The sequence below is a fragment of the Canis lupus genome, chromosome 6, assembly GCF_011100685.1.
Source record: "Canis lupus familiaris isolate Mischka breed German Shepherd chromosome 6, alternate assembly UU_Cfam_GSD_1.0, whole genome shotgun sequence".
In the NCBI taxonomy this organism is placed as follows: Eukaryota; Metazoa; Chordata; class Mammalia; order Carnivora; family Canidae; genus Canis; species Canis lupus.
The window spans coordinates 39,452,642-39,966,760 of NC_049227.1; the positions used below are offsets into that span (position 1 = coordinate 39,452,642).

Genomic DNA, 514,119 nt, shown 5'->3' on the forward strand with positions numbered 1-514,119 from the left:
GGGTCCTGAGATCGGGCTCCATGCTCTGTGTGGAGCCTACTTCTCCCTCCCCGTCTCTTTCTTCTCCCTTCCCCTCCCCTTCTTCTCCTTCCTGCTCTCTCTCAAATAAATAAATGAAATCTTAAAAAAAAAGAAAAAAAGGAAATAATGAGTCCTCTCACTTGACCCCCAGCACGGGTGCGGCCTGGGCTGCCAGGGACTTTGGACAAGAGGTGGGGGCTCTGCTCCCACTCAGAGCCAAGCTCCTGGCTTTGAGGCTGAGAGAGTTTTTTATACTGCTTAATCTGAGCCACATTGCATGTGCTTTTTGCTGGAAGAGCCGTATGAAAACAGTCAGTCAACCAAGACGGTTAATGCAAAACTGTTGCCAGGACTGTTTCATACTCAATATCTGATTCAGAGGGGAGCGGGCCTCAGCCGGGCTGTAGAGGACAATTGGAGGTCTTGTTCCCGCTGCCTGTCTGCTCCCAGCCCTGAGCGCTGGGGACCCACAGCCCCCCACGGGTCAGGCCCCGCTGCCTCCCTTCCGGCCTCCAAGAGGGAGGACGGCGTATCTGATGGAAAGTGCATCTGGAGACGTTCACTTCCACCAAGCACCCAAGGGGAAGCCCATGTCCCTCAAGGGGACGGGAGACGCAGTGGTGGTGACAGCAGGCCACTCCTCGGCCAGCCCCGCTGGTTAGTTCAGGAGAAGCATCTGGGCACTGTCTAACTTCCTGTCTCACTGTCTGGACTTGGGTTGGGGGGGAGCCCCTGTACAGGGGATGCACGGGTGGCTAGTGCTTCTGCTGCTGGCTGGACCTGCTGGTGCAAAGTGGGGGACACAGAGCCGGGAGGGAGCATGGCCGGGGTGCAGAGTCACAGGCAGGCCCGGAAAGGCAAGAAGAAACCAACTGGGGATGCCCTTGTGCCTAGGGAAGCCCACCGCCTCCTCGGTGGGCTGACTTTGGGCCACGTGCACATGCATTTCACCTCGGTCAGAAACAAACCCGGGGAGGGGGTGGGTAGTGTCCCAGGTGAGCACAGCACATGCCGCACACGTTCATTTCTCCCGTGCGGGGCTGCAGGATGCAGGATCGGCGCTCCACAGGCCTGCTGTGTGATGGGCCGCTTCCCGCTTCCCGCTTCCCAGCGGCCAGACGCCTGTTCCGCACCCCCCCTCCCCCCCAGCAGAGACAGGAGGCAGCTCTGCGTCTCTTCTTAGGAGGTTCCCGGGCCTCTACTCTCACTATCTTACAGCCCCAGGGGCCCTGTCCCTAATGCGGTCACCTGGGGGCTCAGCATGTCAACATAGGAATTTGGGAGGACACCTATAGGTCATAATGGGGGGTCAGGAAGGCAGGAAAGCAGAGCCACTCGTTTGCTGGTGGGGCACAAAGCAGATAGTGTGCTATGGGCGGCTGCGGTGCCCCGGCGGAGGGAGCATGGGCTGCCTCCCAGAGCTGACAGGGGTCCCGGCCTAGCCACCCCAAAACCAGGGGCTTCAGCCTCACCAATGCAAGGAGACGAATCCCGTCAACAAGCAGGGGAGCTTGGGAGGGACCCTGGTACCGCGGTGGGAGAGACTCCCCACTCCCGACTCATGGACACAGAGGGGTGGTAAGTGGGCGCTGTCTCAAGCCTCTGACTTTGTACTCATTTATTTTGCAGCATCAGAAACTAATGCAACAGGGTGGGCCAGCCAGAAGAACGTTCTGGAAGTGAGGAGCCGGCCTCAGACAAGGTTCACGCACCACCCTCACTTTCTGGATGGCGAGGTGTGGAGAAGGATTCGGAACCTACAGGCTGGTGGTTCTGTTCTCACCAGGGCCCCCACCCCAGGGCCCACGTGGGTTGGCAGCTCGCCCAGGTCGCCCACCCCGCCACCCCTCCCAGAAGGGTTGGGAAGGCTGGTGCCACTCCGGGTGAGACCCAGTGGGGTGAAGTCTGGCTTTTGTTAAGTATCGTAAGCTCAGTGCTAATCCCCGCCAGGAACAAACATCTAGTCCCTGATGCGCTGTAAACGCCGAAGACGCAGGTCCGCAGAAGCCGCTGTGCGCACGGCAGAGGCTCGGCCGGAGGAGCCCAGGGGACAGGGAGGGCGAGGGAGGCCGGTCCACACACCCGGCGAGGCCCGGGCTGCCCTGCAGAGGGCCGCGGCGGAGTTGGCGACAACGGCAGGAGCGGCCTGTGTCCCCGTCCAGGCAGCTGTGACTGCTGGTGTGAGGGTGTGCCTGGCCCCGGAAGCTTTTCTGGGGACAGAACTAGTCCTGTGACGCGGGGCCTCAGGTCTCCCCTCTGTGAGGGACCCCTCACAGCCCTGTCCTTGACTCCACGTTGGAGTCTCGGGCCTTCCGCGACAGGCTCCCGCCCCAGCTGACCGGGAGCAGGGCCATGGGCGCCCACCTGCCACGGCGTCTGTGCTGGCTCTCACGGCGTCCCACACGAAGGCGTGTCTGCCCAGAGCCTGTGATCCTCACCGTGTCTGGGTACAGGGCCTTTGCGGTTGCAACTAGTCAAGGATTTGGAGATGAGAGCGTCCTGCTGGGCCCGGAGTCGGGTGACAGGTGTCCTTGTAGGGAGAGGTGCCCATAGGCAGACGCAGAGAAGCGGCCGTGTGGGGACAGAGGCAGGAAGCCGGCCTCTGGCTTTTAGGGGAGCCCAGCCCTGCAACGCCTTGCTTTCCTACTCTGGCCTCCAGAGCTGTGAGAGCTCACATCTGTTTCTGAACGCCCCCCCCAGGGCATGGTTCTGTGCTGAGGGCTCCCCAGACGCTCAGTGGGGTTGGAGCCAAGGAGTCAGAGCGCCCCCCTCCTGTGGGTCCTGGAGGCCGGCAGGCGTCATGTGGAGGCGGCCTGCGTGGAGAGGACGGGGCAGGGCCTCAGCAAGCCCGTGGGTCAGTGTGTCCAGAATTCTCCCGTCGAGGGCGCCTGCCACCCCGAAGCTCTCCTGCGTGGCGGGAAGGAGCCTTGCGTCCACTTTCCATCACTGCCCTGGCACATGACCACAAGCTCAGGGTCCTGCGGTAGCCCAGGCGCCTGACCGCGCAGATCTGGAGGCCAGCAGAGGCTAAGATCTTAGCGAGGGGGGACGGGTTGCTTCATAAAAAGCAGCAAATTTCCCGGCTCCCTCCTGCTGGCCCTCCTCCCTCTGCTTTTTGGCTTTAATGGTCTCCTTCAGCTCCAAATTCAGGTGGCTCTGAATAAAGAAGAGTGAGCACAAACTTGTCAGCCTTCCTCTCGGCAGGATGATGGAGCTCCGTGGGCTGGAGGAGCGCAGGGGTGAGTGTGGGACAGGGTCGTGTCTCCCGTCTGCTGGGCCAGCGCACCTCCTGCTCCCAGAGGAAGTGCCCAGTGCTCATCTCCACCTCGAGGGTGCGGGCAGAGGGGGTCCAGCTGTGCCCAGAGGGCGAATGTAGGCCAGGCAGAGCCAGAAGGTTGGAAGGACGAAGACAGGCACAGAGCTGGCCTAGGATACTTGCGGGGTGATCGGGGACACCACAGGAACCCAGGGACCGGGTGACGCATGCAGGCACGTACACACCCCAGCCAGCCACGGCCCCTCCTGCCAGCCCAAGACCAATGATCTCGGCCTGGCCGGGGTACTCTGAGGCCAACAACGCCCTGTACCGTGGACCCAGATGCAAAGCCACAGTGAAAGGACCATCCCAGAGATCTTTAAACCTCCACCCCATGGACACCTGGGTGGCTTAGTGGTTGAGCGTCTTGCCTTTGGTGCAGGGCATGATCCCGGGGTCCTGGGATCGAGTCCCGCATCGGGCTCCCCACAGGGAACCTGCATCTCCCTCTGCCTGTGTCTCTGCCTCTTTCATGAATTAAAAAATAAATAAATCGTTAAAAAAGATCACGCCTGCCACCCCTGATCACGCAGGCTCCTGGCTGGATGGGAGTAGGCAGGAGGCTCACACTGGCCAGGAATAGGGTGTTGCTGGAGGTAGAGAGGATGAGGAATACTGGTCTCCCTCCTTTGCCACTTGACTCAGTCTCTGGGTGGCTGTGGTTGCCGGGTGGGGAGAATTTTTTATTTAGTAAGTGAAATTGCAGGGTTCTCAGTTAAATTTGAATTTTGGATAAATAAATAATTCTTTAGCATAAGTATGTCCCACGTCATATTTGGGATATACTTATATTCGAGCCATTTTTCTTTCTGATTTTTTAGTTTAACTGGGCATCCTGTATTCATCTGGTGACTGTGGGCAGGTCCAAGGGACCAGAGGGCTGAGGCGTAGGTGTCTGAGTTAAGCAGTCAGGTGGCATCTGGTGCAGGTTTTCTTGTCTATTTGGACGTCACTTATGATACATGTGCTCGGGACACCTGACTGGCTCAGTCGGTTAAGCGTCCAATTCAGAATTCCAGCTCAGGTCACACATGATCTCAGGGTCCTGAGGGGGAGCCCCACGTTGGGCCCCGTGCTGAGTGGAGAGTCTGGTTGTGATTCTCTTTCTGCCTCCCCAGTGCCCCTCCCTTGCTTGTGGGCATGCTCTCTCCCCCCCTCCTCTTGAATAAATAAGTAAATCTTCGAAAAATAAATAAACAGAAATTTTAAAAAGAATTTTTAAAAAATATTTTATTTATTTATTCATGAGAGACACACACAGAGAGAGGCAGAGACACAGGCAGAGGATCCCAGGGTCCTGGGAACAAACCCCACATTGCATCAGGCTCCCTGATCAGCGGGCAGCCTGGTTCTCCCTGTCCTTCTGCCCCTCCCCTGCTTATGTTCTCTCTCTCTCTCAAATAAATAAATAAAATCTTTAAAAAATTAAAGTTGAGGAAAACTTAAAATATTTATTCATGCACTTAACAATAATGAAATTCAAAAAAATAAAAAATAAAAAATACATTAGTGGTTAACTACAAGTAACATGTTTTTATGAAAGATAACTTTCTTTAAAAAAAAAAAGCAACCCGGGATCCCTGGGTGGCGCAGCGGTTTGGCGCCTGCCTTTGGCCCAGGGCGCGATCCTGGAGACCAGGGATCTAATCCCACATCAGGCTCCCGGTGCATGGAGCCTGATTCTCCCTCTGCCTGTGTCTCTGCCTGTGTCTCTGCCTCTCTCTCTCTCTCTGTGACTATCATGAATAAATAAATAAAATCTTTAAAAAAAAAAAAAAGCAACCCACCAGAATTAGCAAGAGGAATGATTTGGTTTTACATTTTTGCAAGTCTTTTTACTATTTGGCTTCATGAAAGACTCCGGAAGACAGATGGATTCTTATATCTGCTTTGTCTTCACCCATTTAAAGAGTATGATTCATTGTTTGTGGTGTATTCACAGAGATTCGCATCCATCACCACAATCAATTTAATTTTATTTTTTAAAAAATATTTTATTTTTTATTTTTTAAAAGATTTTATTTATTTATTTATTTCATGAGACACACACACACACACACACACACACACACAGAGGCAGAGACACAGGCAGAGGGAGAAGCAGGCTCCACACAGGGAGCCCGATGGGGACTCGATCTCAGGACCCCAGGATCACACCCTGAGCCCAAGGCAGACGCTCAACCACTGAGTCACCCAGGTGTCCCACCACAATCAATTTTAGAACGTTTTCATCACCCCCCCAAGAAGTCTCATACCCATTAGCAATCACTCCCCATTCCTCGAGTCCCGGCCCCTGGCCACCACGGACCTATTCTGTCCCCATGGATTTGCCTGGTCTGCCCGTTTATGTAAGTGGAATCGTGTGATATGTGGCCTTTGGTGTCTGGCTTCCTTCACTGAGCACCGTGTTTTCGAGGATTAGTCGTGTCATAGGGTGTGTCAGGGCTGTGCTCCTTTAATGGCTGAGAATGGATTCACCATGTGGATTTGCCACATTTTGCCCAGCCACTGATGGGCATCTGGATTGCTTCTACTTTTTGGTTGTCATGTGTCATGCTGCTGGGCACATTCACGCACAAGTGTCTAAGTACATAATTGTTCTCACCTCGCTGGTGTGTATTCCTAGGACCACGCATGGGGACTGCTGAGTCATTCCACCATGGTGCTGAATCATCAGGGGGGTGTCAGACCGTTTTCCAAAGTGGTCACACCATGTTATGTGTGCACTGGTGATGTGTAAGGGCCCCGCTTTCTCCACATCGTCACCAACACTTGCTTCATCTGCTGTTTCGATTACAGCCGCCCTAGTGGGTGTGAGGGCACATCTCACGGTGATTGCACTTCCACCATGACTGTGCCGGCGAGCATCCTTTCACGTGCTTTCTGGCCATGTGTACGTCTTCTTTGGATAAATGTCTATGGAGGTCATTTGCTTATCTTTAAAATAGGTTGTCCATTAAATAAAATTGTAATAGCTTTTTATAAAGTTTTGAGAGGAGTCTCTTACCAGATATATGGTTTGTAAACACGTTCTCCCGGTGTGTGGAGGGCCTCTTGACAAGTTGGATACACAAACCTCAAGAAGGTGAAGAATTTCCAAGACATGTTAATCTGGGAGCGCTGGCGTTTAGAGGGAAGTCTAAACCCTGAGAGTCTTTTCACTAACCCAGGGAGTGATGGTTAAGTATGGGATGGAGAAGAAAAGAGGATTGAGCCTGGGGTCCCCCAGTGTTTAGAGTCAGGGGCATGATGGGGAGCCGGCCGTGGCACGAGTTGCTGCAGCCGCCGACAGAGGAGGACAACCTGTTCTGGAACCCAAGTGAAGAAGGTCTTCCGGGGAGACAGTAATCAGCTGTGACAATGAAAAATGTCTCCAGATACTGCAGAGCATCCCGCAGGGGGCAAAAGCACCCCAGCTGAGAACCCCAGGTGGATTGAGGGGCTGTGTCAGTTACCTCCTATTCACCCCGTCTTGTGGGGATGGTGACGCTCAATACCCGGAACTGGACAGATGAGACCAAGAGTGGTTTACTGTCCCGTGTCCTAAGGGCCCAGGCCACGCAGGGCCATAGCTGTCGTGCTTGGGAACAGCGTGAGCCAGCAGGGACCGTGAGGTGACAGGAGGGCAAGGGCCCCCTGGTTCCCCGTGTGAATCATCTCTTGGGCCCACCGCTCAGGGACAGGTGGGGGCTGTGCTCCGTCTGGTAAGGAAGAGTCCGTGGAAGCCGGGCGCGGAGAGGGGGAGTCTGCCGTTGGGTTTCAGATGTCAAGGCAGCAGGCAACATCGGTTCTTAATCTGAGGCCTTACATGGAAGGCGCCTGGGGTCCCGTGTGGTGACGGCCAAAGCCCTTCCTGGGGGGTGACCCAGCATTGCCAACAGCATCACAGTGTGAACGCGCAGGGCGTGGGGCTCCCCGGGACCATTGCTCTCCTGTCCTCTCACCTGAGTGCGGCAGGTGACTGCCTTTTCCAAACTGCATTCACCTGTGCACGTCTTTGCGGCTGGTCCCGCCCGGGGCCCAGACTCCTCCGGCTCCTCGCGTGGCTGCTGGTCGGAGCGGAGTCTCGGTGGAGAACGTGTCTCACAAACGCTGCTTTAAAATTTTTTTAACTATTTTTTTTTATTAGAGTTCAATTTGCCAACGTATAGCATGATACCCAGTGCTCATCCCATCAAGTGTCCCCTCAGTGCCCATCACCCAGTCACCCCCACCCCCCGCCCACCCCCTTCCACCACCCTTGTTCGCTTCCCAGAGTTAGGGGTCTCACATCCTGTCTCCCTCTCTGATATTTTCCATTCATTTTCTCTCGTTTCCCCTATAATCCCTTTCACTATTTTTTATATTCCCCAAATGAATGAGACCATATAATGTTTGTCCTCCTCCGATTGACTTACTTCGCTCAGCATAATACCCTCCAGTTCCATCCACGTCGAAGCAAATGGTGGGTATTTGTCATTTCTAGTGGCTGAGGAATGTTCTTCCCCCTCCCGGGGACCCACACCCTTAACCTCCCCCCGCACAGCGCGCACACAGCTTTAAAGGCGGTTAAGGCTCCACCAGCGAGGCGATCGTGAAAACCTCACAACTAGACGCTGCAATTCCCGGCGAGTCACGACAGCGCTTGCGTGTGCCCGCTGCGTTCTCCCGGCGGTGACGCTCCTGCTCCTGGGGCGCGGGCCCAGCAAAAGGGCCGAGCACATTCCCTGAGTTCCTCTCAGGGAACAAGGTGTCACCCTTTCTGCCCTGGAGGTTGACCTGCCGTGAAGCGTGATTCACCGGAAAGAAAACATTTTGTGTGCTGGGTGGGCGCCAGCTGTGGAAGGAGCGCGGGCCGCCCCGGGCTGCAGGCCGCTCCTCCACTTGGCCCGGGCCGGATGGCGGAAAATCAGCGCTTGTGCTCGGCTGACCAAACGCTCCTGACAATTGCCCCGCAGAAGACCATTCCATGTGCCGACACATGACTCACTGTGGACGCGGCTCCGCTGGTGCAGGGCAGTGGCAGCTGGGGGTGCCCCCCACCCCGGGCGCCTGTTGGCTTAGGTGGCACAGAGCCGAGCTTCCGTGTGTCTGTGTGTATGTTTAACACTTGAAAAAGCTCTTTATTATGAACACGGGGGAGCTCTGGGTTGACACGGCTCCTCCGTCTGTGGTCTGCGACAGGTTGTCAGGCTCTCCTCTTCTGCCACGACCTTGACCCTTTCTGGGAACATCGCTCACGGGTTTTGCAGAATGTCCGTCACGGGTTTGTCTGATGAGTCCTTACGATTAGATCAAGGTCATGGATTCGGGAATCCCTCCGTGCATCATCCCCCGGGGGGTTCATGCTGTTGATGCGCTGACCTTCCCCTGCTTCACGGGGTGGCTGCCCCCCAAAGTCCCTGCTTTTGTCCTAGTCATTAGCAAATATCTGGGGAGACACTTTGGTATGTGCACCTGTTCCGTCCCGCCGTAGACATGCTGGAGCGCCGAGCCTTTGGCTTCAATTCCAGAAGTCCTTCCGGGAGCCTCCCCCCCTCCTCTGCAGAATCCAACTCAGGCGGCCAACGACGTCCAGGCAAAGTGTTTCTAGAGCATGCTGTGGGTTAGCAGACCCAGGATAAGTGTTACAACGTGGACATGGCAAGGTGACACAATTATGTGAGCGGTTCCAAGAAGCCGCTCTGTCCAGACGTTCCCGCGGGAGACACGGCCCACGGAGGCTGCTCCCGTCTTAGGTTCTGGTCACAAATGTGACTTTTAGGATGAAGATCAAAAGGTGCCTGCATCAAAGCCGCATCACAGCCACCAGCATGTCACTTTGTCAAGAGGAATGTGTGCAATTAATAAAGAGGCAGGGCAGGCTGGGAACCCAATTATAACGACCACACCGACATCACACAGTGTGTATCACCAGCGCAGCATACACGTGGCTCCCAGGGGCGCCGCCAATCATCTCTGACATGCGTGCCCTCCGCCCCGGCTTTACACCTTCGGGGACCACCATAAATGTCAGTTCCGGGCCCTTCCGAGCTTGGCGGTACCCCTGGGTCAGGGGTGTGGAGAACCGCGAGGGTGTTCCTCGTGCTGGCACCTGCTTTGTTCTCACTGCGCTGGTGGTACACACTGTTCAGCTTTCAGGAAACGTAGGAAGGAGATGGAGGGTCGCGTTTACGGGTGGCCTGTGCTCCGTGGGGCGGGCTGGGTGCAGCCGTGGGCCTGGAGGCTGGTGGGCGCCACGGAGAGCAGCCACCGGCCCTCTGCTCTGGGCGGGGTGCCCTTCCTGCCTCCCTGGCCCGGTGGCAGGGCCCCTTAGCTGCTAGCACGCTCAGAGAGGGGTCTCTCAGTCCAGAAGTTTCCAAGTGGCCCGTCCCATGCTGGCAGTGCAGACTGGTGGCCTCAGTCCTCGCAGGACACAGGCTCCCTGGCAGCAGCAGAGGGCAGGGATCGTGAGCTCGGCTTCCACCCCCAGGGCCCAGCCCCAGACCTGCCCCCCATCTTCTCAGTGAAGCTCTTTGTGCAGGTGAATCGTGGGAGGCGCTCAGGAGACCTTTTGGCAGAGAAGCACGCTCAAGCTCCAAAAGTCTCGCGGGCTTCCGGTACATTCGAACAGAATGTCCTGTTTACTCAGTGCTTGATGTTGACCGTGGGGCATTCAGCGTCGGAGGGTTGGGTTCCGTGTTAATGAAGCGTTTGGCTCAGGCTGGGAGGGACGGGCTGGGGGGGTGCTGGACCTACATGGTCTGCGCGCCCCAAGTGCAAGCCCTGGGGATGGAAACCATAGGTAGCAAGATGTGCTGAACACGTGTGTGCGGCTTCTTCCCTGCAAACTTCAAAGGGAAGTCTAAAAGTTAGTTTGGCGATGAGAACACTTGCATGTCATCACAGCTGATTGCAAGCCCTCTTTGAGAGGCTTTCAGGTGAGGGGCTGGAATAGTTTCTGAATTAGTTGTCATTGCTGCGATGAGGAGCAGCTGTGTCCCTTCCCCTGGGCTGGGAAGAGTCTGCAGAAGCGGGCCTCATGAGCCCCCCAGGCCAGTGGGGCAAGCAGGGAAGGGGGGGCGCCAAGGGGCTTTAGGTCAGTGTGCTTACCGGGTCCAGAGCCCTGCTTGTCCTGGGCTGGGGCCCACCCCAAAATACGGCACTGCCTGGAGCTTGTGGGCCAAGCCTGGAGTCAGACCAGCAGGGGCTGCTTTACATGTCACATCTACCTTCTCGCATCCATACTTTTCCATGTACTGGGGCCCCTGGGATGACCCTGGGGCCACCTGGATAATTCAGGTCAGGTGACTAGAACCCTTAATTCCCTCTTGCCAGGTAACCTGACACCTGTCACATCTTGGAGGGGAGGATATGGACATCTTTGGCGGTCCATTATTCTGCCCACCACAAGACCCATCCCTATGAGGTTTTGAGCCCTGGGGCGGAAGACGTGGCATTTTGCTGCAAAGAGGAGGCTCTCGGCATATCTGCAGCTGGCTGGCTGGGCGGATGGCTGGCCAGCATAAGGGGCCAGCATCTCACGCGCTACCTGCAGACATGAGCAAGACATGAGCAAGACATTGAGGTGAACACAAGCCTTGTTCATATCTCTGGAGCAGCCTTGCCTGTTCGAAATGGAACGAGAGTGTCCCCTAGCCACATGGGCGGATGAAGAAACAGGTGAGAGGAAGTTTTATAATAGATTTAACCCACCCTTTCCAAAATCTCATCACTCTAATGTGATCTGATTTCTAAAAACTAGGAGATGGTATAAGGCCAGTGCTAAACCCTCAGTGCTCTGTGACCCAAAGGAGATGAGATCCCTGTACAGGGCCCTCTGGGACTCTGTGCCAAAGAGCAGCAAAATCCCTGCTTCAACGTGTCCCCCCACTGGGGCATGTGGCCCGCCGCTCTCCCCAGCCGTCCCACTGAAGTAAACTCCTCGAATTCTGTGGTGGTTGAGTCACTGTGTATCCCAGGGCCTGGCTTCCTCTCCACAGGCAGTTGGGGTTCGTGAAAAGACCTCTTAAGGGGGCCAGCCGGTTGCAGGGAAAAATAGAGGCATCCTGGCAGGTGGCCGTAAGGTCCCTGCCCCTTTTTTGGACAATTTGACATCTCCCAGTAGAACAGTGACAGGTGAAGCCTGCTGGACCAGGCAGATGGCACAAGAAAGCCACGCTGCAGTGCTCTTGTGCCAGCAAAGAGGCCTCGCAATGCAGGCTGATTAACCGGGCCTGGAAGGGCTGCGTGGCTTTTCTCAAATTAACAGGAGATAGCAGAGTCCTCATCCTTTGTAATCTTCACTCACTGTCCTCGGTCACCTCTGTGCTCGTGAAAGGATGAGAAGGCACACATTTTGGAGAATAAAATTCTGAGATAGCATAATGATGCTCTGCAGGTCTCCATGGGATAAATGACCAGAAATCAGAAGTTGTTCTGGGTTCGAGTCTAGTTCTGTAAGGCTGTGTGGATACATGGGAAAACAAGTCTGGGGCTTGGGGCGACCCAGGGAAATTCTGGAGGGGTCTGTCGTCTGGGGAGGCAGGAGAGCCTGTATGGCCAGGACTCCGAGACTTCTGGGGCTCTCCACGAACGGTGGGGCTCCAGCAGGAGTGCACAAAGCCCCAAAGCTCTGGGCAAACAAGAGATGCCGAAAGAGGCCGCAAATAGGTGCCACCAGGTCTGTCCACCGGGCAGTAAGCGACTGCGGGCGGAAGAAGGGAATTTGCAGTAGAATTTGTGTCTACACTTCACAGAGTTCAGAGCAGATCAATGAGACGCCAGAGAGCAGAGCCCCCCATGGGTGTCTGTCAGGACTCTCAGGAGCCTCTGTGTGCTCCCTTGAAGTCCTCCCTGCTGCCTGGGATGTGGATAATCCTCAGGAAAGACTATCCCTGGGCACGGTAGGACAGCCTCCTGAGACGTGGTGTGGCTATGTGCACAGGTGTGGCCAGAGCGTCCCTCGCCATGCAGGCCCTCTTGACTTCGCGTTGCTGGAATTCTCTGCAGGGACTCTCAGATTGGCCTTCAGATGCCTCCATTTCCGGAGGCATCAAAATCAAGCTCAAGAAGCCCTCTGCCCAGATCTCATCGACAGCACCTACATTTGGGGAAATTGCTTGCTCCTCGAGGTCTGCCAAATTTCCTGGTTCCCTGGAGCCTCCCGGAGGGCCTTTCCTCGCCCCTCGAAGGCCCAGTACCAGCGCTATTTCCCTGGGAGGGCTTGGTGGCTGTGGATTTACAACCAAAAGCAACTTTTCTTCCTTAAAGTGGCCAATCCCACCCAGTTCAGGGAGGCCTGTCTTCTGTGTGACCCTCCCGTGAGGCCCTGGACGCACAGCCACTTGCATCCTGGTGAAAAAAGATTCTTATTGAACCCACACAATTAAATATTTTGCCATGAAAAGTAAGAGCTTCTGAATCCCTGGGGCTCAGTGACGATCACAGCATTTTTAAATGTTTAATTTCAGCTTCGGAAAGTAGTTTTACTCAATTGCTGTGGACTGTAGATGGCTGGACAAGAGGTGGGGCTTCCTGGTGTATCCAGAAAATGGAACTCGAGCACGATGTCAACCAAACCCCAAACAATACGGACAACCACGTTTCCCGCCAAATCCTCTTAGTCCCAAGTGAAAAGTTCTGTTTTGCTTGACCTCAGCCCTTGTGAAGGCTTCTGCTTCTGGCTTAAGAGATTCTGGAAATCCTGACTCAGACAGCCACTGCCATCTGAAAGCCATCTGAGCTCAGAAATCTGTTCTCAGCTGTTCATTCTGTGCAGCGTTAAGGATCCAGAGAGCCTTCTCGGCCTTTCCCGGGGCCGAGGCTGCGGGAGGCAGGTGGCCTGGGTGCGGAGCAGGGCCCGGCGGGAGGAACAGAGGTCAGCCCCCGCCACCACCTAGCAGCTCTGGTTACCTTCTTACTGAGAGTTTTCGGATCTGAACGGTCTGATGAGGGTTCATAATGAGAATAAGGTAACTTCCTGGGGAATCTGGTTGTTTTAAGGCCACACAAAACGAAGTCATAAAACCATTCCAAAAAATTTGTTTACACAGAATGTCTCTAAGGCTAACAATTAAAGCCTATCTTAAGGCACTGAACTGAATATGACATCTGATTTTGTAACAGTGGATGGATGTAATTTTTATAAAGGGAAAACAATCTCAAAATAGAACATATAATTATTCTGAGATAAATCTTTTTTTATTTATTTTAATTTTTAAACAAGGTTTTATTTATTCATGAGAGACACAGAGAGAGACAGAGACATAGGCAGAGGAGGAAGCAGGCTCCATGCAGGGAGCCCCATGTGGGACTTCATCCTGGGACCCCAGGATCATGCCCTAAGCCAAAGGCAGATGTTCAGCCACTGAGCCACCCAGTGGCTTTTTTTTTTTTTTAAACCAATAACATCGAGTAGAGAGATTCGAGAAGTCTAGGGTAGACATCTGTATTCTTTTTTTTTTAAAAGAAGTTCAGAGATTTTTTTAAAAAGATTTTATTTATTTATTTATTCATGAGAAACACAGAGAGAAGCAGAGACACAGGCAGAGGGAGGAGAAGCAGGCTCCATGCAGGACTCAATCCTGGAACTCTGGGATCACATCCTGACCCAGAGGAAGACATTCAACTGCTGAGCCACCCAGGCGTCCATAGACACCTCTATTATACAATTTCATGGGTAGCTCTGATGTGCATCTCCCATTAAGAATCTCTGGTCTAGAAAATGTTTGAATTAGAAAAGAAAGGTAGAGACCCACTAAACATTCTGAGTTGTGGCTGAGATTATGGCTGCTTACTCCATTTCCTTGTGGGCAGAGGCACAGCACCCCCAGGGTACTGAGAAGTACAGGACACAGGACAGAATTATTTCATAAAGGGGTTTGATCATTATGTTCTCCTATGCTCACAACTATTACGGAAAGCCAGGGCATTAAAGAGGATTCTGGAGACGTGTGCCCGGGTGACTCAGTTCAGCATGTGAGTCTTGATTTGGGCTCAGGTCATGATCTCGGGGGCATGAGATGGAGCTCTGTGTTAGGCTCTGTGCTCAACAGGGAGGCTAGTTGAGATTCTCTCTCTTCCTCTCCCCCTCCCCTACTCGTATTCTCTAAGTAAATAAGTAAATAAAATCTCAAAAAAAAAAAAAAAAAAAGATTCCAGAGAGGGAAAAACAAAGTGACTCTACAGCTGAGAAAACTCGCAGATGCATCTTGGCCTCGTGGTCAAGGCGACTGAGTTGCATGGATGTCAGCACCCCTGCTAGGAGGTGCTGAGAGAGAGCCTCACCTCCATAACATTACTCCCCCAAACCCATAACCCCAGTGTAATCACTGGGAAACATAAGACAAACCCAGACTGGAGGACATTCGGCATGACCTCCAACCAATACTTTCTGAGGCTGTCGGGTCATGAAACACAGGGAGGCAGTTGAGGCCAGAGGACACCAGGGCCCCAGCCCACTAGGTGGTCTCCAGGGACAAAAACATGACATTGATGGGAAAACTAGTGAAATCCAAGTCAAGCCTGGAATCTGGTCAGTAGTAACACGCCACTCCCGGCCTCTCAGTAGTGACAAATACACTACAGTTATGTAAGACGTTATCGGGGGAGCCCAGGTGAGGGGTATTCGGGGCTCGCTGTACTATCTTTGCAACTTCTCTGTAAAACTAAAATGATTCCGAAATAGAAAGTTAATTTTGGAAAACTACTAAAGATCAGAAAGCTGGCACACTGGCGCTCGGCACATTGAAAATGCACACGTCACTTAAATAACGGTGAATAGCTGGGACATTTGGATCAGAAACGTTTAACGTAGGAAATATTATCCCAGAAGGTCATTCTCCCTGCGCGTTTAGACAACGGTCAAGTCCTCTAGGTTCCCATCACGGTTTTCTGACAAAAGCATCTGCATCTTTCAGTGAGGAAGTCAAATGGCACAGCGGTGTCCACCACCGACAAACCCTCCGCTGTGCCGATGTCAGCCAAGACGTCCTCATCCTTCAGCTCCTGACCTTCTGGCGAGATGGACACGTGACCTCTTTGCCCATGGTCATCATCCAGGTGTGTCACCTTAACGATGACTTCCTTTGGACACAAGCTTACAGGGGTCTTCTTAGGTGACATCAACTCTGAGTTATCCAAGGGGCATTTGAGAAGTAACATTATTTCCAGGCCGGTGTTAGGTTTTCTCCAGTACGGAGCCGTTTGGTAGATAATTACTGGGTCACTTAAGGATTGGGGTGGTGGGACGGGGTAGGTGCCGGCATGAGAGGGCTGTTCATGATGGGAAGAACTGAAATGTCTCGTGGATGCCTGGCCTTTCCCTGATGTTCCCGCGACTGCCACGTGGGGGCAGAGACTGATGCCCCTGGTCTTTGCCTGTGTGTGTGTGTGTGTGTGTGTGTGCTCGCATGCACGCCTCCGGCAGTGTAGCTCTGCACCCCACCTGCCTTGCTCCTTCCCCTCCCCACCTTTCCCCACCTCCCCGCATCCCCCAGCCCCCTGGCTACTCTAGGCCTTCGGGGTGGTCCTACTCCTGGCTTCCTTCTCGGGTGCCCGGGAGAGGGATCTGAGTGAGTGAGTCGTGAGTGAGTTGCAGGATCCAGCAGTATTGGCAACGGTTCACCGTTCAATAAACATTGGATGAGTTTAATAGGAAAAAAAAAAAAAAAACACCTCACCTCAAAAGAAAGAAACAGTCCTCTCTCCCACAGAGTTACAAAATCTGGATTACAATTCAATGTCAGAAAGCCAATTCAGAAGCACTATTATACAGCTACTGGTGGCTCTAGATAAAAGCATAAAGGACTCAAGAGACTTCATGACTACAGAATTTAGATCCAATCAGGCAGAAATTAAAAATCAATTGAATGAGATGCAATCCAAACTAGAAGTCCTAATGACGAGGGTTAACGAGGTGGAAGAACGAGTGAGTGACATAGAAGACAAGTTGATGGCAAAGAGGGAAACTGAAGAAAAAAGAGACAAACAGTTAAAAGAACAGGAAGATAGATTAAGGGAAATAAACGACAGCCTGAGGAAGAAAAACCTACGTTTAATTGGTGTTCCCGAGGGCGCCGAAAGGGACAGAGGGCCAGAATATGTATTTGAACAAATCATAGCTGAAAACTTTCCTAATCTGGGAAGGGAAACAGGCATTCAGATCCAGGAAATAGAGAGATCCCCCCTAAAATCAATAAAAACCGTTCAAAAAAAGAAAAAGGGTTTTTTTTTTTGTTTTTTTTTTTTTTCCCAAGAATAGCCAGAGGCAGCTGCCCTTTAATGGGGGTAGTTAGTGCAGGAAACAAGTCAGGAGCCTTTAAGGCCTGACAGCACAATATGGCAGATTTTTGCAGTAACTGCAGGTTCAGGAGATGGGCACAGGTGAAGAGCTGGGCATCCAGCCACTCAGTCACAGTGAGCTCTCTGCCAACTCCCTGCCAGCATCCAAAACAGATTGGGTGGGGCACAGAGAGATTCCAAGTCCAGCGCCAGGAGCCCACAGAACAGCATGGAAGGTGACTCAGGTGAGGCTGTCAATGAGCGAATCCCGCATGCTGGTAGCGATGGTGCTTGGCTGGGCTTCGTTCAGCTTGAAGACACTCTCCACCACTGACAGCTCTGTGCTGGTTGTGTCCAGGCCACAGAAGGCAAACCAGTCATTCACCACCATCCCAGCGGCAATCACCTCGCTGCCTCGGTTCACAGTGCCTGCCACAGGGGAACCTGAAGAAGAGAGGACAGCTCGTCTTGGTCTTCAATTGAAGTCTTGGGATGTACCAGCCCTCCCTGATTGCTGAACACAGAGTAGCTGCCTACTAGCACCTGGTCAGCCACGGTCTGTCTAAAGACTTCCACCTTGAGCACGTCAGCCAGGATTTCTTCTGTTTCTCTGTTTCTGTTTTTTTTTTTTTTTTCCCTGCATGGGGCAGGGCGGGGGCGGGGGAAGGCTGCTCAATGGGAAGACTGCTTCTCCCTCTCTCTCTTCCCCTCTCCTCCATTTCTGTTTCCCCTCTCTCTCCTCTCCTCTTCCTTCTCAAATAAATAAAATCTTCTAAAAAAAAATTCCAGTCACCAACATACACACTGTAGCAAACACTGCTGGTACCTAGCTAATATGCATTCTTCTTTACCTTTCTTCTTCCTAATAAAAACTTAAAAGGTTAGCCGCAGCATTCACCTTCCTAGGCTTAGTATGACCCTACGGAGCTATCATGGCAGTCCCATTCTTTTGTGTGACTGGCTAATGTGTGGGTAGTTGCTGCTATTCTGGCCAATAAATTATGAAGGATGATTTGCTGGAGAAATTTTGGGTACAACTTCCTAAAGAAAACATCCAAGGAAGCAAAATATCTTTCCTATGTCTCCAGACTTTGTCATGCATAAATAGACACGTCAACTCGTGCCTTCTGGAGGAAACAGACCTATGATGACACCAACTCTAAGGCCAACAGAAGGGAGCAGTTTTTTTATGGGAGGAGGAGGTGGGTGACGTGGGACATGGAGCGAGTGTTGACTGTACCAAATTAAGATCTGCTCACCCCCACCGTAGCCAGATTTTAAAAGCTCTTCAGCCAAAGGTCAATTCTATCCAAGCACGTTTGTTTTGCTAATAATTTCATTCTAGTGTTTATTTATTTTTATTTTGATTGATTTATTTATTTATTTATTTATTTATTTATTTATTTATTTATTTATGATAGTCACAGAGAGAGAGAGAGAGAGAGGCAGAGACACAGGCAGAGGGAGAAGCAGGCTCCATGCACCGGGAGCCCGACGTGGGACTCGATCCCGGGTCTCCAGGATCGCGCCCTGGGCCAAAGGCAGGCGCCAAACCGCTGCGCCACCCAGGGATCCCTTTTTATTTTGTTTTTAAAAGATGTATTTATTTATTTGAGAGAGAGAGAGTGAGTGAGTGAGTGCATGCAAGCAAGTGAGGGGAGCGGTGGAAAGAGAACCCTCATGCAGAGGCCCAGCTGAGCAGGGAGTGTGTCCCCGGGGCTCGATCCCAGGACCCTGAGATCATGACCTGCGCTGAAATCACGAGTCAGAGGCCTAGCCGACCAAGGCAGCCAGGCACCCCTCATGGTGGTTTTTAAATGTCGTTGGCCTAGTCAATGAGCAATAAACACCATCAAACTTTCACAGTGTGCACCCCTCATAGCTGGAGCATCGGGGACGCAGGTCCTACAGGAGATGGGACTCCCACCAACCCCAGTGCTGCCCCGTTGGCAGCAGTCTGGGCAGTCTGCTGTGGCACCCAACTCACCAGCAGTGTACCCCAGTTCCCCCTGGAGGCCCTCCCTTACCCTTCAGTCGTGAGCACTAAGCCTGGGCTTCAGGAGGGGCGTGTGCTGTGACCCGCGTGTGGCTAAGGACAATATTGTGTTCCTCTGGGTTCAGGCATGTGGAAACCATGTTGTACCAGGTGTAGGATCCTGGTTCCTTTTTAAAGCTGAATAACATCTGGCGTAGTGAACTTTCACATTGAACTTCACCCACAGGTTCAGAAAGCCAATCAGATGCTATTGAAACTTTATAAATATTGGACACAGCACACGCCTGTGACCTGGTTCTTAAGTAAGGGATGTTGGATCCCACCCATAGAAATTCCGGTTCGATGGGTCTGGGGTGTGGCCTGGGCACGAGGTGGTTTCAAAGCTCCCGTTTCAAAGCTCCCGGGTGATCCTAGTCTGCAGCCAAGGTTGAGAACCACTGCCCTGGGGCCTGCTCCTCAGTCTGCTCCTGAGATTCCAGGGGAGGGCAGGAAGCAGGCAGGGTGGGAAGGCTTCCTGGAGGAGAGGCCATGAGCCTCAGGAGGAGAGAGGAGGGCTTGAGCAAAGGCACAGGACAAGAGGCACCATTGAGGGTCCCTCTCAGAGAACCAGCTGATGTCCCTGGACGTTGTGCTTGGGATCTTTTGGGTGCAAGTGAGAAAAAACGGATACACGTGCATTTCAGGGCAAAGGGGTTTGCTGGTGTAGGCACTGGCCTGGATGGGGAGCGAGGGGGGACTGGGGGACCTCAGCCTCCCCGAGGGGTATCCTGAATCAGAATCTTCCTGCTAACCAACCAGACCCCTGGGGGGGAACTCGTCTGCACATTAAGGTTGAAGAAGCATGGCTTTAGGAGATGGAAAATGAGGACGGAAAAGTAACAGGAGGGGCTATCCTGGCTAGCCGGGGGTTTCCTGCACGCCGGTACAGTAATTGTTACCCACAGATCTCGTCTCCTCGATTTTCAAGTCTGTGCGAGTCCCAGGAGCGTCAGTTTATTGGTGCAAGCAAGGGGCATGTGTATGGCACAGTGTCCCACATGGGCCCCTGCCTGGCGCCCCGGGTTCCCCCAGCTTGTCCCTCAATTGAACAGTGCCTTCCTCCTCTTTCTGTCTCAACATACTGAGCGGCGTGAGCGTTTGACTCATGGGAGGAGCTGGGCTAATCAATAGAAAAAGGAAATCTGGTTTTATTTTTTTTATTTTTTATTTTTTTTAATTTTTTTAAATTCTTATTTATTTATGATAGTCACACAGAGAGAGAGAATGGCAGAGACACAGGCAGAGGGAGAAGCAGGCTCCATGCACCGGGAACCCGACGTGGGACTCGATCCCAGGTCTCCAGGACCCAGCCCTGGGCCAAAGGCAGGCGCTAAACTGCTGCGCCACCCAGGGATCCCAGGAAATCTGTTTTTAATCGATCATGAGGAATTGCTTGTTTCCATACTTGGCTCTGATCGTGCTCTGTGCTCATTCCCCACACGGTAAGGAGTGTGATGGACTGTCCATCCCGGGTACGTCAGGGACGTGGCCCATCCTTGCTACTCCTGTTCCTACGTCCAGGAAGTCACCTGGAGCCCTGACTTAGCCAACACCGAGGCATCTCTTGGGGGTGGGAGTGGAATACAGGCAGGAATCAACGTTGTCATCAGCTGATCAATAGGTGACCTGTTTACCTTAAAGACGCGTTATTTAATCCAGACAGTGGACGTGTGGACACTCCGTGTTCCACTCCACGGAACTCCCAGCCCAAGCAGGTGAACTCGTACCTGCACGAAGCTTATGTAACTAGGCACCTTCTCCAGAGCCCGCAGCGGCCTCCCTAACCTCCTGCTCCTGAACGCCATTTCAAACAATCGTCCACAAAAACACGCAAATGAGAGAAAAGGTGGCACTGATCTGACCTCTTTGCCCTGGGAGGGTGGAGCCTCGATGTGTTGGCTGTTCTGCATATATCTGGGAATGCCCATTGAAGTGTCTGCTTTTTTGGGGTCGCAGATCAATTTTATCAAGCAGGCAATTTCACAGATACAAAATCTGGGAATAATGACAACCAACAGACCACACCTGGGAAAAGAAGCATTTTTTAAAAATGGGAATGAGTCTGGAATTTGAATGCTGAATAGTTTGAGATTGATTCTTTAAAAAAAAAACTGGATGAGAGGCACCTGCGTGGCTCAGTGGTTTGAGCGTCTGCCTTCAGCCCAGGTCGTGGTCCCGGGATCCAGGGATAGAGTCCCGCATCGGGCTCCGTGCAGGGAGCCTGCTTCTCCCTCTGCCTGTGTCTCTGCCTCTCTCTGTGTGTCTCTCATGAATAAATAAATAAAATCTTAAAAAAAAAAAAAACAGACCGTCAAGACCATCACTCCCATAGTACCCATCCACCAGGTGTTACTAAGTGCGTGAACACCCCATTCTGAAGGTGGAAGTTCTGGGCTGTGTGAAGTGTGCCCTTGCAGGTGTTTATGCATATGCATGTAGAGGTATTTATGTGTGTGCATGTGTTTATGTGAGTGCATGTGTGTGCATGTGCAGGTGTTTATGCATGTATATGCGTGTGCTTCTAGGTGTTTCTGTGTGCTCATGCGCGTGCATGCGGGTGTGGGGCATTTTCTCTGGAGTCAGCACCACTCTCTCTTCTCACGCTGGCCTCTTTGCACCTTTTCTGTAGATCCTGGAACGGGGCAGGGATGTTGGATCCATGAGAGAGAGGGTACATGAGGGAAAAAACCAAAGCTATTTAAAGGAAATAATAAGCAGTATTTATAAAAGTCTGAGACCAAATTCAGTCTGTGCAGTTTATGCAAATTATATATAAATTTTGTGCTACTACACGTTGGCATCTCCAGCTTTTTTACATCTATAGATTGTCCTTTGGAATTTTGGATTGGAAGCCGGCCTAGGCCACTCTGATGCCAACAGATCGCTGGCCGCTGGTCCTCATTGTGGCCCGGCAGCCTGGCCCATGGTGTGCGCACACAGTGCTGTGACCTTCGCACAATAAAGGTGAGCTCTCTCACAGGGATGCTGTCTCAGACAGAATCTGTGTTATTCTACAGGGAGTTCAATGTGGGTGAGGGAAGAAAGGTTTTTTGTTTGTTTGTTTGTTTGTGGGGTTTTTTTTTTTGAAGCTAAGAATGCAGGTGACATTCAGCCTTTAGCAAACAGGAGGCTCCCAGGAACAGTGTCCTTAGGTGTCTCTCCTACGGTGGATTCATGTTGGAAGGTCCTAGGTGGCTTGGAAAATATGATTAGAAAATAATTTAATTTAAAGAATATGTTAGAGGGGCGTCCGAGTGGCTCAGAGGGTTGTCTGCCTTCGGCTCAGGTTGTGATCTCAGGGTCCTAGGATGGAGTTCTGCATCGGGCTCCCTGCTCAGTGGGGAGCCTGCTTCTCCTTCTCCCTCTGCTCCTCCTCCTTGCTCGTGTGCATGCACTCTCTCTCTCTCAAATAAATAAATAAAATCTTAAAAAAAAAAAAGAATGCAATAGAACCTAATACATCTCACAGATGGTTAACACAATCCAGGGGCCTGTAGACAAGATGTGAACCCCTTTTAATGGGACCAGAATCAGGAGGAGTAAGTCCTGTACCTTGGTGTCAGGGGCACTTTCAGAGATCGGAACTCTGGGGAAGGCCCCACATAGGGCGTGCCAGGGTCCTGGGGCCCTTTCCTTGACCTGGGGCAGCAGCTCTGCCAGGGTCCTGGCAGCCCAGCCACGAGCTCAGGGCAGCCCGCTTGAGGGTGGACAGGTGTGCGACCCCCATGGCACACCTTGGGGGCAGGGGCCTGGCTGCCGGAGACCCAGGGAGGTGGCTGGAGAGACCAAAGTTTTGGCCTGAACCTGTGTCTTCCTTCGTCGTTTACTAGAGGCCTGGAGACCAATGACAGCCTCCTGAGCCTCTGTAGCCTCGCTCTAAATGAAGAGCTAACACTTGAGGTGGCGGGTCCTGGGGTCGCTCTGCGGCTCCGATCAGGACTGTTGGTACAAGGCTTCGTTTAGGCCACCCGGGGAGGACGCTTCTGGCAGCGAATTAGGTTTAAAGCTTTAACAAAAATACCAGCGCACCGGGTCGAGTGGCATCCTACCACGAAATCCACGTCCAGCGAGCCCCTCAGAGTGGGACTGCGTGGATGTGACTCCCACGAGGTCATGGTGGATTCGGGTGGGCTCTCCACCCGATGGCAGGTGTCCTCCAGGGAGGCTGCGTGCAGATGCAGACACGCAGAGTGGGGAGCACTGCGCGGCTGCGGGAACACAGTGGGAGGATGCGGCCGCCTCCCCAGGAAGGCCAAGCTCGGCCCGCAGCACCCTAAGCTAGAACAAGCAGGGAGGACTCTGCCCTAGAGCCTCTCGTGGGGGGAGGTCTGCTGACACCCTGATTTAAGGCATCTGGCTTCTGTGGCTCCGGAGGATAAATTTCTGCTGTTGGAGCCTTCCCAGGCTGTGCGGCCTTGTGACCGCGGCCCTGGGGACACAGGCGTAGGTGCCCAGAGGGGCTGGGGCACATCCCGGAGGAGGGATGCCCACGCCCCTGGGGACTCGCCTTTGCCCCTCCCGCCTCCCGCATGAGCAACCGCCTCGAGTGACGAGTGACGGCGGCTGGAAGCAGGGCCTTGCACAAACCTTCAGGTCCGCTTCCACGATAGGCAGGGACTCTGCTCTCTCAACACACCTGCAGCGGTGCCTGGCACACAGGGCAACTGTGCATTTCTTGGGTGAGTGCGTGCAAGACGGAGCGTGGAGAACCAGGAGAATCAGTGCGGCTGCTGTCCACGTGGGGGGCAGTGAGTGATACATAGATAAAAAATAAAGAGTCAATGGACAAAATGATTACGAATGGGATGTGTGCTCTGAAGGAATTATGAATAGGGGGCTGAGATACAAAATAACAGGGAGACCAAGGACAGAATCAAATTGGCCAGGAGACGCCTCTTTAGCGCAGGACATTTAAGGTGACCCTCATTGGTGCGGATGAGGAGCCACACATGGGGAGGAGGAGGGTTCCAGGAATATAGGAGGCTCAGTGCAAAGGCCCTGGGGCAGGAAAGAGCTTAACTGTTCTCAGCACTAGAAATCTGCCCCCCCCCCCCCCAGCCCCAGGACGAGGGCCTGCAGAGTTGGAGACAATGTGGGAAGAGGCTAGGCTAGGAAGGGATGCAGGGCCGTGTCCTCCCAAGCCTTGTCGAGGTGAAGCCCTGCGCCAGGGTAGGTAGTCAGATAAAATACAGGGCACAGAAGTTTGTAGTATAAGTATGTCCCAGGCGATATTTGGGACACATACAAAAATAATTCATTGTTTATCTGAAATTTAACAGATGTCCTGTATTTTTATTTGCTAAATCTGGCAACTCTAGCTCTGGGAACTGAAAGACCTATGGTGTCTTTCTGCCAAATTACTCCAAGTTTAAAAAAATGTCCGCATCCGCCCCCTTGCCATGATGTCCACTCAGAAGACTTTTAATCTCCAATTCTTTCATGCCCGGGTCCCTTGGGCTTCTCTGGGGCTCCCTCCCTGGGCACAGGGTGCACACGCAGGTGGCCCATTTGTGGGTGGGAGGTGCAGGGGGTCTGGGTTGGCTTCAGGAAGCCTCTGGAGGATTCAAGGTGGAGAAGATACATGTTCCAAGTTTTTTTTTTTTTTTCCCCAGCCAAGATTTCTCTTCATTGATGTGGAATTCATGTCAAGTACAAGCAACCATGTCAACGTGAACAATGGGGTGACATTTAGTGTTAGGGAGGAACAGGCCGCGAGGAAACCAGTCAGCAGAGGTCAGTCAGGCCCCTCCCCTGCCACCCAGGCCCTACCACACGCCGTCCCCACTCCTCTCCCGGGGCTGGTGTGTTCGCTTTCACACCCACATTTTCACACTAATAAAAGTATTCACGAGCAGCTAATGAGAACTGATCGCAGCAGCGTTTGATGCCGGGAACCTGCCCACGGCCTCTTCAAAAGAACTCTGTGACTAGGTTCTGTGCACCCCTTTCCTAGTGGACAGGCTAAGGCACAGAGAAGCCAAGCAACCTGCCCAAGGACACACAGCTGTCGTAGGCTCCAACTCCACCAAGAATTACCAGTTCCCCTGAGAACTTGATCATTACGGCCTTAAGACTTTTACTGTCTCCCCCCTCCCCCCGAACCCTCCATGCAAAGAAAATCAAGGCCAAATTCTTAAAATAAAAATGACGTCGATTTGAGAGATTATTGACTGAGGTTCAAACGAGGGCAGATGACTTTCAATTGCTGGGGTTCTGGATTAGTAAAATATCTGTCATTTTCTTTGTTAAATGTGTGCTTGGATTTTTTTTATTTTTATTTTTTATTTTTTATTTTTTATTTTTATTTTTTTAGTGCTTGGTTTTTTAAAAAAGGTGTTCCAGCATCTCAGGCTCACAGCTACGAATCCTAAACCAGAAGCCCGTGGAGTCACTCATCACCGGCACTCACTCAGCATTTCCCTCCCAGCCCCATGGCTGCTGGTGGCCGCAAGACCAACCAACACCTTTACAGCTTCTTGCTTTTCTTGCCACTCGTCTGACTGGGCGAAGATGAGCTCGCTCACGGGTGTTGGCGTTTCACCTCACGCTCTCCTTCCGTCTGAAATAGAAATATTATATGATTTTACCACTAGTAACAGCACATGGTGTAAATACAACTTAATATTTTGTGCTTCGCGGTGTTGTTCTGATCCACCTGTCAGGTTAATATTTTCCTGGGTAAACTTTCTTAAATGCTTGGAATAGATTTTTTTCAAGAAACAGAATAAAAAGTGGATAAAGTTCTTATCTACACTGCATACATTATGGGTAAAAGCCATATGAGCTCTCAAAGGAAACGGTGTTAATCTTGAACAAATTACTTTGTGAATTATTAGATGCTATGGGGACCCCCCCCCCCCCCCGCTGTTTGTGTGATCAGCAAATTTTGAATTGATTCTCTCTAGGAACATTAACCACAGTGAAATGTGCCCGACAGGGGTATTAGTAAAATCTCTGTATTAATTTAAAAAGGAAAAAGGTAATTATATTCTCTGTCAGGTCCCTTAAATCATTTTCTATTTGGGAATTCTTGGAGCTGCTTGAGGTTTTGCTCAGGTCTGTGGGTGAGCTGGGCCGGAGGCTGCGGAGGTGGCTGCGGGGCTGGGACCCAGCTGGGCTGGAGGTTTGTGGGGAGGATCTGCTGAGCCTGCGGCCCCCGGGCCGCCTCCCTCAGCCCCGCACCTGGTGATCGGACCTGCCCTTGGCCGCAGACCGGCTGGAGGCTGGCAGTGAGCAGCAGGAGAAGTTTGTGGGGGTGACCCCCCTTCATCAGTGCCTCCTGGCACTGTCGGCGCTTGGGGTGCAGCTCTTTATTGTGGGGGCTGTGGGATGTGCACCCCAGGCCTCTGCACACCAGGCACCGGTGCTTCCCGTCCCCCCTCCCAGCGGTGATACCCCACAGCCTACCAACATCGCCCCATGTCCCCTGAGGGACAGAATGGCCATCCTCGGGTCAAGACTCACTGTACCGCGATGGCCGGAGGACGGCTATCATTGAGGGTGGGTGCGGATTTAGCAGATAGAACTACAGGACGCCTGGTTAAAGCTGAACCTCGCAGAAGCAACAAAAAATTTTTTTAGTATGAGTATGACTCAAACATTACATGGGCCATACTGGGCATCCTGTGTTTTCTCTGGCAGTGTGTAGAGGGCACAGTGGGGGAAAGGTTGCGGCTGGGGAGAAATCGGACCCTGAACCAAGCCCCCTGGTGAAGCCAAAGCGGCCACTGACTTGGGGACAATGGGAGGGTCAGGGGCAATGTCTGGGAAGGACCTGAGTCCTGCTAGATCTGAGCTCCCAATGGAAGGCCAAATGCAGTGACGTGTTTGCGAGGAAGCTAACGTGCTGGGAGGTGTGTTTTCCCTTTTCAGTATCTGGGAAAGATGATCAAATTTTATGATTTTATAAAAATGCTACTCCTAAAATATTTACTTCTTTTTTTAATAAAAGATTTTTATTTATTTATTCATGAGAGACAGAGAGAGAGAGAGAGAGAGAGAGAGAGAGGCAGACATACAGGCAGAGGGAGAAGCAGGCTCCCTACAGGGAGCCTGAGGCGGGACTTGGTCCTGGGTCTCCAGGATCACGCCCTGGGCCGAAGGCAGGCACCAACTGCAGAGTCACCCAGGTGTCCCCTCTTTGTTTTTTTTTTTTTTAATTTTTTTTTTAATTTATGATAGTCACACACACACACAGAGAGAGAGAGAGAGAGAGAGGCAGAGACACAGGCAGAGAGAGAAGCAGTCTCCATGCACCGGGAGCCCGACGTGGGATTCGATCCCGGGTCTCCAGGATCGCGCCCTGGGCCAAAGGCAGGCGCCAAACCACTGCGCCACCCAGGGATCCCCCCTCTTTGGTTTTAATGAATATTTTGTATGATTCCATTTTATCTTTTCCCTTAGTGCATCAATATGTGTCTTTTAACAAAAAGTTTAGTGGTTTGCAAAACTCCTGATTCTTTATTTTTTTTAAAGATTATTTATTTATTTATTCATAGAGACACAGAGAGAGAGAGAGAGGCAGAGACACAGGCAGAGGGGGAAGCAGGCTCCATGCAGTGAGCCTGATGTGGGACTCGATCCTGGGACTCCAGAATCACGCCCTGGACCGAAGGTGGAGCTAAACCACACTGAGCCATCCGGACTGCCCCTCCTGGTTCTTTAAAAAGAGTATAGAATAAAACCTGAAAGACCATGTTCATACTCTCCAGTCCCTGAGTCCTACTTCTGGAGGTGATTGCACCCCACAATTGCTAACAAGTTATTATGTGTTCTATTAGAAATCTGTATCTATATAAATGTAGATTTTTCTATCTATATAAATATAGATTTTTCTATCTATAGAAAATAGATTTTGGGATCCCTGGATGGCTCAGTGGTTTAGCGCCTGCCTTCCACCCAGGCAGTGATCCTGGAGTCCCAGGATCGAGGCCCACATCGGACTCCCTGCATGGAGCCTGCTTCTCCCTCTGCCTGTGTCTCTGGCTCTCTGTGTGTCTCTCATGAATAAATGAAAAAATCTTAAAAAAAAGAAAATAGATTTTTATCTATATTTCTATCTATAGAAATATAGTCAAGCAAATAAATACACACATCCTCACGTGGCATGCAGCTTCTGAGATGGGCCTGTGGCTCCTGGTTCCTGGGGTCCATGCCCTGTCTCTTCTTGAGTATGGGGGAAACTAGTGTGAAGGGCGTGGCTTCCATGATTAGATTGCGAACTGGGCCTGCATCTTGCTAGCAGACCCCTGTTCCTTCTCCACTTTCCAGCTTTGATGAAGCAAGCTGCCAGCATGGGGAGTCCTATGGTCCACAGCCAACAGACCCCAAATGATCAAGTTCTGCCCATAGCCATGCGATCCTAGATGCAGATTCTTTTCAGCCGAGCCTTCAGATGAGACCCCAGCCCGAGACATCCTGTAGGAGGCCCCATGTAGAGGACCCAGTGAAGCCGTGCCTGCATTCCCGACCCCCAGAAATGGTGATGATTAAGGGGCATCCTCCAGGCTGTCATGTGGTGGTTTGTTACATAGCAACAGGTAACTCAGATGCCTTCTCTTGACGCAAATGGGATCGCTCTCTTATGCTGTTGTGAGTGCTCTAGGAAATTACATACCAGAGTTGGTCAAAAAGAAGAAACGTGACCAGAAAAAGGACTAAGGAGTAAAACTGGACAGTTTCCGATCTTGAGACAGGACAGTCCTGCCGTGGATGTGCAGATGGGGCACCAGCTGTGCACCCGCTTCCTTGCGAGTTTCACCAAATGGTAACTTGCTGCCCTAAAGGTGCTGAGAAATGAAGTTGGTGTCAAGTTACACCCAGTGTTTAAGAAAAAGTACAAAAAAAAAGTGCAAATTAAAATCAGAAGTGCCCAGCTCGAGACCTTTTAGCATGGAATTGGAAACCTGGGAGTGATGGTGTTGTGAGCCTCATGCTTTGTGGGTCACTTCTCTGCACCGTGACTGCCGTGGCTGACATTTGAGGTCAGGTACCCGGGTAAAACGGAACACCACCCAGACCTACGTGCTATTAACTTTAGATAGGGAACAATTTTCCCCTCTTATTGACACCTTTACTCTTGGTTATTTGATATAATGCTCTCAAGACTTTAGAAAAGCACTTTTACACTGTTTCTCAAATGCCACGCTTTCCCTGGCAAAACACCAGGACTAGCAAGCGTGGAGCCTTTCCACCTAAGCTTGGACCCGCCTGATCCCTCCACTTTGGCCAGTATCATGGAGCTTCAACTTGCAGAGAGGAAACATCCCAGCCCTCAGAAGTTAACAGCTAATTCTGTTCCTTTCTCAAATATTCATCTGTCCCACCAACCAGCAACGTGTCTCTAAAACACACCGGCTGCTGACTGATTCCCCTCAAGGGCAGCTAACCTGTGCTTTCATATAATGGATGCATTGCAGTCACGTTCATCACAAAACAGTCCTACACAGACACCAGTGATTTCTAGGGTCCAATCATAAAGGTAATCTCGGGAAAAGATTCTCTAGCAGGGAAAATTGTGCTTTTGATGGCTGATTTTTACTTCCTGAGATACACCTGTGTTTTTAACACCCACATGTAAGATTTCCACCAACACAAGTCACCTTGCTCAATCCCTACCCCCACCCCCACAGGAATACCTTTATGCCAAGAGAGTATCTAGAAGGGAGGTCAATAATTCTTTCTATAAAAAGCCAAATAGTAATTATTTTAGATTTAGTGGGGCACATGGTCTCAGTGAAACGATTTAAGCCTGCTGTTGTAGCATAAAAGCAGCTCTAGACTCTATGAACACCAGAGGGTGTGGTTGTATCCCATTAAAACTTTCTGGAAGCTTAAATTAAAATTTCATATCATTTCCACATGTCATGAAATATTCTTTTGATTTCTTCAACCGTTAGAAAAATGTAAAAACCATCATATGGCCCACCAGCTGTACAAGAACAGGTGGTGGCCAGATTTCATCCACAAGCCATAGTTTGCTAACCCCTGATCGAGAGAGTATATGTCATTTTCATGCTTCAAAAACTCTTCCTTCTGGGTCTGGATATTTTCAATGCCTGTCAGGGCTGGATTGCACAATTACATTTTTGCAGAAGGTGTCAATATCTAACAATCCCATTCATCCATGCATTTATATTGGCTTAAAAATGCCATTTGTCAATTTTTGCATGTTTTCTTTTAAAGATAAATTTGGTCCATTTACAATAACTGTCATTACTGACATGTTTGGACCTGTTTCTAATATCATTTCAGTTTATACCATTTTTTGTCTTTCTTTTTAATCCTTTTCTTATTAAAAAATTGATATGTATATTTCATATCACATAATAACATAAGAGTTTAGCATCTTTTCATCCCTTGGTTCTTCTCCCATTCCATTATATTGATAACTTTTAGAACTGTTTTATTATGGATGTATTTTCTCCAATCTGGCATTAGAGATTTCTTGAGGACAATAATGATATTTTTCAAGGAATTTTAGCACTTTCACTTCATATGTATCTTGTAGCTTTTCTTATTTAATACTTCATCCCAAACAGCTTTGTATGGATCTTGTGTCTCAAAGTTTCTCTCTTAAAAATATTTTTTGTCGGGATCCCTGGGTGGTGCAGCGGTTTAGCACCTGCCTTTGGCCCAGGGTGCGATCCTGGAGACCCGGGATCGAATCCCATGTCGGGCTCCCGGTGCATGGAGCCTGCTTCTCCCTCTGCCTATGTCTCTCTCTCTCTCTCTCTCCCTCTCTCTCTCTCTCCCTGTGACTATCATAAATAAATAAAAATTAAAAAAAAATTTTTTTGTCATGCCCTCATATTTGAAGGCAGTTCAGCTGGATATAAAATTCTGAATTTGAAGTTATTTTCCTTTAATATTTTGAAAATACTATTCCACTTTTTTTTAGCATGCAGTTTCACTAATTTTTTAAAAATATTTTATTTATTTATTTGACAGAGAAAGAGAGAGAGCACAAGCAGAGGGAGCAGTAGGCTTCCCCCTGAGGAGGGAGCCTGATATGGGGCTTGATCCCAGGACCCTGGAATCATGACCCAAGCCAAAGACAGACACTTCATCCACTGAGCTACCCAGGTACCCTGCAGTTTCACTATTGACACATTTGTTAACGTGCTCGTGGGGTTGATCTTTTAAAATTATTATTATTGAGGTATAATCCATGTACTATAAAATTCACTCTTTTAAAGTGTATGTACAGTTTACTGGTTTCTACTATATTCACAAAATTGTGCAACCATCCCCACACCCTAACCAGAAAGCATTTATGTTGTGAAAAAAAGAATCCCTGTACTCATTAGCAGCCACTCCCTGTTACCTCCCACCCCTAGCTTCTGGCACTCTCTGATCTAATTTCTGCCTTTATGGATTTGCCCATTCTGGCCGTTCCATGTCAAAGGAGAAAACCCTGTTCAACTCTTCACCCCATCCCACAACCCTTCACATCAGGTCTTTACCATCTCTTCCTCTTACAGGTTGTATTGCATCTCTGAAATATATGTCTCAGCCCTAACCCCCAGGACCTTAACAAGATTAAGGTGAGGTCATTGGGATGGCCCCTAATCCAGTATAACTGGTGCTCTTATACAAAGAGGAAATTTAGACATAGGTGTAAAGTGTTGTTGATGTGAAGCTACAAAAGTATCAGAGGTTGTCAGCAAACACAAAAAGCTGGAAAGAGTAAGACAGATCCCCTCTAGAACTTTCAGGGGGCTCCATGCCCCACCTCACTCCCTGCATGCCAGCACCCTGGCCTGTCCTCAGTTCCTTGGAGACATACAGGACAGGTCCAGACAGACAGGACCATGAGGATAGGGCCACACTTGAGAGGTTGGCAGAGCAGTGAGCTGGAAAAAGCCTGGGTCCCTGATAGCTTCGCCCAGGAATCCTAGAGTGCGTGCCTTTGGACTTATGTATGAGGAAGAAACAAACTTCTCTCTTGTTTATGTCTCTGTTATTTGTTTACTGTTATTTGCAGTCAGGGTCAGCTTCATGGGTATGCCTCTTATGTGGTGGCCCGGAGGTCCCCAGTTAGAGGAGCTCCACGTTGGGTTTACCATCTGCTGTTGTAGTCTTGAAATTTTTATTAATATTTGAACAAGGAGCTCTGTGTTTTCATTGTGAACTGCCCCCCCCCCCCATAGCTGGTTCTGTTTGCAGCTGGATCTCATCTCAAATGATACAATGTGACTCTGAAGCCTGCACTCTTCCTACTTCCTGGACAGCCATTCTCTCAGCGATCTAGTTCCAAGATCAATCCTTTGTGCCTGAAGTGTAAGGGATGTGGATTACTTTTACCTCTTGGAGTCCATTGGCCTTTCTGTTCAAAAGACAGCAAATTTCCTTAAAATTCAGGACTTTGGTGGGGTGACTCCATCCCAGCTCCAGGGTTGGGCATTTGAAAGTAGGCCTAAGACAATCAATGCTTTCCATCCCCTGGTCATAGGGATTGATTTGGGATGGGGACAGTGACCCACTTCCAGCCAATGACACTCAAACCCAGAATTTGTACTTTGTAGGGAAAATGAGCTTCACAGGGATGCAGAGAAGCTGAGACTCAAAGACACGGTTTCAGCCTCTGGATTGAGTTTTGTCTCAACCACCCTGACTTTCCAGGTGCTGGAGCCAATAAAATGTACCACCAGCACCACCATCTTTTTCTTTAAAGCCAGTTGAATTGTATTTCCTGTCACTTGCTATGGCAAAAACCCTAATTAATCCATACAATTTTCTCAAAAGGATACCTTCATAGTGATATCTTAATGAAACTATTCAGGACTATAGTCTTTGCAAGGTTTTGATGTCTTGCTATTGTTGTTGTTTGGGGGCCACTTTAACACAGCAAATCATATTTGGTGAAGTGACCAAGATGCCTTATAAGAAGCCTGTGCAGCTTCTCTATCACAGGGTCAGAAGGACTCTGTTTAGCTATAGTACAGTTTTAGGTCTGGAAGAAGTACACTCACAGCTACACAGGGTGAGAGATAAAGGCAATGAACAGCATAAAATATCTTTATTAAGACCTTAGTAAGCAACGATTTCTGCCATCCCTGAGAATATAGGAAACTGGAAAACACTATGATTTTGGCTTCTCTACAATGTGTATCCTCAGTGTGGTATATAATTCATAGGGTCGGTATGATTCAATATTTTTTGGGGGTGGGAGAGGGTGTGGTTAAAGACACACAATATTTACCATTTTAAACACTTTTAAGTGTACAATTTAATGACGTTAGCATATTCACCAAGGTTCTCTTTCCAGAACCTTTTCATCATCCCAAACAAGATTCAATCTTTTATACTCTATATTTAAAAATTACAAGGGGCATCTGGGTGGCTGTAGGTTGAGCGTCTGACTCTTGATTTTGGCTCAGGTCATGAGAACGAGCCCGTCATCAAGGTCCATGCTGAGTGCAGTGTCTGCTTACGGTTCTCTCTCCCTCTGCCCCTCCCTCCCCTGTTTGCATGCAAACACTCTCTCTCAATGAGTAAATAAATAATTTTTTTGAGATAAAAAATTATAACAAAGAACACTGACACAAAGATAAATTTGATCCAGTTGGGAAACTTTTCATCTTCAGAGGCTGATTCCGTCTCCAGCCGTGTAATGGCAAACATACACTCATGCCAGAACTCTGGAAGCATTTATAGGGGTAGGTAAAGGATTTTCAGATGTTGATCACCTAGGATGAGTCTGGGAACTAGAATTCGAATCTATCATTCCTAATTTCTAACTCCCTGTAACATTTTACTATTTTGTCAAGTGGGTTATAAATTAAAAATTGGATCAAAATTCTCCCTCTACCTGTGTCCCTGCCTCTGTGTGTGTGTGTGTGTGTCTCATGAATAAATAAATAAAATCTTAAAAAAAAAAAAAAAAACAACCTTGGGATCCCTGGGTGGCGCAGCGGTTTGGCACCTGCCTTTGGCCCAGGGCGTGATCCTGGAGACCTGGGATCGAATCCCACGTCGGGCTCCCAGTGCATGGAGCCTGCTTCTCCCTCTGCCTATGTCTCTGCCTCTCTCTCTCTCTCTCTCTCTGTGTGTGACTATCATAAATAAATAAAAATTAAAAACAAAAACAAAAACAAAAAAAACCCTTGTAATTGCAACATGTACCCTGAGTTGACCTCTCCTCCCATAAGTTAATTATTTAAAAGTAGATCTATACAGAAAGTATGTTGTAAATTTGAACATATTTTGTCTACAGTTATGGTTTGAAGAACATCATTTTTTTCAAAATATTTCCAAGGTTTTCCGGTTACAAATATGGAGACTGATGTAATAAATGCATCTTAATTGAGAGCCTAGCAAAATATAAATGAAAAGATGTGATACGCAGTCTTTTTTTCCCCTATTAATCCGTGGTTTAAAGCCTTTGAAATAATTTGGTCAGTAGTCGGTATTGTGTGAAATGGTGACCCCCCAAACAGTCTGACAGTTCCCTGGCATGCCGTTTTTCAACAGCATGTTGTAATTATAATGGATTTTATTGACATCATAAATATGGGAGCACAGGTGGTACCCATTTCCAGTTGTTTAATTGAAGAAATGAAAGATCTTGTAATATACAGTTGACACAGAGAATTTATCAAGCCACAATAAAATTTTGAAATAGCTGTGACCCTGGGGTCATAAAATGACTGATCAAGAGAAAAAAAATTTATGAAATAGAAGTGATTATATTGACTTATTTTATGCTTAGCTGTAATACCAGCAGTGAATGTACTGCCTCCCGCTGCTTCTATTCTATTGGAGAAATAGATACAAATATCATCTGAAATCATAAGCTACCATTAAACGATAAAACACAGTCAACTCTTATTTTTAAGAATACTGACATAGGGGCCCTGGGTAGCTGAGTCGGTGAAGCATTGGACTCTTGGTTTCCGCTTAGGTCATGATCCCAGGGTCATGGGACGGAGCCCCACGTCCGGCTGGCGCTCAGTGCAGAGTCCAGAGTCCGCTGGAGATTCTCTCCCCACGCCCCCATCCTCCCCTCACCCTTGACCCCGCTCTCTCTGCCTCTCAAAATAAATAAAATATTTTAAAAAGTGGCGGGGAAGGGCAGCAGGGTGGCTCAGTGGTTGAGCATTTGCCTTCAGCTCCAGTGATCCTGGAGACCCGAGATCGAGTCCGGCATCGGGATCCCTGTGTGGAGCCTGCTTCTCCCTCTGCCTGTGTCTCTGTCTCTCTCTGTGTGTCTCTCATGAATAAATAAATAGATAAATTTTAAAAAAGAATACTGAGCGCTCCCCAAAAAGTGAAGGGTCCTGGACTTCAACCGTATGGCCTTTTGAAGCTAACGTCATGCGTACAGATTAAGAGGTGAAGAAAAGCTGTTGGTGACTCTCTTCAGAACAGTAACTGGGGCTATGTGACAGATGACCTTTTCTTGTACAACTCGAATAATATCTCATTTAGGGGTGGCACACGAGGAGAATCCCAGTTAGTGTACCATGCCACCTGTTTTCCTTCCACATCTTCCCCTCCATGACCTCCCAGGGAGGGTGACACCTGCTATGACCCTCAGGGGCCTAAAAGCCAAGCAGGGGAGGCTCATCGTGTTCATTTACATTTCACACGAAGATGAGTAATGCTTCTAAGGCCGAAGAGTGAATCCGGAATCCGTTTTGGGCTAGAGCTGGGAGCAGCCGGCGGCCCGTTCTGCACCTTGCCACCTGCTGGAGGCCTGTCCCTGTCACGGCAGGGGCTGGGCTCCGAGAGGACCCAGCTCTCATGACACCGCTGTGGGGCGGGGGGGTGGGGGGGCGAGAGGCACAAACAGATCCCCTGCATACCTCCCCGCACCCAGGGTTTACCTTTGTGCTCATCTCTCGCACCCGACCTGTCCAAACCTTTCATCTGACAGATAAGGAAACAAAGCTCAGAAAGTCTTGACCGACACAGCTGATTAGTGCAAAGCTGAAATTTGGCCGGACAGCTGGACTTGTGGGGGTGATGACTCGCCCTAGCACCCCTGAACTCCCCACGCCTCTGCTGTGAGAGGAGAGCGCTGACGAGTGCCTGCTGAAAGGAAGCACCTAGAGAAACAGGTACTGAGCTTGTCTCAGGGCAATCATTTAAAATTTTTCAGTGTCTTCCGTGTCGTCGGGGTTTCCTGTTGCTACCTTAAGCACGTGCTGGTGACCCATGCAGACAGGCTATCGTGCTTTGAGCACATTACCGAACGTGTAGACAAACCCAACAAGGAGCACAGCCCAGGATCTGGACCCAGAGGGGAGGCAGTGGGCGCCGCGCGTGGAAATCTCCCCGCTCAGCGAGTGTGCCCGTCCTCGGAGCCATTGTGAGCACTAGGATCGGCAAGTGAGTAGCAGCTGTCATTCACAGTGGCACAGTGGCTTCAGCCAAGGGGGCTCTTGAAAATGTTTTCCAGCAGTAATAACGAAGTGATGCGCGTCATGGACAATGAAGTGGAGGAAATGGAAATAAAGACCTTGCTGTCACGGGGCCGCCAGCTGTTACATATCTTTAAAAACATTTGTACACTCGCACACATGACACACATGAAATTAATTTCTAAATACGAATTCATTACTTACATAAACATCTTGGGGAAATGGGCTTTTTTTAGAGACATGGTGGGAAAGTGGCTAGAGTTTTAAATTGAGTCCAAATTCGAGAAAGCAATGAATGCCAAACCAAAGAACTGTGACTTTATTTTATTTATTTTAAAGGTGTGTGTGTGTGTTTTTTTAATTCATGAGAGACACAGAGACAGACAGAGGCAGAGACACAGGCAGAGGGAGAAGCAGGCTCCCTGCAGGGAGCCTGACGTGGGACTCAGTCTGGGGTCTCCAGGATCACGCCCTGGGCCAAAGGCGACGCTAAACCACTGAGCCACCAGGGCTGCCCAGAATTGTGACTTTAATGCAGGGTACTGCAAGCGATAGGTCACAGGGCAAATCTGACCCACTGCTTGTCTTGTCTGTGAGAGATGAGCATGCCCATTTGTTCAGGTATTATCTGTGGGCAATTTTTTTCACTCTAGGGGTAGAGTTGAGTCATTTCAACAGAGACCAGATGGCCCGCAGAGCCCTTTATGTATATGCTCCTTTACAGAAACATGCGGGTGCATGCTAGGATAGACAGTATTGAAGGTTCTGGACCAGAGGAATGCTGTGATGGAAGCCATGAGATCCTGACCCGGCAGGAGGGTGCACGATGGGCTGGAGCAGGGTGCTAACAGCGGTCAGATACAAGGCCACCAGAGCCCAAATGAAGGTGGTCACAATAAATATGGGGAGAAAAGGACAGGTTTGAGAGATATTTCAAAGAAAACCAGAACGTGACACCTGGTTAGATAAAAGTAGAGCAGAAGTGCAGGTTCAAGGCTACTTTGAGTCTGGGTGCTCAGGTTCCCAGCTCCGTGTTCATCACAACTGAACGAGCAGCTGGCCTAGGGTGAGCAGCTCACTGTAGTTTTAAACATACCTGGTCCCACAAACTGCGTGAAAAGCCTGCAGATGGCTGGCGACGTACAGCTGGGACTTGAGCGGTCCGTGGTGCGCCTGCGGTAATGCAAGTGGTAAAGGTCTGTGGCAACAGCCGAGGAAGGTTTGGACAAATGATATGTGTCTGATATAAACTGTGATGACAAGTTTCCCATGACAGCCCTCCAAAGAGGCGGGCCCTTCCTAATGTCACATGAGTAACTTCCTGCGGGGGGTGGGGGGGGTTGGTTGGGGGGAGGGCAGCCAGAGTCTGCTCCAAGGACCCTGCTGGTGACCTCCCCCACCCCACCCCACCGTCCCCTCCCTCAGCACGATCCCTTCAGCACAGTGGGCATCAGGCATGTGGGGCACACACAGGACATGCTGTACACGGACTACAGACGCTCTGGGGTCCCAGGCCCACTCAGGGCTCACTTTAGCTTACCCCAGAGCGTCGCCTACCTCGGGCCCTAGTAGGCTCTCCAGTTCCACTTGGAAGTTCTGCCTCGGATTCGCATCACTTTGGGGCAGGTGCCAATGTCTCTGCTTTTCCTCTCTCTGAGGGTGGAACATGTCAAGTTCTTTCTGGCTTGGGCCACCCAGACTTGAGAAGGGATCTGTTCTTCCCACAGCCCCCTGGATTCTGACTCAGCAGTTGGCATGGATTATCCCTAGAATTTACCAGAATGTTCCTGGGCTCTCAGTGCTCAGGCCACTCCGTGGTTGCTACTGCCTTTTTTTTTTTTCCCATAAACTCTCTCCTTTATGAGGCTTCTTCACACTTTCCCGAATCCAGCTCCCCCCATCTTGTTCACCCCAGTAGTCCCTAATCGCTTCTGATTGCCCCACTCATGGGTTACCTCACTCCTCTTCTTCAGGAGAACTTGTGCAAAAATGTGCACAAATATCTGTAACTATTAGCACATCTACAATCTATTTAAATGTTGGCTGGTCCTGGACAGACAGAGGAGTAGGGAGTGAGACAATCAGTACTTGGTCAATCAGTATTTCCACTCCTGGGAGGGAGACTGTAATCACAGGATCGACTTCAGAAAAGTTATTTTGTTGTTACATTAATAAAAGGTGGTCTTGTAATTCATTAAAATAGTTGTCAATCTTTTCCTCCGGATTAGTAAGTGTAAAGTTGATTACTATATATTTTTCCGGTCACTTCCTTGTGACAGGCTCCTAGATGGTTTGACAGGTGCCATGCACTGGGGAGGTGACAAGCATAGCCGTATACCATTTCTTTAGCCAGACACGCAAGCTATTTTACCTCTGACCTTTGTTCGCTCATCCTTGACTTCTTCATCAAGGGGCAAGCCTAGGCTTTCCTGTCCTCGTTTCTGTTCACATTCAACCAAAATGTATTAACAAGTCAATTCTATTGTTAAGAACAAACCAAGTTCACAGAATTGATATAAAAAATGGAAGGAATGAATTCTTTTCTCATCCAGAGGTTCCCAAGCTCATTATTAACATCAAACAATCCCACTTTTTTAGGCTTGTGTTTCCAAGCCCACGTGTCTTATAAAAAGCCTTTTGTGTCTTACTGAGGGTGACTGCTTAATCTTAGATAGCTTTCAGAGAGAATTAATCTACTAAAATATGAAAAAATTGAACAAAAAATTTAAATATTACTCCCCTACTGAGGCACAAATGAAAAATGCATGCAAACTATTTTTTAAAGATTTTCTTTACTTATACATGAGAGACAGAGACACAGGCAGAGGGAGAAGCAGGCTTTCTGCAGGGAGCCCCATGTAAGACTCGATCCCAGGACCCTGGGATGATGACCTGAGCCAAAGGCAGATGCCAAACTACCGAGCCACCCTGGCGTCCTTTCCCTTTAAAATTGACTTAATGGGACAACTGGGTGGCTCAGCGGTTGAGCACCTCCCTTCAGCCCAAGGGCAGGATCCTGGAGTCCTGGGATTGAGTCCCCTATCAGGCTCCCTGCATGGAGCTTGCTTCTATCTGCTTGTGCTTCTGCCTCTCTCTCTGTGTGTCATAAATAAATAAATAAATAAATAAATAAATAAATAAATAAAAAAAATCTTTAAAATAAATAAATAAAATTGACTTAAAATGTCAGCTCAGGGCAGCCCCGGTGGCTCAGCGGTTTAGCCCTGCCTGCAGCCCAGGGTGTGATCCTGGAGACCTAGGATCGAGTCCCGTGTCCCCGTGTCGGGCTCCTGCATGGAGCCTGCTTCTCCCTCCTCCTGTGTCTCTGCCTCTCTCTCTCTCTATGCCTATAATAAATAAATAAATAAATCTTTGAAAAAAAATGTCAGCTCACTCTTTTGGAAAGATCAAGACCCACTCTTTTAAAGACGAAGACTGGAAAGGAATATTGAAAATTTAAAAATCCTTTATTAAATTTGAAGTGGTTGGAATGCAGGTTATTCTTTATTTGGCTTTCGATTATTATCTGGGCAATTAAAAAAAAAACCTAACAGAAGAGGAAAAGTAGGAGCTATGTTGGGATGAGAAAAAAAATTTTAAAAATATATATGTTGGGATGAGATCACAAAACGTGCCCCTGATGTTGTATTTTTCTTTTTAATATATGATCGGTATACTAAGTATCAAAGTTGTTTTTCCTAAAAGGAGAAGCTCACTAGCTTAAATGATGCTGCCTGCGGACAGCAGTCTGGGACAAAGCTAACGGATCCAGCTGTTGGATCTTGGGTCACCTGCCCCCATCAGTGCTCTAGCAACTCAAATCAGTGTGCAAGTCCTTAGGACACAAGGGTTTCCCAACGGCACTAAGAGCGGGGCTCCCCTCCCGGAGTTGCGGGCAGACCCGGCCCGGGAGCTCCGCCGCGCACCTCACCGATCCCAGCCCAGCTCGCCGCAGGTCTGGGGCGATGCGCTCTGCGCGGAGGACCCCTCGTTCTCTGGTCTCCCCGAGGCTTGCCAGTCAGCTGCGGGACCGCAGGGAGACCGCAGGGGCGGAGCCAGAGCCAGGAGTGGGCGGGCCGGGGGCGGAGCCAGAGCCAGGGATAGGCGGGGCCGGCGTGTGGGCGTGGCAAGAGCGCGGCGAAGGGCGGGGTCAAGCATGGGCGGGGCGAAGGTCGGAGTGGAGAGCCGAGCGCAGGGCAGTGCGGGGGCGGAGTCAGAGGGAGAGGCAGGGCGTGGCTAGGGGCGTGGCCTGCGCTAACGGTCGCGCGGTGGGCTGCGGGCGGAGCGCGCTGTGGAGAGGCGGCGGAGCGCGGGCCGGGGCAGGCGCGAGGAGCCGCGGCTGAGGTGAAGGCCTGCCCGGGGCGGCGGGATCTGCGAGGCGCGGCCGCGCGCGGGGGCCTCGGCGCTGCGCTGCGCGGGCCGCGTTGAAGCTCCAGTCACGCGGCTGCCCCTTCCGTTGCTTCCGTTTTGGGGCGCCGCCTCCCGCAGGGGGCTCGTCCCCGGGGCGGCGGGGGGCACGCGCCTCAGAGCGCGCTGTGCGGTGGGGAGGGCCCGGCGGGGCGGGTGCGCGCGGTGTCCCCCGGTCCCCGCGCTCCGGGCTCCCCCGCGGGCCTCCGTCCGCCCCGTCCGGTGGGCTCGGGGCGGGGTGCCCGGCGGAGCTGCCCGGCCGCCCTAGGGGAGCCTAAAGCCGGCCGGGGGGCAGGCTCTGGGCCGCTCTCGAGTCCGCCCTCTGTTCTTTTTTTGTTTTCAAGATTTTATTTATTTATTCATGAGGGACACGGAGAGAGGGCGCAGGCTCCTCACAGGGAGCCCGCCGCGGGACTCGATCCCGGGACCCGGGGTCACGCCCGCGGCTGAAGGCGGCGCTCAACCCCTGAGGCACCGGGCTGCCCTCCTCTGTTCTTCTTAAATGATTTTATTTTTAGAAATCATCATTCTTTCATTGAGAGACTTTGCTTCTTTAAAAGAAAAAAAAAAAAGAAAAAAGAAAGTAGTGTCTTCTGTCAGCGAGAGCCCCAGGGCGGCCCGCGGGGTGGGAGGGTCCGCGTCCCCCCCTCCCCCCTTTCCCCGGAGCCTCCGTGTGCTGAAGGAATGGTGGAAACTGAGCAGCCGCACTGACGAGTGTCGCGGCGCTGAAACCGCTGACAGGGACGGTACTCAGGACCGGCCGCCGTTCCACGTTTTACTAGCGTTCATTCCATGTTGAGGGCTTTTTATGCACAAGCTCGCATTGAACACGGTCAAGAAGTCTCTCAGGCCCCACCTCTGCTCTCGCCTAGAGACGGGGTTGAAATCCCTGCCTCTCCCCACACGCAGTGTAACCAGATTGAAGGTATTTGCGGGAGAGTTTTGTTGTATTTCTTTCTTCTTTTAAAAGATTTTATTTATTCATGAGACACAGAGAGAGAGAGGCAGAGACACAGGCAGAGGGAGAAGCAGGCTCCATGCAGGACGCCCGACACGGGACTCGATCCCAGGACCTCGGGGTCATGACCTGAGCCGAAGGCAGATGCACAACCGCTGAGCCATCCAGACGTCCCTTGCTGGCTTGCTTGCTTTTCTTTCTTTTCCTTTCCTTCTTTCCCTCTTTTCATCCATTTGGGAGAGAGGAGACAGAGACAGTAGGCATGCCCTCCAGCAGGAGGAGGAGGAGCAGAGGGAGTGGGACAGAGAGAACCCCCAAGCCGACTCCCCACTGAGCACAGAGCCCCTCTCTAAGTTCTTATCTTGTGACCCCCTAGACCATGACCGGAGCTGAAACCAAGAGTGGACACTCAACCAATCCAACCCGGCACCCTGAATTTTGCTGTATTTCTAAAAGTAGGCTTTATGGTAACAAATATTTAAATCTGCAAATGTCCCATTCAATCATCTCTCATCTGAAACTCTAAATTTGGGACACCTCGGTGGCTCAGCGGTTTGTTTAGTGCCTGCCTTTGGCACTGGGGCGTGATCCTAGAGTCCCAGGATCGAGTCCCACATCGGGCTCCCTGCATGGAGCCTGCTTCTCTCTCTGCCTATGTCTCTGCCTCTCTCTCTCTCTCTCTCTCTCTGTGTGTGTGTGTGTGTCTCATGAATAAATAAATAAAATCTTTTAAAAAACTCAAAAAAACCCCTCACATTCTGTGTTTCACTGAAACTAACATTCATTACCTAGGATGTCTCTTGCATTCAGAAATATTAAAATGTAAAAAAATTTGCTCAGTTACACATTTTTTGAAAGTGGAAGTTAAAAATTGAAACCGAACTGTATCATTCAAAACTGTAAAATGACATTTTGAAACATGTTTTTTACAGATTTGATCTGTACTAACTTACATTTCACTGTTATAATAAAAACGTTCCCTAAAGAATGAGTAACATATCCAATGCTTTCCTAGATAACTTTTTAAAAGATTTTATTTTATTTTTATTTATTTGTTTGAGAGAGAGTACATTCATGCACAGAGGAGAGGGGCAGTGGGAGAGGGAGAAAGAGTCCCAAACAGGCTCTGCATCCACGGAAGAGCCCCACATGGGGCTTGACTCCACAGCCCTGAGATCATGACTGAACCAAAACCAAAAGTCTGACTCAACCAACTGCACCATCCAGGCACCCTCCCAGATGACTTGTTTTAATCTTGGAATTTTTCATGGGTTATTTCAGTTATTTAATTTATGCATCCAACTTATATTTTCTAAAATGTAGATAAAAGAATGGCAAACTCCTTTGCATCAAAGACCTTCACTGCACTTTCAGATCTGCATCCAAATATGGCTAATCTGGTAGGTTTGTTTTTTTTTTTAATTTTTTTTCTGGTAGGTTTTAATGATATAGTTTGATTACCAAATTTATGTGGTAATATTAAATACATTAACATTATTGGTTCATTTGACACATACCTATATAATTGATGAGTATATAGATACTCATTCCATCAATACAATTGTTGATATTAGATAACCCGTACTTCTTCAATTTTATGCCAGGTAATGAAAATTAGTCTCTCTTTTGTCTATAGTTGGATATTGTAGATATGACCAGCAATTGTTCAAAATGATCAAAAGCTTAATTGTATTATTTTAATTAAATATTTAATAACAGATTAAATTTATCATTGTAAAGTTTTGCTCGGCACTTTGTATTCTCTAATCAAATTATACTTAAGTTAGAGACTTAAATACTTGTCACTGTGCTCCTTTTATGACATAAAGGTATACAAAAGATGTATTTGTGAAATATGCAAAAATTCATTTTTTACTGAAGGTTTGTAGGGGAATTCAATCATTTCAAATATGCCAAGACTGTTATTTAGTCAAACAAAATCTAGGTGGAATCATCTTATGAGATGAAGCATTTAACCTAAAGCAATCACATCCCCTTCTTTCCTTGCCCTAAGCGGTCTGTTGTTTGGCATTTCCAAATCAGATTTCTTAAAATGGGATACGTTTACATGTAACCTTATAGTGCAATTAGAGTTTATTAATGTTAAAAATAGGGAGCCCAAGTTCTTCTGATGTAGGCTCAGAAAAAAAAGAAAGATAATCTATTTGTTAATTTCCTCTTCAGTTAGAACGCTTTGCTCAATATTTAGTTGTGTTTTTCCAACAAAATTTGTGAGATCTGCATGCATATGGAATTTAAGAAATAACAGCAGTGTATCTAAATGTAGTAAGATTAGTTAAAGCTGAGCTAGAATGTGGTGGTCTTAAAAACTTGAACATATTTTAAATGTAACACATTATTGCAAGGTTAAAATCACTTGCTAGCATTAATAATATGTTTAGGTTTATCCTTTCAGGAAAACATAGTTATATTTGTTTCTTAAAGTACTTTTAAATATTCAGGTTTTGTCTAGGAGTGCTAAAGAGAACATTAAAATGTTAAGATGTTACTATATTTAGGATTTAAGATCTAGGACTTTAGAGCTTAGATTTATTAGCAGCAATGTACAAGTTTTGTTACAATCAAATTTATTTTACTGTTTAGCATGTTCATATTAAGGAGCTAAGCAATTTTATGTGGATTGTTAGAAAGTCCTATATTAAAGAAAGCTTTGAAGACTGGCAAATTAAATTGCATGTACATATGCTTTGAATGAATTCAGTAAGAACTGATAGCATAGGGCAGTTACTGTGCTCCACCTAGTGATTAAAAATAAAATAGAAACATGCTAAGTATTAAATGATTATATTTGTAATAGCAGTTAACTGTCTTATTACTTTGTACTATTCTTTGTGGAATTGAACATTTATGAAGTTTTTAGATGTTTGGAGTAAATATATTTAAATGGCTCCTAGTCAAAAATGTTTATTAGAGTCAGTAAAATATAACAAGTCCATGAAATTAAATTTACCATCTACATCTGTGTTTAATATTGGTCTTCTATAACCCTTTTGTTTTTCAGAAAATAATTGGTATAGTTATTGGGAAAACAGATGTCAAAGGCTTTCCAGACAGAAAAAGCTGAGTTCTATTTAATTCTTTGTTTCGTTTTTCATCAAGTGTGGCTTATGACTACAACAAAGTGTATTTAAGTGATTAAATTTCTCATGCCTGTTTAACTCCTTAAGAGCAGTGCCCATTGCTATATTGTATGGTACTCAGTTTAAGGCCATATGTGTGAGGACATTAAAATCATTTTTAATAATATGTAAGGCTGTGTGGCCATAGTAATGGCCATGTTAATGATCATATTAATGATCACTTTCAGCCTAAGAGACATAAATACATGGATAAATCTAAGAAAGAAAATGTTAAGGAACAGGAGTTTTGAGCAGGGTTGTGTCCTGATAGAGTAGCAAAGAGGGAGAGAGGTATGGCAGCAGTATCTATGCATTTACTCAACCAGGCAATCCAGCAAAAAAAATTGATCTTTCATATGTGGAAAATACAGTTAACTCTGGTTTTAGTGGCTCTTATTGAGTTGTTTGAACTCTATAAAAGTTTAAGGACTATGGAGACATAATCCAAGACTAAAATTAGATTTTAAAAATCAACCTTATTTTTTTAAAGATTTTTTTTATTTATTCATGAAAGACACAGAGAGAGGAAGAGACACAGGTAGAGGGAGGAGAAGCAGGCTCCATGGTGGAGCCTGATGTGGGATTCGATCCTGGAACTCCAGCTGGAACTCCAGGATCATGTCCTGAGCTGAAGGCAAATGCCCAACTGCTGAGCCACCCAGGCGTCCCTAAAAATCAACTTTAAAACCAAGTTTTCTAACATCTGAGTCAATACACAATGATATGATGTAAAATGCCAAAACTGGCACAGTACTACTATTAGTTTTTAAACCATTAGCATTGCTTATGAGAAGTTACAGAATAAGCACTTCTGTGGAGCTTGAAGGAGTCAGTGCTCTAGTCAGCCAGACAATAATTTCAGCAGAAGACATTAATTTTATTTGAATCACCTGAGTACTTGCGGCTCTGGTTTTCCCTCTTGGTGTAGTGATGGTACCTTTATTTTAACTTCATGTAATATTCTATTATCATGTTTGATGTAAATACTTGCTTATGGCTTAACTTTACTTCATTATGATTAATTAGATCAGAATTATCATTTGAATGGTTTGAGAAAGGCTGTGTTTCTGTTTTCTAAGCTCTACTTAGGAAAATGTCAGTATTTATATATTTGCTAAATCACAACAATGAAATACAATTTTTATCTCACAGACCATGGAGGTAAAGGATGATTCCCATGGTGTTGGAGTACTTTTTATGAATATATATACAGAACTCTTTTTTTGGAGAAGATACGCTGACTTTAAAAAAATATTACACACATATTACTATATTTTCATAAAACATTCAAGCAGTACAGAAGGTCATAGAAAAATGAAATTTTTTTTTCAAAATTTAATTTCAAGTAGCCAACATAAAGTACATACTTAGTTTCAGGTATAGTGTTCAATGACCTATCAGTTGTATATAACACCCATTGCTCAATTCAACTCCCAGCTCTTCCCAGCCTAGTCCCCTTCCCAGAGGTAAATGCTAATAAGAGTTTGGTAGATATCTGTAATTTATATATGTATATTAAGTTGTTACTTTTTTAATTAGCAAAAAACAGTAAGGAAATTTTATTTTGGGAAAAATATACCTGTTGACCCCTAGTGGAGCCATTTACTAGCACACATTTATTTGTTTTGAAATAATTTAGATCTGAATCATGACTTCGCTTGAAACAATAACAGTAAGAGAAAAATTAAGAATCTAAGCTAAAATCTGTATGGTTCAAGCCAACATGTCATTTCCCTCCAAATACACAGATAACTGGGGAAAGGGAACAGAGGGATTAATAGTGAGGTATCTACTTTTGTAGCTTTGAGATTCATTAAAGCATAGCTTATTTTAGAATTTGTATTGGAAATATTATTTTTACCATGTGTTTGAGTATGTTTGTCATAATAATCATATTTGTTCAAACCTAAGATAAGTTTTTCATTTGAAACACGAAAGCATTGGTTTCCCTTAGATATTGGATCAGAGAGGTACACTTTCAGTTTTACGATTCGGGACTCACCAACCCATTTTGTAAATGCAACATCCTGGGGCAGCGAAGGTTACATCAGGTCACTTTCTGACAGCTTTAGAGTTGGAGAGTGTGGTAAGTTGGCATTGGTTCTTGAACCATTTCTATTATAGTGTTATTCCTGTGATATATTTGTGGAAACCACATTGAGGGAGTCAAAATAAGACACAATTCATAATTCTTATGAAACTTGTCAGAAAAAAGTCAGGCATTAGGAGCATAACACAGGCAGTCAGCATTTTATTACTTGAAACATATAAATGTGATAGTCACATATTTTTACTAGGTGGATTTCTAATCTTTGGTTTATTTCATATTTTAGTTTGCATCAATTCCTGTTGTTGCTATAACCATTTATCTTTCAGTAAGCATAATAAGACTATTAAATAGCTTTTGATAAAAGAAAATATTTGAATTTTTAATAGGATTTTTGAAAGCTTTACTTTCAAAATACCAGATCTTTGGCATCCTTTACCCATCCCAGGATCCTTCTGATAGAACAGCGTCATATAATAAAAAAACAAGGACTTTGAAAACGGATAGATTTGGATTCAGATCCTACTTCCAATATTTGTTTACATCCTGGCTTTGAGAAAATTGCTTAACCTTGTTGTGCCTCAATTGTGAATGAGTACCCTACAGATTCTGTGAGTGTTAAAGGAGGTAGTATACCTGGTATAAAGTATAGAATGCTGTTGTTCAGTAGATGGCAGTGCTAGCTTCATATTGGAAACAAGAAAGCACGATACCAGCTCTCTTTCGTGGTAGAAAAAAGAAGGGAAAGAGTAATGCACATAATTAAACTACTCTCCAGTGCTGCACAATTGGGCAGGCTATGACCTGTCCCTGTCACTTGTACCTGGTCATATACTTATTGCCTCATGTTATGAACTTGCAGGGTTGTTTGTAGTGTCTAACTGAACAATAAAGTACTTGAACATATGGATTGTAAAGGCAGAAAACTTTATCAACTCCACAGGGCCCAGTACAGTCAGAAACATTCCTTGGATGAATGCCAGCCGGTAGTTCTATGGAGCTAAAGATACATTTTGTTTTGTTTTGTTTTTACATTTTGGTATTAAACTATAGGTTAATGGTTGTGAGGATGAATGAGGTAAAAGTTCTTAAAAGCTTAAGGTCAAAAATAATTATAAATCTAAATAGGATCATAGTGTGGTGGAGTGAAAAGATTATAGATTTTTGAATCAGAATGACTGTAAGTCTAGAGGTACTGGTTTCTAGATATAAAACCTCCAGAAAGTTATTTAACCTCTGTAAGCTTCAATTTCTTCATTTGTAGAAAGGGATCATGGAGTGGTTGTGTGGGGAATCAGCAAAACAGACACAAAAAGGTCTAACAAGACCATAAGGAAACAAAATCCCTAAAATGTTGAGTCATAAGCTGATAAGTTGTGGAACTGAAATCAGGAGCTGGACTGTACATGGCCTTTCTGCCCAGTAGCTCTTATTTCCTAGGGCAACTGTGAATTGGATGAAGTTCAGTTAAAATATATGTTTTATGGAAGGGCAAGTTGTAACCAGATCAGTGGTTCAGTGTAATTAATCAATAAAGCAATATTAATGCAAGTCATACATTGGGATTTAAACACAAAGCATAAGAAATGTCATCTGGGATCAAATCGATGATCATACCCCAGGATTCCATGCCTCAGTCATATAAGGAGAGGACTCTGAAGGGTATGCTACACTGATTCAGGAATTAGAAATAACATTGTAATGTTCATTGTGATGCACACTTGTTTTTATGTATCTAGTTACTTTTTTTGTAATAGCATCATATTTCTCCTTCTGTTGCAGTGACAATTGAAAATCCTCTGATCCAAAGAAAGGAATTAGAAAGAGAGGAAAAATTCAGCCCTGCAACTCCTGGGTAAACGATCCAGCACAGAGTCAATAGCCTTTGTGCTAGAGTAACCACCACTGTTGTGTCTGTGTGTCACATTAGCAGAGAGCATACTGAGGGCATATGCTTCCATTTGAAAATTAGGAATTTAATTCTTCCTTACAGTATTTACCTTTGATTATGAAATAATTTACCTTGATACAGGATTACATGAAAACATGGCTGTTTTAGTACTTTTATTCTCATTCTTAGATTTAGAAAAATTTAACTCTGGTTATATTAAGGCTGAACAACGATAAAGAAATAAATCTTCACCTGTGGGGTTGTCCAAGAAAAAAAAATCCTGGAAGTCCTATAGATGTATCATATCAAGGTATAACTTTGCCTACACGCCTTCCTATTTTAGTTCAGGTTCACTGGAGGGAGAGCCTGGAGGAGGATTTTTGTGCAAGTGGTTTGTTGAGGGAGAGCTCTCGGGAGCAGCCTGTAAAGGAAGGATTGGGGACAGCAGAGACGCAGGTTCGGCAGGAGCCCCCAACTCTGCTTCCTGGCCCCAGAGGGAGCTCTGGAGCATGAGTGGCACTGCCCCCCCGAAGGTAGGGGACTGGGCTTTTGTGGCCTGGATTCACAAGTTCTTGGCTGCATCCATTCCCCACCACTGGCGTATCTGCTTGAGAGCAGCTCTCCAGAGCAAGGTGACATTGCTAAAGGGCAGAGTGGGGCACAGCAATCTCCACTACATATACACCTGCAACCATTTTGAACCCTTCCCACCTACTGTTCCGACCTCATACCAGACCCCAAGTCTCACTTCTGTGCAGCCACACAGATTCCTTTCCACTCTGAACACCCTGAGCTCATTCTGTAGTATGGGCTTTTGCACACTCACTTCCCTCTGCACAGAACAGTCTCTTCCCATCTGCTTTGAATGTTTGCTCCTTCTCTTCATTGATGTGTCAGCTTTAATGTCACCTCCTTAGGTCTTCTCCATTTACTCTGTGTATAGTGGCCCTTCCAGTCCATCACTAGGACTTCACTCTGTGCTGTTATCCTCATAACCCATTCTCTGAGATTATTTGATTAACTGTTGTGTGTGTCCCTCTCACACATGTGAACTCCATGAGATCAGAGGTCTTGTCTGTCTTCTTCACCCCCGTATTCCCTGTACCTAGACTAGGGCCTGGCACATTCTAGCTCTCAGTACATATTGATGGAATGAAAGAAGTGGGGGGAGATTAAGGGGCGAAGAGTGTTCTTGGCAGAGGGAACAAACATGAAACCTCCTGGCCTTTTCCAGAACAGTTGACAGTAGGTTGAACCATATGAAACTGTTGATGTTTGACTATTTTTTGCTAAAACTGCCACTTACCTATTCTAGTAGTCTAATATGGTTGGGCTGGCTATAGGGCAGGGGCAGGGGAGCAGTGGAAAGAAAAGCTTGAGAGAGAAGCAGAGACACTTCTCAGACAGCTTTGCCTGGTATACCAACTTCATTCTTGGCTGACAGCTAGCCCAGAAGATCTTTGAGCTGGGAAATAGTATATTCATATTTGTGGTTTAGGAAGATCATTTCGGCAACCTGAGGGGGAAGGAAGCTTAGGAGACAAGGCTGTAATTTGGATGAGAAGTGATGAAGGAAACACCTAAGGAAGCAGCAGGGGGAGGCGCAGGAGGATGGCTGGAGTTAAAGGGCTGGAAAGAGGCTTCATGAGGGGACTTGGGAGTTGACTGGCTGGAGGGCAGAGAGCACCTTGATTAGAGTTCAGTATGTAGATATTGGGCATCTACTCCACAGAGAGCATCACAGAAGGGAGTCAAGCACCATCTGATGCAGGCAGTTCAGCCAGTATTGCGGAGACAGAAATGACGGGACACCTGCCACCCTGACATTTTAGAATGCTTTTATACCCCAATTTTGTAGAGAAGAAAACTGAAGCTCAGAGTTTGGGGCATGGTCAGTAACTAGTATGCTTAAATTCGGGCACAAATTAGTCCTCAAATACATGTTATTCCCATGTTAGTCCCCTAATACATGTTAGACAAAAAAATATTTCACAACATTTTCAATGTTTCTCAGAGTAAAAATATAAATTTTCTTAAGAAAGTCTAAATCAGGGATGCCTGGCTGGCTCAGTGGTTGAGCATCTGCCTGTGGCTCAGGGCATGATCCTGGGGTCCTGGGATCAAGAAACAGGCTCCTCACAGGTAGCCTGTTCTCCCTCTGACTATATCTCTGCCTCTCTCTCTTTCTGTGTCTTGAATGAATGAATGAATGAATGAATGAATAAATAAATAAATAAAAGATTTAGTTCACCCACTAAATCACAACCAAAAAGATAATTTAATGTGAACCTGGAAGTATTTTTCCATTAGAAAGTCACTCGATATTAACTGTTTGTGTTTTTGCAATTTAGTAACTGTAAACTATTGCTCAGTGAGAATCACTCCATGGTAAAAGTTTGTTCCAGTTACGAAGTGGACACCAAGCTCCTTGCTTTGATATACTTACCTGTTAAAGAATCCCGTGATTTTTATTCATTGGGTGACATTATTGCAAATGGATACAGTCTGGATGGGAGGATTATTAATGTGCTTGCAGCTGTGAGATCGGTAAGTTAAAGTGTCAACAAAGCCAACCTCTGGCAGGCAGTAGTCTGTCACTTCACTTGTGTTTGGAAAAGTGATAACCAGCTGGAGTAAATTTTCTTAGTCCATAGTAACTTGAATTGAGAAAATCGTGGCACTTCTCATCAATGTCAGAGGAGCAGTTTATCTGTAAATGAGTAGCAAAATAAAGTAGAATTTGAATGTTAAATGAGGCACATCCCTAAATGATCTACTATGAGAGTTTTGCATACTTTGGTGAAACAAAGACACGAATGGAAAGGGTAAATTCATGGACTTGAAGATTTGCATGAAGTTTCTTGAGGGGGCATAAGTTGGAGGACTCACGGAATCCACTCATGTGTGTGCTCATAGGTGTTCTGGGATGTGGGGGGGGTGTACATACCCACCATGTGACCGGCGTGACCTCGTACAGGCATAGTGGGGTGCTGGGGAGCCTCTCAGGGACCTGCACACCAGTACCTCCCTCTTACGCAGTTGCAGCAGCAAAATTCAAATTCTGTTGGACAAGACTGGTCGGTCACTTGGCAGACATTCGGAGGTAGATCTCAAAAGTGCAGTTTCACACACAAAGAAGTACATGGAGAAAATTAAAGGTGTAAGATTAAAGTTCACAACATGGGGAGTAATGATAGTCAGAGACCACATATACATACATGGAATGTTTAAGTAATCACTCATGGCTTTTCCACATTAAACAATGGTGTTGACTTTCCCCTTTGACAGGCCTATGATGGTGGAGGCCGTGACTGCTTTATTGTCCACCCCAGTGCCCACCACACAGTGAGCACGCAAGATAATTCAGGACAGAGGAATAAACTCCCTAGGTGACAGTCTTGAAAAACTGGAGAAATCACTTTCTGGACAATTTAGGCTCAATCTTACAAAAAGGCAGGATATTATCTTGATTTCCCTGTAATTCAACACAATGCCATTATATTATAACATCGTAAGAATTTTTTTTCATTGTAAGAATTTTTTAAAACTCACTATGAGTATAAGCAAAAGCCTGTGACCGCTTTTTCCACTAAGCCCTCCATGAGTCGGCACTCTCTTTTGTAGGAGGACATTACTTCTTTTGTGTGTGTCTTTCTTCTACTATTTTACTTCTCTCTCTCTTACGTTTCCTTTTCTTTACATTTTTGTCTAGTCCTTTCTTCCTTATCACCTCCTCTCTCTCTTCACTTTAGACTCCTTCTCGTAGATTCCTCTTGTGTGCTGTGATGTGGTGGACCTCTGTCATACTCTGGCTGTCCTCTCCTCCGACTTTCCTTCTAGGTCATGTTCTTCAGCTGGCAGCTGCAAGTCTTTCTTCAGCTCTTTCCTCTGGAGCTCAGCTCTGTTGGAGATGCAGGGGTGACAGTAGCGAAGGGCAGCCAGCTGATAGTCCATGCCCGGGCCACTGCTATGTGCTGTCAGAGGGGCCTGCTCTTCCCTTGGAGGACTCACTGGGGAGACACAAGGGTCCCCGAGTTTACCTCCGCTCCCATGATCCCTTACCCCAGTGTGAGTCAAGCCAGACAGTGTATGAAAGCACCCTCCCAAGCCTCCCTCATCTATTCTTCACTACTTTGTCCCCAAGGAGGCAGCACAGAAGCCTGTGCCAGCAAGGTGGTGCTGGGGCCTAGGAAGACAGTTCATTGGTCACATACACTCCATGCCAGGCTCTGCACTAAGCTGTAGGCATCACAGATGATGAAAATAGACTTTCCATCTTCAGTGAGTCCACCTAGATGCCACTCAGAGGCTTATGGTGGAGCTTTGTGACATGTTGAATGACGCCACAGTCTTAACATAAAGCACATATTTCTGTATCTCTCTTCAATCAAACTTGTTTAACTTACAGCTTTAGCTAAATACACCTAGTTTAGAAATAGAAGAAGGTTTTACAATAATCAAATATGTATTAGTGATTCTTGCTATTTTGATATTTTTAATTTGCCGTTTAAGAGGTGAACATTTAAGTCCATCAACAAACATTTAAGTACCTCTGCAACTATAGGTGAAGAATAATGATTTCCTTCAATTTCAAAGGTTGGAGAACCAAAATACTTTACAACTGCAGACCGGAGGAAAGGTCAGATGTGTGAGGTGAAGCTCTATGATGAGACGGAGTCTTCTTTTGCAATGATATGGTAACCTCCCACATCTGGTCCAAACTGTGATATCTCTTCTATTGGCACAAAGACAGAATGTTTTCATTTTATGAAAAAGATGGTGGATTTCATAATAGGGGAGGAATAATGATTGAGGAGAAATAATTATTAAAAAGGAAACTTTGCTCTTATACATTGAATGTTAGAGTCTGTGCTATAAGATTACCTTAAAATGAAGTCTTTAGACAGCACGGGATTATTTGGATGGACTGCACTGTGATTGGTTCATTCTTGTCCTCTGCTTTAGAACAGTCAGTGATCTATTAGGTCCCACTGGTAATGAAGCAGCCAGATTTTCTGTGATTGCTTGGATGGTGCCCTAGAATCAGGCCATGGGAAGATGGTAGAAAAGCAAGTGTTGTCCCTGGCTGCAGGCTGAAGCACCCAGGGTATAACATGGCATTGTTCAGACTCTGGATGCCTGGGCACCAAAGAAAACACTTGATTTGAAGCAGACTTTCAACCCATCAAGTCCCCTGAACAGTTTATCCAGTGTGAGGCCCTCTCTTAATGCTCTGACAAAGTGGCTGTAAAGGCTTCAGATTGGTAGTCACTCAGCTCTGCTAGCCTTGAACAACCTACGTAGTGGGGAAAGAAGGACCTGATGAGGCAGACGTTGTTAAAGATGAACAGTGTCTAAGGAATGACTTATCACACCAACATGAAATGCCCTGTGAAAATAGACAGTGGATCCTGCAAAATGCAGAAGCTGACATCCTTAACTCGTACTTGTGATAACTTGGGGAATTAACTCCGGCCATTAAGACATTTTGTTTTTGGTAAATAATGTGGTCATTGTCAGTTTTTTTTAAGGTATTCAAATTTTTACTTCTTTTTAAAAATTTGCAGTTGGGATAATGAATCTATCCTGGTTGCACAGAGCTGGGTGCCACGAGACACAGGTATACTGAAATGATACTGAAATGATTGTGTTCATTCTTTGTAGTTGTTTGTACATTAATTGTAAAATAATTGTAAAATGACTTTTTCCCCCTAAACAGTAATATTTGCCTCAGATGTAAGAATAAGTTTTGACAAATTTCGGAACTGCATGACAGCAACTGTAATCTCAAAAACCATTATTACGACTAATCCAGGTAAAAGGCCATCTGAAATGTTGTCTCCCTTTATTTTTAAAAAATTTTTTTAAAGATTTTATTTATTCATGAGAGACACAGAGTGAGAGAGAGAGGCAGAGACACAGGCAGAGGGAGAAGCAGGCTCCATGCTGGGAGCCCGACGTGGGACTCGATCCCGGGTCTCCAGGATCACAACCTGGGCCGAAGGTGGTGCTAAACCACTGAGCCACCCGGGTTGCCCCATGTTGTCTCCCTTTAGAAACTACCATGTTACACATTTCAGTGTTTGTACAGTGTATTTAAGAATGAAAACAAAGGGCACCTAGGTGGCTCAGTTGGTTGGGTATCTGACTCTTGTTTTCAGCTTGGGTCATGATCTCTGGGTTGTGGGATTAGCCCCAGTGAGGCTCAGGCTCAGTGAGTCTGCTTAGGATTCTCTTCTTCACCCTCTGCCCCTCCCCCATCACTCATGGGTGCATGTGTGCACACTCTAAAAAAAAAAAAAGAATGAAAACAAAGCTTGGACTTCATTTGAATTAAAAGTGAAAGTTGTTTTACATTTTGTAAAACATTTACATGCTTTACATTTACATTTCTTGAACTTACAGTGAGCTACATCTTTGATGTCCGTACTAAAGAAATGTGAAAAACCAGACTCATTTTTAAAGTATCATCCCTTGTGATGATTTTGGAGAGATCAATGTAATTGATTGGATTACCTTAATTATTGACTATTTTAAAAATGAATTCAGTTTTACTATATTCAAATAACTTAGTACCAGAACACTGAGAACATACACATAGTATCATTAGTTCATAACATAATAAAATGCCCAGAAGGCCCACTGGGTGGTTGTTGAAAGGAGTTATAGCTTATTCCAGCATGCAGTCTTGGAAACAGGGTCTGGGAAGACCTGAGGGATTGGTGTCCTTAAGTATCCTTACGGTGTTTTGTAGTGCAGATAGAGAGATGAGCCCTGCACGTGCAAGAGTCCAGAGTTCCAGAGATGGAATGGTCCTTCCCAACCTCAGGAAGTTGGAACTATAATAGTGGGTCATTCCAGACGATAGCTCCCTCTGCTGGTCTCTGACAAAGCATCAACAGTGACAGAATTACAAAGCAAATTAAGGTCTTTGACCAAACCATTATCGGAATTTTTAAAAGTAGCATTTCTATGAGATATGACCTAAAATGACAAGACTCTGTGTTCTACATACGTGCACCAGAGCTTGCGCATCCATCCAGCAACACTATGTCCCTGAAAGTGGGATCATGGAAGGTGACATGACGTTGCACATGCTCTGTACAGGGCATTGTCCCTGGGTCCAGTGACAAAACACAAATATCTCTGCCCACATGAGCTTCACATTCTAGCAGGAGAGACATGTATGATAAACAATAAAACTAACACATCAGTAGATTATTAAATATTTAAGAAGAAGATAGAGAGTCCAGATGGCATGGTGTATGGAGCAGGTTGCACTCTACAGAGGGTGGTCAGGTAGGCCTCCTTGGGGAGGTGACATTTGAGCAAAGACGGGATGGGGCAGTGAGGGAGTCAACCGTAGGAAAGAGCAGCAGGATCTTAGTACTGGAATGGCTAGTGCAAAGGCGCAGAGGTTGGCATGTGCCTGCATGAGGGTAGAACAGCCAGGAGGCCAGTGTGGCTGGAGCCGACGGAGCATAGGCAGGAGGAGTCGAGGCCCAAGAAGAAGGCTGGGTATCAAGAAGACTATTCTAAGCTAATGAAAGAATGTTGGCTTTTACTCTGTAGCAAAGTAGGGCAGAGTTGTGCCATATTCTAAGTACTGAAAGGATCGGTCTAGTTGCTTTGCTGTAAATTGATGGTGACACAACCATGATCTAGTCTCAACATTTAGGATGAAAGTACCACTCTTCCTTTTTTTTTTTTTTTTTGAGGGCCATACTATGGTTTATCATTTTATTTTATTTTATTTTTTTCAAGATTTTATTCATTTATTCGGGAGAGACACAGACTGAGAGAGAGAGGCAGGGACACAGGCAGAGGGAGAAGCAGGCTCCCTGTGGGGAGCCTGATGTGGGGCTCCATCCCAGGACCCCAGGAACTGGGGCAGCTGGTCTGAGCCAAAGGCAAGCACCCAACCACTGAGCCACCCAGGCGTCCCTATGGCTTATCATTTTAAATAACTTAATAACTGTATTAGTATTATATAGAGTAATGTGAATAATTTAAAATTTTCCATCCTCTGAGGTAGATAAGGCCTGGGAAAATTTCTAAAAGACAGTTGGATTTGTCTGTTGGAAAAAGTTATCAAGCTTGATAGGACAATTATATCAATAACTCAAGGCTAAATTAATGAGACACATATTCAGTGGATGTTGTATGCTTGGTTCTAAACACAGACTGAAAGGTGAAATATCAAAGTGTTTGAGCAATGCCAACAGCGTTACAATAAATGCCTCTTCTCAGACAAGGGAGAGTACTTACAAGGGCCGTGAATTTTATTTTTTTAAGTTTTTAAAAAGACTTTATTTATTTATTCGTGAGAGACAGAGAGAGAGAGAGAGAGAGGCAGAGACACAGGCAGAGAGAGAAGCAGGCTCCATGCAGGGAACCGGATGTAGGACTTGATTCCCGGTCCCCGGTCCCCAGGATCACACCCTGGGCTGCAGGTGGCGCTAAACCGCTGCGCCACCGGGGCTGCCCAGGGCTGTGAATTCTAATGTACTTCTTTAAATCAGCCTGTTTGTAACTTCCTGGGCTACACACCCAGCACATACAAACTAAAAATGTCTAATGGCTTAAGCTTTCATCCTAGCTTTCCTTAGGGCTTTCTCAACCCTGAGAGTATCTATCAGACAATCCCCAACAACCTTGCTGTCAGGAAGGATCTTTATAGCGGAGCCTGTGGAAAGCCCAGGGCTTTGATTTCTGCAGCCTCATTCCAGCACCTGCTTCTGTCTGGGGTGCAACAATTCTGTTAGTGTTCAAAAACATCCATCCATTCATTCATTCACTCATCAATTTACAAATATCTGTTGAATACCTTTTTTTGCTGAGTAGTGAGATAACATAAGTTCTTTCTGAGGGCACCTGGGTGGCTCAGTGGTTGAACCTCTTCAGCTCAGACCAGCTGCCCCAGCTCTTGGGGTCCTGGGATCGAGCCCCATATCAGGCTCCCCACAGGGAGCCTGCTTCTCCCTCTGCCTGTGTCTCTGCCTCTCATGAACAAATAAATCTTAAAAAAAATAAGCCCTTTCTGGAACAAGGCAGGACACAATGGGTATATAGATGGTCAGGTGAGTGGAAGGACAGTTGCTTATATTGGATACTAAAATGGCAGAGCTGAAGAGGCAGACCTCTGCTTGCAGGGGGTTCAGTCTAGTTATGCGAAAGAATAGTGGTTAGACTCAGGGTTGAATGGGAGTGAGGAAGAAGCACCTGCCTCTGCCCCAGGGGTCCAAGCAATCAGCACATCAGGGTGGGCAAGGGAAGGCTAGAGGCCATCCAGTGTTGGAGGCTGGGGCCTTGAGGTTGAACGGTTTCAGAGTCCCATGGGAGCCCTTTTTCAAAATCTCATCCTTGCCTTTGGGCATACCATCTGACAGTTCCTGAGAACGCTCGCATCCCAAGCAGCAAGGCTTTCGAACACATTAAACAAATTTTTTTTTCTGCTAGAAAAGAAATAAATATAAAATTCAGAAAATACATAAAAGCAAAAAAGGAAAATGAGCACCTATAATCTCATCATCTTATAAGAGAATCATTTCTTGGATGTAGACTCTTCCAGATAACTTTGCATACCCATGTGTATATATGTGTATTTTTTTAATTGAAAGGAAATTGTACCACATAGTTTTATGAGCTGCTTTTTAACAATATCTGGTGTACATCTCTACATTTAGTAGACTGCTACATCACACTGCTTGATGGGTGCATAACATTCTATTTGTTTTTATATGACTTCATTTTTACTGTTAAAAATAATATTGGATCATTCATGATTATTTAAAAAGTAATCAGTGACACCTGGGTGGCTTAGTCAGTTAAGTGTTGGCACAGGTCTTGATCTCAGAGTCATGAGATCAAGCCCTGCTTCAGGCTCCATGCTTAGTATGCAGTCTGCTTGAGATTCTCTCTCTAAATAAATAAAAAAAAATCTTGGGGCACCTGGGTGGCTCAGTCAGTTGAGCAGCTGACTCAAGATTTCAGCTCAGGTCATGATCTCATATTCCTGGGATGGAGCCCCATGTCAGGCTCTGCACTCAGCAGGAGTCTGCTTGGGGTTCTCTCTCTCCCTCTCCCTCTGCCCCTCCCCCTATGTATGTGTGTTGCCTCTCTCAAATAAACCTTAAAAAAATAAGAAGTAATCAGTTGTTTTTCACATTTTATGCATTTTTTATTTAAGATACCCCAGAAGCTAATATTCTATTGAATTTTATAAGAGAAAATAAAGAAACAAGTCCCCTGGATGATGAAATCGACAGTTATTTGAAAGAATCCATAGATTGTAAGTCACATTCAAATAGTATTTGACATTTTGAAAGGCCAAAAGATAATAGTTTTATTTTACATAGTAAAAGATAAAATATTCTTATTCTGTGACTGCTATATTTCTACTTTTTAAAATGTTATTTAAAACTTTTGGAAATTTGGGGGCACCTGGGTGGCTTAGTTGGTTGGGTGTCAACTCTTGGATTTGGGTTGGGTTGGGATCTCAGGGTCATGGGATTGGGCCCCATGTCGGGGGCTCCATACTTAGTGCAGAGTTGGCCTAGATTCTCTGCTTCTCCCTCTGGATGCTCTCTCTCTTTATCTGGAAAAATAAATAAATAAATAAATAATATTTAAACTTTTAGAGATTTCTATAACCTTTTGACAATTTGATGGGATTTTTAAAAAGTGAACTGACTACCCTTTTCTTATTGATTTTAAAGAATTATTTATATATTCTGGATATGAGTTCTTTGTCTCCTTTAAAGATTACTAGCATCTTCCATGCTGAGGCTTGCCTTCCCACTCTTTTAATGGCATCTTCTGATGACCAGAAAGTTTACATTGACATCAATGAATTAAATTTCTCATTCTTTCCCCTTTTTTTACTTATTATTTTTGCTTTTCTGTCCATTTCTAGAATCAGTTTTAATATAGCAAATGTAATAATTTTTCCATTACTTAACTGAAGCTATTATGTGTTCTCATTTGAACTTTGTAGTTTTTCTATTTGGATATAATCCTTTGGAATTCTTAGAATATATAGAGAGCTGTAATAACTTCTTTTTATTTTTAGTAAATACAATAGTTGATGTCTATACAGTTAAGCAATTAAAGGCAAAAGCTTCAAAGAATGAAGGAAAAACTGACACTTTCTACGGCATTCTTTATGCTTACATTTCTATGCTGAACATTGATGATGACACCACAACAGTAGTTCGACATCGATGGTAAGCAGCTGGTTTTGTCAGCAAATTTATTTTTTTAAAGATTTTATTTATATATTCATGAGACACACACACACACACACACACACACACACACACAGAGAATGGCAGAGACACAGGCAGAGAGAGAAGCAGCCTCCATGCAGGGAGTCCAATGTGGGACTTGATCCCAGGACTCCAGGATCATGCCCTGGGCCAAAGACAGAAGCTAAACCACTGAGCCACCCAGGGATCCCAGCAAACTTATTCTTGTAAGAAATAAAGAACATAGAAAAATAAAGTTACATACCATGCTGTAGAAAAAAAAAAGAAATAAAGAACAACTATTGTTAATACATTTTAAGCTCTACAAAAATTAAAGCTATTCTTTGACATAATAATGGTTATATATTTGAAAGAAATGTATAAATAAGCCATGCTGAAGTTTCCAAGGCAACCTATGTAGATTCAAAGGTTATAATTGCCTTTTAAAGTAAAATTTGATTTGCTATGTTTCTTCAATCTTAAAATATAAAGATAAAATGGTGCCAGAAACTTTTTAAAAAATTATTTTATTTATTTGAGAGAGAGAGAGAGCATGAGCGGGGGGAGGGGGAGGCAGAGGGAGAAGCAAAATCCCCTCTGAGCAGGGAGCCCAGTGTGGGGCTGAGTTCCAGGACCCTGAGATCACGACCCAAGCTGAATGCAGACATTTAACTGACAGAGCCATCTGGGTTCCCCTGCTGCCAGCACTTTTAACTGAGTTGACAAACTGTTGTTTTATGATATGTTAGAATATTATTTTGGTTGCCATGTCCTATAGCAATACAAGGGACACCATTTTTAAAAAATTATTTTCAGCTGCATGGTAAATATGATTTACAACATCTCCTAGGTCAAAGTTAGTATCTACTTGTAAAAAAAAGTAAACTGCAGTGATTTAATATTAATGGAAAGATGCTTGGGGAAAAGCATCTAAATGTTACTATGAAAGTCTACGGAAAAAAAAAAAAGTCTACGAATTTTTGTAATTGAAAATTTTATTGAGGGTGCTGGGTAGCTCAGTCAGTCATCCAACTCTGGATTTCAGGTCTTAATCCAGGGTTGTGATTTCAAGCCCCATGTTAGGCTCTATACTGAGCATAGAGCCTACTTAAAAAAAAGAAAAAACATTATTGAAATAGTTCTAGATTCACATGGAGTTACAAAAAATAATATGGAGAGAACCCACATACACTTTATATGCTTTTCCCAATGGTAACTTTTTATGAAACTATAGTGTTACATCTTAGCCAGCCTGGATACTGACATTAATTCAATCAGGCGATTGTATTCAAATTTTACCACATTGACATGCAGTCCTGTGTGTGTGTGTTTGTGTGCGCGCGTGTGCATGAAGTTCTGGATATGATTTTATCACATGTGCAGGTTTGTGTATCTATCACCATAGTCAAGATACTAACTTACGGATTTGGAAACATTTTGTGATTTGGTATTAAATTGAAAAAACCAATGTGGAGGCTGCTGTATAAGTCAAGTGTTTACTTTTTGAAAAACATTTTTTAAAAACTTTTGAAATTTTTATTATCTGATTTTTTTCCTACATCTTTAATATTGATATCTGAGGAAAAGTATCTGAAATTTACCTCAAAAGTGATCTGTGCCTAGACAAGAAAGCACACACACTATGGTGTGAAAGCACCATATCACACCCTCTATTTGAGAAATTTGAGTTAGTGTTTCTGTCCACATTGGCTAAAGTAAGACCTGCCTCAAAACATGGAATAGCGGGATGCCTGGATGGCTCAGCGGTTGGGTGTCTGCCTTGGGCTTGGGGTGTGACCCCGGAGTCCTGGGATCGAGTCCCACATCGGGCTCCCCTCAGGGAGCCTGCTTCCCCCTCTGCCTGTGTCTCTGCCTCTCTCTGTCTGTGTCTCTCATGAATAAATCAATAAATAATCTTAAAAAAATATGGAATAGCATGTGATCACCACTTAAAGAGAGGAGTGTGTCACTAACAGCACTAATAGCATTTTGGGTGTGAACTTGACTAACCCTAGGATTTTTCTGTCCTGCAGAGGCCTAGTACAGAGCATCAAGTGAGCATTTCTGGAACTCAGGCTTTCTAGACACAAAACAGGATTCCTCCCTCAGAACGCTGATCCTAGGATACTAGGTAGACATACCCTCAATAGAAAGGAATAGGACAGGGGCAGCCCCAGTGGCGCAGCAGTTTAGCGCACTGCCTGCAGCCCAGGATGTGATCCTGGAGACCGGGTATCGAGTCCCACATCAGGCTCCTTGCATGGAGCCTGCTTCTCCCTCTGCCTGTGTCTCTGCCTCTCTCTCTGTGTGTGTTTCTCATGAATAAATAAATAAATTAATCTTAAAAAAGAAAGGAATAGGACAGGATAGGATGGAGGCAGGGCTGAGGTGGCAGTTCTGTGGCTGTCTGGAGGTGAAGGAAAGGGGCCCTAGCAGGGGAAAGGTGGGAGGCAAGGCAGTGGAGATGGGCTTGATTGCACATTGTGCTGTTCCTTGTTTTGTATGTCTGTCCAGTGTACCACGCGGAGCATTTTGAAATTACTCTGATTTAGATTTTTAAGGGAGCAGGATTCTTCTGTTAGAGATCAGGTTGGTCATTTAGGACCTTTACATTTTATCCTTGTCTTTTTTTTCAGCTCAGGCTGTGGTTACATTGTAAATGAAAGATCCAGCACTTGTACTGCTTGCAACAAAGATTCTTTGGAATTTAAATCTGTTTTTCTCAGCTTCCACTTGTTAATTGACCTCACTGACCACACCGGTACCCTCCATGCCTGCAGTCTCACAGGAGGGGTTGCTGAAGAAACTTTAGGCTGCACGGTAAGTAGCAGAAAGGAAATAATTCCAAGTTGAATTCTCTTTTCTCCAGGTATAGGTTATTTCAGTGAACAGTTGATAGAAATTAAGTCATTAATAAAGAGGTCTGGGGGTGGGAATAAAGCTTGATTTAAACACACATTGCTTTAATGGACGAATAATTGCATGATCACGTGTGTTCAAATCACAGCTGATATTGCTGTTGGGTACAGAGGCAGAGGCTGTTGGCAGTGGGGGAGAAAGAAGGCACTTTTTTTTAAAAGATTTATTTATTTATTCACGAGAGACACATACTGAGAGAGAGGCAGAGACACAGGCACAGGGAGAAGCAGGCTCCTCACAGGGAGCCTGATGTGGGACTCGATCCCTGATCCTGGGATCACAACCTGAGCCGAAGGCAGGCATCCAACTGCTGAGTCACCCAGGCATCCCAAGAAGACACTTTTTAAAAAAATTTTTATTTATTTATGATAGTCACAGAGAGAGAGAGAGGTGCAGAGACACAGGCAGAGGGAGAAGCAGGCTCCATGCAGCGGGAGCCCGATGTGGGATTCGATCCCGGGTCTCCAGGATCGCGCCCTGGGCCAAAGGCAGGCGCCAAACCGCTGCGCCACCCAGGGATCCCGAAGACACTTTTTATAGTCCAGTAACTGTGGGTACAACAGCACACTGGAGGGACACCTGGGTGGCTCAGTGGTTGAGTGTCTGCCTTTGACTCAGGGCGTGATCCTGGGGTCCTGGGATCGAGTCCCCCATTGGGCTTCCTGCATGGAGCCTGCTTCTCCCTCTGCCTGTGTCTGCCTCTCTCTCTCTCTCTCTCTGTGTCTTTCATGAATAAATAAATAAAATCTTAAAAAACAACAGCAGCAGCACTGGAGATAGTGATCAGTTGAGGTAGAGGGAGGGTTTGGTGGTATTCCACCAACTAGCTGAAGGAAGTCACCAGAGTCAGAACACACGTGTTGCCCTCCTCCACCAGGACAGCAGCACTTAGTCATGTGTGCATGATAGGCACCTGGTGTTTCCCCTTAGCGCCAGCACCTGTAGTTTACCATGAGCCCTCAGCCCCGCTTGGTTTCTATTTTGTGAAGGGGAGTTTTCTGGGCTGAGGCACCTGACTGCCCTCAGACATTCAGTTTACGGAGGCTTTCTGACCTTATCTCCTCCTTTAAGAGAATTGAGCTGTAATTACTATAAATAAAATTCCCTTCGAGTGCACAAAGTCAAGTTTCACATTATTGTTGAGTTATTTATATGGACTTTGGAAATATCTGCTTGATTGTTTTAACCAGGTAAATGAGTTTCTTGCAATGACGGATGAACAGAAAACAGCATTGAAGTGGCAATTTCTTCTGGAAAGAAGCAAAATTTATTTAAAAGTTAGTGCATTTTATAGTACTATGTCATTCTATATATTCAAGTAATAAAAAAATCCTAGAGTCTGACCTAATAAATTAGGGCATTTGTTATTTTTAACAATAACAAATAACAATTTACAATAATTTTAACAATTCCCAGATATGCAGAAGGATTTGGTTAATGTGGAAACAATGCAAGTAATCGGGTGGGTTTTTTGTTTTTGTTTTTGTTTGGTGTAGAATAAAAGGATTCCACCTGACACCAGAGGACTAGACCAACAGCAGTGCCTGGCTGACTCAGTCGGTAGAGCATGTGACTCTTGATCTTGAGGTCATGAGTTTGAGTCCCACGTCCAATGTAGAGATTACTTAAAATCTTGGGGAAAAAACAAAGAAGTAGATCAACAAAGATTATATCTGTTTTATTAAGTCCAAGGCAGGGCCCTGGGCTGTAGGGTCAAAGCTGATATCCCTGTCCCCTTGCCGGGTGACAGTAGTATCAGATGGCACAGTCACATGCCACGTGCTTGGATGCAGGGGAGAGACGGGAGAGTCAGAATCCCAGCTCCACTACTCCTCAGCCTCTGTGACCCGCTAGAACTCTGTGATCCTACAACTCTAGTTGGAGCAGCGCTAGCAACCCTTCAGTGTGGGAGGATCATAGAATCTTAATACTTAAGGGGAAAAAGGGGGAGACAAACTCCTTTTGTTTTGCAAGTTCAGAAAATGGGACCAAGAAATGTTGCTGCTTGTGTCAGGTCACAGATGAGATAGGGCTATAGACTGCATCATCTCTCTCCTTCTATCAGTCTCAAATGTTTTCTCCTTTACACACTTAAAAGTTTTCCAGCTCTTGTTGAAGAGAGTTATGTCTGTCAGTATTTCTGCATTAGAACATGACGTTGAGAATAATTTAAAACCTGTCCATGAGCCCACATGCCATTAACAGTCAGCAATGATATCACGTCACATCCCACAGCCTCTAGAAAACCACAGTGTGTTCTATGCATGAGAGTGAGAAAGGCAAACAGCATCTTAGTATAAAATCATGAAAATAGTTGTGATCTCATAGGTACTCTGAAATAGTCTTGGGTAACACTGCACCTGCTTTAGTTCAGCCTCAGAAGCAGGTGTGCCCATTGCCCATGGCTTCTTTACTTGGGGCCTTATGTGCATCCCAGTAGGTTGCAGACATGGAGTTACCTATGGCCTCGCAGATATTTCTAGCACATTGGTTCGAGGCCTCTTTGTTAGTAGGCTGAAGGGGGGAAATTGCAGTAATATACTGGATCTTTTCCACCATTAGCATGGATCCATCTACTTACTGTCTGCCCCTAAATCAGAGTATACTCAGATCTTTGACCAACTTTGTTTTCCCTCCAAACCAGAGGTTCCAGTTGTTAATGAGTTCGACCAATTTGAATTCATGGCAAGTTATTTATAGTTTTCCTAACTAGATCTAAACATAAAAAAATTGGGACGCCTGGGGCTCAGTTGGTTGAGCATCTGCCTTTGGCTCAGGGCGTGATCCTGGAGTTCTGGGATTGAGTCCCACATCCAGTTCCCAGCAGGGAGCCTTCTTCTCCCTCTGTCTGTGTCTCTGGCTCTCTCTGTATGTCTCTCATAAATAAATAAATAAATAAACAAACAAACAAACAAATAAATAACATAAACATAACAAAAATTGCTGTCAAAAAAGAGACATTGTAGCTTTCCAAAGGACATGTTTAAAAGGTATTTAAATCAGATTTAACAGATTTTAAGCAGATACAAAACAATTCTATCACAAAATGTAGTAAAGATCATGAGAATCTAACAATTTGAATTATTTTAAATCAGTTAAAATATAACATGTAATTTAAAAAGTAAGAACTTGGGACGCCTGGATGGCTCAGCGGTTGAGCACCTGCCTTTAATCTGGGGCATGATCCTGGAGTCGCAGGATTGAGTCCCACATCGGGCTCCCTGCATGGAGCCTGCTTCTTCCTCTGCTTATGTCTCTGCCTCTCTCTCTGTGTCTCTCATGAGTAAATAAATAGAATCTTTTTTTTAAAATAAATAAAATCTTTAAAAAAAGAACTTACATTGTTCTGCTAATATGACAAAAACAAAGTATCGCTATAGAGACAGGTCATTTTATATATTTAGCATATTACAATTAAAAACAATGGCTACTTAAAAGGGTTCAGTTGGAGGGATTTCAAAGCAAGGTGTTTTAATGTCTTTTTTTAAAGATTGGTTTATTAAAGAGAGTGAGAGAGCATGAGTTGGGGGAGAGACTGAGGGAAGAATCTGAGGCAGACTCCCTGCTGAGTAGAGCCCAATGGAGCTTGATTCCAGGATTCTGAGATCATGACCTGAGCCGAAACCAAGAGTCTAAAAAAAAAAAAAAAAAGAAACCAAGAGTCTGAAACACTCAACTGACTGAGCCACCCAGGTGCCCTGGTATTTTCATGTTTTAGAATACATGGTGATAGCAACACAAGTCCTTGTAAGTCTGATATAGTATCAAAGAATGATTTCCAAAAAGGATTAAACCATGACTCTCATACAAAAATAAAATGGATACGCCAAAGATTTAATTCATTAATCAATGAAGAAACTAGGAAATGGTTCTTAAAAAATGATTTCAAAGAGGAATTCAAAGACTGGGCGCAGAGGCTGAAGTCACCAGTGCAAAATTGGGGTGATCCATAGAGGGCAAAACCCAACGTTTCCTCAGGGTGGAGCTGACCACATCCTCATAGGGACAGAATTCCTTTGGATTTCCTGGAGCATGACTGCCATTTGCAACACTACTGTTTTCTACAGCAGACTGTTGAAAATAGCTCAGCCAGGCCAGGAAAGGTGCTGAGCCCTACAGAATGAAGCCACCAGACTGTGGGAGAGCGTGCCACTGAAAGACACCCACCTACCCTCATTGCCCACCTCACCCTTCCCAGTGTTTCCTGATACTAGGCTGTTTTCCTGCTAGTCTTTGGAATTAGCATGGCCAGCAGACCTACCCTTCCAGTCTATGTTAAATAAAATGTTGGTAAGAGTGCTTTGTTAAATATAAAAAATAAGACATTGTTATTAATAAACTGCATCATCACATCCCCATAGCCTAACAGACAGGTTACTACCACAGGTTAGCTGTGTCACAGCTGCTAAGTGAACACACTTTATTTTATATATTTATTTAAGTCATCTCTACACCCAACATGGGGCTCAAACTCACAACCAAGAGATTGAGAGTGGTATGCTTTTCCAATGGAGCCAGCCAGGCGCCCCTTGAACACATTTTAAACCCTTCTTTTGTAGGTGTTGGATTTGAAAATCCAACTTCCCTACCAAAGAGAAATATGAGAAAAATAACATAGATTTTCACAAAATCGCTGTCAGGAGCCAGATCTGTGATTTCTCTCCCAAACTCCTACCAAGGTGAACTCTCTTCAGTCTTACAGCTGTCACTGTGGTTTATGCTTACACTGCAGAACAGCTCATTGTACTTGTTTACTGCTTTCTCTGTTGTGGTCGATGGTTTTCAACTTTATAAACATGGTGATTTTTAAAGTTAACTCTCTCTCTCTCTCTCTCTCTCTCCTCCCTACAGTTTTTTTTATCACACAGAGCAAGGGGCGGATTGAGAATTAGTGTGCTCTCATGTAAACTCGCAGACCCTATTGAGGCAAGTAGGAACTTGTCTGGAGGAGGAAATATTTAAAACAAAATACTTTAAACTCTGGACAAGAATATGAGTTTCAACTCTCTTGAAAGTGGAAAATGAGTTTGAAAATTATGGATAAAATTGTATTTTGTTCAAACATGGTAAAAATGTTTCTATAAGTTGCTATTATGTTTCCTTCTGGAGTTGATTAGGGGATAAGTCTTAAAATCTCTCATCTGACCCAGCTCCTTTCTTGGAAGGCCTTTTCTACTGACTTGGCCCATTCCCCCCCCAACTTGGAAAATGTTTGCATGAATTAATAAACAAGTTTAATCTTCCCCAGAGATATCAGTGATTTAAGTCCCTTTCCCCACTGTCTTGTTTCCCAGGAGAAAGATCAGATCCTCCAAAAATGACCTCCCTGGAGCTTGGCAGTGGTTGAGACTGCTCTCCAGGAGCTGGTGGGGCACTGGGTGGGAACAGCGGAAGCCCACGGGCAGTGCTGGGCAGCAGCTTTGAACACCAAAGACTTTCTCTGATCTTTGCCTTCTCTGATGACACATGGGGCCACCCAACGCTTGTGAAAGTTGGTTGACCAGGGGCGATATGTGTGAGTCTGAATCAACTGAGAGGAGACCAGCCTCAAAAGTTCTAGGAGTGGCACCAGTCTGGGACCTGAAAGGGTGGGGCTGCTCTGACAGGACGCCGGACCCCCACTCCACCCACCACACCCTCCTCGTCAAAGCCCTGGAGCGCCCTGCTCAGCCCCACGCCATTCCGAGTCACTTGCTGCGGGGCACTGGCCTACAAGCCCCGTCATTGCTGGCCTACGGTCTGGGAGGTTTGGCACTTCCATCACCCACCACAGGAGAGAAAAACAAAAAGTAAGTATCTGAAACTTTGAAGGCAGTGTTGGGAGATGAACTCATTAGTAGTGTTGTCTCTGGCTTTTACCATAGGCAGCTGTGGCAGAGGGGCATGATGGACCCTCGTGTGTCCAGATTGTGGTAATAAATGAGGAAATGGAGGACCTGACCTAAGTGTGCAGTCAGGGAGTGCGCCCGATGAAGAGCTTCCTTCCTTGCTCCCTTGGGGCAGGGTATAGGAGTATTGGGCAGGTGACTCCAGAGGGCAGACAGGGAAAGAAGGCGGGAGAGTGCTGGAGTGGGAGGGCTCAGGCCAGGGAGGAGAGAGAAGCAAGGGTGCCCACCTGGTGGCCACATTCACACTCCTGGTTGATTAAGCAAGAGTGGGTGTCCAAGAGCACAGGAGACCAGGGAGGACAACTGGCCCAGACGGTGTGTCAGGAACGGCTGTGCCAGGCCTCCTGGTGCCCTGACCTCTGGCAGCAGGTCCCAAAGCACCAATGCCTGGACCACAGGGGCTGGTAGCAGCCATGTGGCCTCCTACCGTCTAGGGGCCTCAGCCGCCCGCTGGCCTCAACAGCATACTGCAGGTGCTCACTTAGGCATTCCAAGTCAGCTTCTGCGGCATACCGCAGCCACGGCCTGTGGGCCCGAGCAGGGCGGCCGAGGGCTCCGAACGGCCTCTTCACTGCTACCAGCACTTAACCAAGGATGCCCCTGCCCATCACTGGAGGGACCCCGATTGCTTATTTCATTTGATGCCACAGGGCTAGGGGTCAGGCCACGTTGGATCAAAGGGGCTTCCCAAAGTGAAACTTACACATTTATGGAATAAAGATGACAACTTGGTTGATATCTAAAACTTGTGAATTAGCCAGAATTCATGCAGTCAGAGATGTAAGAGAGAAGCATCCCATCCCATCGCTACAAAGCACACAAATCCCTGTTGGGGACCCATACTTCTCACTGCTCCCTAGGAGCTGCTTTTCCTGGTCCTGGCATCTTCCCACCTGCAGGTTTGCTTTGCTTTACGTAATAATGTGGTGGCTGTAGGATTTTTCGTAATTTATCAGTGGTTGCTCTCAGATCTTCCTTTCCTAATTCTGCTATGCTTGTGGCAGAAACACAATGTATATCCGTCCATCTGTCACTCGTCTAGAAGACCCCTGGGGTTGTTTTGCTTTTTAAATATATTGTATTATAAAGTTTTATATGTTTATTGTAGAAAAATTACAACAGAACAGGTAATAAAAAAGGAAAAGCCCATACTCTCCCAAACCCCGAAGTCTTTAACTGGCAGGTGATGCATTCTGTACTTGTGTAGATGTTTTCACTGATGTTGTTTCTTGTGGCAAAATATGCATCACATAAAATTGACCATTTTAACCATTTTTAGGTGTACAATTAAGTGGCCTTAAATACATTCACACAATGCTGTGCAACCATCAGCACCTCCATTTCCAGAAATTTTCATCTTACCAAACTGACACTGTGTCCCCATTAGACAATCACTCTCCATTTCTGCTTCTCCACTCCTGGTAACCTCTGATCTGCTTTGTGCCTGTGAGCTTGACGACTTGTGTGTGGCTTCTTTCTCTGAGCATGATGTGTTTGAGGTTCCCCATGTCACAGCAGGTGTCAGCACTTCCTTCCTTCTTAGGGTTGAGTAGTTTCCCGCTGTATGGTTGGACATTTTGTCTACCCGTTCATCTGTGTGTGGACATCTGGGCTGCTTTTGCCTTTTGGCTTTTGTGATCGGCCAATCACAGCTGCTGTGAGTAGGTGCTTTCGAGCACCCTCATGTTTCTGTGTCTTTCCTGTCATATGTATTCATCTTTCTTTGTTAAAGCATATGGTTTGCAAGTACAGGTTATTCCATAATCTGCGTTTACATTTAATAATTTGTAATAAACCTTTGTACATAATTCAACATTTGACCTAACTTCAGTGGCTATATATTATTTCATTATATGAACATAGGGTACTGAAGGAAATCAATCCAATACTGTTAGACAGTCAAGATGTTCCCCACTTGTTGCTATTGTAAACAACAGCTCTAGCTACCTTTCTGTCCACATTCTTAATTATTTCCTTGGGATAAGTTTCTAGACATTAAATTGCTACAATAATATTAAAAGCTAATAATGTTAACATTGTTGACAGACACTGTAATAAACACTCATAGTGCCCAACTTATACAAGGACTGTTAGTTTGCCCATTTTACAGATGGGACATGAAGGCCTGGCTGTAGGAGGTAGAAATGGAGGTGTCTGTGTGGGCAGGCCCTGTTACTGCAGGCTCACACTCCATGTGCTGCTTCCAGGATGGTCTCTGGCTCTGAGCTTCTCCATCTGTGGTTCCTTTTGTAAATGGAGATTACCATACCAACTTCTCTTGGTGACTGTCAACACTGAGTACATCCATATATGTCAAATGCTTAGACTCACACACCCAGTACATGATCAGGGAGTATGTTATTGTAAACGTTGAGGTGTAGCAGTTTCACTGACACTCATATTTGGCAATATTTTTGTCATGTGAATTCTATTCTGCTTTTATAGTTTGATTTTTTTCTTCTATAGTTGATTTTCTTTTTTCTTTTTTTTTTAAGTAGGCTCTATGCCTACGGTGGGCCTTGAACTCATGACCCTGAGATTAAGAGTTGTGTGCTTCAGGTGCCAGGATGGCTCAGTCAGTTGAGTGTCCAACTCTTAGTTTCAGCTCAGGTCCTGATCTTAGGGTCATGATTTCAGGGCTGTGAGATTGAGCCCTGACTAGCTCCGGGCTCAGCGAGGAGTCTGCTTGAGGTTCTTTCTCCCTTTGCTGCTCCCCACCCCAATGCTCTCTTTCTCTGTAAAAAATAAATAAATCTTAAAAAAAAAAAAAAAAAGGATCATAGCCATGATACCCAGCATTGGCTAGGGTGTGCATAAAAAGGTATTCTTAAACACTCATGACAAGTACAAATTCATGTGTCATATTCCCATGGCAAGTTGGCAAATACTTTATTTTAAAGATTATTTATTTATTCATTCATGAGAGACACAGAGAGAGGCAGAGACATAGTCAGAGGGAGGAGCAGGCTCCCTGCAGGGAGCCCAATGTGGGACTCGATCCCTGGACCCTGGGATCATGCCTTAAGCCAAAAGCAGATGTTCAACCCTGAGCCACCCAGGCATCCCGACAAGCACATAATTTAAAGTGCAAACGATTTAACCTATTTCATGTCTATGCCTTTCCGTAGGGAAATAAATGCCATATGACATATGTGGAGGATGTTCCTTAAGTCACTGTTTCTAATAGCAAAACATTTGAAGCCTATGCAGCCTGTAGGGACTATTGGCTCCATCCAGATCCCCAACTCTCGGGCACACACCTAATCCTTCAGCTTCTCTGAGACATGGGGAATGACCTGGGGGCAGTTATGGGAGGAGTGGGGCCAGATTCAGGCAGGGACTTCTCCTTGGAATGGTCAGTGGACTGAAGCTCTCTGCTAGGTCTGAGATCACCATGTTCTTTCTTAGTTTCCTTTCTGCTCTTTCTGCTTCCTCTCCACTTTTCTGAGTGCCCCTTGAGTAAACCATCTGAACAAGACCCTACCTTAGCTCTGCCTCTGGGGTTTTCAGTCTAAGACATCATTAAAAGAGATTATGAAAACCTATATTCACTGTCCTGGAAAGATGTTCACAGTATGTTTAGTGGATGTAGAATACTCATTTTCCATAAAAGCTCAATAAACATTAAAAAAAAAAGGTGTAGATGGGACGCCTGGGTGGCTAGTAGTTGAGCGCCTGCCTTCAGCTCAGGTCGTGATCCAGGGGTCCTGGGAACGAGTACCCCATCGGGCTCCCTGTGGGGAGCCTGCTTCTTCTGTCTATATCTCTGCCTCTGTCTCTGTGTCTCTCATGAGTAAATAAAATCTTTTTAAAAAAGTGTAGAAGAGCACATATGAACCCATATATGCTACATGAACTAATATTATGGAATTTTCTTGAGTGTGGTAGTGGTATTGCATCTATATAGGAGAAGGTCCTTATTCTTAGGAGATACATACTGGAAGGGTAGAGTGTTTCTGCAACTCATTTCCAGTTTTCCAGACAAGTGTGTTCAGGGATAGTATGCGTGGAGAGGCAGAGAAAACAACATAACCAATGTTAACAATTACTGAATCTAATGAAGGGCATGTAGAAGTCATTGTATGTCTTTCAACTTTTTAGTAGGTTTAAATTTATTCAAAATTAAAAGTTGGGAGAAAATGTGTCTCCTGGGTGCTAGGATTACTATGGTTTTAGCAAGATCAGGAATTGTAGGAATTGGTATTTCTGTTTTTTTATTATCTCAGCCAAGGACTTTGTGTGCTACACCTGCAATGCTGTTGTCAGCTGTTTGTGACAAAGCTCATGCCACCACTGTGGTGAACATTGACCTCTCTGGGTGCTGGCTTGTGCCGCCCAAGGGGGCTGCATGTGAACCTGCTCCTGCCTCACACTTTTTGGCTTGCTTTGAAGGCTGTCAGCTTGGTGGGCTTGTGTCGGCTGAACCTCGTGTCTGCTAGTTAGACTAGTACAGGTTCAATATGAGCATACCCTTGAGTCAGCTCTTCTGCTGACGGGAACCTAGCCCAAGGAAATAACTACAAATGTACTGATTCTACTAGCAAATGATTAGAAATGGTTTCCATTACCAAGAATGGAGGACTGATTTCAGATTCTTATGCAGCCACCAAAGACTGCTGCAGGAATGTGCCAGCCGACATAGAAAGATAGGCACCACACACAGTGAGGAGAGCAGGTTAGGAAATTGAGTTATGAGCATGTCGTATTTTAAGAATTGCAATTACACCCACAGATCTGGAAGGTACACTAAATGATTCACCTTGTCTGTCCCTGGGTGAATGGAATTTTGGATGTTTTTCCTTATTCATATTTTTGAACTCATCTGTGATGAACACATTACTTAAGCAATTAAAATAAGAAACTTGATTAGAAGATAAAACAAGATAGTGTGACATTTAATACACGAGTCCAGTCCTGGCATTCTTCACAGTAAATTATAAACTAAATGTGGGGTTGCCTAATACCTACACATTTGAATCTTCTTATAGATCTACCTGCAAGATGCAGCTTGTGCTGTGGTCAAGACTTCACTTTCTGATCATAGGAAAGCTAGATTACAACTTGGTTCTGTCCCTCAGCTGAGTGACCATAAAGCCAGGCTGGCTTGCCTCTAAATCTACATCTTCACGTTTAACAGGGACGGTGGTAGTATCAATCTCAAGCTTTGTTAAGGGTTAAATAATACATGGAAAGCTCTTGGCCCAGTACCTAGCAGTACTAAGGGCTCAGTAAATGTGAGCTATTATTATTATTATTTAAAGACTTATTTACTTATTCATGAGAGACAGAGAGAGAGAGAGAGAGAGAGAGGCAGAGACACAGGCAGAGGGAAAAGCAGGCTCCTTGAAGGGAGCCTGATGTGGGACTCGATCCTGGATCCTGGGATCATGACCCTAGCTGAAGGTAGGTGCCTAACCACTGAGCCACCCAGGCATCCCAATGTGAACTATTATTAAATTAGACGTCCTTGCCTTTCTGTGAGGGGCCAGCAGATATCTTGTTTACATATCCAGCAGGAGCCCCTGCCTAAACCTCAAGGACACCACGGGGCACTGTGCATCTTACGTAGACTTTTTTTGTTTTTTAAGATTTTTATTTATTTGAGAGAGAGAGAGAGAGAACACAAGCAGGGACAGCAGCAGAGGGAGAGGGAGAAGCAGGGCCTCAATCCCAGGACCCTGGGATCACGACTGGGCCAACTGACTGAGCCACCCAGGGGCCACTTGCCTGGACTTTTTGTCCTCACAGCAGGTCGGAAAAAAAGTAGCTCTCCCAGGCCAATGAACTTCCTTGTCTCTGGTTGGGGAAGAGGTGCTGATTAACTCTATTAATAGAACACAGTGCTCCAGAGGCCAAAGGTCAATGACCAAGGTCTGAAGCCCCCTAATAAGGAACTGTCCTTCCTAGCCACTGCAGGAGGGATAAAAGTACACTTTTAGGCCAAACAAAACATAGCATATTTATTTGGAAAACAATCATTTCAAAATTATCTTCCAAACTCAGAATGTACAGGCCATGGTACAAATGAGTGAGGTTGCCATTAATTGTTCACTTATTTTTTTTTAATCGTTCACTTATTAAGTACAATTTTAAATTAACTGATTATGTGAAGGAGTGTTTATCCATATTTCCATGATGAGAAGCACTTGGGAATACTGAAGATTAATTCTGCTAATCAATACAATAGGCTTGGTATGGGCCAGTAACGTGGAAATTTTTATTTTTACAAATACCTTCAGATGATTATCATGATTGAGGAAATTTAGGAAACATGATTTTCAAAATTCCTTTGTGTATTTTAAGTTTTGAATTACTGATCTCAGAACATCCCAATGAAAAGTCTTATCCGGTCCAGTTCTAGGAAAGGAAAGTTAGTCTTCTGAACATTTGGTTTGATAAACTCTCCTCTTTGGAAGCATAACAAAAACTTTAATGTGGTTGTTTCCTAAAAGACACTCAATCTTCTTACCATTTCTGGCCCAGCTTTTCTACATCACATTTTCCTTGAAGGGTCCATCTTGCTGAAGTCCTAACGATCCAATTAAATCACAGTTTAAAAATTCAGTTTCTTATTGCAAAAGAAAAGAAGAATTAGATTCTTATTAAAGGATTGTCACATTTAACTAGCTTTGCCGGTTTCTGTCCAGCTCCCTCCTCTCCTGAGAACTCAGTAAGTTACGGTGCTTTGCGCAGACTCAACACCGGGGCCCCTGCACCTGGAATCTCATACTGACCACCCCGTGTATGCCAGCCTGGATCTCATCGTTTTCTTTAACGGGCCCAACTCCCTTCGGCGTCCCGGTCAAGATAATATCTCCTTCTTCCAGGGTCATGATCTTGGACACGTAGCTGATAATGTAGGGGATGGAAAAGATCATGGAGGAGGTGTCACCCTCCTGCCTGAGTTCGCCGTTGACCTTGAGCCAGAGCTTCAGGTTGTGAGGGTCCGGGACCTTCTCTTTGGGCACGAACGCGCTGACCGGGCAGGAGGTCGTGAAGCTCTTGGCCAGCGTCCAGGGCAGCCCCTTCTTCTTGCACTCGTCCTGCACGTCCCTGGCGGTCATGTCCAGGCACAGGGCATAGCCGGCCACGTAGTCCATGGCGGCGGCCTCGGGGACGGCGCGGCCGCGCCTGCCCATCACCACGCCGAGCTCCAGCTCGTGGTGCAGGTTGCGGGTGTAGGCCGGCATGAGGATGGCCGAGCCCTCGGGGGCGTAGGCGGTGGACGGCTTCAGGAAGAGCACCGGTTCGGCCGGCACCTCGCTGCGCATCTCCCTGGCGTGGTCTGCGTAGTTCCTGCCCACGCACACGATGTTCTTCCCCCACTCCCAGAAACGCGACAGCGGCCTGTGGACGGCCATGTCCCGGACGGGCGCCCCCGCGTCACGTGACTCCGCCGGGACCCAGTCACCTGATGCCTACGGCGCCCCGGAGAGAACCAACTACCTCGGGGCGCCGTCCCGTCTGCGACGTCCGTTCCGCTCTGCGCTCCCCCGGGTGCTGGGCGGTCGCGGCGTTTACGCTCCTGGCAGCCGTGCGCAGCGGCTGCGGCGGGACAGCGGCCTGGCCGCTGGGGAGAGGCGCTGAGGCCCTGACGCGGCGCCCCGGCCCCCCGCCCCGGCTCCAGCCCCAGCCCCAGCCCCGGCCCGCACTCAGGTCAGCGGCAGCCCGGCCGGCAGCGGGCACAGGTTTGGACGCGGACGCTCATTGGCCGGCTTCTGGGGCGGGGGCGCGAGGCGGGCTCCGATTGGCTGGGGGGCGGGGCGGCGCCCGCCGCCCCGCCCCCGCCGCCCGCCGCCCGCCGCCCGCCGCCAGCCGCCCTGGGTCATGGTGCTGGGCCGCGGGCTTCTGGGCCGCCGGAGCCTCGCCGCGCTGGGAGCCGCCTGCGCCCTCCGCGGCCCGGGTAGGTGGGCCGGCGCCGGCGGGGCGGCGGGGTTCCGGCTGACAGGGCCGGGGGCGCGGGCGCTGGGCAGGGGCCGCCGGCGTCGGGGCCCGGGAGCGGCGGTTGGGGCGGCAGCGGGCGCGGGGCGCGGCCAGGGGCTCTGCGGGCCGCCGCGGGCTGACGCGGTTTTCTGCCGCCACAGGCTCGTAACCCTCGGCGGCGTCCGGGCGCGCCGGGTGGGGTCGAGCAAAGGCCCTGCGGCCCTGGAGTCCGACTTTGCGGGGCCTGAAGGCACGGTGTGGTCGCTGGCCAGCTGGGGGATGCTGGCCGCCCGATGCCGGTGCGGAGCCGCGCGCCCCGGGACTGCGCCCCTTCTCCACCTGCCGCCCCGGGCGCTCGCAGGCCGGGTCCCCACGGCTGGGCCTCCCTGGCCCCGCGCTGAAGCCGCGGTGGGCTCGCCGGCGGGGCTGCGCTTCCAGCCCTCAGCTTCCTGCCGGGTCACCTCTTGCTTTGCTGGAATATTTTGACCCTGATTTTGAAATCTCCTTTTCTCTATTTCCTGATCCCTTATCTGGCTGATGTTGCAGTAGGGGCAGTAGGTTGACCTGTGTCTTAGGGAGGTGGTGAGCCGGCAGGCTGGTGACCCACATAGCAGTGGTCAGGGAGACGGCGCTGCCCTTGGCCATCTCACTGAAAGCCCTCAAGGTTCGGGAGTGGGTCAGGCATTGCCGTTAAGTCAGGGACACCCCTCCGAGTGCCAGGGGTACGACGTTTGCCTCCCGAGTCAGGTGGAGAGTGTAAGTGGGACCGGAGCGAATTGGCAAGACTGTGGCCGCCTCATTCAGAAGGGAGCCGGGTCCCAGCCGTCGGTGCCCTGCAGAGGGATGGGCCTAGTTCAGAAGGCAAACAAAATGTGCGCCAGGACCGCATGTGCCCAGGACGCGCCGGGCTATAGGCTACTGTTCAGTGCACTCTGCTTACACAAAAGGTTGCAGTTGCAAAACAGTGACCTGGAAGCATTTCTCGGGCATATCATTTTTGGAAATGGAACAAGGGTTCTGGGGCAGCTGCAGAAATAACTAAGTTCCCCAGATTCCCCAGGAGAGCCTTCATAGCAGGATATCATCCTGTTCCTGTTGCCAGGGCTGTGCCCCTGTCCCAGACTCGCAGCACAGGCCTGTGTAGCCCTGCTTCCCCTCCCCAACCCCCAGGATGCATGCCACGCACTGGTCTGCAGTCCTTCCTGGGCTCCGGGGAGGCGGAGTATCGCAGACCCTGGTCATACAGAAGTGTTTGCTTTGCTGTGCACGAGGAGAGGGCCTGGAAGATGCCCAGCTGGCCGTGCAGGGGAGGGGCATTGGAGATCTGTGTGGACGCTTGGAACCTGCAGTTCAGACAGCTTCTCTGGCTGTCACAGATAAGGCTGAAGTCAGCAGTAGGCGGCCCCGGGCGATGTGGCCTGTCAGGCAGTTAGCCCTGCCTGCGTTCTGGATGCCTTGGGCCAGAGGCCCCCATCCTGGCACCTCCCCCAGAATTCCATGGCTGTCTTCTGTCACCTTTTGTGGTGCTAACCCCTTTCACATTAAGACTTAAAGTATTGTTGGGGCCTCTGTGAGTTTTTAGATGGGATAGGAGTTTCATTGTTGAAAATATTTTGGCACCCGACTTCGTGGTGGAGGATGCTTTGGCTCTTGCTCACTCTTGACATACCCTGGCAGGGTCCTTGGTTCAACTGGGTGGTGAGTCTGAGTCCTACACCACTGAATCTGGAACAGGTGGCCATCTCTCCCATGTCTCAGGCCCTGGTGGGGTTTGTGCATTCTCCAAATTTTGAGTTCTCGCCTCTGAAAGTGAATATTGTTTCCTTCTCTGGCTGGAGGCCTAGGAAGGGGCAGAGGTCAGAGTGCACATGACTCAGGCTCTGTTAGCCCAGAGTCCTGCTCGGCACTCGTCCCCAGGCTCCCTCTCTTTGCGGTCTTTCTGGCACTGGTCAGCCCTGACAGTGGTTTGAATCACAGCCCTCTTAGAACTCTCCAGAAAGAAAGAAGCCATATCCGTGAATATGCATCTGAAGGATTTTCTGTGTTTTCCTTAACAGATGTGGTAAAATGAGGATATTGTCCTCTTACCAAAGGAGCTTAGGAAACCCGACCCGGCGAGCCTCCCAGGTTGCTGCTCTCGCGGGTCACTTGTCCTGGGTGCAGGGCTTGTCTGTCAGCCTCGCCTGGGACGGCCTCCCAGGGACACTGATGGAGCTGCGCTTTGCCCTCAGGCCCAGCCCTGCCGGGAGCCCTCCTGTATCACGCCGACTCGCAGAAGAGCGTGACCGTGGAACAGGGCACCATGAAGGTTGAGTTACTGCCTGCACTGACCGACAACTACATGTACCTGATCATCGATGACGAGACCAAGGAGGCTGGTGTGGTGGACCCGGTGCAGCCCCAGAAGGTGGGAGTCGGGTCACCGCCCCAGGCCAGCCCTGGCTAGGGTGACAGCCGCAGTGTCCTCGTAGCTTGGCCGAAGCTCAGCACAAACTGGTCCACTTGGTTTTTGGACACCGCTAGTGCCCAGACTCTCTGCCGTGGGGCAGGAGGCCCGCGAGGGGTGGAGGCCACCAGAGGCTTGGGCGAGGGGAGAAATGGGCTTCTGTCTGTCCAGGTGCTGGGAAACAGGAGCGCCCCTCAGCCCTGCCCCGGGGAGGGGGCACCTCGGCTGCAGGGTTCGTGGCCGGCACTGAGCTGCCAGCAGGGTCAAGAGGGAAGAGGGCCTCCTTCCCCCTGCTCTCCTGGAGCAGAGGCAAGTGGGCAGCGGCAGAACAGGGCCCAGCCCCTCCTGGTGAAGCCCGGGCTCTGTTGGGCTCCCCTGTGGCCTGTCCGGCCGGCGCTGGGAGTGTAACCACGGCCGGTGTCTTGCCTCACCTTTGGTTGCAGGTTGTAGAAGCGGTGAAAAAGCACGGCGTGAGGCTGACCACAGTGCTCACCACCCACCACCACTGGTAAGCGCTTACCAGCCGGGGTGCTTGGGCCCGACGGCTGGGGCCGTGTGCACCTGCCGCATGCGCCTGGGGCCGGCGTCCCTGGGGGGGTCAGGCACTTGCAGGCTCCGTGGGCCCTCCCTCCAGGTGGAGGCCCTAGGAATAGGGGTCCTGGAAGCCCTTGCCCCTCTAGCTGTGTTCTCAGTGTTGGCCCCCAGCGGGATTCTGAGCCAACTTAGGGGTGCCAGCCCCTGTGCTGCTGCCCCGCATCCTCGGCCCGGGCTGTGGGCTCCATGGGGAGGGCCTCCAGCAGCATGTTGGAAGGCTCCTGGGCTTGTGTGATGGGAGACTGGCCTTGATGTCAGGGAAGAAACTCATCTAGATATTAGTGTTTTTAAAAAGCCAGCATCTGTATTTGGAGAGGTTGTAGTTTTTGAAATTTGAAGGTAAGGGATGAAAGAAACACCACTGTTTGGGTTTTAGGGCTAGAGCTGCTTGTCCAAGACCCCCATGTGGGGTTTTTGAGACTTTTGAGGCTCTTTATAGCTAGAAGAAAAAATATTTATTTGGCTCTGAATTTTCTTTTCCAAATAAGAAAGGGTCAGCCAGGGTCTCCTGTGGGGAAGCCCTGGGGGTGTCCTGGGGGCTTGGACTGGCCAGAGTTTGTTCAATGGTGGCCACTTCTCGGTTGATGTCACTGAGGTTTAGCCCCGGGGCATCAGGTGTTAATTCCTGAGTTGCGGGTGGGGGCAGGTGGCAGTCTTGCCCTTGGCTGCTGTGCTTGCTTTCTGGAGGCCCTCTCTGTGCCTCCCACCGAGCCTCAGGGTTGGCTTCTCTCTACCTTGATAAGCAACCCTCAGGTCACTTTTCTCAAGGTGTGATGCTCTGGAGTTTTTCATAGATTAATGTTAGAACAGAAAACCCCAAATTTGACCCCAGTCTGAGCCCCAGGGTGTTGGAGTGTCTCTCCCTGTGGAGACGGTGGTATGCCCAGAGGGCAGCGGGAACAGGTGGAGGCGTTGGTACTGGCCTGTGTGGAGCAGGCCTGCGAGGGCAGGGCCGGGCCAACCCTGTTATCTCTGAGCCCTGCTGTGTGTGTTTGTGTGTCTGGGCCCCTGAAAGGGCTCTGTGGGTGAGTGTAGTGAGGAGCAGGAGCCCTGGCCCCGTCCTGGGAAGGCTGATCTGCTGAGCGCGCGTCCAGCCCCACAAGGCCGGGGTTGGAATTCTTTTCCTGACTTTCTGAAGGGCAGGTCTGGCTGCCCCCAGTGAGTAAATCCTTTCTGGGGTGAGGGCTGTGCGCTATGGGCTGGACTGGCCCCCGATCATAGTCAAGCATTGCCGATTTATGTATGCATAAATATATGTATGTGCTTATTTATTTAAAGATACATGGGTTTTTATTTTTAAAAAGGTTTTTTTTTTTAAACATTGGAAGCTTTTTAAATTTTTATTTTTTTTAAGATTTTATTTATTCATGAGGGGGGGGAGGGGCAGACACACAGGCAGAGGGAGAAGCAGGCTCCATGCAGGGACCCTGATGCAGGATCGAGTCCCAGGTCTCCAGGATCACACCCTGGGCTGAAGGCAGGCGCTAAACTGCTGAACCACCCAGGGATCCCCAGGAAGCTTTCTTTTTTTTTTTTTAAGGTTTACTTATTTATTCATGAGACACAGAGAGAGAGAGGCGGAGAAGCAGGCTTCCCGCAGGGAACCCGAAGTGGGACTCTATCTCAGGACCCCAGGATTGCGCCCTGAGCCGAAGGCAGACGCTCAACTGCTTAGCCACCCAAGTGTCCCTGTAAAAAGTTTTAAAATCCAATTAACGGTGTTCTATTAGTTTCAGGGGTACAGTATAGCGATTCAGCAATTCTATCCATCACTCCGAGCTCATCACAAGTGCGCTCCTTAATCCCCATCACCTACTTAACCCTTCCTCCCATCCTCCTCCCTCCTGGTGACCATCTGCTTCTGCTCAAGTTTGTTTCTTGGTTTCTCTCTCTTATTTTTTACCCTTTGGTTTGTTTTATTTCTTAAATTCCACATAGTAGTAAAGTCATATGTGGAATAATAGCTCTTTCTGTGTTATTGCAAATGGCAAGATTTCATTCTTTCTTATAGCTGAGTAACATTCCTATGTGCGTGTGTACACACCTAAATAGGCCACATCTTTGTTCATCCTTAGTCGATGGACACTTGGGCTGCTCCCGTACTTGGCTGTTGTGGATAACACTGCTATAAACATCCCTTTGAATTAGGGTTCTTGTATTCTTTGGGTAAATACTCAGCCGTGCAATTTGCTGGGTCATAAGGCAATTTCTTTTTTGACTTTTTAAGGAGCCTCCATACCGTTCCCCAGAGTGGCCTCACCAGTTTGCATCCCCACCAACAGTGCACAAGGGTTCCTTTTCCTCCTCCTCCTTGTCAACACCTGTTGTTTCTCGTGTTGCTGATTTATGCGTTCTGACAGGTGCGAGAGGATATCACACTGTAGTGTTGATTTGCATTTCCCTGATGATGAGGGATGATGAGCATCTTTTCATGAGTCTGTTGGCCGTCTGGAGGCCTTCTTTGGAGAAATGTCTGTTCGTGCCTTCTGCCCACTTTTTAATTGGATTATTCATTTTCTGGGTGTTGAGCTATGTAAGTTTTTAATATATTTTGGATACCAACTCTAGTTACATCAGAATGTAATTTGCATGTATCTTTTCCCATTCTGTAGGCTGCCTTTTATTGTTTCCTTCGGTGTGCAGAAGTTCTTATTTTGATGAAGTCCCAGTAGTTTACTTTTGCTTTTGTTCCCCTTACTCTGGAGATGTGTCCAGTTGCTACTACAGCTGATGTTAGAAACGTTACTGCCTGTGCTCTCCTCTAGGATTTTTATGGTTTCAGGTCTCACACTTAGGTCTTTCGTCCATTTTGAATTTATTTTTGTGTAGGTGTAAGAAAGTGGTTCAGCTTCGTTCTTTTATGTGTTGCTGTCCAGTTTTCCCAGCACCGTTTGTTGAAGATCTAGTCTTTTTCTCATTGGATATTTTTGGATGGTTCACTTCTGGGTTCTCTGTTCTGTCCCACTGATCTGTGTGTCTCTTTTTGTAGCATACTGTCTTGGTGACTACAGCTTTGTACTAGAGCTTGAAGTCTGGAATTGTGATGCTTCCAGCTCTGCTTTTCTTTTTTTTTTTTTTAATTGAATTTTGCTTTGAGGTTTTTTATTATATATTTTTTATTTTTTATTTATTTATTTTTTATTTATTTATTTAATTTATTTATGATAGTCACACAGAGAGAGAGAGAGAGGCAGAGACACAGGCAGAAGGAGAAGCAGGCTCCATGCACTGGAAGCCCAACGCGGGACTCGATCCCGGGTCTCCAGGATCGCGCCCTGGGCCAAAGGCAGGCACCAAACTGCTGTGCCACCCAGGGATCCCAATTTTTTAAAGATTTTATTTATTTATTTATCTATTTATTTATTTATTTTATTTATTTATTCATTCATTCATAGAGACAGAGAGAGAGAGGCAGAGACACAGGCAGAGGGAGAAGCAGGCATCGTACAGAGAGCCCGACGTGGGACTCGACCCAGGGTCTCCAGCCCCGGGCTGAAGGTGGTGCTAAACCGCTGCGCCACCGGGGCTGCCCTCTTAATTTCTTTTTTGCTGCTTCATTATTAGCACATAAAAATGCAACAGATTCCTGCACATTGATTTTATATTCTGCAACCTTACTGAATTCGTGTGTCAGTTCCAACAGTTTTTTGATAGTCTTTTGGTTGGGGCATTGCCATTTTACTTTATTTTATTATTACTAATTTATATTTAGGAAGGGAGGGAGAGAATCTGAAGCAGGCTCCACATCCAGCGGGGGAACGTGATGTGGGGCTTAGTGTCATGACTCTGAAATCATGACCTGAGTTGAAATCAGAAGTCAGACGCTTAACCGACTGAACCACCCAGGTGCCCCAGGCATTGCCATTTTAGAAGACAGCTTCTACCAGCTTGGCAGTGGGTCCGAAGGTGGCCCACCTGTGAGAGTCATGGGTGGTGGTGGGGCTTTAAAACTGCTCTGCAGGCCGCCCTCCGGCCAGCTGTGTCAGGATGCGGGGCAAGGACCAGACTTGGGGCTTATTACAGATCCTCAGGTGACCCTTATATGTCCAAAGCTTGGGAGCTGGGGCCTTAGGGATTATTTTGGTGTTTGTGATTTGGTTCTTTTGCTTCAGAAGTGTCTGCAGCCACAGGGCAGGGGCACAGAAATGCTTCACTTGGGAATGGCATGTCTGAGAATGTTCTTTTTCGGTGGAGCCAAATGACAAGCCAGTTTCCTGTGTTTGGAGATGCATTTCTACTAAGAAGGTGACCAGGAAAGGAGAGTCGTGGTCAGGGTTTAAGAGTAGGCGGGCCCACTGACACCAGCAGGGGCCCAGGTCACCTTTCTCACTTCCAGGGACCATGCTGGTGGGAACGAGAAGCTGGTCAAGCTGGAGCCTGGGTTGAAGGTGTGCGGGGGTGATGACCGGATCGGGGCCCTGACTCAGAAGGTCACGCACCTGTCCACACTGCAGGTGAGCAGCGAACCCATGGGAGGTATGCCAGCATGGCTGGCCTCCGGGACCTGGAGGGGAGGGGCACGGTGGGGACAGTCACGCCCCTCCTGGCATTCCCCCCTTGCCCAGGGCCCCGGAGGGTGGAGGGCCGCCTGGTTGGTGCCCTCTGTCATCACAGGCACATCAGCCTGCGGAGGGCACTTGGCTGAGGGGAGAAGCCGTCAGGCATGGTCGGAGACAACTGGGGAAACGGGAGTGTGGACAGGGCAGGGGATGGACGCACATCACTGTTCCATGTCTCAGATATGGTGATGGTGTGAGGCCGAGTGAAAGGATGTCCCGGGAGTCAGCAGGCGCCTCGGGGGTGGCGTGTCCGCGCGCTGCAGCCCGCTGTGCTGTGCTGAGTCCACGTGGTGGACGTGGCGACTGTTAGCGTTCGGTGACCCACGTGAGGGTCACACTGATGTCCACTTTATTTCGATCTTTCTGTGGCTTGAACATTCTTGGGCGGGCAGGGGAGGCAGGAAGGAAAACCAAGCAGAAGCCCAAGCACCGAGGGAGGAGAGTGTCCTAAGAAGCCAGGCACCTGCTGACGACCTGCCTGATGCTGAGGAAGAAAGTAGAATAGGCCCCTTGGTTCTGCGCCGCCGGCGAACGGCAGGCTCAGGTGGGCCTTGCCCCTGGGGCACTCGGCCTGCGGTTCCAGCACGATGCATGTCGTGCCACTGGAGCAGCAGTGACAGGCTGCTCGGCTGTGTCAGGGGCTCCCGCCGCGGGGCAGTTGCGGATCGGGCGGGCCACGGGAGCGGCCGTCCCCCGCGGGGAGCCCTCGGGCGGCCCCTGGCGCGGAGAGGGCAAACGCCAGTGTGTGCTTCGTTTAAGGTGGGGTCTCTCAATGTCAAGTGCCTGTCCACCCCGTGCCACACTTCTGGACACATCTGCTACTTTGTGAGCAAGCCCAACAGCTCCGAGCCTCCTGCCGTGTTCACAGGTGAGTGTTCAGGTGCGTGTGCGGGGGTGGGGTGTTCGTGCGAAGACAGCCCCGACTTGGGGATTGTGTGCCTGGGGCATTTGCAGCCAGGCCTAGGGTGCGGGGCTGCGTGAGGAGGACGCCCGCCCCTAGGGGAGAGCCCGGGAACAGCCTGAGCACCCAAGCACCACCCAGCTTGGCCTGCGTGAGGAGCAATGTCGGGCAGAGGGGCCTTGCCAGCAATCCAGGGCCTTCTCCCTTGAGAGAAAGGGAGACCGTGCTGCAGCCTGGGGAGCCCGCGGGCTGGGCCGGCTGAGCAGCTGCTGCGGCCCAGAGCAGGCCTATTGGCCGTGCGGACCCTCCCGAGCGCTCTCAGCGGGTGTGAGCGGCCCTAAGCTCTGCGTCTTGCAGAAATTAAAGTTCCTGTGATGATGCAACTGCAGTGGGGGATGGTTGGGAAATGCAGGGGCCGAGCATGAGGGCACCAGTGTGAGGGGTCCAGCGTGAGCAGCTGAGAGTGAGGGAACCAGCCGTGAGGGGCCAAGAGTGAGGGAACCAGCATGAGGCGTCCAGCATGAGGTGCCCAGTGTGGGGGGCCCAGCATGAGGGCCCCAGCGTGAGGAGCCAAGAGTGAGGGAACCAGCGTGAGGGGCTGAGCATGACAGAACCAGCATGAGGCGCCCAGCCCAGCATGAGGGAACCAGTGTGAGGGCACCAGCGTGAGGGGACGAACGTGAGGGCACCAGCGTGAGAACACCAGCGTGAGGGGCTAAGCATGAGGTGCCAAGCGTGAGGCGACCAGCGTGAGGGCACCAGTGTGGGGGGCTGAGAGTGAGGGCACCAGCGTGAGGGGCTGAGCGTGAGGTGCCCAACGTGAGGGGCTGAGGGTGAGGGCACCAGCGTGAGGGGCCGAGTGTGAGGGAACCAGCATGAGGGGCTGAGCATGAGGTGCCCAGTGTGAGGGAACCAGCGTGAGGGCACCAGCGTGGGGGGCCGAGCGTGAGGGCACCAGCGTGAGGGGCCGAGTGTGAGGGAACCAGTGTGAGGGGCTGAGCGTGAGGGAACCAGCGTGAGGGCACCAGCGTGGGGGGCCGAGCATGAGGGCACCAGCGTGAGGGGCCGAGTGTGAGGGAACCAGTGTGAGGGGCTGAGCGTGAGGTGCCCAGCGTGAGGGAATCAGCGTGAGGGCACCAGCGTGGGGGGCCGAGAGTGAGGGCACCAGCGTGAGGGGCCGAGCATGAGGGCACCAGCGTGGGGGGCCGAGCATGAGGGCACCAGCGTGAGGGGCCGAGTGTGAGGGAACCAGCGTGAGGGGCCGAGCGTGAGGGCACCAGCGTGAGGGCACCAGCATGAGGGGCCGAATGTGAGGGAACCAGTGTGAGGGGCCAAGTGTGAGGGAACCAGCATGAGGGGCTGAGCATGAGGTGCCCTGGTGTAAGGCGCCCGGTGTGAGGTGCCCAGCGTGAGGGAACCAGCGTGAGGGCACCAGCGTGGGGGGCCGAGAGTGAGGGCACCAGCGTGAGGGGCCGAGCATGAGGGCGCCAGTGTGAGGGGCCGAGCATGAGGGTGCCAGCGTGAGGGGCCGAGCGTGAGGGCACCAGCATGAGGGCACCAGCATGAGGGGCCGAGTGTGAAGGAACCAGAGTGAGGGGCCGAGAGTGAGGGAACCAGCGTGAGGGCACCAGCATGAGGGGCCGAATGTGAGGGCACCAGCGTGAGGGGCCAAGTGTGAGGGAACCAGCATGAGGGGCTGAGCATGAGGTGCCCGGTGTAAGGCGCCCGGTGTGAGGCACCCAGCATGAGGGAACCAGTGTGAGGGGCCGAGTATGAGGGAACCAGCGTGAGGGCACCAGCATGAGGGGCTGAGTGTGAGGGAACCAGCGTGAGGGGACCAGCGTGAGGGGCCCTGGAGCAGCTCCACAGTGAGGGTGTGCATGGGGCCCCGGAGGTCTCCACAGCCGCTCGATGTCCCACGGCACCCTGCTCCCAAGCTCGTCGTGGATACCATGGATTTTGGTGTCCCTGGTGTAGGAGCAGCAGGTGGCCGCTCTGAGCCGACTCTGAGTTCGGGACGGGGGACCCCGGGGACCCCAGGCTCGCGCTGAGAGAACCGGCCTCCAGCACCCCGCCCCCGCACGGCGAGCGCTGAGATCCCCCGAGTGGCCGTGGGCACCTGTGTCATCACGGGGTGGCAAACACCCCCGTCAGTCTGCCCATCTCCTGGGGGGAAGGCGGCCGGGCCTGGAGTGAGGCGGGTCCTTTGGGGGCTGCGTAGACGTGGGAGCTGATTTGGGCTCTGGAAGCCCGCCCCGGGGTCCTCCGTGGGGTCCTCCGTGGACCGGCCGGCGGGCGCGGCGTCTGTAGGAGTCGCGTGGTGTCGGGAGGCTCCGGGGCTGCTGCCCGCTCGCTGAGGGCTGAGCGCGGGGGAGCCAGGGTGTCCGAGGGCTGCTCCCCGGACCCCGACCACCTCACCTGCATGCTTCGCAGCCTCTGATGTCTCCGGATCCTCCACACTTGCCTCCCTGGAGGGCTCGTTTGGGGCGTGGCCCAGTGGCATCCCCTCAAGGTGCCTGTTGTCCCGGGGGGCAGTGGGCACTGCGCCTGAGGGGGCCCGGCTCCAGCCAGGATGGCCCGGTGGTGGCCCTGTGGCCTGGGCTGTGGTCCGGGCTCCGGGCCGCCACTAGGGCCTGGAGGGCAAATGTGCCTGAGCCCCCGGTGGCCACGGAGCTCGTCAGGGGGAGGGAGCGCCCCCCTGTGGGGCTGAGGCAGGAGGGGGTCTGTGGGGGGTGCCTGCTGGGGTCCGGGGGTGCTCCAGGCTGGCCGTGGCCACTGAGGGAAGAGGACACATGGCAGGTGGGCCAGGAGGGACAGGGCTGGTTTCGGGGCCACCACGGCCGACAAGGTGGGGCCGTGAGGAGGAGTGGGGGGACCGTAAGGTGTGGGTTTAGGGGGCTGCTGGCAAGGCTGGAGGGGGACGGGTTGGGGCTGGGCGCTGGGAGCTGGGGGCCTCTGCCCTGCTGGGTTGCGGGGGCCTGTCCTGCTGGCGGTGCCCCCACTGCCCCAGGCTGTCCTGCTTCTCAGGCGACACCTTGTTCGTGGCCGGCTGCGGGAAGTTCTACGAAGGGACTGCGGATGAGATGTACAGAGCCCTGCTGGAGGTCCTGGGCCGGCTCCCTCCAGACACAGTAGGCAGCACCCCCGGCTGGGGGGGGGGGGTGTGCGCGCTGCCTCGTGAGCGTGGGTCTTGTGACGTACCTGCTACCGCCGTGGAACATGCACACAAGGAGTGTCGGTGTCCTGAGCGGCCCCCTGTGTCCTCGCCAAGGGGTCCCAGCCCAGAGCTCTGCGTGCCTGGCTCCGAGGGGGCCGGGGCGTCTGAGGGCAGCTTCCTGCGGCCCCTAGCTCACGGCGTGCTGTTTTCCGCAGAGAGTGTACTGTGGCCACGAGTACACCATCAACAACCTCAAGTTTGCACGGCACGTGGAGCCCAGCAATGCCGCCGTTCAGGAGAAGCTGGCCTGGGCCAAGGTGAGCGGGCCGCGCCGCGGGCTGCATCTGTGGGTCAGTGACCACGACGCGGCTCCCCGGGGGCTGGGCCGCCGCCCGTGGGGGCCTCTTCTCTCCATGCGGGCGCACGGTGCTCCTCCCAGGCCGCCTCCAGCTGGTGAGGAAGCCCCCCCCACCCCCGGCTGTGTCGTCGTGATCCTCGCTGACCCCGTGGCTCTGGGCCGGGCCTGGGACGCCGCCCTCATGGCAGGGGCCCCGGTGAGGCCAGAGCTGCCGGTCCCCACGCCCTGGGCCCGGGGGCTCCATCTCAGCACTGTGGCCGGGGCAGCCGCACCCACCGGTGAGGCCGCTGGTCTGAAAGGCATTGACTTCTGGGACGACCGAGGACTCTGGTCTGGTTGTCCCAGCGGCGTCCTCGGTGGGGGCTGGAGTGCTGCGGCAGGAAGCCGGGGCGCGGGCTCTGCCTTCGACCCTGCAGTCCCCGCGAGGTGTCGGGAGGACGCTCTCCCGGAGGCCTCGGGGCTTCGGTCAGTGACGAGCGGCCTTGGAGTTTCGTTGTTCGATGCGTCACCTGTTGTTGTCGAGCGTCTTTCTCAGTTTTGGGGTGCGCTTGCAAAATAATACTTGTTAGAATTCAGGCCACCTGATGAGTTGATGGGCATTCTCCTCCCGCGGTGCGCGTGGGACGAGTATTTTCCGTGGCTCAGAGGGCCTATCCTGTATATTTGCAGCTTGCGTTTTGTGGCTTCTTTTTCACTTCCTGGCCCTAGTGCCCTGTCCACAGCAGTCTATACACATTGGACTAATGCTTCCCATAGTTCCCTACTTTAAAAAATCCAGTCTTTATGGAGGATAATTTTCATTCAATACAACATAACCTGTTTTGAGCAAACGGTACACAGATTGATGAATTTTGACAGCGTGTGCCGCCATGTGGCCCCAGGATGTTCCCTGCCACTCCCGTGGGTCACCCTGTTCTGGAGCATGTCCTGTAAACAGCCCTCAGACACATGGCGCACCTGGCTCTGTTGCTCAGATTCCTTAACGCTCTATTTCTGAGCAATGTTGACTCTCCTGTGTTTTGTCCTGAAAGTTTATTGTTTTCCCTTTTATGTTTGTTCAAATTTATTTGTAGGTCAGTGAGCCTCAGATCATGTGTGGTCTAAGGGAAGGGTAGAGCACAATCTTTTTTTTTTTTTTTTTTTGCAAATTCACTTCCAGCTGCTCAGCCCCATTCGTTGGAAAGACTGTCCTTTTCTCGTTGGATTACCTTGGCGTCCTCACTAGATAAACAGGGCAGCGTAGGCCTGAGTCACTTCTGGACTCTCCTCTCTGCCCCACTGATCTGTTGGACTTCTCCTCCGCCCGCAGCGGACAGTCTTGATTATTGTGGCTCTTGGTAAGTCTGGGAATCAGGCTGTATATATCCCATATATAGACTTTCTTAAAGCTCGTTTTGGCTCCTCTAAGTGCTTTGCATTTCCATATAAATTTTAGGATTGTCTTGTTAATTTTTACCAGAAGAGTAAGCTTGGGGCAGCCTGGGTGGCTCAGCAGTTTAGCGCCTTCCTTTGGCCCAGGATGTGATCCTGGAGTCCCGGGATCGAGTCCCACATCGGGCTCCCAGTGCATGGAGCCTGCTTCTCCTTCTGCCTGTGTCTCTGCCTCTCTCTCTCTCTCTCTCTCTCTCTGCGTTTCTCATGAGTAGATAAATAAAATCTTAAAAAAAGAAAAAAAAGTAAGCTTGGCTTTGGATTGGGACTGTATTGTAACAAAAGATTTGGAGAGAATTGAGGTCTTAACAATATTGAATCTTTCCGTGAATATACTGTAGCTTTCCACTTATTGAGGTCATTAGTTTTTCTCAGCAATATTCTATAATTTTTGTTGTTCCAGAAATTGCACATAGTATTAAATGTAGCCCTAAGTAGTTCATGTTTTTGGATTTTATTGGAAATGACTATTTGCTGAAGTCTTTAGAAATACAAGTGATTAAAAAAAAAAGATTTTATTTATTTACTCATGAGAAACGCAGAGAGAGAGGGAGGCAGAGACACAGGCAGAGGGAGAAGCAGGACCCACACAAGGAGCCCGATGTGGGACTCGATCCCGGGACCCCAGGATCATGCCCTGGGCCGCAGCCGGCACTAAACCACTGAGGCCCCCAGGCTGCCCACAAGTGATTTCTGTATTTTGGTCTCGTATCATTGTGACCTTGTTCAGCGCCCTTATTCTAGCATCTTTTTCATAGATTCCTTAGCACACAATCACATCATCAACTAATAGAGACATTTTTTTTCTTCTTTTATAAACACGTGTGCCTTTTATTTACTTGTTGTGCCCAGTTGCACTGGCTAAGATCTCTAGGACAAAGTTAAATAGAAGTAGTGGGACTGCACATCTGTGCCTCGTTCCCAATCTTAGGGGGAAAGCATTCAGTTTTTAACCATTAAGTATCATAGTAGCTGTGGGTTTTTTTGTAAATCTTCTTAAATTGACAGAGTTCACTTATATTCCTGGTTTTCTGAGAGTTTAATCATGAGTGGGTATTGAATTTTATGAACTGATTGTTTTCTTCATCTTGTACGTAATTATTTTTTTTTTTCTCTTTTACTGTTAACATGGTGGAATACCTCAGTTGGATTCAGATAAACCAACCTTGCTTTCTGCCCAAGCCTTAGTCATGCCGTGTTATGTTGCTGTGGTCTCTCCTTCTGTCGGGGTTCATAAGAGATACTGGTCTGTCGTTTTATCTTCTTGTAATGTTTTTGGTCTTAGTATCAGGGTAATGCTGGCCTCATAAAATGAACGGAAAGTGTTTACTCCTATGTTCCTAGACAAAACAGTTTGTCTAGGATATTATTTCTTCCTTTAATGTTAGAATTCACCACTGAAGCCACCTGGACATTGAGTGCTTTTTGTGGAAAGGTCTTTTTTTGTTGTTGTTACAAAGGTAATATCTTTATTTTATGTAGGGCTATTAGATTTTTTTAAAATTTTATTTATTCATTCATGAGAGACAGAGAGAGAGAGAGAGGCAGAGACACAGGCAGAGGGAGAAGCAGGCCCCACGCAGGGAGCCCGACGTGGGACTCTATCCCCGGTCTCCAGGATTACACCCTGGGCTGCAGGCGGCACTAAACCTCTGCGCCACCGGGGCTGCCCGGCTATTAGATTTTTATGTCTTCTTGAGTCAATTTTGTTAGCAACTATTGTCTTTCAAAGAATTTGTCCATTTTGCTAAAGTTTTCAAATTCATTTTTATTTATTTTTTATTTTTTTAAATTTTTATTTATTTATGATAGGTACACAGTGAGAGAGAGAGAGAGGCAGAGACACAGGCAGAGGGAGAAGCAGGCTCCATATACCGGGAGCCCGACATGGGATTCGATCCCGGGTCTCCAGGATCGCGCCCTGGGCCAAAGGCAGGCGCTAAACCGCTGCGCCAGCCAGGGATCCCTCATTTTTATTTTTTAAAAAATTTATTTCTTTGAGAGAGAGAGTTCAAGCATGAGCGGGGGAGGAGCAGAGGGAGAGGGAGAACCAAGCTCCCTATTTCCCCACTGAGCCGGGAGCCCGATGGAGGACTCGATCCCAGGACCTTGGGTTCAGGACCAGGATAGAAGGCAGATGCTTTGCTGACTGAGCCACCTGGGTGCCCCATACTGTTTAAGATTAGCTTTTTTTTTTTTTTTTTTTTTTTTTTTTAGGTTTTATTTATTTATTCACGAGAGACACAGAGAGAGGCAGAGAGAGGCAGAGACCCAGGCAGAGGGAGAAGCAGGCTCTGTGCAGGGAGCCCAGTGAGGGGCTCGATCCCGGGACTCCAGGATCTCGCCCTGAGCTAAAGGCAGGTGCTCAACCACTGAGCCACCCATGGATTCCCTCTTTAGGATCAGCTTTGCTGTGGTTTAGTTCACATGTAATAAACCACATTAGTTTAAAGTGAATGAGTGAACTTTGACAGCACGCGCGCGCACACACACACACCCCTCCGATAAAATGACTATTACAATTGAGATACAAAACATCCCCATCACCCCCAGAGGTTTCTGCATGCCTCATTAAGGTTTTATTTTATTATTCATGAGAGAGACACAGAGAGACAGGCAGAGACACAGGCAGAGGGAGAAGCAGGCTCCACGCGGGGAGCCCGACGTGGGACTTGATCTCACACCCTGGGCTGAAGGTGGCACTAAACTGCTGAGCCACCCGGGCTGCCCCTTAGTTTGCATTTTTTAGAATTCGATATAGGGCACCTGGGTGGCTCAGTCAGTGAAGTGTCTGCCTTCAGCTCGGGTCATGATCTCAGGGTCCTGGGATCGAGCCCCACGTCGGGCTCCCGGCTCAGTGTGGAGCCTGCTTCTTCCTCTCCCTCTGCGTGCTGCTCCCTTGCTTGTGCTCACTCTCTCATGCTCTCTCAGATAAAATCTTAAGAAAAAATTCATGTTAATGGAGCATACGTTTTCTTATTTTCACTCAGAAGGATTTTTGAGAATCATTCATGCTGAATCTGGCCCACGTTTTGTTTATCCAATCACTCGTAGTTAGACATTTATGTTTCCAGTCATTGGCTACTGTGAATAAAGCTGCTACAACATTTGTACACGTCTTTGTGTGACCTACCTTTTAATTTCTCTTGAGTAAATATCTAGGAATGAAATGGCTGGGCAGTATCAGGTGTATGTTTGACTTGTAAAGAAACCGCCAAGTTGTTTCCTAAGTATTTGTGTTATTTTACATTCAGATCAGCAGATTTTAAATTCAGATCAGGCTTCTAGTTGTTCTCTATCTGCACCAACACTTGGCATTGCCATTCTTTTTGATTTTAGTCACTTTAATGGGTATGTAGTGGAGTTACATTGTGGCTTTAATTTGCATTTTTCTAGTGTCTAATCATGTTGAACATCTTTTTATGTGCTGATTGGCCATTTTGTGTTTGTTCAAATCTTTTGGCCATTTAAAGAGTTTGTCTTATTTTTGATAAGAGGATTTTTTTTTTTTTTTGGTAAATATATTCTGGTTATAGGTGTTTTATCAGATGGTTTCTCCCATTCCGTGGCTTGCCTTTTATTTTCTCAACAGTGTTTTTTGAAAAGTAAGCATTTTTAATTTTGATAAAGTCCAGCATGTTAATCTTTTTATGGTTCAGACTTCTTGCCTCTTATCTAAGAAATATTTGCTTTTCCCAAGGTTGAGATTTTTCTTTGTTTCCTTTTGGAAGTTTCATAATTTAGCTTTTATATTTAATGCAATATGGTCGCACCCGCCCACCCCCATCTGTTGAATTTGTAGTGATGTCACCTCTTTAATTTTTTTTTTAATTTTTTAAAATTTTTATTTATTTATGATAGTCACACACACAGAGAGAGAGAGAGAGGCAGAGACATAGGCAGAGGGAGAAGCAGGCTCCATGCACCGGGAACCCGACGTGGGATTCGATCCCAGGTCTCCAGGATCGCGCCCTGGGCCAAAGGCAGGTGCCAAACCGCTGCGCCACCCAGGGATCCCACCTCTTTAATTTCTGATGTTGGCGATTTGTGTTCCTATTCTTCATCGTTCTGATCAATTTTGCTGATCTTTTCAAAGAACAGTTTTTGCCTTAATGTTTCTGGTTTTTCCATTGTCCTGGTTCCAGCGCTTTTTAAATTCCTTCCTTCTACTTACTTTGTTCTTCCTTTTATAGATTTTTAAAAAAAGATTTTATTTATTTGACAGAGCGAGTGAGCACAAGCAGGGAGAGCGGCAGGCAGAGGGAGAGGGAGAAGCAGGGCTCCCCATTGAACAGGGAGCCCAATGTAGGACTCGATCCCAGGACCCAAGGATCATGATCTGAGCTGCAGGCAGATACTTCACCAACTGAGCTGCACCCCCCGCCCCCCGCCCCCTGGTTCTTAATACAGAACCTGAAGTCATTGATTTTAGACCTTTCTTTTTTTCTAATATAAGCAATTAATGCTAAGAACTAAACCTCAAGGCCTGCTTTAGGAACATTCTGCAAATTTCTAAATGCTATATGTTTATTATTTTCAGTTTGAAGTAATTTGAAATATATTCCTTGGGATTCCTTAGACATGTGGGCTTACATTCAATTATGTGGAAACATTTTTTTAGTTTTTTCAACATTTTTTAAATAATTTTTACATATATAGAAAAGTTGAAGGAATCACATAGTGAACATTCATGTGCCCAACACCAGCTTTTTTTTTTTTTAATTTATTTATTCATAGAGACACACATAGAGGCAGAGACACAGGCAGAGGGAGAAGCAGGCACCATGCAGAGAGCCTGACGTGGGACTTGATCCAGGGTCTCCAGGATCATGCCCTGGGCTGCAGGCGACGCTAAACCACTGCGCCACCGGGGCTACCCCCAGCACTAGCTTTTGAATATGAACGTTTTAATCTATTATCACCATCCATCCATCTGTCATTCTTTTTATATTTTTATTTTTTTTATTTTTTATTTTTATTTTTTTTTATTTATTTATGATAGTCACACAGAGAGAGAGAGAGAGAAGCAGAGACATAGGCAGAGGGAGAAGCAGGCTCCATGCACCGGGAGCCCGACGTGGGATTCGATCCCGGGTCTCCAGGATCACGCCCCGGGCCAAAGGCAGGCGCTAAACCGCTGCGCCACCCAGGGATCCCTGTCATTCTTTTTAATAAGTAATCTATGGCACTGTGTGCATGTCACCCAGAAGCCATTTTATCTACCCCATTAGGGAGGATGCTTGGAGTTTCCAGCTTGTTTGCTCTTAGGAGCTATGCTATGGCAAGCATCCTTATACACAAGTCTTAAGTGTCTACATGCTTCCTGCTTCTGTAGGAAAAACTGTTACAGGTTAACACTCATTACTTTTTATGATTGTATTTATTTATTCATGAGAGACACACAGAGAGGCAGAGACACAGGCAGAGGGAGAAGCAGGCTCCATGCAGGGACTCAATCCCAGAACCCCGGGGTCATGACCTGAGCCGAAGGCAGACGCTCAACCACTGAGCCCCCCAGGTGTCCCAATCAGCACGGGTTTTAGAATTATCCTTAGAAGAGTTATCTTGTTTGCTTCCCTCATAGGAGATGGTGAAGGAATTCTTAGGAGTGAATACTGGAGGAAGCCTGGGGAATATTCTAAAACACTCTAAGCTTGTTTTCAGCGGAAGGGGAAGATCAGAAATTAACAATAAATTTCCATCTTGACCTCCTGCCAGACCCTTACTTGGCACACTGCCAGCAATTGAGAGCTTGCTTCTTGATGCCACTGTTCACGGTTGGGGGTGACTTCGGGACCCTCGGGTCTGAGGACCCTGCATGGTCGGGAAGCCTGGGAGTGGGTGTTGACAGTGGCTGTCCGGCCTCTGATGCTGTGACCCTCGGGGTTCACCCAACCGTAGAAGGGCAGGGGCTGTGGGGAGAGTGAAGACCCCGGCTGTTAACCCTGGCCTTCCCATAGGATTTTCTGTAGGAGTGAACAGTTGGCCGACGGCACAGTTTGCCTCTTCTTTCCATTTGCCCTGGTCAGTGTAGATCGGAGGCCATCCTGCCTGGGGTACAGGCTGCCTGCCTGGGCTCTTCCTGTGGCTTTGTCCTCAGGAGCCTGTGAAGGGGAAGCCCTGGCCAAATGCCCGGTGGTGAGAGCTCACCACCTTGTAGAGGGGTGGTCATCCCAGTGTAGGGAACCTGGGCACTTGCTACCTTGCTCTGCCAAGCAGTGAGCTCTGCATCTTGGGGGTAGGGCTGTGGGTGTTTCCTTCTTTCCTGTGTTTTCTGCATTTTTGCTGGTATTCTAGAACATAAAATACAAACTTCAAATTAGTGAAGTTTTTGTGTCCCCCTCTATATCCAAGACAGCGAGGGGAAGGGGGACAGTTTGTTGGCGGTGGCCAGGACACTTGGGTCTCCACAGCAGGAAGGAGCCTGTCCTCATGCTGACCTGATGCTGTTCACTTTGCCTTCCGAGGTGACGTTCGGAGATTAGAAGGTGGTGGGAAATGCTACCTTTAGCAATATGCATGTTAAAGTGACCTCTGTCCTGTGCAGGAGAAGTACAGTATCGGGGAGCCCACTGTGCCATCCACCATCGCAGAGGAGTTCACCTACAACCCATTCATGAGAGTGAGGTGAGCGTGCACTCAGGGATGTTTGCACCTCTGTGGCCCCCTCACTCAGCCAGCGTCCGCGCCCCTGCAGACCCCAGGTGCTGGAGGAGGCTACCCTGAAGTCTTTATCAAGTAGTCTGTAGCCTGGGAAGCAGGCACCTCCTCTCAGGGGCAGGGGGGTGGGTGCTTGTGTGGGGTCCTTTCTGACCTTGGAGTCCGGATCTGTAGGTGGGCGAGGTGTGGCCCACAGGAGTCTTGAGGGGGCTGCCAGCAGGACCACTTGGCCAGCAGGCCCTCCACAGTCAGGAGCGCGCAGGCTGGCCCTTGGCGGGAGCATTTCATCTTTTCAGAATGTCCCAACCTCTGCTGGCTCTTTTCTCCCCCAGTGCCCTGGGGCGGGGGGCGGGGGGGAGGCGGGTGTGCGTGGCACGCAGCCTGCAGCCTGGTGGTCGGCTTCCACAGGGAGAAGACCGTGCAGCAGCATGCGGGCGAGACGGACCCTGTGACCACCATGAGGGCCATCCGCAAAGAGAAGGACCACTTCAAGGTGCCCCGGGACTGAGGCGCTGTGGGGCCTCCGCTGCCCTCAAGCACATATGGGTATTCAGGGGTTTTAGGTACATTTCCTGCTGGCAGTGCAGGAAATCCAGTCTTGGTTTAACCTTAAATTAATTTCAGAGCCCTTTGCTTGTGTTATCGATGTTCTAATGCATATTTATAAGAGAAGTTGAGAAAGCGGATCCTGGATGCTCTGCTTGCAACTTTGTGTTCTCTCCTGCCTTCAGTGGGACGTGTCCCCATGCCCCCCACGCCATCTGGTCTGGAAGACCATGCTTACCAAAGCAGGGCCACAGGGCAGTCCCCTTGTCCCCTCGGCACTGCACGGAGACTGCCGGTGTCGTCCCCTCTCCTCCTCCCCTGGGCCCTGTGTCATCCTCTTTACAAGATTTCTGTGTTGACATGGGGCCAAGCCCCACCCGGGCTGGCACAGTGCAGGGCTCATTGACACCGCGCCCCTGCGCTGGTGGCCAGGGCGATGCTGACGATGGGGCTGGGTGTCCGGGGACCCCGAGCTCAAGGCCCACCGAGGCCTCTTCGTCCCTGAGAAGCCTGGCCTGTCCTGGGCTGTTCACCCACCCACCGCCCCACCGCGGGCATCTTGCTGCCGCTGCTTGAGGTCTAGCCCCCCCACCCTTGCTCCTGAGATCCTGGCCTCGGTCCCTGCACCGCTCCGCTCCCCCTGCTTGTGTTTGAAGAAATCTGCACTGTACCGGCCGGGAAGCAGCCATCTCCTTAGGAACCGCAGGCCTGGCCTGGGCTGGGGGAAGCCAGGGAACAGACGAGCCTCGGGGTGCAGTCAGACCCAGGGCACGACGGGGCAGGAAGTGGGGGGAAGGGGTGTTCCCAACGGCTCATCTCTGAGTCTGGAGGTCTTCCTCTGTTCTGGACATTGTCCAATGGGCTCTGACCTGAGGAGGCTCTGCAGACTCAGATGGCTCCCAGTTAGCACTTCTCTAGCAGAGGTGCCCGCCACCGCCCTCCTGCCTAGATGTCCTCAGGTGGCCGAGGTCGCGTGTCCAGGTCCTGGGTGGGCCTCGGTGCTGTGTGGCTGGGAAGCACAGTCATTCTTGTCCAAGGCTGTTGACCCCCTCCATGGAGCTGGAGCTCCCTCAGGAGTGTCATAGAACCTTCTAGATGCTTCAGTGTACAGCTCTGTGCCACCGCATGTGTGGAAGTGCAGTCATTTCCTAGTCGGTTGCCAGCTTGGTGCTCCAGGGTCTTGTTGAAGAATCCTTCATGTGCTCAACTGCGTGCTTCGTGTCCACCTGCCCTCCTACAAGTCCATGCGGTAGTGACCCACTTGCTCCTGTTGGGAGCCCCGCTAGGTGTCCCTCCTGCTCGCGAGCACCGCCAGCCGTGGGGAGCAAGTGCCCAGAGGTGCAGGCCTGTCCTGTGGCCCGTGGTGCCCGTTACCACAGCTTTAGGATAATTCTTCATTTCCAGAAAGGGACACAGCCCAGCTTCGTCCTTCGGGCGAGTCTCGGCCGTGTCCTCACATGCACATAGTATCTGTGGCTGGGGTTGGGCCTGGCATAACATGACACCGCATTTCTGGGCTTCTTGTGACAAGTTTCAAGTTCTGAGCATACCACCTGTCCTGCATCAGGGTCGCCAGTGCGTTCTGTGCTGCTAAAACCCTACTGCCGCCGGCGCTGGTGTCTGCACGGCCCTATAGTTGCAGGACATGGTCCCCGAGGCAGCCCTGGCCTCAGACGCGGCCGCCACTCGCTGGACGGTCCAGAGGGCGAGGTCGGGGCCTGGAGTGCCAAGCTGCGCCCTCCCCGGAACACGGCATGTCACCCTCCTGACATGGACATGGGCAAGCCTGCATCAGCCCTGGGATCCCTGGCCACGCAAGTGACCGTCCCCCTTGGGTCACAGCCTCCACATTGACCCCAGTGCGGGGGGCTTCCGTGAGCGACAGCATCCTCCACGCCGTGGGAGCACCCAGGGATGGACCACCCCCCGCACGGCACCAGGGGTCGGGACTGTGTCCCTGGAGGCTGTGCTCTGGATTGGCTGCCCCCATCCTCTGTACGTTGACGCTGTTGCAAACAGGGTCACTGCAGGCAGCTTTGTTCCCTGGAATCTGCTCAGCCTGGGCAAGCACCCTGGGCGAGCTCCGTGTCCTTCATGAACCTTCTGTGGTCCTGATGCTGGGACTTCTGCCCCTGGGGCTCCTGTGGTGCAGGGAGGCAGGCGGGGCAGCGGCCCGTGTCCCCAGCCTCCTCGATTGCACCTTGCAAGTGCTGTGGCCAAGGCTGAGCTGCTCTGCCGTCCTGCCCTCATGGGGCTTCTGTCCTGGCGGAGGGCACGGCTGGGCAGCAGCAGGGCCGTGGCGGGGCAGGCCCCGCCGTGGAGGGCACGTGAGCAGCAGCTGACGGCTCAAAGGAGCGAATCTTGTCCGCAGCAGCGGACAGGTTGCAGGAGGACCTTAGCACCCACCTGAAGACAGGTGTGGGGGGTGGGGGGCAGCCGTTACCAGCAGGTCTCTGCGTGCCCGCGGGACGGCCAGAGATGAAACGGTTCCCAGCCTTGTTGGGAGTGCGGGGTTCCCCGGAGACACACAAGGCCCGTGGGCGGGGTCTGGGCAGGTGGAGGCCAAGCTGCCTGTGAAGCCCCCCAGGGTGGAGGTGGCAGGCAGAGGAAGGTCAGGGTCGGTCCCGGCTGGAAATGCACCCGGGGGTCACCGGGCGCTGGGGGAGCTCGTGGGGCAGCAAGGTCAGGATGTCGGGGCTCTGGGGAGGTGCCAGGAGGAGGGGACAGGAATGCGGGACACAGGTGAGGCCAGAGGTCACCGCAGATGGGCCTGGGTGTCCTCATGTGGCCTCCGGTCTGGTGGATCCCGCGCAGGTGCACCCTGGGGTGAGCGACGACCAGCAACTGTGTGTTTCTTCGGAAGGTCGAAGAAGGAAACCCCTACGCGGCTGCTGTTTGTTCTTCAGCCACTTGGGCAGGCGGTTTTCTTTCTAGCCTTTTCTTCTTCCTTTTTTCCCTTTAGGGATTTGAGAGAGAACATGAGTGGGGTGGGGGGGTGGTGCAGTGGGGTGGGGGGTGGTGCTCAGCAGGGAGCCTGACATGGGGCCCGATCCCAGGACCCCGGGATCACGCCATGAGCTGAGGGCAGACGCTGTACCCACTGAGCCACCCGGGCACCCCTTCCTCTTTTCAAAGACCTTCAGGCATCTCCACCCCTCCACGGGGCTCGAGCCCACAATCCCAGGATGTGTCACACGCTCCACTGAGCCAGCCGGTGCCCCTTTCTTCAGAAGGGTCCGTGGTGCCCCCCGCACGCTGACCTCTTGCTGTGGCGCCTGCTTCTCAGCTCCTGGTGGGGAGGGTATCGTCTTTCTGAGCAAGAAGGTGGAGCGGAGGCACACGCAGGCGGCCAGCGAGGAGCCCTGCAGGGGGGCGAGGGGACTTCTGTGCTCGGCCTCCGTTGTGTCTTCCTGCCACGGACACCCCCTGCCCCCTAGGGCTGAGCACACGGCCTGGGTGCTGGCGGCTCGTCTCCTGACCGCTGCCCCAGGCCCTGCTGCCCCTGGAGCTGGACCTGCACCAAGTCCCTAGGGCCCTGGGACCTGTGCTCCTGGGTGGGGTCCGCTCTTGGACGTGCCCTGCGTCACTCGCCAGTCCCGGTGTGGCACGTTCCTCGCCAGCTGTGAAATCGCTCAGATTTCAGTGGCGACTGCGCTTTACCAATCAGAACCTTCAAAATTGTTTACTATGAGGTGAGGTTCACGACTGTGCACCGTTCAGGGCATTGAGCACATTGTGAGGTTGTGCCACACGCATCTCCCCCCAGGAACCCCAAACTTTTCATCACTAATCTGTCAGGAAAACCATAAAAGGTCTCTCCTGGCCCACCTACTTCTACGGATGCGGGTTCCGAGTGGGGGCAGGGCCCCCGGACGCTCCCAGGGCTCTGAAGCATGAGCCCATAGCAGAGCAGAGGTGGGGGACCGGCGCATCTGAGGTCCCACTGTGACCAGTGTGTGGTGGGGGGGGAGGACCCCGTCTCTTTCCTCTCCTTCCCCAGCTCCTGGAGAGGCCTTTAGCTGGAACCTGACTTGTCAAGAGGCTTCTGTTGAAGCAATGAGTGACCCCGCCTGCGGGAACGGGCAGGGGCGGCCGGCAGGCACTGGGGCAGAGCAGCACTGCTCTATGCTCTCCCCTAAGTAACAGCGTAATCCATAAGCTGAAAAGAAAATACGTGATATATAGCAAGGAGAGTTTTTTTTAATTAAAAAGATTTGAGAAGGGCAGCCCGGGTGGCTCAGCGGTTTAGCGCCGCCTTCAGCCCGGGGCCTGATCCTGGAGACCTGGGATTGGGCTCCCTGCGTGGAGCCTGCTTCTCCCTCTGCCTGTCTCTGCCTCTGTCTCTCTCCCCCTCTATCTCTCAGGGATAAATAAATAAAATATTTAAAAAAAAAGATTTGGGAAAAATGGGGGGTGGGGGGTGTGTGACAGAGGGAGAGAGCCTTAAGCACTGTCCCTGGAGTGTGAAGCCAGATGCGGGGCTTGATCCCACAACCCTGAGATCATGACCTGAGCCAAAACCAAGTCAGAGGCTTAACCGACTGAGCCACCCAGACGCCCTAGTAATCGGAGGTTTTAATTCTCCCTAAGAGCTAGATGGCCTAGACGGTGCATCACCAAGGACACAGGGCACACTCCCCACAACCCAACCGCGTGGCCTTTTCCAGTACAGCCTAGTGGAGGCCAGGCAACAAGTCATTATGAATTTTAAAGACCAAAACCCGAAGTACGTTCACAGACTCCAGCACTTGGGAGGAACAAATCTCTAAACAGACCACGAGCCAAAGGGTTTCACTGGAAACCACAGCAACGCCGCTGGGACCCGCCAAAGCCAGGGCCTCACGCACCTGCACGGCAGAGGAGAGGCTTCTCCCTTAAGAAACGAGAGCCAGGGAAAATTAACAAGGCAGGAAACCACAAATGCTGGAGAGGATGTGGAGAAAGGGGAACCCTCTTACACTGTTGGTGGGAATGTGAACTGGTGCAGCCACTCTGGAAAACTGTGTGGAGGTTCCTCAAAGAGTTAAAAATAGATCTGCCCTACGACCCAGCAATTGCACTACTGGGGATTTACCCCAAAGATGCAGATGCAATGAAACACCAAGACACCCGCACCCCGATGTTTCTAGCAGCAATGTCCACAATAGTCAAACTGTGGAAGGAGCCTTGGTGCCCATCGATAGATGAATGGATAAAGAAGATGTGGTTTATGTATACAATGGAATATTCCTCAGCCATTAGAAACGACAAATACCCACCATTTGCTTCAACGTGGATGGAACTGGAGAGTATTATGCTGAGTGAAGTAAGTCAATTGGAGAAGGACAAACATTATATGTTCTCATTCGTTTGGGGAATATAAATAATAGTGAAAGGGAATAGAAGGGAAGGGAGAAGAAATGTGTGGGAAATATCAGAAAGGGAGACGGAACATAAAGACTCCTAACTCTGGGAAATGAACTAGGGGTGGTGGAAGGGGAGGAGGGCGGGGGGTGCGGGTGAATGGGTGACGGGCACTGAGGGGGGCACTTGATGGGATGAGCACTGGGTGTTACTCTGTATGTTGGCAAACTGAACACCAATAACAAATAAATTTATTATAAAAAAAAAAACAAAAAACGAGAGCCAAGGGCAAACGAAATGCAAAGGAGGTAGAAGAAAACAGATCATCAAGATAGAAAACAGAAAACCCAAAAGTTAGTTCCGTGAAAAAGCTCACGAGGGTGACAAACCCTCAGTTACAGCCGCCAACAGAGAAGCACAGTGGCCGAAGGCCTGCAGGGAAGCGGGTGCAGGATGCCACCGCTGCCCGCGGAAACGACCTTTGGGGCCCCTCCGGGACTGCAAGGAAAACCACGCGGCCGCTGCCCAGAAGGGCGCGGAGACTCACCCAGACCCAGAGGGACAACCTGAATATTCGACCTGTAACAAGAAATTGAATCGATGCGAAGTCTGAAGTCTTTGTGCGGACCAAGGGCTGCCAGAGACACCACTCACGCGCTTCCAGAAAACTCCGGGCATGTCCCCGCTCCTCCTGCCAGGCAAGCGTCGTCCCGACCCTAAAGCCTCAGACGCCTCGGGAGAAGACGAGGCATCAGTCTCGGGAGCCTGGATGTAAAACTCGTAACAAAAGGCCGCAACGCTACGCACCAGGAGCAGGTGTTTGTCACAGGAGTGCCGGTCGGCTGCACGTCCAGAAACGAACACGCGGCCCGTCCTCGAGGAGGGAAGGACGATACCTCAGGGTCGGCTCAAGGTGCCGTGTGAAGGTGCAAGTGCCCCAGCGGCAGGTGTGCTCGGGGTCAGCGCCCGCGGCCATGCTTCCTCCCGCGGGCCCGGGGCGGCCCACAGCGTCCTCCCTTCGCCTCGCGCCTGCCCTGAGGCCCTTCCGCTGCTAAGGACCCTCTTGATGACAGTGGGTCTACAGTCTCGGCCAGCGGGTGAGCAGGCACGGGGCGGGGTGAGGATGGCTGTCCCTTCGACAGCATTACTGTCACATGTCAGAGTCCACGGGGATGGGCCTGATCTCAGCTCTAAGACCCCTGTCAGCGCTGGGCCCTGTGCGCAGGGAGGCGCGGAGCAGCAGAGGGCAGGATGCAGGCCGAGGAGGGGGCAGAGGCGTCCTCAGGGCAGAGCCCGGGGCGCTGGTCCCGGGATTCAGGGTCAGCGAGGAAAACCCACTGCATTTCCAGGGCTGTTAACAAGCTGGAAGCGAAATCAAGATCCCAATCACGGTAGCACTAAGCTAATAAAACTCAAATTATTTTGTCGAAAATAGTGCAAGAATTTTTTTTCTAGATTTTTTTTTTTAATTTGGGAGAAAGCGAGAGTGTGCAGCACATGAGCAAGGGGGAGGGCCAGAGGGCGAGGGAGCAGCAGGATCCCCGGGGAGCAGGGGGCCCGACGTGGGGCTCGATCCCCAGACCCTGGGATGATGACCTGAGCAGATGCTTCACCAACGGAGCCCCCTGGGCGCCCCTGGTGCAAGATTTACACAGATGACGGAAGTAAATGGGAAGGTGCTCCCCATCCCTGGGAGGAGACCGGTGGGGGGGGGGGTCTGGCGTGAGGCTCACCCAAGCCACGAGCCTGAGGGAAAAACACCAACGAGCTGCACTTCATCCAAATACACAGCTGCACTGTAAGAGACAACGTACCTTTTCTTTTTGTTGAAGGAAGCTTTACCCCGAGCACGGGGCCGGGCAGGGCCTGGACTCGGGACCCCGAGGTCGAGACCAGAGCTGAGGTCAGGCGTCGGTCCCTTACCCAGGGCCCCCCAAAAGGCGGTATTTTGAAAACCTGGGTAAGCCACAGCCCGGGAGAAATTGCTGCAAATATCCTATCTGATAACCCGTCACCCCTAAAGCCTTGGAAAACAACTTAGAAGCAAGACTTAGGCCCCCTCCCCCAGAAGGCGGGGCAAAGGAGCCGAACAGTCGCGGCCAGAGCGACATGGCACGGGGACAGCCGGCGCGTGACCGACCATGGCGTAAGCAGGCGAGGACGTGAAACCGCCGCACTGCTCGTACTTTCCAAAACGTTATCTAAGTAGTTTTGTAAGAAGCTGCACGTAGCAGCAGCCGGCTCGGGAGCGCGAGGCTCTGTCGGGCGCAGATGTGACTTACACGTAAAACCTACGAACCGTGAGCCCGCAGTTCCGCTCACACGAAGCTACCCAAGGCACGACACACGTGCACCCGAGAGTGGAAGGTCAATGCTCGTGGCCACGTCTGTGGGGCCCCCGAGTGGCAGCAACCTGGACGCATGTCACCTGGGCTGCCTCCCCACCCACCCCGCTGGAGCACAGCCTGGACCGTGTACCTCATGCCTGTGGCCGTCTCAGGGGACACCTGCGGGTGAGGGCACCCACGCGGCTGCGCCACATGCGGAGCAGAGCAAAGGACCCAGCGGCAAGGAGGGCCCCTAACTGCCATCTAGCAACGAGACCCTAACAACAGTGCAGGAGGCAGGCGACGGCAGGAGAGCCAGGCAAGATGACGTCGGCTGGGGACACGGGCTTGGGCGTGTTTTCCACGCAAACCGCAGCACAACCCCGACCCCCACCCCACCCTGGCTTTGGTTCAGACGCTGGTGGGCTGCTCGGCCCGGAAGGGAGGGACCCCCTCCCCACCCTGGGGCTTGGGGACAGGCCACCGGCCGCAGTGAGGGGACCCCGGGGTGCTTGGACAGCGTGTGCTCGGTCCCTGTGCCAGAGCGGCGGGCGGCCATGGACACCAGCCGGAGCCGGGCCCTGCCACCTTCACGGCCTGAGGCCTCCGCTCAGCGCCATGTGGGGCGTTGGGGACCGTGAAAATGGGCGGAGCCCGAGGTGACGGGACAGTGGACAGGCTCCGGCCGGTGCAGGGCCCCTGCCCGCATCCTCCCGACACTTGCTCCAGGCCGTGACCCTTCAGAACCATGACTCACGGTGACCCAGGTGACCCAGGACGACAAGTCGGCGACAGCCCGAGGGGCCGCACTCTCGCTGGTGTTTGACAAACACTGAATGAGTGCCACGGCCACGGGCCGCTCCCCCTTGGGGGTCGGGAACACTGGGCAGGGGTGCGGCCCCAAGGGGGTGTGACCCGCTGAGCACGCAGGAAGGCTCGGCCTCACCTGCTGGGGCGCACCTCAGGTCCCAGCACATCCACCGACACCCACAGGCTCCGGGCATGGTGTCCCCGGCCGCAGGCGGGTGAGCGCATCCTGAGACTCAAGCAGGGCCAGCTGCGGGGACGGGCCAGCTGAATCCCGCGTCACACATGCAGCCGGACCCAGGGTTCGCATGTGACCCCACGTCTGTGACAATCTGGAGCAAATGAAACCAGGTGCCTTGGGGAGCCCCGCAGGTGGCCAACTCCCTGAGTGGTCAGGCTCCGAGGGGCCCGGGAGGCTCCAGGGTCCCTCTGGGGGGCTGGGGGCAGCCCCAGCCGTGGGGAGGGCTGCAGCGCGGGGGCCCTGCAGGGGTTTCCAGAATGAGCCCCGTCCCCTCCCTCCCCACCTGGCTGAAGGCCCCGCAGGGAACGTGCTGAGTCCGCACTTTGCGCTGTGTAAACGCGTGTTTACCGTGTAAATTTCTGGGCGTGGACTTTCTCCCGGCGGATCTATAATTTCTCAGAACAGAGGCTGAGACCCGACCTGGGGATCAATCAAAGCTCGATAAAGGGAGAGATAAAGCCGCCCTCGCCCCACCCCCGCCACGGGAGCTGTGGGCCGGCGGGCTGAGGCTGGGGAGGGTGCCGCAGTCCCGGGGGGCCCCCGCCCCTCTCCCTGGGGCCCGGCCACATCCAGCCCAGCCCCCATGGGACCCACAGAGTCGGGGCCCATCGAGGTGCGGGTGCGCCGGGGTGGGGCGTGGCTGGGGGCCCTGCTGCCTGGGAACCTTCTTCCCGGCCTGACCTGGGGCCGACCTCAGGCGGGGCACCGGGCCTATGGCGGGGTGGCCATGGCCCCACGGGAGCTCCAGAGGCCGGGCCGCGTCCCCAGGCAGGTGGAGGCTGGTCCCAGGGCCACAGGACGGCTCCCCCAAAGCCAGGCCTCTCCGCTCCTCCCGGGAGGGCTGTGCGGGGGAAAGCAAACACAAGGTGGCCGCCCCGGTGTTCCTAGAAGAGGTCGGGGGGAGGAGGTGCGGCCAGACACCAGCTGACCCCGAGGTCCCAGGAGCCAGGCTAGGCCAAGGCTGGGCCGGGCCTGGGGAGTCCTCACAAGGACCCCACCCAGGCTGTTAGGAAACGGGCAGGGGAAGGAGGAGGGGGTCAGCGTGCCAGGCTCTTCTCCTGCTTAACTCCCACGTGGCCATCTGCTGAGGGGAGGTCCCCCGCCGCTGCCCCAGGGGCCCCTATGAGGGGCAGGAGACCAGCCAGACGAGGGGACCTCCTCTCCTGGCTTCCCCCAACCTGTCTTGAGCCTCCCAGCCCAGCAGACTGCTCCGGGGGACACCCCTGTCCCCCACGGGCCTGCCGCCCGGCTCTGCCCCGCCCAGTCCTGCAGAAGGATGGCTGGGGGTGACCACCGGGGCCTCGGAACCGTACCCGGCCCACCTTGAGCCCTCAAGGTAGCTTCGGGGTGAATGCAGCCCCCCAGGTCCCCCCTGCGCCGTCTGCATCCTAGACACTTGGGGCCGATGCTGGCCGCTGGGCACGGGAGGGTTAATGGAATCGGGGCCAGTCGGGCTGGGCTGGGCTGGCCGGCCACGGGGTGCTGGCTGCCCCGGCAGTGGGGAAATCAGAGGGCAGGCGCAGCCGGCCCCAGCAGAAGCATCCAGCTCAAGGCCTGCCTGCGCTCCGCCCCGCAGCCGGATGGCCCTGATCAGAGGTGAGGTGCCTCAAGGGCCCTGGCCCCTCACTCGGGGGTCCCAACCCTGTGCCCCCCGAGCCCCATGGCCAGGGGCAGCCCCAGGGAAGGCTCAGCTCAGGGCAGACCAACATGGCAGGCGTCGCGGCTGAGGCGCTGCCTAGGGATGCACCCTTGGGCACCTCTCTGGCCCCAGGGCCCATCTCTTCACACCTCCGCCCTGGGGAACCCTTCCCTAGGCTGGGGACTGCTGCCCTCGCAGCCCCTCAAGGCCAGGCCATGTCACCCCATTCCCCTCGGGGCCCAGCCCCATGCAGGTGGGTGTGGGGCATCCTCTGGCCTCATCCTGAGCCCTCCAAGGGCAGGGACAGGCCCAATGCGGTGGGCAGCCCAGTGATCCACGCAGGTTTTGGGGTGCTGTTGGTGTGGGGCCCAGTGTCCTTTGTCCCGGAAGGCCCCTGCCTCCTGATGAGTTGATGGCGGGGAGTCCCGTCCGCCCCACTCTACCCCTCCGCCAGCGCCAAGCTCCGTACCCGGGTGTGAGGTGCGCAGGCCAGGGAGCACATGGGTGAGGGCCCCCCAACCGGGGAGCCGAACCGGGGCAGCCTGACCTCAAGAGCACGGAGCACACGCCTGCTCAGGCCTGTTCCAGAATGTCCACTCCCCCCCAAGCCCACCTGGTGACACGGCCCCATCGAGCGTCCCCAGAGGGACGCAGACCGCCCCACAGCCAGGTACCCCTACCCTCAGGTCTCTCCCGACCTGGCGTCCTTCCCCTGGTGCACCTGCAGGCCTGGAAAGGGCAGGCGGTTCTGAGCTGCGAGAGGTGCCCATTGTCCTGCGTGGCTCCGCTTCCCTCTCAGGCGGGCAGAACACAACTCCGAGCTCCCACCTTTCTCTGGGCTGTCAGCAGGCCACCATCTCCGGTCAGGCACCACGGTCGGGAGTGGAGTTCCACGCTGGAGCACATGTGTAGGCTGTGGCCTGGAACGTTCCCAGTCTCCCTCAGCCCGGGGCTCACACCCTCTGGCCCCTGTCCCCGCAGGAGGCCCGGTCCTGGCCATGCTGCTGGTCTCCTGGGCAGCGCTGGGCCCTCGCGGCCTGCAGGCAGCAGAGCCCGGGGTTCCAGGGGCCCCCGAGAGCCTGCAGTGCCCGGCCGCCTGCACCTGCGGCCACGACGACTACATGGACGAGCTCAGCGTCTTCTGCAGCTCCCGGAACCTCACGAGTGTGCCCGATGGCATCCCGGCCGGTGCCAGGGCCCTGTGGCTGGATGGCAACAACCTGTCCTCCATCCCCGAGGCGGCCTTCCAGAACCTCTCCAGCCTGGGCTTCCTGAACCTACAGGGCAGCGGGCTGGCCAGCCTGGAGCCGCGGGCACTGCTCGGCCTGCAGCAGCTCCGCCACCTACACCTGGAGCGGAACCAGCTGCGCGGCCTGGGGGCCCACACCTTCCTGCACACGCCGGGCCTGGCCTCGCTCGGCCTCAGCAACAACATGCTGGGCCGGGTGGACGAGGGCCTCTTCCGGGGCCTGGCCGACCTCTGGGACCTGCACCTGGGCTGGAACGGCCTGGCCGTGCTCCCCGACGCCGCCTTCCAGGGCCTGGCCAGCCTGCGCGAGCTGGTGCTGGCGGGCAACAAGCTGGCCTACCTGCAGCCCCCACTCTTCTGCGGCCTGGGGGAGCTCCGGGAGCTGGACCTGAGCAGGAACGCCCTGCGCAGCGTCAAGGCCAACGTGTTCGTCAAGCTGCCCAAGCTGCAGAAGCTCTACCTGGACCACAACGTCATCGCTGCCGTGGCGCCCGGTGCCTTCCTGGGCATGAAGGCGCTGCGCTGGCTGGACCTGTCGCACAACCGCGTGGCCGGCCTCCTGGAGGACACCTTCCCTGGCCTGCTGGGCCTGCACGTCCTGCGCCTGTCACACAACGCCATTGCCGGCCTGCGGCCGCGCACCTTCCGAGATCTGCACTTCCTGGAGGAGCTGCGGCTCGGCCACAACCGCATCCGGCAGCTGCCTGACAAGGCCTTCGAGGGCCTGGGCCAGCTGGAGGTGCTGACACTCAACGACAACCAGATCCGTGAGATCGAGGCAGGCGCCTTCGTCGGCCTGCTCAGCGTGGCTGTCATGAACCTGTCTGGGAACTGCCTGCGGAGCCTCCCCGAGCGCACCTTCCAGGGCCTGGGCCGGCTGCACAGCCTCCACCTGGAGCGCGGCTGCCTGGGCCGTGTCCGCCCGCACGCCTTCGCTGGCCTGTCGGGGCTGCGGCGGCTCTTCCTCAAGCACAACGGCATCACAGCCGTGGACGAGCAGGGCCTGTGGGGGCTGGCGGAGCTGCTGGAGCTGGACCTCACAGCCAACCGGCTCACGCACCTGCCGGCGCGGGCCTTCCAGGGCCTGGGCAAGCTGGAGTACCTGCTGCTCTCGGGCAACCAGCTGGCGGCGCTGGCAGCCGACTCCCTGCGGCCCCTGCAGCGTCTCTTCTGGCTGGACGTGTCGCACAACCGCCTGGAGGGGCTGCCGGATGGCGAGCTGGCCGAGCTGGGGCAGCTGCGCTACCTGAGCCTCACCAACAACTCCCTGCGGATCTTCACGCCGCCGGCCACCGGCCTGGAGCGCCTCTGGCTTGGGGACAACCCCTGGGACTGCGGCTGCGCACTCGGTGCCCTCAGGGCCTTGGCTCTGCGGGAGCCGGGCGTCGTGCCGCGCCTCGTCCAGGCCGCGCCCGAGGGGGACGATGGCCAGCCACCCATCTATGTTTCCAACAACATCACCTGCGCCGGCCCCCCGGGCGTCTCAGGCCTCGACCTGCGTGACGTCACCGACGCCCACTTTGCTCAGTGCTGAGCGAGGCTGGGACCGGCTGGTGGCCCCTGGGGGCAAAGTGGGCCCTCGGTGTCCCCCTCGGCAGACACGACACAGCCCCAGGGGCCTGGTCCCTGACCGATGGATGGGAGGGGGGAGGGAAGGGGCCACATACATCCTCAGGGTCCCAGCCGTAGTTTATTAAAAGCCATCTGACACAAGCGTGTGACCCCGGGGCATAGCTGGGGGTGGGTGGTGGGTGGAGGAAAGCTCTGCCCTGTGGCTGCCACCCTACAACCCTCCAAGGATGCCTGCCCATGCCTGAGGGGCGGCAGCGCCCCCTTCCCGTTGTTCGGAGCCCCTGGTCCTGCGAAGGTGGCACAGCTGGGCCCCCCCCATGCCCCTGCCCTCTCCCTCCAACCAGGAAGCATCAGTCTGTGCCCCCCTGCCCCAGTCCCTCCCGCCCTCCTGCACCTTGCCCCCTTTCCCACCCAGCTCTGCCGGCCGCCACGGGGAGGGTGTGGGGGAGGGCGTGGGAGCCGTGGGGCTGAGCCCCCTAGGGGCACGCGAGTCCTCAGCACCATGCCCTCCGCAGTCTACCTCTCGCTCAACCCAGGGGCTGCGGGGCCTAAGGGCGGCGTCACAGGCACAGCTGGCAGCTGCGGGGGCACCGAGACCCGGACAGGATGGCGCGCGGCTCTCTGAAGCATCAGGCCCGAACCACGCCGGTGGAATACGTTTAATTGTGGGCTCCTCTGAGGCCAACCGGCCCAACACCTCACAGGCTGCGCCCCAGCTCAGTCACCAGCATCGTGGGCAACAGACGCCCAGGGTCTCCTGGACCCTGTGACCCACGGGGCCCCGGAGGCAGCCGGCCATGCCCTGGGGCATGCTGTTCTCTGAGGGCTCAGGCCACCCCCCCAGGTAGAACCACCCACCGCCCCCAGATGCGGGGAGACACAGCGGTGTGGCTGCCTTGGTTAGGAGAGCCGAGCGGGTGCCTGGCTCAGAACCTTCTGGGCTATGGAGAAGAGCGCGGGGAAGGCAGAACTCTTAGGGAAGTCCCTGATGAAGTCTCGCCCTTCCTCGAGACTCCCGCAGAGCTCAGGGTCCAGAGGCACGGAGCCTGCGGAGGAAGAGGGCGGGGACGGGCCGTGAGGGTGGCGGAGGGCGAGCCCGTCCTCCCGGGCCCCCGGAACAAAGCTCAGCTGCGGCCCTGACACACTCACCCAGGAACGGGACTCCGGCGAGCGTGGCCAGCTCCTCCCCGCCTCCTCGGGAGAAGACGTTGGTGCACTCCTAGGAGAGAGGTGCACGGGGCCTGAAGGACACCCCGCCCCCCCGCGCTCGGGGGTGGGTCCCTGGCTGCCCTCCCGGCCCATGGCATGCCTGACCCCACCCCGCCAAATCCTCATGACTCACTGCGCAGTGTGGGCAGACGAAGCCACTCATGTTCTCCACGACCCCGAGCACCTGCAGCCCTGTCTTCCGACAGAAGGTCAGCTCCCGCCTCACGTCCCCCACGGACACCGCCTAAGGCCCGGGAACCAGTCACCGCCGGCCGCTGGGTAACCTCAGAGCACAGCGCCAAGAGTACGGAGGGCAGACGGAGGTGCTCGGCTTTGGGAGCGGCCGCCATACCTGGGGCGTAGTGACCACGAGGGCCCCCAGGGGACTGTAGGGGCGCAGGGCGTCCACGGTGGCCATGTGCTCATCAGAGGTTCCCGGCGGCGTGTCCACGACCAGGTAGTCCAGCTGCCCCCAGGCCACATCAGACACGAACTGCTTTATGAGTGCTGTGAAGGCCCAGGGTCTCACTGGGGGCGCAGCATGCCCCTCGCCTCCAGCTGGCCTGCTGCTCGGGGGGCCTCTGCAGGCCCAGGGCCCGCCCAGCACAGCAGGGCACGCCTCTCACGGTGGAGCGGGGCACACAGCAGGCCCCCCCCCCCCGCGAGCACCTCTCCCTTCCCAGCTGTGGGCTGCTCCCGCCCCATCAGACTTCCACTCAGGTCTGACCCAGGAGCTGTAATCCTCGGGGGGCCGTCAGCACCTGCACTCGGGGACACCTCAAGCTTTTGCAGGAGGAGGGGAGCTGTGGCGGCAGGGGAGCCTGCTGCCTGCCCCCCCCCCCAATTACAGGGGCTCAGTGGGGCCCAGGCTGGGCGGCCTCAGGTCTGAGCTTGGGGATGGGGGTGTGGTGACGCCAGCCTCGGAGGTGCCTCCTGTTCCCAACTCCGTGTGGGCCCGACTGTTCAGGTGAGCAGCACGACCCCTTGGGAACAATCAGCTGTCAGGGTCTCCCACATTACCCGAAAACCCTGGGGCGGACGGCGCGCAGCTCCCACAGGACTCCCGCATTGACTTGTGGGTGCCACGGGGGCAGCTGGGAGAAGCGGGAAGGCGGACTGCGGCGTTACCGTTCTTCTTGGGGCCCCTCCACACCACGGCCTCGTCGGGGTTCTCCAGCAGGAAGCCCACGGACATGAGGGAGATGCTCTGCTCCTGGTCCACAAAGACCGGTACCCAGCCGCCGTCACACTGGTGCACAGCCCTGCCCTGTGCCCGCAGCATGCGGGGGATGCTGGGGCCGCACAGGTCCACGTCGAGGATCCCCACCTGCGAGGAGGCAGGATGTCCGCGGCGTGCAGGGGCCGCGAGGCGGGCAGAGGCTGAGGACCGCGGTGGCTGGGCGGGGGGCTCACCTTCTTGCCGGCATGGCGCAGGGCCAAGGCCAGCTCCGCGGAGATGGTGCTCTTCCCCACGCCCCCCTTCCCCGAGAGCACGAGGAGGATGTGCCGGACGCCTGCCAGGTTTCCGGGCCCTGAGCAGGAGAGGGGGGCACGACGCAGGTTGCCCTCGCACCGGGCGCCCTAGGAGGCCCCCAAGCACCTCGCGTGGCCCTAAGCTGAGACCCGCCCTTGGCCCCGACGGACGCCAGCGCCCTCAGGGGGAAGGCCTTCCGCGGCGGTCCCGGCCCACCTGGGGAGCCCTGACTCCGCCCCGCCCGTCGTCAGCACCTGCGAGGCCGCGCACCTGGAGCTGCGGGAGTACTGCGGGGGAACCGGCGCCGGGAGCCTGTGTCGGGGCGGCCCCCCCAGCACCCAGGCCCGGTCCCCGGGAGCCCAGCGCTGCCCCCCCCCCCTCCGCTCCCCTCTTCTCCGGCCGCGGTCCCGCCCGCGCGCTCACCAGCCGCCGTACCCATCCCGGACGCCGCGCCGCGCGGCTTCCGCTTGCGGCCACGCCCCCGCGCAGTGCCCGCCCCCCGGCCGTCCTCATAGGCTCCCTCGCGCTCCGCTCAGCCAATCACATCCTACGTAAGGGGCATGTAGGTTCCGGGTCCGACGACGACCGGAAACGGGCTCCACTCCGTATCAGGCGCCGCCTAGCCCCGCGCCCAATGGGCAGCCGGGCCCTCGGTCCACGGCGGAGCGCCGACCAATGGGCACGCGCGGCCTGGATTGACGGGCCCAGCCGCCTCTCCGCGGGCCCCAGCAGCGCGGCCCGCCCCCCGCCCGCCGCCGCGCCCGCCCGCGCCCACGAGCGCCGCGGGGCCAATGCAGCGCGGGGGGCGGGCTGCGGGGCGGGGATTGTTTACGTCCCGCTCCGGAGCCGAAAGTAGGTCACGGCAGCCCTGCGGAGCGCGGAGCTAGGCGGCAGGTGAGCGGCTGCCGCCCCGACCTCCCGGCGCCGCCCCCGGCCTGGCGGAACCGCTGGCGGCGGGGGCCTGGCGCGCCTTTGTTCCCGCGGGCGGCGGCGCCGGGGCCGGGGTCCCGACCTCGGGGCGGCCCTGGGTCGCGGGGAGGCGAAGGCGCTCGGGGCAGAGGGCAGGACAGGGCTCGCCCCGCCCCGGGCCGTGGCTTGGCGAAGCGCGGGGGCGCGGGGTGGGCTCAGCAGGACGGGGTGTGTACCTCAGGAACGACGCAAGGCCGGGGGGCTTCGGGACTGGTTAAGGCTTGTTTAAATTCTTACGGTTTGTGTTTCCAAGAAGTCGGCGAGGGAAGTGGGAGGAGCCGGGCGGAGGAGCGTTGTGGCGGCCCTCGGGCCTCGGGCTGGGGGCTCCGACCTGGTCTGGGGGTGGGGCCGGGAGGCCACCGCCCGGGGAGGACAGGCTGGCTGCATGACTAATGTGGGTCTGGCATGAGGAACTCGAATGGTGGAGATGCCTTTTGTCAAAGTGGACGAGAGAGCGAGATGCCCGAGGGACAGGCCGAGCCCAGAGAGGGGCCAAGATACGTGTTCAAGGGTCATGGGCATCTGGACGGTGCTCCACGCGCTCTGCACAGCTTTCGTCAAGGTGCCTGCCCGCGGGGGCAGGGGGCGGTCAGGGAGAGCTTCGGGGCCCTCGCCGAGTGTCCGCCGGGCTTGGGAGAGCCTCCACCTTGGCAGCGGGCTGAGGACGCAGCGCAGGTGCTGCCGTGGGCTTCTCTGCTCACAAGCTGGGTTTCCTTCCAGATCCTGTTCACCATGGCCAGGCGCCCTCGGAGCAGCAGAGCTTGGCATTTTGTCCTGAGTGCTGCCCGCCGAGACGCGGATGCCCGGGCTGTGGCTCTGGCAGGGACCGCGAACTGGGGCTACGACTCTGACGGGCAGGTAGGTCCTAGTGGTGGTGCCTGGCTGCAGGGGAGTAGAGGCGCCAGCGGCGGGAACGAAAGATGCTCCTCAGAGCAGAGGAGGGGCCAGGTGAACCCACGTGGCCTGCAGTGACAGGACCCCAGGACAGACACCACAGTCTTTTCTCGACTCATCTGTTTGTCACATAGCTTGGTCAGTTCAACAGAAGTTTTGTGTTCTGCTTATCCAACCCGTTTCCAAAGGTGGCAGTGGTTCCCTTGCCATGCACGCTCCCAGATGTCGTCCCCGCCTGTACACACGGATACTCCGTGTTCGTGTACATGTGCGTAGAAAGAGAACGTAACGATGTTTAGAGGCCGTGATGCCTGTGCCTTCCACGCACAGCAGCTCGAGTTCTGGGAGGCCCGGAAGCCTTCAGAGGAGCTGCTGGGCGGGCTGTCTGACGCCTCTGAGTGGCTCACTGGACCGACCTCAGCCATGCCGATTGGAGCAGCAGGGCCGGGTGACCACTGGGCCTGTCACTGGGGAGGGCTCTGGATGGCCGCTCGGATCTCTGGGACCAGGACAGGGCTTGGGTTCTGCCCTGAGTCACCTTGGCTGCTTCCTGCAGGGTTGATTCTTGGGTGACCAGGCACAGCCACCCTGTATGTTGTTGCCCTGACGCACCCAGGTGGCCTAGGAGGAAGTGGTTGTCTCTTTTCTTTAGAGTGGGGTGGCTGAGCTTGGGGGAACCGCCAGGGCTTGGAGGAGAGAACTGGAGGCAGTGGCTGACTTAGGGATGTCCTGGGTCCCTTCCTAGAGCCTCCCCAAACTCCTTGCCCCACCGGCAGGAGGCCTAGGCTTGCATTCCTTCCCGCCTCTGGCTCCCACTGACCCCATGACCCAGGTGATCTGTTCTCCTGGCTGTCCCTGCCTTGCCAACTCATTGCTAGAAGATGTGGGCGGTGTTGGGGGGCCCGGGCGTAGCTCTTGACACGTTTGTAGCTTGCCTGTCACCTAAGGGACCTGGAATCCTTGGCTGTGTGGGTAGGCGTGTCACCCCGAGCACGTCTGAAGGCCGAACACCCCCCTCTTCCCTTCTGCTCTGATGCTGCCCTATGGCTGGTGGGCGGCAGCTGCCCCCCGTGGCTTGGGAGCAGGGGCCAACCATATGGGCCTCCAGCGCTCCAGTCTGAGACCCTGGGTCTTGGCCAAGTGGGAAGGGGCTGCTTCTGGGTAGCGGTGAGTGTGCCCTGGCTTTTGAGGAACCTGCATTCCACCCAAGCGCAGTGCTCTGGGCCTTCTTCCCGTCCCGTGTCCATCCTCGGCCAAGGCTTCCTGCTCCCTCAGGGCAGCCTGTGCTCCATGGCCCTGGGTGCAACAGGAGAGAAATGGGAGCATGCTCGTCAGCTCTTGTCCTGGTGGGAGCACGTAGAGCAGCAGGACAGAGGACGGAGCATGGGAGTGAAGGGGGAAGAGCCTCTCCCCCGTGGTCTAGGGACAGAGAGGCTCCACCCCACGGGAGACAGGTGCACACATCAGCTGGGGGGAGGGGGTGGGCCTTGCACCCGAGCGCCAGAGTGTGGAGGTGTGGCCAGCCCTGGCCTGTGGTGCAGATGGCTTTGCGGGGGAGAGGAGCGCCCAGGGGCGGGGAGCGGGGGTGGGCCCTAATCAGGACCCGAGGCTGCCTGCCTGCTGGACAGGGGACCAGATGTGGTCAGGATAGGAACATCTGTGCGCACAGGCAGGCCTCCTGGCTGCTTTCAGGAAGGATCTGGCTCTGGGCCACCATCAGGCCCCCGTGTGTGGCACATGCCGTGAGGATTGGGCCCCCTCCGGCAGAGGACCTCTTATAGCCGAAGCTCCAAGTGTCCACACAGGACCAAGGGGCTCCAGGGCCCCGTGGGGGGGGGGGGGGGTCAGAGCCACCCATGGCATGGATGACGGGAGGGCCACGGTCCAGGACAGGTGCTCGCGCCCTGCCGTGCTGAGGGGCCCCCGCTGGAGCCCGGCCGCTGCCAGGCTGCCCTCCTGGGGTCAACAGCAGACTTGGTCCCGGGCTCCGTGCTTCCGGCTGTCCAGAGAAAGAACTGGCAGGTGGCCCCTCCTGGCTGGCCGTCAGCGGGGCTCCCGTGACCGCATGGCTATGTGGGGATGGGGCGGAGCCCCTGACCCCACTCCCAGGAGGTGTCCAGGGTCCCAGGGTGGCACCGAGGAGGGTGGGGGCTGGCCGTGCGCAGGAGACCCAGGGAAGCTCCGGTCCCGTCCTCAGGGCATCAGTGCGGTTGACCCACAGGTGGCTGACCTCGGGGTGGAGGGCAGAGGGTGGAGGGCACGCCAGGTCGGGACAGCCAGTCCTTCTGTCCTAGCACAGTGACTCTGACTCCGACCCCGAGTCCTCGGCCCTGCCGCCGCCCATCCCCAGCGCCGTGCCTGTGACTGGGGAGTCCTTCTGTGACTGTGACAGCCAGAGCGAGGCCTCCTTGTGCGGCAGCCTGCACGTGGTGCACCGGGGCAAGGACAAGGACTGCCGCTGCGGCGAGGAGGACGAGCGTGAGCACCTGGGGGCCGGGGCTGGGGACCGGGGAGGGGCCTGGCCGAGCTGCCACAGCCTGGCCTTCACTCCTACAGATTTTGACTGGGTATGGGATGACTTGAATAAGTCTTCGGCCACTCTGCTGAGCTGTGACAACCGGAAGGTCAACTTCCACATGGAGTACAGCTGTGGCACCGCGGCCATCAGGGGCACCAAGGAGCTGGGGGAGGGCCAGCACTTCTGGGAGATCAAGATGACCTCGCCGGTCTACGGCACTGACATGGTATGCGGTCGCTGGTGGGGGGGTGGTGGGCAGCACCCCAGGCGCCCAAGACAGCCCCTGCCCACCCTGCTCTTTTTTCCTAGATGGTGGGCATCGGCACATCAGATGTGGACCTGGACAAGTACCACCACACGTTCTGCAGTCTGCTTGGCAGGGATGAGGACAGCTGGGGCCTCTCCTACACAGGTGCGTGGTGCCCCGAGGGCAGGCAGGGCTGGGGGGACCCCCGAGGCAGCCAGGCTCACCCCATCCCACTGCCCCTCCCCCCTCCCCCCAGGGCTTCTCCACCACAAGGGTGACAAGACGAGCTTCTCCTCGAGGTTTGGCCAGGGCTCCATCATTGGCGTGCACCTGGACACCTGGCATGGGACGCTCACCTTCTTTAAGAACAGGAAGTGCATAGGTGAGGGCGGCCATGACCTTGACTGGGGCCTGGAGTGTAGAGCTGGAGCCCCGGGGAGCGTCCCCAGGCTTCCCCAAAAGGCTCACCTCACAGAAACCGGAGGGCGAGGTGGCACGGGCGGGTGGGAGTCACGCGCCTCTGGAGGACATGCCACCTCGCGGGCGGCCCAGGGTCCAGCTGCGCTCCCCACCCCCCAGGCGTGGCGGCCACCAAGCTGCAGAACAAGAAGTTCTACCCGATGGTGTGCTCCACGGCCGCCAAGAGCAGCATGAAGGTGATCCGCTCGTGCGCTAGCATCACGTCCCTACAGTACCTGTGCTGCTACCGCCTGCGCCAGCTGCGGCCCGACTCCGGGGACACGCTGGAGGGGCTGCCCCTGCCGCCTGGCCTCAAGCAGGTGCTGCACCACAAGCTGGGCTGGGTCCTGAGCATGAGCTGTGGCCGCCGCAAGCCCCCCGCGCCCTCCCCCAAGGCCACGGCCACCCCTGGCAGCCCTGAGCCCCGGCACTGCCAGAGGAAGCGCTGCCGACGGACCTAAGTTCTCTTCCAGCGAAAACTGCCTTCCTGGGGCTGAGGGGGTGTGTCCTCCATCCCTCCTTTCGGGCCATGCTCCAGAGGGAGGCCTTGGGCTGAGGTCTGTCTTGGTGCCTGTCCCTCTGCTCCCCAAGGCGAGGACAGGCCCGGGAGCCTGAGTGCATCTGGCTCCCGCCTGCACCGTGTGGAAGCGGCCGCCCCGCTCTCCTGGACCGACTGTGGGCCTGGAAGGCGGCACCCAGGGGGCTGCGGCCCCGCCCATGAGGACACCCCGTTAGAGGCGGCCCTGGAGGTTGCCGCCAGCCTTGAGTTCTTTAACTTGCTTGTGCATGTCATCAGCTGCTGTCCCTCCCGCCCCAGACTGAGATGACTGTAATAAACTTAGATTTTGTGTAACATCTCTGTGGTGGCAGGACCAGAGCAGCCTGGGCCGAGCTCCCAGGTGCCTGTGGCTCTTCTCCTGCCACGTCTGGTTGCATCACAGCACCACCTGGGGCAGAGGTATTTGCTCCCCTTCCTGACCGCCCCAGCTCGGCACCAGCCCTGGGGCCAGTGGTACAGGACCCGGGGCATGGGACACCCTCCTGGTTTGTCCCAGTTATCCAAGAACATTGTGGCCACCCCATGCCCTCCCCAGGTATGGTGCCCTGGTCCCTGGTCCCTGCCCCCAGTGGTTTGCAGCTGTTCCCCCTGATTGGGCAGACCCTGTTCTGTCCTGCTGGGAGGTGAGACGAGGCCCCTTCCTGTCCCTCAGGCACGGTTAGGAGCCCAGATCCAGTAGGAACTCAGGGTCGGTGGAGATCAGGAAGAGGTAGATGCGACGGGAGAGGTCAGGCCCCACCCTCTGCGGGGCCACACACCTCGCCCACCTTCACGGGGAGGTCCGCCAGGAGGGCCAGGCGCTCCTGCTCCGTGCTGCAGGCCATGTATGCCTAGGGCAGGCACAGGGATGAGCAGGGGAGGATCTTGGACACCTGGCTCCACACCTGGAGGGTGCAGGGGACCCACCTGCTGCAGAAGGCAGGGGGAGGGGAAGGCAGCGACGACAGCATTGGCCACGGCTGGGCTGACCCGGTTAAACTGCTTGATCTGCCGCCACCAGACCCCACGCAGGCCTGTGCCATCTCTTGCCACTTGCTCGCCTGCTGCCCAGCGCCCATCCATGCAGAAGGAAAAGGCGCAGGACTCCCGGTACTGCCTGAAGGCAGGAAGAGACTCGGGGAAGTTTCTAGAGGTCTCGTGTCCTTCGAGCATCCCATCCAGCTCAACGAAGCCCCCGGCCCTCTCCGCTCTCAGGGGGACCAGAGAGCTACCGCCCCTGCAGGTGTCCCTGTCCCCCTCCCAGCCACAGCCACCAGTCGGGGCGGGGGTCACGCACTTGAAGGGGTGCTGAGCAAAGGCCTTGGTGAAGGTGCATACGTGCTGACTCAGCTCCTGCCAGGAGGGCACCAGCAGCACGTCCAGGTGTGCCCAGAGCTGCAGGAGTACCAGGGCCTGAGGAGGTGAGCCCACACTGTGGGTCAGATGTCACCCCTGGGGTGAGACCGACCCAGCTGGGACCAACCCCACATGCTGCTCTGGGACAGAAACCGGGGCTGCGGGGCCTTGGAGAGCAGCCCAAGCACCAGGATCAAGGGCAAACACCTCACCTCCTCCACCTTGGGCCAGCTGAGTGCCACTGGGGCACAGGCCACTGCTGGACCCTCTGGCTGCCGCACCTCCCGACTGCTGGGCTGGTGAGACCTGAGCAGAGGTGACCATCCCTGCGGCTCCCACACCTCATTGTTCCCTGAGCCCTCCCAAGGGAGTTAATCGTCACAGCCACCCTCGAGCCCAGAGCTGCCACCACCTTTCCCCCGCCCAGCCTAGTTGGGGCACCAGAGTGACTCATACTGCAGGTAAGCGTCTAGCCCGATGACAGCCAGGTGGAGGCCGGTGGAGCTCTCAGGACAGGCCCAGGGCATGGAGTAGGCCGGGCGGCAAGTCTGCAAACCAGGGTTTAACCCGTCAGCCTGTCTGTGGGGCTGCAGCAGGCAGGGCCACTGGCTACTGGGCCACTGCCAGTTTGCAGACAGAAGCGAGCCCGGGAGTGACAGGGAGCCCAGACAGGCACGGGCTTCCTCCACGACCCAGCTATGTGCCTCCCACAAGGCCGAGGACCTGGGAAAGCCCAGCACCTCCCAATTTCTGCCCACCTGTGCACCCCTGCCCAGTTGGCGTAGCTTAGCCTACAGCAGGTGCGTGGCAGCTGCCGACCCTGGCGCGCTGGGACCTACAGAGGCTGTAACCCAACGCCTGGACTTGGTCTCAGTTCCGGGAGAACCTTCCTAGACCTCTTGCCCTCCAGACACGCCTCAGGCCTCCAGCTGCTCCCAGGCCAAGAACCCTGCCGCTTCCCGGCCCGCCTCTCCCCTTGAGGAGGGAGCCCTGATGGCAAAGCAACCCACCCCCCACCCCCGCCCCCGGTGTGGAGAAGGGGTGCTGCCCCTGCCCCCAGCACCTGGGTCAGCGGCTTGATGCCCTGCAGAAACTCCTTGATGCCCCGTAGAAACTCCTCTGGCTCCAGGAGCAGCAGCACCTCCACCTGGTCTGTGGCCTGCACCTCAAAGACACCCGAGGGGACAGCGGGGGCGCTGCTGCCCACGCTCCACCGCACATGCCCCTGGGCCGCTGGGGCCCCACGAGGCCTGCTGTGCAGCCCAGCGTCCCACCCGCGGTCCGGGGATGGCAGCCCGGGGACTGGCCCTCCTCCCCTTGGCTGGCCGCTCTGCGGGGTGCGCATCTGGCGGGGAGGGCGGGGGGGCACGGGGGCGCGGAGGGCACAGGGAGGCGTGGAGGGCAGGGGGGCACGGGGGGGCACGGAGGGGCGCCAGGGGCGCGGAGGGCACGGGGGACGCGGAGGGCACGGGGGCGCGGGGGGGCGCGGGGCGCACGGGCTAGGACGCTCACCGCGCGCGGACGCGGGTCCGGCTGCGCTCTGCTCCACCTGAGGCTGCGCGCCGGCCGCTGGGCCTCGACGTGGCGCTCGCAGCCCAGGGCGCGCAGGGCCTCCAGCAGGACGCCGGCGTCTCCCAGGAGCGCTGCTCGGGCCGCAGGGACACGGCTGAGCCCCCTGCGCTGCTGCGGCGTCCCCGCCCCCGCCCCCGCCGCCCCCCGCACCTGGGTCCACGCGCACCGCCACGCGCCGCAGGGACTGCTCCGGCCGCGCCGCCGCCCTGCGCTCCTCCCGCGGCCCCGCGGGGCCCTCGGCGTCCGAGTCCGAGATCTCCCAGGTCGGCCGCCGCCCGCCGCCCCCGGCCCGGCGCGAGCGCCCCGCCCCCCCGGCGCCCGCCCGCGCCATAGCCTCCGCCGCCGCCTCCCGCCCGCTTCCGGCCGCGCCCGGACGCCTTAGCGCGGGACACCGGGCGCTTCCGGCGGGCGGCTTCCGGCCGGCGCGGACCCGGCGTCCCCCATGGCTCGCAAGAGAGTGCGGCCGCGGCTCCTCGCCGAGCTGGCCCGGCGCGTGCGGGCCCTGCGGGAGCAGCGGGAGCGGCCGCGGGACTCGCAGCGCTTCGCCCTGGACTACGACACGCTGACGCGGCCGCACTCGGGGCGCCGGCTACCCGCGCGCGCCTGGCCCGACGTGCGCCGCGAGAGCACCCTGCCGCAGCTGCTCCGCCGCCTGCCGCTCTTCGGCCTGGGCCGCCTGGTGACGCGCAAGTCCTGGCTGTGGCGGCACGACGAGCCGTGCTACTGGCGCCTGACGCGCGTGCGGCCCGACTACACGGCGCAGGTGCGTGCGCGCGGGCCCCGGCGCCCCGGCCGCGGGGAGGGAGGGAGGGCGGGAGGGCGCGCCCGCCGACGCCGCTGCGCTTGCCTTGCAGGACCTGGAGCACGGGCGGGCCTGGGGCGTGCTGACCTTCCGAGGTGAGGCCCGGGGCGGGGCCCGGGGGAGGGGGGACCCGCAGCGCCCGTGCGCTCAGCCCCGGCCGTCGTTCCAGGGCGCACTGAGGGCGAGCCCCGGGAGGTCGCGCAGGCCATGTACCACGACTGGCGGCTGGTGCCCAAGCACGAAGAGGCGGCCTTCACCGCGCCCGCGTCCCCGCCGCCCCGGGACGCCCCGCGCCGCGTGCCCTACCCGCCGCTCCTGCGGGCCATGATTCTGGCCGAGCGGCGGAAACGCGGGGACGCGAGCATCGCGGAGCCTATGCTGAGCCTGGAGCGGGCCGAGCAGCCCTGGGACTACCCCGCCAGGCCGCAGGCGAAGAGCAAGGGCACGGCCGTGTAGCGGCCCGCGCGCCGGCCGACGCCCTGGGGTGACCGGAGGGCGCCTCTGCCGGCCGCTGGCTCAGCCCTGGGGGCGCGGCCCGGCGCCCACCCGGACACTGACTCCGGCGGCCGCCGCCGCCTGTGCCCCGAGCTGTGCGTGCAAATAAAGGCGGCGCCTGCGTCCTGGGCTGTGCTTGTTTCGAGTGCGGGACGCGGGAGGCGGGGACGGGGAGCGCCGGGACGGGGAGAGCGGGGACCGGGAGCCGGGGCGGGGAGAGCGGGGACGGGGAGCGCGGGGACCGGCAGCCAGGGACCGGGAGGGGGCGGGGCGGGCCGCCCCCGCCCCGCCCCTTTAAGCGCAGGCCCCGCCCGCTGCCGCAGCCATAGCCATTCTGTGCCAGATGCCGACGGTGCTCGCTCATCTCTTCCCCGCGGGTGAGCGGCGCGGGGCGGGGGACGGGGGGCTGTGGGCGACCGGCCCGACGTGCCCCGACCCCCCCGGTCCCCGCGGCTCCCCGCAGCCGGCGAGCACGAGCGCACCTTCCTGGCCGTGAAGCCCGACGGCGGGCAGCGGCGGCTCGTGGGCGAGATCTTGCGGCGCTATGAGCGCAAGGGCTTCAAGCTGGTGGCGCTGAAGCTGGTGCAGGTGAGGGCGCTGGCGGGGCGGGCAGGAGGGCGGGGACCCCGGCGCGCAAGGCCTGGCCCCACCAGGTCCCCACCCGTCCCTACCCCGGCCCCGCAGGCCTCGGACGAGCTGCTGCGCGAGCACTACGCCGGGCTGCGCGAGCGCCCCTTCTACGGCGGCCTGGTGGACTACATGCGCTCGGGGCCCGTGGTGGCCATGGTGAGTGCCGGCGGGGCGGGGCGGGCCTGGGAGCGGTCCTGGGCGCTGACCCCGCCGGCCCGCGCGGTGTGGCAGGGGCTGGACGTGGTGCGCGCGTCGCGGGCGCTCATCGGCGCCACCGACCCGGCAGACGCGGCGCCCGGCACCATCCGAGGGGACTTCTGCGTGGAGGTTGGCAACTAAGGCCAACCCCATCCCGCCCTGCCGGTCCCAGCGGCCACAGGCCTCACGAGGCTCCCCCGCAGGAACGTGATCCACGGCAGCGACTTGGTGGAGAGCGCCCGGCGCGAGATCGCGCTCTGGTTCCGCGGCGACAAGCTGCTGTGCTGGGAGGACAGCGCGGAGCCCGCGGGCCCCTCCTGTGCGGACGCCCGCGACCTGGGCAGCCTTTCCTTGGACAATAAAGCAGTGAATCCTCCGAGCTCCCGCTGGTCTGGGGCAGGGACGCAGCTACGATATTAAGACGTTTATTACATACAGAGCAGATACGTGGGTTCACTTGCAGGGCCAAAGCCTGAGGAGAATCCCAACCCAGCCCCTTCCCCCAGCTGCACCCACCCAGCTAGCCCCCGAGTCACTTCACGGCCCCGTGGGAACAGACAAGGGACTGGACGGACATCACAGTGGACAGTGGCAGGGTGGTGGGGAGAAGCCTGCAGCTGCACATGGCTGTGGCGGTGGCCGGCTGGGCTCGTGGGGCGGCTGCCCAAGATCTGTGCTTCTCTGGTGGGAGGTGGGTGGGCAGCAGGGCCTGGGCCTGCCCCCATCAGTGCCTCTTGAGCAGGAGCAAGGCCTGCCCTGGGGCAGGTCAAGGAGGTGTGGGTCCAGGCACCCCTCCAAACGGCATCTCAGCCTAGAGCAGAGGCAGCTCCCCCCAGGCCTGCAGGCTGTCTTCAGTTGCCCTCGAGGGAGCAGGCCACACTGTCAGCCCGAGGCACTTCATAGTGTGTCTGGGGAGCCAGGCTCCTTGGCTACTGTGGGAGGCAGGCCCCAGACCACGTGTCCCCCGTTCCCAAGGCTGAGCCTGTGTACTAGGACCGACCCCAGGAGAGGCCAGGGGCCTCCCCTTCTTCCTGAGGCCTGGGCCTGCCCTGGCAGCCTGAGAAATTCCACCCCGGGGATTCTGGGTGGGGGGGTGGGGGGTGGTGTAGGTCTCCGGAGCCTGCTCCTACAGGTGGCTCTTCCACCCAGGGAGAGGTGGGGCCTGCCACGTGGGGTGAGCATCTGTCTCCGTCTTCTCAAGCAGCTGCCAGAGGCAGCCTGGGTACGTGCTTTCATGCCAAGTCCCGGGGTGGCAGGCATCGGGGTGGGGGGAGTCCAGGGAAGGCCAGGGGGTAGGCCGGCTCCTTGGGTCAGGCCCACCCCTTCAGGCAACAGACAAAGGCAAGTGGGCTATGGCGGGGAAGACCTGGGGGGCTGAGCTCCCTGCTCCCTGCCCTGGGGGATCCTCGGAGCAAGAGAGAGAGGGCCCAGGTGGAGCTGGGAGCCCCCAGCAGAGGCTTCTAGGCCCGACCTGCCCGGGATCCTGCCTGGCTCTGGCCCTGAAGTGCCCCTGGGTCAGGAGAATGTGGGGCCAACCAGAAACCACTGGGGAAGGTGTCCCGAGAGGTTCTTCCCCTTGGGGCGAGAGCAGCACCCCGCTCTACCTCCCAGTGCCGCCCGCTCTCGGAGAGGCCCGGCCCTAAGGTGAAAGCTGCAGGTTGAGAGGTTCTACGAGGGGCGGGCGCGGGCTGCCTGTGGGGCGGGGCTGTATGTACACGGGCGGCGGGTAGGCGGGGCAGGAGCCAGGAGCCTCACTCAGGGCTGTAGGACACCTGCCACACGATGATGTGGCTGCGCTCCGCCTTGGACAGCAGGTGCTTCACCTGGTTCACGTCCCCGGTGCTCTCCTCTGTGTCGTCATCCTCTCCGTCCCCTGGACAAACAGCAGCCGCTGTGATGGGACGGCCCTGCCTGGGACCCCGCGACCCTGGGCAGCGCCCACTCACCGATGCGGAAGTCAATGTAGCCCTCCCCGCCGCTCAGCACCAGCACGTTCTTCAGCTGGCCCTCGGCATCGGAGGCAGGGGCGGCGGGCCCCGGGCTCTCGGATGGGCTGTCAAGCACACTGCCATTGAGAGTGGCCAACACGTTCCCTGTCGGCAGAGCACAGGGACCTCAGCGGGCAGCCAGGGCCTGTACGCAGGCTTCTGAAGCGGGGCCATGCCACAGCCCTGCAGATAGTGGGGCCCAGCCCCTCACCTGGCACCGACACGAAGAATTTGACGGCGTCGCGGTGCCCATGGAAGCAGAGCTGGGCCTGGGCCATGGAGCAGTAGGGGATGAAGCTGCTGGCCGATTTGTCACTGCTGTCGTCACCATACACATGGATGACGCCCCCGGGGCGGGCCCCCTCCCCAGAGGTGGGGGATGTCTTGTTGGCTGGAGACAGAGAAGGGCCCCAGGGCCTGAGCACAGGAGACCAGATTTCCAGCAGGCAAGGGCAGAGCGTGGGGGAGCGTCCACCGCCAAGGGGTGAGGCCAGTGGGGGCATCTCGGGCGGCTCCCTCTCAGGGCAGGAGGCAGGGGCTCTGGACTTACCTCGGAGCCCCAGGAGCTGGCCTCGGTGCAGGACCACGGCTGGGGAGGAGAGGAGAGAGTTACAGGACGGCAGCACCCCATCCCCAACGCAGGGCCTGGCAGAGGGTGCCCCCCACCCTGACTCTGCCCTTCAGCCGCGGGCCCCACCACATGTGCAGATGCCGGGGGGGAGGGGGGGCACTCACTCTCGGTCAGCGGGATGGAGATGACCACTCCGTTGCCAGTGCCCACCCAGAGGCGGTTGCCCGCGATGAGCAGGGCCGTGATCCGCACGAAGGAGAAGCCCAGCTTGCCTGTGCCTGGGGTGAGGAGGGGGAGGTGGTCCACAGGGCTGGTGCCACGGGCCCTCCCCACCCTGCCCACCCTGCCCGCCGAGCCCAGCGCAGCCCCTCACCCAGCATCTTGCTGACGTAGGGCTCGATGTCCACATCCTGCAGGTGCTGGTGGGTGTGGGCGTGGTAGAGACGCAGCGTGGAATCCAGGCGGATGGACACCCACACCCCATCCCCGATCCATGCCAGCTGCCGCACCTGGCTCTCCCGCCGCGGGTGGGCATCAAATGACTTCTGGGGGGTCATGGCAGCCCGTGTCAGTGGGGTGGGGGAGGCCCGGGGGGCTCCGAAGCCTCCACAGCAGCTCACTGCAGCCGGCATTCTAGCGCCTGCTTTGCTCCTTAGGGTCCAGGCTCCTGGGAGGAGCTGTAGCCCCCCACACCACCTGCTCAGCCCACAGCCTGGGGGCCACGTGGCTGTTGGCTGAGTTGCTGCACAGTAAAGCAGCAGGTGGAAGCCAGACAGACGCACTCATGGCCCAGCTGCCCTCCACTGGCCTGTGACGCAGTTGCCTCCCGGAGCACGCTTCCTTTGACCCCACAAACCCCCAGTGCCTGTTAGGAGGCATGTTGGGAGAGACCTCTGCCAGCAGGAGCCGCTTCCCCTCCCGTGGCCCTCCAGCAGCCAGCACTTGCCTCAATCTGCATGGTCTTGGGCTGGATAACGTGCACTTTGTTCTTGTAGCCACACCAGACACGGTCACACACGACAGCCATGCAGCGGATGGAGTGGTGTGGGTGGCCCAGGTCCATCAGGTGGTAGTTGCTCAGGTCCCACTGGCTGTCTGCAGAGTCCGCGACACCTCCTCAGGCCTGGCCACCCCACCTCTGCCCACGGAGGGAGTGGCCGCTCACCCACCCGGAGCCCTGGGGCCTCACCTTCGCCTCGGTGGAAGATGGCCAGAGTCCCATCTGCCAGAGCCACCAGCACTCGCCCTTTCACGTGCCTGGAATGGGAGGGCAGTGAGCCAGTGGGCTGAGGCGGGGCTGCCGCAGGCCCCTCCCACTGTCCTGCCCTCAGCTGGGGTCCCTACACCAGGCTCAGCACGGAGTCCTTCAGCTTGATGGAGTGCAGACACTTCTTCCAGTTGGCCACGGCTGAGTGCACATAGAGCCTGTGGGAGGAGGCCGTGGTGGGCGGGGGGCTTGTTCAGGAGACGCTCCCCAGCCCCTGGCCCAGGGCCCACCTACCAGCCGTTCTGGGCTCCCAGCCACATCGTGGGGGCAGCACTGGTGCTGGCCCCCGCAGGGTCTGCGCTGGGCTCTGGCTCGGGTTGCACACCACTGGTGTCGGCCTCTGACCCGTTCTCACTGCAGGAAGGACGGCGGCTCCAGAGTGGCCCAGGGGGACTCGTCCCCACCCACCTCTGCCAGTCCCCCTCCCATCCGTCCCCCCATCCCGAGAGCCCACCTGCCAGGCTGCGCACTGGGGGCTGGGGCGGGGGCCAGGTCGGTGAAGACGTGCTCTGTGAGGGGCCCAGGCCGCACCGCAGCTGCCTCCACCTCACTGGGCCCAGAGTCTGGCACCTCTGTGGCCTCTGTGGCCTCCTCCGTGGACTGAGATGGGTTGACCTTCCCGTTGGCGACAGTAGCCACCTCCCCTGCAGAAGGGAAGGGTGAGCTTGGCTGGGTAGTGGGGAGGAACGAGAGGTTTAGGGAAGGCGGCTGGCTGCCCAGGCGCAGGCCCAGGACTCACCCTGGCCCTTGTCCAGCACTGGGGTGTCCCCTCGGGAGGAGCAGTTGCTGCGTGGCACATTGCAGCGAGTGGCACAGCCCACCAGGGTGATGCCCGCCAGCACGCCGTCGGCACTGGAGTCCTCAGGGTTCACATCGCTGTCCAGGAAGATCTCCCCCGGAGGGTAGTCACTGTCACTGGCCGCTGGGGGGACAGGCACAGCCCTGTCACCCCACACTGCGCAGCCCCTACTGGGGCTCACTGCCCGATGCAGGTGCCGTGGGAGGCCAGGGGACCGCCTGCCAATGCAGAGGCTTCTGCTCTCGCAGTGGGCCCCAGGCTCTCAGGCCAGAGTGGCCCCAGCACACGTGGGTACCTGCTCACAACCACCGCCCGCAGGCCTGGAAAGCCACCAGCAAGAGGCATGGAGTAGTGAGACTCTGGGCTCTGGGAGCAGACAACTGTGATCATGTGACAAAACCTTAAGAACTCTGAGGAGCTTGGGGCCATTGTCCTGCCCACCGCCTGGCCACCCCTAGACGCTAGCACAGGGCTTGCTGCTGAGAGGCAAAGCCAAGCCTCCACTGGCCCAGCTCCCCCTGCTGCAGTGGGGCAGTGGGAACTGGGCCCACCAGCAGGTCCATGGTCAGTGCCGCATTTCAGTCTGTCCCGAGGCCCAACCCATCTCCTTCTGGTTAGGCGAGCATCACCTTGGGGTCTTCTCCTGGTTGTTCATAAGACTAAGGGGCGAGACCACCTGTGTGCTCTCCCTGGACGCCCCCAGGGGCTCCTGTGTCTAGAGAGGGACCCAAGCAAGGCTGGTGCGGCTCAGTGGGCCTCCTGACGCACCCACCGTCTGCAGTGGTGCAGAGCCCCATGCTGTTGGTGCGGGTTCCCCGTAGGTGGGGCTGGCCCTCACCTGGGATGCTGGAGATGCACAGGACATGGGCGTTGCAGACGGTGAACTGGTCCACCACGGTGCCTGGCTGGTTGGCGTCAATGATGACCACTTTGCTGGTGGTCAGGGTGCTGGTGAGGATCCACACGCGGCTGGAGGTGGCGTCTGGCTCAGGGAGCTCTTTGGCCTGTGTCAGGGCACAGGAGGGCAGGACTGGCACCGAGCACGGACCACTGGCACAGCCACACGGGTTGTGGGGCCCACCCCTGCAGGGCTCTCTGAGGGGGCCGCCTGCCCTCGGCCTCAAGGGATGCGGCGCTGCTCCCGCGGAGCAGGGCAGCTTGCACCGGGACTGGACTTCCTGGCCGCACCACCGCCTCACCCCCACTGAGAACGGAGCTCTGGTACCTGGCTGCCTGCCTCCCAAGTCAGTGGGGGGCACAGCCCCTCCCACTGCTCCTGCCCACAGCTTGCAGGGAGGGAGACGCCTCAGGGGCCTGACCTCTCCAGCTCTACCGCCTGGCCGGGGGAAGGGACCTCAGATGAGCCCACGCCTGTGGCCCTGTCCTCAGCTGTCCTGTTTCTGTCACACCAGTGCTGGGCACAGTCATCCAGACCCTGGCCTGCCTTCCGCTCTGACCTTCTTCTCGGGGGACGTGTGATTGCTCTTGCTCTCTCCTTCCACTTCCCGGTCGCAGGTCAGAGGGTCACGGCCCGGCACCGGCTTGACTCCGTTCCCAGAGTCCTCCTCACTGGGTTTCCAGCCACTCAGGTTGACGCCGGCAGCACACCACAGCTGGGAGACCGGCCACGGGGTCAGTGAGCGTGCTCCCCTGCGTGGCCCACCCTCTCGGCAGGCCAACGGCGCTCACCTTCATGGTTGGGTCTTTCTCCACAAGAGGGCGGCAGTACACGGGGACGGGCACGTTCTTCATCCGCGTGTCCTCCTGGCCTCCGTTCGGACTCAGCTGCAATCACAAGGCAGAGGCCGCGTGGGCGCGAGGCCCGGGGCTGGGGGCTCCCCTTAGCTGTCCCACCGGCCCCAGCACCCGCCCCACTCCGCCTGTACCCTGTGCCCCCTGCAGCACCTGCTTGTACTTGGCCGGCAGGCTCCAGCCGCAGGCCTGCAGCCGCCCGTCGTCATTGCGCACGTGCTCGCGCACCTGGCGGTACTGCTCACGCTTCTGCTCCCGGCGGGCGGAGGACGTGCAGTCACTGGGCAGGAGGCAGGCAGGTCACTTACCGCTGGGTCCCGCGGGCCGCCCTGCCCGGAGCTTGCCCGCCCCATCCAGCTCCCGCCCTGCCGCACAGCCACTGAGGCTGGCTGTCAGGACCGTACAGTGCAGCTGCCCTCCCTCTGGACCCGTCCTGGAGAACGTCCCGTCTTCTGACATGGGACACACAATCCCCCACTTCTGCCCTGGAGCCAAAATCTTGGTACCAAAACTTAAGGAAAACACAAAATTCCAAACGGTATTCTCAGGAAGAAGCCCAGCCCTGCTGGTAACCTCCTGTCGGCTCCAAGCATCCCCGGGGAGCGCGGGTGTGCTGGGCAGCCTGGGCGCGGCCCGACCCGAAGGTGGCTGCGGTGACGTCCCCAAGGGCAGGGGCTGGGGGCTGCCGCCAGCATACCCAGTCACGTTCAGGGGCGCAGGGCGAGGGCGCAGAGGTCGGCCTCCATGCCTGAGCCTGGAGGGGGGACCCTGGCACACACAGCCTCCCCCCAGACCCCCCATGTGCAGGCCAGCAGGAGAAGCGGGGGAGACGACGGGACACTCACTCATCGGGGAAGAACTCCAGAGGTCGGCTGCCAGCCGAGATCTGGCACATCGCGTGGCTGCGGCGCTGGCTGAAGCCGGCTGTGGTGGGCGACTTGTAATGGATGTTCACTGACGGGTAGGACCGCTTGGCCGGAGGGGGGCTGGAGGAGGAGCTGAAGAGGCGGCTGAAGCTGCCAGTGGAGGCATGGGGAGTGAGGGGCGGCCAAGGGGCAGCCTTCCCTGCCCCCCACCCTGGCACCCCCGACTCACAACTGCCAGATGGTGGACTTCTTCTTCTCCTGGACAGACGGATGTTCTCGGGATGCTCTAGGGGAGGGGCAGGGGAGGAGCCAAGCTCAGCCCCCCCCTCCCGCCCAGGCTGACCTGCTCCTAGACCACACCCACCCACGCTGTGACCCTGTGCCACCCTTGCAGGGGCCCCTCCTGCCTCCCCTGCCTGGGACCTTCTCAGGGTGCTGGGTGGGTCCACCACCACTTCCGGAGGGGCCCCAGCACAGGGCCCCGACAGGCTCCCACCAGGTCCCCCTTCCAGTCCTCCTGCGGGAGAGGGAGGTGGGGTGGGGATCCGCCTTCATCCCATTGTCAGGGCATCCTACAGTGAGCACAGGTCCAAGAGGAGACCCGGGGGCCCACCTAATCATCTCAGTCCACCGCACGGCCTCCTGGAGCTCCATCAACCTCTCCTTGTACTGGTTGCGCTCCATGAGCACACGGGCCATCTCCACCCGTGTGAAGCGGCGGCGCTGTGCCATGGGGATCTTGTCCTGCAGGGGAGGGCACTGCTGTTCAGCCAGCGGGGGGGCCACCAGCAGGTCAGTCCGGAGTGGGCCAGTCCCCGCATGGATACGCCTCCCCGTCCAGGCAAACGCGGTGGGAAGGTGAGGGCAGGGGACCAGACATAGTGGGGGTCTACCCACCCCAAGAAGGGTCACCTTCCAGAGGGTCACATGATATGCTCAAGGGGTACAACACAGCAACTTTTCTTACAAGCCCCTGGACACCAGGGCAACCCCAAATGCCATCAGTGAGCATTAACAGGTGAGCCTGGACCGGGTGGAGCCTCAGAAAGAGAGGCTCCAGGGAAGGTCCAGTGAGTGGACCTGGGGTCAGTACGTCCACATGGGACGCTGCAGGAGTTAGCAGATCTGCCTGGGGCCTGCCAGCTCTGAGTGCTGAGGCAGGGCCAGGTCTGCTCCCAGGAGCCAGGCCCTGGGCTGCCGTGGGCTGGCACAGGGCAGGGGGAGCAGAGACCCGCCCTGATCGACACCTCCTGCAGCCCCACAATTCACCCACACCTCCGTGTTGTTCTAGGGTGCTCGGGGTGGGGGGTGTGCAGGACGAGCCAGAGTAAATGGCAAGCACTCTGATCCGTGCATCACGTGCCCCCCAAAATAACAGCTACTGAGCGGTGTGGTCAGTGTCCACTATCTACCTGGGGCTGAAGAGTCAGGCCTTGCCTTCTGTGGAGGACTACTCATCTCCAGCCAGAAGGGGTCCCCGCGGGAGAGGGCCAAGGCCCCCCCCCCACAGTCCCCCTCTGCCCTCCTGCGACAGTCACGGACCAGCCCCCAAGGAGTGGAGGGCTTTCCTCAGCACCGTACTTGCACCCAAAGGGGGCGTGGGCACCTGTGGCTGCACAGGGTTCCCACCAAGATGGGCGGAGGAGACGACACAGGGTGGGTAAGGAGGGCCCCGAGACCCGGAGAGATGGGCGCCCCTGGGAGCCCGCCCCGCGCAGCCCGCCCCCCATGCCCTCATGTTAATAGTGGAATATACCAATTCTGTACAGAGATAGCTGCTTACATCCTCCACCTCTTCTTTGGGCTCACGGCGGGCGATGATGGCCTCCGACTTCACTCTGCAGGATGAGGAGGGAACGGTGGTGGGGTGGTGGCCCCGCTGGACACGGCGCCCTGAGCACTCCTAACGCCCTGGGGACCAGCAGCCCACTGCCCTGCTCACACGCGCTGTGAAGTCCCGACCCCGTCCTGGCTGCCCCAGCGGGGGAGCAGGGCTTCCGGGAACGGGGATGCAGGCCAGCTGCTTGGACAGCGCGAGGCGGTTCGGTCACCCCCACAGGCGTGCGCGGTGCCACCCCCCTCCCGCCCTCCTGTCACACCTCCCCTGTCCAGTCTGCAGCCATAGGCACCCCTCGGGGCGAGCATCAGGCTAGAAGAGAAAGGCCACAGGGAAGTGCCAAGTGCTGGGGAGGACACCCCAGAGCTCTGGGGTCCCCTCCCCTCCCCTCCCTCCTTTGTAAGAGGCTGCCAGAGACACCCAGGCCTGGTGAGGGATTCTGGCAGGATGGGGGAGGTGGCGGGGGGTAGGTGGGCCTGGGAGTGCTCCCATGTGAGGGCAGGAGGGGGAGGCTGCACAGTCAGCACCCCAGTGGAGCCCCCGTGGGGCAATGCCCTCCAGGGGACGCCAAGGAGGAGAGGCCTGGGGTCCACCCTGCCCCTCCCAGGAGCCCCACCCCCTCCTGGGGCATTCCCCGCCCTCCCATAGGCCCACCCCTCACCTCCTCAGCTCCTCCTCCAGGTCCTTGATGCGGCCCTCCAGCCGGAGTTTGGCCTGTCTGGCGGCTTCCAAGTCCCCCTTGAGCACTTCCTGCTCCCCAGACAGCTGGTCCACCTTGGCAATGAGGTCATTCTTCACCACATTCAGAGCATTTCTTGGAGAAGGCAGAAAGTGTGGACGTCCGTGTGAACCACTGTGCATGTGGAGCGATGAGGGCTGAAGGGGGCCTGCCGGGACGAGGGGTCGGGAAGGGCACCCGGGTGCAGAACGCAGGGAAGGGCGGTGACCCTGGAGGGTGTGCCAAGCCCTCTGATCCGGGTCCTCCCTGGGGTTGTGGCGGCCATGGCCCTGGGGGAGGGCTATCTCAGCAACCTCCCTGCTGGAGGGCAGCATTCCTTTTGCAGGGGAGGGGGGCAGATCCCAAGCAGAAGCCACACCCAGCGCAGAGGGGGACACAGGCAGGGCTGGATCCCATGACCCTGAGATTACGACCTGAGCTGACAGCAAGCCTGGGAGGCTCATTGGGCTGAGCCACCCCAGTGACCCTGGAGAAGGGCATCCTTACTTGGTTTCCAGAAGCTGTGAGTTCTCCAGAAGCAGATTCCCCACTTCCTTGCCCATTCCTGAAACAAAAGGCAGAGAGATGTTACCTGTGCTGGTAAAGTTAGACCCTGAGGTTACGCCGCCTGCCTCAGAGCAACAGACCTCGGCCCCGGGAGGGCACACAGGAGGATGAGGCCCACAGGTCTGGGCCCTGGGGAGAGGCCTCTGCTGGTCTTTGGGTGGGCGCCCGGCCAGCAGTGCTGCCAGCGAGCAGCCTGCAGATGGTGTTGCGCGGGTCCCCCCCTAGCTGACCCCCCACAGCTCACCAGTGACGTGAGCTGACCCCTCAATTGCTGGCCCCTCTTAGCACCCCCTGTATCCCCGAGCCCTGGGGTTCCTGAGCCCTTTTCAGAGCTGGCCCAGGAGAATAGCGGTTGGAGCCGTGGTGACAGCACAGGACGGCAGAGAGCCCCTGGCCAAGGAGATGGCTCGGCCCGCCACCAGGGCAGGGAGCAGGGCTGGTGGGACCCGACCCCAAGCGGTGGGGTCAGCAGCAGGCAGAGGAGGGAGCAGAAGGGAGGGCGGCGCTCCCTGGGGTTGGTGCCCAGAGGGGCCGACCCTGGTTTACAGGAGCTGGGTTGGGGGATCCACTTGGGGGCCCCACCGACTACGCTCTCTGCAGGCACGTCGCAAACTCGCATGTACTGACGCTCGGCCTGAGGACACACAGCCCCAGCAGCCCGGGGTCTGTTCCTAATACCCACTTGCCCTGGTCTGAGGCGCACTGGTGTACTCAGCACGGGGTCTGACCACTGTCTGTGCTCCCGCCCCCTCAGCCTGTCCAGGGTCTGCTCTGAGAGAGGACGCTGGGGGGTCGGGATCGAGCCCCCCACCCCCACCCCAAAAGCCAGGGGCCAGGAGATCCCGTGGCCTCTGCGGACCCCACCGCCGCCCCCAGCATGCAGAGCAAAGCAAACAGCTCAGAGCACCGAAGGAGGTGTGAGGCACACAGGGGGAGCCAGGAACGGGAGAAACACAAACTGAATCGGGGCCTTGGCCTTACCAAAGAAATCATGGCGCACTAGGAGAGCCGTCCCAGTCCCACGGGAGCCGGGCGACCAGGGCGGCAGGGGGAGGGAAGGAAGGGAGAAAAGACAAGCGCATTAAGCCTGTGTGAGCAGCAGGGCGGAGGGACACTAGGGCTTCGGTGGGGGGGGGGGGGTGTGTGCGTCCTGGAGAGGGCCAGGAGGCGGGACGCTCCCTCTGCAAGGACACCGCCAGGCCAGGGGCACCTGGTGGTGCAGGGAGGGGGGGGAGGGCGGGGCAGTGCACCGACGTCACACACAGAAGTCCTGGGCTGGGAGGGGTGGGCGTTAGGGTGTTAGGGCGTGAGGCCCCCCGACTTCCGGGGTGCACCTGACAGAGGGGAGACCCACAGAACTAGGCCCTGCGGCCCCATCCCAACTGTGCTATGCTTCTCATGGCTCCGTAGAACCTTAAGGAATGGCACAGGGGGATGGTGGGCCTCTGAAGGGACAGGGAAGGCCATGGTCAGTGGGCTAGTAGAGCAAACCAAAATAAGCTTCCGAGCGGCAGTAGGCTGGTGAGCAAAAGCACGTGTGCCTTAGTGGCCTGGAAAGGAACCAGGAGGGGAGAGGCTGCAGCAGGGAGTGCCCCAGGGAGGCCACCCCACTGCAGCTGGACGCCGCCGTGGGGGGTGCAGACAGACAGACGGGACAGATACGCACCTGAGAACTCCCCTGGGGTGTGTCCAGCGAAGCACAGAGAGACGGGGGAAAGGAAGTGACAAAGGTCAGTGGGTGACTGGAACCAACAAAATAAAGAGATTTTCATTAAAAAGAAAGCAACACCGAGCAGCCATCTCCATGTTGAAAAGCAAGAAGGAACCCGAGCTGATGTCACCAGGTCTGTGGGTGACAAATCCCACTGGGGACGGCCACCCTACAGGAAGATGGGAGACCCAGTGCCAGGCCCCACACCTGCTCAGCCCTCGGGAGGGGGAGGCCTAGGAAGGCGAGAGCGTGTGTGCGTGTGCACGTGCAGTGGCATATGTGTGCACTGGTGTGCGTGTGTGTGTGCACGTGCGTGCGTGGGTGGGTCAGGTGCCCAGGGTGGCCAGGCTCGAGGGCCCGCTGCTGGGAGGGAGGGCAGGTGGTGGGGGCGGCGGGCCTGTGGGCTGGCAGGGCCCCCCTCACTGGGGTCCAAGCCTCTCTGCTGCCCCGCTGGAGATGGGTGCAACACTACCACTCTGCGTGGTCATTTCCCGCACAAGGAACACTACAGTCTCTTGACTTCTCCAGAGTCTAATGTAGGAATTTAAGTGACAAACAGGTGCACCCTCTCTCCTTGCTCCCTCCTGGGGCAACGTCTGTCCGCAGCTGGGATGCTTCTCAGAACTCCGGGAGAAACACCAGCAGTGAAAGGACAGCCTCAGGGCCATGCTATCCACGCTCCTGGGCCAGGTGCTCTATGCCAGGAGACACTGCACAGGAGATCCGTGTCACCTCGGGCGCAGCGCCCCGTGCCATGGCGTGCCTGGTGCAGGACACGAGGGGGCCCGCTGGAGGCCCTGTCCCCGCCCGGCCACCACCCCACACTGCCAGCTACTCCGCGGGCCACACCTCCTGGCAGCAGGCGCAGCAGCACTTGCTTGGGCTTTGTGGATCTCTTGAGGAAAGAGTTCTCTCCGCGTTCCCTGGATTGTTCTCGAGGTTGAGCATCCATTGGTGTTCGCTGCCATCTTGTGTGTATGCACCACTGGGTTCCACTCGGGTGGGAAACGACGCACCTTTTCTTAAGCTGCGTGCATCAGACATGTCAGTATTTTCCCCTACGGCTGTGGCCACGGAGGGGGGCTCCGATCGCCAACACACTCTCCAGGATGCTTTGGCTTCCTTCCTCATGTTTTTTTTTTTTTTAAGATTTTATTTATTAATGAGAGATACAGAGAGAGGCAGAGACCCAGGCAGAGGGAGAAGCAGGCTCCGTGCCGGAAGCCTGACGTGGGACCCGATCCCGGGTCCCCAGGATCAGGCCCTGGGTGGAAGGCGGCGCTAAACCGCTGAGCCTCCGGGCTGCCCTCTCCTCATGTTTTTACACCTGCATCTTCCATCTACTAGAAACCTTTGGTGTGCTGCACGAGGTGGGGGCCACACTTCATTCTTCACCAAGGGGATGCCTGGCGAGTCCACCCCTCACATGGCTCTGGTCTCGCACCAGGGACCCCGGGGCCGCTGGCGTGTGGCCGCAGCGCTATAAATGCTTTCACGCCTGGAACATCGGGCAACCCTCGACCTTGTTCTTTCTCAATCATCCCGGGCTGCTCCCACACGCTTACTCCTCTGGGTGAACCTCAGAATCCCTTCGTCAAGGGCACTTCCGTCCGGACCAGGGGCCGCTGGGTGAGGTTGCGGGGCGGCTCCGGAGCTGCGCAGGCAGACCCAGCACGAACCACACGTCTGAGACTCCGAGGCTGGTCTCCTGCTCTTCAGTCGTGTTTCCTGACTTGTTCACACGCGTTGGTCTTTCTCAAGGTGATTTGCACACGCTCTGGGTCTGGCCGGCCAGTGCAGCCCTGCACAGTCTAACTGCCTGGCTTCTCTTCCGTTCCCTCATTTGTGAAGGGGGCACACAGTCTCCCTCGCGGGGACTCCCGTGGCTCACGGGACACCGCCTGCTAGGCCCCAGTGCGCGTGAAGTGGTCACCAAGCACGACTCCCTCACCTCGAGGGATGCACGGTGGCAGTGTGGCGCCCCTGGGACCAGGTGTGGTCTCACTCGATGGCACCCCCTCCGGGGACCGGCAGCAAGGGCTCGATTTCTTAAGTCACGGTGTGTGTGGCAAGCGGTGGCAGGAGTTTAGTGAGACCTGAGACCTGCCTCTCCAGGTTCTTTCCTTCCTTCTTGCTACAGGAATTCACAGCCCAAGTGCCAAGAGGCAGGGAGCAGGCGGTGCAGGCCCGTGAAGCACGGAGGACTCCGCTCACCCCAGCCCGTGGCACTGGTGTTTCTGAGGCCACAGGGCCTTTCCTCAGCGAAAACGGCCACAGAATGGAGACTACCAGAGCCGCTCCCTGGCCCCAGGCTCCTCCGTGGAGCAGCCACACTGGCGAGGCACAGCTCATTGACGGGTGTTTCCCAAGAATGGGGGGGGGGCATCCCAGCCCGAACTAGGCGGTGCCCACCGACCCATGGAGTATCGCGGTGGAAGTTCTGAGTACACAGCACAGTGACTCGCGCCCTGTCGCCCTATGACAAGAGGATTCTGGTTTGCATTTTCCCAGAACAAAGACCCAGTAGATGCACCTCATGAGGTCTTCTCATGAAAAGGTCACAACAGGTGCTCTTCTAGGGAAGTGACCCCAGGACATTCACCAGACGTCACTTCCCTCCCAGGTGCTCTTCTAGGGAAGTGACCCCAGGACATTCACCAGACGTCACTTCCCTCCCAGGAGCCATCCTACGTCTGCCATGGAGGTCAAGCTCACTGACGTGTGCTGCTGGTTCTCCACTCTTTCCTCTCATCACTGCTGATGCGGTTTCTCTACCAAAGTGGCATCTGGCGTGATGCTAAAAGCGCCCTGCAGCCCTGAAGATGGGAGGGAGGGGACAGCCCCGTGGCCTGGAGCTGCTGGGCGAGGCAGGAGACTCAGGCCAGTGGGATCGACCCACGGGCAGGCTGCAGAGTGCCTGGGCGGTGAGGAGGCTGGTCAGTTCTGGCAGCCCTGGACCTCGTGAGGGACCAAAGGTCTCGCAGAAGCATCAGCCACAATGGCCAAGGGTGGAAGTGACCCCTCAGTGGATGAAAGGATATACGAGGTGTGGCCTATCCGCGCAACACAATGGCACTCAGCCATAAGGAGGACCTACTACAAAGTGCAGGAACCTCAAAGGTAAGAGGCCGCTTGGACAAGGACCGCTGGTATGAAACGGCCAGAGGAGGCCAACGTGCAGACACGGGAACACAGGAGTGGCTGCCAGGGGCTGGGCGTGGGATGGTGTGGAGGGACAGGGCTGCCCACAGGCACAGGTCTCCTTTGGGGGTGAAATGTTCTAACATGATGGTGATCCCTCGACTCTGAATATGCTCCAAGTGCTCAGAGACATGCGACTGTACACTTCTAGCAGGTGAACTGTACGGTGTGACACTGCATCTCAACAAAGCCATGATGAGCAGCAGAGTGGGAGGTCAGCAGGAGCTGCTGCTCTAGCAGACCTGGGTTCAGGTCCTGACTCTGTGTCTTCACCTCACCCTCCCTGACCTCGTTTCTTCATCCATGAAATGGGGGCAGCAGCATTCCCCGGGATGAACGGCGGCCATGCATGTCCAACGCTGGCAAGACACTTCCCGTGACCATGTTGCCGTGAGACGTGAGGGGCCATAGTACAAGGTCCGGTGGGCTCCTACTCTGCCCCGGCCCTACATTCCATTTCCTGCCCCTGCCAGCGATGCTGGCACAGAAATGCAAGCTGCGGCGTGCCTGTGTGTTTTCCTAAGGAGACGGCTGTTGTCTCTTATCAAATCCTCAAACACCCGAGATGCACGGTGGCCTGCTGGGTGGTGTCCTCTGCACGTGCAGCCTCCGAGGTGGGCCCAGGCAGAAAAGTGCGCCTTCATGGACACACACAACGTGCACGGCTACCCCTACAGCCTCGTCCCAGCCAGTGAACCCTACTGATGGGCGTTCCTTCCCATGCCCCTCCCAGCCCAGCGGGCCCAACGCCTGAAGGGCAGCCGGGCCAGGCCCCTGTGGCTGTGGGTGCTAGCCCCAGCGCAGCCTCATCTGGGAGAACAGCATGCAGATGCTCTCAGGAGCCCACTTTTACCTTGAGGCTCCCACTCTAGGAATCGGTCCTAAAGTTGTCACAGGTGTGGGTGCAGACGTCTGCCCACAGCATGTGTGACGGCAATGTCCAAACAGCAAAATGCAGAACCAAGAGAGTTGAATAATTTGCAGTCCTGTGAAGTAATCTGATGTGTGGAGGAGTATCAGTGGGCCAGGGAAACGTTCACATTCCCGCTGGGGAGGGAGACATGACCTGACACGCACATGTGTGTGCTACAGTGCCAGAGAAGGTGTGGCAACGTATTAAAACACTCATGACGGCGGTAGGGGGAGGTGGGCATTTGGTGTTTACCCTGTTCTTGGCAGTTTCTCATATTATTTGAATAGTATTTAAGCATGTATTACTCTTCCGAAAATGAAAATCAGAACGTATACAGGATCATCTGAACTACATAGAGTAGAAGGATGTCAGAATGTTAAAAGTAATTTCCTCTAAGTAAATTGTTTCTGAATATTAATAGTTTTTCTTTTTAAATATATGTTTCTACAACACTTATGAGAAAAATCCCATTAGAAACACCCACTGCTGGGCCTCCTGTTCTTGCTCCTGGTCTCACCACCGAGTACGAACATCCTTTGTAACACTGAACTATACGCTCAAACATCAGCGAGAAGGTAAATTTTACCTTCTGAAAAGACTGGCTGAAAAGACTTCCATTTTAGGCACAAGGTGATGCTGGTGCGGATGCCACAAGGAATCGGTTCCCGGGAGGTACCCGCACCCCAGTTAAAGCAATCTAATCCAACAACAGCCCCAAAGCAAAGAGAGAGTACACGTGGTGGAACACGCCAGTGGCGCCCTTCCCTCATGGCCTCAAGCCCGGCCACATCTGCCGCTGGAAGCCTGGCCGAGCCACCCAAGACGGTGCCATCCACACAGAGTAGCCAAGCAAGTGCCCTCAAGTCCCTGAGGGCAAAAGGTCACCAGTGTTAATCAGTGGAGAGGGACAACAGCAGGAGGGTTGGCAGTAAAAACTCTTTGATGCGATGTAGCTCCTCCTCCTCAGGCAGCAGGCGACTGCATATGGATCACAGCAGCTGAAGCAGCCTGATTCCCATATGGGACCAGCACCTCCCCTGAGGAGGCAGCAGCCCCGGCTCCAGCTGCTGCTCCCCCCTAAGCCGTGAGAAGTGGGGAGCACCCTTCCCTAGGAGTCACCTCCATGGAAGCTGGTGTCCAGAGAGGACTAAGTGGAACCACTGCTCCCTCAGATCCCAACTCCTGCCCCCGACCCCGCCTCCCCTGCCCTGGAGGCTACCTCCCGCCCCAGAGCCCACCTTGTCCCCTGGAGCCACCTTGTCCCCTGGAGCCACCTTGTCCCCAGGAGCCCACCTCCTGCCCTGGAGCCCACCTCCTGCCCTGGAGCCTACCTAGCTAGCAGGAAAGGATTAAGTGCAGCTCTAAGGTCCTGGAGCTCCTGTCCTACAGGCGGGCTTCTCAAAGTTCAGGCTCCAGACACAAGGGCACAGGGCATGTGGTGGGGGGAAGGTGAACACCACCGAGCACATCCAATTTCCTGCCTGCAGTGCTGAGGGCCACAGCTTGCCTTGGAGCCCTGCCTGATGGGCACGCCTGACACCCATCCCAGGACGGGAAGGAGGACCCGAAGTAAGTCTACTAGGGACTGTCTCTGTACCCATTTCCTTTTTTACGATTTATTTATATATTCATGAGAGACACAGAGAGAGGCAGAGACACAGGCAGAGGGAGAAGCAGGCTCCTGCGGGGACCCTGATGTGGGACTCCATCCCAGGACCGGGATCTCGACCTGAGCTGAAGGCAGATGCTCAACCACTGAGCCACCCAGGCGTCCCTCTGCACTCTTTCCAATCCAGGTGCAGGGAGTTCTGGGGGCAACCGTGGGCTCGAAAATAGGCAGTGACCTCATATAAGCATATTCTTTGAGGAAATTGCTAGAAAGTGCACTGCCTAGACTGAGTGCTCAAAGGCACAGTTTTATTTTCAGAGTGATAGAATGTTCTAAAATTAGAAAGTGACACAGCTCTGTGAGCACCCTGAAACCCGCTGAACTTTAAGTAGTTTAAGTTTTATGATATGTGAACTACATTTCGATAAAACTATAAAAAGAAGTTCCTGGCTCACAGCTGACAGAGACTTTGCTTTCATTACCAACAAAACCAACAACAGCAACCTGAGGCCCTAGGGTCACGGGGGTGGCTTGAGTTTACCTAGCAGGTCAGCTCCTTCATCCACGTCCCCAATGACTTCTGACCCTGCGGTTGACAGCTCGTGGTACAGGGAGTCAGTGTTGATGCCAAAAGCCTTGTTCACGATCCCCTGGGTCGGGCTGTGAGGAAACACCCGGGAAGCACAGGGTGAGTGGGCAACATTCGTGGGCTGTGGGCAGGGGCCCTCCAACACTGCCCACTGGGCCACTCAGTGCCAATGCTGCTGTGCAAGAGGCTGCAAGGGACACCTCCACCAAAGGCGCCGATGCCCACAGTGAACACAGAGCCCTCCAGGACCCCAGGTTCAGGGAGTACCTGTTGCCCGTGCGATCAAGGCGGGGTTCCCGACTCATGTCCAGCTCTGGGGTGGAATCGATAATGTCTTGAACATCAGACCACTCATCACTGCTGCCCATGCCTGGGGGGGACACACAGGAACCCCAGGGTTGGGGGGGCATCAACCCTCTGGCCCCACGTCTGGAAACCCCACACTAGATCACCACCAGCCAGGAACTGTCAGGAAAGGGCTCTTCCCTGGGTGGTGCCTGGCTAGGACCCATGCCCCAGAACCATGTCTCTTTTTCAAGACCTCCGATGAGCACACCCAATGTCCCGCTTCTCCTCCTCCCCTTCCTCTACTGAGCATGTCAGGAGTGCACTGCCAGAGGCCAGTGTGTCCCCCAAATCCACATGCTGAAGCCGCAGCCCCTGGGACCCCAGCATGTGACCATGTTTGGAGATGAGGCTTTTACAGAGGTGTGGATAAAATACAGCCACATGGGTGGGCCCTGACCCCATCTGACTGTGTCCTTGTTAGAGGAACGGATGAGGACACACATGCAGAGGGACGAGCCGGTGAGGACACAGGGAGAGGCGGCAGTCTGGAGTGAGGCCTCTGGGGGCCCTAGCCCTGACGCCCTACTGCTCCCTTCTGGCCTGCAGGGCTGTGAGAAAGCATATCTCAGGTCTGAAGTGCCGGGCCTGTGATATGTGTTATGTCACGGCAGCCTGAGCTCACTGATACATCTAGCAGAACTAACACTGGTAGCTGGAAGGGAAACCTCCCTCGACAGCTTGATGGGGGGGGTCAGGGGATGGCAAGGGGTGGGACAGTGAGGGGGGGACAGCGGGGAGGGGCATGGACAGCAAGGAGTGGGCCAGAGGGGGGGGGCGGGCCAGCGGGAAGGAGAGGGCGGGGATGGGGGACAGCAGGGGTGTGGGAGAGGGGACAGCAGGGGGCCTGGACGGGGGAGGGGGTGCTGGGAGTGTCCAGCCCTGGGAGGCACGGCCGCCAGCCGCCGCAGCACCTATGCTGACGTTCCGCATCTCCTGCGTGACCTGGACCTCCATGTTGCGGCTGTTGCGCTTCTCCCGGGCCCGCTTGCTGCCCTTCGTGCCGGCACCATAGTCCCCCAGGGGCTGCAGGCTCTCGTTGAGCGGTGTGACGGCAGCCGAGGGCACGGAGGACGTGGGTGTGTTGGACTTGGTGCCGGTGGTGCTGGGTGTGGCAGCCGCCGAGGACTGGCCGGACTCGGACATCTCGTCCTGTGGACACTAGGGCCAAACAGGGAAGGGAGAAGCTCGCCATGTGGGTCAGCATGTCCCCAGGCTCCCGGTGAGGCGGGCACAGCCTGCAGGGTCAGCGGGGTCCCAGGCCACCTTCTAGAGGCCCCCTGGCTTGGCCTCTCTGGCCGGGGTCAAAGGCTGAGGGCACAGGAGGCCCCCTGCCCTCCTGTCCGCCAAGTCCTCTGGCCTAGTCCCTTGGTTCACCCAGCCGCTGCCACCTTATCTAAATGGCTTGGATGGGGCCTTTTAGCTGGCACTCCCCAGGACAGCCCACTGATGCCGCGTGTGATGGACATGAAGCTACATGAACATGGCAAGCAACCCTTTGCAGCCAGGGGGTGGTCAAAAACAAGTTGCAGCCCAGGGCAGGGCAGGGAACTCTAGATGGGGACCAGGGAGGAGGCCGAGCACGCTCTCTGATCAAGCTGTCGGGGCGGCAGCCCAGCCACTCCTGTCTCGGGTTCCCTGCACTAGGATGAGAAGGGGCTGGAAAGGGGCACCCACCTCCCAGAGACACCAGGTCCCCTCGGCTCAACTGGAACTCAAGGTCTACGTATCTATGTAAATGCAATCAACCTATAACCCCACTTCCAGACAATGGGTCACCCTTAAAACATTCCAAGAGAGACCAGCTCATTGAAAACTGCAATCAACTGTTGACCTTAAGAATCTCCCTGGAGGGGCGCCTGGTTGGCTCCATCGGTGGAGCATGTGACTCTTGATCTCGGGGTAGTAAGTTCGAGCCCCACGCTGGGTGTGCAAATTACTTAAAATAAAATAAATAAAAATTTTTTACAAACAAAAAAAACAAAAACCAGAATCTCCCTGGAGAGAACACACTGTACGTGAGTACCGCACGGGAAACGAAGCCACCCTCATCCACAGTCCCTCCTCATGAAACCATCCGACAGTATCTGGGAATTGGCCCACTTGTCTACTAACACTGATGACCCTGACTCACCCCAATGCCGTCCTCAGTGGGCAGCACCCCCCTCAGACCTTGCTACCCTCTAGGGGGTGGAGAAGGGGCGCGGCTTCCCAAGCGGCTACGGCTCGCATGCCCCAGTGGCCGTGGCCATGGCTGTGGCCGACAGCACTGGGCCACGTGTTTCTGCAGAAGGGGAGCTTCTGGGAGTGCTTTCTCGCAGGGGAGGAGCTGATGGCAGGGGGCCTGTCCGTAAAGCTGGATGCACACTGGGACCGACCTACACCCCTTTCACCTAGGGAGGGTGACCAGGCTCCCATGGCTGCCGCCAGGTGCCCAGGAGGCAGAGCTGGTTGGGCATCCCTGAGACCTGCCTTTTCCTGATCGTGTGGTGTCAGGCCAGGGCCTGGGACAGAGATGTCTGGTTTCATCTAACAGGCTCCTGACACCTCTCTGCCAGGACTCTCACTATTCCACATCCTCCTCTAGGCAGGGGCTCTCACCCAGGCCCACCATGTCCTCAGGGGATGCTTGGTGATGTCTGGGAACATCTGTGGCTATCATGCCTAGGGACAGGTGGGTGCTCCTGGTGTCCAGTGGGTGGAGGCGGACCACTACCCTGCAGGCCCCAGGATGGCCCAGACCATTGATGTGCCAAGGCGCTATGCCCCGTGCAACAGCCTGTGCCTCTCTCTCCCTAGAAGCACCCCGGTACAAGCATTTTCTATTTGGGTTCTACAGCTTAAGGCCAATTAGAGAAGGAAAAATCCTTTCCTGAGAGCCTCTGTGATGGAGCTGCCCCAGCAGTCTGTCTGCCCCACACGGCAGAGGCTTCTGGGCGTCCCACAGGTAAGGGCCCTCTGCTGCCACCCAGCCCGGGCCAGCACTCAAGGAGACATGGCCCCAGGAGTCCAGAGGCACGGGGAAGTCTGGTGGGGGCTGGGGGAGGCCAGGTACAGGAGTGCATGCCTTTCAGAGCCACATGTTTCCCGGAACACCTTCCTCAGGGCCACGGTCCCCGGCTGGTCCGTGCCCGGCAAGCTCAGGTCTGTGGGTTTGCAGTGGGCCTCCTTGACCCTGGAAGTCACCGAAAGGAACCGTGCAGCGTGGCCAGGCCTCCCCCAGTACCTGGCTCTCCCTGACCCTACAGGCCGCCACCTACCCATGGGACACTCCCCTGGCCACCACTTACCTAGCAGCAAACCTCTCAACCTCCTAAACACCAACGTGTGGCAGTGACCTCCAAATGCAAAGAACCCAAACTCTTAGCGGTCATTCCTCACCATGAGTAGCCACAACTGTTTGGTTAAAACACTGAAAATACAGCACATAAAAACAAAAAACAAAACAAAAAACAACAAAAAAATTAAGAAATTAGAAAAACCTTAAAACCTAGAGCACGAAATAAAAAGAACTTAAACGTAATTTTAAAAAAATCAAATCAAATACACCTACAAACTGAAACATACAACAGTGGGATGAAAACCCAGGCTACTTCAGATGACGCGGCAGGAGAAAGAAGAGACAGGCGGGAAGAAAGCTGGCTCGGCCGCAGGCAGGCCTCTTTGGCCGCTGCAGATGACCCCACAGGCCCCTGCCCTTCTGCCCGGCTCCCCACACAGACAGGGCAGTCCATAATGGGGACGAAGGGTAAGCGCCTAGGTCAGAGGTTGCAGACACATGCTCCCTGTCTGGGACAAAAGCTGAAGCGAGCAGGGTCACTTTCTGGCAGAGTGGGCAGCTTGCAGCGCCTCCTGCAGGCAAGCTGGACGCCCAGGGACAGAGGGACAGTCAGCCACAAGCTGCAGCAGGAAGAAGCTTTGGGAGAAGTCCAGGCCTCGGATCCACCAGCCTGGCCTGGAGGCCCAGCAGCGTTGCCTTCTGCAACCCCGAGGGTGGCATCCTTACCTGGCGACGCGGCCACAGCCTGTCTGACGGAGGCAGGGCTGAGCTCATGGACCAGCACTGGCCACCAGTGACCAGGGGCCCTGAGCGAGCCGGGTCAGGGGGAGTCCCTGCCCTGGCTTTCTCGGGGGGCCCGCTGAGAGGCACATTCCCCTGTGCGTGGCGCACATCCAGGACGGCCACCTCTCCAAACTTAGAGACCCAGCAGTCGTTAGCACAGACAGGCACCATCTAGAGGAGAGATGCTGGCTCCTCACCCTGACTTTCTCCCGGTGGAAGTGCAAACCTTAGACACCAGGATACGAGATGTCCTGGGCTGATGTCCAGTGTGGCCTCAGGGCTCGTACTCTGGGACGGGTCTGGGGGGACAGGCATGCTTGTGCCCCCCAGAGCAAAGGCTCAGCTCGGCCGAACAGATGGGCATGCCCTGGCTGCAGAGGCCCTGGCTGCTGCCCGCACCCCCTGAGCTGGTGCTTTCCTTGGGCGCACACCTCGGAGAACAGCCCCACCACCCCAGGGCCAGGGGCCAGGAGGGGGAGCTGCAAAGGGTTGTACACACAGACGCTTCCTGAATGAGCATGGGCGACAGAGAGGGACCCTCACTCCATGGTACGGCTACAAAACCTGGTAGCTGGAGCTGAGGTCACTCGGGTGCCAGTGGTCCCCCGCAGGCGCGAGCTTGCCCCCCATCTGTGCACGTACCATGCCCTCGGCCAGGGGGAAGACATTCAGAGAGGTGGGGCGCTCCTTCCTGCTGAAACATGAGGGAGAGAGCAGGGAAGTGCATGTTAGATGAGGCGCACAGCTCCAGAACTGCAGGCTCTGGGGGCCCTGGGGCCTGCCCTGCAGACCCAGCTGCTATGGCCGAGGGCCAGATGTGGGCGGGGCCGGAGGCTGCCTGCTCCCTGAGCTATGGTTCCCTGGAACCAGACCTGTTCCCACGTTCAGGGGCACCTCAGCTGCACTGCAGGCCGAAGGGGCTCTCCCCTTCCCTCCATGGTGATTTGTCACGTTTATAGTTATTTTGATTTTACAGACACCTGCTCTGTTCGCTAAGAAATCCCACAGCGGTGCCAGCAGCAGGCCCCTTGGCATCGTGGCCAGCACAGGTGTTCCAGGGTGACCACGGCTCCCCCGACGCTTTACTAGGGGGAGCCCAGACGTGCCTCCGGGCTGCCAAGGGCCCCACGTCTGCCTCCTGCGGCCAGGCGGCAGGAATCAACCCTTCTGCCCTCTCTTTGCTCCCTGTCCACTGCCCTCCGCCTTCACTGTTCCTTCGAGAGATCTTCTCAGTGTCAGACGTTGGCGGGATGCATACAGAGTAACAGGGGGCCCATCCTTCATTGGGTGTTGCACCCTGTATGGCCCACGGGGGTCCCTTTCTCCTGCTCCATGTGGCTCTTCCCGGTTGTCACGAAGCGCTGACCCCAGAGGGGGTTCCCTTAAAGGAGGCCAGGAGACTGCTAACGGCAGGCGCCAGGAGTCAGGGGGGACGAAGCCAGAAGCTGCCCGCTGGGTTTAGTCCGAGGAGACGCTCCAGGTGGGCGGCGGCCAGAAGCCCGGCCCGGGAAGCGGGGTTCTCTGGCTGGTGCCCCCGGGCAGTTCTAGGACTGGCCAGGGCTGGGATGAAGCAGGAGGAAAGCACAGTCTGAGCAGGAGTCCTGGCTTGTCTGCCCTGAGGCCGGCTGGTGGGTCCTGTTCAGCCAGATGCCGCCTCCCGCAGAGCGGCCCCGGGAGCGGAGCGAGGCTGTGGCAGGAACACACACACACAGAGGAGTGGGTGCTCCTGAAGGGTGGGAGCCACCAGCACCTCCACATTTCAAGGCCTAGGCCGCTCAGGAAGCTGGTCTCCCGTGGACAACCGCAGGTGCCTCACGCAGCCCTCACCCCCTGCGACAGGGACACGGTCTCAGCTGGTCACCTGAGAGTTAAAGACGCTTAGACGCTAAGAAAGGCACCAAGTCATGCCGCTCCGAGTCCGTCCACAGGTACCTGGACACTGCAGCAGGTCCCCCCGAGGCTCTGGCTGCGCCCGGCCCTCTGCACAAGTAGCCCCGCCTGCTCCCGGGGGTCGGGGAAGGCGCCGGCCGCTGCGTGGAGCACATCCCTAGGAGGGTCCAGGCACATCCTTCGCCCACTCTGCCTCCGTGGGCTCCCAGTGCCACTGCTGGAACCCCTGTCCGGGGCCCCGCTCCACCTCGGGAGAAATGCACAGTGGATCCCTCGGCACCAGGCCAGGGGCAGACTGAGCATCTTGCCTCCAAGGACAGGGGCATGTGCCCACCACCTGGTTCTGCTGCTGTGCACGGACATGCCGCGCCCGGAGACAGCCAGGCTGCCCTCCTGCAATGGGCATCGTCCCCAGGAATCGAGCCCCATCTTCTCTCTCTGCTCCTCACGGAGCCACAGGTGGCCTGCTCCACGAGCCCGGGGGCACGGCGGGGCACTGCCGCCAACAGCCCAGACCCAGTCCCCTTGTCACATCCCCGCTGCTCCTTCGAGAGATGTCAATGCTTGTCCACTTCAGAAGCCGCAGTCTGGGGGAGTCACATGGCCCGCGGAGGTCAAGCTGCCTGCACGGGTCACGGTCATACCAGCGGCTCTGGGCCCAGAGCTCGAAGTGCTGGAGCCGCCTATAAGTCCAGGTCCATCTGACGCCAGAGGGCGGGGTCTCCAGCCCTGCCAACCACCTCCCTGCAGTGCCGGCCCCACGCTCAGGCCCGAGGCTGACCTATGACCAAGGTTGTGTGTGCTGGGCGGGGGCCCCTAGCTAGCTAGTGGCCACTAGCTAGTCTGAGGCTGTCTTGGGGACCTGGGTCTCGCCCGCTGCCTCTTCTGCATGGCCTCTAAGTGCCACACCCACGGTCTGTGATCTGTAATACTGCTGCAGAAAATCTGTCGGGCCGGCCAAGGACCAGCCCCATGCCAGTGATTAGGAACCACCAGCAGGATGGACTCTCCCGAACCCCAGGGCACCCCGGGCGCCCCACATGGCAGCAGGAACGCTGCCCCAGGCTTTACCTTTTCCTCCACGACTGGCGAGGACTGCAGGGCGGCGACAGACACAAGGCAGCACACACCGGCGACAGCACAGGGACGAGACGAGAAGACAGTATTAGAGGGCACAGGTCAGGGGTCAGGTCACATGGAGGGTGAGCATGTGGGGCGGAGGGCTTCCCTCCGCAGAGACAGACACATGTGGAGACATGTGGACATCTGCACGTCACACACACACGACAGACACGTGACCGTCTCTGCCTCACCACACTCTCCGCCCGGGCAGTGGGGGGTGGGCCCTCCCAGGGAGGGCAGGGCTGGAGCATGGGCACACACATGCTCACGGCCCACTCAAGCTCTCTGGTGTTTCTCCAGACATGCACACCGAGAAAACCAGGCCAGGGGTGAAGGGAAATGGTGTGGCCACCATGGGGGGCTCCCAGCATTGAGGACGAGGCCCTGCAGGATGGAGCCAGGCCGTGTGAACCAGGAAGCTGAGGCGGACATGCTTATTTGTCCCCAGAGAACTGTGGCAGGAGAGGGCACACCCCAGAGAGGCGGGCCTTCCAGGACCCCACAGACGCAGCACAGCACCGCTGGAGGCAGACGCCGTGCCCAGCACAGTGGGGAAGGCTCCTGCTTCCTCCCTCCACCTGCCTCCCCTGTGGAGCCGCAGGGAGAGGCTGCTGCCCTGGGGCTGTCAGACAGGCACGGGGTGCCCTCGAACGCCTGGTCCCCGGTGAAGCGGCTGCAGGGGAGGCAGGTCCAGCTGGGGGCTGGTTCCGGGGGCTGGTGAGCGAGGTGACCATGGGGGACGGGCCAGCAGGGTGATGGGGGCAGCCCAGACCCACAGCACCACCTGTCTGCCTCCCAAGCAAGGCCCCACAGAAGCACGCTCCTCTCCGTGGCCATGGGGACGTGGCAGATGCAGGCCACGCGGGTCTCGGCTGGCAGCCAAGAGGCCTCTTCCTGCAGGCAGGAATCTCTCGCCCACGGGTCTGGCTCAGGAAGGTCTAGTAATGGAGCGCCGGGGGCCCGCCGCCATGGAGATCATACACACCTCAGCCTTGGGGTTCCCTTCAGGCAGGATCAAACCGGGGAGAGGGGGCTCAGCGGAAATGTGGACCAGAGCCCCTTGCTCTCCTGGATAGCTGCGGGGTCCCCTTGCCCAATGACGGGGTCCTGCGGGCCTCGACCGGGTGTGGGACAGCCCCGGGCAGGACAGCCGCCCCCGGAGAGCAGTGCTCCCTACGCCAGGCACCGAAGGTCCCCCGACCCAGGAGTGACACGCGGGCCCTGCGGGCAGCAGGACAGATCAGCACGAGCACAGCCTCCTGCGGGGCCTCCCTGAGGGAGGAGGGCCTACGTGGCCTCCAAGGGCTGCCGTGGAGCCTCAGAGGGCAGCCCAGGCAGGACCCCGCAGCCAGCCCCTCTGCAGTGAGTCCTGATCAGCAGAAGGGTGGCGCCGGCGACAGGCCGGAGCCCAGCTCTGAGCACCAGAGTGCCGCAGGGCCTGGGGCCAGGCTCAGTCCACGCGGGCTCAGGACCAAGGGAGCCGCAAGACACGTGGGGACAGCAGGCTCCAGACCAGGTCCTGCCTGCAGCGCAGGGAGATCCGTGGAGAGCAGCCCCGTCCCGTAGCCATGGACCCTCCACGTCCAGGAAGAAACCAAAGCCTGATCTGCGTCCGCTGACAGCCACCAGTAATGGCCCGGACCCTGAGGGCCTGGCTCTGGCGCCTGGGCCGCTCCTGCTTTTGGCCAGGCCCACATCATCCTGAGGTTCCGAGGACACATGTTCTGTGGCATCCCCAGGGCCCGGGGTGCTGGCCATGCTGACTTAGGGCCCTGGACATTCATGGCCTCCCAGTCCTGAGTTCAGAGATCACACCTCCTGGGCTTCCGGGAAAACTGGGCCCTTTTCCCTGGGCGTTCTCCTTCGTGACCTTCGCGGTGCTCCTGCCTTAAAGGAGCTGGCAGGGAACCAGCTGAAGCTTCCGGAATACTGCAGCTCTCAGGAATTGGCCGAGAGCCCAGCGCTCATCAGAGATGCCCAAGCCGCCCAGCCGCTGTGGCCGCAGTGCAGAGGGCCCTGCCCGATGCCCCATAGGAACCCCCCAAAGCCACCTCCGCCCCAGGTCAGCATCCAAGTGCAGTTACTCAGAAATCCTCCTGGTGACTTCGCGGTGCGCTCAAGAGAAGCTCCCCTGGCCGTGAGCTGGGAGCTTGGAAACAGTCACTTCCCACCATCAGACATTCACGACAGTCCTTCAAACTGTGGTCCGTGTTCTCGCTTGGCGCGGAGCCGCTAACCAGCAACCTGTGAGACTCTCCAGGGCTGGAGCGCACCTGGCTGCCTAGAAACACACAGGCATCAAGGCGCCGCCTGGCCTAGGTCCTGCTTGGCCTTTGTGCACGTGCTCAGTGTTTCTGAGTTGTACGCCTTGAGCGCAGGGATGCCATGGCTTTGCCGCTGGGACCAGACCATGGCCGGTGACACCAGAGTGGAAGGGCCCAAAGCCCTCCTGCTTGTGGTGCAATCGCTGGAGAGGCAGGCCCAGACAGAGCTTCGTGGCCAGCGAGCGACGGGGCGTGGCCAGGGCTTCAGGCGTTGGCCTGAAGGAACGAGGACCAACAGCTGGGCGCCGTCTGCGTGACCTGGGATTCCAACCTCCGGCCCCTCCTCCCAGCTATGAGGGCCTGGAGACGTGGGTACCCCTCACCTCACCCCCAGGCCCGGGTGGACGGCCTTGGTCTCCCACAGGCCAACCCCCACACACGCTGGCTACACCCCAGAGATGATGGCTGACGGTCTGCGCCCTCGGAGACCTCAGTCCGGCCTTATCCCGACCAGAGGGCACAGAAGGTGATCACCTCCCCCACTGCAGACGAAACCGGCACCGCTCCCAACCCCAGACAGGCAAGGGCCCCAGGACCTACTGGTGCCGCCCTGACCAGCCTGGGGGTCGCCAGAGTGTCCGGGTCGCTCCCCTGCCCACGCACTTGGCTCTCATGATCCGAGCTATTCACGGCCCACAGAGGCCCCCGGAGCCCTGGGTCTGTGACGGGGGAGCCGTTGTGCCTACGTGTACAGATCCACATCCCACAGGGATCAGAACCTTCATTTCCGATTCATCCAGGTAGATACTACCTGCTTCATTTTGTGGAGGAGAAAACGAGGCATGGGGCTGCTCCCCGACAGGGGTCAGAGCTGGGCTTTGAACCTTACCAACGGCCCCAAGTGCCAGCATCCTGCACCCAGGCACCACCCCTCCTGCCACCATACGCGGTGTCTCTGCACCGGCCTGCACGTGACCCCAGAAGCCCGAGTGTTGATGTCGAGGCCACAGACAAATATTAGGTGGTAGGTGCACCCACAAGCACAGCATCTTATCAGGACCCGCCACCCCATTTTCCCTGGGCCTTTGTGACTGCATGTGGCAAGCAGAAGGCCTGCCATGTGCCCCAGGCCCTGAGCCTGAGCCACGTGCACATACACTCCTGCTCCGGCCACACACTCTGACCAGACCCTCTCCTGAGTCAGGGGTGGACACAGCTCATCCGGAGCACCTGGGGATGAGGGATACCCACTTCCCGCCTTACCTCCTCCCCGGCAGGCTACCCTCAGTTTGGCTGTTTCCCCCGACTTGCTGCATCTTGGACCTCTCGATATGTTCCACGTAGGTCTGGATCATCTGCAGAGGACAGAAGTGCGGTAAGTCGTTCCTGTTGACCCAGGCCTCTCTTCCCTCCTCTAGCCCACGCAGTATTTCAGGCTCACGGTGCTGACAGCAGTACGAACATGTTTGTGGAGTGCAGCCCGACCAGCACACGGCTGACGGCTTTCCGGCTGGGGCAGCGGAAACCAGAAAGAAGAGGCCAGAAAGGCAAGCCCGGGCCCGTGGCACACGTCTCAGTGTGGCCCTGCCAGTCAAGGCCAGGCACCTACCTCTGTGTGCCGCTGATGCAGAGCGTTATACTCCTTCTTCATCTCCGACTCTCGCTCCTCCAACCGGGAAACTGGAAAACACAGCCATGGCCTGTCAACAACGCAGCCCACTCCTCCCCCTCCTCACTCCCTCGGGCCCTGCATGTGGGCAGAAGGTTCCAGGACAAACTGACGCCTGTTGCAGAGTGCAGTGGCACCACCAGTCCAGATGGGTACTGTCAGCAGAGAGCCCCGGCAGACGAGAAGGCAGAGACAAGAAGGCAGACGCTGGCTGGCCTGGGAGGCACATACTGTGCGTGCTGTGTGACTTGAGGGTGATCAGTTCTGCCGCGGAGAGAAACAAGATGAACGAAGCTCACCCCCGGGGCTACCATCCGTGCTTGAGATGCGGGGAGCTCACCAGGGTCAGGTGGAGGCAAGATGGGGAGCAAAGTGGCTTGTAGAAAGCGGTGAGGTCGTATCTGCATAACCTCCAGGGTGTGTGGAAGAGCAATAGCACATCTGCCGTGTGCACAGAACATGCACGCATCTGGGACTCACACCAAGGGCTGGAAAGACCAAGGTGCGCCGACGCCACCTCTAGGCTGCCCTGCTGGCCCTGCATGTGCTCTGCACATGACACCCAGCTAAGTCATCTGACCAGTTGACGGGCCTGCTGGGCATCCTGCCCACTGCGTACCTCCACCGGGGCAAGCGTGCTGGCCCTGGATGCTTTCTGCCTGTGGTCCTTTGTTCAAACTTCAGCTGTGTCCCTGTAGCCCAGCAAGTGGAGGAGCGGATGCATGGAGCGAGATAGGACGTGCGATGGTCGTGGGACCTGGTGCTCATGGTGTGAGCTGCCCTGCTTCAAACTGATCTAACAGGGGCACCAGTCCACGTGTCGCTTCGGTCCACATGCTGTCCTGCTCTGTGGTGTCGTTCTCCCAGCAGTGTCCTTAGAGGCCACGTGTGTCCAGGCTGCTCTGCACCTGACAGCAGGGGCATGTGCTCCTCTAAGCAGTGCTCTGGGGACCACACTCTGAGGAGCTGCAGGGGCGCCAGAAGGAAGCAGAGGTCAGAGTGCACATGATGCTCGTGCAGCTGGCTGCCAGAGGAAGGCCCTGTCCTGGGTACAGAGTCTCTGTTCCAGCCTTGGGAGGGGCTGCCTGTGTGTGGAGCAGGCCCTAGGGAGGACCCCTCCTGGCCTCCCTGCTGGGCAGGTGTGCAGGCCACCGCCTGGCTGGAGGAGCCCAATGCTTGCTCTCCCCTCCTCTGGCTCATGGTCCTGCTGCCACCAAATGAACAACTTTAGCCAGTAACTTGGAGTTTATATTGTTTTCCAAGAAGAGCCAGAAAGTTTTTGTATATGAAAAGACTCTAAGCAAAGGGAATGAAGAGGACTCTGTAATCACAGAAAGGGCTGACCCATGCATGCCTACAACAGGCCTTTTGGTTCGCTTTCATTGTGTCTGTACGCATGCATGAGCTGCTGGGCCAGGGGTTGCCTGCGCATCTCTGACTCAGCCGCAGAGTGCTGGTCTTTGCAATAGGCCTCAAGTCTTCAGATCATTTCCCCCCAAAGCAAGAGATGAAGGGACCTGCCACCCAGGTCACCAGGGAAACCAGCACACCAGGCCTCCATCACAGGAACGTCTGCTGATGGTTCACGGTAGCTCTGGCCGCAAAATGTGAACAAGGACCGGTGAAAACTGAAATAATACTTCTTATAATCATCGTCCTCCAAAACCCAGTTTCTTTGCCTCTCCTTGGAAGGGACGGGGGGTTCCAGCAGGCTCCATCAGCAAGCTCTCCAACTGCCCAAGAGCAGCGTCTCCTTGGTGGGGCGACCGACAGGAACCCACATCGCAGGGGAGATTCCATGGAAAGGACCAGGCAGGGATCACGGGCTGGCAAGGTCTGGCCCACACGGCAATATTCAGCGAAAATGCTTTGTCATCAACGCAGCCTTGTGTATTTATTACCACAAAGGATGTGAGGCCGATTACAGAAATACTTACAGAAATTCAGAGCAGAGCAAAGGCAGAAAACAAGTGGTTGAGAGAATGACAGTGAAATCAACCAGAGGCTGTCGCTGGTTCCTGTCCCTCTCCCTCTCCCGAAGGCTCTCCACGCCCTTCCCAGCTGGGACCAGCCTTAGAACAACACAGACATTCAAATGCACGTCCCCGTCCCCCTCCCCCCCACTCACTCTGATCTGCATAGTTCTTGGCCTTCAGTTCCAGCTGGCGGGTCTGAAACTCATACTGTTCCACTTGGACTTGCAGCTCTTTCTTCTCTTGTTCCAAGGCATCTTCAAACTCAATGAATTTCTGTACACAGAATGAGAAAATGACAGGAGTCGTGAACGTGGGAGGCGAGATGACAGCAGAGCCCCTCACAGGTCGCGGGCCACCCTCCACAGGCAAACCCTGACACACACCACCCACAAGCAGGGGCCAGACTAGTGTCCCAGGAGTTAATGGCTCTGGAACCTTCTCACCAGCTACCCAGAGAGTCACGCAGGGCCCGGATTCAGAAAGGCTCACGCTTCCTTTAATGATCTGTTATCACCATCTTGAAATTCTTAATAATGTTTGAACAAGGGACCCTACACTTCATTTCCATTTGCAGGCCCTGCAAATCACGTAGCTGGTCCTTTTGCAACAGAGCAACATTACTCCTCCCGACACGACACTAAACATCTAAATGACGTCAGGTCTAGTTTGCTCCTAATCTGTACTCAATCACTGCTCAGTTCCAGAAGCCATCACTACTGGGATAACTGGCAATGGGGACTGGTCTTTGGAATCTATCCCTTACATGGTAGGTTTCTTTTCTTTTCTTTTCTTTTAAAGATTTATTTATTTATTCATGAGAGACACAGAGAGAGGCAGAGACACAGGCAGAGGGAGAAGCAGGCTCCCTGCAGGGAGCCCGATGCCAGACTCGATTCCAGGACCCCAGGATCACGCCCTGAGCTGAAGGCAGATGCTCAACCACTGAGCCACCCAGGTGCCCCAACATGGTAGGTTTCTGAGCAAAATTATTATCAAAGTGAAAAGAAAGCAGAAAAAAGAAAGACATCTTGAAAGACGTCGGGAGGACTCCTGCTTTAGGTATGATTGCAGGCCTCCAGCAGAGGGAGGAATGGGCACTGGGGGCTGCTCCTCCCCTCCCCCAGCCGTCTGCAGGGGTGGGGCTGGGGTCCCCCCAGACGCCACCAGCTGTAATTCCTACAATAGCCCTGAGGAGGAGCTGTTAACACCTCAATTCTACAGAGTAGATGGGCCACGGGTGGTGGGGCCGGGCGAGCTGGGAGCAGGTCCAGAAAGGGGAAGCACCACCGCCCACGGGCAGGAAGACGTACCCTGGTGGTGCCGCTGTGCACCAGGTATCAACACGCAGGTCTGACTGACCTGCACACAACTAGTGTCTGAAGAACAGACAAAGGTTATTAATTTTCTGATAATAGTACGTTTTCATTTGGGTAATTTTAATTACTATTACTTAAAAAAAAAACCACCAGGGACACCCAGGTAGCTCAGTGGTTGAGCGTCTGCCTTTGGCCCAGGGCGTGATCCTAGGGTCCCAGGATCGAGTCCCACGTCGGGCTCCCCTGCAGGGAGCCTACTTCTGCCTGTGTCTCTGCCTCTCTCTCTGTGTCTCTCATGAATAAATAAATAAAATCTTAAAAAAAAAACAAAACCAACCAAATGATGCACAACAAGGTATGCTTCTGTAGAGAAATCAGGTGAGAGTGTTAAGTAAAATGGTTATTTTCACAAAGCCATAACCGTACCACCCAGAGTCGCTCAGAATCAGGCGGTGCCACACATGAGCGCGGGCGTGCGGGGCACACACGCTCTCATACACGGAATCTTGGGGCCCGGGGTGGTCAGCCACTTCAACTGGAGCGTCTTTTCTACCCCGAGAAACACACTCTCCCGCTTCCACTGTGGGCAGGCGCGAGTGGGCTGAGCCGAGTTCGTCAGTCACCTCCTGTGGGTGTCCATTGTCGGGGTCACTGCCGCCGGGCGAGTGGACGGCTTGCTGCTCCAGGAGGCAGTGTCCAGCCCGCGGCCTGCTGAGGACCCTCGACCCCGGGAGGGCCCCCCAGGCTGGGGCAGCACCGCCTCGGTGCGCCGAGTTGGATGGCAGTGGTGTCATCCCGACGGGGGGGGGGGGGGGGGGGGGGGGGCACCGCACCTGTCCCGGTGTCACCTCCTTGGTGACTGCGCTGTCACCTAGCGGCCACCTCTTCTGCCGACAGCTCGCAACCTCACGTCCGGTGCCCCCTTGCCATGGGGCTCCTGCCGCGGGATGTGCAAGGGCTGCACCTACCACCCCCACCCCGGCCGCAGCAGGGGCCCTGCAGGAAGCAGGCGCTGCGCCCCTGGCGCGGCCTCACGTGGGCTCTCCTCATGACCTCTGCTCGTGACCTCTGCTCGCCTCGCTGCCCCACGCTGCCCTTCCGCCTCCTCCCGACCCAGATCCTGGGTGCTTGGGCGCCAGGGCCGAGGCTTCTGCGAACGGCGGCCCCCACATCATCCTTCAACATCTGACACCCGTTCATTCTCCCGAGTCCCCCTTTCAACTTTGTCCTGGTTAGTCCCCCTTGCTTGTCCCAGATGCTCGAGGACCGAGGACCGTCTGAAATGCCTCACACAACTATTTCTGTGTAAGGAGAAGAGAGCGGAGGGGCTCCCGGGGCCCCAGGACGTGGCCCTGAGGTGCTCGGGCTATGGTGCCGCTCCCGCCGGCCAAGAGCGCCTGTCCTCCTGCCCGCCTCCGCCCACCCGTCCGCCGCAGCCCTGCGGCTTCACAGGAGGAAAGGCATCATTTCAGGACAACTGTCCCCTCCCTGTTTCCTCACGCGTCACCTGCATCGGAGGCTTCCAAACTACAGGCTGTGTCAGAAGCGCAGTCTCAGATTTTTAAGATGGTCAACACAGCCTTTCATAAATCCACCCTGATGGGTGATCATTAAATCCACCCTCAGGGGATCCCTGGGGGGCTCAGCGGTTGACTGTCTGCCTTTGGCCCAGGAGGTGACCCCGGGGTCCTGGGATCGAGTCCCACGTCGGAGCTCCCCGCATGGAGCCTGCTTCTCCCTCTGCCTGTGTCTCTGCCTCTCTCTCTCTCTCGGTCATGAATAAAAAAGAAAACAAAACAAAACAAAAAAACAATCCACCCTAAGGGAAGTACTGAAAAGCTCTGTGGTGCCACAAAACCACGGACAGGCCTGCAGATTCCCGAGGAAGCTACCCCCAACCAGGTCACAGGCAGAAATCCTCTGACCTTGTCATTTCAAGGCCTTCAGCACCAGGAAACATGACACATTAACCCAGAGAAAAAGCACCTAAGCCAAGCTGCATACACGGGTGTCCCCAAGGCCAATGACAAAGGGCACACCCAGCAGCAGGGAGACCGACCCCTGGTGGGTGAACATGAGGAACCCTGCTGCCAAGGGTGGGCCCACGGGGCGGGGACTGCTCAGCCCTTCTACCCTCTTGGCTCTCCTGCTAAAGGGAGCGTGGGTGCTCCCGTGGGAGCGGATCTCTGGCCAACAAGAGCCCCGGGAAACCCACAAGTGACCAGTAGCAGGCCCGAGGACCCTGGCCGCAGACCCTCACCTCCTCCCTGCACAGCCCCCAGAGGCACCCCCCGGACCACAGGGAGCTCGGCAAGGAGCCTCTGTTCCCGGTCTGTCAGACAGGGGCATCCTGCCAGACAGGACCGACGGGGGGAGCCCCCCAAGGCCTCCGAGTCTGGGAAAAAGTCACAAACACAACGTGGCGTTCTACAGCCTCGAAGAGATCCTCCTTTTTCTTCCCCTCGTGAAGACCCCTTTATTTCGGTGCCATTCTGGTAACGTCACTTAAGAAAAACACAAGCCAGCCATTTAACGGAAAGGGCACATGCAAGGAAATCATCAAATATCACAGGGAGTAAACAGGGCGGAGTAACAGCGTGTGGCCAAGACTGAGCAAACACCGAATCTGTTTTTGTAGGAGGCAATGCTGTGGGCTGGACGTGGGAAGAAGTACACCTCACGTGGACGGTGAGGGACTTGGCGGGGCTCCCTGGAGGGCGGGCAGCCCGGGGCGGAGCGAGCAGGCCACGACGGGGGGCGGGCTGGTCACCGGGTGAGCACAGGTCAGAGATCCACGGATGGCTTCAAAGTGGCAGAAAATATTTTCATTGGCGCATCATTTACTTTAGATCCAAGAGCGTCAAGGCTTTTCAGGTGCGGGGACAGGGTAGGGTGGAGACTCAGTCCAGTCCGTACAGACTTCCAAGCATTCTTCAGATAGAATCCGCTGACGACCAAACCTGATGGGGATCGAGACTGAACATCTGCCTCTGAGCGTGTGGGTCGAGTGGGTCTGCGTGGTGCAGGAGTTCCCCAAATAGAAATCTCCTGTCTGCAAGCTCCCGTCCCAACCCTGCACACAGCGGTATCTCAATTCCAGACATCTCCAGAAGGCGCGACTAGAGCAGTGATGACTTCATATACAAGCTAATCGTACGCACTACGGGTTTGAATCTGCAATTATTGTCCGTTTCACCACGTCCCACCCAAATGTCACGAGGGACGCGACAACCCACAGATGCTCACACTCACCCCTATGGCCAGTCTTTGGAGAGGCCCAAAGAGCAATGACTACCCGTTGTATGACAGGCAACGTGTCTTATCCTCAGTATCTAGATACCCAATACCAAACTCACTTCCTAGTGTCGGTACATCAGGCGATTCCCTTTTCTGTTTTTTTTTTTTTTTAAGCATTCTTCCCCTTCCCTCCCACTAACAAAGTGCTTGGTCTGAAAATGGAACTTGAGCCAAACTGTGGAAGGAGCCCCGATGTCCTTCGACAGATGATGGATAGAGAAGATGTGGTCTATATATACAGTGGGGTATGACTCAGCTGTCAGAAAGCACGGATGCGGGATCCCTGGGTGGTGCAGCGGTTTAGCGCCTGCCTTTGGCCCAGGATCCTGGGGACCCGGGATCGAATCCCACGTCAGGCTCCTGGTGCATGGAGCCTGCTTCTCCCTCTGCCTATGTCTCTGCCTCTCTCTCTCTCTCTCTGTGTGACTATCATAAATAAATAAATAATTAATTAATTAAAAAAAAAAAAGAAAAGAAAGCACGGATGCCCAGCATTTGCTTTGACGTGGATGGAACTGGAGGGGATTATGCTGAGTGAAGTCAGTCAGTCGGAGAAGGACCATCATCACATGGTCTCACTCATACGGAGAATACAAGAAATAGTGAAAGGGATTATAAGGGAAGGAGGGGAACTGAGTGGGAAAAATTAGAGAGGGAGACAAACCACAGGAGACTCTGAACTCTAGGAAGTGAACAAGGGGTAGTGGAAGGGGAGGTGGGCGGGGGGTGGGGTGGCTGGGTGATGGGCGCTGAGTGGGGCACCTGATAGGATGAGCACCAGGTGTTATATGTTGGCAAATTTAATCTAAATTTTTAAAATGTAAAAAAAAAAAAGAAAAGAAAACAAAATGGAACTCAACCTTGGTTTTCACAATTTGCTTCCAGGTGAAATCCCAAGATACATATTAAAACCACCTGAGCGTGGGCTCTCCCAGTCTAGGAGCCAGAGGAGGCCTTTCTCGGTGTTCCATGGAACAAGGGTGATGTTCCTGCCTTGTACATAGAAGCAAAGGTAAGAAGTAAAATGACTTTTCATGTTAAATCTAAAAACAAAACTACAGCATAAGCCAGTGTCCCCAATTCCCAGAAGGCAAGAGAGATTATCAGGTAAACGCTCTTTCATAACATAACCATGAATTCTGGCAATTTCTATAACCCAAGGTTATTTTAATGGCAAAGTAAATCAACATATTGAATCTAATTCCTCCCTCTTATATGTCCTTTAGGTCACATTCATATACAGGAAATAATTCAGCTGTGGCTGGTCTGTTAGACAAGGACCCAACGGTGATCAGAGATCTCCGTTTTCTTGCATTACTGATCATGTAACTCCCTCTGGGGCCAGTGAGGGGATACAGTGGATTTCCAAAAGACAAGTGCTGTTTCTTTTTTTTTTTTTTCTTTTTCTTTTTCTTTTTTTAGATTGTATTTATTTATTCTTGAGAGCCACAGAGAGAGAGAGAAGAAGAGTCACAGAGGGGGAAGCAGGCTCCCTGCGGGGGGCTGGATGCAGGACTCCAGGATTACAACCTGAGCCGAAGGCAGATGCTCAACCACTGAGCCACCCAGATGCCCCTCTTTCTTGGATTTTTATTTTCAGTGGGCGGACCGATAAACACTTGGGGTGTGGGGCTTCTGTGCCTGGGGGAGTGGCTCCCTTCTCTCCGCTGCAGACTCCCCTGGACAGTGTTGACAGTGATCAAATGCTTACCGGGCGCTCCCGGGGTGGGGGCAATGAACCCCCAAGATCTCAAATCACAGATGTTCTTTTACAGCTTTCTTTCCATTTTCCACAATGTTTCACCACATAGACGTGAAATGCAATACAGGCAGGGGAGCAGGGCGGAACAGCAGCGAGGTGGCTCTAGAAGTGCGGAGCTGCCGCTGAGGCCTGCTGGGTGGTGCACAGCGTAAGGGAGGGGACACTCCTGTATTCTAGTATGACACACACGTCTATGTGAGAGATCAGGCCACCCTGCAGGAATCCAAGGATCAGGCTGGACTCATTAAAAAAAAAAAAAAGGCAATAGTGCCTCATGCTCATGTTAAAGGGACCACGGGTTCAGCATCCGCCTGAGGGATGCCAACCAACGGCACTGGTTTAATTCACACCGATCTCCAAGGGTTGGCAAGAAAGACAGAAAAAAAAATCTATACGTGCGTGTTAAAAATTTTTTTTATGTTTACATATTAAATAATAATATACATTTTACATATTAAAACACAGGCTATGGCAGCTAGATACTCACACACGTAAAATACATGATACGGTTGAGGACGCGGGGCAGGAGAAGGAAATCCCAACAGCCTGACTGCCCCTCCCTGGAAGAAATTACCCTCACGCACGCGGAGTCCTCTGCAGCCTTCTCGGCAGGGTGCACTGGCTTCTTCCACTTGCTCACCTGCTCAGCCTCTACCTGGCCTTGCTCCGAGGGACAGGGCACCGGCTGCGGCTGTCAGGCAGACACGGGGTCTTGCTGCCCAGGAGTGAACGCTGTAGACGCGACAGGGGCCCCGGGCCAGGCGCACGAGCCAAGCACCTCCACAGGCTGAGAAGCAGGTGTGTCGGGAGGCCCGGGGAGAAGAGCCCATGAAGGAGTACAGCGCCCAGGGCGTGTGCAAGGCTCCCAGGGAGGGGCACACCTGGACGCCCACGACAGGCCCCACTTTGAATTTGTTGCTGCTGATGAGCAGAGCCTGAGCTTGCCAACCCTCGCCGCACAAACCCCACCGAATGAGAGGCAGTTCTCTGGGACAAGGACCTGCCCCCACTAAGCTGTCTTCCCCAGATCTCCCGCGTGTAAGAGGTGACGGGTGGTGGACACCTGAGGGAGATGTTCCTGCCCTGGACTGGCTGGTCCTGTCGCCAGCCCCCCACCGCCCCTCCTGACCTCTCTGGGTTTTCTCTTCCTGGGAGCTCCCAGGCACAGCTGCACCCGAGCCCGCCGGGCCCCAGACAAGCAGGAGGGCCTCGGGTGGGACCGAGCCTGGACCAGAAGCGCACCTCCACCCACCAGTGGGAGACGACAACGACACTCACAACGACCCGGAGGAACTGCAAAGTCTTTACGCCAAAAAAAAGGAGCCAGACAGAAAAAGACAAAAACCTGCATGATTCTATTTATATGAAGTTCTAGAAAATACGGAGTAGTCTACGTGAAGAGAAGCAGGCAGGTGTTTTTTTAAACAAAGCCTGCAGATGGGGGAGCTGGGAGAGATCCCCCGGGGGCAGGAGGAGACCTCAGGGACGCTGGCCGCGGAGGGCAGGTTCCCGGGTGCAGGTGTGTGGAGACTCTGCAAACGGCACCAATCCGTCCAGCTCAGTGCCTTCTCCCCAATAAGGCTGTTAGAAGGAAGCTCAGAGGAGGCTGCAGCCTGGGGGCAAAGGTCACACCATGGGCCTTCACACCAGCCTGTTCCCAGCGCTGAGGACTCCTTGTCAGAGTCCTCGCAGCCCTTCAAGAATCTCACCACCCCCCGTGGGTGGGAAGCTCTCCTCTTCGGGGACCGAGCTCACGGAACGCTCGAAGGCTGTGTGACGGGGTGTCACCTGCCCCCCACCCCCAGGGGGGGCGCTGAGGGCACCGTGCTCTGTGCCAGCCCCAGTCACGTGTGGAGTTTCAGCTAACTCAAGTGACAAAATAGAGACGCACTTCCTCTGTTGCGTGAGCCACACGCAGAGTGTCAGTGGCCCCATCTGGTTATCAGCTATTGAACCCGCCAGAACAAAGCAGAAATTTCCATCCTACCGGAAGGTTGTGTTGCGCAGACAGCTGCTCCAGACCCACCCGCACAGCCCTCACCCCCGGGAGCTGCCCTCCAGAACCCGCTGCCGCCGGGGGTGGTGTGCACGGGGGGCCAGGGGCCGCCTCCCTCCCTGTCTGCACGCACACAGGGGGCCCCGCCTCTCTTGGAGGTGTGAGGTCAGGGGAAAAGAACCAGCTCTGGGGCGGAAAGAACTAGAAGGGGGCACCTGGGTGGCTCAGCTGCTTGAGTGTCTGCCTTCAGCTCAGGCCATGATCCCAGGATCCTAGGATTGAGTCCCACATCGCGCTCCCTGCTCAGTGGGGAGCCTGCTTCTCCCTCTCCCTCTGCCACTTTCCTGCTTGCGCGATCTCTCCCTCTTTCTCTGGGTCAAATAAATAAAAATTAAAAAAAAAAAAAAGGAAAAAGCTAGAAGGGTACTGCTCCCTTGATTGGGCAGAAGGCAGCCAGGGGAGCTGGGGTGAGCGTGGGGACGTGTCCCTCCAGCCCTCACTCATCCAAGCACCTGGCGTCTGGATGTGCTGCGTGAAGCCCTGTGCCAGCCGCCCAGAAGGCAGGGGCGCAGAGGAACTGGCACAGCATTCAGAGCAGTGGTGCAGAGAGCAGGCCCCAGAGGGAGGTGGGCCTGGGACCTCATCAGAGCGAGACCAGGCCTGGCAGGGTTCAAGCAGGAGGGGATCCTCGCCCTGTCTACCCAGTGTAGCCACCCCCCATCAGCAGGCGGGTGTCCAGTGGCGTCTCCCCCAGCACCACCCCACCTGGGTGCCTACCCCACACCTAACCCCCAAAGCCTGCAGCTGAGCCTGGCACTCGGACTACCCTGGCGAATGAGCACAGGGGGGAGTGGCAGATGGGGCAGGTGGAGCAGCAGTGTGACATGCCGGCTGGAACCAGGACGGTGGCAGAAGAGAAACCAAACTCGGGCCAGAAGAATGGCTGGGACTTGGTAAGCGATGGGCCAGCAGATATGCCTGGAAAGGCATGCTGGACCAGTTGCTGACACCTCCCCAGGGGTCTGCTGCAGTAATGGGCCACTTGCCCGCCTTGAGCTGGGATCCTCCTCTCCGGCACCCGTCCGGCACAGGGCAAGGCTTTCAGAGGCTCGGGGAGACGCGTGACATCACCCAGGGGACCTCCTGCTGGGGATGTCTGCCCTAGTCTGTCTGGGGCCACATGGAAGCCAAACTGAGGGCTGTCCTGGAAACAAGGGGCCTGTGATGTCACCATCGTGGCGGCTGCATAAAGCAGAAAGCGGGGATCCTTGGGTGGCTCAGTGGTTTAGCGCCTGCCTTTGGCTCAGGGCGTGGTCCTGGAGTCCTGGGGTCGAGTCCCGCATCAGGCTCCTTGCATGGAACCTGCTTCTCCCATCTGCCTATTTCTCTGCATCTCTATGTCTCTCATGAATAAATAAAATCTTTAAAAAATAAAAATAAAAATAAAAAATACAGCAGAAAGTGAGGACCTGATCCAGAAGAGAGGAGACTAGGGGGATGAGTGGACCTGGGAGATCGTGGCAGAGTAAGGGGGGGGAATGGAGATAAGAGGAAGAGTAGGGATCCCTGGGTGGCTCAGCGGTTTGGCGCCTGCCTTTGGCCCAGAGCGTGATCCTGGAATCCCGGGATCGAGTCCCACATCAGGCTCCCGGCATGGAGCCTGCTTCTCCCTCCTCCTGTGTCTCTGCCTCTCTCTCTCTCTCTCTCTCTCTCTCATAAATAAATAAATAAATCTTTAAAAAAAAAAAAAAAAAAAAGAGGAAGAGTAACATGGAAAAATGTTCCCAACTGGGAATCTGGGTGCAGGGTTATTTCTGCAATTTCTAGAATTGATTCCAAAACAGAAAGTTTTAGAAAACAAAAATAACCCAGTGGGGTGTCTGGCTGTCTCAATTGCAGTGTGTGATTCTTGATGTCAGGGTCATGAGTTTAAGCCTCACACTGGGGATAGTTTATTAAAAAAAAGTTTGTTTGTTTGTTTGTTTGTTTGTTTGTTTGTTTTAAACAAAAAGCACAAAGGGGCACCTGGGTGGCTCAGTCAGTTAAGCAACCAAATCTCGATTTTGGCTCAGGTCGCAATCTCGGGGTCATGAGATCGAGCCCCGACTTGAGCTCCACACTCAGCACAGAGTCTACTGAGATTCTCTCTCCCTCTCTCTCTATTCCTCCCATTGCTTCTTCTCTCTCTTCCTCTAAAAGAAATAAACAAAAGCTTTAAAAACAATAATTAAAAAGGGGCACCTGGATAGCTCGGTGGTTGAGCATCTGCCTTTGGCTCAGGGTGTGATCCTAGGTCCTGGGATTGAGTCCCACATTGGGTTCCCCACAGGGAGCCGGCTTCTCCCTCTGCTTGTGTGTCTGCCTCTCTGTGTCTCTTATGAATAAATAAATAAAAATCCTTAAATATAATAATATAAAATAACCCATGAAATTCAGGTATTCACTCTAATTTAGAAGTCCTCATTTGGGAAGAACTAACTCATGCCAGTCCTTGACCCCACTGCAGTCTAGCTGGGACAGGTCTTGCCACAGGAGGATGGGCAGGTGCCAGGGCTGGGGGCCCAGAGGCCTGCAGACCAAAGTGGGCCCTTCCCCACATGCTCGCTCTGGCTGGGAAGCGCCTCTCTTTGCTCTTCTATGGCAATTTGTCTCTATTTCTAAGTCAGATCTGGTTGTTCTCCTGGAGATTCGGTACAGCTATAATGGGCCAACCTTTTTTATTTTTATTTTTTAAAAGACTTTATTTATTTATTCATGAGCGACAGAGAGAGAGAGGCACAGACACAGGCAGAGGGAGAAGGAGAAGCAGGCTCCATGCAGGGAGCCTGACATGGGACTCGATCCCGGGTCTCCAGGATCACGCCCTGGGCTGAAGGCGGCGCTAAACCGCTGAGCCACCCAGGCTGATGGGCTGACCTTTAAAGTCAATTGGGAAAGGCTATGCTGGCCACTAACCGTAACAGTCTTGTCTAGAAAAAAAAATCTAAAAAAATTTTAAGACTGCTTTTAATATTACAACATGGCAAAAAAAGGGATCACATGCCTTGTCCAAGCAGAGGTGAATTTGCTATTTGTCATGCGGGGAAAGTAGAAGAAAACCCCTGCTTTGGTGGATCAATTCATGCATGAGAAAAGGCAGGGTGACCATCTCTACAGAAGAGGATTAGGGCTTTCCCTCCCTCCAGCTTAATCCTATCCAAATGTTCTTCACGAAGTAAAATACTTTTACTAACCAGAAACAAACGGTTTGGGGTAAAACTTTCCTCCTGCTGCACACCTTCCTTATGCCGCAGGAGATGCCCATGCACACCTGATTGTCTGGTATGACCTGGGGTACCACTAGTAGTTTTTTTAGGGCTGAGATGATTTTGACGCCGACAATGGCTACTGAACTCACACGCAGTCTCTCAAACACGATTTTTCCTCCTATGCACTACGTGCCTGACCTCCGCAAGGAAGAGGGCTCTCTGCTGCCTGGGGAGGCCTCTGCGTGTTCCTCCTGCAGGATCACACTGGGTGGGCATCCACTCGCTCTCCAGTCCTCCCACCCACTCAACCGCACACTTTCCTAATGTTTGGAAATCAGATAAAGACATTTTTAAGGTCTCTGTAGAAATTTTAGAACCCAGCAACAGGTCCACTTGGCTCTGCATGCCTGATCAGGACTCGGGGATGTCCCTTACAAGGGTAAAGCCCACACAACCAGAGACCGAGATGCCCCGTGCCTCCATCTGCAAATCCATCGAGGTGTTCTCCCCTGACTCAACTAAACCCACCTCTCCGCAGTTCTTCAGGCCAACAACAGCCAATGATGGGACCTGGCACTTGATACGCAAGTAACTTCACAGCTGGCAACTCACTCGCTTTACGGAGGTGGCCACTGCGGCCAGAGAGCAGCAGACTGGTGGATGGAAGTGCAGCTCCCAAGGGCTGCGCTGGTGCTCAAGCCTGCGTCCGAGGACTCCAGGACTTGGCCCTGCTCCCTGGACCCCACTATCTTTAGCCACCATGGCTCCTGTGAAATGAGCCATCCCAGAAACGGAACATACTGGAAATCTCTCGCTGCAGTAATTATGGGCAGTAAGTGGGGGACAGGGGCATTTGCTCTGCTCGAGGCTTTTTAAACAAAGCCTGCAGATTCTGTTTGGAAGGCTGCAGGCGGCTCGGGTTACCAGCTCTGACTAAGCCTTCTGAAGCAGAGTGGCCAGGCACCGGGAGCTCCTCTGCAATATGGACAGTCCTCCGCCTGTGACGGTCCAGCTCCTGTACTATCAGACACACATCTGTGATCTCAAGTCCCTGCCTAGAAAAAGAAGCGGTCTTTTCCACAAAACCAGAAATGACCGTCAGTTGGATTTAATGAACACGATAAATGCCAGAAAGGTTACGGGGTCTGGTCCTTGTCCTTAGTTGTAACATCACCTGAGGTCTTTGCAAGGGCGTCCTATCAGCATCTAATCACAGCCCTGCGCTGGCTAGCCAAGCATTTGTTTGCTTCATGGCTCTCTGCTCAGGGAGCTCTGGGCAGCGTTCGGTCCTGGCCTCAAAGACAGCGTCCTGCAAACCCCACGTACACCCTCCAGCTCTCAGTCCAGGCAAGTGGGAGGCCAGAAGCACAGTCACTCACGGCTGCGCTTGAGCTGCACAGGGCAGAGGCCTGATGTGTACTGAGCTCATTTTTAAGCTAGAAGGTTATAATTCTTCTCCCTTCAGTGGCTTCTGGTTCACAGTGCTGACCACACAGGTACACAAAAAAAAGAAAACAAACGTACTTGAAACATCATCAGTTGGACCTTACAAGGCTACAGAGAGGACTCAGAAAAGTGGAGGGCACTGCCCAGTCCTAGGAAGGCAGCCACAACCGCATGGCTGGCCAAGGGGAACCCCAGCACTCCAGTCATCTGGGGGTGCAGCTCTCTGACCTCCCACAACAGCACGATACAGAAAGAAGAGCCCAGGCCAGGAGTCAGGGTGGACTGGGTTTGGCCTGGACTCTTCCAGGCCATGTGACCTTGGTCCAGCCCCATTCTGAACCCTGAAAACCGATGACCTCATGCATCCCCTTGAGTTGAGAGCTTTAAAGTGGTTGGACAGCTTAACACCCCAGTCAATAAACAGCCGCCTCTTGACAAGACGTCTGAAACCCGAAAGCAAAATTACTACCAAAACGCAGGAATGCTATAAGGCACACTTTAAGTCTTTATAAACATGCTTTAAACCAAACTGGGACATACACCACCCTGATTTAAGAGAAAACCCCAATACTGAAACCATCTTCTATTCCAATACTAACGTCGAAAATGCGTTAGGCCAAACTAACAGAAAAGAAATGTGGCTCGTTTAATAAGAAACTCTGTGTTCACGAACCAGAGAGTATCACTTCATGCCCGGGAATAACAAAACGTGAGGGGCTTAGAACACACCTAGGGCAACCGAGTCATTTGACGGAAAATTAAAACCTAGGGTGGGCAGGCGATGTGGACAAGGTCACAGAGGCAGAGCAGGGATGGGCGCCCGCACCCACACCCCCCGCATCCTTGGGTCTGACACACACTGGGCGCTAAATACGTGATGGTGGCCGGCGGCAGGCAGGCGGTGTCCCCCACAAGGTTCGGGAAGGAGTGATTTCCAGGTTGCGGAGATGTCGGAGCTCGCCAGCAGACATCTCAGAATTCCGCTGGGAATTCTTGGCCTCTCCCACGTAAGCTAACACCGCTCCCCCCCCAACCCCCAGTGCGGGGACCGCGGGGCGGCGACCTCACCCCCAGAAGCCCGCTGCCAGGGGCGCGACCCTAGGGCGGCTCCGGCCGGGTGTTTGCCTCCAGCAGCACATTCACCCGTGTCAGACCTCGGGCTCCCGGGCCGGGACGGGCACGGTCTTGTGACATCGTGATACCAGACCTGCCTTTCCCGCGGACCTAAGCCGCGGCAGCCCGGGCCGGCGCAGGGGCGGGGGCGGGGGCAGGGGCAGGGGCAGGGGCCGGGGCCCGGCCGCGCACTCCGAGACCCCGGGCGCGGCCGCGGGCGGGCAGGGCGGGCAGGGGCCCCCGGCGGCCCACGCACCTCCTCGGCCTGCTTGCGCAGCGCCTTCTCCCGCTCGTACTGGGTGAGCAGCTGCTCGTTGTCCTCGCGCAGCAGCTCCAGCTCCACCTCGTGCTCCTGGTTCTCGCTGAGCACCGAGTCCAGGTTCTCCAGCACGTTGACGACAAGCGGCATGAGCTCCTTGACCACCTCCTCGTCGTAGCAGTGGATGAGGCGCTCGAACTCGCGGTAGATGGAGCCGGCCAGGCCCGACACGCGCTCCGACATCACCGAGCCGGAGCAGTAGTCGTCCTGGTACACCACCACGCCGCCGCCCTCGTCCATCTGGATCTCCATCATCGCGGCCACCGCCGCCGCCAGCGCGGCCCTCTGTCCCGCCCCGGCCGCCCGCCGTCTGCAGGCCGCGGCCCGTCGCCTCCCCGCCGCCGCCGCCGCCGCCGCTGGGGCCTCGGGGCTCAGGCGCCGCCGCCGCGGATGCTGCTGGGGATGCGGATGCTGCCGCTGCCGCTGCCGCCGCTGCCGCTGCCGCCGGCGAGACTGCGCCCGTCAGTCAGCGGCCGGAAGTCCTGCCGCCGGAAGTCCCGCCCGAGCCCCGCGCCGCCGCGCCGCTAGGGGTCGCGGGGCCCGTGACGTAAGGCAGGCGGCCCCCGGGACGTAAGCCGGGCTGAGCCCCGCCGGGGGCACTTCCGGTCCGGCGGGACCGCGCTCGGCTCGCGGGCGGCCCACACCGTGTGCGGGTTCCCGCAGCCCCCACGGCACCGGCCCCGCGCAGTGACCTGCGTGTGCGCCGGGATCCCGGGGGCGCGGTCCGCACGCCGTAGGGCTGCAGCGGGCCTCCCGACGTCAGCGCCGCGGCCACACACTCATACCGCCCACTGCCGGCCCCCCCACCCGGGTCGCCCCTCTTGTCCCCAGGTCCAGGTGCTGCAGTCCTGCGCGTCGCGGTGCTTCTCCAGGTCCCGGTTCACTGCTGTGCCACCGCCCCCCCCCCCCCGGGGGCGTCCTTCTCAGCGGTTGCACTTTAGATTTGTGTGTCCTTGATCCTAGTCTTCGCCTTGATGGGCTCCTCTTTCCTCCACTTGCAGCCACTTCTATGAAATCGCATTAGTAAGCTTCGTTTTGAAGTCCCCTAATCCCGTCCTGCAGCCTCTGCGGCCCGATTGTGCCACCTGTTGTGTCGGTTGACTCTTGCCCGATTGCCGCGCCTTCCCTTCTGAACTAGGATCCTCTGGAACTCGGTGCGGGCACTCCGAAGCCCGGATTTAGACTTGCCCCTAGGGACGTGCATTTTCTTTCACTGGCATCTGGGGGAACACACAACCCACAACCTACACTTCAGCTGGCGGAGGAGGGGGGGGCACATAGGTAATGCTAATTCTAATTTAAATAAAAACGCAAACCTGCCATAGCTTAAAGCCAACAGAAACGTCCTAACCCTGGCTTTTACCTGAAGAAATGCTTCCCCGTCGGTGCATCCCAATCTGATTGCACCAGATCAACAAACTCTCCTGCAGATGGTGCCCTATATATATGATGATACACATGGACTCCTTGTAACCTAATTTGCTCTATGGGTGGATGCTCACCCACTCCACTAAGATAAACTAAGGTTTTCATGTCATCAGATTCAGATGATTGGATTTTGAAATGACTCCGCCATCCCAAGTTTCATGTCCAAAGAGCCTTAAAAACTACCAACCTCCTAGGAACGTTAGGAACATTGATAAACTGATCCATGAAAAGGACTTAGCACACCTCTAGCAAATAATAGGCATGCAACATAGAACTGTTACATTTATTCTCAAAACGATGAGCCAGGACAAACAAATATATTAAAATTTTCCTATTGAGCAGGAAAGCTTATGAGTGTTGCGGGCGGGGAATGCTGAAGACTTAGGCCTTAGGCCTTTCTTCAAAAACACGACCTCTTTGAAAAGTCCCTTAAGTGCTATCTGTAGTTGGGCAGTCCCCACTGTGAGAGGCCAGCTTTACCACCAACCTTATTGGGTTTTATTACTAACATAATTGGGCAAATTTACTGGAAATCGGCTAAAACAAAATGAAGTTTTAACAAGATGATATGCTGGATAATTCCTGGTGCTTACTGAAGGAGGCCGCTAGTGCATTTGTGCACCCAGGGAACCTAAGCTACAACTTGCTTTAAAGTAAAATTTACTTTCAGATTTGTTAGATAATGTGAGATATTTTTTTTCCTCACTAAAAACCCCTAAAACGTGAGAACACAGGTTTTATTTTTTTAATTTTTTTTTTTATGATAGTCACAGAGAGAGAGAGAGAGAGGCAGAGACACAGGCAGAGGGAGAAGCAGGCTCCATTCACCGGGAGCCCGAAGTGGGATTCGATCCCGGGTCTCCAGGATCGCGCCCTGAGCCAAAGGCAGGCGCCAAACCGCTGCGCCACCCAGGGATCCCTGAGAACACAGGTTTTAAAAGTTCCACTTGAGCCTGGCTCCGTGGCGCAATGGATGACTGGGCTTCCGGCACTTGCTGTGAGCAGCACTGGGTGATGGATGGAAATGCTGAATCACTGTACTATACACCTGGAACTAATCATACACTGTATGTTACCTAGAGTTTAAATAAAAACTTCAAAGTTCTACTGTAATTTGCTAGAGTCACCTAGTTCCCTGTAATGTCCCCCTCGATTCTTCCTACGCTTAATTTTGATGGCATCTCATAGCTCACACATAAAACAGGAATATTTCATTCATGACCTCCAAGAATACTGATGAAGGAAGTGAGAAGAAATGAACTGGATAACGCAGGAGGAATATACAGCCTCACAAAGTTTGGAAAATAATAGAACAAGTTACACTGTGGAAAGAGCCAGTACATTTCTGGAGAAAGCACAGGACACGAAAGGGCAACCCTTCACGTTTGCTGTTTACTCCGTCACCGTGACATAGGTGGAGCTACCGTGTTCTTGGTCCTTCCAGACGTGGCCACTGCCTGGCGCTTGGAGACCGACGAGTTAATTCCCCAGGCCTGAGCTGGCCTGTGGCTGGACCAGCTGCTACAAACGCGCAGTGATGCCAGCGCCTAGCCCAGATCTTGGGACATGCTCTGCACTCAGACATGTTTGCAGATGAACAAATGAACACGGTGTCAGGTAGTGTATGTCAGGTTTTTATTTTTTTAGATAATATTTTTCATTCATTCATTCACTCACTCATTAAAGAGAGAGAGCAAGCAAGCGAGTGCCTGCTTGCAGGCCTCTACATGCCTGTGAGCAGAGGGAGAGAGAAAGTCCAGCAGACTCCCTGCTGACTGCAGAGCCCAACTCAGGGCCCCATGTTGTGACCCCGAGATTGTGACCTGAGCCAAAATAAATCAGAAGCTTAACTGAATGAGCCACCCAGGTGCCCCTGTCAGGGTTATTACTGATGTGCTATGGTGTTGGCCTGGGTCCAGGGGGTGTTTGTGCGCATCTCCAAGCACGTGGCCCAAGCTGGATCTCATCCACCCTAGATCCACGTAATATATACAGATGTTGTTTGCTTTTAGGCCACACGAAAATACCTAATGTGTAAGATGGAAAGATATTCAAGGCGTGCCTTCTTTATAGGACTTTAACCTACTGGCAGACCAAAAGCTCAGCACTCATCTGCTCTTACCAGGCTGGTTATGGAGTTTCAAAGTCCACTTGGAGGCAAGTTCAACACTTTCAGTTCTTTAGGAAAACAAATGGTGTAGGAGAACAAGGAATCCTTACCTTTAACTTACAGAAACCCAAAAGACGCTGGCATATCCCTGCTCATTCTACTCAAAGCTGTCTTTGGTTTCCAAATTTAAAAATTTTAAATCCATAATCTTTCAGAAGATTATTTTGGGCATCCTCTGGCTAAGTGGGGGGAAAAAAGGCAAAGCCCTTCACCACAGAAAAGCTGTAAGGCGAGGATAGGGCTCAGGCACCGGACAACAGGTGTTAAGGAAAGCACGCCTGGACATGCACACAAAGAACTGACCAGCAAAGACATCGAGGACATGATTGCTACGTTTAATTCAATGGTTATACCCAATCCTGTCTTGTAAAAACAAAACACCCCTATCAAAACTACATTGTGATGTGAGTACAGGTTTCTCGTTTTTGATACAGCTCTAGAAAAAAGTTGGCACCAAATGCACATTAAAAAACGTTTTAAGGCTTAATGAAAATACGGACCAAGGATTCCAAAATGCAGCTTAGAGGTTGAGAACAGGATGCTGAGTTAATGAACCTTCCAAATACAGGCAGTCCCCGGTGTATCGAGCATTTCCCAAATATAAATGGCCACGTCCATCGGGCTCACAGGAGTAGAAGTCCTCTCCTGCTTCTCTGTGACCAGGCTACCAGACACCTAAACCCACTTCTACAGCCCCAGGGAGGGAAGGGCAGGGAGAGCAGGAAGGGAGGGCACCCATCTGTACTGCACAGAGGCTCCTGCTCAGTTCCCCTGTGCCTCCATCCCTACTTCTGCTCCCCACTTCCACCCAAGATCCCTGCTATGGACAGAACGAGGGAGCTCTTCCTCTCACTGGGTGGAGAGCGAGTGCAGGGGTGAAGCCACGGGAACCAGCACTACGACCGCAGCGTTCTTGGCAATTCAGCCTGGTGTTCACATATCAGTCTCTTGAATGTTAAAAACCACAAGACAGTCATAAGCGGTAGTTCATTTTTACCATTAGGACATCGTGTTAAGCAAAAGTTAGTGTGTTTGGGCTTAAACCCTAACTACCATTAATGACTTTTTCTAATGGGGAAAAAAATGTTCTGAATTCCAAACTTTCCTATAAATGACCATTTGCAGGGTGCAGACAGGACTTGAGAGTCACATGGAATGAGTTTCTTGCCTCCCAAGTGAACCGGGCAGTGGAAAGGAGGAAAAGTCTTTGGTTGACAAAGCCACGTGCAGATCCCCCCAGCGTGCCAGGTGTGAAAGGTGGAGTTCGGCAGGCAGCTCCAGCAGGCACTTAAGTGACTAAGCCACTGTGGGTGTGATGAAACGCAGCGCTGTTGCTTTTCTAAATTTCTGTAATGATGCAGGTATTCTTAGTACCTGGCACTGGCTTTGTAGGCACTCATACCAAGAGGCACCCCCACCCAAAGCCTGTGCCCTTGGTCCAATGTGAGGTGTGAGGACAGAGACGGTAGCCCTGTAGGTGCTAACTGGGAGAACCTTCGCCTGAGGGAACCTGAGGCAACAGGACCCTGGCCAGCCTGTTATCTCTGCCGGCAAGTATCAGGGAATAGGCCAGTTGGGACTTGGATGTCAAACTACTTTCTGGCCCCAGGTCTCCAGGTCTCTTCTGGAAACTGAGAGGTTCTGCAAAGCTTTAGAAAGAGCAGCTAAGCAAACTTTTTTCCTCCTGGTTGTACCTGAGCAACTGACTATTTCCTAGAAAGGTGCGAGAAACAAGGCAGAGTCAAGAGTCACTTAAGTAAAGCTGGTATTTTAGGAAAGCTCTTTAGATAATATTAAGGATTCAACCCTAAGAAGCATCGCTCCTTCCCACTGTCAACAGGAGTAAAGATGTATGGAGGACTTAGGTAACCCCACTGCCTGGATGCATGTGGGAGGTTCTGTAGCTGCAGGAGTCAGGGGGCTCGCCAAAAGGAAGAGCCATGGCTGGAGAAGGGAGCTGCCCGCATCCCTGGAGCCAGGCACGGGCCTAGACTGGAGGCCGCCAAGGAAAAGAGGGAAGAATTCACGGCCAAATCAGCCTGGGGATGAATGGCCTGAATCCTATGTAAGGTCTGGCCAAGCCGGCAGATGGCAGAAACGGAGCACCTCAGAGGATCAGGGCACAAAATCTTTCCGTAAAGCATGAGACTGAGAATGACTTTTTGGTTTTTGTGGACAGCTGCCGAGGACCAGCAACCGAGGTGGCTCAGGAAGCGTGCAGAGCGACACATGGGGGCTGACCGCAAAGGAGGCAGCAGGGGCCCACGGCAGCCGGCCCGGGGACAGGGACGGTCCCGCGGTGAACGGGGTGAGGACCCGAGGGGCCAGCCAGAGACCCCTGGTCCCCACCAGCAGTATTTTGGCCTGTGCCTCACTCCTCCACCGCCAGCAACACACAGGCTGTTTTTATTTTCTTGCCAAGACTTCAAGTTTAAACTCTGCTACCGTGTCGGTGATTCCTGGACCCCAGGCAACCAGTGGTGTGTTGGTGTGGCGAGACTGTGGGCAGCCCCACGTCCCTGGGCCTCAGCGCCGTTGGGTGCCACCTGCCCCCACGCCCCTCACACAGTCCCGTCACATCTGCAGTTACCAGTGAGTCCCATTTCATCCCCACCGAGAGGTCTCTTGGCAGTCTGCACGGTGAGGTCCTCCGCGGCTGTGATGGCAGCAGAGCCCGAGCGGCACCCCCAGATACACAGCAGACCCTCTCCCCACCGGGCTCCTGTGGACTAAAAGAAACTATAGTATCTGAAATCCTATCTCTTCGGTTTCTCGACTGGCTACAGGGGAAGCAGCAGCCTCTCCTAGTAGAAGGAGATACTGGATTTGCCTCCAGGTGGGTTGAGGACTTTGTTGTGAGAACGAGGCCTTGGGCCCAGCCTGGGCTCGTGGCTGTCACCTGTGGGCATGGGCTGCTGGGCGCGGCCTCCTTCTCCAGGGCCTCCCTTCTCACCAGGCTCTTCTCTGGGTGACGTGCTCGTTGCGGCTGTGGGACAAAGTCACATGCCATGCCGTTACAGGCCACCCATGGACCAAACAGGCTGGCTGGCCGGTCACGATGGGAAAAGAGAGCACCCAGAAAGGCTACCATCTTGTTCCAAGAAGCCTTTGATTAGCAGAGATCGTTCCTGAAGTAGGCACAAACCTGGGCCTTCATACTATAATGTCCCGAATAAATTCCTGAGTAAGTTATTTCTTTACACTGCTTGGACCCCATTCCCCTTTCTTCGACATCAAGGATAAATAAACTTTCTCAAATTGAACACACAAAGAAGAGGGAGCTCACCTTATCTGGGGATCCAGCAAGGTGATTGATGCAAGGCTTGCTGACCCTCGCACTCGGACTTTCTAGATAAAGGAATGCCCCCTGCCCAGTGCGAGGTGGGGCTCCGAGGCAGCACCCCTGCCCTGGGTGGGCCTCATGGTCTCCCTTCTCACTTTGCGGCTCTCTTGCTCTGCCCCCCCCCCCCCCCCCGCCCCCCGCCGGCCCTGCTCTTCTGCATCAGTACAGCCTGGGCTGCACTTGCTCGGATTCATTAAAGGCTCCAGAGCCCTGCCCTTCACTACATGAGATCAGCTTCCAGAAGGGGAGCCCTGGCCGTCGACCTAGGCTGACCTCCAATGCTTAGCGAGCGGCTGGAGGAGACCAGCTGGCAAATTTTCTACCTGAAATAACAGCCCATTTCCCTGGCCTTCTTCAAATACTAGGTATCCTCTTGGCAACACACATGACCTTGCTTCTTTTTGTCCGCAGGCCTGGAAGGGTCACGGAATATTCCCTCTCACCCTTGGGGCTGCACCAGCAACTCTCCCAGCGCAGGAGCACCCTGAAGAAGGGACACAAAATAGCAGCTCACCTGTAGGGGCCGATTTGGGGTCTTCTCCTTCACACAAGAGCACGTGGTCCTGCAATAAGGCAAAGCCTAGGTCAGCACATGATTCAGACATTTTACCCTCATTCAAATGGATAAGGACAATCAGGGCACAAAGGGGTTTATTTTTAAATTTTAAACATGTTTTTTTTTTTACTGTGGAGAATTTTCACCATGAGCAAAGTGGAGGAAGCAGTGCCATGAACACCCTGCAGCCTGCAGCAGCAGCAGCTGACTCACCGCCATCAGACCTCAGCCACACACGTCCAACCAGGGTCCCTCCACCCTTTGGGAGATTATTTTTTAAAGCAAATCCCAGATATTTCAATCACCCACAAATATTCCAAGTAAATGGCTTTTAAAACTGTCCTTTAGGGGCACCTGGGTGGATCAGACGGCTAAGTGCCTGACTCTCGATTTCAGCTCAGGTCATGATCTCCAGGTCGTGTGTGGGATTGAGCCCCACATCCCACTCCCTGCTGAGTGGGGAGCCTGCTTCTTCCTCTCCCTCTGCACCTCCCTGTGCGCATGCATGTACTGTTTCTCTCAAATAAATAAGTAAATAAAATCTTTAGGAAAAAAAAAATTCTTTAAAAAAAAACCCATAACCGTAATAGCACCTTCACAACTGTGAAACTAAATGACACCTTAAGAGCCTAACACCTGGTCAAATTATCAAACAGAACTGTGTTTTCACGGTTCATCCATGAACCAGGTGCATCTTTATTCCTCCTCATGGCCGGTAACATCCCATTATATGTGTGTAGCATATTGTTTATTCATTCACCTATTGGTGGACACTGGTTGCTTCTGCCTTTTGGCTACTGTGAATAATGCTATTAAAACAGGTGTAGGGGATCCCCGGGTGGCTCAGCGGTTTAGCACCTGCCTTCAGCCCAGGGCGTGATCCTGGAGTCCCGGGATCAAGTCCCACATCGGGCTCCCTGCATGGAGCCTGCTTCTCCCTCTGCCTGTGTCTCTGCCTCTCTGTGTCTCTCGTGAATAAATAAATAAAATCTTTAAAACAAAACAAAACAGGTATAAAAGTCACCTGTTTGAATGACTGTCTTCAACATTTTGGGCCGTACACTTAAGAGTGAAGTGACAGGATCATATGGTAAGTTCTGGGTCACCTACTTCGGACACTGTCCACTGTCTCCCTCTGGGGGTGCATCACTTTGCACTCCCAACAGCAATGTCAGCTCAACTTTACTGGTTGTTTTGTGCAAAGAGGAATCTCATTGTGGTTTTGACTTGCATTTCCCCCAAACATCTAAGAATGCTGAGCATCTTCTCCTATGTTTATTGACCGTTTGTATGTCTTTGGGGAAATGTCCATTCGAGTCCTTTCTTCATTTTTGAATCTGGCTGTCATTTTGTTGCTAAGCTTTGTGAATTCCTTACATGTTTTGGAGAATAAGCCTTTATCAGTAATAGCATTAGTTTTTTTTTTGTTTTGTTTTGTTTTTTTATTCATGAGAACATACAGAGAGGCAGAGACACAGGCAGAGGGAGAAGCAGGCTCTCTGTGGGGAGCCCAATGCAGGACTCAATCCCAGGACCCCGGGATCACATCCTTAGCCAAAGGCAGACACTCAACCAGTGAGCCACCCAGGCACCCCAGATGATAGGATTTTTAAGTATTCTCTTCCATTCTGTGGGCTATCTTTTCACTTTTTTTTTTTTTTGTCTTTTCACTCTTGATACTATCTTTTGATGCACTTAAGTTTTGAAAATGTTTTTGTTAGAGATTTTTTTAGTCATCTGTATACCCACCGTGGGGCTCAAACTCACAACCCTAAGATCAAGAGTCTCATGTTCCACCACCTGAGCTAGCCAGGCAACCCCAAAGTTTTAAATTTCAACGAAGTACACTTTATTTATTTAAATTTTGTTGCCTATGTCCTGGTGTCAACCACTGCCAAAACCACTTCAAGACTGTGAAGAATCAGGGTGCCTGGCTGGTTCTGTCGGTGGAGCGTGTCAACTCTTGATCTCAAGGGTCGTGAGTTTGAGCCCCACATTGGGCATAGAGATTACTTAAAATCTTAAAAAAAACAAAAAAACAAAAAAACAAAACAAAACAAAAATCAGAAAAAGATTGTAAAGATTTGTCCATTTCTTCTAAGAATCTTAGGAGGCCTTAAATTACATCTTTGATCTATTTGTATTGACTTCTATATACTGTGTTAACTGAGGGTCCACCTTTACTCTCCAGCATGTGCAGATGCAGTTGTCCCGGAGCCACTGGTATAAGAGACGAGGAGGTCCTTCCCCCATAAAGTGATCCAGGCCCCCTTGTGGAAGTACTAACTGCACAAAGGTGTGCAGGTTTATTTGCTGGCTCTTCATTCTACTCCGGGGGACTGGAGGTCTGCCCTTAGGCCAGCACTACACTGTCTGGACTGAAACTCTGTAGTGATTCTGAGACTGGGAAGTGAGAAGCCTCCAAATCTGTTCTTCATTGTCATGCTGTCTGGCTAATATTCAGGGTCCCCTAAGATTCCCTATAAATTTTAGGATAGGTCTTTCCATTTTTTTTTTTTTTTTTTTCAAGAAAAATACAATCAAACCAAACTAAACCAAATGGTTGGGACTTTGGTAGGGACTGTATTCTTTTTTCCCTTGGGGGTGGGGTGTAGAGAATCTCAAGCAGACTCCCTGCTGAGCGTAGACCCTGATGCAGGGCTCCATCTCACAACCCTGAGATCATGAACTGAGCCAAACTGAAGACTTGGACACTTAACTGAGCCACCCAGGCGCTGATAGGAAATCTATTCAAAAATCCCTTTTTAATCATCAGGATTACTGAATGCCCTCTAGTGATTGCTATGACAAGTCCTCTATTTTGCATTACTCTGAGTCCCAGTGACATCAATTAATATGAGGTATGGTCTGATTTGGGCTTGATTTTTCAACGACAAAAAAATTTTTTTTAAGATTTTATTTATTTATTAACGAGAGACACAGAGAGAGGGAGGCAGAGACACAGGCAGAGGGAGAAGCAGGCTCCACGCAGGGAGCCCGATGTGGGACACAATCCTGGGACTTGAGGATCACGCCCTGGACCGAAGGCAGGCGCTCAACCACTGAGCCACCCCAGCGTCCCTTTCAACAAGAATTTAAAGGTGGTCTACAATGTTTCATAAGGAGGTTATTTTTGGTTGTCCCTTGTTTTGTGATGTTAACCGATACTGAGATACAAGATTTCATTAAAGTCAGCAAAATGATTATACGTGAACTGTTACTCCTTCATTTCTGGCTGAAAGGAAAGTTGCTTCAGCAGTAGCCCCCCTGGGGCGTAGCTCATGTAGAGACACTGGCTGGTGCCACACTCTGTCTCCTGCCATTCTCCAACCAAATTAGACTTTTTTTTTTTTTAGGATTTTATTCATTCATTCATGAGAGACACGGAGAGAGAGGCAGAGACACAGGCAGAGGGAGAAGCAGGCTCCGTGCAGGAAGCCCGACGCAGGACGTGATCCCGTGATCATGCCCTGGGCCAAAGGCAGGCGCTAAACCGCTGAGCCACTTAGGTACCCCAAATTAGACTTTAAAAAATATTATTATAAACCCAAGAAATCTAAATACCAGCTGAATTTTAATCCAATGCAGTTATTGTACTCAGTGATGACCATTAAAAGCAGTGAAATTTTCGAATAGCCTCAGTGCCCTGGGGCAGAGTGGAGCAGCAGCCCACGGGCAGGGGGCGCATTTCTCCGTGGACTCAGGGGGGCTGTGGAACCACCACAAAGACCGCACTCAGCAAAATCTGCGCTGGCCACTCAGCCTCTTCCTGGTAACACCCACACCTACCTGTGAGCCTTTTCAAAGAGTCATTAGCTCAATTTTTGTTTCTCTTACTTTCACAATTGCTACCTGAATGTAGCCAATACCTTGGGTTTGTTTGGGTGTGCCAACGGTGAGGTGGCAGCCACGGGGGACCCAAAAATGTCACTGGTCTTCCCACCAGGTGGGTTCAGACGCTGTCGAGTCTGCACAGGTGTGGATTCGTCAAAGATACCACTTCCTTTCCCCCCTGCAGAAACAATTACACACAGTGAGCAACCCACAACAGCCACCTGGCACCACCCTCCACCTTCACTACTTCAGGGACCTGCCGTCATGGGACACCCAGTGCCAGTCCCCAGCTGAGGCCAACAAGGAGGGGGTGATGACGTTGGTGAGGGTTCCTAAAGACCTATGTCTTTATCAGGGGCCTGCTGGGACCTTCATTCCTGGGCTGGGCCCTAGAGGCAAGACGGTAAGATGGCATAGAACAGCATTTCCCATTTAGACTTCCTTAACCTTGAACTTGTGCTGTCCTGTTAAAGACTCGTCTTCATTAAACCCATGAAAAATTCTTTATGTTCAAAGCAAACAATTCCATTTTTAGGTCAGATAGATAGAACTGAATTTAACAACACGCCATACTCAAGGCAGACCTGTAATCTGGAAAATAACACCATTAGTCATTCTTCTGACCTCATTCTGGCCGGAACTCCCAGTGACAAATAGATATGTCAGCAAATTATGGACACTTAACATCCTACATGCAGCTCTAGGTGATGCGATGAGTCGTAACGAAAACATGCTTCTGACAAGTAACTTCTCATGAGCTGATGATTCTGGCCAGACATCAAGGTCCACGCCCGGACTCCTCTGTTAGGCAGAAAGACGGCTGCCGCACACCACGAGCTGGCCGCGTCTCTGCTTGGCAAATGCCAGTGCCTTTCCCCAGAGAGCTGTGTTACTGGAGGTGGGCCGCCACTCGTGGCCCTGGGACACCGAGGACTCACAATCTCAGAAGCGGAAAGAAAGGTGTGTTGCGCTAAGGGGCGGGCCGACCACACAACTTCCTTGGCCTCTCTGTGCCCCCAGATGCTCAACTGTCAAACGGGCAAAACAGAAGGACGAGCTTCAATGGTCCCTTCAATGGCTCACAGCAGCTCAGGCATCAGGTGCCTAGAACACTGCCAGGGACATAAATGCTCAATAGACGTTCACTCTACTTTCCTCGTAGTGATAAGGGAACTCTCCAAGACAGATACACCGCTCGGTGAAAAGAGGCACGAAACCATCTACACAGGGTGCGAAGTTTTGATGTACATTGAGGGGTCACCATCCACCCCCACCTCGGTCCCAGAATGCGGCTCCCTATATGGGCCGTGAGCACAGGACAAGGGACTGATGGGCTGTGGGACTCAACACTGCTTAGCATGTCCTTTCTCAGAGCTTTCATCTTTACTTACTCTTTTCAAGAACCCACATGGAAAGCAGTCACTTCCTGGCTACAATCACCCAGGCCACTAACAAACACAACGTGCATGACTAGACCCTGTGGGCTCCCCGGGGAAGGACTCGAGCTCTTGCTGGCTGTCACACCCATCGTAAGGGTGCCTGCAGCTGGAGTGGCCCCGGGGATGCAGTTTCCTGGGGACGTGGAGGAGTGCAAGCCCAGTGAAGACCGGAACAGAGCGCAGGAAGCAGCACTTTTGGGGGTGGAGAACAGGCCAAGAATGTGTGAGGCTGCCTGTGCCCGAGATGCACGCACGCCCTGTCATGTTGATGCCCACAAGCCGCCCGCCGCCCCGGGGGCTGCAGACGCCCACACTGCACGGTGCTGGGCTGCCAGGTGAAGCCCCTGTGCAGTCCCTTGCTGACTCTGAGCCTAGACACGTGGCCCAAACCTCCTGGCTTCATCTATCAACCCTAAGGAGGCCACAAGGAGCAAGAGTACTGACCCAGGGCCACTGGTGAGATAAGCAAGTTAATCCATGTCAAGCAGGCAGAGGGTGCTGGGCACAATGAGCCCTCAATGATGCTGCAGGGCTGCCATCAGCAAAAATGTCTCCACCACAAACTGGGGAAAGCATTCCATCCATACTGTGCTGTTTCCGGTTGTACAACAAAGGCTTAATTCTTTTAAAAATGCTCATTCAGGGCAGCCAGGGTTGCTCAGTGGTTGAGCATCTGCCTTCAGCCCAGGGCGTGATCCTGGAGACCAGGGATCGAGTCCCGCATCAGGCTCCCTGCATGGAGCCTGTGTCTCTCTGCCTCTTTCTTTTTGTGTCTCTCATGAATAAATAAAGAAAATCTTAAAAAAAAAAAAAAAAAAACTCATTCAGTGTTTTGAAAAATGAAACATAAAAGTAACTCAATTTAAAGTTTTTGGCTAAAAAAATTTAAAAAAATAAAGTTTTTGGCTAAAGACACTGCTCATCAAAAAACGGTCTTTAAATTCTGAAACATAACAAATGTTTCTAAGATATAATAATCACAAATAACAACATCCAGGTAACTACCACCTGGAAGGTACAGAGCAAGACTGGCTTCCAGAACCTTGGGTGTCCTTCCTCACACCCCAGGTCACCAAACACCTGCATTTCCTGGAGACCGTAAACTTTTTTACTGGGTGTATATCGAACTCTGAACAACGGAGCTCTATTTCTGCACTTTATAAAACGGAATCACCCTGCATGTCTATTAGTCAGCATTTTACCAGAAAGATGAACTCAGCTTTGAAGAAGGAAAAGGTGCTTGATTTCAGCCATAAAGATAAATTCAAGATTTGCTTTTTAAAGAGATTTATTGGGGATCCCTGAGCCCTGGGTGGCTCAGTGGTTTAGCACCTGCCTTTGGCCCAGGGCGTGATCCTGGTGTCCTGGGATCAAGTCCCGCATCGGGCTCCCTGCATGGAACCTGCTTCTCCCTCTGCTTGTGTCTTTGCCTCTCTCTGTGTCTCTCATGAATGAATAAATAAAATCTTAAAAAAAAAAAAAAAAACAGATTTATTTACATCAGAGCGTGAGCGCATGCATGTAACTGGGAGAGGCACAGGGAGAGAATCTCAAGCAGACTCCATGCTGAATGCAGAACCCAATGTGGGGCTCGATCCATGACCCCGAGATCATGATCTGAGCTGAAATCAAGGTCAGACACCTAACTGACAGATCCACTCAGGTGCCCGTAAGATAGGCTTTTTTCAGAACAAAAATGCAAGATAGACACCCTGCTGGCAAAGCAGTGAGCACTGGGCCCTCTTACGACCAGTCAGAGTGTCCACCAACATTTTAAGCTAATCCAGCAATTCCATTTTGAAACACTTTTCCCAACTCATTCTTCAGGTCTAAGTTAAGAGCGTGAGCTCTGGAGTCAGGCAAGCTGGGATCCAAGGGCTGACTGTGCCACACCTGGGTGTGAGCTCTGGGGATGGCAGTGAATCTCCCTGGGGCCCCACCCACCTCCTCTGAGTGCAGACGGGACCCAACGAATATATGGAAAGCAGTGAGCACAGCCCCTGGCAAATACCAAACTGTCCCCACATCTCAACCACCAGTTAGAATAGGGAGTACACTGTGGGGTAGACGTGAGCCAGGAACCAGCAGGGCCCACCCGTGAAGGGTAAAGAACCACTGCGCATGACAATCCTTGGCTAATGCCCATCACACCCTCTGTCCTGGACACATTTCTCAACCAGGCCCTCTCAGCGGAGGGTAGGAGTCAGGTCAGCTGCAGGGGGAGCACACTGGAAGTTGCCCCTTTCAGCCGTCCCTTGAGAATCCGTCCCAGCTGCAGGGGGAGCACACTGGAAGTTGCCCCTTTCAGCTGTCCCTTGAGAATCTGTCCCAGATGGTCTTCTTTTCTTTTTTCTTTTCTTTTTTTTTCTTTTCTTTTCTTTCCTTTCCTTTCTTTCCTTCCTTCCTTCTCTCCTTCCTTCCTTCCTTCCTTCCAGATTTTATTTATTTATTCATGAGACACACAGAGAGAGGCAGAGACATAGGCAGAGGGAGAAGTAGGACACCCACAAGGAGCCAAAAGCGGGACTCAATGCTGGACCCAGGGTCACACCCTGAGCCAACTGCTGAGCTACCCAGATGTCCCATCACAGATCGTTTTCAAAGAGCACTTGGCAGGACAGAAAACAGACCCCAAACAATAGCGCCAGGAGAAGCAGGAACCGAGTTCTGGCGGTTGTCACCACATCTTGTGACCACGCGCTACATAGAAGCACGCTCTCTCTCTCTGGTCATGAGAGGCCCAGGCTGTCCGCTGGGGAACCACAGGAGGCTGGGGGTCTGCAAAGTGGCACCACCCCCAAACTGCCATACATTCCAGGGACCTGGACACCCCAGGGGCAGCTCCAGACACCCTGTTGAGCCAGCAGCCCGTTACAGGTACGCGGGCTAACGGACTGTGCCTCTTCTGCTATCGGTGATACGAAAGATGTGCAGGGCTGACCACTCCAGCCCCACACCTGTACGCTAGAAACCACGAGAGTATTACTTTTAAGAACCACCTGTTGCAGGGCAGCCCTGGTGGCGCAGCGGTTTAGCACCGCCTGCAGCCCAGGGCATGATCCTGGAGGCCTGGGATCGAGTCCCACGTCGGGCTCCCTGCATGGAGCCCGCTTCTCCCTCTGCCTGTGTCTCTCTCTCTCTCTGAATGAATGAATAAATAAATAAATAAATCTAAAAAAAAAAAAAAAAAAAAAAAAAAGAACCACCTGTTGCTTCTACTATATCCACAACTTTAATCCTCCACCCCCACCCTCTCTGTCAAAAAACAACCAAACGCAAAACTAGCTTTTGAATCTAATGCTTTTGTCCTGAGTTGGTCAAAGAATATTTGCACCCAGAACTACAGCAAGGTAGGTAAGGAGCAGTCCTAGCTTTGGTGATGATGGGTTTATTATCTGCCTGGAATACTGACTCCTGCGTCTGGCCTCTCAAAATCTTTAAGGATGGACAAACCTAGGTTTCCCTCTGGGATAGATAAAGGAGAGAGCTCCTTAGGTAACTATCACCATTTGGTCACTCAACTGGATAGTCTATCAGCCAAAAAAAGATTTTTTTAAGACTGTTTCCCATTGTGACTACTGGAAGTGGGATCAGCATTAAAGAACTATACGGACTGAGTTATCCTTTTTAGAGTTTCAATCCCATGGACTATTTGATTCAAAATACTCTAAGAAAAAAAAAATTTAATTTATTTTATTTATTTATTCATGAAAGACACAGAGAGAGAGGCAGAGACACAGGCAGAGGGAGAAGCAGGCTCCATGCAGGGAGCCTGATGCGGGACTTGATCCTGCGTCTCCAGGATCACACCCTGGGCTGAAGGCAGGAGCCAAACCGCTGAGCCACCCAGGTGTCTCATGAAAAATGTTTATATGCACAACTTACACAAAGTTTGTGGAATCGCAAAGTGCCTGTGGGAAACTTGGGAGAGCCTCCCTGGTGGATACCAGAATCCCATCATCTGTCTCTGTTTCCTTAGTGCCTGGACTCAGCCAGGATCTGCCGACATAGGAAGTCATTCAAGAATGACTGAGCTGGGGGCGCCTTGGTGGCTCTTGATTTCTGCTCAAGTCATGATCTCAGGGTTGCGAGATCAAGCCCCACGTTGGCTTCTATGCTCAGCATGGAGTCTGCTTGAGATTCTCTAAGACAAATAAAACTTAGGAAAAAAACAAAAAACAAAAAACAAAAAACAAGAATGACCAAGCCACCTTCAAGACAGCAAGTAAAAGTCAGAACAAGACCATCCTTACATTCTAGAACTCTGACAGCAAGGGATAACCTATGCCAGAAAATATGTGAAAGGGGTCAACGCAAAGAAATAAAAAATGTCATCAAAAGAGCAGCATAAAACAGAACAAGCAGAGGTGAAAGGATGGAGGATTCAGGGAGGCCCATACCTGGGGGATTGGTCCTCTTAGGGATGTTCTGAGGTTCTTCAGTTGGTCCAAAAATATTAGATGCCATCCTATTGGGCCTGCTTGAAGGAGCAGCTTCTTCTGGACTTCCAAAAAGATTGCTGGCCTCTCCTCCTGGGGGCTTCATGGCCCTGGGAGCACAGAGCAAGTGTGAGACACAGAGGGCTGATGAGGCTATCACCCGCCAGGCGGTCCGGCGCAACTACGCAGGGAACGTGTGCCTTCTCGTGTCCACACCACGATTATTTAGCACTGGCAGGACTGTCTACAGCCAGCCACACAGCAAGCAAACTTCTCCACTGTCCTGAAAGTTCTCTTTGTCAACTGGGGTTAAGCCAAAACCCCTCTAGAAACATATATGCTTGGAAATTATTCCTGTGACCTCCTGCTATGTAAAATTAGTTTCCCTAAAACAATGTGGCAAACTGACCCACATTTACTAACTTTAATGCTGATTTTAATTAGTACACGAGTGTTTAATACTACAAACACACTCAGGCGCCTGGCCGGCTCAGTCGGTGGAGCGTGTGACTCTCCATCTCAGGATCGTGGGTTTGAGCCCCATGGTGGTTGTAGATAGAAGTTAAAAAATAGATTTAAAAAATTAAGACAATACCATAAACACATTCAGAACATCTGCTAAAAGCTTACTATCTGCGTCCACCCTTCCATGGGCCTTACACAGCAACCCTCTAGGGGAGCCAGTATTTCCATGGATGATGAACCTGAGACAAAGAAGCATCACTAGAAACGTGATGTAGGAAGTAGCAGAACCAGAACACAAACCCAGGCAGTCTGGCTCCAGAGCTCAGACTACACCCTCCGGCTTCTCCTAAAGGCCTCTTGAGAAAACAAGGGTCAGGACTGATGTGCAGAATCCACACAGGGAGAGCCATCTCCCGTCCTCGAGTCCCCTGACAACAGCAATCACAAAGGTCAGAGGGCACACCTGCTGGCACCTTTTTTTTTTTTTTTTTTTTTTTTAGGATTTTATTTATTCATAGAGACAGAGAGAGAGAGAGGCAGAGACACAGGCAGAGGGAGAAGCAGGCATCATACAGAGAGCCTGACGGACTCGATCCAGGGTCTTCAGGATCACGCCCTGGGCTGCAGGCGGCGCTAAACCGCTGCGCCACCGGGGCTGCCCTAGCACCACTCTTCACACCGACACATGTGCAGCAGGTGCCATGTGCACCCCAAGACCTCTCAGGCAGCCACAGCAGCACCTACCCCAAATCTTGACTGGGGGAGATTGCCATGCACCCCTTGGAGGTCCACAGGAAACACTCTGCAAGTGGAAGACCAGGACCCTAAGTCACTTTTTTTTTTTTCTGAGTCACTTTTTATTGCCATAACCGAAGAATTTGTTTGTCACAGAGCTTGCCCCGACACCCCAGGGCTTCAGACTACACCAGCACAGCAATCACAGGCCGGGGCCCCGTGCATCTTTTCAGAATACCCACAGAGATCTTTAAAATTTTTCAACTGGTCCTTCCTGGGGCCTCAGCAACAGGGCTGGCTGGGACTGCAGACACGGAGACGGACTTCCAGATGCAGAGCTCCACATCACGTGAAAGCCACGACACCGCACAAACGCTGCCCACGACTGTTCACAAGAAGAACAGGGCATCTGAAATGTTTCCAGTTTCCTCAAAACAACCAGAAAGGGAGTCATCATTCGTTGTAATTTAAGGCAAAGGGGGTTGTCAGGCTCTCTGGCTGCAAACCAGGCCTGCAGAAGCACCTCTCCGCACTAGAGAGGGCAGACAGTGTGCCAGCCTAGCCCGGGCTCACCAACCACGAAGTCAGCTCAGGCTGGCAGGCTTCCCACACGGTGCCGGGTCCCTGGCTGCCGACTCAGCACTTAGTAGTTCCTCGATAATTTGACGAAGGAAAAAAGTCACCTCAGTTTGAGAAAAAGAATTAAAAAAAAAAAAAGAAAAAAAAACCCACTAACCACACTTAAATTCAGAAAGTATTAACAAGGGATCCCTGCGTGGCTCAGCGGTTGAGCATCTGCCTTCAGCCCACGGCGTGACCCCAGGGGTACCAGGATCGAGTACCACGTCGGGCTCCCTGCATGGAGCCTGCTTCTCCCTCTGCCTGTGTCTCTGCCTCTCTCTGTGTGGTCTCATGAATAAATAAATAAAATCTTAAAAACAAAAAAGTTATTAACAAGACCTCAGGTCACACATTTTGTTAGTGGCCACGGTAAGGCCAGCTGTCTTCTGCAACCATTTATAAATCACTGGTCACAGTGACAGTCTCCAGATTTGTGGCTGGCTACAGCAGGTCCGACACGCTTGGGACTCCACAGCCATCTCTTTGGAAAGGGGGGTGGGGATGTGTAATCTTCAGAACTGAACTGAATTTAACATCAAACCTCCTGCTGATTTAAAAATCCCTATTTTACACTTATTTGAAACATGGCTCTTTTAACCTTCCAGGTCCTGTTCCAATATGACGCTGACTTGTCCTGACTCAGAGCTCTTTAGGACTCATTCTGCATCCCTGCCATCTCCCGGTCCCCTCTGCCCTGCACCCTGGCTTCACTCTCAGCACAGGCCCTACGCACCCATTGCTGTAAGCCTGCATCTGACCCTGTGCACAGAAATATGGGTGAGAGCAAGTCCTGTGCCTGGAGCAGGGGTGGGGGGGGGGTGGGCTGGGCCCTCTAGTGCTCCTATCAGTGATGCCACGGAGCGCTGAGTCTTACTGGAATTCCAGAGAACTCTGTGGAGGAGACACGGCCCAGTTTGTGGTCTCTGTGTGGGAAGGGTATCCTGAGGCAAAGGATGCAAACCAGGGTTATTGGAAATGACCAAATGTTAATTTGGAGTGGTGGAAATACAATGTTTATTACATTATTCTGTGTACTTTTCTGAATTTTACTTTATTTTTAAAGATTTGAGAGAGCGTGCACGTGCACATATACACACAGGGGTTGAGAGAGAAGCAGACTCCCCCACGGAGCAGGGAGCCTAATGCAGGGCTGGATCCCAGGACCCCGGGATCATGATCTGCGCTGAAGGCAGACGCTCAACCACTGAGCCACCTGGAATCCCTGAACTTTACTATATTTTACTTTGAAAACAAGGGAAGAAAAGTGGCAGCGAAGAAAGCTGTAGCAGATGGACCGCTGTGCATAATGGCCAAGCTACCTGGAAACGGACAGCAACACTTTCATCACAAATACAACGGGGTGGGTGCTAGGGTCTCCTGGCCTGTAGCAGTCATGCAAATCGCAGCGACTGCCCCAACAGGGTCTCAAATACGGGGACTAAGAGTCAGAGTTTTTTTTTTTTTTTTTTTTTTTTTTTTTTTTTTTAGATTTTATTTATTCACGAGAGACACACACACACAGAGAAGCAGAGACCCAGGCAGAGGGAGAAGCAGGCTCCATGCAGGGAACCCGATGCAGGACTCGATCCCGGGACCCCAGGATCACGCCCTGGACTGAAGGTGGTGCTAAACCGCTGGGCCACCCCGGCCCCCCAAAGAGGTTATTTTGATAGAAACAGAACCCACAATGGCTCAGTGTGGGCTTCACCAGGCTCCCGCTCAAGGGCGGTTACCACCAGGACACTGATTACAGGGAGGAGACGGGGGTACTAGTGAGCTCAGAACTTACAATGCTCTGAGCATTGGGGGGTTGCAGTTACATCCCCTTCTTCTCTACCCCTCAACATATGCTAATAAAGTCACAGAGTACACAAGAGGAGCCAGAAGCCTCATGACAAAGAAAAGCCACAGATACAGCTCAAGAGGACGATGGCACCAGCAGAGGCAGGGAAACAAAAGCCACTCTCACCTCTAGTTCCTGATCTTCCCTCCGAGAGCTGCTGCCTGTGTTTCAGAAAAGCTTTTGGGGACTGCTCAGACTTGGATAAATCCTTTACAGCTGAGGGATGACCTCAGACCAGGGATGGCTGAAGCATGATGCCTTTTGACAGTTCAAAGTCCCTTTAACACAAGATAACCCCTCAGCAAGAAAACAGAAGCTGCAGGGCCTTAAAAGTGGAAATCCTGGCCAGGCGATACTACAGCCACCCACCTGACTCCCTCCCTCAACAGTCAAATGTGATGTGAGGCCTTACAAGGCCTGTCCCGCGAACCAATTCCTTTAAGATGGCTGCTCAAACACAAACCGTCTGACGGATCCTAAGCAGAAGCTTCTAATTATGTTTACTCATCCAGCCCAGCAGAATGCTTTACTTCTTCAACCTCCTTTCTGTAATCCCCTCTCCAAAACCAGTCCCACAAAGCAGCGTGGGCTGTTACTTTAGAGCAAGGGCTCTGAAGCTCAGAGAGTCAACGTAACACCATCGTTAGGGCATTTATTCGTGAACTTCAGCGTTCTCTGGGCATCCGGTGCCAGGCCGTGTGGACAAACCGGATGAACCCAGAGGACAGGAGGGGGAGAGCGGGGCAGCGCCCCGCCCAGCTGGCGTGGGTGGTGCTCATCAGCGCTCACAGCACCAGCACCTGGATGCTTTCGGAGCGCTTGGCTTTGCATCTCCGGCCCTCATCAGTACACATCTGGACTCGTGTGACTGCTACTCATTGTTCCACGCTCTGATGACTAATTACTTAGGTGTGTTACTGAACGCTGACCTAGCCCCTCCAGACTTACAGGATTTGACTTACAACTGCAAGTCAAAGCAGTTCTTTCACTAATTAGCCACCCTACATGGTATTCACTCAACAGCTGTCACATACACAGTCTCTACTTTCAGGGCACGGCTAGGGGACAGAAGAGGATCACAGTAAAGAAAACTCACGGGCACCTAAGCCCCTCCCGATCTACAGAGTAAGGTGGCTCCTCCAGGGCCAAGGCAGACCTTCTCTCGAGCTCTGGCAATTCTAATTTCCCCGGGCAACCCACGGGCCGGTAGAAGTTAAGCTTGTCCGGGGTGTTGGAACCCAGTCCCAGCCTACAACCGGATTTCTGCTTCTATTACTTGCAGTTGGCTTGATTCTCCATTGGCAGTGGAGGGAGAACACCGCCTGGTCCCCAAACTATAGGACCAGGGTAGGGCACCACCTGGCCTAAGGGGGCCCCTGGCTACAGGGGGACCGGGATTAGGGGCGGGGGCTTCGGCCCCAGGGGGACTGGGGTTAGGGGCGGGGGCTGTGGCCACAGGGGGACTGGGGTTAGGGGCGGGGGCTCCGGCCCCAGGAGGACAGGACTTAGGGGCGGGGGCTGTGGCCACAGGGGTACCGGCGTCAGGGGAGGGGGCTCTGGGGTCAGGGGTGGGGGCTGCGGCCCAGGGGACCGGGACCCCGAGAGAGCGCCCAGGACGGCGACCCCCACGCGCGCCAGCACAGGGTCCCGGAGGGCGCGGCCCGGCACACACCCGCATGGTCCCCGGCTCCGGGCAGAGGAGGGGCGCGCTGGACGCGGAAGGAGAGCGGGCCCGGGGAGCCGCGCGGAGTGCGCGCCTCGGCCCCCGGCCCCCGGCCCCCCCCGCCCTCCACGGCTCTTCCCGGCGCCCCCGCCGCCCCCGCCCCGACCCCGCCGAGCGCCCGCCCCTCGCACCGGGACCCGGAGGCCGCGGCTGTGAGGTCACCGCCCCCGCAACCCCCGCCACGTACCTGGAGCCGGCCCGGCCGCCCTCGGTCTCCGGGCCCCGGAACATGTCTCCCGCAGCCCGGCGCCTCCTCGCCCGCCGCGCGGCCTTTCCCGCCCGGCCCCACGCCGCCCGAGGCCCGCCCGCCCGCGCCCACTGGACGCCGGCGACGCCAGTCACGCGGCCGCAGCCTATCGCGGCGCCGGCCCCGCCCAGGCCCCCCCCCGGAACAGAGGCCCGGCGAGGCTCGCGCCGCGCTCGCAGCCGATTGGTGAGGAGAGATGCCGCTCAGGGCTCGGGCGCCGACATTGGGCAGCGGGGCGGCGCGGGGACGGGCCCTGCTCGGGCGCACGCCTGGACCACCCGGAGCCCCGGCGCATGCGCAGACCGCGCACTGGGGAGGTGCCTCTGGCGGCCGCGGGGCGGAACGGAGCGGGGCGGGGCCCGGGGTTGGGGGACCGGCCCGCCCAGCCCGCGGAGAAGGAAACAAGCACACACTAGAAGTATTAGATCAAGTATTAGTATGTATTTATGCACAATAATAAAAACGGATTTACAAGTTGAACTGGAAATTTTAACAGAAGTTTAACAGCTTTTGTTTATTATATTAAATAACCAAAACACCTTTTATTCCCAAAATTGGTAAAGAATAAATAATATAATTTACAATATGGTACAAAAAATAATCAGGAAGGACAGGCATTCTGCTTTATACATACACTGTATATGTATATTTATAATCTATAAAACAAATTCACATCTCCAACAAGCCGAAAACCTTAGATGATATGGCTTAACGATTATTAAAAGAAACAGCGGTTAGTTCTGCTGCCCATACCGTGAGCTCCAAGCCCCTGCCCGTTAGGAAACACAGGGTCCAGGTCGCTGTAGTGCTTCCAACACGGAGCTTCACACAGTTCTGACAGGAAAGGTCTGCTGTGGGTTTCTTCCTTTTTTTCTTAAGACAAAGTGCCCTATTTTCTCACAAATGCATCTAACAGATCTCAATGTCTTTAAACACAAAACAAACCCAGCAGACTGCTGCTGCTTCCTTCCTCTGCTTGGTTCCAGTGTCTTCTATTCCATGGCTTTTCTTTGCACAAGTTTGGATCCCATGCTGGGATCTAGGTAAAAGATGCTACTCAACTGAAAAGGACCCCCTTTCAGGATCCCAATGCTAAGAAGCTGGAGATGTGGGCAAGCAAGTCGATCAATGGATGAATTGTTTCCAAATGGCCCCACTGCCTGAGCAAGCGCCCTACACCTAGGGGATAGAGAGGTGAGGGCCACATCCCCGCCGATCTGGTGTCGCGGCGGGAGCTTTGACTCACTGCTGCATCTCATAGGCTTATCATTGGATGTTGACAATAAAAGCCAAGGCTGAGCCACAAGCTCTCCGGACACTAGAGATACTCAGGCTCAATCTTTGGAAAAGCTGAATCAGCAAAAAGATCCCAGACAGCATCAGAGTGACTAGGGAGGGAGATTTCTGAGGAACTGATCTGATCTTAGTCACAACATGCTCAGATGCACGAAGAAAGCCACGGGTGCACAGCGAGACTACGACTTCCGCTCATGAGGCAGAGGAAGATACGGCAGGGAGGGAGTATCTCTGCTTGGGTCTTTTGAAAATTATAGCTTATAACAGCTCCTTATTTTTATACATATATATTGATTTACGCTGGGAGAAAACGCACTCATCCTTTTAATGCTACTAATGACGCCACTTTTCCCTAACACAACAAGCAAATGCTTCCGCCTGTCAGGTTGCCACAGAACTCTCTGGAAAAAAGTGTCAGCTTTATTACAGGTGTGAAGAATCAGTCCACCATCCTCCCTAACTCCCTCCCCACCTGATGGCACTCCAGCCCCCCTGTGGAAGGTGCCACTAAAGAGCCTACAAAGGCCGATCCCAAATCCCTAGCTTTTCTCCTCTTAGAGGTCACTGAGTAATCAGCACCAGCCTACCCAGTAGCCTGGCTCGGGGCATCCCAGTGAAAGCAGCTCAGAACCCCTGCCGTCTGTTACTGGCGGGGTGGGGGGGTGTCTCTGGTCCCTGACACTGGGAGTATGATCGAGTCAGTAGTGGCCTGAATTTGGCCTGGTGTCCAAACCTCCTACAGATATGACAAAGTCAGATCCCCAGAGAGATCCACTAATCACATCACCTCCAAAAGATGCTAATTTCAGGACGATAATAGATGGATTGTAAAACCACCCAAGCAAATTTAGACACTTTGGTTCAAACGATGCTCTCTCTTACTAAAGGGGCACCATGCCCCTCTTTTACACATCTCCAGAGCTTTGGGACCATTTGTAAGAGCCCAGAAGAGCTGCCCACAGGGGCTTTAACTAGTGAGGTTGGCACCTAGAACCAGACTCTAAAGAAGGAAACCACTATAAAGGCAAGAGCTCTGAGAAACCCTTGAGATGAGGGAAGGAAGCCACTGCCTGAAAGCCCACTGCCCTCGTCCGTGACTCGGGGTGACTGATGCTGCCCACAGCCTGGAGTGGCTGCCTCCATCTGCTGAGAAGGTGGGATCGGGAGCACGCCCTCTGCCTGTACCCCAGGAGACCTTTTGTGCCCTCTTCATCTGCCTCACCTCTTCATTATAGACGGGGACAGAAGCCCGAGTACAGGCCTGGGACTGGCCTGGGAGGCTGCTACTCCACTGCTAGTTGGAACAGGAAAGAGAAGCTGTCGTCAATCCAGGTGGGTTTCGGGAGCGAGCCTGCTCTGGGACGTGGGCGGAGGGCGGAGCAGCAGTGGGCTGGGGGGGGCACAGGTGTTACCTGGCCACCACCACAGCACCAGCTCCCAGACACCATGGCCAGAGGGCCGGATGAGGTTTCGTCTGCCAAGTCTCCTGAGGCTGAGAAGCTCTGTTCTGGGGAAAGACTGGGCACTGAACCATCTGTGGTGATGACAAAGGTCACCTGTGGAACCCCCAGGAGCACACAAGATGGACGTGGTTTTAGTCTGACTGCACCCAGGTGGGTGGGAGGGAACATGAAGGATGAAATGTATGCACAGGGTGGACTCTGCACAAAAGTCTGTGGAAGGAAGGCCATGCGTGCCAGCAGCACCCTGGTGGCCCAGGAACTCATGGACAAGGGCTCAGCTATGGTCCCAACAGACAAGGAACATCTTAGTTGACCAAGAAGCTTGAACACAGGAAGGAAACCATTAACTCTCTTCTTCAATGTCTCCTAATGCTCAAAACACAAAGAAAACCTTTTTCCAACCAGTTTAGGATTTTTTCTAAAAGTCCACACAACCTGCACAGGATTCTCTCCTCCCTCCCAATTAAGTCCGTCAGAACAAACCTCCAAGTGGGAGAACGCACGAAGCAAGGGTCAGCGTTTCCAGAGTGATGGCACCAGGTACGCTGCCCTGTGATCCGAGCGTCCTCTTGAGTATCCACCAAGGGTGTAGACACCGCCAGGCACAGCCCAGGACACGCCCAGCTGTGCTTCCCCATCATCCGCAGAGAAAACCACCCAAGGGTGCAGAGGTTTGGCAGAAAAAAAGCAGCGGTGGCTGGAAGCGTCCCTGCAGAGAACAGGGAGACTGTGAGTCCCTGCAACTGCTGCTGCAACCGCCAAGGCACACCCAGTCCTTTCACTCGGAGAGCAAACCCAGTGGAACGTCCAACAGAACAAGTGAGGTGGACGCTTGAGCAGAAATGTGGCCACTGTGCGATGGCTGGCAGGGAGCCGCTCCATCGCCACGGCAACGTCTGACATGGGCTCTCCCAGAGAACTCGTCCTCGCCTCCCGGGCCACCACTGCCCTCTGCCCATTGGGACGCGGCTTCCTGCGTGTTGCACATTCTGTGGGGCAGAGCCTCCTCTGTTCAGACTGTCTTCTGGGAGGTCCTGGGCTTGACTTATGTTTTCTCTAGCCTGAAGAGGGCTACACCTACCACAGCTGAGGCCCACCAGCCATGGAAGCCCTCCTCTGCAGCGTCCAGATGCCCTACCAGGGACAAGGTGTGCTCACTGGGACAGGTCACCAACGGGGGGGCCGCCCCCACTGCCATCAAACAGAACCTCTCGGCGGCCAGGCTCGGCGATGGACAGTTCTTGGGCCAAATCGTTAAATCGAGAGATGTAATCAATGCTGTTCTCATTCATCATGCACACCAGCTGGGAATCCACAACCTGCGGGACAGAGCGCACAAGGAAGAGCACGTCAGCGGGCGGCTGGCCTGCCGCTGGACTGGGAGCGACTGGCCACCGTGGCGGGGACTTCAGTGGGAGGTGAATGAATCAGATGTCTCTCTACGGTGACAACTAGAATCCCCCACCAACTAGCCATGCGACACCGGCCCAACGCTGTCGGGAGAATTTCAGAATCACTTCTGTCCTTTTGATCACCCCCTCTTTTGACCAGTGTGCATGAGAGCTGACTGTGAGCCTGGCGCATGGGCTGCCGGGATCCGAGTGGTGGTTCCCAGCACATGAGACTTATGGGAAGACCGCCAATAAGCAACAAGGCAAATGGCACCCAGTGGAGCACGAAGACTCTCAGGTGGTCAGGAGGACACGGGAGCGGAGAAAGCAGGTGGGATTTGGGGAACACATACCCATTTAGAACAATAGCAAGTGCAAAAACCCTGAGGTGAGAATGGGCCTCGGCTCTTCAAGAAAAAAGCAAACTGGCAGATGGGACAATGAGTAAGACCAAGAAAAGACAACAAGGAGAAGGACGAGAACCTCAGGCGCTAGGTTATCCTGAGGACAAATACGTGGAACTCTGTCTTCAAGGCGTTGTGTCTGCGTCCTTTGCTCAAGTAGAAGGTTCGGGAGGATGGGGCCGTGGTCTTGTCCTCCCAGTGCCTAGAGCACTGCCTGGCACGGAATATGCCCTGCTAAGTATTCCTTAGTGAATTGCAGGACACAACAAACAAATGAGAAGCCTTTGGAAAATTCTAAGTGGAGCTATGGCCTGAACTGAATTTTAAACTTTTAATGACAGGGGCGCCTGGCTGGCTCAGCTGGAAGAGCGCTCAACTTGTGATCTTGGGGTCATGAGTTGGCCCCACACATTGGGTATAGACATTACTTCAATAAACGAATAAACTTTAAATTATCAGAAATTTCAAACTAAAATTTGTTTTTAAAAAGCAGGAAATAAAAAAAAAATCTTCCCACTTGCAATGACGTGGATGGAACTAGAAGATATTATGCTAAGTGAAATAAGCAATCAGACAAAAATAATTATCATATAATCTCACCATCATATGTGAATTTAAGAAACAAAAGAAGGATCACAGGAGAAGAAAAGAAAAAAAACAAGATGAAACCATGCAGGAAGACTATAAGAAACTCTTGATCATAGGAAACCAACAGGGTCGCTGGAGGGGAGGGGGTGAAGGGACAGGGTGACTGGGTGCAGCCACTGAGGAGGACACACGATGTGGCGAGCACTGGGTGTTATAAAAGACTGCTGAATCACTGACCTCTACCTCTGAAACCAGTAGTTTATTACATGTTAATTAAATTTAAGTTAAAAAATAAAAAACCTAGGGATCCCTGGGTAGCCCAGCAGTTTAGTGCCTTTTTTCAGCCCAGGGAGTGATCTTGGGGTCACAGGATCGAGTCCCACATCAGGCTCCCTGCGTGGAGCCTGCTTCTCCCCCTGCCTGTGTCCCTGCCTCTCTCTGTGTCTCTCGTGACTAAGTAAATAAAATGTTTAAAAAATAATAAATACAAAATAAAAAAGCAAGATAAATAATGTCTATCTTCCCCATACATGTCCACATCAGCTTCCATCACTGTCAACCTGAGCCAATTTGGCCCCACCTTTTCCACCTACCCTTCATGCCTATGACTTCTGCTCAAACCCCATGAGATGGGCCTGGGGTGACCCTAAGGTGGGTCTGATGTGAACCTGGGGTGAACCTGAGGTGGGCCTGAGGTGAACCTGGGGTGGACCTGAGGTGGACCTGAGGTGGGCCTGGGGTGGGCCTGAGGTGGACCTGAGGTGGGACTGAGGTGGGCCTGAGGTGGGCCTGAGGTGAACCTGGGGTGGACCGGAGGTGGACCTGAGGTGAACCTAGGGTGGGCCTGAGGTAGGCCTGACGTGAACCTGAGATGGGCCTGAGGTGAACCTGGGGTGGGCCAGAGGTGAACCTGGGGTGGGTCCGAGGTGGGCCTGAGGTGGGTCCGAGGTGGACCTGAGGTGGGCCCGAGGTGGGCCTGAGGTGGACCTGAGGTGGGCCTGAGGTGAACCTGAGGTGGGCCTGAGGTGAGCCTGAGATGAACCTGGAGTGGACCTGAGGTGGGCCTGAGATGAACCTGGAGTGGACCTGAGGTGGGCCTGAGGTGAACCTGAGGTGGGCCTGAGGTGGACCTGAGGTGGACCTGAGGTGGACCTGGGGTGAGCCTGAGGTGAACCTGGGGTGGACCTGAGGTGGGCCTGAGGTGGGCCTGAGGTGGGCCTGAGGTGAACTTCGGGTGGGCCTACGGTGGGCTTGAGATAACCTGGGGAGGGCCTGAGGTTGGCATGAGGTGAGTCTGGGGTGAACCTGAGGTGCATCTGAGGTGGACCTGGGATGCACCTGAGGTGGTAACAGCCCCTCAGCACTGGAGACTGCCCTGGAGACTGCCCCGAACCACAGGGTCTTGACGAGCTATCTCCACATACGTGTGCCAGGCTCCTCTGCAGAGAAACCGAGGGCTTGTGAGCGTCACACGCACACAGAAAGGGGAAGACTTCTTACGTGACATGAGCCACAAGGAGTTTAAGGAACGCTCAGCGTGCAGGCAGGGGATGCGGTGCGTTCTTTGTGTCTCTGTAGACCTTCTAATCACGTCACGGCTCAGCTCAGGCTTCTCCAAAGTGTCCCCACGGGGTCCTCAGATCCCCCCATACCCTTAGATAATGAGGAACCACCCAGGGCTTCCCTCAGGGATCGGACTGTGACACCGCGGAGAGACACCGCCAGCACCGGGACATCCTGGGGAAGCAAAGTACTTGGGAGAGGCTGCTCCAGGCCTTTAACCCAGGGGGCTGTGGTTCTACGAGGACGATTTCTCCCTCTTAGGCACGTCTTCTGCCTCAGTTTCTCTCAGAGCGCTACGCTCTGTGCACTTGTCCTAGCGAGCCTGACTTGCTCCCTGAGCAGACAGAGAGAGGGGGGCGTCACAGGCCGCATCTTGCCCCGTCAAGGGTCGGCCACCACCCTGAGCCACTTTTCACCTTAGCTGGGCGGTGGCCTCGATGACTGCCCACCACAGCTGCCACCTACGGACGAGGAACCCGAGGCAGGCAGAGCGGCGCCACCTGCCCCAGGTCACACAGCCCGAACAGGACCCAGGCCCCGAGCCGGCTGCCGGCAGAGGCCCCACGGTCAACTGGATGCCTCCGGGGCAGAGCGGTCGCCTAGCGTCCGCTGTCCGCTGCCCCCATCAGGAGAACTCAGACTTCAGAGAACGTCAAGGGCCTGCCTTGCCGGAGGGATCCGGCAACCTCCCGAAGGTGGGCCGCTGGTCCAGCGTGAGCTCACGCCATGTGCCTACCTCAGCAACGTCAGCGAGGGACCGGGACACAAATGAGTCTCTTGAGTTGCCATCCAGCAGGCTGGGGCCCAGCAGGGACGTGCTGCTCTGCGTGCCCGCGGGGGTCGGCAGCATCTTCCGGCTCTTCTCTGGCGAGATGAAGCTCGCTGCCAAGGGAAGGAGGAGACCCCCTGAGGCCGGCTCGCCGGGCTCCATCCAAGGGGAGGACCCTGCAGGTTGCAGGCGGCCCCTCCTGGCATCTGCCGTACGTGCGTGTGGCCACACAGCTTTGCACAGAGCCTCATGCAGCCCCGGGGCTCCCTCACATGCTGAGCCCCGGCAGTGAGCCCTGCAGCACACGTGGGCGGCCTTGTCTCCCAGAGGCCCCGCGCCTTCTGTGGTCCAGACCACCCTCGCCTCCGCGCTCCTGCCCGGTTCGACGTGTTGCTCATCACAGAAGACCGGGCCCCCAAGTGTGGCACCCACACGGATGCCCACCAGGTGCACGTGTACAACAGCCCCTTTCTAGGGCTGCCGGCACCCCCACACTCGTGCCCCGGCCACCCTGTGAAACCCAGGGTGCTGGTCCCCAAGGGCCGAGGAGCGTCTCCCACATGGGCCGCTGAGGCCGCTGAGACTGCCCCTGGTGGCCCCTGCCACTACACCAACCCCTGTGGCCCGGGGAGGGGGAACCCGTCCTGTCGGCACCCAGGTCCACAGTCAACACGCCAAGAGCCCGCGGGAACACGCGCTCCGGAACCCTCGCCCGAGCCAGAAAGGGATGCCTCCCACCCCCGTGCTGCAGCAGGGGCAGAAAGCCCAGCAGGCAGGAGCTAGGCAGCGGGCAGCCCAGCGAAGGGCACGGCCGGGCTGACTGTCACACGGGTGTCAGTCACCAGAGCTCAGTGACGAGCTCGCTAGAGACCTCGGCGCATCCCCCTGTATAAGTGACGCGGGAGAAACCCCGAAATGAGCAGTCCCAGTGGCATTTCTGCCAGTGGCAGTCCCGGTGGCAGAGTGCAGACTCTAGTCCCCATCACCGCGCCACAGGGAGCCCGCGGTGCCTGCTGCCCTGGGACAGAGACCAGGCGCCCTGCAGACACTCACCAAACAAGCTGCTAAGCGACGAGTCCGTGGGGTCGCTGGGGCACCACTGGGGGTCATGGGTGGGGGAGGCGATCCAGTCTGGCTGGGGGCTGCTAGACGGGGATGGAAGACTTTTGGAGCTGTCACTGCCATTCAGCTTTGCCGGAGAAAGAGGGACTCCCTCACCTGTCAACCAAAACGCTGGGTCAGAGATGCCAGGGTGGGGGAATGGCATCCTGCGTCACCTATGCACCAAGAAAGCAGCAGGGTGGCACAGCCGTGCACCACGGCACGTCTCGACCCAGGAGCCCACAGGGCCCCACGGAGGACAAACGATCCTGGCCTGTGGAGGGGCCCATGGCAGCAGGGGCCATGTCCCGTCTCAGGGAAGGACGGTGGCTGTCACTGTGCAGAGCCAGACCCCGCACAGACAGCAGCCCCAAACCCTCTCGCTCACTGGCGCCAGCACCAGCCCTTCGGGGTGCATGTTTCTCAACTTTACCAACAAAAGAAAGGCGCAAAAGTGGGAGCCCAGTTCTGTGCGAATCCGCAGCCCGAAGCAGACCAGCAAGTGCTGTTGCAGAGTCGCAGAGAGCCAGTGAGTCCAACCCCCTCCCGGGACACGCACAACGTCAAGCGTCCACCCAGATTCAGAGCCACCACACACAGGCCTCATCTGAGCTCTGGACCCATTCCCTGTCCTCGAGGCTGCAGTGCCTGCCCCCGCCGAGCTGCCCAGTACCCCCCATACAGCAGGTGCTCCACGGGACAGGGGCGTGCCCCGCAAGTGTGCAGACACCTGGCGGGAGGTTGGGACCCCGTGGGCCTGGTGTGGGGGCACCCTCACCGTACTGCCCGGAACTGATGGCAATCTCGATGATGGAGTCGCTGATGTGCGTGGCGGGCTCGCCCTGCGAGAGCACGTCCTCAGGGGGCCCGGGCAGGGAGATATCCAGCAGCGCCGAGACGTTGGGTGGGGACAGGCGGCTGCTGGAGCCCTCCGGCGCAGGCAGGGGCGCAGGGGGCCCGTTGTGCAGAGGAGCCTTGGACAGCTCGGATAAGGACAGCACCGGCGAGCCCTGGCAGAGGACACAACGGGTCATCAGGGGCTCGGAACGGCAAATTGGCCTTGGCCCTACACGGCCATGACTGAGGGACAGAGAACTTGAGAGGAAAACGACACCAACAACCACCTTCTCTGCAAGACACACACAGTGGGTTTACTTCTCCTGAAACCTCTCCAGCCATGGCAGCCGTGCAGGGCCAGCCCGAGGCAGCCGCAGCCGAGGTGGCCTGGCCCTTGTCCCCTGCAGGCAGGATGGCTGGAGGCCGGGCAGAAGGGAAGAGCGGGGACACTACTGCCTGAGGACCTCCGCCCCTCCGGCCCTAAATCCCTTCGTCCTCCCGGGAGCGCAGCTGAAACAGGCCGCCCTGCAGAGGGGAAGGGAAGCCGGAGACGGGGGCCACCTGCTCATCTGTCGAGATGAAGGGGCAAAGGACGAGACCGTCGGGCGTCAGGGCCCGCCTACGTGTTCCCCACTACAACCCCAGGGGAGCGAGGCTAGGGCACGGGAAGACCACAGGCTGGGGGCCGGGCCTGGCAGCCACACTGCTCTGCAGCTACCAGCGTGTCCTACCTGGAAACCGTCTGCCACTGGCTCCTGCTCAGGCCTCGAGGACACGCTGATGAATGGGTCGCTCGTGCCCTATGACACCAGGAGAGCCGGTGAGCATCCCCACCCGCGAGTCCCTAGAAGCCAGAGGGTCAGGAGACCCCTGTCGACTAGCTTGGGTGACCAGGTCCCCACAACTGAGGCTGTCAGTTCAAAGAGATACCCTGGTCCCAGCACAGCCTGAGCATGGGGCGCAGGGTCAGAGGCATGCCGGCCAGGGGGGCGTGGGGTGTACTGCTGGCTGGTGAGGCCGAAGACCCAGTGATGTGTACAGGCAGAAAGAGGTCCGGCCTGTCACAGCTCTGGATTCTCTGGCATCGCAACGAGCCTGTCCCCACTGCCCCCATCCATGGCTCTCCCCTTGGGGCGCCAGGGCTCACCTATGCCGCTCCACGGGAGCGGGGCCTATTAGGGCCCATCGCTCCTGACAGGCGGAACTGGGGTCCAGCATAACCCTGGCCTCATGGTCTTGGCGCCCACACCTCTGACAGGGGACTGCCTTATCCGAGGAGCTGGTGGCGTGGAGGAGCCTTCGTAGGCATACTCACCCCCACGGTGGGGATGGAGTCTCCGTTGCGATGGGTGCCAGTGGACTCCGGACCCGGGACGGTGGCGGTCACCTCGTCTGAAGAGAGTGGGGCAATGCCGGACAAGCCCTCAGCGTCCAAGACAGGGAGGGGGCTTCCCGGGATGATTCCAGCACTTTTAGCTGCTAAGTCGATAGCACCTGGTAGCAGAAAGGACATTTGGAACCTCAACTGCAAGGACACCCTGCCAAGTGCCCAGGGGGCTCAGGGACACCGAATGCGGCCATTCTCCACAAACAGTAAGAGACGCGTGGCTGGGAGAAGGGAACAGACACCTCACAAGGAACCCTCACGTGGTGTCTGTCCTGCTGGTGACAGAAACTTACTGGCCAGGTGACCTGTGGCCTGGGGCGGAAGGGCCTTGGGCACAATCGGCCGAGACAGGGCTGCTTTGGTTAGAGAAGACTGGATGGGCCGGAAGGAGCCTCTCCCTGGGGGAAAAGAACAGAAGCGGACGCATCAGCCCGCGTCATCTGAACGCACAACAAGGGCCTCGAAGTGTTTCCCTGAGAGAAACAGTCACCCAGCTGAGCCTCGGAAGGAAGCACCAAAGTTCCCAAATGCTTGTGGACTTGGGAAGTCACAGGGAAGACAGGGTCCCGACACCTGTCCAGGAGGGAACCCCAGCAGCACACGCATCCAGGGGCTGCCCGACGGCCGCAGTGAGTATGCCACCCTGCGGGGGGCCGTCATGGGGGATGGGTGCCCCACCCCAGCCGACGGTCCTGCACCAGGACTCTGCCCCTGCGCCTCAGCCCCCTCATTGGACTTTCTGCAGCTGAGGGGGCACAAGGAAAACCGGTGGTGCACAGTGTCAGTGTGTGCTGCACTTAAAGGGCGGGTCACAGCACGCGCTTCACTAAGCCACACCCCCTGCGTGAGACAGCGGTGTTCAGAGCCAGGCTCCACGGGGCTCCTGCCCCCACACCGCCCGGGCTAAGCACGGGGCACACGCAGGCTTCGTGGACAGAACAGACAAGGGGGTGCTCGGGCTATCCCGCCAAGAGCCGCGGGCACACCTGCCGTTCCCAAAGACGGGGGCCATGCCGGAAAGGGGTGAAAAGTGCCCCAAAGAGCCTGAGTGCTCACCAGTCACAGAGGAATTGGACAGGATGGAAAAGGAACAGACGTTGTGGGACTGGTGCTCAGACGGTCGAGGAAGCAGCGTTCTCTGTGGAGACAAGAGTGCTGATAGTGAGACGATGGAAAGACGCCGGCGCCAGGAGTCACTCAGGAAACCAGGGGCAGGCTGTAAGGGGCATTCCAGGCAAGGCGGGCAGGGTGTGTCCCGAGGGGGCCCTGGCTCTGGGGTTGACGACAGAAGGGCACCCGGACACATCGAGGGCAGCAGAGCCCCCAGCACCAGGCCTGAGAAGAACCCAGAGGAGCCTACCTCGCCTGGGCAGTGCTGCAGGGATGGCTGGACGGCCCACCGCTCACCCGGGATGCCCTGCAGCGCGTGCATCTGCTTTGGGCACCGGGCGGACACTCTCCTGACACCCACCCCCACATCTGGGGCCCCTCACACTCGTGGCAAAGGAAATATAGCGGCTCCCGACCCCATTGATGGACTAAGGGCATGGGCATGCTGCCTCAGTTGCCGGTCCAACACCCACCCTCCCGGATTACCCGCCAGGCCTCCCGGTTCGCAGCAATGCGGTGCCGGTGCAGCAGCCTGCCACCTCACAGGAAATTACGTGAGTTGCTGGAACCGTCATAGACGTCCTGAGACACCTTGGAGTGCTGGGTGCATTCCCGCTAAGGTGAAAAGGACATCCCCCTACCCCTCGGGGTCGCAAGAGTGGAGAGTAGGGGGCGCTACTGGAGTCGCCAATGGCATGGGGGGGGGGGGGAAGGGGGTCCCCCATGGCAAGGAGCCGCAGAGGCCATGTGCTGGTTCTGCTGCAGATGCACGCTGCCAGGAAGGGCGGCAGGAAGCACGAGGCTGTCGAGGCCCCGCCGCACTGCGCCAGCAGCGGGAAAGCAGAGTGTGAAGCAGGAAGCCTTTCACCGTGTGCCGACGACACTTTCTATAAAAACAGTAAATGCAAAAGCCCTCATACTGTGTGTGATTCCATTTGCGTGAAATGCTCAGAAGAGGCAAATCTGCAGACAGAAAATGCGAGTAGAGATAGTACCTGTCTGGGGCTGGAGTGGAGGGGCACTTGAGGCAATGGAGAGATGGAATGTTCTGGGATCAGACCGCGGTGATGGCTGCACAACCCAAGTGCATGAGGGCCCACTAACCCCTCAGACCTCCTGGCTATGCGACGCACGTATCAACAAAGCTGTTACAAAGCTCAACAAAAACCACCTCCACAGGCCATGCAGGCTCACAACCCTGCACCAAAGAGCCACAGATGTGCCATCCATCCGGGGAGTTTCTACTCACTTCCAGGGGGATGATTCGCATACTTCAAGTGTGGCGGTACTGACTCTGCCCACATGCACGCACACACGACACCTGGGATCTAGACACACGGTCCCCCTACATGCAGGGACCATGTCCCCACGCCCCCAGGGATGCCTCAGACTGTAGATGGTAGCAAACCCTACACACACCATTTTTTCCTAGGGATGGAACTATGACAGTTTCATTTGTGAGTTAGGCACAGCAACGAGCTAACAGCACCAATCGCGAAAACAGAACTGTAACTACACACTGACACAGAAGTGACGTCAGCGAGGCCTCGCTCGCCAAACAGCGTATCGTGCCACACGCGCTGGTCCCGCTCATCTCTGCCCACGGAGTGAGCGAGGTCAGGACACAGGCACAGGACGCGGTGCGAGGGTACTGCAGACCTGATGACACGTCAGGAGAATCACCTGCTTCCTGCTGACTTCGGGTACAAACCACAGAAAGCAAAGCTCAGGATGGGGGCCCTGGCGCGCACCGGGCTGAGATCTGTCACTAAGCTCTCGTTTCTAAATGATTTAATCTCAAGAGGAAGAGATTTCGAAGAGACTAACAAAACAAACAGAAAGCTGTGCATTTATCGCAAAACAATACACACCCACACATTTTAGCTGCTGGTCATCACAGAATTCCTGCCTCACCCGTGCTCACGGGCCGCTCCCTGCCTGGCTGTCCCCTCGGGGGCAGATGGCTTCCATGGGGACCCAGCATTCACTGTGGGGAGCTCAGGAGAGTCTGGCCTCTGGCCACCCCAGCTACTTGCCAACTGCCTCTGCCGGCTGTGTATTTATAGAGGCTCTGAGAGTCCTCGAATAGATCCTAACCCAGGACGCTTGGGACTCGAATCCCCAGAACTTCCTGCCTCTTGTGCAAGTGGTTTTCATGCTGTGCAGATTACTTCAGGGAATGGTCAGCCCTGTGATTACTCTGCGTGTCCTACGCATAAGAAAGAAGGAGGAGGCGCCTGGGTGGCTCCGTGGGTGAAGCATCTGCCTTCGGCTCAGGTCATGATCCCGGGGTCCTGGGATCGAGCCCCGTGTCGGGCTCCCTGCTCAGCGGGGAGTCCCCTCTCCCAGCAGGGGACCCGGAGGGGGGTGTGCCCAGACCCACGCGGGTGCCCTGACCTGCACCACCAGTGGCTTCCGCAGGTGCCGGTTCCGCAGCTTCCTGGGCTTCGGCAGGAAGAAATCTGACTGCATCTGCAAGGAGAGGGCGGGGGCCTGAGAGCATGCTCCCCGGATGCGGAGCCCCCACCCCCAATGGCAGTGCGGCTCCCCTACTTACGCTGATGGAGTTCAGGTGCTGACGGAAAGTCAGTTCTGTTTCTTTGCTGGGAGAGTAGAGCTTCCCGTGTCGGCTATTGGGCGGCAGAGTGGTGGGAACGGCAAAAAGGCCACCGTCGGAGTCACTGCTGCCTGTGCTGGAGGGGCCCGCCACCAAGAGGGGTCTGGGCGGGTTCCTCAGACCTGGAAGCCAAGGGAGAGCAAACACGACCACTCACCCAGCAGCATCGCCAGCACGAACAGAGCTCTCCCCAAAAGAAAACCGGAAAGAAATACGGGACAGCCAGTTCCGTTTCCTTGGAAGCATCTCCTAGATCTCAGTCCCCAACACCTGCCTTCCCAGCTTTCTCTCTGGAACTCTAGCTCTCAGTGTGAGCGAATCATGGCTCTGATACCATGACGGCACTCTGCCACTTTGGTCCCCGGTGGGAAGGGCAGATGGCCTGTAAAGACATTTGAGAACTGGAAGAACCTTCCGGACCATCTAGCACAGACCAGAGGTCAGCAAGCCAGAGAGTAACTGCTGGCTCTGGAAGGCAGAAGAGACTACAGCCTGTGGCAGCCAGCCCCCACTGCTACCTGTGCCTTGGGCTGCACGGACACCTGATCCAGCCTCAGCTACCCCAGAGGCCACAAAGGACTCTGTCGAGAGGCAGGTATCCGCAATACAGAGGAAACAGAAACGTAGTGATGTGCTCGGAACAGAAAATAACCCGGGCACCTGGGTGAGTCAGTTAGGCCGCTGACTCTTGGGACTGTGGGATCAAGACCCACACCGGGCTCCATGCTGGAGTCTGCTTGAGATTCTCTCTCCCTCTCCCTCTTGTCCCTCCTGCTCATGCATGCTGCTTCTCAAATAAATAAATCTTGAAGGAAAAAAGAGAGAAAGAGAAAGAGAAAGAGAAAGAGAAAGAGAAAGAGAAAGGGAAAGGGAAAGGGAAAGGGAAAGGGAAAGGGAAAGGGAAAGGGAAAGGGAAAGGGAAAGGAAAGGAAAAGGAAAAGGAAAAGGAAAAGGAAAAGGAAAGGGAAAAAAAAAAGATCCAAGAAACCGTTGACACACAGGACACTAGGTCAGACGTGGTACTGCCTCTCGTGTGTGGCCCGTGCTCATGAGGCCCGTGCTCATGATACAGAGACACCTGCTGGTGCAGGATGTTCAAGGTGCATCCAGGATGGCCAAGGTCCTGCAGCGAGGGCACGGGCCCATGGGGATGGTAACGAAGCCCCTCACACCTGGCGTGGAGGCCCCTGAACACAGGACACAAAGGCCAGGCCAGTCCTCAATCCCTGTTGCCTCAGGTACCGGAAAATCCAAGGAATGGCCCTGAATTGAAACTACTCCTCAGGTACGGCCTGGACAAAGGACACTGCAGACTAGCAGGTTAGCACACCGTTCCTTCCAAGACCGTGTGAAAGTGCCGGGGCCTCCCTGACCCGAGGGTTTCTACGACACGTCAAAAGTACCAGGGAATGGTCCCTTCTTGGGCTTTCAGGCACCAAATCAGCATGCTCTAGAGGCTTCCACTGACCTTAGAAAGATCCCCCAGAGTGACCAAACTGGCAAGGGCCACCCCATGTTTCCCACTGGCTTCAGCACCCCAGGATCCCAAGCCTTAGGTGACAGGCCTGGCACTCACCCTCCCTGCGAAAGGTGGGATTTGTTGCCATACACCATGGGCAGGACAGCAATCAGCCGAGCGGGGCCAGACATCGGGCACGCCGTACCCTGGGCTCAGGCACAGCCCACACACCCAGAAAGGCACCGGTGGCTGAGCCTCACCTGAGGAGCAAGGCGCAGAGCTGGGAGAGAAGGTCTTGCTGTTGCGGAGGGCAGACTGGCTCCGCGGGCAGCGGGGGCTCCGGGAGCTGACAGTCACCACCTTCCCTGGTGGGGTAGCCAACTGCTCTTCCTGGGCGGGCCTCACGGAAGCCGCGGAGCTGGCGTTCCCTTCTGGAGCCTGGGACAGAAACGGGCCACAACCAAAGTTAACTCAGCCTGGGTGAAGGCAGTGGGTCTCCCTCCAGCCTGAGGTGCTCACGCTGCCGGAGGGACCACGGCAGGGCGGCAACACGAACTCCTCTTTTTAAAAGCCTGCGCAAGGGACGTCCAGGTGGCTCAGCGGTTAAGCCTCTGTCTTGGGCCCAGGGTGTGATCCCAGGGTGCCAGGATCGAGTCCCGCATCAGGGTCCCTGCATGGAGTCTGCTTCTCCCTCTGCCTGTATCTCTCTGCCTCCCCCTGTGTCTCTCATGCATAAATAAATAAAATCTTTAAAAAAAATAAAAACAAAAAAAATTAAAAGCCTGCTCAAGAGGACCGCAGTGGACTCTCCTGATTGTGAGTCAGAGGAAGGAAATACAGACTTAATTTCTAGAATTAAACAAAGCTGTAGTCAAAAAAGTCCTCTGCTGAGTCAAAGTGCTAACCTCAGGGATCCTGCAGGCCCCTGGCTCAGCTGTAGCTGAGTGTGAGGAACCCTGCCACAGGGACAACCCATTCCACCCCACCTCTGTCCTCATCCCGGTGACCCCTCCCCAGTCTCCACAGCGCCCGCCATCAGGGCTCCCCCAGGGCCAACCTTCCCCTGCTTTCGGCACCACCTCGCCCGCTCTGCTTGCTCAGTGCCCAGTCCTGACCCACCTCTTCCTTTCCGAGGGACCTCTGCCCCTGCCCCGCCTGCTATCATGTCCTACTTAGCTTATTCAGTGTCACCATCCAACGGGGCCCCCTGCACACCTAGCAGCCTCTTGCAAGGTCCTGCTTGTCCAGAGGCCTGGGCGTGGGCTGCACTTGCTCACAGTGCTCCGCCCCTACAAAGGGGCCTCCGCCTCCGGCCAGCCGGCCCATCTTTCACCTTTCACACAAGGGCTCAGGCCTCTGCCCAGTGGTTCTCAGGGCTGAGATGCATCACAATCAGCCGGGGGGGAGAGAGAGAGAGAGAGAGAGAGAGAGAGAGAGAGAGAGAGAGAGAGAGGGCGCGCGCGCGCGCGTGTGTGTGTGTGTGTGTGTGTGTCCCCACAGCCTCTAGGTCCCAAGAACTTGCATCTCTCCTGAGTCCCTGGGTGGCGCAGAAGCTGCTGCTGGGGCCCCACTCTAGGGCATGGCTCTGAGCAGCCTGCTTTGAATTCTCAGCAGTATTTCCAAGCTGCTAGCCCTCCTCTCTCAGTCGAGGCCAAGGCCAGTGTCTGCGTCCCCTGCTTCCACCTCCTGTAGGGCTCTGGACCTGCTCCTGTCCATCCAGTTTCCTCTCCTCCAGAAGCCTCACTCTAAAAAGTTTTTTTTTAAGATTTTATTTATTCATGAGACACAGAAAGAGAGAAAGGCAAAGAAACAGACAGAGGGAGAAGCAGGCTCCCTATGGGGAGCCCAACGTGGGACTCGATCCCAGGACCCCAGGGTCACACCCTGGGCTGAAGGTGGCGCTAAACCGCTGAGCCACTTGGCCTGCCCTCTAAAACGTTTTCTTTTTTCTTTTCCTTTTTTTTTTTTAAAGATTTACTTATTTATGATAGACATAGAGAGAGAGAGAGAAAGGCAGAGACACAGGAGGAGGGAGAAGCAGGCTCCACACTGGGAGCCTGACACGGGACTCAATCCTGGGACTCCAGGATCGCGTCCTGGGCCAAAGGCAGGCGCTAAACCGCTGAGCCACCCAGGGACCCCCTCTAAAACGTTTTCTCTACCCACTTGCCCCAACGCTGCCCATGCCTGCCTGCAGGTCGCCAGCTTCCACAGCACTCAATCTAAAGGCCACTGCTCACCCCTCGGCTGCCTCTGCAGCTTCCAGCCAGGTCCCATCATGCCATGACAGCCATCTCCCTCGTGTCCCCATGTGCTCTGCTGAGCACCTGTCTATGGCAAAGGCAGCACAGGGATGCAGCCAGGAAGGGTATAGAAAAGCCCTGCAGGAGGCACGGTGAGGGCCACCTGTCCAGAAGTGGCAGGTGTGCTGCGCAGATGTGACCCGGCAGCCCCATCCCATCCCCCAGGGTCCGCACAGCCCCATCCTGTCCCCCAAGCTCCACTCTCTCCTGGCAACTATGTGCCGCTCCCTCGGCCGCTCCTCTGGGAACCTGTGAAGCCCTGCACTCCCCAGCGCCAAGCACACATGGCAACTTAGGAGCTCCTGCTTCAGATGCCATCTTCTCGTCCCAGGAAAGCTCACTGGGGTTTCTCTTGTAGGGGGCAACCTCTGCCCTGTTTCTGACCAGACACCCCAGGAGAAGTCATAGCCACTCCCCAGGCTTAGGGACCAGCCACCACGGAGGTCCCTAAGGAGCTCCAGAGCCCTTCATCTGTGCCCTCACCACTCCACTCCCTGCCCTGAAGCTGTGCCATCATCCTCCCACAATGGCCACCCTAAAGCACAAAGGACATTGTCATTCCCTCTGTTGAAACCTGCAATGTTCCTGCCTGGCTCCCGGCCATGGCTACTGCATTGCCTCTGCACACGCTGTCCCTCTGGCCAGCAAGAGAGAGCTTAGCATAACTGAAGCCTGGCAAGGAATGGGTTCTTGGTCACAGTTGTCCTTGGAGCCTCATGTGAGCCACGTGGGACAGAGCCCATGCCTGCGGCGAACCAGAACCCTCGCTACCAAGCCCAGCTTGAGATAAGGAAGCGTGGCCTGCCTGGTCACCCGGTCCCTCCCTCCCTCCCCCTGGACCCAGTTGCTCTGCTGAGAGACTTCAGACTGGGCCAGACTTCCCTTGGGGCGCCAGCAGGGCTATGCTCGAGCTTCACTCACCAGCCTGGGGTTGACCTCGGTGGAGATGAGCCTCAGGAGGCAGCTGAGGAGGCGCTGCTTGTGGAAGGTGGAGGGTGGGGCGGCAGGGCAGGGGCCCTGGGCCTGCCCGCCGGGGCTCTGGCCCTCAGGACCCAGCACAGCCAGCCAGTCATACTCCAGCTGGAGCTTGTTTGGTTTGCCCATCATGAGGTAGACTTCGGCCAGCGTCAGGCTTTCGGAGGTCTGCAGGTTCCAGCCTTCCTCGCGGAGCTGCTGGGCTAGCCGGCTGGCAGGGACATCTTTAGGAGGCTTGGCGGCAGGCTGTCCCTGAGGCGGGGGATCCGAGGGGTTCACCTTCTCCTGGGGCTCCTCTGCAGGTGCCTCTGATGAGTCTTTAGTGCAAACATCTGGCTGGAGCCCGGGGCCAGGCTGAGGCTCAGGACCTGGTGGGGCACGGACGGGGGATGTCGCCCCAGCCCGAGCGAGGTCGACCACCTCTGCACTGCCGGGGACGCGAGTCTCTGGGGAGGCGCAGCCTGAGGGCCGCAAGTCTGCACAGCGGCACTGCTCAGGGACGATGAGGTCCTGACAGGACTTCATGTAGCGCGGGAAGGGATCAAGGAGGGAGAGCTCATCCTCCAGCTCTGGGAGCTGGCCGCAGGCGCACGTCACATCCGCAGGCTCTCGGGTGAGGCCGTCCCTGCCCTCTGCAGGAGCAGCTGTGGGGGTCTTCTCAAGCCGCCCCCCAGCATCTTGGAGCCCAGTGGGCAGCCTGTCTGGAGTGTCTAGACTGCCAAGGCTCGGGGCGGCCCCCTCCCCAGGGGCACTTTCGGGGGAACTCTCTCCAGAGCTCTGTGAGGCATCGGTGGAAGGAGGGGGTCGTCCCGGGCCCTTGCCCTCGGTGCCACCCCGAGGACACTTCACCTGGCCCCTGGCCGTGCCCTGCCCGCTCTGGATGCCCAAGATCTGGGCCGGAGGCAATGTGTGGGCATCCTTGGAGCCCTGCTTGCACCGGCCACCCTCCTGCCAGTGCACCGTGCAGAAGGCCTTGGAGTGCACGACTCGGGCCACTCCCGGCAGTGGCGTCAGCGTGCAACTCTCTCCAGGGAACAGGTGCAAGGCCACCTTCTCCTGCGACGGCTCTGGAAGTGAGTGCTGCAGCTGCCGATCCTCGAGTGTCTTCCGCTGGGACCTCAGTCAAGGAGCAGCCACAGGAGTGGGCCCTGCTGTGTGCCACTGGGCCACAGATAGAGCGTGAGCCAGGCACTTCCTCTACCAACCAGCACCCTGCCGGCTGGGATGGCAGGCTGAGAGGCAGCCAAGGACACGAGAAGTTTGGGGCCATCTGTGCTTGTTTTACTAAACCTGCTGATAGGGACGCCTCGCGTGCTCCCTAACCTACCACATAGGCCAGACAGTGGCCACTTGCAGCTTAGGGAGCCGGAAGGGACTCCCACCCGAACCCCAGAAGACAGAGGACTGCAAGTTTGGTTCTGGTTCCATGCCACTTCATGGGACTGACTGCACTCAGGACAGAGAAACAAGACCTATCCTTAAGCAGCAGGTGCTCTGGGGTAGGGGCAAGGCCACGTGAGTAGGAAAAGGATACAATCCGCACCTCATGGAGCGCCCACTTCTGTTTCAGGAACTCGATGAGGCTGGAGACCTTTCGGTGGAGCTCCACAATCATCCTGCAGAGAAACCACAGGCAGGACGGGCGGCTGTTACACAGGGAGGGAACGTCCTGAGGAGCAGCATGAGGCTGAAGCAGCAAGAGGACCGAAGGCCATGGATGGTGGAGGGAGCGTTCAAGGAGGGGCCGGAGGCACAGGGCCCCAGCAGGACCACTGATTCCTTGTCTCAAAAATTAGTCCTTTAAATGGAGTGAACTAGAGATTCGCGTGAAGCTGTAAGAAAAGAAGAGAGCCCCCCCCCGCCCCCATGCCCCTTCTGCATAGTAAAAGATCTCCACCAGGATGTGGACAGCGGTACAACCAACTGCCCTACCCTCAGTACCCTGTGGACCAGGACTGGCCTTAATTAACACTGAGAAAATTTAAATCCACGTGGAAACCAGGCGTCCTGATGGAGACAAACCTTAAGAACACGAGGCTCGGGGAGAGCAGCTGACAGAAGAGCAGAAGAGCCACACTCTACGCGAACTGCCTACAACAGGCAGGCCTAGAGATGGACAGCAGACGCAGAGGAGGCTGGGAGCGGGGAGCGAGGGCTTAGTGGATGCGAGGTTTCCTTTCGGGGTGACGGGAAGCTCTGGAGCCAGAGGGGGAAATTCTACAACACCCTGTGAAGGTGCCCAGGGCCCTGAGTTCGACACCTTAAAATGACACATGGTTAATTCTAAGTTACAAGAATTTTACCTCAATCAAAAAAGATGTCTAAATGAAAAACGGTCCACACCCTCTGTGGTGTCCTGTGTATAAGTCAGACATAAATATTCAGGGAGGTGGGGAGAGAGGAGTGGAAGGGCTTTTGAAGGTAAAGACGAGAGAAAGAATCTGTAGCCATAACCTGCCAACCATGACATCCTTTTGCTTCCTGTGCTCGGCCTGAGAGCCCTGCCGGAGTGGGACCCCTTGGGCTGAGGGCCACCACGACAGTTACCTGAGCCTCGGGTTCTGGGCCAGGCTCTGCACGCGGGCCCAGGCGTGGTTGTTCCTTGGCTGCAGCTCTACTGGGACCTTCAGGGGCAGGCGCACTGGCTTCTGGTCCTCTTCATCACTCAAGCCTACGACAAGAAGGGGCCATGAGAGCCTGGCACCCGTGAACCTTAACGTAGGACGCAAGCGCCTTGCCACACAAATAACAGAATCTACGAGAAGCTCTGGGCAAATAGCCCCATGAGCGACAGCAAGGCTGGCAGAGAAGCCCACAGGGATCCATGCTCTCAAGAAGGAATGCCAACATGGCTGCTTGGGATCTACAAGCCAGAGCCACCGGCCAGGCCACGGGAGCCCACAGAGACCTGCTCATCACAATGACACTCTGTCTGAACATGCCGTAGCTTCTGAGCTAAACTTGACTGCCTCAGGGGACACATGGTGTGACAAGGAGTTTCGAGTCCAGGTGCTGCCAACGAGCAGGACCAGATGAAGCGGACTCAGAGCCACTGTGAGGGCAGCCGCAGGAGGCAACGCCCCCGCCATCCCCACGTCCGTGATCACATACCATCCGGGTCACAGAGCTTCTTCAGAGCACGGCACATGGGCGCTTTGATCCGTAGGTTTCTTCCTTTGTAGCGCACGGTGGTGGCCCTGGGAAAGGAGTTTTGTGGAAACAGTGAGGCCTCTAGGTGAACGGCCACTCCCTGCCCCGCACATATGAGCAACCAGTGTGCCTGATACATGGAGAACCTGACAGATGAAGGCCCTGGCACAGGGTCCCCACGAAGCTCCTGGGCTCACAGGCAGCTGTGCAGAGGGAGGCCACACCGTAATTCTGAAGTCCCACTACTTTCCTGCCCATGCCTCACGCTGCAAAGAGGATGCCAGTCCTTCACGGACGCATGCCCGCCCCCTGGCAAGTCGCGTGGCACCTCCTGCTGTCCATCCCCTGGAAAGTCCACTGTGCGGGAGCCCGCATCGAATGTCGAATGCATGCCTTCTCTCCTCCGCCTCCTCGAGGTCCCTCGAGAGCAAACTGTCTGAGCCCTCCTGGAGGTGGCCACTAACCCCCATCACCAATGTCCCGTGGCTCCTCTGTAAGCCACACCAGTGGCACCCGACGGAGTACCGGCCACTTGCAGCTAGCAGACACAATGTGCCACTTGCTCACACTCCCCAAAACGGAGCTCAGGCAGGCCCAGGATCTGTTGCCATCGGGAGAACACTGGTACAGCCAGAACTTCACTAACGTTAGCATGACACAAACTAAAGAATTTCCATGTAACTCATGAAAATTAACACCACAAATAAAGCTCCTTTCAAAAAACACACTTCGGATGCTTTGGATCTACTCAAGAAAGGTTGGCTATTTTGAAAAACTGACAAGTTAAGTCTGGAGGAGCCCGCCAGCCTCCAGCAGTCCTAGACCCAGCTTCCACCTCCGAGGAAGCAAAGCCACACACCCTCTCCTCCTTGGAAGGGAAACAGCTCTGATTTCCCACGGCACCAGGGTCTCAGCCCCCTCAACAGTGGATTTCACTGTGGCCCCCGGAGCGTGTTTAGAAGGCCAAGCAGGGGGTGTGACGTGCGGCAGACCAAGCTGAGGCAGTCAGGCAGCGCAGCAGGCTCACAGGAGTCCCGCATCATTGTCAACGCCTCCGTGGCAGCTGTCTCTCCGCATACCCATGAGTCCAGTCCTGGCTGAGCCTCTCCTGTGCCCGGAATTAGACACAGGACACCAGAAATGGTGCTGAGATATGGGCAGGCTGCCAAAGAGGCCAAGGGACCCCAGGAGGCCCACTCCCTGCCACTGTGTCTGGCGACATGATCACCTCAACCTCAGGGACACAGAGGCAGCGAAGTGCGGCCGTGGACGTGGGGCAGGTGGACTCGGCCCCAGCCAGTCTCCAGCAGCAGCTCCAGGGCTGGTTGGGCCTCTCTGCCCACCACTTCTTGTTGCATCTGCACCACACCAACAACACAGACCTGGGGGGGGCAGGGGGTGTGTGGCCACCATGGGGCACCTGTGTTTGCGATAATCACATTTTCCGTTAAACTGCTCTTTGGTGACTTCCTTTTTTATCATTTTTTTTTCTAAGGGAAAGTGAGCAGCTCCTTTTGTATGACCAGAAAACATCCTGAGATCACGATCCCATTCCTTTACTTTCAAATGGAAGTTCTAGGAGTGCCCTGAAGCTACAGCTGCCGGGCCCAGCTCATGCTTGCTGAGAGCAGGCCTCGGGGGCCTGGCCACGGACCTGGATGTGGTCTGTGCGCCCCCATCCTCGAGCCCACCCCGGAGCTGAGCCACGGCAGGAGCACCACCAGGCTAGGCGCCCCCAGCGCATGGAGTTTAAGCAGCACCACCAGCAGAAGGCTCCCACCCTAACCCCTGATCAAGGGTCACACAGAGGACCCCATGCAACAACAACCCTCCCCCCCCCGCCGCCCACTGTTGTTGCTTTGACAGACAGGCAACAGGCTCGTTCCTCTACGTGCACGGGACTCAGGCTTTCTCTTCTGCAAAGTCATGTGCCGAGCCCAGTCAGCATGTGAGGCTGGCCTGTGAGCATCATAGTGAGGGGTGACCTCAGAGTTCTCCTCCGTCCTTTTGCTCCTGAGTCCCACGCTCTCCAACCAATGGACGTTCACAGTTAACTGAGAAAGGTCTGCATGAGAAGGATGGATGGGAAGTTAGTTAAATAAATACTCCACGGCCTTCAACAAAGGAATCTTCCACACACACCATCCTGCTTCCCCCACCTGTTTCACCTTTATGGGCCACTGGCTTTACCCTTGGAAACCAAAGTCAGCTGGTGGAAGACTGGACACATCCATCAGTGTAACGGGAGGGAAACCTGGATACAGAGCCACACAGTACCGCCTGCTGGCTTCACACAAGGGTGCAAAAGCAGCATCAGAAGGACAGTGCTTTCAATAGCTGAGACTGCAGTAAGTGGACACCTGCAGGCCACAGAGGCAAAACTCAGTGGGACCTGCCTGTCATACAACACGGATGGAAATAGCAAACCATCAAACTTTCACAAGGAAACTTGGAGCAATGCTGGACTGTGGGCGAGACCAAGGGCTCCTGGACGTCACAATGAAGTTGCGGCCCATAAAGGGAGATGGCAATGGGCCTCAGTAGGACTGAGCACTCCCGCCCGGCGACAGGCACTAGGAAGGCAGGAAAAGCCACAGACTGGGAGAAAACACTGTTGACCGCCTACCCAAGACAAAAGGCTTGTGTCTATAACACCTCTAGAACTATCCAACCTCAGTAATAAAGAAACGGGTGCAAGATCTGAGCAGGCCAGTCACCAGACAGAGGCAGATGCATGACAAGCACAAGAAAGATGCTCAATGTGGTCAGTCACCAGGGCAACACAAACCGATCCCACTTCCCACCCACGAGGATGCTCAAAACACACTCAATGCCCAGAACGGACTCTCCCTAGAAAGCTGTGTGGTAGCACCCAAAGAAGCCAGCGCAGGACCCCCTGCGCGTGTGCCCAGGTGATAGGCAACCAACACCTGGCGGCGAAGGTTTAGAGTGGCCCTGTTAACAGCCATGTTCCTTGCTGAGGAATGGATAAGCAGGCATGGGACAGCCGCAGTGGGGCCACTACCTGCAGGAAGAGGCATGAACTACGGACCCACAAGGGCCAGATCTCAAGTGAACAGCACCAGGTGGAAGACGCCAACCTCCAAAGGCCATGCACGCGTGACCCCATTTGGACGGTGCTCTGAGAAAGGCAGGAAGACAGGGCAGAGAGACCAGCCAAGGGGCTGCTGGGGCTGGGCGTGGGCGGTAACTATGAAGGGGCAGCACAAGGGAGTCTGGGGGCGACGGAGCCATCTGGATGTGGATCGGGGTGGTACACTGCTCCGTGGGCCTTCAAACTCACAACCGGAGGTGAAAAGCCATCTGGAAAGGCTGCGTGCTGTGCAATCCCCACTTGGAGACATTCTAGAAAAGGCATCTATGCAGGCAGTGAAGGGGAGAGGTCACCAGGGGCTGGGGAAGCAAGTTGGTATAACACGGGAGGCTCCTGAGGCAGGGGCCCTCTCCGGCAGGAGCCCGAACGGCAGACGCAGGACCCTGTTGTTTCTGTCCTGTCGTGGAGCACACACGAAGGTACTGAAGGCACCTGCTCAAAACCCACTTACGGATAGCGGTCTGTTCCACGGACCACAGCCCAGCAGGGCAGAAAGGGAAATGAAACCACAAGAGGACAAGTAACACTGAACATGTGTGCACACACCTGCCTGCACACAGAGCCGCCCTCCCCCAACCACCCAGAGCTGGTACAAGTGGGCACAGGCTTCGGGCAGCTCCTCCGTCGATAAATTCAAGTGAAGGGGAGAAAGGGCTGGATCTACTGCTGTTTCAACCTGATGTTTGAACTTTTTCACGATAAACTTCTCTTTTTTTAAAACATTTTATTTATTTATTCCTGAGAGACACAGAGAGAGAGAGAAAGAAAGAAGCAGAGACACAGGCAGAGAGAGAAGCAGGCTCCATGCAGGGAACCTGACGTGGGACTCGATCCCGGGACCCCAGGATCACGCCCTGGGCTGAAGGCAGGCGCTAAACCACTGAGCCACCTGGGCAGCCCATGATAAACATTTCTGAGAGATTCATAGCGACCGCCTTGCTCCTTAGACACAGAAGGGTGCTGCGAAGGACATTCCTCCATCAAAGCAGAGGGAGGAGCTGCCAGCACTCGGCGCCCCGGCACCCCGACGACCAAGCCCCAGGACCCAGCCCCCGACCCTCTGGGAGCTACAGGCTGGTCAGGGGCCTGACAGGGAGGTGCCCAGAGCACTGGGGGGGGGGGGGGTGACATGCTGTCTGGCCATACATGGAGGACACGTGAGACACACACTCAGCAGAGGCTCGGGGCTGGGGCAGACTCCGACTCACAGCCGGGAGACAGGGAAGAGCCGGTCCCCTGTGGCAGAGAGGGAGCCCGGGTAAGCAGCCAGCAACCCTCCAAGGGAGGCGTGCAGTCTGGTGCCCACAGCAGCATCTGGGTGATGCTCTGAACCACCAGACGTGATGCGTCCGGAGGGAAAGGTGCAGGGAAGCAGGAGGCGAGGGCCGCTGGCCTCCAGGGGACACCACTCCTCCAGCCCGGGGCCTCACGAGCTCTGCTGGAGCTGGCTCCTATCTGTCCCTGATGCGGGAGGTCTCAGGGCCACACTGGGGGGTCTCCACAACCCTCCAAGTGCTCGGACACCATTTCATCAGGCAGCGACAGCATCCACTCCTGATGAAGCCCCGAGGGTGAAGCCACAGGTGCTACAGTTCTGGTGCCAGAAACACAGATAAACGCATTTTCGTAAGTAGACCACCACACAGCAAATGTGGTCAGCAGCCTAAAGCTAACCAGAAAGAACACCCTTCCCTCCTCTAACCAGACAGAAGCTTGCTTGTCAAATACTCGAACAGGACACAGCTGTGAAGAGCAGGGGTGCCCCAGGCACCGACCACCCCGGGGTGCTGGTGTGAGCGGGAGCCACAAACTGAGTCCCCCTGCTGTGGCCACATGTGCACCCCACTCACTTCCAAAAATAAGAACAGAGCCCCCCAAGCCCGCCCAGGAGCCAGGCTCCTCTCTGCAGCACCCTTCCGCCAGCGTGAGCGACGCTGTGACGTGCGCCCTACGGCGCGGCTCACCACGGACCTGAGGGCTTTCCAGAAGTAGGGCTGTGGGGTCAGAGGGCACGCACACTAACAGAGGGTGAGGTACGGACTCCCCTGCGCTCCTGCTGTGAGTGAACACCTTCTCGGACAGTGCTGACGCCTCTCCACCCGCAGCTGTGGGAAACGGACTGCTTCCGTCTGCCCTCCTCCTCACCCCAAGCCATGGGGGGTGGCACAGGCAGGGGTTCTGGGGAGGCTGGTGCTGGAACACTTACCCCCTTCTTGATCTGGGGGGCTAGAGGGGGCTGTGCAGGGAGGACCGGCGAATTGTCCCGCGTGGTTGTTACACTGAGCACAGCCAGGGAAGGAGGCGCACTGTGACCCTGGCTGCAACCCCATCCTCTGCGGGCTCATGTTGGGAGAACAGACACGTCCCCACACCTTCAACCTGACCTGCCCCTGTCGCCTGACCTGCCCGTCACCTGGACGTTGATGCTGCGGGGCTGAGGTCATGTCTGTCTGGCTCCTTCCTGCCTCCTTACACGGCCCTCATCAGAAGCGCCCGTGCACAGCCCACACCCCCAGAGACAGAGAACTTCTGCTGCCCTCCTTGGCTGGGTGGCTACAGAGGTCGTGGGGAATGCTGCACAGGGAGTCTCTCTCTTGTCCCCCTGGTTTTCACCCAATCACCGATCCTATCAGTCCAGACGCCTGCGCGTTGACTGCTCACAGGTGACATCCCAATACCATGTTACTAAATATTCAAAGCAAACAGGAGATGTAGACGCTCCTCCTGGATCCTCACTTGTTCAGAACCATGTTAACAGTCATGTTGCCTCCGGGCTTTACTGTGATGGCTCCTCGCGGAGACCGTGGGGACCCAGCACTGTGTGTTTCCTCGACCCTGCGGGCCCCCAGCTCAGGAGCCCTCCAACCTCCAGCAGCCCCTAATGCCAACCACCCAGCCACATTCACATGTATCAACACGCCTTCCTCACATGAGGTGAACTCTGAGGCAGGCCCGCGTGTCCTTCCAGAAACCCAGGAGGCCACCCCCCACTCTGTGTGCGGCCTCTCACAACAGGACCAACACGGGCCAAGAAAACTCACAGGTTTTCCAGCAAACCAGTCCCTGATGACCCTGAGCACAAAGAACCAGAACACTGACTCAGCCAACAAGTTAGGACTCAAGTAAAATAAAAGGTGAAAAAGGCTCCCCCCAGATCGCATCCAGGGTGGGTGCTCCGCCTCACAAGGGAGACACTAATGCCAGAAACCACCTCTGCCACGTACTCTCTGGGCTCTCGATGCAGGTCCTCAGAGGCACACAGGCAGCCCAAACAGCTCACAAGCCCAGCTTGTCCCCAAACGCTGCAGGGCCTGTGTGAGGGTAGGAAGGCGGGCACTGCCACTGCCACAGGTGAATGGGGCGTGGGGTGCACGACCAATGAGCCACCTGCTCCTAAGCATACCCACATGCCTCCAGGAGGCTCCCGTCTGCCCCCAAGACACCAGTTGTGAAGGCTGCCCACACCGCCTGGCATAGCGCTGATACGTGCATCCCAGTTACCACCACGTCTGGTTCCAAACGGGGGCAGTTCACAGAAATAAACTCGTGGGAACCCAAGAGGAGCATATGTAAGGGAAGACGCTGGGGCGGAGCCAGAGCAGAAACCACACAGCCGGTGCCACCTGTCAGGAGCTCACGCCTGAGGGATGGGGACGTGCAGGCCATCCAACACCAGGCTGAGGGAGAAATGCCACCGGAGGTGCCAGAAGGCCATGTCCTGCAAATGCAGCAGAGACCAGTGAAGACTGTTCCAGGGGACAGCTAGCCTTGGACCAGCAGGGGCCTGGGGATGGCCTGAGGGTCCATCTAGGGCAAGGGGCAGAGATCTGGAGAGAGTACACCCGCTCTGGCAGGGTGAGTGGGAGGCCACGGCAGCCATCAACGTGGCAGCCACGCCGGGTGGGAAATCCATGCACACGGAATCCGCAGACTGTGGAGCAGAGGAAGGTCTGGGCCGCCCCGAGTCAGACACGTGGCTGGAGACCAGGGACCAACTACTGAGGCTGACAATGAAGGATGCCTTGAAGGCCACTCTGAAATGTGGGCCAGAGAGCAAACTAAAGTTCCACCGAGACAGTGGGAGAATGGAACACAAGGCACGTGCCATACGCCATCTCTGCCACGGGAATGGTCACTGAGCTCGGGGCAGAGCAAGCGGGAGAACCTTGAGCTCTGGACACCACGAGTGTGAGGGCAGACGGCGTCAGACCTGGCTTCACTCTAGGGGCGTGGAGCCTCGGCGGGCAGGCACAGGGAAGGGGTCAGGAGGGCAACAGGAAGGCGGAGTGTGGGCCTGCTGTGGCCAGAGAAGCCACCCACAGCCCACACGCAGGTGGGGACGGGGGCGGGAACAGGAGGTGGTGAGGGCCCTGTGGGTGCTGCCACCCTGCCAGGGAGCCCGCGGGAAGAACGAGATGGGGAGCAGCCCAGGCGATGACACCCTGCTCTCCTGGGGCTGCATGGCGCAGTCACCTTTCACTGTGGAGGTTGGGCACATTATGGACCTCGGTGAGAAAAACCACACATCTCCAGTTCTGGGCTTCGGGAAGCACGCACGCGTTCCAAAGCAACAGCGGCGCTCCACAACACAAGCCCTACTTACCCCACCTGAATGAGCTCATTCAACTTGGTCGCGTTCTTGTCGTCCATACCTTTAAATGGAAAAACAAATAAATGTGACCATGAACTCCTCAGGAGCAAGATCAGTGAAGATTTCCTGATTAACTCTCATCAATGTAGGAAGCAAATATCCTTCTCAGAAGACCCAACAAAGTCTCCCAGAACACAACCCCCCACGTTAGCTGCAGCTCCTCCCACAAAGCCTGGGCAGAGCATGCCATCCCCACCTGCATGTCCTCTCCACCCACCAAGACTTTCTCGGGGAACCACAACCTGCCTCCACGCAGCTGCTCCTGACTCCCGACCCCCACCACACCGAGCCTCTGCTCCTTCCTAGCCGCCCAGCTCAGATTCCCTTCTCAGGGTCACCACCACATGCTTCTCCTGCTGGGCTCGTGTCATCTGCTGGCCCATCGTGGTCTGCTTTGGGTCCCCAGGTTCCCAGGGTAAGTGAACAAGGACCCAAGACCATACGTGTTCACCAGAGCTGACACCATGTTCCTCTGTACCCTCCCACAGTTGCTGCTGTCCCGAAAATGTCCAAGGAAAAACGAAATTACATGTGCAAGAACGTGAGTAACCTGGTAGATGGTGAATGTTTGGGGATCATCGAAAATTTCTTAAACTCTTATGTACTCAGGGATAAAAACAATAAGCCACAAACACAGAGCCAGGCCAAAAACCAAGACAAGGACAAAATCCTTAAAGCAGCAGAGAAAAGTAATGCATCCCTTCCAGAGCAGCAGAGACACAGCGGCCGGTGGCCTCTCCCCAGGAATGGCGAAGGCCAGAGATAAACAAATCTTTACAGTGAAGGAAGGAAAAACTGCCCAATCTGAGCTCTCCATCCAGCAAAAACACCTTTCAAGATTGAAGACAACATAAAGCTTTACAAATAATCACTGGAAGAATTCACAGCCACACGTGACAAGCATGTGACGAGAAACAGCAAGGCATGTCCTGCAGGCCGCAGGGCAACGGGCCAGATGGAGACGGGCCTCCGGGACAGAAGGCCTAGCAAGGAAGAGGCAGGCGCACAGCCCCGCTCACTGACCAGGGACCCAGCATGGCCCGGCCCCACACGGTTACGCGACAAAGCAGCACCATCAGCGGAAAGCACAGCAGGGATTCCCATGTGAAGGCAGGGTCTGCAGGGCCAAGCGCATGGCCAGAGGGCAGCCTGTCCTGGAGGTTCGTGGGCATGTGAGCAGAAATCAAAGGGAAAGCCAAAGGGGATGGAAGGGCCCGTTGGTCCTGCATCTGGCTGGCCGGACAGACAGAAGGTCCAGGAGCTGAGCCACTGAGACTTCAGGGTTTGAGTCACTCGATGGGCACCATGCGGGGAACCACCTTTCAGAGAAAAGCTACCTGAACACGCAGGTGAGGATAGGAGATGGGCCGCTGCGGCAGGAGAAATGAGCTCTGGGTCTAAGACTCAGTCCTGGGGGCAAAGCGTCACCTGTCACTTAGCAGCCAAGGAGATTTTCATCACAGTGGAGCCTCCTCAGCCCCTGGGACACCAGCCAGCGCAGTAGCTGCCCTGAGGCTGCATACATGTAGCGTGTGTCTGAGTCCTAGGAACACAGCAGACTCAACGCCCACCGTTTCAGGGTTCATGTTCATCCAGAGGCCCAGTGTTAAACAAAAGCAGGCTCCAACCACAATTTCTGCACAGTCCAGAAAAGGCTACCAGCATGCAGTCATGAGACGCTGCAGTGTGCAGGGCACCCGGTGTGCCAGCGAGTGACCTGCGAGTGGGGGGTAGGCGGGGCTCAAGTGGGGCCTTGGTGGGGGGGCTGCATGCGTGGAGGCCAAGAGGGGCTGGTGGGATGTCACAAATAGGACTGGCTTCTCTGAGCTGCAGGGTGGCAGGAAGAGGAACAGAAGTCCAAGTACAGAGGCCCCTGGGCCGGGGTCCCAGTGCTGCCCAGTGGGGTGACAGTAAGCCGCCCAAGTCAGGGAGCAGGCCAGCCTCATGAGGACTCAGGCAGGCTGGGAGAGCGAGGAGAGGCCACCACAGCAGTGGCCGGGGGCAGTCAGTGCCTGTACACCACTCACACTGGGAGCACTCCACGACAGGCCAGCAGGTGACAAATAAGTGCTCAGACCACAGGAAGGACTGTGTTGGGAGCCAGGCCACCTGTAGGGTTTTTGCCTGCTTCTAGGCTAGCGTGTGCAGAGCAGCCCTCAAACGCCCTCCCTCCTGGTCCCTCTGCTGATTCCACACCCCCCGCCCTGCTGCCCACTCTGAGCAGTGGCATTCTGCTGGGTGACCAGGGAGGAGACGGCTTATGACTCTGTCATATGGTCTCACTGGGCCTCTGGAGTGACCCTGTAGGTAAGCACCCTTCCACCATGTGACGGTGCCCAGTGGCACCTGCATAGACAAGGGCACCCCTTGCCTGGGGTCACACGGGGAGGCGAGGTAGGCCACTAAGTGGTTGGTGCCCCCGGAAAGCCAGAGCATGCCTACGTTGGTTACAGGAGACAAGCAGAGGGACATATGGGGAGTAGCCCAGATCATTCCAAGCACCAGTGTCACACAAGACCAAAGGTGAGGCTCATCTATCTCATCAACAGCCCCAAGGGGGCACCACAGGTATACCTAGGACCACATCCCCAGCTGGCACCCTGAACACAGGCAGCTGCTAGGTAAGACCATAGTGCCTGCGACATAAATGCTAAACATCAGGTGGTAACAGGACTGAGGGCATGCAGAACAATATCCCTGGTCTCAAGTGACATGGGATGAAGGGTCAGGGCCTTGCCAGGATGCCTGCAGTCAGATGCTGAGTAAGAGAAAGTGCACTCGTGGGGTAGGGCACAGGTGGGGCCGCTATCTGTGACAGGTAAGTGTCATGAAGGTGCAGGCACGCAGAGGCTCAGGTGCTCTTCAACTTCCTGCTCCCTAAAATGTTTTCAAGATTCAAGCTGGGGGCAGCCCCGGTGGCGCAGCGGTTTGGCGCCGCCTGCAGCCCAGGGCGTGATCCTGAGACCCTGGATCGAGTCCCACGTCGGGCTCTCTGCATGGAGCCTGCTTCTCCCTCTGCCTGTGTCTCTGCCTCTCTCTCTCTGTCTCTATGAATAAATAAATAAAAATCTTAAAAAAAAAAAAAAAAAAAGATTCAAGCTGGAGGGAGAAGAGCTGTGGCATCAAAGACCCAACAGTGACAGGAGAGCAGGCCCTGCCAGGGGGAGCCGTGAGCATTCCGGAAACCACGTCACATCCCCAGCCACGAGCACTGCAGGAGCCCTGGTGCCCCATACTCACAGCCCCCGACCTTCTTCCGCAGCTCGCCGTAGCAGATCAGACCGTACAGCTCCTGGGACGACTTCTTCAGCCCGCGGGAGAACACTGAAACACCAAGAAGGGACAGAGCTTTAGAAGGGGAAGACGTCCCCGCCGGACCGACCAGCTCGGGCACAGGAGGGCAGGGGCACGTGAGCGCTGTTCGTCCCGTGGTTCTGACCACCGCACGTGCCTCCCAGGACGGCAACCCCAGGCGAAACGAAGTGAGGCGCACACGGGAACACAGGGCTGCTTTTTAAATTTTCAAAATGAGAAATTAGATTAGAAAACTGGGCTGGCGCCAGGAAATGCTAACGGGCAGAGGGCTGCCCCGGGAGGAGCCTGGGAGGCCAGCGGGGCCACAGGAGGTGGACTGAGACCATTTCCCTCCGCACACAGAACCACCCAACCTCTGTGTGAGGCCAGAGGCCTGTGACCACGGAAGCGGACGTGTCACACCATCTCTGATCACTGATGACCCCCCTGAGGCCAGATGGAGGAGGAACGGCAGCCCCAGCCCTCATGGTACCAGTATCCACTCTCCCCTGCTCCTCAGCAACAGATGCACCTCACTCAGGAAGCAACGAATCCAGGTCAGACGGTGCACATCCCAGCCTGCCCTGTGGCTAGATGGGGCTGCACCACTGTCCTGGCCTCTAAACTTTATTTTTTTTATTTATTTATTATTTATGATAGTCACAGAGAGAGAGAGAGAGAGAGAGGCAGAGACATAGGCAGAGGAAGAAGCAGGCTCCATGCACCGGGAGCCCGACGTGGGATTCGATCCTGGATCTCCAGGATCGCGCCCTGGGCCAAAGGCAGGCGCTAAACCCGCTGCGCCATTGTCCTGGCCTCTAGAGTGATCAGGAGACTTCCAGAAGCTCCCAAAATGACTGAAGACTGAATGAGGATGAATGTGTCCTTTGGCATCCCGGTCTTGCCCACGGAGCCATCCTGGACCAAGCACTGTGCTAGGCACGGCAGAGTGGCAAGAGGGCAGGCCCTGAGTCCCCAGTGACCGCACTGGACCTCCTATCTTGACGTCTCTGCCACAGGAGAACCAATCTCTCTGTGCAGAAGACCACGATGCTTTGAGGTCCGTGTTACCTGAAGCCAAACCTGAGTGCCGTCTGCCGGCGCAGGCCCAGCTCAGTCCGGCGCCTTCTCCACCACTTCACAGAGCAGTGACCTGTGCTGCCGTCCCTCCCCTGTCCTCACAACTGCTCTCTCTGGCTTCTCCCCAGAGAGCTCTTTTCAAACTCCTAACACTCAGGTGTGATGAAATCACCAGAAAAGGAAAACAAAAGTTCATTAGCAAACGAAAAATAAAATTTTGTCTCTCTATCATAAACAAATAAATCTTAAAAAAAAAAAGGGGGGGGGTGGGAATCGCTGGGTGGCTCAGCGGTTTAGCACCTGCCTCTGGCTCAAGGGGTGACTCCGGAGTCCCGGGATAGAGTCCTACGTCGGGCTCCCGGCATGGGGCCTGCTTCTCCCTCCTCCTGTGTCTCTGCCAATCTCTCTCTGTCTCTCATGAATAAATAAAGTCTTTAAATAAATAAATAAACAAACTCCTCTCCATTGTGCGATTTACCCAAAGAAAGTGTTTCCAAAGAAAAGTGCTATGTGAACAGGTACATCCACAAATGCACACTGTAAGGCCACCAAAGGGACCTGCTGGTCCAAAAGGAAAGGTAAAATTTATTCACCTGTAGCAACATCAAACTGAACAAATTAACGCTCCACAGGAAGCAAAGAGAAATTCCACAGCAGCATGAAAAGGCGGCACACCCAGGCACACCCAGGACGGGTGGGGGGGGGGCTGTGCTGAGATGGTGGAGGGTGTCTGGGAAGAAGGAGAGGTCTCAGCTCCCACTGACTGTCGGGGGTCCCAGGCAGGGATGTGCACAAATGAGCGTGGGTTTTCTTGTCTGCCCTGAGGGTGACATGCTCAGTGACAGGCCCCCGCCAGGCAGAAGAAGGGGCAGGGAAAAATTCAGGGAGGGATTTCTGGGAGGAGAACACAGCTCCGCCTGGGGAGGGAGCAGGGTGAGGGAGGTTGATCAGCGGGGGGTACAGTGCAAGTACACATGAGGGTGGAGACCCTATTCCTGCCAGCCCACAGGTCAGGAGGAGAACACCTGGTGGAGTCGCAGGAGGGGCTCAGGCAAGGAAGCAGCCCGGCAGATGCACAGCTGGTGCCCATCTCATGGCATGAGGGGCAGGGTGGGACCAGACAGCAGGGGACAGCGATGATCTAGAACAAGAGCAAGGGGGACCAGGTGGTGAGGAGAGACCAGAACAGCTCTGAGGTACAACCAGCAAGACTCTGATGATAGATGTCCACAAAGGTTCAAAGGGACATACATTCAGGTGACAGTGTCAGGTAACAACTGTGAGCATTCGGAGCTTGAGCAGCCCTGTCCCCAATGGCTCCCACACAGGCTGGTGGCAGTGAGAAAGACTTCTTTAGGGCAGGAGTCGGCACACTATGGCTCACAGGCCAACGCAGCCCAGGACCTGTTTCTGAAGGAAGGGTTTGTGGAACACACCAATGCACACCTGCTTACCCTTCGTCTACAAATGAGCTAAGATAGCAGAGCGCAACAAGTTCTACAGACTGCAAACCCCAAAGCCAAGATATTTGCCATCTGATCCTTCAAAGAAAGAGACAGCTCGAATCATGCTCTCTGGGCCTTTCTCAGGCCAGAGGAGGAAGCCCAGGTCCTGGCGTGCTGACCCGCTGGGGAGCCAGGGAGGAGGCAGACAGGTCAGCCTAGGTGGTGCTGGCATACACGTGCCTGAGGGTCACCAAAGAGGCCAAGAGTGCGCCCACAGGTGGGGCTGAGGCAGAAACACAGGAGATCATCAAGGGCAGGCACGAACAGCACATGACAAAGGTTCAAAGCGAGTGACAGGCTTCAGCCATCAGAGTTGTTCTCTATCACAACTTACATTATTTTACCAGGAGTGTCAGAAACAAGAGAAGTTAGTAGAAGCAAATGTCTGGAATGACCAAGCTATGAGTGAAGTTGTAGAAAAGAAGAGTTAACATAAAGAAAGATGATCAATGACTGAGTGGCAGGTGTGACATGTGGCAATACCTCCTCTGAGGACAGAGGCTGGTTGGGTAGGCTGCTCCGGGCGGGAGGGTGCTGACCCAGACATGTGAACTGAACACGGATCACTCAAGCCTGACTTCAAACCCAGACAAGAGCTCTGAAAAGCTAGAAAGCTAGCCCTCTACCCCAGCCCACCACACACAGGCCATGCTCAACTCTCACCCCAAGGAGCCCCAGCTTGGGAGAGAAAGGTGGGCACCAGAGGGGCCCTATTCTGGCTGGCCAGGACCTATGGTCTGCTTCTCCTCGTCGACTGTGGGGCCCTCCCCTCCCAGGGTGGGACACGGGCCCAGAGTGAGCCAGGGACCTAGAAGCACAGGCACCCAAGGCCATTAGAAATAAGTGCGGCTTTCTCACAATTCAGTTTAAGCGATGGATCCTAGGCATTCCACCAGCCAAAGGACCATGAGGCAGGGAAATCCCTGGCCATGTGGCTGGGAGAGCACAATGCCAGAGGGTGTGTCTTGTGGGTTTGCTGGAAACCAGCTCCTGACCAGCAGCCAACCACACCTGCCACCTTCCCAGAAGCCAAGTCTGAGCACACTCACCATTATCAAAGTCAATGTACTTGGTGATCTTGTGCCACGTGCGGTAATAGAAGTGCCGGACCTGCTCCTTGTTCTTCACCATGCTCGCGGGCTTGCCTTTCTTCTTGTACTTGAGTGCAATGTTGTTCTGAATGGCTTCAAAGTCTTTCCCATGCTGCAAAATTAAGTCCACATTTAAAGCACAAAGGTTACAACAAGGCAGTCTTCTGTATAACACAGATGCTTCCCGAGAAAGGAGAAGGGAAAGGGAGCCCACTGTGGTCAAGCCAATGTCCTTGACGGCTCTTGTGCATGAACTTCAGCCTCACCTCCCTAGAACCTTGGTTTCAACTCAAGTAACGGATAAAGCAACAGCAGAATCTGAGGAATAAATCTATTGTAGCATGGAAGACCAACGAGGCAAGGACTCAGGAGCAGGAGGACACAGTGCTCATCACGCAGATGAAAGGGGCTTAATGCCCACAGTTGCCTAGAGACCACAAATCAAGACAGCTCCATGAAGACAATCATGGCAACACACAACACAAACCACAAAGAGCTAAGAGTATGCTATACCTGGCCTCCTAAAGCAATACATCAACTGTTCAGAGATGCCCTCACTGCTTCCATCAGAGAAAATGTATCCTATATTCAAATAGGGAGAGCAAATATAAACAGTAAGAGAACCACACAGACTATGCTCTGAATACATTCATGGGCCACCTATTCCTTCAACACATCCACGTAGGAGCTGAGTTTTTGTGAGATTTTCAGAATGGAATCGGTGTTCCAAAGAACAAAGTCACCACCAGGATTGTTCAGGAGCTGCTGACATTCCATCAAAGCCAAGACAGATGTCCAGGGAAGGGCCCAGAGGTGACAGCACCCCGACACCACGAGCACCCCCAGCACCCATATCTTGGTTTTTAAATCCCATTCCCAAAAGGAAGCGGGGTCCCTGGAAGAGATGAGAGCAAGGAAAGTACCAGTGAGTCTGGAATATCTTGCTATGCCAGAAAGTAGGCAAGTGAAATGCTTGCAGCATGAGAAGAGCATGTGGGAAGGATACAGGAGCCAACCAGAGGAGGCTCCCAGTGGCCAAATCTGCAGCCATCTGGGCAAGAAAATGGACAATGATATGAATAGATTGTGACACAGAACAACCTATATACCCGAGTCCATACAGATAAAAACAAACCACTGAATTCCTACCTAAATAAGGGAGAAGGGAGAGCTGTTTCTTGCACAAGATCTCTAATTAATAAGTACAGAAACCCCCCCCCCCCCAAAAAAAAAATAAGTACAGAAAGAATGATGGAGTCAGAAAATCGCCAATGGGCAAATGGTATAGTAATATTATTTCAGGTAAGAAGTTGCATGATTACTAAAGTCAGTGTAAGAAAAAATGAGAAACAGAGTATTTACATAGTCTAAAAGTAAAAGAAAAAAAAGCAGATTATTAAGTACAAGACCTGGCAGGTGTCACCTGCAAGCAGTGATAGAGGTTCAGACCACCAGACAGAATGGAGCACAGCATGCGCTCTGTACAGGACATGCCCAGGACAGCCTGGCACTCCTGTGGTACTCTTGACAAAAATGCAAAATGTATATTTAATCATTAGTTAACCTCAGAGAAGCTCAAACTGAGGGGTATTTCACAACCTAACAGACCAGAAGTCTTCAAAAGTATCAAGGTCGGGGCCCCTGGGTGGCTCAGTCAGTTAAGGGTCTGCCTTCAGCTCACATCACGATCCCCTAGCATGGAGCTCCAGGGAGCCTGCTTCTCCCTTGACCCTCTAGTAATGCATGCTCTCTCAGTCTTTCTGCCTTGCTCACAGTTTCTCTTTCAGATAAATAAAATCTTGGGGGGAAAAAAACGTGTCAAGATCTCATATGAAAAAATGCTCAACATCTCTCGGCATCAGGGAAATACAAATCAAAACCACAATGGGATACCTCCTCACAGCAGTCAGAATGGCTAAAATGAACACAAAAAATAAAAAAATAAAAAATAAATAAAAAAAATAAAATGAACAAGTCATGAAATAACAGATGCTGGTGAGGGAGGTGGAGAAAGGAGAGCCCTCTTTTTTTTTTTTTTTTAAAGATTTTATTTACTTATTCGTGAGAGACACAGAGAGAGAGGCAGAGACACAGGCAGAGGGAGAAGCAGGCTCCCTGCAGGGAACTCGATGTGGGACTCGATCCCAGGACCCCAGGATCAAGACTGGAGCCAAAAGCAGACGCTTAACCACTGAGCCACTGAGGTGCCCCAAAGGGAAGCCCTCTTATACTGCTAGTGGGAATGCAAGCTTGTGCAGCTACTCAAAAAACAGTATGGAAGTTCCTCAAACAGTAAAAAACAGAGCTACCCTACAACCCAGCAATGGTACTACTAGGTATTTACCCACATGATAGAAACGGAATGATCCAAAGGGGCACCTGTACCCCAATGTTTATAGCAACAATGTCCACAAGAGCCAAACTATGGAAAGAAGCCAGATGTCCATCAACTGATGAATGGATAAAAAAGATGCAATATATATATTCCATACTAAGAAATGTTACTCAGCCATCAAAAAATGAAATCTTGCTATTTTCCACAACATGGATGGAGCTGGAGAGTATTATGTTAAGCAAAATGAGTCAGTCAGAAAAAGACAACTATCATATGGTTTCACTCCTATATGGAGTTTAAGAAACAAAATAGATGAACATAGGAGATGGGAAAAAAATAAGATAAAAACAGAGAGAGAGGCAAACCATAAGAAACTCTTAACTCCAGGAAAGAAACAGGGTTGCTGGATGGGAGGTGAGTGAGGTGATGGGCATTAAAGACAGCACATGGTGTAATGATCACTAGGTGTTTATGCAACTGATGAATCACTAACTTCTACTTCTGAAACTAATAGTATATTTTACTTAAACTGAATTTAAGTAAAATATTTTTAAGTTGTCAAGTTCTTAGGAGACAGAAGAAAGGAGGTGGAGATTGAGGGCCTGTCCCCAGGTAGAGGGCTCAGGAGTCATGTCCACTGAATCCAGAATGGACATCAGCGGGAACACCACCTAAACCTGAGTAAGGCCCACAGGTCAATAAATGCTACGGTATCCACACCCAATCTCCTCATTGAGCTGGTCACACAGGTTATGTAAACATCGGTAGAGGGCATAGGGAATTCTCTATACTCTTTCTGCAACTTTTTCCAAGTTTGAAACTTTTAAAAAAATTATTTATCTATTTATTCATGAAGAACACCGAGAGAGAAGCAGAGACAGGCAGAGAGAGAAGCAGGCTCCTCCTTGCAGGGAGACAGACCAGGGACTCAATCCCAGGACTTGGGATCATGACCTGAGCCAAAGGCAGACACTCAACCACTGAGTCACCCAGGTGTCCCTGAAACAGTTTTAAAATGAAAACTTAAAGTATATAAAAAAAAGGAAGGAATTAAAATTTTCAGTATTAGAAAAATAAAAAATAAATAAAAAGATGTCTTAAATGCCTTCCTCTGGGTGTCCCCTCCCCCACAGACCCTCCCTCAGGCCTAGATCAGAGTCCTGGCGGAGCAAGCTTAGACAGCCTCTCCATCCCTCAGGTCCTCTCTGCAGCAGGGCACGAAACCCACACAGGTGCACACACTCGCTAGGCTGGGACCAGAATCTGGGTTTTGTGATTCTCAAACTATGCTGCCTTCTGAATTCTTGTGGTGTTAGTTGGCGTAGGCTTCCTGACAGCCCAACCTTTTCTGTTCCTACTACATTTCCCTAATCAGATTGTCAGCCCTTAAGGGGGACTTCTCTGCCTCCTAGCACTCCTGTAGTGCTCTGATGCAGACAAGCCATTAGCAATTATCCACCTGGTGAGAAGCACGCATGTAGGGCTGTGAGGCAGGAACCACAGACATAAGAAGAAAAACGGAATCAGCAATGGGCTTAGTGAGGAACCGCCATTGAAACAGAGTAGGGAGATGTTGAGGATGGTGTCAGTGTAGGTGCTTGGCCCGCTGGCCTCCCCACCAGCTCCCTGTCATGGGGGCCACGACCCACACCCCAGCCACAGTAGTCTGGAATAGGCCTGGCCCACCTGAGGCCTTCCTAGAGCTGTCCCACCTGGAGTGGGGAGTGTGGTGGCACTCTTTTTTTTTTTTTTTTTTTTTTTTTAAGATTTTTTATTTGTTTATTCATAGACACAGAGAGAGAGAGGCAGAGACACAGATGGAGGGAGAAGCAGGCTCCATGCAAGGAGCCCGACATGGGACTCAATCCCGGGTCTCCAGGATCACACCACAGGCCGCAGGCAGCGCCAAACCGCTGCGCCACCGGGGCTGCCCTGGGGTGGCACTCTTGTCGCAGAGAAGGGTCTGCAGCAGGAGGCAGTAAGCACTGCAGTGTCACCCTCCACAAACGGGGTGACAGAGGCTCCATGACATCGTTGCAGGCCCTGCATCCCATTGGGCTTGACATAGTCCCTCCGCCTTGTCTGTAGGTCAGGACAGCTGTTCCATCCCTTGTGCCTCTCTGCACTCTGAGCTGGGTGTCTGTTACCTGAAGCACAGTCGAGTCAGATGTGGGTACCAAAAAGGAAGGGATGGGCAGCATATATGCGGCGGCAGAGCAGAGCTTACCAGCCCTGCATCCAGACGCCACCAGCAGCCTGTGGCAGCTCAGAGACACACAAGAGTGTCAGCTGTAGGGCCCGAGCCCGTGTCCTCGCAGGGGCACATGTCCACACATGACACGTGGGCGACAGCACTAACTGTGGAACGCAGTAAGTGACCACAAGGGTCCGTTATTGTTAATTAAGGATCAGGAAACCTCAAACACCTACCTGGCTAAAAATGTCAAACAAGAAGCTGGCTCAGTGGGCAGGAAATGAACTAATTTACCTGAAGAAAGGTAGGGCAGGTCACTGATGTGGAATCCTTCCCCCACTTTTAATCAACAAGCACACCTCCGGCCTGCATTCTGCACCCAGAGCCCCACAGAGCCCCACTCTCTCCAGGAAGGAAGGGCTGCACCAAGCAGCAGAGCTGTCAGGGGAGCATCAGCCGCACAGTGTGAACACAGTCGTGGGGCCCCCAGTGCTCTATGCCTGATGGCAACTTCGAGAGGCAGTGTGGGGCCGTAACTATACAAAACAGCCGCCCTGCTCTACTTTCAAACTGTCTGAAGGAAGAAAGGGAACACATCTGAACTTGTTTGCAGGACTCTGCACCTACTGGGAAAGCTTTGGATACACGCTTCACTGCCTCCCTGCACGCCTGAGTCCAGGGGCACTGCCAGACGGGCCTCCTGCAATCGGGACGGCAGAACCAAAGCATGGGGCCCCCAAAGGAACAAGGAAGCCTCAGGAATATTCTGACAGCAGCACTGAATTCTAACCCCTCACCTTTTCTCACCTCTCCCTGGATATTTCAGAGCATCAATTCCAAACCCCATTTCAGCTCTGAGCCCTGATAGCCAGGCTTGGCTAGAATCTTCCATAACTCCAATTCCTTCGCAATACGGCCCACTGGTGAGTAACCTACTCCTCACACTATGCCCCCATCAAGTGGTCTAAAACACAGAATCCTCACAAAGATGCCTGCTGAACCTGGAAGGAACCACGACAGACAACAATACGACAGACAACAATACGAGGATGGTGAAAGAGAGCAAGGCCTGCCTCGAGGGTAAACGCATAGATGTTGCAGGCCACTTGCTAGCTGTTGCAAGGGCTTGATTCTATCTTTGTTGTGAGAAGCAGCCAGGAAGTGAATGGGTGTGGCTACATCCCAATAAAGCTTTATTTATAAAAACAGGCGAGCATGCAAGCCACAGTTTTCACTTGAAGTAGAATATTTACAGGCACTAAAAAAGTAATAAGCGAAAGAACCATAACGTACCATGAAAATGCATTTGATATTAATAAAAAAAAAAAAAAAAACATGATCACTATAGGTAGGAATATTTGAAAAACCAAAACAGGGAAGTGAAAACAGCTGGCAGGGAGCACAGCTGTTTCTTTGGGCAGTGGGATCAGGGAGCAGCTTCTCTCTATTTTTAGGACTTCCCATTCTGTCCCACGTCCACTGCAACTGCTCTCAGGGTTAAGCTGCTGGTTCTGACTGATGTGGCAAGTGTCCCCTTGTCCCTCATCAGGGACCTCTCAGCTGCAAGGGGAAGGCCCACAGACAGGGCTCCACTCCTCAGTGAAGAACGTATTTGAGGGGTGCCTGGGTGGCTCAATCAGTTGAGCATCTGACATGTGGTTTTGGCCCAGGTCAGGATCTCAGGGTCATGGGCGTGAGCCCTGCACTGGGCTCCAAGCTAAATGGGGAGTTTGCTTGAGATTCTCTCTCCCCCTCTCTCTGCCCCTTCCCCCCAACTTGCAGAAGTTCTCTCTTCTCAAATAAGTAAATAAAATTTTTGTAAAAAACAAAGACTGTATCTGAGACAACCAGTAGACTCTTGCAGAAAAACAAAGACACCTCCTAATAACCACTTAGTTATCAAGTATCAGCTTTTAAAGTCACAATGAGGGGATAAAAGGCCAAGGTCAGAGCGCAAGTGCCAGCCTTGGGGACCCATGCCTGCCACCTAGGAGGAGTTGCCCAAGGCAGTGCCGACCTAATAGGTCTTGCAGCCATGAGGTCGGCCAGGCAGAGGCCAACTGAAAGAGAAGCACGGACAATGTGGAGAGAGGCTGGGAGTCTCAGCCACATGTCCCAGACCCAGGGCTCACCTCATACAGCCCCTCGAAGAAAGTATTCTTATCCTCTGTGCTCCACGACTCCCACTGCCGCCGGGCCTTCTTGCCTTCTTCCTTCTCGCCGTTGGAAGACCCCAAGTTCCGGGAAGATGAGCGAGAGCCCCCTGCAGGGGCAGCAGGGGCAGCTCCAGACCCATTTCCGGACGATGATCCGCCACCGTCGGCTCCTTGGAGAGAAAGAACCATACAGTGACCTGTTTTAGAAGGCTGCGGAGCTAGGGACAGCTCCATTGCACAAGCCCTTCTCCCCACCCCACCCCAACCCCTCCCGCCAAGGGTGCCACTGTAGGATGGCTCCTGGGACATGCTGCCGCAGGCCTGCTGGGGCTATTCAGCAATGACCTCACCGTGATTTGACTTCATAATTCTTTCCAATCTTTTTATAGTGAGAAAAAGAAGAATGAGCATTTCTGCAGACCCACTGAGAGAGCATGATGACCATCAGAGGCAGACAGCCTTTTGCCCCCATGACCTAAAAACCCACATTTATCACAACTTCTTTCTCAAATGTGTTTGGGGTGAAATAACTTGTCTTTTCAAATCAACAAATTGAAATTCAAACTCAAGAAAACATTTGAGTGTGTGTGAAGCGCCACCTCCTCGTAGATATAACCCAAACTTCCGAATATGAATCATTTGGTGTCTTTCAAGAACCTTTAAAAGGTCTTAGAAGTAGTCCTTTTTGCTTGATCAATTTCCACCAACAAAATCTGATGTTGTGAGAGTGAACTGATGACCTTGTAGGTGCTCTGGAAGCATCAGTTTCTACTCTCACGATGGGTCCTTGGAGACCAGACTGAAAGGGGAGGGCAGGAGGAAGTATGATGAGGCTCCACTGCCCTCCAAATCTGACAGCCTCATCAACGGGAGGCAAAGGTCACAGATAAAACCTTTTATGACCTAACCCAATTGTCCCACCCATCTGGTTCCTTCCTCAGAGGAAAGGGAAGCCCCAGCACAACGCGGGCAAAGACAGGAATTCCAGCCTGTGTAACTTCAGGACCATCAATGCTGAGCAATCATCAAACTCTGAACAGTTGGGGGGAGGGTTGGGTTGGTAAAAATAAGATCATAAATGTAAAAACACTTTGAAAAGCAAAGAAACAAATGCATATTATCATTAAAAAGCTTTCCTAGTAAGATAATCATGAGTTTGAGGTTTCGAGGGAAGCCCTCTTCCTGGGCAATCAGGGAGGGCCTCTCTGTGTGGATACGCTTCCCTCACCCCCTCACCCCCGTGACAAGGGTCGGCCTCAGAGCAGGGGCAGAAGGCAGGGAGTTCACAGAAAACCAGAGGGAGTGAAACATTGTTAAGTCCATTAATCCATGTATTTACTCACAGACACCATCCCTGGAAAGAAAGGCATGGGGCAGGGGTGGCTTGAGGGACAGGAGGCGGCAGGGTCACGGTGCACTGACACACCTATTGTCCCTCCACAGAGTGTGCCATGGATCTGTGTTATTACGCCAAAATAAAGAGCATTTTGTAATCAGTCGGCTATCGGAGAACAAAGTGTGTTGTCATACATGCAGAAAAATCACGCAGCTACATAAAATGGGGGAGATTCTCTCTTGTGGATAAGCGCACCAATTCAGTGACTTCAGAAGGCAACGTGACAGGGTCCCGAAAATCGCTGTTTATGACCGCCGTGCTGTCCAATTCCGCTGCTGCTACCCACGTGAGGAGATGTAAATGCAGATAGATGTCAATAAAACAAAAAACCCAGTTCCTCGTTCACACAAGCCATATTTCTAGTGGCAATGTCCACATGTGGCTAGTGGCTCTTAAGCTGGCCAGCACACTTTCCACCACTGCACACGGTGCCAGCCTCTGACAGCTTGCTACTCTGGGTCCTCAGTGTGACCCCGTCAAGCTCAGGGTTTCAAAGCCCAGCCTGCCCCTATTCCGGCTGCGCCCTCCCCAGCCCGCAGCCACAGGAGAACTGTCCTCCAGGCAGCAAACTGCTGCCAGTGGGTTAAGGGTGTACTCGATACAGATCTGACTTGATCCATTCCTCACCAAACCAAACCCAGCCCAAGACATGACCTACTTAGTGAACCCAACACTTCAAGATGTCTCCAGCGGGGAGCGACTTTCAAGCACATTTGCAGGGATCATGGCTTCATTAACTCTCCTTTTTGGTCAGGCAACTTGCTAACCAGCCCGACAATCCCAGCTCAGGTTTACGTCTCTGCCAGCCCACACTGGTACTGGACATAATTGAAAGCAACAGAGTATGCTCGTGAAGAACCTGGAACACAGAGGTCTGGCCAGCTCTCGTGAGATTTCACTGGCCCACAGCACTGCTGAGACCCAAGACAAGGAGGATAATCGAGGAAGGAAAACACAATGGAAGCATTTCTGAGCTGGATGGAACCTCAGGGATAGAGCGCAGGATAAAGTCAACACTCGAACATTCAAAACGTCCAAAAGAGAAGGCCAATCACCCCCAAATAACCATTTCTAACATTTGGTGACCATCATTCTAGACACCGAATGCTTTCAAAAAGTAAAGTAAAATCACAAAACTTCAGAGTAGAAAGAGAACAGGCAATCTCTGGTCCATCCCCCAAATTTCAGATGACGATGGCTCAGGCCTTTGCCTCGGGCTCACCCAAGCACTCCGGCTCCAGCAGAAACAAACAAGAAGCAGGACCAGAGGTCCTGTGGGGGGATCGGCCCCTGGCGGAGCCTCCCACCTGCACAGCAGCGCTGCGATGAAAACTGTGATGCGTGCAGGACAAGAGAGAAGCAGTCGAGGGCAGAAGCAGAATGGCCGGAGGTGGAAAGACAAGACCGCTGTGAACAAGAAAGGGTGGGTACAGGGGCCTTCTCCGGGGGGAGCAGGGGCGGTTGCAAGAAGCCCAGGAAAAAAAAAAGTAAAGGTCCACCATCAAGCCTCCATCTGCTACAACATTTCTGAGGCCACATAGGTGAACAACGGTCTGCATGATGAGAAGCTGGTATCTGAGGAACCTGGAGGGAAACGACGTACAGAAAGAGGGTGCCCACAGCGAGGCCTCTGAAAGCAGGGACGGCATCTGGCTGTCCTGCGCCCAAGCCTGCCACTAGGCCTCACACTGCAGATGCTCCACGAGAGTTTGGAAACGGACAGAGAGCAGGTCACGGGCCCCTCTCCTACCCTTGAGACCCAGCGCCTCCAGCAGAGCTGACTTCTCTGTCACAGGTCCCCAGCTGCCAGGGGCCACCCCGCTTCTCCTGTCCCCATTTCTGTGTCCAGGCCAGCTCCACGCCACCCCAGTAAGACAACTTTACCAGCCTCCTCCTTGGTCTCCAAACTACCAACCCCGGCCACGGCCTGCTCTCCAGGGCTTGCATTTGGGGGGTGCACATGTGTGGCCGGGGTCTGCCTTCCAAGGCTGCGCGGCTGCTCACTCCACCGTTGGACAAGCCAGGCTGCCTGCCTCCTCTACACCCCCTCCCGTCATACATCTCTGCATGAGCCTGGAACAGCACCACCCATGCTCCCCATAGCACCCAAAGAGGAGGAGATAATCCTCATCTTCCACCAGGGGACACCGAGGCCCAGAGGGAGCACCCTGCCTGGCACGCCACATTGCTGCTTAGACGAGGAAGGGAGCGGGGACTTCTACAGCACCTTGAAGCCACGTGCAAACGCTTCACTCCCTTTTGTACTCACGGTGCGTAGCTACCGTCCACATTTCAGAGGTGGGCCAAGGTCACCAGACAGCCAGAACCAAGTCTGGGCATCTGCCTCCCGAGCCACACAGCACCGTGGTGACTGCTGTTGGCATCACGGCTGCTTCTGTATCTTCATTATGCTCTGAGCTACAGAATCCAGGGATGCGAGGTGGGAGGGAACTGGACCTCGACACCCCCTGCTCAGTCTGATAAGGGGACCGACCGGTTCAGTGACGTTCCCAAAGCCGCACAGCTAATGAATGGCAGGAGTTAAGACACGGGAGGACGTCCACCTCTAAAAACGAACCCGTGCGACTTAACTCAGGTCAGAGACAGAAAATGTGCCGACCTGTCCCACCGAGCAACAACTCACTGGCCCAGAGCTTTCTTTCAGAGTCTGAGAAAGTGCCTTGGCAGGGTCGGAACGTTAGCGGAGAGGGCACAGACCAGCACTACGAGCTGCTCAGTGACGTCCCCGGAGGGGAGAACACGGGAGGCTCCCCTTGCTTCATTCACTCTGCCCCTTGTCGGCTGCAAAGACGCCCCCGCATGAGCCAAGGGCAGGCGGTCGGTGGCGCAGGCCACCTCCCGGGGCCAGGTCTGCGGTACGAGGCCGAGGGTGGCACACCAGCTCCACTCCCTGGCCACCTCAGGGCACAACGTGCCGCGACCGAGGAGGAGGCGCTAAGCCAAGGTCTCCGGGGGCCACTCCTATGCCCCTCGTAGTGCACGTCACCCGTGTCAGGCCCCCAGACTTGCATCAGAGCCCAGACATGACTGAGGGAGCACCCTCTCCACGAAGGCCGCAGATGGGAAGATGAGGACTGAGGCCGCTCCCCCTCACGGCGGCGTCGCCTTGGCAGGCTGCCCTGGTGCCTCCGCCCCACACCGTGGCCTGCACCCATTTCGGCCTGACCTGGTGTCTGCAGAGGAGCGCGGCCCCGCGGCCCCAGTAGCCCCTGCAGCCCCGGGCAGGGCGCCCGCCTCTGACACCTGTTCCGTGAGCGAAAGGGGATGCAGGACCTCAAGGTCGGGCGACCCCAGGCACTGCCGCGGCGCCTCATGTCCTCCATGCTCTCAGGGCTGGGCTCCCCCATGTTTAAGACGCTCTCAAACGTCTGAGAGCATCACAAAAACCTCGTTGTTTCTCTGAAAACATCTGCATTCTTCATCAAAGAAGGTGAAGACTTGGTCGGTCATTCTCAATGCCCCTTGCCAATGCGACTTCCTCCTCTGGCATTTCTCACGCTGGCCGCCAGGCCGCTTCCAGGCTCCACCGCCTACCGCGAAGCTCGTGCTCGCATTTATGTCACTGTCCGAAATCCTGCCTCTACCAGCCTCATACCTTCGTATGATCCAAAACAAGACACCGCACACAACGTGAAATGAAAATCCTACAGTATCCTTGGTGGGCAAAGGACGATTCCACAGGTAACCACAACAGAAACGTTAGTTTTGACGTTAAAAGCCAACAAGGTCTTTGGAAAGTACCTCAGCCTTAAAACCAACATTCAAACGTTACCTCATCTACTCATCTGCGCTGTCTGTCCTTGTCTCCGACGTGAAGCAGAGGGATCCATGCGACTCTGAACTTAGTAATTTACCAAAAGCCCCTGGGTTTCAGGTGTTTCCCTCTCTAGCCTGCACACTTCCAGCAGGGATCGTCTTTGAAGTGGCCAGGGACACAGGTCTCCTGACCTACCGTGCACAGGGTGTCCCTGTCACGCGATAGGATGTGTGTTACTGTGTGTTCCACCTTCTGCGGCACCACACAGGGTGACGGGTGCACGCCTTGCCTTCCTCCTCTTCTCCCAACAAGGTCAGAGGGCTTTCAGCAAAGCCCGATGCCCCTGCCCAGGTGGCCACAGTGGGCTCCACACCGTTGTCGCTGCACCTGATTTTATTAAACATTACTTACTGAGTCACATCGGGCTAAGAATCAGAGCACTATGGCACCCGTGGTCTGTGACAATCTGATTGTCCCTCTCCGTCCTCAGAATATGAGGGACAGGGAGTTTGTGTCATGCACGGCCATACTTCAACCAGTCCTGGGGCCTGGACCAAATGCCCAAGAAGTGACAACACAAGTGACTGCAGAGCAGACAAGCAAACTGTGCCTGCATGACATGCGGGCACGCCCCTGGGTGGAGGGGGCACTCTGACCACTCCCTGCCCAGGGTTCCCCCAGAGGCAGGGCCACGCAGAGCCCACAGACACACAGCTACCCTGTTTTCAGGCAACCGACCTTAAAGAATGCTCTCTCAAAACACAGGATCCAAGCCCCGTCTGCACAGTTGACCTGTTCACCCCTAAATGTTAAGGTCAGGGCAGCTTTAAGCACTATCTCACTGAACCCATTTTGGACGTAAGGAACATAAGTTTGGGCACCTCAAGGCCTTTCCGTGTGGCTGAACCAGCCCCAAAGCAGCTCTACAGGGAGAAACCGGGCCTCCTGACGGCTGGTTCACCCCTCTCTCCAGTATGGTACTCGTCTCCCAAAGGTTGACCACACTGGGGTGACTCATATGCTGTCTTTTAAAAGCACCTAGAAACTACAAGCAGCCCGTACTTAAGGTAAAATACAGGTAAGTTCTCTTTGGTGATCTGCTGATTTCTAAGCACAAGCACAGTGAAACCTGGTGACATTGCACAACTGTGGAGATGGCCAGCTTGTCGGCAGTCGGGTGGAATGAAGGTTCTTGGGAGGAGGCAATGGGGTCGGGTGGGGAGCTGAAGGGCAGCAGAGAAACCAAGAGTCTACCCTGAGCTTACCTGTGCCAATAGGACAGGCAGCAGTTCAGGGGCATTCCTGAGACCTCTCTCTCTCTACCTCCCGACAGGTGACACCCGACCGACCCAGTCTACCTGTCCAGACTCTGTAGCTCCCTAACCTCAAAGCTATCTACATTTTCAATAACAGGAGCACTTGGGAGCCTTTTAACCAAATATGGCAGGGCTAGGCTGTGTTATTTATTGTGGTGAGCCAGGCACTGGCATTACCCCTCATTTAGAGAGAGAGAAATTGAGGCTCCAAGAAAGAGATCAGTTTGCCCAGCATCACCCAGATCGCATACTGGCCAGAGGGGTAAGGGCCTCGGGGACTGTGTCCTGGACCAGGTTCTTACAGATCCATGAATTCTGAGTCTCACTCTCAAAGGCACCCTCGAGTCACTCTGGGCATCACAGTGGGGCAGGAAGAATCTGTGCGATGGCATCAAGCACATCTACTGGTTTCTGGCCTGCAGCTTACCTTCTGTTTAAGTCGAACACATTATTAGAGGAACAAACCTCAGCTTCTGCGACCATTTAAAATAAGAGTAACAGAGATGTAAGACGTGTGACACACAGATGCTAGGTCTCAGCTCCCTGACCCTTAAAATTCAAAAAGAACCTAATTTGGAATTGTATTACAAAAGAATTGTTAATCATTGAAGCTGACAAAAGAATGTCTTCTTAGAAAGAAAACTTAGTGGTGTGGACAGAATCACAGGGCAGACTTCCTTTTCCCACAAGTTTTCCTCCAGACTCACTGCAAGTTTCTGATGCCTGTCTGTTCAGACTCAAACTGGCAAGAGCAGTTAAGTGATCAAAGATCCACCAATGACTGGGCCGGGAGGATTCCTCAAGCATAATGGAAATTATCCTGTTTTCAACTGAAAAACTAACAAATGCCAAGACTGTTTCCTCACTGATCTGCACTCAGGACCTCAGGTGGAGATTTTCAGAGTCTGTAAGACAAACGGTCCTCTAAGAAATGTCCGCAGAGATTACCAGGCGTGCTGTCAGAATCAGATCGTTGCTGGCTGCTAACGGAGATAATAAGCAAGCAGAGGTTATGGAGGCATGAGGACGGGGTGTCCTGGGTACAGTGACAGGTACAGACAAGATCAGGTCCCACCAGGCAACTCCAGGTGCAATGATTTCTGTGAAGCAAAGCAGACATGCTTCTTATTCCTAAAAGCCACCATTATGGTTCAGCTTTATTATTAACTTAAAGAAATATTTGCTTCCTAAAACAAAAATATATAAAAGTCACAAGAAGCACCAATTCTAACCAATTTCCATCTTCCTGGCGGAAAGTCAGTTGCTGCTCCAAGCCACACACTGGGACAAGAACCAAGGACAGGGGTGCCAACGACTGATGTGAGGCTAATCCAGGAGCCTTCTCCGTCTGAGCCTCGCTCAACTATGCCAACAAATGCAGACTTCCCTCATCACCTGGCCACCAAGAGTCCTGCACACTGAAGCGTGAGCACCACTTCGCCTGACCCACAGGTGGCCATTTACAGGCGACAGAGAGCCTTCACTCCACCACCCTGTTGCATCTGGGCATCAGTGCTGTTCATCTCACAGGTGCGTGTCCTTCTGGTGGATTCGACATGGCAAACAAGCAGATGCAGGTCAGAGGGCCCCGTTGGCAAGGCCATGGATGCTGCTGGGGCATCTGAGGCCAAAAACAAACACTCTTGAAGGCACTCCAGGAGCTTATCGGTGATAACACACCTGTAACTAGGAATGAAAAGCTACTTTTTACAAAGTAAAGCTGTTAAACCATCAACGCTTTCTTAATTGGTCAGCAGCTTTCACACCAACATAAATGCATAGGACAAGGTTTGATTTCCGGAACACACTAAATCACCCCAAACTCACAGCTTTAAGTATCATCAAGGCTTACATCAAGGATCTTTACCAAAAACTTGGTAAGGCCAGGATGATTTCAGAGGCCAGCCCTCCTCAGGTAAGGCGAAGGCAGGAGCATGTGTAATTGTACACATTGGGCACAGGTCTCCAAAATGGTTCTCCCTCAGTTTCTGAAATCTTTCTTTTTTCAAATCTTCAAGGGTTTCTAACAAATTTAAATTACCATTTCCTCCAAGGAACTAAGTTTTTTTTTTTTTTTTCCTTTAAAACTCACTGGAACGGTTACATCTGCTACCTAGAAAAGTGCTGCAAACTTGGCCTGAAATGAAAAGGATGGTGAGAGGAGCTCAGTGCACGATCAAGAACGCAGAAGCATAAACAAGCAAAAGCAGCAGTGCCGCTGGCACGTGGCTTTCCTATCATCAGGGTGGGGACCCCAGGAGGCTGTACCACCCCAGACCCGACCCTACCTGGAGCACCAGGGAAAAGGCGGAGACGGCTCCCTGCTGTGTCGGGCCTCAAGTGTTTCCTGCCGCGGGGGGGGGGGGGGGGGGGGGGGGGGGGGGGGGGGGGGGGGGGGGGCAGTTTCTGCGGCACCCAAGGCACCCTTCATGGCTCCAAGGGCTGCACCCTGAGGCCCCCAGAGGGCCCGCGGCAGAGGGCGATGGCCCAAGCGGGACGGCGCCGGCCGTCACCTCTGGCTTCCGGACAGGGGTCCTTTATTGCAGGTCTGGCCAAGCAGAACAGAGCCAGCAGGTATTGTGGTCCCGCCGCACCATTGTGTGCGCCGTAGCGGCCCGAGCGGGTCGCGGTCCTCGCGGGGAGCCCGAGCCCACCCCAGGAATCCATTGTGCGGCCCGGGAGGGCGTCCTGCGCGCGTGCGGCAGCGGCGGCGGCGGCTCCCGCCACGGGCTCCCCGGGTCCCCCCAGGCCCCCCGGTCCCCCACGCCCCTCCCCCACGCCCCTCACCTTTTCCGCGCGGCCCCGAGCCGCCCGCTCCGCCGCTGCCGCCAGCGCACGACGAGTCCTTCCTGAGCCTCTTGCTCTGCGGCCTGACGCTGGAGCGGAGGAAGTGGTGCTGGTCCTGCGGGCCGGCGGGCGGCGGGGACGGGGACGGGGCCGGTGCCGGGGGGCCGCCCGCGGGGCCCGGGGGGCCGTCGCCGCCGTCCCGGGGGGGCCTGGCGTCCCTCTTTGTGGCGCCGCTGTCGTCGGCCGCGTCCCCGCCGCCGGGCCCCTCGCCCTCCAGCGAGTCGTCGTCGGCCGAGCGCTTCCCCAGCCGCTTGAGCCCGTCCTCCCCGCCGCCGCCGCCGTCTCCCAACTTCACTGTCATCCTGGCCGGGCAGGGGAGGGGGGCCCGGTGAGGCGCGCGCCCGGCAGCCGGCCCCACAACTTTAGCGCACCGATGCCCTCTCAACATGGCCGCCGTTGTTTGTTCCCGATCCCCTCCCGGCCGCCCGCCCGCCGCCGCCGCCCCGCCGCCGCCCGGCCCCGCCGCGCCGCCCCGGCCGCCCCCAGGACCAGGACCCCGCGGCCCGCGGCGCGGAGGCGGCGGGCGGGCGGCCCCGGGGCCCGAGTGCGGACGGCCCTGCCCGCGCGGCGCCTCGGCCCGTGGGGTCGCGGGGTGGGGGTGGGGGCGGGGGGCCGCGGCGGGGGGGCAGGGGGGCGGCGGGGACCCGGGGTCGGGCCGGGCGGGACGCACCTACCCCGCGGGCCGCGGCTCAGGGCCTGCGCGCCGGGCCTCTCCCCGCGCCGCCCGCGCCCGCGCCCCCGACCCCACCCCACCCCTCCCCGCCCCCAAAACGCGCGGGGCTCCGGGCCGCGCACCTGCCTGCACGCCGGCCCCGCAGGTGGGCCCGGGTGCACCCCGCCTGCGTGCACGGGGGACCCCACGGTGGCCCGCGGCGGCCGGGCCGCCTGCTCGTCTTAAAACACACATAAAGAGTCATAATAAGCTCGGGCTTTCTGGGAATCTTGCCTCCCAGGGTGGGAGCTGTGTGCTGCCGAGGAGATTCACAAATTTAAAATGCTTTTGCAACAAAGGAGCCGGTGGCGTGAAACAGTGGGAGCCACCCGTGCAGGCGACCCCATGGGCATGTCCCGATCCAAATGCAAGCAGCAGCAGAAGAGGGCTGCGCAGAAACTGGACAACTGCTAATAAAATTGTGGCATTCGGTTTGTGACCCGCGGCCGTGTGAAATGTCAACGACAACAGAACTCTAAGGATGCCTGCGTCCCAGAACGCAGACCCACTCAAAAAATTAACTCAATCAGGTTAGTATCAACACTATGAGCCCTACAAGGGCCAGGAATGTGTATCTGTGATAAAACAAGAAGGATAAATATTAGATTCCTCAACAGGTGTTGATACTGTGCCCAAGCTGTGTGTCAACACAACCGCCCAGGAGGGAAACGTTTCCATTTCAAAAAAGGAAAAGTGAACAAAGGCATCAAGGGCCAACCGTGAAATACAGAACCAGGGACAAGGACTTTCTCGCTGGAAGGTGCACAAATGAGTAAAAATCAGAGTAACACCTACTAGGGCTCTGATGCACTTTGTCATAAAATGATCTGTAACAGCTTTATCCATTGGAATTGGACTTACAAACCATTTGACTGGCTTAGCTGAGGCTAGTTAAAACAAGAAAAGCAAAAACCTCGACAAAAATTAAAACTATACGGGACAAATACCCAAACTTTTTTTTTTTAAGGGACTTGCTGGCACCGGACTTCTCCCCGGTCCGTTTCTCCACCTTCCCATCCCTGCTTAAGGGACCTGCAAATACCTGGAAGGGCCTCTGTCCGGGGCACAATGTGGAGACCCTCCTCCCAGGGACCTGTTGCCCCCGACTGCCCAGAGTGAAGCCAGGACCCAGCAGGGCACGCAGCAGCCACAACACAATACACCTGCCCGCCTGCCTGGCGGAGTCCTGGCTGACACGAGGCTGGGCAACGGAAGACTCGGCCTTTCGGAACCGGGAGGATATTGACACACATCGGAGCTCCCCCCTACAGGAAAAGGAAGCCACGGGCATGGAATCCCTTTACCGAAGACCTCCAGCGCTCCTTCCTGACCGCGCGCGCGGGCGGAGTCGGCCCCGACACCGTTCGTCGGGTTTCGGGAAGGAAAGAGCCAGACCCTCCGCGTCGGGCCGCAGGCGGGCTGCGCACAAAGGGGGCTGTCACCGCGGCCGGGCCCGGTCGCGACCCCCCGCCCGGGCCACCCAGACAAAGCACCGCGCGCGAACCACAGGCCCTTCCCCGCTCCCGCGGGCCGGGCCTCGCCCTGACGGCCGGGCGCGGGGCCCACCCCTCCCGAGCCCCTGCCACCAGTCACCTTCTTCATCAACGCCTCGCAGCAGCCTGGTTTCGCAGGCTCCCCGGGGGCCGCCCGGGCGCCCGCAGGACCGGCCGGGCCGCGCAGACCCGGCCCCCGAGCGCCCGCTGCACAGAAGCCGCGACCCTGGTGTGGTCGTCCCGCCTCGGAAGCAGCGGCCGCGCGGCGCGCGCCCCGGCACGAGCCCTCCGCGGCCGGCGAGCGGCAGACGAGGCTGCGGGCGCCGATGCCGCGGCCGCCGCTCGGGTCCGGGAGGCCCAGGTCGCCGCGCTCAGCAGCAGTTCCGGCTACGGCGGCCGGGCGGAGACGGCGGGGACGCCGCGCGGGGCGGGGCGGGGCGGGGCGGGGCGGGGCGGGGCGGGGCGGGGCGGGGCGGGGCGGCACGACGCACGCGGGGACGCGCCCGCCCGGGGTTTCCAGCGGGCGCGCCCCCCTGGAGGCGCTGCCATTGGCCAGCGGCGGGCGCGCGCGCTCGCACGTACGGACGCGGGGCGGGGCCGCGGCGCGGGCTGTGTTGTGTCGCCGACCTCGCGTCCGTGCGGACCAGTGCGTGTCTCCGGATTGGGGTACCGGCAGCCAATGGGGTCAGAGGCCTGGCCCTGATTGGCCGGGGCCGTGTTGACGGATGCGTGAGAAGAAAACGCCGCCTCACCTCGGAGGCTTGAATCCGGCGCGAACCGGGTTTTAAACTACAGAGTGTAAAAGTGCAATTGGATCCCGTAGACGCGCCCTTCACTAGATTGAGCGTGTGCTTCTGAAATTCCGTAGCGTAGTGAATGGCGCTGGACACTCGGGCCATGGTTCTGGTTCTCCGTCATGGCGTTAGAGGAGTGTGTGCTCGCTTCTAGTGTGTCTTATGGGGGCGGGGGGGGAGGTTAGGAGACTTGGTGTCCAGGGTCAAGGGTCCAGCGTCCACGATCAAGGCCTGTAAGGAGCTGTGATGAGCCGTAGGGACCTAATGTATGGAGGGCAGGAGACATGGTGTCTAGGATCCAGGGTCCAGAGTCGAGGCCTGTAAGGGGCTGTCATGAGCTACGGGAACCTAATGCACAGTGAGACGATCATAGACAATGATCCTATACTGTAATTACGTGATAGGACTCCCATCACATCAGCATGTTACAACATGAGCATATCAAAGCACTTCACAGTACATGTTAAACGTACACAATGCTACATATGTTTTCAATAAAAAAAGATCTAGTGTCCATGAAAACGAGGTTTTTGTTTTTTAAAAGATTTTATTTATCCATGGGACACACAAAAAGAGGCAGAGACACAAGCAGAGGGAGAAGCAGGTTCCGCGCAGCGAGGCAAAGGCAGACGCTCACCAACTGAGCCACTCAGCCGTCCAGAAAATGAGGTTTTAAAAAATGGGATCTTCCCTGTACCTATATGATCCGGCACCCAAACTGTCGGATCCAGTAATATCTGCACTTTCCTCTTTTATCGTTTCATCTATTTAACAATGGTACCTTTTCGCCGTAGCAACTTTTTTTTTTTCCTTTAATGACAAGACGCTCCTTTGTTATTCAAAGTCAATTTCGAAGTTGAAACCACTTGACGGAAAAGGTCAGGGCACACCTTGCAGCGCCTCTGGGAACGCAACCCGTCCCCGGAGTCAGGCTGGTTTCCGACGGGGATGCGATGAAGCAGAGCGTACCCTCCTGCCACCTTCTCGCCGAAGGAGTCCCTACACGTCAAGTTACCTGGAATCCGCTGGCTTTGCTCAGAAATACTCTCCAAGCACACCCTCCTCCTGGAGATGAGACAAAATGCAGCCCAGCCAACGGTGTGCGGCGCAGAGGCCCAGCACGAAGGTGCACCTTGAGCTTCTGGCTGTCCGCGCCTCCCACTCGCTCGGACAGGTGTAGCTGCGGGAGCCGGTCCTCATCACACCTGCAAGGACGCCACCCGTTCCCACTGTGCGCAGACAGGCGACTCCTGACCTCCTGGCTCCCGGTTCCGACCTGGCATCGTTGATTCCAGACAGCGGCTGCGACCCGGGGAGACGCGGGCGGCGGAGCTCGCAGCCGCCGGGGACCAGCCGGGACGCCCGGGCCCTCGGCTCCGCACGAACACTCCCGATCGTCTTCGGCTCTTTCCGGCCTCTCGAGCGCTTCGGGCGGCCTCGGCGTCCGCCGCGCTCACCTTCGGCTGTTTCCGCGTCCGCCGAGCAGCCGTTGTCCCGGCAACGCGCGGCGGCACCTCCGCGCGGCCCGGGTGAGTGCGGCGGGAGGGCGCGGGCCGCGAGCGGCGGGGAGGGCCCCGGGCGGCCCCGGCGGGGGAGCGCGGCCACGGCGCAGCGGGCGGACGCCAGGCCCGCGGCCTCCCGGCTCCTTTTCCCTCGGCCACTCGGCCTCGGCCGGGCGCTGGGCGCGGCGTCGGAGGTCAGCGCGGGAGGACGGCCACCGCGGGCGCCGTCGGGGGCGGGCGGGAGGGCAAGAGACAGCCGCGGGCCCTGCAGCCACCCCGGGGACAGCGACCGCGTCCGGCCGAGGCCGCCACCCTGCGCTTCCGTGCCCGGGGGCTGGGGGCCCGGGGCGGCGAGCCCTCGTGCCCGCGCCCTCCCCTCAGGCCCCCCTCAGACCCCCGCCCCGCACCCTCCTCTCAGACACCCCCCCGTCCCGCGCCCTCGCCTCAGGCCTCCCCACCCTGCGCCTTCCTCTCAGGCTCCCCCCACCCCCTCCGCTCAGGCCCCCTGCCCCCTCCTCTCAGACCCCCTCCCCGCCGCCTCCTCTCAGACCTCCCGCCCCCTCCTCTCAGGCTCCCCCCAGCCCCTCCTCTCAGGCCCCCTGCCCCCTCCTCTCAGACCCCCGCCGCCTCCTCTCAGGCCCCCCCACCCCTTCCTCACAGGCCCCGCGCCCCTCCTCTCAGGGGCCCCCACCCCCTCCTCTCAGACCCTCCACCCCTTCCTCACAGGCCCCCGCGCCCCTCCTCTCAGCGCCCCCCTCCCCGCCGCCTCCTCACAGCGCCCCTGCCCCCGCAGCCCTGCGTCCCTCACACCTTCATCCGAGTTCCTCAGGGGAGTCCAGTGGCGCTAAAGCCCTGGGGGGGGGGCGCCCTGGGGGGGCCCGCCCTGCTGGTGGGGACTTGAGCAAGTTGCTTAGAACAAAGGGAATTTTTGTCTTTTCCCCAAAGTTTATTCGTTTGCCGAATGTTTATGTTTTCTTCTGGAGACCCTGAGTTTAAGGAGAGGAGGAGCGCGGAACTCTGCTCCGCTGCCGCTAATCCGTGTGGTCAGGTGAAGTCTGTGTTGCCAGTCCTCTCTTCTCCGCGTTTGCTTTCCTAGCTTTTGTTCTTTGATTACGCAGGTGGTACTTCTTTGTGGTAGAAAAATGTTAAAACACAAGTAAAAGGAACGACCAACAGTCGACCGCTGTGGACTCATCAGGCCTGGCAACTCCTTACAAAAACCTGGAGAGCATCTTTCCTTGCTAGTAAACGTCTTTATCATATTCGCATATGGGGCATCTGCCCTCCCTCCGGGGATGCGGCCAGGGCCTCCCCCTGCAGGACAGGTAGTAGCTGCAGGTGCAGGACAGTCAACCACACTTTTGTGTCCCAGCGAAGTGCAGGGGTCTATGGGGACGCTGGGGAGAAGCCTAGAACAACCTAGAAGTGAAGTCACAGGGAGGCTTCCCGAGTATCTAAAGGTGGAATGCAGCCTCTGAGAAAACCCCAGGCAGGAAAAAAAGTCACTTAAGGTCTGTTAGCGTACATGCTTATTATAAAATGATGTTGGAGATTAAACCAAGTTTAACTTCTTTAAGCGCTATTGCAATTCTTTTTCTATCAGTCTAACAAAATTTACTTGTTTTTCAGGTGGATATCTGCATAAGGTAAACTTGTTAAATGTGAATACAAATTTCCCATAGCTCAAAATGTCGACCCTTGGTTGCCTGCAACACGTGAAATCTCAATTTGAAAGCTTTCTTTTGCTATATATAAGTGTCCAGGTTTTTATGTGGTTTTTTTTTTTCATTTTAATGACTTTATTTGAAAGTTTGCATAAGTACTCTACTCCAAAGTGGGAGCTCAGGCCAGTGTAGCTGTCCCCTCCCACTCCAGCCAGCGCCTGGCTGCTCCACCAGGAACTCCCAATATGTGCCGTTCACTCTGTGGCCGTGAGAACACCACCTCAAAATGTGTGCCTTTGTTTTAGTATTCAGCATATATATTCATAAGAAAAACGTCAGTGTCTGAAAGGTACTTGTTCATCCTTATCTACGTGCCTGTAGCTTTTCACTGAGTGAGCCTTCAAGGCCTCCTCTGGTACAAGTATTGCATGGCTAAAAGCACAAGTTTTTGTTGTGGTTAAATATACGTAATATAAAACTTACCATTTTAGTTTTTTGTACCTAAACGAGTCAGTGACATTAAGCACACTGACATGCTGTGTAAGCATCCCCCACAATCCTTCAGCAAGACTAACATGTTCTGAACAGAAACCCTGTCTCCATCAATCAGGAAAGTCCTGTCCCCCAGCACTACAGGCCCTGGTACTCACCCCTTCACTTTGTGTCTCTGCGCATTTGACTATTCTAGGTCCCTCCTATAGGTGAAAACACACCGTATTTGTCCCTCTGTGATCAGCTTATTTCACTGAACATAATGTCCTCTCCGTTCATCCATGTTGTAACATGTCAGAATTTCAAGGTGGATGGTACTCCATTCTGTGTATGCGCCATATTGTGTTGATTCAGTCATCTGTCAATAGACATTTGGGTTGTTTCCACCTTTTGGTACTGTGGATAGTGCTGCCATGAGCATGGGTGTACAAGGATCTGTTCAAGTCCCTGCCTTCAATCTTTTGGGGATATACCCAGATCTGGAATTGCTGAATCATATGGTAATTCTGTGTTGCAGTTTTAAGGAACCGCCATACTGTTGTGCATGGCGTCTGTACCCCGTTTACACTCCCAATGGCAGTGTGCAAGAGTTCCAATTTCTCCACATCTTTGCCAACAGTTATTTTCTCTTTCTCTAATACCAGGTATCCTAATGGGCATGACGCTGAAAAATTTTAAATGAGAGCAAAGCAACCTACAAATATTCTCCTCTGCCAGTTAGGATCCCCAAAGTGCCTCCAGGGTATGAAAGGTGGGCAGTAGTGACCATTCTGTCACTCACCATCCTACCCCTTCTGCAAAGGGGCAATAAGCACATCTTTTCTAGGGAAGAAAGATGTTAATTTGGGGAAACTAATCAAGTTCAGCTTTCCTACAAGTGCCACGGCTTTGTTTTCTTGATTTTCTAACAAAGGAACCCTGTTGCCTTCTACCATCTGAGAGCCAGAGGTAGTAGATAGGCTTTGGTTTTCACGAATTGAATCCTAGCTTTTCCTATGTATTTCTGTGAATCAGTTTTGCTTCTGCTTGGTGTGAAATTTTTGCTTGAAGGTCAGCTATAGAAATGCAAATTGTCTTTATTATGACTGGAATGAATAATCAAGGTTTATGCACTAGGTAAACCTAGTGGACTAGGTGACTAGACTTTTTCTTACTATTTTGATGGCAGTGTTTTATTCTTTTCCATCACACCCTGCATCATTCAGGTCAAATTTCTTGATTCTAATTATACATTTTTAACCCTGTTAGAGATCTCTTCCACATGGTCTTAAGGGGCATTTGTAAGTTGCAGTGTGTTATGATGGTAGGTTTGTGATGCTTCTCTTTCCTAATTCTATGTACAGTCATTTCTTATTGTTCAAAAGCAACAGGACTTAGCTGTTTTCTTCCCTGCAGGTTTCAGCCCTGACTAGATCCGAGTTTCATCATGGCCCTCTACTTTGACCACCCAATAGAAGCCCCAGACTCTGTCGAGTCTCCTTCCCACATCCATTGGCACCCTGTTCATCCATTCCTGGCGGTTGCCTCCGTCAGCAGGATTGCAGGAGGCAGCGTGGATATATATCTGGAACAAGTGAGTCCTAGGAAGCCATGTTTCTGACTTCTGGGGCTTCTGGCTCTTATGTTCATTTTGTTCTCCCGTGTGTGCATGTGCATTGTGTGGTGTGTGTCATGTGGGGAGTATGTACATGAGTATAGAGTATTGCAGTATGGGTTGTGTGCGTGTTGTGTGTGCCTTGTGTGTGGGGTACATCCATGCATGTGTGTGATGTATATGTCATGTGTGCCATGGAGAGGATATATTGTATGTGTGTGCCTGTGTGTGGTGTGTAGTATGTGGTATATGTGTGGTGTGTGTCATGTGTGGTAGGGTACGTGTGTGGTATGTGGAGCTTGTGGTATGTAATGTGTATAGAGTGAGGGGTATGTGATGTATGTAGTGCTGTGTATGTGTCCTGTGTGTTGTATGTGGTATTTGTGGTGTATGTGTTATGTATCATACGTGTGTTATGTGGTGTGTATGTGTGTGATATATGTGCATATGGTCTGTGTTATGTGGTGTCTGTGGTAGGTAGTATGTGCCATGTATGTGGGATGTGGTATGTGTCGGGTAGTATATGTGGTAATATGATGTGTGTGTCAGGTATGATATGTGGTATGTGTGTGGTATATGGTGTGGTGGTGTGTATATGTGTGGTGTGTATATGTGTGGTGTGGGGGACGTGTGTGATATGTGATGTGTGTGGTATGTAGTATGCATATGTGGGGGTATGTGGTGTGCGTGGTATGTGTGTCATATGGTAAGTATGTATATAATGGGTATGTGGTGAGTACGTATGTGGTGGGTATGTGGTATGTACATGTGTGGTGTGGACAGTGGTATGTGTCACATGTGGTATAGTATGTACGTATGTGGTGTTCGTGTGTTGTGTGATGTATATGTGTGTGGTGTGTATGTAGCATGTGGTACATGTGGTTTGTTTGTATGTGATGTGTCTGTCACATGATTTTGGTGTGTATATGTTGTGTCATGTGTCTGGTATGTGACTGTGTGGTATACATGTGGTATGTGGTTGTGTGGCATATGGTATGTCTTTCATGTGTATTTGTTGTGTGTGTGTGCCATGTGTGGCATCTGGTGTATGACATACATGTGTTGTGTGTGGTATATGATAGGTGTAGTGTGTATAGTATGTGGTATGTGGTGCTTGTATGTGTGAGTAGATGGGGTGTGTGTTTCATGTGTGGTATGTGGTGTAATGTGGTATGTGCATGTTGTGTGGTGTCTATGGTACTTGATGTATGTGTGGTGTGAGTGGTATATGTTCTGTATGTCATGTGAGGGAAATGTGTGGTATGTGTGTGGTATGTAGTGTGTATGCATGTGGTATGTGTGTCGTGTGATGGGTATGTGATGTGTGTGGTGTTTATGTATGCTACAATTTGTAGTATGTGATGGGTGCATCCTGTTGTATATGGTGTCTATGCGGGGGCTGTGATGTGTGTGACATGTCATATGTATGGTATGTGGTGTATGTGCTGTGTGTTATATGTGTGTACACTAAGGGGTATGTGATGTGTGTGGTATATATCATGTGTGTCCGCATGTGGTGTATGTGTATATTGCATACGTGTGTGTGGTCTGTATGTATGGTGTATGTAGTACGTGGTATGTGGTGCATGTGTGGTATGAGGTGTGTATGTTATGTGGTACATGTGTAGGTATGTGGTGTGTGTGGTGCATGTGTGGTATATAGTGTGTGTTGCATATGTGGCGTGTGGTGTGTATATATGTGGACTGAGTGTGGTGTGTCTGCATGTGTGGTATGTGGTATATATATATGTGGTGTGTATGGTATGTAATACGTGGTATACGTGTATACGTGTGGTGTGAATGTGGTACGTGTGGTGCATGTGTGGTACTTGGTGCATGTGTGTGTTATGTGTATCACTGCTTCCTGAGGTAGAGTCTCAGTATTATGAGTCCTATAAAAAAAAAAAAAAAAAAGAGTGCTGTGATGTAGATAATTGTTTCAGCCCTGCTCCTTAGCCTTGGGGCCATATTTAGGGACGTAAAATAGATTCCACGATCAGTCCCCGCCCCTAACCAGAAACAGCCCCTCTGTGCTGTCTGTGCACCCTGGTCCAGTCCTGTTGGCCACACTGGCCATTGGAAACTCCTGGCATCCTGTGGCTGCCGTAACAAATTACCACAAGGCGGGTAGCTTAAGACACAAGTATGGCCTTGCCATTCTGGAAGCCAGAAGTCTGAAGTAAGTCAGGGCCACGCGGTCTCTGAAGGCCCTTGGGGAGGACGGGTGCCAGGCCTTGTCCTGGATTCTTGTGGCAGCCGGCTCTCCTCAGAAGTCCTCAGCTGGTACCTGCATCACCCCATGGCCTCTGTGGTCCCATGTGTCTCCCCTGTGTGTCCCTCTCCCTTTCCTCTCCTGATAAGGACGCGAGCCATCGGGTTTGGGCCCATCCTAATGATCTCTTCTTAACCTGATCCCCTACAGAGACTCTTTCCGAGTAGGGTCAGGTCACTGGCACCAGGTTAGGACTTCAACACATCTTTTTCCTTTTTTCTTTTTTTTTTTTTCTTTAAGATTTATTTATGTACTGGGGAGGGGAGAATGAGCAGGAGGGGATGAGGGAGAGGGAGAGGGAATCCCCACCAGCCTCTCCACTGAGCGTGGAGCCCAATGCAAGGCTTGATCTCACTACCCTGAGATCCTGACCTGAGCCAAAACCAAGAATTGGACCCCTTTTTAAAAAAAAAAAGATTTTATTTATTTATTCATGAGAGACACAGAGATGCAGGGACACAGGCAGAGGGAGAAGTAGGCTCCCTGTGGGGAGCCCGACACAGGACTCGATTCTCAACCCTCTGCAGGCTCACTGTCACCCCTGCAACTTCAGCGAAGCAGCTAGGGTCATAGTAACACCCGCCTGCCCTTGGATCTTTATCTGACGTCCTCCTCCCTGCACATAGTTCCTCACTCTTATAAACTCTCTCTGGAACAGTCTGTAAGTGAGAGGGGGCTGAAAATAACTTCGGCCTTGCAGACCCTGAAAAAGCGCTGGGGATCACCCAAGAGATTGCACTTAGAACCTTGGATCAGGGCAGCCCAGGTGGCTCAGCGGTTTAGTGCCGCCATCAGCCCAGGGCCTGACCCTGGGGGCCTGGGATCGAGTCCCGCGTCCGGCTCCCTGTGTGGAGCCTACTTCTCCCTCTGCCTGCATCTCTGCCGCGCGTGCGCTCTCTCTCTAGCTCTCATTAATAAATAAATAAAATCTTAAAAAAAAAAAAAAAGAACCTTGGATCAACAGACTTGACTTTTTGGCCCACTGCTTGTTTTTGGAAATAAAGTTGCGTTGGAAGCCATTAAAATGGTAGCTAATGGGCAGCCCCGGGGGGCTCAGTGGTTTAGCACCACCTTCAGCCCAGAGTGTGATCCTGGAGACCCGGGATCCAGTCCCACACTTGGGGCTCCCTGCATGGAGCCTGCTTCTCCCTCTGCCTGTGTCTCTGCTTCTCTCTCTCTTTCTCTCTGTGTCTCTCATGAATAAATAATTAAAAAAAAAAAATGCTAGCTAGCAACCAAGCCCTTGTATGAGGTCATACTCCTTCCTAAGCTTGTCAGCGTGGTAGGTTGAGTGTTAACTGTGTGCCTTCAGAGCGTAGCTAAGGGCCAGCTTGGCATTTCTGTGAAAATTAAGTTCAACATTACTTAGTAAACAACTCTTTATAGGGGCGCCTGGGTGGCTCAGTCAGTGAAGCATCTGCCTTAGGCTCAGGTCGTGATCCTGGGGTCCCCTGCTCAGCAGGGAGCCTGCTTCTCCTTCTGCCTCTGCCACTCCCACTGTGTGCTCACTTGCTCCCTTTCTCCATCAAATAAAACAGTAAGATTTTAAGAACAAAACAAAAACAGCTTTTTATATCTTCTAGCTGATTTCAATATTGATTAGCCAGAAATTCCCAAAATAGCTGTCTCTTTATAATACGGAATTTACCTCTTGCCTGTTGTAGGGTGAGCATGTGTCCGATACACATATTGAGAGGTCATTCCGGGTCACTTCCTTGTGCTGGCACCCAACACGACCGATCCTTGCTGTTGGCTGGGAGACTGGGGAAGTGACGGTGTTTAATAAGCAGGACAAGGAGCAGCACGCGGTCCCCCCGACACATACCACCGACATCACCGTTCTCAAGTGGAGCCCCAACGGCAACTGCCTTGTGTCAGGGGACAGGGTAAGTAGACGTGGTTGACGCTGATGCCAGATCTCTACTCTTCCCTTTCAGTGCTCTTTGGGACACATGTTGGGAAGGCTGTTAAAGACCAAAATTTTAGGAATATGTGGTTGCTGAGTTCAGTTGATCTTGCTGTATGTCATGGCAGATTCTGTTTCATATGGAAGCAAGGTTTGCAAATTGCAGTCCACCATCCCACACTGTAGCAGAGGTGGGTCTGTAATTATTTAAGTTAACTTTTCTAGGAAACTATATTCATAAAGGCAGAGTGACTGTTTCAGGTATTATCACTTTCATGGCTCCCCTGAATCACTAGCTTCCCTAAGCTTGCTTCTTCATTCCTGGGAGTCCCTGGCTCTTGCTGTATAGCTCAGGGCTTCTTCCCCATGCCACTTTGGCCCAGGGAACATTTGAGCCAAAACCAAGAAGATATTTTTTGTTGTCAGAGTGGTGGCAGGCCGGGGCATATCCTGGCATCTAGTGGGTGAAGACCAGGGATACTGCTCAACATCCTGTAATGCATAGGACAGACCCCACATCAGAGAATTTTCCAACCTAAAGTGTTAACCATTGCCAGGTTGAGAAACCGTGGTCTCTACCTAAATTGATTCACAGACCTAGGGCAAAAATTTTACGACATGCTGATTCATGTCACACGTGCCAGGTAGCACGTTTATGTGTCTCAAAGTCCAAAAAGTATGAAAAGGAATATATATCGCGACGAGACTCTCCAACCCCGCCCCATCCACTCCTTTCCCCTCCCACCCACTCTCCAGTGCCCACAGCTTCAAGAAGCTTCTCCTGTTTCTTCAGATGCTCACCAGCACATACAAATGCATTCTTTCCCCAATTTCCAGTTTTGAAAAATTACAAACTTTTACAGGTATTGAAAGAATAGCATAGGGAACACCGTATATCCTTTATGTAAATTCACTAGTTATTAACCATTTTGTTACATCTGTTTTCTATTTTTTTACCCTCTATTTTTTCTATTTCTCTCTATTTTTTCTATTTGAGTTTGTAACAGATATCATACCGCTCCCCACCCCAGTCCTTTGGCGTTGCCCTCTTAAGGACAAGCATCTCCACGTAGCTGTGCCATGGCTTTCACTTTCTGGAAGACTGGCACTAAAGTCGGCACCTGGCGTGCAGGCCACTTCCTAATTTCTCCAGTTGTCCTGTCACATCTGTGGTGGATTTTGTCCTAATCTGGAGTCTGGTCAAGGACCATGCCTTGTGTTTCACTGTCCATTCTCTTTAGTTTTCCTTAATTATGAACTGTTCCCTGGTCTTGTCCTCTCCTCCTCTCTTGTGTTTGGTCTTTGGTGACCCCAACATTTGGAGGAGTCCAGACTGGTTATTTTGTAGAATGTCCTTCAGTTGAGACTTGCTGGATCGTTTCCTCGCAGTCCTCTTTAGACGAGGCAGTTTGGGCTGGAAATACCACACGGAGGGTACAGTCTCCTTCGTCTTCACAGAAGTGACAGTGCATGATGTGTACTGCCCTGTTTTCTCGCTTTTTCATTTTACGCCTACCTTGCATACATCTCCACATTTGTTCACTGTGAGCTTCCTTCCATCTGAGCCTGTATGTCAGTATGTGAGCCTGTTACCATGTCCTTTGCCAGCTCTTGCTAATAAGCACTTCGATGGTTTTCAGTCTTTTGCTAAACAGAGGTGCGGTGGGTAACCTTCTACTTACGTTGTTTCACGCATGGGGAAGTTCAGAGAAGCTCCTCAAAGTGAGGTGGCCGGGTCCCAGGGCATGAGCATTAGTGGTGGGTGCCCAAGCCTCCTTTTGTGGGGCTACTTCCAGCTCCCACCTACACACTAGTGTGTCCCCCACAGACAGCTGGACCCAAATTCAGAATCTTACTGACAAAAGGCCATGTTAGAACGTCCTAGTTTGCATTTCTCTCACTATAAAGAGCGACTATTACTTGGAAGAGCCAGTTATGTATCCTTTCTGATCAAATTACTTACCCATTTTGGTATCAATTTGTTCCCCTTTTTTCTAGATTTTTCTTGTTTTTCAGTTCAGTTCCCACCTAATGACATTGCCTGCCCTCAGACTTCTAGTTTCTTGGTGATCTTTCCCCTCTCCCTGCTGTGGGACACTCAGCAGATCCTCTGTAGGAATGAAAGAACTCGATATCATCAAATTTTATCTTAATCTTGACTATATTAAGAAATTGCTTATAAAGCAGTTTCCTCAGGCATGCAAGTAAACCCAGGTTTGTGCTCTTGAAGCCCTTTGAGTCAAAATATTTAAGAACAGAAATCCTGGTCCTTCCAAGAAAATCTAAGGTGGCACTAGTCCTGATTTAATAACAGGTTCAAGCAGGAAGAGAAGTAACAAATTAATGAGCACTTAGAGTGCTGCACCGCCGAGAGCCCTCCTTACCAGGCTTGACCGAGGGTCTTCATCTCCCGCCAGAGAGTGTTTTGGTTAGGGTGTGTTTGGTTACCAGTGAAACCAACCCAAACTACCTGAAGTAAGGGGGGGACACTTAATCTGAGGCCAGTGGAATGTCCCACAGTCTCCAGGACAGGAGGACAGCTGGCTTCAGGACGTCTAGACCAAGAGTGGGGTACCAGTGGGCATACATGTTCCTGCAGTGTGCCCCTTGTGCCACAGCCATCTCTCTCCCCTGTCTCACCCCGTTCACAAGGCAGCACCCTTAGCTGCTGGAAACTAAGGCATTCACCCTACCATCCACCCAGAGACACCTTCCCCTCCTCTGTCCCAAGCCCAGCTTGGGGCCAGTGACCACATGGGCACAGTCAGCCTGGAAAGGGGGCACTGGGCGGATGCTGCCCAAAGTGTCCATTAGAAGAAGCTCCATAGTAAAGGTGAAAACAGCACCTGGAACAAGTCTTGTTTCCCTGCACACTCACAGAGCTGGGTGTGAGCATCAGGACACCTCGTACATGGCGATACAGCTCTGGACAGCTTCAGTGTAAACTATTAAAGAACTTCTTTTAGGTTCCCAGAGCCAGTTCCAGCATGGTGGCAGTTGGAATTCCTCAGATACCACGGGGTGCCAACAGTTCAGCTCAGTCCTGACACCGTGCACCCAGAGACAGCATCAGCCCCACAGATGAGGGGCTCGGCCCCACCTAACCGCCCCCACCGCCACCCCAGATGCCAGTCCCCAGTCCTGTGCTTCTGACTACAGGCTACAGTGGAAGACCCCCTCCTCAGACTCTTCCAGTTGGGCTAGAGCGGCTCAGGCTCATGTTATCAGTTTATCAGAGGGTGGGATAGAGGAGACGAATCTACAGCTGGATGAAGAGATACACAGGGCGAGGCCTGGGGTGGGCACAGAGCTCCCAAGGGTCTCCAGGTGCCACTCCCCCCACACCGCCAGGTAGTCAACTACCTGGAAGCTCTCTGAACCCAGTCCTTTTGGGTCTTTATGGAGGCTTCACTGTGTAGTCCTGATGGACTAAGTCATTGGTCATTTGCGATGGATTCAATGGAATGGGGTGGGGGGGCTGTCCCCTCCCTGGAGGTCGGGGTGGGCCTGAAACTTGAGCCCTCTGATGAGCAGTTGGTCATCCTGGCAGCCCACCCTGCCCTTGGGTAGAGCCCCGAAGTCCTCTTCAGTTGCTCTTGCATAGGGCTGATTTCTTGCCTTCAGGAGTAACTTTCTTGCCTTCTGGGGGGACTTGTCTAAGTCTGATTGCATAAAATTGTGTTGAGTAAAGTTGCCGTCAGGAGGATGAGACTACTCAGGGTTTGTCTCCAGCCTAACCCTGGTTATCTAGAAACCTGAGGTAGAGCACATTCGACTCATTGTAACTTTTCTGAGAGCTTTACTGTGCAAATTGCTTTTTAAGGCCAACGTTACAGTTGATCCTCTTAGTTGATTCTCAAACAACTTGGAGGTTCAGGGTATCACTCCCTCCCAGTCAGAAATCAGTAGAACTCTGGACCCCCTGAAACTTACCTACTAATGGCCTACTGTTGACTCGAAGCTCTGCCAATAACATAAATAGTCAATTAACACATATTTTGTGGGGACACCTGGGTGGCTCAGTGGTTGAGTGTCTGCCTTTCGGCTCAGGTCATGATCCTGGGGTCCTGGGATCGAGTTCCGAATCTGGCTCCCTGTGAGGAGCCTGCTTCTCCCTCTGCCTGTGTCTCTGCCTCTCTCTCTCTGTCTCTCATGAATAAATCTTTAAAAAAAACAAACACATAATTTGTGTGTCACATGTATTACGTACTGTTCTGACGATGAAGTAGGCTAGAATAAAGAAAATGGTAAGAACCTCATAAGGAAGAGCAAATACATTTAGAGCATTATACTGTGTTTGCCGCGAAAATTCCACATACAAGTGGACCCACGAAGTTCAGACCCGAATTGTTCAAGGATCATCTGCATTCGGAAACCACAATTCCTATCTGCGATACAGTCATACAGTCGTCCTCCCTGGCCTGCCTGTGGGGATGTTGGGAGTACCTGCGGATTGAAAGAAGGGTAGGAGGGAGAGTATAGGCACTCCTTTGTCCACTGACCTTGAGTGGGAGGAGCACCTTGAGGATCTCTTGGGCCTCAGAGCAAAGGGCCCCTTGCAAATGGATTCAGATGGAAGTAGTGCTCTTTGGGAAAGTGTAGCTTGCATCCCAGCCGGGCCAGTGCTGATGGCACTGTCTCTCCACCGTTACCTCTAGCGCTGGTTGGCATCCTCAGTTTGAGAACTTGATGACTTAAAAACTGAACGTGTGGTATACCTGGCACCCAGATGCTGGTTTCTTTGGGTTTCCTCCAATAACAGGAGCCAGGGCTCCTTGGAGAAATGGCTGATTGTAGGACTGGGGCCAGTGAGCCTAAAGAATCTGTAGCACCAGAAAGATAGGAAGTGCTCGCAAAACCCTCAGTACGGGGTGTGTCAGAGGCCCACAGGAGCTAACGGAAGACCTCCAGTGGCCAAAGCTGGAACTTCAACATAAACAAAGCAATGCTAGATTGTAACCTGAAGTCAAGTCAACGTCTGTGACATCAGTCATGGTATAACTGTGTGGTTTAATAATTAAGTCAGTGGTGGAGAAGAGACAGATCTCCATGCTGAGGAACCCCAAATGATTTATGTAGATGGTTCATGCCCGAGGAGGTGACTTCCTTCCAAACAGTACAGGACTGAAAGGAGGAGAAAGAAGAAGGACTTCACTGGGGCCAAGGTCACAGATGAGACCTCAGCCGGGAGGGGAGGGGCAGCAGCTGCACAGACACATCATGGCAACGACACCGATCCTGACATGCCGTGACAAGAAGGGCACGTGATCTCTGGCCTTCTCCCCAAACCCACAGCCCAGTCCAGTCGTGAGAAGAGCATGAGCCGAGTCCCAGTAGAGGGACGTCCGCAGCAGCCCTGCGCAGTCCTCAACACCGGAGGGTCAGAGACGCTATCCCTGCCCAGAGAGGCCTAAGGAGATGTGACACCCCAATGTTCTGTGGCTCCCGAAGAGGATCCTGAGACAAAGAGCGGGCGTTAGGGAGGAACTGAGGAAATGTAACTAAAGCACAGTTCTAGTTAATACAGTAGGTCAGTATCGGCTGATTGATCCTGAGAGCTGTACCACATAAGTACGATCTGCTAATAGGAGAAGCTCGAGGTAGACAATGGGACTTCTCTGAATGATCTCGCCACTTTTTTTTAAAAGATTTTATTTATTTATTTGAGAGACAGAGTGAGCGAGAGAGAGAGAGCAGATGAGCAGGGACAGAGGGAGAGGGAGAAGCAGACTCCTCGCTGAGCAGGGAGCCCGATGTAGGACTTGATCCCAGGACCCCAGGATCATGACCTGAGCTGAAGGCAGATGCTTAACATACTTAGCCACCCAGGTGCCCCAACCTTGCCACTTTTTACAAATCTGAATCTATTCTAAAACTGAGTTTTAAAAGCTGGACATGTGACTGTTGTTCTCTCCAGGGAATAAGGATAGCAGAGGGCACACAGAAATGCTTCTGGTTTCTTCTTGGAATATTTTTTAATGATTTGTAGTCAGCAGTGCATGTGTAGCAGTTTTGTAGTTTTGTTGAAGAGGAACGAGCCTGTCTTCAGTGGCACAGCATAACTCTTGCTTTACACTGGTCACTCTGTGAGAATGTGTCTCCTCCCCACGGCGTTGGGTTTTCCAGCTTGGTGTCCTGCTCTTGTGGAGGTTGGACCAAAGAGGTCGAGTACAAGGGACGCCCCTGCTGAAACACGACCACGGAAAACCCCTAACTCACTGTATCTTCCGGCTCCCCCCTCCTGGCGAGTAAGTAGAGCTCATGTGGTGGCCTTATCTCTACTTCCCTTGGGGCTGGTGCGGGGCAGGCCATGGCTCCTCCTTACCGAGTCATAGCCTCCTGCTGCTCTGAGCACATCTGTAGTGACAACACCTTCCTAGAAGGAATCCTGACTTCCCTCATGTCTGCCTTTCAAAGGGACCTTGTTCAGTTGGCGAAGGCAGCTGTGAGCGGTGACGAGAGAGCCCTGGACATGTTTAACTGGAGGAAAACTGGCTTTGGAAGTTTCCTGAAAATGGGATCTCAAGAGGGACTATCATTCTTTGTCAGCTTGATGGATGGTGAGAGACTTAGGTGGGGATTCTAGGACGAGGAAGCATTGTAGGGTCTGGTAAGGATTTTAAACAAAGAGATGATGTTTCTGCATCAAACAGAAGGCTGTGTGTGTGCCCGTTGTGGAGCGATGCGTTAGCAGCCCTCGGCGGCTACTTATCCAGTGTTCAAAGAGGGGCCTCACTTTGTCCTGATAGAGACGAATGGGCTTTGCTTGCATTCAAAGGGCTCTCATGACGGGGCTGCCCGTCAGCAGACTCCCTGACTGCTCCCGGCAGGACGGACAGTGCCGCGGTCCTGCTGCTCACTCTTCGTGATGGGGAAGCACCCTTACCTGTCATTGTTTGGCTGACCTTGGGAGGGAGAGCGGCGGGCGGGACGGGCGCGGGCTTCGTCTGCAGCCACCAGCCAGCCTTGGCGGATGGTCAGTGTCAAGTCCACCTTCTGGACTCGGAATCCTCAGCGTCAGCAGGGAGACAGGCCAGTGACAGCCGATAAGTGCAGTATGGGGTAAGGGGACAGAAGAGTGGTTTACGCTCGTGGAGGACACTCACACGTATGTGTGCTGCAGAAGCGAGATTAAGGAAGTGAGCTTCCCGAAGATGCTGAGCTTCTGGAGGACGTGCTTCCACGCAGCTCAGCCCTGATGGGAAAAGAGAGCAGAGGATAGCTGCCAGGGGCTGGGGCTTTTGTCACTTTTCAAATAGAGATACCATTTGTTTCTGGAGATAAGGGGACAGCTGGTGGAGAGAACTTTGAGGAAGTCCTGAGGGATAGGAGTGGGCATGGAACCTCGGGCAGTGTGGGGAAGATGCTAGCACAAGGCCCCCCTGGCAAGGAGTCAAGAAGATGGTGTGCGAAGAGGGCCCAGCAGACAGGTGTGCAGTGGGGACAGGCCTGGCTCTGGCGGGGTTGGTCCTGTCCCTTAGGCAGCAGCTGTGGGCTTCGGGGGCAGATCTCCCCTTGTCAGACCGCTGCCTGCAAGCTCACCGCAAATGTCAGCTGCGTGAACACATTGAGAGTGTGTCGCCAAGCCTGCCACCGATGCTCACTGAGGCAGAGGCAGTGCCGGCATGGTCGTGTCATGCCGACCATGGGCCCCTGCACAACCTCGAGCCTGCCAGTTGAATGGGAAGCCAAGTATTCCCTGGAAACAGATAAGAGGAGGCCGGGAGAATGAGGAGGTTTGTGCGGCCGAGATGAGTTGCTTCAGGCACTCCCAGGAGACTCCCCACAGATTCAGAAGCCCAAAGGGAACCTGGAGGACAAGGAGGACCTGGCAGGCCAGGCAGGGCAAGGGAAGAGAGGCCTCTGGGGTGGGACACATGCCTATGGATACAAAGAGTGCCAGCAGGAAAGCCAGCCATGTGGGAGGGCCATCGCTTGGGCCTCAGCAGGTGGCACCCCGGAGAATGGACAGCGGGGTGAAATGGTGGAAGTGACTTCAGAGACGGCCTGGGAGGTCATGTGCGGATGTTTTTAAAATGTTTTATTTGTGAATATTTATGATGAGGATGTTTATTTTGCAAAGGTCTGTAAGTAGATATGAGTGCCGCAGGCAAGTGCCACGCCCCCTGGACTGACCCCTTTGCCCTTAGGGACAGTGCTCTACGTGGATGAGAAAGGGAAGAGCACCCAGGTGGCATCCACAGACAGCTCCATCCAAACGCTCTTCTACATCGAGAAGAGGGAGGCCCTGGTGGTGGTCACGCAGAACCTGCTGCTGTCTCTGTACGTGGTGAGGCCCGAGGGCAAAGCAGAGGAAGTGATGAAGGTAGGCGGGACAGTGGGCAGCAGGCCTCGGCCAGGGCCAGGCCAAACCTGCCACACCACGCCGACAGAGCTGTCCAGTGGCATCACCTACACGGCGCGGTTGCCAGGAGCTTTGCAGGTGTCACTGGACAGGGGTGGGAGGCTCTGGGCTCGCTCAGGCCTGCGCCCCCTTGAGTGGCTGGCTCACAGCCTGTATATTCTCCTGTGACACAGAAGAACCGCTTACCTTGCCATGGCTCATTTGACCTAGGGGTGGAGATAGGTGGGACGGGAACATGATCTGGCTTCCCATCTGTGCGTAGATGAGCATACTCGCTTCTATCACAGCTGTCCCTGGCCCAAGCACACACATAGGTGGTTTTGCCCGAGGGTCAGTCTCCCTCCTGGGTAGCAGATGTTTGGCTGTGGCTCCTGGGAAACAGTGAGACCCCCGTGCAGGTGCCTTTCAGCTCCGCCCTGGGCTCTTGCTGATGGGAGGATGCTGTGGGGTGTGCCCCGGCACTGGATGCTGCTCGAGGTGTGCAGCTCACCAAGGACTGGTCCTCCCTGCCCTCCTGGTTCCCTGGTTTGTACCAGAGGAATCTGTGTTCCTCCAAGAATTCGGGACTTTCCCTAAAGATACTCTTGTAGATTACAGAGTTGATTGATTTTTGTAAGTCGGTGTTCACACTGGCATTTCTGTGTTCCTGGCACAATAGTTGGAAATAGAGTCCCTGAGTCCCGTGGACCTGGGTTCAGATCCCCTTGAGCCGCTCACTGGCTGGGGGGCCCTGGACAGGTTTGTCCTCTGCAGAACGGGGTCGAGACAGCTGCTCGAGAGATGTGGTCAGGCCCGAACTCGGCTCAGCTTGGTGGTCACTTACCAGGTGCCATGCCCACAGCAACTGTAATTATTAACCACTTAATACCGAACAAAGAGTAGTACTGCAGAGTCAAGGCCACCTTCCCCATGTCCACACCCATGCTGCACCTGCCCAGCTGTCAAGTCTCCACCAGGGCACCACACACACCAGAGACACCGGGCTGATGAGAGCAACATGCTTCTTTTGGGTTATTTCTCATTATCAGGTGAAGTTGAGCGGGAAGACGGGTTGCCGGGCAGACATCGCATTGATTGAAGGCAGCGTGCTTGTGACCGCCATAGGGGAACCTGTTCTCAGGTAAGAGCCTGGCTCCTCAGTGAGCACTGCCATTAACATCCAGTCTCTTTGGAGTAATATTCTTATTGGAGTGTAGCATACATACAGAAAAATATGGATTATAATGACCTTTCACAAATTGGACACGTCCATATAACCAGGTCTGAGATTGAAAAGCAAAGATACCACAGACCCCAGGCATCCCCACTCTGCCCTCACAGTGTAGGCTCCTCACTGTCCTGATGTCTGTGTGTGGATCTTTGGCCTGTTCTTTTTAGCTTGGTGTAAATGGAATCATGTGTTGTGTTTACTTATCCAGCTGCTTCAGTTCTGTGTGATGTGGGAGGGGGTGGTTCCTTATGTTACTGCATGTGGTTGGAGTCCCTTCATTCTCGTGAGCTGGTGTCACACACCAGCCCCCTGCTCCCTTTGATTACAAACATGGCATTGGATAGATGTAAACATATTGCTGGCAGTCTGTTCATATCAGAGTCCCAAGGGCGTGCTTGCTTCCAGATGGCTCTGCAAGTTGAGCAGGACCCTCAGGGCTGAGGGCAGCCCCTGACGCGGCTCCTGAAGGGAGCTCTCTTCCTTTCATTGTAGATTCTGGGATCTAGAAGGTGGAGAGAATTACATGCTGAGTCCAGCAGAGAAGTTTGGTTTTGAAAAAGCTGAGAACATAAACTGTGTTTCTTACTGTAAAACCAAAGGTGAGACTTCTCGGGCAGGTGCAAGAGTGGGAGGGAGGTGGCCTCAGCCTCGCTCTGGGGGCTGCAGAACGATGACAGGACTGCAGCTCTTCAAAGAATGGTGAATCGGTAGTGACTGTGAGTCACTTGAACAGAGTCACTCGGAAATGAGAAAGTGACAGTACAGCTTTGCTTGCATACATGAAGGCCAAGGGGCTGGCTCGAAAGGGTGACCAACCTAGTTACATGCAGTTGACCTCTCTTCTCTCTGGAAACCACAAGAAAAAGTGTGAGAAACATTAAAAATACTTGTGTATGTCCTTGTATGCATGGGTGTGTGCGCACGCGCGCGTGTATGTACAGAGGAGGCTAGAGAAACAGAAGATGTGCCTGCTGAGCGCTAAGTGCCATGCTAGCCCTGGGGAAGCAGCCCCGAACAAGCGGACTGCCCTGGACAGGCAGACAGGCCCCTGGTCTCCTGGAGACTGACAGAAAATAGCACCAACAGTCCCCAGCACCATCCTCCCAGGTGGGAACAGGTACAGAACTGGAGGTCACTGGGCAGGGGGCTGATGCCCGGATATTTCAGAGCCATGGTCAGGGAAGAGAGATTCCTATTGCTTTTAACCTTCCACTCAATTCCCGTGAACTTTGTTTTTACCGATAGGTCTTCTGGCAGCGGGCACCGATAAAGGGCGAGTAGCCATTTGGAGAAAACTGCCAGGCCCCCAGAGCAGCCGAGTGGCAGAGGGCAAGGACAGGTGGATTTTTCAGACCCCTAGTGAGCTCGAAGGCAACATCACACAGATTAAGGTACAAGCCACCAGGGTGCAGGGTGCTCTCATCCTGCAAAAGTGGAGGAAGTGATTGGTTTTTAACTATTTTTGTCAGTTATGCACCTTAAGACTATGTAAAAATAACAACAATAGAATAAAGGGCTTTGGGCTTTCAGATTGTGGGTCTGGGATTGTGGCCGTGTAGTCATCTGTATCTTACCTGTGTACCCATCCCTTTATCACCTATCTACCTACCCTGAAAGCAGCTTTATCGAGCTCTGTAGCATACCTATTTTGCTCAACCACTGAGCCACCCAGGTATCCCCCAATTTTCTTTTAGCATATTCAGAGTTTCGCAGCCATCACAATGCCTCTTAGACCACCATCAGCGCCCCAGAAGGAGAGCCTGTGTGTGTCGGCAGTTCCCCCACCCCCACTCTTCCTCTGTGCAGACACTCCTCTGCTTTCTGTCCCTGTGGGCTCACCTGTCTGGGCATGTTGTAGACATGGATGCGTGCTCTCTGTCACTGAGCATCATGTTTTCCAGGTTTGCCCACTCGGCAGCACATGGCAGCTACGCGTTGCTTTTATGGCTGAGTAGCACCCATGGCAGGGACAGGGATGGGGACAGACTACCTTCTGTTATCCTTCCAGCTGTCTGCAGACACTTGGGTTGTTTCCACATTTGGACTTTGTGAACTCTGCTACTGTGAACATTTGTGTACAACTTTCATTGTGGACTTAATGATTTTATTTCTCTTGAGCATATGCTTTTTCTCCTTGTAAATACTGTCTTTCTGGTGATGGTCCGTATTTGGGGGCCTTGGGCATGTGGATGGTCTCCTTTGGGGCATGTTGCCGCTGTTTGCTTGTTTATTTGTTTAGTGACTTGGTGGGACCACTGTGGTGGTGTTTCTTTCCCCTGCAGTGTGAGCCTCTGACATCACTTCTCACAGGGCTGGCCTTGGGCATGTGGATGGTCTCCCCAATGGCTCTGGGGGCTGACTGTCCTGTCCCCTGAGCTGCTGAGCTTTCTGCCTCCCCAGGTGCTGGCCGATGGCTCTATGGTTTCCTGCAGCACCCCCGGGCATCACTTACACCACAGTCCAGTCCCATGAGATTTGGGCAGGTGTGCTCTTTGAGTTCAGGGTTTATGGTTTGTTCTGACTGAGGAAGATTCCTCCTAAGTGTGTCCTTCTCCAGATCCCTCTGATCAGTGGTCTGGCCTGCTGTGGAGTTTGTAGCGCTCAGGAAGCTTCCAGCCTCCTCTTCAAGCTTACCACCATTAAAACCTCCAGTCTCTTGAAGAGCATCCTTAGGTTTGGACTTATCCACATTGTGTTTCAAATGAGGTCACTTTCTTTAAGGAACCTGTCAGAGCTCTCTATTCCTATGGACTACATCTCCCCTTGGGGGAAAAAAAATCTGAGTCACTGCTCCAGAGCTTGGGTGTGGGGACAGTGGCCACTTGCCTCTCTGTGAGCAGGGAGCTGGACGCAGCAGCCTCTGGTCTTCTCAGGTAGCCTCTCCCAGCACGGAGCATCTGCAGTGTAAGCGAGCTGGGGCAAGGGCATGGGGGCCCAGTGTTCTCAGGCACCCTGTGAGCCCAAGGGACCCCACCTCCCACAGCATGGAGTTGGGGGAATGAGAAACGCTGCCCAGGAAGATGCTGTAGCCCCACCTGGGTGCTGAATAGGGAGCCGACCTCTTGGCCATGCCTGCCCAGGGGAGCTCCTGCATACCAAGTGGGAGAGGCAGGACAGCGGGGGTCATAGACACTGTTCTTACCAGATTTAGCAGATTTTCCTGAACTGTGTTGCCTCACACGTGATTTCTGGAGAACGAGGTGACTGTTTCCTCCTACTTTCCCCCAGTTCTGCCTGTTGCCACCTCAGGGTCCTCACCTGTCTCTCACCCCTGCTGAGTATAATCCTCTGAGACAGAATCTATTTAATCCTGCCTAGCCATGAAAGGAAGATGTACCTAGCAAATCACTGAGGGCACCGCAGAGCACTTTGGGGGTTACCTTTAGAGCCTCCTCTCAGGCCACAGGTAAAAATAGCTTCTGGATGAATTAGTTAAATATCTTAACTAAGTCAAAATAAATAGCTCAAAATAGCATAGAATATTAACAGATCTGTAGAGAAAGTACAACTTTCTCAGATGTGAAGTAATAGGAAGAGCCACACTAATTTTCCTAAAGGACGTAAATGAGAAACCAAGTACAGGGTGACACATGCATACCGTGTTCCTTAAAGAGAAGCTTCAGTTTTATAAGAGTGTTATTTCTTCCCAAGTAAATGTACAGGTTACTATACACCCAGTAAAAATAATAACCCTTTTCTTTTCTGGGAGAATTCAACAAAATAAACTCATCTAGGAGAGCACAGGGCCAAAGAAAAAAATGTATAGAGAATCAGAACATTTCCGAATTACAAACCAGAATATATCTCAAAACTGTAGCAATTAATTAAAACAGTATGTGCTTACTCGGGAATGGATAAACATATCACTGGAATGGAGTAGGAAATCCCAGAACAGACTGAGAAAGATTTGGAAGTTTAATATGAAATTATGAAAGCAGCATTTCACATCACTGGGGAGAGCCAGATAATTTAATATGTCATGTCCACTAGCTCTCCATTTGTAAAAAATAAACATCCCTAAATTAACAACCAGTAAGAACAGACACAAGACAGGGGTGCCTGGGTAGCTCAGTCAGTTGGGCATCTGCCTTTGCCTCGGGTTATGATCCCAAGATTCTGGGATCAAGCCCCATATCATTGGGTTTTCTGCTCAGCGGGAGCCTGCTTCTCCCTCTCCCTCTGCCTGCTACTTCCCCTGCAGCGGGTGTGCTCTCGCGTTCTCTCTCTCTCTCTCTCTCTCTCTCTCAAATAAAATATTTTTTAAAAAAAGACAGACATGAGACAGAAGAGCCATGTAAGTGTTTGCCCGTTGCGTTACAACTTGGGTGTCAGTATTATAAGATTTTCTAAAGTATATATTTTATGCTAGTAAATTTTTAAATCAGTTTACACTGATGAGAGGAAATAGTGCCAGGAAAATTGTTGATGAATCCTATGTTTATAACACTTTCCTGCCTGCATCTCCCTTCTCTTTGTTCATACTTTTGTCTCTGTCCCTGTGGCATGGAATGAAGTGGGGCTCCCGGAAGAGCCTCCTGGCAGTGAACAACATGAGCTCCGTGGTGATCCTCAGCGAGCAGGCCATGTCTTCACACTTCCATCAGCAAGTGGCCGTGGTGCAGACTTCCCCAAGCTTACTGAGCGTGTCCTTCCTGTCCACGGGGGTGACACACAGCCTGCGTATAGACATGCACGTCAGTGGAGTGTTCACCACCAAGGTGACTACAAGGGTGGCCATGGGGTTGACAAAGGACCTGGCCGGTTTTCTGAGTTGTTCAGGGTGGTAAGGGGTCTGGGTGGCAGGTCTCTTCTTAATTTCCATGATTTTTTTTAGGATGCCATTGCTGTCTGGAACGGAAAACAGGTGATGGTCTTTGAGCCTTCTGGAGGCACATTACGGAATGCAGGTAGGAGTCTTGTTCCCTAGAGGGGGCTCATAGCAGCCTGTTTTATTTTCTGACCATCTAATGGGGGTATTGGTGCCAGTGCTGTGGGCAGGGGGTTGACAGAGGACCACCAGGAGCCCCTTGTGTCAGTCCTTCGACCTGTGCTCTGGCTCCATACTGCTGGGCATCACCTTACTGAAGCCAGTCAAGGTGGCCAAGAAGCCCTCCCAGGCACCGGGACAATGAAAGAGTCGGGAATTAAGGCTATATGAGCATAAACATCAACAGTGCTTGCCAAGGAAGGGGGTTGCTACACACCCAGCTTCTGAACTGCTTCCAGACCACGCAGAACAGCGAGCCCCATGGCATCTTGACTGAGGCCAGCCTCTGTCTGGAAATCTGAGGATAGATTAGTCAGACATGCTCTATCAGCTTGCACCTCCTGTCTCCGTGGGCTGCCCTGACCCTCCCTCTTCAGCACATGCCTACAAGAGTGGCAGGGGCTGCCATACCGGGGGCGCAAACCAGACAGACATTTACTTTCTCACAGCTGTAGAGCTCAGAAGTCCAAACTCATGGTTCCCCAAATCATGGCATCAACAACCGCTCCACCTCCTGAGCTCTAGGGAAGTCTGTTCCTCACTTCTCCCTGCATTTGGTGGCTGTTGGCCATCCCTGGCTGGATCACATTCTTCCAGAGTCTACCTTCATTGTCACCTTGTTCCTGTCTGAAATCTACCTCCCTCTTATAGGGGCACTTGGGGTTGCATTTAGGGTCCACCTAAATAATCCAAGATAATCTCCCCATCTCAGGACCTTCCCATCTTTGGCCAACATAATTTTTTTTTTTTAGATTTTATTTATTTATTCATAAGACACAGAGACGGAGGCAGAGACACAGGCAGAGGGAGAAGCAAGCTGGCAAGCTGGGAGATGTGCCCCATCTTTGGCCAATATACTCACATTCACAGGTTCCAGGGACCAGGACCTGATAGCTCCAGGGGCCATGTGCAGTCTGCCATAATGACCCTCCAGGTGGGCCCCTCACCCAGCGCTCCTGCACAGTTGTACCGTTCACCCACGTTGACTCCACAGGAATGGTCATCCGTATGCTCCAGGGGGTTCCCCCCATGTGTTTACAGAACAGCTCTCACCCCAGGGGTGCTTCTCCACTGGGGGTCACCCTCTTACCATCCCTCCCTCCTTTTCACCTCTAACACTTCATTACCTACACTTGTCATACTTTTCCTGCTCTGCCTTGTGTTATGTCCATAATTAGTGTCTTCTCCTGCAGCATGGACCCCCTTGGAGTAAGGGTGAACTTCTAATACCCTCAGGAGGATAGCACAGCGGGTGCTCAAGTGCTCCCTGTCTTGTGTGTGTGATCATCTCCCGGGCTAGATAAGAATCCATCTAGGGACGCCTGGGTGGCTCAGTGGTTGAGTGTCTGCCTTTGGCTCAGGGTGTGACCCTGGGGTCCCGGGATCAAGTCCTACATCAGGCTCCCTGCATGGAGCCTGCTTCTCCCTCTGCCTGTGTCTCTGCCCCTCTCTCTCTGTGTCTCTCATGAATAAACAAAATCTTAAAAAAAAAAAAAAAAAGAACCCATCTAGAGAAAGACAACGGTTCGAGGTCTCTAGAGCTCTACTGAAGGGGAACAGACGGCCACCTAAACACTTGTACTGCGGTGCTGTAGTGCTGCAGCCCCACCAGACCAGAGAGGCGGCCTCATCTGTACTCCAGCCCCTGGCCCACATGCTATTCCCGTCCCTTAGGGCCTCACTGTCCTCACCTACGCAGAAAACGCAGCCCTCACAACACTCTGAGCATGTAAGAAGAGATGGGCCGCTGCCTCATTATGTCCCTCTCTCGTCCTAGGAACTTTCCTGTGTGAGACTCCAGTGTTAGCCATGCATGAGGACAATGTGTACACCGTGGAGCCAAACCGAGTTCAAGTTCGAACCTGGCAGGTAAATCACTGCTCTGGAGCGAGTGGGCTTGATGATGAAAGTCACTAGAACAGTTTAAAAGGCCGTCTCTAAACCAAGCCAAAGCTGCTTACTGACCTCACGCAGCCAGATCACAGCCCCCCCTGGCCCGGTACTTGCCTGTGAAACTGGACTCTGGGCTAGTCTGTGCGCTATGACTGCTGAGACCTGTGGATTCGGGAAGTGGGGCAGGGCCTCGCAAGTGATGAGCATTGGATTGCTGGCCCCTGAACGCACGGACTGGGAAGGGGGAGGGCATGTTTGCTGGAGTTCATGTGATCTTCAAGGCTGAAGGGCCATCAGTTCAGGAAAGGCCTTTCCCACTGGCTCTCCTGCAGCCTCTGTTCCCCCCGGTGCGTGGAGTAGGAGGCCCCTGCCTACCGCCATCCCAGACGCTGGCGGGAACCTGGCGCAGACAGGGTGTAACAAAGGACCACACACTGGGTGGCTTAAAGCAATAGAAATTTATTCTCTTGCAGTTGGGGAGGTCAGATGTCCAAACTCCTGAGTGTAAGCAGGGTTGGCCCCTTTAGAGGTTCTGATGGAGCATCCATCCCCTGCTCTCCAGCCTCTGGGGGCTCTAGCCCGCTTTGGCATTTCTTGGCTCATAGATGCATCACTCCATTTGTGCCTCTGTCTTCTCCTTGTGTCTGTGTCTTATAAAGACTCTTGTCCTTGGATTTAGGGGCAGCCTAATCCAGAATGGTCTCCCCTTGAGATCCTTAATTATATCTGCAAAGGCTCCTTTTCCAAATAAGGTCACATTCACAAATTCCAGGTGGATGTGCCTTTTGGGGGCCACCACTTGGTGCAGTACCCACAGCAGTGCTCTGTCAAGGTCGGGAAAATCTTCACACCCCAACTTCAGGTGCCACTGCTCCCTCAGGGTCTGAGTTGTGGGCTGAGATCTAGCCTTCACTTCTGGAGGCTGCTGGACACGTGTGCTCTTGTCCTCCTACCTCACATGCTGCTCCTCCTTCCTGCCGCCCTTCCCCAAGGGGCTTCCATGGAGTTCTTCCTGAGGGGGCTCGCTGTGGGTGGGGAGTGTCACTGGGGGAGCCCTAGAGTAGAGGCTTGATGTGGGGAAGGTGCCAGTTGGGGGCAGGCCAGGCTAGGCTGCTGGCCCCTGAGGTCTTCAGTCTGTTTGAGGTGGGAAGGAGGCTGGACCCCACTGCTGCCAACACTTGGTGGGGATGTCTGCTGTGGACGTGAAGCTGGGGCTTGGAGGGCCCATGTTAACGACCCATGAAGGATGTCGCTATGTGAGCAAGAGGACCTGGGGGCCCCGCTGCAGGGCTGGGGAGGGAGGGTGAACAACCTGTGAGAAGAGGGCTCTGAACCGTAGATTTAAAACTACCCATTATTTTAGCTGCAAAAAAATGGGTTTATCTGGGAATAGGAGAATTGTGGTCTGGAACAAGCAAGCTAAAGCTAAATCATAGCAAGACTGCAGAACCCAGGAGAGGAGGCTCTGCTGTGGGGGTGACCAGCCTGTTGTAAACGGAACGTGCATTGGATGAAGCTGACCACTGCAAGTGTAGAGGCTTCTCATTGGCTGGGCTGTTGCTGGGGGAGGAGGCACGCTTCCTTCCTCCTGCTGGGATCATACAGGTGACCCCCATGCAGTCAAAAATCCACGTATAACTGGACTCCCCCAAAAACTGGCAGCTCAAATCTTTGCTGATAGTACAGTTAACACATATTTTGTATGTTTTATGCATAAAACATATACATATTTTATACTATTCTGTCTGTTCTGTCTTCTGACAATAAAGCAAACCAGGGAAATGGAAATTAAATCACAGGGAAGAGAAAATACTTTTACAGTACTGTACTGTATTTATGAAAAAAAATCTGTATGTGAGTGTGTAAATGGACAGCATAGCTCAAACCCTCTGTTCAAGAGCCAACTGTAGTGTCCACTTGCGCAGCAGGTCTCTGCAACCGACCGACAGGGTGTTGCAGAAAGCATCCTGCTGGCCCCCCCAGCTCCATCTTCTGAATGAGGTTTCCCTTTATTAAATACTTTCACATTTCCCCTTTTATGATCAAGATCTTTCTTTGAAAGCATCACAGATTAAGTCACCCGTATTTAATTGTGGTGTCCCTCCGTGCCAGGAAGGGCCTTTTTATGTTGTCATGTCCTACGTCAGAGGCGGAGTGCATAAGCTGTTGCAAACCCCTTAGGGCCACATTTGAGTAACAGCAAAAATCAGGAGAGAGAAAAATCTCGGGTACTCCCGCCTAAGGGTTGTGTCTTTCCAATATTGTAAGCATTAGAGGGCAGCTCCTTATTGGGTACGTCCTTTTTTAAAAAGTTTGAAGAGGTAACAAAATACAAACCTTAGAATAATGATACGAAACAAGAAGTAACGTGATAATGCCAAATTGTATGATGGACCAGAACTAGGTGTGAAGGTAGCCAATGAAATATTTACTGGCACTTACACTGACATAGGGGAGAGAGGGTCTCCCGGTGAAAGCAAGCCTGGAGTTGCATATGCCTCCTAAAATCTCCAGTTAAAGCAACCATGAGAGCAGAATAGTGGAGACTGCAAAAGCAAACTGAAAGATTAACTGAGTGCATTTGGGAAGATCCAGTGCAGGTATTAAAAGGAAGCAATAGATGGTGAACTCTGCAAAACAGCAAAACTTCAAAGATGTTTTAAAACAGTATTGTTATCTCAAAAGAACTGTGTGGAACCAGATGTGTTCTCAGTAATACAGCTTATAAAGTTGTAAATTCAGACACCGATGAATTTGGATGGTAGTTCAGATGAAAGAAAGACTTTTGTAAATTCTGAACCTTCTAGCCCTTCAGAAAAAAAAAAAAAAAAACAAATGAAAGATGTCTGTCACAGAATAATAATGAGGCTGTTACTGAAAAGCCATAACAGGAAAGGGTTTGGGAAATGCAGACGAGAGTATCTCTCTCCATGACAGAGAGAGAAAAGGAGCAGCAGTGAGGAAAAGGCAGACAGGCCTGGGCTGGACATCTGGGGAAAGCGGTCTCGTCAGATGTCATCTGCTTCAATTCCAGGAAATCTGTAGCTTCAGGTCACCAGATGGCGTGCGGGCCCAATCAGGTTTTGCCGCTTTCTTTAGATGCATCCCCTGAATCCAAGAGTCTATTTCCTGTAATTTGGCAGCACAGAGGTTACTGACCAGTAGCTGAGAAGAACCTTTTCAGTAAGGACGAAGAGAATCTCTCTGGAGACTTCTTTTCTAACAGACAAAACCTCCAAGTTATGAGGTTGATCTAAAATCATGGTCTCCTAAAAAGATTGCTTTACTATGGCCCAGGGCACGATCCTGGAGACCCGGGATCAAGTCCCACGTCGGGCTCCTGTCATGGAGCCTGCTTCTCCCTCCTCCTGTGTCTCTGTCTCTCTCTCTCTCTCTCTCTCTCTCTCTCTCTCTCCATCATAAATAAATAAATAAATAAATAAATAAATAAATCTTTAAAAAAAAGATTGCTTTACTAAAAGTATGGTAATTTTTAATAGAAGCAGTCAGGCCTTTACAATGTTGAAGCACATCTCCCTTGATCAGCTGTGGGTCAGAGGAGGTAGGGGCCAAGTGCATTGGGACGTCCTGTGACTAACTCAAAGGGTAAGAATCTCTATGTCCCCAAGGGGGTGGATCTGAGATTTAGGACTAACAGCAGTGCTTTAGGACAAGATAGTCGGAGGGTTTCTACACATTTTACCAACTGAGTATTGCTAGTGCTGTTAGGAAATTCAACTGACTGATCACCAGTGGCATGTACGATGAGGTCCATAAAACCAGCCAGACAGGCCAGGCTTACTGAAGCACGTGGTTCCCCGCTCACTGTGTCGTTTGAGAGGGTGTTCCCAAGTAGGGTAGTGTCTTCTAACAGAATTTTAGCCACAAAGAAGCAATGGTCTGTCTGCAAGGGAAAACCTCAAGCCAGTGACAAAACATACAGACCATGACCAAAACCTATTTAGATCCATGAGATGGGGAAGTTTTATGAAACCCATTTGTATAAACAGATTTCTCTGGATTATATGTTTTTGACAGGCAGGACAAGTGAGGTGGGCCCTTTTTGTGGCCTCATTAACGTTTTCCCACCAATGCTGGTTCGTGAATGCTATCATTTTGTCAATAAACCAGTGGTTTAAACATGTTTGGTGGTAAGTAATGGGATTTTGGAATTCCTGGTAGGGCCAGATTGTTATTTGGTCCAAAGCAGAGTTCTCTCTCTTTTTTTTTTTTTTTTATCAAACTCACAATTGTTAGATTTCCACCATTGTCTTTTCTGGGACCAACTGTTGGGCATCTCTGGTCAATTTTTCCGAATTTGAAAGAACATTTCTTTGGAAAATGGCAGAGGTCTATCTATTGGTCTCCTTGACAGCAGCCTTTTTGGTGGAAATATCAGTGCTGTGGTTTCCTTTGGCCTCCAGAGAGTCAATTCTTGAATGTCCAGGAACCTTAATAATAGCCAGAGCTGTTGGGGAAAGCAAGGCAGCCAGGGGTGCCCGGGTGGCTCTGTTGGTTAAGGGTCCAACTCTTGGTTTCAGCTCAGGTCGTGATCTTCGGGTCCTTGGATGGAGCCCCACATTGGGCTCTGCACTCAGCAGAGAGTCTGGCTGAAATTCTCTCTTCCTCTCCTCTCCCCCTTTCTCTTTAAAAAAGCATGGCATCTAATAAGTTTTGGACATAGGAGCCATCTTACATTTTATCCCCATTGGAGCTAAGGAACCCTTGTTGCTTCCTTAATATCCCCAAATCATGGACTACCCCAAGTACTACCCCAGTAGTACCCAGGCCTACTGATAAATGTTTGCAGTTTACCCTTGGCTGAAGTATGAGCTCCAGTACAGGCATTTAGCAGCCTATTTGGCTCAAGTCGCCAGGAGAAGAGGCACTGCCTCAATGACCTCACAGGGAGTTGGGATAACAGATCCAGCATAGTATTTACCATTTTTCTCCTTTAAATATGAACCATCAATAAACCATGAAAATGAGCATTGGTTAGAAGAACATCCGGTAAATCGTCATGGGGAGTCAAAAGGTAACGTGGCAGCGTTCAGGGGTCACAAGGGCTTCCATCTGCATACGGATATAGTCCTCGTTCTGAGATTAGATGCCCAAAGCATCAAACCTGAGTTTAAGCAAACAAACAAACAAACAAACAAAAAACTGCAGTTTTTCTTCGGAGACTTTGTCTCTTTAAGGCAAAGAGTCTTAACAGGTGGGTGCTGCCTCCTGGGAAGAGGTTTGGGAAGCAGGAACAAAGCAAGTCAGTTATCTCTTGTAACAACCTAGAGTCTGCAGAAAGCTTTGTAGCATCCACATTGGCTTTTAAGTTTTGTGAAAAGAAGGACACCCCAGGGAACACAGGGGCGTTGCTGGTTATCTTTATCAACTGGAATACTAGAAATGCACTACATAGGTCCTCTGTGCTGAACATGTTGCTTGGAATGGATGTTGGTAGCGCGAGAGGGTTGGGAACTACAGGAGCTGAGGGATAATAGCGTCAGTTACTGCTCGCAGATCTTCGGCGGGCCTCCGTCCCCGAAAAAACCAGCCACTGGTTTTTCTCACGGGTGAAATGGGGATGTTACAGGGACTAGTGCAGGGGATCATGAGGCCCTGAGCCTTGTAATCTGTTATGGGCCAGATGCCTTAAAGAACATCTGTATTAAAAAAAAAAAAAAAAAGAACATCTGTATTTAGAGGGTATTGTTCTGGAGAGAGCTTTTGAGGGATCTGTTTGAATCTCGGTGGGAGGTGCACTGTGGATTCTCCCAGTATCAGTTGAGGACCTTGCTTATAAAGACAGTAGCTCATCCAATAGGGACAAATAACCAGTGTCCCCAGACTCAGCTATGGTGCCATCAGAGAAGAAGCTAATAAAGGATGCCAAAGGGTCATTTATTTCCTCTTATTGACTACTTTGATTACTATTGTCCAATTCTAGAATTATTTCCCCTTTTTGGGAGAAACTGTGGCATGATGCTTTTCTAAGAAATATTGACCCAAGAAATGAATAGGTCAAAGGAACTAAGGAGAAAAGGGTATGTGTCTCTCAAAGGGCCTAGACCAAAGGGAATGGGTTCAGGGACAGGAACCTGTTAGGGTCTTGTAGGGGCCCCCATTATTTGAACTTAGTACTCTGAGACAGGGGCTGCTTTACAGCAGTGAAGTTGAGCAAGTATGTGGCTCTTGTGTCAATAAGGCCATAGAGTCATTCCCAATTTGGAGACTAGTTTCTCTTAGTTAAGAGGGAGGATTGAGGGATCCCTGGGTGGCACAGCGGTTTGGCGCCTGCCTTTGGCCCAGGGCGCGATCCTGGAGACCCGGGATCGAATCCTACGTCTGGCTACCGGTGCATGGAGCCTGCTTCTCCCTCTGCCTATGTCTCTGCCTCTCTCTCTCTCTCTCTCTGTGTGACTATCATAAATAAATAAAAATTTTAAAAGAAAGAAAAAAAAAGACCACAAGGGAGAGGAAAAAGGGGCCTCAGAGCCATTTTGACTTATTTCAGTCGTGTATTTGCCTCAACTAATGGAGAAATGGCAAAGTTAGAATTGTGAAAACATTTGGAAGGCTCAAGGTATGCATCCCTATTCAGGTGGTTCGTTTGTTCTGAAGTTATTTTTGGTTTTTTGGAGTTGAGGCTTTGTGATTTGGGGAAGATGAAAAAACCCCCATAATGGCTTCTGAAGTCATGAGTTATTTTTGGTTAAATTCCCTCCATTTAGTTAGAAATACCTATTAGGAGGGGCCATAGTTTTTTATTTATTTTTAATTTTTTAAAAAAGATTTTATTTATTTATTCATGAGAGACAGAGGCAGAGGGAGAAGCAGGCTCCCTGCAGGGAGCCCGATCTGGGACTCGATCCTAGGACCCTGGGATTATGCCCCAAGTCCAAGGCAGATGCTCAACCATTGAGCCACCCAGGTACCCTAGGGCCATAGTTTTTAAACATAAATCCAAGGGGCTCCAAGCCCCGAATGACAGTGACAGCATCCTGGCTTGTTTCTTGGTTTTCTGTTATTTTGTCGTAGAAGATAACTTCGTGTCTGTGTAGGGGGAAGGCCTGGGGAGGTGGCCACCAGTGAGGTCTGCAGACATAGGCCCAGGCGTCTGGGAGCTGAGGCCGGAGCAGAGGGGGGACAAGGCCATGCTTGGGGGTGGTGAGCACTGGGACGGCAGGTGGTACAGAGGGCAGAGCCAGTTCTCGCGTGGTTGGGACAGGGTTCCTCAGATACCACAGGGTGCCCACAGTTCAGCTCAGTGGTGACACAGGCCACCCAGAGACTGCGTCAGCCCTGCCTGACACCCGACCCCAGTCCCCAGTTCTATGCTTCCAACCCTTGAGCGGAAACCAAAAGTCACCTCAGTCACAGAACCCAAAACACCTCCGTGGGCCTTGTCCTGGAAAGTCCCAAGGGTTTAAGCAGCTGCGACCCCCAGATGCTCCTGAGTCCCATGGAGCTTTAGAACCTGCAAGGTGCTGGGCGCACCCTGGGCCCTTGGTAAACGTTGAGTGCCTGCTTAGTGTACCCAGATGACCCGTGAGGAACATTCAATAACAAAAGTGAAAGGCTGCACAGGCTGCTTTCCTTAATCCTTGTTCTTTCCTTTTCCTCAGGGGACTGTGAAACAGCTCTTACTGTTCTCCGAGGCGGAGGGGAGCCCGTGCTTCCTTGACATCTGTGGAAATTTCCTGGTTGTGGGGACAGACCTGGCTCACTTTAAAAGCTTTGATCTTTCCCGAAGGTACAATTTTTGTCTAAATAAAAGTACAGGCCTACATTGGAGATCATGTGGGTTTGGCTTTAGAGCACTGGAGTAGAGCAAATATCACAATGAAGTGAGTCAGGTGAATTTTTTGGTTTCCCAGTACCTATAAAACTCGTATTTACACTTTACTGTAGTCTATTAAATATACAGTGACATTGTGTCCAAGCAAACAATGTCCATGCCTTGATTAAAAATTCCTTTTTTTTTTTTGTGCTAAACAAATCACAGGTCACCATGGCAAATACAACAATAACAAAAACATCTGAGATTATGCAAAAATTACCAAAGCATGACAGAGACACCAAGTGAGCAAATGCTGTTGGAAAAATGGTGCTTGACTTGCTCAACACAGGTTGCCACAAACCTTAAATTTGTTAAAAGACATAGTATCTAGAAAGTGCACTAAAGTGAGGTATGCCTGTGCACGTATTAAAAATTGCCTGAGACAATATGGTAGGTTGAAAAAGGATAGGAGCCAGAAAACTGTTGCTGTTTCCATTTTTACGATAACAGACCACTGAATTTCTTTTTGTAATGCCTTATGTTTTGGCATAAATCCTTTTTTAAAAAATATTTATTTATTTATTGGAGGGACAGTGAGAGAGCGAGTCAGGGGAGGGACAGAGGGGGAGAGAGAATCCCAAGCAGACTCTATGCTGATCAAGGAGCCCGACATGGGGCTCGATCCCAGGACCCTGAGATCATGATGTGAGACGACACTTAACTGGCTGAGCCATCCAGGTGCCCCTTGGCACAAATTCTTAATCTTTGCATACTGGGGGAGGAAGCAAACAGGAGGAGGGTTGAGCAAGTAGAGCACAGGGCAGTTTTTAGGTGGTAAAATTTTGTGTATAGTAGATAGAAGGCACAGTTGTTGTCAGAGCCCATGGAACTTCATAGCACGTGAGCCTAAAACATATGCAAATTCAAATTTAGGGGATCTCAGGATGGAATACAGAATATGAGAATAGTCTTAAGTGTGCTAGAAATGTGTGGAACGGTGTCCCTGGAAAGGCGGTGCTGACTGACCTCAGCCCTTTGGGGAAGGTGGCGATCTTGACAGCGGAGGCAGAGGGGACGCATACAACACTGCCCTGCAGTGCACAGAGCTGCCCCACACGGGTCACAGGGTGACCGTCCCACATCGGTGCCCAGCTGCACAGAAGGAAGGACTGAGAAGCCGATGCAGGTTTGGGGAGCTGGGACTTCACCATTGGGAGCAGGTGACATAAGCAGAGGGAGAAGGTGAGGAGGAGCCTCATGGTGATGGGTGAGTGGAAGCCACCCTGGGTACACATAGAGGCATCTGCACGTACACGTACCTACAGCAGTCGGTCTGTGCACCATGTCCTTGCCGTGGGTGGCAGCCAAGAGCCAGCAAGCACGCCTGGTGCCCAGATGCGGGTTTCCACAGCATTCTCTGTCAGAAGGACCAGGCTCCCAGGAGAAGTCCTAGCACTGAGGCAGGAAATGTGCACATGAGCCTGGAGTCTGAGAAACCGTCCCAGCCCAGAGGAGCCAAAGGAGACAGGACCGTGAAGTGTCACATGGGGACTGAAGGGCCTCCTGGGACAGAGGATGTTAGGGAAACACAGAGGAAATGGGAATTAAGAGAAAACAATCGTGGCGAGCCACTGCTGTGCCCCCAGTACCGTCCATAGCAGCGATAAGCTAGAACCTGCTGGACGGGGGCTGCTTAAGTGCATTTTGGTTTCTGCGAAGCTCTAGCAAGTATGACAGCAGCACAGTCTGGCAGGATGAATGGCCAAAACCTGCCACACAGAGAGGATCTGGGAGCAGAGCCGCTGCTTTTTGTGTCAGAAGGGTAGGGGGAGGGATATGCTTTCATATTTGTTCATTAAACCTAGAAACTTTAAAAACTCACCCAAATGTTGAATCATTGTTTACACCCTGAAAGTAATACGATGTTATTGTCAATTATATCTCAATTTTAAACTTTTAAAAGTAAGATCTTAGCCTGAGTTCTGAGCTGGCCCCTCTCCCCGGGTGCACAGACCCCCAGACTGAGAGCCACTGGGCCTTCCCGGAGCCCCGAGTTCTGTGAATGAAGGTTTCTCATCACTGAGACGGCCGGTGCTGGCACTGTGAGCTGCCCGCATAGGTGGGGGTGGGATAGCCCATGGATAGGCCTGGGCTTTGCCCTGAGCCTCTCATGTCCCCCCTGCAGAGAGGCGAAAGTGCACTGCAGCGACAAGAACCTGGCCGCACTGATCCCGGGCGCAGCGGGCGTGGCCTCACTGAGGTGTAACGCCAGCGGCAGCAGGATCAGCATCCTCCTCAGCAAGGTGGGTGCAGGCGGGCGGCTGCGCGCTCAGGACGCCGTCCTCCTTGGCCTCTGCCTCTCCTTTCGCCCCCAGGCCCAAGCCCCCACACATGCTCAGCTCCTAATTCCTCTGAAACCGCAGTTCCTCTACGCACGACCCTGGACCACTTCTCCTTTCTGTCCCTTTTCATCAGCCTGCTGTGTTTCCCTTGGCACGAGGGGGTAGCAAGGACCTCTGAGCTCTGGCTTACAGAAGTAGAGGATGTGGTGACAGCTGCAGGGGGGCTGTCTGCCTCTGCCCACCAGTGCTTGCCCGGGAACCCATTCTTTCACAGCCTTGTCACTGGTTACCTACCATGAACCAGGCACCCCTCTGGGTGGACGCAGGCCTACGATTAAACAGGAGAGCTTGGCACCTTCCTGTGGGTGAACAGACACCCGTCTAAGAATGAGTCAAACTGTGGCGGGTTGTGCTGGGCGACCCACTGGTCAGGAGGCTCCTCCAGGAGCTGTGAACCCTCCAGACAAGCCTGCGGCAGCGGGGCAGAAACAGAAGCACCCAGGGTGTGAGCAGATGGCAGAGCTGGGCCTGGACAGGGGTCTCCCGTCCCTGGCAGCGGGGAAGGCCGAGGCTGGCACAGTCAGCGGTCCAACACACAGGCACCAGCCTTGGCAGAGGGGCAAGGCAGGAGCATAATGGAACATCTTCCTGCAGGGTGCTTCTCCGTGGTGGGGGGGTGCAGAAGTCGGCTTGGTGCCCATCACAGCCGCCCTGAGGGTTGGGGATGGGCTGGCATGGGCCAGGACGGGCAGGGGCTGGTCCTACGCCTCGCAGCAGTGTGGATGTGGAAAGGGAAACCCAGGAAGGAGCCTTTATGGAGATGATGGGGCGTCCTGTTTCGATGTTGAGTTTGAGGCATCCGAGGGCAGCCGGTGGGCCAATAAAGACGAGCCTGAGCCTCCGAAGGGGAGTCTGGCTGGGTATGGAGATCCTCAGGAGGAACAGATCCGCCTGTCAGTCTGAGCACCGAGGAGGGATGTGGGCGGTGGGAGGACATGGGGAGGACGCTCAAGCATGCATGCTGGGCAGCCCTGGGTCACTGACCGGGTCTGCCGGAGGGTCACTCGTGGGAGAAGCGGGGTGTGCAGTAGGAGAGGGCATGCAGGGACCTGGCACTGTCTCTGGGGTGCTGGCAGTGAATGCGCAGTGGGGGCGGGGACCGCACGGTGACTGCTGGCTCCAGAGGCCCAATCCTCCAGAGCAGTGATACTGAGGGACCTCCCCGTTTTGCCCATGGCAAAAGAACAAAACGATGTTGGGGATCCCTGGGTGGCGCAGCAGTTTGGCGCCTGCCTTTGGCCCAGGGCGCGATCCTGGAGACCCGGTATCGAATCCCACATCGGGCTCCCGGCGCATGGAGCCTGCTTCTCCCTCTGCCTGTGTCTCTGCCTCTCTCTCTCTCTGTAACTATCATAAATAAATTAAAAAAAAAAAAAAAAGAACAAAACGATGCAAAGGAATGGTTCAGGTAGCACAGGGGAGCTTGCGGTGAAATCAGCTGCACCCCCAGCCCTACCCATCGGTGGGGAGTGTGCTTGGAAAGAGGGGTCTGCTGCAGGCCACCCGCCAGCCCGCTCTAATGGGCAGGAGGCTGCGCCTTTGGTGTTGCTGAGGTGTCCCCAGTCTGTCGTGCGTCTTTCGTTCTGCAAAGGGTGTTCACAGTGACTAGAAGGGTGTTCGCAGGTACCCAAACCTACGATGCTTTGGTGATTCTGCTGCTGCTATTAAGCTTATAGTATGTTTTTCTGCCTAAAATTTGGACATTTGTTTCTTTGCCTTTCTCATGCTCAGGCTCACTTAGCATTCTACTCTCTCCCAGAGTAAAGCCTCGAACGGTCTATCCAAGTTCTTGGCCTTTGTTGCCCTGGCAGCGAAGCTGGCTCCCTTTCTCTCACTTCAGTCACCTGCATGAGAACTGGTCTGTTGGGATCCGGACTGCCCCATGTCCCCCGTGGTCAGTCCGCCTCACCGAGATCACGTCACTCAGGCCAGCACTGACCACGGCTGGACAGCGGGAGTCAGGCCTTCACGATGTGTTGGAATTTATAAAGTAGTGATTGAACGGTGGTCTCAGCAGGATGAAGGTAAGTTGATGTCCACGTTAGGAATGCCAGGTGGCCGGCAGGTGGAGGACACCAGACGCTTGTTCTCAGACCCATGGCATGTCAGCCAGGCAGCTCTGTGAGCTCCATTTTCTCTGCCCCCAGGTAGACAACAGCCCTGACTCCAAAATCTGCTTCTATGACGTGGAAATGGACACCATGACCATCCTTGACTTCAAGACGGGGCAGATCAATCGCAGGGAGGAGTTGTCCTTTAATGGGCAAGAGACCAAGAAGTAAGACTGTGGTTGGGAGGATTTCATTGAAAGAATACGGACACTGATGCTCAGTTAGTGGCCAGCTTCTGGGCAGGCTGCTGAGTTACGCTTCACATGTCCAGGACCTCAGCAGCTACCAGTGCTCAACGCAGGCAGGAAAGCCAACACCCCTGGGCAGTTGGGGTGGTCCTGAAATTACCCAGGAGAACCCAGCTTCTGGAAGGGCAGTGGCAGCCGTGGCCACACGATAGCCCGAATCTCAGGGTGGGAGTGGCAGTAGCTGAGCTCTGTCAGCACCTGGGAAGGGAGAGCATCCGTCTGGGGAGACACTGTATTTCTAGAGAATAACTGTCGCTCTTCGGGGAGTCCGTGTTTGCACTTCCTTCTACTGCCCAGTGAATGCTCATGGACTGGAAGTGCTCACCCTGCTCCACTGAAGGTTCACATTTGATTCTGGGGGAAGTGACACCCGAGGACCAAGTGTGCCGCTCAGGACATGGGGTGGACGCTGCAGCAGAGCCCATGGCTGGCCTTGCTGGCCTCTGCTCCTTTTGCTCTGTTATAGCTCCCACCTCCCCACCCAGCTCTCATCCTTTTCCAGAACCTTCTTTCCCCCGGTAACTTAAACTGGTCGCTGGGTAGCCCCACCTGAACACACCCATCCTCACTTCTTCCCAGCCTTACTCTGCTTCTCTGACTCCAAATGTCCCCTGGAATTTCTTGCTGTCACCTGAGCCCCATTCCCCAGAGACTGTTCCTGTCCACTCTAGTCTCTTGTCCTGGTCGCCTGGTCTCAAACCTCACAGCTAACCTTTCCCTTAGTCCTCCCGTCTGTGACTCATCCTGTCTTCCTTGTTTGAATTGTGTCTCAAACTCACACTTTTCCCTCCGCCCTCCACTTCTGAGCCACATGCAGCTCAGCCTGTCACTTCTCCGGTGGTGGTGGGACAGCACGCAGCCACCCCTCCGATGCCTGTCCTCTTCTGAGGCCCGGTCCTTCCTCTGCCTCTGGACCCAGCTTGTCTGTTGGCCCCATATCACACACGTCATCCCGGTGGGATACAAGGTCCTCTCGGTGGTCCCGGCAAGTGCCCTCCGTGGAGTCTCCAGAGCCAAAGCCTCACGCGCTCTCCGACAAGACTGCACTGGGCCTCTAATTTTACCAACTTGCTTCAGTCTGAGAGTTTCCTGAGGCAGGCTGGTGCCGCGTGCTGCAGGGAGGGGCTCCAGAGCCAGCAGCCCGAACGATGCACACCGGCCTGCTGATGCTGACCCAGGCCCCTGGCACACATTTGCAGAGGCAGCAAACGCAGATGCACCTGTCAGTTCTCAGGACGAGCCTTCTCTTTCAGGAGCCACACCTTTGTGGATGAGAGGCTGATGGATCTCATTCCCGTGAACCACTTATGGGACCAGAACGAGCCCAGGCTGTTTGTGTGCGAGGCCGTGCGGGAGGCGCCAGGAGCCCAGCTGCAGTTCGGGGACAAGAAGCCGCCCACTGAGGACAGCCCAGTCCCCACGGTACCGTGGCCGCGCCGCATTTATATCTAGTCACGGGGGCTTGGTGCATTCGCTATCCTGCTGATGTGTATGGGCAAGTTAGAGGGAAGTTGGTGCCCATGGAGGAGAGTGCTGCCTCGAGGACACATGGCCTGCATCTCCCCTCTGGATTGGCACAACCCTCTCTGTCTGGTCTCCCTCAGACTGGCCTATTTTGGCTTTCCTGTTATGTACAGTATTGCATATTTCTCTCCAGGCCAGAGCCCGCTACCAAAACAGTTAACGGAGCTAAGCCATGGTGAGGGTGTGTCCTGGGACTGAGTCAGCCGACTCTTCTTCTTCCCTCCACTGAGGCTGAGTCCCACTGCATCGGCCTCCTTGTCCCCATCCCTGTGCTCCACCCTGACCAGACTCCCCGGCTCTGCAGGGCATGCCTACCGCTGTGGGGCCCAGGACTCCCAATATTCTCCAAACATGTGCTCGAAACGTCTGGTGCTCCCTGGGAAAGCCCAGTGGCTGGCTGTGCCTCCATGTGATGACCTTGCTCCAGGAGCGAGCTAGAGTAGGTTCCCAGCAAGGCAGCAAGGCAGCCAGCCCACTAACAATAGCTAGACTTGTCTCCCTGCCAGCGTGGTGAGAATGGGAGCCCCAAGATTATCGGCAGTCAGTGTCCATGTCCTGAGACTCTCAGAAGCAGATCCACTCCTTGCTTCTGACAGAGTGGTAAAACGCACAGAGGTGACATCTCTGTGACTGGAATCGGGGAAGCAGACGTGTGCAGAGTTTTCTCAGGGTAGAGGGTGGCGACCCCCGGCAAGCGATGTGGGCACTTCGCGGCACTCTGATCAGATGCCTCTTCTGGGCTCTTGTGAGGATGATGGGCAGTTGCAAGAATTCACACAGCAGGGAAAGGCTCTGGCGTCCTTGACCACCTGCTCGTTCCCTTCAGAAGGCGCTATGGATGGTGCTGTAGCTCCAAATGGCACGCAGCAGGCCCCAGCAGGGCACCCGGCCTCTCGGCTCTGTAACCCCTCTCCCTTGAAAGCAGGGGAGAGAATCTCTCTGCTATTGTTGATTTTTTTTTTTTTAAGATTTATTTCTTTTTAGAAAGAGTGCGAGCAGGAGAAGGGAAGACTCTTAGCAGACTCCCTGCTGGGTGTGGAGCCCCGAGGCGGGAGGGCTCAGTCACACAACCCGGAGATCATGCCCTGAGCCAAAATCAACAGTCGGACGCTCAACTGACTGAATCTCCCAAGAGCGCCTTTGCTATTGTCGATTTTTAAGTCAGAGTCAAGGACCTGAACAGGAAAACTTTGAACTGGGATGGGAACAATTTAGTTTTTGCTGCAAGAAACTCCATCAATGAGAAGGGTCTAGCAGCTCTCAGATGCATGAGGCACATCCTTCCAGAAGGGGGAAGTTCATGTGCTCATCCTTTTTTCTCTATTGTATGTAAACATGCTGGCATGGAAACAGGAATTAGATGCAAACTAGAAAATTTATCGCCAAACTAGAAACAACAGTGTTTCCCTTCTCTCGCAGGCGGACGTGCTGATTCTGTCCTTCTTCATTACGGAAGAGCATGGCTTCTTGCTTCAGGACAGCTTCCCACGGCCTCCCGCCTACCAGAATCTTCTGGGGATCGAAGCGCCTCATTATTACTTCACAAGAAAGGTGAGACCCCCGCGAGTGCAGGGCTGTGTTCTCGGGTCCTCTCCCCTCTGGCCAGGGGTCAGCAGGGGTCTCCTGGGGCTTCCAGGGCGCCACTGCTCCCCTCCCGTTCAGCGAGGCAAACCATCTGCTCTCATTTGTTTCCTGAAACTCCAGCAGTTATGAGGTTTCCAGGTCAGGAAACTCTCAAGACTTGGCTCTGCCGTGCAGACAGAGAAGTGCTGATGTGGCACATCCCGGGACGAGTGACGATGCAAAGGTGGCCACTGGGGATGGGCTGGCATGTGGCCTCTCAGGAGCATATTGCACACACACGTGTGTGTTTAGTTGCGGCAGATGGGGTTCTCAGCACACACGTGCACACTCCCGGCTAGGTTGTGCCTCAGGTCTGTGCCTGCGTGGGCTTGGCCTCCGCATCACCACGGACCCTTGGTGTGTGAGCATCCTGGCACCAGGCTGTGTGGTGCTGTGGCTCTGTCCTCCTGCCCCTGCCGTCATGCTGCCCCTGCCATCAGGCTGCCATGTGTCTGGACCTCATTCTTACTTAGTGCTCCTTAGGTGCTTTCATTTCTCCTTGGCTTGAGAACTCAGAAGGGTATGAAAGAGCATATAAGGTCCTTTCTGTGGAGTTTCCCCTTGACTTTCCCTTCACAGACTGGTTTCTCCAGATGCCGACGGGCCTTCTCTTTCCCTTCTCCTTCTGGCCACCTATGTGCATCCACCATCCTCCTGGTTCAAGAGGGGTTGTGCATGGGGCACAGCTGTCAGCACCATGCCCCAATGACCATCTGTCCCTCGACTTTGCCATCTTCCCAAGGTCTGTTTTTATGTGTTCTGAGCTGCAGTTGCCTGCACACGGGCCCTTTCTGCTCACGAGCCTCGGGTACCAAGCTTGGTGGGGAGCCTGATGTTGCAGCGGCCCCTGTGCAGAAGCAGCAAGCCCACATCCCTCAGCAGCGCCCTCATCCTGGCTCAGACTGTGGCAGGAGCAGCTGTCACCTGATGTTTGTGATGCCAGAAGTAGTTTATTTCCCTGGGTCAGCAATATAGGAAGTCTTATTAATTCTACCTCTGATGTGCTTGTAACAAGTAGCCAGGAAGCGTTGTGTGTCTTTAAAACCTGCCTTCTTCAGATTACTGACCTGTAGTCAGGGCCCTCAGAACCATGTCCAGAGGTTCCCCACCTGCACACTCAGGGGTCTGGACACAAGTCTGACCACCTAGGGTCCCCAAGTGAGGGCCCTTCTCTCAGAGATGAGGCTCCAAATCGAGGGCAGCGGCGAGTGCACGTGGCAGGTGACCCACAGACTCTCCTGTTTGTGAGAATCCCCAAGTGTGGCCACAGTGGGCCAGGTTCTGATCAGATCCCCAGCATGGCTGACCTGATGGAAGCAGGCCTCTGCCTTGCAAGCTCTGCAGCATTCAGCCTCCCTCTGACATGACCCTGCTAATGTTTATCCATGAGCCCTGTATTCAAGCCACCTAGACTGTGGGCTGCCCCATGTCCTTATGCTCCACCCTGCCTGCAAGAGTCTTGCCATCCATACCTGGGTCTGACAGATCCTACTAGTGTTTTAAGGCCCAGGTCTAGTGCATCCTAAAGTTGGGGACTGCAGGTGAACGTCAGACGGAGGCATGAGATGGGGGCTGCTGGGAACTGAGAGTGAGACGGGACACACAGCAGCAGCAAGGGGGAGATTGGGGTTCCTGGGCCTGATTCCACCGTGGCGAGGGGTTCCCCTGCCACACCATGTAAGACTCCGCTATCACTTAGATATCAGCTGAGTTCCTGACAATTCTACTCAGTTCTTTTTTTCTTCCCCTTGAAGTACAGCTCAGTTGACATATGATACTGTATTAGCCTCAGGTGCACAACATAGTGACTTAACACTTGTATCTACAGCTCTGTGCTCAACATGATCAACTCAGTCCTGACACTGTCCACCCGGAGACAGCATCAGCCCCACAGATGAGGGGCTCGGCCCTACCCAGCTGCCCCCACCGCCACCCCAGATGCCAGTCCCCAGTCCTGTGCTTCTGACCACAGGCTACAGTGGAGGGCCCCCTCCTCTGGGGGCTAGAGCCCCTTCCAGTTGGGCTAGAGCAGCTCAGGCTCACATTATCGGTTTATCGGAGGGTAGAATAGAGGAGACGAATCTACAGCTGGATGAAGAGATAGACAGGGCGAGGCCTGGGATGGGCACAGAGCTCCCAGGGGTCTCCGGGCGCCACTCCCCCCACACCTCCAGGTGGTCAGCTACCTGGAAGCTCTCTGAACCCTGTCCTTTTGGGTCTTTTTGGAGGCTTCACTGCGTAGTCCTGATGGACTAAGTCATTGGTCATTGGCAATGGATTCAACCTGGGGTGGGGTGGGGGGGCTGTCCCCTCCCTGGAGGTCGGGGTGAGCCTGAAACTTGAGCCCTCTGATGAGAGGTTGGTCATCCTGGCAGCCCACCCTGCCTTGGGTGGAGCCCCAAAGTCATTTTCAGTCACAGAACAGAAGGCACCTCTGTGGCCCTTCTCCTGGCTGTGAGCCATGAACCAGTGGTAAAGACTGAGTGCATGTGAGAAATATCTATTTGGTTATCTGGAAGACCAAACATATGCTTATAAGCCAATATCCCACCAGACCAGTGACGTGCTGGGGAAGCTGGGTCCAAGGAGTGACCATGACCCCCCCTTTACAGCAGGAAGCAGAACCTGCATAGGGAAAGGCAGGTGCTGCAGGAGACAGGGTGGTATGTGGGGACTCCAGTCCAGAGGAGACCAGCACCCAGCAGGGGGAAGGGACCAGAAGTTGAGGAGGATGGGTGCACGGGTCCTCCCAGTAGGCTGGATTCAGGCTGCTGGATAGAAAACAGCATCGAGGCTGGCTGGCCAGCACAGGAGTATGTTTTCCTGGGCTAGAAGCTCTCTTCTTCTTCATATGCCTGTTTGGGGAGCAGGGCACTAGGTTGATTCTTTGAAAAACATCAGGGAGGGCACACTACTAATACAGGTTATTGGTTTGGAAAATTCTACCTGAAATCATATTGGGTCACTTAACTGCAAGACTCTGAGGCTGTGTGAGAGTGTCCAAGTGGGTCGTGAAACTTCTCTCCAGGCTTCAGAACAGCCCTGGGAAGGGGGCGTCTGCAGAGTCATTTCATGCCTGTTGAGAAGGTAGCCTGAGTGAGCTAGAGGCTGAACACGGGTCCCTACCCATGGACAGCCTGCGCTCTCCTGCAGCCTGAGCCTGGAGCCTGGGCTCTGATGACCTCGAATGCCCACACACTCGTGCAGCATTTGGCAGGGTCAGTTCATCCATGCCTGCCTGCAGACAGACCCAAGGCTGACATAGCTCCCGAGGCAGCAGCTTAGCGTAGGCATTCTCCTTCTGTGAGCTGACAACTAATGGTGTGGCCTTTGTCATTCAGCCAGGAGAAGCAGACAGAGAAGACCAGGTGGACTCAGGGTGCCCGTGCGTGGGCAGGAGGCCACTGCGAGACTTCATCGGGCTGGAGGGCTGCGATAAGCCCACTCGGGATGCCATGCTTCAGTTCAGTTTCTTCGTCGCTGTCGGAGACATGGATGAAGCTTTCAAATCTATCAAACTCATCAAAAGGTGAGGACTCTGCTCACTGGGATGGCTTGAGAGAGTCTTTGTGTCTCTCTCCCCTCCAAACGAGGTTCTGAGAATCAGTAAGTCTTGTGTGAGTCTGTCATGGTATATTTCATGGTTTGTCACCCACGGAAACACTGCGACACATGGGGACGCCACGGCAGCTTTGGCATGTTATGATGCAGAGCAGGTGTGTTACGGCAGCGCGGCGGGGCGGACGGAGCACGTGATCCTGGTTCTCCTCTCGGGGATCCGAGTCTTTTGGGCTGCTGTTTTTTTGTTTCATTTATTGTAAAGTGTTCTGGATTCTTCCTAGTGGAAAGTTCTGTGGTTGCTAAATATTTGTAATACCTGTTCCTCTGGGAATAGTTGCTACTAAACAGGAAGGTTTGAATACCAAACACTCAAAACAGTACAGTGAAAATGCAATTAAAATTGCTCTAAGTGGGACACCTGGGCGCCTCAGTGGTTGGGCATCTGCCTTCGGCCCAGGGCATGATCCCTGGGTCCCAGGATCGAGTCCCACGTCGGGCTCCCTGCGGGGAGCCTGCTTCTCCCTCTGCCTGTGTCTCTGCCTCTCTCTCTGTGTCTCTCATGAATAAATAAACAAAATCTTTTAAAAAAATTTCTCTAAGAGAAAAATTTTTTCTAAAAGGAATTTTTAAAAAGACTTCTTTTAAAGTTTTGTTTATCTGAGAGCAAATGAGCAGGGGAGGGGCAGAGGGAAAGGGAGAAGCAGGCTCCCCACTGAGCAAGGAGCCCAATGTGGGGCTCTATCCCAGGACCCCAGGATCATGACCTGAGCTGAAGGCAGATGCTCAAATGACTGAGCCACCCAGGTGTCCCTATTTATTTATTTGAGAGAGAGAGAGAAAGCATGTGTGTGCATAAGCAGGGGGAGGAAGAGGCGAAGCGGACTCCCCGCTGACTGCGGAGCCTGACTGGGTCTGACCCCCACACCTTGAGATCATGACCTGAGCCGAAACTGACTCTGCCACCCAGGCACCCTTTTTCTGAAAGAAGTTCTTACCCACAGGCTGTCTACAAGCAGTCTCCCCTCCATTCCTGAGAGAATTCAGCAATTCCTCTCAAGAGCATTTGACAGATTTTAATCTCCAAAGGATAGAAAAATTATTGCAGAATAAAACTAAAATGAGAAGAAAGAGATGAGAAACTCAGTCACCTGAAACAGGCATCCCTCCTGCCCCACCAGGAGGTGGCCCCTCCTTGGCAGTGATGGTTTCTGTAACATTGAAGCACCTTTCAGAATAGTACGGCAGCCCTAGTCCTTCGTCTTTTTTCTAAAACAGTGAGGCCAGACCTTGTGTGTGGGAAGAGCCTTTTGCACACTGGTGGTGGATGTGGACAAGAGGACTCTTAGTTTGGGAGGTGTCTGGATGCACAGCCCAGCCTTCCTCTGGTCGCTTTTCATGTGATATAAACAGAGGCTGTGATCGACCACAGGGTCAACTTGAATACTGTCGTGTACTCTCAGATGGTTCTAAACATAGTACTATGAAACGGCGTATCCTAAATACTTCATTACTCTTTTAAAAGACTATTTTTTTTTTAGCATGTGATTCAGAATCGGGAGAAGCAGCTCAGAGGGAGAAAGGTCAGACTTGAGTGTGCTGATATCAGACATAATCTGGTTATTTCTACAGCATGTGATGAGTTTATTATAAATGGTCAGGTTGTAGCTGCTCTTCAGTCATTCTCAATTCTTTATGTTTTTTAAAACACCAATCCCAATCCACTGTTCTTACTAGAGACAGGCTCCACGCTGACCACTTCGCACTCTCTGGGAGGCTGAGAGCAGCAAGGCTGAACGCTTCTTAGTGGGAGGCAGCCTCATGTGGGGGAGGCAGCCAGCAGGCCTAGGATCTGACCCACGGGCCCCGGTGCCACGTTCCTGGTGATCACTGTCACCAGGTGGCGCGGGGCCAAGCACTGCAGCATCCAGGAAGCGTCCAGGCAGGTGCGGGGGCGCAGACTGTCCTCACAGATGTGCTGAGGCAGTGTCAGGGTTCTCGGGGGTGGGGCTGGCTTTGAGCCCCTGAGATACAGCTTTCAATGCTCTGCGTTCTACCTGGGGCGTTATAGCTGATTCCCCTCTTCCAGATTTAGGACCAGGGTTGTTTGGAACCCATGTAGTATCACGAAGGCCCTCTGTACACTGCCCAGCATTCGGCTGAAGCTAGGTTGAAGATTTTTTAAAAATATTTTATTTATTTATGAGGGACACAGAGAGAGAGAGAGAGAGAGAGAGGCAGAGACACAGGCAGAGGGAGAAGCAGGCTCTAATGCAGGGAGCCCGACGTGGGACTGGATCCCGGGTCTCCAGGGTCACGCCCTGGGCCGACGGCGGCGCTAAACCGCCGAGCCACCCAGGTTGCCCAGGTTGAAGATTTTTATAGGGGAAAAACATACAACAGTCTCTGAATTTTCTTTAAACAAATAGACATTTTCCCCTCTTACGCTGCCAGCTGTTGGTCTGCTGTCACTCGGCCACAGTGTTCAGTCTGTAGGAACATGGGCTTCAGAGACTTGGTCGAATGGAAACGTGAGTAAGGGCATGAGTGACCCACAGCTATGTTCCCACCAGGTCTTGAAAAATGCTTCAAGCCTTTTCTTCCTGCCAACCCACAAAAATGACAGTAAAATAGACCAAATTCTTTTCACCCATGTGGCAGTGTGATGGATAAAACACAAGTTTTATGCAATAGTGAGAAGTTTACATTTTATTTTAACTTAGAAAAATAATCAGGAGCAAAACAGACATTACTAACACGATCCTGTCATAAAGCTGTAACCTTCTGGTTGTAGATTCTGAGTCACTCGAGGAAGATCACAGACAGTTCTAGAAAATCTCCCCAAGTATTTTGCTTTACCAAAGTAAATATGACCAAAGACTCACTGCTCAGCAGATACAGAATAAATTAATCCGAGACCAAGGTGCAGAGTGAGCTGGCCACCGCTGTCCATACACCTCAGGCACTGGTCTCCTCCTTGGAATATGCGCAAAAGTGAAGCTGAGTCATAGGTATATCAGAAGGAGGATGGCGCAGGCAATATATAACCACGTAATATATTTATATATAATATAGTAAACATAGCTATGTATCGTACATGTATATATAGGAAACCATACGAATCGCCCACACAGACAGCTGACGGCCCTTCGGTCTCTGTGCTGTCGGGTTATAATGATCAAGTCCGGAGCAGGCTTCTCCCCAGCAGCCCTCAGCATGGTGACTCCACATACTCGTTGTCCAGCCCACGGCGAAGCCGCGCAGTCAGGGAGCGGCTGATGACAATCACCCGGGGTGCAATGCAGTCCTCTCTCCTGTGAAGAATGTTCCAGATGAGCATGGCAGCTGCCAGGGTGGCCAGAAGGCAGGCGCCAATGTTCAGGTAGCAAGACCAGGACAGGTTGGTATATGGGCCGATTCTGTAGAATGTCACCAGCCCAATGACCAGGACAAAACCTGCAAACGAGAGAGGAGTGTTCAGAAAGCCTTACCTGGAGCCAGGAGGCCAGCAAACTGGCTGTAGAGCCCTACAGAGGCGCAGCTCCCATTTCTTCCTGCCTCTACCTCTGTTAGGCCCTGCGGTGGTGGCCCAACTCCGGGCTGTGCTTCAGCGTCGAGCTGCCTTGCATTGGGTCTCTGTGGGCTTTTGTGACCTTTGGGTGGCTGTGGAGGGACAGCGTATGTCTACTTACTCCTGGCACAGAACAATATCTGGGAGGCACTCCGTGAGAAAACAGCCCAATCCCAGCGTGCTCTCCCTTTGGTCCACCAGGGCTGGGCTGTGTTCTTAGCCACCTTCCTCAGGGAGGTGACACTGCTGCTGCCTGTCCCTCACCTCCAGACGAACCCAGCAGCAGCTCTGTGTGAGCTCCTCACAGGCTCACCTAAGTGCTTAATTCACTCAAGTGAAAGTAGATTCAGGAATTATCTAAATCTTACCTAGAAACAGCTCAGATCAATATCTACCTCAGTCCTGTTCTTACTGTTCACGGCTAGAGCAGATAGAGATTTTCTCTCCATACTCTGGTGCACCCAGCGCCCACGTTGGGGAGGGGCAGACGCCGGGGCTGCAGGCACATCCAGGTCTCCTGCTGTTGCGTCCTCTCACCTCCGCACCCTGTACCTGGTCCTACACTTTCCCTCACACCCCCACGTCTCCTCCCCCTGCTTGATTTCTCTCTGTAGCCTTCTCTTCTGACTGCAGACAGAGTCCCGAGCGGACCTCAGTGAGCACGGCTTGCTCACGTTGTTAGCACATAGCACCACGGTGTCATTTCCTTTCACAGTTTATTAGTTCTTACAATAGGAAACCCAGGATTTCGTGCCCAGGACCTGTCGGCTAGGATAACAGGACATTGATGTTTGATACAGTTCAGGGCTGAGTCTGGGCTGGGAGCCCCGACTGGGAGAGAAGAGAGGCCCCACCGTCCCACTGCGCAGGAGGCTGGTCCAAGGCAGCCTTCCAACCCCTCAGCCAGGAAGAGCCGGACTAGGCAGGAAGGAGGCGCAGTGCCGAGCGGGAGCTCTGGCTGGCGAGGGTGAGGGGGCCGGGCAGAAGCAGAGGCCAGGGAAGCCTAGGGGGCCCATCTTCTCCAGCAGCACCCCACCTTCTGCGGTGGTGACCTGGGGGGAGATGTCTCTTGGAACTCAGGGTACCTGAAAAGGACAGAGTCTGTCACAGTGGTCCAGACACAGCCCTCCAGCTGGACTGTCCCTTTCCCCTGCTCTGGGCTCTGGCCAGGGCAGCCTTTCACTGCAGTCCCTCCCCCTGCCCTGCACTGTGACATCCGTCTGTCTGTTCATGCTGGTCCCTCTGTTCCCCACGGCCTCCCCTGCTTTCCTCAGGAAACCAGATCATGCACGACCCCTGTGGCCCCAGAGCTGGGCCACAGTGGTGCCAGCTTGTGGTTCTGGAAACTGTTATAAATTAGTGCGGGAGTGAGGGGTGGAGGAGGCCTGAGCTTCCACAGCACAAGCGGTACAGTCTCATCGTCACTGCACCTTCCAGAAAGTATGAATTAAACATTTATCCACCTCAATCGTGTGGTAAACAACAGCGGCAGTGACTAATCTCCCTCTTAATGCTCTGCAGTCCTTTGTGCAGCTTTTTACACTCAGAAAGCTTCTGGATATTTTTTGTTTCTGTTAAAAATAACTAATTCTTCTTGTCACGCACATTGACAAAAGGAAGCTCCTGGCATTTCTCTCTCTCCCAGTGAAGAGCATGTCCCTTGCTCACAGTTCTGTGGCACCAAGTTTTACATTCATGGAGAAGGGAGTTACAGTCTGTTGTGCCATGAAAATGAAAATACTTTGTGTGTTCCCTCATCTTTCTGTGTCCTCGGGCATTTTTGGTTAGCCGAGGAGCTCGTTGTGCCTGTGTCAGCAAGATTCAGCAGGACAGGAGGGCAGGGAACAGCATGAGAGCCTGCCAGCTTGCTGCCCGGGCTTGAGGTCGCAGCAAGGAGGCGCGGACTGGGGGACAGGCATTCACCACAAGGCTGGCAGGAGCCTCCGGGCAGGGAGCCTGGCCTAGCGGAGGGAGGATGCCAGCAGGGCAGCAGCCATGGAGACCAGAGCAGTGGGAAGGAAGTCACCCCAATGGCGGCCAAGCATCCTTTGGGGTTGTCGGGTTACAGGAACATTTAAAAATCTGATATGCGGCCTGAGCCCCAATTCTGCAACATCATCGGTTGTGGGGGGCATGGAGGCCGAGTGCAAGGTGGACAGCCTCTCCTCAGCCCTGCAGCTTATGGGGGTCAGCTGACCGCACTGCCGAGTATATACAGGGGACCGGGAAGTCTGTCATGGTCATAGGGACCTCTCTGTGAAGAGCGGTGCAGAGCGGGCCTGCAGCTGGAGGGGGCTGCGCACCCTTGCTTGGCAGAAGGGAGAATGCCCCTGTGTCACCCAGGTGTGGGGCGCCGTCAGCTGTGTGCCTTTGCCTGGCCTCGAATCTCTGCCCCCACCACTTGTGGCTTCCCATCTCCATCTGTGTCACGGTGTGGCCATGCTGGCCACCTTGCTGCTCCTCCAGGATGCTAAGCTCCATCCTCTCTGGGTCTTTGCTGCTGCTGCTGCCCCCACATTTAACCAGCCCTGGGGAGGAAGGCTGCCGACAGCACTTGGCCTGGACGTCCAGTCACCAGTCAGGCTGCCCCAGCTCAGTCTCCACCATTGGCGTTCCTGTGGCTGGAGGGTGGCCCCCCATCCAGCTTGGCCTCCCAAAGGGTTGTCCAGGAATCACCTAGTGAATTACTTGAGAGAAACCCAGATAGATCCCAGGGTAGCAAGATGAATGCAGTGTGGGCCTCTGGGGAAGGAGATGTGATGAACAGCAGCTTTATAGTGACCAAGGCCATCAGGCGGACAGGGCCTGTTAGCCATGATTGTGTCGCTCAGTGCTGGAGCCGCAGCAGGATGTGCAGGTTCCCACACTGCTCTCTGGTTTCCATGCTCATGTGCTCAGCAGAGCTACTCACTCTCCACGGGAGGGCTCCTAGCATGTGCTCGGCAAAGGCATGCTTGACCCGTCCTTGGGGAACTGACATTCTTCTTGGAGTGGTGAAGATGAAATTCATCCCCACAGGGTGGTGCTCCAGGTAACGGAGGCACCCAGGTCCAGTGTGGTGAGCACAGGTGGAGGAGCACAGGCGAGGGAGCATAGTGGGGCAGGCCTGTGTAGACACTGATGGGGAATGGTGTCAGCTGGGTTTTGACACCAAGAGACCCTGTCGTATGGACACTCTGAACTCCAGGCAGTGAAAATGTTAGCTCATGGGACCAGGCCACAAAGCATGTGGGCAGAGCAGCTGCCAGCTTCCAGAACCCCATTCAGCGCCACTCACCGTCCCAGCCCCGAGTGGCAGAGGGACCTCGGGCCCACACAAGGGTCTGTCCACAGGCAAGATGTGGGATGCACCTATTTTCACCAGCACCACACTGTTACTTAATTGTCTTGTTTCTTATCTTCTAAAGATCAGTATCATATAATGGAATATTTCTGAACACAGGGTAGGCTATTATTTTGTTGCCGTCTTAGTCTGTTTATTACTTCCTCCCTTATGTGTGGCTCTATTGCCTGCAATATGCACGGACTCGGGTATCAGAGCATGTCATTGCTTCCATGTTGAGAGTAAGATATTTTGTATTAAACATGAAAGAACGTTCAAGGGGGTGGTAGATCGATGAAAGAATGTGAATTCACAGGTGCACAAACAAGCTGAGGTAGCTACCTACATCCCGCAAGGTGATGGAGCCTGACAGACAGAGCTTTAGAGAATCTGTCTGTCTGGAGAACAACTGGCCGTCTGGCAGTAGGTGGCCCTGGGCAGGTTTTGAGCACAGCCTAGGGTGCGTCTCATTTCTCTGGCCTGGTTCAGAGGCTGCACCTTACTTCGCTCTTTTTCTAGAAGTGGGAAAGAAAGCTGAGCTCTGCATCCTTGTGTGAAAAAAAGGTTTAAAAAAATTCACATTTACGTGGCCTATTCTGTGTTAAGACTAGTGTTGGCTTTTGTTTTGTTTCTGTTCGACTTAGAACACATGTGGTCACAGAAAGGGCTTGATTCCCCAAAATTAAAAATATATATATTTAGGAAAAGCCTCTCCTCACCAAGAAGATACAAGGGACCTACTAGAACAGTGGCACAGGCGTGGAACTACAGGAAGAGCCCTGGCTCCGCAGGTGGATGTCCTGTCAAGGCCGTGCAGGGACAGGTGGATGCCACCCAGGCCGCTGAGGGCAGTGGGAACTGCACAGACATGTGGAACACGATGACCTCTCGTGTGACCTCTCATGTGTGCTGTGTGTCAGCAGTGAAAACCCGCAGACACACTGACAAGCAGCAACATGTTCAGGCCCATGGCCTAGCTGACTGCCTCCAGCCTCCAGCCTCCAGCCTCCACCCTGGCACTGGGTGATTGCCATTATATAGACAATCTTCTTGCTGTTTGCCTTCATGAAATTCTCCTGCTGGGGGAGAGAGGATGGCTGTAGGAAGCAGACCCAGGCCAGGCTGCCTTAAACCTCAGGCTTGCCCGTCTCTGGGATCCTGGTGTGGAGACCCCCTCAGAATTATCCCAGAGACTTCTCTCCTAAGACTTTCCAGTGATGTTCGTTTTGTCCAGCAGCAAATACAAGGGGAGACTTTGAGCAAACACCCTGAATTCGGCCTGTGGACTCAACTCCATCCTCATGAATTTCTGTTTCCAAAGCAAACAGCCCCTTCCTGTGAGCTGGCCACACGGGCGCTGTGAATCACAGCTCAGCCTGCAGAGTGTCCCTTTCCTCTCGCTTCCTTCCTGCCTGCTTCCGAGGGCTTCAGTGCCTGTCACAGGGCTTCCTGTTGGAGTGACGGTCAAGCACACGCAGGTGGTCCAAGGAGAGACCGTGGGGCTGAACCCTGAGCCTTCACACAGCGTGTCTGCCTTGCATTGCACCTGTACTCAGGTGTCATGACCACTTCCAGAGTATTCACAGAGCAGACTGGGGCATGGCCGTGCTTGGGATGTCCCAGCACCTGTGAGCAGCAAGGTGATTCTCCTCGTGTTCCTCCCAGAGGGAGGGATTCTGGGAAAGGAAAAGCTCGAGGGACAGCGGATCTGGCATGTTTCCACAGAGCTCGAGCTCCCAAGTGCTGCCTGACATGCTGTCACTCTGAGCAGCACAGAGGACATGGAAGTGAAGGGAATAACGCAGGGTGTGGTTGGGGTGCAGATCGGCGCTGAGGAAGCAGGCACCAAAGAAAAGTATGTCGTCCAGACCAAGCTGAGTCCCACCTTATTGTGAAAGTTGTGTGTTCCTATGAGAAGATCTCTGAGCCTATGAAACGCCAAGCTCATGAGACACCAAGACACCTGCAGCTCATCAACCCGACTACCCGACGAGGGCTGATGACATGAGCATTCTCAGGGCCACAGAGTACTTCGTATGTTTGTAAGTTTTGCCATCATAAGAAAAAACATCATGACCTCTAGACACAGAGAGAAGCAGCCAGAGATGGAGACCCCAGGAGCTTCTACAGTGATTCTTCTCCTACAGTCATCCCATTGGAGCTTGGGAGGCTTCATGCCAGGAGGAGGGCCAAGCTGGGAGCAGACTAGCTCCAGTTGGCATCTTCTGGCAGTGGGACGTGTGTGCGGGGACGGCTCTCTGGGTGCCACGTGCCAGCGATGAAGGGGTGAGGGCCAGAGCTGCACACCTGTGAGTTCCCTCACTTGGGAGTGTGGTGTGAGCTCAAGGCTGCTGGTCAGCCTCCCCAGAGGAGGTGAGTCATGCAAGGGGGTTCCCAAGGAGAGCCTGCTGCCGCCTCAAAGGTACTGAGAATGATGCCAAGCAGAGGCCTCTGGTGAGTTGGCTGTATGTTTGTAGTTGAACTAAACCAGTTTTCAGTTGTGATCGCACTTCAGAAAGAACCGTGAGTCTCGGCATGCTGCAGTGTCACTCGGATGATTGACAAGGAGCCAGGGCTAAACTTCTGCAAAGATGGAGGTGAGGGGTCACTTGAGATCAGAGCTGATAAAGTGTAAAGCTGGACACTTGAGAGGCAGGAGAAGCATACCTCAGTAGGTTTGTCACCAGCAGAGCCAAAGCCAGGTTATAAAGCAGGTGGTGCACTTGGACTACCAGGACCCCACTGCGACATCACAGAGGCGACTGGACTTCTCCTCAGTGCCCTAGGTGACCCAGACATAGGTGGGCACATCCTGGAACACCCCTGGGGGGCCCTGGATGCCCTGGTGAGGTCGAGGGGAGCGGGTCTGGAGGAGGGAACGGAGGAGAAGCCTGGCCCTCAGGACCCACTGCAGGCAAGCCACAGGGCAGAGCCTGCCAGCCGACAGGCATTGACGGGAAGCCACGTGGGATGCCAGCTGCATCACCAGCCTGAATGTGTGCATGTGGCCACGGTGCTTTGGGGCCACGTAGGCGATGGCCAGGAAATTGCCTTTCAAAGATGCAGCTTGACCCTCAAACAGAGCCCTGAATAACCATGGGATGGGCCCACCTAAAATTGTTATCCTGGGACCAAATTTGGTTAGTCCTACGCAGCCGACAGCCAGGGCCCAGGGCCTGTGAACCCCTGAAGAGCTACAGGAGGGTCACACTTAGGAAATTTTGGAGTCACCCACTGGGACACTCCTCAGGCCTGCTGGTGGTGCAGTGGGGAGTGCTCAGCTCTGACCCTAAGCAGTGATGACACTGTGCTGTGGCCCCCCCAGCAGGCCAGGGTTCGAAGTCAGGATAATCACAGCAACAGGTGTGACGCAGCCAGCACCTGCAGGTTGGCAGCCACCATCCAGCTGCGTGAGAACATAGGGATGGCGTGGCTCGTCCAGGGCCTCAGGACCTGCTGCATGCCTAGATGCCCCAGGAAAAGCCCCGGGCATGCTCAGGAACCCAGAGCGAAGAACCCTCATCCCAAGGTGCCCGCCAGGCAAGCTGCCTGCCAAATCCACCGTCCACTATCATCTGTTCCAGGCGTCACTTAGGTGTCTGACACAGGGCCCGGCGGCATCTGCAGAAATCGGGCCAGGCTGAGCGTGCACCTTCATTTGCCCCGTGGTGAGACCGGACTCGGACAAGCAGAAGTTGTCCAACACATGACAGTAAAGGACAAGGGACCCGGCTGCAGAGCCAGTGACCAGGAGCCTGTACAGGCACATGGCTGTGGGACGGGGTCGGCTCATCGGTCGCCACACTGGCAAGTTCTCATCACAGATCCTCCCGGCCTTCACAGCCCAGATGGGAGCTCTCATCACAGGGACAACATGGGCGTGGCATGGGAACGTTCAGCTTGCGGAGGTGGAATGAGGGATGGCAAGGAATGTTTCCAGCTTTATGGTCAATTGAAATTACACTTGGAAGGTTGTGCGAGGGAGCCAGCGGCCACTGGGTGTGACAGCGTGAACGGGGCAGAAGAAAGCCGGTGGAGCGGCTGGCGCTGACCTGGCTGCGAACGGCAGCTCCAGGCCCCCATGGCCCTACGACAGGGTCCTTTGCAGGAGCAGGTGTGAAGAACAGGGCCCAGCGCCCCGAGGGGAAGGGTGGCGGGCGGGGCGGGGCTGTCCCTGCTGGTTCCGGCTTGTTCAGCCTCCCCGTGAGTCTGTCAGCACCTTCTCTCCCCACTGCCCACCCTCTGGCCCCGGCACTGGGGACTGAAGTTTCACTTGCATAACAGGTACCAGCAGGCATTTCCTCTCCTGGGACAGGATATCCCGGCGCCCTTCAGTCTCCCCCTGACTGTTTAAAGCAGACCGGAGCACAGGAAAAAACCTAACTCTAAAATTAGCAGTGTGGTGGAAGAAAGGCCCACGGCTGCATTCTGTACTGTTTGTCAATGAAACAAGTCTAAACAGGGCCCAAGTGCATTTCCTTTTTGGGCAAAACAGACCTGTGGGCGTGCCGGTGGGACGCCTCAGAGAAGCCTGCGAGGTGAGGGGCCGCCCAGCGCTCGGCGCTCCTGAGCCGCCCGTGGCCTCTGCCCGTCTGCTGGCCTGGACGCCGCCAGGCCCCAGGGCACCCCGGGGTTGCTGCCAGCCGACTCGGGCTTACTGAACACACGGCTCCCCCATCTCGGTTTGTTCAAAACTGTTGTTTGGAAGCAGCGCTATCTTGTTCTGAGATGAGGGTTCGCAGGAAGTAAGATGTCCGTTTGATGCCAAGCCCACAGTCTCTCTCCCGGTAATTCCGTACAAAAAGCACCACACTCCCGTTTGTTCTGCTGCAAGGAGCTATTTTCAGAATCCAGTTCTGTTCCTTTCATGTCTTTAATGCCCGAATATCTGAATATCTGTTCCTAATCTTCCACTTCCTTCTGGAAGGGATGTAATTTCAGATAAGCCCATGTGATACAAATGGGCAGCCTCAGTGCGGCCGAGGACCCATTTCTGCTTTATGGTCCTAAGGTCAGCAGAGGGCAGAGGAGTGATTTTCTGAGCGGTCACTGTCCTTTGTGACGTCCGTGTTTTTATTCACAGCCAAGGCGGTCAGAGATGTCAGCTCACTCACCTCCTTAATTCTCAGGGCCAGCCTGGTGGGGACAGACGGAGGTGCCAGCGGGCTGGCAGTCTGCCCCAGTTCCCATGGACTGCAGGTGACAGAGCCAAGGCACATGTCCGGCTCCCTGGGCCCTACAGCTTCTCTTTCCTGGAAACTGGTCGGCCCTTGGCGCTCCCAGTCCCCGCGGGTGACCGGGCTGTGGGGAAGTGACTGGCCCAGGACCACCCGCCTTCTATTAAAGGGCATAGGAAGGCCTGTTTCCAATTCCTGATTCCCACCCGGGTCACTTTCCAGCATGTGAATTCCTGCCAGTCTGTCGGCCTCGTTCTCCAGAAAGATAAGGCCGGGGGCCATTATTCCCGGAATGATTCACTTCAGACTTCCTGCCATTTCCTTTACTGGGTCTGTGGAGCTGTACCTCGAGTGTTGGGACATGCTGCCATTCTCCATCAGCGGGAGGGGCAGGTGGGTCGGCTGATAACGTCCCCACACCCTGGCCCACGTCATCCCTGTCATCCCCGGATGGGACCGCTGACCAGATGTTCCCCCGCGCACAGCAGAAAACCTGAACTTCTCAGGTTTCCACAGTCGTAAAAATTGAGCCGGCAAGAGGCAGGTATGGTGGAGAGGCAGCCGGCAGAGAAGCCCCTCTGCTCCCGGAGTCACGTGGATAGCTTCTGTGGCTTCCACAGCCACTTGTGCAGAACTTCTCAGAACAATCCTGTTTCTCGTTTGCGCTGCCGCTGCCGCCCTCTTAGCCTTTTGAGACCATGCACCCATATCTGCGCCCTTTCTCGGGTCACCCTACTGCCACCCCGAGGCCTGGCCGCTCTGTGGCCTCCCAGCCCGCTCCTCTGGCAGCACCGGCAGCTGGGTGTGGGAGCGAGGACAAGGCGCGTTTGCTCTGGCGCTAATGTGTCTTCTGCGTGTTGTGTCACTCACGAGGAAGGGCCTGCCCCTGACCCTAGCCAGGTCCCAGGAAGCGGCATTGGTCATGGAGCCTGCAGATGAGCCAGGCTGGAGCCTTGTGCTTACCCTAATGTCCCCGTTCACCCGCGTGAGCGAGGAACGTGGCAGAGGCAGTCAGGTGGGGGCTCTTCCTGCCCGGGCCGCCGGCCACATCAGCCGCAGACGGGCAGAGAAAATACCAGATGCACATACTTTGGAAAGCCAGCTGGTGAGCCTGGAGTGTGTCTTACAGTGGGAGAGGGCGGGAGCCCGGGGAGCAAGTGGAAACCACAGCCAGGTGCTCCCTATGTTCTGTCTTGTTTCTGCCCCGGTGAGAGGTGGGAGGGGGAGCCTCAGGAGTGCAGTGACATTAGAAGACCAGCTCCACAGAGCTGAGGGGAGAGTCGCCCCGCCCGCCCGCGGCCGCAGAGCACTCACTTGCCAGCTGGAACGCGGCAGCCATGGCCTCCTCCCAGCACTGAGAATCGGGCGACATCAGCGACAGGCCCGTCAGCCCCAGGACGTAGGTGAGTTGCCCCACAGCAAGCGCTGCCGTGGCCACCAAGTTGCAGGCACGCATCATGTCAAACTGCACTGAGAAAGACGGGAGAAGACAAGTGGTCAGCTCCTGCCTCCGCCTGCACCCTGGACCTTGCGGACCTGCTCTCCCTGGCTCCTTGCTCCCTGCTCCCCCTCCCACACCCCACCCCAGAGCTGGGCACACGGGAGATGCGCTGCCAACATCGGGGAGTCGGGGCTGCTGCCGCGAGGGGCCCAGGGAGACACACAACTTCCCCGCTGGATAGCAGAGCGCCAGGCTGCACGAGCGCACCTGCCGAGAAGTCAGGCCCTTCCCCACGAAGCCCCTGCCAGGAGAGCAGGGCGGACCCTGGCCTTCCAGGCCTTGCCCCACCCAGCCCCAGGCTGCACAGTGTCTGTGACTGTCACCCATAGCCAGGCAGGCCTTCATGCTTCGTGCCAGAGGAGCCCAGAGTGAGCCGAGGTGGTCCACCGCGTCCTGCCACTGCGTGCGAGCAGCTTCCTCCTCCCCGTTGTCTTTCAGAGGCTGAGGGGTCTTGCCCTTTGCGGATCCCAGGCCATTCCCTGAGGCCAGCACTGACACGGGCAGGGCTGCAGCAGCAGAGGCCTGGCCACTAGGAATCAGGGTGGCCTTGAGGGCAGAGAGGGGCTGCTGGAGGATGACAGTCCCCACCTGCTGAACATCTTGCAGAGCCAGGGGACTGGCTGACCTGCCTGCCTTTGGAGGCCACGCTCTTACGCTCTTTCTGGGGTCTTCCCATCCTGTTTTCTGCGCGGTTAGTTTTAACAACATGTGATCACATACAGGTTCTGACGCCCTCAAAGATGGTCGCGCTGGGGAGGTGGATGTGACCTTAGAGACGAGGGGTGGTGAACACAGTGGGGGCACTCGGGTTCAGAGCCGGCCTGGGAAGTGCAAGATTCCCCAGCGTGGCCATGCGGGCAAGGAAAGTCACCCAAGTGCACGGAGGGGTCCTGGCCCCAGAGCCAGGACTCCGCCCTCCCCCTTCCGCCCAGCTGTGTGTCCTTCCTGGTGCTCTGAGCACACACCCCAAGCCACACGCCCTGGCCACCCACAGTCCCCCGTGGCATTCCCCACCCCATCAGCCTCCAACCCCGCGGACGTGAAGATGTCGGAGGGTGAAGGATAAGCACTACTGCCCACAGACCCACCACCTGCCTGAGAAGACTGCCCTGTGAGCCACGCTACCTCTGCCAGTCACCTGGAGGGGACCGGCTGGCGGAGCATCACCATGCGCGTTACGGGCTGTCATCACCGTGTGCGTAGCCTGGGCAGTAGCACCCCACGAGAACATGGCTCAGGGCTCTGGCTGCGCAGAGTGTGATGCACACCCTCCCAACCCCAGCCCCAGTGCTTTTGGCCTCCGTGGTGAGACACCTCGCCCCCCACGGGGCAGAGAGCCGTGACACCCCTCAGGGCAGGGCACCCAAGGTTGAACTACATGTTTACTCACCCCCAACCTCACTTTAGAAAAGGAGGTTGGGGTGCCCGATGGAATGTCTGGAATCTGGATCGGTGAAGAATGCCTGGAGGGTAGGACTGACTGGGACAGGGTTGTGAGGTCTCCTCCGGAGCCAGAGGGAGCCGAGAACGACCTCCCATGTGCCGAGTCCCCACCCCTCCTCCAGAGGAGAGCCACCTGAGCCATGAACCATTCCAATGGCCACACGCTGCCCAGGGCGGCAGGCAGGAAGATCCTTGTGGTCCTGGGGGACAGGACCGCCTGTGCCTTGTCACTTGAGACCCCTCCTGCTGAGTTCACCGTGTCAGCTGGTAGTCCCTCAGCACACTGGCTCCATGAGCACGGGGTGGCTCTGACTCTGAGCCTACGGAGCGCTGCCAGGACCCCGGGGGCAGGGCAGACAAGCATGTGCACCATCCCCGGCTGCTGGCCCCACCCCCTGCCAGGACCTCTGCAGTCTCTAGGACAGCCTGACTCTGGGGCCTGAGACGGGGAGCTCGGGATGGATTGTGTCAGGCCTGTCACGGATCAGGATGATTGTGGAGCCTGCGGCGTGGTGTGGACAGGTGTTCAGTGCTGAGCCAGCACCACCCACTCCCTTCTCCCCCGTCCCTCCACCCAGCCAAGTGGCAGCGCACCAGGGGGCTGGGGTTTTCCCTGAGAGCCGGAGACTGCATGCTGGCCTGATGTGAAGCGACAGGTGCGGGCCCAGAAACAAGGTGTTGGGAATCCCTGCGCCGGGAGGACGGGCAGCGTGCAGATTAGCCCAGCTCACAGCTCCCGTGGTCCTACTGCTCATACTACACGGACCAGGTGAGGAGTGTGTCGGCAATTCCATCTCCCTCACGAGAACCTTCCATAAATGTGTCCCTCAGTTGGAGCAAATGTCTGATGCTCTGAAGTTCAGGAAGGATCAGCTGCCACAGATGTGTTACCAGTGGTGAGGACGTTGTAGAAGTCCTACAGAGAGCTTATCATGTGTTCAGGGAGGGACAGCGGGTGGATGGCCAGGACACGTGGCTGGCCGGGAGGGAAGGAGGGTCACACCTCTGGAGGCGGAACACATCCCGACCCTCTATCCTCCTGGCCTCAGCAAGGGGGCAAAGGGTATGGACGCCTGGGGAGCGCACCTGCTTGACCGTGACCCCCGGGCAGGGGCTGGACATCTCTGGGACAGGGTGACGCAGAGCCCACCCTAGATTCAGGGTCACTGGCTTTCATGACTCCTCGGTGCGGTGCCAGGACCCCAGGCCACTGCTCTCCACCAGCAAATCCCCCTGGACCCAAGCTCAGCTGCACCGGCTTTTGAGTGTGTGGAAAAGTTTGAAAGCACTTCTTGCCAAGGAGGTGGGGGGGGTGGCTGGCGGGCACAGGCCCTCCCTGACAGAAGAGCCCCACACTGCAAGGGGCTCTGAGTGGACAGACTGGGCTTGCCTCCCCCAGGGACCTTGGCTGAGCACGTGTGTCCTGCAGCCTCCACCTGTGTGGAATTGGACACCACCAGCCCCACCCCCTTGAGGGTCAGGGCTCCAAGCACGTGGCAGGTGGGGACACTCACGCACCGAGCACAGAGCTCGCATGTGCTATTTGAGGACTTTGTGGACACTCTGTGAGAGCAGTTAGCAGCGCCCCTACTATGCCCTCTGGTTCTCTAAAGGACAAGCTGTCTCCTGCCGATCTGTGAGTTAGACCCTCATCCACTGCTTCAAAGGGAAACCTCTGCCTGTCAGGCACTGTGACCATGCAGATGACACGTTAGGTGACAAGGGCCTTACTGTGAGCCTTCGCACTTGCACCCTCAAACCTGACCCTGCGGTCAAAGCTCAGTTCCCACCTTCCAGAGCAGTAAACAGACCCCCCCGTCAGTGACCAGCCGGAGCCAGGACAGGACAGCGAGGGCCTCTGCTCTCCAGAGCCACTGCCCTGAGCCCCTTGTCTGCCCCCATGGCTGGTCTCCTCCCGGAAGTCCTGCCTCGATGACCCTGACAACTGTGGAATGAAGTCAGAACTCAGCCACGTGTGTTTAGGCTTCTTGGTTATTGTATCACTAACAGGGTGTCTCTTCCCCCAAGAAAAGTGGATCTTCCTTGATCTGGTAAATGTGTCTGCCCTCTGCTGTGTGTGGAGGCAGAGAAAAGCCCCACACCCACACAGAAGAATTCTGTCCTAAAGGAGCCAGGCGCGGGGCTCAGGGCCTGCCCGGTTACCCATCACCAAACTCATGCCCCACGCCCACCTTGTGCTGTCAGAACTAGTGGGCCCTGACCCCCCTAAAGGAGGCATAAAAATAAGCAGACTTACGTTTGACGGTGCCTCGAGCCTCCTGGAAGCCTGCCGCCTCAGAACCCCAGCCCAGAGCCTCACAGTCCCGTGCCTCTGCCTGCCCTGGCCGGGGCCCGGGGCTCGGCCCTCCCCGGGCCCTGTCTGCCAGCCAGCAGGACTTCCAGAGCCCCACGCTCCGCTTGCGCCCGTCCTCCAGCGTCTGGTATACCCAGTTTGGGGTGAAGGCCGCCACGTTGTTGAGGACAAGAGAGACCAGGGCCACCAACACTGCTGTGGCCACCAGTTTCTGGACAGTCATCGCTGACCACTGTGCTGTCTGCTTGTCGTGGAGAAAGTCCCAGCCCCGGTCAGCTGCTGTGGCCAGGGAGAGCCGAGACCAGCTAGGGGCTGCTAGAGGACATCACCGCTCATTCTCAGAGGCATCGGGAAGGCCCACGTGACAGGTGCAGGTGAGCTCACCTCGGGCCCTCCTTACCCTCCCTCCTGCACCTGGAGCACAGCCAGGCCTGAGCTGCAGCCAGCCTCTCGGCCCATCCTGGGGACGAAGCCGGGACACCAGCGACAGCCCAGAGTCGTGTGTGCGCCGTCTTCCTGGAAAGCGAGGCCTCTTCTCCCCACAAGAAACCAGAGAGGTGGGTGGCAGCACGGAGATCTGTGCCGCGTCTCTCCTTTGAACTGGCTCGACGGAGCAAACCAGCAGCCAGGCTCTGAGCGGGCCGGTGGAGCTGTGCTGGGAGCCGCTCGGCCTCTCGCTGCAGGAGCCCCTGCCCTGTGCCTCTGCCACGAAACAGCCGGTCCTGGAAAGCAGAGAGCCTGCTGCAGGGAAGCGCATGTGTGTGTGTGTGTGTGTGTGTGTGTGTGTGTGTCTGCATATGCGCGCACGCGTGTCCCCCCCGCCCCCCCAGCAGAGAGGAAATGGTTGTTTTTAAGGCTGTTTTTTGTGAGCTGGATGGAGGGCGTAGCCAACTGCAACAAATAGCGGCTGGGCCGCAGCAGCCAGACACTAACAGGATGTGTTTCCTGATAGGAAAGCAGGGAGGCCTTCTGAAGTCCTGCTCCAGGACCCTCCTCCCCTGCCCTCCCCACCTTCCTTTCCGAAAGGGAAGGCCAGGGCTGCCAGCCCAGAACAGACCGTGGTCCCACCTGCCTGTCTTGGGCCCGCCAACCTGGCCCTCGGGTACTAGAGCAGCCGCGGAGGCAGGCATGGCCCCGGGGCCTGGGCACAGCTGCGTGCCGCTCAGGGTGGGCAGAGCGCTGGCGGCTGGTCACCCACAGCCATCCTGTTGTCCCCCCAGTGCATGGGTGCCGCGGGCCTGCCCTTGTCGCAGGGCTGCACAGACAGTGCAGGAAATACCTGGGCACGGTGGAGAGGGCCCTGCTTCCAACCCAGACATGGCACATCGGGCCCACACCTGCACAGTTGCCAGGCCAGGGCGTCACCTGGGGGTCCTGGATGGCGGCACAGGTCCCCTGGCGAGGCCTGAGGCCCGAGGGAGTGTGGTTTGTGCTGACTGCATCACCCCAGCCCTTGAGCACGTGTACACTGGGGAGAGGCCGTGCCGCCCGCTGAGACCCCACGCCCAGCCGGGGCCCACAAGCGGCCGTGCACCTCTTTACCAGCACACACACCATGGATGTGTGCAAACCTCATGGGCCCCGAGCTGGCTGCTCATCACCGGACGCCCCCATCGCAGGGGAGGAGGCTGGGGTATGGGGAGGCTGTGCACCTGCCCAGGTCACAGAGGTGGTGAGATAAGCCCAGCTGTGCAACCGGCCTGGTCCCCTCAGCTGGCCTGCCTGCCTGTACCCCACTCACCCCCCGCTTCTGGAACTCCAGAGAGGTCTCGCGACTTTGACACTGAGCCCTGCGCCCTAGAAGCCTTGAGCCTCTTTACTTTGTGGGTTTTTCATTTGGGGCTTTTAACTTTTTTTTTTTTTTAGCTTTTGCAATACATTTAATGGCAACTGGTAATCAGATTAACAAGTTATCTCAAGTTATTGACGCCTGCTCTAGTGTCATTTCTCAAAAATGATATCTAGAGTCACAGACATCTTCCTCGTAAGATGCATCAGAGGGGCACCTGGGTGGCTCAGTGGGTTGAGTGTCTAGCTCTTGGTTTCAGCTCAGGCCATGATCTCAGGGTCGTGGAATCGAGCCCCACATCAGGCTCTGTGCTCAGCCCAGAGTTGGCTTGAGAATCTTCCATCTTCCTCCACCCACCCCAGCCCCTGCGCATGCATGCTTACGCTCTCTCGTGCACTCTCTCAAGTAAATAAAACCTTAAAAAAAATGCATCATATAAATCAGACTTCATCTATCACCAGTGTTGATAAAACCAGACGCGGGGAAAGAACTAGGTGTGTGGACACATAAGTGTTCTTTTCTTTTTTTTTAAGATTTTATTTATTCATGAGAGAGGCAGAGACACAGGCAGAGGTAGAAGTAGGCTCCCTGTGCAGAGCCCGATGCGGGACTCGATCCCTGGACCAAAGGCAGGTGCTCAACTGCTGAGCCACCCAGGTGTCCCACATACGTGGTCTTAATTTAGTGAATGTTTACCTGCCCTGATTGTTACAAAATCAGAACAGCAAAAATATTCATGGCCCTCCATTACTTTGTTTTTTTTTTTTTTTTATTTACTTATGATAGAGAGGGGAGGGGCGCAGAGACACAGGCAGAGGGAGAAGCAGGCTCCATGCACCGGGAGCCCGACGTGGGATTCGATCCCGGGTCTCCAGGATCGCGCCCTGGGCCAAAGGCAGGCGCTAAACCGCTGCGCCACCCAGGGATCCCCCCTCCATTACTTTGGATCACTTGTTTGTAGGGGGCTCTGCAACCGCAGCAGGCAAGGTGTGGCTCCCTGCCCCACCAAGCCTGTGTCCCTGAAAGGCAGGGGGTCTTTGGAGAATCATCTTCCCTTCCAGTCCCGGAGGGATCTGGCCTATTTCAGCATTTTTCCCAGCCGAATTTGTAGCAGATGCATCAGCTGAGTTCTTGCTCCCACGTCCTCTCCTTAGCCTGTGTTCCGCTCTCCCGTCTCTGCTCCAGTGTCCTGGGGGCTCCAGGGGGACACCATAGCCCTCTGCACATGGCCCCCTTCTCCCCAGAAGACTAGGACCACTGAGTCCCTAAGCACAGGGTGCAGCGGGTCACCTCCGCAAGGAGGCTCTCCCAACGCCACCACCATAATTTATTTAAATCACTTATCTTTGGGGGGGGTCTTTGGTGCCTGCTGGATCAGCTCCATCCAGCTCCCTTGCCAGGTGAGGCCGGGAGGCCCTGCCTACAGAGGAGAGGGGTAACCCCATGTGGGCTCTTCACTCATATGTGACCATGTGACCATGGGGCCCACCTGGACACCAGACCTCCTGAGGGCCCTCCCCGTCCTCCCGAGTTGTGCATGTGGGGCACCGGGCGGGCACAGTGCAGCTGCAACACCGGGGCGCCTGCCCTGTTCCTGCACAGGCAGTGGGGCGGGCAGGAGCTTTGTCTTGGGGCAGAGACGCTTCGGCTGCTCGGTGGACGGGGAAGCCGTGACCCTGCAGGCCTGAGAAGAGGGGCCTCCAGGGCCAGTTCTGGCAGCTCTCAAGTCAGAGCTTTCCAGAAAGGGGGCCATCTCCAGGCCGGGCCCCTCGGCAGCCTGCGTGCTCTGGCGTCTGCAGCTTCATGTTGATGAAGTGCAGATGTGAGATCGTTGCCGGCAGGACGACAGGAAGGGCTGGAGCTGTGGGGGTGGCAGCTGTTCAAAACCCCATCCTGCAGTGGTGGGTGGCGGGGGCCCTTCCCTGGCCCTGGGTCTCTGGCTGCCGCTTCAGGGCAGGCTCCCCCCAGCCCCCCACCCCGGGCGAGGGGATGGCCACTGGTGGTTCAGCTCGGAGGGTGGCATGGGAGCAGTGGGGCCACTCCTGCACACCGCAGGCCCAGGGACACACAGGGAAACTGAGTCAGGGAAGGCTCTGGGATGGGCTGCTGAGTTTCTCTGCTTATTCCAGTTTTCCACTTGAAACGCATGCAGATATCAGCCGTCTGTTTTCTGGACTGTGCAGAGGGTGGGGAGAGGGTGTGGAGGCCTCGTCCATGCCCCCACGTGGGTCCTGGGGCAGGGGGCATCTTACGGTTCCCAGGCAGAACCATCTGGAAAGGGAGAAGGGAGGGGCTTGTCCCGGCAGTGCCTGCTCTGCAGCACTTGCCCGCCCGCCCGCCAGGGGACTGGCAGCTGTGCATCCGTTCTGTGAGCGAAGAGCCACCTCCTGAGTCCAACTGTGACCAGGGCACCCTGCTGCCCCCACTTCCCCCACCAGAAGCTTGCTGCTGGGGAGGGAATTGAGGGCAGAGAAGGTGATTCTTGCCCAAAGCCTTGGCCGACAAGGGCAAAGCCAGCCACACAGGTTTCGTGGGGCTTCTGCTCTCAGCCGCTGCCACCGCCTGAATTCCCGAGTGAGTGCCGGGGAAGGAGGCTGGTACCGGGTAAAGTGCCCACGGGGCTGAGGGGGGCCCTGTGCTAGGTCACCAGGGGCATTGCCACCCAACGGTGCACGGGGTCCCCTCACCGACTGTCTTTGCCAAAGCCCACCGGTCTGCCCCGCACTTTCCTGCCATCCCTCCTATAAGCAGTGAATTAAAGTTCTAGCAGGACCCAAAGGAACCTACCACCGTGTACGTGCGCTCACAAGGAAGGGTGCCTAGATGCGCACTTGGACCACAGGCGCGCCTGCGAGTGCTCCGGGCCGACTCCTGGGGCTGTCTTCACCTGGCTCCCATGTGTCAGGAAACCTGAGAGGTCTGTCCTGCCCCAAAACCTGTCCTGGCCCTTCCTTGGCCATCAGGCTCGTCAAGGCTGCTGGGAGCCCAGGGAGCATCAGACCCCGCCGCCCGTTGTCTTGACTGCGTTGTGCAGAGTCCACACTTATATTTAGAGAGCATCGGGTCTGAGCACAGGGTCTGCAACCCCAGGACCCCTGAATTTTGTGGAGCGTGGTTTCCCAAGGGGTAGCGGCTCTGCAGCAGAGGTTTCGAGACTCACAGGAGACTGTGACCTTCAGGGAGGTTGCGAGCCCCCCCATCCATGTTGGCAGCAGACAACTTGCTAGAAGGCTAATACCGGGGGGACGGACCTGTGTGTCCAAACCTCCCCAGTGGGGCTGCATAGAGCCCTGCGGCAGCCTGTGAGCACAAGGACAAGGATGGAGTTCTGGGCATGTGCGGGATCATCCCCAGGACCCCCACCTCTGTTCAGCCCAGGCCAGGGGCACACCAACAGACCCCATACCAGGCATCCTGTGCGGGTCCTCAGGGGCACTGGGGCTGGGGCTCCGCTGGGGTGTGAAGGCCCTACGCCCCTTCTCCCTGTGGGTCCCCTGCCGGAGGGTCCAGCAGAGGGTCCAGGCAGGTGTGGCGCAGAGGAGCATTTGCCAGCCAGACAGCCATCAAAGCAGGGAGGCAAGTGGTATGTGGGCGGCCTGAGAGGGTCCATCCCCATCAGCTGCAGGGGACCCACAGGTGGCCCTCGGCCAAGGGGGGAGTGGGAATCTGGTTTGCCATGTTGCTGTGCCAGTGACGCCCATCTGGCACATGTCTCAGGGAAGCCAGGAGTGCAAGGGCTGTGAGCTCACAGAGCTGCCGTGTCCCTGACACAGTGAGGCTGTCTGGGAGAACATGGCGCGCATGTGCGTGAAGACCCAGCGGCTAGACGTTGCCAAGGTGTGCCTGGGGAACATGGGCCATGCGCGTGGAGCCCGAGCGCTGCGGGAGGCCGAGCAGGAGCCGGAGTTGGAGGCCAGAGTGGCCATGCTGGCCATTCAGCTGGGCATGCTGGTGAGTCGGGAGCCGCCCTGGAGTGGGCAGGCCGGCAGACGGCGGAGGGAAGGGCTGGCCGGCCAGTGCTTGTCTGGGCCATTCGGTAGCAGAGCAGAGAAACCCCCCTCAAGCTAGCTTGAGCCAAAAGGCAGAGCGAGCCCACTGCGGCGCCAGGGGGCCCTCTCTCCTCTACCCTGAGTCCTCCCCATCTCTTGCACATGCATGGAGCTCCTGACTCGTGCACCCAGGGAGTGGGTGGGATGGGGGCAGACCCCCTGTAAGAAAGGGGACAGGCAGGCACCCACCCATGTCAGCTCCTGCACACCAGGCCTTGCAGCAGGGGGGTCTCCTTGCCAGCATGGAGGGGTGGCCCCCCCAGCCTTCCTGGCTGACACATCAGTCAGTGTTGCCTTTTCACCGTGGGACAGTGCCACGTTGGCGTGTGGCGTCCCTGCTCACAGAGGAGCACGGGCAGCTCTCCTGGAGCGCAAGTGCTGATGCGGGCTCTCCCATCTCCAGGAGGACGCCGAGCAGCTGTACAGGAAGTGCGGGCGCTACGATCTCCTGAACAAGTTGTACCAGGCCTCTGACCAGTGGCAGAAGGCTGTGGAAGTCGCAGAGCTCCATGATCGCATTCATCTGCGCACCACCTACTACAACTACGCCCGGCACCTGGAGGCGAGCGCCGACCGCGGCCTGGCCCTCAGCTAGTAAGCGTGGAGCCCCTTTTGGACTAGGGCACGGGCTCAGGACAGGTGGCGGCCTTCCGGGCCTGCAGGTGACCTTGAGCCCAGTCTCCTCAGGAGAATGTCAGACACAGCCCCCCTCCCAGCCATTTCCAGGTTGCAGGTCTCTGGGGAAGCTGGCTGTGCCACCGCAGTGCCGTGAGCAGCTGGGCACTGCCACAAGTGCTGAGAGCATAGGGAGGAGCAGCTGTTTCTTTCCTCTTGCAGCTATGAGAAGTCCGACACCCACCGCTTTGAGGTCCCCAGGATGCTCTCAGAGGACCTGCAGTCTCTGGAGCTCTATATCAATAAGATGAAGGACAAGTGAGTGTCACCACTGGACCTCAGATGGCCAGTGGATGGACGGTGGGTTTGCTGTGGTGCCCGGGGACCTCCTTCTGTTGCTTCCCATGGGAGCAGGTGAGGCACAGATCTCCCTTGGAGCTGGTCCCCAGCCTGCTGGGGTGGGGCCTTTCCTGTAGACCCCAGGACCTCGCTCCTGGCCCTGTTACCCAGCTAGCACACTCTCTCCTGGCAGCTGGCCGCATGAAGGCACTATGAGGGTGGTGCTGGGGACCCAGGGCTCCTTTCCACGGGGCACAGGGCCTGAGTGGGGCGTGCGGGCTTCTCCCAGGACCCTGTGGAGGTGGTGGGCCCAGTACCTGGAGAGCCAGGCTGAGATGGACGCTGCGCTGCACTACTACGAGCTGGCACAGGACTACTTCTCCCTGGTCCGCATCTACTGCTTCCAGGGCAACATTCAGAAGGTAGGAGCATCCCGGGGCCCCGCTGGGTGTGGGGAGGCGGAGACACAGCCCCAGGGCTCCCTGCTGTCTTTCTAGGCTGCTGAGATAGCCAACGAGAGCGGAAACTGGGCCGCATCCTATCACCTGGCCCGTCAGTACGAGAGCCAGGAGGAGGTGAGGCAGGCCGTGCACTTCTACACGCGGGCGCAAGCCTTCAACAACGCCATCCGCCTGTGCAAGGTAGGCGGGGCGGCGGTGTGTGGCCTCTGCTGGTCAATGTGGGGCAGGTGGGGAAAGGGGCCCCTGCTGTTGTCCACATTCTGACAAGAGCATTTCAAACAAGAAGAGAACCATATGGTGAGCGCCATGTCCGCCCCCCCACCGCTGAGGGCCTGTTTCCACCACGCCCCTCCTCCCACTGGTCTCAGTCCCCCTGGGTGTTTGCCAAAGAGCAGAGTTCTCCCTGAGAAGCCCTGTAGCCGCCGCGGCTCTCCAGCCAGCACTCAGAGTGGCTCCTTTCTCATGGCCTGTAAAGAGCAGGAAGGACCTTCTGCATACGTCAAAGTGTTCCAACCCAGAGCTCGGAAAGCCCTCATGTCACACGCTTCCTGTAATGTTCCGCTAACACAATAAGAAGGAAGCTCCCCAAAATTCTGGTACACAGACCGCGTGAGACATTCTGATACTGGTTAGAAACCATAGTCATGGGGGCATGTGAATGGCCCAGTGGGTGAAGCATCTGCCTTCGGCTCACCTCATGACCCCAGGATCGAGCCCCACATCAGGCTCCCTGCTCAGTGGGGAGCCTGCTTCTCCCTCTCCCGCTGCCCCTCCCCACTTCTCTCTCACTCACTCTCAAGTAAATAAAATCTGAAAGAAGAAAGAAAGGAAGGAAGGAAGGAAGGAAGGAAGGAAGGAAGGAAGGAAGGAAGGAAGGGAGGGAGGAAGAAAGAAAAGAAAAGAAAGAAAAGAAAAGAAAAGAAAAGAAAAAAGAAAAGAAAAGAAAAGAAAAGAAAAAAAAGAAAAGAAACCTTAGTCACATGGACCAGCGGTGTGCCAGGGTGGAGGCAGTGGGCTCCCCCAGGGCACCCAAAGCAGACCTGTACAGGAAGCCCTGGGCATCCCGTCCCCCACAGGAGAATGGCCTGGACGACCAGCTCATGAACCTGGCTCTGCTGAGCTCCCCTGAGGATATGACCGAGGCGGCGCTCTACTACGAAGACAAGGGCGAGCACATGGACAGGGCGGTCATGCTGTACCACAAGGTGAGCCGGGGGCCACTCGGGTCTTCGCGGGACCTGGGGCTTGGGCAGCTGCTCAGAGTACCCGCCATCCGCAGGCCGGCCACTTCTCCAAGGCCCTGGAGCTGGCCTTCGCCACCCAGCAGTTCGTGGCTCTGCAGCTCATAGCAGAGGACCTGGACGAGAGGTCGGACCCCGCCCTCCTGGCCCGCTGTTCGGATTTCTTCATCGAGCACAGCCAGTACGAGAAGGCGGTGGAGCTGCTGCTGGCTGCAAAGAAGGTACGGTTGGCAGCACCCGCTTGGCACCCACTCGGGCCCCGAAGCCAGGGGGCCGCCTTTTCCAAAGACAGTGCATGTGGCTTCACCATCTCTCATGGTTGCGACTTCACAAGAAGCCTGTGGCTCCCACTTGCCCTGGTGAAGGAGCGCTAGGGACAGGCTCGCCTTGTACGGCCGGTCCAGGTGTGCGCTCACTGCCCATTTCATGAGTGTCTTCACACCAGGACCAGGGAGGCAAACTCACCTTTTCTGTATATGTGGTAAAGTACACACTCTGAAATGTGAGAATGCAGCTTAGTGTTGTCAAGTATGTTCACGCTGTGGTGAGAGCCATCTCTAGGCACCTCCTTTATCTTGTACCACAAGCACTGTCCCTGTCAACCAGCTCCCCAGCCCCTGGCACCCTCCACCTGCCTTCTGTGTCTATGAATTGGACGACTCCAAGGACTGTATATAAGTGGAGTCATACAGGATTTGTCCTTCTGGGTCCCTCTTGTTTACCTGAATGTCCTGTCGTCAGGGTTCATCCATGTGGTAGCAGGTGTCAGGATGTCCTTCCACGGCCGTGGGCAGCCTCCACCTCTTGGCTCCTGTGAACCACGCTTCTGTGAACACAAGCGTACACATCTCTCTTCAGAACACTGTTTTCCATTCTTCCGGGTGTTTACCCAGAACCAGAATTGCCACATCGTCTGGTAACTCGGTTCTAGTTGTTCGAGGGACCCCCAGACGTCCTTCCACCCAGCTGCCCCGGCGTATATCCCAACCCTAGCTGCACCCCCTGATGCCACCACATCCTCACCGGCACTTTCTTCTAGCGTTCAAAAGAGGCTGTCCTCATGTGTGGCCCTGACATTGTTTAAGTAGATAGATTCTCCCGATAGGCACTGAGGGAAGACATAGGAGATTGTTAATCATGCAAAATTAGCCTGTCCAAATTGTAAGGTCTTTCTCCTGAAGCCAGAATTATGTTTACAGTTTAGTGCCTCACTGTTGAGCAACACAGAATTCTTGATCACGTCTTCCAGAAAGACCTGAAAGATACATGTGTCTACCCTCCCTAAGGCAGCCTCAGACCTAATCTGACCCCAGGAGAAATACCACAGGGCTTTCTCTAACCAGATAAGTGGATTCTATAGTTTTGCAGTGAAAACCAGATAAGCCACAACAGCCAGGAAGAATCTGGAAGATTAACAGGACATGATTAAGCCCCCAGATTGTAACATACATGACAGGTAGAACGATTGGTATGTGATCAGGCCTACGGGTGAGTGGGAAAATCTTAGAAAATTCAGACATAGAGCCACTTACACATGCACGTCGAGTATGTGCAGGGGAGCGTTTCGCAGCAACGGGCAGGGGGTGACCCGTCCAGTAAAGGGACTTGATGCGACCGGGCAGCCGCTTGGGAAAACACAAAGGTAAACCCCACTTATCTCCTGCATCCCAGTAAATTCCAGCTGGGTCTGAGACTTAAGTGTGTCAGCAAAACAGCAGCTGTTCCACCAGAAGCCACGGATGTCTTATACGATCTCAAAAGAGGAAAGGTGTCTTCTAAATATGATTCAAAAGCTAAACCCCCAGGGGAAGGACTGATCCATCCGGCCAAATGTAAATCTGAAAATAGCACCTAGGAAAAGCACCATAAAAAAGTTAAAGTTGGGGATCCCTGGGTGGCGCAGCAGTTTGGCTCCTGCCTTTGGCCCAGGGTGCGATCCTGGAGACCCAGGATCGAATCCCACGTCGGGCTCCCGGTGCATGGAGCCTGCTTCTCCCTCTGCCTGTGTCTCTGCCTCTCTCTCTCTCTGTGACTATCATAAATAAATAAAAATTAAAAAAAAAAAAAAGTTAAAGTTGGGGATCCCTGGGTGGCGCAGCAGTTTAGCACCTGCCTTTGGCCCAGGGTGCGATCCTGGAGACCTGGGATCGAATCCCACGTCGGGCTCCCGGTGCGTGGAGCCTGCTTCTCCCTCTGCCTATGTCTCTGCCTCTCTCTCTCTCTCTCTCGCTGTGCGCCTATCATAAATAAATAAAATAAAAATTTTTTTAAAAAGTTAAAGTTAGGGATCCCTGGGTGGCTCAGCAGTTTAGCGCCTGCCTTTGGCTCAGGACATGATCCGGGAGTCCAGGAATCGAGTCCCGCATCGGGTTCCCTGCATGGAGCCTGCTTCTCCCTCTGCCTGTGTCTCTGCCTCTCTCTCTCTCTTTCCCTGTGTCTCTCATGAATAAATAAAATCTTTATTTAAAAAAGGTTAAAGTTAAATAATAAAATGGGGGAAAAAGGTATCCTACCTCCGTCCCAAATTCTAATTTTCCTAACATATATGGTGTTCCTATGAACCAGTAAGAAATTTGCCAACAACTCAAAAGAAAAGGACAAAGAATATGGACAATTTATTTTAAGAAGAAAATGTGGGCGGTTCCAGAACATCAGATACTTAGCCTCATCCGTAGTAAGAGAACTACAGATCAAAACTCACAGAGGAAAAAAAAAAAAAAAACAAAACAAAACTCACAGAGGTCCTATTTGCCCTAAATTAGGCCAATAAAGGTGAAAAGCTTGGCAGACCTGCCAGCCTGTTGTGGGAGCAGACTCTACAGGCAGTGCCTGTCTCCATAGAACTTAGACATCCCTCCACTTGGCGCGTCCCATCCTTGGGATCCGTCTTCTGCACATTTGCATGCGTGGGGTGACACACACTCGATGGCTGGACCAGCTCTCTGCTGCGGGCAGGACCACTGGGGATGTCCCTGCTCTCGCTGTGGCGGAGCACCAAGCAGCCTCTTACATACGGAGATGGGATTGCCTCCAGGATATACGTGTTGTTTTGTTTTTTTTTTTTGTCCAATACATGTTATTTAGTGGAGGGCATAAAATTTCTCTTACATTTTTAAGAAGATTAATCAAAACCCTTAGCCTAAAAAATAGAAAAGCAGTGTAGGAGAAAATTGGTTTCTGGTTTCTTTTCCTCCCACAACCAACACAGTATTCTTTTGAGCTCCACGTTCCCCTCATTGCATCTCAGGGTGTTAAGAGTGTGAATCACATGGCTGAGTGTCGGCCTGTGCCCGGTGAGCGCATCCCATCCTTGCCCTTTCACGTGCACGGCGGGCCGCAGGCAGGGGCTGCCACTGGGCTGAGGGCCTGGCCTCCCCTGCCACCCGGCGGTAACCGCCCCTTGCCGGCTTCTGTGGCGCCCTGCAGTATCACGAAGCCCTGCGGCTTTGCCTGGAGCAGAACATGACCATCACCGAGGAGATGGCCGAAAAGATGACCGTGTCCAAGGACTCCAAGGACCTGTCTGAAGAGTCCCGGCGCCAGCTGCTGGAGCAGATTGCGAACTGCTGCATGCGCCAAGGCAACTACCACCTGGCGACCAAGAAGTACACGCAGGCAGGGAACAAGCTGAAGGTGAGCGCTGGCCCGGGCGGCCCGTCACGTCAACCAGCGTGTGGCTTCCACCGCCAGTTGGGAGCGGTGTCCCCACGGTTGGGTTTCCATCTGACCTGAGTGCAGCTCTTGGGCATGAGTTTCCCCAGCCAGGGCTTCCCAGGACACGGTGCACGGAGGAGCCCTGAGCTCCCTCTTGTAAAATCCTGTGTGATCCTTGGGGGAGGGCTGGGGGACCTTCACCACAGGCTCTGAGCCCAGCCCCCTCTTCCTCTTCCTCATCTAGGCCATGAGAGCACTGCTGAAGTCTGGGGACACGGAGAAAATCGTGTTCTTTGCAGGCGTCTCGAGGCAAAAGGAAATCTACATCATGGCTGCCAACTACCTGCAGTCCCTGGACTGGCAGAAGGAGCCGGAGATCATGAAGAACATCATCAGCTTCTACACCAAGGGGCGCGCCCTAGACCTTCTGGCCGGCTTCTACGATGCCTGTGCCCAGGTACAGAGCCTCCTCCCAGAGCCAGGACCCCCGGGAGGGTTGTGGAGCCCTGTGGGCCCTGACCGGCCTTCTCCATGTAGGTGGAGATCGATGAGTACCAGAACTACGACAAAGCCCACGGGGCGCTGACCGAGGCCCACAAGTGCCTCTCCAAGGCCAAGGCTCAGAGCCCCCTGGATCAGGAGACCAAGCTGGCCCAGCTGCAGAGCAAGATGACGCTGGTGAAGAGGTTCATCCAGGCCCGAAGGTGTGTTCACAGCAGAGCGAGGAAGCGGGGATACAGAGTGGGCTACACCTCGGGCCCCGTGGAGCCCCCAGACCCCTCCGCCTGCCGGGGACCAGACTGGTTTCACTTCTAGTGAGCGTTTCCGCAGAGGAGCCCCGTGGACCCTAAGTAGGACACACGGACATGATGTTGCCTCCTTTGTGCTGAGCTCCTCCTGGGGAATCCCCCAAACCTGGGCACACTGCCAGGAAGACCGTTCCAGAAAGCGAAGTCTGGGGTGGGAGCGGTGAGGCAGATGCAGGTCAAGAGAGTGGATGTCTGAGGGGAGCCCGGGACCTGCTCAGGTGTGAGCGGGACTCCAGCTCAGTGGTTTCAAGCAGGTGGGCCACTATGCCACCTGGGGCCACAGGAAGGAGGAGGCTGGGGGCAGCACGGTGTTGCTATTTCAGGAGAGACCATGCATCTAAATTTGGACATGAGGCCAGTTTTTATCTATTGGCAACTCATTCAGCTTTTCCAATAGCCCGCTGTGTGGGCAGCAGAGCTCAGCTTCTGCCTAAACCAATGAAAGCATTTTCCTTATCTGGGAACAAGCTTTTGGAAGAAAAGATCCAAAACTATATTGAACTCTGTTGTATAAAGTGGGGCTCCCTGCTTGGAGGTTTAAGTCCTGGAAAATCTGCTGAGCTGGGCTGCAGGAGGGCTGGCGGGGGAGGGGGCCGATGGGCGGCAAGGACTGTTCACCCTGTGCCTGACCACCTCGGGCAGGGTGCCCCATGTCCCCCCTGCCTCACAGTGTCCCCCACCAGACTGGTAACCAGGCGGGGCCTGGGGTGACAAGCTGAGTCTAGCGCGGTACAAGGACTATGATTTATTAGTAAGTTTTTATTAAATGAATCAGTGAGTTTATGAATGAACTCATTAATGAATTCATTGCATTCTCGGGAATTGACTTTACAAAAGTTTGGTCCCGCCAACCCGAGCTGCTCATTTGGGCCACAAGGCCACTCTGAGCCTTGATGCACAGCAGTGTTCTGGGTTTGGGCTTCACCGACTCTGCTCTCGGCAGGATGTACCCCGAGGACCCCAAGGAGGCGGTGAAGCAGTGTGAGCTGCTCCTGGAGGAGCCAGAGCTGGAAGGCACCATCCGCATGGGGGACGTCTATGGCTTCCTGGTGCAGCACTACCTGCAGGGGGAGGAGTTCCACATGGTGAGGCTGCAGCCTCTGGCTGCCTGAGGGCTTCAGGGTGCTCCAGGGTGACTGTGGGAAGGCTGCACCCACGGCCGTCCCCACTCTCTGAGCCCAAGGGAGCTGGGAGCTCTTGGTGAGGAGGCGCTTCTCCTGTTCCTGTTGGACTTTGAAATCATTTCAAACTGAGAAGTTTCAAGAATAATAGAACCCAGATATACCCTTTACTAGATTCGGCACTTTTTAACATTTTGCCACACTTATTCTATATGTATGCTTTCATATTTCTATTTTATATATAAAATGGGTATTTTTTCTGAGCGATATGTGAGTTGCAGCCATCTTGCCTTCCCCCTTAGTTCACTAACACTTGGTTGGACACCCAGGGCTGGGACAGCGGGGTCATACGGCTAGTGTGTTTCACGTTTTCTGAAACTGACAGACTTTTCTCTAGTTTCTCTCTTGTAGAGTCTCCTTCGTTGTTGGTGTCAAGGTTATTATAGCCTTATGGTGTGTGCTTGGGAGCGTGCCTGCCTCCTGTATTCTCTGAGTTTAGCTAAGATTGTTCTTATTTCTTTCTTCAGTTTTTTTTTTTTTTTTTTTTTTTATTTATTTATTTATTTATGATAGTCACAGAGAGAGAGAGAGAGGCAGAGACACAGGCAGAGGGAGAAGCAGGCTCCATGCACCGGGAGCCCGATGTGGGATTCGATCCCGGATCTCCAGGATCGCGCCCTGGGCCAAAGGCAGGCGCCAAACCGCTGCGCCACCCAGGGATCCCTCTTTCTTCAGTTTTGATAGAATGCATGAGTGAGCTGACCTGGGCCTGGAGCTTTCTTCGTAGAAGGATTTCTTTTTTCTTTTTCTTTTTTTTTTTAAGATTTTTATTTATTTATTCATGAGAGATACACAGAGAGAGAGAGAGAGGCAGAGACACAGGCAGAGAGAGAAGCAGGCTCCATGCAGGGAGCCCGACATGGGACTCGATCCCGGGTCTCCAGGATCACGCCCTGGACTGAAGTCGGCGCTAAACCGTTGAGCCACCCGGGTTGTCCCTTTTAAAGGATTTCGATGATTCATTTCAGCACAGCGGTGCCCAAACATTTTGGTCTCAGGACCCCTTTGCACTGGGACACCGAGTAGGAAAAGTAGCACTGTTTTGCACGTTTCCAGGTCTCTGTAATGTCTTAGAGGACAGCTGGAGGGACTCTCCATTTCTGCTTCTGCTCTCAATTTGGTCAAATGGTTTTTTTTAGCTGAAATACATGAAGAAAATCTAGCCTCACACCAGTATGCAGGTGAGAGAGGCCGGGCCCTCAGATAGTCGCAGGCCACTTTTGAGCCTACACCAAAACTCAGCCAGTGGGGCCTCTTAACAGCTGCCAAGTCGGGATGTTGTTGTAATACTCCTACGTTACAGCTCGCTGGTCCATCTTGAATCTTTTACACACACATCATTTTATAACAGCAAGTTGTTCATCTGGAAAATATGGCTTCACCAAATTAGCAAATGTTAACATGTTTCATTATAGAAATCAAAAAATCCTGTTTGCTGGTATCACCATCAACCTCATCAGAAAAGTCTTTAGGTTTTGGGAGGATGTCCAGCTCTTGGTGGCTGATACCTAAGGTTTCTGAAATTCTTCTTGTGAAAGCTCCCATTCTATCCTGAGTGAAAACACGGCCCATTACTATTTTCCTTGAAGTGGTGGCCGCCTTTGTTCATTTCTGAGAAAACATCTGCCACAAACCCAGGCCTGAGTAAAACCACCTGAACTTCAGTCACGTTTCCAAAGATGGTGTCCCGCGCGGAAGGGACGAGTTGAGCTCACACTGCACTGATGTGCTCCCTCATCTCTGCCCACACTTGGTATGATGGGCCTTTAATGCCCACGGTCCCAGTGGGTGCAGAGCGAAGTCTCTATGTGGCTTGAGTGTACCCTCTCCAGACTAGCAGCGTTGAGCCCCTTGTCATATGCTTATCTCCTCCTCTGAGTGTCCGAATCATCCCCCATTGTTTTGTGCAGGGTTTGTCTTCTTCCGTTGCTTGTGGCCCTTGTGAATTCGAGGTACTTTTCCGTGACTGGCAGATGCCCTGCCAGTGTTTTCTGTCCATCTGTGGGAAGTCCTCTTCTTTCTCTGTGTCCTCTCCCTATGGAACTCCAATTATCTGTGTAGATTGTGTCTTGGCTCAAATGATTCTCTTCTCTTTTCATTTTCCAGAATTTTTTCTGATTTTTATATTTGGCCCTTGCTTTTGCTTCAAGTTCATGAGTCTTGGACAGTATCCACTCTGATGCTGCTCCTGTCCCTACCTTTCACCAGGCATTAAAACTTGCCCTTCTAGTACGCTCTGGATCGTGTCCAGTTAGTCTCTATGATTTGTCTTGTCTTTCGAGTGTAAGTCGTGGTTTTTCTTGCTTCTTGCATCCAGCAATTCTTTTATGTCCCAGACACTGTGGACAAACCAGTGTTGAGACTCTGCATTCTGTTATGTTCCTGCAAAGAGGATATTCATTCGTTTGTTCCTTCCTTCCTTCCTTCCTTCCTTCCTTCCCCTCCACTCAACTTAGAGACCTAGTTCTCCCCCGTGGCAGCCAATGGCAGGACTCGCTGCTCAGTACATTAGCTTGGGTGGGACTTGAAGTCAGCCCCCATCACTCTTAATTTTGCCAGATTCTTTGCTGTCTTGTTTGGATCCTACAGAACTTAGCAATCTTAACCTAAAAGAAAGAAACAGATTTGTGAGTGGAGAGGAGGTAGGCACACCTAAGTGTCCTCTGATGGGGAAAGAAGGTGCCTGTTCCTGCTCCACATCTCCCACTGCCCCCTCGCATTCACCTAGCCACTGCCACCATGCCAGAGCCCAGCCCTGACCCTAGACAGTGGGTGTCCTCAGCGGCCAGGACAGCCAGGAGCACTTCTGTGTTCATCACCCATCATCTGTGTCTGATGACCACGCCTTCCTTCTGGAAACTGCTGCCTTGCCCATTGTGAAACCAGCTCTGCACATGGGGGGGGGGGGGATACGCCCCATGCCATAGTACGGCGCCGTGGTCTCTGGCAGCTCCTTGCTTCTCCATCCCCAGCCCTGAATTCCGCTTGCTCCCCGCAGCTCCAAGCCTTGGCTGTGATCCACTTTCCTATGTCCTGGGCACAGCACCTGGCTCACAGCAGCCAGTCTCTTCCTGTGTGGGTGCCCCTTCTCCCCCACTTGAGAGCACCTGGGGGCTTGCACTCTGCCCGTCCTCCGTCCTTCCAACAACCATAGCTTTTCTGTGTTCATCTTTATCTCTTACTTTTCATATCTTAGTTCTGTCTGCCCAAAATAAAATTGCTCTGGAAATTTTAACATCCTTAAGAGTCATTAAGATTTTTTTTTAAGAGTCATTAAGATCTTAATGATAATCTTATCATTCCTTGTGTAAAAAAAAAAAAAAAAAGTTGAGCTCCTAGAAATTTTAATCACATCCGAACTAATATAAAGTGTACTTTGGCAGTAAGCCTTAGAAACCACACGAGACCTGCTCCTCTCCTCATGCTTAGGTGTGGGCAGATATAGCAGGCATGGACACGTGTGGGCAGGTATAGGCAAGTGTGGACATATGCAGGTAAGTGTAGGCAGATGTGAGCCAGACAGCAGGTGTGGGCAGGGGTAGGCAGATGTGAGCCGGGACAGTGGGTGTGGTCAGGCATGGACAGGTGTGGGCAGATGTAAGGCAGCACAGCAGGTGCAGGCAGGCATTGGCATGTGTGGACAGGTGTGGGCAGGTATAGGCAGATGTGAGCCAGCACAGCAGGCATGGGCAGGTGTGGTCAGGTATAGCAGGCATGGGCAGGTATGGGCACACAGGCAAGTATGGACACATGCAGGCAGGTGTAGGCAGATATGAGATGGCACAGCAGGTGTGGGCAGGCATAGGCATGTGTGGACAGGTGTGGGCAGTGTGGGCAGATATAAGTGTGGTGCTCTGTGGGAGGCTCATGCTATCCTGCCTCGGATCCCCCGACCCCAGCCTCTCCCACTTATGCCCACTGGCAGAACCAGAGAAAGTTCCACAGGAAAACCACTGATGGTACCATGGTTTACTTCCTTAAGTTCAAGAACCACACAGATATGGGAAGCCTGGGTAGCTCAGTGGTTGAGCGCCTGCCTTTGGCCCAGGGCATGATCCTGGAGTCCCAGGATCAAGTCCCACATCGGGAACCACACAGATAAGTTCCTTTTTTTTTTTTTTTTTTTTTTTAATTTATCTATTCATGAGAGACAGAGAGAGAGAGAGAGAGAGAGGCAGAGACACAGGCAGAGGGAGAAGCAGGCTCCCTACAGGGAGCCCGATGCAGGACTGGATCCTGGGACCCCAGGATCACATCCTGAGCCCAAGGCAGACGCTCAACCGCTGAGCCACCCAGCGTCCCGCACACATTAAGTTCAATCACAGGCCCACCTAGCTGGGGTCGATGTGATGCTCCGTCAAAGTAAACAAGACAGACCATTTACATACTGCCGCCTGCCCTGCCACCCGACAGGCAATCTCCAGAGTGAATGCATTCCTTCCTTTAGGTCTCCCTGGGTGCGTCCAGGTGAGCAGATCTACAGGGAGCATGGCCCCCAAACACTTGGGTCCTCGTACACAGGCCGCTCACAGGACTTCCCAGGGAAGCTGGCTGTACCTGCTCAGCTGCGAGTGCTGATCACAGCCGACAGCACAGATGGTCAGAGCCTGAACTTTGGACACCGCCAGTCCTTAGAAAGGCTGGGCGGTCACAGCCAGTTGCCCCCAGGTCCCTCTTGTGAAGCCGTCCTCCTCATGGCCTCAGGGGTGGGCACCCAGTCCAGGACCAAGGGGGCGGGCTCTGGGGTTTTTGCTGTGAACTAACCTGGTAACGGCTGTCCCGACACAGGCCTACAAGTATCTGGAGGAGATGCGGAAGCGAGTGCCCTCTGCCAACATGTCCTACTACGTGAACCAGCGGACTGTGGACGCCGTGCACCAGGGCCTGGGCATCCCTCTCATGCACACTGTGCCAGAGCGGGTCCACCACAACAGCGCAGAGGACCATAAGGAAATGGACGAAGAGGTGCTGGAGGAGGTGGAGAACGACCCCTGAGAACCACTGCCTTCAGCTCCTTTGGAACTTTCCAGGATTCGTAGCAAGAGCCCGACTTTCTTGTTGAAATAAAAACTTGGGTTTGACGCTCCAGGGCCCTGGCCACCCTGCTTAGAAGGGGCCAGTGTATGTCCTTCTGGCATCCTGGCCCCTGAGGTCCCTTTACTATGAAGGGTGTTGTCCCATTTTTTTCCATGACAGTCTCCCAAGTCTCCCAGATTATAAAGCCTAAAAAACTAGAACTCGATGTTAGCATATCACTGTGCCTCGTCCCCAGCACACGGCAAGCGCCTAAGCACACTTCTGAGTTTCTAGCAGGACACATACATAGGGGAGGGGAGGTTCTGCCCAGGTGACATGGTGACCAGTCGGGGGCCAGGGCCTTCACAAGGCAGCCTCTCGCAGCAGTGTCACCAGCTCCCACTGAAGGGCCAGCCTTGTGGCAGGTCAGAGCCAGGTGGGACCTTCCCACCCCAGTGCCTCCCAGCAGCCTCCAGCACCTGTGTCCCTGCGGACCGTGCCGAGCAGCTCAGAGCCCTGAGGCATGGGGTTGAGCACCTGCAGCTCCTTTTTCTTCTCCTTTTTTATTTTTTTAAAAGTCTCCTGCATTTGGGTGAGGAAGGGGCTTGGGGACAGGCGGAGAATCAGCCCACAGGGGCCCCAGCAGCTCCTCCCTCCGGGGATGCCGTGTCCGCGGGGCAGTGCCGGAGGCCCTGGCGTGGACCACTGCTGGAGCACTCAGGCTAAGGAGGCGTCAGCGGGAGGAGTGTGTCTTTGAGCTTCTCCAGGAGCAGCAATGCTTTCACAGCCAACACCCTGCAGTCCTCGTCGGAGTCCTGCTCCGCCACATCTGCCAAAGATGAAAAGAAAGTGGGCCGCAGCAGTGTCACACGGCTGGGCAGGCCTGCCGTCTGCGGTTTCCTCAGGGAAGTCTTCCTGCACAAGTTCATGGGGCCCCGCGTGGCCCGGCGACCCCCACCCCCTCCCCATGGAAGCAAAGGGCTTTACTCTGTCCCTGTGCGGGGGCAACGTCCCGCTCCCACTGCAGCGATGGTGGCAGTGGGATGGAAGAGACCCACTGTCTCCATGGGGAGGGCACATGTGCCCAGGACAGTGCGACCTGTCCCAGGACGCAGGACGCCACCACACACCTGGCAGCACTGCCCACAGCCGTCCTGACACGTGATCAGAGCCCCACTGAAGGGTGCTCTGCAAACCCACCAACATGACAAAAGGGGCCCGGGACGGCCCGCACTGGAGGGGCCCTGCCTGGACCCAGGTCCGGTAGAAAAGACAGAAATAGGCCCTCATCAGACCCTGGGCATCCACATGGGGCAGCAGGTCAGACCCTAGAGTCCCGGCCATGAGCCCGGGGGGTGGAAATGCGTGCGCTGCTCTGGACAACTCCAGTGCCTGCAGACGGGAGGTCACGCTGGCTCCAAGAATGTTGACGGGGGAAAGTGTCAGAACACTCACTGGCCGACCTGATTCCATGGTGCTCACTGTATGGTTCTTGAAACCGTGACGAAGTGTTGGAATTTTCCACAAATACAGACCTCATCCCCCACCTCAGAACGCCTTCCCTTGGGCCCCCCCCCCCCCCGCACAACCCCCCAAAGCAACCCAGTAACAGCCATGTCCCCATCCCCTGCCAGGGGCCGCTTCGTGCGCAGACGAGCGACGGGACAGCCCCAAGGCCTCTGCCATCCCCATGCCCTGGCCCATGACGACGCTCCGGGCCGCACCAGCCTCCTCCCGCCCGCCTCGCCAACGCAGCTGGGGGCCCGGTGTTTACCCGCCAGCCAGGGCCCAGCTTCCAGCAGCTCGTCTGGCAGGTCAGTCAGCAGCCGAGCAGTCGGAACGCTGAGCAGGACAGCGGAGACCGCAGACAACAGGCCTTGGCGCACGTAGCTGAAGGCAGGAAGGCCGAGTCCTGATGGAGCCCCGGGCCACAGAGACCCCACATCTGCTCAGGGTTACGGCAGACCCACAGGCCACCAAAGCACGCCCAACCCCACCCTCCCCTTCCCGCTCACAAAGTGCCAGGCCAAGCTAGGATCGCCCCCGCCTCTGCTATCCACATCACAGCAGGATTTGGAACCCCATCTCTGTCCATATGGGACCACTGCCCTCAGCCCCACAGCCACTCACGCATCACCGTGGAAACGAAGGGTCCACACAAATTCCAAGAGGGCCTTGCCCATGGGCACAGCCACCTGAAACAGCAGAGGCCATGGGCAGGGGTCGTGGCACCCAGAGATGCCCACCCTGGAGCCTGTGCTGCGTCCCAGGTGAAGCTGCCACTTCCAACTCACCGTGGTGTTCACAGCCAGGTACATCATGGCTCCTAAAGTGTGGGCCAATCTCCCAAGGACCAGTTGGTCCTCTCCCAAAAGGTCAAAGGTCACCAGAGGCCTAAAACAGAATCCTATAATGTGCAGGCTGGGCCCTCGGAGCTGGCTCCCAAGACCTGGGCCACCAAGGGACACCCAGTACCCGGATGCTCCTCACTGCCTGTCCCCGGGCAGCACCCAGAGCCACGTGAGGTGTTGGACAGACGCAGCGTGGCTCCTGCCCGCCAGCCAGAACCCACCACCTGTGACAGGCTGCGGCTCCGGACACCCTCACTTCACCATTTAAGCTTTAGAGGGCCACCACCCAGATTGTGACCTGCTGCTGGGACCGCAGACCCCACCCCGGGAAGCCGCTCGTCTGCAGGGATGTGCAGGCCTCCCGCTCACCTGTCAAAGTGCTGAATGAGGGGGAAGAAGAACCAGCCAGCTACCAAGCTGAATTCGTTGGGGCCAGCATCCGGTCCCCGCCGGGCAGAGCCCTGCAAACATACGGTGCTCACAGGCACCAGCCCTCCCCCATGTGGAACTCGGCTGTGGGCACCCGGCCGTCCTGTGCGCCGCTGGGGGTGAGCAGCACCCGCCCCCCCATGACAGCCTGGCCCGAGTGGACCCTGATGACACAGCACACACCCCGTCACTTCTTGCTGACCAAGAATCTCTAGGGCCTTTTTCACACTCACGTGCACAGTCACGTTTTGAAACCACTCCACTTTGAAGCCCCACGGCACCTGTCCCGTCGCTCAGTTTGTACCCAAACCCCCTTCACAGGAAGGACCCTAGTGTGGGCGCCATCCTGGTCCCGACTCGGCCCCGCTCAGTGTGGGCGGCAGCTAGAGGTCACTGAGCACGAGGACCTGACCGGGTCCTGGCTGACCTGAGAGAACCGCCGGGTCTTGTTTCTGATCCGCTCTTCCACGACCACCCGCCAGGCGGGAGCCTCGGTGCTGCTGGACGGGGAGGCGGGACTCGGGGAGCCGACCTGGGCAGCCTTGGGGAGGCGCCCCGGCCGAGACAGCTCCTGGGCCGCCAGGGTCAGGACCTAGAGGAGAGGGATGACCAGGACGTTGTCACTGCTCTAGGGAGGCATGGTACTTTCTAACACTCCGGGTAAGCCAAGTGTCCTTGAGCCCTCCGCTCCCTGGGCAGTCAGCCCTCACAGGCGGCGCGGAGAACGCTCAGGGACCACGCAGAATGTCAGTTCCAAGCATCACAGGATCACTTCACGCATGTGCGGACAGGAGAGAACGTGGCCGTGCTCCCTGGCAACAGCCCAGCGGCCTTGCTCCTGCACCCAGAGCCCCTTCTAGTCCAGAACCTCATCCAACCTGGTGCCCAGCCACCTGAGAAAGGGAATGAAGTTCTGACCCAGGCTGCACACGGACAGGCCCAGAACAAGTGCAGGAAGCACTGGCAGGGTGGCAGAGAGCAGCCTGGTGCTTGCAGGTGCCAGAGCACGGGAGCGCGTGCCAGGGGCTGTTCCTCTGAGGGCGACACAGGATGTAGTCACACGACACTATCCAGGCACCAAGTGCCACTGAACTGCAAGCACCGAGATGGTGACCTGTGCAGTGCCATCTCTGTCTTCCTGTTTCACCACATAAGATGCAAACACTGTCACACTTGCCGTCCTGACTGTTGTACATGCCCAGCTCAGCCGCAGCACGTCATTCACATCACGTGGCCATCGCCACCATCTCCCAAACTGGAGCACGGTCTCCGTGAAACACACCCTCTCCACCATCTACTTCCTGTTTATAATTTTTTTTTTCTGTCTGTGATTTTGATGACCCTAGAGACCTGCCTCTCGTGAACAGCTTTTCCCACTGAGCAGTGTCCGATAGGTTCACCCACACCATGGCAAGTGTTAGAACGTCCTTTGTTTGTAAAACCAGATAACGTTCTGTCACATGGACGGGGAATTGTACGGCAAGAGAATTTGTCTTAATAAACCTTTTGTCTGAGGCAAAGGACGCAGCCTCCACGGAGTCCCATGCACTGCTAAGAAAGCCCCAGACAGGTGCCAGTCCCAGCCCCTTGGGTCCAGCAACAAGGGACCAGGGGAGGCCTCTGGTTCCGACCACGTGACTTGTGGCAAGTACCCACTCCCCTCCCCTCACGAGGGCCGCTTGGGCCTGGCAAGTGGGACACGGGGCCTGAGCACTTACGTCCAGGATGTCCATGCGCTGCCGGAGGCTGAAGTTGATGGCATAGAATTGTGAGGTCAGATACTCCGCTACCTAAGCCAGGCACGCGAGAGGCTGCTATGAGCCGCCACTCGGGTCGGGCCCCAACGCAAACGCTGCCCGGGCGGCAGGACCATAGCACTGCCCCGGGGACTCACCGGGGCCGGGTCTGTGACCACGACTGCCACTAGGGCTCGCTGGCGCAGCACCTCGAACCCCACCACGCTCGTCTTCTCCTCCAGGTGCAGCAGCACCTTGGCCAGCTCCACGCTCACCTGCACGCAGGGGTCAGAGGCCTCAGCCCCCGCCTGTCCTGGGCCCCCGCAGCCCTCTGCCTCCCCGTCCCAGCCATGGGCCTCCTGGCCAGACACACGACCACTGAGGCACATGCCCCTCTTCGACATCACCTGCCCCACTCACCTCGCGAGTGGCGGCTGGGCTCCTGACGATCAGCCCCTCAACAGCTTGCAGAGCTGCCTCCCAGCGCTCCCAGTCCTCCGAGGAGGTCAGGGCTGCACAGAACAGACGGGCCTGCGCTGGTCCTCAGCCCTGACCTCGTGCGAGGCAGAGCTGGCGGACAGGGACTGGGCACAGGCCGTTCCCGCGGTGCAGCCACCCCAGGGCAGGTGCTCGGCGGGGCTCCCGTGGGGGAAAGGGCCCACCTTCCACACAGTCCCGGAGGTAGGCAGGCGCCTTACTGCTCTTCAGCTCTTGGTCCCCGGACATGTCATAGGGGACAAGGTCGTCGTCACTGAGGAAGCAGCAGAGGCCCGTGGGGCCCGCCCGTCACCCAGGGGCAGGCAACAGGCGGGCCGTGCTCCTGACTCACTGGAATTCACCCCAAGTCCCCAAAGCCTCAGGAGCCGCAGACTTTGCTATCAGGGCGCTCGCGGAGAGCGGCAAGGCTGCAAGGCTGACCCGCGACCTCCAGACAGCGTGGGCTGTCCACTCCCATGCTCACGTGTGTGGGGCTCTGAGGCCAGCCCAGGGCTGCTCCCCCCTCTGCCGTTTCCACCTGAGATCAGCCCCTACCTGTCCAGGTCAGAGCCCGCGCCCTCCGCCTGGGCCGGAACACCACCACCTTCCGTGCTCCCTCTGTCAGGAGCCTCTGCAGCCACTGGAGCAACAGCCGGGCTTTGGAGAACAAAGAAGAAACCCTAGGGGAGGCCCCACACAAGCTTCTGGCCCCAGGCAGTGCTTCCCCTGCCCCCACCCGATGCTTCTTTACCCGAGTCTCAGCAACTGGAGCCCAGGATAAGATAAGGGAGTAGCATGCGCGCAGAAATGGGCCATGACCGGCCCCCCGAGCCCAGAGCGCAGGGACCATGGGGCTTAGGGACCCTCACCTCGCTTCCGAGGGGCTGTCAGCCACAGGCTGGGCCGCCACCAGGGCCAGCAGCTCTCGGCTCAATTCATCATCTTCATACTGAAAGGCACACAGGCTGGAGCTGGCGCGGGTAGTGATGAGGGGGCAGGCCCAGGGCCCCCAGAGCCTCCACCATGGCCCACAACTTCACTAGTCTCCGCACAACAGCAGGCAGCGCTGGATGTGCAAGGTCAGGGGAGCCCACCCTCCAGAGGGGCTGGAATCCCGAGACATCCCAGGGGCTCAGCAGGTGGACAGGAAGGGACGCCTGTCCGCTGTGTCTACGTCCTGCCCAGAGAGAACACTTCCAGATGCCCCAGGGAATCCACCTGGGGGCATGTGTTCAGGACTGCTGAGGGGCTATGACCCCATCCCCTTGGGGCCACCAGAGCTAGTTCCATGCCAACATGCAGGTTTGTGGGCCCCGGGCAGGGAGACACTGAGGGTGCAGGCCTTGTTCACCTGGAACCTCAGGGGAGGGCCCTCGGGGTGGATCCGGGCACTGGCTACTTCGGCCACAATCATGCCCAGGCGGCGCACGGCAGGCAGGCTGCTGTCCAGGCGACTCTTCACTCCCGCCATGAGGCTGGCCAGCAGCTCTAGAAGCAGTGACACCCACAGGCTGAGTGCTGCGGGCGTGCTGGGCAGGGCGGGCATGGGGCAGGTGCCCACGTCCTGCTCACCGTCCCGGCTGTCCCGGAGCTCTGCCTCCCGCAGGTTTGCCAGGCAGATGAGGACAGCCTTGCTGACGTAGCGCTGCTGAGGCAGAGGCGCGTGGCGGATGGCACTGCTGCTGCCCCACGTCTCCAGGAGCTCCTTCAGCGCCTGGTGGGAGGCACGGCCCGGACCGGTTAGACAGCTCCACCGACCTCCCCAGCACGGCATGAGACTGCGTGGCCCTCAGCGCCACCGTCCTCGCCCGCGGCCAGCCCGAGAGGGGCTCTGTTCCAGGCAGGAGTGTTGGGAGCGGCAGGGATGGTGGGCCGGGCCGCACTCACCTGTACGAGGAGTGGGCGCCGTTGGCTGTCCATGGCCAGGTACCCCAGCAGGCTCTGTAGCATGGGTGTCTGTGACAGAAGCCGGGCACCATGTCACCATCTACCAAGCCAACACCCACTGGCCACATCATGGGCCGAGGACCATCTGGCCGGGGGCCCCAGAGCAGGGTCTGGGATGAGGATCAGCAGGGTTTCCTGGGCGACTGAGCTCCGCTCCGCCTGCTATGGTCACGTCTCCCAGGCCCTGGGGCCGCCCTCAGCCCTCACCCTCGCCCTCGCCCTCACCACGCTCTCACCGAGTATCGATACTGTAGGAACAGAATTTTTCGGGTCATCACAAACCGGGCCTTCTTACTCTTCATTACTAGGTTCCCCAGCAGCCGGGAGAGGACTTCAGGCCTGTGAGGCACAGTCGAGGAGAGAGAGCAAAGCGTGATCTCCAGAGACCTCAGCAGGCCGGCCCTCACCCCCCGGGCTCTGTGCTAACCACCAGGAACCCAGTGCCTGCGCCGCAGCTGAGCCAGACCTGAATTCTCCTTCCCAGTGAACGTGGAAACCAGAAGAGCCCCGCACCTCAACACCAGCGGACTTCCCCTCCCTGGCCTGGCCGACCAAGGAGACAGCCTCTCCACGGGAGCTCGGACTCGCTGTCCCTGGAACCCCCACCTCCTGCCCTCCTGGCTCCTTACCCCGAGGCGGCCTCCACCAGTCCGGTTAGCAGAGCCTCCATGGCCCGGTCGGGCACACACTCCACCAGGCGCCAACAGACCCGCTGCCAGAGGCAGTTGCCCTGGGTGAGGGCCATCAGCTGTGGCACCAGCACGCCCAGGATCTCCTCTGGGGGAAGCACATGGAAGCCTGAGCTGGGGGCCCAAGGGCACACAGGGTCTACGCTGGGGGGTGGGGGTGCAGGCCCAGGTGACGGGACCATCCTCCCGCCCCACCAGGATGGCAGACACAAAGGACAGGGAGACAGCTAGAAAGCACTGGGGGCTCCTCCCAGGATCGGAAACACTCACTCTGTCTCCCGTGGACACAGGCTTTCCCCAGCACCTGAGACAAGAAGGAGATGGAGCAGTCCCAGCCATCTGGCACGAGAAGGAAAGGGGGCAGTCAGGGGCAAGGCCACAAGGCGACTCCCAACTAGGTGCGAGCAGACCTCCTTTCTGGACAGGGCATCTCTGTGTCATGAAAACACCACCCGGGCAGCCCCGGTGGCGCAGCGGTTTAGCGCCACCTGCAGCTCAGGGTGTGATCCTGGAGACCCTGGATCGAGTCCCACGTCAGGCTCTCTGCATGGAGACTGCTTCTCCCCCTGCCTGTGTCTCTGCCTCTCTCTCTGTGTCTCTATAAATAAATAAATAAAATCTTAAAAAAAAAAAAAAAAGAAAAAAAAACACCACTCCTTTCCATCTAACTCCAACTGAAATCCCAGTAGCACTGTTTCTAACCGGAAGCACCCATCATAATTTCAAACAGCCTTTCACCCTCCTGCTCGCCCAATCACCACGGAGTAGGGCCCAGTGTGGCGGCACAAGGAGGAGGCACCGAGGGGTGGCCCAAGCAGTCAGCCACATGGTGCGGGTGGCAGGCGTCTGAGCCACCCGCAGGGAGCGACAGGGCATGGGGACACGTGAGGATGGGAGCACCAGCTCCACCAGAAGCGCCAGGAGGACGGTGCCCAGCATGAGACAGGACGTGCATGATGCAAACACAGCATCTGCCACCTAAAGAGGGGGCATCCGAAGTCCTACAAGGACGAGGATGCAGCCGCCCAACGGAAGCACATGTGGTCTAGATCTGCTCTCGACTCATTCAGAACATGCTGGGGGCCTCTCCCTGCACAGACGAGGAAGTGGGGCGGCCCGGCTAAGCCGAGACAGACCCCGTGGGCTCAGCAGACACAGGCGTGCCTTGCCTCAACCTGCTCCCTCACCCGGTACAGTGGCAAGGCCTCCCTCGCGGGGTAGCCACGGGGGCCACATGAGCACAACTGAAGGGCCTCAAGGAGCGCCCGCGCATGGCACCCACTGCACAGCCTCAGCTGCTGGGGCGCTGGACACACAGGGGCAAGACCCTGTGCTCACCCCACGGCGGGAGAGCAGGCGGTCCAGACACCAGGGCCCACCCGGGGTGGCGGAGACTGAGCGCGGTGAGTGGCCTGGCAGTGAGCAGCCCCACCGGGTCGGCTTCACCAGCAGCCCAACCAGGAGCTAAAGGAATCAAGGTCATCTCCATCTCCAAGGTCAAGAGCCAAGAAGTGGGTGACGCTCAGCCACTGTGACCAGTACAGGTCCCTACCAGCCCGCAGACCTGCCAATGGCATCACCCAGAGAATCCCTTCTCCAGAGGCTGTGAGAAGCCGGGGGGGGGGGAGGGGGGGGCAGTGGCCAGAGAAGAGGGCTTGAGGACAGCGCAGAGGGCCCCACACCTCGCAGAGAGTCCACCACGGCCTGCAGCACCCGCAGGAGCTCCTCGCCGAGTAGAGGGAAGTAGTTCTGCGGAAGGAAGGCAGCCAGGTTCTCCCGCTGCAGGCGGTTGCCCAGGTGGTCGGGCAGGCCCACCAGCTTGGCGAGGAGCGTCTCCTGGAGCAGCGGGAAGGCCGGCTCGGCCAGCTGCCAACACTGGCTCTCCATCACGGCGGCCACCCTGCCGGCGCCCAGGAACTGGGCCAGCAGCTGCACCATCTTCATCAGACGGAAGCTCGGGCTGAAGCAAGAGCAGGCGTCATGCGGGAGCCGGGAGCCCGCGACCCACAGCTCACCCCGCACCTAAAACCGATGGTTAAATCCCCCTGGCAGCCAGCCAGTCCCGTCTCCCGCTCCACACCAGCTCTGCGTGTATCTCAGCAACCGCAACCCAGCTGTGCCACGACCCGGGGCCACGTGCAGCCCCGCACGACGCAGTGTCTGGGAACTGCCTCGAGGAAGGTGTCCCCATGAGTTTGCTGCAGGGCCAGGTGGCTCACTGCACAGCAGAGAGGCACGGAGGGAAGGGAGGGAAGGAAGGGGCCCCAAGAGGACGGCAAGGCCCACGGCCTAAGCCACCGGGATGGGAACGCTCCTGCTCCCTCCCTTCACCGACGGGGCAGGACCCAGGGCAAGGGCCTCTTCATTGCCAAGGAGATTAACACAACCCCCTTTAAATTCTCCAGTGCTCCGCCAGGGGCAAGTCCTACTCTCAACCTTTCAGGACACCGAATTCCCGCAGCTACTGGAGAACCTGTGGGCCCGCAATCCTTTGCATCACAAGTGACCACATAATCAGACCGAGCCCCACTCACCCAGCCATGCCCTCGATGGACTCCATCAGCACCAGGAAGGCTTGGTCCGCAGGGCCCTCCAGAAAGAAGCTGGCCCATGGTGCCTCCAGCTGGCCGCCCGGCAGGAGCTCCAGCCAGGCGGGGCTCAGCCTGCCCACCAGACACCGGAGCAGGGCTGAGAAGTGCATCCTGGCAAACTCCTCCTGCTCCCCGGGAAGGGCCGGGTTCTCCGCTCCACCGAGATACCGCTTCAGGGACCCCAGCGTGGAAAGGATGCGGTCGCCATCCTCGGAGGAGGAAAGAGTGTGAACTGCTTCCCGGACGGTGAGCCGGACTGCAGAGACAGCTGGGTCCATCCTGGAGTCCATGGGAGACTCAGGTGAGACGGCCACGGAGCCCCTGGCAACCACGCGGGACCCGCTGTCAGACTAGACGTGGGTTCCACATTCTCTCAGAACCCCCACCCCCTGGCCCCTCTTGTTAGGTGGCTAGGGACCCCATCTCTCTGCACCCGCAGGATCCTCCCCTGCCAGCACCAGCCATTTCTACCAAGAGTTGGTTCCCAGCTCAGGGCCCTTCTGGTACCCTCTACAGTAGGTCCACTGGACCTCAGGGTCACAGCTGGGGTGCTGCTGGCATCTAGTGAGGGGGTGGGAGAGGCCCAGGATGCTGGTCAACGTCCCCTATGTGCAGGACAGCACCCACCACAGGGGATTATCCTAACTCCTGCGTCGGTGGCGCTAAGGCCGGGGACCCTGGACCCCCGCATCCTAGCTTCTCTCCCAGGAACCCGTGTCATCTGCAGTATTTCTGGTCAGGCCCCTCTGCGGGGTTCAGTACCACTAGGTAGGTGGTCTGTCCGCGCACCCGGCCACTAGCTAAGGCTGCATCAGGGGCGTGGGGGGGGGGGACCTGGGGGACGGGAGGGGGGCCTCCGGGGCGGGAGGGGGACCTCGGGGCGGGCGGGGGACCTCGAGGCCGGGAGGGGGGCCTCAGGGACGGGCGGGTGCCTGGGGGGGCCTGGGGGGGCCTAAGGGGCGCCCGGGGGTCTCGGGGAGGCGCGCACCCGCTGGGTCCCGGAGTCTCCCCGCGCGCTCCCGGCCGCCCCGCCGCTGCTATCCCTCCGCTGATTCGGCACGGCCGCCGAGGCCCAGTTCTGCACGCGGTTCGTGGCCTAGGCTGTGAGACCTCGGGGCACGAGCTTCCCATGCGCTGGCAGAGCTGCCGCTGAATTTTTTCGAGTCCGTGAGGCCGGTGCCCGCGGGCACATCGCGACGAATCTGCCGCGAAGCCCGGGACCCGGAAGAGGCGTGGGGCGGGTGGCCGTGACTGCGCCTGCGCCGAGCGCGGCGGGGCGGGACCTCGGGTGGGCGGGGCCGCCAAGGCAAGGGTTCCCCGCAGCAGGTGGCCGCTTTCCGAGCGCAGCTCCGGGTCCCGGCGGCCGCGCGGGGGCAGCAGCGCCGCGGGCGGCCCGGGAAGGCCTCGCAGCGAGGCGCCGGTCCCGCCTCGGCTGCCCCCCGGGGAAGTCTGGGAAGATGCGTTCCCTCCGCGCGCACTCCTTAAATGCCTGCTGCGTACAGCCAGCCTCTCCAGGCCCCCGCTTGCGGGTCAAGGGCTCGCATGAAGAACAGGCGCCGTCCGTCCGCGAAGTCGGCAGGGGCGTTAGGCAGGGGAGCCTGCGGCTCCGGCTGTTGAGGCTCGGGTCACGGCCTCGGGGCGCTGGGGGGGTCCGGGGGGGCCCCGCGCTGGCCGGGAGCCCCCTGGAGACGCTCCGTCTTCCCCTGGTCTCCCTCTCCGATCCCGTGCGCTCGCGCGTTCTCGCTCGCTCTCTCTCTTTCTCTCAAATGAATAAATAAATAGAATCTTTTTTAAAAATGTAAGCAGAATGAGGAGCTCCGATTTGGACGTTGCGCCAGGCGTGCAGGCGGGAGGAAGGGAGCAGGGGCGGGGGCAAAGGTGCAGGGCAGGGCTGGGCCAGGCAGGCCGCCCCTGCGGAGTGGGTGTGGGCTGCGACGGGTCGCGGGGAGGACGATGCCCTCCTGGGCCTCTGGGAATCCCCCCGAGTCAGCTCCTGGATTGGAGCCCGGCTCTGGAGCCCGGACAGCAGCTCCGTTGGGCCTGGATCCCTGTGTTGAAGCATGGGAGACACACCCCCAAAGCCTTTAGGTGTCCGAAAAGTGCCTTTGTTGTTTGCTCCAGGCAGCTTCACATTTGAGCTAGACAAACAATTTTAAGTGATAATAATTTTCACTCGGAGACGTTGAGGTTTGCTCCTGTATTTGGCAGCCAGCACTCAGTTCTGGGAGGAGAGTCTCCAGTCGTTCCGTGTGACCCAGTTCTTCCTCCACTTCCTCCACCGACACTTGGAGACTCCTCAGCCATGGGGTTCTGACACATGACAAGTGGCCCTCTCTGGCACACCGTCTTGAGACTGATGCCCTCGGCCGGGAACCCTTCCCAGACTACCTTCCCGTTTTCTCTTCTCTCACTCTGTGCTTGCTCTTCATTGGATTCCCCTTGAAGGCTATACTTTCTCTCTCTCTCTTTTTTTCCATCTCTCTGTCTTTTTGCCCTGCTTTCTGGGCAATTGCTTAAATCTTGCCTTTCAGCTTTCCTGATTTAATTATTTTCTTTTAAGATTTTGTTTATTTGAAAAAAAATAAAATAAAATAAAATAAAATAAAAAGATTTTGTTTATTTGTTTGAGAGAAAGAGAACAAACGGAGTAGCAGAGGGAGAGGGAGACACACGCTGCCCGTAGAGCAGGAGCCCGACGCCAGGCTCAATCCCAGGACCCTAGGATCATGACCTGAGCAGAACACAAAGCCAGATGCTTAACCCTCTAAGCCACCCAGAAGCCCCTAATTATTTATTTGTTTGGAAAATCCTTATTCAGAGCCTTGAGGAGAAGCGGGGCCCTGGGACACCCTGACCTTGGACCTGTACTGGTTACGGGTCATTGGTTGTGGCCTGGGGACACTGACACACATCCTGCCCCTGCAGGTGGGGAGGCTCTCTCTGCACCTCCACCTGCCCTGCCCTTGACCTGTCACTCTCCCGGGCCACATTGGATCCGTGCATTCAATGCTGTCTCCCTCCCCTTGAGTTCTCCTTGGCCCTGGGTCCCTTCACCTTTGTCCTTTTGCTGTTGCTGGAGTCACACCTGGGAGAAGAGGAGCCATTCAAGACTGTGCACAGCCACTGCTATAACCAGTGACTGCTGGGTGTCCCAGGGCCACCCACTCCCCAAGGCCCCAGGGGAGGACACTTCCTGCCTCCTCCAGCTTCTGGCTTTCTCTGCACCACATGACCCTGGCCTCTGCCTGTCTTCCCACGGCCTTCTCCCCTGTGCCTCTGCTCTTCTGTCTTTTGTAAGGACACCCAAACTCAGCATGGTCTCATCTCAAGATCCTTAATGATATTTGCAAGAGCCCTTTTTTCCCAAATAAGCTTACATTCACAAGTACAGAGGAATTCACAGAGTTGGGATTTGGACCTACCATTTCAGGGACCACCATTCAGCCCATCATACAACCTATACCTCAAAGTAAATTAAGGTGGCTCCCAACCCCATTTCCCTTGCCATATCAAAGGGAGAGGGATGGGCCTCACAGGACCCTATGTGCATGGCCCGCACCCTGGGCCCCACGGCACACTTGGCTCTGGGGGCTCCTTGGCCCTGACCCGGCCCTGTCCAGCTTCAACTTCTGTCTGGTGGGAGCATGAGTCCATGTGCCCCTGCTAAAGCAATCACCTCCTTCTGCCTCTGAGCCAGCCAGACCAAGGCTCACACTCAGAAGAACTATTTTCCAGAGAAACTGTTTGCATCTGTTTTAAGCTTGTGTCCTTGGGAACCTCCATCTCTGCAGAGCTCACTGGCTGGAAAGCGAATGCTTTTCATTAAGGTGGCAGGAAGTACCTGAGTCCCAGCCAGTGTGGAAGAGGGAAAGGTCCACTGGCTAGCGGGGGAGGGGGGGGGAGCGGCGCAAAGCAAGCTGCCTTCTCCTGCCGTCGGGGCCGCTCTCCGTGCGTCCTCAGGATGGGCTGCCCGCGGAGGAAGACCCTGTGTTTCTTCCTTATTTTCGCGCCTGTATATCTGCATGGGGCTTTGTCACAGGAAGCCAGCCCTGCAGGGCAGAGAAAACCATTTTTCGAGAGGCTCCGAAGGCTAGAAGAGCAGGTGAGTATACCCGCCACTCGGGGCAGTTGCGTGTGTTAAATTCGACAGCCCATGCAGAAACGGCGTGATGAGCGCCCACGCTCTGGGGACACAAACATGAAGTGTGGGGTGACGCTACTGTCACCTACAGTTGGCAGCCAGCTGGGCTCTGCTATGAAGTCAAACCAACTGACAGTGAGGACTGGCTGGGAGGCGGGGTGGAAGGGCCGCGGAGTGCCCCGGAGGGGTACTGGGTGTGCTGGGCGTGGGGTGGGAGGCCTCAGGCTCTCTGCAGGCACTCCCCGCTTTGATCCCCACAAACCACTCACAGAGCCCACCCTGCCCTACATCCACTCAGGGGCGAGGGTCACAGGTGAGGCCGTGGCGGGGGGCAGGGGGTGCCACAAGCCCTCAGCCCACAGAGTGCAGCCCAGGGACCTTGGGTTCTTCGCCCACATCTCTGAGCAAGGCCACCGTGGGCTGGTTGTGGTAATGGGCCTGGCCCTCACGCAGCTGCCTGCAGGTCAAATCCATGGGGATCACGGCCGGTGCATGGGCAGGAAGGCTTGTCCTGTGTCCTCCCCAGCCTTCAGCCCCTGTGCCTGCTGTGTCTCCTCTCTACAGTTCCGGAGGTTCCAAGAGGTGACCTTAACACACCTGCAAGGCCTTGCCAGTAACTACAACCTGTCCTACAACATTGACACTCGGTTCCAGAGCCTGGCCCAGGACACCCAAGCGGTGGCTCTGGCGGTGAACCAGTCGCAGGCCACCCTGCAGAGTGACCTGAGCCACCTCAAGACCTGGATGCAGAAGACACGGCGCAGAAGCCGGAAGGTGGACTCTAGGCTGCTGGCCTTGGGTGCTGCCCTGAGTGAGAGGGACAGGCAGCGTACCCAGGAGGGGAAGGAGCGGGAAGCACAGAGGGATGCCCTCTCCAGCCTGGCTCTGGACCTGAGGGCCCTGCAGGACGCGCTGGCTCGCCTCACACACCTTGTGCAGGGCCAGGGTGCCAGGCTGGCTGCTCTCGAGGGGCAGCTGCAGGTGGCTGGCCCTGGCACTGTTGCCCCGGGGCTGACCCCAGCACAGCCCCCCACCCTGCCTGGGCACCCAAGCCCCAGCTCCCCAAGGCTGCAGAGGGGAAGGCAGGTGCTCAGAGCTTCACCTGCGACTGGGGACCCACCCCAGGACTTTGCTGGCCATCCGCAGGGGACACGGGCACCTCCTGGCCCAAGCAGCCAGTGGGCATGGCCCCCCGAGAGCCCAGGAGAGAGTAAGTACCACGGCCTGCCCTTACCCCGTTGGCCTCCCCTCTCCCCATTCGGGTCTCCTTGGGCCTCCGCTCCCCTCTGAACAGCCTTCCCCCTGGAGCTGTGTGGAGAGGACGCTGGCTTCACAGCCCCATGTACCCCCAGAAGGAAGAGGGGCCATGCAGGTCATGGCCTGGCATTGGGAGTGGATGTGTGCATACGGCTGAGGTGCCGCAGGGGCGGGGCAGTAGATGACCCCTCCGACTTGGTGGTCACTCGCATCAGGACTGGCGGGATATTACTACATCCTCAACTGTCACCAGCACGAGCCTCCCAGGCAGGCCTGGACCTCAGCCGCACCCCGTGGGGCTTGTGCCGAGAGTGGAGGCCCCGCTGCGAAGCTGACTCTGCTTTGCCATCTCGGATCTCCCAGGACAGGGTCTCTGGCTGCAGCCCTCCTGACATTTGGGGCCAGTGTGGGTGTCCCCAGTGCGGTGGGGGTTTAGCAGCAGCCCCTGCCTCTATGCGCGCAAGGCCAATCCATCTTTAACCTGCGTTTTAACTAGGTTGCTTCTGTGTCTGGCTCAGCAGCTCTAGGGCCCCACTAATCTGAAGAATGGTTTCCCTCCACCCGGGTGGCTCTGGTGGCCTCACCAGTGAGGCAGGGCTGACCAGCTGGCCTGTGAGGAACCACCAGGGCTCCCAGGATCCCAGGAAAGATTTGGGGGTCCCCAAAGCTCAACCCATGCTGTCTTGCTCCTTGGGGGTCCCCAAAGCTCAACCAGAACTACAGATATTTCTAGATGTCTTCAAGGGGGGGTTGGTTGATTATCTCTGGTAGCATCTGCCCTACGTTATCATCATATCATCATCATCATCATCACCATCATCATCATTTTAGAGAGAGAAAGAAAGCAAGCAGGGGGAAGGGGCAAAGGGAGAGAGAATCTCAAGCAGGTTTCCCGCTGAGCACTGAGCCCGACATGGGGCTCGATCCCATGACCCTGAGATCATGACCTGAGCTGAAACAAGAGCTGGATGCTCAACCAGTGGAGCCCCTGCAGGTGCCCCCTGCCCTGCATTAGGACAGGGGTCCCTGAGGTGAAGACAGGGGCTGGGGGCTGCCCACAGAACACCCTCCATCCTTGAGTCCAGTGGGCAAGTGGGTTAGAAATGTAGGTCCCCAGCCTGCCACTCGGAACCTGGGACCAGGTGCAGCACCCCCAGGCCCCCCAGCCCATGGACCCTCTGTCAGGCAGACCTGGAGAGGGCTGGCCCCAAAGACATCCACATCCTGATCCCTGGACCCTGTGGGTACCCTCACATGGCAAGAGGACTCTCCAGCCACGAGCACAGATGCTGAGATGGGAGGGGATCTGGGATTAACACCGGGGTCCTTGTAGAAGAGGCAGGGAAGTCAGGGTCCGAGGAGCTGTGCCCAGGGATGGAGGGAGAGGGATGTGCTTTGAAGATGCAGGAGGGGCTGTGAGCCACGGAGCGAGGGTGTCTGTGGAAGGTGGAAGGGAGGGAAGGATTCTCCCTGGGCCCTCGGGAGGGAACCAGCCCTGCCTGCCCCGTGATTTTACTCAGGGGCCCCGTGTCTGCCTTCAGACCTCCAGGAACAGGAGATACTGTACTTGTGTGGTTTGGGGCCTGCAAGCTTGTGGGGCTTCTCACAGAGGCTCGCTCCCGCCGAGGCTATAAGACTGCCCTGGCTCCCAGTCTTCCCACCCGGAAGATGGGCTGATGGTGCAGCAAGGACCGTGGGGACCCTGCACGGCCAGCCCCACGCTCCGTGCTGATGCAGGTCAGCCACGGGCTCTGAAGCCCACGGCCCAGAGCAAGGGCAGTCCTGCGGCGTGGACGCTCGTGCCTCTGCATAGTGCCGGGCCAACTGTCCCCTCTGTTGCAGCCTGTGACGTGGGCCCTGTGCTGGTCTTCCCGAATGCCTCCACCCAGAACGTCGCCTTCCTCAGCCCCGGCTTCGCCTCAGGCCTGCGAGCCCTGTCTGTGTGCAGCTGGGTGCGCATGGCCTCAGGCCACTTGGGCACCCTGCTCTCCTATGCCACCGAGGAGAATGACAACAAGCTCGTGCTGCACGGCAGGGACTCCCTGGTCCCTGGCTCCGTCCACTTTGTGATTGGAGACCCAGCCTTCAGGGAGCTGCCCCTGCAGCCGCTGCTGGACGGCCGGTGGCACCACGTGTGTATCATCTGGACATCCACACTGGGCAGGTACTGGGTCCACGTGGACCGCAGGCTAGTGGCCACGGGCTCCCGCTTCAGGGAGGGCTACGAGATCCCTCCAGGAGGGTCCCTTGTGCTGGGCCAGGAGCAAGACAGCATGGGGGGCGGCTTTGACAGCTCTGAGGCCTTTGTGGGGAGCATGGCAGGCCTGGCCATATGGGACCGGGCACTGGTCCCTGGGGAGGTCGCAAAACTTGCCACTGGGAGGGAGGTCCCGGGGGGCGCCATCCTGACACTGGCCGATGCCCAGTGGGTAGGCGGATTCGTGCAGCGGGCGAACTGCAGCTGCCTGGAGCTGTGTCCCTGAGGCCTGGGCACGCCCACTGTGTCACGCTCTGGGCCGGACAGGAGCAGCCTCAGCAGCACTCAGCACCCTGACCCCTGCACAGCCCCTAGAGGGCCCCTCTGCAACTGGGGAGGGGACCGGGCAACGCGGGAAGGGAATGGGCAACAGGTGGAGCGGGGCCGGGCGAGGACGCAGGCATTGCCGCGTGGAGTCCTACGGGCTGTGCCATCATTCAGGCAGGGAGCGCAGGACCCCATTGGGGCCTCTCATCTGGGCTGCGTTTGCAGCAGAGAACCCCATTTTCCTGGAAACCATGTGGGTGCATTTGAGCTGCCGTGGCCCTCCCCCGGGTGGCTTGTGAAAGTGTCCCCCTTGCTCTCACATCCCTCAGGAAAGGGACCGGGAATCCATTTCCTGCCCCCAAAGCTACCACGCCCTTGGCTGGGTGCCCTGGGGGTTCCCCTGGGGGTTCCCCTCGTGGCTCAGGAGCAAGCTATTCAGAAACAAACATGGCCAGGGGGGCAGTGCCCTTAGCTGCCCCGCGGGAGCACCACTGGAGCATGCGCCCTAAGGCCCACCCATGAGACCCCACAGCGCACGTTTTAGCAAATTTACTGAGTTGTGCAACCATCATCACAATCCAGTTTTAGAGTGTTTCCGTGTCCCGCCCCCCGCCCCCCCTGCCAGTCATACCTGTTAGGGGCCACTGCTGTGCCCCCAGCTCCGGCGACCCCTGACCGCTCTCTGGGCTGAATGGCCTGTTCTGGGCCTTGGACGGTTCACCTAATGGAGTCACGTGCTATGGTCTCATGGCGCTTCATCCCTGGTGGGTATTTGGGTTGCTTCCAGTCTCTGGCTTTTGTGAATAAAGCTGCTCTGAGCATGCTCGTTGCAGCCCCTTGTGTAGAAACAGGCTCGTTTCCCTTGGGGTACCTGGGAGCCGAGTTTCTGGGCCCTGTGGTGCAACACGTCTGGACTCTCAAGGAAACCGCCAAACTGGTTTCCAGAGCGGCTGCCTCCCACCAGCCGGTGTGAGCACACCTGCTTGGCCGCGGCCTTGCCAACACTACACGTCGTCAGTGTGACATGTATTTTGACAAATCCGCACGGTGGCCCATAAAAGAACAGGCACCGACAATAGGCGCTAAGTTTCGGGGCGGTGAACAGCTGCGGTTTTGGGGACTCCCAAGGAAGAACCAAACACAAGCTCATGGGATCAGGAAGGAATGGGGGCAGGCAGGACAAGAGGGTATTCGGGCGGGCGGAGGGGGCAGTCATGGAGTTCAGAAATAGGCTCAGTTCTTAGGACTTCCCCCTCTTTGTTTTTCAATTTATTTTTATTTTTAAGGACTCCCCACACCCAACGTGGGGCCTGAACTCACAACCCCGAGATCGTCACATGCTCCACTGACTGAGCCAGCCAAGTGCCCTGAGAACCCGCCCCCCATTTTATTTTTTTAAAGATTTATTTCTGTATTTATTAGAGAGAGAGAGAGAGAGGGCATGTACAAGGAGCCTGGGGAAGGGCAGAGGGAGAGAAGAGTCTCAGAATCTCCAGCGGACTCCCGGCAGAGCGCCCCACATGCGGGGGTGGGGGGGAGGAGAGGGCCCTTGATCATCTGACCCTGAGATCACGACCTGAGCTGAAATCAAGGGTCAGAGAGGACACTTAGCCAACTGAGACACCCAGGAGCCCCTCCTCCCCTCTTTAAAATCCAGAAGACAAAAAAAAAAAAAAAAAAATCCAGAAGACAAGCAAGAAAAGCCCCACCCCGGCCTACCCAGCCCTGCCCAGCCCTGGTCCTGGTTTCAGCCCTGCAGCTGCCCCATTGGGCAAGTGCTCTATAGGGCCCCCTCGGTCTCTTGACGCCTTCCCATCTCTGCAGAGCTGTGGCCCCAGCAATCTGGAGCCTCCCCCCACATGTATCCATGAGTCAAGGTCAGAGGAGGCATTCTAGAACTGAAACCCTCTCGGTGGCCCCATGAATGCTCCCTGAATCATAGACTTCTGCTTCCTCCTGCACTTCCCCAGGGCACGTGCCCCCTCTTGGCTCTTCTTTCCTGGGCACCTGGGCCTTTCTCTGGAGCTCTTCTCAGTCCTACTCTGCAGTTGAGGAGGGAGGGATGACGTGCTTCTGTGAGGAACACTGGTAATCCGACTATTTCTGCAGGGCCAGCAGGATCCCCAACATAAAAGGACCATACAGGGCATCATTTCTGACCCCTCCCCTTCTTTGGGGTGCTTATAGCACCTGGGCAACCCACGATGGCCCCCCATTCATAGCAGGATTCCCCTACAAGTCCACAGACCCTAAAGCCACAGGAACATGGCAGAGACTGCATTGCTGTGGACTGCCCACATTCACACTCAGGAAGCTTCATGGGGCATGGGATTCCAGGAGGGCAGCGCAGCCTGGGGATAGGCCTGGAGTCAGGGCTGAGAGCTTAAACTTAAGGGGGGCTCTGGTCACTGAGACTTTGGAGCCTGGGCTCTGTCCAGCCTGACCAGGGAAGCCATGTAGGGTTTGAAGCAGGGCAGTCTTAACACGAATCTCATGTGATCGGCCATTCCTATGGGGTCAGTGACAAAGTCCTCCCCTGTGCACGAGCCACCTATCATCCATTCAAATCCCACCTATGTCCTGAGTCTGTTGTGTTTCTGGATAAGGAAGACAAAATGAAAAAAAAAAAAAAAAAAAAAGGAAGACAAAATGACTCAGAGATGCCCTTCTCATGGGGGCCGAGGCCTGACCCCCCATAGAGCTGCACTGGTTTCTCCTTTCCCCGCCCTGCCCATTCGTCCTCTAGAAGGGCCACTGGTCCAGCAGGCGTACAAGTTCATGCACCGCACAGTGCTGGCCTTTGGGACCAGCCCGGCCCTGCCTGGCCATAGAGCTGCCCCCCACCTCCGGCAGGACTCCTTCATCCCACGGACTGTCCCCTCTTCCCTGTCACCCTGCTGGACACTTCTGCCTGCCTGGACGTCTTCACAGGAACCCCATCATCCACTCCGCTCCGTGAAGCACACCCAGTCCCCACAGGGCCTGCTCCTCAGGTGCGCCCCAGCCCCCGAGCACCGGCCCACAATCTAGGCTCTCGTCCATCACTACAAAGGGCGAAACCAGATGACACTTATGAGTAAACACCGTCTTCGAAAGAAGGTTGTTTTCAGAATTTTCCAAACAGCATTGCACAGTACTTGGGAAAATTCCACACCCTGCCAGACTTCTCTTATTTTTAGTTTTAGTTTTGTTTCTGAGTTATGTGGGGGGAGGGGCTCCGTTGTCTTCTCAGCCTGAGCCTCCAGAAGACTTTTAAAAATCATTTCCTTTTCTAAAGTTTCAAACCAAAAATAGTAGTTGCAAGAGGGATGCACTGCAGGTCATAGGTGTTTGGCCTGGACTGCCGGGGTCAGCCTTCAGCCACATCTCCTCCCCTCTGGCGCTGGCCACCTGTCCTGATGGCCAAGCTGCACACATCACAGCCCATCCACCTGCACCTGCCGGGTGTCTCCTGAGAATAGGGACCTGTGCTGCGTGACCCCAAGACATGCTGGGCCTTGGGCCATCCTACCACCCGGCGCGGGCGTGCCTAAGCTCTGCAGGTTGTCCCAGGGACGCCAGGAGCCTTCCGGTGTCCTGTCCCTTCAGTCCGGTGCAGAGGGCAGCCCCCGCCCTTGGCCCTTGGAGGCCCAGCAGTTTAGCAGCTGTCCCTCGGGCCGGGTGCGTGACGGCCACGCAGCTTCTGCAGCGATGAGCCAGGAGCCCCGTGTCCTCGGCACAAGGGCCCGGGACGCCCGGGGGGTGCTGAGCCTGAGCCCGGCTTGGGGGGCGTCCGCTGGCCCCCCAAGATTTCTTTCCTTTCCTCTGATAGGGAACCTGCAGGGGGACGCCGAGGCCGCGCACCGGGTCCGCGCGCAGCAGGCCAGCCCCGGCTGCAGCGCGCGGGGTGCTCGTTCCTCCGCGGTGGCGGGGCGGCCAGGGGTCCGCGCGTCCCACCTCCCGCCGATTAGGCGGCCGGCACCCGCTCCAGGGGGGGCTCCCTGCCCGCCCTCCTCCCCGTTCCCCCTGTCCCGTCCGCCCGGACCCCGACTCCCCTCTCCGGTCCCGCCGTGATCCGTTCTCGGAGACTGGGCCCACGCAGGTCACCCGAGCGAGCGGCAGCCAAGTCCCCTCCGCCCCAGGCAGCGCCGGGCGCCGGACTACAACTCCCAGGAGGCGCCGCGCGGGCGTCCCTGCGCGGCCGCCGTCTTGCGTCACGTGGACGGGCCTCGCGGGTCACGTGGCGGCGGCGAGGGTCACGAGAACAAACACAGGGCCGCCGCGTTCGCCGGGCGGGTCGGCCGCCGCGGGCCATGGCCAACGTGTCCAAGAAGGTGTCGTGGTCCGGCCGCGACCTGGACGACGACGAGGCGGCGCCGCTGCTGCGGAGGACGGCGCGGCCCGGGGCGCCGGCCGGCGAGAGCGCGCCGCTGCTGAACGGGGCCGGGCCGGCGGCCGCCCGCCAGGTGAGGCCCGGCCGCCCCGGGGAGCCCGCGGCGCGGTCAGCCTCGCCGCCGCCGGGAGCGGCCTCGCAGTGCGGGCCTGGGCCGGGCCTGCCGTCCGCTCCGACCCGCGGCGCCCGGCTCTGCCGCGATCGTGCCCCGGTGGCGGGGGATGGGCCCTGGGCCGCGCCTGGTGGGGTCCGAGCGGCGGGCCGCGCTCGCCGCCGCCCTGCCCTGGACCTGGCCCTGCCGAGGTCTCTGCTGCTCCGCGGGGCCGGCCCAGGGCGGTCGGGGGAGTCACAGGCGTTTGCTCCCACGTTCCCTCCGCGATTAGTTGAAATTGGAGCGTGCGGGCGGCCGGCGCGTGCGAGCAACAGGTCAGGGGGTCGCGCCGTGTCCCCGGCGGCGGGGCGGTCGGCGTGTCTGCGAGTGTATGTGGGTCGTGTTAATTTTGAGTTAATGAGCTGTTTTTATCCCTCGCCGGGTCTCGGTCTCCTTTTGCTTTTTTCGTTCCTGTCTTGTTTAAACGTTAGAACAGCCTTTAAAAATTAGGAAGGGGGATCCCTGGGTGGTGCAGCGGTTTGGCGCCTGCCTTTGGCCCAGGGCGCGATCCTGGAGACCTGGGATTGAGTCCCACGTCGGGCTCCCGGTGCATGGGGCCTGCTTCTCCCTCTGCCTGTCTCTGCCTCTGTCTCTCACTGTGTGCCTATCATAAATAAATAAAATTTAAAGAAATTAGGAAGGACGCCAGCTTGAGGCTATTTCTGGGGGGGCTTATCCTGAACTTCCCCATTCTGTCCAAATGCATCAGAGACTGACAGCCCATGTCAGCCCTTTGAGGGAGGTCTCATGCCGAAATGGTTCCCACATCCACATGAGCAGGGATCCAATCTGGAGGGAGGCCTTGGGAGCGCTTTGTTACTTTCTCCTTGGAACATTATTGTTTTCTTTTTATTTTTTTATTTTTTAAATATTTATTTATTTATTTATGATAGAGGCAGAGACACAGGAGGAGGGAGAAGCAGGCTCCATGCCGGGAGCCCGATGCAGGACTCGATCCTGGGACTCCAGGATCGGGCCCTGGGCTGAAGGCAGGCACTAAACCACTGAGCCACCCAGGGATCCCCTCTTAAACAATTTTTTAAAATGTATTATGCACCTATTGTGTCTGGCTGCATGCAGTTTGCCTGGAACACAGGTGCAGAAGCAGCTTCATTCCTACTGGCTGCGGGCTCATGGAGAAGCATGCCTGACCCTCTGTGAACACTGTGTGCAGGGCTCCCCGGGCAGTGGCTTGGAGAGTGCAAGACCCACAGGTGGGCCAAGAGGTGGGAAAGGATGGAGAGTGTGTTTGGGGGACCTTCTGTGGGTTTGGAAAGTAGATCGGAGTGGGGTGAGAGGTGGGTCAGACCTATCGCAGACAGCTGCTGGCCTTGAATTTGCCTTTATCTCAAAGAGAGCCCTGCAGGAAGCTGCATCAGAACCTGCAGTGTGTAGACTTTTGGCGGAGGTGGGGGGGCGGAGACTGTAGATGCTTGAGCTAGGAGTCCTGCTGCACACCCGAGGAGGCAGGCCTCGTGGCCTCTCATGCCTCAGGGTCCTCCCCAGCAGATCGGTGAAGGTGTGCGCTGCGCTGAGCTCAGGGCCTGTCCCAGCTGGTCCCACTCTCAGGGTGTTAGTATTGGAAACAGTGGCATGAAAATGACTGGATCGTCGTTCACAGAGTGACTCTGCTGGCAGCTCTCCTGTGGGGAAGGCGTGCCCTGGGCCGGCAAGCTGAGTTCAGTGTTGGGCTCCGGGGGACACCCTGGCTCTGCAGCAGAGGGCGGCCTGTAAGCTGCTGTCAGTCCAGGCCCATTTGAACTAAAATGGCAACCCGAGCAAACGCCCACCCTACGGGAATGTTCTAGTGGATCAGACATGGGAGCTTGTCGTGGCCATCTCCTGGGCCTTTGGAATTTGTTGCATGATGTCCAGAGTTGGATCGTGGTGGTGTGGCCACCTTGACACAGGCACGGCCTGCCAAGCTCCTGAAGTAGTTGCTGTGGGCAGCGTGTGCCATGTGGCTGCCCTGCCAGGCTGCTAAGTGCCCAGCGGGGAGTAGGCACAGCCCTGGGCAGGATATGCTGGTCACCACTGAGCTCAGCCTCCATCTGCCCGGGAGCAGGCCGTTCCCTTTGTCAGGCCCCTGGGCCTGTTGTGCTCAAGTGTGGGGTGATGCTGAGTTATCAGCGAGTCACCCCATTCTGCCGCTGGGACAAGGAGAGGGTGAGGTCAACCAGCAAATCATGGTCATATGTATGGGCAGTGGGAAGCAGGGCATTTCGAGAACTCAAGGGAATTCTGAAGCAGAAGCAGATGCTCCAGGGGTGGGGGGTGGGGTGTGTACAGTATTTGTAAATGCAGGACACTTCCAGGGACCTTGGCTTTGAGAAGCTCCACCTTGGGGTCAGGGGTAGGACTCTCAGGTTAGTGTTTGGAATCCGTTCTAGGGATCTTGCTTTTCTGGGAACTGGGTTTCCTCTGTGTCCTGCCCTGATGACCTGGAGCCACAGACCACAGCCTGAGAGTGCTGGGGACAGGGGAGCGCGTGTTCAAGAGCCCCTTGAATTCTGCTCTACACAAGTGAGCACCCCATCTTTCTCCTAGGTGGCTCTTTGCACTGTGCTCAGCCCACCTGGAAGTTCTTCTGCCTAAGTGTCCTTGACCTATCCTCCTTTCTCCACCCAGCCACAGCCCTACTTTGTAGGGTTCAGGCTGGCTGTCCCAGTGCCCTCCCGAGGGCTCCCCAGATCTGTGTCTTTCCTGCCCCTAGTCCCACCGGTGTAGGGTCAGTGGGGATGGGACAGATCACCACTGCAGCAAGGGCATCGTGGACTCTGGAGCTGATGGACTAGACTGGGCCCAGGCCTAGACAGAGGGTGTCAGGAGCCCCCACCCCGCACAGCTCACTTCCCCCCCCCCATTGGGGTTCAGCCCCTACAGGCAGCCTCGTCCACTTGATCCAGTGTGCCTGGCCCCCCCAAGCTTCCTCACGTTTGCACTTACCTTGTGTACGGGCAGCTGCGCGCCTGGCCTGGAAGCCCCTGGCTGCTGGAGCCCTCTATCCTCCATGCTGAGCCCGGAGCCTGGCGGCTGCTAGAACACACAGCAACAGAATGGGGCAGCACACAGCCTTTAAATTGTTTTTAAACTTGGTTTTGCTTTGAGTGAAAACACAACAAAATTTACTGTCTTGTCTAGTTTTAAGCATACAGTTCAGAGGGGTTAAAGGCATTTGCATTGTTGTGTAACCCCACCACCGGCCAAGGAACTGGTCCATCTTGCACAACTGAAACTGTCTCCGTGAAACGCTCAGCCCTAGACCCTGGTGCCCACCCTTGTACTTCCTGTCTCTCTAAACTTGACTGTTCTAGAAACCTCATACTGTGGTGTGAGTGGAATCAAACAGTGTTTATCTTTTTGTGACTGGCTGCTTTCTCTTAGCATAACGTCCCTGAGATTTGTCTGTGTTGTAGCATGTTGCAGAAGTTCCTTTTTTAGGCCAGACAAGCTTCTGCTGCACCGGTAGACCATAGTAGGTTTATCTGTTCATCCATCAGGAGATACTTGGGTCGCTTCTACCCCCTGACTGAGGTGAATCATGCCGCCGTAAGCATGGTGTGCAACGGTCTCTTTGGGTTCCTGCTTCCAGCTCTTTTCAGGACACACCAGGGGTGGACTGCTGGCTCACATGCCCTCCTGTGTTTAATTTTCCAAGGAAGTGCCACACTGCTTTCCACTGCTGTGCACCCCCACCCCGCATGCGGGGCTCCAGCTTCCCAGCCTCCCCTGCACACCCGCTGCTCTGTGGTTTGGTGGGGGCCATTTGGACAGGTGTGAGATGCCACTTCACTGTGGTTCTGACCTGCATCTCTAATCCTGATGATGCTGAGCATGTTTTCCTGTGCCTGTTGGCCATGTGTGTGTCACCATTGGAGACATGTTTTCAGGTTCTCTGCCAACTTTTTAAATCGGGTTGTTGATTTGTAGGAGTTCTTTACATGTTGTGGATGTTAACTCTTTCAGATATGCAATTTGTAATATGTTCTCCCATCGTGCAAGCTGCCTTTTCCCTCTCTTGTCTCCTGTGATGCACAGAAGTTTTTCAGTTTGACGCGGTGGTTCCATTGGCGTGTATGTAAGGTATTTTGTATTTATTCATGAGAGACCCAGAGAGAAAGAGCAGAGACACAGGCAGAGGGAGAAGCAGGCTCAAGGCAGGGAGCGAGACTTGATCGGGACTTGAGCGGGACTTGAGGCTCAAGGCATCAAGGGATGCGGGACTTGATCGCAGGACCCCGGAGTCACGCCCTGAGCCCGAAGGCAGTTGAGCCTGAGTGGCTCAACCACTGAGCCACTCAGGTGTCCCGCGTGTATGTTTTTTTTACCTGTTTACAGATAGGTATGGATTTATGGGACCTTGACAAGGCTGTACACAGAAGGCCTGTGCACCTTCCCCAGGTTTCTCCGTGGCTTCCTCCCACAGGACGATAGTGCCAGGCTAGCACCAGGACATCGACGTCAGCACGTGTGTGGCTCTCCACCCTTACATGCGTCATGCATCTGCATCCACCTAAGTGCCACCGCAGCCAGCATGCCGAGCATGCGCATCAGCACGAACCACTCTCATCCTCCCTCTTGTGGTCACCCCTCCCTTGTTCGCATTCCCCCAGGCCTGGTGATTTGAGTGTCAGGGCAGCTGCGCAGTGTGTCATCTATGAGATTGGCTGCTTTGACTCAGCAGCATGCCCCAGAGATTGCGTCCAGGCTCTTGTGCGTGTCCATAGTTTGAGGAGCTGGTACGTAATCTCCTCTGCTCGAGAGAAAGAACCCGTGTCAAGTAAATCACTGAACTCTAAGTGGCTTGTTTGACTGCGAAAGAGATTTCCTGGAAGATGTGCTTAAAGCTAGAAAAGATGTGCTTAAATCTAGAAAAGAGAAGTGGGGAGCTTGAGAGGCCAGGGGAGGGAGGGGCTGCCACCTGGCAGCATGACCTCGCATTTCCAGCCAGGAGTGCTCTGTTGGGGCGCAGCTGGCATCCTCTAGTTGGGCGCTGAGCACCTGTGTCACCTGAGCGAGTGAGCCCGTGCCCACAGGACCATTCTCGTCACACCTCCCCCGAGGCGACATCTGCCTGCAGCCTGGCCCTCGGAGACCGTGCAGATGCCAGAGGAGATGCACGTGGGCCCTGACTTGGGGCCCCTTCCTGCAAGGGGGATGCCTGCCCGGGTAACCGAGCTTCCCTGCTTCCCTCCTGATGGCTGGTGGGTGGGAGGGAAGCGGGCAGTCTGCCAGGGCAGAGGGCACACCTCCTCCTCCCGTGCCTCGCACTCTTGGACGGTCGGCACTGCCCTGGCCTTTCTCTGTGCCTGTACGTCTGCACACGTGTCTGGTGTTGCTCTGGCCAGGCTTGTGGCCAGGTGGTGGCCAGAACTCCTCCTGATCACGTGTCCTGTCTGTGGAGCAGAGGCGGCAGTGGGCTTGAGAACTGGGGTCCCTCGCCAGGCCAGCCCGGTGGCCAGGGGGGCCAGCGCTTCCGCCCCAGGCTCGGAGCTCAGAGACCCACCCTGTCTTCCTCAATGGATCAAGTAGCTTGGGGGCATCGTCTGTGTTTTTAGAAAGAGACAGGGTGGCTCAGCGGTTGAGCGTCTGCCTTTGGCTCGGGGCGTGATCCTGGAGACCTGGGATCGAGTCCCACATCAGGCTCCTGCATGGAGCCTGCTTCTCTCTCTGCCTGTGTCTCTCATGAATAAATAAATCTTAAAAAATAAAAGAAACATTTTTCTCCATAACCCCCCATTTTACTGGTGCTCAGTGCACACACATGGAGAAAAGTGCCCGGCTGTGCACATGGAGCGGGAGGACCGTCCTGTGAGCACGCTGCACGCTCCTCTGCCCTCGTCCTCGGAAGCTTCCACCTGTTGTGGGCGAGTGTGGGACCTGGAGCACTGTGCGCTGTTTTCTACAGGCGCCCATCTCGGGGGTGGGGACTAGGGGTGGTGACTAATAACAAGGTAGAAGTTGTAACGATACAGTGTAACAGGTTGTGGGAATGCGCGCTCCCCACCTGCCCATGTGACGTGTGCAGAGGATGTGCAGTGGGGCAGTGGCCCCTGGTGACGCAGCACTAGGCGGCTGCTGAGCTGCTGACCAGTCAGGAGGAGGGTCACCTGCTGCCTCCTGTGTCCGAAGCCGCGGAGAAGGGGGAGGATCGTAGACGCTGCTCGTCCGTGGGCCCCCGTCCAGGCAGCTTGGGGGTGACCAATCCTGGAACGCGTTTCTCTGAAATGCAGAGGTGGCTGGCGTCTGTTCTGTTCCCGTGCGGTGCGCAGAAGGCAGTCACGGGCCTGCTCGTCTGTCCCTGGTGGCTGATGGGAGTGTGGCCACCCCCCGTGGCCCGAGCCCTCAAGCTCACGATAGGACGTGGGTGGCGTGGGGTGTGGGATTTGGCAGACGCTGGTGCAGGCGTCCTATAGAACTTGGTCCCCAGGGCTGGCGGCCGTCTGGGGGCTCAGGCCGAGGACAGCGGGGCCTCAGGGCTCATTCGGGGACCGGGCGCCCTGGGGTCTGGCGCTGGCCTGCAGGAGGGTGGTGGCGCCCCCGCAGCGCCGCCCGCGGCTGAGCACTCTGCGATGTCTCTTATGCTTCTAGTCACCACGGTCAGCATTGTTCCGGATCGGACAGATGAGCAACGTGGAGCTGGACGATGAGTTGCTCGACCCGGTGAGTGTAGACTCGTCCCCAGCCTCTCCGCTCTCGGTGCTCACCCGCCCCCAAGGGGGCAGAGGCCCGCTGTTGCGTAGGTGCTGCCCGGCAGAGCACGGGGAGTAAATGCTGAACAAGAGGGTGGCGGACAGGGCACCAGGTGGCTCAGTCGGTTGAGCATCTGCCTTCGGCTCGAGTCATGATGCCTGGTCCTGGAATAGACCACCCCCCCCCCCCCCCCCCCCCCCCGCAATCAAGCTCCCTGCTCAGCGAGAGGTCTGCTTCTCCCCCACTCTGTCTCTGCCCCTCCCCCCTCTGCATCTGCCCCTCCCCCCTCTGCCTCTCCCCCTGCTTGTGCACACATGCTCATTTTTCTCTCAAATAAAATCTTAAAAAAAAAAAAAGAGAAAGAAAAGTGGTGGATTGCAAGCAGGGCCATGCAGAGTTCTGGGACAGGTGTGGACAGTTTTGTGCCAAGCAGGAGGGCCGGTGTGGACAGTTCCTACAGAGCAGGAGGGCAGGTGTGAGCAGTTCCTACAGAGCAGGAGGGCAGATGTGAGCAGTTCTACAGAGCAGGAGGGCAGGTGTGGGCAGTTCCTACAGAGCCGGAGGACTGGCGTGGGCAGTTCCTACAGAGCAGGAGGGCAGGTGTGAGCAGTTCCTACAGAGCAGGAGGGCAGGTGTGAGCAGTTCCTACAGAGCAGGAGGGCAGGTGTGAGCAGTTCCTACAGAGCAGGAGGGCAGGTGTGGGCAGTTCTGTGCACAGCCCTGAGGCAAAATTGGAACAGACCTCGGGGCCCCCAGAGTGTAAGCAACCAGGAAGTCAGCTCTTCGAGTTGGTGTCCCCTTAGGCTGAGCCACATGAGCAGAGGAGGGGGTGTGCATCTAGGAAGGAACAGTGAGCGTGTGCCATGGAAGTGAGGCCAGGGCAGCAGGGCCCCTCTGGGGTGAGGGGCCTTTGTTGTCCTGTCCTCCTGCCCCACGCCAGGCTGTCTGGCAGCTGCTGGGGAATGTTTCCCGAGCCTGCCGACCTTGCATGTGAGCTCCTCCTCTGGGTTGTGTGGTTCTCACCTGCATTTTTCTGATGGCTGATGATGCCCAGTCGATCTTTCCCGTGCTGGTGGCCACCCTGATGTCTTTGCAGAAATGTCTGTTGAGATCTTGTGCCACTTTAATTGGGTTGTTTTTATCATTGGTTTGTGAGAATTCTTTGTATATTACACACATATTGCATATCAGGTGTGTATTTTACAAAAATGTTTCTCCCTTCTCTGGGTGGTTATCTATTTGACGGTTTCCTTGGAAGCACAAAAGCTTTAATTTCCTGTTTTCTTTGTTTTTCAGAGACACGGAGGTGGGGTCAGGGCAGAGGGAGAAGGGAGAGGGAATTGTAAGCAGGCTCCACACCTAGTGCAGAGCCTGATGCAGGGCTTGATCCCATGACCCTGAGATCACGACCTGAGCTGAGATCAAGAGTCAACACTCAACCGACTGAGCCCCACCCGGGGAGCCTCACAAAAGCTTTTAATTTTGATGGAGTCCATTTGGCTCTTCTTTATGGTGTTGGTGTCACATCTAGGAACCCACTGCCTAGTCTAAGGTCATAGAGATTTTCTCCTGTATTTTCTTCTGAGCATTTTGTAATCTTAGATCTTTGATCCATTTTTCACTAATTTTGTGTGTGGTGAAGATAAGCGTACCACTCCATTCTTTCGCGTGTGGGTGTCAGTTTCACAGCACCATTCTCAGAAAAATCACCTTTTCCCCTAATGAGTTGGAAAGTCACTTGGCCGTAAACGGGAAGGTTTCTCTCAGGCTCTGCGTGTCTCTACCCATCCCTGCGTCTGTTGTTGCGCCAGGGCCACGCTGTCTAGAGCGTTCATGGCGAGTTTCAAAACTAGAAAGCAAGAGTACTCCAGCTTTGTTCCCCTTTTCAAGGTCGTTTTGGCTGCTGGAGACCCATTGCCTTTCTGTGTGGGTTTTAGGACCAGCACGACAGTTTCTCCAGGGACGCCGCTGGGGTGGCCGGGGGCTCGCTGCTGTTCCCTGCCTGGGTACCTGAGTCTCTTTATTCAGATCTCCCGTTTCTCTCCACAGCGTTTTATGGTTTTCAGCGCATACATTTTACACCTCTTCAGTTACATGTATTTTACGCTTTCCTTGTCATTGATGCTATTGTAAGGGCAGTTTTCTCAGTTTCCTTTCTGGCTGTTCCCTACGGCACATAGAGAAGCCTTTCATGTTTGTATACAATTTTCTATCTTTCAATCCTATTGAATTTATTAGTTCTAGTTTTTTTTTTTTTTTTTAGCGTATTTTGGGGGATTTTGTGTATATGAGATCACGTCGTCTGCAAATAGTGTTTCTTTTTTTTTTTTTTTTTTTTTCAAATAGTGTTTCATTTCTTCCTTTCCACTCTGGATGCCTTTGATCTCTTCTTGCCTGCCTGCCCTGGTAGGACCTCCAGGACGGTGTGCAGTGGGAGTGGCCACAGCAGGCGTCCTTGCCTTGTTCCTGATCTTAGGGGAGGAGCTTCAGTCTCTCACCATCAAGTGGGACACCTGGCATGGGGCTTTCATAGGTGCCTTGATCAGGGTCAGGAGATTCGTTTCTTTTTTTCTTTTTTTTTTTTTTAAGATTTATTCATTCATGAGAGACACAGGCAGAGGCAGAAGCAGGCTCCCTGCAGGGAGCCCAACGCGGTACTCGATCCCAGGACCCCGGGGTCACGACCCGAGCCAAAGGCAGACGCTCAACCACTGAGCCACCAGGTGCCCCAAGGAGGTTTTTTCTGTTCCTAATTTGTGACATATTTTTGTCATGAATGGATGCTGAATTTTTATTAGATCCTTTTTCTTTTTTTTTTTTTTTTTTCAATTTTTTTTTTTTTATGATAGTCACAGAGAGAGAGAGAGAGAGGCAGAGACACAGGCCGAGGGAGAAGCAGGCTCCATGCACCGGGAGCCCGATGTGGGATTCGATCCCGGGTCTCCAGGATCGCGCCCTGGGCCAAAGGCAGGCGCCAAACCGCTGCGCCACCCAGGGATCCCTAGATCCTTTTTCTGAATCCATTGAGATGATCATGAGGATTTTGTCTTTTATTCTGCTGAAATGGTATTGAACTGCTTTTACTCACAACACGGGCTCCAATGCATGGGGTGTCCTCAGCCAGCGATCCTCTTTCTCCGCGGGCACTGAGCGTCCTACGATTCCACTCAGTCCTGACACTGTGTGCCCGGCTCAAGGGCAGGCCCCCGGGCTGAGGGCCCCGTCCCACGAGCCCGCCCCCACCTCAGAGGCCACCCACAGGTCCAGGCTGTCAGCCGTGCTGCTGGCCCCCCAGCTGTAAGTCGGGGTTCTCACGACCCCCTTCTCGGGCCTGTAGTTTGCTGGGACGGCTCACAGATGTCAGGGGAACACCTCACTTAGGTTTCCTGGTTCATCATCAAGGGTACGACTTGGGAACAGCAGCTGAAAGACACCCATGGGGGGTTGGGGGGTGGGGAAGGGGCGCCGAGCTTCTAGGCCCTGCCCCTCCCTGCACCTCCACATGTTCCCACCCAAGGCTCCTGAACCCCTGCACCTCGGGCTTCTGCAGAGTCCCTGTGGTTGACCAGGCCCCTGGTGCTGGGCAGGGGTCTCTAGCCCATCCCCCTCTGCAGAGGCTGGAGGTCAGGGAGTGGGAGCTGAGAGTTCTACCCTCTAGTCTAGATTTTTTGGGCAAGCAGTGCCCACCCCTCAGGAGCGGAAGACACCCTCCAGGGAGGCCGCGTGCCAGCATGTGGGACGCAGACCAGAAATCTATTTCCCACAGTTCCACAAACACGTCACTTGGTTTTTGGATGCATCCCTGGGATAAACCTGACCTGGCCATGGTGCCGAGGGCGCCGATCTGCTGGTACCTTGTCCAAGACTTTGTGTCTGCGTTCCCAAGGGCTGTGTGCCTGCACTTCCCTGCCTGTGGCACCTTGTCCAGCTCTGAGGTCCGGAGACTACGGACTTCATGGGACAGATGGACATGTGGCCTTTCCCCTTCTCGTTTGTGCTCCGTTCTTGCATGTTCTGGGTTGTCAGGTGCGTGGCTCTGCCTCTTCCTTCTGCAGGAGATGGACCCCCCTCATCCCTTCCCCAAGGAGATCCCGCACAACGAGAAGCTCCTGTCCCTCAAGTACGAGGTGGGCCTCCTCCCTCCCAAGCAGCCCCTGGGCACCTTGTCCCCCCTCCCCACCTTTGCCCAACGTGAACCTGGAGCCGGGGTCCTGTGTCCTGCAGAGCTTGGACTACGACAACAGTGAGAATCAGCTGTTCCTGGAGGAGGAGAGGCGCATCAACCACACAGTGAGTCGGGGCTGGGCCGTCCACGCTGCTGCTCGAGGCGTCCTAGAGGCGTCCTAGTGGAGCTGCTCCTGGCCTACACGCGGCCCTCTCCCTCCTCTCTTTGATTCTGGAGCCACCATCTGTTCTTGTGGGTTTTATCCTGGAGCAAGAGACGCCTATGCAGGACATGGCGTGGGAGTGGGCGTGTCGAGTCAATGTGATAGAGAAGTCTGCTCAGTGCTCGGCGTCAGCGCCTGACTGTGGGCCAGTTGGAAAGGCCCACCGCCCGTGAGATGTTGGCCAGAGGCTGCCTCCCCGGGATGCTGTTCATGGTGGTGGCCCGCGGAACCCCAGGAGCTGGTCACACCGCCTCGAGTGGCCTATGAGTGGAGGCCTCCCCTCCATGCTCACTTCTGACGGTTGCCCTCCCCTACAGGCCTTCCGGACGGTGGAGATGAAGCGCTGGGTCATCTGTGCCATGATCGGGATCCTCACAGGCCTCGTGGCCTGCTTCATCGACATCGTGGTGGAGAACGTGGCCGGCCTGAAGTACAAGATCGTCAAGGACAGTATCCTTTGTCCATGGTTCCCGCGCAGAAGGGAGCACGGGCTCCACCACAGAGCCTTCAGGTCCCACAAGTGCAGCTCTCACTGGCCAGCAGTGAGGCCTCCAAACCGGGCACGTTTGCCATCCAGGTGGGGGAGGCGTGGCTGCCTGCTTTTTTGCATCTCTGTCACAGCTGGGCTGTGACGTGTCTGGGGTGCGCGCATGCCTGGGGGGACGCTCTGGGCTCAGGAGTGGGGCAGGCAGGCCAGGGTGAGGCTGCCAGTCATCCTTGATGAGCACCAGATATCGACAAGTTCACGGAAAGGGGTGGGCTCTCCTTCTCCCTTTTGCTGTGGGCCACGCTGAACTCTGCGTTCGTGCTCGTGGGCTCTGCGATCGTCGCCTTTGTGGAGGTATGGCTGCCAGGGGGTCACAGCAGGGGTTCCTTCGGGTGGGAACCCTGAAGATCCTGCCGGTGAGGTTTGCATGGGGGCCGCCGGCGCCGGCGTTAGATGTTCAATCCAAGTGGAACGCGCCCGGGCCCCGAGGTGCCACTCCTGCCCCATGCAGCGAGGACTGCGGGGCATGCCCAGCATGTGCAGGGCCTCAGCAGTAGGGCTGGTCCACCTGGAAGGACCCGCTGCTTCTTTCCAAGACTTCTCCCAGTAGCCTCCCTTCCTGTGGCCTGCCTTTGCTTTGCTTCTCCCTTGTCATGGGTATAGTATCCAGAAGCATCTATCTGGGGTGCACTGTGGTCCCCCCCCCGGGGCGGGAGAGACACTGAATCTCCTTCCCACTCCATTCCTGGCCCCTCCCATGTCCTGCCCTCCCTTCCACTACCCATCATCACTGCCTCTGGAATGAGGAGAGGTAGGAGCTGTCCATGGGCAGCTGTCCCTCCCCTGCCTGCCTTGGGCACCGCAAGGCCGTGTCCTGGGCTGGTGGCGGCTGTAGCACCTCCCTTACTCAACCTAGCTCAATGCTGGTCTTTCTCTCCTTCCAGCCGGTCGCCGCTGGCAGCGGGATCCCACAGATCAAGTGCTTCCTCAACGGGGTGAAGATCCCCCATGTGGTTCGGCTCAAGGTGAGGCCGGGGGTCGCTGGGCTGGGAGCTGTGGGTTTGCCTCCATGCCCCTCTGCGACTGACCCAGGTCCACTCTGTGCTGCCCACAAACGTGTGTTTTGAATTCACATAAAATTCCTTTGGAAGGTGGTGAAATTTTCTTGTACGCATTTTAAATCACACACAAATGCTTAAATGGGGCGTCTGCTGTGATCACGGCCACATGGAACACATGGGGTTAATATTTCAGGCTGAGAAAAGCCTTGTTACGGTGGTAGGTACACTCGCCATGAGTTTTTTCCTGTTTTTAGGGTTTTCCTTGATGTTCCTTATACTTTACATTCTCGATAATGCTCTGCATCTGAGATTGGGCTGTCAGGAGCGTGGCTTCTCCGTGGCAGTGTCCAGGTGTCGGGTCAGCTTGCCTCAGCCGGAGGCTTCTCTGGGCCCGTCCAGGGAGGGGTGCTCCCGGGGGCCTGCAGCTGTGTGCCAGGGGTGCAGGGCGGGTGGCGGCACCCTGAGGGGGCAGAGCGGCCTCGGGGAGGGTCAGTGCCCTGCCACAGACAGCAGGGTCCACCCTGGAGCCCCTGGCAACAGCATCTGCCCTGTGCGCCCGTGCGGGGTAGCCAGATGGTGGGCCATGAGCAGGCGGGTGGGCGCAGGGTTGGGAGATACACCTGGGGTGTGTGCACCCCCACAGGGGCTGCTGCTCTTGGCTCTCTGGGACACACACCTACTTGGGGTAGAAAATTAGAAGGTTCACGAAGGCAAAAAAGAATTGGCCAGAAGCGCAGCACCAAGGATGCCCCCTGCGGGTGCCCTGAACCTCCTGGACACCTCCTTGCTTGTCACACGGGTTTGGAGCTGGGCGCATAACCAGATTCCCAGACCGCCTGTGGCCTTTAATCAGAGATAATGTACCTTCCTTTGTGTTCTAGACCCTCGTCATCAAAGTGTCCGGCGTGATCCTGTCCGTGGTGGGCGGATTGGCAGTGGGGAAGGTAATGGAGCACATGTGGCTCTGCCCACACCCGATGGCCCTGTGACCTGAGGCCACGCTGGTCTGAGGATGGCTGTCCTGTGCTTGTAGGAGGGGCCGATGATTCACTCGGGCTCCGTGATCGCCGCCGGCATTTCCCAGGGGAGGTCAACGTCACTGAAGCGGGATTTTAAGGTGAGTGCTCTGCTCCCCACGAGGTGACCCCACCATCCTAGGGAGCTGTGCGGGGACCACACCTCTCCCATGGCCGCCCCAAAGGCCCACAGGGCCTAGGTCAGGAGCGGCTCACGTGCAGACTGAAGGTGCTTCAACTTCAAGATCAGTTTCAGAGGTTTTGTCTTGTTCGCCCCAGAAGCCACCAGCACGTTCTGACCGGTGCTGCACTGGCTTCACCTGGGGATTCAGAGACGCTCATGGTCTTTACATCATGAACGTGTTTTTAGTGCCTCATCCATTTGGCTTTTGTCCCATCTTCCACGGGCTTTTGAGGTGTCTGGTGTGTCTCCTGCACGGTCTGGAAGGTTAATCATCATCCCGTCAGTCTGCGAGGGCGTCTTCAGGGTGCGCTGCTGCGCCAGTTCTGTGGTCTTTGTGAATCCACATCGGTGGGCAGTGCAGAGATCCCTCCATGTCCCTGGTCCGTGTCGCTCGGACCCTGTCTCTGCGGCCCTAGCTGACCCTGCCCTGTGTGAGGGGCGTGCCCCTGGGGAAGCGGGCTGAGGGCCTCTCCCTGTGTGCTTCTGTTGCAGATCTTCGAGTACTTCCGCAGAGACACAGAGAAGCGGGACTTTGTTTCTGCAGGAGCTGCGGCCGGCGTTTCTGCGGCGTTTGGAGCCCCCGTGGGTGAGGAGGGCAGTGTGGGGGGGAAGCTGTGTTCCTCCTGTGTGGAGGAGCAGCCTTGCTGTTTGTAGATGTTGAGTGCGGGGTGTGGGCACGAGTCCCCAACAGGCCCCGTGGCTCCCTTGGCCAGGCTTGGCGCCTGGGGTCGTGGGGTGTGAGGCTGCAGTGGCGTGGGGTCTCCTATGGCCTGGGTGAGCACGTCAGGGCTGCTTGCCATTCCAGGTGGAGTCTTGTTCAGCTTGGAGGAGGGCGCCTCCTTCTGGAACCAGTTCTTGACATGGAGAATAGTAAGTGCCTGCAGAGGGCCGGTGCCCTGCACAGCTCAGGGGGTGCCTTCCCAGCCCCTGTGCCCGGAAGCCCCTGTGGCCAGAGCCACACCCCCGTGGGGCTCTTAGGGCCAGCTCTACCTGGCATGGACCTGAGCTGCTAGCCCTCCTCCTGCCGTGTGCGCCTCCCCTGCCAGTCATGGGCCTCGTGGGCACCCTGTCATCCTCATCGGGCCCTCTGTGCTCCCCCCGCCCCGCCCCGCACACCTCCCTCAGCTCCGTCACTGGCTCGGTCCCAACCCTCATCCAGATGAGGCTGCGACACACTGGCCCAGCCACAAGGGCCCTGGCACCTCCTGAGTGTTGTGGGGACCCTTCCCAGCCCCCCAGACCCGGGGCTCCTGCCAGGCGGGCTTGCTTCTGATGCGGCTTGTTTTTCTCTCTGCCCACAGTTCTTTGCTTCCATGATTTCCACGTTCACTCTGAATTTTGTCCTGAGCATTTACCATGGAAACATATGGGATCTGTCCAGCCCAGGGCTCATCAATTTTGGAAGATTTGATACAGAGGTAATACACTGTGTTCCCTCGTTTTTTCTGGTTCTTTCTCGGCATGAGGCCAAGGCCGCGTACATAAGGTCCGTCCTGAGAACGTGTATTTCTGGGAAATAGTCAATTTTTTCTACAGGGTTGTGCTCTAGTTTGTACGTGCTGGGGGCCAGGAGGTGACTCAGGAGAGGCCACGTCTGACCTGCCCACCCAGCTTGGGACGCCTGACACCTGCTGGGTCCTTCGGGGGCACCTGGCACCCTGTCATTCTGTGGACTGTTGGCCGCGGTGCTCATACGGTCGCTTCCACAGGGCACACGGGTGCCTCGCACTGGGGCCCTACCCCCAGGAGGCACCACACACGTGGACACAGGAGCCCTCAGGTCACTTGGGGTCACAAAATGTGTTCCTGGGGCTCTCCCTCACTTGTGCCCCCCTGACTCCCATCTGCCAAAGGCTCAGGCTGTCCCCACCTTTAGGCGGACGGAGACACGGCCAGGAGCAGGCAAAAGCCTTGCAGGGAGCGTGGTCTGCTCAGGAGACCTGGCCCCTCTCCCGTAGACTGCACACTCGGGTGCGTGGTGCCCGAGGCCTGTGCGCTCCGGCTGACTGCAGCTCGTGTCCGTACTTGCATCTGAGTGGAGAGTGCTGGTGGGGTTCTCACGGGATGCTCCTTCTCTCTGTGCAGACAATGGTGTATACAATCCACGAGATTCCCATCTTCATCGCCATGGGCGTGGTGGGTAAGGGCTGTCCCGTGAAGGGGCACTTCCCGTCCCCCTCCAGGCGGCAGTAGGTGACCTCTGACAGGGTCAGCGTGTGGTGGGGTCAGGGCCTGCCAGACCCCAGGCCTGGCCCAGCTTTGAAGCGGCCGGAGAGGGCTGTGGCCCCCACACCTGGGTGCTGTCCCCCTACATCCTGCCCTGTGCATGCACCCCCGGGGGGAGCCCACGGCTGGGAGGCCGGAGCTTTACCTCTCTGCTGGAAAAGCCCCTCGGCGGGGCACTCTTCCAAGAAATAGAATGAGTGGGGCTCCTGGGTGGCTCAGCGGGTGACGCATCTGCCTTCAGCTCAGGTCACCATCCTGGGTCCTGGGCCCTGGGATCAAGTCCCACGTCAGGCTCCTTGCTCAGCGGGGAGCCTGCTTCTCCCTTTCCTCTGTCTGCTGCTCCCCTTGTTTGTGCTTGCTCTCTGCCAAATAAATAAACACTATCTTAAAAAAAAATTAGCATGAGCTCTGGACAGTGCTTTCTACTCTGAAAAACCTTTTTTGCTGGAAGGCAGGCAAGGTGTTGGAGCAGTCAGCCTGTCCGCGAGCCGGGGTGTGCTGACCTTGAGCCGCACACAGCGTTGCCTTCCTCCCCTTCTCCCTGTGTCCCTCACGCTGCCCCTTCCTGCTCGTAGGTGGGATCCTTGGCGCCGTGTTCAATGCCTTGAACTACTGGCTGACAATGTTTCGAATCAGGTGAGAAGCCTCCCTTTTGTGGACCTGGGGCCTCTGAAAATGGGTGTGTTCTGGGCTTTGGGCCCGTGGGGCTGCGTGGAAGACTGGGTGCCAACACGCGTCCTTCGTGGTGGTTCGTGTGGGCAGGGACAGACCAGCCCTGGCCAGGGCCATGCAAAGACGGGCTTGGCTGGAGGCCGGGAAGGTCTTGACCCAGGGGACAGTCAGGCCTGCAGAGGCCCTCTCATCTGCAGAGCATTTATGGGAGCTTTCAGGTTTCTCGAAACCCTCGGGCAGGTCATAGGCTTCGGGAAGCACTTCTGCCTCTTGTTCTCTCACCCTGGATGTAAAACGCTGTCGGGGAGCGACCAGGAGATGACCTAGTGATTGCGTGTGCTGTATCACCACCAGTCGTGTCCTGCAATGGGCTCTCCTGAGGTGCACACTCCAGTTGCCATGGCAACTACTCAACCATCCAGCCATCCTGAGGCCCGGTCCATCCTGCTGTTTGTTCCAGATACATCCACCGGCCCTGCCTCCAGGTGATTGAGGCCATGCTGGTGGCTGCGGTCACGGCCACAGTCGCCTTCGTGCTGATTTACTCATCTCGGGACTGCCAGCCCCTGCAGGGGAGCTCCGTGTCCTATCCCCTCCAGGTAGGAGGCCCAGGCGCCGTGAGCGGGTCCCCCAGGCAGAACGTGGCAGGAAGATGGCTGACACAACTGAACTCTGGGCCCGGGCGGGCTTCATGGGCCTGCCAGGCACCAGGAGAGGGGACATTATGCTGGGTGGGGTCTCCCCGGTCCTCCTCCCAGAGCGGCAGCCTGCCTAGGGCCACATGGGGACTTGAGGAGTCGGGCTCGTGAGTGCGGGCCCGAGAAGCACAGAAACCCGCATACACGTGCTCGCTGCAGCACGGTCACGGCCCGCCATCCATCAGCCCCAGTGTCTGCCGGTTGGCAAAAGGTTCAGCAGAACGGGATTTGTCTGTAAGTGGGTTTATTTGGCCATGAAACGAGTCACAGCCTTGACATACTGCTACGTAGGCGAGCCTTTAAACACACCATGGGGGGCGGCCCCAATGGCCCAGCGGTTTAGCGCCTCCTTCAGCCCAGGGTGTGATCCTGGAGGCCCAGGATCGAGTCCCACGTCGGGCTCCCTGCACAGAGCCTGCTTCTTCCTCTGCCTGTGTCTCTGCCTCTCTCTCTGTTTCTAATAAATAAATAAAATCTTAAAAATAAATAAACATGCCACGGACAGGAGCCAGACACAAAGTAGCTGTTTTGTGTGATGCTGTGTGAAACATCCAGAACCACCAAATGGGAGGCAGAGCAGACCATGCTGGCCGGGGCAGGGGGAGGAACCAGGCAGTGAGCACCCACAGGGGTGGACATAGGTGTCACAGAGTGGGTCTCGGCCTCCCATGGGCTGACTCTGGCCACCCCACTGGGGCTCGGGCCGCCAGAACCATGCTCTGCTCAGCCTGGGAGGGCTGGGCCCGCCAGCACTAGGGCTTGGGTGCCAACTGTTGAGCCCCAGAGTCCTGTGCCCCCAGCAACAGAGTCACCGTCTGGCCAGTGTCCTGTGGACTGGTCCCTGCAGACTGGACCTGCCTCTGGGGCCCTTGCAGTCCCTGGCCTGGCTCTGCGTCCTGCCTCCCCGAGGCCACAACCTGACTCACCCGTCGTATGGTTGTACCCTGGCGCTGCACAGCCTCCGACCAGTCTGCCCTACCGGCCCGTTTTCTCTTCCATCCTTGCAGCTCTTCTGTGCAGATGGCGAGTACAACTCCATGGCTGCAGCCTTCTTCAACACCCCAGAGAAGAGCGTGGTCAGCCTTTTCCACGACCCCCCAGGTGTGTGTCTGAGCCCTGTGCCGTCAGCCACTCGTCTCCACGTAGGCCTCGACCCCTGCAGGCTACTCTGTGACCCACTGTCCCTGGGCCTGGGGATCCTCTCCTGGGCAGCTGTGCTGAGGGTGGAAGTCACCACCCTTGCAGTGGCAGACCTGGTGGCACACGGGGCTTGCGGGCCCAGGGGTGGGCTGGTGGCGAGCACCTGGGAGGGGGTGGGTGGCTTCTGGGGCTGTCTCCCTCGGTGACGACGTTCCAGTCTCCCGCGGAGGTTTCTTTCTGGTCGCTGCCAGCACAGGGCCCCCTCCAGCCTGGTGACAGCACTGCCATGCGGCCTCTCCTAACCACACGTTTGTTTGTTTGTTTTTAATATTTTTTAAGTAAGCTGTAGCCCCACCATGGGGGCTCAGTTCAAAAGCTGGAAAGATTGTCCGACTGAGCCAGCCAGGCGGCCCCAGCCACATCCCATTTTTAGTTAAAAAACAAACAAACAAACAAAAAAACTGCAGACTGCTGGTTTTCTGCACACGCCTTCCATGGCTCTGATCTGGGCACCGCGTGGGCAGCAGCCTCACCCCTGTCCACAGCACACAGGCTCACGAGAGCGCCTACTGTATGCACCTGTGAAAGCCGGTGTGTGGCTGTTGTGCGACACACTTCACATTTTCCATTTGGGGGTCTTTTAGGCCAGCTCTCATTACTCTCTGTCACAACAAGGTCGCTGAGAACTCTCTAGTCTTTATGCTCCTGTACACTTGCAACTGGAGTCCACGCAACTCCGCAGGAAGGCTTAGTAACCGTGGGGCGAGGCTGAGCCATTGGGCACAGGAGCGGGGGACTCCTGGATATGTTGGTCTCGGGCTCCGATTGGTATCTTCCAGTGTCTGGAGGTGTCTGCAGTGGCTTGGTGGCTGGCAGCCTCCCTCTCTGACACCCAGGGGTCTGCACACCCTTCCCTCGGTCTCAGGTCAGCGTCCTGCTGGAGGCACCAGGCCCCACCTGCCAGGCGCCATCCTTTGAGGACTATGCTTCTGAGATCTGCGCTGTGGCCCTGGAGAACGGGGCTGCTTCTGGGGGCCAGGGTGCAACCAGGAGGAGTGACAGGGCAGCGGGGAGGGCGGCCCCCTCGCTGTGAGTGCATGTGGCAGGCCCTGGCCAGCCCCCTCTCCCATAGGCTCCTACAACCCCATGACGCTTGGCCTCTTCACCCTGGTCTACTTCTTCCTGGCCTGCTGGACCTACGGGCTGACCGTGTCCGCCGGTGTCTTCATCCCATCCCTGCTCATCGGGGCCGCCTGGGGCCGGCTCTTCGGCATTTCCCTGTCCTATCTCACAGGGGCCGCGGTGAGTGTGGGCTTCCCCGGCACCAGGACCCGGGAGCCAGGGTTCCCAGAACAGGTGCATCTGAGCCCCTGGGCGTGGCTGCTGCTGCTCGACGTGAGCACGGGGTCAGAACGGCCGTCTGTGGACGGAGCAGAGAGCCGTGCATCGGGACTGATGCTCAGAGTTCCCAGGGTGCACAACTGAGGCGCGCGTGTGCGCGGCCTCCAGGCTCTAGGCTTTCATTTTTTTGTATTTTCTTTTCTCATTTGAGTCACCAAAACAAGATTTCTAAAACCATGAGGGCCCGGGGAGGGTCTCCCATCCGCCCTGCTCCCTTTCCCGGGTTCTGGTCGTCCCTTCTGCACGTTTCCTTCCGGGCGTGGCTTTGGGTTTTTTTTTTTCTTTTTTTAATTTTTTGATCTTTTAAAAGATTTTATTTATTCGTGAGACACACACAGAGAGATAGAGAGAGAGAGAGAGAGAGAGAGAGAGACAGGCAGAGACACAGGCAGAGGGAGGAGCAGGCGCCATTCAGGGAGCCTGACATGGGACTCGATCCGGGGTCTCCAGGATCACGCCCTGGGCCAAAGGCAGGCATTAAACCGCTGAGCCACTCACGGATCCCCAGGTTTTTCTTTTTTGGATGAGAGCCAATTCACATACCGTCAGCCTTCTCTCCCCCCAGAAGCGTGTGGTGCGGCAGTTCTTCAGCGCACTCCCGGGGTCGCACCGTTGTCCCCCGTGTCACCACGTGCCTAGTGTCCCGCACAGCGTTCTCCTCTCCCCGAGGACTCTGCCCGCTGGCGGCCACTGCCACCTCCCCCCCTAGCCCCCGCAGCCCCTTAACCACCTTCTGTCTCTAGATCTGCCCATCCAAGGCCTTTCCTTTTTTTTTTCTTTTTTTTTCTTTTTTAAAAATTTTATTTATTCATGAGAGACACACAGAGAGGCAGAGACACAAGGTGAGGGAGAAGCAGGCTCCATGCAGGGAGCCCGATGTGTGGGACTCGATTCCAGGGCCTTTCCTGAATGGCGTCCACACTGCGTGGCCCGTGTGTGGCTTCTCTGGCCGAGCACCGTGCTGTGTGTGCCGGCTTCTCTCTCTGCACCCACCTGTCCCTCTTCCTTCTCCACACATGGCACGCTTCCTCCTGCCGTAGCTGCCAAGCTGTCCAGTGTGTGGATGAACACTGGAGCCTTTGGAGCCTTTTTGGGCAGGGCACCCCTAGGCTGTTTCCAGACTTCTGTCATTCTAGGTGCTGCCACAGGCCATGCTGCCTGCCTGTGTGCGTGAATTGTAGGATTGGCTTCCAGAGCTGGAATTGCTGGGCCCAGGGGCCCCTGGTGGTACCCCACATCTTGGTGGGCTGCTGGCCCTCTGACACCTCCTCTGTCGTCCTCACAGATCTGGGCAGACCCTGGCAAATACGCTCTGATGGGAGCAGCTGCCCAACTAGGTGAGTCCTGGTTACCACTTGGGCGGCGTCCCAAGGTCAGGAGGGGGACGCATTCCCCTCGGGGAAGTGGAGGCCGTGAGTTCACGCCATTGTGGCGTGCAGGGTCACTGTGCCCACTCGGCACAGCCTTCAGGGCTAGACCCCCTGGGTGAACGGGTGGGGGCACAGGCACGCGCAGAGGACTCGGGCAGTGGGGGTGAGGGGGCGCGCAGAGTGGCCCGCAGAGGCTGGAGCCTACACCCAACCTCCCCGGGCAGGTGGGATCGTGAGGATGACCCTCAGCCTGACGGTCATCATGATGGAGGCCACCAGCAACGTGACCTACGGCTTCCCCATCATGCTTGTCCTGATGACTGCTAAGATCGTGGGGGACATCTTCATCGAGGTGTGGCTTGTGGGGAGAGGCCTGCCTGCCCTACCCTTCGCTCCGTGCAGCCCCCACCGTGCCCCTGGCCGGAAGCCTGAGCCTAAGGGCTGGGAGACAGCCACAGAGGCAGAGGGAGGTGGGGCCTACGGAGACGCGGCCCCAGCGGCCTCTGTGTCTCAGCGTCACCCGCCTGCCCCTACACAGGGCCTGTACGACATGCACATCCAGCTGCAGAGTGTGCCCTTCCTGCACTGGGAGGCCCCCGTCACCTCTCACTCACTCACTGCCAGGTATGGCTGGCGGGGAGCAGGGGTGGTGGGACAGCGGACACCCCGGGAGGTTTGGGAGGGTGTGCTTGTTTCTGAACGTCCACACGCTGGCCACCCGGTGCCTGGTCCCTGGGTTTCCTGCATCTGGCGGCTTCATGCGTGTTGAGCTTCAACTTCAGTGTAAAGAGAGTGTTTGGGAAGCTCCCCTGGACCACACGGTCAGTCACAGCAAAGGCGCAGCAGATGCTCTTCCTCAGGGAGGTGATGAGCACACCGGTCACCTGCCTGCGGAGGAGGGAGAAAGTGGGCGTCATCGTGGACATACTCAGCGACACCACGTCCAATCACAATGGGTTCCCGGTGGTGGAATTAGCTGGTGACACACAGGTACCCAGGCCCCCGGACACGGAGGGCCAACCTGCACATGCGCGTGGCTTGGGGTCAGCTCAGGGAGGCTGAGGTGCTGGCCACGTGTATCGGGCGGGGTATGTGGGGAAGTCTACAGGGACGTGGGAACCCCGCGTGTGCACGTGCAGCTCACCTCCACTAGCTGCAAAGGAACCGAGTCGTGTGGCCTGGCAGGGAGCCGACCACTGGTCAGGGGTGCCATGTGCTCGTGTGCAGGCCCCTCACATGCACCGTCACCCAGGGATTCGTGGTGGTGACTTGTGTCGGGAGCGTCCAGGTCGGATGTGCCCATGTCTCACCCGGGCCTCCGGCCACCTCGGGCCTCGCCCTGGTCCCGTCCCGCTGCCCCCCCCCCCCCCCCGACCCTGGGGAGTGATGAGCTCGTGACGGTGGACCGCCTGCGGCAGGGCTGGTGCCCAGAGATGGGGACCATGTGTCAAGAGGGAGCCCGGCAGGGTGTCCCAGCAGCAGATGCCAGGCAGCAGGGGTCTCAGGTCAGACCCGGGGCTCCACCCGCAGCCAAGGGTCCGTCTTCCCACAGCCGGCCCGGCTCCAGGGCTTGATCCTGCGCTCCCAGCTGATCGTCCTCCTGAAGCACAAGGTAGCTGCCAGGTGCCTCGGGGTGGCGGGGGACGTAGGCGGTGCGGGGCTGATGCACGGCCACCCGCAGGTGTTTGTGGAGCGCTCCAGCATGGGCCTGGTGCGGCGGCGGCTGAGGCTGAAGGACTTCCGGGACGCCTACCCACGCTTCCCGCCCATCCAGTCCATCCACGTGTCGCAGGACGAGCGGGAGTGCACCATGGACCTGTCTGAGTTCATGAACCCCTCCCCGTACACGGTGCCCCAGGTGCCTGCCCGCGGCCGGAGGGCAGCTTGGACACATCACAATGGGGGGCATGCGGGGAGGGGCTCACCAGCGGACCCGGCTTGGTCGTCCTGCCTCTGCTCTGTCCTTCGGGGCTGGGGGGCAGCCAGCCCAGCCGGCGGCTCCACTGAGGCCCGTCCCCTCTGCAGGACGCGTCCCTGCCACGGGTGTTCAAGCTGTTTCGGGCCCTGGGCCTCAGGCATCTGGTGGTGGTGGACAACTGCAACCAGGCGAGTGGTCGGGGAGGGTGTGCCCTCCCCACTTCGTTTCCTGCCCACGAGAGCCCTTCATTTCCTGACCTGCCTGCCCTGGTCACCGGTAGGGCCTTGCCCTCAGCCCCTGGGGGACCTCCAGGTGCGGGACCCAGAGTAGCCACGTGCCCAGCTCCAGGGCTTTTCCAGACTGTGCTGCCCCCAGGACGCGGGACAGGACTTTCCACAGTGGGAGGAGCTGCCGCCAGCCCCACTGACCTGGCTTTGCTCCCACAGGTGGTTGGACTGGTGACCAGGAAGGATCTAGCCAGGTACCGGCTCGGGAAGGGGGGCCTGGAGGAGCTCTCCCTGGCCCAGACGTGAGGCCCCGGCCCCTCCCTGGGGCCCCCACCTCACTCCCCGGGGCAGCAGGATCCAGCGTCCGCCCCCCTCAGCGCCCGGGACCTGTGTGTGTCTGTGTGTGTGTGAGGCCACGTGCGAGCCGGCCCCCAGGGCGGGGCCCCTTGCTGCCTCTGCGCCATCTGCCCCCCTGTGGGCTGGCCCAGGAGGACCCTACGGCCTGTGCTGCAGCAGCCAGGGCCTCAGTGACATGCAGCTGCTACAGAGGCCTGGAGGTGACACACGGCGAGGCCCTCCAGAGTCTTGGCCAGAGAGAGACTTGAGGACCATATGTGACCTGAACATCCCCATCACCCTGAGCTCTTGGGGGCCACAGTGCAGACCTAGCAGCTGTGGGTGGCGTGCATGGCACTGAGAGACTGGCTCTCCTGAGCACATGGGGGCTCCCCCTGGCCTCTGAGGACCCCTGGCCCAGGCCACCTTCCGTGGCAGCTCTGGTTCTGGTCCTGGGGCAGGCGGGCTCTGGGATGGGCTGGTGAGCCTGAGCAGTGATACTGTTCCCCTCCCTGGCCAGGTGGGGCTGGATCTGGTGTCCTGTGTCCCCAGGGCCCCAGGGGACCTTTTCTGGAGGTGATTCCTGGCCAACTCAGACAAGGCTACTTGGGTGCTATTATGGCAGCCCGGGGGTCGGGGGCAGTTCACCTTGGTTTGGGCCTCTTTCAAGGGAGGGGGGCCACAAGCCTTCCCTTCTTGGCAGGAGCCCTCTGGGGGATGCAGGGAAATGAGCATGGCGGGGCTCTGGAAGAAAGAAATAAAGGAATCATACCCTGATGGCCAGCGCCGGCTCCCTGGTTCCTGCCCAGCACTGGCCACGGGCCAGCAGTCAGGGGTTTGCAGGGCCACCGAGCAGGGGGCATCTGGGACAGGGCTGCCTTGACCCCACTGGACGGAGACAAAGGCAAGAGGCCCAGAGACCCATGCGAGGAAGCAGTTGTGGCCGACGCACGCCTGTGGGACATGCTGGCACTGGTCCCTGGGCAGCTGTAGGGCTGGCAGGGACAGGGTCCTCCCCGGGGCCCTCGGTCTGGACACCGCTCTGGGCTGTGAGAAGTGTGATGTGGCCACGGGCCGGGCCCTGTCATGGCGGCTCCGGGAGGGCCCCCGGACGAGGTCCTGGGAAGCCCCAGTGAGCCCCCCAGCAGGCAGGCCTGGATGGCCAGGCACGGGGGGCATGGGTCCACACTGGCCTGACACACACCGGGAAGCACCGGGCTGGCTTCCAAGACCTGGTGCCGGAGAGCGGGATGTCACGGCTTGTATCGATCACGCGTTGAACCAGCCTCGTGTTCCCCAGTTGGGTCAAATAAAACACTATGGAAACTCGCGCCCGCCTCTGTTTGCTCTCTTACTGTGGCCACAAGGCCCCTGGAGGCCCCGCGCAGCCTGGCTTGCGGCCTGCACCCCTCTCCTGCTCCGTTCCGGCACACCCTGGCTGCCATCCCCCCCATTTCCTGCGGGCCCCTCCCGCCCGGGCCGCTCAGTGGCGCCCCCTCAGACCTTTCCAGAAACGGGCAGTTGGGAAGACCTTGCAAGGCCAGGAGTGTCGAGGGCCCAGGTTCCACTGGCAGTTGGGCCCTAAAGTCAGAAGGTTCTGGTGAGGAAACGCTGGTTCCAGAAGAGCCGCTGCCGCCCGGCTGCCCTGCCCGCCTCGCTGTTGTCTAGAGGAGAGCTGTGAGGGCAGGTGCTCCCTCTTCACCCCCCCATGTGCTCCCCGAGGCCTGGAGCCTCCCAGCCGCCCTGGTGTCCAGCTCTGGGCAGCCCAGGGATCCAGGTCCAGGGCCTCTGGGCAGTGGCTGATGCAGTGTAGGTGAGCCTGGGCCACAGAGGTGGGGCCGGTAGGACAGTGTAGGGAGGAGCCTGCACAGGGGTGTGGGCCGTGGGGCGTCCTTGGTGCCCAGGGGCCTCCTCGGGCTGGGCAGGCAGGACGCTGTCCTGCTACTGCGTGTGGGTGCTGCGTGTCCTCAGGCCGGGGCCGGGGCCGGGGCCTCTGAGCTGCATTCCCTGGGGTCGGGCAGCCGGAGCCGAGTCCTCCGGGGACCAGGCTTTGTGACTCCGCTGGACGGGCCAGGGTGAGCCCGGTGCACACGCTCAGTCACCGCAGTGATTGGGGTCCCTGTGCCCTAAGCTCCACCGGGAGCCAGCCCCCTCTAGCAGCCCGGAGGCACCTTCCTGCGGAGCTGGCTGCTAGCAACCCCTCGTCGGGGGCTTCACCCCTTTCCCAAACGAGCACTGTCACCCTGGGGGACCCGGGGCTCCCCCCGGAGGAAGGACTGGCCAGCCCCGAGCTCCTGAGCCTGGAGGAGAACTCCGAGAACTATGAGTCCAGCCACCTGGCATCTGCCACCTCCGTCCCGGAGCGGGACTCGCCTGGGCACTGGAGGCAGCTGGAGCAGTGGTGAGCCTGAGCGGGGGGTGGGGGTGGGGGAGCCGCACCACCCCCCGACCCCCCCCACCCCCCAGCACGCGAGCCCGATGCGGCCTGCTCCTCACCCCGGCAGGGTGGCCGACCTGCAGGCAGAGGTGGCATCCCTGCGGGGACACAAGGACCGCTGCGAGCGAGCCATGCTGAGCCTGCTCCGGGAGATGCTCCAGCTTCGGGCCTGCGGGCAGCTGCAGGACGCAGAGCTCAAGAGGCTGCAGCAGGACGTGCGGCAGGCGGTCCAGGCACCCGACAAGGAAGTCCTAGAGGTGAGCTGGCACCGTGCGTGCCCGGGCTCCCCGGCTCCCGGCCCGGGGCTGGTCTGTGCTGGCCGGGCTGTGAGTCTCCGCCCCACTGCCTTCCTCACAGTGCCCTGGTGCCCAGAACCAGAACCACATGCAGACCCTGGACAAGAGGTACCTCCCCCCGCCACCAGTGGCGCAGGCCTTAGTGGGGGTCGCGGGCCTCGGGAAAGCAGTGGCCGCGTGGGACCGCAGGGCACCAGCCTGCCCCCTGCTAGCGCTCTCACTCAAGAGTGCAGCTGGGGCCCCGCTCGGAACAGTGTGGGTGTGGACCACGGCGGGAGCCGCCAGCAGCGCCCCTGGGCACCTGAGCCCCGAGGGCAGCCCCAGGGCAGGCCCCAGGCGGCAGCGGCTCTTGTGTGCCAGGCTGGTGGAGGTCCGGGAGGCGCTGACTCAGATCAGGAGGAAGCAGGTGCTCCAGGACTCTGAGCGGAAGGACGCGGAGCAGGAGGCCAGCCTCAGGTGGGTGCCGCCCGCCTCCCTCGGCGGGGGAGCTGGCTCTGGGCCCTGCGTGTGTGCTCGGCGGGTGGGAGTCCGCGGGGAAGGCGTCCCCTCACCCTTGGCACTGGGCGGCTGGTGGACAGGGTGGAGGGCTCAGACCCCCCTGCCGTGGACACTGTGGGGAAGAGGCTGCAGCCCAGGGTCCCCACTCCCATCTGCTCCCACCTCCCTGTGGGGGCCTCCTGCCTAGCTGGCCTGTGGGTGGGCCCGGGCCTGGGAAGGACTCCAGTGGCTGACATCCCCGCCACCCTCCCTGCTGCTCCCCAGCCGGGCCCCCTGGCCGGCTGCGCTGCTGTGACCTGCCACCGTTGTCCTAGGTGGGCCGAGCTGGCTGGGAAGCTGGAGCAAGAGGAGCAGTTGCGGGAAGCGGCCTGCAGCGCCCTGCAGAAGAGCCAGGATGAGGCGAGCAGGAGGGTGGACCGTGAGGTGGCCAGGATGCAGGTACCAGGGGGGCCGGCAGGGCTCTGGCATCTGGGCAGCCAGGCCAGCGAGCGCCCCCGCCCCGCCCACGGCATGGGACCCGGGGGTGACCCCTAGGTCCTGTGCGGTCCAGCACAAGGCCCCCAGCCACGAGTGGCCCCGTCTGGAAATCAGCTGAGGTTTGAGGCCTCTCAGTCACAGAAGCCACACCTCAGGCACCCAGCGGCCGCGCCGACTGGGGCAGCACCAAGACGGAGCTCGTCTTTTATCCTGGGAGCTCCCCCATTGGCAGCATCTCCGCCACTGGTCCTTGTCCCCGTCCTGTGACCAGCACCCAGATCAGGAAATAGAACAGCGTAGCCCTGAAGCCCCTTCGTCAGTCACTCTGGGGGCTGGCCCTGCCCCTGGGCCGCTGCAGGTTCCCCTCCTGCATGAGACCCCGGCAGGCAGGGCAGGGGACAGGAGGCAGCCTCCAGACGCAGCCCCCACAACTCTGCAAACAGAGGCCAGGGATCGCGGTACGCACACGGAGGGCGGGGGCGCCGGCCGTGCTCCCCAGCTGCTGCCCACATAGCTTGGCTGCCCAGCTCCCATGGCCTCCCCCTTCCTGGTGCCCGTCAGGAAGCTCATGCTCTGGCTCCCTTGAGGTATTGCCCACCGCCACGGCCTGGAGCTCCAGGAGGCGCTGGGCCTGGGGATTCCTGGCACACCAGGATGCACGTGGAGAGCTTGCCTATTCCCCATGTGCCCTCCAGGCCCAGGTCAGCAAACGGTGACCATCACCTGTTTTCATAAAGTTTTATCGGCACGTGGCCACACCCACTCACGTCCACTCCTGCTTTGGCAGCGTAAGCACAGAGCCCAGGAACTGTGACACAGACCCCGCGTCCCATGAACTTAAAACATCTGCCCTGGGCTCATCACAGAGACGGCTTGCCGCCCCCCTGCTTCCTGCAGACCAGCCTGCATGGGGTGCCAGGCTGGTGGGGCCTCTGGGTGCCCCTGCCCTGCGGCCATGTGAGCGGGTCCGCCGGCCTTCACTCCTCATCTCCAGCACACTCGGACCCTTGATGCAGCTGGAAGGGGGCAGGCGGGGAGGAGAGAGGGGCCCGTTCTGGTCCTGGAGCACGAGGGCGTGGTGTGTGCGTGTGCATGCCCTCATATTCACTCAGCTTCCCCGACTGAGGCTCCCGGCTCAGGCTGCTGTGACCCCCTCCCTGGGTGGCATCTGGCGGTCCGTGTGAGCACCAGGTGTATCCGGGCCCCACATGACCTTGGCCTGGCCCTCTGGGGGGACGTGTGGCCCTGGCCTTGCCTGCTTTCCACCCTGGGGAGGGTGTGGTGGGCCCAGCTCTGCTCGGCTCGGGGGCTGCGGGGGACACAGTGCCCAGGGCCCTCCATGACGGACGTGGTTGGGCAAGAAAACAAGTCCCGGATGACACGGGGGCTGGGGGCGGGCCAGCAGGGGACAGATGAGGACAGTCAGACCACATGGTGACCATGCTGACCTCCCACAGGCCCAGGTGACCAAGCTCGGTGAGGAGATGAGCCTCCGCTTCCTGAAAAGGGAGGCCAAGCTGTGCAGCTTCCTGCAGAAGAGCTTCCTGGCTCTGGAGAAGGTGGGGGCCCGTGGGTCTGCGGCTGGACTGTGCCCCCCACGCCCCTGCTCACCACGCGGGGCCCGTCTCCCCACAGAGAATGAAGGCCTCAGAGAGCACCCGGCTAAAGGCCGAGAGCAGCCTGCGGGGGGAGCTGGACAGCAGGTGTCAGAGGCTTCAGGACCTGGCGGAGGAGCGTGCGCAGGCCCTGCAGGGGCAGCAGGAGGTGGGCAGCTCGGGGCCCTGCAGGGGCAGCGGGAGGCCTCCAGGGAACGGCTGGGGGCCCCGGGGGCTCAGGGCCACCCCTGCCCAGCAGCAGGAAGAGTGCCGCCTGCTGGAACAGTGCCGGGACCTGGACCAGGCCGTGATCCAGCTGACCAACTTCGTGCACCAGAACCAGGTGTCACTGAACCGCATCCTGCTGGCCAAGCAGGAGGCCTGGTGCGTGTCTGAGGCCCCTTTCTCCCCTGAGCCCGGCCTCCTCGCCCAGTCTCGGGGCAGCACGGCCCCTGGGGGGCCTCCTGTTCCCCCGCGGGGGAGCCTGCACGACCCTCTGCTCCCTGGGGTCCCCTGGACGGTCTGGAGCCAGCTGTCAGGCCCCATCCTTGGCCCCGCCTGCGAGGGGACAGCCTCAGCTGAGGGACAGTCCATCTCAAAACCGACCCGCAGGGACAGCAAGGGGCAGGCGGAGGAGAGCCGGGCCGGGGAGCTGGCTGCCTATGTACAGGAGAGCCTGGCGGCCATGCAGCTGGCTGGCGAGCTGGCCCAGCGGGAGGCCCACGGCGCGCTGCAGCTGGTGAGGGTGTGGGGCCGGGTCAGTCTCCCCGCGGGGTGCCCCCTCCCCAGGCGGCCACACTCAGCCCATCCCCACCTCCCCTGCAGCTCCGAGAAAAGAGCCAGGCCCTGGAGGAGTCGCTGGCTGAGCTGGGGAAGCAGGTGAAGGACTTGAGTGACCACTTCGTGGCCCTGAGCTGGAGGCTGGACCTGCAGGAACAGATGCTTAGGCTGCGGCTGAGTGAGGTGCACACGGAGCCGGGGGGGTGGTGGTGGGGGGTGGCCGGCAAGGTGGCCCTGCCCTCGGGCTCTTCCCCCTCCTTGCTACCGTGTCATTGACCTGGAGTCCCCGCGCCTGAGCATCCACCCTTGAAGCGTGGGGCTCCGTGGCTCCGCGTGAGCTCAGGCTGCACCACTGCCCGCCATGTCCCTTGCCCATCTCTGGTGTCGCACGGGAAGCCCCATGTGGCCTGTGGGCACAGCCCACCCCGCGGCCCCTGCTGCCTGCTGCTCTGCCTCCTGCTTCTGTGGATTTGCCTATTCTGGATGTTTCCTACAAGGGTTTCCAGACAGTGTGCAACCAGTTTGTCTATTCGTCAGCTGACGGACTCTGGGTCGTCACCTTGCTGGGCAACGCAGGACGTGCTGCTGCGCACGCGTGTCCACTGTGACCTTGGGGCGGGTGCCCCCGGCCTCCCCGAGGCCCCTCTCCTGCGGCCACGGGCAGGCTGGCGGTCCCAGTCGCTGCTGACTCTGGGTGGCGGGGGCCAAGCCAGGCCTCACGGATGTGGTTCTGCTCAGCCTGGTGGCGCTGCCCGGAGCAGCCAGGTCCCCAGAGAGCAGCTGGCCGTGCCGCCCCAGCATCCTGCCCGGACCGTGTGGAGCGCTCGGCTGCACAGGTTCCACCCTGCTGGGTCCAATTCTGGCTCCAGGAGGCCCCATCCACCTGTCGGCCCCCCTCCGGCCCCCAGCTTCGGTCCTCACTGGGGTCTGTGTTCCAGGCCAAGAGGGAGTGGGAAGGCTTGGAGCAGAAATCCCTGGAAGGCCTGGTCCAGTGTCGGAAGGAGGTCGAGGCGCATCTGAGGGAGGTGTGGGAGCGAGTGGACAGCCTGCCCCGGCAGGTGGGTGAGGGCCAGGGCCGCGGACCCTCAGCCCTGCTCCGCCCCCGGGCCACCCGCCCACCCTGCGTCTGTTGCAGATAGAGGCCGTCTCCGACAAGTGTGTCCTGCGCAAGAGTGACTCAGACCTCAGGATCTCGGCTGAGGGCAAAGCCAGGTGAGGCCCCAGCTCGTGGCCCTGGCCTGCAGGGCTGCAGCAAGCTCTGCTGGGCTCACGGCCTGCTGCACCCCAGCCCTGGGAACCCCCACCAGGTACAGCCCACACAGACCCCTGAGCTTTGCGCTCTGTCCCCCGCTGGGGACCGCCAGGTCCCCCTGCAGAGGAGGCCACACTGAGCCTGCACCCCTGCAGTCCTGCCCTCCTCCCCACCGGCCGCACCCACGCAGAGCCTCCTCTTCCCACAGAGAGTTTGATTTCGAGGCCATGCGGCAGGAGCTGGCTGCGGTGCTCTCATCTGTGCAGCTGCTCAAGGAGGGAAACCCTGGGCGGAAGATCGCCGAGATCCAGGGCCAGCTGGCCACGGTACCCCTGGAGCCCCTGTGCCTGTCACCCCCAGCACTGGGGTTCCTGGGGGCCCCAGACACCCGAGGTCGAGGGGCTCACAGAGCCGGCATGAAGTGGGGGCACCTGCCTGGCCTGCGGCCCCGAGTGCTGGGGGTGGGCAGTCACAGGACAGGAGCCGGCCTGAGTGCTGGCCAGGCCCCTGGTCCCCACCGGGGGGCCAGGGCCACGTGTTAGAGGCCGGCTTCTGCCCCCAGTGACTGGGCGGGGGCCACTGACCGGCGGGCAGACTCGCTGCATCCGGGCCAACACACAGCGGCTGCCTTTAGTTTCAGAACCAAATAATGAAACTGGAGACCAGCATCCAGGACAACAGAACCATCCAGAACCTCAAGTTTAATACAGAAACCAGGCTGGTGAGAGGAGCCCTGTGCCCACCCCACCCCGAGGCCCCAGGGGGCTCCCGGCCCCTCACCCCTGCCGGCCCGGCACCCACTTCTGGGCTTCCCCACATCCCTGTGTCTGCACGTCTGGCCCCAGCAGGGTCTCCTGCTAGATAAGAGCCTGGTTTTCCGGAGAGAGAAATCTTGCTGGCCACCCCGTCCTGCCCCGTCCTGTCCTGCCCTGTCCCGTCCCATCCTGTCCCATCCGGCCAGATTCCTGCATTCCTGCACGGGCCGCTCCTCATGTGCCCTTGTCTGCAGTGCATGGAGGAGATGGCCAGCCTGCGGGAGAGTGTCCTGCGCCTGCAGAGTGATGAGGGCCCGTGGGCCCTGACGCTGGGCAGCAGGAGGGTCCTTGTGTCCCTGGGGAGGCAGCAGTTCTTCATCAAGGACTCGGCCCTGGGAGAGGCGGTCTCCGTGAACCGCTGGGGCATGTATCAGACCGTGAGGTGGGCAGGGGTGCAGTGGGCAGCCACCTTCCGGGGACCCCTCTGGGCCTGGGGCGGGGCTGGGGAGGCCCCCAGGCCGGTGGGCCTGAGCTGCGTCTCCGGGCAGGTGGCTTCAGTGGAAGGCGGTCCTCATGAGCCTGGTGGCCCCGCGGAGGCCGAGCACGTTCTCGAAGAAGCCCTTCGGCTGGGGGCCTGCCCGCCGGCTCACAGCCTTGCCCCTTTCTCAGAAATAAATGTGTCAGCTCTTGTACCTGTCAGAGTGCCGAGCTCGCACCCAGGGCTCAGGGGCACACGCCCAGCATCCCGCAGCTCCCGCCTGCCCGGGCCCCGCCCAGCCACAGGTCGTCCTGCCCAGGCCTTGGTGTCCCGGGGCCCCACCTGCTCTGTGCAGCCCCCTGGAGGGTCAGCAGGCACAGGCTCGGGGTCCCTCGGCCCCTGGCCCTGGGCCGCCAAGTGTGCCCTTCACACCTACACGGTGGCCAGCAGAGGAAGTGGCTCTTCCTGCCCTAATCTAGGGAGCAAACAGCGTGTTTACTCACACACTCAGGCAGCACCCCTGTTCCTGCCTCCAAGAAAAGCCTTGCTCATCCCACAGGAGCTGGCCTTGCCACCTGCCGCGGGGCCTGGAGGAGGGGCCGCCCTAGGACCAGCCAGGGGGGCAGGCAGTGGGGAGAGCTTTGCTGCCCACCTGGGACCTCAGGGCTGCTCTGGGGGGCACATGGGCCTTGCACAGAGCAGGCAGTGTGTAGACCCCCTGAGCCCACAGCCTTTGGGGTGCGGGGCTCCTGCCCGGTCCTCCCCTCCTGGGGGCAGAACTCCGAGGGCTAAGGGCCGGGGTGCCTGGGACTGCAGCTCCTGCCCCTTCCCTGCCCAGGTGGCCTGTGGTGGTGGCAGCTCCAGGCCCCGGACGGCCCAGGAGGCCCCCTACCTGAGCTGACTTGTCCTCAGGTAGGCCAGCGTGGTCGCAAGGCCCCTGTGGCTCCAGAGAGAGCAGTGACAGTCCGCACACCTTAGGGAAGGAGACGTGTGCCGCCCCCACATGCCCCACGGAGCCTGGCCCGCTCGCTAGGCCTCGGCCAGCTGCGCGCCGTCCAGGGCTGGGGCCCCTCCCCCGGGCAGCTCAGGGCCCGTCTCCACTGCCCAGCTGGCCAGCAGGTCGCTGAAGTCAGGGGTGCCGGGGCGGAGTAGGCCCAGGGGGCTGGGGGCCGGCTCCTCCCAGAAGGACAGAGGCAGCTTCCTCTGGGTCATGGGGACAATGTGGCCGTATTTGCGCTCCAGCCTGAGCCACCGGCCGGGCGCCCCGGGCCCCGGGTACTGCCGCAGCCCGTAGTCGAAGAGCTCGGCCAGGGGCCCCAGCCCACGCGTGCACCCCTCGGGACCCCTGGGGGACAGGACCCCGGGCTCCGCGGCCTCATCGCCGTCTGGGGGCCCCCCGGGGGCCAGGCGTGCCGCGTCAGCACCCTGGGGGTCCCGGGCCGAGCTGTCGTCCGCATAGATGTCGCAGGCGTCCGGGTCCTGCTCCCTGTCCTTGCGGCCGAAGTACCGCTGGATGTCGCCACTGATGAGCTCAGAGAAGCGCAGCAGCTGCAGGGGCGTCTCGGGGCTGCTGGGCCCTGGAGGGGCTGCTTCGGGGGCCCACCCCGAGGCCTGGAGCGCCGGGCTGTGGCCCCCCAGCCCCTCAGCCTGCGGCTGCTCCTCGTCCTCCTCCTCGTCCTCCTCCTCCTCGTCCTCGTCCTCGTCCTCAGAAGGGCCCTGGGGCTCCGGGTCTGGGGGCAGGAAGGGCCGGCGGGTGGACAGGGGCAGCTGGAAGTCACAGAGAGGCCGGATCACGCCCGCGGCCATCTCCTTAGCCTGAGCTCCGGGGACAGCAGGTGTGGCTGCGGAGGAGGCAGAGGGGGGCAGGTTAGCCGTCGCTCCCCCCTGCGCTTGGACGGCGCCGTGTTCAGAAGCCCCGGGGTTCAGGTTTGGAGAGATGTTGGGGGCCGAGCGCCGCAGGGGTGCAGGGACGGTTCTGCATCCAGGGGCCTGCCCCCTGAGGTGGCCCCTGGGAGCCGAGCCTGGCTGCCTAGACCAGGGCACTAGGTCCAGGGCCCAGAGCCTTGGTGGCCTTGGAGGCCTCGGGGGTCGGGGACAGGCTCAGGGCCGCGGGGCATAGTGAAGGCAGTGCCGGCCCCAGGCTTCCTGCCCTCCCTGCCCAGGCGGGTGAAAGAGACCCGGGACCCCGGGGTTTGGGGGGGGATGGGATGCAGGGAAGGTGTGTGGGTCTGCGGCTCAGCCAGGGCGAGGTGGGCAGGGTGGCACTTGGGGGAGGTGACCGTGGCTCCTGGGGATGAGTGCCGGGGCAGCTCGCAGCCGGGATGCCCCCATTGCCCCCTGGCAGGAAGAGAAGAAAGGGAGGGCGCTGAGGAGAGGGAGAGGGGGCTCCCAGCTTGTCAGAACCCCCACCCCAGGGAGGCTGGGCGAGTCCTGGCGTTGCTCAGAGTCAGGCGACCTGGGGAGGGCAGGGCCCCCTCCCACCGTCTCCCTGTGGGGGAGGGGGGCGTACCCCAGCCTCTGGCTCCCTCCCTCCCCAGCCCCGCCCCTTCCCTTATGCGCACCCCCAGCTCCACGGGCGGCCGTCCTGGGGGGGTCCTGCACAGCCCACCTGGCCAGGAGGCCCCGGCTTTCCCGGGAGGGGTGGGGGGGGCGCGGACCCCTGTGGCCAGTGCCAGCACCCTCCTGGCCACCGCCCAGGCCGGCTCCTACCTGCTGAGGCCTGCAGCTCCTGCGGGGCAGGCCCACCTCCACCTGGGCCCAAGCATTTATAGCCGGGCTCTGGGACCTGCCGGGCTGGCAAATATTTGGTGACGGCATTGTCATCGCAGACTGGGCAAATAGAGCCCGTTTGCTTTAGCGCCCAGCAACCAGGGCCCTGCGGGGGGAGCCCCAACCTGCCCGGGGACCGTGGAGTGTCTGCTGCAGGTCCAGCTGGCTCACACCCGGGGCCGAGGACCCTTATCTCAGCCGCTGATGGGGACCCAGACCAAGCCTTGTCAAATAGGCGGAAAATTAAATTTCATGCTATTTTAACTTCTGGAGTAGCCTTCTCTAGAGGACATCCTGCTTCCGTGGTTCTCTGGGTAAACGGTGCTCCATTCTGGCCTGGGAAGGGAGGCCTCCCCCAAGGGCCCTCCCAGCACCGGGTCCCCCCAGGTGCTGCGGCCCGCCCCGCCCCAGGCATGGCTGTAAGGAAGACCCTGCACCACTGACCCCCCCCGCATCCAGCCTCCTGTCGCTCTCCCCATCCAGAGCTGCGGGGGTGTTGCAGCCTCTGCTCCCCCACACAGGCTTCACCCCCGAGGTCCAAGCTGGCCCCCAGTCTCCTTCCCTGGGCCTTGCGGCCCGCACCGCTGCACCCCCTCCTGCCGCTCACCGCCTTTTGTGGGACCCCGGGGGCCTGGTCCGGGCAGGGAGTGGGGCTGCAGCTTGGTCACTGCAGCCTCCGCCTGTGTCGGCGCACGGCCATCGCCCGCGTGAGTCTGGGCCCACCCGGGTCATCTCAGCAGCAAAGTCCCTATGTAACGTTCCATTCCGAGGTTCAGGTGGACATAAGTCTGGGGGGACAGCCCTTCACCGGATGTGGCCTCTGCGAGGTGCCTCGCACCCCCCTAGCAGCCCGCCCGGCGCCTGAGTCCCAGCCTCTGAGGCTCAAGTGGTGGCTGCTGGAGGGCTGCCCGGGATCCGTGGCCAGGACGGCAGCCCCCCACCCCTGGCATGCCCCGGTGCCCCATTTCCCCTCCAGCGACGGCCTCCCCCTTCCAGGGCTGCCCCCCCAGCCCTGCCTGGGCCCTTCAGACAGGAGACAGCTTCCCTCCCACCTGGTGACACCCTGATACACACGGGGTGCTTGGAGGGCCCAGTGTAGGAGCTCAGAGTTGGGACGCCCAGCTTTGGGGACGTGACAGGGAAGAGGAGCATCTACCCCCAGGCAAGGGACCCACCTGGGCCAGACTAGTGACTTGCCGCGGTGGGTCCTTGAAGCTGTTGGGGTCTGACACCCGGTGGTCTACCTGCGCAGGGCCCACACAGGGAGACCCCGGGGTTGTGTGGCTCACTGGGCCTCGCTGCGGCCTGTGGGTCACGGCCCGCTGGTCATCACGGCTCCTTCCCCACGTCCCGGGGTGAGGCCGGGACTCCAGTCATCCACCCCAGGGTCCGAGCCATGTGTGCACCTTGGGGCCCAGAACCTGACCTCGGGGCCACCTCAGTTCTGCCCTGAGACGCAGGGCTCGACGATACTGTGGCGCTGGCCATGGGGTGTTGTTCCCCTCTGACCCGGCTCAGCCCCGCGTCAGCCCTGTGGGGACAGCCCAGGACCTCAGGGAGCGGCCACAGCACCCTTGCTGCTCCTCTGGAAGGGCCGGGCCAGGTGGGGGTGGGCCCTTGGGTGCTGGTGCCATTGGCTCGGCTGCCCAGGGAAGGCCGCAGGGACCCCGGGGCACCATCTGGGTGGGGGCTCCAGCCCTCGCGGAGGCCCTGCCTGGCTGGACAGCGCAGGGGCTCTAAGGTGAGAAGCGGCCCTGCCCTGGAGAACGTCCCCTCCTGTGGGACCGGTGGAGGCGCTTCCTCCTGTGCTTGGCTGGTCTGCTGGCGCGCAGGGAACGGCCCAGCCCACCAGGAGCTGGCACCCCTGCGCCTGGTGCCCCGCACATGTCCTCGCTCCAGTCTCCAGGGACGGTGGACATGCCACTTCGTGCAGCAAAGGCCGCCATCGCCACCGCAGGCCCGGGCACGGCGGCTGGGGGCTGTGTGGCACGCCAGGGCTGGTCCAAGCCCTCCGCCTGGGCTCAGCAGCCGCTGGACACCCCCAGTGCCAAGCGTCCACTGCAACGTGGGGCCAGGTGGCCGTGCAAGGGGCTGTGGGTTGGCCCTTCCTGCAGCCGCGGGAGCCCGGGCAGCCCGGCCATGCACCTGTGCCCCTGGGGCTCAGGCGAATCTCCGGGTGAGGATGAGGCTCTCCCCGAGAGGGCTCGCCCTTCCCAAGGGCCCGTGTCCCCCGTGCCCCCAGGCCGCCTCTATTCTGGCCTCTGCCGCAGGCCCGCGGTCGGTGGAGCAAGGGGACCTGCCCTGGCGCAGCCACGGGAAGACTGGCCTCAGAGAGCCAGGCCCGGTCCGATCCTGCGGGCACAATCTTGGTGCTTTTTTCTGCCTGACCAGAGACCAAGTAGGAAACCCCAGCCTAGGACAAGGAAATCTTGTTTTGTTTTAAAGATTTTATTTATTCATTCATGAGAGACACACAGAGAGAGGCAAAGACACAAGCAGAGCGAGAAGCAGGCTCCATGCAGGAGGCCGACTTGGGACTCGATCCCAGGACCCCGGGGTCACACCCTGAGCTGAAGACAGATGTTCAACTGCTGAGCCACCCAGGCGTCCCTGGGACAGAGAATTTTAGAGTAGGGGACACACCAGAGCAGATAAAGGTTTAGGAAGAGGAATGTGGGCAGCACAGTGTGGGGTGGGTATCTGGACGAAGGAGGCCTGAGCCTGGAGACCAGGCAGGGTGCTACTGCACTAGTCCCAGCCGTCAGTGATTGTCCACAAAGCACAGCCTGAGGGAGTAAAGGAGGGAGACGGGCATGAGAGGGATCGAAGCAGCAGATGTGAGGTCTCAGCCTGGGGCGTCAGTGAATCGTCCCCACCCTGGCCCCTCCCGAGCCCGAGCCACATTCAAGGTGAGCCCAGGAAGGAGTCCAGCAGGTGGAGGCTGAACTCTGGCTTTTGTCACTGACGGGGCTCGGTTGGGGTATGACGGCCTGAGGGGACCCTGGGTTCCTGGAGAGACGCACTTTCCCAGAATCACTGCCCTTACAGGTCCAGCTGGGTGCTGGGGGCCGGGGCCAGGCCAAGGGATGCAGGCGTCCCGAGCCTCCTGCGGCCTGCTGGGACCCCTGCAGTGGGGCTGGGGAGACTGAGGCCCTTGGGCTGCCGGGCTGCGCCCCACACAGGCCCCAGCACCTGCTCCCGGCCAGCTCCGCTGTGGGCGGTGCCAAGCCCTCTGGGGCTCCCCCCCCAGCCCTGTTGTCAGGCCTCGGTCCCCGGGGAAAACACTCTGTTCTTCCTAAGGCCTGGACCTGCCCGTCCCCACGCCCCCATATTGATCTTCCTGGGGGAAAATCAATAGCCCCAATATGTCAGCTCTCAGGTGGCACTACCGCCAACCAGTCCTGGCACTGGGCACACCAGGGCTGGGCCCTCCCCCCCGTCAGCGAGGCATTAGACCCCAGAGAGGTTCGTCTGTGTGCTTTGAGATAATGAAGGTTGAGGTGTTGGCTCGGCTCTGGGGGGGGGAGGGGTGCAGGCTGTGGGTGGTGCTGGCGGCCGGGGGCACCTGTCACCCAGCACCTGCTGGGGGCGCCTCAGGAGCAGGGTGTCGGGGATCCCTGGGTGGCGCAGCGGTTTGGCGCCTGCCTTTGGCCCAGGGCACGATCCTGGAGACCCGGGATCGAATCCCACGTCGGGCTCCCAGTGCATGGAGCCTGCTTCTCCCTCTGCCTGTGTCTCTGCCTCTCTTTCTCTCTCTGTGACTATCATAAATAAATAAAAAATTAAAAAAAAAAAAAAGGAGCAGGGTGTCGGCTGAGGGGCTCTGGCCTGGGCTGCTTGCTGCCTGCACCCGAGTCCCGGGCCGCCGCCACGGAGCACCAGCACCGGGCATTTCCCACAGTGGGAAGCGCTGCTCCATCGGGGGCCAGGTCCGAGGTGAGGGTGTGGGCAGGCCGCCCTCCGCAGGCCCAGGGAGGCTCCCTTCCAGGCCTTTCTGCCCGCCTTGGGGTGGCTGGCAATCCCAGCTGCTCCCCGGCATGTCTCCACCTGCCGGCCGTGGCCTCCCCAACGTGTCCTCTTCGGAAGACAGCAGTCCCTGGATCTGGGCCTGCCTGGCCCCGGGGACCTCCTTTGACCTTCCCCTGCAGAGACCCTATTTCCAAATAAAGTCATGTGCTGAGGCTCCAAGTGAGCGTGAATTTGGGGGCACAGAGCTCAGCCCGGTACAGCAGCCTGCCGCGTCCCGCGTCCCACCCGGAAGGAGGCTCCAGCCTAGTGTGGGGGGGCCAGCGTCCCTCCCATCGGCTGGCACAGGGGGAGCTGCTGGGTGCATCTGGAGTCTGGGCTTGTCCGCACCCTGTGGGTTCAGAGGCGGCTACAGAACAGTCGGCTCTGTCGCGAGCCTCCGTGGCCCCGCGGCGGCCCGGTGCACTGCTGTCCTCGCAGGTCGCTTCCATCCCACAGGAGGGCCCGCGGCCAGCCCCAGCCCAGCATGGACTCTATCCCCGCCCCCCTCCTCGCGCTCTGTTTCAGGTAAATAAAATCTTTAAAAAAAAAAGAAAGATGCTACAGGACCTGTCTCTCGCATAGTGCTTTCACCCACCGCTGAGGCCAAGGGGCAGCAGCAATTGGGGACAGAGGAGGGGTCATTTGGACACATGGATTTGTTTTTTTTTTTTTTTTTAAGATTTTAGATTTATTTTTTATTTATTTGACAAAGAGACCACAAGCAGGGGGAGCAGCAGAGGGAATGGGGGGGGTGGCAGGCTCCCCATGGAGCAGGGAGCCCACTGGGGAGTCCATCCCAGGACCCCGGGATCACCACCTGATTCCCCCCAGGGTGCCCCTTGTTAAGATTCATGTACTTGAGAGAGTGCACATGCGCACATGTGCGGCAAGGGGGGCAGAGGGACGGGGAGAGGGAATCTCAGGTGCATTCCCTGCTCACCAAGAGCTTGACCCACGGCCCTGTGGGTGCCCCCAGATTTGCTTGCTCTGGACTGTGAGCATGCCCCACTACTCCCAGACCCTAGCCAGGGTGCCCCGAGGGCCCGCGGCAGTCGGGGGGGGGGGGGCCTCCGCCGCCTCCAGGCCGTCCCATCCCCCATGGTACGGGGACCAGCATGCCAGGGGAGCACCCGGCAGGCCAGCCACACCTGCGGACGCGCAGGCTCAAGAGGCTAGGTCACTTGTCCCAGGTCTTGTCACCCATCCTTCCCTCCCCCCACCCCGTGTGCCCTCCAGCATCCTCCAGGCGGCTGCTGCGGCCTCAGCGGGCAGCTCCACCAGAACCTCTGAGTGCTGATTTCCGCGCTGGCCCTTCCTGCCACAGCAGGAGTCCCCCCTGCAGGGTGCCCGGCTTTCCCGAGCACCACTTGGCTCGGCGGTGATTGCAGGTGGGCTTCCGAGGCCGAGGCCAAGGAGAGAGAGGAGGTCTCTATAAAGACCTGATGCGCGCGGGGAGCTACCTTAGAGGCCTCCCCAGTCAGGACGCCTGCCCACACCTGCGTCACACGTGTGCTCTGTGACCGAGGGGCCGCATTCCTCAGTGTTAACACCACAGCTCTCGCCTATACCCTAACCTGCAACCTTCGGAGCTTTTACAAGATCTAAACCTGCACAAGACTCGTGCAGACAGTTCACTGTGCAGCGCACTTCCTCCCCCCAGAAGGTCCGCTTCCCGGCAGCTCTCCTAACTCGGATCCGGATCAAACTCTCGATTTTCTTCTTATCGTGGGCTGCTCTCTCTGGCAAGGCTGCGCGGCCGGGGTGGAACAGGTGGGGTGGGGCCCAGGGAGGGGGACCCGGCACACAGGTGCCTCTGTTGACACAGCAGCTCCAACACGGTCCTGGGCTGGGAGCGGAGCTGCCGCGGGCAGGAGGGGCCGTTCCGGCGTGCGGGGGCCTCCCAGATGTTGCTGAGCTGGGAACATCTACAGCCGCCACCCTGGCCCCACAGTCCGGGCTGTCCCCGGGCGGGGGCGGGGCCCGGGCGCAGGTGCAGGAAAGGGGAGCTCCAGGGGCACGGATGCCGCGTGCGGACGCAGCGAATCTGCTGGAGACACCGAGGCACCACCCCCTGCACGACCGTGACGATGCCCGGACGCCCCGCGGGGTCTTCCGCCAGGAAAGCGCAGCAGAGCCAAGGCGGGTGTGCTCCGAGGACGAGAGCTCCAGCAGCCCCCTTCGGGGCAGAGCGGGAGCCCCGGGACAGCCCGCGGTCACGGTCCCCGCCCCCCCCGGACCGTGCATGAGCCTGCTGCAGCCCGGGACCGGCCCGAGGTGGAGCACTGCGCCTGGACGCCGTTCCGCAGCGGCCCGGAGCTCCGGGGTGCATGTGGCGCCCGCGACCTCGCTGCAGCCGGACTCAGCACCCGGGCACCGCAAGGCTCCGTCCCCGCCGGCCAGCGGGCGAACTACATTTCCCGGCATGCCCTAGCGGCCAGCCTGGGACGGCCGGCTGCGACGGAAGAGGCCGCCTGAGAGCACGCGTCATTTCCGCCGCGCGAGGGGGCCCACGTTCGGGAGTCGTGAACGGAGGCCTCGAACGGCGTCCGGTTTCCGGTTTCGCGCGTCGGAAGTGACGCAAGCGGGCCGCGCCGCTGAGTGCGGAGGCCGGGTCGCGATGAGCGGCGTCCTGTGCGCGCCAGCGGCCGGGTGAGCGGGGCGGCTCGTCGGGGGCGCCGAGGGCGGGGGCGGGCGGCGGGCGCGCTCACGGCTGTCTCTGTTCCAGGGCCGTCCGGGCGGCGAGGTTCGTGCGCTGGGCTTCCCGAACCCCGCGGTCGCCGCGCGCCACCGAGGGCGAGGAGGAGGACGAGGCTGACCGCCCCATCCAGTTCTCGTCCAGTAGGGCGCACCCAGCGCGCTGGTCGGTGCAGCACTCCCTGGGGCAGGGGCAGCAGCGGCCCTGGTGGCGGGTGCTGCCCTTCAGCCTGACCCTCATGGCCTTGGTGGTCTGGTGCTTCCTGCGGCAGGAGACCGGCACCGACCGGTGGTTGAGACGGGTGCTGGGCGAGGAGGCGGCGGAGCCCGCGGACAGCGCGCGGGAGCCCGGAGCTGCGGCCGGGGAGCGGGCGCGCAGCTAGCGGGGTGCTCGCGGAGGCCGCCCCGCGCGGACCGAGCGCCCCGGCGTGGAGCACCCGAGCGCCGCCCGGCGCCCGCGGCCGAAGGACGGGTCCTTTTCAGATCCGCAGTGGAGGTTTTACCCGCCTCGTGTGCTGCCGGGTCTGCGGCGCGCCCCGCTGCAACAGCATCCCGTTTCCAGGGCCAGCCGGGTGACACTGGGGAGCCAGGTGGTGCGTCACCCGCCTTCCGAGACCGTCGCGGGCCGGCCTCACAGCTCGCGGCCTACCGGAGTGCGTAGATTGGATGTCACTTTCACGGACTAACAACCTGACACTTTTGATTTGGTCACGTGGCATTAAGCCAGTCCTCTTCCCCTCCCTCCTTTTTGCATCTTATTAAAAAAAAAACATACACACACCAAAAAACCAAAAAGGGAGGCTGTTTGAGTCCTTTTCAGTTCCTTCGTTTTTTTTTTTTTTCCCCAGAGTAAGTAGGAACCGAGCAAAGAAGTCTCCGTGGTATTTGTGGGATTTACACCTGATCTTAGCCAAAAGGCCGAGAAGCGATTTTTGTGGGATTTACAAACAGTGCCAGAAATGATGAACTTTCTCAGCTCTACAGATTTTTTTTTATTTTTAGCAAGGTAACAGTTTTCTGAGTAGAGTTGAGACTGAGAAGTATGTCTTTTGAGAAACTGCAGGGAGTGTTTTTAGGCATCTAAATGATCACACTCTCAAGGACTGCTTAGTAAGAAACTGCAATTGTGAATTAAATGCAAGATGCACACAAGGAAGCTTGTATTTGCTTAGGCCTCTCGTGGAAGGCTTCTTGTCCGCACGTCTCTGGTGCCAAAGTCACCTGGAGAGTTCTTTTCTTCAGGTGTGTGAAGCTGCTGGCTCCCTGGCAGTGTGCTGGCTTCCCCGGGGTCTCCGCATCCCTCCCACCTCATAAATCATGCTTGGCAGGGAAGTGGGATCCATACAAGTATGTCCCTTACTGAAAGACAGACCAAGGTGTGGAAAGATTGACCTGACGTAGCTCAGGCTGCATTGTTTTCCTGGCAGGAACAAATATCCGAGCCATCCCTTCTCTATGTGAACATGTGGTTATCTGTTTGATGGGGAACTGTTCTGTTTGAGCAACAGTCATTGAAACCTGAACCCTGATTTTTCTCTCTCTGGTTCCTGCAGAGAATAAAAAAAGGTCAGACCTAATAAAAATCATTTTTTATTTTAATTAAAATTCTCATAGGACAACAGCCATGTGGTTTATTTGGAAAAGTTAGACACTGTGATAAGCAGAAGGAAGAGAATCGGAAACCGTAATAATCCCGCCACCTAGAGAAAAACACGTGGAAACTTGTTGACTTTTCCCGATTATTTTTTGTGCTTATAAATACACAGCTTTTCAAAACACTGGGGTGGGTAGTACTGCTTTTGGTGCTGTAGTTGGGATTATGTGGTTTGGGACGTGTGGCTTCAGACGTGGGTGGGCCTTGTCACCAGCCAGAGGAGGCAGAGGAAGACTGAGGCCAGCTGGCCACAGTGAGCCGGCCCCGCCAAGGGGCAGCAGCACAGCAAGTGGACGTGTCACTAAATCCTTTGTCTTTCCTCTGTTTTTGTACTGTGCTCATCTTGCTCAGCCACGCGGTCTTCGGGCTCACCAGCATTGGGGGTTTCTGCTCGGAACCTGTCTGCCCACTCCATGGGCTCTAACTTATTTTAATTTGCTTTTTAAGAAAATTTTTAATTGCGAGCCAGGTTGAACATTTTCAAAAATGTCTCCTGCCACATATTCACCAAACTGTGTCCTGGGCCCAGGTTCTCCCTCCTGCAGTGCACGTCCTGCCCCCCCACGGGTCCGTTGAGCCAGGACCCTGCAGCTGGGGCTTGCTCCCCTGCGAGCCCCCCACCCTCCCGCTGACGCCACCTGGACCCTCAGCCGCTCGCGGTTTTTTTTTTTTTTTTTTTTTAAGAGTCCGCCTTATTGATCCATAATCCACATGCTGTTCCGTCTCTCACTTAAAGTGTACAATGAAAAACAAGTTTCGTACGCTCACTTGGGGCAGCCGAGACCACGATCTAATTTGGGGCCCCGTTCGCACCCCTCCGAGGACAGCAGGGTGGCCCTCGGCTGTGGCCCGCGTCTCGCACATGCGGCCCCAGGCAGCCGCGTCCAGCCCCTGCGGCCCCCGCTCCCAGCCGGGCTCGGGGCGCGAGATGCCCGCGCGGGGGACCTGCCGCAGGGCGCCACAGGGCGAGCCGGAGCCGAGGGAGCGCGGGGGGAGGGCCGGCGGGGGGCGCAGGGCGCGGGTCGTGCCCCGGGGGCGGGGCGCGGAGCTGGGGGCGTGTCCCCGCGCAGCCGGACCGTAGCCGGGTCTGTGTGGGGTCGGCGGGGCGGGGCGGGGCGGGGGCGCGGGGGGCTCGGCGCGGGGGGAGATCCGGAGGGGCGGGGGCGGGCCCGCCTGGCGCATGCGCGCTGCATTGTTTTGACTGAAAATGCCGTCGGTTTCGAAAGCGGCGGCGGCGGCGCTGAGCGGGTCCCCCCCGCAGACGGAGAAGCCGACCCACTACAGGTCAGTGGCCGCGCGGGCCGCGGCGGGGCGGGGGCGGCCCCTGCGCCTCCCGGCCGGCGCCCCGCGCCCCTGGGCCTGGGGCCCCGCGCCGCCCCCGCCCCCGCCCCCCGCCCGGCCTCGGAGGGGCGCCTGCCCCGGGGCGGGAGACGGCACCGCGGGGTCGCACCTTGGGGGGCGGGGGCGGGGGCGGGGGGAGCGCGGCCGCCTGGACTCGGGCTGCCTCCCTGGGTCGCGGCGGGCCTGGGTCGCTTTGCGGCGCCGGGGCCCGGGGGCGGGGTGGGGGCGCCCGTGAGTCGAGGAGGGGTCGCACCTCGGGCCGGGGTGGCTGGCTGCCTGCGCCCCGAGGAACGCTCCGGGACGGGGGCGGCCGTTTGGGGTCACCCGCCTGCAGAGGGGCGGCCGCTCCTGAGGTTGGGGCACCCGGCTTGCGGGGTCCGGTCCCCGCCCTCGAGTCCCCGAGGCCGCCCGCCGGCGGCGGTGGCGGCGGAAGCGACCCGCAACGCTGTTTGTCTTTTTAGGTATCTAAAGGAGTTTAGGACAGAGCAGTGCGCCCTGTTTGTGCAGCACAAGTGCGCCCAGCACAGGCCATTTACCTGTTTCCATTGGCATTTCCTAAATCAGCGCCGGCGCAGACCGCTTCGCAGGCGGGACGGCACGTTCAACTACAGCCCGGACGTGTACTGCTCCAAGTACGACGAGGCCAGCGGCGTGTGCCCCGACGGCGACGAGTGAGTGAGCGCCGCGCTCCGCAGCCTGCCGCGGCCGCCGGTGGGGGGCAGGCTGTGGCTGCCTCGGCCTGCAGTCTGGGGCCCCCTTGCAGGGTGCACAGCCGCTGCCCCGCCCACGTTCCACCCAGTTCCCCATTCCCCGCGTTCTCCGCCTCGGAACCCACCCTGGTGAGGCGCAGCTTTCGGCTGGTCGGCTGTTTTCCGACCCACGAATGTGCTGGAATGCTCGCTCACACCGCGCCAGTCGTGTCGCGATCGTCATCTTTCCTGCGGGTTGCGTATCTAACCTCTTAAAGATGGTTGGGACAGTTGTCCCCTTTGCGGGCTGCCATTTCCCTGAGCGCTCTTCGAGCCTAAGAAACCGAGGTTCTGTTTTGGTTGGGTTTTTTCTTACAAGTTTCTCCGTGGTGTTACGAACAGATGTATTTATTTAGCAACATGGAAACTGGGAAACAGGCAAGCGCAGTCAGTGTGTGCTCCCGAGCGTGCAGGATTCGGTGGCCCGAGCTGTCGCTCTTCTCTCCTGGGCTGTTCACGGCCGAGCTCGGCTGTGCGCGGCCGTGGGGTAGCCACACCCGGCTCCGGGGCTCAGAAGCAGCTGGTGCCCTTCTGTTCAGACCCGGCGCTGGTGTGGGGCGTCTGTGAGGCTCCCCCTGCAGCCTGCAGCAGGAGCTGGCGCTCCGGGAATGCTCCCCGTCCAGGGCTGCTGTCCCCTGCTGAACGGAGAGCAGAGTGGTGTCCCTGGCCCTTTGTTTTCCAGACTTGCTCGGGCCGGGCAGTAACCTTTTCATCCCTGATGGTGTCATGAACTGTATGCGCTTCCTGAGCGATTTCTGGTTCCATACCGGGTAGTTAAATGGGCTCGTCGTCAAGGCAGCCTGAAGCTTGCTGAAGTAACGTGCCCAGCTCCTCCTCCGTTAAGACCGTGTTATGCTTCTTTGAAGTTTTAAAATTTTATTTATTTGACAGAGAGAGAGAGAGGAAGAGAGAAAGAGGGGGAGCAGCAGAGGGAGAAGCAGGGAGCCCGATGCGGGCCTCGATCCCAGGACTCCGGGATCGTGACCTGAGCCGAAGGCAGACGCTTAGTGACTGTGCCACCCACGCCTCCGCTTCTGTAAAGTTTTAAAAGGATGTTGTTTCATTGCTTCCCGAGCTGATGTTTTTTGAAAACATGTCCTCACAAGAGATGTGTTTGCCTCGCTGAAGCCTGGCATCAGTCACCCCCCCGAGCCTTGGGTCCCAAGTCACTGATGGGGGGGGCCACTGCTGCTTGACCCTTGTGTGGGGATTTAGCCACCGGCATGTCTGACCCCATCCCCGAGCCCAGTACAAGGGACCGACTGGCAGTATTCACTGATGCTTTTCATGCATGTGCACAAAGCGTGTCTGGACAGCTATTCAGGGCTCCAGAGTCTGGATGTCCTGGTATTGACTCGGCCCCTTTGCTGGACATCAGGCAGCATCCAGTCCTCACAGGATGAAGCATCTGCAGCCGACACCCACCTGCATGGTCGTTTCAGCCGGGCTCAGTAATTGAATAATACGGTTGTTTGTTACAGAAATAGTAACCTGTGGTCTAAGTGACGCGGAGGCCATCACAGAATCAGAATGAGTGGAAGTGCGGTGCTTGGTAGACGTTTTGCGGGTGCGTCCTGTGGGCAGGCACGCGAGTGTGAGTAGACTTTGCCAGTTGTCCTGAGCCTCAGCCCTTTAGGAAGTGCCTGGCAGGGCGATGCCTCCCCTCTGGATCTGTCCTTAGTCGCTGCTGCTCAGCTCCATGGGAGAGGGACTTTCTCATCCCCTGCCGTGGGGTGGCCCCAAGTTTGACCCATCAGTCTACGTATTCTGATCATGCAGTATCGTCGGGGAATTTGTAAGTAGATGCTCCCTTTCAGAGCCAGGACAGAACCTTCCCCTCGTTTCCGTCTGTGGATTCTCAAAAGTTCCGCTTGGGGCACATGTCTTACCAACTGTTGTTTTAAGACACGAACAGTACAAGAGAGCAAAACCCTCCAGCGTCGTCCGTGATACAGCATCCAGCATTGTTCTCCGTGCAGGCTGAGCTGTGGGGTGGGACAGGATGCCCCCAGGAGGTTTGGGGCCCCTACCAGCTCCACCTTCACTAGGCTGCCAGTTGCCTCCCCTTGCTGTCACCCCTTCCCTCTCACCATCACCCCTCCCTCCAGGGCCCCCCTCACCCCCGTGGCGCTCCCAGTGTCACCTTGACCTCCCGTTGTCATCTCCCCTCCGCAGGGGCGCCCCTACCATCACCCCCTTTTCTTGTTGGGCATGCCCCCTTTGGCCAGGCTGGCCCTGGCTCCCAGGCGCCTCCCTGACCTGCTCTGGTGGACCTGCCCCTTCCAGGGCCCGCGATGCGGGCTTCCGCTGCGAGTTGGGGCTGCGGCTGCGGGCCTTCCCACCTGTGGGACCCATCTCAGGTACTCCTTGGCCCGGCTTCAGGGAAGGCGACTCCTCTGCGGTGGGTTTTCATCCTCTGGGATGTGGCTCCGTGCTGGAAGCTGCTCGGGGACAGCCACTGGGTGCCGACGACCCCAGCTCCCCCCCAGGGCTAGTGCCGGTGGTCGCACCTGGAACCGGGGTGTGCTTGGCCCTCCAGCTGCCCGAGATCACGTGTGCGCCCCGGGGAGGGTCAGGTGCCTTCGCAGAGGTGGGCTCCGAGGGTAAAGAGCGTGGGGCTGCCCAGGGGTCTGCGGGGAGAACAAGCCCCCCCAGCCATTTAAGGTACAAGGTGGTGACCTCCGCCGACCTCCTCCTGCACCCCGTCCCTGGCCAATGGCCCTCCAGACCCAGTTACAGATCTCCTGGCCTGGGAGGACGCGGGCCCGACCCCTGCCCGTGGCCCTGTCCTTGCAGGGCTCTCCTGGCGGGCCTGGCTCTCCCCACAGCCCCCTCCTCCCTGCCCCTGGGGTATCCGGGGACACAGGCCCTGGGCCAGGCTGCTCGCTGGGTCACAGTCTCCCGCGCCACCCCTGCCTCCAGGCTGACGCTTGTGTGGAAAGGCGCCCTTGTGTGCGTGGTCCGTGGCCCTCGGCTTTGGGCGTGTTTCGCTGCAGGGTAGCTGGTCTTACAGAACTCTGCTCAGGCTTCTGGGCTGAGGCGAAGGCCAAGGGCAGGTCCTGAGCGTCAGCCGAATAGTCGGCAGCCGAAGGTGGGGGTGATGTGTTAGCCAGCTGGAGGGGATTGTGGTGGGAGAGCCCTGGAGAGTGGAGGCGCAGGGGTGGAGGAGGTGACTGGAGGAAGCCCCCGGCACAGCCCCCCCAGGCCAGTGGAGCCTCGGTCTTCCAGGGCGGTGGCAGCTTTGTGGGCACAGAGGAAGGACATGGGCCTGCTGCTGGCCCTGAGGGTCCCTGTTAGGTCACTGCCCTGGCTTGGGGGCCCAGAGATGGGGTGCAAGGCTGAGGGGATGGGCACGGTCAGCATTCTCCCCAGAAGCCCCAGCTGTCCACCCCCTGGCTCCTGCCCCCCGTTGTCTTTGCCCACGGGCCTTCTCTTCGTTCGGATTTGTCATCACCCGTGTTCCGTGACCGCCGGGCAGCCTGACCTGTTCCATTTTGCACCCCAGTTATTTTTGTGCTGTGTTCTGGTGTCCCTCACCTCTGTGTGAGCCCCTTGGGTGCCGGCAGGGAGTCGGGTTGCCCTTGAGTGTCCCTTAAAGCCCAGCAGCACTGCCCCGCCATGGTGGCCCCAGAGCACCAGCAGCAGCGTGAGCTGGGATCCTCCTGCAGGTGGGATCCGAGGCGCCCACGTGGACCTAGATCACCGTTTCCGGGCTCTTGATGCACACCCCTTGTGCTCTGGGCCAGTGCTAACACCCAGTGGGTGTAAGCTTGGTGGCCCCTCTGCCTTGCTTGGCCGACCCACCTTGGCGGTTCTACTCTTGTTTCAGGCAAGGGTTGCCAGAGGGAGGGGGACAAGCTCGGGTTCCCTGGAGGTGTGGGGGCAGTGTTGAGCCTCTGGTCTGTTCATCCCTACAGCCCCAGCCCGGTTCATGGTTTCCAGAGCATGTGCCCCTACATGAGGCCTTTGATGGAACCGCATTTTAATTACATGGGGCCACCAACCGTGGCAGCTGGCTTGAGAACCAAGGGCCTCACCTGATTGGTGCTGGGTGGAACGAGTCACACCCGGGGAGATCTTTCAGGGGTAGGACTGGGCTCTGGGCTCCGTGAAAGCAGGGCAGGCAGTCCACGTGGCACCACTTTTCATGACAGCCTCAGCCACTTGGCTGCCCCAAACCCAGTCACAGACCAGGGCGTTGTGCACACGCAGAGGAGAGTGAGGAGGGGGGCGGTCAGGGTGCAGCAGAGCCGGGCAGGGGGAGAGCAGGGGTGGGGGTATCCGGGCGCAGCTGAGCCGGGCAGGGAAGGTGGCCTGGACCCCGGACGCCTGCACGGAGGAGCCGCTCGCACCCGCTGCCTCTGCTCCCCGGGGACGCAGTCCCATCTTGGACCTGCAGGTGTGACGTGGTGACACCTCTTCCGATCTGTGCAGCGGGGCCTCCCTGCGTCCTCCCCTGCCCTGTGTCTTGTGGGTCCCTGGGGGACCGCCTGCTGTGCACCCGCCGTGCCCTGGGCCCGCCATCCGAGGGCGTCCCGTCCGTCCCCCCGGGTCCCGGGTGCGGTGTGTCCGCTGTGACCGGCAGCAGGGCCCGCTGGGACGTGTGCCTGCTCCTGCCTGAAGGGAGCAGATCCCCGCTCCTGAGCCAGCATCCGCTATGTGCTCCACACTCCACTCGCCGGCCCGGGCCCTGTCCCCCAGCCGCCCCGAGAGTGGCCGCGTCCAGCGTCTGTCCGTCAGTGCGCGGCTTCCCTGTGCGCGAGCGTCCTTAGGCTGCATTGCGGTGTAGGACATCAGGGTTTCCTCCTTTCCGAGGCCGGGGGGTGCCCTGTAGACACCCCCTCCATTGCTGACCTGCTCCCTGGCGCACATGTGGCCCCAGCGCTGCTCATCCTCCCAGAAGCCCCTCCACTGGCCTTTGTGGGTAGGTCCCCGGCCTGCACGCACCCCAGGGCTCGGGAAGGTCTGTGGCGCCCCTGCCCCTGCGAGGGCTGGGCCTGCCTTTCCTCATCGTAGGGGCGAGGGGCTGAGAGTGAGCGTGGCCGCGTGGCGGGAGTGGCCGCTGCTGGAGGGGACAGGCAGGGACAAGCTCCCTCTCACCTCTGCGTGCACATCCCCTTTCCGTGTCTATGGCTCCCGTCTGGAGGGACCGACCTGCAGGTGGGCTTGGAACCCAGCTCCCCGGGTGCCGGCCGCCCCCCCCCCCCCCCGCCTGAGCCCTGTGCTGCCAGGGAGCCCCGTGGACCCCCCTGGGAGTGAGGGGCTGGTGCCCCCCATGACTCTGCCCCTCCCCTGCTTCACCCTGGTCCCCCCAGCATCCCCTGCACCTTGCCGGCCCCCGCCTTCCCTCAGGGGGTCCCCAGAAGCCCCTGTTGCGGGACGGGGTGACCGCCAACCGCTCATCGGATGACGCTGGTCAGGAAAGCGAGGGACACGGCTGCATCCAGAGGCAGCTTCGCGTTCCCGCGTTTAGAGCCCGATTAGGGAAGATTTTCGGGGAAAGTTGGGGTCGTGTTTTTCTTCCGTGTGTAGTTGAGGGCTCTGTGGGGGTCGGGGTGCCCCGGGAACAGGCCTCGAGTCCAGTGGGGGTCTTGCCCAGGTGGCACTCCTGCGGTGACAGCAGGCGTTTGGCCAGCTTCTGACGGGGAGGGGGCAGGTCGGCGCGGAGGGCGTCCCCCTGCCCTGAGGCCTCAGGTGGTCCGTGTCTGCCCGTCTGCCTCCCAGGTGTCCGTACCTGCACCGGACGACGGGGGACACCGAGCGCAAGTATCACCTGCGCTACTACAAGACAGGCACATGCATCCATGAGACAGACGCCCGGGGCCACTGCGTGAAGAACGGGCTGCACTGCGCCTTTGCCCACGGCCCGCTGGACCTGCGGCCGCCCGTGTGCGACATCAGGTGTGTGGGGCAGGGGGCGCCGGCCATCCCCCGGGGCTGCAGGCACCGTTGCCTGAAGCCGCTCCGTCTTCGGCCTTGAGCTCGTCCCTGACGAGAAGGTGTCCTTCCCTTGGCCTCATTGCTCCGGGAGCTCGTGGGGCTGAGCGCCAGGTGCCCTCGGGCGGGTGGGGGGGCGGCGAGTCCTCCCTAAACAGCTCCGACGGCAGTGGATCCAGGGCGCAGACTGTAGTCCTGGGTCGGGGATGCGCCCCAGGGCCACTGGCCCTGTGCCTCTCGGGCGGTCCGCGGCATGTCAGCCTTGCGCGGTTCCCTCCCCTCGGGGAGGCCAGCTGACCCCCCCCCCCCCCCCCCCCGCTGTGTGCTCTGGTTGCAGGGAGCTGCAGGCCCACGAAGCCCTGCATAATGGCCAGCTGTGCGGCGGGGATGGCGTCCCAGATCTGCAGCCTGGGGTCCTGGCCAGCCAGGCCATGATCGAGAAGATTCTGGGCGAGGACCCCCGGTGGCAAGGTAACCCCAAGGCTGCTGCGGATGGTGGGCAGGGAGGCATTCGTCTGTTTGGAGAGTGGCCGCATGGTGGGCCTCGCTGCCTTCCCTTGTAGACTGGATGGGGAAACTGAGTCCCCAGTGGGGTACATCACCCCGGGCCCTCGGGGAGTGGCGGCCGGGTGGGATCTGCGCCCAGGCGTCTGGTCCGCACGGTTGCCCTGCCCTTCATGCTGGTGGAGTCAGCTGCCGCCCGGGGAGGGGTGGCGCAGCGGGCAGAGCGCCTCCCGGGCCTTCTCGTGCAAAGCTGGGCTCACGTGGACCTTGGCTTTCTAATTGGCAGGTTTCGTTTTGGGGGCTTAGGTTTAGGGAAGGCTGCCGTAGCACAGGGCTCCCCCCCGCCCCGTTTGCACCCACTTGACACATGTTACAACCAAGGACCCGAGGTCCATATGCTGTCACCAGGTGGTGACCGCAGTTTCCCTTGGGCACGCCTGTCGCGCCCGCCCGAACAGCGACCTCCGGCTCGCGCTGCCGCCCCAGCTGCTGGTGACTGCGGGCCCTTGGCGCTGCTATGGTGGCTGTGCCTTCTCCACATTATCACGCAGCTGGAAACACCAGGGCGTAGCTCCTCAGACGGGCTGCTTCAGGCCCGCGCGGGTGCCGGGCTCCTCCCGGGCATCGTGGCGTGCCTGTCCCTTCTCACCCTAGGATGCTCGGGTGTGTGCAGAGCGCAGACGCGCCGCCCACAGGGCCAGAGCCGCGGCTGCGACAGCAGCGTCGCCTGCGCCAGGGAGCCCGTGTCTCCTGGTTGCTGCGAGCGGCTCTGCGGCCTTCGCGGAGCTCGGCAGACCCTGTATCCGCATGAGGCACGTGGTTGACACTCGGGAATCCGTGTTCTATGATTTCTATTTTCTTAAAATGGGCTTTTTTTTGTTCCCCAATCCCCTCCGCCCCTGCCCTGCCCTGCGGTTTCCCTCTCTTGTCCCGGGTGACGCATTTCAAATTGAACTGGCGTGGCTGGAGTTGGAGAGGGCCGCTGAGGCTCCCGGGCGGGGCAGCGGGGGCGGCAGGGGTGGGGGGCGGTTGTTAGCCAGCCCCAGAGTAGCACAATCTTTAGGAATCTCCTCTCATCGTTTCTTGCTTTTAAACAACCCCGGTGGTTTTTTGTTTGTTTTTGCTTTGATAGAAGTTGCAGAGAATGTGAAATTAACCATTAAAAAAATAGATCTAGGGACGCCTGGGTGGCCCAGCGGGTTAGCGCCACCTTTGGTCCAGGGTGTGATCCTGGAGACCCGGGGTCGAGTCCCATGTGGGGCTCCCTGCATGGAGCCTGCTTCTCTCTCTGCCTGTGTCTCTGTGCGTCTTGTGAATAAATAAAATCTTTTTTTAAAAAAAGTAAATAAATAAAAAGTAGACCTATTTTGGAGGCAGTTTTAGGTTCCACTGATGGGAAGGTGCAGGGAGTTCCGTGTGCACAGGTCCCCAGCACAGCAGGACATCTGTCCCCAGCCGACATGACATGCCCTCATTGCCCAAAGCCCCATCATCTACGTCAGAGTTAAAATGCACCATTTTAAAGTGTGTGTGTCAGGGCTTCTTGGTATGTTTGGTGTCGTGAGGCCTTCCCGTGAGCAGGTGTGAAGCCCCGGCATCCAGCAGCTCCCGCACCCCCGCGTCCTCCTCGCCCCACGGAGGCATCGCCTGGTCTGCTGATGTCTGAGCGAGCCCTGCGGTCCTCAGGGCTCCCCAGGCCATAGCGGGTGTGGGCGCCCCGCTCCTGATTGTGGCCGCGGGCACTTCCTCTGGGTGGCGCGAGCCGGGCTGCGGTGAGCTCGCGACCTCACACAGCCGCCTTCCCATGCGGACCCCGTGTTTCAGATGCCAACTTCGTGCTGGGCAGCTACAAGACGGAGCAGTGCCCGAAGCCCCCACGCCTGTGTCGCCAGGGCTACGCGTGTCCACACTACCACAACAGCCGGGACAGGCGGCGCAACCCTAGGAGGTTCCAGTACAGGTGAGCCCCGCGGAGCCCGCACCCCCCACCCAGACCCCACGGGGCGAGTTCTCTCCGCCGGTCGTTGAGGGCCAAGGGGGCGCAGATCCGTAGCCTCCAAGGGCTGCGTCCCGGAGGTCGGCTCCGGAGGGCGGGAGGAATTCACCAGGTACCAAAGGGAGAGCGGATGTGCCCCGTCGTCACCGTTGTCCCGTTTCCCACTGCGGGTGGTTTCCCCTGTGAACCTGAAGCCGTTACAGCAGCACCGCCAGCAGGCCCTGAGCAACGAGGATTTGGGCTGGCTTCCCACCGAGGGCTCAGATCCAGTGTGGACGTACCCCTGGGAGCAGAGGGGGGTGCTCCGCGCGGGGTGGGCCCGGCCTGTGTCCTCCAGGCCGCAGGAGGCCCGCCTGCCTCCCCACACATTGGCGTGGGCAGCTCTGGCTCAGCCTCACTCTTTGTTTTGTAAAGATGAAGACAGGCCCGTCCCTGTGCCCCCAGGTCCACCCCGTGTCCCAGCGTGAAGCACGGCGACGAGTGGGGCGAGCCCGCGAGGTGTGACAGCGGGGACAGCTGCCAGTACTGCCACTCGCGCGCGGAGCAGCAGTTCCACCCCGAGGTACGAGCCTGGGCCAGCGCGGGTCTCCTTGGTGTGCCGGGGAGTCCCTGGGACCACCCGCAGGTCCCATGATTTGCTAGAAGGACTCAGAGCTTGGCAGGCTGTGTGCCCAGGTAGGGCGGAGGTCAGCGGAGGGCGGGGTCCTGCGTGGGGTGGGGTCCCTGGGAGACTGGGCACCCGCGCCCAGCTCTGTCCCCAGGGAGGCATATGGGCACAGCCCCCGGGCCCTTGGGGTTTATTCGGGGTCATGTGGACGAGCCGCCCTTGGTTGCCGGCCCTCCGGGGGCTGAGCTGACAGCGGGTGGCCCGGCCCCCACCACAGATCACATTTACTACCCCGTGTGGTCCAAGCCGGGTAAACAGTCACTTCCCAGGCAGGCGTTCTGGGGCCCAGAGGCTGCCCCTCCGGAGCTGCTCAGGGCCAGGCCCTCCTTGGGAAGGCGCAGGTGGGGTCAGCTAACGTCTGCTGAGCAAACCAGGCCCTTGGATTCGTGTTGGAAACAAAGCAGCAGGGCCGCCGGGCGACTCAGGAGCCCTGGGCTCCAGGTTGTGGTCCTGCCTCAGTGACCCCTTCAGGACCCCAAGCTTTAGAACAACCAGCTCCCTCTTTTTATCTAATTTTTATTCTCGTACTTTTTTAGAGCAGGGGAGGGGCGGAGGGAGAGGACCCCAAGCAGACCCCGTGCTGAGCGGGGAGCCTGTTGCAGGGCTCGACCTTGGGACGCTGAACTCGTGACCTGCGCCGAAACCAAGAGTCAGATGCTTAACTGAGCTGCTTAGGCGCCCGTTTCATTTTTAAGTTTTATTTATCTCACTGTTGTACGTACGCTTCCTAGATCTACAAGTCTACAAAGTGCAATGACATGCGCCAAACCGGTTACTGCCCGCGCGGTCCGTTCTGCGCTTTCGCACACGTGGAGAGTAAGTGCCCGACGCCTGACAGCTCGCGGCCCCTGCCAGGCTCCCCGCCCGTCTGGAGCGAGAGGGGGCCAGCTGCTCCCCGACCTGCCCCGTATGGTCCCCTGGCTCCGGGCTGCCCCAGCCGGAGGCCCCCCACCCCGTAGGGCTTGGCTTCTGGTTCAGCAGGAGGGTTGCAAACTCATTTGTGTTTTAGCCATGGAGGGGCGGGGGCTAGTCTTGTTGAAATTTCCTGTGCTTTTCTGGCTCTCGAGTCGTCGAGAACCGAGCTCACGCTCTCCCAGGGCTCAGTGCCGTCCCGTCCCTGGTCGCTGGGGAAGACTGTTGTCACCAGGCCTCCGCCCTGGCGTGGGGGCTCCTGGAGCCAGGCCACCCTGCACGTGGTCTGTTTCCAGCCAGCGGTCGTGCAAAGCCCACAGCCTCCCTTTCTTGACAGAGAGCTTCGGGATGGCCAACGGCTGGGCCTGCCGTGACCTGGCCTCTGCCGCTGCCAGCAGCTCCACGGCCAGCAGCGGCCAGCCCGCACACGTAAGTGGACAGCACCCCGAGGAGGGCCGTGCGGGGGGGCGCTTGGGGACGCAGACAGAGGCGATCTCTGGGTGACGTGCTAGCAGGGTCCCCCCGTGGGGTGGGCGGCTCCTTCTGTCACAGCCTGGCCGGCTTCAGCCTCGATGGGCCGACCCAGCTGTGCCACTTGCCAGACACGCACGCTCCGGCCATTCAGGAAACATTCATCAGGCTGAGCCTCCAGAAGGGCCCGAGTCCCTGGCGGACGCCTCACGGCAGGGGGGCAGGTCCCTCCATAGAGGCCGGGGCATGGGCCCCACGGTGGGGGCTGGGGGCTCAGGTTTGGGCGCTCGCTTCGGTGGGCGGATGGCGCCCCTGCCCCCGGGCCTTGCCGGGGGGGGGGGGGGGGGGGGGAAGGGCTGCGTGTCTGCTCTCGCTGTTGGCGCAGGAGGGCAGGCGGCTCGGGTGTCGGTACCTGCCTTGTGCTTTTTTTAACAAGAGAAGTTAGGAAAGACGAGAGGAACCTGGGTGGGATTTCCTTGCGAGGAGCCAGGTCACTGTTTGTCTTGCGCGGGGGGCGGCCGTGGCTGCGCTCCAGGTGGGTCAGCGCGCTGCGGCCCCTGTGCGTGGGCACTTGCGTCCGAGCCCAAGTGGTGGAGCCTGAAGACCGGAGGGTCGAGTCCCCGCAGTCCTGGGTGTGACGCACGGGTGCCCCACCTGATTCCCCTCGCCCCGTGCTGATAGCACACGGGCACCCCCCAGCCCCCTGCGTGGCCCAGGCCCCACGCCCTTGAGCCCCCTTCGCGCCCATCCAGGCATCCCCTGGGGAGACTGAGTGGAGGAGTTTCCCACCACCGGTTGGCCAGCAGCCTCGCCAGGCCCTCCCTGCCTCCTCTTGGTGGCTCCCGGGGGACCGCGGCAGCTGTGGGCTCAGGTGGTGGTCCGAGGGCCACTGGCTTGGCCTCCCTGAGAGCCTGGGCTGAAGGCGGGTGCTGGGGGGTGGCGCCCGGTGAGACCGGCTGCACGGGAGCCCCAGGCTCTGGGGGGACGGTGCCGGGACAGGGCGCCCGTGCCTGCAGACGAGGCCTGGTAAGGGCGTTCCTTATGTTTTTAAAACTCTTCTGCAATTTAGAGACTCAGCTCTCTAGGGTGCGGGGTGGGTGCTGGGGCCTGGGCGAGCCCCCGGCAGGGTGGGGAGCCGGCGGTTGCACAAGCTGGCGACGGGCTGAGTCCCTCGCTGCGGAAAGCTTACCCTTGTGTCACTTCATCTTAATTAAAGATTAAAAATGAGCTGGCGAGCGCTGTCCTGTGGGCTGAGTCTGAGTTCTGGGCCCCGTGTAGGGACCATCTTGCTGGCGCCCCAGCGGCACCACCATTGGCTGCTGGGTCTCAACCGGACGAGCACACGGACATAGCCAAGAGCCCTGGCTTCGCCTCTCTGGGGTCTCCTGCTGCAGTGGCCCCGGGGGTGGGGGCCTGGCGGGGTTGCGGCCATGTAGGTAGCCCCTGGCCCGCCCCAGGGTACCAGGTCAGGATGAGGGCGTGCCGAATGGGTGCCGTGCGGGGGGCTGCTCCGCCTCTGCCTCCTAAGCAACATCCTCTGGAAGGATCAGCAGCAAGCCCCAGATCTCGGTCCATGTGAGCGTGTTTCCTGCTCCCTCCTGTGCACTGTGAACGGAGTCTGTACACTGAGGGCCTCTGCGTCATCCTTAGACTCGCCCCTGCCTCCTGACCCCATCGTTGTGTCGCCCACACCCGAGGAGGAGCCCCCGGGGTCCCGTCATGTGTAGATGTGGTCCTGGGTTCGAGGACTCCGTCTGGGATTGGAATCTCTGGTTTACGAGAGGGGGAGGGACGTGGCGTCTCCACCACAGGCTCCCCGTCAGCCCGGAGCACACATGTGCTACTGTCCCTCGACAGGACGACGTGTGAAACTGTGGGAAACGTACACGTTGGTCTCAGACCCCAGCTCCTGGCACAGCTCCTGAAGCCCTTGTGATTTTGGGGGTGATAGAAACATGTTTTGAGGAAGTGACTGGGTGGGCTCCTCGTGGCCCCTGGATGGGGGCCGGGCACTGGGAAGGTCAAGGCGTGGTTAGAGGCGTGGGACTGTCTGCCGCCCCGCGTGGCCCACAGGGCCGGGGGGCAGGAAGGGGCTGGACGTGGAGTTAGCAGGGCGAGCCCCTGTGAGGAGCCCCCAAGTGCGGGCCGGTGACACCTGGGGCCGGGGCTCCTCTGGACCTCACCCGCTACATCTCCGGCCCTCTGTGCTCTTTGCCGTATAGTTTGTTACATGATGAATCAGTGAACGTAAGTGAGCGCTTTCCTGTCTCGTGAGCTGTTCTAGAAGGTGGCTGAACCCGCGGAGAGCAGAGGCCGGTCAGAAGCACGGGGGACAGGCGAGGGGTGGGGGCTGAGGTGGGGCCGTCTCTGTGGAGCTGGCCCTGCAGGGGGGCCGGGGAGGGGGCCGTGGGGGCCGGGGGGGGTGGATGCGCCGTGGGGTTCCCCACGGGGAGCCGTGTGTTCCCAAGGCAAGCAGAGTGGTTTCAGGATAACCTTGCTTTCTTCCCGGTATCACTCCACCTGGTCAGGTCAGTGACCGCGGAGGCCCTCACCCCCCTGCAGGGGGCAGGTCGCTCCTGGAGGAGAGATGCGGGGGGGCCCACAAATACCATGTTGGCCTCCAGGGCTGAGCCCGTGGCCACGTGTCCTATAGTAGAAAAGGGCCCGGTCAACGCCTGCGTGGACGCCGTCTTCCTCCGCACTGGTGATCACTGCAGGTTCTTTTCCAAATTCAGAAACTAAAAAAGGAAAGAAGAAGAGCCAAGATACTCTGAGCCACTGCTGCACATTGACTTACTGCAAAACTAGTGAAAATCACAACACTCTTAAGATCTGAAGGCAGAGTCTGGTCTGCGGGTTTTTTTTTTTTTTTTTAAGATTTTATTTATTGATTCATGAGAGAGACAGAGAGAGAGGCAGAGACATAGGCAGAGGGAGAAGCAGGCTCCATGCAGGGAGCCCGATGTGGGACTCGATCCCGGGACCCCGGGGTCACGCCCTGAGCCAGGGGCAGAAGCCCAGCCGCTGAGCCCCCGGGCGCCCCTGGCCTGCGGGTTTCGTGTGTGAGCTGGGGGAGTGCTGGTCTGGAGCTCCGTGAGCAAAGCCTGCCCTGGGCAGTTTCCCTGGCAGGTGGCTCATCCGACACAGGATTTCTATACGTGTGGGGCAGAGAAAACGTCTCCCACTGCCCTGGGGTGCAGCCTGGGCCCCTGTGCATTAGTGATCAGAGGGAAACAGGAGAGGAGGGTCGTTTCCCACATGGAAGGCTTCCTGGAGAGGGAGTCAAGACCCAACGAAGCAGTCGGACCTGGCGGCCTAATGTCCTTCTAAGGAAGAGCAAATGGAGAAGCCCCAAGATGAGAGAAGAGGGGCTTGTTTCCAGGGAGGACGCCTGGCCGGTAGACACGGGGAGGGCATGGTGTCGGGTGAGGGTGATCTCGTGGGCCCGTACGTGCACATGAGCCGTGTGCTGCCTGTTGGGGGGTGGGGAGAGCTTGGCCTCACTCTTCCCAAGACCTGTGCCAGCTCCCGGGGCTCGGCCTGACGAGCCGTGGGCTCGGGGGGTGCAGAGCTCCTGCTCTCGGCCCCGCGACCGGCCCGGAGGCCGGCAAGCAGGGGTGACAGGTGGTCCAGACCTGACGGAGGGTAGTGACTTGAATGCCTCTTCCATCCCCGGATTTGCTCACGGGCAAGGGAAGCTCCGGTCTCTGCATTTGCAGCCCCGCTGCCTGCTTCCCACGCTGCTGCTTTCTCTGTTGCAGGCGAAGAGGAGAGAGTCCCTTGCCGAGGGCAGCCACAGGGCCGGGGAGCAGGACAGCAAGCAGGTACTGGCCTCGAGGCCCCCGTGGCGCGGCGGGGCGGCCCTGGCGCTGGGACCCACACGCGTTCCCTCTAGACCCAGAGCCGCCAGCTTGTTGTCCTTTGTGGCGTCGTTACAGTTTCACTTCTGTTCTTCTCATGCTCGGCTGTTGCACATTCTTTTGTTTTCACATTCAAAAACTATTTGGCTTGCACTGTGGGAGCCATGACACCAGGTCCTCTCCGCGCGTCCCCGGGGGCTGCCTGCCCACGGCCACCAATGCCCTCACTCCCAGGGCTCCGAGGTGCCCGCTGCTGCGAGTCCTCCCCCTGGCCCTGCGCTGTCTCGTCTGGTGACCCGCCGCCGGGTCTGTGCACATCTCCCTTTGCCTGAGGACTCGAGTCACTGGGTAGGATTGGTCGCCGCTGCTCTAGGACCCAGGACCCGGGTGCTTCCCCGTCCCCGTAAGACGGCACAGTTTGAGCATTAGCGTGGCTGCAGCCGGCGTCCCCCTTTGGCCAGCCCGTTGCCCCGTCTCTCGCCTCTGCTGTGGCCTTTACCCGTAATGCCCTGCGGGCCAGGCGCCCGGCCCCCAGCTGCCCTAGTTCCCTCGGCGCCCCGCCCCCCCCAGGCCCCCAAGAGGACTCGTGAAGTGTTCAGGACAAGTGGTACGGGTTCCTCTCCCAGGAGCTTTGGAATTGGCAGAAATGGAGTTGAAAGTAGAAACGCGACTTAGTTATTTTCTGATGTGTCCTGGAGGTTAGGATGGCCGAGCTGTTCCTTAAGAGCCCGAAGCGGGAAGCGTCGGAAGGGGAGTGGCCAGTACTCCGGGGGCCAGCCCCTGCCAGGTCCAGACACCGCTGGAGAGGCCTTGTGGGTGCGCGGGCCTCCCCGGGGACATCGCGCTGGCCCGCCGCCCAGGGTGTCCTCATGCGTGTCAGCGGCCAGGAGCCGAGCCCCGGCTCACCCAGAGCCAGCCTCTGGGGGGAAGGGAGCACCCAAGGGGGCAGGTAGGAAAGCCAGCCTGGGGCTCCCCTGGCCAGCGGGGTGGCTGACAGTATTTCCCTGGGACCCTCAGCTTCAAAGGCCACATGGCTGGAGGCTGGTGTGGCGATGCCCTGGGGACACCCTGGGGATGCTGTCCTTACCTCCGGGCACCTGTTGTGTGCCGTGGCCGGGGGATGGCGCCAGGCCCTCCATCCCCGTAGGCTCGGGAGGGCCCGGCAGGTGTCGCCAGCCTTCAGGATGATGCGTCACCCGACGTCTTCGAGGGACGGTCCCGGCGCTGGGACGGGGCAGGTGGAGCCACAGCAGGCTCCGCTGGGGGGGGTGGCTGGCTGGGCAGTGTGTGCACCTGGGACCAGGCAGCCCAGCGGAGGATGGCGAGGGGGACCCTCTCTGCCTTGGGACTCCGTTCCAGTGAGTGTAAAACAGCCTGCACGGTGGCGGGGCACAGTGGCCTGCCGGGGTCCCTGCGTGCCGCGGGACGGGGGGCTGCCCCTGGGCTCCTCTTGAGCTAGGCCAGCGCCTGGACAGTCATGTGGAAGAACCGCCCTGTGCTGCGTTCCTCTCTCTCCCAAAACATCATTTTTTTTTTTTTTTAATTTTTGAGGAGATTTCCACTGGTGCTGACAAACCAGTAGGAACCCCACCCCCCTTACGGTTGGTCTCGTAGCCCCTGCCCCCAGGGAACTCCTGTCTCCATTTGAAGCAAAAACCAGACGCTGCACACATCCCCTTAGCAGGATGTCTAGCGCCCAGTGGCACGGTGACCCCGGTCGCGCCTCCGCCACGGCCGCGTGGACAGCCTGAGCCCGGCCCGCGGAACTGTTGCCGGGCCTCTTCCCCAGGGACAGTGCTGTCCGCACACCACCCCCGGACCGTGCTGGTTCTGATCCGCTATCAGCTGCCCCGCGCCCTCTGTTTACCTTTCTCAGGTAACGGGCTCATGCAGTCATCTTCCTGTTTGCAGGAGCGGCGTTGGCTCTCTGCCTGTCCCTTTTAGGGGAATTTTTTTTTTTTTTTTTTTTACTATCATGTTTGCTCTTGAAACCCATTTTGTTTTTTCTTTTCCTTAAGAGTTTATTGAGATAGAGCGTGAGAGAGAGAGAGAACGAGACAGGCAGAGGCAGAGGGAGAAGCAGGCTCCCGCTGGGGGCCCAATGCAAGACTCGATCCCGGGACCCCGGGGTCACATCCTGGGCCAAAGCCGGACCCTTAGTCAGCTGAGCCCCCCAGGCGCCCCTAGGAAACCATTTCTGCAGAGCAGCTCCCGGAGACGATCCTTCCTAGGTGTGTTGGTTTCTGTCCCTGGACGATCAGCAGCTAGTGGGTCTGCCCGTCCGGGTTGTCGCGACCGCCTGCCCTCCAGGCCCCCCCAAACCATGCAGAGGAGCCGAACCTCTTTATGTTTTGCTTTGGGGACAGACAGTAGCCAACCATCCCGTCCGTGAGGCTTCAGGCACCCATCCCCCCGTGTCCTCGTCACTTGCTGTTCTCTCATCTGCTCACTTTGCTTGTGTGTCTTTGCGCAGAACCACCTCACCGTGTCAGCAGCGGCTCACCCGCTCGCCCCCAGCCTGGGGTCCAGCGTGGCGTCCAGCCTGGCGTCCAGTGCCGGCTCCGGCAGCTCCTCCCCGACCGCCCTGCCCGCCCTCCCAGTCTGGGTGCACCCGCTCGAGCCCCCGGGTGGTACTGCCGAGCCCACCCCAGGTAGGTTTAACAGCCCCTGCCTGTCACCCCGACTCCTCTCCGCACCGCGTTGTGTCTTTCCAGGACGTGCTGCAGAAAGCTCCTTGTAGAAAAGCCAGGTGTGTTTGCTCACCTGTCCCCTCACTGGGCCGCCTGGGGTCTGGAAGCCCGCCCCCCACCTCTCTGGGAGCGGCAGGCCGCAGCGGGGCCAGGAGCCCGTGGGCCAAGGCAGGAGTGGAAGGAGTGCGGGATGAGGCCGGCCGCAGGCAGGGCCACTGCTGAGCGCCCCTTAGCTGCTGGGAGTCATTGAGGGTTTGGGGGGACTGGTGACCAGGGGAATGGAGCCAGGCCGGAGGGAGGGGGGACGGGCGGAGGGCTGGAGGGGGTACCCCTGCCGTGCCCTGCAGGTCCCCAGGCCCTTGGCCACGTCTGGGTGGTCGTGTGAATGGCTGCGCCCGTGGAGGGCCTGCATCCCTGCCCCGGTACAGGGAGGCCCGGCAGGAGCGCTGTTGGTGCCACTTTCGTGGTCTTTGTCTGGGGTTGGCTGGGAAGGTGTGGCCGTGGGCAGGACAAGGAAGCCGCTCCTGGGCGAGGCCTGCTCAGCTCCAGAGCTGTCGTCCTGGCGCTCGGGTCCTGGGGTACCCCCTCTGTTTTGCCTTCTCTGGAGGTGGGTGTGGGCTCTGCCCCTGTGTATCCGTGTCAGGGCACCACTCCCCCACCAGAGCTGGCCAGGTGGCCGCATTCGAGGTGGCCTGTACCTACCCAGAGCCAAACATCCTCGGGCGGCCACCAGGGAAGCATAGTCACGCTGCCTGCCGTGAGGCCCATGCTGAGACGCAGGGTGGCACCAGCCCCGGCGAGGGTGGACAGGGTCTATTTCCAGTGGCTGTGTAGACAGCAAACCCTTCCGTTGAGAGGGCCATAGAGCCAGTGTCGTCACTCCTGCCGCCTGAGGGATGCCTGGCGGTGGGGGGGCGCGATCCTGCTCCCGAGTCCCGGCTGACTCCTGGGGCCCTTCCACGTGTGCGGCGTTCTCTGCTCCCGGCGCGGCCTGGCCTTCCTGCCCCGTGCTCACTCTGAGTCGGTTCTTCTAGAACATTGGAGACTTTCTGTGGCCGCGTGGGTCTTCCCACAGCCCTGGCGCTGCTGCGTGGGCTCCACTGTGGAGCTGCTTTGTGTGCCCAAGAACTCTAGAATGGAGCTTGCTCTGGGGTGTAGGGGGGAGCCCCGATGTCCTTGCTTTGCCGGGCACAAACCTGTGGCCTCCATGGGTGTGCTCCGGTGTGTTGTGGGAATCCCGTCTGTGGGAGTGAGAAGGCTGGCAGCCGGCCCCACTCGGGCCCTGCCTGAGACAGGGGAGCTGGTTCAGGTGTCGGGTACTTCATCGGGAGGATCCGTGTGTGTTTAAGTGAAAACACACACGCGTACTTTACCTTGACGTGGAGCTGGGCTTGAACGAGGTATCCCTCCTGAGCCACGAGGTCTGAGGGGAGCACGTGGTTCTGCATGGATTCAGGTCACCACCGGTGGGCGTGAGGACTCAGCCGGGCAGAGACCCCGAGGCCAGGGCCAAGGCATGAGGGCCCATGGCCAGTGTGTGCGCTTACATCCGAAAAGCAGCAGTAGGTGGCCACAGCCAGTCTGGCCACCAAGCAGGTTCTCTGCCCTCTCAGGAGTTGGGTACTTAGGAAGGAACCACGGTGTGTACGGTGTGTCTGGAGGCAGCTCCCAGAGAACGTTACACCCAAGGCCTTTGGAGATCGCACACACCTGGCTGAGCACAGGGTGGGCGGGCGTGCGGGGCAGGTGCGCGCTGCAGCCCTGTTTCCACTCGGGAGGGAGCCGGAAAGCCATTGCTATGCAGGGCATGTTTGACTTTACTGTTTTGGGTCTTATGTGTAAAACACAAAGGTTTTAAAAAGAAAACTTATTCTCCTACTCTAAAGGCAGTAATAGTAGGATTTAAGCATAACAGGAGAGTCATTAGGAAATGAAATCCCTGCCCCTAAACAGGTGACACCACACGGGCTCTGCTCACCTGAGTGAAGCGCTCAGTGCACCTCTGCTTGGAAAGGGGGCCTCGGGGCACATGCGGGGGCTCCAGGGCGGTGGCTCCAGGGTGGGCCATCCTGCCATCAGGGGGTCCTCCGCCTGTCTGCCTGTGTCACTGAGCATCTTGCAGTTTCTGCTCTCATGGACCTAAATGGTCCCTGAACCAGCCCCCCAGAGGTGACAAGCTTAACCCCTTTTCAGAGTCCACGTGGCCTGTTTGCAGATGATACAGTTTGTTGCTGCTGCCGCTGCCACAATTATGAGCCGCTGGCATCCGTGGGACCCTCCGTGCTCTCTGACCCCCTCTGAGATGGCGCGTAGAGTCATAGCCCAGTAATACGGGCCGTTAGGACTCCCCAGGACTGCCTTGTGCCCCGGGACGGCCCCAGCCAGCTGCCTTTCTGCTGCTGAGCCGCCCTACCCACTGCGGCTGGGGGCTGCAGTGTAGACCCGTGCTTCCTTCCTCCAGTGTGGCTCAGGTTACCTCCTTACCGACACACTGCGTGGGAAGAATGAGTAAACTCTGCAATAAATAGGTGCTGTTCTCAGAGTCATTGTGTAGTTAATGGATCCAGGGCAATCATTTCAGGGCCATTTGGCAGATTTCCTTTCCTTCCACTTCACATGAGCAGGTTGCAGGTTAAAAAAGGGACCGTAGGGATAGTCCCCTGCGGAGCTCATGGCCCGGAGCGGCTGGGGGTGAAGGGCGGGAGAGCCTTCCAGACGGGCTGTGGGGGACGGAGGGCCTGGCGCCGGGGCTGTGGGCAGGTGGCTCGCAGTGCCCTCAAGGGCAGAGGTAGTCGTGGCCTGTCATCCTGACCATGGGCTGCCCGGGGCCCTCCCTTCTTTCCCTGAGCCTCCGCGCGCATCTGGACCACGCCGCCGCCAGGAGGTCGGAGGGGCAGGTGCGGGTGTCGGCAGGTGCGCGCCCCCCGGGGACCCACACGCGGGCCTCGGAGGACTCCGGCCGGCGGGTCCCCCCCGCCCCCACCCCTGCACCTGCAACTGCCGAAGGGTTGCGTCACCCGGGGGCGGGTCGAAGGGTTACGTCACCCGGGGCGGGGCGGAGGGTTACGTCACCCGGGGGCGGGGCTGGCGCGGGGCGGGTCAAGGGGTTACGTCACGCGGGGGCGGGGGCGGCGCGGGGCGGGCGGGGCGCGGGCTGCATTTGAATCAGCGGCGGCGGCGGCGCGGTGGACGGTGAGTCAGCATCCGCAGCCCCGCGCCGCCCGGCTGTGGGTCGCGGTCATGCGGACCCGGCTGTGCACCCCGGGCGAGGTGAGAGCCCACCCCCTCTGGACGCGCCTCCCCAGGTGCGCCGTACCCCCAGGTCCCCAGGTGCCAGCCTCCCCAGGTGAGGTGCGTCTTCCTCCCCTCGCCCCCCCCAGGTGCACTTGCCCTCGTGTCCAGGTGGTCCTCGCACCCGTTCAGGTTGCCCGCGGCCGGGCCAGGTGTGCCAGGCAGGGGGCCGGTACCCGGCTCCTCGGAGGCTGTGCGGGGATGTGATGCAGACGTGCCCTTTGTGGAGCCTGCTTTGCAGAGGCGCCCGCCGGTTTCCTGCGTGGGCCCGAGCCGGGGGCTCAGGGGCCCGCATCGCCGCGCGGGGGGGTCTGTGGCTCCGTAGCGAGGACGGGTTCCCGCCTTGTCCTGCCCGGGGATGGTCGCCTGCGCCGTCGGGAACCAGGCCGGTGGGTGAGTGGGCTTGCCAGGTGCTGCTGGTGCGCCCTGCGCCTGGGGAGGACGGTCCTCCGGGGCCTTCGCTGGGGGGCATCCCGGCCGCAGGGCTGCCCCGTCCCGGCCTTGGATTCTCTGCACCATGCGTGTTGTCCCCGTGTGTCCCTTGACCCCGGAGGACTGAGTGGCGCCGAATGTGCTGTGTCACGTCGGGATCTGGGGACTGCCAGGGTCGTTACTCAGCAGCTATCCGCTAATTTCTCACGAACATCTGGGCGGTTCCTGGGAGTTGGACGAGGCGGGTCCTGGGGCAGATGGCACAGCTTGCGTAATTGGGCTCCAGATTTTGAGTGTTAAAGTCCTTTCTTTTAAAAGTCGGCTCTTCTGAGAAAATGTCCTGGAAAACCTGGGTCTGACTCAGCAGGGAGGTGGAGTAGGCAGGGTCGACCTCCCAGAGTAGCCAGTGCGCCCTGCACGCCGGTGCTGTCGGGGAGGGCGGCCCTGTGCGACCCCTCTGCTCCTGAGGCTGGGGGAGGGGCGTCTCTGCTGAGTCACGGGGTGGGGGTGGGGGACCCGCACAAGAAGAAGCTTTTCCAGGTGAGAAAAGGCTCCCGTTTCAGCGTGTTTTCCCAGATTTATCAGTTCATGTGTGCTTCTGTTATTCAGAAAGTGTTTTCTACAACTTTGTCGAGTTTCAAGCACATCGCCTCTAACTGGTCCTGAGGGGCCGAAGGTTGAGTCTGAAGGTTAAGGCCACACCCTGAGGCCTGGCTGACCTGGGGACCCCAGGTTGAGAAGGCGTGTGGGCCAGCACCCCAGGAGTGGGGTTGGGCTGCCCCCGCTTTGGCCACAGCGGAGTGTGGGAAGGAGGGGGCAGGGCACGTGGGGGGGGTCAGTGCTTGCTTTTAGCAGATGCGTGTGCACGCAGGCGGGTGCCCTGAGTCTGGGCTGGAGCACACCCGGGGTTTGGGGCTGAGCAGAAGCTCTCCCGGCACAGGACAAGGACCCAGGCTGCAGGGAGACAAAGGAGGAGGGGGAGGCGGCGTCGGCTGGAGCGGCCACCAGGGGGTGGGTGGGTGGGGGGCAACTTCTGTCTGGGAGGTAGGGCTCCTGGCGGGGGCCCAGCATGGGGGGCCCAGCATTGTAGAAGGGTTACTCCTGGGATCACGCTGCTGGGGGCTGAGGGGCAGCCTGCAGAGATCACGGAGCTTGGGGCCCTCCCCGCTGCGGGTTCAGGGGCAGGGGCGGGGGGGCTCCCGCTGGCCTTCTGGGTCGGCGGGCCTCTGACTCCCCAGAGTTTGAGAAGCCTCTGATGCTGGGCCTTTCCCTGTTGTGCTGGGGGCCGTTGGTGGGTGAGGGTTAGGGCTGCTGCAGCCCAGCGTGTTGGGGCCTTGGAGGGGCCGCCAGGCTCCCCAGGGAGGGCAGGGGGCATGGGTGCGGGGCTGGAGGGCTTGGCAGTAGTTTGGGGGAGGTGGAGACAGGATGGCAAGAAGGGGGATGGGCCGCAAGGGGTGGGTATGGGTGTGGGGCCTCGGCACGGGCGGTGTCTTCCCTGAGCCGGGGAAGTTCTATCGGCCCAGGGTCCCAAAGTTCTGAGGTCCCAGTGAAGCACAGGGCACCTGGGAGGGTGGGGTGTGCTGTCCACTGCTTCCCTTCTCATGGGCAGGATTCCGTGTGTCAAAGGGTATGTCTCCACTGTAACTGCCCCATCCGGGGACGTAACTTTATCGGGAACAAGTCTTTGCAGGTGCTGTGGGGGTAAAACGAGGTCATTGGGATGGGCCCTAACCCAGCGGGGTGTGTCTGTAAGGAGAAGGTGACTTGGCACAGATGCGGAGGGGCGGCCGGAGGCGGGGGGCCGCGGGGTGCCGGCAGCAGAGCAGCAAGGTGCAGGCGCCCCCCGCCCCCCAGGGTCCACACAGTGAGAGTGGATTTGCCGGGCCGCCTCCTGTGCTGCATGGTTCCAGCGTCCCCACAAGGCAGACGCCTGGCCCTGGGTGCTGGGCACGAGCTGCCCGCGGGTGGGCGGGAAGTACCCACTGAAGGCCCAGAAGCATGGGCTGGGGCCACCCAGGGAAAGGGGCTGCTGCGCAGGCCTGTCACCCTGGGCGCGGGGCTGCTGGTGGTGCTGCTGCCTCCAGAGGACCAGGCCCGCCTCGCACTCGCAGCTCCTTGGCTGCCTTGGTCTTCAGAGTGACGGGGGTGGCAGGGTTGGGGGGGTGGCGGCCACCACCTCGCACGTACATCTCGTTTCTGGATGGGACCTTCGAGAGTCCCTAAAACCTTGGAGGAGCGTTTCCCCGGAGCGGGCAGGTCCGAGGCCAGGGCGATGGGCGGGGAGGCGGGCTGGCCTTGGTGGTTCCCCAAGTTCTCCTGTGGCCGAATCCGATTCCCTGCTCCCGGCCACACCTGCCGAGCGGGCGCAGCTCCCTCCCTGGTATCCCCGACCCCGCGCCCACGTGTCCCCTTCACATGCCGCAGAGGCCCGAGCCGGGGGGCCTCCGGAACGGAATGTGAGCCCACGTGCTGGAACTTAGCATTCGGCCACCACCCAGGGGAGGCGCAGCGTGTGTGGGCTCGGTGGGCTTCACGGGCTGAGTGGCGCCCAGCACCCCTGGGGACAGGGAGGGATGGTGCGGCCAGGCCCCCCATGGGGCCAGAGGGCAGGTCTGCTCTACACCCACCCGCTCCATGCGCTTGGCCTGCCCGCCCCAGGGACGTCTCTTCGCCCCCACACCCAGCCGTGTTTCCCTGGCAATTATGGTAAAGGCCTCTCATTTCAGAGGACAGCCCGTTTCCTGCAGCACCGGCAGGTCGGCTTTCGCTCCTGGACCCTAAAGCGGGGGTTTGAAGCGCCCCGATTGGCCTGCTCAGCTGCTGGTCTGACACACCCAGGGGCCCCAGGGCGGGGTGTGGCCAGAGATGAGCAAAGGTCCTGCAAGGGTCTTTCTGACTGGTGTCACTCTACAGACGCTGCACTAGGCAGCTGGGGGCAGGGCAGAGGCACGAGGCCAGGGAAGCCCGGCTCACGCACGGGACAAGCAGGCCTGCACAGGGCCCCACGGTGCACCCAGTCCTGGGGACGGGGGCTGCTTTGTGACCTCTGGAGATGGAGCCTGATGCGCCTGGCCGGCATGCTGGGGATAAGGCTTGGCCACTCAGGGAAGGCCCACCTGCCTCAGGGAGGCGCGCATCGGGGATGGCAGCGTGGGGCCGAGCAGTGTGGGGCTGAGCTCCTTGCCCTGCCTCCAGCGCCGCCTGGGCCTCTGCAGACCCTGGGCGGGAAGACCGCGCCCCAAGCTGGGCCCTGTTCTCTGGCCTCTCCTTCCCTGAGTGAACTGCTATGCAGCTGCTGGAATAGGAAAGCTTGGGGGGCCGAGGGGGCAGCGTAGGGTGGGGTCAGGGTGAAGGAGGGGCTTGGGAGGAACCCTGGGGAGCTGGGGAGCCGACGCTGTTCATGCCTCTGCTTCCCTGACAGACCGGCCTGGCGTGGACCAGGGTCCCAGACACTCACGGTGCCACGGGCCGCGGTTGGGGGAGCAGCTCATCTCCCCCCTGGGACCGGGCCCTGGTGTGGCCCTGCTCTCACTCATGGCCGTTTCACCAGGTTTTGCACTAGAGCTTCATCTCCGGGACGGCAGCCTCACAGCCCTAGACAAAGAGCTGGATGAGCATGACAGCGGCGACCCAGGCCCGACAGGTAGGGGTGCGGAGCCCCGGGAGAGCCCTGCGGAGCACCGGGGGTGGGTTCCCGCGGCTGCTGCCACCCCTCACCCCCGCGTGAACCTCCGTCTCAGCACCGGTCTCTGCAGACACCTGGGCACGACCACCACGGCCCTGGCCGAGGAGCCGCTCCAAGCTCCACGTGGGCCCACGTGCAACCCTGGAATGTTTTCTTCCTCAAGTTCATCTCTTCTGATGTCCAGGGGGCATGGCCGCCTCTGATGTCCAGGGGGCATGGTCATCTCTTCTGATGGGCAGGGGGCGTGACATCCCTTCTGGTGTCCAGGGGACAGGGCTCTGGCCAGAGTCCTTGGTGGCCTGGCCCCGCCCCCGCCCATTCAGCATCCTCCCCTCCGCAGGTCCGAGGTCGCTGGGGGGCTCGGAGCCCGTCACCATCCCGGGCGGCCTGCCCCGCTCCCCATCCTTGCACTCGTCCTCGTCACTGTCCACCTCCCCGCTCAGCTCGCTGTCGCAGTCCCTGTCGGGGCCGCTCGTGTCCTCCACCATGACGCCCCCCCAGCAGCCGCCCACCCTCAAGTCCGAGCCCGGAGCGCTGGGCTCGTCGGCCGCGTCCTACTCCCTGGGTGAGTGGGCGCGGGTGGGACGGGGGTGCCCGGGCTGGGGACCCGCCATGTCCTCCGACACGAGGCACAGCGACGGACAGGATGGGGACAGCGCTAGCTCTGCCTTTAATTTTCCATCGGGAAACGTTATCTTCGGTAGCTCCTTGGGCTTTAGAAGAGTGTCTTTTAAGTATCGTTTTGCTCCCTGCGCCTCTGGCCAGCTCTTGGCTCTCCGGCGCAGACTGTGCAGCTAGGAGGGCTTCGGGCGGGGTAGGTCGCCGCCGCCCGCCAGTTGCTTGGGGTACGGTGACAGCTCTGACCTCGTTTCCGCTTTAATCCGGGCGGAAGGATCAGGGAAGGATGGAGGAAGGATCAGAGAAAGATGAGGGAAGTATGGGGGGAAGCATGGAAGGATCGGGGGAGAGATGAGGGAAGGATGGGGGGGAAGGATCAGGAAAGGATGGGGCAGGCGTCAGCACCGTGGTGACCGCCCCCACCCCCCCACCCCAGGGCTGAACGGCGTCCCCGGGAGCATCTGGGACTTTGTCTCCGGCAGCTTCTCTCCCAGCCCGACCCCGATCCTGAACCCCGGCCCTGCCCCTTCGTCAGGCGCGAGCCCCAGCGGTGCGGAGCTGGCCCGGGTCAGGCGGCAGCTGGACGAGGCCAAGAGGAAGATCCGGCAATGGGAGGAGTCCTGGCAGCAGGTGAAGCAGGTGAGCGCGGCGGGGGGGACACCCGTGCGCCCGCGGGGGGAGGCCCCCCTTGCCCGCCTGCTGCAGCCCCCCCGGGTTTCAGGCGTGTGACGCGTGGCAGCGGGAGGCCAAGGAGGCGAAGGAGCGGGCCCTGGCGGCGGACAGTGCGCGGCGGCTGGCACTGCAGAAGAAGGAGGAGGTGGAGGCGCAGTTCCAGCGGCTGCAGGAGGAGCTGGAGGGCCGCGGGCTGTGCACCGCGCTGGCGGGGCTGCGGCGCTGTGCAGACCTGGGCACCGTGCCCCTCCCGAAGCTGCACTCCCTGCAGAGTCAGCTGCGCCTGGATCTGGAGGCCGTGGATGGGGTGAGTGCGGGTGCCACCTGGCCCCCCTCTGCCCACCGGGCACCCTGCCAGCCGCCCCCGCCCCCGCAGGGAGGCCGCCCCGGGGTCCCTGGTGGGTGCTCTGCCTGCTGCCCCCGTTGCCCTTCCTGCCCCCGCTGCAGCCCCCTCTCACGCGGGGCCTGTCGTTAGAACCTGGGGGCGTCTGGAAGGCTCGTAGGCCCCCCACACTCTCCTGCAGGGGCCTAGCCTCTGAGCCGCAGACTGCGGGCGTGGGTTGATGTCGGGCTGCAGCCCGTGGGGCGGGGCAGAAGCCCCTGCTGCCTGGCCGCCCTCCCCTCCCCTCCCCTCCCCTCCCCTCCCCTGCCCTCCCCCCCCCCCCCCCCCCCCCCCGCGGCAGCCCTGCCCACGCCCGTGGCCACGGGGACCCCTGGGACGCAGAGGCCCCGTGGGCTTTCCTGGGCCCTGCCCCAGCTGCCCTGTGTCTCACCGCAGGTGATCTTCCAGCTGCGTGCCAAGCACTGCGCCGTGTGCCGGGAGCGCGCCCACGGCGGCGTCCTGCAGCCCTGCCAGCACCGTGTGCTCTGCGAGCCCTGCGCTGCGGGCGCGCCCCCCTGCGCCTACTGCGAGGGCCAGCCCCTCCCGTGGTGACCGCTGCCCAGTGCCCCTGCCTGACCCTGCGGGGCCCGCAGGCCTGATGGACTATGACCCCGCCAAGCACTTTGTACGCAGGGGGACTGGGACTTCGTAAGTTGCTCTAAGCTGCTTTCTAGGTCCGTGGTTTTTAATATGCGACATGAAGCTTTATGTGTACTGTGAACCTCTGTTTCCTCTCCGCTTACTGTTCGTTCATGGTATGGTAAAGACTTAGATTTCCTATTCAGAAGTTAGTACTTACGAAATGAGCGTTTATCTAGTAGTGAGAAATGCCTAGGATTTTTTTATAGTTTTCAAATTAAGTGCAAACAAATAGTATTTATAGCAGTGATACTGAAAGACACATTTAGAGGTTTTTAATTTTGTGAAGGGGACTCTCCCAATTGCGTGCACGTGCACATCACTGGAGTTCTAGATTCCAGGACCAGGAAATGGCGTTCGAGCCCCATCACGCTCCGTGACCTGTGGCCACTTTTCTAAGTGCCTGAGCCTCGCCGGGGGTGGGGGGGCCGCCTTCAGCCTGGTTCGCTCCCCCAGTGGGAGGCGGGGCCCAGGGGCTCCATGGCGCCGGGTATCCTCTTATTTCAGAGTCGTGCCTGAGTCTCTGCAGCCTTGGGAGCCCACCCGGAGGGTGGCCCGGCTCCCACTCGGGAAACCTGAGGCCAGAGACTCGCCCACGGCCAGGCCCGCAGCTGGATGCCAGCCTCCGAGGAAGAGGCTCCCAGGCTGCGCCCTAGGACCCCTCAGGCGACCCCCCGCTGCCGACAGAGCCTGGCCACCCGGCCGTGGCACAGACGCTCCTGAGAACGGGTCTGGTTTTGGTGATGACTTGAATCCTCTCTGGTCCACACCGGGTGGTTTTTCCTAGAAATCTGGGGGGAAGCGAAGGGTGTCTGTAGTTTATGCAGACTTTGCTCTCCGTGAGGCTCCCGCCAGCAGCTGCCAGGAGGGCGCCCTGAGTCCGTCGCAGGGGCGGAGACAGGTGCCCCTCTGGCATGGACACGAGCGCGGGCGCATTTCGGCCACCCGTGGCTTTGCCAAAGACTTTTAATAGCATTTTGTAAAGTGCAAAGTGGTTCGGTAAAAATTTTTATCAGTAACCAAATACTATAGTAAGAGGTTTAAAAACCTTTTTTAACGTAAAACAAACTGATAGCTCTGTCATTTTTAAAGGCGGACCCATGACGTTCTGCAGCTAGTCCACGACTACGGGGGATTATTGACTTGTTTTTAGTGAATCTACTTTGTTTTTAATGATAGTGATGATGATTTATTAGCTCTTAGAAATGACGTATATTTTGTGCTACTGTTATCACCGTATAAAATTCTTTATTTTTATTAATATTTATGCACTTGTTTCCCATTTCAGGCCTTTGGTCTTTTTTGGGAAACAGGACAATGTTTATTATCAATACCTAGCCTAGATATTTTCAAATTATAAACTAAGGATAATTAAGCTTGAGGTTTATGTATAAGCTACTCTGGTCGGTTCTTGCCGTGCAGCAGGAGACTGGAGCTGCGGCATCTTGGGGACCCCCCTCCCCTGCACGTGCCCTGAGGCCAGGTGTGCCACCAGGACCCCCTCCAGAATTGCCCAAGTGGAACTCCAGGGGTGCCCAGGGGGCTGCTCGTCTGGGTCCTTCCTGCCCCGTGTCTTGGGGGAGCCTTCCCCACCCTGCAGGCCTTGGGGTCCTGCAGGCGGGCGACAGCAGCGCCAGGCGCAGTGCTCCCTCCGGCTGCCGTCCCGCTGCCTCTCGGCTCTGGTGCCCTAACCCCGCTGTTTATGACTGGGGCCACAGGAGACCTCGGCTCACTGTGGACGCATCATGTGGATTAATTTATCTATGTTTGTTCGGAGTATTTAGATGAGAATGTTACTGGAATGGAACACTCTTAACTTGGAAGGTAGTTATTTTTAACGCATAATCATTTACTTATAGTGAATTGTTTCAAGTTAACAATTGTTTAAATTTTTTTTACACTACAGCATTTATGCAATGCTTTACAGAATTCATGGAATTATTTTTATCAGTACAGGAATTAATTAAAACTTTGAATCTTTATTTGTCTGCCTCTTTGAGCTGAGCCTGGGGGCCCACGGGCCAGAAGGCAGAGGATGCACGCCCCAGGTCCCCCATCTCCAGTCTGGTGCTGCCCTCTGGCCCTCAGGTCACAAGGTGTTCCCACGCAGTCCCACGTCGCCTCAGAGCTGTTCTGCGGTCCCATCTGTGGGTGTCTTGGGGCCCATGTGCTCAGGGCTGGAAGTTTCTGCCAGAACACCGAGCAGCAGTTGGCACAGGGCCTGGCCCCCAGGCGGTAGGTCCCAGGTGGGCTGGGGCCCTGCACCTGCTCATGACTTACCTGCAGGCTTCGTGTAGGGGATGCCGTGCTGTGTCAGCACACTCCTCAGTCTCCTGATCTCCTTTGACAGCTCTTTATGTGCCTGGAACAGAAGAGTTCCAAGGGCAGCCGGGAGGCTGAAGGGAGGCCACCCTGGGGCTTGGACGCCCGTTCCTGCCCGCACCTCACTGCAGTTCTCCAAGGTCTGGAACACTGGGGCCTTAGCCCCTCCTTCCTGCACCGATTCACTTTCTTCCGGGGTCTTTAAGTAGCCTGCATCCTCAAAAAGCGCCCTGAGCAGCTTCTCATGGCCCTGGAGGTGGGGGAAGAGGGCTCGCCCGGCTCCCGGCCGCGGTGAGCCCGGGCCCGGGGCTGCCCGCCCAGCCCCTCACCTGGGCCGTGATCAGCTCGTCGGCCAGGTCCTGCTCCACCTGGTCCCACCTCTGTTGCAGGGCCGGGGGCAGGGCCGGGTACACTGCGACCCAACAGACACAGCCTCAGCTGAGCTGCTCTGTTGCCCCACCCGCCCCCGCCCAGGGACTTCCTACCTAACAGGGAGTGTGGGTGGCAGACAAGAGGCGTCTCGAAGGTCAGCGCATACACACAGGTGCTTGGCTCAGACACGTGGGCCAGGCGGTGGCTGCTCCCGCAGGCCAGCTCCACCTGCAGGCACAGCCTCGGTGGGCACAGCCTCAAGGGACCGGGGGGGGGGGGGGGGGGTAACCCGCGCCCTCACTGCCCACCCACCTTGCTCTGGCGGCTCCGGGTGCGGCAGGAGTCGCCGTCCCTCATCCACATGGCCTTGAAGGTGTAGTTGGACAGCTCCCACTCGTGCCAGATGCTGCGGGGGACAGCATGTGAAGGGGGGCGGGCGGCTGGCCCAGCACCCCCTGCCCGCCCCACTCACCCCAGGATCCCGCTGTAGGCGTTCCAGCGGAAGGTCTGCTCGTGCTGCGTCACGTTGTGGAAGGGACAGAACTCGTACTTGTACCTGGGGGCACAGGTGCGTCAGGGGGCCCGGCGCCCGCCCCCAACCCCCGCCCCTGGCCCCCTGCACTCACGTGGACTCCACCAGGCTGAAGCACTTGCCAGAAAGCCTGAAGAGGTGTGCAGGCCCTGGAAGAGAGCACAGGGCTGGAGTCGAGCGTGTGCTGCAGGTGCACAGGCCGCCCAGCAACGCCCCTCCTCGGAAACCAAGGTGGCCTTAAACTTGAGAGATGGGGACGCAGGAGCCGAGTGACGTCAGGACACGTCAAAGAAACCAGAAACCATCAGAACAACCTCGTGGGAGTCTGGAGCACCCAAGCCAACCCCAAGCAGCCTTCAAGCGGGTGAGGCCAGTTTCGGGGCGTCTGTACCTGCCACGGCCTCTGGCGCAGCAGGAGGACGGGCCAGCTCTGCGACCTTCCGACAGGCTGGGGCTGCCCCTGCCCTGGGCTCCGTCTTGCCTAACTTGGATCTCAGGCAGGCAAGGTGGGCAAGGCTCAGGAAAGCTGCAGGGGACGGAGAGCCTTGCGGGACTTATGGTGGGGCACCCACGACAGCACCCTGAGGCCCGCGGGCGGCCCCGTGCACACAGCTGACGAGGAGCCCCGCCAGCAGGAGCCCGGATCCCTGCAAGTCCTCACGAGGTGGACGGAGCAACAGCAGAACATGGCCCAGCCCGGGGCAGGGTGACAACCCTCCCAGGAGAAGCCCGGACGCCAGACTTAACGAAGAACTAAAGGAACATGGACAGAGAAATTACAGGAAGAGGGACACCTGGGTAGCTCAGTGGTTGAGCGTCTGCCTTTGGCTCAGAGCATGATCCCCGAATCCTGGAATCGGGTCCCACATCGGGCACCCTGCATGGAACCTGCTTCTCCCTCTGCCTGTATCTCTGCTTCCATGTCTCTCGTGAATAAATAAATAAAATATTTAAAAAAAAAAAAATTACAGGAAGAAACCACAAAAGAAATGCTGGAGCTGAAAACTAACCCCCAAGGTAGGATTCGCAGGAAGGCTCCAGCCCCTCAGCCCACGGGAGACCCAGTGAGCCGCGGCAGGGCGAGCCCAGGACAGAGGCCTCCCGCCTGGATAGAGCCGGGGACTGACCAATCTGAGCAGCTGGCCCCAAGCCTCCCCAGCCCCGGTGGCAGCTCGAAGGACCCCGCCCCGCTGGGCGGATCGGCGTGCACCATGTACCCTCCCCGTGGGCCACCGAGGCCTTCCTCATCCAGACAGAATGAGGACCGTCTCCTCCCCAGTGAGGACGCGGCCAGACTGCAAGGCCACGGAGGGTCTACGTTTGACTTGAAAATGCACAGAACTCGAAAGACGGACGCGTAAAGCATCACCCTAGGCCTCTGCCACCGGGCGCAGCGTCCAAAGAGGTCGCGTGCAACCCGGTGACAGCGGGGGGAGGGCCGGAGCTGCAGTTTTGTATGTGATGAAAACTGACAAAAATTCAAATTAGAATTGAATGACCTCCCGTACCCTCCGCTCCCGTGGTTACCAGAGAAAACAGACCCGGAATATACACAGGGGCGATGAGCATGAAATCCAACCTGTCGCCTGGAAGAAGCATCAACAGCCACGCAAGATGCAAGGGACAGAGAAGCCACAAGGCTGTGCCGCCTTGGTTCCCATGAGCCCGTCCCCTAGGGTACACCAACGGCACCCTGCATCCCGAGGCACGTGCCGGCGACACACGGCCTGCGCGGGGGGCCCCACACAGGGCAGCCCCTAGGCTGGAAGCTGCCAGGAGACCAAGGGCCCGACACGAGGTACTCCCGCACACCTTCCTTCCCGATCACAGTGGAAGGCCGAAATCACAGCAGCAGCAGGTGGGGGAGGTTCACAGACTTACAGGAATTACCTCTTGACCACTAGGTCAAATAGGAAATCGCAAGGGAAATCAGAAACTACTCTGGGACACGGTGACAGCTAAAGGGGGCTCTGGTACAGGCGACAAGGGAGACCTCACGTCTTTACACTCTCACGAACTAGACAAAGATGGAACTAAACTCCAAGCTAGCAGAAGGAAGAAAATAATAAAGACTGGAGCAGAGACAAAAATAAATCAGTAAACCCGACACTGGTTCTTTTAAAAGATCAACAAAATCGATAAGCCTTTAGCTAGATTCACACACACACACACACACACACACACACAAATTCCTATAATCAGCTACGAAAGTGGGGACGCTGTGAGTTCTGCAGAATTGAGAGAACAGAGCACCATGGGAAACGTACACCCCGATGACCTATGTGACGTGTACAAGCCCCCAGGAACACGGTGTCCCTCCGCAGGCGCTCCTGGAAGCTGCCCCTTCACTCCGTGAGGCCAGCCTCAGCGCGCGACCAAAGTCTAAAAGGTCCATTATGAACGTTCATGCGGGAAATCTGCAACGGAAACACCAGCAAATGGGCTCCGATGGCACATTAAAAGGATCCCACGCCCTCACCAAGTGGGGGTCACTCCCAAAATACACGGATGTTCGAGATCCCACAACGAATGTAATCCAGAAGAAGGAACGGGAGAGTCCGTGACCACGCGGTGGAGGCACACAGCAGCACCTGCCGGATTTCAACCCCTTTCATGCCAACACTCTACAAACCAGGAGGTCAGCCGGCCCAGGACAGGCCCCGGCCCACTCCGCGAGCTTCTTCCAGCCGGGGTGCACACAGCAGGACAAGCAACAGCAGCCTCCACGCTGGAAAGGAAGAAATACCACTACAGCCGCGGTCGTGTGTGCAGAAAACCTGATCCACAGAAGTGTGCCAGCAAAGCTGCAGGACACGAGGTTGGCAAACACCAGTGTGTTCTCTACACTAGCAGCAATCCAGAAAGGAAATCAAAGAAAACAATTCCATTTACGATAGAAAAAAAACACTTGGAAATAAGCCAAAGATGCAAAATACGTGTATAAACTACAAAACGTAGCTGACAAATTAAAGATGTAAATGAAGTAAATGGAGAGATGCCCCGTGTTCATGGATAGGAAAACTTAAGATGTGAACACTACCCTAAAAGACTTAATTCAATCTATATCAAAATGCCAATAACTTCAATTTATTTTTTTTGCAGAAATAGGAAAAAACCATCCTAAAATTAAAATGGAAACTCAGGGATGCCTGGGTGGCTCAGTGGCTGGGCATCTGCCTTCAGCTCAGGTCGTGACCCCAGGGTCCCAGATGAGAGCTCATTCCACACCCACCACCAGGAGGACTGTTCACACACACACACACACACACACACGCGCGCGCGCGCGCGCAGGAAGGTAAACTGGTCAGGTGTGGGGAACCCGGGGCCTCTGCATGGCTGCTGGGACCATGTCAGAGTAAAAAGCTTCTGCGCAGTGAAGAGACCAACAAAATGAAAAGGCAGCCTACGGAATGGGAGGGAAGATCTGTAAGTCCTCTATCTGGTAAGGGACTAATAATACCCTTAACATACAGAGAACTCCTTCAACTCAAGACCGAAAACCCCAGTCCAAGGCAGGCAGTGGGTCTGCACATGCAGTCCTGCAGAAGAGACCACCCGGCGGCCAGCAGGTACACGCAGAGGTGCTCGGTATCACTCGCCACCATGGAAACGCCCCATAAAACCATGACAAGTTATCCTCACACCTGCCAGAACGGTGACCTCAACCACGCAGGAATAGCAGGTGCTGGCGAGGACATGGGGAAACGGGAACCTCGTGGACTGCTGGCAGGAATGCACACTGGAGCAGCCACTTGGAAAATTGTGTGGAGGGTCCTCAAAATATAAAAATACCATATGATCTGTGGATATTTATTGTGATGTTTATCTGAAGAAAATGAAACCATCTGAAAAAGAAATGTGCACCTCCGTGCTCAGAGCAGGATTATCCACAGCAGCCAAGACATGGAGAGGACCTACGTGTCCGCTGATGGGCGAAGAAGAGGTGGTAAACACGGATGCAGCAACTACCATGCAGCCATATTCAGCCATAAAAAAGGAAATCCTGCCCTCTGTGACAGCACGAATGGACCCAGAAGCCACTACACCACCATCAGCACAACAAATACTGGATGAGGTCACATGTGGAATCTAAAAAAATAAAATACCAAGCTCCAAGATACAGAGAACAGACTAGTGGTTGCCAGGGGCGAGGGCTGGGCCAAATGGTGGGGGTCAAAGATCGCAATTTCCACTTATAAATAAGGCATGGGAATGTCACGTACAGCATGGTAACTATAACTAATGATACTGTGTTGTATATTTGAAAATTGCTGAGTACATTTTTTAAGTCTTATTTACATATTTTTATTTTTATTTTTATTTTTTTTTAATTTTTATTTATTTATGATAGTCACAGAGAGAGAAAGAGAGGCAGAGACACAGGCAGAGAGAGAAGCAGGCTCCATGCACCGGGAGCCTGATGTGGGAATCGATCCCGGGTCTCCAGGATCGCGCCCTGGGCCAAAGGCAGGCGCCAAACCGCTGCGCCACCCAGGGATCCCTTATTTACATATTTTTAGAGAACAAGAGTGTGTGCATGTAGGGCAGGGACAGAGAGAGAATCTCAAGCAGCCTTGTGCTCAGTGCGGAGCCCGACTCAAGGCTTAATCCCACCACCCCAAGATCATGACCTGAGCTAAAATCAAGAGCCACGTGCTCAACCGAGTTACCTAGGTATCCCAAGAGAGTGGATTTTTTTTTAAGGATTCTTATTTATTTATTCATGAGAGACACAGAGAGAGGCAGAAGCAGGCTCCATGCAGGGAGCCTGATGCGGGACTCGATCCCAGGACCCCAGGATCATGCCCTGAGCCAAAGCCTCTCCCTCTGCCTAGGTCTCTGCCTCTCTGTCTCATGAGTAAATAAAATTTATTTATAGGGATCCCTGGGTGGCGCAGTGGTTTAGCGCCTGCCTTTGGCCCAGGGCGCGATCCTGGAGACCCGGGATCGAATCCCACGTCAGGCTCCCGGTGCATGGAGCCTGCTTCTCCCTCTGCCTGTGTCTCTGCCTCTCTCTCTCTCTCTCTCTCTCTCTCTGTGACTATCATAAATAAATAAAAATTAAAAAATAATTTATTTATAAATATTTATTTATTTATTTAATTTATTTATTTATTAATTATGATAGACATAGAGAGAAAGGCAGAGACAAAGGAGGAGGAAGAAGCAGGCTCCATGCCGGGACCCTGACGTGGGACTCGATCCCGGGACTCCAGGATCTTGCCCTGGGCCAAAGGCAGGCGCCAAACCGCTGAGCCACACAGGGATCCCCCAATTTTTTTTTTTAAATTACACTTACTGTGGCGATTACTTTCCAGTATGTACAAATATTGCAGCAGATAATTGTACACCTGGAATGATTTTAACGTTCTATATCGTATCTCAGTTTGTTTTTTTTTTTAAGATTTTATTTATTTATTCATGAGAGACAGAGAGAGGCAGCGACACAGGCAGAGGGAGAAGCATGCTCCACACAGGGAGCCCAATGTGGGACTCGACCCCGGGACTCCAGGATCACGCCCTGGGCCAAAGGCAGACGCTTTAACACCTGAGCCACCCAGGCATCCCCATATCTCAGTTTTATAAAGGACCAACCAGCGGGCCCCTCAGGGAGCACAACGTAATGGGATGAGACAAAAGAGCAGACTGAGCCCACCTGTCTCTACAGGTTTACATGTGAACCGTATGAACTTGTTTATAGGTTCAAAGTTAAAAGGATGACTCGAAGTCCCTACAGCTAAACTCAAAGCATAATCTAAGCTGTATACACTCAGGAACATGAGCTCACAGGAAGAACCGCTCCGACTGACTTAAGAGCACGGACTTGCACAAGTTCACAGGAAGGGTACGGGAGAGTTCTGACATCATCATCTGTGTAGAATAAAGCAAAGAAGTAACGTGCCACCAGGCTGCCCCTCCTGCTGGGAGGTCCACCGCCAAGGTGGCTGGGCCCAGATGAGCACCCCCCCAGTGTCCGGAGCAGAGAGACGGGGAGGTGACCCAGCAGCTGGAAGGTGGGGGCAACACAGGAAGGCAGTGGGCCTCAGGGTAAGCCCCCAGCTGTTTCCTGGAGGCCACTCGCAGGACACACAGCAGCCTCCGAGCTCGGATCCGATGGAGAGGGACTACTGAAAACCATTTACAGTGAGCGCTTTGCGATCAGCCTCCAACTCTTTGAACTCCAAGAAAAAGCCACGTACTTGAGAGAATTAAGCCAGAAGAACCATGGAGGGGAGCCTGTCTGCACAGACTGGACCCCCGCTGGTGCCACCTGCCGACCCCACAGGACCCCGTCGTGCTGCTGTATACACTTGCTAGGCTCAATGGTTTTGGTTTTTTTTTGCTGCTGCCATTACTGAGCACAAATGGACAAGTGAAGTCATGGAAACGTAGAGACTTTTGCTTTGTTGGCAATTAGACAACTATGGAAAAGAAAACCATCATCTCCAAACTCCCAAACTCCAGGCACTGGTGTCTGAGAGCCAGGAGAGCGCACACGTGGCTTTTGAAAAAGAAAACATCACTGGTTTTAGAAATCAACTTTGTAATATTCCTCAATATTCTGCAGAGGACACTTCAGTCTTTATTAAGTGGTCCTATCGTTTCAAAAATGGAATCTGAGGGGCTCCCGGCCCACTCAGTCAGAGGAACTTGCTTGCAACTCTGGATCTCAGGGTCCTGAGTTTGGGCCCCATATTGGGTGTGGAGATTAGTAAAAAATTTAAAAATCATGTTTACTTTTGGAAACGAGTTAGATGAACCGTTTAGTTGCATCTGTGAGGAGGCAGCTGGCTTACTGTTGTGTGCGTCTTGCTTTGAAGATCTTAATGTCTCCGATATTTTCTGTTGTCTCCTGCTGGAAAGCGCCAGAAAGCCCCCCCCCCCGCCCCGCCCCGGGGCGCTCGCTTTCCCTGCTTCGCTAGGACTTCACGGCCCTCGGCGCCGAACTATCTGGGCAAACGACTGAATGTCGCCAGTCTTCTGTGCTAAAGACAGGAGACCGAGATCGAAGCTCATGTTCTAGAAGACACGGAAAATCTGAATGTGAGCTCTGGGTTCTGCTTCCCACGGAGCCCGGAGCCCGTGGGACGTGCGGCAGCTGTGCGTGGGCCCTGAGCTCTGACCCCTGCCGGGCTCGGGCTGCGAAGGTAGAGGCGCGCTCCCCCGCTCACCTGTACACCGCATCAGGCGGTGTTGAATCCACGATTAACTTACATTCCCTTTAGAATTATGATTTATTTGCTGAAAGAGATGGACTTTTGTCAGACTGAATGAGGGAAACTTTTCTCGTAGACCTTTTTTCAATATTTGTTGTGTACTTCACTTGGAACCATTTTTGTTTATGCACGTTGTACGTTCTCAAAATAGTCGTCTTTAAAAATTAAGAGATTGGAAGCTGCCGTGTAACCGTCATGATCTTTGTGCTGGTTTTCACTTTGTATTTTAGATGCCAGGCTTTACAAAACAGCCAATCATCGTTAGAGCCACTGGCTCTCTCCTAGGTCTCTGACCTTCTGAGTTTTGATTTTAATCATTAAAGAAAATCCTCGCACAATTTTCATTAAAGTCAAGATTCTCACGTTAAAGGTTCTGTTTTGGAAGAGTAATAGTTTTTAAAAAGCAAAGCTTGACTAACAGAATTAGCTTTTCCTGAGACCACTTTCTCTGTGCCTGTCACTGCACTGATCGGATGAGAGTTAAAGTCACCCAGGGATACCGACTGAGCCCTCCCCTTCCCTTTCTTAAACCAACCTTTGCACACCTCGCTCTGGGAAAGCTGCTTGAGTCACAGTAAAGGACACACACATTTGGGTGGGGAGAACTGGTAAAACTCCAGAGTTCTGCCGTAATAAGCTTTAAAGTGTTTTGAAGGAAACTATTTGAGCTGCGTAATGTGGACAGGTCAAGCGTCCAGGGGCCTACTCTTGTATCCGTACATGTCGCAGATCAGAACCCTTCTGTCTGCAGCATAAACTGTTAAAGCAACTTCTCAGGAAAGGCCAGCTAGCTCTTTTGAGAATACGTGACTTAAAGCCTTAGCCTGACCTGGAACCACACGGACGGGGCGGACGCTCCCTCCACTGAGGGCGGCGCGGCCGTAAAGCTGCTGGTGTCATTTCCTTTGGCCTGCTACAGATTTTTGGCTTTTGTACTCTTAACATTTTTAGAGACTATACGTTTGTCCAATCACGTTACAGCTGGTTTAGGAATAAGTATTTTCTAAAAAGGGATAGTCCTGAAAAATCAGTTTATGCAGTTTCTGGAGTCACAGCGAAGACACGCAGCTGGGCCGCTCCTGCTGCAGGCCCCGGGCACCTCGGCTCCCGTCCCCGCCCCCCCCCCCACACACACACCCCAGATTCCTGGACCTTCTCTCTGCGTCTTTGGAAACAACTACATTAAAAACCTTATTAATCAGTAGGTCAGGGATCCCTGGGTGGCGCAGCGGTTTGGCGCCTGCCTTTGGCCCAGGGCGCGATCCTGGAGACCCGGGATCGAATCCCACGTCAGGCTCCCGGTGCATGGAGCCTGCTTCTCCCTCTGCCTGTGTCTCTGCCTCTCTCTCTCTCTCTCTGACTATCATAAATAAAAATTTTAAAAAATTTTGACACAATTAGAAATCTAAAGCACCAAGGGGGTTTTTACTGAAGAATTAGTGCTTTTTAAAAAAGTGTGATGAAGATGACGTTCCTATGCCCTTAGGACATCCCACCAAGATATTTACAAGTGAGCTAAGTTGTGAGAAATTTGTTTCACAGTAACACAGCTGTGGGGTGAGGGCCCAGGCTGAGTGCAGGGACTTGGGGTCTCACATGTCCTTCCCTCCACTTCCCCACGTGCTTCAAATTGGCCCTATCACAAAATTTTTTTTAATTGTATTTATTTATTCATGAGAGACACAGGCAGACAGAAGCTCCATGCAGGGAGCCCCATGTGGGACTAGGTCTCGGGACCGCGGGATCATGCCCTGAACCAAAGGCAGACTGAGCCATGCAGGCATTCCATAAAATTGTTTAAAGTCAAGTAAAAATTGGGGCGCTTGGGTGGCTCTATCAGTTGAGTGTCCTACTCTTGGTTTTAGTTCAGGTCATGATTCCAGGGTTGTGGAATTGAGCCCCATGTGGGGCGCCATGCTCAGTGGGGTGGTTGCTTGGGACTCGCCCTCCCTCTGCCCTTCCCCACTCGTGAGCGTTTTTCTCTATATAAAATAAATAAATGGTCCATGTACCATCGCCCAGCCTCTCCTAGTCAGTCCTCACCTAACTCTGGTACATCACCCAGACCAGGAAATCGACACAGGCATAACACAATCAACCAGAGACCACACTCATTTACAGTTTTTAATATGTACTCACCAGTAAGAACAGTGAGACACCTGACAACGTGTATGAATCCAACACGAGGCCAGAAAGAAACCAGATGCGGGATGGTGTGCTCTGGGGCTCCATTTAGCTGGAGGCCAAGCACAGAGGAGGCTCCTCTACAGTGACAGACACCAGGCTGAGGAGGAGGAGGAGGATTTGGAAAGGAACACACAGTCATTTTCTGGGTGGTGGAACTGTTCTCCGTGTTTTGGGCAACAAGGACATGGATTGGCCAACTGCTACACTTCTTCAAATTGAACACCTCCACTATGGCTCAATAAAAATAGAACTTAAATCTCAGCTGATAATTATCTTCAAAAACAAAAGAGAAAGGAGAAGAAAGTAAAGGTCTTCTCTATCAGAGACCATAGTAGATACAGATGGCATGAGAGAGGTAGAAGGTGGGCACGCACTCTCCTCCTCCCTTGGAATAAACGTGAGGCTACTGGGCCACGATCGGAGGCACAAGCCCATCTCGACAGTGGACAGACACTGGCAGCCCTGCCCTCCAACACGACGCCCCACGGTGCGCTCCTCCCTGTGAAGGATCCCTGCCCACCCTGAACCTGACCACCTGACTGTAATCAGCTTCCAAGCCTACCATCCCACTCACAAAGCACACACCAAAGAAAGCAGAACAAGGCAAATGACATAACCCAGACCAATCCAGGAAATCATTGTCAGACACCTGGCCTGGACTCCCTAAAGTCAAGGTCATGAAAGCCCCTATTTTTTTTTTAAAGAGCAAACAGGGATCCCTGGATGGCTCAGCAGTTTGGCGTCTGCCTTTGGCCCAGGGCGTGATCCTGGAGACCCGGGATCCAGTCCCATGTCGGGCTCCCTGCCTGGAGCCTGCTTCTCCCTCTGCCTGTGTCTCTGCCTCTCTCTCTCTCTTGTGAATAAGTAAATAAAATCTTATTAAAAAAAAAAAAAAGAGAGAGAGCGAACAGTACAGAGGTACCTGTTCCCGGTCTAGGATACAGACACCTGATTAACCAAATGCACGTGAGACCCTTGAGCAATCCCGGGCAGTGTGGGGTGGGACAGCTGTGGAGGGCACGGAGAGGCCTGGGGGGCCTGGACTGCTTCCATCACACACTTACCGCTAACCGCAACTATCAGGGGATAAAGTGTCACAACGTCTGTAACCTAGTTTTAAACGTTGCAACAAAGTGGACGTTCACAGCGCTCAACGTAGAAAACATCCCTGGCTTTTTACTGCCGATCTTTCTCATTTAGCGACCCAGCAAGTCCACCCCTGGGGTCCTCCCTCTGGAAGCAAGAGGCAGTCCGGGGGAGGGCTGTCCCCGCAGCAGGGCTTGTCCCGGCCAACAAGCGGACAGGGTCGGCCGACCAAGGCGGGCGGCGCCATCCTCCAAGGCCTGAGCACCGAGGGCGCAGGGTGAGGGCCGCGGTCCCCCGCGAACAGCGCCTCGACACCGCGGGCATCGGCCGCAGCCGAGCGGGGCCAGCTCAGCACCGCGCAGAGGCAAACGCAGGTCTCGCAAAGGAGGCCGGAGGCTCACACCGCCGCGCGAGCCAGAAACGCCCCGGAGCACCCCCGGCCCAGCCCGGCCCGCACGTCCGCGGCCAGGGCCCCGCGCTCACCGGACACGGGCGAAGGCTCCCTCCTGGGCTGCAGGCGGCTGGTCTGGGGCAGGAACGGGTTGTTGAGCCTGCGAGGAGCGGCAGGGTCAGGGGGGCCGGGCTCTGGGCGCCGCGCCCCGCCGCGCCCCGCGGGCCCGCTCACCCGAACGAGTTGGGCTCCTCCACCACCTTCATCTTGGCGGCAGCGGCGGCGCGGAGGGCGCACGGCAGGGGCCCCGGGGCGCAGGGACACGAGCCGAGCGCCGCGAGCCCCAGCAGCACCAGGACGCCCGCCCGCCTCGCCGCCATCGCTGCGCCGCGCGCGGGGTCACGTGGGCGCCGCCCGGTCACGTGGGCGCCGCCGGGCCGGAAGTGGCGCTCGGCGCCTGCGTAGACCCCGCCACCGGGTGTGCGGGCCTCGGCTGCCCGCCATGGGCCGGAGGAGGGCGGCGCGGGGGTCGGGCGCCGGCGGAGGGCGCGCTCGCCGCCCCGCGGGCCGCTCTCTGGAGGCTTTCGCGGAGGACGTGGGAGCCGCGCTGCGCGGTGAGTGGGGCACGATCGGGGGCGGGGCCGGGGCGGAGGACCGGGGTGGGGGGCCGGGACCGAGGGCCAGGGTCGCAGGCGGGGCGGGGGCGGGGTCGAGGGCCGGAGGGGCGGGGTCTAGGGCTGGGGGCGGGGCCGGGGTCGCGGGCCGGGTCGGGGTCTCGGGCTGGGGGCGGGATCGCGGGCCAGGTCAGGGGCCGGGGTCGCGTCGGGGGCCCGGGTCGCGGGCCGGGCCGGCCCTGCGAGCTGCCCCTGAGGCCTGGTACCCTCTGCGCTCCGGTGCAGCATCCGTGGAGCCAGAGGCGGCGGAGGAGGAAGGCGGCTCGGGCCCGGCGCGGCCACCCTGCCCACTGGCCATGTGGGAGCTGGGCCACTGCGACCCCCGGCGCTGCACTGGTCGCAAGCTGGCCCGCCTGGGCCTGGTGCGCTGCCTGCGCCTGGGCCAGAGGTTCGGCGGCCTCGTGCTCAGCCCCGTGGGCTCCCAGTACGTGTCCTGCGCCGACAGGTAGGAGCGGAGGGAGGGGGTGGAAGGATGTGGTTGGGTCCCTAGGGAACGCGGTTCCCCTCCAGAGCCTAGCCGACCTTTGCTCCTAACAGGCAGCTGGTGGCTCAGTGCGGGGTCGCTGTCATCGACTGCTCCTGGGCCCGACTGAATGAGACACCGTTTGGGAAGATGCGTGGGAGCCACTTGCGGCTGCTGCCGCACCTGGTAGCTGCCAACCCCGTGAACTATGGCCGGCCCTGCAAGCTGTCCTGCGTGGAGGCCTTTGCTGCCACCCTGTGCATCCTGGGTGAGCGCTGAGCCTGCTAGCAGGATGGCGCCGCACACAGCAGTGTGTTCTGTACTGGCCGTCCCCAGAGCAACCAGAGGGCATGTGGGATGGTCAAGGTGGGAAGGCCAGGGTTTCCGTCCCACTTGTCACCCCTCAGCTCGCCCTGAGAGAACCTAGGGTCCTAGTGGAGGCTCAGATAGGCGGCCCCATGAGACGTGGGTAGAGGGCCTCAGGGGATAGCGGAGGCGGGTGAGCAGGCTCACTGGACCGGAGGAGGGCGTCTCATGGGGAATTTCAGATGTCGGGACAGCTTTGGGGGTGCTGGGCGTGCACCCAGGATGAGAGAGGGATTGTCAGCATCCTTGGGTCTCCGCTTTCCTCACCGTCAGGCTTCTCAGACCTTGCTATCATTTTGCTGCGGAAGTTCAAGTGGGGCAAGGGCTTCTTGGACCTGAACCGCCAGCTCCTGGACAAGTATGCAGCCTGCAGTGGCCCGGAGGAGGTGCTGCAGGCAGAGCAGGAGTTCCTGGCCCACGCCAGGGAGCGCCCCGAGGAGGAGGAAATTGGTGAGGCCCGGCATGCACACAAGCCCCCTGGTTGGGAGCCAGGCCCCTCCAGGCACAGCACCTCCTGTGGAGAAGCCGGGGATATAGAAGGCTGGTCCTGCTCTGAGCTCACTCACAGGTCCTTTTCTCACGTGCCTTCTCTCTCCAGATCCTTTTGACGTGGATTCTGGGCGGGAGTTTGCAAACCCCAACAGGCCAGTGGCTGGCGCTCGGTAGGTCCTTGGGCTTCCCGGTCTTGAGACAGCTCAGACCCAGGGCTCTCCGCTGCCCCTGGCCTCAGCCCTTCCTGCAGATGGCGGGAGTGAGGAGGAGGGGCGGGTCCCTAAACACAACAAGGGTTTTGTGACTGGGAAAGGGAACGTGAACATCCCACTGGAGAGGAGAGCTGTTGGTTTTGAGAACACAGGGAATAGAAGAATCTGCCCTCAGGTGGGGGCTCCTGTGAGGGAGTGTGCCTGGGATGACGCCCTTGGCGAACACACCTTTCCCTTCCAGGCTGCTCCCAGACAGTGGTGACAGTGACAGTGAGGATGAGTCCGAGGAGCGGGGACCTGATGCCGAGGACAGAGGAGAGAGCAGCAGCTGCCCCGAGGAGGAGGAGCAAGGGGCAGAGGCCGGGGTCCCCCCAGAGGTTTGGAAAGGAATCAAGAAACGGCAGAGAGACTGAAGTTTGCAGACACGTGTATTTCTTCACGACGGAGCAATAAGGAACTCAAGATACAGCAGGACTCGTGGGGACACAGACAGGCCTGGCAGCCTCAGCCCTCGTGGCACTGGACTCTATCCCCATGCTTCTGACACGGCTGTGCTCTGGGGCCTCCGAGCCCGCCCAGTGAAGCTGCAGGCCAAGGACATCCCGGTGTGAGCTTGTTTCTTTGCACTTGGCCAGGGAATTGGGGGAGGAGGGGACGACGCTCAGTCTCCAGTGAGGCAGGCCCTGCCTGGGGAGGGTCTGGACTGTGGGGGTGCCGGGCGTGGAGCAGGTCCTGCGCGGGCATGTGTGTGTGGACACAGAAGGAGAACATGCTGGAGAGCTGCGTGGCCAGCACAGAGCTTACACTGACCCATCAACTTTGCGTCATGTTCCCAGCCTCACGGTGATGCCACGGGACCCTTTCTCAGGCTGAGGAGGTGGGGACCTATGCAGTTCTTAGTAAACATGTCTGTATACCCTCTGGTGAAGGCATCGGGGTGCCCACTTTCCCCCTCTGCCAGGGCCACTGGGAGCTGTTTCCCGCCAAAGCTTGTCCAGACTCAAACCCCACCTTCCTGGCTCTTGTCCTTATGGGCCCTGCCACACGCCCCAGCCCAGAAAGAGAATACAGAGCTTCCTCCAGGTGGGCTCTGTGCGGGGACACCAGGAACATTGGGGAATGGCCTGTTCTTTGCTGAGGAGAGGTTGCCATGTCTGTAACTGCAGGACCTCCAGCAGCATCCCTGGTCTCACTGTCAGTGCCACTAGCACTTCCTCCAGCCTGTGGTTCTGAGCTCCAAAAATGCCTCCAGACTTGGCCTAACGGCTCCTGGGGAGCAGAGCCACCCCGCTGACAGCCCTGCTCTAAGCCCCGTGCCCGCCTGCCAGGGGAGCCGATGGGGAAGCTCACCTGGTGGCCGGGCGTGCTCTGCTCTGCATCCAGGGGGACAGCTGCTGGCCAGGCCCCACCGAGTGAGCCCCCAGACCCAGATTGGGGGTGCTGCTGGTAGCAAGGGGTTCACGGTACACACCACGCAGACACAGCCAGGGCAGAAAGGAGCTGGAGGGCCAGCCACAGCATGCACATGACATGGCGGGGTCGGGGAAGGAGCCCTGCCTGCGCAGAGCTGCCCGCAGGGCAGGATGGGGGCAGCTCGGGGGCTCAGGAGGCCTCAGGGGTCCGCCTCCATGCACTTCTCCAGCTCCTTGAGTCTCTTGACAAACTCCTGCGCCTCCTTGCTGCTGCGGCCCTCCAGCATCCTCAGCGCGGACCTCACTGTGGGCAGGAGGGGCAGGGCTAGGGTGAAACTGCACCCCATCAAACCCACCACCCCCCGGACCCTCACTCACCCTGGGCTCTGGGCCGCCGCAGTTGCAGGGTAACAGGCTGCCTGGCCCTCGTGCTCCCTCCCACCTGGGGCCGCGTGATGCCACCAATACTGCCCAGGCCGAGGGCCGCCTCCCCTGCGAAGTCGTTGGTGGACAGCCAGTCATGGTCCATGACCGTGAACAGCACGCAGGCGCCGCGGCGGCGGCACGCCTCTGCTGGCACAGAGCTGCAGGCAAAGGGCAGTCACTTGGAGCCCTGCGCCCCCCTCGGGCGCGTGGACAGGCTGATGGGGGGACACTCACAAGTAGAAGAGCTCGTCATACACGGGGTGCAGCGTCCGGCTCTTGACCTGCGTCCTCTGGCTGCGGACCAGCGGGAAGAGGTGTGGCGGGCCCAGCTCCACGATCACGAAGGGGTCGCTCAGGCCTGAGGGGCACAACCGCGAGCAGCTCATGAGCACTCACCCAGCAGTGCGGCGCGGGTCCCCGTCGGCATCACAGCCCCTCACCGTTGGCGTCCAGGGCGGGCAGGTCCGCCGCGTGCAGCACCTCCACCACCAGCCTCTGCTCTGCTGCCTCGTAGTGGCAGCGGACGCTCAGGCGCCCGAACCGGTTCTGCTCCAGCGACCTCTGTGGAAGGGCTCAGGCTGGTGACCCGGGGCTTGGGGACTCTGGGGGAGAGGCCACGTGCCGGCCTGGGCACCGTACCTGCTTGAGCTTGTCCAGGTAGTACTGCTCGATGCACTCGCGGGTGGAGCACTGGTGCAGGCGCAGCTCCTCCTCCAGTCTCTGCGGAGCCCACCGGGTGCTGAACACAGGCCCCCAGCTGCACGCCACCCGCTCCCTCCCCCGGGCCAGGCCTCACCTTGTAGCTTCCGTCCCTCAGGCTCTCCAGGGGCAGACCCTGCCCCTCAGCGTGGAAAAAATTCACCAGGGCCTGGGGCAGGGCAAGGAGGGAGAGATGTCAAAGGCAGGGCGGGGCTGGGGCTATGGGGCTGGGCAGGTGCACTTGGGTGCCACACCTCAGGAGCCCGGGAGCTGGGGGAGAGGCCAGTGCCCGGGGCCAGGTGACTGTACTGACAGGCGGCTGGCAGAGTGGAAGTGCTGGGCTGCTGGAACCCCAGGGGAGCGGCTCAGGCGGGAGGGCCTGGCCACGCGGGGCAGTGGGCACAGGCAGCTCGGGGAGCTCGGGGCCGGGCCGAGGTGCAGTGGGGGCCCCTCATGCAGCCCTACCTCCAGCGTGAAGTGGAAGCGGCCGTAGAAGTCGGCGGAGACATCGAGGTTGGCGCCCAGTGCCTGCAGGATGGTCTGCAGGAGCAGCTCCCAGAGGGCCTCCAGCACCCTGGAAGGGACGCCAGGCATGTGTGGCTGGCCCCCAGGCAGCACCCTCCCCCCACCCCGCGGCCTACCTGCTTAGGTTCTCCTTCACCAGCGAGGCATTCAGCAGGGCCAGCTTCTCGTCCAGGTACTTCAGGAGCGGGGCCACGGCCTGCGGGCAGCGTCCTCAGCCACACCGTCCCCGGGGCCCCCACACCGCCACCCGCGGCACCCCAGCCCTCAGCCGGCCAGGCACCCACCTCCTCATTCTGGATGGAGTCGGGCGACAGGCTGATGTGCTGCACATACTTCCTGATGTCGGCCACCATCTGCGGAGGGCAGCGCTCAGCACTGGGGGCGGCGCCAGGGCAGCCCGGTAACCTCCCGCCCGCCGCCCACCTTGGAGGTCAGGTGCGCTGTCACGGTGTGGACCTCCTGCTGCAGGTCCTCATCCAGGGCCTGCGTACAGCTGAGCAAAGGGCGTGGGAGGCCGCCCTCCAGTGCCGAGGGCGCCTCCGGCCACGCCAGCCCCCGCAGCACTTGCCCCGCGGCCTTGCGGAGGAGCTCCACGTTGTTGAGGACCACACAGAGCTGGGGAGGCGTGCCAGGTGTGGGCGGGCGGTGCCACTGGCCTCACCGGCCCCGCCCCGGCCTCCTGCCCACCGGCCTGCTCACCGGCTCGCTCACTGCCTCGCCTGCGGGCCCAGGCTGAGTGTCCACCTTCTTCCGCAACAGCTCAGTGTAGAAGAGGGTGGCCTCGCACAGGTCCTAGAGGGGACACAAGTGCTTTGGACCTGTGGGCTGTAGCCCCTGGTCCTGCTGCCCCTCCAGACTCCTGTCTCCTCCCAGACTGTGCTCCCCAACCCACAGCGACACACCTGGCTGAGCTGGGTCCCCAGCGCCTGGGCCTGCACAGGGTCTGGCCATGCCAGGCGGGCCCACAGCTCCTGGATGTGACTGAAGCAGAGGCTAGCAGTGGCTGCGGAGCTGCTGTGCTTAGAGGAGACATCCATGGGCTCCAGCTAAGGCGAGAGGAGGCCTGGTTGCAGGATAGCCCTGGCTGAGCCCGGCACCCTCGGGCCTGGGTGCTCACTCACTGTGTCCACATCCACAGCTCCCTGAAGTCTCCACCTGGACTGGTCTCGCAGCACCTGCAGCCAGAGCTTCACGGCGGGCAGGAAGGGGGCATGGATGCCGGCCAGAGCAAGGGAGCGGCTGTCACTGCAGCAGGAAGCCCGTCAGAGCTCGCCCTGACCCAAACACCTTGAGCCAGCGTGTCCCGGTTCCCGGCCTAAAGGGGCAGCTGGAGAGCCTCCCTCAAGGGGCCCTCGGGATCCCGTCCCAGAGACCTCCTAGAGGAGGCTGCAGGACAGCTGGGGCAGGGGGACAAGCAGGAGTGGGGACAGGTCTGGGGGCAGATAGAGAAAGGAGACTGACGGGGGCGGGGTGGGGAGAGGACAGGTTGCCGCAGGGCACCCACCGGCCGGGGATGCTGCTCCAGAAGCGCTGAATGTCTGCCAGGGTCAGGTACAGCTCGAAGAGCCCCGAGGCCACCTCCAGGCTCATCTTGGGGCTCAGCTCCTCTGTCAGCACCCATGCCTCCTCGGCCACCTGCTCAGGATGGTGGATTCAGGCTGCCAGCGTCAGGGGGAGACCCAGGCAGTTCTTCCCCGCTCCCCCTCCTCACCAGACGCTCCAGCTGCCGGAAGGTGAGGGTGAAGAAGTCGATCTCCGCGATGCTGCAGGAACAAATTCCACACACCTGCTCGCCCCACCCGTGACCTGACGGCACCACCGACGGGTCAGGGCAGGAACGGCAGCGAGCGCCCTGGGCCCCACCTGTGGAAGAGGCTGGCGTAGATGCCGTAGCAGGCCTGCAGGTCCTCGTAGACGGCGTCAGCCAGCTCCACCAGGCCGGCGAGGCGCTGGGGCCCTGGCTGCGAGGAAGGCCCGGGTCACACTGACCTTCCGGTCTGCAGCCATGTGCGATCCCCTGCTCCCCCTGCAGCCATGCCCTCCCTGAGCGGCACCTGCTCGTGAGGACTTTTGGTGTTCAGGAGCCTGTCATACCACTCGCGGTTGCCTCTCTGCAAGACAAACCAGCGAGGCCGCGCGGTGGGTGTGGGAGGCCAACAGGGTAGCAGGTGCTAGAGCTGGCCCAGAGCGGGGCCAGGGTGGGGGCGGCACCTGGCCCACACCTGCCAGCACGCACCTTCAGAGCAGCAGCGATGTCCATGTTCAGCTCTGCCTCAAAGGGGCAGATTTCGAAGGACAGCTGGAAGACCTGCATCTTGCTGAGACACCTGCACAGGGGCCACCCGCTGACCATGGGCCGCCCGCCTGGTCCCCCCACCCCGGGCACCGCCGGCTACACCCACTTCAGCAGCAGCTCCAGGCGGTAGACAGCGGTGCTGTTGGTGGCTGGGAAGTAGTCTCGGAGCTGGCCCAGCAGCTGCAGCCCAAACTCGCAGAAGGCAGAGAAGCTGTCAGCCAGGCTCTTCTCCTGCGGACACCCGGCGTCAGAGCTGACCCTCACCGCCCTCCCCACGGGGTGCGGGGAGGGAGGCTCCCGCAGCCATCTGCGGGCCTGGCCCTGCTACTTTCTCCCACACACAGCCTCAGGGCCTTTGCACCACTGGTCCCCCCCCAGCCAGCGCCCACTCCCTGGGTCCCTCCTCCAAGTGCAGGCCACGACCTCCGCCTCCTGGGATCCCAGCACATGCCCTATCTCAGCATAGGCCGCGCAGCCCACGACACCGGGACCCTGCCCTGTGTGCCCACCGACTCACCCTCCAGGAAGCGCACTTCCGGCCAGCCCGGGCGAGCTCACCTGCTCTTGGGGCAGGGAGGACGCCTCCTCCCAGTGTGCCTGCATGTCCTCCAGCAGCCCCAGCAGGTAGCCGTAGTCCAGCGTGCAGGTCTGATGGTGACGGCTGCTCACCTCCCAGTGCCTGTGGGAGCCAGCCCCGCCCACGGTCAGGCGCGGTTGGGGCGGGGACCCCCTTGTGCCCTCGGGCCATCCCCTCCCGGCGCCGCCCCCAGCACCGCCCCCGTTCATGCCTCCTCCACTCAAAGCACCCCTTCCCTGCCCGCCCCTCTGCCCCGCCCACCGCAGGCCACGCCCCTCCCCGCCAGCTCCGCCTCCTCTCAGCTGCTGCCACTCACGGCCCCGCCCCTCCCGCCCGCGCTCGCCGTCCCGTGCCCCGCCCCTCGCCGCGAGGCCCCGCCCACTCACAGCACCGCCAGCTGCAGCGCAGACAGGTTGTTCTGCGCGCCGTGGAGGCAGAGCACGGTGGCCGCGGGCCCGCTGAGCTCTCCGCGCCAGCTGCTCGAGTTGCGCTGGAGGCGGGGGGGGGGTGGGGCGGCGTGGGTGGAGGGAGGAGCCGCCATGCCCTCCCGCCCGCGTGCCCAGCCTCCCCGGCTCTCCCCCACCCCCCAGGCGCCAGGTCACCACCCCGGTCGCGAGGGTGCGGCTACCTCCTCGGGTCGGTGCTCGAACTGCAGCAGCCGGCCGAGCAGCAGCATGTAGGACAGGAAGCCTGAGCGCCCGCGCCGGCTCATGGCCGTGTCCCTCTGGAATGCAGGCCCGCCCATCAACAGCCCTGCCCCAGCCCCCGGCAGGGGTGCGGCGGCCGCAGGGCAGGGGACCCCACAGCTCCCCACCTGTGTGGTGATCAGTTTGAGGACCAGCTGGCAGTCTCCCTGCACCCGGGAGGCGCTGGAGCGCGGTTCCAGCTTGAACCAGCGGTCTTCACCCGCCACGGGCACCTCCTGAGGGGAGGGGGTTCATACTGGCAGTCCCTCCCCCCCCCCCCCAGACTCTCTGTGGGACCAAGGAGACCACACAGACTTCTGCTTCCCACCCCGCCCGCAGCACACAGTCGGCCGTTGGGCGGGGTGGGGGGGTGCCTGGACACAGGAGGCCCCAGGAGGCCGGTCCTTCCCTGACCCCTGAGCACACAGCCCCACCCGGCCCAGGAAGGATGGGGGATGCCTGGGGCACAGGACCTAGCCACCAGGGGCATCCCCACAGGGTGAGCGCTCTGTGACTGCAGCCCTGGCCCCCACTCACCCGGATGGGTATGTTGAGACACCCCAGGAAGTCATCCGTGTGGTCGTCCGTGGGTCCTGCTGTCCCGTTGGCACGGGCCGACTTGACAATCTGTTTGAAATACCTGGGCGAAGCAGTGGGTTCCCACCTATGGTCCCTGGGGAGCCACCACCGGCTGGCCCATGTGGCCAAGCTGCAGGCACGGTGTCTGGGGGACACAAGGGTCCCACCGTCATACCTGCTCATGCCCTTCAGGCCGATGACTTCGTTCAGCTTCCTGCACGCTTCCACCAGGGACACATCATCATCATGGTCCCTGGGGGGCAGGGGGCAAACCTGGCTTGTGTGGAGCCTGGCTCGGCCCCGAATGTCCCCTCTCACCCCCACCCCCACCCCCCAGACCAGGTGCACCCACACCCTCGGCCCTGCAGGGCCCAGGGGCCTATACCAGATGTCCAGGTGTAGCTGGTCCATGCTCACATCCTCGATCTCACTGTAAGGAAAACAGATTGATAGCCAGAGGGGCCGGACGCTCCTCTGCCCGGGGCTCGGGGAGGGGCCATTTCGGGAGCTGCAGGAAAGGGTCCATGAGCTCCAGCTGTGAGACAGGCTGCCTGGATTTGAAGCCCGACTGTGGCCACCGGGCCTGGCGCCTCTCTGAGGCTGTTCTGTCCTCTAGAAAGTGGTTCTGTGACCAGCCCCGCTTGGTTGGCTGGGCCAGGCTCTGACACCAGGTACGTCCTGGCGCAGCACGCAGCCCCCTGCCCCCACCCCGCCCCCATCTGGAAGAGGGGTCTTACAAGAGGAAGTTCTCCTTCCACACAGGGTTCAGGGTGCTGCTCTTGACCTCGGTGACCTGGATGCACTTGGCCGGCAGGGGCCCTCCCCGCTTACTGCCTTTGCGGAAGCTGAAGCGCTGCTCCTTGTGTGAACCCGGCTCCCGGGGGGTGCCCGAGGCCGGCAGGATGCCCAACATGCAGTATGGGTCACTGAAGCCTGAGACATGGTGGGTGGCTCAGCGCCTGGCCCCAGGCCTCCCCGGCCCTCCACAGCCACCAGACCTGGGCACAGCCAAACTCCGGGCTGGTCCCCACTCACCATTGGGGTCTTTGGCCAGCAGGTTCTTGGCACGCACGACGGAGACTTTCAGGGCGTATGTGGGGGCCTGTGGACAGAGGGTGCCGAGGGGCCTCTTGGGGGAGGCTCCGAGTGGCCATGCCCTGGCCCCGCCGTGTCCTCTCCACCGGGCTGGCCGGCACCTGCCTGCACTGGGTGGCAGCCTCACCTTGGCCTTCTTCACACGCTCAATGGCCTCAGCGTGCTCCTCGGGGCTGGTACCAAACACCTGCGGACGGCGGGCCAGTGTGAGGGCCCAGGTGCCCCCAGAGCGGGGCTGGCCAATGTCCGGGGAGCCTCACAGAGCACAGGAAACACATGGGGGGGCAGGGGAAAGAAATACTCGCCCGTGGGTCAGTTTGTCCTTTGTACCCTTCCCTGTGTGTCCATGTGTCTGTCCCTCGCTCTATCCTTCTGGGCACACCTGTCAGCCTATGTGTGTGCCTGCCTGTGCACACCCGTGTGTGGGCATGGGTGTGCCCATGGCGGGGCCGACCTGTGTTATTTGGGTGATGGTGACGTCACCAGACAGAGAGGAAAGGGTTGGGACGACAGCGGTCTCTGCTCCCTAGAGCAGGGCGGGGCCAGGCCAGCAGGGAGGGTGGAGCAGTGGGGCTCACCTGCTGCAGGTAGCCCAGTAGGGTCTCCTGGTCATCCACCTGGTCGGGGCCCATGGTCCCCGCGCGGTAAAGCACTGTGTACAAGGCTTCCTCGTACAGCATCTCCACCTGTGAGGGGGGGCGGGGGGAGCACACTCTGGGTCCCAGCCACCCCACCCCTGTGTCCCTCAGCCCTGGGCCCTGAGGGGCTCTCAGAGGGGTCCAGGCTCTCCTGCATCCCAGCCCCCACTGGCAGAGTCCAGTCCCAGCATCGACCTTTGCACCTGCCGGGCCCTCCATGGGTTCGACCCCTGACTTCTGCTCCTTACTCGCTTCTAGGGCCCCTGGCCCTCTCACCCCTGCCACCTTTGCTGTGCACCTGTCCCCAGAACCCAGGCCTGGCACACAGTAGGCGCTCACAGACTCTCTGTGGGGCCAGACCCCGGGCCCCCTTACCTCCTCCTGGGTTAGGACTCTCAGGCCACGGTTGGGGTCCACAGGCTCGGCAGGGGCTGGTGCCCCGCTGCGCAACAGGACCTGCGAGGGGCACGCAGGGTGAGGGCCTCCTGCAGGGAGGACTCCAGGGAGGGAGGGAGCCTAGTGTGAGGGCTGGAGGCCGGCTGTCCAGGGGAGTGGCGGAAGGCTGAGCTCTGAGCTGCCCTCACCTCGGGGCACGGCAGGCCCTGTCGGCCTTCCCCCTTCTTGAGGATGAGGCGCATCTGAGCGAAGAACTCCACGCCATCACCGGGTTTCCTGCAGGGACAGGCCAGGCTGAGGTCAGGGAACCCCGTCACTCACAGCACGCGCCTGCCCCCTGGCCAGGACCAGCCCCCGCACGCACACCTTGAGGCGATTGCCTGGGCCTCCTCCATCTGGGGATGGTGCCCTCCCACCGGGCCTGGGGCTCAGACCCCCCCAGGCTCCCCTGGGGGGCCGTGCTGGGGCAGCAGGAGAGGGGTGCAGTGAGAGAAAGGAGGCTGGGTACACGTGACGGCACCGGTCAGGCGTGGGGCACCCACCAAGCCCCTGCGGCAGGCTCCTGGGGGTCGGTGCCGGTGCTCCCTGGCTCTCCCTCGGGCCTCCGCCGGAAGGATGGGCACACCTGCACCTGCCTGAGCACGCTGCTCTTGATCTCCAGCAACGTCGTCATGGTGGGGACCTGTAGGCAGAGCGCACGCTGTGGCCCCTGGGTGCCCCCCCGCCCAGCCGTGCTGCCGTGCCGTCCCCGGTCACCACATGTGCTGCACATCCAGCAATGACAGAATCAGCTGGGAGCCCACAGAAGCGGGGTCCTGGCAGCCGGGCACAGCCTCCCGACTGCGCTGCCCGTGGAGCAGGAGGGCACGTCTGCAGGGATGGGGGCCGCTGGGTACACCTGAGCGGGGGTGGTGGGGGGGCCTGGAGCTCAGTCCCCAGGCTGGATGGCGCTGGGCACCCAGGGGGCCACGGGCACTCATGCTGCTGACCTGGGGCTGGTCCCTTGGTCTAAGTCTTCACGACCCATCTACACAATGGGGCATCCTTGCAGGGTCGTTTTGGGGACGAGACGGGGATGAGAGAGGTGACGGTACAGTCCAGTCTGCGCTCCATCGCTGGGAGCTGCTGGATCCCGCTGCGCCCAGGGCCACACTCCCCCCTGCCACCCAGCCAGGACTGGGACCCCTGGCTGTGCCACAGCAGGGGCCTGTGTCTCCTGGGGGCTTTGCTAAGGGGACAGAGTCGTGGGGGAGTGGTGCCCGGGTCACCCAGCCTGTATGGTCCCTTCTGGAGCCAGGGCAGGCAAAGCTCTCCCCGGGACCCCGGAGTCCTTGTCCTGCAGAGGAGCTGGGGCAAGAAGAGGCCACTGTGCCTGGGGCCTGCCTGGGGACCCCAGGACCCTGAGTGGCCAGCACGGAGGGTCGCTGGGGGTCCTTGCCCACCAAGCACGTTCAGGGGCAACGCCCCATCCTCTCTCCTGGGCCCACCTTGCAGAGAAGAGCACACTCCCTGTAGTCAGTAGAAATGAAAATGTGCTGCAAATCCTGCCCCTTCAAGAAGTTTGGGGTGCAGGGCCACCACTCCGTCTCCCTCCCCATCTGTGAAACTGCCCCACGTCGTCATGGAAACCGAGCCACAGTGGTGTCCTTGCGGCAGGGACAGAGCAGGGCCTTGTCGGGGGGCCTCCTGAGGCCAGCTCAGGCCTGGCCCCTCTGCTCCGTGCGAACGGGCGTGGACTGCATGGCTGCAGCCCGGGGAGGAGCTGAGCCGGTGACCTCAGGGGAGCCTCTCCAAGGAATGGGGAACAGCCCATGGGACTGCCCTGAGGAGTGTCACTGCCCAGTCTCTCCTGGCCCTGCCCACCTGCACCAGGGAGGAAGGCCAGCTCCCCGTTATGCCTGCACACCTCCGGGGGGCCTCGGGGTCCCTTGCAGACCCCAGGAGGAAGGGCGGGAGACAGCTAAGCTGCTGGGAGCCGTTCTCCTCATGGCACTGCCCGGCCCAGGCACCCATCGCTCCACTGGGTCGGGCAACAGCCTGTGCCTCCCCCAAAGCCCCAGGGTGGTCTCCCTGCGCCCCCGTTGGAAGCCATCAGGGCTGACCCCCTCGCCACGCTGACTTTGCCACTCGGTGCCCGCCCCTTGGCCGCCCTGCCCCAGGCTTGGCAGCCAGCCTCTGGCGTAAAGGACATGTCACCCTCCCCAGGTGTACCACAGGGCCTTTGGACTGGCCGCCCTGGCCCCCTCAGCGGTGCTCACTTGCCCATCATGGAGGGTACCTCTAGGCCAGGCACAGCCCGTGCAGGGGACATCGTTTCACTTGACGGTGTAGGAAATGGGGACTTGGCTGGATCCAACTGTACCTGCCCCGGATCTCACGGGGAAGTCGGCAGGGGCAGAGCCAGGTTAGACCCAGGCTGTGCCCACTGTCCACGGACCATGCCCGCAGCCTGCAGGTCTCCCAGTTGTCTGTCTGTCTTTCAGTGGCCCCGGGGCTGCCATCCCTGCTCTGTTCCCCTGACCAGCTCAGGCCACCCCACAGACAGCACCTGGTTCCTGACGCTCCAACTTTAGCCCTATGGGGCCCCGGGGGAATGGTGGGCTCAGAGGGGCTCACCTGACCAGACCCAAGAGCTGGGGACAGATGGGCAGCTGGCTCACACCCTGAAACGAGGCCCCGCCTCCCTCAGACTGGCCACTGCCTGCCCCTGGGAGCCTCCCTGCAAAGATGGGGGGCGTGCGGAGGGGGGCGCCGCAGGTGGCCAGGTAGGCCTAGAAGCTGTCGCCCCTACCGTCAGCAGTGAGGTTCCAGGGGGCCGGGCATCAGGCCCCCCTTCCCTTCTCTAGCTGTGGGGAGGAGGCTGCTACCCCCGCGGCCCCCTAAAGCCAGGGGAGCAGCCACTGCTTGAGCTGTTGCCAGGGCAACCGCCAATTGCGTTGGCTGAGTGACAGGGGCTACAGGGGCTCACTGTCCCAGAGACAAACATGACGCAGGAGCAAGCGGCCTGAGCCGCAGAGATGGGGTGGCTGTGAGAATAAAATGCTCAAGACAGAGGGGGAGCCACCTCCCAGAAAGGGGGTACTGCTGTTCATGTCACCCACAAGGAGAAACTGAGGCCCCGGGCTTTGGAGCTTACTCAAGGCCACAGAGCCAGCAGGTGGCCGGGGATGGAGGCGGCCTCTGACGCCGGCGTCCAAGCTCTGGGTCCTGGCACCTCCTGAGTTCTGGAGTCCAGGCGCCCCCCACCCCACAGAGCTCCCTTCCTCAGCCTGCTGACTGGACGGGGGTGGGGCGCAAGTGGCATCTGGGCACAGGTGTCGGAGAGGTGGCTCATCCCGGGGTGCCCAGACACTCCTCTCGTTTCCCTGGAAACCCTCCACTGCTTGGCTACTGATATTTCTGCACCCACGGCCTGGGTGCTGGGAACCCACCGGCACCTGACCCAGAGCCGCACCAGCAGCGGGTGCGCGGCTGACCTCCAGGAAGCACGTGCTGGCGGCAGGGGCCCTCTGTCGGCAGGGGCCCTCCGTCCGTGGGATGGGCCCCAAGGGAACTCCCCGGTCCCCGTCCCTCCTGGGCCTGGGCAGCGGCGCAGAGCAAGAGGCGCCCGCATCCTTGTTCACGCTTGGCCACCAGGCCCAGAACCGCAGCTCCCATTTGTCCAGAGAGCAAAGTGAGGCTGGCCAAGGAGCTTCGGCCACCCTGGCACTGGGGCCGAGCCAAGATGAACAGGTCCACCCCGTCCCTTGGCTGTCCCCAAGGTTCAGGGTGAATGGGAAGTGGCAATTCTGCAGAGTGGATATCGGGGTTGCATTTCACACCGAGGGGGCTGGGGTAACCTGCCTGGAGCCGGGGCTCTAAGCCTCGGTGTCTCCTGCTGGCCCACCTGGGGCTGAGCTGGCCCCACAGCAGGTGGATCTGGGGGCAGCTGGACTGAGCTGCTGGGGCCACCCGCATGGTGAATAAACACCTTGCTGATGAGCACCTCAGAGCACAGCTCCCTTCTTACCAAAATGTGGTACCTGGCGACTTGGGGGGAGGGGTCCACTGGTGCTCCCCCATGTGTGGAGGCGGAGCGGCAGGATGTCTGGTCCACGTGTGGGTCCCCAGGTCACCCTCTTGGCCATCTCTCCCCTGCCCAGTCCCCTCCGCCCCCCTTCACTTCCTGCAGCTCCGATCCCCATGAGTCCCTAGACAGTGCTCCCCAGCAAGGAACGCAGCAGCCGCAGCAGCGTGCATTACAAATGCTGCTCCCCGAGATCCAGTGGGAGCCCGGTCCCTGGGGAGGGCCTGGGAATGCGCATTTTAAGCAGCTCGACACTTGGACCTAAAGCCCTAGACGGTCGCCTGGGACGCAGTGTAAAGCGCTGCCCAGATGCTTCTAGAAGGAACGCATGAGGAGCGAGCCCTCCACCCCACGTTCTTCCCGGGCTCCCCAGGGTCTCTACTCACCTGTCTCCACCGCGACGTCCCTCCCTCCCGGTGCTGCCCGCGGGAGCCCGGCCCTGCGCCCGTCGAGGCCTTTCCCTCCCCGGTGAGCCGTGTCCCGCGGGCGGACTGGAAGTGGGGCGAGTGCGCACGGTTTTACCTGCAGGGATGTGGTGGAGACGAGGGCCCCGGGGCGGGAGGGACGCGGCGCGGGGGCATCTCCCCGCCCCAGCGGGCAGCTCGGAGTCTCCGCCCGACCGCCCTGCGGGCTCCGCGGGGAGGAGGCGCCGGTCGGGGGGCGTCCTGCCGCCCCGACCCTCCGGGCGCGCGCCGGCCTCAGTTTCCCCGGAGCCGAGGGCGCGTCTTCCCCTCCCCCGCCGCCCTCCTCCTGGGGAGCCTCCCCGCGCCCCTCGGGGTCCCCCATGCAGGCGCCGGACTGGGGCCGTCGGGACCCGCGCACTCACCGTGGTGGGGCCGGGGGCGCGGGGCCCGGGGCTCGGAGACTCGGCGCTCCGCACCTGCTCCGGCGACGCCCCGCACCGCGCTCGGCTGCTGCGCCGAAGCCTGGGCGCCGGGGGCGGGGCCTGGCCGCGAGCCCCTCCCCACCCCTCCCCTCCCGCCCCGCCCCCCGCCCCTCCCGCAACACCCGGGGGCGCCGAGCCCCGAGCGGGTCCCGCAGGGTCAGGGCCCCGGTCCCCGCTCCGGGCCCTCGAGAAGCCCAAGTCGCTGACGCCCAGCAGGGCCCGCCGGCCCTCGGGCAGACGCTTCTGGAAGGGCTGACCCGGCCTCCCGGCCTCCTGGGTCCACTATCCCCCGGGGCGAGGGGTGCAGCGGGCATCGCCCCAGGACGCCCCGCGTCCCCCGACCCCAGGCCTGGGCGCCCCCCCGCCCGCTGCGCTCCCCAGCACCCCTCCCTCCCCGCCTCTGACACGCGAGCCCTGTCCACCTCCCTGTCCACCCGAGAGCTCGGGGAAGCACCTCGCTGCGCCGGCGCCGGCCTGCTGGTTCCAGAAGTCGGGGCAGGGGCCGCCATCTGCATCAACAAGGGGCTCCTGGTGGTGCTGGGGGGCCTGGGAGAGACGGGGAGCGGGGTCTGCTGTCCAAGGTGGCCTGGGTCTCCACACCGGCCTTACCTTGGCCCATCCGGCGGGCCGTCAGAGTACCTGATACTTAGGGGATCCACCGATTTGGGACATGTTTAGTCCACGGGACCTCACCTCCACTGGTGGGCCTTGTCGGGGTGGGACACGGTAAGACGGGCCCAGTCCAGGACGGTCACTGGGGGGAGGCCAGGGCAGGGCGGGGGGGGGGTGCAGGAGGAACAGGGCTCAGGGGGAGGTGCCCGCTATCCCTATCCCTATCCCGCTGTGGAGAGTGGGGGTGGGTGGGGAGGGCGTGGCCATGGCTCTCGGTCAGTGGGGACCCCGCGCCTCCCCCATCATCCCTGGATGGGGCCACCACCCGCGTCATCTCCTGGGCCCAGCCCTACACGTGTCCAGGCCGCCCTGTGCCCATCTGTCCCGGGGGAGACACAGAACTACGGGGTGGAGGGAGACAGCCCTGCGGGGTGGATTCTCCTTCCAGAAGCTCTGCCTCCAGGCCCTGCTTCCATCCTGGCCCTGCACAGGCAGACAAACGTGGAGGCAGGAGGACAGGCAGCGCCCCGGGCAGGAGAGAAGCAGGGGATGGGACACCAGCGACCCCTTGGCTTCCTTCTACACAGGACAGGAGTCAGGAGTCCCCGGGCACTGGCGGGTCCTGAGCCGGGGCCTCCAGAGCCCTCGGGCCCCACACCCCTGCCCTCCTTCCTCAGGTTCCGCCAACCTGTTGGAACAAACACCCGCCTCGTTGCCATGGTGATCATAATGGCTTTGGGGTGATGAGATCCTGCAGCTGCTATAAACAGGAAGTTAGGAGGGGCAGCTGTGCGCATCCGCACCGCATCCCATGCCCTTTGGGGAGCGGGGGCAGGGGCCAGCCGCACGAGCCAGTGGCCCTCGCACTGGGATCCGTTGCACCCCCCCACCCTCTCTTACAGATAAGGAAACAGGCCCTTCCAGGGCCACACGGCAACTGGCTGGGTTCCAAGCCCTGCCCTGAACCTCAGTTTCCCCAGGAAAAGATCCCCAGGCCCTCCATCCACAAAGGGCTCCTGGGGAGGGAGGGCTGGGCCCTGCTTGGCCAGGCCCGTGTCACACCCTCTGCCGCCCTTCTGTTGGTGAAGTGGTCACAGCAGGAACGTGTACCCGTCGGCGAGGGTGGGGCCCAGGCAGGAGCTCACGCCCTCTAGGTCCACGCGGGATGGGCCTGTGGCCACGACTGGCCCCGGGGTCTCAGCTCCTGCCCGCAGATGGGGGGTGAGCCCACAGTAGGAGGGAGGTGGGGGGGGCAATGTGGAGCACCCACGTGTCACAGCAGGAGTTAGGGCACAGGACCCCTCACCCAGAGGGGTCAGGATGGGCCGGGCTGGTGAGGGCGTGGGTTCACACCCCCTGGGCTTTGGGCAGGCAAGGGGAGTGGTGTCCCCTCCTTAGGGGAGCAGGGGTGGCCAGGTGGGAGGGGGTCTGGCCCCTCACCTGAAACGCTCACTTCTGGGGCGATGTCCAGGAAGCCCACTGGGGTCCTGTCCAGGAGAACACCCCAAGAGGACAGCACGGAGGTGCGGACATCCCCGTAAGGCCACACCAACCCTTGAAAGCCACTCGGGGCACTGGGCCGACTCCACGAGTGGAGTGCACAGCTCTTGATCTTGGAGTTGCAGGTTCGAGCCCCACGTTGGGGGCAGAGATTACTTAAAAAAAAAATCTTGGGGTGCCTGGGGGTCCATCAGAGAAGCCTCTGCCTTTGGCTCATGTCATAATGTCAGGGTCCTCGGATTGAGCCCCGTGTCGGGCTCCCTGCTCAGCGGGGTTCTGTGTCTCCCTCTCCTCATGCTCTCTCTCTCTCAAGTCAATAAATAAAACCTTAAAAAAACCTTAAATAGGGCAGCCCAGGTGGCCGGGTGGCTCAGCGGTTTCAGCCGCCTTCAGCCCAGGGCCTGACCCCGGAGACCCGAGATCCAGTCCCGTGTTGGGCTTCCTGCGTGGGGCCTGCTGCTCCCTCTGCCTGTGTCTCTGCCTCTCTCTCTCATGAATAAATAAATAAAATCTAAAAAAAAAAAAAAACCTTGAATAAATGAGGATGGCTGACCTCGTGTCCTCTGGTGGCAGCCCCTGGAATTGCAGGCAAAGCCCCTCGGGGTCAGCATCCCCCCCCCCCCCCCCCCCCCCCCGCACCTGGGCACCTGTCAGAGGTGTGAAGAGGGGGCATGGCCAGGGCGCCTGCCAGGGCAGGGCTGCAGGAATCTGTCCCGCTGCCTGTGGCATCCTGGGTGGTTCCGCCCGCAGCAGGGGTGGCCAGGTGGGAGGGCTCTGGCCCCTCACCTGAAACGCTCGCTTCTGGGGCGATGTCCAGGAAGCCCACTGGGGTCCTGTCGCCAACACCTGCACGGGTGAAGCCTGCACCGAGCCAGGGAGGTCTTGGGCCTCAGGCCCGGGGGGCCCTGTAGGGTTGAGGTTTAAGTAGGGGCTGGGGGCGGGGAGCCGGGCCACACAGGGCTTCAGGGCTGCGGGCGGGGTGCAGGGCAGGGGTGCAGGGCCGCCTCCCAGCAAGGCCCCTCCGGACGCGACCCAGCGACGCAGCCATCTTCCCGCCCCACGGCCTAAGCCCAGCCGGGCCCCGCTGATGGGGCCACAGCGACGGGACGCCCCAGACTCAGCCCCGGGGCGGCTGGGGACGGACTGCGGACCAGCATCTCCCAGGCCCCTCCCTGCTGGAGCAGGCTCAGACCGGTTCGAGCCGGCCCAGGTCCGCGCTCCGCCTGGCCCTCCAACCCGCAGCTCGTCGTCATGGCAACCTCAACATGGAGGCTCCGGGCTGCGGAGGCTGCGCCCTGCGGGGGACGCGTGGGGGGTGGCTCGGGCTTGGGCGGGCCGGGGGGCTCCTGGGACCCTCGGCCATGCGCCCGGCTCTCCCAGGGCCCCCGGGCCAGGCCCGAGCCGCAGCCAGGCCCCGCCATCAGGGCCCGAGCCGGGGAGTCACCTGTACCCCGGCGCTGCGAGAACCTTGTCGTCCGCCCCCGAGGAGGCCCCTTCCAGGGGTCAAGGGCAGCACGGGTCTGGGTGATGCCGGGGCCGACTCGGTGGCACTGGCGTGTGCCTGGTCCCCGGGGACTGCAGGGGGCATCCCACCCTGCTGCAGGGTCCCCCCTGCCCCCCCCCCGGTCCCCGCGGGTCTGACAGCAGGGGGGTGGCCTGCGTGGGGTGGGCCGGACAGCAAAAAGACACACCCTGCAGGCGGCAGTTTGTGGAAATGTTTTTAATCAGAGAATTCTTAGATACAGTGGTTAATGTACTGCCCACAACTCCTTCCTAACCATCAGGCGCCTCATGCTGGGAACACACTCTCTTCCCGCACACCACACGGGATGGCACTTCCCATACTCCTGTTACAAGAGTCACATCTTTGTCAAGCCAAGGACTGTGGCACAAATGGACGTTTCGTTAGTCGAAATCATGACAATTTGCTAGAAACATCGATTACTTTAGAATGCTTTAACTAGAAAATATATTGAATTTCCATATATATTACCCATATACATGTGCAGCTGTTACTATGTGTAGCTCAGTTGTTACAAAATAAGACATTCTGGGAGAGGCTGCAAACACACAAGCCAGGAGTCCCCGGAAGGCCCTCTGCGGCAGAAACAAATCGCCGTCACCAAACGTTCAGCTCAGCTAAACATGCAGCCGAGCGGGTGAGCAAAAGGCACTGGAAGCTCCGGGCCCCGCAGGTCCTGTGGCTGAGGCGCCGCGGGGGCCGCCTCCACGTCCACTGCCACGTCCACCGCCGTCCTGCCGCCGGGCTGCGTCCAGGGGCCCTTCCCGCCCGGGGAGGGGGCTGCCCGCGGTGATGGGCGGGGGCAGGCCCAGCCCCTGCGGCTTGTCCCTGTCTCTGTCTCCGAGTCGGGCCCGCGCCGCGCCCGAGGCTGAGGGGACCCAGGTGCATTTCCCACCAGGCTGGCGTCGACTCCGGGAAGCTGTGCAGTGGGCTCAGGTTTCGGGGTGCTTTCCGAGGAGCACAGCCCCGCCGGCGGCCCGGGCAAAGAGTCCTCGAAAGCGCCTGTGCATGGTGGCCTGAGATGGGCCTCCAGGCATCCGGGTGCTGGGCCCCCCGCGCCCAGGGCAGCTGCAGGCCCCGAGGCAGGATCCGGCCGCCCCAGGAGCCAGGGGAGCCGCCTGCGCACGGTCCTCCCCGGGCTGGTCCGGCCCGTGCCAGCTTAGGAGGCTCCGATGCCAGGTGCAACCTGACCGCAGGGGCTCTGTGCGCAGCCCGAAGGCCCGGGCTGGGGGGCCGGCGCTGGACACGGGTGGCCGACCTCGCTACAGCACTATTTACAGAGGCCCCGGCGGAGCGCCACGTGGGTCCGGGCACCGTGGGGCACGGCAGCGAGCTGTGCTCCACGGGCCTGCAGCCGCGGGGGACCAGGCACCGAGATGCCACCTCCTCACGCTCTTAATGACGATAATGCAACAAAAACCTTTATATAAACAGTTTATTTACTCTAAACAGCAACACAGACAAAACGCCATATAAACACAAAGGAAGTGATGCGGAAACGAGACGCCGGCTGCCTTTGGATCTGAGGCTCATAAGCAACACAACCCGGGGTCTGCGGGAGCGAGGCGGGAGGGGCCGGCGGGGGCTGCGCAGCTCTGCACGTGGGTGGGAAGCATGCCTGCATCCGCGAGCAAAGGAAACTAGCTCCTCGGGGCTCATCGAAGTATAAAAGTTTATAATTTTACAGCAGTTGAAATACTGACATCAATATTAAAATAAAAGCAAGTTTTACATAACAATCAAAAATACAAAAGACTGAAGGAAGAGACCCTGTATGAAAAACCGGGCAGCTCAGCAAGTCGCGGACTGCGTGCCAGTGGCGGAAATGGAACATGGCGCCCGCCCACCCTCCCAGGTGACTAGTAATTGGACAGAGCAACGTTAGATTTGCAAAAATGTTGTAAACAAGTTCTTGCCAAACCAATCCCTTCCTTCTTACGCTGCCGCGCGGTTGCCACTTATGAAGGTGCGAACTTCTTGGCTTGTGCTCGAACCCTCTTCTCATACTCCACTCTGTTTTGGCTGAGGAAGGAGGTCGAGAGAGACAGGTCAGCGGGTGCAGCCCCCGAGGGGGTCTGGGGGTGCCCACGGCGTGTCGGGGTGCACAGCGGTCTCAGAGGGTGGCCTCGGGTCAGGAAGGCCGGGGGGGGCGGGGGGGGGGGGGGACCAGCGGCTACGTGGGAAGCCGCGGCCATTGTTCCGGAAAGAAAACCCAGATGGCTGGGCACTGGTCGGCCACAGGCGCACGGGGCCCAGGGCTCAGGAGCAGGCTGTGCCTGGGGGGGCACCCACCTGGGGGCATGGGGTGCCCCTCCCCAGGGAGCTAGGGGTCCCACCGAGCCGTGCTCCCTACACGCACGCCTCGCAGGGCGCTGCTCCGGGGCCCCCGTGCCCAGCCCTGGGCGTGCACAGGCGCCAGTGCCGGCGCCACGAGAGCCAGCCACCTGCTCGGGCCACGGACACTGGAGGCGTCCAGGCCCCGGGACACACTGCTGGCTCCCTGCTCAGCCAGTGGCTGGGGCCTGGCCCTGAGGTCCCAGGGCAGAAGCGCTCCAGCGTGTTCTCAGAGGGGTGCTGGCAGGAGAAACCGTGGGAACGAGGAGCCCGGGTGCGTGAAGACACCCAGTGGACCCGCTGCGACTCGACAGTGAGCCCTGGGCGCCCGTGGCCACCCCCAGCCACCGCAAACATCACTCCTGCGACAAGGCACAAGCCAAGGCAAGCCAGCTCTGCGAAGGCCACGTGGCTGGTCGAGGAAAGGCGGCGAGTCCTGAGTGGCCCTGGACACCCAGAGGCAGAGGTCAGTGCCCAGCTCGGGGGACAGCAGGCCATGATCCTGGGAGTTGCCGGTGCTCAGGGGCCAAGGGGACACGTGGCCTCCAGCGGGGCCCACTGGGGACACGGGCCTCGGGCCTGCTTGGCAGGGTCCTGCTGCCCGGGGCCAACACCAGGCTGGGCCTAAGGCCCTGAAGCCCCTTCTCGTGGGAAATGCATCTCCTGCAGCCCCGCCCTCCCTCCGATGGCCCCTGGATGGGCGGCCGGCCACTGTCCACGGCGGCTATAGAACAGTCTCCACCCGACTTTGACCCTCGGCACCGCGGATTCCAGACCCGTCCCCTGGAAGGAACAGGCCCCATCCAGCCTCCCCAACCCCCGGATGCTGGCCCCGCCGTGCAGAAGTGGGTCCCCCACCCAGCCCAGCCCAGGAGGCCGGCTGGCACGGCCAGGGGACCCAGGACCCCCCACCACAAGGCCTCGGCGCGGGGCCAGGCTGTCCCTGCGGCTGACCTGGCCAGGCCCCCCATGCTGGGTTCAACCCTGTTGCTCCCTGGGAGCCGCACCAGACCCTCGTCCCTCAGCGCAGATGGTGGGCACCACAGTGCCACGCAGGGAAGGACTGGGACAGGCGTGATGGCCTGGCACCTGGTGGGACATCCCAGCCGCTGGGTGACCAGAACAAGCCAGGAGGCCCCGTGGGAGGTCTGGGGCCCCTGGGGAGCCATGCTACTGGACACACCTCCTTTGGCGCCCACACCTGGGGGCTTTCCCTCGGAGCTGGACTGGGCTTCACCGAGGCTGATGGCTTCCCTGGCCATAGCTCATCAGGGACAAAGTGGCCAACAGGAGCCCACATCACCTGACTGCCACCTCCTGAGCACCCCCTACCCAACAGCACTGTGGCCATACCAGCCCTGGTCACCCGTTCCTGCCCACCACAGGCCCTTTGCACATGCAGCTCCTGCTGCCTCCCCAGGGCCTGCTTGTTTGCGTCCTGCCCTCAGATGCTTCCTTGACCACCTCACTCAGTGTCCCGGTCACAGCCCGTGTCTCAGAGCCACCCTCGCAGGCTGCCAGGGGCGACAGGGACTGCTGCCCAACTCACAGCCTGCCTGCCGCTATCCTTCTCATGGGCAACCCAGACGGGACTCCCAGGAAGTGTGTGCAAACCAGAGCGGCCACAGCGAGGGGGCCAGACCACTACTAACCAGTAAATCGTGTAGGCCTCTGCTTGAGCTGGGTCCTGGATATTTGGTTCATTTAGAAGTTCCTGTATTCCTAACAAGATCTGTGTGAGACAAAACATGGAGCTCAGGGGTTTGAAAGGCAAACTGTCCCAGGACGTCGGCCTCGGCTTTGCAGCGAGACCACAGTCGTCTGGCCCCGCGCACCCTGGCGCCCTACCTGCTTAATCGTGATGGCTGGCCTCCAGTCCTTGTCCTCCTCGAGGATGGACAGGCACACTGTGCCCGAAGGGTACACGTTCGGGTGAAACAGCGGTGGCTCAAATTTACCTGGACCACAGGGAGGAAGCAAATGCGTTTCTGGTGGCAGCTGCTGTCCGGCAGGATGATGGCCGCTCCCCTGCCCCGGAGGGCCCCACCCCTGGCCGCCCCCACTGCTCCACACCCCTCCCCAAGCCAGGACAGATACAGGAGGTGGAGAGGGGCCGCGGCTGGTGAGGACAGTCCTGGGGTACAACTGAGGGCAGGAACCCTGAGGCCCCCAAACAAGTGGCCATTTTCAGAGCAGATCATTCTGCTTCAGAGAGGCCTGTAGGACCCCAAGCACCCCACTCCACATTTTTTCTTTTAAAGCATGAAAGTAAAAAAATAAAAAATAAAAAAAGAACACATGTAAGAAATTATGAAACATAAAAGAGCAAGAAAATTGCCTCGAGCCCCCCTGGGACTGTTACCTGCAGCTGACGTTTCAGGGCACCCCCCCTTTACTGTAAATGCCAATTACCCCCAGAAAGGTCCAACGGCTCAAGAGAAGCCTGACGAATCCCCAGTGACAGACACATCTGTTAACACCCCCCCAGTACGCGCTGCACCCATCGAGGGCTCTGGTCGTGTGGGCAGAGCTAGCTCTCACGGTCACGCGTGCTGCGGCAGGTGGCGGCCACCCACCCCCAGCTCGCCGGGGCCCCCCAGCCCACCGACCGCCACGCCGGAGGGACACGAGTGACCACAGACAGCACCGTGACAGGTCCCTGAGAGTTGCTGGTGTGCGCACGTCAGACCCGAGGAGGAGCTGCCCGGTGCCGGCGGTCCCGGAGCAGAGCCACCCGGCGACTCCAGGGGAAGCATCCCTGTTCACTGCGACGCACGGTCTACTCGAAATTCCTGTGCGAGTCTCTCGTCCGTCTTTGTCCCAGGCCGTCTCTGGGCTCACAGGAGCACCACGCACGTTCTGGACACAGGCCGTCAGCTGCACGTCTCGAAGGGACCTTCTCCCACTCTGTGCACCCTTTCCGTGTCTCTAATCGCACTTCTGGGTGAGGACAAGTCCTTCATTAAATGAGTGGTCGGCCTTCCTTCTCATCTAGGAAGGCGCAGCGGCCTCCCCCAAAGCCTTGATCCCGACTTCGGGTCCTGCTGGCTTGCTCTGCTCGGAGTCCCTTCCTGTCACAGGGGCCGCTGCCGACTTCCACAAGGAACCCGGCCCTGACCGCTCTATCTGGGAGACTGGCCATGTTGCGCATGTCAGCCCTCTGGCTGCTGGGACCGTCTCCCATGGTCCAGCCCCTGGCGTGTTCACGGGCGCTCGGCTGCCTCCAGCCCTGCTTGCTGCATACGGGGCCGCCCCAAGTTCAGCCTCTGTGGACACGGCAGGTGGCTTTCCAGAGGAAATATTCAAGAGGCACAGTGTCTAGAGGCCCCCCGGCTGGCTGTGGCTTGCAGCATGTGGGGAGCAAGGCGGGCAGCCTCTGCTCTGCGAGTGGGCCTGAGGGGTGGAGGGCCTCTTGGGCAGGGCCTGCTGATGCGATGGCCACTGCCTTTTCTGATTCGCAGATGCCCTTTGTGTGTTGAGGAAAGTGCCGATGAACCTACACACTTCTCCCCTCCTCACTCCCACTGGGGTCTTCTGGTGGAGGCAAGGCCCACTGACCGGCTTTCCACCTGCAGGGGCGCCCTTGTCTCCTTCACGGGTTGGGTCTACCCAAGCGATGGAGAGGCCGCCCGCCCGGGTCTTCCTCTAAGAACTGCACAGCTCTGCCTGTTGGGCATCAAGGTCCATCTGGAAGGCTGTCTGGGGAGGAAGGGGAATTCCCGTCTTCTGCTAGGATACCCCGTGGACCCAGGCCCCTCACTGGCCCACCCTCCCGCCTCTTGTTACTTTGGTCAAGAACTGAGCCCCTGTACACATGGCGTGTGTGGACTCTGCTCTGCAGGCCCATGTCTCAATCACCATGTCCCTGCGCCCAGGCTGCCCGGCTCCCATCCTGCCTGTCATGCTAATGGGGCTGGGTGCCCTCTACTAACGAGCCTCCGCCCTGGCCTCCCAAGCACCCTGGGCACCCCAAGGGCCTCTGGGCACTCTGCACTCCTACACGTTAGGGTGTGCAAGGCAAGTTCCACAGAAACGTGCCTGCATTCTCACTGGGTCCCCAGACGCTCCGTAGACTGGCTTGGAGAGGACGGACATCTTCACAGCCTCGGTTCCGGCCTGTCACGGGGGCCAGGTGGTGGGTCACTGGCGCCATCCTTGGCTCCTCTCAGTGGGGCTCTGGAGTTTGCAGTCTGGAGGCCCTGAGCCTCTGGTTGCATTTATTCCACAGTATTTAATGCTACTGTAAACAGTCTGGTTTCAACAGTTTCATTTGTTGCTACTTTATGAAAACAGGTTCTCACATGTTCATCCTTTGGCCCACAACCTTCACAGACGGGTGTCATAAAGCACGTCTGCACACTGTCCCTTTCCTGCTCTTCTGTGGGGATTTTCTTCTTCCTTATTGCATTTGCTTGGAATTCCAGCATCATGTGGCACAAAAGTGAGAAAAGCAACTCTAACTTGTCTCATTTCTTAATTAAAGCAATTATTTAAAGTAACACCTGCCAAGTGGCAAAAACTACTCAAACAGCAAAGAACCACCCGAAATGAAAGCGCCTATCACCGTGGTTACCCAGCTAATCATTAATTTTTAAAATTCTTCTGGTAAATACCCTTATAATGGAAAATGTACGCCTACCTTCTGAATTAGTAACCCCAGTGTAAACATTTACACATGGCCTTGTCCGGCCATGGACCATGCCGGACGCATCTACACACACACACACACACACACACACACACACACACACGCACATTAGCTCACTGAATTAACCAACTGTGGGCAGGGTTTGTGGATCTGCAGCTACGAGACCGGAGGGACTCAGTGCCCGCCTGGCCCCGAGTTTTGCTAACTGCACTCTGGTGCTCTAAGCGCAGCCTTCTCTGGCCGCTTTGGTGTGCTATCTGTCCGGGGGCGCCTGCGGCCACAAGCCAGATAGGAAACTGTCACCTACAGGTGGAGCACCAGCGGGGGAGGGAAAGGAGGCTGTGAGAGGCGAGGCTCTGCACCGCGGTCCTTCTGCATGCCCATCCCTGCCCGGGCTGGGGTGGGGGTGGTGGCACCTCCTCCCCAGGAAGCGCCCGGGAGCTGTCCAGGGCATCACAGCCAGGGCCTGTGACTAGGCCCATTACGTGCAGCTCCCAGCACTGGGCGCTAGGAACGGGTTCAGATCCACAGCCGGCTTCGAGGATGAGTGCCCCTGGAAATGCCCCCAGGGAACATGGGACTTCCGATCTCCGCTGGACTTCACTCTACTTACATTTTGGGGGTGAGGATGGATAATCGTCTTTGAAAAGCATCCGTAGTTTAAACAAGCCTCCTTCCCAGGGAGTCTGTTGGGAAGCAAAGCTGTAGTTAGGTGTGCTGCTGGCCTCTGTGGTGGGCCGAGCCCAGGAGCAGCTGGCTTCTGTAGCAGGTCCCCCAGCACTGCCCCCACAGGGAGGTGGGCTCCTACACTGGCCCAAAGATCAGCTGTCCCCGTGACAGGACTGTCGGTGCTTCCGTGGGCCCCAAGGGGCCCTGGGAAGAGCCCTCCCCAGAGAGGAGCAGGGCTGGAGCTGGACTTCTGGGAAGACAGGCAAGGCCTGGCAGGCTGTCCCTGGTGACCCCAGGATGAGGGATTGGGATCTTTACTTGAGCAGCTGCCTCGAGGCCCCCCACTCCAGCTCCATGACCCTCCCCAGCCTCCTCTGGGAGGGAGATGGCCACACTGTGCCTGCCCTGGCCTCAGATGAGGGGCCAGGAATGGTCTTAGCAAAAGCAGAGGTGCAGGCTGGGCGCTCAAAGGTCGGAGAACCCAAAGCACATCATCTTGCAGACAAAGCCATGTCCTAATCCCATTGGCTTAGCAGAAAGAAAGGAGACTGACTGTTGGGAACCACCAAGGCTGAGCTCCTGGGACGGTCATCGTGAACCATGGGAGGAAGAAACAGAAGCGATGAGGTGTCGGACCTAATGGGGACCCCTTAGGGGCCTCCTCTCTCTTTCAGGGTTTCCCGGGAAGAGCCAGATGTGGGGTTGCTGGAGATCCTCACTTCCAAATGCTTCAAGCACGCCCATCCTAACCGGCCTGGCACACGTAGGCCGCACACGGCTTTCCCAGGGGGCCCACGTGGGACTTCCACACCTGAGGGCCAGCAGCCGCCCTGGGCTCAAAGACCACCAGGACCCAGCATCACGAGGCTGATCCTGAAGGAAAATGCGAAGGCCCTCAAGGCTCCTCTTGCCCCAGAGATGCAGCAGGTCTGCCCCCCAGGCTTGGTGGGGGTGCCCAGCAACCCCCTTCCTCAGCCCAGCTCCTGCTTTCTGAATTACAGCTGCCCTGGGGGGCTGTGTGTGTCACATGTCACCTTGGCCTCCTCCCCACTCCTCCAAGAGGGCATGGGGCCCACACACGGGGCTAGCCGAGGAGCAGCACCTCTTACCCCTTTCTTCCCTGGAATGGCACACTCCCAGTTCATGAGGTTCATCGTGCCGTCGGGATTCTTTGTCGGGACAGCCACAAAGCCCTGAGAGAAAACAACCACACAAGCACATCAGCGCCGCGGCATCTCGTCTCACCCACTCGCAGAACCATCCCATGACCCCCCACGGGCCCTCCGCACAGAGCACGTGACAGGCCCGGGCTGGACGGGGACGTCCCGGTTTCCGTCAGGAGAAACGGATCCACTCTGCTGTGTGCAGAAATAAAGCTTTCCTTACAAACGGGTGGTCCTTTCTCCAGGCTTTCCTCTCCTGGGCGAGTCTGCTGAGAGCGATCCCCGACATGTTCAAAGTCCCTGGAAGAGACCAGGCAGGGCGTGTGGTTAGCAAGGGTCGGCCTCAGGCTCCTCCGGCCCCTCTGCTCTCACAGCTTGCTGCACATGCACCGTGCTCTCAGCGAGCCACCCCACCTGGGGGCCCCACGGGGCTGACCCGGCCTCCCCCCTCCCAGGGCCCCCACTGTGGTCTCCATTTCCCAGTGACCCCGAGGTGCAGGGAGGTGAAGGCACAGGCCTGGGGCTACACAACTGTCCAGTGCTGCACAGAAAGGCCTGGCCAAGCACTCCCGGCAGACGCCTGCACACCTGTCCCCCTTGCCAGTGCCGAGGTGGGGGGCATTAGGCCCGCGGCTCAGAATCTAGGTTCTTGTCTGGTCAGGAGAACCACCCTTATTCTTTTTTTTTTTTTTTTTTAAGATTTTTATTTATTTATTCATGACACAGAGAGAGAGAGACAGAGACACAGGCAGCGGGAGAAGCAGGCTCCACGCAGGGAGCCCGACGCAGGACTCGACCCCGGGTCTCCAGGATCACACCCTGGGCTGAAGGTGGCGCCAAACTGCTGGGCCACTGGGGCTGCCCAAACCACACTTATTCTTGAAAGCAATGGAGTACAAAGGTGCCCCAGGGCGGACATCAGTTCACACCGCATCATGCGCAAGTCCCTGGACAGCACCCAGCCCCCAGCACCCAAGAGACCCACCTCTCACCAGGGCCCCAGGCGCTACCCACTGCCGTCTCCACTTACCCATCCCACAGCCACCCCCTGCCCCCAGATCCACAGCCGCCCCACAAACAACAAATGGATCAAGGCCTATCTCCCATTTACTCAGGGAGTCAGCAGGAGGTGAGTGGCCAGCCCACAGCCTGCCCAGCGTCCACCTGTCCTGGGAGCGTGCTGGCTGTGGGAGACGGCAGCTCCGAGCCCCCAAGGCCTGGTGCCTCTGGCTGTTCCCACCAGTGGCCTGGCGCCCGCTGAGCACACCTGTGCGCAGCCTGCAGGTGGAACAGACTCTCTGGGCTGCCGCTCACCCAGCAAAGAACAGGCTGGGGCGCCCCCAGCTGCCCTTGGCTCCCTCCTGCCCTGGGAGAATCTTGCCCTGAGTCTGTTTGCTGCTCTTCAAAGTCCATGGAAACATCGAGGACTCCTAGAATCCAACATTTACCATAAACAAGGCTTTAACAAGACAAAGAGGGTGTCTCCTAGAAGGGGATGACAGCAGCCTGCCCCAACCCTTCAGGCAGGCTTCATGGACACCTGGCAACAAGTCTCTGCTCTGCTCTTATGGGGTTAAAGGTCCAACAACCCACGCTCCTGAGTACAATGCGGGGTTCTCCACAACTACCAGGGTTTTCAGTTGGGTTCAGGAGAACCACCTCCCAGCCATGTTCCTGGGCTCAGGTTCACCTACACCCCTGCTTCCCCACCAGGCTCGACAGACCTGGGAACGACCAGAAGGTAGGGCCCTGGCTAAGTGTGGAGCCTCAACTCAAACCCAGCTCACACACCCTCAACTGCCCCTCAGCAGTCCAATCCATATCATGCTCTCTGCCCCAACACCTACCCCCCACCCCAGCCACCCCCCTCCCGGTCCCTGAGCAGCACAGTCCCCTGCCCAGAGCCCACACCGTCATGCAGCAGGGGTGAGACCAACAGCTCAGCGGACACAGGCCCTGGACCTTGCTATCTCTGGCTCTCCAGGTGTGGCCCTGTGTGCCTGTCAAAAATGCACGTCCCAGACCCCTGTGGCCTTACGTCAGAACTCTGGGCGAGACCTAGTGCCTGGGGTCTGGGAGGCTCTCGGTCAATTCTCTTCCCAAGAAGTAAGCCAAGTAGGAGGAAGGGTCTGGGAATCACCACTGCAGAACACGACTGTAGTCCCTGGTGTCATGCAAGAGACCAGGTCTCAGGAAGCTGGCTGAGTTATGACAAACCGCCAGACCAACTAGATGGGGTCCCGTTTTAAAAACCATGTACTTAGCTTATAAGAAAAACAAAAAGTCAAAAATCACAGCCCTCCATTCAGAAAGCATGACATGATGACGACACCCCCCCGCCCGGGGCTGCCGCCTGCAGCTTTTGGCACCGTGACGCCAGAGCACACCTTGTACGAGGTTCTGATCTTAACTGACCTCAAGACTACGTTCGATATAGACAACAGCATGCTGACCCAGAACAGAACTGCAATTCACCACATGATCCCAGAATCCTAGTCTGCCCCCTTCGTCCCCATCCGTGTACGGACCTGGCCGCCAGGAACACCTGCCAGGGGGAGTTTGGGACCAGCAAGGTGCACCCCTGCCCAGATCTCCTTCACAGGACAGCACACTCGTCTGGAATATTTGTTTGGGCCAGAGGCGGGGGCCCAGCAGTGCAACAAGGGCGAGCGCTGATCCTGAGGAGGAGGATTAGGGCTTGCAGGAGCGTAGGCCAGTCTGCCTCCCAAGTGTTCTCTGGTTAGAAGCGGGCAGGGACCCCGATGCCGGAAGATGCTTTACTTCTACAAGTTTCTCAAAACCTTCATTTCCACTGGTCCTTCTCCGTGGAATCTGAGCCAACCCCAAGCCTTGGGTCAGTGGAAATGCCCTTCCCTGCAGGAGGTTCGAGGGCACAAAACACTCCTGCCCCCGAGCTCCCTGGCGCACACAGCATGATCACCGGAGCACCCCCTTCACCCCCCCGGGGAAGCAGACAGTGCAAGTTGGCAGGAACCTTCTGCTGAATTAACCAACACGGAGCCTCAGCGACCAAAGACAAGCAGCCTGGTAAGCAGTTCTGTAGTTGAGATGCAAGGTCCCCGGTGAGCCTAAGCTCTGCCAGGCATCTAAACAGGTTTCTGAAGCCCCAGGCCGGAGCTCCCCAACACGGGGCGCTCTGTGGGGGCTGGGGGCAGGCCCTGCCAGGCCAGGCCAGGCCGTCCTGAGCGCCGTCTGCAAGCGTACCCGTGGCACAACCCTGCCACCTCTTCTGCCCTGAAGACTGGACAGGACCGCCCATGGAGGCCCTGCCCCAGGGCCTGTGTGAGGGTGTCCCAGGTTGGGGGAAGTCAGGAGGGGTGGTCGCAGGAGAGCTCCTGCCGCGGGGGTGCTGCTGGGCCAGACCGGGGTGGGTTTCTGCCGGCGGGACAAAGAGCCACAGGTGCACAGCTGCCCTGTCCCCAGCACACACCTGGGCTCAGACATGCTCCCACTCCCACCAGCCTCCAGTTTGCTACATTTCAACCACAGCAGGCAACCTCTCATTCAGAATCCCACTTAAGACCACATCTCCCCGGGACAAGCTCACAGAGAGGCACTCAGGGGGGTGGTTAGGTGCGAGCCAGACGCCGGGAGATGGGACGACCCATCCCCAGGCCGGGGAGACAGCCCGAGGACGGGAGCGGGCCCTCCAGGCACAGCCACCTCCCGCCAGGGTTCCCGCAGCGGCGTGGACTCTCGGTGAACTCCCCTGGCGCTGTGCTCCGCGACCTGAGGGTACAGACCTCAGAGCCGCTTCCTGGCTGCCCTGGCTGCCGGGGTTTGGGCTAGGCACTCATCTCCCGTCCGGACGGTTTCGGTCTCATCTGTGAAATGGGCGCAGCACTGCGACCCCTCGGGCCTGTGCGGGACGCAGACACGCTGCGAGTGGGAGCCCCGCCCGGGCCGTCCTGGGCGGCGCTCCCCGAGGGGGGGACCTGCTGCACCCGGCAGAGGCACCTACCTGGCCGCCCGCCCCCCGACAGCTCCCGGGACCCCGGGCGCCGACTCGGAGGCCGGGTCCCTGACCTCGGGGCTCCCCAGGCTCCGACCGCCCGGCGCCCCGCACCCCGTAAGCAAAGCAGGAGCAAGCTGGGGTCCGCGGGGCCGGGGCTGCCGACTCCTCCGCGGGCCCCGGGGTCCGCAGGCGCCCCGGCCCCAGCAGGTGCAGGCCCGGCCCCCTGCGCTCGGCCCCGGGAGACCCCGCGGGGCTCGGGGCGGGGGGCGCCTGGCGCGTCGGGGCCCCGCGCACGAGCTCCGCGGCCGGCGGGCGGGCCGTGACCCCGGAAACGGATCCCGCGGGCGGCAGCGGCGGCGGGCGGGCTCGCATCCCTGTCAACCGCGGCCGCAGCTCCGGGGCCGCGCCGGGCACGCGCCGGGGGGCCGTTCTCCGCGCTCCCGGCCGGGCGCGCGCGGGGCTCGAGGGGCCGGCGGGCCGCGACCCCGGGGCGGGGGGGGGCGCACGCCGCGGACTGAGGCGGCCCGGCTCCGGGCGGGGGGGGCGCGGGGCGGGCCGGGGCTGGGGGAGGCGCCCGGCCGGGCCCGACGGCGGCGGAGGCCCCGCGCCCCGAGGCCGGCCCCCGCCCGCGCCCCCCGCCGCCCGCCCGCGCCCCCGCGCTCACCTCGGGCGGCCGCGGCCCGGCGAGCGAGGCGGACGAGGCGGCGGCGGCGGCGGCGGCGGCGCTCCCTTTGTCTCGGGACTTCCCTCCCGAGCCCGCTCCGCGCGCAGCCCGAGCGCTCCGAGGACCCCCGGCGGGCGGGGCGGGGCGGGGCCTACGGGGGCTGCCCGCCGCGCGCCTGCCCCGCGCGCCGCCGCCGCCTTCCCGCGCCCCGCGCCGCCCCGCCCGCCGCGCGCCGCCCGCCGCCCGCGCCCTGCCGCCGCGCGCCCCCGCCCCGGGTGCGGCTCCGGAGCCTGGGTCGGCGGAGGCTTTCCCGTCGGGCGGCGCCGCGGACACCTGCGCCCTTAAAGGAGCCGCGTCCCCGACCGGAGGGAGCGTCTGCAAACTCCCCCTCGCGACGCGCGCGTCCACCCGAGGACACGCCGGCGGGCAGCGGGGGCCGGCGGAGGCCGAGACCGCCGAGGGCCCCCCGGATGCCGCGCGGGCAGCTGCCCGCGCACGGGCCCCGGAGGTCTCCTTGGGGCTGGGATCAGGGGCCGGGGGAGAAAAGCCCACTGAGGCCTAAGGATCCCCGAAGCGTCGCAGCGCGGTGACGGTCCCCGGAGCACGGCGGCCTGTGAAACCCCTTGCGATTGGCCAGCTGCGGGCCCGGGGCGGGGCGCCCGGCGAAGCCGCCCAATGAGTCGACCCGGCACAGGAGGCCGAGCGCCCGCCGGACCGACGGGACCACAAGTGCTGACGCTCCCTAACCCGGGGGCGGGCCGCCGGGGCCGCGGGCGCATAAGGGAGGGGAGGAGAGCGGACGGCGGGCGGAGCGAACCGCGGCCCCTCCCGGTCCGCCGGGCGTCTCCCCGTCGGGCCCGCCTCGTCGCCCGAACCCCAGGTGTGTGTGGGGGGGCGCCTTCCGAGGTCAGTCCGCTGCCCCGGTGGGCGCCTAGGGGTCAAGCAGCGGTGGGTGTCTCGGGCACCCCCATCCCCGCGCAGGGGCCGCTGGAGGGCATCGCGGCCCCGGGCTGCAGGTCGCGGGTGGGGGCACTGGAATGCCGGAGCGGCGGGCCTGCACGCCCCCTCCCCCTCCCTCCCCTCCCCCTTCCCTCCCTCCTCCGTTTCTCCCCCCTCCCCCTCCCCTCCTCTCCCTTCCCTCCCTCCCTCTCTCCCCCGGGGCCCCGTAGTTGGCACCGTGCTCAGGCTTCCCCAGGGGCAGGGACCACAGGCCCCGTGTCCAGCGGCTGCTCAGGGCATGCAAGCCGCGCCGCTCCCAGCCCTCCTGTTACTTGGGGAGTAAAATGAGGGCGTCCCCCTGATGCGGGGCCTAGGTCACCACCCCACCCACCCCCACCCCGGCCAGCAGTGGCCTCTGGGGCTTGGCTAGAGTGACCGCCGCCCCGGTGACCAATGAGCCAAGTATAAGCGGTCACGTCCCCGCCAGGCCTGAACTCCGCCGGGCTGTCGGCTCCTGAATCCCCAGGGCCACCCCCATGGGCCGCTGCCGCCCTGCCCCTCCCCCAGGCAGCTGCAGTTCTGCACCTGAGAGTGTCAGGACCATCTGGGGCTTATCTGAGACACCTGTTTCCTGGGGCTTCTGATTCACCAGAGCCCAGGGGTCCTGCGGGCGGGAGTGTGTGTTTTAACGAGAACCCCAGGAGAGCCTGCTGCACGGCCCACTTTCTAGTGGCTTCCTGCCAAGGAGCATGGGCTTCGGGCCCATCCTTGTGCAGATGCCAGGTTTGCACCAGGCTGTGTGGGGAAGACACCTGACAAAGAGCGGTGGCCGCTGCTGGAGGCAAGAGAGGAGACCCATGGGCCTTCGTGGGCTCTGCACAGACAGGGCAGAGAGGGAGCAGGGGTGTCGTTCGGGGAGGCCGACCACCAAGGGTGGCCTGGGCCTGACCCTGTGGGCCCTGGGGAGCCATGGAAGGTTGCAGAGAAGGAAACTAAGAGCAGGTCCTGTCTATGCGTGAGGAGGGGATACCCGGAGATGGGAAGTGCGGCCCCTTGGCTCTGATGGCCAAGGTCCAACCACAGCAGGAAGAACTGCCCTCCTAGGGGAAAGCTGTCCTCATGCTGGGAAGAGAGTCAGGATCGGAGGAGCAGGGCAGCCCCGATGGCCCAGCGGTCTGGCACCACCTTCGGCCCGGGGTGTGATCCTGGGGACCCAGGATCGAAACACACGTTGGACTCCCTGCAGGGAGCCTGCTTCTCCCTCTGCCTGTGTCTCTGCCCTTCTCTCTGTGTGTCTGTCATGAGTAAGTAAATCTTTAAAAAAAAAAATTGGAGGAGGAGCATCTGGCATTTAGGTGGAGGAGGGCAGGGGATGCGCAGGAGGCGACCTCCAGGCTTGCGTCCTGGGCCGTTCCTGCGCTCACGGGCTGGCGCACAGGCTGTCAGGATCATCACGTTTGTCCAGCCCTGATGGGAGGCGCGCTGACCGTGTAGACTGGGCCGCGGGCAGGGAACAATGGGCGGCCTCTAGAGCCCGCGAGGGCCACCGCCCCCATGACGGCCAGCAAGAAAGTGGGGACCTCAGGCCTTCCACAGCGGGGGACTGAGCTTGCAGGAAGGCCCGAGCCTCAGCTGAGGGCAGGAGAAGGCAGCCCCGGCCTGTGACACTCAGCCCCGCTCCTGACGCAAGAAAGGGAGACGACCGCAAAGTGCCCTGTTTAAAGCCACGGGGCGTGCGGGGAGCAGTTGTGCAGCTGGGAACACATCTGGGTTAGATGGTGCCGTCCGCGAAGTCTCCGATGGGGTGACGTCCAAACAGGCCTGAAGGAGGACGGGGACCGGTAAAGGCCCGTGTAGCCGCGGCAGAGCCAGAGCGGGAGGGCGCCATGGGGTGAGGTTGGAGGCAGTTGGACTGGACCTCGCGTGACGTTTCCAGGGTGCTGGGGACCTTGCTGTGCGCTCATAGTGCAGCAGTCCCTGTGGGAGAGACAGGCGGGTTGGGTCCAGTTCCCTGGGTACAAAGGAGAAGCTGAATCTTGGAGAAGGTGAGGCCTCTGTGCAGTCAGTGGGTCTAAGACCCTGAGGAGGAAGGATGCTGGCTGCCCTACGCCCCTGCCCCATGAGGCGGGGTGGGGGGGTGGGGGGTACGCCCCCGAGCTGCCTGGAGCCTCCCCCCCCCCCCCCCCCCCCCCCCGGGTGTCTGCCCAAGGCCACGTTGTGGGGAGGAGGTCTGCGGGCAGGGCTCGGGGCTGGCTTGAAAAGCACTTCCGCAGGTAAAAGAAGGGAGCTGGACCCCTTACCTCACACCACGCACAAAACTCAAAAGTCCTAACTACACAGGAGAGCCAAAGCTGTGGGCGCCTGGGGGCTTGGGTTGAGCGTCTCCCTTCGGCTCAGGATGTGACCCTGGGGTCCCAGGATTGAGTCCCACGTCAGGCTCCCTGCATGGAGCCTGCTTCCCCCTCTGCCAGTGTCTCTGCCCCTCTCTCTCTCTCTCATGAATAAAGAAATAAAATCTTAAAAAAAAAAAGAGCTAAAGCTGTAAAATACTTAGAATAAAATGTAGGGGAAAGTCCTTACGATACTGGATTTGGCGATCATTTCTTGGATTAGGACCCTAAAACCACAGGCAAGTGAAGAAGAAAAAGATAGACCAGGCTTCATCATGGTTGAGAACTTTTGGGTACAAGAGGGACAAATACTCCTGGAAGGGATCCCTGGGTGGTGCAGCGGTTTGGCGCCTGCCTTTGGCCCAGGGCGCGATCCTCCTGGTGCATGGAGCCTGCTTCTCCCTCTGCCTGTGTCTCTGCCTCTCTCTCCTCTCTCTCTGTGTGACTATCATAAATAAAAAAAAATAATAATAAAATAAATAAATAAATACTCCTGGAAGGAGGACGCCTGGGGCTGCAGGGGCTGCACCTGCCTTCCCGGGCTCAGCACCACCACCCCCACCACCCCCCACCCCGTCTGTCCTGAGGATGACGGATTCAAGGGGGCACCCTGGGGCCCCCTCCCAACCCCAGGCTGGGTCCTCCGCAACCTCCCCCTGGGCTGTGTGTCATGCTGTCCCTGCGCTTCCTGGTTCCTTCAAGGACACCCTCTGTCTCTGTTGGGGGAGTCTCCTTGCCAGGCAGAGCCTTTCCCAGGATGTTCTCCAGGTACTAGTGGCCTGGCCGGGACACTGGTCCTCCTGCCCCCTTCAAGGGGCTCCCTTTGCAAGCTCTTCAGAGGACTAGGGCTCCCCAGCCCCTGCTCTGGCTGCAGGTGCCGCCTTCTCGCCATCCCAAGCTGGGATCCCGGGGCCACATGAAGGTGCAGTGCACCCTCCGCATCCCGTCCGTGGTCCCCAAGCTCATCCCTGTCCACCGGATAGTTTTGTACATTAGAAGGAGTGGGGCCCTGGGGAGGCTCTGTCGGGGAAGCATCTGCCTCCAGCTCAGGTCATGATCCCGGGCTCCTGGATCCAGCCCCGCGTCGGGCTCCTTGCTCGGGGGGGAGTCTGCATCCCCTTCTCCTCTGCTGCTCCCCCCGCCTGTGCCCTCTCTCTCTCTTTCTCTCAAATAAATAAATACAATCTTTTAAAATAGGTAGAAGGAGGAGCACAGTCTAGGGACTGTCCTGCTCACCTGTGCTGACTGGGTTTGATGGCTTCTTCCTGTCCCGAGTGAGAAAGGAAGGTGGTCTTTGGACGCCCAGCACTGCCAGCCACCACATCACCTGCGTCACCCAAGGGAGACGCCAAGACCAGGCTTGGCAGCGGGCAAACCTCCTGCCGTGTGTCCCTCTGAGCCGCTGGCTGGTGGGGACTGTGAGCGGGCGGATCTCTGTTTCTGATGTGATGGGGCCAGTGACAACCTGAGTGGCCAGAGTGGAAAACACCTGGTTGTCTGAGTGCCTGAGGAGTAGATGGCAGGTGGGGCTGCTGGAGCTAGGTGTCCCTCGCTTCCGCGTGGAGGGAACCCGCACCACACAGTTCCGCCCCCGTGCCCCGAAGCCCGTGGGAGGGGCCGTGGAGCAGGGTGCATGGGGTGGCCCCTTCCCGCCTGGTCACGCAGGTGTGCGTCCCTTCCCTGTTGTTGGGCGTGGGGCCAGGGTGAGGTTCCCTGTCTCTGTGTCACTCTAAGATGGGGACACGCGTTTGCTGCCGCTGGAGACCCAAGGGGCCCCATCAGCTGGACACACCGTGGAGGTACTTGGCTCCTGGGTCTGCGGGTGCGTGCACTGTGGCGCCGCTTCCAGAGCCCTCGCCCAGCCTGAGCCCCCACGTCTAGGCGAGGGGGGGTGTTCTGAGGATCCCAGAGCCACTGCCAACCCGTCCTTGCCCACCGGGGCGGATCGGGGCTGCTCCTCCGTGTGGTAAACTGCAGCTAGCCTGCCTCGACCAGGAGCCTGCTGCTCCCCGCGCACCTGCAGCACCGCCTGCCTCCAGACCCCAGCGGCAGCCAGGGGACTCCCTCCCTGCCTCCCCCGCCTCCCTTAGCGCCTGGAAGCCCCTCCCCCCACCCGGCCCAGGCACCCCCAGGTCCCCAGCCTCGTGGCAGCAGCGGGCAAGGCAGGTCTGAGCCTGCCCCACGTTGAGCCACGGGTGCCCCCTGACCTGGCTGGCCCTGTGTTTGCTCCCCATCTAGGTTAAGACGTGTTGAGAGGGGACTTTCCATCACAGCTGGGTAGGACAGCCCCCTGCGCCTTGCACCCCCATAAATGCAGCTCAGGCCTGGCCCCGCGCCACGCTTGCAGCCAGATAGAGTTACTTGCCCAGATTCTGTGTCCGCAGGTTCTTTCTTGTTGGGGTGGGGGTGGGGGAGGGGGTGCCAGGGCTTGGAGAGAGGTGACGATAAGCACAGGAGCCCAAAGGGGGGCCCTTGTCTTCATTTTCATCAGGAGGATTTTACTGGGAAGTGGAATGCCGCCTTCTGCAGGACTTGATGCAAGCTCAACCGCGTCCCCTGTGCCCCACTCGGACATTCCCTCAGCACAGCCATGTGCTCCAGGGCCGCCCTCCCATGCCCACTCCCGGTTCCCTCTGTCTCCACATTCCTGGTGGTGCCCAGGACTGGGGAAGTGTGTCCCTGCGCGGAGCCAGGTCGTGGTCGCTGAGGGCCCATCCCCAAGCAAGGGGACAGGGTCAGAGGGGCAAGACGCGCTGCCCAGAGCCCCGAGGCAGGGAGGGCGGCTCAGCCAAGGCTCGGACTCCCGGCCACAGGGCAACCCGCTCCCCCCACCCCGGTCCTCACTGTTCGCAGGGCCCCTGGCTACCAAGCCTCTCCCTAGCCAGCCGCGCCAGCTCTCACCTGGCAGGCCCCGTGGCTGACCCCGCCCAGGTGTGCCTTGGGGGGGGCCGCCTCCACCCTCACATGCCCTCTGGCCCCTTCCACACAGCAGACGCTCCTGATACTGAACGTGTGCTCGTGCTGGGGGCACACCCAGGAACGGGGTATGGGGGGCCGCAGTGGGGACCACCTCTGTGCTTCCAGGGCTGACAATCTGGAGAGGCGATGGCTCAGCAAAGGCGGCCGGCCGCACAATGAAATTCGCACACCCGGGTGGTAGAGGGAGGGCCCTAGTGCTTTCTCACGGGTCCAGGCAGGCTTCCTGGAGGAGGCAACAGCCAGGCGGCCGCTGGGGGGGTCCAGAGGGTGATGGCAAGGGACGCAGTTAGGGAGGTGGGGCCGGGAGTGATTAGGAAGGGTCAGGGTAGGAGGGCAGGGGAGGGGGACCAGCAAGGAATTGTTTATCCTGTGGGAGAGGGGCGATGGGAAGCGTGTTGGTGACACGAGTGGGCGTGGGTACCAGGTGGATCACAGGGTGTGCACATGGTTTGGCGAGGGCGGGGCCAGCCGCGAGACCAGCTAGCTGGCTCCTGGCAACACCTGGGGGAAGGAATTTGGGGGCCTGGTCACGGAAGAGGAGAGAGGCTGACAGGTGGGGGGACGTCCAGGGCTCGTCTAGGGAGTGGGAAGAACAGGGCGAGTCGAGGGGGACCCCCCGCCTCGTGGTTGGGCAGCGGGCGGCTGGCAGTGCCCCTGGGGAGGCTGGGTCTGCAGTCTGGGGATCAGGAGCGGGGAAGCCCAGTCTGGGGCCCAAGGACGCCCCCAGAGGTGCAGACCTGGGCATCGTTGTGTGCAGGGATGGCGGACGCGAGCCCCGGGGACGAGGCCTGCACCGCGGCGCCAGCACTGCGGCCTGTGGCCCGGGGGCCTGTGGACAAGCCCGCGAGCGGCGGGCGCCCAGGCAGCTGGCGAAGGGAGCTGCGCAGGGGTACGCGGGGGAGAGCCGGAGCCCAGCAGCGGGGAGAAGGCTGCCGGAGGGGCGGTGGGCGGATGGCCACACGGCTGCGGGGCGGGTTCAGCATTGGGTCCCTTCCTGTGACATCCCGAGGTCCACTCCTGGGTGTAGACTCCAAAGGATCGCAACAGGGCACTTACACACGAAGGCTCGCAGGTGTTCGCGTGACTGTTCACAGCGGCCACGGCGGGGACGAGGGCACAAGGCTCTGCCGCCTGCCGTGGATGAACCGCGACGGCGTGCTGGCCGAAAGAAGCCAGCCGAGGCCACACCACGTTGGATTCCACGCGTGTGAGATGTCCAGGGACAAGCGCAGGTGGGCAGTTGTGGGTGGGGGTGGGGGGTGCTGGGCTGTGGGGGGGTCTGTGCTTCGTGGGCACAGCTTCCCTTTGGGGGGAAGCGCATGTTCTGGAACGAGGCAGGGGTGGTGGGTGCACAGCACTGTACGCACACCGGTGCCACCGAACCGATCCCTTGACACTGGTTACAATGTCAGGCTTTATGCTACTGTGTATTTTTACCAGCATAATGATAACACCACAAAAGCTCTGAAGTCTTGCCAGGACCATTGGTCCTTACCAGTGGGGGTTGCTGGTGGCTTGGGTAAACCGGCCACTGGGCTGTGGGGTGCCGGTGGGAGGGGAGGACTGGAAACCCATCCTGTAGACCAGAGCCACTGGCTGGGCAGCAGGGCAACGGGGTCACAGAGGGAGTTCTGTGTGGTGTTTACATGGGAGCAGTTGCAGGTGCCTTGAAGTGCTGATGACTAGGTCACTAAACGCAGTGCATTAAGGAAACCTGCATTTTGGGGGTCGCCTGGATGGCTCAGTCGTTAGAGCACATGACCCGACCTGGGGGTTGAGTTTGAGTCCCACATTGGGTGTGCAGATTACTAAAAAATAAAATCTTTTTTTTTTTAAAGATTTTATTTATTTATTCATGAGAGGCACAGAGAGAGGCAGAGACACAGGCAGAGGGAGAAGCAGGGTCCATGCAAGAAGCTTGATGCAGGACTCGATCTCAGATCCCGGGGTCATGCCCTGAGCTGAAGGCAGATGCTCAACTGCTGAGCCACCCAGGCATCCCTTAAAAATAAAATCTAAAAACAAAGGAAAAACTAAGTAACCTTAATAAATAAAGTCCTCACCAACACCAATTAGAAAAACACCAAAGCCTGAAAAGCTGGTTGGCCGAGGCAGACCAGAGGTCAATGACTCATAGAGGACGGATCAAGATCAGGGACAAACAGACGGGGAAACTGAGGCCCGCCCATGGTAAGATGAGACCGTGGGCGTGGAGAAGCAGGGCAGTGCCCAGGGGGTGTGGGGCGGGGTCCTGCAGGGCAAGTGAGTGACAGGAGAGTCTGGGGAGCGGATCCTAACCCTGTGGCCCCTGAGGCACTTGCTGCCCAGGTTCCGAGGTTGGTCAGGGGGCACAGGTGGCCCAGTTGGGGATGCACAGCATCTGCATGGGATCGAAATGTGTCCCCCAAATCCACGTGTTCAAGCCCCGACACCCCAGTGCCCCTCTATTTGGAGGTAGGGCTGTCAGGAGGTAACTAAGGTTAAGTGAGGTCCAGGCTGGGCCCCTGATCCTGCTAAGAAGAGGAAGAGAGAGGTCCCCGTGTCCCTCTTCCATGTGCACACAGTCTGCAGGCCAGGAAGAGACGCACCGGAACCCGACGACCCCGGCACCCCCATCTCCCCGGATCTCGCCCCAGGACTCCAAGGAGTGCTCCTTGCTTAAGCCCCAGGCTATGACATTTGCTGTGACAGAGGGCGGACCCTGCGGTGGAAACGGTGCCCTCTGGCAGCCGATGGTGGGAAGCAAGCGAGCAGGCTGGAGCCGAGGCCTGGGTGCCTGCCCCCGAGGAGAGGGGCAGGCAGGTGGCAGAGGGGCCGCCCGTCTTCTTCCTTCCCGGCGGCTCACCAGTCGGTCTTTTGGGGGCTCAGTTAGCGGCAAGAGCCTTAGGGCAGGCTTGCGGAGTGAGCCAGTGGTGTGGGGCTTTCAGACAGGAAGGGGTCCACCTGAGAGGGCTCAGAGCTGCAGGAGCCCCCGATGGGTTGCCATGTCCTCCAGGAAGGAAGCAGGCAGGCTCCCAGAGCCACACAGGAGGAACACGGAACGGAAGTAGGAACATTCTGCAATAGCCAGATGCCTGAGGCTGAGAGCCAGGCCGCGGGAGGGCCCTGAATGGCTTAGGACAGGCTTCCTGGCTGGAGTTAGGGGGTGCGGTGGGGACGGTCCAGGAAGCCCAGCCTGTGCCCCAGCCCCAGGGATCCGGGCTGTGAATGATCCAGGGTGTGTGTGTGGGGGTCTGGGTGGGCCACAAGCCTCAGAGCACAGAGTTCTACTGCCAAGTGTATCCCCGACTGGCCGCGAGACCCCAGTAGGATCAAGTCATTTAGCCTGGGCGCCGGGTCAGCTGTGTTGGTTCCTGCTCTGGGCGCCCCTGGAAACCAGCATGGGATCACTGCCTTGTCGCGTGATAGCTGGGTCAGAGTAGCAGCGCCTACAGCAGTATAGACGGCTTCCAAAACCCAGAGGTGCCTCCTTTTTGGTGGCAGGAGGTACAACACATAAGGTGTCCTTTATCCTGGAAGGGATGTCTCCATACGTTCCAAAGCACCAAATCCTGAACACTCCATCAGTGAATCCTGCCCCTGGCAGGCGTGTGTCTTACCAGGTACTTGTGCATTCGGGCCAACGATCATGATGTCATCAAGGCGGAGGACCAATGGGATGCTCTGCGGGACGGCCAGGTGACAGTGGGCAAGCCCGTGGGTGCACACTGTTGTCCTCCTTGGTGAGTGCCCGCTGCGTTGCTCCTCCTTTCCAATGACGTTTGAAAGAACACATTTGCCAGGATCCTAGCACATTCCAAGTGCCCAGGGCTGTTGATCTGTCCTTGTAAAGACACCAGCACAGCATCTACGGTTGAAGTCACCGAACATCCACCAGGACCCACGTGGCTTCTGTAGCGACTATCCTGGAGAATCCAGTGGGGATACGAGGACGCCCGCCACCTGGTGTCACCCACTGTCTCTGAGCACGACTCTATCTTTGCCACTTCCCGGCTTGTCCCGTTGCCTCTGATTTGCAAACTCAGACGGGGCCTGGAGACGCATTTCCAAGGGCTTCTATGTAGCCTAACCCAGCATAATGGTTCCAAGGCTCATTGGAGAGCTCCCTCCGGGAAAACCAGGGACTTCCGGAGCCCTAGGCTGCAGGAGGCCTCAGTGACCCCTTGACAGACAGAGGGACCTCAAGGTCTGGCGACAATACTTGGTTTTCACCGTGCTAACTCTTGTGTTTCTATTGATGGCAAGCGACTCTGGTCTTCCATTTCTGCTAGCGCACCATACAGCTTTTGTGCTTAGACCAGGTCTTAACTAAATACATCATCACATTTAAAGAGAAAAGGTGACGCCAGGAACGGTGCAGGTTTGGGGCGCTCAGGGTCAGGACCCTCCTCCGGCAGTGGCCCTGCTCTCTGCACTCCCTGCAGGCCTGGCGCCCTCACTTGGGGGACAGTCTTCTGTTCGGGCTGGGGGGGTGCAGACGGGGTGCCCACTCTGCACCAGGTACCACCTCCACCTGTGCCCCCGGGGTCCCACATTGAACCAGAGACACGGCCCTGCCCTTCAAGGGCCCCTGGAAGGCTGGTGCTCTGGGGGACGGCGGTGTGGCTGCCCCAGGCTGGGTGCAGCAAGGAGCTGGTAGGCACCCCTCCCGGGGCTCTGGGGGCCTGAGCCCAGAGCAGCGTCGGCAGATGGGCTGCGGGTTGGGGGACATGGGGACAAGCTTCCACCAGGATCCGGGGCGCTGACCTCAGCTCCCATACCTAAGTGCCCTAACCTGCTCTTCTCTGCTCCCAGACCCCTGAGCCCTGACCTGTGTGTCTGGACCTCTGCATCCTTAGCTCTGCACCCTGACCTCCTCTGTGCACTTGCACTGACCTGCTGCTCTGACCTCCGCTCCCTAACCTGTATGCACTGACCTCGGCGCCCTGACCTGCGCACGCTGACCTCTGCTCCCTGACCTCTGCACACACGGTGACCTGTTGAGTTTAAAACGACCGGCCTGCAGTACCTCCCTGTGGCCACACAGGGGCGGCAGGGCCCGAGCCCGGGGCAGGAGGGGCGTGGCTAAGCTGGGTTGCAGGTGGGACCAGGGTCCCTGACACCAGCCGTTGCCACCAGCTGCTGGGCTCCCAGAGCTGCGAAGGGGGTGGGGGGCCGGCGGCGCTGAAAACTCCGTCTGCTGCGACTCGAGCTGCTCCGTGGGGCTTCAGGGGCCCCGGGAGCTGCTCACGTTTGTGTGCAGGTGTGTGCCCAGAGAGGCAGCTCACTCTCACTCAGTGTCAGGAAATGCTCGTCAGCCTCTGGGAGGCACAGATGGAGGAGGCCAAGCAGCCTGTCCCTGGCTGGCGGTCTTGTCAATCCTGGCTGGGCTCCCACACCCAGGAGGCCAGGGACGTGTGCCTACTTGCTGCCTCATATCTCTAGTCCCCAGACGGGGCCGGACAGAGGTGAGTGGTTACGGGATGAATGAATGAGTGTGCACAGAGCCGTCCGCACCAGCAGACAGGGGCGTGGGGGGATGTAGGAATGTAGAGACCCGCTGTGGCACCTACGGTTCTCACGGACACCCGTAGTCGCGAGTTGTGCTCAGGGATTCCACTATTCCTCCCACCCGAGGAAGGGAGATGAAAAACCGAGGGTCCCTGCTCGTTGTGCTGGCTTCTAAGTATTGGACTTTATTTTTTAAGATTTTATTTATTTGAGAGACAGAGAGCACGAAGGCAGAGGCAGAGGGAGAAGCAGGTTCCCCGCTGAGCAGGGAGCCCGATGTCGGGCTTGATCCCAGGACCCTGAGATCACGGCCTGAGCCAATGGCAGACGCTTTACTGACGGAGCTCCCCAGGTGCCCCACAATTGGACTTTATCTCCCTGAGTGGTGTCGGATGAGCTGATACCCCACCTTCCTGAGCCGCGGCCCTGGTGGGAGCCCTGTCACCACCTGCCTGAAATGCCAGAGGCGTTTGCTCTGGGTCCTCGCCTCGGATCAGCTTCCACCCCAGCAGAGCTGTAGTTGGGGATTGTGGGTCAGCGGATCCCTCCCTTCCCTGCACATGATGCCTCTGGGGTCTTGCTACTTGGCCGAGTGGATACCTGTGTTGCTGCTTCCTCTTCTCCAGGGTACTCTCCCAGTTCTCGATCCAGGGTCTCCTCCTCCCTGCAAGAACCTTCTCTGTGCCAGGGAGCAAAGGTCGGGGCCAGGGCCCGGGTCCTCCTCAATCTCACCAAGCATGCTGCACGGTTTTCCAGATCAAAGGTGGGTGCTCGAGCCCACCGCGCTGTCCGAGTTCCACTGGCGGCCCTGTGAGGACACACCCGCATCCTCACCCCTGGAAGCAGCTGGAATCACAGCACATGGCACACGTGTGGGGAAGGGCCTCGAGAGGAGGATTGTCCGTGGGCCCTAGATTCAGACACACTCGGGGACACAGAGGCAACGTGGGGGCAGGGCCAGGGACAACAGAGACGTGGCCCACGCGCCAACAAGGGGGCGGAGGAGAAACACACCCTTCCGTCATGCTCTGCTAGGCGACAGAGCGAGGTCCCTGGTCCTGGCCTCCGCTGGGGCTGCCCTTGCCAAGCACCACAAACGGGCAGCTTAGAGGAACACAAGTGTCCTTTGTCACGGATCTGGAGGCGGAAGTCTGAAACGCAGGTGCTGCAGTGGGTTCTCCCGAGCAGCTCTGAGGGAAGACCTTTTCCACGCGTGTCCCGGCATCCAGCAGCCCCACCTGTGGCCACAGGGCTCCACCTGCACCTCTGGGTCTCCTCTTCCCAGGACACGGTCATTGCAGCTCGGGCCTCCCCGACTCTGGCCTGACATTGACGTAGTGACAGCTGCAAAGACCCTATTTTCTGAATCAGGTCACATTTTGAGGTTCCAGGCGGATGTGATTAGGAGAGGACACCATTCCAACCACTGCGTCCAGGAAAGGGAGCTGGGAGCTCAGGTGCACCTATTCCCCACAGGTGGAGGCTGCACCTGCACCGTCCTTTCCTGAAACCTCTTTCTGCTTCTGTTGGCTGGAGCTGGCTCAGAGGCAGAGGGGCGGCAGAGGGGTGGCATGGATGGGCACGATGAAGGGTGGCCCACAGTAGGGTGTAGGACGGGCGAGGGTCTGAGAAGAGACCTGCCCTCTCCCTGCAGGTTTGCACCACCTCCCCGTGGGGTCTGTGACGCTCCTGCACACCTGTACCGGTGGGCACATGGCTTCCTGCAGGCCGGACCCCCTGGCTGTGTGGCCAGGGCATCGGGGGGGGGCAATTTGTCCCTCTGCTCTGGTCTCCCCACACCTGCGGCACGAGTTGCAGCCTGTGGATGCACCCTTGGGACGTGCTGGGTGTCTTCACAGATACCAGACTGTCCTGTCCTTCCTTTGTATCCCCCGGGAAGGGAGGCCCTGCAGACCCGGGGTGGCCAGCGCTCTGTCCCGCGGAGGCGGGGGCTGGAGAAGGAGCCCTTCTCCCACCGCCTCGTCCCGCTGAGGACTCCTAGCAGCCTCTGCCTCCTGTCTCTGGCGCCGACCCGCAGAGTTCCTGCCCTCGCTCTGCAGCCTCCCGCAACCCTCCCTCGTGCCTTGAGCCCATCTCACACCTTCTTCTTTTTTTAATAAGTTATTATTTTTATTTATTTATTTTTAGAGATTTTATTTATTTATTCATGACACACACACACACACACACACAGGCAGAGACCCAGGCAGAGGGAGAAGCAGGCTCCATGCAGGGAGCCCGTTGCGGGACTCGATCCCGGGACTCCAGGATCATGCCCTGGGCTGAAGGCAGGTGCTAAACCACTGAGCCACCCAGGGATCCCGCTAATAGATTTTTAAACATGAAAATAGCCTTTATTGGGCAGCCCATGTGGCTCGGCGGCTTAGTGCCGCCCTCAGCCCAGGGCCTGATCCTGGAGACCTGGGATCGAGTCCCACATTGGGCTCCCTGCATGGAGTCTGCTTCTCCCTCTGCCTGGGTCTCTGCCTCTCTCTCTCTGTATCTCTCTCTCTCATGAATAAATAAATAAAATCTTAAAAAAAAAAAAAGAATAGTTTTTTTTTTTTTTTTTTTAACACGTTGTTTGGTTCATATGTCTGGTTCTCATGCGCAGGGTCAGGGTCGCCCCACTCGGAACATCTGTCATGCGTGCGCTACATTTGTTGCCGTCGGCGAAGGACAGCGATACAATCTTACCAGCTACGCCCGGTCAGTTGGGGTTGCTATCTGTGTTGTGCCTCCTGGAGGCTCTAACAGATCTGGAGTGACACGTGTCCCCCCCCCCCCCCCCGCTGACGTTCCCACCATGCAGGCTCCCGCTGACCCTGGCAGCCCTCGGGGACGTGTTCCCACGTACGGTTCCAGGCTGATGGTCACAGAGGAGCATCCTGTTGAGAAGGTCCCGCTTTAGGCTTGTCGGGGGGGCTGGGCCCTCCGGAGAAGAGATGGAACAGACGCCCTGCAGAACCGTCTGGATGAGGTACAGACCCCTCCCTCCCCGCCAACTTCCTAGACTCATGGCGATGACACCTTGCAATAGGAGTTTCATTTTTCTCTGGATTTAAAAAAAAAAAAGTACCCGGAGAAAAGCAAATGGAAGTCACACAGACCCTCACGGGGGAAGGGGAGCCGAGAGCCGCAGAGAGGAGCCTTGCGGCCCATGGGCACTCACCTGCAGCCACAGCCTCCCTTTATTTCCTCCCTGCTCAGCCAGGGTGTCCAGGGGCGTCGCAGCAAACACCCAGGCTGCTCAGGCTCTGGGTTCTCTTGGGAAGAGCTGGCTGTCCTGACGGGACCTCACTCTGCTTGGTTGGGTTTGTGTCTGGCTGCACCTGTGACACCAGCACTGGTCACCTGTGGCTTGCAGGTGGCCAGCGCCTAGAAGCAGGGAGCCCAGCCAGGCTGCAGAGGGTGTGCGGGGAGAGAGAGGGGCTGGGGTGCCTGCCCGCACCCCCACTGTTCTGGGCTGCTCCCTAACTGACCCCAGACTCCCCACCTCCGGGCCAGGGGAGGTGCCCAAGCCCCTCGGTGAGAAGGACCAGCCGCTGTCCGTCCTGAGCTGGGGACTGGGCTGTCTCCTGGGGTCTCGGGCTGCACCAGCCGCAGGGCCTCTTCCCGGGGGCTGTGTGGCTCTTGGTGGCCGTGGTGCAGGGGGACCTGGGGGTGGGCAACGCCCACGGCCGCCTGCTGATTAGCCCGTCCGCACACCGTGCCCGGGGCAGGGTGGGAGGGCATCGAGGGAGCCTGAGGGCCCCCAGGGTGGTCTCTGTGAGGGGACCCGGGTCTGGGTGTAAAGTTGGGGGAGTCCGTGAACGTCCGCGTAACCTCTCTCGGTCGGGCCCTACGGGTCCCACTACTGTTTCACACGTCATATGACACTGACCATATGACACTGACCGGCGTGTTGGTGGAAAAACCCAATCTCAGCGTTTTCGGGGCTCTCGAGTCTACCCGGGGCACTTCGAACGCGTCCTAGGCAGAGAGAAACGTTCCAGAACGCCCACTGCCCCGATACAGCCGAACCGCAGCGCTAGCGCTTCCTCTCCGTCCCGGGCCTGAGACCCTCCTCTGGGGGGCCTTCTCCAGGTGGCAGGCCGCATGCTGAAGACGGGGCCCTGGGGACGTCCTCATCCCCAGCCCCGAGCCTCCTGTCCCCCAAGTGTCCTTCCGTCCCAGGACAACTGGTGACCCCAAGTAGGCGGGGAGAAGGGAGATGGGGAGACAGGAGCGCCCCACTCTGGGAATCAGGATGGCATTCTCGGCAAGCATGGGTCAGGCGCCAGCCGGACCCCAACTCTCCAGAGACACCTTCCCTGAGACGGAGCCTGGGTCAAGCACAGCACCCCCCCCCCCCCCCGCCCCGCTCCCTGCTGTGTCGCTTTGTTCTATTGATCACTATGTGGGATGATTTTATTCCGCAGCCCAGACGAGGGCCGGCGCTATAGGCCTCTTTCACCCGCTGTGTTCCTGTGATGGGGACCGTGCTGGGCTCAGTGCGTGTTTGTTGATTGAATGAAAGACCAGGAATCAGCACTGGTCCCAGGAAGGGGAGGAACTCAGTACCCTCCCTCCAACAGCTTTACCGCAGGCCATGGGCCGAGCCTCGGGGTGGGGGAGACGGGCACGCAGAGGGCTAACCCGTGCCTCAGCACCGCGCCCTGGTGCCTGCCTAGAACCCAACAGTGATCCCGGTGACACTCGGCCCACGTGGACACCGCCCACAGCCAATCTGACGGTCGAAGTGGAAGGAAGCACGGCCTCACCATAGCTTCGTAGCGGGTCCTGGTTGACAGCAAGGTTGTCCCTCCCTCCCATGGTCCTTCGGAAGTGCCCACGTTATTGTTGGCTGCTAGTCTTCTCTGTTACTTCTAGAAAATCTCACCCAAGTCCATGAAAAGGCCCACCTGGGATTTACATCGGAATCACATTGACTCCATAGGTGTGAACACCTCCGTGGCCTGCTGTCCTCCCCCCCCTGGACCACTGCACATCCAGCCGCACCACTCACAGCAGAAGCAAGTGGAGCACCCGCGGACAGGTACACATGAGACACCACGTGGGCCGGGCCTGCGGGGGACAGCGATTCGGCCTGGAAGGGGCCAATTCCGACGCCCGAACCCAGAGGACATCACTATTATTATTTAATTTTTTTTTACTATTATTATTTCAATACGAAACAAACCAGACACAGACACAAAAGGACAGACTGTGCACAATCCTGCTTCTGTGGGGTCCCTGGAGTCATCAGATCCATAGACGTGGGAGGGTGGGGGGGCAGGCGCCAGGGGCAGGTGTTTAACGCGGACAGAGCATCTGTTTGTGAGATGAGAAAGTCCTGCAGGTGGATGCTGGTGATGGTTGCACATGATGAATAGATTTATTTATTTATTTTTAAAGATTTTATTTATTTATTCATGAGACACAGAGAGAGAGAGAGAGAGAGAGAGAGGCAGAGACCCAGGCAGAGGGGGAAGGAGGCTCCACGCAGGGACCCGACGTGGGACTCGATCCCGGGTCTCCAGGATCACGCCCTGGGCTGAAGGCGGTGCTAAACCGCTGAGCCCCCTGGGCTGCCCAGATGAATAGATTTAACGTCACAGAACGGTGCCCTTAAAATGTTTAAGTCGTAGATGCATATGTAAGATTTGTTTATTTGAGACAGATTGAAAGAGAGAGAGAGAGAGCAGGGGAAGTAGCAGAGGGAGAGAGAATCCCAATCCCACAGTGAGCTCGGCACCGGACAGACTTGATCCCACAACCCTGAGATCATGACTGGAGCCGAATCAAGAGTCAGATGCTCAATTGGCTGGGCCACCCAGGTGCCTAAGATATATTTTATTTTATGTGTATTTTACTATGATAAAAAATCAGAAAAAAATCTAATAATCTCTTATAACTTCCCTTTCTAGAATCCTTGCACCCCTTTGAACAGATGATTCCTACAGATATGAAAATGGCATCTTCTCATTAGAACTGCCTGGGGTAAAAAAAAAAAAAAAAAAGAACTGCCTGGGGTTTGCTGGTGGTACCGAAAAATGTCACAGGCTTGTTTTTTTCTTTTTCATTTTTCGTTACACTAGCTACAGGTTGACTGCAATATTAAATGAAAGTCAAGGCCATACTCCCTCTTGGCTTTTTTTTTTTTAAAGAGGATACTTCTATGGGATCCCTGGGTGGCGCAGCGGTTTGGCGCCTGCCTTTGGCCCAGGGCGCGATCCTGGAGACCCGGGATCGAATCCCACATCGGGCTCCCAGTGCATGGAGCCTGCCTGCTTCTCCCTCTGCCTGTGTCTCTGCCTCTCTCTCTCTCTCTGATGTGACTATCATAAATAAATAAAAATTAAAAAAAAATAAAATAAAATAAAGAGGATACTTCTAATCATTATCCATTTGGTGTCTTATTTTTATTGATGTGCTTTACTTAAGGAAAGGAAATTCCTTCTCATAGTCTTTACTAAGAGATCTATTCTTTGACCTAATGAATCAATGTTGAATTTTTTATTGAGATGATCATGAGGTTTCTCTGAGTCTCTACGGCGACGTGCATTTATGGATATTTTTAAAAGATTTTATTTATGTATTTATTTATTCATGAGACACACACAGAGAGAGGCAAAGACCCAGGCAGAGGGAGATGCAGCTCCATGCAGGGAGCCCAATGCGGGACTCGATCCCAGGACCCCGGGGTCATGCCCTGAGTTGAAGTCGGACACTCAGTCACTGGACCTCCCAGGTGCCCCTATATTTATGGACTTTCTAATGATAAACCGCACTGGAGTCTGTGACGCAGCCTGCTGGGTCAGTGTCCTATCCCTTGTATACTGGGCTGGGTGTGAGCTCTTGATTTCTGGAACTTGATGCTTATATTTTCCTTTCCTTTTTTCTTTTTTTTTTTTTTTTTTTAAGTAGGCTCCACACCCAGCGTGGAGCCCAGCATGGGGCTTGATCTCACGACCCTGAGATGAAGACCTGAGCTGAGACCAAGAGACGCTTCACCGACTGAATCCCCCCAGGTGCCCCTATATTTTCCTTTCTTATAATGACTGGACTGGTGGTGGCATCACTGTCACAGTGGCTTCTTAGGAAAAAGTGTGTGGGTTTCACTCTTCCGTTCCTTTTGGGGAAGATCTTGTTTAAAGCTGGGCCGATACATGGCTTAAAATTTTAGGTAGAACCCATCTGTAAAATATCCATACCTGGGGATCCCTGGGTGGCTCAGCAGTTTAGCGATTGCCTTTGGTTTAGGGCATGATCCTGGAGTCCTGGGATCGGGTCCCGCATCGGGCTCCCTACATGGAGCCTGCTTCTCCCTCCTCCTGTGTCTCTGCCTCTCTCTCTCTCTATGTCTAAAATCAATCAATCAATCAATCAATAAATCTTAAAAAATATATCCATGCCTGGTGCTTTTTTTTTTTAATTATATTTTTTTTATAATTTTTTTTTTAATTTTTTTTTAGGTATTTATTTATTTATTTATGATAGTCACAGAGAGAGAGAGAGGCAGAGACACAGGCAGAGGGAGAAGCAGGCCCCATGCACCGGGAGCCTGACGTGGGATTCGATCCCGGGTCTCCAGGATCGCGCCCTGGGCCAAAGGCAGGCGCCAAACCGCTGCGCCATCCAGGGATCCCTTTTTAATTATATTTTTTAACGGTCCTATTTTTCACGATGATCTCCACAATTGTCGCCATGCTCCCGCTGCAGGGCCAAGTGATGCAGGTTCGATACACATCAGTGATATCCAGCCCCACTGGTGTGCGGATCTGTGAGTGCTGACAAATGCACACAGTCAGGGCGCAGTCACCTCACTCTGGGAGGCTTGCCCTGTGCCCCTCTGTGGCCAACCCCCCTGTCCCTGGCCTCCGGGGGCTGGTGATGGGTTTTCTGCCCTATAACTGTACCTTTCCCAGAATGTCATACACATGGGACCACACAGCGTTTGCAGTCTGGGCTCCTCACTTAACACTGTGCATTTGAGGTTTATTCATATCACAGCCGCCCTGACTCACTCTTCCTTCCACTGCGTGGATGCACCACTGCTTACTTATCTTTTTTCTTTTTCTTTTTTTACTTTGAAGGGGTCTTTGTTGTTGTTGTTTTTACGTGAGTTTACCTGTCGCAGGGTGTGTGTGCTGCTGAAGGTTTTTTGGTGATTTTGCATAAAGTCAATCCACATGTTTGGATCTGGGTTTCTCTGTGGACGCAAACTTTCATCTCCCTCGTTCACGGGTTCGTCTCTGTTTAACTTTGTCCTCATCGGCTTTGGCTTTGTCAGGTTTTTACAGTACTGTTTTCATAGGTGTGCACGTTTTAATTTGTATTTTCCTAATGACTGATGATGTCGAGCACTTTGTCGCGTGCATGTTTGCCATTCGCGTGGCTCCTTTTGTAAAGCGTTTACATCTTTTCAGGATTTTTTTTTCCATTGGAATCATTTTTATTTTTTTATTTTTATTTTTTGGAATCATTTTTAATATTTAAATACAAAAACTGTGCGGATCCCTGGGTGGCTCAGTGTTTTAGCACCTGTCTTTGGTTTGGGGCGTGATCCTGGAGTCCCGGGATCGGGTCCCATATTGGGCTCCCTGCATGGAGCCTGCTTCTCCCTCTGCCTGTGTCTCTGCCTCTCTCTCTTTCTGTGTCTCTCATGAATAAATAAATAAAATATTTTTAAAAATACAAAAAATGAGCCCTTACTTTTTTTCTTTTTTAGACAGACAGGTCTCTCATAGCCAAAATGGGCAGAGGAAATGAGCTGTTGCTCTGGCCTCCAGAGTCCCCGTCCTGCAGTTGAAGCTGCTGGCCGGCCCCCCCTCCTTTCCAACATAGAAAGTTCCAGTGGCTGCTTTACACCACGGCTGTAATGCATGATGTATTTCATAGTGTGCATGTCCCTTCCCAACATCTCCATGCTTATAAACAAAAATGGTGCGGGGTACGTCCTTCCCAGTGGCATCAGTTCCTACACCCCAAGGGGATAGTGAGGTCCTCCAGTCGTAAGTGATTTAGGGAGAAAGGGGCGGGATGGCCAGAGCTGGAGCAACCGTCTGCCTTGCTGCACTCTGCTATCAGAGTGAGAACAGAAGAAATGGGACCGTGCGGAGGGCACGGTTGCAAGTTGGGAGTCCCCATGAGACACTGAGAATTCTCGCCACCAGGTTTACACAGATCAATGTGCCAAAGCTAAAAAATAAATAAATAAATAAAAAGGAATCCAAATAATCAGCAAACACTATTGAATTTTCAAACTTGTCCCACCAAGACAAGTCATGTAGCAGTAGCAATCTAGATTTTTCCAGGATTTTCTACCTTTTTTGGAAGGTAGAGCCACTGGCATTCCTGCTGAGACCCCTGTGTTGGGCCCCCAAACTATCTGCCTCTGCTGCACTTGTTGCTGCCGCTCCACTTGCAACTTCTCAGTCTCAAAGACAACAGGAAGAACCGGGATCGTGAAGCAAGTGGTCCCAATCCACGAGGCTGCCCTGGAAAACCTGTACGTTGTTTGAGCCACAAAGAGGGAGACATCAAAAGTGGCGCCAGCCGCGGGCCGGACCCTCTCTGGAACATCTCCGTCAGACCCCACAGTCTCTCCGATGGTGTCTCACCTAGCTCCTCGCCGTCTTCCTCTCCTGCTCCTCTTCGGTCTTCTCGGCGTTGCCTTTCGGAAGCAATTTGTCCGGGGACAGGAGTGTCCCAGGGCCACCAGCAGGCTGCAGGGGAACCCTCTTCAGGATTTTTTAGAAGAAGATTTTGTTTATTTATTTGACAGAGAGAGAGAGAGCATGAGCAGGGGCAGGGGCAGAGGGAGCGGGAAAAGCAGGCTCCCCGCTGAGCAGGGAGCCCAACACGGGACTCAAATCCAGAACCCTGAGCTCATGATCTGAGTGAGCCGAAGGGAGACACTTCACCCCCTGAGCCTCCCGGGACGCCCCTTGGGATTTCTTTTTTTTTTTTTTTTCCCTTGGGATTTCTTTACTTGGACTTTTCTTTTCTCATTAGAGAAATTTGGGCAATTTCTTATATGTTCCGGGTACGAGCATATTGTCTCTTGCAGATGTCTTCTCCCAGCCTGCAGATTCCCGCTCTTCCACTGCCTTTTGGTGTTTTCGGATGAGCATGCTTTTAATTTTTTTTTTAAAGATTTTATTTGGGGATCCCTGGGTGGCTTAGTGGTTTAGCGCCTGCCTTTGGCCCAGGGCTCAATCCTGGAGTCCCGGGATCGATTCCCGCGTTGGGCTCCCGGCATGGAGCCTGCTTCTCCTTCCTCCACTCTGACTCTCTCTCTCTCTCTCTCTCTCTCTCTGTCTATCATAAATAAATAAATAAAGTCTTTTAAAAAAATAAATATTTTATTTATTTATTCATGAGAGACACACACAGAGAGAGAGGGAGAGACACAGGCAGAAGGAGAAGAAATATATATATATATATATATATATATATATATATATATATATATATTTTTTTTTTTTTTTTTTTTTTTTTTTTTTTTACAAAAAAACTTTTTAATGAATCCTGTCCAGCATTGGCCAGTAATATCTTTTTCTGCCCCTTCTCCCCTTCAACTTCTGCTTCCGTCTCGTAAGCAGCATGTCCACTTTCCATGCTGGCGTCTTTGCCAGTAAGTTCGCTTACTTATTTTATTACAATCACCAATGTGTTCAGACCAATTCCCACCACCTTAGTTTATTATTTTTATATTGTTCAACTACAACTGGGTTTTTCTCCTTTTCTTGCCTGTCCTCTAGAACAGATGCACCTCAGGAAGGCGGGACCGAGTGCGACTGTCCTAGTTCCCTCACATGACGGTACCGTCTGGACTGCTGATCGTGACTCACTGTGGGTATATCTCCTCGTCTTTGATACTATCTTTCACAAAAGATAACAGTAACCCTTATCACGATACTTGATTTCTTTTGCTGAATATCTCTCTTGCGACATTTTCCTATAAGAGTTTTATCTCAACTGTTTCGAGGGCATCGTGCGTGGGCCCACCCGCGGATGCACTGACCTGGCCCATGAGCGGAGGCCTGCCCGGTGCTGACGACAGCTGCGCAGGGGCTCTTGCCAGCAGGGCTGGTGACCCCCGAAGCAGAGCCCGCGGCTCCCTCCAGGGCCGCACTGTCACCTGCTCACACTGAACCAGCCAGTGTGTCCCGTGGGGCGCAAGCCGGCGGGCGAGGTCTGCTCTTCTCAGAAGAGGCCTCCATCCCGAGGGAAGGGCCCGGGCGCCGGCGGGCACCAGCCCCAAGGCCCTTGTGGGCGCCTCCTGCCCTGCGCTAGGGGCTCTGCTAAGCAGAGAGCCAGGGCCTGGCCCATGATGACAGTGGCCGTCAGTCCCGCGCCCTCCCTGCGAGCCTGGGGCTCCCCGGCGCCCCACTCGTGCTTCTGGCCACGGCCCTGCGTGTTCAGTGGCGCGCGGGCAGAGAAGCAGCCCCCCCCCCCACCCCCGTGTCCTGGCCTCAGGCAGCCTCGGCTCACACCCCTGACTCTGCGCTGTGCGCCTCCCATCCCCCGGCCTCCCTCCCGGGCTCGGCGGGGGATCGCTGCTCTGTCCCTGGGACTCTGTGTGGTCCTCAGGGACTGGCAGAGGAGGTCTTAGACACAAGACACTGGTGGCCTGAGGACCCCGGGCGGGCGTGGACGTCACTCACTTCCCGACTCCTGGTGCGCACACGAGGGCCGGGGCACTCTCTGTGAGACAGCAAGCCCAAGCCTGGCGCAGGCACCGTCCGTGCATCCAACACAGCGGAACAAGTCCCCCAGGGGCCTCAGGGAGCTCGGTGTCCCGGCTCCGCAGTGACCTCCCAGCCCCGAGGTGCTGAGGGGTGCTGCTCGGCTCAGAGCACCCCAAAGCCCACCGGGCCACCCCAGCAACACTGGTCCCTTCTCTCCTACTCCTGCAGGCCACAAATCCGCGGTCGGAGCAGCCACGGCTGGTGCCACTGAGGCCTCTACTGCGCCTGTCGACACTGCAACTCCTTTGTGTCTCACCTGCATCCCCCCTGCATGCTCCCTGCAGCTCCCCTGCATCCCCCCTGCGTTCCCTCCTGCATTTCCCTTGCATTCCCCCTGCATCCCCCATGCATCCCCCCTGTGTCCCCCCTGCATCCCCCTTGCGTTCCCCCTGCATCCCCCGTGTGCCCCCTGCATCCCCCTGCATCCCCCCTGCGTCCCCCCGATATTCCCTCTGCATCCCTCTGTGTGCTCACTATATCTGTCCTACATCCCGCCCTGCGTCCTCTTGACTGGTCCCTCTGTGCCCATCTGTGTCCTCATGGCCTCTCCTGTAAGGACTCCAGTGGATTAGGACCTGCCCACGTGGCCCCATTTTACCTAAATCACCCCTTGAGAGACCCTGTGTCCAAATACAGTCATATCTGAGGTGCGGGGGCGGGTACTCGACATGTGCATTTAGGGGACACACTCAGGCCATGACGGAGTCCCTCCTAGCGGAATCCACAGGCCGCTGCCTCTTTGGGGAACTGGGAGAAGCACCTCCATCCCTCCTGAGTCTCCTCCCGGAGGCCCAGCCCTGTCCCCCAACATGTGGCAAGGCCGTGTGGATGTCGCCGGCCGCTGGTGTCCAGGCAGTGGGCACAGGGCGGTCAGGCGCCCAGAAGGCTGTGCCCAGGCAATCCCATGGCCGTCTTCCCGGACTCTCAGCCACCCCACCCACCCCACGCGGCCCCAGGTGTGGCCTGCTCCTGGGGCCGTGGTCGGGGACACCCTGACCACACTGTCCCCTCAGCTCCTCGGGTGATGACGGAGGGCCCCAAGAAGGCCGAGTGCCCAGCATGCCTGGGACCTCTGGTGGCCCGGCCCACTCCCTTGGGGCCAAGACTGTCCTGGGGCCTGGATTGGAGCCTCCAGGAGCCGCCCCTTCACAGTCAGTAACGGTGAGCGCTGGGGCCTTGGGGAGAAGCCTGGGGAGGGGGGTCATTAGCCCCGGGAGAGACTGAGGCCCCAGAGGCTGGACCGAGGGCTGGGGTGACCCCCTGGCCGAGATAAAAGTTCATTTGTGCCTCAGCCCGAAGGCCCTTCCGGCCCCTCCACCAGACTGCTCACTCTCCGCACGTCACGTTCGTGACTGTCCCTCCGGTGGGCAGAGGACCGCAAAGCTGTGCCCTGTCACCACCAGCCCCCACGGAAGGAGAAGGCTGCCCCCACTTCCTGTGCTATGGGGATAAAGGAGGGCCCTGGGGGGACGGCCAGGGAAGGAAGCACCATGGACAAAGCCGGTGCTGGGAAGGCCTGTGCCTCACCAGGCCCCCTGCTGATGTTGTGGCTGCTGGTTCTGACCGCTCCCTGGCTGGGGGGCTCCGTGCCCATAAGCCCCGGTGAGTCCCAATCCCTCCGATGTGCCCAGGGGGTGTGGGACTGCCCCTTAGGGAAGAGCTTCCCTGGTCCCCCCCCGAGCTCTGGGGAGGCCTGTCAACCTGTTTCTGCAGACCCCGGCCTGCGACATGAGCAGGTGGGCATCGTGGGGGGCTGCAAGGTGCCAGCCAGGAGGTACCCGTGGCAGGTCAGCCTGAGGTTCCATGGCATGGGTAGCGGCCAGTGGCAGCACATCTGCGGAGGCTCCCTCATCCACCCCCAGTGGGTGCTGACCGCGGCCCACTGCGTGGAGCTGTGAGTGGGGCCGCCCCACCTCTGGGGCTGGGCGCAGGGGGGCGGGGAGCCGCGGGCACGGGGTGTGCATGAGCGCGGGGTCCTCTTGCGGGAGGCGGCCTGCTGGGACCCCTCCCCAGGCCTGAGAAGCCCCAGGGCCCCTCTCTCCCAGGGAGGGCTTGGAGGCTGCTACCCTCAGGGTCCAAGTCGGGCAGCTGAGACTCTACGACCACGACCAGCTGTGCAACGTGACCGAGATCATCCGCCACCCCAACTTCAACATGAGCTGGTATGGCTGGGACAGCGCGGACATCGCCCTGCTGAAGCTGGAGGCCCCCCTGACGCTCTCCTGAGGACGTCAACCTGGTGTCCCTCCCGTCTCCCTCCCTGATTGTCCCCCCGGGGATGCTATGCTGGGTGACCGGCTGGGGAGACATTGCAGACCACAGTAGGTATAGGGAGAAGGCGCGGAGGGTGTGGGGCTGGGGTGGCTGGGCCCTTCCAGAGAGCACCTCGCTGCATCGCCTCCCGGAACCCCCAGGGTCCAGTGTGATGCCAGGGTTTGGACAGGAAGTTTCTGGAACAGACCTGAGGAGCTGGGCACTTGCCCTGGCCAGGCGGCCCCGTGTTTGGTTCAGAGCCCTGTGGTTACCGCGTGGACTCTGGCCACCAGGGTCTGAGGACACATGGCGGTCCTCGTGTCATGAGGGGGAGAAATCCAGGCTCGCTGAGTTTGGGGACCCACCAAGGTCCCGGGCTCCCCTGCTGCTGAGGCAGTTTCCCCGGGGAGCCTGTGGGTCTGGCCCGGGAGCCCAGACTCTGGGGAGGGAGGCCTGGTCCAGAGCTTGAGGTGTCCCGCGGCCGGGTCCCAGCGTGGTGCACGTGGGGAGATGCACAGGGTCTGCGCTAAGCCCCCGGGTCAGGGCTGGCAGTGGGGGGTGCTCTGTGTACCCGGCAACAGGGCGGGGGGGCGCCCAGCACAACCTGGAAGGGGCATGTGTGGCAATGGGGACGAGAGGAGCCCCCGATGCTCACCCAGCACCCCCCCACAGCGCCACTGCCCCCACCCTACCACCTGCAGGAGGTGGAGGTCCCCATCGTGGGGAACAGGGAGTGTAATTGTCACTATCAGACCATTCTTGAGCAAGACGATGAGGTCATCAAGCAGGACATGCTGTGTGCCGGGAGCGAGGGCCACGACTCCTGCCAGGTGAGGCCCCGGGCTGCCCGGCCGCGTCCTCCGTCCCCTTCTAGCCCAAGAGCGTGGGATCTGCCGGCCCCTCGGCCACAGGGCCACGGAAGCTCTAGCTGAGGGCCTCTTTTCCCCACAGATGGACTCCGGGGGCCCCCTCGTGTGCAGATGGAAGTGCACCTGGATCCAAGTGGGGGTCGTGAGCTGGGGCTATGGCTGCGGTTACAACCTCCCTGGGGTGTATGCCCGCGTGACGAGCTACGTGTCCTGGATCCACCAGCACATCCCTCTGTCCCCCGGACCCTAGAAGGGACACACGTCAGTCTTCCTTGTCTCATCACTGCGTGTTCCCTGCGCGGTGGCAGGGGGAGCGGGGAGAAGTCCGGGGTCTCGGATGCCTGCTTGGAATTGGATTCTTATTAAACATGCTGGGAAAACCTCCCAAGGCTGCGCCCGTGGTTGATTGTCGTGTGTCTGGGGGCCCAGGGAGTCGGGCTGGTGGTGGCATCTCTGGCGCCGGCATCTTCTGGCCAGGCAGAGTGGGGCAGACGGAAGGACGGACGGATGGACGGGTTCCAGGGGCAGGTTTCTGTGCTTTTTCCCCAAAAGAATGTCAGCGGGGACGAGGGGCTGTGGTCCATGCCCTCCCCTGCGGCCCCCCAAAGGCACGGCGGAGGCAGGGCTCCGGGTCTGGGGGCTGCCCACGGGGGTCCTCCCCCCACTGTTCTTCAGAGCCCCTCCTCTCCGGGCAGCATGTCAGCCGGTTCTACAGACCCCTTCCAGCCTTGTGGCACCAGGTTCTTTTCCGGATGTTCAGAGTCCCGTCTGACGGGTCAAAGTGTCCCTGGTTTGCTCTGAAAACACGTCCCGTAAGCCTGGGCCCCCAGGAGCGCGCTGTGCGTGCATTGCCCCTCAAGGACCCGCTCCCAGGACCTCAGCTGGTCCCTGTCCCCCAGGCCCCACCACCTTCAACCACATTAACGTTAAACTGAAAGCATTTTGACAGAGAGCACAGTGCTCTGCGCTCCCAATGCGCTCGCAGCCACTAAACCAGATCCCAAGTGCCTGGAGATGCCCCCGAGACGTGTCCACAAGCGGCTGGGGTCTCCTGGGCACCCCTCCCTGCACTGGGGGAAGGGGGTCTAAGAGGGGCCATCCTGGGCTTAGCCATGGGGGGCCCATGCCCAGCTCCTCCCGAGGTTGGGGAGCCCCTCCTGAGGGCTCCGGGGGCACTGCTTTCCCATTTCCCCGGGCGTGGGTGTGACCTGGCTGAGCGAGGGCAGGAGCGCCCACGAGCAGACGAGGGCGTGGGTGGGGATTGGCCGTAGGGGTCGGTGCCGGTGCTGCAGGTGGCTGCGGGGACCATGCGGTGGGACAGCTCCGGGTGCCCCCTCGTCCCTCACCTCCCAGGTTTCAGTACTGCGCGGGGTCACACCCAGGGTCGTGATGACCGGACCCTTCCCTGGCCGCAGCACCCTCACCTCAAAAAACCTGAGCCAGACCCTGGGGCAACCTTCTCTGAGGTGCACTGGTCCCGGGCGTGGGGGGTGGGGGGAGGGAGGGGGAGCGGGACAGGAATGGAGGATGGGGAGGGGGGAGGACTGCATGCTGGCCGTGCTGGGTCCCCGGGGACCTCCCTGTGCCTCGGCTTTGCCGGCTCAGGCCACGTTCCTGGAACTCTTGTGGGGCTGCCTGGGGGAGTTGGGAGTCCCACAGGGCTGACCTTCCCGGGTGGATCCAGGGGGGAGGCGTGGACCTAGGGCCTAGGGCTGGGGAGCCCGGCTCAGGCCTTACCCCTTGGGTATGCACTCTGACGAGGCTCCCGGGTTAGGCCTTTCCTGGCCCCAGGCACCGCCTGTCCCCACGGTGCCACTCGCCACCACGGAGAAGCTCGGTTCACCCCAGGACGGGCATTTGTCCACTTTGGCCACAGCGTCCCCAGCACCGAACCCTGGGCCAGCCACAGTGTGTTCTCTGCAAACGCTGATGCTCTGACCCCTGGGGGGAGGGAGCCTGCCCCCCCAGACCCCCCAGCTGTTGCCCCACCCGCTTACCCATGCCAGGGCGGGGGATAAAGGGCCTCAGATGCCCCAGGAGCAGAAGGCAGAGGACCTGGAGGGGTAAGGGCCGCGCACACCCCTGCCCTCCCCCCACGCAGATGCTGGGGCTGCTGTTTCTGACCCTCCCCTGCCGGGGGGCTCTGTGCCTATGACCCCAGGTGCGTCCTAACCCCAAGCAATAACCCTGCTGCCCTGGGGCCCCTTGGTGATCTCAAGTCTGTGCCACCCTGGGCTGGGACAGGCGGTGACCTCCACGTGAGGACAGCCGTGGGAGAGACTACGCGCGGGAGGCCGTGCTGAGCTCCAGGCAGGGGCATCCGGGGCACTGAGGGCTCCCCACTGTGTGGCCCCAGATCCTGGCCTGGGGGCTAAGCCAGTGGGTGTCGGGCAGCAGGACGTCCCCGCCGGGAAGCAGCTGTGACAGGTCAGCCTGAGGATCCTCAACCAAGAGAGTGGCCAGGGGCAGCTCACCTGCGGGGCTCCCTCATCCACTCCCAGGGGGTGCTGGCCACGCCCCACTGTGCTGGACCGTGAGGGGTTCCCCTGGCTGCCCCCTTGGTGGGGCGGGTGGAAGCACGGCCAGGAGAAGGGCAGAGCCACGTGAGGACGGTGTCCTGGGGGGGACTCAGAGCCCCTAGAGACATTCCCAATGCCTGTCCTGTAAGGTGCCCGACACCATCCGCCACCCTGAGTTCAACGTGAGCCTGTGTGCCCGGTGAGGCGCGGACATCCCCGTGACGCTCTCCAGGGGGGTCGGGCCTGTCACCCCGATGCTCATCCCTGGAATGAAGTGCCGGGTGACCGGCTGGGGCACCTCTGGGGCCCACAGTAGGATCGGGAGAGGCCACAGGCAGGGGCGGGTGGGGGCCACACGGCCAATGGCCTCAGGGGGGTACGGCCCGGGTCACAGACTCCGGCAGGATTCCTGGCCGCCCGCTACCCGGGTCACAGACTCCGGCAGGATTCCTGGCCGCCCGCTACCCGCCGGGCTCGGGGACGCATCTTAAAATGTACTCGTCTGAACTTGGACAACATCCCGGGACCCACGGGTCATCTCTGTCTGCTGCTTGGGACGTCGGTTGCTCAGGACTCAGTCTCAGGAGAGGGGCTTTATTCCTGTGTTTTCCCAGTAAAAATTGCTTAGGGAGAACAGGTTCCCTCATTTCCCTGGCCTATTCCTGTTTACCCAGGCTGTTTGCCCCGGGGGAGGGGGGGAGGGGAGAAAACAGGCGCGGGCTCTCAATCACACAGTGATCCCAGGAAAGGCTCCTTCTCCACTCCGGCTCTTGGCTCCAGAGTGGGTGTCGCTGGCCGTGGGGCAGCCCCCCCGTCAGGGCCTGTAGGGTGAGCGGGAGGGCACCCCCCATATGGCCCCGTGTGCTGATCAGACCCCAGGGAACTGCGTGGCTCCAGATGCCCGAGGCCCAGCGCCAGCTGTTCGCTTCTCCTGAGTAAAGTCGCAAACTCCTCAGAACACGGGCCGCATGACTGTCCACCCGTCACGGCAGGGACTTTGCTGTGGCTCTTGTCACACGGCTTTCGTCCTCTTTCTTCAAGCCGGGGGTCGACTTGCACAGAGTAGCTTTCAGAGCCCGACGCTGCACTGGCCATGACTCCCATCCTTTTTCTATCCAAGCTCTGGTGTCATGTGTGAGTCTGAGGGGCGCGGCCCAGGCCGGCTGCAAGGACACGGCCCCGTCCCCGGGACGCCACCTGCAGGAGGCCGAGGTCCCCATGTGAGCAACCAGGCCTGGGGGAAGACCCACCCCGGGGCTCCCGTGGCAATGTCAGCATCTCAAGCAGAGCATGCTGTGTGTGGGGAGGAAGTGGGGGCTCCCGCCAGGTGAGACCCAGGCTGGCCCACACAGGGTCCTGCAGCCACCTGCCCTGTGACCGCCCTGTACGGGGTGATGCCGGGGGCCCCTGGTCCGTTACTGGCTGGACACTCGGATCCAAGTTGGAGTGCTGAGCGGGGGCGCGGCCTCCGGGCACATCAGCTGTCCTGGGTCTACACCCGAGGGATGAGCCACTCATCCTGGATCCACCAGCACGTCCCCCTGGAGCCGTGATGGACGCGTATGAGCCAAGGAGCTGGACACCCCCGCTGCTTCCCCCGAGCAGCAGCACCGGCTCTGCGGGGCCCTGTCCTCCTCTGACTTTGGGGCCCGGAGGCAGGCGGGTTGGGTACGAAGCTCCGAAGCTCCGGGGACCTCGCCTCCTCCCTGCTCCCTGCGGTCCTATTAAGCCGCGTGCAAAGCAGCCTCAGGATTTCTGCATGTACTTGACCGTGCCGAGGGTGCCTCCTGGTGGGGGTTCCAGGCGCTGAGAGCCTCAGGGACAGCCTGGACCAACGGCACTGGCGGGCAGGGCCGGGCACGCCCTGGGGTTACTGCCCTGCCCTAGGCAGCGCTGTCTCCAGGAGGCCACGTTCTAGGCTCCCCCAGCAGCTCAGCATCCCTCCCCAGGCTTCTCCCCCAAACCCCAAAGATGAGACAAATGTCCTCTCCCAGCACCCCTTCTCCTGGTTTGGACAGTGTCCCCTGTCTGCACCCTTAGACCCAGGTTCCCCTGGAGGCCGGACACCAAGAAAATGTGACAGGTGGTCCTGTGCCCGGTGCTAGGAAAGGGGTGGTTGCTCCCACTCCCCCAGGACAGCCTGGACCCACCCCTGCCGACGTGGGGCCCCGGGAGCAGCCACCACGTACACACGACTCAGCTAAGAGTGAATTATGTGAAAACTGCCGTCCTCAGTGTCACACACTACACGCCCCGGATGTAGATACAGAGACACGGTCCATTGTCCTGGAAGGTTCCACGGGGCGTTTCTGTTCACAGTTTAGAAAGCAGACTGCAGCCAGTATGACCCAGAGGTGGAGGCAGGAGGAGAGCCCTCCTCTCTGGCTGGGTGGCTGCCCAGCTTCCCGAGAATGCAGCTCCCTCCCTGCTCCAGTCTCCGTGCTCCTCCCTCCAACACCTGACTCCTCCCTGCTCCTCCACGTCATGGGGTCCTCATCCCGTCTGCCCTGGTGGACGCTGCTCCTTCCTCCCTTGTACTGAGGAGAGAAATGGAAGCTGCTTTGAATGAGGCTGTGATTAGGAACAGTGGGGTCTGGGGCCAAGTCTTCGTTTTCTTTCATTAAGCTGCTAGCAAGGCAAGGCGCCCAGTGATTTCTTGGGGATGTGTGTGGCGGGGAGCGGCCCAGCGACCCCAGGGCTTCCTCACGGGGGTCCATCTGCTCTGAGAGTTGAGCTGGAGACATTGCTGCTCCAGGCCGGACCCTGACTGGGGGTGGTAGTGGGAATGGCAGGATGGAAGGGGTGCAAGAGGGAGGAATTCTCAGTGACTATTCCACTCCTGGGGGCCCCTGCTTGCAGCCTGCCCTCCACTAGAAGGCCAGCCTCATGTCAGCATTGCAACCACGACCATCCACCCACCCACCCATCCACGTGTCTATCCATCCACCCATCCACCCATCCGTCCATCTACATGTTCATCCACCCAACTACCTGTTCATCCATCCACACAGCCATCCACCCACCCACTCACCCACTCACCCATACATCCATATATTCATCCATTCATCCATCCCCCCACCCATCTACACATCCATCCACACATCTATAGATCTACTCACTCTCATCCACCCATCCACACACACACACATCCATCCATCCATCATCCATTCACACATCCACCCATCCACCCACATATCTGTGCACCCATTCACATTCATCCATACATCCATCCCCCCACCCATCTACACATCCATCTACACACCTATAGATCCACTCACTCTCTCATCCATCCATCCACCTGCACACTCACACATCCACGTATCCCTCCAAACATCCATCCATCCATCCATCCATCCATCCATCCATCCCCCTACCCATCTATCTGCCCCCCCATCCATCCATCCATCCATCCATCCATCCATCCATCCATCCATCCACACATCTATCCACCCACCCATCCATCCTGAAATGCTTTGTGGCAGACCCTGGGCTGCATATGGAAGATACAGATAAGAATAGAACATGACATCTGCCTTCCTCAGTCCTCTAGTCTAGCAGGAGGCCACCTTTTAAACAAATAATGACTACAGCATGTGGCATACAAGCGGCACCCCAGAGGTAGATCCGGTGGCCGTGCTGAGGACCTGAGCAAGCTTTCTAGAGGTGTCAGGGGAAATGCTCCAGGGAGGAGATGCCCGCCTGGCGCTCCAGGGAGAGATAGCATGTCCCCTGGTGGACATGCTAGGCAGGCTCCCCACTGCCAAATGCAAGGGGCGTGAGCTGGTACAGGTTACCAGCAGGCGCGCACCTGGAGTGTCAGCTTGAGGCAGGATCTGCAGGGCACCTGAGTGGAGGGGAAAGCAGGGGCCACACAAGAAATGCCATGAATTGGCTGGGAGTCTGTTTGTGGATGGCTCACCCAACGCCATCTCAGAGTCACTCCGAGGGCTTTGTCAGGTCCGCAGGGCCGTGTCTCCCCTGCCCGCTCCCTGACTTGTAAAGCTGCTTCTGGAGTGTCCACCTCACAGACTGCTTGCCAGGGCGCACAGGGGGGTTTGGCACCGCAGCATGGGTCGGGGCCTGTGTCCACCCTGGGACCGGGTGCCGGGCCAAGAGGCTGCTGGGGGTGTGGGCAGCACAGGGCAGCCCGAGCTGCCTCCCCTGCTTCTCCCTCTTACAGCTGTCACCTGGGGGTTGCTACACCGGAGGCCCAGGGGGGCTGGTCTACACCCCATGTGCTGGGGAGGAGCGGCTCCGGGGGGCAGGTGCAGGAGGGGTCTTCCCACTCCCCCATGGGTGAGGCAGGGAGGACCCCAGTCTTCCCTGGAAGGTGTCTCCCAACCACCCAGGCAGGATCTCTGTGCTGCAGGCAGGGTGAGGGCCTGAGGGGCCCCCGTGTCTGCGAAAGGGGTGGCGGCACAGAGCGAGGGTGGGGGTGCTCCGGGACGGGACGAACCAAGCTCCACCAAGGGGAAGCCCGCGGGCTGTCTCCTGTCCCTGCCCCTGAGCCTGGGGGTCACTGCAGCCACACTGGAGATGGGACAGGCCCCTGATGTCCGATCCCGTGCCCACCCGCCTGCGGCCAGCTCTGCGGCACGACACAGGCTCCCCTGAGTCTGATGGCCTCCGGCTGGCTTCCAGGCTGACCGGCTCCGCGGGGACGGCCCCGGGACCCCCACCGCCACGGCTGCCCTGTCACCAGCCCCTGGCCCCTGAGGTGCCAGCCTGTGACCCGGGCCTGTGCTGAGCTCCACCGTGACCACCACGTCCTGCAGCGCAGCCGCCCTTGGGTCCCCGGAGCGCGTGTCCCTGCAGCCTGCTGGGAGCGCTGTCCGCCGTCTGTCCCAACCCCGGGGACCTGGGCCCTGCCCCGGCTGGGCTCCGCTAGGGTGCCAGGCTCGCCTGTGCTCCCTGGCGTCTGCCCGGGCAGTGTCCCGCTTCCTTTGTTGGTGTGTTTTCCCCTGAGGTCATTCAGTTTCCTCGTAGCTGCCCCTGGCTCCAGGGCAGGGATGGGGAAGGGAGGCCGGAGGCTGGGGCCCTGTGTGGCCCTCCCAGGGCTGCCCTCCCTATGGGTCTGTCGCTGGGTTGTTGGACTGGGAAGGTCCAAATGTCTCCAGCAGAAACGAAGTGTCTGGACACATGCACGGCCCATCTGCACGCACGGGCGCAGCGAGGCAACTTGGCCGGCCCCCCGGGCGGCCCGAACTTCCCGGGAGGCTCATGGGGATGCATCTTCGGCCGCTGACCTGGGGCGTCTGAGGTCAGCGCCTGGAGGCACCCTCAGTGAGCACCAGCCTGCCCTCTGCTCCCGAGCTCACGATCCTCTGGTACCCAAAACCAAGAGCCGGTGACGTTGTTATTTTAGACTCGCGCATTTTTTTTTTAAAGATTTATTTATTTATTCATGATAGACACAGAGATTGAGAGAGAGGCAGAGACACAGGAGGAGGGAGAAGCGGGCTCCATGCCAGGAGCCCGACGCGGGACTCGATCCCGGGACCCCAGGATCACGCCCTGGGCCAAAGGCAGGCGCCAAACCGCTGAGCCACCCAGGGATCCCCCCAGACTCGCCCATTTTTATATCAGATTCCGGATGCAAGCTCCCCTGCATTTGGAAATTTAAAAATACACTTCCCAACAAGGCCCAGGTCAGAGATGTGCCGTCAGAGTACGGGATGTTCAGAACCAAGCGCAGCAGGCACCGCCTGCCGACACTTACGGGGATCGACGCGGGCGCCTGCGGGGATTCCTGGGTCATTCCCGGGTTTAGGAAAAATGGGATGACACAGAGTGCAAGGTCCAGGTGACGAAGTGAGACGACAGTAGAGGGAACTGAAAGGAAGCATCAGGGTGGAATAAAAGACAAGACGACTGAAGGAATAAAGGAAAAGTCAATTTAAAATAAATAAAAGAGGGATCCCTGGCTGGCTCAGCAGTTTAGAGCCTGCTTTTGGCCCAGGACATGACCCTGGGGTCCCGGGATTGAGTCCCGCGTTGGGCTCCCTGCATGGAGCCTGCTTCTCCCTCTGCCTGCGTCTCTGCGTCTCTCTCTCTCTGTGTCTCTCATGGATAAATAAATAAAATCTAAAAAAAAAAAAAAAAAAAAAGAAACAAGAGGGGGTGAACACATGGTTTAGCCGAATTTGCCAGCAGGTTCAATGGACGGCACGGGAGGTGAAAGAAGCTGAGCCCCGCCCAGACACAGGTCTGCGCCAACACGCCAACCCTTCCAGGGCCTGGGAGACACAGCAGAGAGCCTGGGTGGGACTCGCACAACCTGGAGAGAAGTCCTGGGCACCCAGGATAAAGGACACTTTCGGGCCACGTTCCCCGACGAATAGCAATTTGAAACCCAACATCAGGCGACAGGACCCGGTGCCAGCTGCGTATCTCAAACACACGACCAACCGGCGGAACGCGTCTGAAGCAGGATGTTTTGACGCCCGAGAAGTCTCCCGGCACAAGTGACCACAGCAGCGGAGGGACAGGCGGGCAACTGCGCGGGCGTCTCGACATGGGAGAAAACGCATTTGATTCTTCAGGTTGATCAGTTCAGCCGCCGCGCTGATATCATGCGCGCGTGATAAATGTCTGAGCAAACTCAGGCCGCCGGGGACCTCGTAGATATGATAAGAGGCATCTCGCCAGCAACCAGGCGCCTGGTGTCTCCCGGAACGGGCCCCTCGTGGGGACGGCAGGCCACGCGGTGGGGGGGCAGGGGGAATAAGGGAAGGGAGCCCACGCCCCGGCACCCGCCCACCTGGAGCCTAAGGGGTGGTGTCCAGAGAGGCCCTCCCTGGGCTGTCACGTGCCCCCGCAGGTGTTCTCAGCGCCACATGGCTATGTCAGGGCTGTGTCCTCCTGGGAGCAGCCTCTGGGTGTGAAAAGGCAAGTGGAACCCCCATTCCAAGGATGGGGAGGGAGTGAGGAGCCTCCCGTCGCCCTGATCCAGTTCCCGGGTCAGCTGGCCAGGGTCCCCCTGTTTGGCCCGGCTCCGGGAACCTCAGCTCCTCTTCGTGCCTCCGCAGTTTCCTGCACCCAGACCCCCGGCCTCCTGCCCTTCCGTGTGGCCGAGCTCGCCCCCCTGCCAGGCTTACGAGGACCAAGTCCCCTTGGGCACTTCCTCGTGTAGGGGCGTGGGCGGCTGGGGCTCCGGTCCCAATGGGGGGTCTGGGGGCTCCACGGGGCGTGTGGCCCTCGTCTCCCCACCCCCCCTCGTGACCTCGCTTGTGCTCTGTCTCAAATAAATACAATGAAAGAAAATAAAGCTCCTCGCGTAGATGCTCTCTGTGTCCCCGGCTTCCATTGCCTGACGCTTCCCCGGTCCCAAGGGGCCCTCTGTCCGCTTGACCCTCCTCCACCCGCTCTGCCCTCGGTGCCCTGGCGTCGGGTCCCGGAGGGAGGGTTTGAGCGGTGCGGCCGCTGCCTCATGGGCACCCAGGGGCCTGGCCCTTGAGGATGACGCGACCCCTCCCGTCCAGAGCCCACCCGTGGGCGCCTTACCGTGTTCGCTGCTCCCTGCCTCCCGCCAACTTCCAGGGTTCCTCTCGACTGGAAATGCCACCCGGACCCGGAGCGCTGCACCTGCTTGCAATGGGTACTTTATTTGAACACAACAGTGAGAGCTACTGACGTCTTTGCTCCTGCTTCTCCACACTTGTGCTAGTCCCCGGGCCGCGGGTCGGGTGGGGCTCCTACAGCAGATGCCCCTGCAGCCCTGGGCTGGGGGTGGAGGTCGGGGCGGCCCTGCAGCCCTGGGCCAGGGGTGGAGATCGGGGTGCCCCTGCAGCCCTGGGTTGGGGATGGAGATCGGGGCAGCCCTGCAGCCCTGGGCCAGGGGTTGAGGTCGGGGCGGCCCTGCAGCCCTGGGCCAGGGGTTGAGGTCGGGGCGGCCCTGCAGCCCTGGGGTGGGGGATGGAGATTGGGGCACCCCTGTAGCCCTGGGGTGGGGGTGGAGATCGGGGGACCCTTGCAGTCCTGGGCCGGGGGTGGAGATCGGGGCGGCCCTGCGGTCCTGGGGTGGGGGCCTAGGTTGGGGCACCCCTCCAGCCCTGTCTCTGGAGCCCCACCAGCCCCTCTCCTGCGTCTCCCTGTGTTAACCCCCTCTCCTTTGTCTTTTAAGGACCCCTGTCACCGGATGCAGGACCTCATCCTAAGATCGTCAACTCAATCACACCTGCATAGACCCCGTTTCCCAATAAGGTCGCCATCGCGGGTCGTGAGGGTAGGAGGTGGACGCGATTCAGCCCAGCGCCCCACTACTTCCCAGGGTTCATGTGTCCCCCTGCGGGACACCGAGCCGCCCCCCGCCCAGCCTTGTCAGGCGAGAATGCCCAACCCACCCAGACCTCCATCCGCCTCCAGGAGGTAAGGGACGCCCGCGGGCTACTCCCAGCCCCTAAGGACCTACGTGGCCGCTAGAGAGCAGCTCCCGTCGGACTGTGTTCCCGCGCTGCCCCCTCGGCTCAGGCCTCACCCCCATCCTGACGGCTGCCGTCCCTGCCTTTCCGGACCCCCTAGTGCGCGCTCCACAGGCCGTCGAGGGCGGGAGGCCTGGTCTGGAGTCTCGGGGTGTGCTCTGCACCCCGGCCTGAAGCGCTGCACCTCCACACCACCTTCCCCCGTGTCTCGGGCTCGAGGTGCCGCGGAGAGCTGAAACTCCAGGCTTGTCCCCGTGTCCCCTGAGTCTCCTGTGGAGTGGGAAGGGAGCAGGGCTGGCGCTCCAGGGGCCTCGGGCCTCAGGGGCTGCTGTGCCTGCAGGGCAGCCTCTCCGCCTGCCTCCTCCCCCCGGGGATCCGTGCCCTGGGGACCTGCTGGGACCGTCACATGCTGGCTCTTGCACACGCACAATGAGACTCCTGATCCAGAGAGACGTGCTAGGCTCCCCTTGGTCGCCTCGGCCCCCAGAAGTCACTGGGCCACAAGGCGGGCACGGGCGCTGGGAGCCTGGCCGTTTTGGAGACGCGGGTCCCAGGCGTCAGCGGGGCCGCTGGACAGCGGGCTGTCCCTGCATGCAGCCGACGTGTGGCACCCGGCACCCGGCACCGGGCGGGATCTGCTGGGCGAATAGGCTGGGCGCTGGGCTGCGTCACGGGCTGTAGCTTCTGAGCCCCCAGCAAGAGCCGAGCGCCAGGCCTCCCCCGGGGGAAGATTCGGTTTCTCCGGGTGCCCAGGGCCGCCTGCCTCCGTGACCTCCGGGACTCACCCCCAAATGGCTGCGCCTGGACCGGGGCCATTTCAACCTGGGCCCTGGACACGAGGGCCTGACGACCTCGCGTTGTGGGGGCTGCCGTGCATTGGAGGGTGTTTAGCGGTGTCCCTGGCCTGTGCCCGAAGGGCCCCTAGTCCGGCACCCAACATGTCTCTGATGTGTCCAGTGGCCCCGGCTGAGACATGCTGGTCTGGACGGGGCATCCGGCTGGTCCGCTGCGTCTGCCCCAGGAGCTGCTCTGGGCCCAGCCAGGGGATGGATGGGCTAGGGCTGGGGCAGGGCCCTGACCGCCACGCGGGTCGCAGCAGGAGCGTGGCACCACTCCCCACCCTGGGGGGAGGCAAGTCTGGCCAGACCCCACCCACTTCCTTGGAAGGAGAGATAAAGGGACTCCCAGGGAGGACAGAGGGGAGGGCCGCGGGTCCATCCGCGGTGAGGATGCTGTCAGACCCCTGAGGCTGGCTCTGCAGACCCTGGGATCTTGCCTTGGTCTCCTGACGCCAGCCATCCCCCTCCCTTCTCCCCTGCAGATGCCCTGGCTGCTGTCCTTGACCCTCCCCTGCCTGGGGGGGCTCCGTGCCCACCAAGGGCCCGGGTGAGTCCTAACCCAGTGCAGTGCCCCCCTCCCTGGACCCCAGCCCTGCCCCCAGGCCAGCTGGCTGTCTGACGAGGTGAGAACAGTCTAGAAAGCTCCCGAGCTCTGTAGGATGGCACAGCCGCGTCCCTGACCCCTGCCCATTGTTCCTCCAGCGTCCGTCCCCAGCGGGCATCGTCGGTGGTCACAATGCCCCCCAGGGGAAGTGGCCACGAGGTCAGCCTGGAACACGAGTACCCCTGGGCCTCCCAGGTGCACCACTGCGGGGGTCCCTCATTACCCCCACCCCCCGTGGGTGCTGACCACCGCCCACTGCATTTCCCGCTCGCTCCTGGGGAGCCGGGGGGTCAGGAGGTGTGAGATCTGGGCTCAGACAGGATGCGGGCCGCAAGTGCCAAGGCCAACCCTGCGGCATCCAGGGCTGTCCCCCCTTCCCGGAAACTCCAGGTGGGCGGGCGGCTGCAGGTTCCAGAAAGGAGAGAAGGGGCCTCTGGCTCCTGCTCACCCCCCCACCCCATGCACCCCACTGGAGAGATCTGACCCCGAGGTCAGCCTGGAGGGTTTCTGACCAGCTGGCAGTCAGTACTGGGACGGAAAAATGAAATGTTTATATTTTACAACTTAAAAGAAGCCATTTTGGGGGAAAAAAAACCAAAAACCCCTCAGCTCTCTATTGTCTTTCTGGTCCTTCCATCAACAGAGTCTTAGGAATTTAGAGGTGGACGGGGGGGCCCTATGCCCTGGTGCCCACAGGGGCAGCTGTGCTCTGCGGGGACCCTGCCAGCCTCGGGTCCCCTCTCTCAGAGCTGCTGCCTCTGCCTGACCCCCCGTAGCAGGTGGGAGTGGAGGTGGTGGGGAGCCTCCTCCACCACCAGCTGTACCTTGTTTCCAGGCACCGCCCGGCGGGATCATCCGGGAGGACATGCTGCATACGTGGAGTGAGGGCTCAGACCCTGCTCCGGGAGTCCCTCCCCGTCCCCCTCCCCCTGCCCCCACCCCTCCCTTGAGGCCCCCTGGTCTGCAAGGTGAGGGGCGCTTGGTACCTGGCGGGAACAGTCAGCTGGGGCTACAGCCGTGCCCTGTGTGACATTCCCGGGGTCTACACTGGGGCCCGGACCTACATGCCCTGGATCCAGCAGCAAATCGGGGGGTGCCCCCTCCTCCTCCCCGTGTCTGCGGCTTGAGCCCTGGCCCCCCTGGCCCTGGCCTGGGCACCACCTTCTCTTCCAGCCTTCTCAGCGTCCGGGGCTTCCCCACTGCTGGGGGAGGGGCAGCAGGATGCGAGGGAGGGGGTGAGGGGCTCCTGGGGTGGGCCGTCCTCTCCATGTGGTCTGCGTCAGATTAGAGAGCTTGGGGAATGCCCAGAGTGTGGCCACAGTCGTTCTGGGATGGGCTGGCCCCGGGCAAGGTGGCTTCCCACAGGAATGTCCCCAGGCCCATGTGGTGACTGTGGTGCAGGACAGAGCCAAGGGCTGTGACCCATGAGTAGAGCTCACACTGACCCTCGCTCGCCCTGTCCAAGTCTGTACGGTGGTGGTTCCAAGGGGCTTGACCCAAGTCCCAGGATTAAATCTACCACTCACCCACACATCCCTCCCTCCCTCCGTCCCTCCATCCATCCCTTCCTCTATCCCTCCATCCCTCCGTCCCTCCATCCGTCCATCTGTCCGTCCATCCATCCATCTGCCCATCCATCCATCAGCCCATCCACATGTCCATCCATCCATCCATCCATCCATCCATCCATCCATCCATCTATCCATCAGCCATCCACGTGTCCCTCCATCCCTCCATCCGTCCATCCATCTGTCCCTCCCTCCCTCCATCCGTCCATCCATCATCCATCCGTCCACCATCCATCCCTCCCTCCATCCATCCATCGGCCCATCCACGTGTCCATCCATCCATTTGTCCATCTGTCCATCCAACTCCTCCCGTGAGGCCAGGTCTGTCCTCTGAATTAACCAGTCGCCATGTAAAGGTGGCCTGGCTATGATGCAAATAT

General features: G+C 57.0%; 26 protein-coding genes and 1 pseudogene across 78 annotated transcripts; 14 read left to right on the plus strand and 13 right to left on the minus strand.

Moving 5' to 3' along the window:
* The first annotated feature begins 40,243 nt into the window (after positions 1-40,243).
* MEIOB (meiosis specific with OB-fold) lies at positions 40,244-67,831 on the plus strand. 7 transcript variants are annotated; one of them, XM_038540782.1, is made up of 14 exons: positions 40,244-40,324; positions 42,669-42,745; positions 44,368-44,425; positions 46,440-46,571; positions 48,315-48,387; positions 50,775-50,970; positions 53,020-53,120; positions 53,991-54,043; positions 54,143-54,238; positions 58,613-58,714; positions 59,495-59,648; positions 62,306-62,489; positions 63,779-63,865; positions 67,440-67,831. In XM_038540782.1, the coding sequence occupies exons 2-14, from the start codon at positions 42,677-42,679 to the stop codon at positions 67,548-67,550; spliced, it is 1,416 nt and encodes a 471-aa protein (XP_038396710.1). In that variant the 5' UTR covers positions 40,244-40,324; positions 42,669-42,676; the 3' UTR covers positions 67,551-67,831. The 7 variants fall into 7 exon arrangements, 6 of the variants coding, with proteins under 6 accessions (XP_038396710.1, XP_038396708.1, XP_038396709.1 ...); XM_038540778.1 differs by lacking the exons at positions 40,244-40,324; positions 67,440-67,831 and adding exons at positions 40,869-41,312; positions 66,656-67,430; XM_038540777.1 differs by lacking the exon at positions 40,244-40,324 and adding an exon at positions 40,870-41,312.
* Positions 67,832-74,409: 6,578 nt separating this feature from the next.
* Positions 74,410-76,077, minus strand: FAHD1 (fumarylacetoacetate hydrolase domain containing 1). The gene has a single exon (XM_038540787.1). The coding sequence runs from the start codon at positions 75,835-75,837 to the stop codon at positions 75,172-75,174; it is 666 nt and encodes a 221-aa protein (XP_038396715.1). The 5' UTR covers positions 75,838-76,077; the 3' UTR covers positions 74,410-75,171.
* A 183-nt stretch (positions 76,078-76,260) lies between these two features.
* On the plus strand, positions 76,261-97,198 carry HAGH (hydroxyacylglutathione hydrolase). 3 transcript variants are annotated; one of them, XM_038540785.1, is made up of 10 exons: positions 76,330-76,379; positions 78,457-78,526; positions 78,631-78,806; positions 79,289-79,353; positions 83,776-83,893; positions 84,758-84,866; positions 87,927-88,030; positions 88,272-88,373; positions 96,393-96,472; positions 96,914-97,198. In XM_038540785.1, exons 3-10 carry the CDS (start codon positions 78,702-78,704, stop codon positions 97,011-97,013), a joined length of 783 nt encoding a protein of 260 aa, XP_038396713.1. In that variant the 5' UTR covers positions 76,330-76,379; positions 78,457-78,526; positions 78,631-78,701; the 3' UTR covers positions 97,014-97,198. The 3 variants fall into 3 exon arrangements, with proteins under 3 accessions (XP_038396712.1, XP_038396714.1, XP_038396713.1); XM_038540784.1 differs by lacking the exon at positions 78,457-78,526 and having other exon boundaries at positions 76,261-76,379; XM_038540786.1 differs by lacking the exons at positions 78,457-78,526; positions 84,758-84,866; positions 96,914-97,198 and having other exon boundaries at positions 76,261-76,379; positions 96,393-96,465.
* A 6,714-nt stretch (positions 97,199-103,912) lies between these two features.
* On the plus strand, positions 103,913-110,370 carry IGFALS (insulin like growth factor binding protein acid labile subunit). The gene is made up of 2 exons (XM_038540789.1): positions 103,913-107,365; positions 108,390-110,370. Exons 1-2 carry the CDS (start codon positions 107,203-107,205, stop codon positions 110,189-110,191), a joined length of 1,965 nt encoding a protein of 654 aa, XP_038396717.1. The 5' UTR covers positions 103,913-107,202; the 3' UTR covers positions 110,192-110,370.
* A 500-nt stretch (positions 110,371-110,870) lies between these two features.
* NUBP2 (nucleotide binding protein 2) lies at positions 110,871-113,415 on the minus strand. Of its 6 annotated transcripts, none has more exons than XM_038540790.1 (7): positions 113,336-113,415; positions 112,852-112,970; positions 112,459-112,765; positions 111,791-111,945; positions 111,572-111,682; positions 111,379-111,448; positions 110,871-111,275 (listed from the first exon to the last, which is right to left on the minus strand). In XM_038540790.1, the coding sequence occupies exons 1-7, from the start codon at positions 113,349-113,351 to the stop codon at positions 111,130-111,132; spliced, it is 924 nt and encodes a 307-aa protein (XP_038396718.1). In that variant the 5' UTR covers positions 113,352-113,415; the 3' UTR covers positions 110,871-111,129. The 6 variants fall into 6 exon arrangements, with proteins under 6 accessions (XP_038396718.1, XP_038396720.1, XP_038396719.1 ...); XM_038540792.1 differs by having other exon boundaries at positions 112,567-112,765; positions 113,336-113,408; XM_038540791.1 differs by having other exon boundaries at positions 113,348-113,369.
* Positions 113,416-113,673: 258 nt separating this feature from the next.
* On the plus strand, positions 113,674-118,854 carry SPSB3 (splA/ryanodine receptor domain and SOCS box containing 3). Of its 4 annotated transcripts, none has more exons than XM_038540799.1 (7): positions 113,674-113,806; positions 114,602-114,739; positions 117,075-117,253; positions 117,332-117,519; positions 117,603-117,705; positions 117,797-117,922; positions 118,120-118,854. In XM_038540799.1, the coding sequence occupies exons 2-7, from the start codon at positions 114,681-114,683 to the stop codon at positions 118,458-118,460; spliced, it is 996 nt and encodes a 331-aa protein (XP_038396727.1). In that variant the 5' UTR covers positions 113,674-113,806; positions 114,602-114,680; the 3' UTR covers positions 118,461-118,854. The 4 variants fall into 4 exon arrangements, with proteins under 4 accessions (XP_038396727.1, XP_038396725.1, XP_038396724.1 ...); XM_038540797.1 differs by having other exon boundaries at positions 113,680-113,806; positions 117,070-117,253; XM_038540800.1 differs by lacking the exon at positions 113,674-113,806 and adding an exon at positions 114,051-114,443.
* EME2 (essential meiotic structure-specific endonuclease subunit 2) lies at positions 118,709-121,239 on the minus strand. The gene is given in 7 exon segments (XM_038540801.1): positions 118,709-119,315; positions 119,317-119,388; positions 119,465-119,654; positions 119,835-119,950; positions 120,106-120,199; positions 120,350-120,441; positions 120,957-121,239. Coding segments are annotated over 7 exon segments (945 nt in total). The 5' UTR covers position 121,239; the 3' UTR covers positions 118,709-119,216.
* A 641-nt stretch (positions 121,240-121,880) lies between these two features.
* On the plus strand, positions 121,881-122,891 carry MRPS34 (mitochondrial ribosomal protein S34). The gene is made up of 3 exons (XM_038540819.1): positions 121,881-122,228; positions 122,320-122,362; positions 122,437-122,891. Exons 1-3 carry the CDS (start codon positions 121,908-121,910, stop codon positions 122,721-122,723), a joined length of 651 nt encoding a protein of 216 aa, XP_038396747.1. The 5' UTR covers positions 121,881-121,907; the 3' UTR covers positions 122,724-122,891.
* Positions 122,892-123,060: 169 nt separating this feature from the next.
* Positions 123,061-124,010, plus strand: NME3 (NME/NM23 nucleoside diphosphate kinase 3; the record flags this gene model as incomplete). The annotated part of the gene is made up of 4 exons (XM_038538939.1): positions 123,061-123,139; positions 123,226-123,350; positions 123,447-123,727; positions 123,794-124,010. Coding segments are annotated over 4 exons (702 nt in total), but the record flags the coding sequence as incomplete, so codon positions are not given.
* MAPK8IP3 (mitogen-activated protein kinase 8 interacting protein 3) lies at positions 124,000-170,119 on the minus strand. Of its 16 annotated transcripts, none has more exons than XM_038540812.1 (33): positions 169,742-170,119; positions 155,460-155,580; positions 153,272-153,342; positions 152,926-153,017; positions 149,348-149,371; positions 147,029-147,077; positions 143,238-143,484; positions 142,246-142,348; positions 141,931-142,049; positions 135,622-135,633; positions 134,937-134,954; positions 133,896-133,953; positions 133,332-133,484; positions 132,590-132,671; positions 131,447-131,577; positions 131,063-131,119; positions 130,813-130,983; positions 130,121-130,247; positions 129,905-130,000; positions 129,673-129,828; positions 129,054-129,219; positions 128,156-128,338; positions 127,871-128,060; positions 127,651-127,770; positions 127,494-127,574; positions 127,339-127,406; positions 127,096-127,244; positions 126,523-126,694; positions 126,314-126,427; positions 126,129-126,167; positions 125,790-125,969; positions 125,537-125,683; positions 124,000-125,463 (listed from the first exon to the last, which is right to left on the minus strand). In XM_038540812.1, the coding sequence occupies exons 1-33, from the start codon at positions 170,057-170,059 to the stop codon at positions 125,342-125,344; spliced, it is 3,936 nt and encodes a 1,311-aa protein (XP_038396740.1). In that variant the 5' UTR covers positions 170,060-170,119; the 3' UTR covers positions 124,000-125,341. The 16 variants fall into 16 exon arrangements, with proteins under 16 accessions (XP_038396740.1, XP_038396731.1, XP_038396739.1 ...); XM_038540803.1 differs by having other exon boundaries at positions 146,951-147,077; XM_038540811.1 differs by having other exon boundaries at positions 147,029-147,080.
* A 3,597-nt stretch (positions 170,120-173,716) lies between these two features.
* Positions 173,717-192,698, minus strand: JPT2 (Jupiter microtubule associated homolog 2). Its single transcript, XM_038540820.1, has 5 exons — positions 192,588-192,698; positions 186,975-187,123; positions 181,171-181,313; positions 177,260-177,308; positions 173,717-176,388 (listed from the first exon to the last, which is right to left on the minus strand). Exons 1-5 carry the CDS (start codon positions 192,629-192,631, stop codon positions 176,207-176,209), a joined length of 567 nt encoding a protein of 188 aa, XP_038396748.1. The 5' UTR covers positions 192,632-192,698; the 3' UTR covers positions 173,717-176,206.
* Positions 192,699-193,066: 368 nt separating this feature from the next.
* On the minus strand, positions 193,067-246,134 carry CRAMP1 (cramped chromatin regulator homolog 1). The gene is made up of 20 exons (XM_038540821.1): positions 245,759-246,134; positions 236,458-236,651; positions 229,755-229,908; positions 226,067-226,150; positions 222,779-222,827; positions 215,022-215,107; positions 214,458-214,581; positions 213,445-213,526; positions 211,857-213,020; positions 208,893-209,070; positions 207,114-207,295; positions 206,954-207,028; positions 204,503-204,584; positions 203,740-203,844; positions 203,375-203,553; positions 202,791-202,859; positions 202,001-202,232; positions 201,175-201,339; positions 200,089-200,234; positions 193,067-196,725 (listed from the first exon to the last, which is right to left on the minus strand). Exons 1-20 carry the CDS (start codon positions 246,117-246,119, stop codon positions 196,561-196,563), a joined length of 3,876 nt encoding a protein of 1,291 aa, XP_038396749.1. The 5' UTR covers positions 246,120-246,134; the 3' UTR covers positions 193,067-196,560.
* Positions 246,135-250,328: 4,194 nt separating this feature from the next.
* On the plus strand, positions 250,329-330,648 carry IFT140 (intraflagellar transport 140). Of its 4 annotated transcripts, none has more exons than XM_038540823.1 (31): positions 250,329-250,346; positions 253,120-253,226; positions 253,871-254,048; positions 258,006-258,227; positions 264,374-264,495; positions 264,665-264,807; positions 266,398-266,573; positions 267,641-267,732; positions 268,315-268,421; positions 269,068-269,213; positions 272,337-272,540; positions 272,657-272,729; positions 274,587-274,678; positions 282,325-282,452; positions 284,665-284,782; positions 287,029-287,159; positions 288,494-288,662; positions 290,184-290,315; positions 293,729-293,916; positions 316,836-317,013; positions 317,515-317,705; positions 317,949-318,044; positions 318,355-318,487; positions 318,563-318,706; positions 319,603-319,731; positions 319,806-319,988; positions 323,194-323,400; positions 323,666-323,878; positions 323,959-324,125; positions 325,174-325,315; positions 330,200-330,406. In XM_038540823.1, the coding sequence occupies exons 3-31, from the start codon at positions 253,902-253,904 to the stop codon at positions 330,404-330,406; spliced, it is 4,380 nt and encodes a 1,459-aa protein (XP_038396751.1). In that variant the 5' UTR covers positions 250,329-250,346; positions 253,120-253,226; positions 253,871-253,901. The 4 variants fall into 4 exon arrangements, with proteins under 4 accessions (XP_038396751.1, XP_038396752.1, XP_038396750.1 ...); XM_038540824.1 differs by lacking the exon at positions 250,329-250,346 and adding an exon at positions 250,393-250,513; XM_038540822.1 differs by lacking the exon at positions 250,329-250,346 and adding an exon at positions 251,949-251,965.
* On the minus strand, positions 296,632-312,077 carry TMEM204 (transmembrane protein 204). The gene is made up of 3 exons (XM_038540829.1): positions 311,217-312,077; positions 307,330-307,485; positions 296,632-297,401 (listed from the first exon to the last, which is right to left on the minus strand). The coding sequence occupies exons 1-3, from the start codon at positions 311,494-311,496 to the stop codon at positions 297,157-297,159; spliced, it is 681 nt and encodes a 226-aa protein (XP_038396757.1). The 5' UTR covers positions 311,497-312,077; the 3' UTR covers positions 296,632-297,156.
* LOC119872404 lies at positions 313,695-313,802 on the minus strand (annotated as a pseudogene).
* Positions 330,649-330,971: 323 nt separating the features above from the next.
* Positions 330,972-341,896, minus strand: TELO2 (telomere maintenance 2). 3 transcript variants are annotated; one of them, XM_038540828.1, is made up of 21 exons: positions 341,636-341,896; positions 340,591-340,968; positions 339,739-340,016; positions 338,327-338,395; positions 337,997-338,144; positions 337,604-337,706; positions 337,308-337,376; positions 336,993-337,134; positions 336,772-336,908; positions 336,290-336,369; positions 335,976-336,077; positions 335,606-335,694; positions 335,364-335,455; positions 335,102-335,218; positions 334,926-334,997; positions 333,635-333,799; positions 333,148-333,158; positions 332,722-332,821; positions 332,558-332,622; positions 332,202-332,317; positions 330,972-331,256 (listed from the first exon to the last, which is right to left on the minus strand). In XM_038540828.1, the coding sequence occupies exons 1-21, from the start codon at positions 341,776-341,778 to the stop codon at positions 331,150-331,152; spliced, it is 2,583 nt and encodes an 860-aa protein (XP_038396756.1). In that variant the 5' UTR covers positions 341,779-341,896; the 3' UTR covers positions 330,972-331,149. The 3 variants fall into 3 exon arrangements, with proteins under 3 accessions (XP_038396756.1, XP_038396755.1, XP_038396754.1); XM_038540827.1 differs by having other exon boundaries at positions 333,148-333,239; positions 340,591-340,926; positions 341,636-341,894; XM_038540826.1 differs by having other exon boundaries at positions 333,148-333,239; positions 341,636-341,894.
* Positions 341,897-343,972: 2,076 nt separating this feature from the next.
* Positions 343,973-349,383, plus strand: PTX4 (pentraxin 4). Its single transcript, XM_038540830.1, has 3 exons — positions 343,973-344,749; positions 345,353-345,998; positions 347,888-349,383. Exons 1-3 carry the CDS (start codon positions 344,609-344,611, stop codon positions 348,526-348,528), a joined length of 1,428 nt encoding a protein of 475 aa, XP_038396758.1. The 5' UTR covers positions 343,973-344,608; the 3' UTR covers positions 348,529-349,383.
* Positions 349,384-352,846: 3,463 nt separating this feature from the next.
* On the plus strand, positions 352,847-378,240 carry CLCN7 (chloride voltage-gated channel 7). Of its 2 annotated transcripts, XM_038540832.1 has the most exons (25): positions 352,847-353,014; positions 359,684-359,755; positions 363,841-363,912; positions 364,010-364,075; positions 364,491-364,623; positions 364,905-365,014; positions 365,605-365,685; positions 366,603-366,665; positions 366,755-366,838; positions 367,414-367,507; positions 367,727-367,791; positions 368,223-368,339; positions 369,007-369,061; positions 369,723-369,783; positions 370,280-370,418; positions 371,525-371,618; positions 372,790-372,959; positions 374,344-374,395; positions 374,653-374,780; positions 374,967-375,052; positions 375,289-375,418; positions 375,981-376,040; positions 376,110-376,286; positions 376,454-376,534; positions 376,793-378,240. In XM_038540832.1, exons 1-25 carry the CDS (start codon positions 352,862-352,864, stop codon positions 376,877-376,879), a joined length of 2,430 nt encoding a protein of 809 aa, XP_038396760.1. In that variant the 5' UTR covers positions 352,847-352,861; the 3' UTR covers positions 376,880-378,240. The 2 variants fall into 2 exon arrangements, with proteins under 2 accessions (XP_038396760.1, XP_038396761.1); XM_038540833.1 differs by lacking the exon at positions 364,010-364,075.
* On the plus strand, positions 377,996-385,691 carry CCDC154 (coiled-coil domain containing 154). The gene is made up of 18 exons (XM_038538940.1): positions 377,996-378,025; positions 378,881-378,984; positions 379,041-379,310; positions 379,414-379,603; positions 379,704-379,750; positions 380,003-380,098; positions 380,455-380,578; positions 382,075-382,176; positions 382,253-382,381; positions 382,469-382,596; positions 382,825-382,951; positions 383,038-383,175; positions 383,931-384,050; positions 384,128-384,204; positions 384,453-384,570; positions 384,879-384,965; positions 385,254-385,441; positions 385,548-385,691. Exons 1-18 carry the CDS (start codon positions 377,996-377,998, stop codon positions 385,672-385,674), a joined length of 2,202 nt encoding a protein of 733 aa, XP_038394868.1. The 3' UTR covers positions 385,675-385,691.
* On the minus strand, positions 384,913-388,481 carry PERCC1 (proline and glutamate rich with coiled coil 1). Of its 2 annotated transcripts, XM_038540834.1 has the most exons (3): positions 388,187-388,200; positions 387,757-387,814; positions 384,913-387,318 (listed from the first exon to the last, which is right to left on the minus strand). In XM_038540834.1, the coding sequence occupies exons 2-3, from the start codon at positions 387,806-387,808 to the stop codon at positions 386,507-386,509; spliced, it is 864 nt and encodes a 287-aa protein (XP_038396762.1). In that variant the 5' UTR covers positions 387,809-387,814; positions 388,187-388,200; the 3' UTR covers positions 384,913-386,506. The 2 variants fall into 2 exon arrangements, with proteins under 2 accessions (XP_038396762.1, XP_038396763.1); XM_038540835.1 differs by lacking the exon at positions 387,757-387,814 and having other exon boundaries at positions 388,187-388,481.
* Positions 388,482-394,780: 6,299 nt separating this feature from the next.
* Positions 394,781-396,567, plus strand: C6H16orf91 (chromosome 6 C16orf91 homolog). The gene is made up of 2 exons (XM_038540836.1): positions 394,781-394,903; positions 394,980-396,567. The coding sequence occupies exons 1-2, from the start codon at positions 394,872-394,874 to the stop codon at positions 395,329-395,331; spliced, it is 384 nt and encodes a 127-aa protein (XP_038396764.1). The 5' UTR covers positions 394,781-394,871; the 3' UTR covers positions 395,332-396,567.
* Positions 396,568-397,748: 1,181 nt separating this feature from the next.
* Positions 397,749-427,430, plus strand: UNKL (unk like zinc finger). 8 transcript variants are annotated; one of them, XM_038540844.1, is made up of 15 exons: positions 397,749-397,886; positions 398,405-398,614; positions 404,417-404,593; positions 404,967-405,100; positions 406,958-407,093; positions 407,574-407,691; positions 408,528-408,612; positions 409,046-409,137; positions 412,941-413,003; positions 415,513-415,690; positions 423,003-423,095; positions 423,478-423,702; positions 424,192-424,394; positions 424,477-424,738; positions 425,206-427,430. In XM_038540844.1, the coding sequence occupies exons 1-15, from the start codon at positions 397,810-397,812 to the stop codon at positions 425,406-425,408; spliced, it is 2,256 nt and encodes a 751-aa protein (XP_038396772.1). In that variant the 5' UTR covers positions 397,749-397,809; the 3' UTR covers positions 425,409-427,430. The 8 variants fall into 8 exon arrangements, with proteins under 8 accessions (XP_038396772.1, XP_038396765.1, XP_038396767.1 ...); XM_038540837.1 differs by having other exon boundaries at positions 424,477-424,734; XM_038540839.1 differs by having other exon boundaries at positions 424,291-424,394; positions 424,477-424,734.
* Positions 427,277-439,937, minus strand: GNPTG (N-acetylglucosamine-1-phosphate transferase subunit gamma). The gene is made up of 10 exons (XM_038540845.1): positions 439,790-439,937; positions 439,648-439,715; positions 428,769-428,823; positions 428,615-428,698; positions 428,455-428,548; positions 428,256-428,370; positions 428,100-428,182; positions 427,892-428,020; positions 427,729-427,810; positions 427,277-427,635 (listed from the first exon to the last, which is right to left on the minus strand). The coding sequence occupies exons 1-10, from the start codon at positions 439,933-439,935 to the stop codon at positions 427,571-427,573; spliced, it is 921 nt and encodes a 306-aa protein (XP_038396773.1). The 5' UTR covers positions 439,936-439,937; the 3' UTR covers positions 427,277-427,570.
* A 99-nt stretch (positions 439,938-440,036) lies between these two features.
* On the plus strand, positions 440,037-442,556 carry TSR3 (TSR3 ribosome maturation factor). Its single transcript, XM_038540852.1, has 6 exons — positions 440,037-440,169; positions 440,455-440,674; positions 440,767-440,960; positions 441,332-441,508; positions 441,657-441,720; positions 442,004-442,556. The coding sequence occupies exons 1-6, from the start codon at positions 440,058-440,060 to the stop codon at positions 442,173-442,175; spliced, it is 939 nt and encodes a 312-aa protein (XP_038396780.1). The 5' UTR covers positions 440,037-440,057; the 3' UTR covers positions 442,176-442,556.
* BAIAP3 (BAI1 associated protein 3) lies at positions 442,173-456,808 on the minus strand. Of its 6 annotated transcripts, none has more exons than XM_038540849.1 (36): positions 455,984-456,002; positions 455,544-455,648; positions 451,634-451,773; positions 451,280-451,367; positions 451,071-451,151; positions 450,636-450,743; positions 450,185-450,244; positions 449,998-450,064; positions 449,700-449,895; positions 449,348-449,392; positions 449,138-449,215; positions 448,921-449,023; positions 448,512-448,619; positions 448,326-448,421; positions 448,084-448,187; positions 447,679-447,799; positions 447,227-447,351; positions 447,061-447,151; positions 446,879-446,935; positions 446,688-446,785; positions 446,536-446,587; positions 446,329-446,459; positions 445,946-446,069; positions 445,727-445,870; positions 445,524-445,616; positions 445,248-445,439; positions 445,109-445,177; positions 444,941-445,020; positions 444,765-444,873; positions 444,397-444,468; positions 444,240-444,320; positions 444,041-444,161; positions 443,835-443,958; positions 443,553-443,758; positions 443,113-443,478; positions 442,173-442,346 (listed from the first exon to the last, which is right to left on the minus strand). In XM_038540849.1, the coding sequence occupies exons 3-35, from the start codon at positions 451,762-451,764 to the stop codon at positions 443,375-443,377; spliced, it is 3,459 nt and encodes a 1,152-aa protein (XP_038396777.1). In that variant the 5' UTR covers positions 451,765-451,773; positions 455,544-455,648; positions 455,984-456,002; the 3' UTR covers positions 442,173-442,346; positions 443,113-443,374. The 6 variants fall into 6 exon arrangements, with proteins under 6 accessions (XP_038396777.1, XP_038396775.1, XP_038396778.1 ...); XM_038540847.1 differs by lacking the exon at positions 455,984-456,002 and adding an exon at positions 452,081-452,135 and having other exon boundaries at positions 455,544-455,718; XM_038540850.1 differs by lacking the exons at positions 455,544-455,648; positions 455,984-456,002 and adding an exon at positions 456,498-456,808.
* Positions 456,809-461,094: 4,286 nt separating this feature from the next.
* UBE2I (ubiquitin conjugating enzyme E2 I) lies at positions 461,095-473,263 on the minus strand. Of its 3 annotated transcripts, none has more exons than XM_038540854.1 (7): positions 473,132-473,263; positions 468,715-468,791; positions 468,438-468,521; positions 467,273-467,345; positions 463,860-463,969; positions 463,664-463,743; positions 461,095-461,699 (listed from the first exon to the last, which is right to left on the minus strand). In XM_038540854.1, exons 2-7 carry the CDS (start codon positions 468,778-468,780, stop codon positions 461,636-461,638), a joined length of 477 nt encoding a protein of 158 aa, XP_038396782.1. In that variant the 5' UTR covers positions 468,781-468,791; positions 473,132-473,263; the 3' UTR covers positions 461,095-461,635. The 3 variants fall into 3 exon arrangements, with proteins under 3 accessions (XP_038396782.1, XP_038396784.1, XP_038396783.1); XM_038540856.1 differs by lacking the exon at positions 473,132-473,263 and adding an exon at positions 472,474-472,530; XM_038540855.1 differs by lacking the exon at positions 473,132-473,263 and adding an exon at positions 472,256-472,366.
* A 24,945-nt stretch (positions 473,264-498,208) lies between these two features.
* On the plus strand, positions 498,209-500,171 carry LOC448801 (mastin). Its single transcript, NM_001005260.1, is given in 6 exon segments — positions 498,209-498,269; positions 498,381-498,561; positions 498,713-498,890; positions 498,892-498,988; positions 499,593-499,750; positions 499,872-500,171. Coding segments are annotated over 6 exon segments (843 nt in total). The 3' UTR covers positions 500,040-500,171.
* Positions 500,172-514,119: the final 13,948 nt, after the last annotated feature.

What these genes read in the sequence shown, in the direction of transcription:
- MEIOB (XM_038540777.1), top strand. Translation starts at nt 41,180, where the DNA reads ATGTTGAGGGCTTTTTATGCACAAGCTCGCATTGAACACGGTCAAGAA. An exon ending in GCAGTGTAACCAGATTGAAG is followed by an intron (nt 41,313 to 42,668) that starts GTATTTGCGGGA and finishes TCTAAAATGTAG; the next exon opens with ATAAAAGAATGGCAAACTCC. An exon ending in CTTTAGAGTTGGAGAGTGTG is followed by an intron (nt 46,572 to 48,314) that starts GTAAGTTGGCAT and finishes CTTCTGTTGCAG; the next exon opens with TGACAATTGAAAATCCTCTG.
- FAHD1 (XM_038540787.1), bottom strand. Translation starts at nt 75,837, where the DNA reads ATGGCCGTCCACAGGCCGCTGTCGCGTTTCTGGGAGTGGGGGAAGAAC.
- HAGH (XM_038540784.1), top strand. Translation starts at nt 76,304, where the DNA reads ATGGTGCTGGGCCGCGGGCTTCTGGGCCGCCGGAGCCTCGCCGCGCTG. An exon ending in CGCACCTGTCCACACTGCAG is followed by an intron (nt 83,894 to 84,757) that starts GTGAGCAGCGAA and finishes GCTTCGTTTAAG; the next exon opens with GTGGGGTCTCTCAATGTCAA. An exon ending in GCCGGCTCCCTCCAGACACA is followed by an intron (nt 88,031 to 88,271) that starts GTAGGCAGCACC and finishes TGTTTTCCGCAG; the next exon opens with AGAGTGTACTGTGGCCACGA.
- IGFALS (XM_038540789.1), top strand. Translation starts at nt 107,203, where the DNA reads ATGGAATCGGGGCCAGTCGGGCTGGGCTGGGCTGGCCGGCCACGGGGT. An exon ending in CCGGATGGCCCTGATCAGAG is followed by an intron (nt 107,366 to 108,389) that starts GTGAGGTGCCTC and finishes CTGTCCCCGCAG; the next exon opens with GAGGCCCGGTCCTGGCCATG.
- NUBP2 (XM_038540790.1), bottom strand. An exon ending in TGCGCCATGCCGGCAAGAAG is followed by an intron (nt 112,766 to 112,851) that starts GTGAGCCCCCCG and finishes GCCTCCTCGCAG; the next exon opens with GTGGGGATCCTCGACGTGGA. An exon ending in TCGTGGTCACTACGCCCCAG is followed by an intron (nt 111,683 to 111,790) that starts GTATGGCGGCCG and finishes CCCGGGCCTTAG; the next exon opens with GCGGTGTCCGTGGGGGACGT.
- SPSB3 (XM_038540796.1), top strand. Translation starts at nt 114,614, where the DNA reads ATGGCCAGGCGCCCTCGGAGCAGCAGAGCTTGGCATTTTGTCCTGAGT. An exon ending in CGGTCTACGGCACTGACATG is followed by an intron (nt 117,520 to 117,602) that starts GTATGCGGTCGC and finishes CTTTTTTCCTAG; the next exon opens with ATGGTGGGCATCGGCACATC. An exon ending in TAAGAACAGGAAGTGCATAG is followed by an intron (nt 117,923 to 118,119) that starts GTGAGGGCGGCC and finishes CCCACCCCCCAG; the next exon opens with GCGTGGCGGCCACCAAGCTG.
- MRPS34 (XM_038540819.1), top strand. Translation starts at nt 121,908, where the DNA reads ATGGCTCGCAAGAGAGTGCGGCCGCGGCTCCTCGCCGAGCTGGCCCGG. An exon ending in GGCCCGACTACACGGCGCAG is followed by an intron (nt 122,229 to 122,319) that starts GTGCGTGCGCGC and finishes CTTGCCTTGCAG; the next exon opens with GACCTGGAGCACGGGCGGGC. An exon ending in GGGCGTGCTGACCTTCCGAG is followed by an intron (nt 122,363 to 122,436) that starts GTGAGGCCCGGG and finishes CCGTCGTTCCAG; the next exon opens with GGCGCACTGAGGGCGAGCCC.
- MAPK8IP3 (XM_038540802.1), bottom strand. Translation starts at nt 170,059, where the DNA reads ATGATGGAGATCCAGATGGACGAGGGCGGCGGCGTGGTGGTGTACCAG. An exon ending in CTACGTCAGCAAGATGCTGG is followed by an intron (nt 126,428 to 126,522) that starts GTGAGGGGCTGC and finishes TCCTCACCCCAG; the next exon opens with GCACAGGCAAGCTGGGCTTC. An exon ending in CTCCATCCCGCTGACCGAGA is followed by an intron (nt 126,168 to 126,313) that starts GTGAGTGCCCCC and finishes TCTCCTCCCCAG; the next exon opens with CCGTGGTCCTGCACCGAGGC.
- JPT2 (XM_038540820.1), bottom strand. Translation starts at nt 192,631, where the DNA reads ATGTTCCGGGGCCCGGAGACCGAGGGCGGCCGGGCCGGCTCCAG. An exon ending in TAAGAGGACCAATCCCCCAG is followed by an intron (nt 181,314 to 186,974) that starts GTATGGGCCTCC and finishes TTGTTTCTGCAG; the next exon opens with GGGGGAAAGGAAGTGGTATC. An exon ending in CCCCAAATCGGCCCCTACAG is followed by an intron (nt 176,389 to 177,259) that starts GTGAGCTGCTAT and finishes TTTGTCCCACAG; the next exon opens with CCGCAACGAGCACGTCACCC.
- CRAMP1 (XM_038540821.1), bottom strand. Translation starts at nt 246,119, where the DNA reads ATGACAGTGAAGTTGGGAGACGGCGGCGGCGGCGGGGAGGACGGGCTC. An exon ending in GCGGAAGAAGGTCGGGGGCT is followed by an intron (nt 222,828 to 226,066) that starts GTGAGTATGGGG and finishes TTCCATTTAAAG; the next exon opens with GTATGGACGACAAGAACGCG. An exon ending in CGCTCCATGAGGTGCGGATT is followed by an intron (nt 213,021 to 213,444) that starts GTATCCTTTTCC and finishes CTGAGGTCCCAG; the next exon opens with CGGAAGACACTCGAGGATCG.
- IFT140 (XM_038540823.1), top strand. Translation starts at nt 253,902, where the DNA reads ATGGCCCTCTACTTTGACCACCCAATAGAAGCCCCAGACTCTGTCGAG. An exon ending in CTTTGTCAGCTTGATGGATG is followed by an intron (nt 264,808 to 266,397) that starts GTGAGAGACTTA and finishes CTTTGCCCTTAG; the next exon opens with GGACAGTGCTCTACGTGGAT. An exon ending in AAGCAGAGGAAGTGATGAAG is followed by an intron (nt 266,574 to 267,640) that starts GTAGGCGGGACA and finishes TCTCATTATCAG; the next exon opens with GTGAAGTTGAGCGGGAAGAC.
- TMEM204 (XM_038540829.1), bottom strand. Translation starts at nt 311,496, where the DNA reads ATGACTGTCCAGAAACTGGTGGCCACAGCAGTGTTGGTGGCCCTGGTC. An exon ending in GGCTCGAGGCACCGTCAAAC is followed by an intron (nt 307,486 to 311,216) that starts GTAAGTCTGCTT and finishes CGTCTTTCTCAG; the next exon opens with TGCAGTTTGACATGATGCGT. An exon ending in TGCCGCGTTCCAGCTGGCAA is followed by an intron (nt 297,402 to 307,329) that starts GTGAGTGCTCTG and finishes TCTCGTTTGCAG; the next exon opens with GTTTTGTCCTGGTCATTGGG.
- TELO2 (XM_038540826.1), bottom strand. Translation starts at nt 341,778, where the DNA reads ATGGGAAGCTCGTGCCCCGAGGTCTCACAGCCTAGGCCACGAACCGCG. An exon ending in CGTGGTGGACTCTCTGCGAG is followed by an intron (nt 338,396 to 339,738) that starts GTGTGGGGCCCT and finishes TTCTCGTGCCAG; the next exon opens with ATGGCTGGGACTGCTCCATC. An exon ending in GCGGGCTCTGACCTGGACAG is followed by an intron (nt 335,695 to 335,975) that starts GTAGGGGCTGAT and finishes CTGCTTCCTCAG; the next exon opens with TGACGACGACCTTGTCCCCT.
- PTX4 (XM_038540830.1), top strand. Translation starts at nt 344,609, where the DNA reads ATGGGCTGCCCGCGGAGGAAGACCCTGTGTTTCTTCCTTATTTTCGCG. An exon ending in TCCGAAGGCTAGAAGAGCAG is followed by an intron (nt 344,750 to 345,352) that starts GTGAGTATACCC and finishes TCCTCTCTACAG; the next exon opens with TTCCGGAGGTTCCAAGAGGT. An exon ending in CCCCGAGAGCCCAGGAGAGA is followed by an intron (nt 345,999 to 347,887) that starts GTAAGTACCACG and finishes CCTCTGTTGCAG; the next exon opens with CCTGTGACGTGGGCCCTGTG.
- CLCN7 (XM_038540832.1), top strand. Translation starts at nt 352,862, where the DNA reads ATGGCCAACGTGTCCAAGAAGGTGTCGTGGTCCGGCCGCGACCTGGAC. An exon ending in ACGATGAGTTGCTCGACCCG is followed by an intron (nt 359,756 to 363,840) that starts GTGAGTGTAGAC and finishes TTCCTTCTGCAG; the next exon opens with GAGATGGACCCCCCTCATCC. An exon ending in AGAGGCGCATCAACCACACA is followed by an intron (nt 364,076 to 364,490) that starts GTGAGTCGGGGC and finishes CCTCCCCTACAG; the next exon opens with GCCTTCCGGACGGTGGAGAT.
- CCDC154 (XM_038538940.1), top strand. Translation starts at nt 377,996, where the DNA reads ATGGCGGCTCCGGGAGGGCCCCCGGACGAG. An exon ending in ACTCCGCTGGACGGGCCAGG is followed by an intron (nt 378,985 to 379,040) that starts GTGAGCCCGGTG and finishes CTGTGCCCTAAG; the next exon opens with CTCCACCGGGAGCCAGCCCC. An exon ending in CTGGCCAAGCAGGAGGCCTG is followed by an intron (nt 382,597 to 382,824) that starts GTGCGTGTCTGA and finishes ACCGACCCGCAG; the next exon opens with GGACAGCAAGGGGCAGGCGG.
- PERCC1 (XM_038540834.1), bottom strand. Translation starts at nt 387,808, where the DNA reads ATGGGGGCATCCCGGCTGCGAGCTGCCCCGGCACTCATCCCCAGGAGC. An exon ending in ACTCATCCCCAGGAGCCACG is followed by an intron (nt 387,319 to 387,756) that starts GTCACCTCCCCC and finishes CCTCCTCCGCAG; the next exon opens with CCACACCTGCTGTCCCCGGA.
- C6H16orf91 (XM_038540836.1), top strand. Translation starts at nt 394,872, where the DNA reads ATGAGCGGCGTCCTGTGCGCGCCAGCGGCCGG. An exon ending in CTGTGCGCGCCAGCGGCCGG is followed by an intron (nt 394,904 to 394,979) that starts GTGAGCGGGGCG and finishes TCTCTGTTCCAG; the next exon opens with GGCCGTCCGGGCGGCGAGGT.
- UNKL (XM_038540844.1), top strand. Translation starts at nt 397,810, where the DNA reads ATGCCGTCGGTTTCGAAAGCGGCGGCGGCGGCGCTGAGCGGGTCCCCC. An exon ending in CCTAGGAGGTTCCAGTACAG is followed by an intron (nt 407,094 to 407,573) that starts GTGAGCCCCGCG and finishes CTGTGCCCCCAG; the next exon opens with GTCCACCCCGTGTCCCAGCG. An exon ending in CGGCGACCCAGGCCCGACAG is followed by an intron (nt 423,096 to 423,477) that starts GTAGGGGTGCGG and finishes TCCCCTCCGCAG; the next exon opens with GTCCGAGGTCGCTGGGGGGC.
- GNPTG (XM_038540845.1), bottom strand. Translation starts at nt 439,935, where the DNA reads ATGGCGGCGAGGCGGGCGGGCGTCCTGGTGCTGCTGGGGCTCGCGGCG. An exon ending in ACGAGCTGATCACGGCCCAG is followed by an intron (nt 428,021 to 428,099) that starts GTGAGGGGCTGG and finishes CCCCACCTCCAG; the next exon opens with GGCCATGAGAAGCTGCTCAG. An exon ending in CCTTGGAGAACTGCAGTGAG is followed by an intron (nt 427,811 to 427,891) that starts GTGCGGGCAGGA and finishes CTTCTGTTCCAG; the next exon opens with GCACATAAAGAGCTGTCAAA.
- TSR3 (XM_038540852.1), top strand. Translation starts at nt 440,058, where the DNA reads ATGGGCCGGAGGAGGGCGGCGCGGGGGTCGGGCGCCGGCGGAGGGCGC. An exon ending in CGTGGGAGCCGCGCTGCGCG is followed by an intron (nt 440,170 to 440,454) that starts GTGAGTGGGGCA and finishes GCTCCGGTGCAG; the next exon opens with CATCCGTGGAGCCAGAGGCG. An exon ending in AGGCCAGTGGCTGGCGCTCG is followed by an intron (nt 441,721 to 442,003) that starts GTAGGTCCTTGG and finishes TTTCCCTTCCAG; the next exon opens with GCTGCTCCCAGACAGTGGTG.
- BAIAP3 (XM_038540850.1), bottom strand. Translation starts at nt 451,764, where the DNA reads ATGACGACGTTGCTGGAGATCAAGAGCAGCGTGCTCAGGCAGGTGCAG. An exon ending in GAGCTGTGGATGTGGACACA is followed by an intron (nt 445,871 to 445,945) that starts GTGAGTGAGCAC and finishes CTCTCGCCTTAG; the next exon opens with CTGGAGCCCATGGATGTCTC. An exon ending in GCTTCCACTTCACGCTGGAG is followed by an intron (nt 444,469 to 444,764) that starts GTAGGGCTGCAT and finishes GCCCTGCCCCAG; the next exon opens with GCCCTGGTGAATTTTTTCCA.
- UBE2I (XM_038540854.1), bottom strand. Translation starts at nt 468,780, where the DNA reads ATGTCGGGGATCGCTCTCAGCAGACTCGCCCAGGAGAGGAAAGCCTGG. An exon ending in TCCATCCTCACCCCCAAAAT is followed by an intron (nt 463,970 to 467,272) that starts GTAAGTAGAGTG and finishes CCTGTGGTCCAG; the next exon opens with GTAAATTTGAGCCACCGCTG. An exon ending in GAGGCCTACACGATTTACTG is followed by an intron (nt 461,700 to 463,663) that starts GTTAGTAGTGGT and finishes CTCCTTCCTCAG; the next exon opens with CCAAAACAGAGTGGAGTATG.